General features: G+C 32.8%; 14 protein-coding genes and 2 long non-coding RNA genes across 30 annotated transcripts; 8 read left to right on the forward strand and 8 right to left on the reverse strand.

The window, feature by feature from the left end:
* Positions 1-15,483: 15,483 nt before the first annotated feature.
* Positions 15,484-37,499, reverse strand: LOC126768350 (ionotropic receptor 40a). Its single transcript, XM_050486375.1, has 16 exons — positions 37,496-37,499; positions 35,706-35,859; positions 34,951-35,044; positions 34,394-34,489; positions 34,177-34,313; positions 30,724-30,883; positions 29,253-29,359; positions 26,877-26,970; positions 26,160-26,318; positions 25,893-26,046; positions 24,705-24,937; positions 23,988-24,147; positions 23,453-23,549; positions 21,930-22,080; positions 18,043-18,136; positions 15,484-15,668 (listed from the first exon to the last, which is right to left on the reverse strand). The coding sequence occupies exons 1-16, from the start codon at positions 37,497-37,499 to the stop codon at positions 15,484-15,486; spliced, it is 2,079 nt and encodes a 692-aa protein (XP_050342332.1).
* Positions 37,500-56,593: 19,094 nt separating this feature from the next.
* On the reverse strand, positions 56,594-64,433 carry LOC126768476 (kinesin-like protein KIF18A). Its single transcript, XM_050486613.1, has 8 exons — positions 63,755-64,433; positions 63,371-63,589; positions 62,743-62,948; positions 62,323-62,627; positions 62,017-62,198; positions 60,922-61,840; positions 60,332-60,451; positions 56,594-57,214 (listed from the first exon to the last, which is right to left on the reverse strand). The coding sequence occupies exons 1-8, from the start codon at positions 64,307-64,309 to the stop codon at positions 57,144-57,146; spliced, it is 2,577 nt and encodes an 858-aa protein (XP_050342570.1). The 5' UTR covers positions 64,310-64,433; the 3' UTR covers positions 56,594-57,143.
* A 6,521-nt stretch (positions 64,434-70,954) lies between these two features.
* LOC126768482 (signal recognition particle subunit SRP72) lies at positions 70,955-97,698 on the forward strand. The gene is made up of 14 exons (XM_050486622.1): positions 70,955-71,007; positions 91,459-91,625; positions 91,836-92,070; positions 92,169-92,313; positions 92,586-92,776; positions 93,132-93,269; positions 93,965-94,097; positions 94,501-94,674; positions 94,821-94,982; positions 95,353-95,565; positions 96,046-96,143; positions 96,408-96,509; positions 96,764-96,868; positions 97,535-97,698. Exons 1-14 carry the CDS (start codon positions 70,973-70,975, stop codon positions 97,668-97,670), a joined length of 2,034 nt encoding a protein of 677 aa, XP_050342579.1. The 5' UTR covers positions 70,955-70,972; the 3' UTR covers positions 97,671-97,698.
* A 651-nt stretch (positions 97,699-98,349) lies between these two features.
* On the reverse strand, positions 98,350-100,229 carry LOC126768544 (probable rRNA-processing protein EBP2 homolog). Its single transcript, XM_050486722.1, has 5 exons — positions 100,045-100,229; positions 99,751-99,971; positions 99,432-99,590; positions 99,024-99,171; positions 98,350-98,754 (listed from the first exon to the last, which is right to left on the reverse strand). Exons 1-5 carry the CDS (start codon positions 100,096-100,098, stop codon positions 98,392-98,394), a joined length of 945 nt encoding a protein of 314 aa, XP_050342679.1. The 5' UTR covers positions 100,099-100,229; the 3' UTR covers positions 98,350-98,391.
* Positions 100,230-106,522: 6,293 nt separating this feature from the next.
* On the forward strand, positions 106,523-121,121 carry LOC126768464 (uncharacterized). Of its 5 annotated transcripts, none has more exons than XM_050486583.1 (12): positions 106,523-106,656; positions 107,137-107,417; positions 108,203-109,905; positions 109,983-112,452; positions 112,546-112,724; positions 112,827-113,004; positions 113,099-113,531; positions 113,737-113,840; positions 113,924-115,204; positions 115,990-116,260; positions 117,329-117,445; positions 117,713-121,121. In XM_050486583.1, exons 2-12 carry the CDS (start codon positions 107,370-107,372, stop codon positions 117,739-117,741), a joined length of 6,813 nt encoding a protein of 2,270 aa, XP_050342540.1. In that variant the 5' UTR covers positions 106,523-106,656; positions 107,137-107,369; the 3' UTR covers positions 117,742-121,121. The 5 variants fall into 5 exon arrangements, with proteins under 5 accessions (XP_050342540.1, XP_050342544.1, XP_050342543.1 ...); XM_050486587.1 differs by having other exon boundaries at positions 113,752-113,840; XM_050486586.1 differs by having other exon boundaries at positions 107,137-107,408.
* A 1,938-nt stretch (positions 121,122-123,059) lies between these two features.
* On the reverse strand, positions 123,060-152,625 carry LOC126768517 (transcription factor cwo). 4 transcript variants are annotated; one of them, XM_050486679.1, is made up of 11 exons: positions 152,309-152,625; positions 131,539-131,653; positions 130,153-130,336; positions 129,501-129,662; positions 129,151-129,333; positions 128,355-128,530; positions 127,753-127,902; positions 126,335-126,425; positions 125,529-125,727; positions 124,735-125,492; positions 123,060-124,395 (listed from the first exon to the last, which is right to left on the reverse strand). In XM_050486679.1, exons 1-9 carry the CDS (start codon positions 152,359-152,361, stop codon positions 125,549-125,551), a joined length of 1,293 nt encoding a protein of 430 aa, XP_050342636.1. In that variant the 5' UTR covers positions 152,362-152,625; the 3' UTR covers positions 123,060-124,395; positions 124,735-125,492; positions 125,529-125,548. The 4 variants fall into 4 exon arrangements, with proteins under 4 accessions (XP_050342636.1, XP_050342635.1, XP_050342637.1 ...); XM_050486678.1 differs by having other exon boundaries at positions 124,735-125,727; XM_050486680.1 differs by having other exon boundaries at positions 124,735-125,727; positions 131,548-131,653; positions 152,309-152,623.
* Positions 142,368-146,208, forward strand: LOC126768594 (uncharacterized). Its single transcript, XR_007669247.1, has 3 exons — positions 142,368-142,517; positions 144,997-145,229; positions 146,006-146,208. It is a non-coding gene; the product is annotated as an uncharacterized LOC126768594 (long non-coding RNA).
* Positions 152,626-157,418: 4,793 nt separating the features above from the next.
* On the forward strand, positions 157,419-164,096 carry LOC126768571 (ADP-ribosylation factor-like protein 8). Its single transcript, XM_050486760.1, has 5 exons — positions 157,419-157,632; positions 158,284-158,364; positions 159,694-159,767; positions 160,367-160,528; positions 161,459-164,096. The coding sequence occupies exons 1-5, from the start codon at positions 157,510-157,512 to the stop codon at positions 161,580-161,582; spliced, it is 564 nt and encodes a 187-aa protein (XP_050342717.1). The 5' UTR covers positions 157,419-157,509; the 3' UTR covers positions 161,583-164,096.
* A 2,162-nt stretch (positions 164,097-166,258) lies between these two features.
* LOC126768506 (cyclic GMP-AMP synthase-like receptor) lies at positions 166,259-174,018 on the reverse strand. Of its 2 annotated transcripts, none has more exons than XM_050486666.1 (6): positions 173,878-174,018; positions 172,823-173,002; positions 169,593-169,784; positions 169,148-169,434; positions 167,648-167,810; positions 166,259-167,513 (listed from the first exon to the last, which is right to left on the reverse strand). In XM_050486666.1, exons 2-6 carry the CDS (start codon positions 172,994-172,996, stop codon positions 166,803-166,805), a joined length of 1,527 nt encoding a protein of 508 aa, XP_050342623.1. In that variant the 5' UTR covers positions 172,997-173,002; positions 173,878-174,018; the 3' UTR covers positions 166,259-166,802. The 2 variants fall into 2 exon arrangements, with proteins under 2 accessions (XP_050342623.1, XP_050342622.1); XM_050486665.1 differs by having other exon boundaries at positions 173,882-173,997.
* Positions 174,019-174,368: 350 nt separating this feature from the next.
* Positions 174,369-181,427, forward strand: LOC126768509 (cyclic GMP-AMP synthase-like receptor). The gene is made up of 5 exons (XM_050486670.1): positions 174,369-174,526; positions 178,465-178,731; positions 179,676-179,874; positions 180,032-180,697; positions 180,952-181,427. Exons 2-5 carry the CDS (start codon positions 178,484-178,486, stop codon positions 181,321-181,323), a joined length of 1,485 nt encoding a protein of 494 aa, XP_050342627.1. The 5' UTR covers positions 174,369-174,526; positions 178,465-178,483; the 3' UTR covers positions 181,324-181,427.
* A 1,283-nt stretch (positions 181,428-182,710) lies between these two features.
* Positions 182,711-185,926, forward strand: LOC126768590 (uncharacterized). The gene is made up of 4 exons (XR_007669244.1): positions 182,711-182,893; positions 184,220-184,432; positions 184,709-184,979; positions 185,844-185,926. It is a non-coding gene; the product is annotated as an uncharacterized LOC126768590 (long non-coding RNA).
* A 244-nt stretch (positions 185,927-186,170) lies between these two features.
* On the reverse strand, positions 186,171-275,577 carry LOC126768477 (dual specificity testis-specific protein kinase 1). The gene is made up of 8 exons (XM_050486614.1): positions 274,877-275,577; positions 201,425-201,546; positions 194,341-194,542; positions 194,173-194,258; positions 192,869-192,998; positions 192,538-192,663; positions 192,341-192,456; positions 186,171-192,226 (listed from the first exon to the last, which is right to left on the reverse strand). Exons 1-8 carry the CDS (start codon positions 275,231-275,233, stop codon positions 190,810-190,812), a joined length of 2,556 nt encoding a protein of 851 aa, XP_050342571.1. The 5' UTR covers positions 275,234-275,577; the 3' UTR covers positions 186,171-190,809.
* A 4,824-nt stretch (positions 275,578-280,401) lies between these two features.
* Positions 280,402-399,158, reverse strand: LOC126768487 (uncharacterized). 5 transcript variants are annotated; one of them, XM_050486632.1, is made up of 13 exons: positions 398,987-399,158; positions 385,760-386,032; positions 291,891-292,029; positions 290,549-290,613; positions 290,329-290,467; positions 287,810-287,922; positions 285,577-285,711; positions 285,031-285,162; positions 283,582-283,801; positions 282,309-282,454; positions 281,668-282,000; positions 281,262-281,477; positions 280,402-280,772 (listed from the first exon to the last, which is right to left on the reverse strand). In XM_050486632.1, exons 2-13 carry the CDS (start codon positions 385,902-385,904, stop codon positions 280,669-280,671), a joined length of 1,887 nt encoding a protein of 628 aa, XP_050342589.1. In that variant the 5' UTR covers positions 385,905-386,032; positions 398,987-399,158; the 3' UTR covers positions 280,402-280,668. The 5 variants fall into 5 exon arrangements, with proteins under 5 accessions (XP_050342589.1, XP_050342592.1, XP_050342588.1 ...); XM_050486635.1 differs by having other exon boundaries at positions 285,583-285,711; positions 398,883-399,158; XM_050486631.1 differs by having other exon boundaries at positions 398,883-399,158.
* Positions 399,159-407,140: 7,982 nt separating this feature from the next.
* Positions 407,141-453,314, reverse strand: LOC126768534 (elongation of very long chain fatty acids protein 7-like). Of its 2 annotated transcripts, none has more exons than XM_050486708.1 (8): positions 453,081-453,314; positions 436,546-436,765; positions 429,525-429,715; positions 424,794-424,874; positions 420,220-420,382; positions 418,871-419,007; positions 409,684-409,748; positions 407,141-407,681 (listed from the first exon to the last, which is right to left on the reverse strand). In XM_050486708.1, the coding sequence occupies exons 2-8, from the start codon at positions 436,643-436,645 to the stop codon at positions 407,363-407,365; spliced, it is 1,056 nt and encodes a 351-aa protein (XP_050342665.1). In that variant the 5' UTR covers positions 436,646-436,765; positions 453,081-453,314; the 3' UTR covers positions 407,141-407,362. The 2 variants fall into 2 exon arrangements, with proteins under 2 accessions (XP_050342665.1, XP_050342666.1); XM_050486709.1 differs by lacking the exon at positions 453,081-453,314 and adding an exon at positions 449,298-449,420.
* Positions 453,315-494,292: 40,978 nt separating this feature from the next.
* Positions 494,293-497,670, forward strand: LOC126768553 (elongation of very long chain fatty acids protein 7-like). The gene is made up of 5 exons (XM_050486730.1): positions 494,293-494,367; positions 496,132-496,319; positions 496,394-496,462; positions 496,566-496,865; positions 497,376-497,670. The coding sequence occupies exons 1-5, from the start codon at positions 494,316-494,318 to the stop codon at positions 497,598-497,600; spliced, it is 834 nt and encodes a 277-aa protein (XP_050342687.1). The 5' UTR covers positions 494,293-494,315; the 3' UTR covers positions 497,601-497,670.
* A 5,997-nt stretch (positions 497,671-503,667) lies between these two features.
* LOC126768542 (elongation of very long chain fatty acids protein 7-like) lies at positions 503,668-544,746 on the forward strand. Of its 2 annotated transcripts, none has more exons than XM_050486718.1 (6): positions 503,668-503,773; positions 539,290-539,433; positions 540,761-540,951; positions 541,921-542,001; positions 542,225-542,524; positions 542,949-544,746. In XM_050486718.1, exons 2-6 carry the CDS (start codon positions 539,337-539,339, stop codon positions 543,231-543,233), a joined length of 954 nt encoding a protein of 317 aa, XP_050342675.1. In that variant the 5' UTR covers positions 503,668-503,773; positions 539,290-539,336; the 3' UTR covers positions 543,234-544,746. The 2 variants fall into 2 exon arrangements, with proteins under 2 accessions (XP_050342675.1, XP_050342676.1); XM_050486719.1 differs by lacking the exon at positions 503,668-503,773 and adding an exon at positions 538,458-538,554.
* The last annotated feature ends 1,322 nt before the right edge of the window (positions 544,747-546,068 follow it).

A 546,068-nucleotide genomic window follows, 5' to 3' on the forward strand; every position in this document is an offset into this window, starting at 1 on the left:
AATTCAAAGGCAAAATATAAATTTTATGTACTTGTTAAGACAGAATTATATTTTCAATTAAACAACGATGACTCGATTCAATATCTTCTGTTTCGACAACATTAATTTAAATTCAAATTGTACGGCCGGAGACGAGTTCGCAACTAATAAATCGAAATTGTCTATTGGGTCACAGAGATTGTGAATTTAGATAATTTAGGCGCTTAATTAACACATCGGAGTTACAATTAGTGACGTTTTTAGTGTCATTTACAATATAAGATTTATCGTGAAGTTGCTTACGATTTTCTTACTCTCAATAAACTTAACAAAAAGAAAGGGCTTCGATTTCTTGAGAAATATAGTTATATCATTGAAAGATTATAAACTAAATTTTATGAATGTCATTGTAAATTTAATGTCTCGTTTACAATTTTTCGACACTTTTCTATCTATCTAGATTTATAAAGATCCATATAATTTAACGATGACGTAATATATCACTATCTAAATGTATTTTTAGTTTTATAATAATTTGCTAAACTTAGAAACTGTTTTAATAATTATTCCGGTTTAACTTGGGCCACCAAGGAACGATGTGATTTCAACGCGTCGCTCAATAATGTTGAGAATTTGTTGTCATTTGGAAATATCTCAGGCAAATTAATAAATGACGTAAGTAAAATATTCATTTAAAAGTATGATCACTGTGAAAAGTATGATGATATACGAAAATATATATAACAAGTTAAGTTTTTGAAGTTTGCTTCAATATATACATAATATTTTTTTGCGGTAAATACGATGACCGAAATTAAGAAAGAGCTTTGTGCAAAATCGTCTGGGTAAGTACCACCCACTCATCAGATATTCTACCGCAAAACAGCAGTACTTGATATTGTTGTGTTCAATTGACATAAAATCTTAGTTCCCAAGGTTGGTGGCGCATTGGCTATGTAAGCGATGGTTTACATTTCTTACAATGCCAATGTCTAAGGGCGTTGGTGACCACTTACCATCAGGTGGCCCATATGCTCGTCCGCCTTCCTATTCTATAAAAAAAGAGACATGACGTCATAAGACAACGGCATAACGCTGTATGCTATTTGCCATCGCGGCATACGAGTATACCCAAAGCGCGCCTATAGATATTGCGCATCAAAAAGAATACACATATACAGCCAGTATTCGGAGAATAATAAACGGACATAATTTGCATACTATTTGTTTTTTATATGTGTACATTTGATTAAGCCTTTAATATAACTTACATAAGTTTATAATTTAACGAAGTAGAACGCTCCAAAGCGAATGGATTTGTTAAAAATATGTTAGTCAAATTAGCTTCGTAGAAGTAAAACTAACTCGAGACATAATTTTCTCGCTCATTTTTAGTTTATTTTAAGCGACACATGCAGATTTCTCACGACTTTTCATAATAACATTACTTTATAAAATATACGTTAATATTTAATCAAATGTTTGTTTTATTAGATGATCATGTTCTTATTATTATTAAAAGTACATAATATATCTCATGAAATTTAAGTTAAAATCACAATAAATCTTCTGCTAATTAGTAGCTAAAAAAATTTATGAACTTCATGAAAATTTAAACAAAATTTATCGCTTTATAATAACTGTAATCCAAATATTATATTTTTTTATTTTGCTGTAATTTGAAAAACTATTTTAGGTAGGCTGTTATATTTATCATATTTCGAATTACTTAAAATGTGAAATACGTGCGATTTTTACAGTCGAAAATTTTAGTGTTCAAAGTAAAAGGTTAAATAAATATATTATTCGTACAAACGTCCACATGCACAATGTCGCAAAACCCGTTAATATTATGAATGTTTCAAATTTTAAACTAAAAATTTTGGTCCTTGAATAACGAATGTAATATTTTAGACGTCGCATTTAGTTTGTATATCACCTTTGTTTCTTTATAAGCTATAATATAAATTAGTAACTTGATGAGTATCCAAAGATTATAATCATTGTATATTGTCATAGTACTTTTAAAGTTTTTTTAACAATTTTTGTCCGTTCTAACTTTTGAAATTATTCAATTCGATAATTCCAAAAAAACTCAAAAATTAAGCGAAAAGCTTGATCTAGGACTGCGTACGACCTTAGTTCGTATGGCCGGGATCGAACCTGCAACATTCAAATAAGGCTCAAACAATGGTTATCATATTCATTGTATTATAATTTGTTTGAGCTTTAAATGCAAACTATCTCGTTTGCAATAACGAAAACTTCGTATGGTAAATCGTTATTTCATAAACAATTCGCCAGGGGCACTGCACGTATCTCCATATAAATATTTCGCTAACTAAAACGAGGTACTATATTTTCAAAATACACATTTGGGACAAAGATTTAAATGATAAATCAAAATACTTTCGTTTCTACAAAGGACGACTATATTTTGACCTTAATTTATACAATCGAATTGTAATATATGTATATAATTCGAATGCATTCGAAATTTGAATTGACTTTCTAAATTGTATATGAAAGAGTTAAATGTTCGCTCTCTTCTGCTGGTTAGCTAAATTGCTCAAAGCCATACGTTCCCCTAAATAAGTGTAATTTAAAATGATCGAAGGATTGAATTAGACAGATCTTTACTGGTGCTAGGGCTTTGTGCAAGCTCGTCTGGGTAGGTACAACCCACTCATCAGATATTCTACCGTAAAACAGCAGTACTTGTTATTGTTGTGTTCCGGTTTGAAGGGTGAGTGAGCCAGTGTAATTACAGGCACAAGGGACATAAAATCTTAGTTCCCAAGGTTGGTGGCGCATTGGCTATGTAAGCGATGGTTAACATTTCTTACAATGCCAATGTCTAAGGTCGTTTGGTGACCACTTACCATCAGGTGGCCCATATGCTCGTCCGCCTTCCTATTCTATAAAAAAAACTTTTATTAGTAATTAGAATTTGTATACAACATATAGTCATACTAGCAGATCCGAACGTATATATCCAATTGATTTGAAATTTAGAATTTTTACTTCTTTCGTGCCGTAGACACTAACTACGAATGGATTTTAGGGGGTCACTTTATATGAATTTAACTACTAGTACAATTTAGAAAGTCAATTTACATAAAATTTATATATTATTGGAACACAGGACTCTTCACACTCGCCTCTTGGACACAAATTTAAACTATAAATCAAAATGATGAAAACTGAAATGTTTTATACAAATACCCAATATCATGATCTGTTTAATTTATTATAATCTAATCAATGCTATAACTTTGTAAATTATGATTATAATGTTGTTGACGGGCTATTTTTTTAGTATCTGTATCCTTCTTCAGAATTTAAGGTTCTATTCAAATTTCATCTAAATCAGTTGAGCCGTGAAAACCAAGTCGTATCCTTAACAGGCAGACGGATCATAATAATATTCATATTATTAGAACATCTTTTCAATTATAAATAATAAATTAATTTTACTTGCCAAACCTCAATATGCTGTAATATAATAAAATATATATTACGATTTTTCATATAAATACTTTCAACCCATTTACATAGGTCGATTTTAGATAAAACTAGCTAATAACAATCATTATTCTTCAGAGTTCAATGTATTCTAATCATAAATTTTATCGAAAATGGTTCAGCAGTGATGCCATGAAAACCGTACAGAACGACAGAGTTACTTGTATTTGTAATATAAGTATGGATAAATTTTATTAGCAAGATATATTTCTTGTTCTAAATTTATTCGACATAAAACCTCATTTTATATGAAATCGGATAAAAGCCGCATCAGATAAGCGTAAACAAGTACAACTTTTGATGTATTCCTAAAAGTTATCGGACAGATGTCCAGTGACGTGTCCATGGTCAGCGTAGTTGAAGTAACGGTCCCTTCGATTTGCCCTTGCAAACCAAACAGGATTAGGCTGTATTTGAAAACTCTTTTTAATTATATTTTTTTTAGTCCATTTACTTATTTACAACAAAAGATAGCCAAAAAGTTATAAGGTAAGTGTTTTACAAGCATTTCATACTAATTTAAAAACAAATTATAAGTTTTCGTGTGTTTGAGTTCCCTGGATGGTTTAGATTAAAAACGGAAACGGCACTGCGAATTCCAGCAATTTTTTTTACAAAATAAATAAAAAAACACCCATACGAAGTCAGGACAAGCTAGTATTAGATATGTTTTTAAAACCAGGCACTGAATAGGTTTCATATCTTAAACATCAGCTAGACTAAGTCCGCGGGAACAGCAGAATATTTAATAATGAATAATAAAGATACATTTTAGTATTCAGTGTAGACAAAGGAATAATAAATTTTAACGATTTAATTAAGACATCGAGTGACGACCATTGTATAAGAACATCACACAAATCGCTAATGAATGAAATCTGTTTTAACGCTAATTAATACCGTAATGACCGCTTTATTTACATAATAATAAGCGAAATTTAGTATTGTGTATATTTTAATGAAAAGTAAAATTGTAATGAAAAGGCTTCACTATCAAGCAATGGCGTAGACTTTGGCGTAGACTTTAGCGTAGACTTTGGCGTAGACATTGGCGTAGGCAATTGCGTAGACTTTGGCGTAGACAATTGCGTAGGTAATTGTGGAAGCCATAAGAATGCAAAGAGATTTGTAATAAATGCTCAATGCTTATTTATATACTTACAATACATTACAGTAATCAAATTAAGTATTAGTCATTGACGAGAAATTATCGAGAAATATAACATAGATGTTTTAAAATTAAAATTATATAATTACCAAACAATATTACTTCATTAACAATTCCGACTAGTGGAGCTATTTTGTAAGAAAACGATTTTTTCATAATTTCATAAAGTTATATGTCACATCGATTTTAACAACTATAACATCTAATTGCCTATATCCTACGTATCAAAATAGCATATCACGGTAAGTCGGTTTTCAAAATTTCGCGAGTGAAATACACAGTGAGATATAGAATGACACAGCTTTTTACTTTTAAACTGGCGTCTTATAGACACTTAAAACCTGTACATGTTTTAATGAACATGAAACCTTAGCATTGTGCTAGTTTTTGTGTGCCATCTATCAAAATACTGCGATCATTTAAACAATTTGAACACTCAAAATAGTTTCTTATAATCAATGTTCAAACATGTCTGTGTAACCGCAAGCAATCTACATTATTGGTGTAAGAAAGGAATGTTCTAGGCATAGAATTTACACTTTGATTAACAGGGATATTCTATAAGAACAAGGACGTAACTCATCGCAGAAAAAGTTCTTGAAATATCAGAAAATGGTGCGTGATGCCACATTGACCATAATAATTATAACATTTCAAGGATATATGCATCAAAATAGTATATCATGAAGTGAGTTCTTAAAGAATAGCACTGTGGTCTTCATTCTATTTCATATGTATAAATATTTAAAATAAAATACGTAAATGTTTCACTGCTGAGCGAAATTATCCTCTTCTGTCAAGAAGAATGCTTGCAACTTACTCCATACGTTGGTTCACAGTGGCTTTGTGGATTCAAATGTATCAGAACATCAACCTATATACAAATTTCATGATGTTTTGATATTCCTTTTTGATATTAATAAACATATAAAGTACGTGAAATTCTATAGTAATACAATATTAATAATATTTATTTCTATCAATAATAATAAATTCAAAAAAATTATATATATTTGTACACTCATAACATAGTGTTGAATAGGGCTTACCAAGATTTTGACCAGCGGTCTTTGGTTAAGATCAACGTGTTTTATCTTAATAGATATATAGATCATCTCGGCATCATCATGATTATTGAAATCATCAATTATTCAGTAAAAAGATAAATATTGACAAAATTGATCAAATAAATTAACGAATACCTAAATAGCTCAAAGTTATAAGATCCCTAACGATATGAAATTTGCAAATTTGATTTAGACACCCTCGGCTATTGTCGCACACACTTTTTTAACGTAGGGTAAACACTGATAAGGGTCCCGCAAGGGCAAGTCGTGCCCACTCCCTAGCACAGGCATCACGCTTAGTTGGAGGGGAAAATAGAATATTAGTAAATTTATATTGAGGATAAGCCATTGTACTTAAAGATCTTATTTATTGAATACGTTGCTCACAATACAATAATTATTATAGTTAGATATTACAAAGCTATTATAATAGAATTATTAATTATTAGACATAATAAAGGTAAATAATTTTTTTAATTCTAGAATCATTTATTCAATTATTATTACAAAAATAACGACTTTAATAATGACAGAAAGAGAGAAGTCAATGTTTAACGTAACAGTCGCTAAGCAAAGCTTATAAGTAAGGCCGTGTTACCAAATTGAAGTATAACAAACACATAAAAATATTGATCAAAGTATTATATTAATATCCTCACAGCTAATCATTAGATATAATATAGAACGTCAATTTTGGAAATAAATACATTATATAATTATGTTAATATTATGTACAAAATTTATTTTATAAAAGCAAAAAAATTAATCAGGAATTTCATCATATTATTTTTAGGTGTCATATAAATTCAGGATATCTTTGTATTCGTGTGTACCTTTCTATGTATGTATCTACGAATGTACGTAAACGTAATTTATTTTCGTAGAACACTACTTTATTTTTTATTTTTCAATTTTAAATTGACAAGCAGATATTATCATCTGAAGGTAAATGGCACCACCGGCCAAGAACATTGGCACTGGCTTACTCAGCTTTCAAAATATATCACATCAATACTTAGTATTAATGTTTGCCGGTAGAATATATTTTAAGCAGGTACCTACCCAAACAGGTTCACACGGGTCGTAGTATCAAATCTGAACATCAGGATTCCATCTACACTGGAGTAGCATGATAGAATAAGCAACAACCTTTCCCCTTAAAAGGAGTTTTGTTCAGGAGAACAAAATTTACAAAACATAGATAAATACTGTCGGTTTATAATTTTGCCAGATTAAGTTGGTCCCAGGCTGTTTTTAAACGAAAAGTTAAAGCGGACATAGCCGACATGATGCGGGCGACAAAACAAGACCGCTTTTAGGATTCTAACTATCCTTCCTGTCTCAGAATCAATAGTCACATTATTACACACGTACATATGTATCTCAAAGGCGATTATCTAACGCCTTATATAAGATTATCTCTGCCTGACAAAGGGTTTCTGCTACACACATATTGTTTCGCCCCTAAATACTATGTACAATCATACGTCACACAATATCTCTCTTTACTAAAATACACGACACATTGCAGTTAGTTCAATCCATGAAGACGCGCCCAGCTTACAATGCAAACTCGCATTGTAGCGATTGGATAAAATGAGTGGGGCGCGTTGTCATGGATTCAATTATCGACTTATAGTTTGCTATTTCGACATACATTAAGAAAAGAAAAGAAAAGAAATATCAAAATATATTTATATAAAATAGTGAAATAAGATGTGGTGAGGCGTGTTTTAACTTATTACAAATATATATAATAGTTACATACATATATATTATTATTAAAAAAATAATCTGTAAATGCTCCACTTCTATGCTAGGGACTTTCCTTTTGAGGGGATCAAATACGGGGTGGTTATTACACAATAATATGACAAATTTTTATTCGACACATGCAGGTTTTATTGATATGTTATCCTTTTAGTAAGAAATTAATTCAATTTAAAAAAGCAGAAGTGCTTCTCTGTGTTTGAACGCGTAGTCTCCTAACCACTAGGCGAATAGGCCATTAAAATATGTCGAAGGAAATCCCCTGGTTTTACGTAACATAATAAAATTTCTGATCACGAACATGTTACACCAATGCGATATACATAAACATAGAGAAATGTGAAAATACATTACATCTAGTTTATTGACGTAGTCGGATAAACAGGTAACATCTAAAATACTAGAGTAGTTCACGAGGTAAAACCGTTAATCAAAATTATAAATCAACTGCGTTTTGAATTTAGCCCAAAGCGAGCGAGGCGAAAACCGGAACAATTTTGTTTTAAGCGGAAAAACACGACGGCGCTGGCTTTATTGTTGGTGACGTTTTTGTTTCCCCGCTTACGTTTCCACGAATATTTGTGCTGTAATAACTTACAAACAGAAACATTTTATATTGTTAAGCTGTAAGCCACTAGTAAAGCTCTTTTGCGATTTGTAATTTTTTATGTATAACCGTTTCTCACTTATGTAGCATGATACACGTGTACATTTAATATATAATGTTATTAACGTTATAATATGGAAAAATTTGTTTCGACGTGTATAATAAATAGCTCATAGTTTTAAAATTGATAAAACGGAGGAAACGTTCGAGCAACCAACGCTCTACACTGTTATTTTTAACTAGTTACCATCCGCGTCTTCGCCTGCTTTTGAGTTGTTAGGTAGTCTTTGTCCTTTTCTGCACCCCTGAACTGCATGCAATATTTCATTATTATATATTGAGTTGTTGAAACGTAACAGTGTAACAAATAAATAAACTCCCTTTCTCATTTATAATATATGAAAGGATAACCCAAAAAAGTTTTTGTCGTATAGGACTACAAACTCTTTAGCTTTAACTATAATAATATATATTATGTTGCAATGAAAACGTTTCTATAATACGCAGTGTATGTGACATTAAATTTCTATCCTCTTATTTTCAACTCAATCACAAAACGAAAAAAAAATCTTCATAAATATATTTTTTATTTATTTTAGTTGTTTAGAGTTCACGGAATAATATTCAATGTATCGTTGAGTGCAGCGATTTTTAAATTTGGAATAATAAAACAAAAGGCTTTGTGCAGTTGTCGCAACCACGTGTTATGATGCGAGGTCCTTTGAGTGAGAATTTGTTGGATTCACCGTTGTTCCTGCGCGGAACATAAACAAAGCCAGCAATCTGCATATGAAGCAGGATTTTTAAAAGGAAATTCAAAAAAAGTCATATTTTCATATCTGTTTAATCCAGTCCAATATACCTAAATTTTGACGCTGTTTATTTTAAGCCCAATTCTTACTTTTTGAGTTAGTTATGTATATACGTTAAATACGTCGTCGACGCATATTGCATATTGTTTGAAGCATTATCACTTTATTATATGTATAAACACAAAATAAAGAGCTAAGTTTTAAAGACAATTTATTTGTTCTTTACGTTACGGTTTTTAAAATAACAAATAAACTGTGGTTTTATAATACTGTTTACCACGCATAGAAAAACACGGTCTACACAGAACGCCTCTATCTTAATACAATGAATACGTAAATAAGTTAGTAAAGCTCATAGTCAGCATGATTTTTTCCAACTATATATAATAGAAATATAACGGTGATCATTAAAGAGCAACGATCACCGTTATACAACACCATAATGAATTATACACCTAAATCTTCCTCATAAATCACTCTGTCTATTGGTGAAAACCGTATGAGAATCTGTTTGGTATTTTTTGAGTTTATTGCGTTCAGACAGTCAAACAGACGCGGCGGGTGGACTTTGTTTTATAAAATGTGGTGATCAGATTTTTAATGCAACATAAATATTTGAATATGGAATGCCATACCAATCATGTCAATCATTACCAATCGAAACATTGACGATTGGTAATTACATGATTTGTATGGCATAAAATCTACTTCATATAGTTTTATTTATTGAGAATAAATACCAAAAGAGCTTTGTCCTGTAATAATCATATAATCAGACCTTCTTGCCTTGCTTCCTTTTCCAACTTGAAGGACTTAATTGTATCTTTGACGGATTAACTGAAAATGATACAACTTTAAACTTAAGCTGAAATAAATATTTAGAAAATAGGAATAATTTCTAAGAAAGTCTACGTGTCACCAATTGTAAGGGCTAATACTTCTTTCCCCTGTAATTCAGCTTCTATTTACTATCTCACTCACTCTTTAAGCACTTTGAGTATTAAGAATGGGTGAGGTAGAACAGAAAAAAAAATACAAAATGTGACGGTAAAGTACACATCAGTTGATAGACAGGATTTGCTTGTCCTTTTGGATGTAATAAGAACATTATCGTCTCCGAAGCTTTCTTTTGTCATTATTTGTAAGGAAATGCTATGCTTACAATGACCTACGATAGCCCTTTAAATAGAAAAAGTATATCTGAACCGAGGTTAATGAGAGTGAGTTCCTCTAAGTTTTGCAAATTTTTAAATTTAGCTTATATTTACCTATCTGTAACAAAATATTAAGACCAAATATAAGAAGTTTAGCGGATCAAGAATCTAAACCATTTCGTCTATAGTAGATCTGTTTCGTTCACAGTATGTTACTGTGAGCTATTTGAATGTTTGGAAACAGATATAATTAAGCTGAATAGAGTGAATTTTCGAGCGTGACGTGGCTCGATTACGTAAGTCCCATCACAGATTAACTACATTAGTCAGTTCTCGACGTCTTTCTAATTCAATGAGGTCAATTCGCTTCCTTCGAGTCACACACGGACAGAAACATGTTCCAATGTCTGTAAGATTGTACGTCGACCTTAATTGTACAATAAATATATGCATTGTTACTAAAATTCATTTTATATAACGTACGTCTTTCATATAACTTTTAGTAACGCAATATGAAATTGTTCGCGAATGTTATGAAACAGAATTTAGGGACAGAACCAACGGAAATACTTGCTTAAGGAGGCACACAGGCACTATTTTTGGAAGAGATGACTTTTGTTATTGGATCTAACTTGCGATCTAACAAGTGTGTGCGCAAACACAGGGGTAATCTCTCTTATAATCCGATAGGACGGCAATCCGATACGACCGGAAAGAGTTCAGGCGCAGGACCAACGGCTTTACATACTTTCCGAGGCACGGGAGTGTACACACTTCCAACTTCCAGACTCCGAGATGCTCCTGAGAATTTTCTGACAGAAAAACCCAACTTTTTATTGACCCAACCTGGGAATTGAACCAAGGACCTCCGGGCCTGCGGCCTTACATCAAGCCACTAGACCAACGAGGCAGTCAATATCATTATTATAGGTTTGAATTAATACATCTATCACTACGTAGAAGTCCATTGTATAATTATTAAATGACGACCCTTTCATAATGTACGCATTCAGATAAGTTGAGTAATAAAACCAACCTCCTAATCGAAATTATTTGTAATGTGACATACAATCCCTATATTTCCGTCGAAAAAACAACTTGCTCATGTCAACGTTGGAGGCAAACTTCAAATTATTGTTAACTCTATTATATACCACGTTTTAAGAACACGTGAACACGTTGATTATTAATAATTCCCCTAATTTAAAAATCTAATCAACAAAAAAAATTAAGTGTTGCTAGAGTTTAAGTAAAATTTAAATAAAACGTTGACTGAATTCGAGTGCAGTATGCTAATAAAGCAGTAAGGTCTTATAAGCTCTATATAGAAGTACATTCATTTTATCGACGCCCTAAACGAAGTCGGTTAATCAAACTTTCATTCGTCCGTTACATTCTTAATGAGGATTTGATTAAATTGTCACATTTATTAAGCTTGTTGCACAGCAATTTGCGAGGTACATAATGTCCAACTCAACTCCATTTTGATAACTGGCGCTTAAATAACTTTACTTCATTTTATTGTCTCATTAACAGTATTTTAACAATTACTTTAAATATAATCTTGCTCCAGTGGAACTCTCGTTTATCATCACTTACTGAAAGACTCAAGCTCAGCAGCAGCTATATATAAAAAAAACTATAAGGCACAAGGGACATAACAATTTAGTTAGGTTGGTGGCGCATTGGCTATGTAAGGGATGGTTAATATTTTTTATAGCGCCAATGTTTGTGGGTGTTGGTGACCATTTACCATTATTAAAAAGAAAACAAGTAACGAAAGAAGGTGGCCCTTTTTCAAAAGGTCTGTCTCATAATCTGGGACGAATGTATGATGAGCAACCACTCACGTAGAAACCGTAGATAGAAACTTTTTCTTTTTTTTATATTATAAGTAGGCGGACGACCATATGGGCCACCTGGTGATAAGTGGTCACCAACTTCCATAGACATTGGTATTGTAAGAAATGTTAATTATCGCTTACATCGCCATTGCACCACCAACCTTCGAAACTGAGATGTTATGTCCCTTGTGCCTGTAATTACACTGGCGCACTCAAACCCTTCAAACCGGAACACAACAATAACAAGTACTGCTGTTTTGCGGTAGAATATCTGATGAGGTACTACACAGACGAGCTTCTGCGTCTGACGTGCAACTAAAAAAACAATAATAATTAAACGCATGAAAAATACGGAGGACGGTGGCTTATGCTTATATATTATTATATGCCCCTTACTTTTGGGCGAAAAGATCGATTGATTAACGCTTATTGATTAAAAAATGCACCGGATAAAATTATTATTATCCCCTACGAAGTCGGGGCGGGCAGCTAGTCACAATATATTAACAAGGATAAATTCATAATGAAGGCAGAATATATGTATTTACACGAAGGTTTTGATTATTTTATAAGAAACAGTGACAAAAACTATATAAACACGATAAGTAAAGATTAACTTGTAATACCAAGTTTTCAACGCCGCAAAGGCAAGGGGCAAGGTGTTCGTTTCTATAAATACCTTAGTTCCTCTTAGTAGAATACGTTTTTCGAATCGGTATTAACTGAACTTGAATGACGATTCAAAAGTACATGTGAGAACTTACTTTTTATTTACATAGTATTAAAGCCTTAAATATATACAGATAAAAATTAAAAAAAGCAACTCTACAAAACGTGACCGCGTCGAATGATGGCAAGAATGTTAACAGCATTACCCATTTGAATCGCAATACCGATCCTTTGTCACCAGTAGAGGCAATAAGACAAGTTGTTATATTTTTAACCAAATTTGTTGCACTATTAGTCCAAAGTCCAAGCGTTTTAACTGCAAACGGAACAATAACACAATTTGGAATAAGAGAAGAATATTTGCAACGTATGTTCGCCTCGCCTTTTTTCGCGGCGGCGCCGGCTTTTAAACTTACTTAAGTATATTATAATTTCGATTATATTATTCTCTTAAACCATTTATATATTTTATATATTTATTTATTTTACGTCACTCATCCATGAATCATGGATCAATAACGAAACTTTACACAACATTAACTCAATATTCCTTTAGCTATTTCAATGCTAAATCATAAATTAGATGTTACATTTCAAAATCCTAATAACAGCTTTAATATTGGCTCCGGGACCACGCGATAACACTAATTGTGAAATGTCATGAATACATACATAAAATTAATGCTTTTACTAAAATTTGTGATTATCATAATTAGCACGAACTATAATATGCTTTATAAGCAATACACAAAGATTTATCGAAACGAAATAACGTTGATTTTGATTTAGTGCATATGAACGACTTATTTTTACATAATGTACTATGTGTGAACGAACTTGCAATAAAATAATGATTCTAAAAGTTGATGTGAATTTTTTTGAAATTTCTTTGTGAGAGAATGAATATCAAATAGCAAGAAGTGTGCTAAATACTCTTGTGAATAAAATTAAGATAAATATGTGGGTGTATTTGGGTGATGAGGGAAAAATGTACGTAGGCTGGGAAGTTACTATGGTTACGTTTAATATAAAGCTCAGTGGTTAGAACGCGTAAATCTTAACCGATGATCACGGGTTTAAGTCCAGGCAAACAGCCCTGTATTTACATGAGCATACTTTGTGTTAATAATTTATTTCCGAATTATATAAAAGTAGAACATCATGAGGAAACCCGCATGTGTCACATGTATCCACCAACTCGCATTGAAGCATCGTGGTGGAATAAGCTCCAAACTTTCTCCCCAAGGGGAAGAGACCTTGGCCCAGCAGTGGGACAGTCACAGGCTGTTACTTTTTGACTACTAGGTTTCATTGGGATATGGAAATATACCAATGTTGAAATTATGCATATGTCAGATTAGGTACTAAAATTAAAACAAACTGTTTCAAATTCGTTACTTTTGTAATATCATTAAGGATTAATTTAATTAAATTTACAGCTTATTAACATAATAAACCAAACAGTAACGATTAAAGATAATACGAAGCATTTGTTTCATTTACATCAGACGAAGGTCAAAAACATAACAGTAAGCATTTTGGTCCACTTATGTTTAATTTGTATTCAAATGTTAATTTCATCTCTTTATTCCAGCAATTATCAATTGATATATTGTAAATATGAAGATTTAAAGATAAATTTTAAATCGGTCAGAATTAAAACGGTTTTAATTATTAAATAGGAAGGCGGACTAGCAGATGGGCGACCTGATAGTAAGTGGTCACCAACGCCTATAGACATTGTCATTTTAAGAAATGATAACCATCATTTACATCGCTAATGCTCCACCAACCTTGGGAACTAAGATGTAATGTCCCATGTATCTGTCGTAATACTGGCTCACCTGCCTTTCAAACGGGAACACAACAATACTATGTATTGCTGTTTGGCGATTGTAGATACAAAAGATAAGTATATATATTACTAGGATAGGATATTACTAGGATATATTACTAGGATAGGATATTACTAGGATATATTACTAGGATAGGATAGGTACTATTGTTTTGATAAATAATTGTTTTAAATTAAAAGCAAATAATTATAATGTAATGATTATCTTACAAAAATACAGATAAAATCATAATTTACAATTGTGCTATCTTAATATAAAAGCAACAGATTAATACTAAAATATTTTAGACGTGATAGCAGTTTTGACGTAACACTTTCTAAAAGGTATTCGATTCTAGAACAAAATTCCGTAGACCATTTTACATTTACCGATAACTAAAATTAAAACTCTTTTTTTTTAAGAAGTAATACTTATTATACTGTACAGGTATATATAAATCATAGAAGAGGATGCAGTTTTTCTTTGCTGTTCATGCAGAATAGATAAACATAATTGTATATGATTATTATAAGTACATTATTTAATTATTAAAGAGTAACTACTGAGTTTTGTTCCGGTACTTCTTCGTAGACATTCCCAACCGGAAATAGTTTTATAAATTTTTTTTGACTGATTTTGAAAATGTACTTATGTAATTACATTAACCAATCTATCGCAAAAGCTTAAACTAGCACATTGTTACTATGCATTTATTAGATGCATAAATATACCTATTTTTTCGTGTACAATTCAAATATCCTCTTAACGCTTGTAACAAAAAAAAAATGGAACAATAGAGAAATACATTTTTGTTTTAGCATAGCTGTACCATAGCTAAATCTATCGTTTAAAATTAAAATATTATAAAAAAGAAGACTATTTCTTTATTTATTTTTTGTATAAATAACTATCATAATAGACATATTTTCAAATTCATTTCAATTCCTTTATTATTTTACTATTGAACTTTGTAATTTTAGGTTATATGTTATTATAAGCGTTGTGCTATTTGCTTACCTAAAAACTATAACAAAAGTTTGAATTCATCTACGCTTATTCTCTAGCATCGTGCCTTAAAGCCTTATCAACAAACACGTATATGTATCTATATATCCTTTCGAAATGTCGTTTAACACGAACCCTGACTGACTTCCGTTTGGTCGATGTCTGAAATCGCTCCTTTGTTTTTATATTCGCTTTCTTACGATGTACTTGTATTTCTGTTACAAGAACGGCAGCTGTAATTGACATAAATTGAAAAGTCTTAGTTCCATTTTGAAATATTTCAATATTACGTCTGGACAAACGTTTTTCAACTACTTACTTACTACAGAATCCATGCAGAGTTTTATTAAATAAAACAATTAAAGCAAATTATAAATTATTAATATTTTTATTTATGGATAATTAAAGAATAAAAGCTATTTATGTATTGTAATATACTTTTACAGCAGAATAATCTATAAATGTTTAAAAAAAATCGCATATATATTGACGCGAAGCCATTAATGATAAAATTATATTTCTTAAAAGTTTATTATAATCACGGTAACTATGGATACCATGGAATGCTACGGTTTAATTATATTCTAATAATCTAAAGCGGACTCCAGACTTTTCCATTAAACGCGGAGTGAATTCATGTCAAGATTTTTCTAAAAACATATTGTTTTACAATCGCAAATCGCAAACTTTAACAACTTTAATGCTCGCATTCAACAAAGACATTCGCTAAATTGTATTCGCTTTTCCTATAAAACATGAGATTTAACTTACTTCAATAAAATCAATATAAAAAAACACTTCACTTGTTCTTTTATTGTGCGACTGTACACACGTTTGCGTTAACTTTAGTCAAACGGACACAAATACCCACTCGAAATAGAGAACAGAATGCGAACATTCGTGAAGCGCTTTAAGCGCGAGTATAGCTTGCATAAGATTAAGATGCTAAGTGTTTAAAAAAAAAAGTTGTTTAAAAAGCCAAGATGGCCCAGTAGTAAGAACGCGTGAATCTTAACCGATGATCGTGTGTTCAAACCCGGGCAAGCACCATTGAATTCTCATATGTTAAATTGTATTATAATTCATCTCGTGCTTGACGGTGAAGGAAAGCATCATGAGGAAACCTGCATGAGTCGAATTTCCCTGAAATTCTGCCACATCAGTATTCCACCAACAAGCATAGCAGCAACGTGGTCGAATAAGCACCAAACTTCTCCTCAAAAAAGGGAGAGGAGGCCTTAGCCCAGCCAGTGCGTCATACACAGGCTGTTATTGTTACTGTACTGTTACTGAGAGTTTTATGTCATAATCAGTATATATATAATAGAATAAGAATACGAATTGTGTCCGCAAATATATAAGCAACTATATAAGTACAGTAATTATTGATTATATATTGTATACCGCCGCTATTGGCACTATATAATATCCTAGATGAAATTGCCCAGTAGTAAGAACGCGTGTATTTTAATCGATGATCACGGGTTCAACCGTAAAAGCGCCACTAAATTTTTATGTGCTTAATTTATGTTTATAATTCATTTCGTGCTCAGCGGTGAAAGAAAGCATCGTCAGGAAACCGGTCCTTAACCACATTGGCACAACTTTTTAAATTCTACCAATTGTGCCACAATAAGCGAAACCTTCTCAAAGGGAGAATTACCCCAGCAGTGGGATATTCAAAGGCATATTACGGGTGATTATGTTTTGTATGAGATTTTTCTCTTTTATAAATAGCTCGTATTAAAAAAAAATGTCTATAGTCAAATATATTCGATGAAATCTCCAAATCAATTTTCGTTAACCTACAGTGGAATGTAAATTATGTTATGTAAAACATGAATAATTTATTTCCATTGTTAAAATAAATAACACAAATATTTTATCAATATGGTTGTGATGAAAACTAGTACAGTTATTTCAAAGTTGAAATGATTTTAAATATTAATTTTATTAAGTGTGCTTGAAAAGCGCAAAAAAAAAGTGTGAAAAAAAAAGTGTAGCATACAATGAAACTTACTGATGGTAGGGCTTTGTGCAAGCTCATCTGAGTACTACCCATTCATCACACATTCTAAGGCCAAACAGCAATAATAATAATATTGTGTTCCGGTTTAAATTGTGAGTGAGTCAGTGAAACGACAGGCACAAGGGACATAACAGCTTATTTCGATGGCGCATTGGCAATGTAAGAGATATTGATCACTTATCATCAGTTGGCCCATTTGCTGTCTGGCTTCCTATTTTATAAAAAGGAAGAAAAAAAATACACCTAAAACCAATACGTGGATGCGTAAGCGCTTATGCGTGTCCGTGAGTTATTGCATTTTCGTGATTGCATGTGTCTTCTTCTTCTTCTTAGTCGTGACACTCTTGTCGTCAGAGCGGTCGTGGTCGCCATGAAATATTATTAATTGTTCGGCGCAGATGTTATTCGCCTCACGAGCGTTCGCCATATGTCCCTGTTAGTGGTGAGCCACTAACTGGGACATATGGTGAAGGCTCGTGATACACATTGTATGTCTATATGTTTGTTTATATTGAGTGTGACCGTATATGTGTGAGTGAACTTATATAATAAAACACTTTTACTTTACAAATCTGAACCTGCTAAAAAGTAACCAATGCTGAGAAGGCAAAAGGCTCCACGAAGCATTCTAAGCGAAACTGGTTCAAGACCAATTGTGGACTCTGCTTGCGCCTGGAATAAGAAGTTTATACGTAAGATTGGTTTTATACATTTCTTTGTGGTAGTTCGTGATAACATTCATGCATATACCAATACCATACAATACAAATAGTTTTACAAATAAAAAGAGACGAGAAAGACGAACAACAGGCAGGCAGTCTTATTGCTAAGAGGATCTCTTCAAGGCAACCTTAAGGCATATGTACATTGAAATTATAAAAAGCAATAATGTATGTATATAACAGTGCTTTACTAATTTATTGTCTAATTTTATTTGTCTAACAGAAAAATTAAATTACCTAACTCTAATTTTACCCTTAACGTGATACAACTACTTACATATGTAAAACACTGTAACATATCATCTTTTTTTTTTTATTATAGACTACTGCTTCGAAGAGTGTACTCCTTCTAGTTAATTAGGAATTTTCATTATATCTGTTCCTAGTAAACACTTACTCACTTTTTAAGGTAATAAGTTAAATAATAATACCAATTAAAAACCATTAAGATTTAAGCTGTGCTTGAAAATGACACAATAAAATAAAATACACAAAGGTTTTTTAAAACATTCCTTATCTTAATATATAAAATATTACGTTGCGTAAATAACATTAAACACCAATGTGTTTAATGTTATTTACGCAACGTATTATACGTGACACTTTTACACATACGTAGCTTTTAAACAACACACATAGTGGTAGGGCTTTCGCAAACTCGCTGGGTATGTACCACTCACTCATCAGATATTCTAACGCAAAACAGCAGTACTTGGTATTGCCGTGTTCCAGTTTTATGGGAGAATGAGCAGGTACAATTACAGATACAAGGAACATAACACCTTGGAACCCAAGGTTGGTAGCGCATTGGCGATGTAGGCGATCGTTTACATTTCTTACAAAACCTTCGGGTGGCCCATTTGTTCGTACGCTTATTAATACTATAAATACACTTGGACTATACACACGTTGACAACATTTGATAGTTATACTAATTTAATTTGTCTGTCTATCAGTATCGCACTTATTTAATTTAATACTTCTTATGTACATATACTACCTAATTTGAAATGAATTGTGAATATATTTATTCACAATTATATAATCACGTGAATAACATTTAATCAGTTATAAAGTCATAACACAGAGTTGCAAACTCCGCAAAATCAATACGTCCTGCAAGGTTTCCGTTTCTATAAAAAAACAGTCCGCATACAGTTGAAAACTTTCCCAATTATTGAATTTAAATTATAAATTATTTTATTTTTTTACTTTAATTAATAAGCCTTATAATATAAATAAAAAACTATGTATTTTCATCTGAGAATATTATATACTAGGTACTAAAGTTTCTCGCCGGTTTTTTCTAATACATTTTTAACCAGTGATGGCTGTATGTACACTCAATTTATGTAACTAAAATATTACTTGAATACAATATAATTTGGAATTGTTATAGTTTATATACTCTTTATTGTATACAATATATAAGACAATTATATGCACATAAATAAGATAAGATGTACAAAGGTCTTATCATTAGGACAGCGATCTATTCCAAACATTTAATAATAGATCTAGACGTATCAGCAGCAAGTCTAGTTTTATACACTAAAACAGTAATTAATATGAGCATGTTTAAATGATAATCAAATATTATATACTTAACTTATATATTAGTATATGATTTGCAATTTTCTGAAAATTGCAAAATTTTTACTTGCTTCTTCCAAACATCGAGCTACTAAAGATGTCTTGAAAGACCAATAACTTTTTCTGATTCGATTTGGGATTTGAACGCAAGACCTCGGTTTATGTGTCTTCATAAGCCCAACGAGGCAGTAAAGAAAAAGAAGTCTCTGGTACAGCACAATCAACGTACATTGCGAAGTTTTATCGAATAACATTTATTGTGTACAAAAAAGCAATGAACCATTCCAACACATGCCGAACATATATGCTTAAACACATTTTTGTATTTTCACGTTTAATTAACTCAAAATACTTGTTAAGTGCTTCAAATGTGTTATTAAGAGCCCACTTTAATAATTTATATTTAAACGTTAATTTCATTCATATTTATACAAAATATTAAAATGGCTTACAAATGTTGAAAATCAAATTTTAAACTCATATTTTAAACCACTAAGAATTTCTATACAGAAATACCTAATTATTTTTCATAGGCCCGATTCGGAATACGAAACAAAGACCTACTAGACCAACGAGAAATCATAATTTTAACCTTTTTTAGCTTTTAACTGTATAAGTCAAAACGATAAGAAATATTTTAACCAAAATAAGAAATAAAAATTTTTTTACTGATTTTTTCTTACATTAGATTTTCTTCATATACAATGTTTTGTACAAATTAAATGAATTACATGTAATATGTTTAAATTAAGATGTACAAAATACTACAACTACAATTAATAGTGAACATTCAGATGACGAGGAATTTTATGAGGGCGGACATTGTGAGAATTCTAATTCAGTAAGGTTAGAAAATTTGACATTTCTCACTTATTAAACTGAGTATTAGCTTAGACTTAACTGGATAGTACCCTTGTAATAGTGCAATAAATACTTAGCTTTACTTATAATCGTTGCTTAACGAGTGATTAGTTAAGCAATGCCTTGTCACAGGCTGTCTTCTTTCAGATATCAAATTAAACATGATATATATATATAAGGTAACGGAAGACTTCTCAGTTCTCATCATCATAGTGATAACGAGCATACTTATTACTATTATACTATATTAAGAGTAAATAATATTTTTATTGAAAAATATTGTTTAAGAGAACTTTAAATATATAGGAAAAAAACATGTATCATTAATGATTGCTTAAGATCAATAAATTTATACCGCTAGTTGACATCAGAAAATGCCAGTTGCGTTATTGGTAAATAAGTTTGGGCTACACCCGAGGGATGCTGATTCTAATCCTGTCACACAACTTTTGATACTATTTTGAAATTTGTAATTGACGTGACGTATAACATTGTGTATAGACGAAGGTTTGGACCGGGACCTTGTTCTTCAAATTAACGAAAAGGATGAGAATTTAAGATGACAAGGAAACCTAAATGCCTACAGCTAGTGGAAAGTGGTATATTTTAATTGGCAATTACAGATTTTAATTAAATAGTGTGGTCAGCATAAAAAACCCTTTACTTTTCAATCCTATCGGATGCCGATCTTTTTTTATATCGACCGGGTAACTGAAGAACCAACTGAAGTAAAAGTATTCGAAATACTAAAAAACATAAAAAACTTTTTCAGATGTACTCGTACATTTCGTACATTTAATTATAATAAAATAAGTCACTATAAATAGGACTCAAATTGAAAATTGAAAATATGAACCAAACAGTAACACTCAAACTGATTTTTAACCGACTTCAAAAGAACGAGCAGGTTCTAAAATCGGTTGCACGTATTTTTTATTCTGTTTACTGGCTCAGAATTCCGTCATTTGTGAACCGACTTGGAATATTCTTTCCGTTTGGTCTCATTTAAAATTGAAGAAATTACCACTCCAAAAGAATTTTTATGGACTCGAATATTATTTGACGTAGGTTTTGTTTTTAAAACAAACGAATATTTTTATTATATTATTCATAATTTTAATCTTAATAATATTAGACAAATTGTAATTTTTTTTTGTTATAGACTTTTATACATAATTACTATTCAAACGCAAAGCCGAAGTAAAAGATAGTATAGTATTAGATTAAGAGAGATGCATGCTAAGCAAGTTATAACTGTTGATATTAATATTATCAATTAAAACATTTACCTGCGGAGTTTGAACATTTTCCATTGCGTCACTGCTCTCTTTTCTATCACTCTCGGTAACCGGTTCCGATCTTCTAGAATGTTCCGGGAGATTTTTATATTCATCTGTTGTCATCTTAGCTAATATACCAGCTTCGAATAGAGTCATTATCCTATATGAACATGCCTTCATCTTAATATAAGCGATTTTTTTCAATTAAAATGATGATTTATACATTTATAATATTAATAATTTATGAAACTCAAACATTAGTAGACGTAACATATTATGCATATTATACATAGTATTTGTCTTTCGTTAAGTACATATCATATCGAATGAGTAATACATAATTATTCAATTGTTCGTATAAAGTAGAGTAAAAAGTAACTACCCCACTGCTGGGCTAAAGCCTCCTCTCCTTTTCAGGAGAAGGCTTGGAGCTTATTCCACCATTTTTCTCCAATAAGGATTAAGGAAATACATGTGGCAAAATTACAAAGAAATTAGACACGCAAGTATCGTCACAATGTTTTCCTTAATCGCTTGAGCAGTAGAAAAAAATAAATAAATAAGCACATAGAAATCCAGGAGTTGTTTGAAACTGGGCCTTCTCCGATCCTTTTATCGGTTATTCGTTTGTTTGTTTAATGTTTATTTAGAGCGATAAGTGAGTAAATAAATTATTAGGTTTATCATATGTTCTTAAATTCAGTAAAAACGGAATTACTCAATTAATTGTACATGTAAATAGAATAGTCGCGAGATTGACTACGAACAAACAACCGAAGCAAAGCGCCTTTGCGTTTTTGAAGTGGTTAAGTGTAGATGTTTCGTAAACGTATTCTGCGGCATAATACTATGTCAAGTGAAATTAATTTAACACAACCAACTTTAAGAAACGCTTTACATTATACGTTACTAGTACAGATTACATTATAAAATACAAGTCTTTGTTTATTAAAATCCACTCGCGGCTCACAAGTTATTCTACCGTCAAAAAGCAATACGAAGTAGCCCAAGTGACTTTATATTATTACCTTAGATCCTTACGTAGACGTAAACAAGTCGAGATGGCCTAGTGGTTAGAACGCGTGAATCTTAACCGATGATCGTGGGTTCAAACCCGGGCAAGCACCACTGAATTTTCATGTGCTTAATTAGTGTTTATAATTCATCTCGTGCTTGACGGTGAAGGAAAACATCGTGAGGAAACCTGCATGTGTCTAATTTCATGGAAATTCTGTCACATGTGTATTCTACCAACCCGCAATGGAGCAGCGTGGTAGAATAAGCTCCAAACCTTCTCCTCAAAAGGGAGAGGAGGCCTTAGCCCAGCAGTGGGACATTAACAGGCTGTTACTGTTACTGTAACGTAGACAGTGAAATTATGGTGTGAAACGTAGTTGATATTCCTAATAGTTTTGTTTTATATGTGCTAAAGTACTTCGTTTTAACTGTACCATTTCGTCATCTGCTTTCAATAATAAATTTAAAATACGACAAATATTTTTTTAATCTGTTTTCTCAAAATTCATACTTACACGTTGTTAAAAGATTCTAAATAAGGGCAACCGATTTGCAAAGCAACTGCTGAATATCGTGTATATAATTTTTCACTCAAATGAAAATTATGTGAACCTGAAATTAAAAAAAAGTTATTTCGTATTGGAACTTTTGCTACAATAATTTTCACTATAATAATGCATTACTACCGAAATACTTGGCTATTTCTATATTTGCAAATGTTTTCAATGTTTCAGAAAGTCACGAATAATTACAAAACTTCATGAATAGGTAATTACATAAACTTTTGTCACTAACGCCTATTGATAACACAAAAGTTGCCACTTTCCCTTCCGTGGATACACAGCTTAATGTTTATGAAGCAAAAAAGTTTAACAACCTTAATTAGGCCTATTAAGAAAAGAGCGTTACTATAAAACATTGTAAGAAATATGCTGTTATACGCACTTTCATTAATATTATAAGAAACTTTTAAATATATATATATTATGAACTACATTTCACTAATAATGATTTGTCAAATTCTTGTAAGTATTTAGATTTTTGACGTACCAAATCTCTCTGTATCGTAGAACAATGTTTCTCTCCCGCCCAGTATCACTACTCGACGTTTTGTCAACACCAAGCGGACACCTACTTCGACACTTCGTACGCGTTGTATGCGTTGACGTCTCATGAGACGAGCGAGGCGACCATACACTCCTGTCCCGTTCTAGCCAAAACACATTAACGGTTACATAAGTTCTTTCACATAAATTGATACTATAAAATTCGAAAACGAATTAAATATAATAAAGACATTTATTCCATCTAATTAAATGGTCTTTTTCATCTTATCGGAATGTTATTAATTACTAAATCATTACGTACCATACCACGTACAAAAATTATTAATATTTTAAATCAAAGTATGTATAGACTAACTAAGGAAAGGATTAACCAGAGAAACGTAAACTCCGATCTGGCTGTAGTTTGTAGGTACCACCCACTCATCAGATATTCTACCGCAAAACAGTGCTTGGTATTGTTGTGTACCAGTTTGAAGGGTGAGTGAGCCAGTGTAATTACAGGCTACAGGGACATAACAACTTAGTTCCCGATGTTGGTGGCGCATTGGCGATGTAAGCGATGGTTAACATTTCTTACAATGCCAATATCTATGGGCGTCGGTAACCACTTACCATCAGGTGGCCTATATGCGCGTCCGTCTATCTATTCTATAAAAAAATCTATCATTATTGGACCCTTTAATACCTTTCAAAATTATACCTGCAGAATGGCCATTGAAGAGCTATGTCCCTCCACGACCAATTCGTATCCTTTATACCTCATGGCCTCTTCTAAGGCTTGCAACGTGCCAATAGGTTGTTCTCTCGCAGGTCTTGCTAAGAGACTGGTTAAGTTTGCAGAATACATGTCGCCAATGACGTAGGTTGCTCCGAGCGAGATGAAAATAGAAACTAGACGTGCCTTATGTGTTCTGGATGGCTCTTTGGAGGAAGCTGCAAATAAAATTGACTTCATTTTATGATACAGTGCTAGCAAAACTGGCTTACAATATATTTTGATAGGTATTTCTTGTATCCTTTCTGAAAATTTACACTTTTGAGAATTTCTCTATACACCATATTTTTGGCATCAATGCATACACCATGAATTTCATCTGTGTCTATTGGACATAATTGTAGCAAAGCTTAAGACTGAGGATCGTTAAAAAAATCCATTGCCTCAGAAAGCACGTCTACAGTAACAGTACAGTAACAGCCTGTTAATGTCCCACTGCTGGGCTAAGGACTCCTCTCCCTTTTTGAGGAGAAGGTTTAGAGCTTATTCCACCACGCTGCTCTAATGCGGGTTGGTAGAATACACATGTGACATAATTTCAATGAAATTAGACATATGCAGGTTTCCTCACGATGTTTTCCTTCACCGTCAAGCACGAGATTAATTATAATCACAAATTAAAAGCACGTCTAGTCGAGCCGAATTCGTCATATCAGATTATGAGAATGAGGGAATAAATAGTATAGCTTTATTTGCCTACGCACTTTTGCACTATATATATATAGTTAGCTAGTATTCCTACAGAAAAGCTGTCGTAGCCAAAATTGGTCAAAAAGACATCATCCTCATTATCACAAGAGGCCAAAATTATGTTGTTTTATTCATTTGCAATTTTTTAAATATTATTTTCGTATTATTGATTCAAAAAAGGAACAATTCGTATTAATATTTTTATACATCAGTAGCTTTCGTTAGTAATTTATACTTACTACAATCATAAATACTTATTTAATATTCGAATATGAATGTGTGTCTGCAAGTGAATACTAGCTTCTAGTACATTTACTTTGCAAATGAATTATTAAACAGTTTATTCGTAAGGTTATTGTGTCGCTCCTTTGTAATTCGCTAGAAATGTTTGTCTTTACTTCATAAGCCACGTGTAGTACGGACATTGTCTTAAGAATAATGAAGTGGTGAACCAGCAGCAATTATTCAAAAGGCCCGGTTGGTTTCGCTTGCGTCTTTGCCATAATGTAGGAGCTGCGATCACAACCCACAGGGCTGGTCCCGTCACGAGCAGAGTGGCGCCAACTAGTAACCATACCTTGAACAATATTATTATGTACGATGTTGTTAATATTTGTAACTGGTAAATTCTGTGTCTCTTTAATATATCCTGCTACAGCTTTGTAAAAAAAAAGATAAGTTATACATTACCTCCCATCTAAAAGGCCTGATTATTGCCAAAGTTTCACTTAATTTATCTGGTGCATGAGTTAAAAAGGCTCCAGAGTCGGCCAGAGTTAAAAATGAAAATTCAACCGCTTGTAATCTTTCCCAGGTCATTGTTACGTCACCGACGAAAAAATCCGCTGTCTGGTTAAAAATTATTGAAATTATAGAAGACTAGTTTGCACTCACGACTTCGACCGCGTGACCGAATCTTAGGTAATAGGTATAAGTGCCATCTATCCATCCCTAGGGTACAAGCTTAATTTATATCAAAATCGGTTCAGTGGTTTAGCTGTAAAGGCGTATCAGACAGACAGAGTTATTTCATTACTTTCGCATTATTAGTATCGATCATTACAAATTTTAATTATAATTTTTTTATTACTTTACAATAAAATACAAGTATCTTAAAGTCATCGTAAATAATTATTTATGAGATAATTGAAGCTGATATCTAATATAAGCTATATCGAGAAGCTGATAGCCAGCTTCTCGATATAGCTAATTCTCTATAATTTTATCGACATAAGGATAATTTTCAATCTGATTAAAAGCAATTTACAAAATCATAATGATGGATATAATTGCGCTTTTCGCTGTTCGACGTAAGAATCAAATTATACAATTATAGCAAATTTGATAAATATATAATAATATTAACTGATATCCTTATTTGAATATTTGATTTATTGTAAAACTTACACGTTTCCTAATCAGACCGAGGGTGCCTTTAAATGTTCCGTTAGCAGCGATCCTTGAGCCTTGACTTCTTTCTGGTGGATCGTAATACCGGTACCTGTTTGAAAATGCTTAATGAGTTTTAGCATAACATATACAGTATGAATTACTTCAAAGGAAACTAATTTTCTGTCGAAAAAATATTCAAGCAATGTTTCGAATATAAGATAAAAGAAATCTTTTTTAATACTTGTCTGTTTCTTTGAGTGGGCTAATGGATTTTGATCGAGCCTTCGGAGGTTTAGGATTTATTTAAAATATCTTGTTGTTGTTTTTTTTTTAACATGAAAGAGATTTGCAATTATTTTTAACATAATGCGAATCCTTAGCTAACATCATTTAATACAATTTATAGGAAAGTTGGTGTATTTTAAATAAGCTGTGAATTGACTGGAAATAAGGTTCAAAATTGGACAAGGCACTCGTATTCGATTCCAATCCGAATCTTTTTACATTTTGATTTGTATATGTATATTTATTATATTTATATACTGCTAACTGTATCTAAAAGAGAGTCAGACCACTGGCTTCAGGCTCTCCCTTGTAACAATCTGGGGACAGTACATGTGTCGGGCAACGATACGCTACGCCATATGCCTTCGTTTAGGTTTAAAGGTGTGCGAGCCTCACACATGTCCCTTTTGTACCCGGGTGGATCATTTCGGACACCATGGACTAAGCTGCCGCAAAAGCGCTGGCCATGCATATTGCCATGGATCTCTTAATGATATACATCGTCGGGCTTTGGCCGCAGCATCGATTCCTACTACTTTGGAACCGAATGGTTTATGCAGAGATGAAGGTAAAAGAACCGATGGAGCAACATTAGTGCCATGGTCGATGGGACGTGTTCTTGTGTGGGATGCAACTTGCGTAGATTCGCTGGCAGTATCTCATATCAAGAACACGTCTCGTAAAACCAGTGCAGCCACTGCTGCTCAAATAGTCAATCGCCGCAAATATTCACTTTTATCCAACTAATATGAATTAGCGGGGTTGAAAAATTGGGTCCATGGTCGTCTGATACAATTTTTTTTTATAAAAGATCTCTCTAAGAAACTGGTCCATACATCTAGTGACCCAAGAGCTAGCGCTTATTTAGCCCAAAGGCTGACTAGCGGTGCAGAGAGACAATAGTACCCGCGTCTTGGGTACAATACTACAAGACAATCTTTTAGACGGCGTTTTTTTCTATAAATTTGTAATGCATGTTTTTTTCATTTTTTTTAATTCATATATTATAAAAACGATTGTACATAGCTTAAAATATCTGTATATATCTGTATACATATTACAATTTTAGTAATTGCTGATGTATTTCCCCATTATTTTCGAACCAGTGGTTTCACGTTTACCATGATGCATGATAGATTTTTTTTAATTTACCAAATATGATTCTCAATCGAATGCCACCACCATTTGGATTAGAAGTTTAAAGAAATATTAAGGTTTATTTTATGGTGTAGGTGCAAATAACATTATTTGACTACTTTGGCTATATCAGCTATATATATATACTGGTGGTAGGGCTTTGTGCAAGCTCGTCTGGGTAGGTACCACCCACTCATCAGATATTCTACCGCAAAACAGGAATACTTGATATTGTTGTGTTCCGGTTTGAAGGGTGAGTGAGCCAGTGTAATTACAGGCACAAGGGACATAAAATCTTAGTTCCCAAGGTTGGTGGCGCATTGGCTATAAGCGATGGTTGACATTTCTTACAATGCCAATGTCTAAGGGCGTTTGGTGACCACTTACCATCAGGTGGCCCATATGCTCGTCCACCATCCTATTCTATAAAAAAAAAAAGAACATTTAAGACTGCCTTTATGACAATATTGGACATGGACTTTCCAAATTTATTAGTTGTTTTACTCTTTATGTGGATTCATAAGTAATAAATAATTCAATAAAAACATTATAGTGACGACACAAATTTTACATATTTTATTAAAAATTAACATTTGATTTTCATGCTAAATAATAAAATTTATCTATATTGTGGGTATATGTGATTTAGTCGTCGGAAAAAAGTACAAAATTTCCAGTTATCGGTATAATCTACAATGGGAATCGGTAACACCAAGCTTGGGAACTAAGATGTTAAGTCCCTTATTCCTGTAGTTAAACTGGGTCACTCACATTTCAAACGGGAACACAGTGATACTATGATATATTGTTATTAGGTGATAGAATATGTGATTGAGTGGTTGGTATATACCTAGATAAACTTACATAAAGTGCGATAGTTTTAACATTTAGTCTTGCAAAACGATTAAAAAATATTTGTGAAAGCCTACTTGAATAAATTATAGTTCGATATTGATTTGCTTGTCTTACTTAAAATTTAATTTCTTCGATAATAATGAGAGTAATTTGTCATCTCGCCCACCAGTCACGTTGACCGTCGAGTCGTTCTTGTAAATCACAAAGTGCCAAGGAGGTGCCTGAACAAAAAAAAAACATGTAATAAATTAAATGTAACTAAACGGCAATACTAACAAACATTGTATGGCGAATTAATAGTTTTGTTTTACACAACGATTTTTCTGTCATCAATAATTTGACATTCGAAAGAATAAGACAGCGTCTTCTAAACACCGGCGTTATTTAGTTATTAGTTATTTGTGCATCAATGAATATTTTGGTACGTTTTTATACGATACCAATACGTTGAAATATACAAATCAAACGTTCGCAGGTTTTACAATACAAAAACTGATGTTCACAGTACTTGCATACATATATTAGAAGTAACATTGGTTTATAGAAAATGTATAAAAAAAAATTATATAAGAAACCTGAGATGGTAGTACGTGAAAATTAACCGAGTTCAAGCCCGAGTAAGCACCACTGATTTTTCTTGTCTGTAATTTGTGTTTTCCTCCAGAAAATAGGCCTTTCCCTAACTGTCATGATCGTGGTATTTGAATGGAAGAGGAGGTACTAATTCATTAGTAACCACATACGAATAATAAAAATCAAAATTGATCTTCGTATTATTTAAAAGTCAATTGGATGGTGCTATGATTGATTTAAAACCACGATAGCGACTTCTGCATTAGGAATTCTGCATAGACGGTAAGACTATCAATTTGACAATTACTAATTAAAATCCTCAGGTAAGTAATAATAATAATAATGTCCTCCAGAATGATCTCGGCCACGGCGGCCAATCTCAAGAGAGATTAGCCAACTACGCAGGAGATATTATAGTGCACAAGTGTGTGCGAAAACACAGGCGCACTCTCTATTCCCTTACTCTCATAATCCGATAGGACGGCAATCCGACACGACCGGAAAGAATTTAGGCGCAGGACCAACGGCTTTACGTGCTTTCCGAGGCACGGGAGTGTACACACTTCCAACAGACAGGTAAGTAAATATTTAGTCTAACCAGGATCGAAATAGTTGTCAATTAAGGACACTTTGACAGTTATTCTTTGATATTCGATTAGACAAAAGGTAACAAAGAATCAGTAGAACTATAGAACAAATTCGAAGCAATGCAGAACAACAATAAATGTCACAAAGTTAAATGCGATATTGACAATAACAACTATAAAATTTAAATGATGTACGTATCAAAACAGCGTAAAACCGTAAGTGAATTTTCAACATTGAACAATTGAGATACGGTGTGACTTACAGCTTATAGCACCGTAGGTCATAAGTTATATTTCTATTTATTCTACTAACCTAAATAAAATGTATTTTTTATCTGTGCTTCTGATTATTATATATGAAAATAAAACAATTTCATAATGGATTTTATAATGGTTAAAATTGTATAAAAATTAAAACAACTTACATGCAATACGGGAACATTGAAGATCCTACCCTTGAAGTCCTGATAGACCTTATCAGCGGGTGGTAAGGCGGGAGATTTGTAGAGGCGACCTGACCACCAGTTGACGAGGGTCAAGTGGTTAAGCTTGTCCGGTGTTGCCTGGTTGTAGTATAGTCGAAATCTGTTATAAAAGAGATAAATATAGAAATGTTTTTGCTTATTAGTGATTGTTTTTAATATAAAAAAAAAATTAAATTAATTAATTATTTATTTAATAAATAAAGTTATTCAAAACTCGTTAAATTTGTAAAGTAGCAGCCTGCGAATGTCCCACTTCTTAGCTAAAGCCTCCTCTAACTTTAGGATTACTTATTCCACCACGCTGCCCCAATGCGGCTTGCTGGAAACACATATGGTAGAATTTCATTTAAATTAGGCATACGTTTCCTGGAAAGGTTTTTCATTACCGCCGAGCATGAGATGAATAATTATAAACACTAATTCCTGGGTTTGAACCCCCAAATCATTCACGCATTCTAACCACTGGGCTATCTCGGCTCGGCCAGTAGAGTATACTCTTCTAAGTTTCAAATTACTTTTCGTATAAAGAAAATGGATTTTTTTAATAAAACGTAATCAATTTATAAGCGGATAAGTATATTATTTGAAGAACTAAAATTGGCCACAAAACAAATACATTTTCCAAAGAAAATACTGAAAGCGAAACAGTAAAAAATATGTTTTGGCCAATTCACAATCGGCGTTTCGTTCAATCGAATTACAATGTACGTGAGAGTTGGCAGCTTTGTATTGGGTCTCTCCGAACTAGGAGAAAATGTAATTTCTGAAATACTGGCAAGATGGCACGATAATCAAGCCGGTGCATACTTGGAGGGAATTTAAAATGTTTTAATATTAGAAAAATATATAGATTTTCGCTTACAATTGTTTTTTTTTTCAGTTGAGGATTTTAATAATTCAATAATGAAATAAAAGCTATCATTTCAATATGTTTTAAATTTTTAGTCGTTTTAGACTCTTTCAAATGGATTAGAATTTATTTTAACTTGGATTTTTAAAAACAATCGAAAGTTTTTCTTACAACAATAAAACGCAAAATTTTCTATTGAATAAAAATTCGTTTATCCATTTACTTCGTTACTTCTTATTTTATTTTAATCTGTATTATATACCAATTAATATCGGATAGAGACGAAGAAAAATGAGAAAGCTTAACGTGTTATATATATGTAAAGATTGTATTTTGTTTCACATTTGAAAGTTAAAAATAATCACTCCAATTTTTGTAAATACCAATTTTTTTTTTTTTTATAGAATAGGAAGGTGGACGAGCATATGGGCCACCTGATGATAAGTGGTCACCAAACGTCCTTAGACATTGGCATTGTAAGAAACGTCAACCATCGTTTATAGCCAATGCGCCACCAAGCTTGGGAACTAAGATTTTATGTCCCTTGTGCCTGTAATTACACTGGCTCACTCACCCTTCAAACCGGAACACAATATCAAGTATTGCTGTTTTGCGGTAGAATATCTGATGAGTGGGTGGTACCTACCCAGACGAGCTTGCACAAAGCCCTACCACCAGTAAATTTTGAAGGGACTGTAAATTCCTTGTAATTCCTCCCAAATCCCACATCTCTTCCCGTGGGTTTCGTATAAAAATGGCTAAATAATTGGGGCAATCGGGAAGAATAGTAGCAAAGTATTATTGACAGCATCGTGGATGTCAGTAGTGAAGACATCGCCCTAAAGCAAAAGGCCCACTTCCACATTGTTATAGAGGACCAAATTCAAATACCAAAATTAAAATATAACAAAGCGGCGAATTGAAAATCGGAACTTACGACTTGGAAATCATTGCAGACATAAGCTTGAACTGACTTGAAGTACAGAGGCTCTTTTTAATAAATAAGTTCTTTCATAAAAAACCAGGGGAGGTGAACTTGGCGAAGACCCGATTACGTGATTAGGAAGATACAAATTTTATCCTTTCAATTAAAAGACAACGTATTATGTATACCAACTATTATAGGTAATGTTTGGTAAATCATGGTTAGCAAAGAAGTTAATATAATATCAATATAATGCAAAACGCACCAAGAATCCAAATCCAAAGTAAGCTATTTAACCAAAATGTTGTTTTAACAGAACTTAAAACATTATCAACTAACTGGGGAAGTTTATTTAACAAATAAATATACGTATGTAATAATGTATAACACAATATCAAAGATATTTTTATATACACCGAGTAAAAGTATGTTTTTTCCTCGACTTTATCTCATCGTCGCCCTTTTTACAGATATATCGTAAACAAAGACAAGCAATATTATACCGTATTAGATAAATGCGTTGCCGTATTGGGGTTATTACCTTAATTATTTCGCAATTCGTTAATATTATTACAGCTTAATGATAGATTCATTATAATTTAGTATAGCGTTCGAGCTGATTTACGATGTGGTTAACTGTATTGATTTATCAGTTGTATACTAAATGGTTTTATGTCTCTTTTCTTTTTGATATTATTGCTAATGAAAAAAAGGGACGGCTGCTGATTTATCAATTAAATTTATGAATGCAGGTCTTTGTTACTTTTGGCAATTGTTTCAATGTTTATCGGAAATTGAATGTACAAGTTTTTAATTTAATGAATTAAAGCTTATAACACCTGGATACAACTCTAAATCTAATGTGCGTCTTCTTCTAGTTCCTAAGTAATGTTGCGAAACTCTATATGAGTTTTACCAAAGTCACATTTAAATGTTACCAAAATCCTCAGTTAATTCTCAATTTCTGCTACTCTCCGACCTGATTACAGAATGGTACCTTTATCTAAATTAAAAGAAAAGAAAATTCAAAGCGTAATAATAAAATAATAATGTTCTCCAGACCGATTTCGGCCACGATGGCCAATCTCAAGAGAGATTATTAGCCAACTGCGCAAGAGACATTATAGTGGACAAGTGTGTGCTCTAACTCAGGTGCACTCTCTATTCTCTAACTCTTATAGTCCGATGGGAAGGCAATCCGACACGACCGGAAAGAGTTCAGGTGAAGGACCAACGGCTTTACGTGCTTTCTGAGGCACGGGAGTGTATACACTTCCAACGCTTAGACTCCGGGTCGCTACTGAGAATTTTCAAACAGAAAAACTTAATAACTTTTTATTGGCCCGACCTGGGAATTGAACCCAGGACCTCCGGGTCTGAGGCCTTACATCAAGGCATTAGACCAACGAGGCAGTCAATTCAAAGCGTATTATCTATAAAAAGACACTAACACCGACAACACAGTGCTATAAATCCAAAGTGAACACGGCATGCGGCGAAAGGGACGCTATACTAGAAACAAACCTTCAACTTAATAACCATTTAATAAAATTCCTATTCGTATACATACATGCTAGTGCGATAACTGGTATTTTTAATTTTACATCATTATACTTACACGCCTGGTCTCGGGTTTGTGATCACAGCTACTCGTATAGCCTCCTTGATACTGGAGAGGAATAATCTACTAACTTCACCACGTGGCCAGTAGAATATATACAGTATGGAACGATGGATATAATTATTGATTGTAATCTATAATACATAATACTTTTTTAATTAATAAAATTTTGATTGGTGGTTGAATTTAGAAAAATATATTTTGATTGAATTACCTCGTAAAGTATATCTTCGCATTCCTCTGGTTCACAAAGGATCAGACTCGACCTTTCCTTGGATGTATCGAGACCTTTTTTAAGGTATCTGAAATACTGAATATATTTACATTATTTAACATCAAAATAAATCGTTCACGAAACAACGATAAATATTAATATGAGAATAGATTTATAGCGATTTGTATATAAAACTTGTTAAGAAATATTTATGGCTCCGAATTTAAGTACGGCCTTACCAAGCCACGACCAACAAGGTGGTCAGTTTGTTTTTCGTTTATGTATACTATTGAAACAAACTGAAATCCTAGGTTTTATAACTACAAGTATAATATAATAGTATAAAATAACTACAAGTATAATAACTAGTTTCCGCCGCATGTGAGACGGGATTTTATGTGCTAGGAAGAAATAAACGTACCAAAATAGATTCAGTGGTTTAGCCCTAAAAGCGTAACAGATAGATAGACAAACAGAGTTACTTTCATTTGCATTAATGATATTAGTATAGATGTTAACATGATATTATTATTGATCAGCACTTAATAGCTACTTACTGCATCTTTGCTCTCCGCTGTCTTTATATCCAAGTTAATTACTTGTATATTATTATCACTAAGAATACACATTATTTCGCAAATATCCTCGGACCTAAAAATATTTACAGGTAACTTTTATGTATAAATACGTTCATACGGAATTTCAACTTTGCATTTTCTCTAATTAAATACAAATAATGATTTGATCCGTAACAGCCTGTGAATGTCCCACAGCTGGGCTAAAGGCCTCCTCTCCTCTTTTTGAGGAGAAGGTTTGGAGCTTATTCCACCACGCTGCTCCAATGCGGGTTGGTGGAATACACATGTGGCAGAATTTCAGTGAAATTAGACACATGCAGGTTTTTCCTTCACCGTAAAGCACGAGATGAATTATAATCACAAATTAAGCACATGAAAATTCAGTGGTGCTTGCCCGGGTTTGAACCCATGATCATCGGTTAAGATTCACGCGTTCTTACCACTGGGCCATCTCGGCTAGTGATTTGATCAATATCATATTAATAGAGAGGATTGAAGGATACATGAATTGACGGAGTATTTGAAATAATCAGAATCGAGTTCAAGGAATTGTTGTGTATAGTTTAACAATAAAACATTTTTAGACTAGTGTAAAATCAAAGTCAACATATACTTTATTCAAGTAGACTCTTACAAGCACTCTTAAATCGAGAAGAAAATATATATGACTGTAAATTGATAAAAACCGAGAAGAAATTCAGTAGAACTCATTTCCGATAATTTTGCTATATTACCGTATGTCAGTTGTATTTCCTCTTACAATAGCTAAACTCTTTGTGGGCAATCCAGCAGCGATATCCATCAAGGCTGTCGGAAAACCTCTTGGAAGTCGCTGTAGACTTTTCGAAAATATAGCTCCGATATTAATGAAACATTGAATTTCATAAACTAATAAAACACATAACAACATATAATAATTCATCATATGTTGTTAATGATACTAAAAAAATATATATAAGAAACCGTTTTCTCAAGAGTACGAAATAATTCTAACTCATATTTCATATTTTCTTATGTCTTGTCGGAACATAGAGGAGTTCTGTGTGAACAGATGTGCTTAATCTGGCTAGGCAAGATAGAATATTTTTGAAGTCTCTGCAAAAGTGGGTGGTTGAGATTTGAAGTTGAGGTTGTACTTACCCAGACGGGCTTGCACAAAGCCCTACCACCAATTAATCTAAATATAAAATCATATAACGACATAAATAAACGAATAAATACATTTCTCTATTAACAGCAATTTCGGGGAAAGTATATTTTCGTATTACACACAACGATCGAACAACTTGTTCGTACAAATCGTACAACATAGAACAATGGTAGTCTGCATAATAAAAAAGGAGATAATTACATTTCAATAACTACGCTAGCATATCATTTAAAAATACACATAAAAGTAAATAAATAATTAACCTAGAGACAATATTTAATTATAATAACCAATTTTAAGCATCATTCATGTGTATAATAATAATTAATTAACTTATTAAATAAACAATATTTGCATGATTACTGCCCAGCTCTTATGTTTACTGTATCATTATTGTACATCTGATAAAGAAATTCATATGTTATAAGTTTTAGGTCACCTAAATGCGACTTATATTGGGTCGCCTTTGCATCACGCCTAGAAGACAATCCCACTATCTGTATCGTTTCTTGAATGTAATAACAAACAAACGTAATATTAATACTTAAAATAGTAATACCCTGGGACATTATTCACACAAGGCCATCTGATCCTAAACTAAGCAGGGCTCGTACTATGAGAACCAGACAACTGATATACCACAAATACTATTTTTCTTTTGTAAATAAATACTTATATAGATAATTACAGACCCAGACTCAGGACAAACATGCATGCTTATACGCACAAATGTCTGTCCTGGGTGTGAATCGAACTCACGACCTGCGGCACGAAAAGCGAGTATCTACCAACCACGCCAACCGGCCCGTCAAATCTTAACCGAAAACATCTAATAGCACTTCTGCAAAATACCCCTAGTCTCCGTGCATATCGTAACCTCCATATGAATTGACGTTTGACGAGCTAAGTGGCCACTTTTCATCGCAGGGCCACATGACCGATGGTTTAAAAGCTTTGCCATGTTACCTTACAAACCACCTTCTTCCATAACGGCACTTGTACATTAGTTAGAACTGGTAATGTCGAAATCAAAGAAATTCTGCAACATTTATTAAAAATATATATCTACATAATTAGTTTAATATTAATTGAATACTTAAATACTAAAAAACAAAAATAATAATATTATTATTTCATACTTAAAAGTCTGAGTACCTACCCTACCCTATTGTAACATATAGGTTGTTTTCTCTTACTTCCTTTTTATTCAGTGTAATTATTTCCTTATATAGAATGTAACTACGTATCGCTCTCGTGTAATATATATATATTCATATTACATACAGTGCGTATTTACCCTATGGCTAATGGAACACGTGCCAGGGCGGCTGGTCTCGTAGGGACGGCATCCTAGGTGCCTTTCAAAATCGTTACCCATTTCTACAAATATTTGATTGACTTTCCTAAATAATCTTTAAGAACCTGCCTAATCAACATCACACAAGTACTTCAAAACTCATTTTTAGTTACCTACCTACTCCTACTTAACCATATATATCTTTTTTGTTTCTTTTTTCTAAAATAAACTACTGATGTGACCATGCAATCACAGGACAAGCTGTGGAGCTGTTTGAGTCTATGTATTATTGTTAAGAAACACATGTTTTATCTACACAACTGCCTCGTTTAGTGGTCAACTAATTCAGGGGTTCAAATCACGGGTTAGGTTCATAAAATTTTATTGGATTTTTCTTTCAAAAATGTCTCAGTAACAGCCTACAGTTAGGAATTTCGCAGTGTTTACATTCCCGCGCTTCAGAAAGCTCGTAAAACCGTTGGTCCTGCGCCTGAACGCTCTCCGATCGTATCGGATTGCCGACCCATCTGATTGCGCACGGTGGACTGACTTTAATCAGTTTTTTTATGTTACAAAACTGCTAAAATACAATAAAACGCACCTACAATTCCTTTTATAATAAAAATATATGTATATACATTTATATATATTTTTACATCCTCCGCCTACATCCTTGTTTTCATCCGTACGTATACTTTATAACCCTTTGGGGTGAAAATTTTAGTTACCAATTATTAGTTAACATCTTTATATTTTATAATATCTTACCAAAATTTCAAGCATTATTTATAAATCCGTATGTGCTGTGATGAATGAGCGTGTTCTGTTATTCTTATATGTATCTATAATATACAATTCATCTGTATAAACCTTCGAAATTCGAAAGTTGTTACTAGAATAATTAAAAATAATACAATTTCATATTTACATTTATATAGAAATACGTTTTTCTTTAAATGCGTTTTATTAATTAGAATACATAATTGTTAATATATATGATTAAAAAATATTTATATTTACAATTTAATTGATATTCAAATTTACTCTAAATCACTTATTCTTTATAAAGTATATTGTATTATTTTATACAATAACCTCGTATGTATAGAGAACTTAATAAGCCTTAATAATTGTTGCTTGAGTGCTGTCGTCGGACTTAGGCCCCTAAATAATTTACTACCAAGAAGGTCATATATACCCGTCATAGCTGGCACACCCGTGTAATTATTTTCGAAACTCCTTGAAAAAGGTAGTATTAATTATGACGTTGATACGAAAGAAATGTATTAATTATAAAAATATTAATTTTGACATACAAAAATTAATTTTCTTTTAGATTTTTTTAATTTATACATTTTTAGAGAAACATACAATGTGATGACGCTTATAACAGAATAATATAAAATAAAACACATCGGCTAACCACCGATAATAATTACACAATCACTAAAATTTAACAAAACACAAAACATTATAAAATCAAGTGAGATAGAGAAAGGTGTAGTAAATATAACATATTTTTTAACAAAATAAAATTAATTACTTAATGAAAACAGCTACATTGACATATCTAAGGCATGCAAGTGTAAATATTAATGAAAGTGTTGTGTTATCAGCGTTCCGTCAAAGAAGCAGCTCAGAGATGACGAATCGCTTCAGTGATTACTGAAAGAAGATGTTATGCTAACAGCTACTTGTTCATTTCCAGCATATGACAAATATTTCATATACAGTATTTGTTAAATATATTTCATGTTACCATATTGTCCAGTCATTAATGTCATTAAATAGTGTCTGCTAATTAAACCTCAATTGGTCGACGGTAAACGGTCGGCCTAACAATATGATAGTTACTGGTTCCACCTTAATCCTTAAGGTTATTCGGTCACTCACACCTTACCCAAGTTTTTCGCTTAACTGTAGGAACAATTAAAAATAAACTCTTTCAATATGCATTGTTAGTATTAGTTACAAAACACACCGCAAGATAGAATTAAATAGCCACTTACTAGCATTATTTGTAACAAAATTTAATGTAAGGTGATTTAGGAGGACGGGTTCAGAATTTATACCGAGAAAAACCCAAAATAAAGTATGTACATGTCTCTACCAATTATATACCATTTAATTAAATTAACAACAAAATTATTAATAACTAATTTCCATCGTCACATGGGTTTATACGCCTAAAACTCTCTTATTTTCCAGCTGAAAAGTCACTTATTTGTTGATATAGGGTATATAAATTACGCCGAACCATCCTGTCAAGTTTAATTAAAATTCATACGGATCCGATTCCAATTAATAATGCATATATCATTATAATGATTTTTCCGCGTAATGCAGATATTACATATAGAAATAAAATATATTTATTTTATAACTAATTATAGTTTTGTACTATGAATACCAAAGACGATATATGACGAAATATTAATTAACCCCGAAACTACTCAAGTATAAATATTATATGTTATAACACGTGTTTCGTACGTCTAATGCATCAATATGCTCTAAAGCCGAGCGTGGTAGACGATGGCAGAACCTATTTCCATTACCTGTTGTACCATCGCCTGTCCTGGGGGATGGAGCGCGGGAAATTCAAGACCGAGATCCCAGAGGCTTTCCTATACTGACGACGTGTGGTACAAACGTAAGATGACGCGTTTCAATCCCGTTAGCCAACGACCGCTTTATAAAACATTTTATATGCAAATATAGAACAAGGAAAAATAGATTAGTAAAGTAACAGCCCGTGATTTTCCCAATGCTGGACATAGGCCTATCAAGGATAGCGTTCAGAGCTTTTTTCACCGCGATAATACTCTGCTGTACTCAATTAAATTGGATTGTGTGGCAGATATTTATTTATGTTATAAGATTTCGTTGCGATGTTTTTCTTTATAACTTAATTAAAGATTAATTAAATATGCAAATTAAACATCTAACGATGTAAAAGTCGCCGGTTCGATCATGACTACATGGGCTATTGTAGTCCAAACTCCTGACAAAAGCTATATGATAGCTATCGTATATATTATATTTTCAGTATCACACTCTTTGTACTTAGGAGTCTCGGCTCTAAGGCAGTAAAGCCCATTAAAATCCTACTACTTGGCAAAGTGCCTTGTCCACCTTTTCAAGAGAAAAATTGAGATTCTTTGATCAGATTCATGTTCCACCGTGGTCCTTCAGTGTTCTTTGACATTACTGCGTTCTTTTCTTAAAACTTATTATTTAACATAAGGATAACTTACATTAAAGCCATAAAAATATACAAATAAAATTAAAAATAGTTTGTATAAACCGTGACCGCGTGGAATGGTGGCAAGAATGCTAGCAGCATTTCCCCTTTTAATCGCAAAATAGTAGATACTTGAATTTTTGTAAATCGAGATTTTTACAATTTTATTTCCAAAACTTATTATTACGATTATTTGAATTATTCACTAATTTAATACAAGTTACTTGAATGTTATTTTACCGTTAATTTGTATAATACTCTACTCTCTAGAAATTATGCTACTATATGTAATAATACTTTAGTTAAATCATTAGCAGTATAGCTATATCGTTTTAGCATTAAATTTTTCATTTCATTTAAAATTACTTTTATTTTGTCGTGTAGATCAGCTACTTCTATTCAAATTTCTTTCTTCTCTTTTCTTTTTGAGTATTAATTTAATTTATGAAACTTTCCATTTTTATTTTATTTTTTAAATATATCTGCAATAACTATGAAAAAGGAGTTACTAAGTATTATTAGTAAAATAAACTTAAGTGATCGTTAAGTTAAATTGAATAAGTTAATATAATCTAATTCTCATTCGATGATCAAACTCATTTTCATATGTAAATAATATATATCATAAAATACAAGGATTATCAATATATAATTCATGTTAATTATTAAAATGTATGTAGTAAAAGAAATGTATTACATAAATAAATAAATGTATTATATACGAATTCAATTTTAGTAAAATGACATCTTTAAAATGCTCCATAATCACTTCAGTAGTTCTTTAATAATGAATTTCTATCGGATAAAATTTTCGATAACTCGGTTTTATATATTTCAAGAAAACTTTAGCTATCCATTATTCTTTTAAAATACCTTAAATTGCTTTTTGTCGCTATCGTTTGCACCATATTTCAGAATCGGCACTGTGTTTGAATCTCGGCTCTATTTTTATATGATAAAGACGTATTTTCGTGTGAATTATACTTCTTGCATTACCTCTAATAAATTCTGTGTCGTGGGAATATGTGAGACAAGTGACAAGGTTGTGTTTAGTCACTTGACGCGGAAGATCCTTTCAGCGCTGCGAAAGCGAGGAGCCCTTCAAATGTTGTACATGTAATAATTTAGTTATTTGCGGCTTGAAATATCTGTGACTATTTTTATTTACTTCATTTTATAGTGAAAGGTTTATTATGGACAAATATTGATTCTGTTTTTTGCACAAACTTTAGTATTATGTACATGTCCATCTTAACCTGTCTTGCCGCCGCGAACGAAATTTGATTAAGAAAGCATAATTTTATTTTTATCTAACATTTATATGTTTTTTTATCCAAATTTTAGGTTTTAAATTACTAGTTCCACTAATGGATACCATTATATTTTAATTTCAGTATACATTTTTACCATAGCATAATAAACAAATACTATATGTCCAAGCCACTTGAAATTCCAACTATTTATGCTATTCTTGCTTTTCAGGAATCCGAATAAGCAACAATGCTGTAAAAATTCGTAACAATAAGATTATGCCAAATTCGAATGTATAACTTTTATTTTGTATGACCCTAACAAAACTACCCAAATAATATTATATTATTAATATAATATTGTATTTTCTATTTAACGCTACTTCAGTCTAACGGTGATTTATTTCTCCCAGTGCCAATGTATATGGTCCAATGTACACTTGCCATCTGATAGCCCATTCGATCGTCTTCCTAAAATATTGAAATTAAAAAACACTCTTGCGACAAAAAAGATAGATATTGCTTAGCGTAACACAAATATAATCACATTATGTAATTTGATTACTATACTATACTAATTATTAAAAATAAAGCTTTTATTGCACAGTGAGAATGAGAAGTCAGGTGAGGTCGTCGCGCAATTACATAAGAAAAAGAGAACTCACTAACATCTCATTAATTTGTTAAGGAAAACTTTCTTAACAAATTGAGTGATTGTGACAAAAAGATAAGAAATGGAGTTTTCTATTTAAACAAAGAGGAGAATATTAAAAAATCCTGTATAAACGAAGAATCCGGAGCGATAGCCCGCGGCCCGGCTGCAGACAGCGTGCCGGAACTAAGTAAAGTGCGGTTGGGATACACGGTACCAATAGTGTGGCGGACATATTATAGATTAGCTATGCTTTGGAAGTTAATCATACGATTAAAATTCCTATTTAAGCAGCATACAGGAAGATACAGTAACAGCCTGTTAATGTCCCACTGCTGGGCTAAGGCCTCCTCTCCCTTTTGAGGAGAAGGTTTTGGAGCTTATTCTAACACGCTGCTCCAATGCGGGTTGGTAGAATACACATGTGGCCGGATTTCAATGAAATTAGACACATGCAGGTTTCCCCACGATGTTTTCCTTCACCGTCAAGCACGAGATGAGTTATAAACACAAGACAGGAAGATACTGAAATTAAATTTAAAGTGTGTACTTTTAAGTACAACTCAAAAGTTACAAGTTTTGCACTTTAAATTTTAAGCATTGCGTCGATAGCACTTTTAATACAATCATTGTTATGTGAAGTATTACAAATGAGTGATGATTCTGGATAGGTATGTGGAGATCTCTTGAAGTATTTCTGTTCATAATAACATATTTAAAATCACTTGTTTTGTAACTTTTTTACGTCACTTTTAAATATTCAGACTTGTCCAAAACCATAAAGTTAAATTTTCACTACTATTTCCTTTTAAAATTTTCACAAAAAATATTTAGATACAATTCCTGGGAAACCACATTTCGCAAGCCATGTTACACGAAGAAAAGGAATTTTGTCATTAGAGGAGAACTGCTCAGTTATTACAATAACAATTGTTTCAGCCTGTGGTCGCGTCTAGCCGATTTTTACATCCCTTTGAAAGGATACCCTCTTAAACATTTACGTAGTTTAATTATGTCTGTTACAAGAAATCATTTTTACATTCATTTAATTAACAAACATGACGCGCTGGAAGATAATTTGTCATCTAATGTTTTGCACTTATACTAGGCTTGAGCAGGTAACTAAAAGTGTAAACATACCGTTTTAATTTAAATAAATCTTAAATGAGCAATTCCGGCATATATGTAAAAATATTTTATATATATCCGAAATGGTATTGACGATTTGGCTCAAATTTTGAATTCAGATAAGGTTTTGGCTTTAAAGTATATTCATATAGGTATATATGGTATCCAAAGTTTATCATAATGTTCATGGTAGGCAATTTTTCACAAAATCTAAATATACTTATTTTGCTATCCGTTGCGTTATCTACGATAGTATATAACATCTTGGAAGGTCTTCGGTATTTTGTGGCTGTTACCATGTAATGTACTTTACACTTTTAATTTTATTGGTGAATATTTTGATTTGTAAGCAATAAAATAAACTGGGTTGGATGTAATGGCGACAAGTTTGACAGGGTTTTCTTGCGTCTTCCAAGTTTTCCTTAAACGAATGGGAAACCATTTGCCCATAAGTAAGGTAAAGGTCAAGAATAGTTAAAATATTACATAAATTTGTCTTTTGAGTTAAATTAAAAAGATTTTTGCCACCAGTTGAAAGGTCTTCGTTTATAGGGACTGAAAAACATAATTATTTAAAATATATGAAAATACTATTTTAACTGTGCCTGCCATACGTCATCACGTTTATAATTTTAGGAAGATAATAGGCTTAACGTATAATACGTTTATATTATTAACAAATAATAACTGGTTAAGCTCATCCTGAGCTTTTTAATTAGTCCATTAAGCCCTGAAATTGGCGAAAATACCAATATGATTGTGTAATGTGCATTTAATTATATTAGAAGATTACAAGGGTTTTTTTTTCAATTTAAAAATGTCACGAATTCTAGAAATTTTATCAATTATTTTAAAAACAAATTTACATCCGATGGTTTTTCTTCAAATGTAAAATGGTTTTGACGAAATAGCTGAAAATGTAACTGTTTATTTTGAGGTTTGTTTTGAATATGCTGCAAGCGTTAAGGATCCCGAATAAACATGAATGTTCACTCTACTTGAGAATCGCCGACTGTTTGCTTAGTTCTCCACTCTGTGGGCGTTTAATAAAAAATAGTTTCGAATGCTGTGCAATAAGTAAATGTAAATAATCTATGGCCTCCAGGTTTTTCGAATTTACTTTAACCACGTTCGAGCTGTGTTTGACAATAACTGTTTCCCTTGTTGTAAACGAAACGTTTTTTGATTATTCGATGATTACATTTTTTTATAAATTTAATTCTGATATAAATTTCTATTGTACATCACAGGAACTACAAACTTTATTTAAGTAATTAGTTGTACGTTAGCCGCAAAATATTTCTTTTATAACCTTTATTTTAATTTTTCTTAAATATTTTTTATAGTGAGTTCTACCAAAGATTATAATTATTATTAATGAATTCATACAAAAATTGATGCACTGTTGTTCATGGGGTCTAGGGTGTTGTCCCTTATGATCTTTATTACAGCAACTCATTGAACCTTCAAACCAGAACCCAAAATACGAACTACTTTTCTTTTTTTTAGTTGTTGCGCTATCAAAACTTATCAACTAAACCGGTTATCATAAAATTTTGCATACCTAATACATCTCTCTTTCACTACTGGTGTGTAATACAATGGAAACTGACTTATTTATTTTTATAAAACCACCGTACGTGACTTACGGGATTGTAAGTAAATTTGTTACAAGTTTCACGGCATTAATAACTTCAGATTAAAAATATATACCTACATATAATATAATAATAATAGTCCTGTAGACTGATTCCGGCCACGGCGGCCAATTTCGAGAGAGATTAAACAAATGCGCAGGACATATTATAGAACACAAGAGTGGGCGCAAACAGGTGCACTCTCTAATCCCTAACTCTAAGAATCCGATAGGACGGCAATCCGACACGACCGGAAAGAGTTCAGATGCAGGGCCAACGGCTTTACGTGATTTCCGAAGCACGGAAGTCACACACAGCCAACGGACTCCGGGCTGTTATTAAAAATTTTCGACAGAAAAACTCAATAACTTTTTATTGGTCCGACCTGGGATTTGAACCCAGGACCTCCAGGTCTGCGGCCTTACATCAAGCCACTAGGCCAACAAGGCAGTCATATCTACATATATACAGACTAAGTAGTTAATATTGTCATATAAATCGTAGAAATTACACATAAATAAGCTATATATAAATCATTCAAGTAACAGACATACATACATCGACGGGAAAACTCTAGATCGATTGATTAATTCATTTTGGATTTGGCAATCTTTGTCAAGACCTTGCGTCACCTATACTATGATGTTTGAAGATATAAGTTTTCGACAACTGCGTCTTAACTGCCACAACATACGGTACCGAAAAGTAGCCATAGTTACCGGATGTTTTCGCACAATTTAATCATATTTTTTTAGAAAACTTTTAGTTTAATTAGCCCGCTTTTGAGTGAACAATGCTCGAATCTTTAAAAAAATAACGATTTTATTCTCTCTTTCTCAAATGTACTTGTTTTAGAAACAAAAGCAAAATTAAATTCAACCGAATTGACAACCTTCTCTATTTTCAGGTTGGTAATATAAAAAAGATATTAATTTATGAGGTTTTTTGCTGTTCCCGCGGTTTCACCCGCGTATAACTTAAAGAAATCACTAAAAGCAGACTTAAAATGTTTCAGTATATAATAATAATAATAATAATAATATCCTGGGACATTTTTCACACACGGCCATCTGATCCCAAATTAAGCTTGTACAAAGCTTGTGCTATGGAAACCAGACAACTGATATACTACATATACTACTTTTCTTTTGTAAATACATACTTATATAGAATTACACCCAGACTCAGGACAAACAGACATGTTCATGCACACAAATGTCTGTCCCGGATGGGAATCGAACCCACAACCTTCGGCGTGAAAAGGCAAGTATCTACCAATCACGCCAACCGGCTCGTCAGTTTTCATTTCATTTCATTTCAGTATATACAACATTTTTTGTTTTTTTTCGTGGGATATTAGGATTTATTGGTTTTTGCCACACCGGGATCTAGATAGGGCAACATACAATTGGCCATGAGAAAATCACCATTCCCTTAAATCTATTTATATATTATAATGAGTATTTTTAAACACTACCTACCTACCTGTTGAAATATGCCAAAACTATAAAAAGTACTAAAAACTGTCTATGGTCTTATCTCGATATCTTTTATACGAATTAATGCCATGTTTATAAAAAAGACTGCAAATAATGCATTATGTTAGAACAAATTTTATTACGTATACACAAGTTATAGTGAGTCAATCTTAAGAGATAGACATGAATATCTACACGTGGGCGCGTTAACCGACATTTGCTAGCATCATATAGATCTGAGCTCAACTTACATTGGAATTATCTAAATCTCTGAAACTGTCCATTTTTTAACTTTGTTTTGTTCCTATAAACTTTCAATCATCATCATTTTACAAATTATCATTTATTTATTCACAGGCGGTTAATGTTTCTGCCAATTGAACTGAAGAGTTAGTCTTTAGCCTTCTTATCAAATAAATGTTCGACGTGATTTTTTAAATTGACATAACTTTGTTATTTATGAACCGATTGAAATAAAACAAGCAATCAATTTTAAGTGAAATTATTATTGTTATTAGAATAATGTATAATGTATCATTATTGAAAACCGCACCCAATTCCGTGAAGCCGTTTCTAAGATTAGCGTGCACAAACGAACAGACAAACAGACGAAAATTCTAACAATAATTGTTTTGGGTTCTATTGCGTTGATTTTAAAGACGCCTAAAGAAAGATAATAGTTTTACTCAAATATCTTATATATATAGAAGATATAGATAATTTCGGAAGTGCAACCACAAAATCATTTTCCAATCGAACGCATTCTTCAAAAGAACGGGCTCGATCAATCTCACACAAGCAAGTTAGTGACGTTCGAAGCCTGTTTGTCCAGGGTCGTTCGTCAAATGCCAATGCGGGCAATCATACATGATCGCACGTTCCCAGTGACTCTTCCTAGCGACAGCGGACGCCAATCAACTAAACGAACTGACTTATTGATTGTTATTGTGTATTTTTCGAACACATTTAACTTATTTTATTTTTTTTTTTTTTTTATAGAATAGGAAGGCGGACGAGCATATGGGCCACCTGATGGTAAGTGGTCACCAACGCTCTTAGACATTGGCATTGTAAGAAATGTCAACCATCGCTTACATATCCAATGCGCCACCAACCTTGGGAACTAAGATTTTATGTCCCTTGTGCCTGTAATTACACTGGCTCACTCACCCTTCAAACCGGAACACAACAATATCAAGTATTGCTGTTTTGCGGTAGAATATCTGATGAGTGGGTGGTACCTACCCAGACGAGCTTGCACAAAGCCCTACCACCAGTAGAGTGTATTATGAGAGAGTAGTATGTTATGTTTGTGTTATGTGTTTTTAATAAGGAATTTTTTTGGCTATGTGTATCGGAATTTTAACCAGGATTTTGATGAAGTTAAACAGTAACAATCATTACATAAAACGTTATAAATTATCTTATTATGAAGCAACGTGTTCTCTTATTATGAAGCAATCGCTATGAGTTAAACAATACTTGCTAGTATTATATATTCCACAAGTAAATAAAAGAGATTGTAGTAAAATAGATACAATTTCGATTTATACCCGCATCTAGCTGGGAGCTAACAAGCTTAAGGGAATACATAAACAAAAAGTCTCAGTACAGTGAGGTTCTTGAACAGACTACAGAGTGTAAACATCGACTACAGCTCGGAGAATTAAAAAAAGAATAAAAGATAAAGACACAGGTAACATAGTTACTTAAAGTATCTGTAAATATCAATCAAAGTAATGGTTAAAATTTCTTACGGCGAAAATGTCTATGGTCCGTGGTGACCACTTACCATCAGGTCCATTTATCCATCTGCCTACTAATTATGCTGCTCACCAGCATTAGGCTAAGGCTTCATTTCCTTTTGAGAAAAGTTCACCACGCTGCTCCAATACGGGTTGGTTCATGTGTCAGATTTTCATTCGACACATGCTGATTTCTTTACGAACTTGTCATTAATCGCCGAGAACGAGACGGAAATGAAAAATGTAACCTACAATTTTCGTTCAAGATTCAGTGTTTTAACCAATGAGCCATCATAGCTCTTCATAATTAGTAAAAATTGCCTTTAAACGAAATAAATTAATGGCTTTTTGTCATATTAGTAGAGGTATGAATATAAATCGGTATGAAACAAGAAGTAGCATGAAAAATATATGGATTGTAGAAGTATACATATAATAAGAAGAGTATATATAAAACTAAGGCTATAACTAAAGACAGAAATGCGTAAATGGAATAAGAACGGACGTATTATGATAATATTTTAAGAGCATATTGAAATTAATTAACATAAAGTTAAGTATTATATTTTACGAAATTGGAAACGTTTGTATACCTCATATAAAATATGTATAATAACAATATGTTAATTATGTTTGTCAAATTCTGAAACATCAATATTATTGTACAGCGGCAACACAGCTGCGAGTATGTCATACGCAATTTCGCAATTATTTTAAAATACGCTACACATTTTCGTGATGTGAAACAAACAATTGACACAAAGTCATAAACGTAATTCACGTATGCCCATAATTTTCTGTTAAAACGCAATTTACAAATGAAAATTTCTGTTTTCGTGTCCTCATTAATTATTTTTCGACAGCACATCGCGTAATCACCGCTTTATTACAATCAGGACTTGTCAACGTATCGACTTCGAAAACATTGCATTTAATTATCTTTATTATATATATTTATTAACTTAAAAATAACCAAAATATTTTTTATAATAAAATATTGTAATTTACATGTTATAAATAATTATTTATTGGTATTTAGTATATTATGTATAAACATTGAGGTTATTCATGACCATTTTATCGTATCCATTGTATTATTTTATATTGTTCTTAAGTCTTTGTTACAAATACACCTATATACTATTAACGTACTAATTGTCACTGAGTTAACTTTGCTCACACGTAGCCTTGAGGCGCACTGTCAATATTTGTGATTAGAGATATCAAGATGAGACCATAGACAATTATTTGTACTTTTTATAGTTATGACTTATTCCTAACAATTTTCTCTTTGCCCTTGTGGCTAATTTATAAGTAATCATGAGGTAATATCGAGATCGAATCAGTTAAATTCTGACAATAAGTGGTGGTAGGGCTTTTGCAAGCTCGTCTGGGTAGTTTCCACAAAATCATCACATATTCGCCGCCGGACAGCAACACTAAGTTTTATTATGTGACATGCCACATGACATACCACTCTAGCCATTCAGATATTGCTAAGGATATGATATTTAAAGAAATACATCTACACAAGCTACATTGTACATGTCGTTAGTTTTTTTATTTTTATAACTGAAGTTAAACCGAACCTAATTAACTCTGTATTATTGTTATTATAAGTCTTTAGTCTTTATATAGGTGTACTATATACTATTATGGTATTAATTTTCATTGTACTCACTGACGTAGACCTTGCTCTCGCGCAGCATTAAGTTGGACAGTCATCTTATGAAAGATGTCAAGATGAGATCATAGATAATTTTTATTACTTTTTATAGTTTTGTCATATTCCCAACAAACTCTTTAAACAAACAAAGATATAAATATATCTTGTCGGCCTTTGGATATTAAAATATTAAAGAATATAGTGTATAGAATTAATAATTATTTTTTAATATATCAAATATAAAATTACCTAAATCAACTAGTTAGCTACATTTTATATAATATGTCAAACACTAACGGATGGCTTAAGTTGCCGTTAAGTCTGAGTTTTAGCAGGACATAATAAAAGAATATAATTTTTTTATAATTTTAGAAGTGCTCATTTATTTTTAATTACGATTTTTTTTATCATAGATTAATAACATCATAGAAATAAAATGTTCTCTATGTACCTACTACACAACTATTATACAAAAGAAATTTTCTTAACAAAGCAAGCGAGTTAATGGATATTGGATCCAAGATAGTAAGTGTGGTGGCTGTAATCATACTGATTTACTCAACATTCACCTTCCGTATAATGAATTTATAAAGATAGCTCAAAGCAACCGGTAGAAAAAACTATATAAATCATTTTTTTTAGTGTTTGTAAGGAATATAAATATAATGAAACATAATTCCCGTTCAATTTAAATACGATAACATTTACAATGTCTTAAATAAACTCAGTATTTATTATCCAGTCTGAATCCATTCTTCCGTACATATTCAGTCTTAATCCTTTTATCTTACGACCACACGCGAAATGTCGACAGTTTATCACCTATACCATCTAATTACCAATTTTCCAGTTAACTGAACGGTGAGACCGAATGATTGACCGATTTAATCAGAGCGTAGTGAATGAGCGGATCTCCCCGTTCAGGGTACGGTAGAAAAAATTGATTGCGTTGAATCAATTCATTTGCGGCGTCGACGGACGTTTTTGTTGACACCTTGGACCGATTTTTTTATTACCTCGAGGACTTGATCAAACTGAGGTCTGTCAATATTAATTAACTCAAAATCTGGATTTTTTTTAAGAAAATTAGGAGCGAATAATTGGGTCCGTTTATTATAAAAACTAGCGTTTATATTTGGAGCAAAAGGTACCTAGACTCCTGGAATACCTAGAGCTGGCAGATTGCCGAAAATATGAGAAATGTTCTCTTCGCAAATGTAGGATGCAGAGCCCGAATGGACCTATCAATCATTCGAATGTAAGAGCGTACAATGTAGACAGGTCGTTGATTAAGCAGCTGTATTACGTAAAGAGAACTTATTATATTTCAGAATTTTGTTGCGTTTATGAAAGCGCCATTCTATCGTGAAACAGAAGGTGAGCCAGGATAGCGAAAGAAGTGTTGTGTTGTTATAAACAATATTTATTAAACAGGCAGAGTAACCACCCTGCTCAAATTCAACAATAATTGTGATCGTTCATTGTAAATACATCGCTTTTTATACAAAAGTTAAATCATTATAATGTCGGTAGTTGTAAAAATCATATCACGAAATTAAATAACATAACAAAATTTATAATCAAATTAACTTCAATAAATATTAGGTTATTCTAAATTATATACGCGTTGGTCGTAGCGTTGAGTTTAACAATCGTAAAGACAATACTATCGAAACGAAGCAGTTACAGTATAAGAATATTAGTAATATAAAAACATTCAAAATACAACATATTAAATAGCCGTTTAAAATGATATTTCCTAAAAATGTTATTTACTGCAGTCTTGTTTCTATAGCTTATGAGGGTATAAGCATCATTTTTTCTGTAAAACTAGCTTATTAAAATACAAGTCATACATTCAATTTCACGCTTCATTCCTTCATTCGAACATAATTTATAATCGATGAAAACAGGACCTCACAGAGTTAGAAACGGCAGTGTCAGAGCTGGGTGCATTTCAAAGGGTTCAATTTGCATCGGCCGTAATTAGGCAGTGTACTGGCTACGAGAAATTTGGAATTTATTTAATTACTGCTTTGTACTTCCTGTAAATGAGTCTCTCACTAAAGTGAGAGTAATAACACGTGATAAATTACGTTATCTGAAATCTTGTATTTCTCTCTTATACTATACCTTATATTTTTATTTTTTATTTATTTATATCCTATATATTATATCCGATACTTAAACTTATTCTCTTTGAAAAGGCAATATTAGGATTATATAAAAAATCACATTGAAAAGGCTATATTATATATTTAAAGTTGTTAAATTTTCAAATCCCTGTAATTGTGTCAACATAGTCGATATTACAAATTGTCTTTCCGGAGATTTTTTAACACTGCCAATACTCGTACTATAACAGATACACGAAAACTTTGTGTATAACGTTTTTTGATTTACAAAATGTCAACAGAAAAGGATTTCTACCAATCTTTTAGGGAAGGAGCGCAATACTTTTATTTAGGAACCGATGATGATGAAAACTATTCCGGTTTTGATAAATATATAACGATTTTTTAATTTTTCCCAATATTTTTAAACTTAAGGTAGAAGTAGTATAAGTGTGAAGTATTTTTAATTAATATTATAATAAAAAAACCATCAAATTCGAAGTAGTTTTTGTATTGTTGTTATTATAAGTCTTTAGTCTTTGTTTATACACCAATATACTATAAACGTATTACTCATCACTGAGTTAACTGGACAAAGAACTTGCTCACACGCAGCCTGAGGCGGACAGTCTTTTTTTTATTACTTTTTATAGTTTTGACATATTCCTAAGTTTTGACCGGTTCAGAGATAACTAACTTTTTTTGCCTAACGTTCCTCTACTTTTACAAGCCAAACCGTAAACCAATAAAAAAGGGGAATATTAAAACGATAACTTAAGTTTAATTAATTTGTCACACATCATTAACAATTATTTTATTTTTTAATATTATTCATGTTGTCCGACTAACCTTTTAAACCAAAATGTTGGCACTCCGAGCAACAGTCTTAGTGTCACCCAAGAATTCGGCTAACCAGACCAACGAGAGAGTCGATATCATTAGTAGTAATTCCGGAAATAGTTTATAACACATTGTTGACTTGCGGATGTTAAATAAAGTGATACTGAATTTTGGTTAATGTTGAAAATTATTTTACAACCTCTCCAAACGTAATTTATAAAAGTAATAAATCAAATCCCTCTGGTCTTACCCTCTGTGCTTCGAAAGAAAACATCTTACATTTACTTTTCTCCCGGTAATGATGAGCCAATCTCGACGTCGTATAAATAAATATCAATCAAAAGAAATAAAAAATCCATACATATTTTATTTTATTAAACATCTTAGAATCAGTCACAAATTAGATAGAAAAATATAAACAATGGCACATTAGGCCTACAATAATAATAATTAGTACAATACATACCTAATTTAAAAAAAAATCACACAATATTATATTAGAAAATACGCAACACAACCTTAAAATTATTAATATTATAAACAATATGACGTAAACGTTTAAAATAAAATTTTAAGGGCACAGATTTTAATTACCTTTTACATTGAAGACAATTTTGACATATCACTGGCAGTCTATAAGATTTTTTGACTCTTAGTACTTATGGACTGTGTGTATATATTTATATATATATGCTAGATAAACGTTTACATCATAGTGCTTCTTCAAATTAAAAAATAATAGTTAAAATAAAAAAAAATTAGTCATACTTACCATCTTAGTAAGATTATTATCATTTAAGATAAATCGCGCATACATACATATCTTATCAAAAAATTATATAATGTTAAAATGTTACGTTTTAATTAATATACGAAAATAAACTATAAAAGTTGAAAACATTATAGCTACCCAAATAAATACGATTCAATAGACGACATTCTTTCGAATTTCTTCATTATTTATTAAAGCTAAAAACCTTTATATCAAAATCACCGAAGTAATTCCGTAGTTTCGTTCGTTAGTATCATGAAAAATAGTTATTAACATAGAGTAAGACAGGACAGTATAAAAAGAACGTCACAATATGACATTAAAAATATATATCCGTGTACATGGAACATGTAATTAAAATATTAGTAAATTTAAATACATTGAAAAATATATTTATGTGAAAAATTAAACAGTCAATCGGTTATGTATTTCTGAATGCTCGAAATTTTAATTTAAAAACAACGAAACAAGAATCCGCATAGACACAACAATTAAAAATTTATAAGTTACATTTCGCTGTTTAATGATAATTTATTATGGAAAAGTCTCACAATCTAAAGTACGGAAAAACGACGAATGATACGTCTTACATATCAAAGCCTTTTCTGCACTTAAGGATTCGAATTAAATTGGATTTCGGTCCTTACAGTTGCAATTAAACTTCACAATAGTTAATATAGAGAATTCACTATACAACTATATCTTATGGAACAATGTTTCGTCTCTTGTTATGTTATCTGTATCTGAAATAATCTGACAACTACTTTCGATCAGTATAAATTATTTGGCCATTTTGTGTATGTATACAAAAGTTTTCATTAAGACAAAGTGCTAGAAGAATATCGTTAGCTTAAATTTAATTTGGAATATTTATATATACAAACTATTTTATGTGTTTTATTTACGATAAAATTTATAACGAGAATATCTTACTATTTTTTAACATTAAAATTCATACATTAGCTATCAACTATCATATATCATATACTTCGTAATTGGGAATAAGAAAAAACTACTAAAATGCAATATTATTAAACACAATCTAATTTAACAGGATTTAAATATTAGGCTCTTTACATTTAAATGTCCTGAATAAAAAAAAAAACTAAGCAATATTTATAGTATAATTTGGCTTAGAAGTGAATTTTTGTGCAAAGTAATACACACCAATCTTCTTATAATCGCTGCGTGCAAATTTGTCTCAGAAGTACATTACACTAATGCATATTACACAAAACACATTCATTTATTTTAAAATAAGTTATTAGTCGTTTCCACACGCAATCATTTAAGAATCCCTTCTGACTCAAGTGTTCTGTACCAGATACTGATTTAAAAGATTTAAAAATAAGGTGCAAATATTCGCCAATGCCACGTATTATGAATAAATAATATATTTAATTGGATTTCGTGTTGCAAATATGAACTCATTATATAAATAATTCATCGAAAAATCGTTATGTTTCAACACGAATTCATATTTATTGAATTTATTATTAATGTTAACTTAAGCGCTCCTTATATGCTTTGAAAGGTTTGTTAATAATTTATACTTTAACCGCTATCGAAAATTCGATTTGTTTTCAAACAATTATCGATTATATACAAATCATATTCAACTTTTTCTTCTTCCACTTCTCAATATCAATTATTTTTTAAATGATAAAACATATTAAACATTGTTATTAAAAAAAAAAAAGAAATGGATCGAAATGGAAAAAAAATGTCAAATATGACAGTTCTCTTGTTCTCATTTTCATTGATTTCAACTAAATAGTGTATCTGCATTAAACAGGTAAATTTCAAATTAAAAAAAAATGTTAAACTATCGGAAAATACATTTTTAACCTGTACCTATGTTTTCACGTACGTGATATCATCATCATATCATACGTCATTTCAGTATTTTTTTCATCCTACGTGACAAAGACTAGAAAAAAAATCAAAACTTAATGTCCCACAGCTGGGCAGTCTCTTAGGGCAGATTTAAGGGTTATAACAGCATGATTTGAATCCACACCTCTCGGATAACGCGCCCGAGCTTTTCCGATAATTGAACTACGCGTATGTGTAATAGCGCTCAACTGTTAGGTCGATGTCGACGATACGCGAGAAGTGCAGGTTTCAACGCCTGATGAGCAAAAAAAACGTGTCTACACACGGTTTAATTTTGTTCAAAGTCCTGAACTAAGTAAACATCCAGAAAATCATTATAAACGTTTCAAAACGTAATATTTAAAATTGCATCCCGTTGAGTTCCTGGTAAATTGATTTGAATGAATTTGAATGCTTAAAAGCATTAAATTTAAAAAACTAAAACTCTTTAAATTGTGAGTTAAATATTCTAAACATAAACGCTGCATACACTAACAGCGCCAACACAACGCGGGACGCGTTCATCCTCCACGATTGGGATCCCATGTGTCGGGAATCCTGCTTGACACAAACACCCAGCTAGACAATCGAACAAAGTTCAGAAAGGATTTTTTAATTGTACAAAAAACTTGCATGAGCAAAGGCCTAAGCAAAAAGTCTTTATAACATTAATAATTTCTGAATAATTTTACTATTTATTGTAAACCAATTAGCTAACCAGTTTATAAGAATGTATTAGTTTTAAATGCTAATATAATAATAATAATATGCTAATATATTATTATATCGAAGGCAGTTCCGTGTGGAAACAACTTTACACCCCGCATACGTAGAAGAATCCGCAGACCCACAGTGTTTCAGTTTGATGAAACTTCGCTCAAATACGGAAAACTAATCCATTCGCAAGTTTTACTTCGCTAGATACTTTATTATTTGATTAAGTTACTTTATCGGCTCGTAATGTATCTTAAAATAATGTTTTTAATTATATAAAGATACCATATTAATTGTTCCTAATTCCTAAACAATATCAGCGATCAATACTTCTAGTTGTAATTCTCCTTTTTATATTACTGTTTAAATAATGTCTAATTACCTTTACAATTTTACATAATCTTATAATAATTAATAATTAAAGTTACTTCACGATATATCTTATCAACACTTACTGCCTTTAAACAAATACATTTATTGCAATGTCCTTTGATCACCGATTGTCACTGATGGTCGCTGGTGGTCACTGATGATGACTTACGGTCACTTGTGGTCGGTAGTGATTAGTGGAGGTCACTGCTGGTCAGTGATGGAGACCGGTGGTCACTGGTCACTTCCTCGAGTTGATGGCTGCGGGTCTCGAGTACGGATGCGCCTGCACCCTCTCTCGTGCTCGAACTGCTTTAAACCCCACTGATCTCTCAGTGACAGTCGTCTTTCTCGAGCCGTCTGTTAGTTTGTTAATGAGACAACACAACATTAACGCAAACAATACATGTTAGCTAGTTAATATTATATGTTTGGCTACGACACACACGCTACGTAATCGAGTACACGCTAGGAACACACAAATGGTCAATATCGAAATTAAGTCATATAGCGACATACGTCTTAATAATTTATATAATATACAAACATACATGCATGTTTTATTAATTTATTAGTTTCAACATTTATCAATCAATAAATATTAATCATGGGTGTTTTTGATTTTTAACGCAAACTGATATTTATCCGATTTCAAATTTACAAATCGATTTCAAAATCCTATTTTAAATACCGCCATATTACATACCAAAAAACGCCCATGACTAGTAAGTAGTAAGGTCGATGATTGTGTAACAGAACCAACAAACCGAAATCAGAATCGCAAAATTCGCGCTATCCTTTTTATTCCGCTTTATTCCAATTGGTTAGAAAGAGAGAAAGCGAATCTCATAGTAACCAACAATCAGTTTGTGTATGGTATGGTGCGAATTGTGTACGGTGTCGTACACAATTCGTTTGGTGATATCCAGTGATTTTATTTGTCGATTCGAAATCTTTAGTGGTATCGATCTATAGATCGTTGGCGTTTGGTTCGGCCAGGTCGATTTTTGAAATCGGATTTTTAGTTCGCGAAATCGATACGAATCGATTTGTGATGGAAATCGGATTTGGGATTCGTTTTGATATATCGGACATGCCTAATAAAGAGTTAAATATTGAAGTTACGTAACTCTTTGCAAAAACCTTTATGCCAAGCAAGAAGTGGGGTCACTACGTACGATACGTTTATCTCTCACAGCCTGTTTTGTCCTAATCTATTAAGACGCAAGTATAACGTACGACCAATAAAATCTTCTAGATGAACAATTATTGTTATTTCAACTGAGACTAGAGAGGTACGTTGGGATACAGGCGCAGCCAGACCAGTATCACAAATCGTTTGTTTCGTGACATGAATTTTATGAAATGCACAATGACTTTTGTTATATTTTATAATAATTAAGTTCGATTAAATTGGTATTAATCGCTTTGTGACCTTGTCTAGGCCCCACTCTCTCTTTTGGCCGTATACTTTTAAATATTAAATTAGAAAATGTAAATGCGTAACGAATAAATGAATAACGAATAAATGAATATTTAGCATCAACATTAAAAAAATAAGAATTATAGGGCCAAACTCATAGTTTAAAGATCATCTTTATTCTTAAGTCCAGAAATTTTCCCAGTAAAGAACTCGTGTGTAGAGTTGACCGTTATTATTTTAATAATCGATTTTTATTTAAAAAAAAATACTATTTTGACACAAATCATCAGAACCAAATAGTTACAAAGTTGTGGTTAGTAAATACCCAAACAATTAAAAAATATTAAAACATTACACAATCTAAAGTTCATACAGCCTTACTTATAAATATTGTTTAGCGGATGAATTTTTTTAAATAAAAGATTGGCGTACGAGCATATGGGCCACCTGATGGTAAGTCATCAACGCCCATTGACATTGGCATTGTAAGAAATGTTAACCATCGCTTACATCGCCAATGCGCCACCAAACTTGGGAACTAAGATGTTATGATCCTCGTGCCTGTAATTATACTGGCTCACTCACCCATCAAATCGGAACACAACAATACTAAGTAATGCTGTTTTTCGGTAGAATACCTGATGAGTGGGTGATACCTACCCAGACGAGCTTGCACAAAACCCTACCACCAGTAAGTAGTATTCAAGCAACACTGTCTTCTTTTTTCGAATGTCAAATCAATAATTACCGAAAGTGAGCGAAATTAGTGTTTAATTAAACGCAAAGCAACGTTTATATTTAAGGCCGTTATATTTAAACTGGTTCACGAGTTCAAAAACAAGTGATAATTCTACGTATAGAGATATTATATATAGTTAATGAAAATGTTTAATACATAGCATTTTATACCAAGCTACCTGCCCTGGGAGGTTGAATTCATATAACCTCCCATCAACCGGGGCTGGTTGCACTCTTATAGTTGAAATTTCAAAAAATCTTTTCGCTTTTGCTTACGTTATAAAATAAAACTGTTACAAGTTTCTACTTTATATACGTTGAGTAATTTTAGCTGTGCGTTGATAGTAAGTCGGGTCAAAAGATTTTAAAAATATGAAATGTTAAAAAATAACAATCAACCAGACCATTAATAAAATAACGCTAAAAATTTAATTCAAATATTATATAATAGCTTTTTTCTACCTCGATACGGTAATAACAATTAATTATAATAAAAATATTATTCATACTTTTGTATTTGTTTCATGGCTCAATTAATTTATAATAAACACACAGACAAAAATTACCGCAAGTTGATAATATCATTAAATATTTTTGGCAACATAATTCCTCAAAGCGAAATAATTTTATGAAATTTTGTTCAGTAATCTGATTTAGAATTTAGAAAATTTTAAATAAAAAAGGCAAACTTTACGAAATAGTATAGTTTACGTTATGTTTTTCAATTAATAATATTTAACTTTTTATGTTTATTTTAAGATCACTTAACAATATACGGTTATGCGCGGTTCTTTATTTTCAACATTAAATGAAAAGTAATAATTAAAAACTTTCAAAAGGTATTTTTTTACCAACATCCACATATCTAATGTGGATGTTGGTAAAAAAATACCTTTTGAAACTACTATAAATAAACTATTTATTTATTCAACGGTAATAGGTTTCGTGTTACGTGAATAATGCATGTGTCTAATTTCACTGAAATTCTGCCACATGTGTATTCTACCAACCCGCATTGGAGCAGCGTGAGGGAATAAGCTCCATAACCTTCTCTTCAAAATGGAGGCTTTAGCCCAGCAGTGGGACATTAACAGGCTGTTACTGTTACTGTGAAACTTTTAAAATTGTTTGTCACAAGTTTAAATTTCAATCACACGTATTACGCTCCAACAGGAGTTAACAGTTTAGGAACTCGTGAAGCAGTCTAATTATGGGAGTTAGTAGTTTTTTTGTTTTTGGGCAAAGAAAATGTATGGGAGGTTCCGTACCCTGCACGGTCCGCTGGAGCGGCGTGCCGTCGCGCGACAGGCTCGAGCCGAACCCGGGCGGGCGCGGCGTCACGCGGCGCTGCGGCAGCGCCTTGCCCACCGCCGGCCGCACCACCCGTCCTGCTCGCACCACACGCATCGGGGATTAGTTGGAGTACATGCGCCACATACGAGGGCCGATGACTCAGACACTCACTTCATCGACTGTGATAATCCGATCTTTCAATCTGACAAACCGTGATGATCACGCGCAGGACGATCGACTGTGTGTGCTTAAGAGTGTAATGTCTATTGGCCCGATCGGGGACTTGAACCCAGAGCTCGTAGTTTTCCGCCTTAGATACTAATCGTAAGATTTATTTAGTATATGTATGTACGAATATTATTAAGCGATGAGGATCTTGCTTTTATGCGTTAGAAAATTCGAAACTAAATTCTATCATACTTTGAAGACAAAAATATAAGTCCTTGAAAATCAGACATTTCTGGTATAAAGAAATTGTGCAGCACTATAAAATATTAGATTATTTGTTAAACTGACTAATATATTTTTACTACTCCTACTGGATTACTTAAAGCAGAGGCCTTACCTTTGTTGTCATTGAAAGTTATAGTCCGAGGCATGGTGTTCGTTCTATCCACTAGCCCCTTTTTCATAGGTTGGACTTCAGCCTTCAACTCTGGTTTCACAGGCAAATTTTTCCATGCTTCAACTTTACCCGCAAGCACAAAGGTGGAATTTAATTCATTTGGATCTAACGAGACATAATTCTCTACATCGAGAGCGGCATTTAAGTTCATTTTCATTTTCTTCGCCGAATTAAGATTCCTTGTAGTGTCCAAACTCTCCAGCGAGTCATTTATTATGATAGTTTCGTTATTAGCCAGCTTAATAGGTGTTCCTTTGCGTTTCTTTGAGAGAACGGGTTCACAGTTTTCGATGTCAGTCAAATCATCACTATCTGTAACTATATCAACAGTGGAATTCATATCCTTTATATCTAAATTATAGTCCATTGTTGTTGTAGGTTTGTCCAAGTCCAAAGTTGATAGAAATTTGAAATGACTATCACTCTCCGTGTCTTTATCTGACCAAGTGATTCCTTTAGCAGATTTCGCTTTCTTCATAATCTCCAGGTATTCAGCCGTCAGCGCCGGTGGCGCTTTGTCATAACCTTTCAACGTCAAATATAATTTTTTAAGCATATTAGGCATATCACTCATGTATTCCGTAAACGCATTGATCTCGTCATTCTCTATAGCGAGCAATTTGTACCGTAAATTGTCCCTCGCTCGGAGGTGACGTATTTCACTTTGCATCTGTACTTTTTCGACGAAGTCATTCAAGTCAGGACAACACGCTACGGCTTCATTAAGAAGTATTTGTATCTTCTTGTGGCTCTCATTCCATTTGGTCCAAGCGGCCATTATTTTGGAGTCTAAATTGACAGACTGTCTTAAATAGTTTTCTGCCGCACGCTCCTGTCTCGGGATTTCTTCGGTGCACATCTACAATTACAATAGATCTTTAATAGAAATTTTCACTTGTTTATTTTTTAATGAATAATTACAGAAATTAATAATAAATAAACAAACCACCTCCACTGACTCTGACTCCGTTTGTTAAAGCTTTGAATATGAAAATAAATAAATAATGCAAATCTGTAATGCTCGGAGCGTCGTACCTGCTCCATGGCGTCGCTGGAGGAGCGGTGCGCGAGGTCGGCGACGTGCGAGAAGGCGCGCGTGCGCAGGCGCTGGCGCAACGTCAGCACGCGCTGCTGACTCATGAGGGTCAGCAGGCGGGCCTCTAGCGCGCCGTGAGCGAGCTCCTCCTCGGTGATGCGGCGGCGCCACTCATGTTTTTCTGAAATAAATACTTTATCATTAAAAGGAAGCTCCCATACAAAGTTTAAAAGCAGTTTTGAAAGATGAAAGATTAGGACGTGAATAGGTTGCCTTTAGAATTAGATAACATCTTTTTTGATTACCTTTATCCTTGACCACATTAGGTTCCTTATGGACCGTTTTAACAGCACAAAGTGTAAGTTTCGCTTCCAATTCTTTAACTTTTTTCTTTAATTCTTCGTTTATCTTCACATACTGTGACAACCTCATATCACCATCCACAATATTCTTCTTTATGCTAAGCTGTATCTTATTAGCTCTTGCTGCATACTTTAATGTATTGTATGTGTCTTCGTAACTTATGCTCGATGGAGATACATTTGCAATCATAACAGTTTTACAATTACCGCCAAGGCTATCTTTGAGGAGGCGTGTCAACTTCGAATCTCTAAAACAAAATATTTAAGAATGAAATTGTAGACCAAAGGAAACTTAGTAGCTTCATATGACAGTACTTAATAAAATTGTACTAGTAAAATAACTGAAAAATAATTATATATTACCTATAAGGTATGTAACTGCTACCATCTGCCAATTTGTTAATACAATTGCCAAGAGACAGTAGGCTCTTGTTGATATTAGCACCCTCTTTGAAGCGCTCACCCACGCACCCGGTGGCAGAAGCACGTTCACTGCCAGCTAAGTCTATCATGGAGAGCTTGACAAGACGTAGCTGACTGCTTGTTTTGTACCGCATTTTAACATATACCTATAGAAAGTCAATTCAGCAGTTACATTTATCACTTGAGAATGATTTATTTAAAATATATATATACTGTCAGTTATAACAATAATTATTCTTAATAACAATAATTTTAAAATACTTTAAAGTCTGACAGGCCTTCACTTTAAGTAGAAAATATATTTATTTGTTGTTTTAAAGTTTTTCATTTTCAGATAAGGTAAATATTTTTTTACTTTATTTCAATGCCCTTATTTATATGTCGTCAATAATTTTATATTATAATAGAGATATTGGCTATCCCTATGTTGCTTAGGACTGAGTTGTAAAACCTGCTAAACAATTTTCGAAGATCAAATTCTTTAAAAAATTTCTAATCAGGCACACAGATATCTTAACTGTCTATATGTTTAGTAAATGTTATATACTCATATACTTAGTTAACATACCTGAAAAACAGCATGACTCCTAGAGCTTTCAGCATTTGCATCTGTGGGATGTTGCGTTCTATTTTTATTGCCATTTTCTAACATGTTTAGAAGCTCCCGAGCTGTCTTTATGTTGTTGAGAGTCAGCCCTGCCACCATCACACCATATTTGGAATCCTCTCGCAGTTGTAGAGGTGTGTTAGAAGGTTTGAGTAAATCGTATACACTCTCATTATACACCTAAAAAATTGTAAAGATTAAATTTATACCATTTAACATAATTATTAGCTTAATAAGTTTCATACAATAAATTTTAAAACATATTTGGTTGTAGATATTTTTATGATTATTGAATATATAATAAATACTTATTTATACTGGTTGAACATATAAATTAATACCTACCTCTATATATGAAACACCAATGTCAAATTCTCTCTCCTTCTCAAATGAGTTAATAGTATAGAATAAATGTTCCATTGTCAAGTAAGTAATTCCGGGGTGTTCCTTATTCCCAATCATAGTAAATGTCTTTCCCGCGCCAGTAGCTCCGTAAACAAACACCGAACAATTATAACCTTCCATTAAGGAAGTCAACATATCCTTCGTCGTAGTTTCAAAGACATCTTGATTAGTAGCATTTTGTCCACATACATTATCGAAAACAAACTTCAACTCTTTGTTGGCGCGCTTTAGAAAACTTTTATTTGGCTGTTGGACGCCTTGGTAGAAAAATGGTCGTATTTCTTCTTTGGGGTCAAATACTAACATTTTATCATCAACAACATCGACCACTACACGATTATTGAGGTCCATTTCCTTATCGTTCAAGGGTCTAACTCGTACCACGACTTTTATATTCGCAGCCATATTCTGAGTCGATCCACTTTTGGATGGTGCGAGTACTGTAGAACTTTTCGGCCTGCCCAAGCCAGGGCAAGCTCTTTCAATTTTAACCATTTTTCACAAAAACTTTGAACATCGATATTACTAACGTATCAGTGCACAGCAAAAGCAAACCACTCTTCAGAATTATTATGAATATCATATAAAATATTAGCTATACGCGCACTTAGAAAGTAGAAACTCAATGTCGTATTTTAGTTTGAAATTTTGAATCGTATTCGTAACCGTCAAAAATTTAAACTGACAGACGCAATCGGTAGTGAACGGACGTCACGACTCACGCATAGTATAAGAATAACGTTCTGAAACAAATACCATGTTAATTTCAAATATATTATTGTGTTAAGTAATAATGTTCAACTATTTGTCATTATTAAATTTAGAAATAATTAATAAATAAAATAAATTCCACTTAAAATAATAATAAAAGATAAATTTTAAATTTTATTTTATAAAATAAAAAATAGATAAGTTAGTAAATAAATTAATCATATACACATAAGAAACAGATCCACTTTTCGGAATCGAAGTTGGAGAAATAGTTAATAGTAAGCAAATAAAATACCGATGTGACGATGTGGGTGAAAGTCTGCAACAAATAGTTAAGTATTTACATAAGCAAGTCCTATAACCAAAGGCAAGATTTACTTATCCGGCTTATCCTCATACAAAATTAACGTTTATTTATACACAGCGTGGCTAAGACGGCGTCTTTATTGCGACGACGTCGTTGTATAAGAAACAAATACAATTTCCCCTTAATTTCCGCCGCTGATCTTATCTGGACATAACGAGAGCCTTAGCATTCAGTCGGGATTCTTAGTAAAACTTCGGAGAAACCGGAATTTCATTGAGCCTCTATTGTGTACAATACATACGCGTCTTGAACAGATTTCGATCGTGGAAGTCTATGGATTGTTAAAGTTTGCCAGTTGTCGTAATTACAAATAGTGATTTTTGTTGTATGTCCTACTTCATAAGTCAAAATGTAATGATTTAGTTTGAAAAACTTTATGTTTCTTTTCTTATTCATTGACTATGTAATTTATTTTTTAAATATTTCTTTAAAGAGCTATTTTTTTCTAATTACTTACGATTTCCAACGCTAAGTCATAAATTTGATCTAGCGTTAGTAGTATAGTCTTTCAACGAGCAGCTTGTTGTTTGTTAATAACGGCATGTTACTGAGTGACGAAAACACGACAAGTACATAACAAGCTTAATAGCCAGCTGTTAGACGACGACGGAAGTTCCTTTTTTGTCGTTAAATTATATACTACTTAAAACAATAATAAAGAGAACTGCAGCTGACACAACCTTCAATCACATAATGATTGTATTATAAAATATATATCTGTACATATAAAAATGTAACTGATCGCTGTCTGTATATGAAAGATATATGAGTTAAACATTATCGGAGGCCTTTACCAACTCAATAGAACCCAAAACAATAATTGTTAGAATTTTTGTCTGTTTGTCTGTGCGTTTCGGCAAGCTTAGAAACGGCTTAATTGATTTTGGTGTGGTTTTCATTAATGTATGTGACAAACTTCGTCTATTTTATTCCAATCGGTTTATGAATAAAAAAGTTATGTGAGTTTAAAGAACCACGTCGAAAATGTATTCGATAAAAATGCTATAAAATAACTGTTCTGTTCTGTTCTTGTTGTTGAATTGGCTAAAACTTTAACTACCTATAAATGATAGTATGTAAAATTATGATGATTAAAAGTTAAAAAATGGACAGTTTCAGAGATTTAGATTCTCCAATGTAAGTTGAACTCAAATCTATATTATCAATCATATTAAATTGGGTTCAGCTTATGCTGGTCGTTTTGTTGCCTTTAGCATTGAGTTATTTGCAGCGAACGCACGTATATCGGAGACGCACGGCGCTCCCTGGTAACAGGGGCCTGGTAAACCTCTGTCTATATTCGTTTCTAATATATTTTGATAGGTTAGGGTAGTAGCTTTTTTAAAAAACGGATTAATAAAAAACAAAATACGTAATATTTCTTTTGTTTTTCATTACCATATATTTATCTTTATTGTTACAGTAATTGGTTTTGTTGTGTTCCGGTTTAAAATGTGAGTGAGCCAGTGTAATTACAGGTACAAGGGACATAACATCTTAGGTCCCAAGGTTGGTGGCGCATTGGCGATGTGAGCTATGGTTAACATTTCTTTCAATACCAATATCTATGGGCGGTGGTAACCGCTTACCACCAGTTGGCCCATGTGCTCGATTGCCGACCTATTTTATAAAAAAAATAAAAACTAACTAACTAGCTATTGTCTGCGGCTCTCGTTAGCTCAGTAGGTTAGAGCGCCGATATATAAATTGTCTGCGGCTTCACTCCCGCGTAAGTATAGGTGAAGGTTGTAGGGAAGTCTGTGATTTTATATTAAGAAGCATGAAATGTTGTTCTGGTTAGAAAAAAGTATATTACGGCGTTTTTTTCCATAAATGAACTTACAGTGATGCCTGTAGTTTGACTTTATATATTTAATAGAGACCTAAATGGGTTGAAAAAAAAAATTATTTAATTTGTTCTAAAATAATGCATTATTTATTAAGACGTTTTTATAATCATGGTATTATCATAAAAGTTATCGACATAAAATCATAGACAGTTTTAGTAATTTTTATAGTTTTGACATATTTCAACAAGTAGTTGAGTAGGTTGTTTGAAAATAGGCCCGCATAGGCCGGACCGGCCATCAGAGCGTCACGGTAGCATGCGAAAGCGGTCTCGTGGCGCTCCTCGTTAAGACGGAAAGGCTACCGCTGGTTTTTTAGTGAGTATTCCGAAATTCGGTTATTATTGTTTTCGCTTTGTAAATAACTTTGTAACTTAAAGTTTATAGGTTAGGTACCCTAGCTATTGCGTTTCGTCGCCGCATTTTTTTTCTCGTGGTTATGTTAATTTTATACTTAGTCGGTTAATTGATAATAAGTACTTATTTTTTTAATACACAGATATACCTATCAGTTTTAAAAGGACACAATTTCCTGTGCACGTATCGTTTGCAGTCACAATAAAGCATAGGAAAATAAATCCAAGTATGTCGGCATATTTTTAAGGAAATGCTGTTTTTCTCATGGCCAATTGTGTGTTGCCCTCTCTAGATCCGGGTGCTGCGAGAACCAATAAATACTAATATCCCACGAATATAAAACTAAAAAAGTTATATATATTGAAATATTAAAAGTCTGCTCTTAATGATTTCTTTAAGCTATACGCGGGTAAAACCGCGGGCACAGCTATTTAAAAACCACATACTTCAAACAGTTTTGTAGCATTATGTATATTAAAGCCATTTATTAAGAAAAAACAATTGACTTATTTTTTACATTTTAGTTCATTATCTATTACTTTTTGAAGTTGTTTTATTTTTAAAAGCTTTTTCGTGGTAACTAAAACAGATTTAAAAGGGTCGTTCTACGAATGATGTTAAAATTGCTTCACTTTTTGTAATAAAAAGGTTTAAGTACATAAAATGGATGGAAGAAATTACAGTATCTATTGTACATGTATTCTGTGAGTTATCTTAAGTATTTTATTACGAAAAAAAATAATTATATTTTTAAACATTATAGCGTTAACGAGGATGCTTTTGATCTCATTACGTCTATTTTAATTTGATGTTTAGTCTTCTTTTTTGATATGCCAAATGTCCTCAACAATCAGTATAAATTAGTTACTAGACGGAAGCCGAACAAGAGGTCAGGTTATGAGTAGTACTTCTTTATAAGATTTTTTTTTAATTTAAGAAGCACACGGGCAAAGGGACTAATTTGATGGAAAGGAATCAAAAATATTTTTAGCCAAAAAAATAAGTTATCATTCAATTCTTCTTTATTACTTTTTTATGTGTATGTTACAATCACCTGCTACCTTGACTGACCGCCGAAAACCCTAGTGTATTTCTAGGGTTTTTAAAGCTCTTTCGAGAGTAAAATCCTTGCTTCACCAATGTTCATCATCCTGCTGTATACTGTTCAGGCTAAATGTAATCTTCTACTTCTATCATTTCTATTCATTGATTTTCAAGCAGGATATGTAAAACTTGAATTGTATATGATTAACATTACTTTTTAATTGAAATGATTGAAATTTATGATTAAAAGGTAAACCTACCGGTACGAAATGAAGAATCTACGGGCTTACCTTTTAATATAACAATAATAATATCCTGGGACATTATTCACAAACTGCCATCTGATCCCAAACTAAGCAGAGCTTGGATTTACTATGAAAACCAGACAACTGATAGACTACATATACTATTTTTCTTTTGTAAATGCATACTTATATAGATAATTACACCCAGACTCAGGACAAACAGGTATGTTCATCCACACAAATGTCTGTCCTGGGTGGGAATCGAACCCACAACTTTCGGCGTGAAAGGCAAGTCTACCAACCACACCAACCGGCCCGTCAATATAATTCTGTCAAATGACAATTCAAAAGTGCTCGTAAAGTAAACCTAAATAAAGTATATTTTTTACTTGAACTCAAGACTAACTACAACAGGATGATTTATACAATAATCTATTTATAAATTAATTTAAATATTCACGTCATTATAGATTATTTTGACAGAAACAGTGATAAACACGAGAACTTAAGGTACATTTTGAAAAACAAAGTTTCCGACCATACAAATCGTACATCCTTCCCGGGTTCAAAGTATTCGTTTCTGTAATAAAATGCCGTCAATACGTTAACATTACAATACAATCAATTTAATGTTTATGTAAAATCAATACTGTATATAGAACCTTCTTTAAATTACAATTAAGTATTTAAAATTCCGCATACATGTATGCAGAATTTATAGGTTTTATTATTAACAAAATTAATAAAAAAATAAACTTCAATCAGTGACAACTTGTAACTACCGACTTTCTTCTCAATTTATCTCGTTGGTGTCGAATCCTCAGTTGAAATCGAACGCAGCTTATATAATATACATATGTACTTATATATTTTTGTATTATTATATATGTATATTTATATATATAAGTAAACTGTTTTATTTTCTTGGATTTTCTGTAGTAGACTGGTAATCCATCTCTTGTTTGTACAAGTGATGAATTACCAGTATTATTTATTATATTTTTTAAGCAAAACCACGACGATTTTTGTATATATTTTGCATTTAATGCGATTAAAGTGTTTTTATTCGCGGTTGTACCTGTACATAAAATATTCTGAAGTAGTAAGATTAGTTCATCAATGCATTAGTGCATAAACTATGCACGCTTGATATCTGAGTCAATAAATGGCTAGCGCGTATGTTTATTTTTATTAAAATAAGACATTCAGTAATTAAAAAATAAATAAAATCTATATTATTTTGCAAAATAATAAAATATATATATACACTTTAAGATAACTGTTACTTACCTTTAGGAATATATAACAAACAAAATAAAAACTGCCAGTATACCAATGTAGAACCAAAATTATGATAATAAGAATAGGTTGCTTTTTGTTTTAAAATAAAAAGTGAAAAATAGTTAGTGTAGTAATGTAGCGCCATTCACCGAGGAACGGACTTTTTACCTTCCACGGAGATGACGTGGTTAGGAGTATGAAAAACTTCCTTTAGCATCATAAGATATACAAACAAAATTGAATTTTGGTATACACATGCCAAGTACTACATAAGCTTGTAGTGGCAATAAAAATATATTTACTTAAGGTACGAAATGCGGATAAAATAAAGTCAAAGTTCTTAGTAGTTTTAAGAGCTTTTAGAGTTTCAGAAAGAGCTAATTATAATTTATTAATCATTCAAGTTACCTGGCCTAATGATTTTAAAACTAATATTAGAAATATCGTGTGATAAGATTTTGATTTTTAAATTATTTAAATTGTAATTTATAATATAATAATAATATAATATTTCTTATAATTTTATAGTTGTGTATGTAGCATATTTAAATACACAATTTTGATTTTTAATGCTGGTAAATAAATAATTTCCAATATTCTAAAACATGTCCCCGTTTTTATTATCTTTCTATTTTTGAACAATTCAACGACGGAACATCAGTGCATTCACTAAGTTCACACTTTACCTTTTCTTTTAGTTTCCAACTAGTACTAATAAAACTACGCCAACTTTATATAGAAAAATGTGAAACATAAAAGTATGAATTTCCAATGAACGTAAAAAAAAATTGTTTAGAAGTACATCATTAAAATTTTGTTGCTTGATATAATTATTGATTACAAAAATCAAAACAATATTTTATAACATTTATCCACTTTAAACTAGCAAATTGAATTGAATTGAAGTGACTTTGACGATATTTGTAGCAATATAGAAACTTATTCAACGTTACTATAATCAAAATTATCTTAAACTGACAGAAGATTGAATACGATACAATCAAAGCGGTATTTAACTCCCGCGAAGTTTGAGATGGCTCCCAGTTGCCAAGAATCCGCACTCAAAATCGATTTGAGCTTGAAATTTCTCGTTAATCGATTCTGATTCAGCGAGTTCTCGATTGAAATGGAGTTGCAGATTCCAACACGATTAAATGTTTGTAACGAAAGTAGTGTTTGCGTGGCCACTTCCCATGTGAGTATTAGTTTGTTTTGCAACTGAAACATGTACGTGAAATTGCTGCTCTGAATTGACTGTTCGAATTTTGGTTTACTGTACCCACTCCTAAAGTTTTACAGCAAGCCAATGATGTGCAGACATTCTATTTACCTCTCTGCAAGGTAAGTTTTCAGACGAGTGTTTAAGTTAACTGGACAAGATCGCGATAGTGACGTCGTCAGAGGTGTAAGCTTTATGCCGACATACATATATACGACTTTATATCTATGTAGCACAGCAAACGCAAATCAACGATTAGTCTAAGCCGCAAATCCTATATAAATATAGTTTTTTTCTGTCCAGTGTTCAAGATCAAAGCGTACTTTCCTATATTATTGTTTTAAAATAATAATTCTGAAACAATAATAATTGTTACGACATAATTTTGCGACCCGCTGAAATTAATTTTCTTATATATGAGATCCGAATGACTAAGATTTAAATTCCAGTCATTTCTAGCCCCATTATTCTCAATTTTCGGTTACCCAGTAAACTAAAATCTGGTCCAATTGTTTGATTACTTTCTTCAAACGTTTTACATTATCCGATACGATATCGTGCTGTCGATTAGTTATAACCGGATAACAGTGAAAAATAATAATGATTATTTTAAATTCACCGCATGTCTGATACACGTTCATGGACACACAACGTCTTCCAAGCCACCGAAACGAATTACACGTGGGCGAAACCGCGGCTTCAGTTAGTAAACAATAAAAGTCCATAAATATGTCGTACACTTGGCTAAAGGCATTCCCTTTAAAGGAAAAGGTTAGAGGTTTCATGTACCAAATTGTTTCAGTGTGCATTATTGGATATAAATGTGGCGGAATTTCATCCGACCTCGGTTAAAAAACGACCTATAAAGATTTCCTTATGGTAGTTGTAAACCGCCAAGTACGATATAAATTATAATTACAAATTAAATACGTTAGTACGCAATGGCGCTTGTCAAAATTCAACCCTGATAATCTGAGCTCAGTGGGTTATTTCAGCTCTATTTGATATCGTGTTAGGAATGCGCTATCAACCTTTCTTTTTTTCTTATCGCTGGAATGCGCAACCAATCTCGGGAACTAAGATGTCGCGCGATGAGATCGCGCGCGAATTGGTTATTAATTGCTTACAAAAACAATGAGAGAAATAGTAAAATTCATGTCAGCTATTATCAATATGTAAAGCTACGTTACATTGTGTATTTTTTTTTCAATATTTATCAATAATATGGTTCATATAGTCTATAGTACATTTAAGGAACAAATTCGAGCACTACTTAAATATTTAAATAATAATTACCACACGAAATCAAAGTATAGTAGTCATTTCACATGGAATAATTTGAATAATAATCCTTACTCCTGCATACCGTCACTCTAGTAATCTGGGATGAATGACGATGATGAATGATGATGATTAAAGGCATTAGATGCATAAAGTTCTTTTTCTCTTCTAAAGTTCCTCATGCTGCATCGGACATTGAACCATGTCATCGAGAAATAAGCTAGCTTATAAAGTGGCATAAGTGGCCAGCGGATTGTGGCTACTGCTAACGAGGCAGATACATTCGGTCAAAATTAATCATTCATTTGATGAATATGGAAACAAATTGACCAATAACAGTGGCAACAGAAAGTAACATTACTTAGACAATTGATATGAAATACAAAATAGCATCAAAGTCCTGAACAATGTACATCTGTCATGGTGCATTCTTTCTTTGAGGAGTCACGTGAACCTATGTTATCTCAATCAAGAGCTACTTTTTAATACAAATACGTCGCTAATTAATCAAAATTACAGGTGATATTTGTAATAATTATTCATAACTTGAGTGTTCGGCAGTATATCTGAAGAGGAGTGAAGTTGTTCGTGTACAGAAACCCCAGTCCATACTAGCAGAATTAACATATAAATTGTTTTGAATCCGGCGTCTACATCCCGTTAAATTATTTCGCGAACTTTGCAAATTTACATGGTAATTGCTAAAACTCAAGATTTGTTGTAGAGCCCACGATTGTGCGGTTACACAAATCTGAGTGAAATTAACGAATTAAGAATAAGAATCGTTTAGATGAACGATATCTCAAACACACCTCTTTGTTTTAATCACTTAGATTACAACTTCCTTAAGTTTGACTGCCAAGCGTGAACTACATGATACCGTTTTGTCTGTTATTCTTCTCTTGGAGGAACGTAGTCTGACTCTTATCAAACTATCACGAAGAATTGCAGACTTTTGTACTTTAGTTATGCAATATAACTTCCTCCTCCTCTATATATACAACTAATCTGAAACCATATAAATACAATATTCGTCATTGTATATGATTAATGTTTAAATGCACGTATTCCCATTAATTTAAAGCAAAACTTATATTCAAGTTTTATAATTATACATTTCATTTGCACGAATCTGAATATTTGATTGGACTATTTCGTCTTCAATCTATTCTTGATTTAATCTGATCAGTTGCAACTTTGTCCTTAATCAAGATAGTTTCTAGATACTCAGCGCGCTATCATGTCATTTCTAACTTTCGCTAATCTAAATAGTATCTATTCAGTACCTCAGCACTGACTTAATCGATTTTACTCGACGCAAATCTACATCTTGAAATTTACACCAGTGGATTTAATTTTAGGTCTAAGTGATTTGTACGACTCAAGATAAAATGAAGAAGATTATAATAATATTATTTTTATAATTTGTTTGTAATTTCCGATACCAGACATCATTACAAAATGACAAAGCTCATTATTAAAAAATGCCAAAAAGTACATAGATTTGAGTTATTGTTAAAAAAAGAAAGCCCCATTTAATTCGCGAAGATTCCATCTCATGTGAAAACTTAATATCTTCTATTAGAAACAAATACTTTTTTCTTGGAAACATTAATTTTTCTTTCAATGTTACTTTCACGGGACAGGTAAGAACCTTAAAAGAAATAAAATAACAATGGATTTTAAGTGTCCAGCCAACTCTGGTAATTTAGTAGCTGACAATACAAATTAAGAAGGCTAAAGCAGAAAGGTCGGCTCTTGTTGTCTGTAGGTACAATTAAAAATAATGAGGTCACCCAAATAGCTTTTAAAAATTTCTTTATGTACATTGCCATTTCGTATTAAATAGTAGGTTTGTTAAATACAAAATGTTTTTTTTTAATTCAGACAGAGGACTTGTAATAGAAAGTTAACTGTTTATAAGTTTCGTACAAGTCAGTCTATTTTTATGAATTGTACCGATATTCAATATAAATCATAAAATTTAATTAAATATCATTGAGGAAATCTGTTGTATGTAAAAAACATGCTCTTGAAAATCTAAAAACTTCTAACGAATAAAGTAACTGATGAAGTTTTTTTTCCTTATTGTTAAAAACTTTTTGAAACATGGAATATTAAAAATTAAAGTACTTACCTATTTATAAGTTGATTGATTTTACAATTCATTAACCATTAATTGGAAAACAGGTAGTTATAATATCAACTTAACTTGTCATGTCCAATTATAATTTCCTCGTACAGTCATATCGGGTAGGTTTTATTTATTTATTAAATTATTCATATTTTTGTACTTTTAAAGCATTTATTATAAAATGAGGTTAAGGTAGCTTCGATAGATGTGCAATAGATTTGCACAAAAAGAAAATATTTCGAAAAACATCCAAAAAAAGAGAATTCTACGGAATGTTCTAGTAATTATACAATGACCAAATCAGTTATCGAAAAAATTATGTCCCTTAAACCAAATTACATTACGTGATTGTCGAAGTTTACAATTCATAAGTAGCTAATTCATATTATAATATCATGAATTTTGCGAATAATTTTCGAATGGTCCTAGTAGATCACTTATTAAATTACGCTTTAACCGTAGTACTCGTAAATTAAATTCTAACGAGGTTATGGGGTCGATGAGATGACAGGTGACGACGGTTGCTGTTGAAGTACTTTTAGGATGAAATCGAAAATCACCTTAATTCTCAACACCTTTCTTGCCCTTAACTAATTTCCTGATCGAATTGAAATATTTTTGAAAGAAAACATTATTCGATGACCCTAAATCAGATCTGGAAATACGAATTATTTTATAACAATAGGCTCCCACTTGACTTGAGTAGGTTATATTATTTATTTACTATCCATGGATTATTGCACCATTTGTCTATTTCTGGTTGAACGTGTAAATCTGGTGTTTTATTGTATTTTTAACATTCCTATATACATATATGTATAAAGCATAAAGATCCAAATTTTTACATGAAATTTATTAACCTCTATAATATCTTATTGAAAACAAATTTTAAGAAAAAGATTCAGCCACGATATAAGAGTAAATACTTCAAGCAGCCATGTCCGTCCAATCAAAAAGTCTGGCTTTAGGCCAGTAAAGTAGAAAACGAATGAAATACATCCTAGATTTTAAAGGATTGTAAATTTTACGTAACAATAACTCACAGTGAGCAAGGAATAACTTAGAATGAAACGAGCTGAACTTTCAAAAGACAATGCATTGTAATGTTGTGTTGAAATGTGGAGATGACTTCTTATGTAACTAATTGTTTGCCGAGACAAGTTTGTACAGCGTACAATGGTATTCCTCGTCACCAAAAACTACATAAGAACCTTCTTATCTTTCGTAAGTTTATATAAATTATTTTATATTATTAACTCAGATATTATCTTCGTTATATGGCAGCCATGTTGCATGGTACTCATCCCGACGCCTAAAATTGAAGCTATGAAATCTATAACATTATTTTTATAATTTGTTTGTAATTTTCGATACCAGACATCATTGCAAATTGGCAAAATTTATTATTAGAAAATGCCCGCCAAAAAGTACATAAATTTTGAGTTATTTTTAAAAAAAGAAAGCCACATTTTATTTTACTCCGTTATATTATTCACATAATGAATTTTACACAAATCCATGTCCACACAAAGCCGAGATGGCCTAGTGGTTAGAACGCGTGAATCTTAACCGATGATCGTGGGTTCAAACCCGGGTAAGCACCACTGAATTTCATGTGCTTAATTTGTGATTATAATTCATCTCGTGCTTGACGGTGAAGGAAAACATCGTGAGGAAACCTGCATGTGTCTAATTTCATTGAAATTATGTCACATGTGTATTCTACCAACCCGCATTAGAGCAGCGTGGTGGAATAAGCTCTAAACCTTCTCCTCAAAAAGGGAGAGGAGGCCTTAGCCCAGCAGTGGGACATTAACAGGCTGTTACTGTACTGTACTGTATGTATGAATTAGAAGATATCTCTCCGCTCATACTTAACTAATATATCTGACCGAGCGCTCCACGTGTTTTTATTTTCTTACGTCAACTTTTCAGCAACATTGAACAACGATGGAGTTCAAATATTACACATACTTTTGGTGCTGATAACAATGCTTGAAATATTACTTGTTTTATTATAATAAATATGCGATAATTTGTCTCTCAGACTAATTTACATTATTCAGCTATATGTAAAAAAATAAGAAACGTACCAAATAATATACTATCAAAGATATCCGGAAAGTCTTATGCAATAATAGTGTTAGCATAAAACAAGGATAATATAATTATATATAATAGGATATTTATATATATGAAAACAATGCATATAGATGTCGCAAACCTTTTACTGGTGGTAGAGCTTTGTGCAAGTTCGTCTGGGTAGGTACCACCCACTCATCAGATATTCTACCGCAAAACAGCAGTACTTGGTATTGTTGTGTTCCGGTTTGAAGGGTGAGTGAGCCAGTGTAATTACAGGCACAAGGGACATAACATCTTAGTTCCAAAGGTTGGTGGCGCATTTGCGATGTAAGCGATGGTTAACATTTCTTACAATGCCAATGTCTATGGGCGTTGGTGACCACTTACCTTCAGGTGGCCAATATGCTGTCCGCCTTACTATTCGATAAAAAAAAACCTAAATTATTTTCACGACCGGCTTATAAATGTAACACTTCGTACTACAATCCAATCACCAGAATATATCAAAACTATATCGACACAGTTGCTAATAATCCATCTCTAGACATTTTCACCTAAATTATACGGATTTAAATATATATGAAAGCAATTTTTTCACTAACCTAATCGTTATTTATTTTTATTTTTAATTCTAACTAACCCTAGTACTGTATATTTACGCTGTATGTGCACGCATTGTGAAATAATATAGTTAAGTTTTATTTGTAACAGTACAGTAACAGCCTGTTAATATCCCACTGCTGAGCTAAGGCCACCTCTCCATTTTGAGAAGAAGGGGAGGAGCTTATTCCATCACGCTACCCCAATTCGGGTTGATAGAATACACATGTTGCATAATTTCAATGAAATTAGACACATGCAGGTTTCCTCACGATGTTTTCCTTCACCGTCAAGCACGAGATGAATTATAAACACAAATTAAGCACATTTAAATTCAGTGGTGCTTACCCGGGTTTGAACCCACGATCATCGGTTAAGATTCACGCGATCTAACCACTAGGCCATCTCGGCTATATAAATCTTCATGTGCTTAATTTGTGTTTTGTAACAGTACGCTAGTTGAATAATAGACACGTAGTATATACATAGACAAGTTTAAGTTTACAAGTTTAAAGTATTAACTAAAACCTTCAGAGATCTTGGAATTGAAAGTCACATGATAATTTGACATTAAATAATAATTAATATTCTCCTTAAGCTATGTTCTAAATGTGGAGATTTTGTTCATAAATAGTAAATTTGTGCTTGTAATTCATCTCATGCTTGTCGTTAGAAGGAAGCTAATCGTACATTCTGCCTAATCTATTTTTTTCAAATCACCTTGTAGGTTAGCTAAACTCACAAGAAAATGACAGAAGTAGTAAATTCAGCAATTTTTCTTTTTAGAATTTTTTAAAATTTACTGGTGGTAGGGCTTTGTGCAAGCTCGTCTGGGTAGGTACCACCCACTCATCAGATATTCTACCGCAAAACAGCAATACTTGATATTGTTGTGTTCCGGTTTGAAGGGTGAGTGAGCCAGTGTAATTACAGGCACAAGGGACATAAAATCTTAGTTCCCAAGGTTGGTGGCGCATTGGCTATAAGCGATGGTTGACATTTCTTAGAATGCCAATGTCTAAGGGCGTTTGGTGACCACTTACCATCAGGTGGCCCATATGCTCGTCCACCTTCCTATTCTATAAAAAAAAAAAAAACATTTCTTCTTCAACATAATAAAATTTAAATAAAATTAAGAAAAAACCTGAAATTGATATAGCATTTTGTTTTGTATACGCTTGTTTTGTTCGTTGTAGTAATTTACATACCTAGTTATTGATTATCACAAATTCCTTTTTAAGTAGGTGTGCCAATATTTTTGAAACTTTTATTAAGTAATATTTATTATAATTATAATAAATTTTATTTATATAATTATATAAATAATATTTATTGACTTCAATCATTTGATTATGAATGATATACCTACTGATTATTCATTTAATGGATATCTAAATATATATAGCAAAATAAAGAAATTACCGACTACATGTTGCTCATTATAAGTGTGTAGACCGATAAATTATTAATACCTAACAATTTTAAAATGAACACGACTTTGAAAGTTCATATTGAGTAATTTTAAGTAATACCTCACAAGGGATCTTGGAACGTAATCAAATGGTAAAGAAGGCCAATTTTCTGTGTGGGCGCCCTGAACGTCGCAGCACGATATCGGCCAAATTAACCCTCTTGGGTTCCGCTACATTGATCGCAATTTTCATAACCTGAATAAATTGACTAATTTTATTTATATTTTTTAATAAGAAATGAACCAAAACCAATAGATTAGCATAACTAAAGTGTCAAAGATAATCGATTCTATTTATTTCGTCTCCAGTAAAGAAATTATCTATTAAAGAACAATTTTAACAAACTTTGGTACTAAAACATTTAATTTAAACAGTATGATATCGGTACCCATTTATCATTGATGGCCTTCTGGGTAGGTACCACCCACTCATCGCATATTCTTAAACGAAACAGTAATACTTAGTATTGTTTTGTTCCGGTTGCCAAGGATAAACAAGCCAGTGTAACTACAGGCAGAAGAGACATAATATCTTGGTTCCCAAGGCTGGTGACGATGTAAGGTAAGTATTGTTAATGTTTCTCACAGTGCCAATGTATATGGGGCAGTGGGGATTATTCGGGCACTTATTACCAAGGAAATATAAAAAGTATATTAAGACTCTGAATTTACAATACAAGAGTATAGTATAATATTTATATATAAACTAATCAGAATGACATTGATATCAACAAAATACATATATTTTAAGTATTAACATGTAATTAAAATCAAGTATAAAATATTAATATTAATATAGATTTTGTGTTCATTGTAGAACTACTTTCAATAGTCGCATCGCATGCGGTAAACGAATTGCGATGTCTAGTTAGAACGAATCAAATCTAGATGTAAGCAAGCGGAGCGTGCCTAACTCGATCCGATCCCTATAATTGAGCTGATAGCCTCCAATCCGCGGACTTATTCGAGTGCACTTACCATTTTTCACCTTGCAACACTTATATTTATTATATCTATATTTATGTTATCAATAAAAAATAAATGTCAATCGTATAACCTTTAGTTTATTGTCCATAAATGAATAAAATATTTAATACTTTTAAATTAATTTAAATATAGCTCAACAAACTCATTTTCTCCCAATATTTATATAATAATCAACTTATGTATAATAAACAATCCCACCGCCGTATCTGTCTAAGCGTTTGTCTGCCTAAACACGATAAACTCAAAAACTATATATTTTATATTACGATATTTTTTTTAATATAAACGTTTTATGTACCTAGACACTTATTTTAGCTAGTGTATAATAAAACAGTAATATATAGTATAAAATATTATCATTTACATATAATTACATAACTATATGTAATTAGATATCCTACTTCAACATTTAGGATATTTTTTAGTAAGGATGGATATAGGAATCGTTGGCAATGTGGGTTTCATAATCTACACGATACTACAGTAAGGGAAACATGGTACAGTGAAATTAATAATAATAAATAATAATAATAAACACGCGTTTGGACTCTACTACCACTTACCATCAGGCGGAGTAAAGTCATTTGCCTTGCCGGCAAAAAAAATACTACTTTTTGCACTGGAGGTCTCAAGTTTGATCTCCGCTTATGACTACTCGGTGCTGTATTATCTGAGCCATACGATATTAAAAGTAATATATTACGAAAACAAATAAAAATCTCGTTTATAATAAACTCACATTTCCTCTTACAAGATAGAGCTATTGAATTATTTAATGTTTCATATAAACTGTAGCAGGAAAAAAATATTCACTCAATAACATCTCATAAACAACTTTATTATTAGAGAATCTCAATGCTTTTTCTGTTTGAAAAAAAAATGGATCTTAGTAACGTGAAACAGAAGGTGGGCCAGGATAGCGAAAGAAGTGTTGTGTGGTTATAAACAATATTTATTAAACAGGCAGAGTTTAAGTTGCTTAAGTTCAACAATAATTATAATCGTTCATTGTAAATACATCGCTATTTATACCAAAGTCTAATCATTTTTAATGTTGGTAGTTGTAAAAAAAATATCACGAAATTAAATAACATTGAAACAAAATTTATAATCAACTTAAATAAATATTAGGTTATTCTAAATTATATACGCGTTGGCCTTAGCGTTGAGTTTAACAAACGTTAGTAGTTTTAAAATCATTTAATTTAAAAAAATATATAATACCTGAAGAATAAAAGCAATGCCTGACAAGAATGCTTAACTAACATATCGGTCTTAAGGTGGCCTCCCAATGTGATGATTCTGCGGATTATTCACGGACATCCGACGACCACGGACGGCTTGAATAGCAAACAAATAATTATAAGTTTTCTACCTTCCTAATAAACCTTTTATATTTACAAGATAGAAAATATCCATGAATTTCATTTTCTAACGTTGATTCGGGAGACTTTCAGTACAATTTTATCAAGTTCTCTTTGATGTATATGGCATCCATATCAAAGAGAAATAGATAGAACGATGTTTAAAAATAAAACTTAGATCGATATTATATTCCCAATTCTTCTTTATTCTTTTCTCATTTTATACATTCCGTTTTATAAATATAACGATATGTAGGTATAAAGAGAAATATTTATCAAACGCTATAAATTGTTAAACTTAAATATAAAACAAAAACTCAAAAAAATAATACATACAAATAATACTCTGCATTATGCACTAAATAAACCACTATTATTGTTCTGACATAACTTCTTGATTCCCCCATAAATAGTACAATTATTTCTTTCTCTCTCTAAATCTCTTTTTAAATTTTCTCTAAAAAACAAATAAGTCTTTGTTAATACTGAGAAAGGACTTTCAAAAGATAACGATGATTTGACTGACTGCGCAGGAAGACATGTGCACTCTTTATAATGAGGTGGAAAACTAACGTCTTTACGTACTTTTCAAGGTACTGAATGGAAGTTGACAGTGTTGACTTCAGACTGCTTCTGAGAATTTCTCTACATAAAAATACATAAGTTTTAATTAGCCCGACCCGTGGTTTGAACCCAGGAACTTGCAACTTGCAGCCTCTTTGATTAGCCAATGCATAATTATTATTATTAGTCTTTGGTCTTTGTTTAGTCAACTATATACTATTAACGTATTAATTGTCACCGAGTTAACTGACATAGACCTTACTCACATGTCGCCTTGAGGCGGACTGTCAATCTTATGAAATATATCGGGGTGAGATTATCGAATTTTTTAGTGTATTTTATAGTTTTGATATATTCCTAACAGCCAATAGATACTATACATTTGATAAACTTAAACAATATGATATGAAAATTGGAAAACTATTAGACGTAAATCACAATGGAATCATTATGTTAAAACTTTATTGAAATAATGAATGTCGACGAAACTTTACTATATTATTTGTAAATAATTTCTTGTGTATTCTAAATTATTATTTAATACAGTAAACAGTAACAGTAACAGCCTGTTAATGTCCCACTGCTGGGCTAAGGCCTCCCTCTCTCTCTCCCTTTTGAGGAGAAGGTTTGGAGCTTATTCCACCACGCTGCTCCAATGCGGGTTGGTAGAAAACACATGTGGCATAATTTCAATGAAATTAGACACATGCAGGTTTCCTCACGATGTTTTCCTTCACCGTCAAGCACGAGATGAATTATAAACACAAATTAAGCACATGAAAATTCAGTGGTGCTTGCCCGGGTTTGAACCCACGATCATCGGTTAAGATTCACGCGTTCTAACCACTAGGCCATCTCAGCTTTTTATTATTTAATAGTTTCTTTAAATATATCGTCAGAATTAAAAAATAATAGTAGTCTAACAAACTGAGGTTGAAAGACAAGAAATTTTATACCATCATGTATGTTGGTGGTGTTCTATATTCGGTCAGATCGACAAATAATTATTGATTAATACTAAAAATATAATGACGTCATAAAAAAGGAAACACAATAAGTTACTAAAACAATATACCATAACAAAATGGTATGACGGATTAATCTCTAAATCTATCTCTTTAATACTTGCCTTGGCTGGAGAACCAGCAGTGGAATATTTACGTCTTATTTTTATAAATAAAAAAACCGATACTGACCAGTAATTTTATTGGTTTTCTATTTCTATGAAATAATAAAATTAGAATTGCATGACCAGTCAAAGTTAATAACAACAGGTGTTCAAGCACAAGGCGAAATAACCATAAGAGCAAAAAGTATTTTAAACGTTTCTGCAACAAAACGTATATAGAATAATATTCAGTAGACATCATTTATTTAATTCATAACATCAGAATGAATATGGGTCGCTTTTTATATAACTTGTTTATTATTTAATTATCTGGCCATTTTTTTATCATTTATTTGCCTTTCAGAATTGTCTTTAAAATATTCACAATTTTTACCATCTTTCCTACAATCTGGTTAGCAAAACCCATCGAAAGGAATCAATCAAATCCTATTTATCATATTGATTAACTTTATGTCGCGACGTCAAATACATCGCCTCAGTTGGTGCTACAGAAAATTGGAGTCCCCGTCAGGGCTTAAAAGCTTCCAAATTGAAATCTCGTACGTGGAGCCTTTATTAGGCAATACTGAGCTATCAATGTCGACCTCTTGCTGACAACCGTCAGGGCTACCGATATGATTCGACGTTTCAATCAACGCGAGAATGTAATTATGGACAGATATATTGACTTAATTTATTATCGTACGATTGTGCTGAAGATTTCTGTATTAGCTCAGTGACATTAAGCTCCAAGGTCAAAGGCTTGGCTTACATTTTAGTATAAGAAAATATTTGTTATATTTAACTATTTTGGATACCTCTAGTACTAGTATAGTATTATATCTAGATAGATGTTGTACTTTAATATATGTATTTTTATAGCGAACCTGAAAGGATTCTCTGAAAGTATTTGAAAAATATTTCTATAGCTTAAATCCACGAAAAAAACGCGACAAAAAGGTTTACTATTATTTTGAATATTTTTTTTTCTAAACTGTAAATAAAAGACTACCATGGACATTTAGACAACACATTTTTATACGTTGTAAATTTTGATTGTACCACGCATCATCGGTAATAAAAATAAGTAATTTTATTTTTTCCGCTTATATTTTCTGTTTATTTCTTCAAGGCGTGAAGTCAAAACTCCCAACCCTACATCAAAGAGGGAACCTCGTTAAGTCTAGAAGTACCACTAACGACACGTCGGCCCGTCTTGACGCCTGTCCAATTTGCGTCAAAATATCTAGATACCGTAATTCGCAGATAAGATTATTCAAGAAGAGTTAAATATTTTAAACCGATCTAGGGCATGAATAGTAAATTAATTGACATTATTTCAAATTTATTTTTAAATTTATTAGAAAAAACATAAAGCTCTTAGCAAAATAAAGTTTTAGGCATTTATAACGTACCTACTTAGGTATCTCATTTTATTATCATTGTATATTCATATTGTATTATCAAATAAGTTATATTTACAGGTTCAAGAAGGCTAGCTTAGCGCATCTCATTGCTTTTGTAAAAGAAAATTGTTTATTTCATATTTACTAAAAAAAATTATTATGTTTTTTCCGATAAGTGAATATACGCGTAGTACCTACGTCCCAGACCAGTACGAAAGCCTGTAGTAATAAGCTAAAAGGCGAATATTATACGGCCTAATATAAAATTTTATTTTTACGTATAACCCACACGCGTCCGAGAGTGCTATATACGAATATAAAGCTGGTAATACACATAAATAACTGATCTTGGGCTTAAAATTACTTTCAGGCAATTTGTCAGGAAAAAGTGTCTCGCCGAAACAAATGGTCCAACCTTTTTCAGCCTAACGGAATTTTCTAATCTATTATTTTGAACATATTCCATGAGTTCCTAAGCTAATATCTGTTTTAGTTTTGAATAACAAATGCTATAATTCAATACTTAACATAATTACTTCTCGTCTAATACTCTTTTTTATAATAATATTTTATTATTATTATTATCCTGTATTATTTAATTTTACTTTTTGAATACATATAGTAATTAATTACATGATATAATACGTCCCATAATGATCATTATAAAGTAAATTTGTTTTGTAAAAATACTATCATAATCTGCATTTGTTATCAAAATGTAATAACTATAATATAAATAAAATAAGCAGCAACGTAGAGTTCGATTCTTACAACGGACGCGCGAAACTAATAAATTTCCTTTGAATATGATCCGTCCGTTCGTAACGGCCTGTGAATGCCCCACTGCTGGGCTAAAGTCCACATTTCCCTATTTTGAGAAGGTTTGGAGCTTGTTACCACGCTGCTCCGATGCGGGTTGGTGGAATACACATGTGGCCGAATTTCAGTGAAATTAGACACATGCAGGTTTCCTCACGATGTTTTCCTTCACCGTAAAGCACGAATGAATTATAATCACAATTAAGCACATGAAATTCAGTAAAAGTTGCCCGGGTTTGAACCCACGATCATCGGTTAAGATTCACGCGTTCTTACCTCTGGGCCATCTCGGCTTTGAAAGTGATCTAATGAAATTTATAATTAATTTATATGAAGCAATCGTCAAACTCAATGCTTGCTAGGAAACTTGGCATTTTCTTTGAAGGCTCAACAGCTTTACACGACTCTCGTTAAGATGTTAAGATATCTATCGAGGAGGAGAGGAGTCTATTATTCTTAAGATGGTCCCATATCGGGAACCGAAGTGGAGAATGTTGTTGTTATTGACGAAATAATCATGAAACGTTAGTATTAAGTATGTTTGTGTAACCTTTGACTTTACCTTTTTCTAAATTTCCCAAAAATAAATCCTAAGATGAAACATATAACAAAAAAACTTGATTGTAAAGTAAAAAATCTACTAAGCCTTAAACATAAAGCGTACACAAGTAGATGCAGAGCGTTTCAGAAAACACTAGTATATAATACATGGTCAAGCAGGGCATTGTTGGCGTGGTTTGAGCCGGTTGGCGTGGTTGGTAGAACACTAGCCTTTCACGCCGAAGGTTATGGGTTCGATTCCCACCCAGGACAGACATTTGTGTGCATGAACATGTCAGTTTGTCCTGAGTCTGGGTGTAATTATCTATATAAGTATGTATTTACAAAAGAAAAGTAGTATATATAGTATATCAGTTGTCTGGTTTCCATAGCACAAGCTTTGTACAAGCTTAATTTGGGATCAGATGGCCGTGTGTGAAAAATGTCCCAGGATATTATTATTATTATTATTGTCTGCCCATAGTTTCGCTTGTATTATGAATTTGTTTTTTTTTTAATAACTTGTTTGTCTTCTCACTTAATTTGAACTTGAGAAGTTGTACCTATGTTGAAAAGGGAAGCTATATATTTCATAAAGGCTAAATGACTCCTCAATGTACAATTAAGGTTTACCCCTTAAGTCTTAAGCATATCTCTCGGCAGCGGGATCACTAATCGAATGCTTTATGGTGGGAGAAAAGTGACCCTACTTTTAGTTTAAGTTATTGTCCAATTTACATTTTAATGATCATAAATATTGTAAATTTAACAATGATGATAATGCATTATTACAATTTAATTGATAAATGATGGTGATTAAGATTATGCATTCCTTAAAGGCTGGCAACGCACCAGCAAGTCCTCCGGTGTTGCAGGTTATCATACTTAAAAAAGATCATCCTGACGAATTGAAGTGAAATTTGCGCTAAAGCTTGTTAGAGTAAAAGAGAATTAGAAATTTTAAAAAATTAGACACACACCATCAAAAGGCGCTTTTTTCATGACGTTAAAGTAAGATTGCCACTGCTGGGCTAAAGCCCTTTGAGCATAATATACCAAGCTGCTACTATGCCGGGTGGTGGATACACATATAGAGAAGAAGAATTTTAGTGAATTTAGACACATTCGGGTTTCCTCACAATGTTTCCCGACACCGTGCACGAGATGCATTATAAACACTAATTAAGCTCATGAAAATTCAGTGGTTCATACTTTCTAATCACGAACCATCTCGGCTCATCAAATTTCTAAATCTCAATTAATAAGAGCACAAATGACATAAATACCCTCTAGCTACAATATAAAAATCTCTCCCTCTTACAAACACACATTATTTTTAGTTAAGATATTTTAAAAATTTAAATTTAATGTAATTTTATTTTATTTTTGTTTGTATTTACAGAACATAGTTATTCTGTAAATACAACTTACATCTGTAAATACCTACTTTTTTTAACTTTTAACCTATTAATTCAAATTTACATTATAATACTATTCTCTAGTTTATATTTATATCAAAATTCAGTTATTTATTTTGTTATTTATAAGTTGAAGATGCTTTTTTTTTGTTTTTCGTCAATTAGAGATTTTTTTTTTGTGAATGTTAAGTTAGCCTATAATTAATATATATTTTGCAACAATATTTTTAATGCAATAAGACAATGTTTTTCTACGTTGGCTTCCTATTTCATAAAATAAATAAGTAAGGAACAATTTTCATTCTCTTATTTCATTTTCGGATGAAGATCCATATGAGATACTTCTTGTTACCTCTCATACACTCCATACTTAGAATGCCTACTACACAAACTAAGCAGATCATAATTCAATACATTATAGTATCAAAAGAAATATTTTCAAAAAACATATTTATTTCATTATGTCGCAAAAAGACAGTTAAAGATTGTTCTACTATTGAAAACCATTTCTTTCTACCAAATCCTTTGAACATTGGAACATGTTACAAAATATGCCGAATCGTGATCGGAAACCCATAGTAGGGTTTAGACCAATATTTTTATGGGAGGAAGGTATGTGAGGCGTCGATATTTCAATTGTTCAGTGGGCCGACAGAGTTTATAGGCGGGCGTCGAGTGACGTCGTAATAGGGACAAACATTACCCTTTTAAATTGAATTTCGCGCAATTTATCAGGCGTGCTTTGATAAAATTCCTCAGAACGATTTAATCCGAGAAGTGACTGTTCTGTTATTTATTTTAATCTCATTTCATGTTTAATTTAAAATCCTTGCCAACGCTTAATAGTTCTTTTTTCATGTTTATATAAATTCGATTTAAAATTGTTATCGCTTTGTAGAAGCAAACATTATTGTTGGATAATCAATAAATATAAGCATTTGATTTAAATTAGTTATGCTTTTTTCATATTTTACTTTACATGAAAAGCGATAATATTAATATTTTTAAAACGTATTCTATAAAAGTTTTTCGACGCGTAAAAGCAATATTGCAACGCAACGTGTCCACCCGCCCATGAAAGTTCCTAGCTTCCTAGTAACTTTGAAATGTAATGCGATTAAAGTTTTCTTTGACAGGCGATAATACTGTCCATTATTTATTTTTATTTTATTCTCTTGCACTGAAAAATAATAACGGATAAATAAATCAAACAAAAACTATTTAATTTTGCCAAAAATTATAGATTTGATCTGGAACCTCTCAGCCCAGAAAACCACCAAAAAGTATATTAAGTATCTTTGTGCTATGAGGGTAACTGGTAGTTTTAAATCGTATATTTCTGGTTAAAAATTATCAAATTTAAAAACGACGTCATATCCTATCAAAATCTCTTCAAGTAAATAAAGATTCAACGCGATGCATGTTTCCAGCACGGAATTTTCAATTTTTCGACGCGACGGCGAGCGTCGTAACGCTCCAAGTTTGATGAGTTCGACACACGGCCCCGTGTAAGCGTGGACTTGCACAATAGTTGTTCCATTCTTCTTTCAAACTAGCTCTTTCACTTTGATGCTGTTATATTTCGCTGATCTCATGCTTTACATTAAATTTTAGTGTAGAATTTTGGAATGCACGAACAAATTCTTACCGATATAATGAACTCACAGAATTACGGCTATGAATCTATAAAGATTTTCAAAATATCTCTTTGTTTAAATGTAACGTATTAAATTGTATATAATATCGATTTAATATCCGAAACCATTAATTTACTGGTGGGCTTTGTGCAAGCTCGTCTAGGTAGGTACCACCCACCCATCAGATATTCTACCGTAAAATAGCTGTACTTGGTATTGTTGTGATCCGGTCTGAAGTGTGAGTGAGCCAATGGTATTACAGGCACAATGGACATAACATCTTAGTTCCCATGGTTGGTCGCGCATTGGCGATGTAAGCTAAGGTTAACATTTCTTACAATTCCTTTATCTATGGGCGTTGGTAACCAATTACCATAAGGTGGCCCATATGTTCATCCACCAACCTATACTATAAAAAATAAATTAAAAAATCATATAATTGTGTCATCCTTAGATTCTCAAGCAATATTAAATATAAAAAGAGTAGTTGATACTGAATTTGTTTTATTTATTTGGTACGATGGTGTTCCACAACCCGCCACGTCCGCCGGAAGCGACGCCATGTTGACATGGCCGCCAGACGAGACGTGCTATTGGCAACACTCCGACGAATTGAGGCGGAAAATGAAAATAGTTTTGACATCATTCAGGTTTTTCTATAGCCCCGATTAAATAATTTCTAGGAAACCCATAACTGATTGGAAATAATCATAAATTTGTTCAAAACTTAATAAATAATTTATAAATAGTACATCTTACTACTTTGAATACTTACTCCATTCTTTAACTAAACAAGAAAGTAAAAATATGATTATATAACCCACATATATTATGGTATAAGCCGTTACAAAAGAAATGAATCTGTAAATTCCAATAATGGCATCTTGTAGGCACTTAAGTCGTCGGAACGTACAGTTAGCAAAAAAGTTCGAGACAATAATCTTGATGGTAATCTACAGTACAGTAACAGCCTGTTAATGTCCCACTGCTAGGCTAAGGCCTCCTCTTCATTTTAAGGAGAAGGTTTGGAGCTTATTCCAGCACGCTGCTATACGCTGTACAAGTTAGCTTGATCTTTTTGACAGACGGGCTAGTGATGGGAAACAGAAAATATCTATAAATAGCAGTCCAAAAAATAACGTTTTAAAATACTTGTAAATGTGACGAGATGGTGTGCGTGTATTATGTGTGAAATTCTTTATTGCACTAGACATATAAAACATTGGGTAGATAAGCGACGGTGGGTCAATATTCATAATAAGTACCTATTTAACATTACAGGGTTATTTTTGGACCTCCCGCCAAATTTAAATAGGTGGTTCAGACCATGAAAGTGAATGACCATGAAATGGAAAGTGAACCAAAGAAACACGGGTCGAATTTTTTTTTCAGTTTTCGTAATTCAAATTAGAATTAATTTTTTTTACTTTATTGTTCTACAAAGAGTTATACCAGCTAAAGAGACCCCAACCAAAAGGACCCCCGTTACAATAACTTAACAATGATCTTTAATAATGATTTTTTGTAATCGATATTTGTAACAGTTACTGCCTGTTATTCGTGTCCCATCCGTCCGACCGTTGTAACATTGTATAAGCGTCTATTATTTTCAGTGTTCCTATTTAAATTTTACTTTGAAGCAATAAAAAGTCTTAAAATTTTCGGATAACGCTTGAATCTTTAGGCACTTTTGTGTTATATATATATTTTTAATATTTTTAAAATCATTAAATTAAGAACATAATATGTTCGTCATTGCCAAGTTATGTCGATCAGAAAAATTTACAGCTGTCAAAAAGATCAAGCTAACTTGTACAGGGTATATACATATACAATGCGGTTAGTTATGGCAGAATTTCAGTGAAATTAGACATATGCAGGTTTTTTCACGACATTTTCTTCACCGTCAAGCACGAGATGAATTATAAACACAAATTAAGCACATGAATATTCAGTGGTACTTGCCCGGGCTTGAACCCATAATCATCGGTTAAGATTCAAGAGTTCTGACCACTCGGCCATCTGGGATCGTAATCTGAAAGAAATTAATAAATTAGTATGTTCAATTCAATTCCTTTAAGTTCAAACGAAAAGAGCCGAATGTAGAAAACGTGGATCTAAACCAAAGAACGCGGGCTTGTATCCGTCACTGAAGTTTCGTTCATATATTTATTTATTATCCACCAATCCACAACGCAACTATGCAAGGTAAGACCTTGTGCAAATCCGTCTAGGAACTAGATTTGTGCCACCCATTCACAAGTATTCAACCGCCAAAACAGCGTTACTTAGTAATGTTATCTTAAGAGCCAGTGTAATTCCAATCACAAGGGACATGACACCTTAGTTTTCAAATTTAGTGGCGCATTGTCGATGTAAGGGATGTTTAATATTTCTTACAGTTCAAATTTGTAAACACCGCCCCGGTGGTAAACATTTATAAATATAAAACAAAAAATACGCATTGTTACTAAAGAAAACAGATTGTAAAAAAAACTTTTTATTAGATGGTACTTTAAGCGAGTTTACGTTTACGTTTCTATTTTACTTTACAAGATTATTTCAAAAAAAAAGAATAAAAATAAATTATTAACACAACTAAAATAATGACTTAACATAATATAAAAAATTGACAACAATAAAGTGGCGGTCGCAGTGCGCGTCAAAATATCGCAGGCAGACCATTAACCAATCTAAGCTGATAATTTTGTTTATATGTCAGATGTGTGTGAATAAAGAGCTAGTGAAAATAGACTGCCTGACGTGCGTTTGCTATTGGTTTGTTGGAAAATGTTAGATCTTTTACAAATACGTATACATATTCAATAACAACAATAATTACAAGATTATCTAAAACGTCTTAGAATACTAATAACTATTTTAAAATTAACCAGGAAAACCAATAAACATAATGATTTCATTATCATTAGTGCTAGCTGCACCGGTTGACTATTAAAATTTTCGAATCAAAATTTAAAAAATATTTTCTTATATATCACACCACCTGTCTTCAACGTTATGAACGACTCGCAGGTTCACCTAACAGAAAAAAAATACAATCTCATATTATTTATAAAAGGTAAAATTAAAACTCATTAAATAGATAAATAATATATTTAAATATTTTCATTAAAATAAACTTTTCAATAAAATATGTAGGTACAACATGGATACTGCTTCCATTACAAAGGAAATGACAAATCAGGTGCCAAGTTGTCAAAAAATGTCAGCCAACAAGGAAAATAACCTTGTACAGGCTTATGTAGAATTAAATAAATTTTGCCAAAGTGGAGAATATGAGAGAGCGTTAAAAGCTGCAGGCAAAGGTAAGTTAAACCAACACATAAATTCATTCATAAAAAGTTCCTACCTAATGTGGATTGGAAAGTTCATAACCATGATTTATCAATGAATGTACTAATAACAGATTTTATGAAATAATTGTACTGGGCAAGAAATCCTACTTTAATATAAATTTAAAACAACATTCCTATAGTGAACTTTAGCCACAAAATAATTAAGTTTTTAATTCCAAGTCCTGCAGATTGCCCCAAATGAGCAAAAAGCGTTTCACTGTAAAGTGATATGCTTCATACAACTTCATAATTTTAAGGAGGCATTGTCTGTGCTCTGCAATTCTAAGAATGCCTCTTTGGCGGCCGATTTGCATTTCGAAAAGGCATACAGTCAATACAGACTGAACAACTCCAAAGAAGCTTTGGAGACTGTGGATAGTGCAACAGAATTAACACCAGCTTTAAAAGAACTCAGGTAAATATCATCTTTTGTTTATTTGGTTATCATTACAATAGCTAAATTATGTTATTGAAAAATATGATATTTTAACTAATGGAATTTTCATCTTCAAGGGCTCAAATTTTATATCGCCTAGAACAATATCAGGATTGTTACAATCTTTACCGTGATATTGTTAAGAATACAACTGATGACTATGAAGATGAAAGAAAAGCTAATATGTCTGCTGTTGTTGCCAACTTAGCTGCTCTGAATCCTGTAAGTAAAGAGTACTGTTATATTCAGAGAAATAACGTACATTTACCATTTTATTATGGAAACTGACACATTCCAAACTTACGTTAATACAATAAAAAACAATATAATAATTGAAACATTTCAAAAAAGTTTGAATCCATTAGCAGTACACTGGCTTACCTATTCAACTATTATTATTCTTGGCTATGATGAATAAAAAAATACTTCTTTATTATTAAAAACATTTATTAGCAAATAAAATGATCAAAAGTTATAATTGATTTATTCAACAGTCAGCAGATTTGCCAACATTTGAAGAGAATACATATGAATTATCCTATAATGCTGGAACAACACTTGCAATGAGAGGAAAATATAATGAGGCATTGCCAGTGCTTAAGAAAGCTGAGCAGGCATGTTCGGAGAGTGTGATTGAAGATGGAGGCACTGAAGAAGAAGCCAAGGAAGAAGCCGCAATTATCAGGTCTCCTCACTAAGATCAAATTAGTTGAAAACATACTTCTATTCACTCAACATAACAAATGATAATATAATTTCTTAATATATTACTTTCTATTAAATATTAATATAGTAATTGTTTAGGAATTTGTATAAAGTCGCCTATATATGAAATAAAATATATATTGTTCAAAAAAATATTATGAACTCTGTTATTTACATATTAAAAGTACTAATCTTGTATTATACTTGTACAACATAAGTCTATTAAAATAAAATATAACACTAATTATATTATTAATGTATAAATGCAAAATGGCAGTACACACTTATCACACTGACTGCTTATAATAACAAATGTTCATATTATAATCTTCCAGAGTACAACAGGGGTATTGTCAGCAGCAGATGGGCAAAGAGAAGGAGGCAGGGATACTCTATCACAACGTCTTAAAGGATAGACCCTCCGACCAAGCATTGATTGCTATTGCCAGCAACAACCTTGTGGTTATAAACAGGTAAAATAATCATTTTATGTCTTGGCCCAGCAGTGGGACACTTACATTGTTACTACTATACTATGTACTGAACCTGTTACTATTCATATTGTATAAGTATATAATCCAAAGGGTATGGTACTATTCATATTGCTCGTGCAAACATGACCAACCCAAAAAGTAATACAGCTTTGTAATTCATCTACCGCCGGTTGCTTGGTTTGTTATGTATTTAGCAATTATACAATTATTTTATTATTAAGTATATAATTATAAAACAAAAGAAACACTACACATATTATTTATTTTGAACACCAAAATGTTCCTTTTTATGCGTTATTCGTGTGTATAATGTGTTAATTTTAATTTGACGAGCTGTGGTTGGTAGGTGGTAGGTTGGTGTGGTTAGTAGATGCTTCCCTTTCAAGCCGATGGTTGTGGGTTCGATTTCCACCCAGGACAGACATTTGTATGCATGAACATGTCTGTTTGTCCTGAGTCTGGGTGTATTTATCTATATAAGTATGTATTTACAAAAGAAAAGTAATATATGTAGTAAAAGTAGTATATCAGTTGTCTGGTTTCCATAGTACAAGCTTTGCTTAATTTGGGATCGGATTGCCATGTGTGAGTAATGTCCCAGGATATTTAATTTAATTATAAACTTACTAATGTATGGTTTGTTTAATGATTCATAATTTTCTAATGTAATCTAGAGACACCAATGTGTTTGATTCCCGCAAACGAATGAAGGCTGCTACTCAAGATGGATTAGAGCACAAACTCAACTCAAGGCAGCGGGCCACCATTGCCTACAATCAAGCTGTACTTGCTATTTACTCCAATCAGGTACTGTCAATAAATATAAACATATTGTATATACTAATACAAGTAAAGAAGTAATAAATGACTCATTGGATAATATTAGTCTTATTAACCATAAATGTGAAAGTGTTTTTGTTATAATTTCATGTATTAATTAACAGCACATCTGATCATCATGAAATTTTGCATAAACATTGTCAGGGGTTCAGAAAAGAACATAGTGTACCTGCCCCTTCACCCTTACAAGCGGGCGAAGCCACGGTGGATACTAATATAATCAATAAATTAAAAAAAAACAGAAGTTGTGCTTATATCAGCTTTTTCTTATTTTTGGAATCATAATTCTCACAATTTTTTTAAAATCATATAAATACATTTTAATCGGTCTTGTAGACTTTTTAATATATTTATACCTAATATATTTCAGCCGGACTTTTGTAAGCAGTGCTGCGTGAAACTAAGCCGCGAGTTTAACCAGGAGAAGAAGGCAGCATTAGTTGAAGCCTCATCACTTGTGAAAGACGGCAAGCGTTCCCAGGCAGTAGCATTACTGCTTAAGCAAGACCTCACGCTAGCTGCTGCTCAAGTTCTTTTAGCTCAGGTAACTGCTTTTACTTAAGACTGACTGACAAATTTTGCTCTTAAATTTATATCTTAACCAAATTCAATTATTTTTATTCATTAGATGCAATCTATTCTCTTGCTCTAGTTATAGTCCAATTAAAAATACTTTCTTAAATCTTATAGGGTGATCGTAAAGCAGTAGTGAAGTTACTGGAAGATAGCGAATACAAATACAGACCTGGTATCATTGGTCTACTCTGTACTCTGCTGACAGCTGACAATGATTATGAAAAAGCCTCCAAACTTTTTACCGATGTCTATGAACACTATAAGGATGATGTTGATGTGAGATATTTTAATTATCTGATGTTTGAAATGGGTATATGTATGGAAAATTGGACATAAAAAATGCACTTTTTTAGTTTGCCAGTTAACTATACTGTATAAAATTAAGGAAATGAATGCCAAAATTTTATCCTTAATACTGGTGTTTAAAAAAGAACACTTTTTTTAACTGGGTAAAGTTTTTATCGAAATCAGCCTGAGACTGTTATGGATAATACTTATGGTCTTTTCAATTAATTTAGTTGTATTGTTAAAAAGAAGATTACATTTATCAATTTCGTAAGTAAGTATGGCAAAGAAAAATTGTTATTATAAACACCGCCCTTTAAATTATCGAGCGTCGACGACTACTCGTGTGTGACTTTTCCAGAAGCAGACGTCGCTGCGCAGCGTGTGGCGCGCGGCGGCCGAGGCGCACGCGCGCGCCGGCAACGGGGCGGAGGCGACGCGCGCGCACGAGGCGCTGGCGCGCGCCGCGCCGCACGACCGCCGCAGTCTCGCGCGCCTCGTCAAGGCGCTCGGGGCGCACTCGCCGCGCGCTCGGGAGCTCGCCGCCGGGCTGCCGCCTATCTCGCAGCTCGAGGTGATCACATCCAATCAACATTATTTTATTGTATATTATTTTTCCGGCGCTCTTTCGAGCACACCCACCCATAAGTGCCGACAGTACTTTACGCCTCGACAACTCGTTGGTGGCGAGAAACCGCGAGCAGGGCCCAGCAGTCTACTAAATTATTTTTCTAACGTTATTATAAAACTGCGCGACACACAAATAATGAAATAAACGCAAGCATCGTGTGAGGAATTCTTTAAAATTATCATCATCATCATCATCTCAGAGCTGACCGTAGGCAGACAAGAAAAAGGTGGTGACAAATATATTTAATTGTATTTTCTCGTTAAACCAATAGACAATTGAATATCTTGGGAATGAAACATATAATTCATAAGGTCCTATGCCAAAGGTAAATACCAAAAAAATAAGATTATTTTGATCACAGGCGATACTAGGTTATTATTAATGCAATAGTTTCGTTTAAAATAAAAAACTTTTTTGTTTTAGGGAAAAATCGACGTGGATGCATTGGAATCGTCGAAATGGATGATGGGAGCAAAGGTCGTTAAAAAGACAGTGCAGAGCAAACAAGAACAATCGCCTGGGTATGCGTTATTGAAATCATATTCTAAGCCTCAAACCTAACTAAATTCAGTTTTACATCATAAAAGGTATTCATATAAAATCTACAGCAATGTTAAAATATAAAAACATAATTTATAATTGTGAACCTTTATTGTATATAGAAAACTATTCTCCAACAAGATTTGTGTTAGCAATTAATTACTTAATGTATTCTTATGTATAAATCAACTTGACGAGACCAATGATTGAGGAATCCATACAAATTAAAACTACTGAATTTTCAGAACACCCGGTTCTGAACTTGGTCAAAAGACAAAGACGAGACGCAAGCGCAAAACCAAGCTGCTGCCTAGCGCAGACCTCTCCAGACCTCCGGACCCAGAAAGGTAAACGATAATTAATAAAATTAATTAAAAACTTTTTTTTTCCTTGTCACGAGTGTGGCGCTCCAGTGAAGACGGCGCGTCACACTTGTATCTATAATATATATATATATATATATATATATATATATATATATTATAATGGAATAAATAGCTTACTTCTTGTTTAGACCCCACATGCTGTGGAGAAGAATATTAATACATCATTAAAACAAAATTTTATTTTGAAGAATTTGTCAAATTTTATAATCCTGTAGATGGCTGCCTAAGTACGAACGCACAGCTTACCGGAAGAGACGTGGTATCCGCCGTGACGTCATTAAGGGCAGTCAGGGAATGACTACCAACGCTGTTGACCAGTAGTAAGTATTAACTACATAAGAGCAATAAAACTATCTTAATATTTGATGATGATAGTCCTAATTGGATTTCGGACACGGTAGCTTTACTGGTGGTAGGGCTTTGTGCAAAGTCCTCTGGGTAGGTACCACCCACTCATCAGACATTCTACCGCAAAACAGCAGTACTTGGTATTGTTGTGTTCCGGTTTGAAGAGTGAGTGCGCCAGTGTAATTACAGGCACAAGGGACATATCATCTTAGTTCCCAAGGTTAGTGGCGCATTGGCGATGTAAGCGATGGTTAACATTTCTTACAATGCTAATGTCTATGTGCGTTAGTGACCACTTACCATCAGGTGGCCCATATGCTTGCCCGCCTACTATATTATACTATAAAAAAAAAGCTATTGAGAGAACTGCGTGAGCGTAGAGAGGGTATTATAGTACAAGTGTTTGTGCGCGCTATTTTTCTCTCTCATAATGCGATGGAAAGGCAATCCGTAACAATTATAGAAATTAGATGCAGGATCGGAAGATTTTTCGCCGCTGCTAACTTCAAAATCATAAAAATGGAAGAATAAAAATAATAAGCTATGAAGATCTACCTCATGAAATTGGCCTTGTTGAAGAAATTTAACCATTAATGATTTCATTTGAAAATATAAATAATAATGTTTGTACTCCATAGTGACATGAGCAAACAAACTCCGAGTGCAGCGGCAACTACTGCGAAGAGTCCTCGTGTGGAGGTGAAGTCAGCTGAAAGCGCGTGGCAACGCAAACAGCAGCAGAAGAAAAAGGGCAAGGCTAAGGGAAAGTGGTAGAACAATATAAACATTTGAGTTGAAATAATTGGGTTTTAATTAAACAACCTTTCATCACATTATGGGAATTTTGCAAGGAAAGAGTTTAGGATGATTTATACCACTTTCATCATAATGTATTAAGTTTAAGTACCAAATACAATATGAACAGAAATGAAATTAAATAACTCGGAATCAAACAAATAATAACTGCTGTTTAGTACTAAATACAGAGGCGAGAACTAGACTCAGCTTTCAAATTTGACTCAATTACTATTCTATCCTAACTTCAGGATTCAATGACGTCCATTCTTTGAGTATCTTCAATGAAATCGCATCTCAGCTCAGGACCTACCTAAGGTAGGGTTGAAACAATTCTCTTGGTTTAGGTTTTTACATGCATTGAACTTCACTAATCTGGATACTCGTTTCCGATGGCCAAAATGGTATAGATCCTGATTGTCGGTTCCAGACATTTTATAGAAGCACATTAGTGTTGTAGGCAGTTGCAAGACATTAAAGAACTCACAGCCTTATGTTCCTTCTCAAGGTATATGCACTTTTTTTCACAGAACAATACATTTTTGGTGTGATCCAGGATTCTTAATCAAAATCATGGTGTCTTAAACAGTAAAGCTAGCTACTAAATGAATGATGTAGTTACCTACTAGAAAGATTAACTTTCTAATGAAAAATGCACTGTATAAAATCATTATGTATTTATTTTTAATAAACATTAAGACTATCTTTTAGCATTATTCCTCTTAGATTTTCCAGGTCTCTGATTCTTCTTTTTATTATTAGGCTTAAAAGACTTAGATTTGTGATTGAATGGTTTCTTCTTGGCGGAACTATTAAAACCTTCCATTTGATTTGTAGATTCCCTAGTATTTAGTTTGGATCCTTTCTTTTTGCCTCCATAGCCAAACTTTTTATCTTTCATTGCTCGTTTCTTGTTTACATTATTTTTAGGATTACCTTTACCCATGTTTTTACCTTTATTGTCCTCTAAAAAGTCTAAATCTGTAGATTTACCTTTTCTTACTCTCTTGAGTTGCTCTAGCATTTCCCTTTTGTCTGCTGCTTGTTTTAATTTTGTGTCAATCTGTAATTTAGTCAATACCAATTAAGCTAATTGGAGTACATTTCTTTGAAGTGTTAAAAAAAATATCACATTTCTCCTAACATGATTTGAATGACTATAGACAAAGATCATTGATTTCACAAAAGATGTTAATTTTATTTTACTTTTCTTCAATCTATAATGGAAGCTACCTAACTTGTCAATACACAATATATAATTGTTTTTCTTGATTAATATTGTTTACTTTATGTTTGAAAGAAGAGTAAAATCTAATGGCATAATATAATTACCTGAACTCTCTTTCCAATTTTCTTTTGTTCTCTCAATTGTCGCACCTTTTCTGTGCGAGCTTGGGCTGCCTGTTTCGACATTAAATTCTTGCGAACCTTTTGCATGTGCTCATCTGATTTCGCCATTTCAGCAAAATAATCATCAGGCCTGTGAACAGATGTCTTTATAATAAATCTTGTATAGGGTTTTATTATTCACATATCTCATATAAAAATTTAATTGTTTCAAGCTAATTATAAATTTTCTTAAGAATTAAAGATCTAGCTGAGTGCAGGATTTTACTAATAAAATAAAGTAAATTTTCGTTTTGTGTTATTTTTTAAAATGACTAGGACAAAATTAAAAAGGTATGTGCTGTTATGTTCGAATATAAACTATCTGGGACTAGACCTATTATTTAAATTTACCTCTTTGTAGGTATATTTAGTTCTTTGAGTCGTTTGATTCCATCAACTGCTGCAGCTTGTGCTTGACGATGAATAAGATTCTCTCTTTTAAATTCATTCAAAACAGGATCTTGAGTGGGGTCATATGCTAGTTTACCTTTAGTATTTTCTGCTATATTCCTAAAAAAGTATAAAATATGTATAGAATTTTAATAGAATATTTATCATTATCAATCAATAAATTAATTTCTTCAACTGTAAAGACTAATGAAGATATCTATTGCCTATTCCCCAATGTCTTCAACAATTACATGGAAAGGTTATATTTATGAATACTTACTTTCTCCTTTGAGCTGTTTGTTGCATCTGTAAAGCAACGTCGGGTGCCATAGGAGCAACAGTCGTCACTAAATCCAATGTTTCCACCCATGGTAGTTTTAATTCAAATTCCTTTAACTTCGCTTTTAAATCTGCTACATTATTCATAAATTTCTTTTCAATTTTCTCAATTTCTTCATTAAGACCCGGTTTAAGAAGACCTTTAGCAAAAGCTTCTTGAAGCTATAGAAAATAAAAACAAATGAAACACATGTACTAAAATAACACACTATCATAAGTCATTAATGTAATGTACCTCTTCATCGGAGTCCACTTCAGTGTCACTATCGTTGAGTATAAAGTCAGTCATTTTTATAATTTTATTTAAATAACTATAATAACTTGAAGTTCTAAGACACTACCACAAGAAACAACATAACCTCTATAATAAATGACAACAACGTGCGAGTGACATCACCGAGTAGGTAGTAAGCGTAGAACTGTCTACGGTAATAAGTAAGCAAAGCGTAGTGTTAACCTCTTAACTCGGAATCTAATAATATTAAAAATTCATGAAGAATGTTATATAATGTTGTCATTAGGAAATTATGAATAGGAGAACGAAAAAATTAAAATAACATATTTATATATAACGAAACAATTTAGGCTATTATTGGACCGCGAATTTATTTGTAATTTACATTGTCGACGATATTTTTTATCGAAAATTGGGACATATCTTTAGCTGACGCTGGCAGCATTTACATGATAAATAATTATAGGTATGAATGATAAAAAAATGGTAAATCCTATTATCTTCAGGATTTTAATGCAATATAAGGTTCCGTCATGCTATGGGATAAATAAACATCACTGAGAAACTAGATTTAAGGACAAAACCGTCGTACTTACGCGTGAGAACACACACTGGCGATTTTCTTCTTACTATCGCTTTAACATTAAATAATACGACAATACACCATTGTATGATATAAAGATTCAATATGATATAAGGATTGTTTCTCTATCTTTTCATTGGATTACAATCGTTTTATAACATAAAAATAAGCATAAATTGAACAATAAACACAATGAACGCACCAACTGTCAAGTTTGTTTCGCTACTTGAGTAGCGAAACACTAAAACTGGTTACGCGATAAAGGACAAAAGATTTGATAAAAACGAAAATTACATTACAAATGGTTTAGACAGAGATCTGTCTCTTTGATTTGTAACGTAATTTTCGTTCTCTTTCTTGTGTAAGTGAGAAGGAAATCATCATTGCGTCTATTAGTTTCTCTGTCTACGCAGAATACATTACCTTTTTTGTTTTAATATTACTTTTTGAAAGAAGACAAAGCCGCAACGGCATACTTATGTGAAAAATATTAATTCAATAGAATATGAAAAGAAATAGAAAGTTGCTATAAAAATATGTATATAATAAAATAATTTAAATTATAATTGTACTGTGTATATGTGTGTGTCCCCTTGAATGAACAATACTAAGCCTAAATTAAACGAACAAAAAAACTCATTACGAAACCTTGACTTATATAATGTAATGTAGTACAGCTGTACTTGATCGTATTGACACCAGCACAAAAAATGTGTGTAAAATTTTGTCGGTCGCACGTACGTGACTTAACTCATCCCTCTTTGAGATGGGATCTGGTTATGGTAGTTGCAAGGGCTATGCCCTCTTGATTGCAGTGTCAATGGACGGGCATATGCAACAGTTGTCTCCAATGCTCCTTCGTTCATTTGCAGGGCGCACTCGGTGCCTTGGTTACCGGTGAGCCCCACATACCTATAAGCGTAACGCGTTTGTCCAACGTGATAAAAAAGAATAAAAAAATAAAGGACGATTAAGCGCGCCGGATGAGACGTGCTCTACGAATGTCAGTATCTGACAAATGGCTGGGTACAGAAGGAGGAGCTTCGGGGTACCTGTTGTTGCTGTTGTATTGTCATTGTGTTTATTATACTGTAAGCAACAAGTATAGGTGGCGATAAAGGTGGCGAGACTGAGAAGAAGATGCGATGAGAGAATGGTATCTTGAGGTGATGGTGTTCCGGCGTTTTTGTTTGGCCTCGATGCGTTTGTGGTGGTAAGATTTGGCGTCCCAGTCTGTGACTGTGTGTGCTTCCATGATCCGATCAAGTGCACCGGATTCCGGAGACCGCATTCGGGGTGGTCCAGCGAGTGACCAGCGGTCATGGGTGGTGGACAGTCTAAATGTCCTACATGTGGTCGGTTCCGGCCAGAGGTATCCCGTATGGAATCTCTTTTCGGTCGGCCGCGGCAAGACACTGTTTTGACTGACCAATTCGTCGGATGCTGCTCTTTGATGGAGCTGAATTAATTGAATTGCACAAAACTATTTGGACCAAGAAGTGATGTCTGCAGAAATAAAAGTTAACTGAGGATTATTACATTATACATATAAAAAGAAGTATATGTAATTTTTAATATCATTACAACCAAACTGAGGCAAAATGTAATCGTGATTGATGATTACGTATTGTAGTCGTAATCATTAATGTGATTACATTTTGCCCAAGTTTGATTGCAACTAAATGAATTATTTTTGTAGTTTCAGAACGATTTACATTAAGCCCTTCAATTTGAATATCTTTAAAATAATATGCATACCAATTATTGATCTTGTCGTATCGTATCGTGAAAATCGTATTAAATTTTTATATTAAAATCTAACATTTTTTTAAATTGACAAACCTTATATTAAACTTTTAACGTATAAGTATAATGAAAATACAAGTTTATTATGCATTTATTTAAACATGTCTGTATATTGAAAACAAATAATAGGTTAGAGATGGGATTCAATTAGGCAATACTTAATAGGTACCATTTGCATTTCTACTCTTCTAATCACTTCTAAACTACATAAAGGTTACCAGCTTATAAAATTTACGTTCCATTTTTTGTAATCATCGCTTACATCGCCAATGCGCCACCAACTTTGAGAACTAAGATGAACGATAAAAAAAAACGAAAAAACGCTGTAATATACTTGATGTTATGTTATGTCCCTTGTGCCTGTAATTACACTGGCTTACTCACCCTTCGAACCGGCACACAACAATAACAAGTACTGCTGTTTTGCGTTAGAATATCTGATGTATGGGTCACCAGTGAAAACTAGTCCTTAGTTTAAAGAAGTACATATATGCATATTACCGGTTTGTCTAATGGATGGAAAACATGTAAGGCGTGTGAAAGGCGTATGTGTGCATAGAAACTCGGATAAGAATCAAAAAGAAGCCTTATAACTTATTATTCTTAGTATTAAATATTTTCTACCAAATATCTTAAACTATTGTTAAATGTACCTTTAAATTGTAGATAATTACTAATAACACATAGTATTGTTATGTTAGGTATTATGTCTAGGCAAAGGATGAACAGGTATTTCAGGTTATTATAACCAGGTAAAATATTCAGCATTAATTAAATCAAATTGTCGCATATCGAAGTTTTCACAATCATCTTCAGCATAATCATATCCATAACTGGTCCATAAATAATATTTTAAATATATATATATATATATATATAAATATTTAATGAGGAAAGTGCAATACGTTTATACTTTTATCATCAATCATTTTAAAAAGTATTTTTTCATACATATGAGTCGACTAGTTTCAAAGGCGGCAATCTGTGCATTTTTCAAAAAAAATGTTATTTATATGGCAACATAGATAAGTTTGAATAAAAACGTTTTCTTTTGGGCATTGCTTTCAAAACTGGTTACATGCCATTGAAAAAGCGAGTCAAAGTTTCATATCAGTTTCAAATCCGGCAATCTGACAAACTTTGAATTCAAAACCGGCCATCTTACGCTGTCAACCAATCAGAAGATATAGCTCATTAGCATCGTGTAATGGCCGCCGGAACATTTCCTTCTGTTTATTTTATTGTATTCTAAGTGTTTTTTTGATTGAACCTAATTAAAACAAGTAAAATTATAATCATGGAAGACCACCCCACCGTAGTAACCAACAACATTGCACGAAAACGCAAGAGAAATCCAGAAAATTGGGCTAGAAACCGGGCCAAGGAATTGAGGTATAAGTTTATTCATAGGGTTGTCATTTCCTGACATAATATAGAAAGTAAAAGTTTACAATGTTGTGTTCTGATTATTTAATTTTTGTTTAGGTACTCAGTAAAATCCTTGCCTGACAGAGTGTGCAACCACAATTCGAAAGCATTACAATGCGCCACATTATCAATGACTCAATTAAAAGAATTGCAAGAAAATTTTTATAAACATAAAAACAAAAAAGATCATGACTCCCTGATTCTGAAATATTGTTCTATTGAACCCGTAAAGCGGAGAGCTGGTTTTAAAGGGACAAAACAAACAACAATAAAATATGCTGTGTTTCTTCGTAATGTCAAAGTGCCAGTATGTCAGAAATTGTTTTTAAACATATTCAATATAACAAAACACAGAGTGTCGTACGTAATGAATAAATTTTTTTACGTTGGAGACGTGATCATTGATGAGAAACGAGGTAATTTTATCTTTATTTTTTTATTATAACATTATAAATAGCTTGGTGTTGTGATTTTGGTACTTTATTAAAGACAAATTATTTAATTTTAGGAGGAAATCATAAGGAACATTTGTATGAAAAACAAAAACAATCTGTTCATAATTTCATACAGAAATTGCAATGTCATGAATCTCATTACTGCAGAAAAACGAAGACTGCTGAAAGAAAATATTTATCGTCAGAGTTGAACATAAATAAACTCTATAAAATGTACAAGCAAAGTGAGTATTGCTATGCTGCTGTAAAGCAATCGCATTTTCGCTATATTTTTAATAATTGTTACAATTTGGGCTTCGGTACTCCAAAAACTGATGCATGTTCTAAGTGTTTAGAGCTTACTGGAAAAATTGCTTCTGCAACTGATCTCGATGAGAAAGCTTTACTTATGACAGAGAAAAAGGTGCACTCTTTAAGGCCCAAAGCTTTTTATGAGAAACTTAAAGATGACTCGGATGGTCTTAAAATTATATCTTTTGATTGCCAAAAAAATTTGCCATTGCCAAAACTGCCTGACCAAATGGCATACTATTCGCGTCAATTATATTTCTTTAATTTTACTGTGGTGGAGGGTGCTTCAAATATCCCACTATGTAAAGAGCGTGTGTTTACCTATTTTTGCATGGAAAATGAATATAATAAAGATTCGAACTTAGTCGCTTCAGCAATTACTCACAGGTTGAATCATACAGATTTGACCGATGTTACTAACATTAGATTGGTCTCAGATGATTGCGGCGGCCAGAACAAGAACAGTATTCTGGTGGGGGCATGCTCTAAATGGCTTTTGGAGCATCAAAACATTAAGACAATCGAGTTAGTATTCCCAGTGACAGGGCACTCTTTTATGCCTGCTGATAGACAATTCGGAATCGCAGAAAAAAAATTGCGCAAAATGGATGTTATATTACATCCTGATGAAATAAAGCAGGTTTTGGGCGAAACTTCAATGTTGGTAAGATTTGGTATTGATTGCCCAGTTTTCAACTGGCGAGACGCCGTGAAGACAGTTTTTAAGACCACTACGTCATGGAATATATCTTTTAAAGAACGCAAACGGTTTATTTTGCGGCGCTCAAAAATACCGGGAAATGTTCTGGTAAGAGGGGAACTTTACTATAATAGTAATGTTGGAAAATCGCAAAACATTTGTCAGCGTAATAAAATTATTGGCAATATGATACCCCAACTGTTACCTAATATAGTACCCGTAAATAAAAATAAACTATCAGACATTAAAAAGTTACTCCAAAAACATTTTGGCCCTGAGTTGAGGGACATGGCAGTTTTGTCTGTTTATAAACAAATATTCGATACTCAGGAGACTTACCGCGAATGAAATTCAAGAAAATTATTGTGAAGGGACCATGGAAGAGGTCCGCGATCTGCGCATATAATATTTTTTGTGCTTAATATTTAATAAGTTAAATAAAAAAAAAATTATCTGTCTACCATTTTTTCTGTATTCCAAAAATATAGTATACATAAAGATTTGTGACAACCCTGATTCTTGGATATGGTCTTTGCAATCAAAGATAGCTATCTGCGTCAGGTTTAATATCAAATTCGGCATTCTTAAAATAATAGTTTCAAAGCTAGCAATCTACAAAATTAAAATAGTTTTCATAACTCGTGTAGAATTATTTACTGTCATATAGCATTAATTCAACCTTATATTTATATATTATACTATTTAAAAAGTTTTGTAACCCCAAGTCAAACAAATTTAACCAAAATCTGTTTTTATTGTTTTACCAACATTTGTCAAAATGTTAGATTACCACATTTGTTACTAGTCGACTCATATGTATAGTATCATTTAATAATATTATGTTTGCTATTATTTTTATGTCATTTCTGAACGTTTTTAATAATAATTGCTTATGGTTAAAATAAATAAAAAAATATTATATCTCTGGTATTATCATAGATTATTCGAGGAAAAAAGAAAAAAATATTATCTATGAAAATTGTAGTCAACTCATAAACTTCTTAATGCCGTGAGTAATAATATTTATATTTTTTTAATAAAAAACTCGTTAAAAAAAGCTTTAAATATTTTAGTCAAATACTTGTTATTCATTTTGATACTTTAAATATTCTCTATTGAAACAAAAAATAATTAAGCTTAGCTCAACCGGAAGTCTTGAGTACTTGGACATGTTCCGTGAAACCCCCCGATGTTTTGTATCAAGAAAATGCAATGGCCGCCATCTTCGACTCTTGTGAATGTTTTGGTCGTAGTTTCGAACTTTAAGGCCTTTTTCATTTGTGTTATGCAAATACTTGATAAAAATCGTTTCGCTACATCATAGAAATTATTGTATTGTTTGCAAACAGGTTAGTATTGTTCTCCTTCACAATTTTCTAGAAAAGTGTTTACATCTGGATTTCGTAGCCTAACTTTTGTGATGTCGTCTTTTATAGATAATTATTTGTGTTATTACCAGTATTAACAATAGTGATACTCTGATATTGTTATAGTTAATTCATTAATGTGATAAAGAAGTGATATAAATATACAAACCTCATTTTCGTATGTATTTATATATTTCTATCCTTTGTTACTAAGGGGAATATATATTAATGTCCTACGAAACAATCTAGTATAATTTTCATTATTAAATCTTTTAATTTTATTGTGTTTTTCACTTTAAGGTTAGTGTTTACTTTTTTTGATGTTTAGAGACATTTCAGTTTTCGTGCCACAATAATGGCGGCAGTAAATTTTAACCTATCTATATTTTTTCCTGATTTACGCTTGAATACCATATGCTGCTGTATATTGTTTTTGTTGTTATTTCTTCTATTTTCTCGTAGGAATCAATAAAAATGTGACTTTCGAGTAATTTCTGAAACAATGACCTCGACTGTCATATAGTATTTGCGGACTAAAAATATTTTTACAAGATTGTTATGCCGTCAAAACTTGTGAAGATTATGAAGGTGGATGGATAAAAAGTCGGTTTTCGATTGCAGTCATATGAAATAAACCTTGGGGGCCGGGTGCTCTCCATCGCGTCTCGGGCTGGACCCAAGATGCTATTCACAGCATGTCAGCGACATCAGAATATGAACCTAGGGTCCGGCAAGTAAGTAAAGTAATTTCAATCTCTTATTTCAATAATTTTCACCTTGAAAATCATCTTTGGCCGTGTTTGACACCAAAAATTTTCATACAAATTACTATATTAATCATAATATAATTTATTAGATTAACCATTTAAAATGCTTTTCTCACTCTATAATTTCATTCCTTATACAGCATGTGTCTAATAACTAAATAATATTAATATATAGCAATAAACTAATTTTGCTTAGTATTAGAAAATTACCATTAAATTGCATGTAATAAATAAAGATTTTAAAATAAATGTTGTATTATTGTACCTTTAGATAATAAAATAATAAATTTGTAGTTAGATAATAAATTTGTAGCAGGAAATATAGTTTTCAGTAAATTGTTGCAGTGAGTAATTGTGATGCTACTATTTTTGATATGTATGTAGTTATCAGAAGCTCTAGAGAATGAGGGCATTTGATATGGTATTTTATTTTATTATCCTAATTCTCGATGCTTTTATGTTGATTGTATGTAAATAAATTCATTGAATACGGAATGGTTCAAACTCCTTCATGTATTTGTGAAAGTTCTAAACTTTTGTGTACTATTTGTACAAAATGTAATTTAACACAATTCTAAGTGTACCTGTACAAGGTTTAAGATTATAATTGTGTTTGTTTTTGTTCTACTTAAAATATATCTTACTTCAATATTAAATAAGATATAGCAAATCTCCATAATTAAAAATAAATACAAAAATTTTTGGCCTTGCGACTTTTATTTTAATAGATTTCTTTACTAATTTGAACTTATTTGTTATAGAATTATGGGCCGACCCCCTCCAGTGAAAATATGTATGAACATGTGTTGGATCACAAATTAACAGATACTATGGATATATCAAGTGTACGAACTCCAGTATTGAGGACTGTACCCGTTTCACCCACTCATGGTGACCCTGAACCTGATTCCACAAACCCTGAAAGCATAATTCAAGCTGTTCATAAAGTTGACAAAAATATTGAATATCATATTAGTGACAAGAGGTGTAACACAGAGATGTCTGTCGATTCACTTTCAAGGATTGTTAGAATTGAAGAAACTCTTGATAGTGTAGGCCGAATAGCCTACCCTATCATACAAGAAGCTGATGATTCAGGAGATGGAAATTATGCAGAAAATGCTGCAACTCTTATTCAAACTCCATTGAATACAGCAATTGTACAGAATGTTACAAAGCTTCCACAAAACTTTACTATTAACGTAGATGGATCTGTAGGAAATATTACAGCCATACAGAATGTATCTCAAGATGTTTCAGGCAATCAAACTCTATGGTTGCCTACAATCCTCACTAGTGCTGCTACGGATGATAAAAATGAAGAAGATAGACCACCAGGTGTATCACAGATTATTATAACAAGTGAAAGTTATGTAAATGATACTAATCAATCTGGTCGAAGAACAAACATTATTACTGAAACTAGTTACATAAGTCGACCTAAGACTTCTAAAGTTCAAATTTTAAGTAACATATCTTTACCAAAAAGTTCGAATTATTCACAACAATACATAGCTCAAAGTAAAGAAATCAGTGCACCGGTTTATGGAACCCAAAATCATGTATATAAGTTGAGTGCCAATGTTGTATCCCAAAAACATTTAAACAATGCAATGTTAAGCACAAAGCCACCAAAGAGTCAATCTCTTATAGGTGCTGCTTCACTTTCTCCTACTGTTATAAATAGTAGTCCAATAAAAAATGTGCCATACAGTCACACTTATTCAAAAAGCACAAACGTAAATAAGGTAAATAATGGTGCTAATTTAAATGCTATAGTAGCAGCTTCTTCAGGTACCCAATGTCATATTTTGTCCAGAGTTGTTTCTGGGCCAAATAAGATATCAGTTCATTCAGGAAGAAAATCTATAAACACTTTTAAGGGATCAAAGAGTTCTCAAATGTCTAATCAGAAAAACCAGTCGAGAGCCATTAAAATTATACAGCAGGCTGGTACTGCACATAAATCTGAAAACAAATCCTGGCCAGTTGCTAGTGTCACATATAAAAGTGCTGTCTCTGATTATGGTGTTGTTGAAACACACACTTCGAAAGTTATACAAAAAGTTGGAAGTCCGAACCAAAAAGTTCAGCAACCTATGGCTTTACAGAAAGTCACTAAAGGTGAGCGTCTCGTACTTCAATCACCTTGTGGACCAGTGTTGCTATCCACTGCTCCTATCAGCACAAACCTGCCGAAAGGACCACACTATGTGCAATCTGGGTCTACACCAAATCTCAGATATGTACAAACATATGGAACGGATAATCAGCTCTCTACTGTGTCTCAAGTATCCGCTAACCAACAGTTAACTGCACAGATCTTACAATCACTTTCCCAACCCAAAATAATGTTACATCAGAGCTCTAATATACCTATTCAGCAAGTGGTAAATCTTAATCCTCCACCGCATAAAATCGAAGAGCCATCCGAAAGAAATGTAAATCAAAAAAGAATTGTCTTGTAAGTAAAAGTTTTCTATGTAATATCTTACAATTATTTTCATTACATAAAATATGAATATTTTATATAATTTCCAGAGGGGACAAATCGACGCTCCTAACAGCAGAAGATATTGTCGGGAATGAGGAGAGACCTAACCTGGCGGAAGAATTACGTCGATACTCATTTCATGCACTGGCATTCCTCATGCTAGACCACACATACGCTTTGCCTGCTCAGAAGCAACCCGTCGTTGGCAGTCCGGCCTCCGCTCCGGCTGCTATATCTCCAGCCGCACCCTCCCCGCCCGCGATCGCGACCACGACCCCACCGACTCCACCGAGGAGCTCCCCCGTCGCTGCCGCGCCATCGCCAAACGAGGCACCTGTAGCTGCCGCCCTTTCCCCGATCGGGGTCACCGCAACCCCCTGCACGGCTACGGTAGTACAACCGATCGCCCTCGCCTACAAGCCACAGCCGGCGCAGGACGACGACACAGCTTCAATCATATCGTCAGTGGAGGGCGAGCGCCGGCCGCCTGCCGAGGGCGGCAGCGATACTGAGACCGCGCCTGAGGGGGAGGAGGAGGGTAAGACGCGCTGCATTTGTGACTTCACGCATGATGATGGTTACATGATATGCTGTGACCGCTGCGGCGAGTGGCAGCACGTGGATTGTATGGGCATCGACCGGAATAATATACCAGACGCGTACATGTGCGAGTTGTGCCAGCCGCGTCCCATAGATCGCCGGCATGCGCGTTCTATTCAGCAACGGAAACGAGAGGAGCTAAGTGCTCTGGGCGCATCGGACACCGAGTCGGAGCCGGACCTGGGTCGTCCGCCTGGTCAGAGGAGGAAACGCTTGCTGACCGTCACTACGTATACTAACACGAGTGGAACGTGCGTAACGACGTACAACTCCAATCTTCCCGTTCTACCTCCCCTACCGCAACCGTCGCTAACCTTACCTAAGCGTGGACCCAAGCGCCCTAAGAAAGCAGAGGTGGTAAGAAAGGGAACTAAGCGAAAACTTTCTGAGAAAAGAGTGAAGCGGAAGAAAGAAATATTGTTAAATAGAAGTAAATATAACTCGACGATGTCAAATCAATCGCACTGGCGTGACTTGTACGAGCTGGCGGTGACGAATCACTATAGCCCCGAGCTGCGAGCTAAAATTATGAAATATAGCAGTAAGCTCGGTAGTACGTCTAACATGGCATCTGCCATAACGACTCATTTGTGTACGACGGTACCACACGCTGGTGGTAAAATACTCATCGCGACAAAAGATCTCAAAGAGAATACGCCTGTTATTGAATTAAGAGGTAAATACATGTTATCGAATCAGCATAGACCGCAATTACAAAATTCCGCTCGTGCTGGCAGTCAAAAACCGGGTCCTTTTGTATTTTTCTATAGATTACCCAAAGACAACACGCAAATATGCATCGATACAAGAACGTATGGAAACGAGGCGAGGTTCGTGCGTCGCTCCTGCAAGCCGAATGCAGAATTACAACATTGTATCGTTAAAGGTACCTTGCACGTTTACTTGGTGACAATTAATGATATTCCTTCCAACACAGAGATAACAGTTGGACATGATACAAATGGTGGCAAGCAACCGTGTGCGTGTGGTAATCCTAAACATTGCAAAGCAAATGGCTTAACGCCTTTGATGCCTCGAAAAAGTTTGGAATATCCGCAGAGAGAAAAACGCAGTCGGAACAGATGTTTCAGCTCATCGTCTCCGGTGTCGCCGCCCTTAGCTTCGCTTATAAAAACACCTGTTAAAGATATATCACCATCATTCACGGCAATCAAATCTGAAAAGAAATCTCCAATAAAACACGAGTTCCCACCGACGTCACCCGTTAAAGAACCTTTACTTGCTTTAGATTTCAATGCATCGATAAAACCTGATCCGTACCTTGACATAAAAGAAGAAAACGATGAAATCGATCTTACTGCTAAAGAAGAAATGAAACCAGATTTAGATGAACCTGACTTTGTTAAAATTGAACCCATTATACATAAGGTTGAAAAGAAGATCGAGCCTGAGATTAAACCTGAGTTGGAACCAGAGCCAGAGTCAGAAACCGAATCGGAGCAAGAACTAGAACCGGACCCGGAACCAGAACCAGAACCGGCGCCCGAACCGGAGCCGGAGCCGGAACCAGAACCTGATCTTGAAACTGAACCGGAACCAGAACCGGAACCAGAACCGGAACTGGAACCGGAATCGGAAGAGGCAATTGAACCTTTTATAGAGACCCCTGTAATTACAAAGAAAACCGAGGTAAATGAAGAAGTTTTAATTCAACCTGCCGCGATCGCTGGTGAGGAAACAGAACAAGAGAAAATCGAAGAGAAAACTTTCGAACCTAAAGTGGAACAAGAGAGGCCAGTCACTCGAGAGTTAACTGCCAAGTCTGCGTGTCACGACAGGTCATCGAGGTCGAGTCGGACGACGTGCGTCAATCATGATTCGATGGACGATAAAACCGATGACTCTCAAGACAAAATACAAACCGCGGCAAACAAAGAAAAGGAAAAACGTAAAATGGTATGTCAATATATATAACTTTACAATATATATAACAAATCCTTTATTTTTTTAATTTTATTTTCATTTCTATGTTTTTTAATTTCGTTTTAGACTCGTGAAGAGAGAAAAATGGAAGCAATAATGAAAGCATTCGAGAGAATGGAAAAAGCTCAACAGAGAAAGCAAGAAGTAAAAGAGAGACAGAAACGAAGAGAATCTGACCCACACCCGAGTAACATAGAGAAAGATGATGACGACGACATCCACTGTAGTGCTAAAAAACGAAAAAAGTAAGTTCAATATTTTTTTTACCAAATGTTAAATAATGTTTGTTGGTTATTAACTATACGTTAATAACCAACAAAATAAAAAATATATTTTTCGCATTTTAGACGTAGAGGACGGGCGAGAACAGCATCACAATCCAACAGACGACGTCTAAATTCAGCAGACAGCGACCTTGTAACATCAGGGGATGAAGCTACACCTTTATCTCCTCGAGCACCTTCACAACCGGAACACACTATCCCTATGCCGGAATCTGAGAGACACCACGAACCTGTTAATGAGGTAAATTAAAAATAATAAAAAAATCATTTAAAGTTTAATGTTTATACCAGTTTATGATGAGTTATGTTGACATAACATAATTATTTGTCTTCAGGACCTTGGTTTAAGCTCGGCCTGTCTGCTCGTTGAAGCTGCTGTTGGTTCTGTTGAATCGGCGTTCAAACTTCCCAAAACAAAGAAGACAATGGCTACTGAATGGATCGGTCGGTCTCCCGAACGTACACCATCCCCGTACCAATCACCGTACAGACCTCCACTAGTTTCAGCTACTTCATTAGAGAGCCTCGTTAGAGTAGCCTCCACGATGATCGGTGATCTTAGCGGAAATCAGGATTACCATGAGGATGTACACAGTTCGCCTCCTAGGACTCCCGGTAGAGAGAGAAATAGACCTCCGAAGAAGGCTAAGAGAATAACAAGAAGCACTCCACCAATAGAAGTTGCAGAGGTGATTCCTGTCCAACATAGCGCAAAGAAACGTTGGTTGCGGCAAGCTATCAGCGAAGAGAGTGATTCCCCAATGGCCGGTGAGCAGAGCATTTAATTTCTCTGAAGGTCAACTCTGCGAGTCTAGTTTTTAATTGTGTAGTCATATTTAAGAGGGCAACTTGTTTGTACCTGATTTTTATATTTTAACAATATTAACAATAAGCTTTTGATGCAAACAAGTGGAGTTGATCTTTACTATAAATTGACCAGTAGCTTTAGTCACTATTACTATTTCATGTATAGATGCATTTGTTCCAGAGTCCCCGCCTAATGAAATCGTGACGCCCTTGAAAAAGAGAAGAATGGCGAGGGAGTCTTTATCGTATGAACAGAATACCATAGTGCCTGTAAGGAATTTATAAATGATTTTCACATTTAGTTCGTTACGAACTTTGAAATAATAGTTGCTAATTTTAATTTTCTTGTCCAGTGTAACGACGAGACTTCTCCGGTATTAACGTCTGAAGATTCTCCAGTCAAAGAGGACGCCCTGTCACTGGCTCGGCAGTACAAACGGAACATAATGGAAATGTACAGCAGAGATCGAACCCGCTCCGACAGCGGGCAGGGCTCCGACGATCAGTGTAATATTGACCATGACGTTCTTAACGTCAACTTAAAAGGACCACATGATAGTGAGCACATACGTAGAATTATAGGTGTACCGACCCCAGAGGAGGAAATACCACCAGAAATAGCTAAACCAGAACATGTCACTACCAATAACAATAACTTAGAATTAGAAGAATGCTTGTACAATAAGGTCGTTCCTATGGAAATAGATACAACAGTCATAACGCAAACAAAAATAGAATCAAATGAGAGTTTACAAGATATTAAGGGCGCAGAAAGCCCGAGCGATAAAGTGAACAGCTCGCAGTCGGCCGACACGAGCGGTAACTCCTCGCCTCAACGAGACGAGATGGACGACATTCAGAAGAAAATACACTCGTTTCACACGGAGAACATACAGATATTGAAGAGTCGAAATAAAAAGCCACCGAAAGAAAAACGGAAGAAGGTCAATTTGAATTTCGATCTCAATATGGTAGACGACCAGATCAGTATCCAACTGCGAACCGAGGACAACACGAGCTCCAAGTCGCCAGAGATGAACGGCGACGTACACGACGGCAACTCTCACGAGGACGCGAAACTGCTTGTCTCGCCGGAGAACATACCGCTGCCGCCCGTCGAGTCGATACCCCTGCCTGCGCCCGAGAACATACCTCTGCCCGAGGAGCCCAGCCCGATATCGATCATCCCCTCCCCCGAGACGATCCCGCTGCCGGAGGAGCCCATGCGACCCGCACCCGTGGTCATCGTCGAGAGGAAAGAGGAGAGAGAGCCGATCGATACCACACTCCCGTTCTTGTCGCGTTTCAGCTCGACCGGCCTCTTCTCGGGGATCTTCAGCAACATATCGCACGCGCTGAAGGAGTCGCCGCCGAGCGAGAGCGTCCCGTGCGCGGCGACAATAAAGAACGCGATAGAGCGGTCGACGAGCCTCGACGGGGACGGCGGGCGGCCCGTGGATGAGCTGCGCAGCGTGCAGGAGATCCTGACGCGCGTCAACAACATGGACACCAACAACAGCGTGCCGCTGTCGGGCGTGCTGCGCGCGGCGGGCGCGGCCGGCGTGCGCGCGCGCGCCAACGACCCGCGCCTGCACCCGCCGCCGCAGGACAAGCCTAAGCCCGTGCGCAGGAAGGTGAATATTATCGCAATTTAGTTTCAAAATGATAATGTTGTAACTGAGTTGCATAATGATAAAAATGCAAGTTCCGCACTTGAATAATAAGACAAAAAACATGTACAAAACAGGTTTGGTAGAGATGGCGAGGCCGTTTACTTGACCTTGATTTCATGTTAAAGTTTCATTTGAGCACGGCGCAATTTATTCTTTCTGCGTGGCGTAAAATGTAAAGTAATGCCATATAAAATTAACTAAGTACTACCGTAACTATAGAATACTATATATCGTGAATATTTTTTTATTTTAACTTTATAACATACAAATTGTATACTGAACATTGACTGAAGCTCCGCTATAAAACTTTTGGTTACATTATTCAGAATAGAAACAATATGAAATTCAAGTTTACAGCGTAGGTGATAAAGATAGAAATGATAAAATGTGATATAATTGATACAACACGGAGTCTAAGCAAACTATACGTTACGCTATTTGTGGATATTTCCATGTATCTAGATCAAGGTTTTAGATAAGATAACATAATAATAACTCTTTCTATTTGCTATATAATATTTGTTTTCTTGTATTTATAGTATCATATTTCTAAACAACCTTTTGTTTAATAGTGTTGAAATAATTATCTTCGAACTACCTATACGTTGAGGAGATGACCCTAATAACCTAACTGTTTTGACCTTTGATTTGATTACCGTTGAATGGCTGCGGTCGAATTTTGTTTTAAAAAATACCGTGAGACCTATTCGTTCGCCATTATCAATGAGCACGTCGGTCTTCCCCAGCTGTCAATAAGCGAGTACCGCAAGCGTCACTCGGGCGCGGCGCCGGGCGAGGAGGGCGGCTGCGCGGGTGGCGGGGGCTGCACGGGCGGTGAGGGCGAAGGCTCGGGCGACTGGTCGCGTGGCTCGTCGGGCTCCGCCTCGCTGTCGCCACAGCGCCTCGACGCGGCCGCGGCCGCCGCCGTCGACGAGCTGGAGCAGCGCCTGCACCGGGACCTGGCCGTGCAGCTGGACCAGCGGCTGCGGCGCGACCTCGCCGTGCAGCTGCCTAAAGGTAAGCCCGTCCATCTCGCATCGATCCTACACTCTCGCTCTTGAGCTCGCCAATTATATTTAAGCGGAAGTAGCATAATGGAAGTTAAGCCCTTAATTTGTCATCGTAAAACTGATCATAGAATTTAAATAATTTTATGTTATAAATACACTCAAACAATTACTCTAATAAGGCTGGTATGGTAAGTTCACGGTGGCGTGTTAAACTATAAAAGCTCTTCAGCCTTATAATTTCAATGTGTATGATTATAAATAGACTCTTAACCCAGCGATAAGACAATTATAAAATACGAAACGAGATATTTTAGCCAAACTGATATTATATCATCATAATAAAATTACTTTATTTTAAATATTTAGTATAATTGATTATATTTGTCACTATGTGTGTATCAATTACGTGATATTATAGTTGTAAATTTTTAATAAAAAAAGCACGTAAATATACAAATGTCGATTAAATATAAAAACAATGTACCACCGACATTACAATTGTATCTCTATTGTTTGCTCTGTAAGTACACTACATGTTTGAATAATTAATGTAAACTTGTTTTTTTCTGCGCCGAACTGTGTCACATTTTGGCTTATCTATTTTGATCTTTATCCCACATATACAAGAACTATTTATGTGCACACGAAGCTTACGGTTATTGTACGATTGCCAGGTCCAGATGCTTTAGCCGTGAAATAATCCATACAACGTGACAATAATATGAGTATGTCGTCTATTAGTAATTAGGGAGCGGAAGTAATTTGAAGAAAATTATCGTATTTCGGTGTTTTTTTTTTATTTCTTTGTTCGGTATTAGTTATTTTTTTTAATTGGGTACTCCAATTACTAAATTAAAATTTTAATTAATAACATTATTGTTAAATTAAAATCGATATTTAGCTAAAATAAAAAAATATGTTTTCGTTTTAGTAACTCGCAAATAGCTATATATATATAAATTTAAAGAGACATTTATTTTAAAATAACAAGCAAACACTTAAATTATATTTATTTGTACATAATGTGATAAATATGCCAAAATTCCATAAGCATGTATAAAATTGTTGTCACCAGGCGTGTTCGACGCGCAGCCAACCGCCTCCGAGCGACAGCGAGAGAACCTGAGCTCGCGTCTGCGGCGAGAGTTCGGCCTCGCGTTGCCCGACGACGAGGACGCGCAGGCGCCCACCGGTATGCACACACACACACAAACACACACACGCACACACACACACACACACATACACATGCTACATGTAGCTGGGTTATTGATAAAAACGTTCAATCAAAATTTTACTAGCAATATTTAAAACAGTAAAATAATGTCATCGTTTTTACAACAGTCTTGCGACATCACGTCACACGTACACGTATAAGTTCGATCGAAGTTATCCAAGTGATATTATTTATTTGATGCGACAGTGCGATTGTTTACCTTAACGTATGTTTTTGTTGCAGACTTGGGCGCTAAGCGGTGCGACAGGTAGAGGCGACTGCGCTCGTAGACTAGACGTAGTATTGTAAATCTCACCGGCGCCGGACCGTCGCTTGTAATATAATGTAACTTTTGTATCTCGTCTCCGGTCTCTCGTGTATATTTCTGTTTTCGATTCTTCCTCTTATAAGTTCAAGGATTCTCTGCGAGTACAAATTGTTTTTTTATTTCCTACTGTACATATTGTATATAGAAATGATAATGTGGCGACTCACGCGGTACGTATGTATAATGATGGTAAATGAAATAAATAAGATTTTTATATATGTACAATGTTTATGTATCTTATTGATATGTTTATTTATTACGGACAGCGGAGTCTAAGAAAACGTTGGATATAGGATTTTTGTACGCATCATAATGTCTAAGTAAATTATAGTTGTTTTTATTGTTTTAATTTTTTTATTGTATACAACGGGGTAATAGTCCCGTTAGGTATATAGGTAACTTGTTAGTATAGGATGTTTCTGGTGTAATTTAGTGTCGAATTATCATAAGCCAATTTTAGAGTTAAATCAGTGTCATAATTTAAGTGTGTGCAAGTGGCGAAGTTCACACCATCACAAGGCTTATAGGCGACTGGGTACTCGCTGGATTTGACGAATCGATTCTAGATAACCATTCAATAAATATAATAACTCTTTAAATAAACATTGAAATATCGTTTATCGAAATAAATTTCAAAGAAAAATGTTCATGATATGCTTATTTTATTTTTAGGGTTAATAAATCTTTACTTAGTAACTCGTAACCAAATTGACAATAGATATCATATCATCACAATAGTGTTAATGGGACATTTTAATGGTATCTAAAATCGATTCGAAATGGCCCCTTTATACATATATAGATCGTAACCCATTTCTTCATATACTCGACAATAGTTTAAACCAATGAAATATTAGTCCGAAACGCAATTATGCTCCCGTTGTGAAATAGAAGCTAATTGTATATTAAAATCTATTTTACATTAAAAGTAACCAAGTTACAATAAGTGTAATTGTGTTTCGTACTATGCGATGAATCTTTACTGATTTTTGTATACGCCAACGTTTAAATTATATAAAATTATTTGGATTATTCTTTTACACATAATTTTCGTTCATTATTTATTTTATATTTTGCTGGCAACAATTGTTTTTTTTTTTTTTTGTAAATTATTTTAAAATGGCGTCTGCAATATGAAACTCGCGGTCATTAGTACCTGACTCGTCAACAACGAATAGATGTTGTGAAAAATCCGGGCTAACCCCAACCCAGTGAAATCGTGTGACCGACGGAATTGCAAAATATTCTGTTTGTTATTTCTTTTCGTTCGTTTTCTTTAGTCTTCAATCGTGGCCTAAACGCAATGGCTTAGTTTGTTCGATTTTGATACGATGCTAGGAAAACAGTAAAAATATAGTTTTATGTACTTTCTTTGCCTCATTTAATCTCGATAAAGAAGTTTTAATTAAACGGGATCTGCTAGTGTGACTGCGATTTGTGCCCAGTGTGAGCGAGAATCCATCCTAAAAATTGCTCAATATTTTTTTTCAAATTTATTCGTGAGTCAATAATGTTCATATTATATAATATTCGGTCAGCGTAACGATTAAAAAAACAATAACAGGGAAATTAATCTATACCATTATTTGAATATTTGTCTGTTGTTTGTAGAACTAATATGAGAAATCATATCAACAGATTTTGAGGTCAGTAATCCAGTTTCAAAGTTACCTAAAGTTGAGGCCGACCTCCTACAGCTTGCTAACATTACAGATTTCTTATCGACAAATAGTTTGTTATTTTTAAATATCTAATTACAAATGTACATTACCATAGTATTCCGGATAAACTGTATCCGATATGGCCGATAGGTAAATTTGTAATGCAGTTCTAAAGCTGTGCTTTGCGCTGTATACATTGTTAGGGATGCCGGGTATGGCCTTGAAATTACCGCCTAAATTATTTGATAAGAGTAGGCTGAGCCATATACGAAATTTGTGTTCATTTCGATACTTAATTTTATTTGTGATGCTTTGCTTTTCACTTGGTGATATCAGCTATCTTCCAGATGATTTCTCGATTAATAAATATTTTAATAATTATAATTTTTTTTTTGTAATCTAAAATACAAGCACTGGAGTGTAGAAATAACTTATCGACGAATAATAATATAATGTGTTTAGTTATATGAATGTAGAGTGGTATTGTCACGTTTTTGGAAATTCTTATAAATATTTTGTGCGTATCATTTTTGTTATAAATTAATGTAACCTAATAAATATATTATATTTTTTGTTGAGTGAAAATTTTCACGTGTTTGATATTTTTATTGATTAAAAATAAGTTTGCATTTTAATTTAAATTTACATAATAGATTTTAATGAATGCTTCAAAGATGCGACAATATTATCCGATTTACAAACTACTTAAAAATAAAACCTCAGTTCTCCGCATAATGTTTAAATCTAGGTGTTAGTCAGACTGTTGCAATAATTCGCCTAAAGGCAAAACATGTAGTGGGTAAAGGATGATAGGCACGCAAAATAATAAGCAGCTTTTTATTTAATTCGTATAATTTTATATATTTTTGTATAGAGAAATGATTGAAATTTATTTTTTCGATCCGATTTAAGTATTCGAGTTGTGCAACAAGGTGCGTCATGACAGTAAGTCATGAACAATGTATATATCTCAGGTTGTTAAATAAAATTTAAATTTAAACGCTTTCTCCTGATGTTAAAGTGCATTTTGCTGTAACGTTTTATATATCATGTGTTTTTTTTTTGAGTGCGGGACGCCATCTAGTGTATAATTGTTTTCATTTTTAGTGACAAAAATTCAAATATATAATATTTTGTATGTAAATTTGTCGATTTTTAAACAGTGAATGGACTTACATCATATAAGTTTTATTGATTTAAATTAAGTCAATAATTAAATAATACACAATGACAGCATAATGCGCTGTAACGTATGAAATCTTTGTAGTATATTAGAAAAAATCTTTGTGATAACTTTTAAATATCATTCAGTAGAGAAACTGTGTCTTGTAAATAGTATAATTAATATTAAGTGAAAAAGCTACATATATTTTGTTAAAGGTGATTGAAGAGAGCAAATTTAATATAATTTGCCTTCGTCTCAGTGTTGTCTCCCACCTCGGCCTGTCCCCGACCTATTCGGTTTTACTTTGTAACAATGGAATATTTTGCAATACAAATTATATCTTTTTTTTTGTTAACTTAAGTGGATCGTAAAATAGTGGCGCTGTATATTATTCAGATGTTAAATATTATTATTTCTTTCTTAATGTTTGAACTAAGCATGTAAAATTTAAAATATTAATATAGAATAAAAGATGTTATGATAATTAATTACATAAAATCTTCGTTTGAATCTGCTGCCTTTCCTTTTCCTTTTTCAATCAACGTGATTCAATCATTAAAATATCAACTTCATCCTATTTAAATCGAAGGACTAAAGATTTACATATTTACTGAATTTTCGTGTATTTTATTTGTGTTTCAACCACCAATCACCATTGGAGCAGCGTGGTAGAATAGGCATGATGACAGTATTAAAAAATAAATGATTTTAGAGAAGACTATTTGAAATGGATTCTAAAAAGTGGTCTCATTTTAATATACACATTGAGATGAATAAGACTTAATAAAACAAAAGTTTAAAATTCTGTAATCGGCCATTTTATTTGAAACACCAATCAGAGCGAATGACGTCACGCATCAGTATCTATAACGGTTTCTCTTGAACAGTTGTTGTGTTTACGCGTTTCAAAATTAATTTTGCATCATTTAATCAGTTGAGTCGTTGGTTATTCGGGGTTTTGTAAAGAAAATAAAACATCCAAGAAAATCTTTATGAATCTCTGACTCTATATATTCAAATGAAACATCTAATCTCAGGTGATTATTTTAAGCTAATAAACGCCCTGTCCATTGCCACCTTCTGTATTCGTATATTAATCTCAATCATCAATTTTGTTTATTTTAGATCCTCACGACCGTCATAAGGGGATGATGCTATTAGCTAAGTGCAACTTAAACGCGAAGGGAAATTTTGCACTATGAAATGCAATGAAATGCCACTTATTTCTCACAATTTTCTTGTTTGGAACATACACAAACAATTTGTTAGATGTTGATATTGATGTATTTTTACACAGAGGGACCGCACACCACTTGTAAACTTTGGAATTCATTTTTAACCTTAGGAAATACGCAATACTTTCTGATTTTCTTCGTTGAGTATAGACACAATACAACGTTTTGTTTGTTTCGTTTACTGTGGCGTGACATCACGTTCAGGCGCCATGACACCTGCGGGTGTTTTCGAGCGAAATTCAAAATAGGTAAATGAAAATGAAATTATTTCCGTAAACAGTTACTTTATTACTGAAATAAAATGATTTTCAGTAATAGTAGACGTGTATCTACATTATAGAAGGTTATTTCAAAATCGGTCATCATGCCTATTAATAAACTTTTCAGTGGGAGGAGAATACGCCCAGCGTAAGGCATTTACAGATGATACTTTTATTTTTATATATTTTTTTTCTTTTCATTTCTTCGTTAACATTATATTTTAAATTTGGATTACAATTCGAAACGAGAGAAAATATCGGCGGAAATATTGTGGTCTCTGAATCTATGTCAACCGGAGTGAGCGTCGCCGCCGCATACCTCTCAATTTAGACAGCTGTTATTTAAAACGTTAACAGTCCGGTGTACCGTAAGTGGTACGTGGGCTGTGATTCCGCAGAGTTCGTGTACCTTATGAAGCTGAACTTCTCTAACAATATTTTCTACTGATTTCTCAATTTCTGTTTCGACTCCTATATATCCATCCCAACACTTTACAAATATCCAGAAAAAAAATAAAAAAAATTTTATGTGAGTAAGAAGTCCTGAACGTGAAGATTATTACTAAATATTATGTCTACCTTTTATTGATACAATAATTACTATGATTGAGGGTAGGGCATATTTTTTTCCCACAGTATGCATGGTTATCTAATTTATGGTCAATAAACTAAACGTACATATGACTACTGGCACACTCATAAGTCCCTGATACACGGTAAGAGTACAAAGTAATTTTAATTCATAAGTCCGGTGTTAAAATGAGAATACGTAAGTATATTATTCATAAAAAATAATAATATAACTTTGTTGATAACAAGAAAAAAAAATAGTTTTAATCCTGACCCAGGAATTAAACCTAGGTTTTCTGGGTCTACTGGATTTATTATATTTCTCTCGTGTGTGGAATTAAAAAGGAGAATAGAAATAAAAATTCCATTAATTATAATATAATTAAAATTTTATTCTTAAATATCCGTATTTATAAAATTTAACAATAAAAGTTTTAGTTTATTCTAACATATGTACAATTTTGTTTTCATTGTAACGGAATGACATACTACTAATAATATAAGCGCATTAGGTATTTACATTTATGAGCTTATCTGTAAAATGACCTCGACTTTTAAAGCCGCAGAATATTTACAATGTTACAATTAGTTTTACGTATTCAGTCCATTATTTAAAACTCATGGGATCGGTTGATATTTATTATAAAACTAAATGTTTTACAGATTTATATCGAATTATTTTTGTAGTTGATCTAACTTGACTGTATTATATTCACTGGATTTCAAAAATAGTCACAATTACATTTAAACTATTTACAATATTTTTGCAAGTTGCAATATAAAATAAGTACTAAGTATTCACAATACGAATACCTTTCTACTTACTTAATCAGTAAGGCCTATCATAAACAAAGTATTTGTACTTATTCTAGTATTTTGGCACTAATATAAGGTATTCGCAGACATGTACAATAGTATAATAATGCTCATGAAAAGAAAACAATTTGATATGAGCGAAATTTAATTAACAAAAGATAAGTTTTTTGTATTACATAATAGCTTTCTATTATCACTATTACACATTTTTATAAAACATGTTACATACGAGACAAATAAAAAGCAAAATTTGATGTAATATAGCTATGTTAAAACAGTCTGTGATAAAATATAACTGCATATAAAAAATCTGACATCAATCCTAAAATATGATATAAAATCTAATATTAAAAATAACTCTCCAAAAATAAGTTAGTCAAGCATCACCAGCACTTGACTAGGTACAAACATGTATCACAGCCGGGAAACTGAATTATCTTCAATGCACTCATTTTCGATTGATGAATTATATATAATAAACAAAGAACAATGAAATATTTTATTTGAATAATATGCATAATATAGCCGAGATGTCCCAGTGGTAAGAACGAGTGAATCTTAACCAATGATAGCGGATTCAAACCCGGACTAGCACCACTGAATTTTCATGTGCTTAATTGTGATTATAATACATCTCGTGCTTTATGGTGAAGGAAAACATCGTGAGGAAACCTGCACGTGTCTAACTTTACTCAAATTCTGCCACATGTGTATTCCACCAACCCGCATTGGAGCAGCGTGTTGGAATAAGCTTCTCAAAAAGGGAGAGGAGGCCTTAGCCCAGCAGTGGAACATTCTCAGGTACCTATATGCATAAAATAAAGATTGCAACATATTTTTATCTATTTACCTTTTAGTATTCGGGAATGTTTGATTTAAATTAAATGTAATCTTAAGGGTCCGTTCACACAGACCGGCTCGGAGAGGAGAGCAGATTTTTATCACGTTGGAAACAGTGTTTTGAGTGATTGTAGTAAAGTTTATTTTTGCATTTGCACCTTTTTTGTCATTAAAAATGCCTGAACGCGCTTCGTGTGAAGTAATAAAAGGAGCCGACCGGCTCCGCTTGCGTGCTCTTTCTCGCTCGCACCCGCTTTCAGATCTCTTCCAGCCGGTCGATGTGAAATAGTTGGCGGCTCCGCTCCGGCCAATTCCAAGCGTATACGACCCGGTCTGTGTGAAAAGAAAAAAGCAGGCCGATGCTCTCCGAGCCGGTCTGTGTGAACGAACCCTTATGAGGAATCACGAAGGATTGCTACAAAGGTCTTTTTCGATATTGTCATATCCTTTATTTTTATTGGTTACTTGAGAGTTTTTTGCTCATAAACTTTTTGTAGGTTTTCAAAATTTTGTGTTTACACAATAAATTCTTCAAATTAAAAATCTCTATGCCTGTAAATGGCATATTTTAATAATAAGAGTACGACAATAAGTTTTAAAATATACTCTCACAGTCTACGGCAAATACAATAAACTTTGACTTTTACTCGCCATCAAAATTCTGTCGCCTTTTAAACATTTCTGCACTATTACTATTAAAAAAGATTTCATATTTATTTTAAAGTAAAATATTTACAAATTATTTTAACATTCACACACATAGATACATTTAAATATTTACACGTTTAAAAATATTTTAATGTTATCTTTTACCTTTAATAGTTCTTATAATAAATTCGTATGTAACAACATATAATGCTTATTTAGACTATATTTCACCTTATATTTAAAACTGTCATTGAAATCGTTCATTAGCAATATATTCTACCGATTACAAAATCAACACCGTATATTTTTAGTCTCTACAAAAATGTAATTTCAGAGAAAATGGCTACCGCAAAAATAAATATACGGTTCCAATTTCAACGATACGGAATTAAAGTAAAACAACAACATGTAATTTCAGTTGGAGTTATTAAAACTTATGTATCGTTCTAAAAATGTCACGGCGACACTTAAGTCATGAACTGGCAATAACGTCGTAGCCCGCGGGCCCTCAGGCGGGCACTCAGGCGGGCACTCAGGCGGGCACTCAGGCGGGCACTCAGGCGGGCCGCCAGGGGTCGGCGGGCTCGCGCTTGACGTGGTAGTTGAGGCACGGCTGGAAGTTGACGTGTATGGTGACGGGGTGCAGCGCCGCCAGCGGCCGCACGTCGCCCTCCAGCGCGCCCAGCTGGCGCGACACGCACGCGTACTCCACGCTCAGCGGCACGTAGTACTTGCCTGCGGGGCAAACGAAATATATACTAGATATAGACATTGTAACATATTACGCTGCAGCATTAGCAAATTAATAAATTTCAAACTAAAATTAAAACAATGTAAAAAATATCGCCGTCACCTTTGCCCGGCAGCTGTTTGCATCAGTACTCAATAAATGTTATATGTATATGAGTATTTTTTCAAATGTAAACAAATAAAACAACAAATTAATACTTATGAGTAAACACTCGTGTTTAGACAAATTGTGCGGCAAAATTCGAATTTTATTTTTAACAAATATTTGAAACTATTCATTAAGAGATGAAATCATAATATACATTTTATATTTAACAAGCATTTATTTAATTCTATGAGCTGATACGACCCAGTGGAAATAATACCGAACTGTATCATTAGAATAGGGCCGTGTATAGCCCATACACGGCCTTTTACGTTTACAGGCTGTTACTTTATATAATTTCACATCAGGTGCAGAACAACACAATCAACAGACCACGTTTTTTGTTTTAGCACATGAGTGGTTTGTTTTGTTTTTAACTTGATTCATAGCAAAATAGACTCTAGTAACATACTTCGATATAAATGGAATACTTTCGAAGTCACATACCGAGCGAATTTAATGCAAAGACTGGCACGTATTGCGTGGGAGGCGGCGGCTTGTCGTACTGGTGGTGGTGGGGGGAGTCACTCGACGTGTCCTGAAATTCAAGGTTAAAATATATATTATGTTTGATGATTATTTCACCTTTTTTCACTATTTTGTGAATATCTGCTACTTTTTTATAGTAGGTAGAATTACTAGCAAATGGGCCACTTAATGATAAGTGGTCACACCCGCCCATAGTCAATGGCATTGTAAGAAATATTAACCATTCCTTACATCCTCAATTCATCACCAACCTTGAGAACTAAGAAGTAATAACCCTAGTGCCTATAATTACACTGTTTCACTCAAATATCAAATATAATATTTGGCGGCAGAATAAGTGATGATTGGGTGGTACCCAGATGGGTTTGTGTGGGTGCACAAAACCCTATGACCAAGTAACAATATAAATCTGGTCGATTATGGTTCTAGTGTTAATACACAAAAGTTTCCGAAATCAAATCTAAGAATGAGAATTTCAATGTCACGGATTCAAATAAAACACTCGAATGGCGGAGAAGTTGGAGTCTCGCCAATGTGATAGTGTTTGATAAAGTTGTTTATAAAACTGGTGGTAGAGCTTTGTGCAAGCTCGTCTGGGTAGGTACCGCCCACTCATCAGATATTCTACCGCAAAACAGCAGTACTTGGTATTATTGTGTTCCGGTTTGAAGGTTAAGTGAGCCAGTGTAATTACAGGCACACGGGACATAACATCTTAGTTCCCAAGGTTGGTGGCGCATTGGTGATGTAAGCGATGGTTAACATTTCTTACAATGCCAATGTTTATGGGCGTTGGTGACCACTTACCATTAGGTGGCCCATATGCTCGTCCGCCTTCCTATTCTATAAAAAAACCCTTTACTTTAACTTTGTGTGACCGTTTTATTAAGGAAACTGTTCATAATAAAAAGGAAACAAGTACGTAAAAAAAATCAAAGTAAAAAATATTTATTTAATATAGAAAGCGTTACACTCACTTATTGACTTATCATAAATCTACCACCGGTTCGGAAATAAACATCTCAGATTTGAGAAAAACCGGCGAGAGAAACTCAGCGGATTTCTTTTAATATTTCGTCTTTTACAATCATAGGCAATTTCCAAAATAACAGAGAAATATTTTTTATTTGAAATAGCCCAGAGGCGATCGTTTCCTTCCCAAGGTGTGAGATCATCTAAAAAGTCATTGTTTGTGTAATATCCTTTAGCACACAAGCGTTCCTTAACGAAAAGCGTATACATAGACGTATCGTCCCATAAACGACTTACTAACCGTGTAATCGGGCGTGCGAACTGCATTGTTTATTAAAAATGAACTGTTAGACTTTTTGGCGGCATGGTAGACTAGTGGCGGCGAAGGGAGCAGTCGTACGTACCTGCGGCGAAGTGTCCTGCGCGTCCTCAGTGGAGGCGGAGGCGGAGGTGGAGGCGGAGGTGGACTCGGGCGCGGCGGGCTTGGCCTGCCGGCGCCGCTTGTGCGAGTACAGCTTGCCGTGCGCCGCGCCGCGCCCCGCGCCCTCCGCCGTCTGCGCGACACACGCTATTAAACTATTGCCCTTCTGACCGAATTTCGACCGACAGCCTCTTCCAGAGACTAGCCAAATTTATAACAAATATAATAGTGCACAAGTATAAGGTAAAAAGTATAAGACCTGACACGGTCGAGGGACCAGGCTTAGGACCAAAAGGTTTTATAAGACAGAAGTAAAACCCTGCCAAATTCATCTGCTAGCTCCAGATTATTGGGTAACTTTTAAGTTGTGCTATCGAGACATCAATACTTTTGTATCAACTGTATCTTAATATAATTAACATCAAACACTCGGGGCCACTAAATGAAGCATGCTCGTAATTTTTATCGTACAAAAGTAATAAAACATGATAATAGAATATATTGCTAATGATCATTTCGATAATTTAAAATCTATGATTTTATTATCCGTTTTAAATAATGAACTGAAAACAAACGGAAAATTACCTCGGTATCTTGCGATCTCGAAAATCGCCTTTCTATGGAATTCTTAAATTTATAGGAGTGGAGGTAATCGTCGGTATGTTCGGGTTTCCGCACTTTGCGCAGCGCAGGTTCTTTCTTGAGACGTCCGTCGAGCGGCGCATCCGGCGCGTCCGTCTCAGCCGCCGGCAACACCGATACTGAAAACGGACAACAACCCAATTGGAACATTTCGCACATATCACCATTGACGTTTAGTTCTAGATACGTTACACACACTCATAATATATTATGAAGTGAGACCAGTCGCTTTATTATTGGTAATATTAAAAAAATATATTAATAATATACGGGACATTATTCACACACGGTCATCTGATCCCAAACTAAGCAGAACTTGTACTATGGAAACCAGACATCTGATATACTACTTTTCTTTTGTAAATTCATTGAGAATAGAGCCCGAGCTTTTGGAACTGAGACAAGCGCGGTCCGCCCGCTAGAGGTAGCGTCGGCAAACTCGCGTTGATGCTAAACAAATTTCTTATATTTATTATTAACCGATTCCAAACTTAGTTTGTTTTTAAAAAACGTATCTAAAGGTTAAACGTCATTGGATATTACTATTAGAATAGCCCACTTTTGAAACGGAAATAAATAATTAAAATTGAAAAATATATTCTTCTAATGTGCTTAAAATGTATATAAAACCTCTTTGTAACGCAGAGTAGTACAAGAAGTTATTTCGAAATTTGAGCAGTTTAAAAATCTAAGCAAGAGTTTCGCGCAATGTATGTATGGCCAATACATGCATTATAACCTCTATCACATTCCATAGCATACGGTGGTTCTTGTCGCTCATGGTCGTAGGTCTCCGCTGGAAAAGGCGGAAGCTCTGGCCGCTGAATCACCTTGACTCCAAACCCGTGGGAGCTGCTGGACGAGCTGGCAGTCTCCGACGACGACCCCGGGTGCGAGCGTGGCTTGTCACGTGTGTGCTCGCCTGTAACAATTAAATGGCGTTGTATATAAATAAAAAGCGTTATATGGCTATTTGACATAACATCAACATCTTAGGTATATATTAAAATTGATTTTGGTATAAATTCCGATCCCGCAACACAGGGATACATAATAGAGGGTCAAGCCTATACAATAAAATCGGCATACCTTTAGTAACAAACTCGCAATGCCTTTGTAGATGTGACGCGAGCTGCAGGCAGAGGCCGTCTCCGGGGCCGAATCCCTGCACCTCGACGAGGAACCTCACGGCCTCCGCCACCGCCTCCTGGTAGCCGGCGCGGTAGTCGTCACCGGCCTGTCGCTCCGCCGCTGCAACATCCACGAGCAAGATGTTACATCTCCTTTGGCTATTCAAACTCTTTATATCGATATGAATTAACATTCTTAAAACAAGCCAAACTATGTGACAAGTAATTAATCGTTAATCTAAAATTTTTGTACCAGATAATGATACAAAAAGTTAGATCAATGTTTTATTGATAAACTTTATTTTATTAAATTATTTTGGTTTGAAGGGTGAGTGAGCCAGTGTAATTACAGGCACAAAGGACATAACATTTTAGTTCCCAAGGTTGGTGGAGTTGGCGATGTAAGCGATGGTTAACATTTCTTACAATGCCAATGTCTATAGGCGTTGGTGACCACATACCATCAGGTAGCCCATATGCTTGTCCACCTACCTGTACTATAAAAAAATACTATCAATGTTTTTTAAGAATTTTAAATATTTAGTCTTTTTTACAACATTTTATCCTATCCAGATTCAAAACTCTATATATGAGAAGCCTGCCTTACAAACCATTGACGCGGTCCTGTAGGAATTTGAGGTGACGTATAGCCATTTCTATGATCTCGGTCTTCTCGACGCGGCCTCTGCCCTTTTTGAGGTATTCCGGAGGTATGAGGCGTGAAAGGTCAGCCAGACAGTTGTTCATTCGGTCACGACGACGTTTCTCGATGATGCGATGAGACATCGGATCTTGCTGTAATATAACTTAATTATTAAACCCTATTCTGTGGACACCTTCTATGGATTATACATAAAAAATAATGTATACTCTTAGACATATATTTTATTAATTATGTGTTTTTGAAATATCCGAAAAAAACTCTTACTATTTTCTTTGATGTCAAATACTATTTAAGCAGTTGTGGCCTTTATACACATCTAATATCTAACAATTAGTTTACTCATCTAAATTCCAATGAGAAAAACGCTATCAACAGCGCATTGATATTAGTAAGGTTTTGCTAATTATTTGTTCCTGTTAAAAGTCACGTGTTCCCCTCCTCTTACAACCCGGGTTCCTTTAAACGAGGCTTGAAGTGATCTTGCGGGCCGGCAAGGCGGGGACGGCTAGTACAGAACATTCTTCCCGACTGTACTGGCCGTCGTCGCGTTTGGACTCTACTACCACTTACCATCAGGTGGAGTAGAGTCATTTGCCATCCCGGCGAATATAAAAAAAAAGATTAAATAAAAAGAGTTCATACCATCAAAAATATGTCTTTCATGTCTCTGATTCAAGAGTTTACGATCAAAGTTCACGTGGGCCGTGTGTGTAATTACACAATCGAGCCCACCCTTCGCAAAAAGTAGCGATGTAAACTATTAATGTTTAGTGAGAGGATACCTTTGGGTACGAAAGATTCAACACAGATTTGGACCAGTTCACTCAAAATGGTTTTAAGGACTCGTAAGTTCTCTCTCAAGAGTAAATAGAAGAGCAACGACGTAATTTTATAACTGAATTTTTATATTTTTTTTTATAATATTAGTATAGACTTATTATGTATATGTGTTCCTTATTATTATTATGTAATTAAAAAAAAAAGCGGATAAGATAAGCTTATATCAATTAGTAATACTAATCCATAACGTTTAAGCTTTAGAAGGCTTTGTTGCACACGCATAAATGATTTATATAGTAGCCAGAACATACCAATAGCTTTTAGTACATTTACGGCATGCATTAGATTTAGTCGTGGAGCGACCCTTAGTGTTAGTTTAGTTGTTTAGTGACATTTGTACGTGTTTTTGTTTTTATCTAAGGACAGGAATATTGATTTAGATACTTAATTAATAATACACCAGCGTGTACTACTATGTACACTTTTTAAATGTGTAAAATAAAATTTAATTTAGAAAAAAGTTATAAAAACGGGCATATTCAGTATGACTTGCCCTCGAGACCTTCCCCTTCTTGAGAAATACTGCCGGAGGATACTCAGCCTCGTCCTCCGAAGGAGCCGCGAAGTTGAGCTCGCCAGCACGACCAAAACCGTCGTTTGAATTGTAACTGTAAACGTAAACACATTACATAAGCTGTGTATAATATAACGTTGAGATTTATTACTAGCGGATATTTAAATAAAACAATCATTGTCTGTTTTCGAAAATTTACTAGAATTTCTAAATGCCCCAACAAACAAGAGAGATCTTGAATTTATAGCTATTTAAATATTTGTCTGTAATCGTATTAATGACTATGTATGTCGAACCCTTACCATCCATCATTTGAAGTAATTTAATCGTAATCGGTTTTTAGTTTAGATTTTTATATTGTTATTTTAGTTCAAACATTGTCATGTCCTTATACTCGTCATTGATAATGGTATTCCAATCGAAAGACTAGTTAAGTCATTTTTTTGGAAGTGATTTATACACAGGGCCGACTTTAACTTATTGAAGGCCCTGGGCACATTAGAATTATGAGGCCTCATTATATGACCGCAACATTGAAATATTTTTTTCAGTAACAAATATCGATTATCATTTGGTGATCTTGAAAAACACGTGACCGAAAGTCCTTCAATTCTATTTTGAAAATCAATTTTTTTTTTATCTATTCTGAATCGAGAGTAGCTTGGTTTACATCCAATAAACATACTATATATGTATGATGTGTGTAAATAGGTATAGCTGCCGTTCCCGTCCTCACTACGTACGGATAAAATAAGAATTTAACTTAATTTTTGTGAAAGAAAAACCCAGTTCTGTACATATCTTTCGAATCCTTAAGATTTTGAGGCTTCAACATAAAGATGAAGTTGTATCGCTTCCAATAGTCGTCTTACTCAGAGGTTCCTCGAGAAAATTGTTGGCGACATAAAAAAAAAATTCTATACAAAAACTCATAACAAATTTTAAAGAGTAAAATTTTAATATTAAACTGAAATTTTAAACAACTAGCTGTTCCGCCTCCAACGTCTGCTAAATAAGTAGAGAAGATTCAGCTCATTTGTAAAGGCCAAGATTTCATTTGGTCTCGCTTTAGCAAGGAAGCGAATTAAAATAATAATATTCAAGGTTACGGTCATGAAAAATACGTATTTATAAGAGAGCTAAGCAAATATTCGACGACAGAACGTCGACGTACGACAACGAAAAGTTGGGAATCACAACCCTTCGTTTTGGTAGTCAGCTAATGCGACACAATATTTGCGGTAAAAAAAACAAATTTTGCGAAAAAAAACCGATATCCGATAGGAACTGTTCTATTATCCGGTATGTGGGCGAGTAGTAAAAGTTATCGGATGAGCCGAATACCGAATATTTACAGGAATTTCGTTTCATTTTTTTATCGTAATAATTTAGGACCTGTTATAAAAGCATACGGATCGGTTTGAAATCATAAAGTATAACCTATTCTCATTATAGATATAAACAAACGATAGATTTACATACTCTATGCGATTTGCCATTTAATACTACAAACAGTTCTTATAATTTTATAATTATTACTCAACCCGGTTTACGTAACTACTTATATGCACTTTAATTTGATTTCCAAAATTTCGAGAACAATTTCGCCGAAAGACAAAATATATTTTTTTACAAATCGAAGGAAGAACTTTATCTTCTGTTCTCAACTGTAATTAAAAATGTCAATATTAAATATTGCCAGTACAAAAAACTGTTTTTTAAACAAATTTAACCTTTTTTTTGTCGTTTTAAATAAAGTAAAACAATTATTTATTCGACGCTATGGGTGACATTTCACGTGTTCTGTTTACCATAATTTGAACACGTGACTTCATAAATATATATTATGAATAGCCTTTATAAATTTTAATATGAACAAAACGATATTTCAAATATGTTTCAACGAATAAAAGTTGTTTTTTTTTTTTTTTATTTCGTTCCGCTATTTCAGTTAAGTTCATGGAATGTGTCAGCTGTTTTAGTTTATAAAGCATCCTTGCTATATACCTTAAAATATATATCTCGCATATTTTTTTTTATAGAATAGGAAGGTGGATAAATAAATTACAATTACGCTTTTTTTAATCGGTATCAAAATGAATTATTAATCCGACCTCTTTGTCCCGGATTGATTCGACGATTGTTATATTAATGTCCCAAAATTTGAAATCAAATACTGCCTTTCGAGTGTAATTAGTGTAGAAAACGGATTTAGTTCGCCTTCTGTGTACCGTTTTTATACATAATATATTAACAAGATAAGGTATTTATATATATAAAAGTACTTAGTACTATACATTGCTTTAAGTATAAGAAACACTTCACTTATTCTTTTATATATTCATCTACTGTAAAAATATACTTCAACTTACGTCTAAATCTACACTCAAAGTGTAGCACGGACCACGCTCAAAAACAAACTAAGCTTTTTAAAATAGTGAAAAGTCATACAGACTCGGATGTCAACTCATTATGATGCGGAACACGTGGATGGAGTATCTAATTACATTTTCTTTGAATAATGAAACAAGTTTCTTTATGGTATGTTTGGTGTTTTAATATAAGTAAAGTCAATTCATGTACATAACTAGCGGCGGCACTATGAGCCGATAGCTCCTAGGGCGGCAAAAAATATTTTTTTACGTTTAAAAAGTCAAAAAAGTGTTTATAAAAAAATTACAAGTACAGATAATTAAAAGTTTCAAGAAATAGAGAGGGATAAAAAAAATTGTTGTCCGCTCACAAGTGTAAAGATACAACGTGATCGTGGGTTCAAACCCGGGCAAGCACCGCTGAATTTTCATGTGTTTAATTTGTGTTTATAATTCATCTCGTGCTTGACGGTGAAGGAAAACATCGTGAGGAAACCTGCATGTATCTGATTATTTCATTGAAATTCTGCCACATGTGTATTCTACCAAGCCGCATTGGGGCAGCGTGGCAAGCTCCAAACCTTCTCCTCAAAAGGGAGAGGAGGCCTTAGCCCAGCAATGGGACATTAACAGGCTGTTACGTTACTGTACTGTACTGTACTGTGCATATTAGGCCGTGTTCACATTTGATCACATTCACTTAGCATATCTCCGTTGCGTGACACCGACGTGTATCATGAGCGTAAAATTATACATTGCTATAATACCGTATCTGATATTTCCCGTTCCGCACTAAAGCTCTAATCTCGTACACCTCGTATCCAATGAAGGTATCGTGACCGGTAGTATCAAACTATATTGATAGGACAATGTGATATGGTACGTCACGTCCTATCTCTAAACGGTTTTTCCTCGATCGCTAAACTGGATATTACACGCAGATCTTGACAAGTTTGAACTTGAGTGCTTTTGAAACACGATCATTACCTACACTAAATACGGTTACATACGGTTTACGGATGAAATTAATAAATATTTTGTTTAACACTTAGCGAAACGATAATAGATTGATTCCTTGTAAATTTAATTCTTAGATACAGGCAGAAAACATATTAAAACTAGTGAAATTCGCTACACGTGATAACTATAATGAAATCCTTTTGCTTTAAAGCGTTTAACACAAAACGCCTCAAGAACGTATGAAGAAGTTTCATTGCTAAAGATTGTCAGGTTGTAAATCACATTTATTCAATGGCTTTTATTGGGATTTATTCATTATATTTACGCACTAAATAGCCTCTTATTAAACAAGTTGTAGCTAGTTTAATACTTTTATGTGGAAGGATAACACATTATTGCAGGATTTTACTGGTGGTAGGGCTATGTGCAAGCTGGTCTGGGTAGGTACCACCCACTCATCACATAATCTACCTCAAAACGGCAGTACTAGGTATTGTTGTGTTCTGGTTTGAAGGGTGAGTGAGCCAGTGTAATTACAGGCACAAGGAACATAACATCTCAGTTCCCAAGGTTGGTGGCGCATTGGTGATATAAGCGATGATTAACATTTCTTACAATGCCAATGTCTATGGGCGTTGGTGACCACTTACCATCAGGTGGCCCACGTGCTCGTCCGCCTTCCTATTCTATAAAAAAAATACTTTATACGAATACACTACGCATGGAAAAATATGAATATAATTATATATTGAATCGCGTAATTAGAAACTAAATAACCGATAACAAAAGAGACCATAAAAATTTATAAAAAAAAGTAAAAACAAACAAAATATTAAGGAATATTTTTCTGAAAATGTTATCGCAAGCGATTTTTAAAGCTAAGTTAGATGGAAGCCTTTCTAATAATGATTTTTGTAATATAATATTGTTTAAGTTAAAACTAATCTCATAAACGTTATCGGGGAATTACCGGTTCACATAATTACGCTGCGAACGCGTATATTAAACGCTGTTTATATATTGCACGCAGTACGGTATACAGACCACCTGGTTGTGTGACCTTCGTTAAGTATAGATGATACTTCATACTTTAAATAAGCTGTCCGTCCCGAATACGTACGGGTAAATAAGGATTAAAATGATCATTTTTCTTCAACTAAAAAAAACAAAGACTGATACAAAGTAATAATATCCATTTATACGCAGTAAGTCAGTAAATCTAACTAAGTACAGTACAATAGGCTGGTCGAGTCCTCGACGCTTTATCACCAACACTATCTCTTAATATATGCTTTTGTAACTGTTCAAATTAAAAAAAACCCATACCTTGACAGTTTGATAAATAAACCTACTAATGTATTAAAAATTTGAAGCATTTGTTTATATATTATATAAATTTAAACCTTTGTAATGCTCATTTTCCGTTCACGTGACAGACGCACGTGAATCTTTAAGAACGAAATTGCACAATGTAAACAAGAATTTGTATTAATATCAAATTAAGCGCCTGTCTGACAAGACAAAATATCTTCGAGGTGTTAAGTTATACGTAGGTATGTATAAAGTTTGAATGTGTGAGTATTCGTCTATGTAGTACATCCGCAGGAATATAACGTCATACGTCACGTGTGCCGCCCGAAACGTGACATCGACTGATCCAACGAAAACAAGTTTCTTGATTGAATAATTTATATGTCATACGTAAGATCTGTAGAACTAACATAGACTTGTATTTGAACTCAAAACATTGTGTCTATAACTCTACGGACTTTAATTGGATTTTTTAAAGTGTAATAATTGTTTATAACTTTTTCTACCTTCGTTTTAAACTTTTAGCAACACCGTCTTCGTGATATAAGCTTGGCAGTCAACTGTCCACATCGTGTTATATACACCAAAAATATAAAAAAATTATAGCAACAGGATTCATTTCATCAGACCTTTATGATAAGTTAATACAAACATGCTTTAGCAAAAGTGTGACGATCGAAGTCATACATATTTTGAGACTAGATGTAATTCGCGAAGTGTCTGGAATGTAACGTGCGAGAAGGAACTTCGTTCAAAAATATACATGGAAGTTTCGTAGAAATTAATGAATTTCTAATTGAGCTAATATGTTTCAAGGTGTTTTTCTCCAGTGGAAAGCCATTGATCATTATGTTTTTATTACAATCTTTTTATGTAGTCTTTTTAAATGTTAATAAAAAATCCTGTTCGTAATGGTGACATAAGGATCGGAAATTATTCGATTTCATGTTTGTTTCATAAGTGTTTAGAATTATTTTTATACAATTATAATAATTAATTAACATACAATATAAATGTAGCATTTATAATTAAAAATAAATAAATTTTGACGACAACACATAAAAAACCAATCCAAAAATTTACCTGTACTCTAAGAGCGCGCCTACGGCCACCAAAATTTCATATTCCACCCTCTCGCTTTTATCATACCCGATCTATGTTTACCGTTCGTTCTATTTACAACGATTAGTCAACAGTATCGTATTTCAATCTTTTTCTTCTTGTTGCCCATACTTTACAAATTTCGAAGAATGTTTCTCTTAATTAGATTATGCGCGATCAGATAAAGATCAGTAATTATTCTTTCTGTCGTCCTTTCGTCTCAACGTAGCGATAACGACTGATTTAAGTTACGGACATCGAAGTACCCGTGACCCGCGAGAGGAGATGTCTTTCGCAAACACAAACTTTCATAGCTGCCAGAATGTTTTTTTTTTTAAAGTAGTAAAAGGAATTATAATAGAATCGCTAATTTTTACTTAAGTAACAGTAACAGTCTGTTAATGTCCCACTGCTGGGCTAAGGCCTCCTCTCCATTTTGAGGAGAAGGTTTGGAGCTTATTCCACCACGCTGCTCCAATGCGGTTTGGTAGAATACACATGTGGCATAATTTCAATGAAATTAGACACATGCAGGTTTCCTCGCGATGTTTTCCTTCACCGTTAAGCACGAGATGAATTATAAACACAAATTAAGCACATGAAAATTCAGTGGTGCTTGTCCGGGTTTGAACCCACGATCATCGGTTAAGATTCACGCGTTCTAACCATTAGGCCATCTCGACTTTTTTTTAACTTAAGTATTATATGTAAATATTTTGAGTAAATAAATAAAGGAAAAATGCAAAAATCTAATAAACTTTTTAGTCATCTTCCACTCCAGAAATTTAAATAAAAATCTTTCAAAGAATATTCTTTAGAAAGCGTTGCATATACATTTCTAAATGTATCTTTGTAAATGAGACTCTTGTCTCATTATGTCTGAAGACTTTTTCTTATGTGCGTAATGAATGACGTATTTAGACCATTTATGCTTCTAAAATGTATTTTTAATTAACAAACACATTTAGCATTGAGTCAGCTGAATTGAACAATAATATGTTTATGTGGATTTCATATCAGATGGATTACACATTACTGCTATCATAATAAAAACTTGCCATTTATAGGAAACTAGTTTTCGCCCGCGACTTCACCTGTGCTAGCCTATGTCCTTAGTTAGGGTTTAGGTTTCTTTATACCAAACACAGACCGACAGACAGATTTGCTTTAGTATTTATAAAATTTATATATATAATACAAGTACAGATCAGTATAAAATAGCTGCTCGGGGCGGTTTCATCTGCTGGTAGGTTTTGAAACTACGGGGAAGGAAGATTACGTGATTGTATATAATCTATACTTCTCAATAAATGGGCTATTTACGCAAACCCTGTAGATTTGCACGTTTAAACAAACAAAGAAACAAAATGTTCAACTTTGTATAAGCATAAATGAAGGCACGTGTAAATCAATGCACGTGACAGGAGCGAAACCTTTTTGCGTCATAGAAGAATTGACTCGAATTCAACCTTGAAATTTCCCTCACTAAACGTCCAAAAAAATTTTATTTTAACAATTTAATATGTATTAATAATTTAATTTAATTGCCTAAACTTATGTACTTATAAGTAATAAACTTATAAAACTCATTAATAATTATACATTTCGCATAAAACTTCTTAAATATGTTGGATTTGTAACAATGATGTCCTCCAGACCGATTTCGGCCACGGCAGCCAACCAACTACGCAGGAGATATTATAGTGCACAAGTGTGTGCGCAAACACAGGTGCACTCTCTATTCTCTAACTCTCATAATCCGATGGGACGGCAATCCGACACGACCAGAAAGAGTTCAGACGCAGGACCAACGGCTTTACGTACTTTCTGAGGCACGAGAGTGAACACACTTCCAACTTTCAGACCGGGCTGCTATTGAAAATTTTCTGACAGAAAAACCCAATAACTTTTTATTGGCCCGACCTGAGAATTGAACACAGAACCTCCGGGTCTGCAGCCTTTCATTAAGCCACTAGACCAACGAGGCAGTCAGTATTTGTAATAATACAGACCTCATTTAGACATTTTTCAACGGCTACTTTTTAATGCAACTTACTTTTTAACAAAAGCTGCCGGCTGATATCATTACTGCAAGAAATTGAATACAAGTAGAAGTGATTAATTCACGTAAAAACGCCGCAATATACTTTGTACTGTTCTAATAATTATTCTTCTATAGTTAATATATATAACGGAAACCGGATATTTATAGTTATTATGAAAACTATTTTTTTCTCTGTGTCTATTTGCAATCAGCCCCAAATTTTTGAGCAAATTTATTCTGTAATGCTGTCATGCGGAGTGGCTTTCCATTGGAAGCGTCTACTCATCTGCTGCCTGGAGCTACTGCCGGTCTTCTAGCTCTAGGATATGATGACGTTTTAGTCGTTTCAAATACTGGTCCATGGTGAGTTGGCGAGCGAGTTCGTTAGGGTGATGGATTAACCGGTCTTTGTATTTAGCTGCCAACCGAATTTCCTCTTTGATTGTTCTCATTTCAAGGTGCTCGTGAACTTCATTGTTGGTTATGTACCGTGGTACTTTTGCAGTTGTGCTTATGATCTTGTTCTGTTATTAATATTCTCTTTATTCAAAGGACTTTCTTATGACGTCACATATTCTATAGGCTTGTTCCACTGTGCCATGGTGTTCTCTATACCCAAATTGGTGATCTGGTATCGCTTTGCGCTCCAAGAGTCTAGACATAATTCTGCGAAGTATTGTCTTCTCCAGTACCTACTATCAAAAATAATAATTACTTGTTTACTACGTTTGTGATGTAAATTATGTACACTATTAACAATTGACATACGTACGGTTTTTGCAGTTTTTATGACAATTTGAAGCAAGCCGACGAAATTATACTTGATACATAATTCATTGCATTTATTTCAGGTTATATATTACGACCGAAATTTATTTTTATTTACAGTTCAAAATTAAAATTCACCCTAGATAGGTACGTGTAGGTACCGATCGTTAGGTCGATATTCAATTTGCGTCACAATAATGAAACTGAACTGGTAAACCATTACGTAGCTACAAATATCGCTCAATCCTTTTTCATGAAGCGCTCTTTTTATATCGTGTGATCCTAGTAACAATAAATTATAAAAATAAAATAATATTGGTGGGCGGACGAGCAAATGGGCCACTTGATCGTAAGTGGTCACCAAAGCCCATAGACAATGGCATTGTATGAAATGTTAACCATCGCTTAAATCGCCAATGCGCCACCAATCTTGGGAACTAAGATGTTATATCCCTTGTGCCTGTAATTACACTGGCTCACTCAACCTTCAATCCGGAACACAACAATACCAAGTACTGCTGTTTTGCGGTAGAATATATGATGAGTGGGTGTTACCTACCCAGACGAGCTTGCATAAAGCTCTACCAGCAGTAAATCTTGTCTTTTATTTAAATAAGTAAATTTTTATTGTCATTTTTTGCTATATTAATTTGAATTTGACTTTCACACAATATTTTTAATTTGTATAATTATTTAGTTAAAACTTTTATACAAAACATTATATTGTTTATATTGAACAAAAACAATTTGATATAAAAATGGCACAGATAAAAAATACTTCTATCAACGTGAACAAGCAATTGACTACAGATCGCAACACGTTATTTAATTTGAAATTAACAAGAACGTATCAAACCATATTCATATCGCGCTGCCAAAGATTTAAAAATTTGAAAAAAGAACACACGAAAGTTTTTTAATTAAACCTACTTTTATACGTATAATAGGTTCAATAAGTCGTCAGGTCAGGATAGGTGAAATTTAACTTTTATTATAATGAAAATAATTGTAATTTATGCAAAAAACTGCAATGGTTAGTCATATTATTTTTTATCTATCTAACTGTTTAACATTAAATAATAAAACAACAAAAACAGATTTACTGGTGGTAGGGCTTTGTGCAAGCTCGTCTGGGTAGGTACCACCCACTCATCAGATATTCTACCGCAAAACAGCAATACTTGATATTGTTGTGTTCCGGTTTGAAGGGTGAGTGAGCCAGTGTAATTACAGGCACAAGGGACATAAAATCTTAGTTCCCAAGGTTGGTGGCGCATTGGCTATAAGCGATGGTTGACATTTCTTACAATGCCAATGTCTAAGGGCGTTTGGTGACCACTTACCATCAGGTGGCCCATATGCTCGTCCACCTTCCTATTCTATAAAAAAAAAAAAAAAAAGATAACATTCATCCATTTTAGTTCGTGGTAAATAATTAAAATATTTTATACAAGTATATATATATATTATCGAATAAAAAATTACACAATATCGCCTTGTATCGTAAAATATTTCTAGAAAAAGATGGACTCGACTTAAGTAAGCGTTGATCGTATCCTTCATCTCCAACCGTAACCTAAGCAATAAATATAAATAAATGCGTTGATGTAAAATTATGAACAGTAAACACAGCAAGCATCACGTGAGTGGTTTTTTGAGGTCAGGCGGATGCGATAACGCCAAGAGCAAGACGCTAAGCGTGGTGAGAAATGCAAAATATATTTTTTTTAACTCATTACAAATTTACTAAAAAAAACAAATAATAATAAAATATATTGTATTATTAAAAATTGTTTAATTTTTTGATTGATCTTATTATCTCAATATTATTGTTAATTTTATAATATTATTTATATCATTCATATTTTATTATTATTATTTTTAAGATGTTGACTATACATATTTCAAATAATTTTAGAAAACCTGTAAAATAGTAGGAATAAATGCGTAGTAGTAATTGCCTACAATTACTAATACAATTTTCGTTATTATTTATTTATTGTGTATATTTGTTGTACCACTTGCGGATGTTGACAAATAAATAAGTAATTATAATATTGTTAGGCCAGACTATATGCATTAAAAGCAATAATAAAAATCAGTGAAGAAAATGTTATCACCGTCATGAAATTTACTTTCATCGCACATATTAAAAAGAAAATGAAAGGCCAACAAATAGGTGATTTAATCGCATACATCGATTCGATGGAGGGCGCGGCGCGACGTGGAGAGACACGTGCCGCGAAGTCACGTTGCTGTACACGAAGCGACGCATATCGAACGCTCAAATGCCGTCCTATGACGTAATCAATATGATAACGGCCATATAACCCCCGACGCCATACTTACGGCTAAATTCAAAGAAGTCACACATGAGATTATATATATTTGAAATCGATTATGTAAGTACCTATATAATGAAATAAAAGTAGTCTATTTATTTCAAATCATTTAAGAAACTAAACAGTATCAATTGTTACTTACAATATATAAATTATATATATTTTCAAAACGTGAACATCAAAAATTTGTCGAATTTCAAAAATCGATAATTACATATAATATAATATATATAAAAAAAGATAAGATATAAAAAAAAGTTTTTAATTTTTGCTAAGTGGATCGGAATTGTGAATCAACGGGAAAATGCTGCCAGCATGCATTTTTGTCACTATTCCACGCATTTATTATTTCTACGGTAGCTATTTTTAATTTTTAATTTAATTAAGCATATTTAAACTTTTAATGTAAGCATATTTTATTGAGCATTAGTTTCCGCCTGCGGATATGGCCGTGTTTGAAAGAGGGGGATATTAGATACCCAATTTATACTAACTTGAAATTTTTAAAAATAGATCTCCATGCGGGATTTCTTTCTGTGCAAAATCCTATTGACACATTTTTCAATTTTTATCGTTATAGATCGTTGAAGTTTGGATTCACAGTGAAAATCACTATTAAAACAAAATTCACTAAGTTTCGTTATAGGGCCTGGGTCTCCTTGGTCTATATGAAATCCGCCCCGAAGGTTAAATCCGGTCAGAAGTGTCACATTTTAAAGATCTCGTTTGCGTGATTTGAAAGCGCTAAATAATCGATTGCTCCATTTATACGCGGTTGTAGTATTTTTAAGAAGCTTAACACTTACTAATACGATTTTTAATACGAGACTAATGTAAACGACGATAAGTATATACATATTTTTATGTATGTCAGCAGACGGGCAAAATGTAATCAGATCAATGGTTAACGATTACGATTTCAATACGTAATCATCAATCACGATTACAATATAACGAAAGTAATATAAAAGGTAAAGTGAGGAAGTCAGTCAAGTAAGTGCCCCAAGGCACCCTCACATAATTTGTTAATAAAATTGCATGAATATAGGTTATATTCCAAGTTACCGTTTAGAATAAGATAGGCTTGTGACTTTGCAACAGTATTTTTTTTGTATTACGTCACTTTCGCCGCTTATGATACTTATTAGTGAAATACTGTCACTCATATAATAACATTATTACAAGCATATGATGTTTTTTTATATAATAATTACATACCCACACTATATATATATGTTATATTTATAGATTATATTTTTACGCGTATTTTATTTAAAAGTAAATATGTAATACTAGAAATATTTATAAAATATGTTAAATAATAATTCAATTCAATGTGTATAACCGCGGTTTGGTTTAAAAGTATAATTTAAATTAAGAATATTTTTTTTTTATCAGTAGTATTATTTGGTAGTTATAGTAAATCAGATAATTTTATAATTAAATATACGACGCAACAAGGTTAGTAGTGCAATACCGGTAATTAAAATCATTATAACCGCTTAATCTGTATTTACTGTTAGACGCATAAATTGCATTTAAACATAACCTAGGCCAACAGCCAAGATCATTTATGTTTATAATATAGCTTTGGCTTAGAAATCTAAGGTCAACGTATATAATATAGTCACGTCTACGAGACTGACTTATCATGCTTAACTGTAATGAAACTTATTAGCATTGAATAAAGTACAAATTCAAATAAAAAACGCAGAAAAACACAGTGACTAGGGTTTTAAGCATCGATACCAAGGTAACCTGAATGAGTATCGATTGTAAATAATATCGATAATGGTAAAATTATCGACTACTTTGCAGCGATTACAATTCAAAATTAATTGAATTAATTTTAAAATAGACTTATGATTTAAAGAAATTATTTTTTAACAATAAATAAATTTTATTGAAATAATGAAAGTATTATTTAACTAATTATTGCCCGTATACGAAACTATTTATGACTTAGTTATAGTTAGAGGTGGCTAGAAAAAAATTCTTTATATGGTGATATGTTAAAGGACAATGTGGACCATATGGAAATGATCATTAACCACAGCAATGCTTTATATAATTAAAAAAAATGTTCTTCATCATTATGTCTGAGTCTAAGACTGATGTTCTGGTTTCTTATAAAACAAACGCATGTAGAAACAGATATTTAGCACCGCATACAAAGTGCATTATTGAATTATTATTATTTTTTAAATTTGATGCTTAGCAGTTAAATATAAAAAGACTCTGACCTCAGCTCTAAAAGTAGGCAAATTTTATAATATTTAATTTATGAGGAAGGTCATATGAAAAAACTTAGATACGAATAGCAGCAACGAGCAGCGACGAACGCAGAATACAGAACTTTAACCGACCAAAAAGTTCACATTACTTTGGACTTTATCCTTAGCGATATGCAGTTAAGTAATGACCCGACGATAAAGGAATAAGTACATGATAATAATTTATAAACCTTGAAAATATAAGTATGAATCCACGGCACCTGTATGTTGTTTCTATATATATATTGGTTTCCTTTAAAATAAAGGTGAAGGAGTGGTACCGCCTCAGATGGGCCTGCAAGAAACCATACCGCTATAAAAATATACCATAACATAAGGCTTGAGAACTCATAAAAAATTCTTCAAACAACAAAAGAAAAACAATGTTTATAAGAAACCATAGAAAAATAAGAAATTAAAGGTTAAATTATTCTTTTACCTAATGATATAACAGTTAATTACAGAAAATAAAACTGTTAACAGGGAAACAAAATAAAAAGTAAGTATTAAGATATTAGGTCTTTTTTTTGTATGATAATATAAATGTATTTATAAAAGTTTTTGATACTATTAGATTGACCCCAGTTTAAAAATTACTACTTAATTTGTATGTTTTTTTTCTCTAGTTATCTAATAGTCCTATTCTATTAGAACTCACTTCATTACTCACTCGTGAAATCGACAATTATAATATATATAGATATCAATAACATCACATATCAATTTCTGATTTACATTCGTGTTCGAGTGAGTTTGTTCTACAGAATAGCATAATCAGGTGATTCTTATAAAGCTCCAATGTCGAAAAACGAGAGGTTTTATAACTTTGACGCATTCTCTATTTACATATACATACGCATTATATATATATAAACTTTATATGAATCAAGGCGTTATATATAAACGCCTTGATTTATTAAAAACAAAAACTATATTTATTCTTTTTTTTAAAGTAGTAAAATAACAGCCTGTAAATGTCCTATTACTGGTCCTTACGAGGAGAAGATTCGGAGCTTCCACCATGCTGCAACATTGAGGGTTGGTGACATGTATCAGATTTTTATGCATGCATTCACGATGTTTTTCTTTTCAGCCAAGCGACATGAATTACAACCACAAATTAAGCCTAACATAACCACTGGGCCATGTCGACTCACACAAGTTGAAACAACATTAGTCATTAACTATATCTAATATACACAAGTTTGTAACGTTTAATTATATCGTATAACGTATTTATGTGTTTATTAACACGTGATTCTATTTGATGTTCAGCCAAGATACCGTCGGTTCCACGTGTCGGCGTCTAATCTTTGACATTGAAAAGGACAATGACCATACGCAAGGTGTCTGAAACTATGTGTAATAAATGACTTTTTTTATTATTTGCTAATAGTGTTGCATTGTGTCCATTATAATTCTCTCGGATAGTTCTATTTTTAATGTTGCCAGTGGGAAAAAATATAAAATGAACCGAAAACGAGACGTATGATTTTTTTCTTAAATATTAATAAAATAGTTACAATTTCTTAGATAAAAATTTATTTAAGTACCTAATATAAGAAACTTGAAAACTATTAAAGGAACATAAAAGTATTACGTAGTTGTAATTGTGAATAAAAAATAAATTGATTAAAATGTTTACTTTTTATTTTGTAATATTTTTTTATTATTCATTACATACATATTTGTAACCTTTCTCACACCTTTTCACTGCTGACAATGTCCGATATGCTATTTTTGTGTTAGATCTCGTAACTCTTTTTTACGCTGGTAAAACGCATTACGCGTTTCCCCCACGGGAACAGTGGGGAGGTTATATTACGGACACAATCACGAGTATTTCCCGGAATAGGTTTCTAAATACAAAACAATTAAAAATAAATTAATTAATAATAATGATTTATTCGTAAATTTATAACAAAAATGTTATAAAATTCTTATATTTATAGCAAATATATTTTAGTCATAAAAAATAACACGTGTTGTACTTTAATTTAGAATTCCATGATTTGTACGATCAATCAAAAATAATGACAGCCGATGCTGATATCAAGCAGAACTCTCGATTCTTCACTTTTTAATCTGTTATTGCGTCATTTACTTTGTATTGTTTTAAACAGCTGAATAACGATTAGGGGAAAGAAATTGTCAAATATACATATACATAGATATTTTCCGATTATATTTTGGCGAAACACTAAAGCGAAATGTTTAGTTTGTGTATGGATAATTTCATGTTGCGAAAACAGCATTTCTCCTTAATCTTTAAGATACCATCATACTAGAGATTATTTAACAAAACAGAGTTAATTAGTAATATAACGAGGCAAATACGCTTACATCTTAGGTTGATGCGATTAGATTATTGTGGCACGACAGAAAAATATGAAGTATCGCTAGTTTTTAACGCAAACTTTATAAGCTGTTCTAAAAATCTAAAATAAATAATGACAGACATGTTGATTGAAAGGATTATGCGCTTTTTACGCATCCCAGTTTTTAATTTAAGATTCTGTTAAGCCGATGTTAAAAAGGAGGTTATCAACTCGGTCTTTTTTTTTATAGAATAGGAAGGCGGACGAGCATATGGGCCACCTGATGGCAAGTGGTCACCAACGCCCCTAGACATTGACAATGTAAGAAATGTCAACCATCGCTTACATAGCCAATGCACCACCAACCTTGGGAACTAAGATTTTATGTCCCTTGTGCCTGTAATTACACTGGCTCACTCACCCTTCATATATTACCCCTAATTTTTTCAGGGTGTTTTTTGTTCATATTGACACGGGACGCGTTATATAATATATTACCGATTAAATAAAAATAATAATTATCAAAATCAGCGAAGCAATCGACACAAAAAAAATAAGACCTGATACTGGTGGTAAGGCTTTACTGGTGGTAGGACTTTGTGCAAGCTCGTCTGCGTAGGTACCACTCACGCCTCAGATATTTTACAACAAAACAGCAGTACTTGATATTGTTGTGTTCCAGTTTGAAGGGTGAGTGAGCCAGTCTAATTACAGGCACAAGGGACATATCATCTTAGTTCCCCAGGTTGGTGACAGATTGGTGATGTGAGCGATGGTTAATTTTTTTACCAATTTTTATCAATAATATCAATGTCTAAGGGCGTTGGTGACCACTTACCATCAGGTGGCCCATATGCACGTCCGCCTACCTATACTATAAAAAAAAGCTTAGATTCAGCAATTCAGTCGTTCACACCGTATTACATAAGTGTGCACTACCAAACTAGACACAAACACAGAACCGTTGAATCATTTTGCTAATGTATCTGCGACGCACGTTTACATACACGCTTTAAATACAACATTCCTACATCCGTCTGTATCATACTTTATTAGTAACTTTTAGCATGTGACATTCAAGAGAAGGTTATTCCTGAAATAGTTCTTTAATATTTCGCTTAACTTGGTGGTATGGGTAGGTTCCATCTACATATATTAGCAATACATAGGATTGTTCTATTACTAGCTACAAACAAGGGACAAAACATCATAGTTCCCGAGGCTATAACGTAACTACGTGCCTATAACAACGTAATATAGTCGATACTGCAAAATGTGTTTCATAACCACTAACATTTTGCAAACGAAAATATATTTATTATACAATGTATCATCGTGACTATCAAAACCGGTGTAAAATGATCGTTATTTGTTGATTTAATAATAATAATGCACGTGTCAGCACAGATGTCATAAATATTGCAACACATGTATTTCCAGCAGAATAATTAAAGGCACCAGTCACTGTTAGAGGAAAACCTTGATATATTTTTTAACTTTGTACATTGCTTACAAATTTTTATCGTCTACTTACAAACATTAAAAGTGTGAGCGATAAACATTACGTAATTACGTAATTGTATTATATTAATATATATATTAAAAAAACCACCGTCTTAAATATATTAGATTATAGAATGTAGAAATTCCCTAGCCGGTAATCAGGCATCAAGTCAGGCGATACGAACGTGAGCGCTGTGAAAATGCAGTAGTGTGCGTAAGTTCAAGCGCGTGCGATTACAGTGGTGCATTGTGTCAGTGTGTGTGCGGTCACGTTTCGCGCGGCGTGTGGAGGCCGGCGTTATGCGCGTGCAGCGCTCTTCGGCCCCGCATCACGTGTTCAGTTATTTTTGCCTTGCGCTTTCGCCACAAATAACAAAATACCGTAGTGCGGTGCGTATCGTATGTTTATCGATCGATATTTTTCTGACATCAACATTAATTGTTCCATTACTAATTGGTTCAAGAAATATTCATTCACTGTCACGGGCATGGATGAATAAAATTTTATTTTTTATTTATTAAAATATTAAATATCAAACTTATATAGTATAATATTATAGATATGTATTAACATAATATTTGTTTTTTTTTTTTTGTATTCAATAAATTTGAATAGAAAATTGTACAATGTGATATTTTTATATACCTTAAAGTATTAATATCAAACATTTTCTTTATTATTTTTTTAACGAACCTTAAAGAACTGGCGAGTTTATATAATTGAACATTCTTTGAAATTAATAATAATAATTTTTGCCATAGATTATCCATAAACACTATAACAACAAATATGGCATACACGCAAAGCAAAATTGAACAAGAGTCAAACCGCAAGTCACGTATAGTATTATTTTATCATCGAATAGAGTTGGAGTTTGTGTATTTGAACGCGCTTATCTCATGAACTACAAGTTAGATTTAAGTATTTATTAGATACAAAGTTTGCATTGATAAAATTTGTTAATCACACTAGGAACTACCGTGATTAACAAATTAACAAAACAACATTTTGTAGTAAAAATTTAATTTGTGTAAAGTTATTGTGTTCCCAAGTTTGGATGGAGGTCGTTTACATACTCATGCCTTGGAAAGCATAATACATTTGATGCTGCACCCAATATCTGTGCATTCGTGTCGATGTCGTCTTATCGGATTACGAAAGTGAGAGAATATCACTATAACAGTATCAGCCTGTGAATGTCTCACAGCTGGGCTAAGGCCTTCTCTCCCTTTTTGAAGAGAGGGTTTAGGGCTTATTCCACCACGCTGCTCCATTGCGGTTTTATGGAATACACATGTGGCAGAATTTCAGTGAAATTAGACACATGCAGGTTTCCTCACGATGTTTTCCTTCACCGTCAAACACGAGATGAATTATAATCACAAATTAAGCACATGAAAATTCATTGGTGCTTGCCCGGGATTGAACCCACGATAATCGGTTCAAATTCACGCGTTCTTACCACTAGGCCGTCTCGGCTCAATAAATAATAGTAATGTTAAATTAACATTGTTAACAATATAACTACCAAAACTTTTTTAATTATACGTATTATTATTTTGCCACTTTTTTTACATAGACTTTGTGTAATTAAAATACGATAATCATCATAATTCGTATCCTAATTTGTTTTCATGCTTTCATGCATTTGTTTTCATGATACTGGTGGTAGGGCTTTGTGCAAGCTCGTCTGGGTAGGTACCACCCACTCATCAGATATTCTACCGCAAAACAGCAATACTTGATATTGTTGTGTTCCGGTTTGAAGGGTGAGTGAGCCAGTGTAATTACAGGCACAAGGGACATAAAATCTTAGTTCCCAAGGTTGGAGGCGCATTGGCTATAAGCGATGGTTGACATTTCTTACAATGCCAATGTCTAAGGGCGTTTGGTGACCACTTACCATCAGGTGGCCCATATGCTCGTCCACCTTCCTATTCTATAAAAATAAAAAAAAATGCACATAATGTCATGCCACCCCTAGCACATCCGTCCATCTTCCATATAGGTATATACGTATAGGTCACTACTTCGTTTTACGTTTGCTATCTTAAGGTTAACTTCTAATTTGTCTTGTATTTAAAACCAATTACGCTTATATAATATGAATAATTACTGTGTAAGTGTTTAAAACTATTAATATCAATATCACAATGTTTAAAAGTTGGAATAAAAAATAATATAAATTGTAGCAAAGTTGTATCGTTTTCTTATCGTAAAATTTTTGTTATGAACTTAAGATTGTTTTCTAGAGTGAAAGAAACTTATCTATACCAATATTATTAATGCATAGTATATCCGTCTGTCTGTTATGCTTTCACGGATAAACCACTGATTCAATTGTGATGGAATTTGGTTTGAAGCAAGTTTGAGCCCCAGGGAAAGACATAGGCTATTTTTTTACCTAATACCTGCATTTTTTTTCATATTATTGTGTGTTAATTAATTTATTTATTTTTAATTTTAAATAGGTAGGCAGACTGGATAGTGGTTCTTCTGATTATTTTAAAATGAAACAATTAAAAAAAAATTAGTAAATTTAAACATTTTTAGTAAATAATAACCGAAATATTCTACTACTAGTACGCTTCACAATGCTTACATGAATATTTTAAAAAATCTGAACAAACGACAAGCGTGTTGTCCGTAAAACGAATATGACGTGATCTTAGAGCGAGTGACCTGATTTAACAAATGACATCAATGTTATCTTGAGCGAAATATTCATTAAAATTATTTTATTCACGAGCAAGTAAAGTGCACTACAAGAATTTTAGGTTGTAATATTATAAATTGCGATTGATCGTGTGTTTGGATGTTTGTTTTTTAATCACGGAATAATTCGATTACTTACTAATTCGATTTTTTACCATAGAAGTTAGAAGTAGTTTAGATTGTAACGTCTATGCCTTTTTAGCACTTATTTTGAAGTATTATAAAAAATAATCATATCATATTTATTCGAGCGAAGCAATCTTGTGTTTAGCTTATTTAAAATAAATAACAGGTTTCGTAGCAGAGGATTTTAAAATATTTATTATACTTTCAGACGTTAATTATAATTAGGTTACTATTTATCGACGGACATTTTGTTGTGGTTTTATTTTATCGTTGAGTTTCCTCTTAGCTAAGTACTAATCTATTTAACATGCGACTTATACAATCTTAAATGTATTTTATTGTTCATAATGGCCTGTGGATCTACATAATGATATAAAATTGTAGGTACTAATTTAACGCAATACAATATATAAAATAATGTTTTTTTTTCAATTCAATTCCCGAAATTATTGTATGTGGGTAATATTATTCTGTTATTTCAAGAAAATTACGTACGAAGGTTACTTCGTACGATATAAAACAAGAACGAAATGATATTTAATTCATATCGGAAGTCTGTTTGACTATAGATATATTGTATTCAGTCTGAAATAAAATTAGTTGCTATGCGAGGGGTAAAACTTTTAACTGATCGGATATGTGAAAGAACGACCTTGAAAGCGTATCTAGAATCTAGATAGTAAAATGCATATATATATATATATATATATATATATATATATATATATATATATATATATATGCATTTTATATATTAAAAGGCATTTTGATGTTCATATACTATGTTTTCTATGTTAGAAGCTATAATATAATTACTTCTTTTAGTAACCAACTAATACAGTACTAATGTTGACCCATGTTTTATATTTAAATCTTTCCCTATATTTCTCGTCAGGACAATGTGGAATTACTTACTTGTCGTACTTAACGGCATGTCCATTCTCTTCCCAATAATGATGTGATTCCATATTCAAATTCTAACACAACAATAAGGTGTTATATCACTATGTTAACACTATTCACTGAATATTATTCGTTAATTATCTGTCACATTGTTCCCGTAATGGGCACAACACTAATCAATAAACACTTTATTTAGGTGAGCTCCTTGCTAACCATAATAATTTTTAATCAAACACTCAAATGATTGTTGTTGTTTTTGTTTTATAGTACGTAATTTGTAGACGTCAGCGCCGTGAGACGTACGCGGTGGATCTGATTCTGATCGTAAAGTTGAATCGAGTCGATGCCGGCCGGTCAGTCTGTAGTCATGTGACCGCCACCGTCAAAATATAGCACGGGCCGCACGGGTGAACAAATGTGCAGGTTATTATGGATGCGTTTGATAACATTCGCCTAATTTGAATAACCGAATACATAATAGCTTGTTTTATTCATATATATTTTTCGGCCGCATGTTTGGGGCTCAAGGCAGTTATTAGTTTTTAAAAATACTCCGATAAGTAAATACTACCTTGGCGTTCAAGCCTGCTTCTGCTTGCAGTCGTTAAGCTGTGAAAGCGTAACAGACTGATAGAGTTACTCTCGCACTTATACTATTACTAGTTAAGTTTCCGCTCGCGTGTAAGATACCCATGTCCTTTTCTGCTATGATGTCACCAAAGGCAATGTTTATGCAACATTTAATGATGATCGTTTGAGTAGTTTAGACGTGAAAGCATAACAAACAAATAAACAAACAAACTCACTTTCACATTTATAATATTAGTAATATTAATTTAAAAAAAAGTATTATTATTAATTAAGATATTCGATCATTATCACTAGATCTGTATTCAGTGCAATAACATTAAATCATTGACCAAAGTTACGGTCTACACCTGCAGCGTCAGCGTCATGAAGTAACCTTATCAAAGATATTTAATTCGGTAATAAGTATTCACTACTAAATTATATCACAAATACCTACTTAGTTAAAATTTTCTATAGTTACTTATACTTAAATGGTTTAAATATTATATATTGTATATATAATAAACAAAACATTAATAAGCATAAAAAAGAGTATTTTTCTTCACTGTGTACTATCTTTTATTCACTACGTGATTAGCTATATGTTTGTTTGTTTGTCGTTTCAATTGTATTTGTGTGTATATAATTGATTGCGTTTCAATCGTAACAAAAGAAACGGACCAAATTTAAGATGCTAGTGTTCGTAAAATATGTGTAAATATGTATCACAATAAAGAGTAAATTCTATTGTTTTGTACACATGCTGCATTACGTGACGAATGATTATCGATGTGCGCTGAGTAATACTAGCTTTTTTATATAGGAGGGGCCGCGGAAGCGTTATATCAACACCATCCCGCAACCTCTCCGATCAATGTGGAGGACGTCCATCGCAGTGGTTTTAGTGGGTAAGAGTCCCACATAACCCGATTCCTCCCAAGGGAGCTGGGTACCTTTTTGAAGGCTTCCACTGCGAGAAAAAAAAGATTTTAAATATTATCCATGAATGTTATGAAAAAAAAAATAAAGACGTAAGTGTAACTTAAATTTCAAAAATATTCCTGACCTTTGAACAAAAAAAAAATTAAATTGCTTCACATAACATAACGCGCGCGTTTGTTTTTTAATTTGATGTAATTATAGTTTAATCAGCATAAGAACCTTTGAACGACTAGTTCGATTATACCTAAAATAATAAAATCATCATTCAGCCAATCGTAGTGCACTGCTAAACGTCTTTCCCAAGGTGCACCAAAGCTCTGGTTCTCTACCTCATCCGATTCTTGGTAGAGGGTGCCAATTGGCCAACTCTGTGTTCGCCGATACGTGACTTCCGCTCTGAAATTCACCTACTTACCTACTCACCTACTCCCTACACCTACAAAGATAGTCGGTTCTTCAGGTAATCGCATTTCTGATTGTATCCTTCAAAAATACTCGCCCCTTAGCACGTTTTGTGACCAGTGGTGTTATATAGGAATCCTTAACTTATTTTAAGTGCTCTATATAACGAGACACGACATGAGAAGTTTTTTCTTTATATAATATATGTAATATAATAAATATAATAATAATAATAATGTCCTCCAGACCGATTTCTGCCACGGTGGCAAATCTCAAGAGAGATTAGCCAACTGCGCAAGAGATATTATAGTGCACATGTGCGTGCGCAAACACAGGTGCACTCTCTATTCCCTTACTCTCATAATCCGATGGTTCGGCAATCCGACACGCCCGGAAAGAGTTCAGGTACAGGACTAACGGCTTTAAGTGCTCTCCAAGGCACAGAAGTGTAAACACTTCTAACTACCAATCTACAAGCTGCTACTGAGAATTTTTCACATAAAAACCAATAACTTTTAGTTGGCCCGACGTGGGATTTGAACCCAAAACCTCCTGGTCTGCGGTTTTCCATTTAGTCTATAGACCAACGAGGCAGTTTTTTTCGTCTATATACCTACTACTTAAAAATATTTTATGTATAAAGTAGGTACATAAGCTGCTATTTTATTCTGTGTTAATGCCGCGCTCGCCTACACGTAACTGAAATGCGCCTCCGCGGCCCACACCCCTTCGCTTACTTTAAATTGCTGTACATCTCGCGCGTTTACGTAAACTTATGTCTTTGCGATTTTCGTTTGAAATTAAGCGCGTCTGGTTCTCATTGTTATATTTAAAATAGCTGGAATATATATTAATGATAAGCTCAGAAATTATGAAATGAGTACTTTCATAAATATTTTTAACTTATTTTTATATTTAGCTATTCATTTTCCATTGATGAAAAAAGATACTTAATAAGTTTTTTTTTATATTAATATTTGGATTATGTAAAACATACTAGAAAAGGTGGATAAGCAATGTCAGCTTAAAAAGGAGCGCGCGCCATTCTTTTTAATTGTATGTACAAAAGGCACGATTTAAAGTTATATTCATACAATTGCTAAATTTCAGATATATCTGTGGGTATTTGATTATTACTTATTTAATTGTTTGTCTGGATAGAGTCTAAGCATCGGCTCATAGGTCATAGCTAGTCCCGGTAGCTGTGTTATATTGGTTGATTGTTGATATTTGGTTTTGTCCACGATCGTAACAATAACACTCGCGTCAAAAGGGGATGCTCTGTTCGAAATAATTAAGAAAAACTTCTATCCCGTTTTTTAAGGACACTTTAAGGAATCTCTTAAATATTATTTTTATGTATTAAAATTTTCACAAAAACAGCCTCCTTTTTTTGAAATCAGACTTATGTTTCCTCAGTAGATGAATGACGATTTCTCTTTTAATATTTTTTACTTTTCAATTAAGCAAATTTTATTTTTTTATTTTGCTTAGGTTCTATTGCGTTTTTGGAAGTGTGAATAACAAGTACCTTTGCTTGATTAGGCGCTACCAACGCAAATGCCTCAAGCAAAAGCAATTCTTCATATTTTCAATTAAAGAAACCTGAATGTAAAAAAATAATAATTTAAGATTGAAAACGAACGCTTAATTTTTTTTTTTTGTGAAACTTATTGTACCGATAATCTCGAGCTCACACCCAGACTTACATGGCATTACATGGCAGATGGCCACCGAATGGCAAGTGGTCACCACCGCCCAGAGTCATTAGCGCTATAAGAATTATGAACTATCCGTTACATCGTCAATACGCCACCAACGTTGCAAACTACGATGTTATGTCTCTTGTTCCTTTTTTTCACGCAGTGGTAACCTTCTTCAGAAAGGTACCCGGCTCCCATTGGCCCCACCCCATGGGAGCCGGGTTATGTGGGATGCTTACCCACTAAAACCACTGCGATAGCCGTCCTCGGCACGGATCGAAGAGGCTGCGGGATCGTGTTGATATAACGCATCCGCGTCCTCTCCCGTGCTGTGCTCCGCTCGTGGCTCGGTGGAGCTTTTCTCAGGGAAGGTAATCTCGCCCTTCACACTCTTCTAGTGCTAGTCCGTACGGCAGCGCATGGCCATCCCAGCTGCCATCCTCCTCAGGGCCATCTGAAATAAAAGACGTGGGGCCCCACTTCACGTATCCACAGCCCCAGGGTTACTTCTTTCAGAACACCTTTTCCCGTTTCCGCTCCGCCGTCTCCTTCTGGACCATGACGGTCACACAGAAGGAAGTTACGGCCCTCCACGACGATTCCCTGCGGAGCATCGCTGAAACGATCACTCGCAGGGACAGGTCCGACTTCGCAGACCACGATCTCCCTCTCCGCATACGCAGGGCTGGGCTGGTCCAAGCCACAGTGGTGGCACATCGCCTTCGATTCGCGTCCGATCTTACATAGATATTCTCCAAAACAACCGCGACTGGTCATTACCTGCGTAAATTTGAAGGTGACTCGTCGCTTTCGTCTAATTCAGGTTTCAAAGGCTGTCATGATCGCTCCGAAGTCGCAAGAGCCCTCTAGGGTTCCCGCCACTTCAACGCCTTAAGCGCAATCGGAGAGGGCGCACTTTCATTGTCATGGATCGATGAGGGTCTGTTGATAAACATATCCGCCAGAATATCCAAGGGCGGAAAGCGCGCTAGGACGGTTGCGCCTCGTAGGATATCGAAGTCCCTTATGCCTGTAGTTACATTGTTTCACTCAACCTACAAACCGGAACACAATAATACTAAGTATTGCTATTTTGCGCTAGAATATATGATGAGTTGGTGGTATCTATCACAGACGGGCTTATACAAAGCCAGCACTAGGTTCAGGAAGTGTTTCTATAACGTAAAATAATTAGTTTAATATTACTTTAAATACTGAAATAATGTAAAATCACTTACATTATAATATACTAATTCCATATACATATTTAATATTTATGATGATGAATATTTAGAAATAAAATATATTTTTTGGAACACGCAACATTACCTATTTTTATACTTGATAATTAAATAATATTTAGTAAGATTTAAATTTGTCACTTATATGTAATATTAAAGAAATTCTAATAACTAAAATTCCTTGTCATTTAAAATATTTCATCATAAATAAACCATGTAATAACTGATCGTTATAATCGAAGGAATTACTAAACGCAACCGGTGACTGTCAAATTGTTAAGACCAGCAATTTTTCTGAAAGGCGTATTAAATTTTTACTTTTTTCAGTCATAAATACAGTAGATTGTTTAATAAAATGTTAGCTTTAATCAATCGCATCCTTGATTGGATTAAAAGCTTGTTTTGGAAGGAAGAGATGGAACTGACATTGGTCGGCCTACAATATTCAGGAAAAACAACTTTTGTTAACGTCATTGCCGTATGTATTATCACAAAATATTTGTTGTGTACTAAAATTGTACGAAGTTACATTATCTGATATATTTTCAAATATTTTCCATTTTAAATACAATATATATTTATTTTAACAAATAAAAAAAAATGTCTTACGAGATTAATCACTCATGAAATAGCTACTTGAATGTTTTTAAATTTCTTTTGTAAACCACAAAGGGAAATCGTGAGATAATTTATAAATATCGAATAATGGATGTATTTTATTATAAGCGGAATTGCTTTAATAAATGATTTATTACAATAGTTTATAAATATTTTCTTTAAATCCAACATTGATGTAAATACTTTAAATTTGAGCAAAATTGTACGGTTCTCTCAATGAGTCATAGTGTGATATAATTTACCTTTGTTTCTATGGTTTGAACATGAAAAACAAATATTAAGAAAAATTATTATAAGTGGCTTATATTAATCAGTAATTAAATCACTAGTGTTCGAATAAATCATGTTTACTGAATTTATTTCTCTATAGTATAAGAATTATATTAATTTTTAAGCAGCTTAAAGCGCTAGTTCTCTTATAATTTTAACTTTCATAACTCTTGTATTAGGTCCAATATAAAACACACATTCAAATGTTTCATTTAATTATTACAATGATTGTTTCTTTCAGTCTGGTCAATTTAGTGAAGACATGATTCCCACTGTTGGTTTCAACATGCGCAAAATTACAAAAGGCAATGTCACTATTAAAGTAAGTGTTGCTTCTTTATATATTTGTTTGGTTTGCATTAAATATAAGTTATTATGGGGTACCATAGTGAGATAATGATATACACACATTTTTTTTATGAAACTTGTTTCAAATTGTGAAAGTTCCTGTAAAAATTGATCTATTATTGTAAAGGTTTGATATAAACATTTGATAGAATTTCATTCAACACATGTGGGATTGGTTAAAGTAGAGAGCAAGAGATAAACTAAAAATACAATTTAAGCATATAATAAGTTATTACTACGCCCAGTAGCATAATCCGCCCCCTTAATATAAACATAAAAGATTTGTTATATTGTTAATTGTTTTTGATTAATTAACAGATTTATATTAAGGAAACAGACTTGTTTCACAAATCAAATGATGTCATCACTTATATACAAACAAATTTGTATATCCTGTGTGGAGTCGACCAATACTAACTACCCATATACTCTTTTATTATTTATATAATTTTGTATTGACTATTGACTACTATGCCTTATTTTTTAATGTTATTTTAGTTCAATATATAAATTTAAAAAATCGGCAAGAATTAAAGTATTTGCAGGGTTAAATTCAAGAATAAAATCATTATTTAATTTTATACAAATTCAATATTTAATAGGAATAGCAAATTCATCACTTCAATGACAGGAGTATTTAATGGTGGTAGAGCTTTGTGCAAGCTCATCTGGGTAGTTACCACCCACTCATCAGATGTTCTACTGCAAAACAGCAATAATTGGTATTGTTGTGTTCCGATTTGAAGGGTGAGTGAGCCAGTGTAATTACAGGCACAAGGGACATAACATCTTAGTTCTCAAGGTTGGTGGTGCATTGGTGATGTAAGCGATGGTTAACATTTCTTACAACGCCATTGTCTATGGGCGTTGGTGACCACTTACCATCAGGTGGCCCATATGCTCGTCCGCTTTCCTATTCTTTAAAAAAAAAGTGTAAACATGAGTAAATAAGTTTGACTTTGAATATTTGCTTGAATGTATTCATGAAAAATGCTGTTGAATGTTGGTGAAGTTGCTATCTGAATATTGGGACTAAATTTTAAATAAATAATATAGTTAATCAAGAATTGTTTATAGTGAATTATTATAGGAGAGCGTTTTGGTTAGGAATTTGTAAATCTAAGGTTTTTTTATCTTTACTTTGACCATTGAAATAGACTCAATAGGTATTTGCTTATAATGTAAAATCTATCTTTTTCCGTAAATGCTCCTCCCGCCAATGGATCTGAATATAATATTCACTGTGGCAGTAATTACAGATATTTCTACTATAAGCAAAAGTGATTTTTTATTTATTTCATAGGTCTGGGATATAGGTGGTCAGCCAAGGTTCCGTTCCATGTGGGAAAGGTATTGTAGAGGAGTCAACGCTATAGTGTAAGTGCATTATTAAGCTTTGTAATTATTATTAGTTCACAGACAAGCAGTTGTAATTGTCTACGATCTGGTTCTGGAAAACTAGTCCACCACTATGTGATTATAGATTCCATAGATGCGGAGTCACTTTTTTTATTTATTATTAGTAAATGAAGTATGTTTACAAACTATTTTATTGTTTTCTAATGTGGTTTGATTAAATGTTTGGACAGCTTTCCTATTAAGTATTCGAAACTTGTATCTGTTTTATTGTCACTATATGTCATGACATTTATCCGGCATTATACACATAGCCTTGTCCTGTCAGTACTAGATCAAAGATATTAGGGTTAAATCATAGACAATTTAGTACTTTTTAATAATTTGACAAATCCCTAATCTATTGCGGACCTCTATTGTATCACTTTGATACACTTGTCGGAAATCCTCGTAAGATAAGTAGGTTTCCTTTCAATGTTTACACAAAACATCTTGAATTATAACGCATATGGAAGACAGAGATTCTGGTATGTCTACTACAATAATATAAACCAGATTATAAATATAGAGGCAGATTATTTAAGTGATGATCAATAATTATACTGACATAAAATTTGTAGGTATATGGTTGATGCCGCGGACCCGGACAAGATCGAGGCGTCTCGCAACGAGCTGCACAGCCTGTTGGAGAAACAGCAGCTCACCGGCATACCCGTGCTGGTGCTGGGCAACAAGCGGGACCTGCCGCACGCTCTCGACGAGCACGGTCTCATCGAGCGCATGTAATGCTATACATACCTTACTATACAACTATAAATCATACGTCGAGATGGCCCAGTGGTTAGAACGCGTGAATCTTAACCGATGATCGTGGGTTCAAACCCGGGCAAGCACCACTGAATTTTCATGTGCTTAATTTGTGTTTATAATTCATCTCATGCTTGACGGTGAAGGAAAACATCGTGAGGAAACCTGCATGTGTCTAATTTCACTGAAAATCTGCCACATGTGTATTCCACCTACCCGAATTGGAGCAGCGTGGTGGATTAAGCTCCAAACCTTCTCCTCAAAAAGAAGAGAGGAGGCCTTTAGCAGCAGGGACATTCACAGGCTGTTACGGTAACAGTAATGGTGTAACAAACGTTACAAAAGGATTATAATAGATGATTAGGCGTATGGTTTAAATGTAAGCTAGGATGAGGTTTCTTTGGTTTTTAAAGATAGAATTGTGCCATTTGGGTATTTCATTTAAGTAAATCCTGCATTAAAACAAATAATGCATTAAGATAAAACGTAATTTCAATGGCACAATGGCGCCAATATCTAAAAAATCAGCCCTGTTTAGCTTTAAAAGCTTTTCCACTTAGCATGAGAAGTATTAGGCCATAGTCCAATACACTAACTTCCGAATTATTTAAATTTATTTGTTAATTTTATTTAATCCGTCATCATAAAGATAGCCCGACGAGTACGTGGGTCACAAACAACAGTCTACGCGGAAGAAGCTGCGGGTTTAGCTAGCTTATGTTTATGTATATTTAAGCATCAATACTTCGAGGTACGGGCTTGTCGATGCGAAAGTCACAGATTATATATACGTTATATATTGTTTATATATAACGTATAATGTCGGCAATGCACAGATGGACAGATTGAGCACCGTTCAGTAATATTATATAACGTTTGAACCTTGTTGTTGTCTCCTCCTCCAGGAACCTCTCCGCTATCCAGGACCGCGAGATCTGCTGCTACTCGATCTCGTGCAAGGAGAAAGACAACATCGACATCACGCTGCAGTGGCTCATCTCGCACAGTAAGTCGGGCAGTGCGCGCTAGTCGCCGGCCCGTCGGTCCGCAGTCGGCACCCGTCGGCAACTGTCGGGCTACGGTCGGGCTACGGTCGTTCCCCTCGTCTCCTGCCGAATGCGGACTCCTTGCCCGCGATTTTTCAAATACGACTTCGAAACGGATTCCACATTTCGCGCGAGATATTTCTTTGGTAGCTAGTTTAAAGATATAGTCCGTTGAATAGATTACTTGTTTTATAAATGAAATCTTAAAGTTGCATGCGCGTTTGACATTCATCAGACCGTGTACTATGTCGCCTTATCGAGTGCGTGTGGGGGTTCCGCTCGTTCGTGTAATGCGTGAACTGCTATTGTAAATTAAACTTCATCAAAATACGTATCAAGGTAGAAGTGCACGCTAACAAAGACCATATTCCAATACGATAAGGTCCACTTTTATCGACCACAGCTTTTAATCTTTGATATGTATGTTGACGTACATTTCTTCTCGTTGAATTACAGAAACGTTATGAGTGCATGTCTACATTTTCGCTCAAATTAACGACATTATTATCTCGAATAGCGCAATCAATAAAATATTTATTTTTGTTCACATAGTACTATAATAAAGGAACATTGGCGCCATTTCGAAATGGCGTCCGCGGCAAAAATGTGCCTGTCTTTGTAATTCGATGAGAAAAAACTTAAACTCTTAGATCCTAAATTTAATTAGCTTGAGTCGACTCACTCTCTGAATTATGTGACATTATTTTGTATTCATTGAAACTTTGGCAATTTTTATTGGTGCCAAGTTTGGTAAGCGCTTCATTTGAATCATATTATCGGTATAGGTATGTGAACGCAAAGTATTGCCACATTAATATAAATTACTATCCAAAGTATATAGCGGCTGTTAGTGAATAATTTTAGTGATAAATAGTCGATAACAAAGTCCACACATTGATTTTCAGTTTTAATTTAATCATTAAAATGGTATATATACGACACTTCGGACTTAGTTTAGTTTACGTGGACTTGCAATATCAATTATTATTATATATCAAAACTTTTTATATCTATCTGTCGCAATATTAAGGATTTGTACGTATTGTATTAGATCGTTTAGATTCTCTGATAATATTAGCGTATATACATTACAAATATACTTATCTCATATTGTTAGCTAAATAATAAGTTAATATAATATATAGTGTGAGACTAATTTTGCTCCATGATAGCTGTATATATAGTTGAAAAAAAAAAACAACAAAATTTTGTTAATTTTATTTTATTTCATAGATCGATTCGTATTCTTCTAAAAAAAGTTTTCGTTATAAAACGAAATTATACTAAGGTTGCCATCTGCAAGTTTTTAAAACTTTGGAACATTGCTCGACTGGCAGCCCTATGTTAGTTTCACACGAAATTTGTTAGTCACGAAATTTTTTTTGTACTTGTAACACTGCACATTGTGTTATCTGATAAACAGTTAAAAATGTATTTGCGATTGTTCTACACTAAGAATACCATCGAATATTATCAAAAAAACGTATATTACTTAAAATATTTATATATTATATTCCGGTTTTGATGTAACGTAGTAAAGTCAAGCAAAATAAAAATAAAAAATTGCCTGAAGTTACGAAAGAGTGTCTATGTCGTGCCGTGTGGCGTCACTCTTAGTTTTGCGTTCAAACACTAACGATAAGGATCGAGTTAAAAAAAGTTTTGTATGAACGCGTTTAAAACCAGAGTAATATATACATATGTATGATAAATGAAATGGTAACTTAAAATATATAGAAAATTGTTTCGTTTCCCTTATAAATCATTTATATTGAAGAAATAAAAAGTGTTGTGTTCTGTTGTAGATTTTTCAATACTGACATGAAAAAAAAACATTACAAATATAAATTTATTGTTGGTGTTGAAATATTTACGGTATGATGTTGATTGTTTTTATTGGAATGAGTTGAACTGTCTCGTTGCACGTTTGCCCGTCGCGCGGGTTTTGCTAGTGCTTCAAATTTGTTATAATTTAGATATACTATCAGAAACTACTTAAAATTTTAATATGGAGATCTCAAGTAACAGAAATTTTATCTGGAGAATAAAATCAATAAACGATTTTGAGACTATGAAATGAAATAAATTATTTTAATGTTCTAAATCTCAAAAAATTAAACATTAAGCGAGATTAAATTATAAAAATTGTAAAATTATACATAAATGAATGTATAACATTTGTTTTTCTAACCTATGTAACAAGTGTCCTAATAATGTAATCATTGTTTGTGTATTTGGAAAAGTTGAATAAAAGAAATCAAAATGTCTCTCAAATTCATTGCATACATTCTAATTGCAGTTTTAAAATTGAAATTGTCTAGAACAATGAGGCTGTGAGATTCTATAACACAAAATGTATATAATTTTATGTTATTTGAGATATCAATATTTATATTTGTAAAGGTACGTTAGTCACTCGGCTGTAATATATTCTTTTTTCTATGAAGATGACACAAATCAATATAGCGGTGAAAGATAATATTAAATTATGTTCAAACTTGTGTTTTATTATTCTACCAACATGATAAAAATATATATTTGGGTATTTATTGTGCATAATATTTGTTTCACATGACATGTTCTTTTTTTTAATTGGTTTTGAAAGCCGCATACAATTAGGTGGTACATAGAAGAACACGATAAACAAGAATAAAATAATTATGGGTATCCTAGCAAGCAAAAACATTAAAATAATAATCAACAGTATTTGAGCTTCTTGCCTATCATCAAATAATTTTATTTTGAAAAATAATTATACTGTTTTTTTATGTGTGTCCAGCATTGCATTGAACTGTGTAACTTTTTCATTAGTCTACCCCAATACGGACCTAAAGGTGTTTCGTCCGTATGCTTTACGACTTCCGAACCGTAACTATACTAAGCTGTAGACGTTACGATAACAAGCGACAACTTGACAATTTAAGGCACGCCATTGCGAATCAAACAAGAATTAAAGACAGCAGAATTGGCTATCATGAATAAGAATGGATTTTGTGTAATTGCTTCGAAATAATAATAAATGATTTATTCCTTGACAAGGCGAGTTTCAATAAGAAATGCAAAACAAAAATATTATCGTAAAATACTCTAAAATGCATTTTAAGACAATGTTTAATGAATCAATTATTATTAGTTAACAGCATGACGGGTTTGACGGGACGGTTGGCGTGGTTGGTAGATACTTGCCTATCACGCCGAAGGTTGTGGGCTCGATTCCCACCCGGGACAGACATTTGTATGCATGAACATAGCTGTTGTCCTGAGTCTGGGCATAATTATCTATATAATTATGTATTTACAAAAGAAAAATAGTATATCAGTTGTCTGGTTTCCATAGTACAAGCTCTGCTTAGTTTGGGATCAGATGGCCGTGTGTGAATAATGTCCCAGGATATTATTATATATTATATTAGCATGAAAAAAAGAAAAAGATTGAAGACCACTGTTGCAGGATCGGAGCGAATGAAATAACTTTTTGTTAACTTACTCATTTTTCATTAAGATTATTAATAATTAAGCCTCCAAAGATACTGTTTACAGTAAAACGACCCGAAAAATATCCAATTTAACTATAATAACCTCGTAAAGCACGTCAAGCCGTTGGTCTTTATATGATGATGATATTATAAGAGTTAGGGAATAGAGAGTGCACCTGTGTTTGCGCACACACGTGTGCACTATATCTCCTGCGTAGTTGGTTGGCCGCTGTGGCCGAAATCGGTCCGGAGTGCATCCCGTGTGTGCTATCATCTTTCTATTTAGTCTAATAAATGATTATTAGTAAATATTTAAATGTGTACGTACTTTTTGCTTAGCTTTGCTTTAAATTTAATTAGTTAACGTAAACGAACTGCTGACCAGCCAACCTGACGTCTGAATGGCTGGTCACTTTTATATGCCTTATTTTGTTTTATAATGTGGCACCAATAATTTAATGGTAGATAGCAAACTGGTAGCAAATTTTAATCAACGCCTTAATACTAAATGAGACAAACAACCAGCCATTCTGACGCACACGAAAGAGATTAGTGTCTGCGTTTTTGGAAATTTAATTTTTTGTAGTAAAAACTCGTTTTTTATATATTATGTATATATTTACGTAGGAAATACACATAAAAACCTTAAAATTAATTGTCAATATACATGATAATTGACACACGATGATACATGATTTTCATTCATTTAGTTTTAGTAATTTGTCGTAATTTTTCTTTATTATTGCACACAAATATATAGTATTGTTACTTAAAAATACCCAAAATTTTTGGAGCGCTATCAGTCATAAGAATTCAGATTTTTTATGAAAATGATTAACTATTAGACAGAGAAGAAGTAGATTGTAAAAAATATTATATAATAAAAGTAATATAACTTACACCGTAATTAATTAAATGCATTTATATAATATACTGTTTTAATGTCGTTTTTGATATTTGAATTTTTGTTGATAAAAATGATATAATAAAAAATTGATTACAAAAATGTTTGCATATAATGTTACATTATTTAACTTAAAAAACAGAACTTATATAATTATTATATAATTATATTATAAGTATATATATAATTATATAAATTCTGTTTTTTATATGTGTATAACTTATATATATATATATATATATATATATATATATATATATATATATATATATATATATATATATAAGTTCTGTTTTTTAAGTTAAATAATGTAACATTATATGCAAACATTTTTGTAATCAATATTTTATTATATATATATATATACATGCAGGTTTTCCAACCGCCGTGAGATCATCGTTACTTCCAATCACCGCCGAAAAACAATTAATCTCACGACCATACTATTATAACTATTGCTTAGCCCCTAATTAGTTAACCACTGATGTCTCCCTTTCTGCCCATACTGATTTGAAATTCGAAAGAAGAAGACGGAGCATTGCTCATCCAACCACCAGCTAAACAATGTTTATGTTTAAACCGCGTCTTATATTAAGTAATTGTAGCCACTGAGCCATCGGCTATATAATACAGAATGTATTGAAAGAAATATCTCAATATACTTTCATATAAAATATAAAAAGTCAATACAAGTAAAAGCATCCAAATGACTATTTAATGTATGTTTTAGGATATTATATATATTTTTAATTATCTAATTGTAGTATACCATTGATTATCACATTTATCATGAATGCCATGTAGTAGTTTAGTACTTGGCTGTTTATAAAATCAGTAAATCCGATACGACAGTCTCTTGTGAGTCTTGATTTATTCCATTAACACTTTCTGCCAAATCCACACTAAACGGTTTAACTTCCATAACTGTATCTTTAGGGACACACTCAATATTATTCACCAGCCTCTCGTTCTCCAGCCGGATCAACCTAGTTTCTTGTTCTTCTATTTTCATTGTCAAACGGTCGATTTTTGTCATAAGATTTTTCACAAGATTCAATAGCTTATCATTATCGTTTTCTCTCTTATCGACCTGTTTCGGAGATTGACTTGTATCACTTACACTGCAAAGAGACACTTGCCGAACAAAATTGTTACTATTATTATCTACAGCTTGATTCTTATAAAACTCCGAGTTTTTGAATTCCTCTTTTTCCTTGGTATTAAGGAGGAAGTATGCTGCTTTTTCAACATCATTGGAATCAATGCTATCAAGTACTTCTTTTAATTTTTTTGCATATACTTGTAATAGTGTCGCTTTTACCCCTTGTATTAAATTGTTGTCTTTATTCCAAAAATACGGTATATTTCCTTCGGCAATGGCGTTGTAAAGTTCTTCGACCATTTCACGGTAAATGGCACTAATTTTTCGCTGCCAGTACTGCTTGTCGGTCGCTTCAACTTTCCACAGGAACAGTGTCTTAATGTAGTAGCTCGCGATTGCTTTCATACCGAGCTCATCACGTAATTTTTTTACCTGAAATAAATATGGTATATATTTTATTTAGTATTCGAGAAAGTCAAATTATTATTTTTAAATTGCTAAACAATAATTCCTAGAATTAAGTCTATTGGCCCGCTTTGATGCTTAAAAAATAATTTAAACGGTACCAATCGTATGGTCGTCTTCAATCCTTGACAGCCCTTGATCATGTCCCGTTCGTAGTCCTGGAAGGAGAGACGCCAAAGACGGTTTTTAATGCCCGCATCTTGCACCAACTTGTTTGGCTTTGGCACCACTAACCATTCCTTTATCTGGGTGTTTTCCACGGTTCTGGAATATATTAAATGTAAAATATTAATACTGCTAAGGGAAAGTACCAGTATAGGCGTAACATAGCGTTTAGTGAAATTATATGATATAATAATAAGAGCTCCGCGCGTTTAACGTTACTGCTGCTAGAAGTTGGAGAGCGTATCGCATTCAAAAAAATAAACTCTAACGTTCATTTTAATAATAATATTAGTATTAATAATATTTTAAGTTTGTAATCTTACAAAATTAAAATAAAATTTTTATGTATCAGGCAGTCATTTAACTACTAAAATTATCAAATTGATGCCAATCAATTTCGTATTTGCGTTTTAACACTTTGTCTAAAATTTTAGGTAATCTTAGGTTTCCTATTCTGTTATATTTCAAATTTCTAAAATACTTTGTTACTTGGTGACAGGTCTTTGTGAAAGCTCGTCTGGGTAGCTGCCATCCACTCATCAGATATTTTACCGCAAAATAGTAATACTTATTACTGTTGTTTTCCGGTTTTAAGGGTGAGTGACTCAACACCTTTGCTCCCAAGGTGTTGCTGCGATTGTTTGTTGCATTGGCGATGTAAGGGATGGTTAATATTTTTACAGTGCCAATGCTAATTGCTAGGGCGGTGGTGACCACTTACCATCAGGTGGATAATTCACCCGTCCGCCTACCTATTCTTAAAAAAAGAAATGCATTCAGTAGTCATTTCTACTGTTTGAAAAACAAGCATATTGAAGGTACAGGATACAAGCTGACTTAGGGGAAACATATGGAGACCTCCTAATATAAAGTTTTGTTGGTCCAAGGTGTGGGCAGAATGTCCTTCAAAGATGAACATCACGAAGACTTATCACATCAATGAACACATAATTTAATCAAGTGAAAAAAGTATGCTGTGTTTTCAAACTGAACACGTCTTGAAATAGAAAATACACTTATCTGAGAGTAATCGCGAAAAGAAACTCAGCGGGTTAATAATTTAAATTCTTTAAATTTATATTTTAATGAATCTTTAAGCTTATTTATGAACTTTGGTTTAAAATAAATATAATTTCTTCTCATAATTGTTGTCACGCTAACAATTATGAGAAGAAATTATATTTATTTTATCTTTGCTTTAGAAATTACCTCACACGATTACACACTAAGTATATTTTTTTGGTAACAGACAGTGGTGGAATATTCTATAAATGTATATAAGCAGAAGAACAGTTCACCATCAGCCTCGATTGCCCATCTGCCTACGTTTTCGAAGAAAAAAATTTCAGCCAAAAATTATTACTTCATCCTCCAAGACAGACTAGGGTTGAAAAAACCGGACCAGTTTGCTTTATGCGTAAAAACTGCAATCTTACCTATAGCCTTCGGGCCATCTTGGCAGCATGAATCTGATCACAGGCACAAAATCAACATCAAGAAGAAACTCCTCATCGCCTTCACTATTCCGTATGTTTAAGGTGTAAGCCGGCCCCGAAGTTTTGTATGTCAATAGGTATGTCACTCCAAGAACAGTGACTTTATCATTCAAATCATTGACAGTTCTTTGAACTATTTTATGCAACCACTGTCGGAATTTGTTTTGTAGCAAGTATTTATCCGTATCGCGCCACTCTCGTGTTACTTTATGACATGTATCCCACTCCTACGTAAATATCAGTTTTATAAATCAAGTGTATAACATATATATAAAAATATTTGTAAAGCTCCGGCGTAATATAACAATAAAATTACAAAGAATTTGGACAAAGGAGTCATTATTAAAAATAAGGAAGGACAGTTGAATATTGGACAAAAATTCACCTTTTGTTTATCTAAATTATCAAATGCTTTAATAATTTTTAACTTCACAAAGCCGGGCTCGTCGTTCTCTATGATGATGCCATTTTCTCCGTCATCAGCGTAGTTGACGGGAAGGCGGATGACAATGTCCATGTCAAATTCGTCAAGTTTGCTCACTTTTATACCATCATACACGCTACCGGCATACATCACCTGTGGAGTGATACTTAATTAAATCTCAGGCTTTTGTATACTCTTCAATCGTCATTTTGCACATCTATTAGCTGTAAAAGTGAAGAAACCTACCTACCACGCATTTACTTACAAATAAATAATAAAGGTATATCAGCAAGGTTTGTAATCTTGTATAATATGGTGCCAAAAGTTTTACTTTTCAATTGCAATTTTTTTTGGTGTCACCCAAATGTTGGTATGAGTGACACTGAAAGAGATGGTCCGGGAGGTAGCGTTGCACTATAGGTCGTGATTTTACGCCGATCAATTGCCATCATTTTCAATAGATCTCGAATGACTAATAAGTGAACCAAGCGTCAGCTGAAGCACCCGCGGTGGGTTTGGCTGTGCGAAAGTGGTAAAGAAAAGAAAAAAAAAGTATAAATAAATAAATAGTACACCGGCCGACATTGATATATAAAAACCATTGACACGTAAAATTTTATTGCTTTACGTACACTGCTTTGTAAAAACAATTTTAAGCAATCAAAAAGCATAAGGTTGAATTTGCAAAAAAAAATGTTTATAGTATAGCTATAACTAGGTATTAGTTATAGTATTTAGTACATAGAATTGCCGAGTGTTTGATGACAGTTTCGAGTGTTACTTTTGTTCGTGACTGTGTATCTTGGGTTTTTTATATATCAATGCCGGCCTAGCTGGAAAAAAATCGTCAGCTGCATCGTGGAGGGTTATGCATCAGCTGGTCGCATTAACTTGTATAAAAATATGTAAAATAAAGTCATAATACGCCGGATGAAATTTTACTGTGTCATTGTTTACATATTTGATAGTACGGAAAAAATAAACAACTGCCTGGGTAGCGGTAGAAAGACCGTCAGCGCTATCTCCTGACCAAGTTTTTACTGCGTCAGATGTTCATATAATTAATATATCGCCAGCATACTATTACTTTTTTACCACTTTTGCAACCTCCCACAGCCAAAGCTACCGCTACTATTGCAGCTGACGGTTGGTTTGCTTAATAGCGATACAAGATCAACTATCGATGTCAACATCAGCCGGCTTACTATGACTTGTAAATGCGATGCCACCCGGAACAAGTGGGAATCGTACACACACGAGCCGGTCTCATTCGGACATGCCATATTATTATTTTTTTATATAATTATAAGAAAATTAATTTTATTATATTTTTATGTTATTTTGAACTGAAAAAATATATACACATGCGACACAACGAAATGGTTATATAATTATTGAAAAAAAATTAAGCAACGCAATAAATAAAATGGGAATTAAAAAACAATATATATTAAGAACAATCTTATTAATCTTAAACTTATTAATCCCTCGAGGGGGTATAATAGGGATCGACTGACTGCCTCGTTGGTCTAGTGGCTTGATGTAAGGCCGCAGACCCGGAGGTCCTGGGTTCAATTCCCAGGTCGGGCCAATAAAAAGTTATTGGGTTTTTCTGTCAAAAAATTCTCAGTAGCAGCCCTGAGTCTGGAAGATGGATTGTGTACACTCCCGTGTCTCGGAAAGCACGTAAAGCCGTTGGTCCTGCGCCTGAACTCTTTCCGGTCGTGTCGGATTGCCGTCCCATCGGGTTATGAGAGTTAGGGAATAGAGAGTGCACCTGTTTTTGCGCACACACTTGTGCACTATAATATCTCCTGCGTAGTTGGCCGCCGTGGCCTAAATCGGTCTGGAGGACATTATTATTATAGGGATAATTATTTGTGTGCAAGTTCTTCAATTTTATGTTCAAAATAAGAATGGTTTAATTATTAAAATTAAAGGTAATTTTAGAATCTCCATTAATAATAGGGGTAGAGGTATTAGGGGATAAAAATGAGTATGATTACTTTTGTTTATAAGCCAATTCTTTTTAAGTTTCCTATAAAACCAACTTTAATGACAAAATGGGTTTGAGTATTGTAGTAATTATCACACGATTTGTATCTTGAAATGTGTGATTAAAAGTACTTGTGGATAAGATAGCATTTTAAAATTAGAATTCTCAGTTCTAAAGAGACAATTTACGCAGAATCAAAGGTTCTGACTAAATAGTATTTATATTATTAGCATTAGGTTTTTTTATTATAGGTAGGCAGATTGGCAAATAGGCTTGATAGTAAATGGTTATCACCGCCCATTAACATCAACACTAAGAAATATTAACAATCCCTTACACCGTCATCGCGCAACCAACCATGGGAACTAAGATGTAATGTTCCTTGTGCTCGTGGTAACACTGGCTCACTCACCCTTAAATCCAAAACACAATAAATTTTTTTATTATCACAAGGTCGTAACAATAAAATAGTTATACGCAGAGCGAAGTAGCGCAGAGTAAGAAAATAAATAGACTTTTTTTACGAAATAACTAATTATTCAAGTAAAAGTTTATAATCTGTAATTATAATGTTCTGTTTGACCCTTGCGTATAGTAATAGTCGACAAGCATATAGAATTTTTGAAAGATGAAAATCAATCTTATATTGTTAACTGTATCCATTTCAGCAGATGCAGATTTAAGATTAACACAAGGATGATACTCTCAGAAGGAACAATTTTTTTAAAACATATCATCATAAAATTAGCAGATTTGTTTAATATATTCATAATTAATATACATAAATCATCCTCATAAATCAATCTTAATATTGGTAAGAGCAGACTGAAATTTCACAGAGCAGTTTTTTAGATAAGAGCAAGCATAAATACAGACACAGGGAGATAGGGCTTTAATATTATTTTGTTCACTCATATTGGGCAGTATTCAGTATGTGTGAGATATTAATAACAATGGCTAGACACATTTACTATAAATATAGACAATAAAAATATCTCTATACAACATTTTTTTTTTTTTGAATATACAATATTTTTTATTTTCTTAGTATATATAACTAAATTGATTCCAAGCAATTGTTATCATCCGAATGGACTCTTAATATTATTTTTAGCATTGAAAAATTACATGCATTTTACCTTGTAGGCACATAAGTGTTATTAAAACTGTATAATGTACATTATTTAATACAAACCTGACTGGCATATTTCTTGAAGTAGTTGCATTGTTCACCCATTTTTTGTTTAAAAAGTTCAAAGACACTTTTAAAAACCTCTTGGGCTTTTCTTAGATCATTTTCTTTTAAAGCAATAAACTGCTTAAAAACTTCACTTAAGTAGACATCTAAATTTTTCTTTTTAGCTGACATTGTTAACTATAAAAAGGAAAAAGGTTTTAAATTTAATTATAGCAGATATAACATTGAATATTGTGCATCTTTGCACAATATTCAATGCAAACATAGTTTGATTACTTTTTACTAAAATATATATTACAGCGAATCAAAGTACACTTTATTCAAATACTCTTATGAGCACTATAAAATCATAACTTAGAAGATTAAATAAAATTTTAAGTTACATCCTATTTTGAATATAGATTCTAAAGAGAAGAAATTCAGTAGTTTTTCTGCCAGTAAAATTACCGGGGTTTTAATAAAATAAAATAAATTTATTATATACTATATCCATAATTAAATTCAATTAATGCTTACTTCTTTATTTACTATCCTGTATATAATTAGTATACGAGATACCTTTGGGTTTAAATTATAGTCAATACATTGTGGCCTATGTACTTCCTTTACGGAGAGGGAAAATTGGTATTATAAGTTATAGTTGGTATATATATATTAGTAGTATACAGATATATATATATAATAATCAACAAATCTATTCAAAATGAAGCACTATTTTATTTTGCTATTCTTTGTGCTGTAGAATGGACTTATTGTTTAAAAGTTTTTATATTATTACTTATGATCAAAGTTGCAGAAAATGCATAGAGGAATTTTCAAAATTAATGTGCATCTGATCCCACTCACCCAGCAGTAACAAGAAACGTTGATGGATTCTTTTGTAGTTGTTTGGTCCCTAATCAGATGCTACACACAAAATAAATACCACTAAAAACCAACACAATCATACTAAAAATCTTATTCTTTATATACCTCATAAAAATAATTTATCTATTAGAGATAACATGTTACTTATTAACAATAAAAAAAAAACAAATTTTATTAATATTTACCAACAAAGTTTCCTTCTTGTTACTGATTTTTCAAAATTCAAATATCACCTATTCACTTTTTTAAAAAATTTATAATATACAATTTATAAAATAGCCGGTAAAAGTTTGTTTTATGTAAATAAAAATATAGTTATATACCGTCCACCCCTTGACACTTTCTTTTATCAATATCATTATTACAAGTTGGTAATTCCATTTAAGAAAACGAAATGTTACCAGAAAAATATATACGGTAATTCGAACTAAATTTCTTAAAATCATGTTTGAATTAACTGTTATAAATATATATAAATGTTAAAATAGGATTAAAATATGATTACATATTAAAATAATTTACGAGTAAAAAATTCAAATTAAATACAATTAAATTTAAATTTGAATGATATTTTTTTATCTGGTAATAAGAAATAACCTTAACTAGAAATAACCTTATAGTACGTATATAACTATGTATATATATATGATTATAACTTGTTTGTTCATATCTATTTCGTGCTGCGAAGTGTGGAGTGTGGTGTATCACTGCGCTTTATAATTTCATCTTTATAGTATTACATTTGATTGACTTTGTTCTGTGTAGTGTACCAAAACGTACTGAAATTCTCTAGCTAAGATTTCTCGATTTGTTTGCTGCTATTTTCTACCAAAGGTAAGCTATTTGTTATATATTTCATAAACATATATTTTTTAAACCAAATTTCGAATATTTGTTTAAAACGTTCTAAGCGTTGTATTACATATAAAATTAAATATGTCCAGATGGCCCAGTGGTTAGAGTAAGTCTCCTCCGAACTATCATTTCCTATGATTTTAATATATATTTGGGAACAATGTGGGGGGATTTATGTGAAGCTTGCCAGTGTCCAAGGCGCCGAGTGCACTAGGCATGGGTAATATCGCTTTGAAGCGATATCGTATCGTATCTAAATATCAGTTTTGAATATCGGATATTGTATCTATAAATTTAATATCTAGATATTGTATCGAGTCTATGGTACTCGGAAATCGAATCAGTACCAGATGATATCAGATTAATATTAATAAATATTTGTGTTTATCGCATATATTATGTATTGGTATATTTTTGTTATTGATAATAACATGGTTAAATAAGTAAATATTTGTTTATTAATAGATATGTTGCAGTTCCGAATTTGAAAATCAGTGAAATGAACTTTCCTTCATACTTTTTTCAGGCTTATGACTGATTGCGTAATAGCGATGTTTTTCTGTAATGCCGGCCGTATTTAAAAGTTCATTTCTTCGTATATACATCTCTTTTAACTGTTGTCGAAAGAGTAATAACTCGTATCTCTTTTGATCTAATTTGACTTTTAAAAATATCTGTAAAATGACTGAAGAGCCCTTTTCTTTTTGCCTACAGTTGAATTCATCGAAAATTACGCTCGTATTGGGACGAGACAATACTTCATTGTATTTAACACTAATCATTTATTAACATTAATCTAACTGAAATCATTCTTTAAAATTACATTTAATGAATATTAACACTTGCCCTAAATACCTCATTTCCTTAAAATGTTCAATACAATATGTACATTATTTTACACACATCATAAATTATTATATACATCTACCTAAACAAGAAAAAATACATGAGTTACGAAAAACACCTAAAATTTAGAAAAAAAAGCGAGTTATTAAATTACAAAGCTAACAAACAACGCGACCGCGAAAACATAAAACGAACATAAAATAGATCATAAAAATAATAGCAATTTCTAAAATGACACCCAAGGTCAAACAACCGATACCAGTAAAAATATCATAATATCCTTAACGGTTAAAATATCTAGATATCCGTAGACAGAGAAACTAAACTTTGTTTCTCTGTCTACGTAGATATCGAATATCCGATATTTAAAAAAATATCAACAGATAACCTAACCGTGAGTCGTATTTATGAATCGTTCTGAAACCGATTACATTTTTATTAAATAAAATATAATATAGAAATATGTAATTATTAAATATTAAACTTGCGCAAACTATATCATTAAGAAGAAAAAAGAGATATATATCTTTTCGCTCTAAGATATATATCACTCTTTTATATCTCGCTCAGAGCCAGAACAGGACGAAGTAAACAAATGTAAGAAGCTATTTGTTATTGAGCTAGGTGATAGTGTTACCAGACGTCACATAATAAAAAACCATATTACAAATATACTCAAAAATAGCTGTGACGCAATTATTGTACTATAATTTCCAAACTTTTTAATTTTAATAAGACAATTATGTGTACCAATATTTTTCAGTGAGATTTTAAAAATACTTGTTGTATTATAAGTTCGGCGGCTCGATTACTGCGATTATTAGACACTAAAAGATTAATTCTAATAAAAACTTATTTAGAAAATATAAAAATCTTTAATATTTATTTTATTTTTTTATTTTATTTTATACTTCAATATAAACTATCGATATGTCGTTCAAAAATATTACATAATTATAATAAACATAAATAACATAATAATAATAAATAGTACTAAATATAGATATTTCTAAATAATAAGTTCGATATATCGATATTTCACTAACAATCTTACTCGCGTTCGCGCCTACTCGTTTGACAATTGATATTTACAAATTTACAACGATATTCGATATCGGATATACTGTATGCAGAGTATACAAGACCGATATCGGTGGATATCCGAATATTATAAATACTGTGCGTGCGCTTCGGTATCTAGATATTAGATTTAGTACCATAACAATACCGTATACAGATTATACAGAAACGATATCAGTGGATATCCGAATATATAGATACTGTGCGCTCCGATGTCAAGATGAGAAAAAAGTCGAGATGGCCCTGTGGTAAGAACGCGTGAATCTTAACCGATGAACGTGGGTTCAAACCCGGGCAAGCACCTCTGAATTTTCATGTGCTTAATTTCTGTTTATAATTCATCTCGTGCTTTTCGGTGAAGGAAAACATCGTGAGGAAACCTGCATGTGTCTAATTTCATCGAAATTCTGCCACATGTGTATTCCACCAACCCGCATTGGAGCAGCGTAGTGGAATAAGCTCCAAACCTTCTCCTCAAAAAGGGAGAGGAGGCCTTAGCCCAGCAGTGGGACATTAACAGGCTGTTACTGGTACTGTGCGCTCCGATATCTAGATATTAGATTTTTTACCGACATATACTATTATTATATCTATATACGATTTGTATCGCCCATGCCTAGAGTGCACCCGGAACATCGGAATCCCCACTAAAAAACCAGCGGTACCCTTTCCATCTTAACGAGGAGCGCCACGGGATCGCCTCCGCATGCTACCGTGACGCTCTGACGGTCAGCCCGCCTATGCGGGCCTCCATTCTCTAGGGAGGGTTCCCAGGGTATTGTGAACCCCCCTAGTCCCTGCGGCGCCTATTGTGGCGGGGAGAGAAGGTGCATATAGCGTCTCTTTCTTCTCCCCGATCTTTTTCGGCGGAGCAGATCTGCAGTGGCATATTCTTCCCGCTCCTCGGCCTCCTTTTGCGACATCACAATATCACAGAAGGAAACCATCTCCTGCACCCCTCGCTTCCGAGCATCGCATAACGCACGGCGCACCACACTCGTAGCAGGAGGGTGACACCTCCTCCTGTGTCAGGTAAGCACTTGCGTAAGCCTGAACGAAAGTGTGCCTCGTTTCCTTTTTGACCCAGTGACTCGAGTGGGGTCGTATCGCCTCCACGGTCGCCAGAACCGCCGTGGGGGACCCCAGGTCCTCCTCCCATCGGGTGATCAGAGCTTGCTGAGCCGAGATCCGCCTGACCTCCGCTGACCCTAGACGGTCGCCGCGTTCCCTCGCCTCGGCCCGGAAGCGGTACACCTCTGTGAGCACCTCTGTGAGCACCTCTGCCTGGAGTTCTCAGTGCAAATCGCCGCTGTTAAGGACACAGTACGATACCCCCTGATTGCCCTCATCGCTATGACCCTCTGCGGTTTCCGCAGGAGGGCCCGATTTTGAGTGGTGAGTGCGTCCACCCATATCGGGGCACCGATTCAGCTGGGCCTGCACCTCGATCACCATCCCGTGAACGGTGATACTCGCCCCTCTCCGTGGACCGTGGAAGAGGAGGGCCTCCGTTTTGGATATGGTGACCTTCAGGCCCAGGATTTCCATTCGGTCCACGGTGAAAGTCGTTCCGACCTCGGCCAGGTGGGCCGCCTCCCGAAAGTTCCACCCCGTCGCGGTGATGAGGGCGTCGTCTCTTAATAATTTTTTTTAAATGACACGCGAGTAAAACCCCAGGTACAGCTAGTATGGGATGTAATCCTTATTTTATCAATTGGAAGTCTGAACAGGCAGTTAGTATGTATCTTAAGCAGCATTCTCTTCTAAGGCAATACCTATAATTATGCGAAATATTTATATTTATTTAATGTTACAAAAAAATATGTTCGTTATCTTTGATATAAATACATTCTGTACAAATACACATGTTAAATCCTGATGGTGCCGTTATTATTATTTGCAAAGTTTATAAAGAACAGACAAATAAATGTAATTAAAAATAATAAATAAATGTTTAATATTTTTAAAACAAAACTCTTTTTTAACATTAGATTAGGATTATATAGCACGATGAGTCGTGACGAAAATAATGGTAATGGAAGAGGGAACGGTCCATCCTGGTGGCAATACGGGGCGGCAGTGGCAGGGATCACAGCGGCAGCGGGAGGCTTATACTATTTAATGAGTGAGGGAGACGCTAATCGGCAGACAGAATCAGACACTCGAGGCGCTCAGGAGAGGCAACAGCATAGAAGCGTACTAAGTACACTCGAGGATCTGCTTCAACCACTTGCAAATACTTCTACTAATATGGAGGAGTGAGTAAAATTAAAATAATACTTACATAATGATTTAATACCAAAAAGTTACTAAAAATATTTTTTAATTAAATTTAGACCTATTTACCTATGTTAGAGAGTTGCGAGTTGCGTGGATCATTATTATAACGTTACGATACCAGTGTCTACACTTATCGTTAGACAAAGTTAACTATTTTCTTAATATTCCATTGAGTTAAATTGTTTTTAAACGATTAAAATTTTTAATGATATCTGATACTTTATATTATGATATTTTTTTGTAACAAAATAAAATATAATTTTATATACCTATAGTTGTTACAAGATCGTCTGGGTAGGTACCACCCTCTCATCAGATATTCTACCGCGAAACAGCAGTACTTGATATTGTTGTTTAAAGGGTGAGTGAGCCAGTGTAATTACAGGCACAAGGGACATAACATCTTAGTTCTCAAGGTTGGTGGCGTATTGGCGATGTAGGCAAGGGTTAACATTTCTTACAATTCTATGGGCGTTGGTGACTACTTACTATCAGGTGGCACATATGCTCGTCCGCCTTCGTATACTATAAAATATATATATCATAAAAAAAATAGTTTGAATTGAATACCCATAGTACTTAAAAAGATATAAAGGATAATTAAAGGCAGATATTATATAGATTTAAATTAATTTAGGAATATCTAATTAATATGTAAAAACTATAAAAGTACTAAAATTTTATATTAATAATATATTTATTTATTCTCTCGTACAGATAATAATGCTTACATTTTTTTTTATAATATATATAAATACAGTTATATGTGGGAGACAGGAGCCCAAACTAGGTTGTCCTGTGCCAAGGGTGGTGCTAACTAAAAAGGATACACTGTACACTTTATATATGTATCTGTATCTAATACTTTCCTCGTTATCTTCTTTAATTTATTTTTAATAACAGATAATTTATTTGAATGCAGTGCGGTTCCCCGGTCCTCGGTGCCAGTTTCGCCGAATATTACGAACCTAAATGCACTTCTCGCCGACATTCATGTCCGATACATCGCACTTAAAAAGGAGGATTTTAAACTTCATTACTCTGTTTTTAATGAAGTTTTTCGACAAATTCACAATAATATGAAGGAAGTTGACAGATACTACAATCGGTATTCCAGCAATGTAAGTATTATGGTTCGTTATAGTATTTTTTTTTATGTATATCATTATAATTAATAGTGGCACCTACATCATATGTATGTATATATTATTTAGATTATTGAATACATTAGAATTATTGTTTAACTATATAATGTAAAAAGGTAATGAAAAATTTCAGGTCCAATTCGCTGGTAGTCATTATGATAGACTCAGAATTAAAAAGCCGGATGAATTTGACGTGGATATCGTAATCGACTTACCGGTAAACTTGCGCCGTGACCACAACCCAAAGGAAAGCGATATTGTAATAGAACCAAATTTTCCAGGCTTTGTCCAACTTCGTGCTGGTCTACAATATCAAAAAATATTAGTGAGAGACGGTATAGATTGCCTAATCAATAGAACAGCGTATGAGTGGTTGGATGAAAAGAACTATATCCTTCGATCGAAGTTTACTAATTGGTTTAAAAGTGTTGGAAATAGAGCGTTAAATCGATTTCCCAGAAGTGGATCCCTACCGGCCGTATTTGTTGACGGCGTCACTTACACTATTCGCACTTCTGAGAGTGGTCCGGCTTGGACTATAATAATAGAGGCTCCAAGATTTAAACTGGACGTTGATCTAGTTCCAGCGCTAAGATTTCCGGAAGATCGTTGTTCAGAGGCGAATATAATCCGTACTATACCACTTAAATGTCGAAGAGAATATTGGATGGTGGTGCCGAAACCAAATAAAGGCGGTAACACAACCCATGACGAAAAACGTTCCTGGCGCATAGCCTTACAGGATCAAGAGAAACAGTTTCTGAATAACACGTACCAGTTGCGACAGACGCTTCGCTTAGTAAGTTTATTTATAAATGTAACTTAAAATTACTTTTATGTTTTTAATTCCGATATATGTTTTGAAATCGAGATTGTCGATAATTATAGATTTGTCGTTTAGTCCTTGATATGTATTGGCATTTAAAATGCCTAAATTAAACAATCTAATCATGATTAAAATTATGGCGATTAGATTGTAATGAAGAAATAGTAGTTAGTGCAGCATTTTATGTACTTACTCATTTAATTTGTATCTTTTTTTTTGTTTTGCAGTTAAAAAAATTTCGAGATGCACAAAAAATGAACGGAATAGCAAGTTATTACATAAAAACTCTTTTCTTATGGGAATGTGCTGAATTGCAAGAAAATAATGAAAGTCATATGTGGCAGACGAAGGACATGGCAACACTATTTAAACATATGTTACGAAAGTTTCACATTGCTCTCGAGAGAAAAGAAATACCATATTTTTGGAATAGACGGCACAATTTGATAGGAAATGTTAATCAGAATTTAATAAACGATTATAAAAATAAAGTTGCAAAATATTTATCTTTATTGGATGATTCTTATAATTATAAACAAGCAGCTATTTATCTATTGGAACATGATGAATATGAGGAATACAGACACTTACTCTTTTGAGTAAAATATTTGTAATTTTTTTTACTAAAATGTGACAATGATTTATAATATTTAATCTCAATAAAATGTTCTAATCTTTTCATCTTACGTAATAAATTTTTAAAAACAAATATTTTTTTTTACAAATCAATCTGACTCCTAAGTAATAAAATACATGTTTTTATTTATATGTTTTTTAGCTGGTAAATAATATATATACGATTATGTATAAAAATACCCTTTTAAATGACATAAATAAAACCTAAAACGAAGGATCTTTTTAATACGATTTTGACGAATAAATGTCTTTAGAATGTCAAATATTTTTGTATTTGTTGCATGCTCTTCATTAATTGCATGTTTTAAAAAGTTATACAATATGAATATTGGCGTAACCTTATAGTCGTGTATAATACGTAAGTACTAAAACATATAAGAATAGGATACACAAAATGTTTTTTTTTAAATATATTTGAGTAAATATGGGTTATGTTTACAGACTAGGATTTCAGGCAACTTGCGAATAAGTAGGCTCTTAGGGAAGTAGTTCAATTTAGCGATTATCGTAGGTAGATTGTGGATCTGCTAGGACAATTTTACAATGATTTGGCGAGCGTACATTTGTTTACCTAACGCTTGTGTAAATACAATACAAATGAAACTACTCTAAGGAAATTTTATCAATAAATTTTGAATATGATTAGTTTATTGAAATAATCAGGACATAGAGGGCACTCCTAATCTCTGATATTTAGATACACAAAATTGCATACTTAAATTCAATTTGTTATATTGGAAAATAACTTAGTAGTACACATACGTAGTATGCATCAGTTGTACAATTGCCAAATTGTACAACTGAATATTCCGGTGAAGTGTGAGTAAGTCGTTGTATTTACTCGCGTAAAATACATAACATCTTACGTGTTATACTGGTATACTGGTTACTATGTTCAAAAACGGTTTTGTTGTAGAAAATAGAATATGTATATGTCATCTTTATAGTAGCCTTCTGATCGTAGCAAGATCTTGGTAGTTTAATTAAGTCTCATAGACAATTTTACTATTTGTAAGCAATCGAATAGTTTTTTGAAAATAGTAATTAGGTATGGGGTTGGTTGACTTTTTATTGTAGGTTAACATGGTATACACAAATAAATTAACTTCAGTAGGTATTCTGTAACAGCAAACTCGAAACTCACCGCAGAACTCGGTCGTGTAATATCAGAGATTGATATGCGACATTGACTACAATAATTATAACATTACTAGAATCGGTAGTCAACATTTCACGGGTGAGTAACGAAGTGAGTTCTTACAGAATAGAAATGCTGATGTCCTATTTGCCAGTCTCCCTTAAAACGTCATGTCTATTCAGGTTCTTAGTTCAATAAGTACATTTGTATAGGTAATGATGAGTAGTCGTGATTCTTGGGTACCGATTGCTGCGGGTTTGGTGCTCGGGGCCAGTGTCCTGGCAGTGATATATAAACTATTCCTGACGGGTCATTCCAACTATGCTAAGGGAAGTAATCAAAACATCGGAGCTATACGATACGTTTGTCGTTGTAAAAAAGACGGAGAGAATTTAGTAAGTTATAATCGATTACTATTATTGATACAGTGTTTATAATAGGTGAGTATCTCCTATTCATATTGTGGAAGAGATTTTTTTTATCAATTAATCTTTTGAGCCATTTGTTTTTCCACTGTATTCTCCTGTTTTCACATTTCGGAAGTTTATCCTTAATTTAAACTGCAATACTATAAGAACCGCAACATTGATAAGAAAATATTAAAACGATTCGGTAAAAAATATATTTGTACGTACCAAATCTGTATCGTTATAATATAGTTTTAAATAAACTAAATCGGTTGTTTTTATCATCCTAACTAATGTATACGAATATTAAATATGTGAAAGTTACTTTTTCTGTCTGACTGTTATGCTTTGAACCACTGAACCGATTTTATTGAAATATGGTATGAAGCTAGCATAAAAATAGCTCACGTGTGGGTTCGCGAGGCAGTAACTATTTAAGGAAAATAATTAAATTATCAATATTACATTGATGACTAGTAAATATGTATTTTGTCGATTATATGAAATCGGTATGTTTAATTGATTAGAAGAACATCGGAACTCGCGAACATAGGACTTTTGTACAACAAAGATAACGTTCAGCCTAAAACGCTCCGATAAACAATGAATACGATTTATAAACATTCTGTATTCTTTTAAATAATGAACAACGAAATCGTTGTTATGTTTCTTCGTAAACATTAATCGAGCTCTTGTGATGACAAATTGTGAAACTAGATACTCTGTAACTCGAATTAATTATACAAAGTTTGAGTTTATACAATTCTACTAATTTATAACAATATGGTGATATGTTCTTAATTCAATTCCATCCCAACTTTGACTATTCTATATATTCTATATACCGTTATGTCAAACCAAGCTTTTATTAACTTGTATGCCAATAGTCGATAATTTAATTAAAAAATAGGAAATCGCATAAATGGCAAAGATTATGCTTCGATTCGATTGCGATTAAGTGACAATTTGATAGTAGAATTGGTCCCCAGATTTTTTCCGATCCAAATTCTACCGAAATGCAACTAATTGGGCGTTTTAGTAGAATAGGTAAACGGTTAGACAGTAACAATTACGATTTTCGGTTCGATTGCGATCAATTGACAATTTATTTGTTGGATAATGTATCGGCCCCCAGTCCTTTAACAGTTGACTGGCTTAAAATTTATTATTGCACTTGAAAGTCAAAATAGGAGTGATGTTTATAATTTTTTTAAATGAAATACTTTCTTTAAAATTATATAAAATGTATGTATTGTATCTTCGAGAATCATGTCTTTGATTAATTATTAATTACTAAGTGTAATATATTTTCAGTGCCAACTGCATGGAAAAACGTAGAAAAAGAAGAATGAAGTTCCTACTTGTCTCAATTCTGTCATATAAAAATGTCAATAAACGTCGAGATTCTATTATACAATTTGAAATGACAAAATTTACAAAAATGTTTATTATTTCCGAGTCATCAACGTTTTCCTTAATTTTTTTCAATAAAGGCACCTAAACCGGCTAATAGAAAATGTGCGACTGGTGAGAAACGAACAATTTATATAAGTAACTTCTTAAAAACAACACTAATTTACAACAACTATAAATTATCATCAAAAACATGTATGATATCAATAAAAAAACCAATAATGTCGATTTAGTTCCAATTCATAATAAATTATTTATTATTATTTAAATAAATTAATAGATTTTATTTCATCTATATCAAACGGTATATCCAATCGAAACTAATGAAAAATATATATGTCGTGTAGCTACATACATATAGATGTAGGTTTTTAAAATATAATGTTTTAGTGCTGAAGAACAAGAGAGGCAAGAGAGAGAGCGTACAAGAGAGAGCACAGTACCAGTTGTTTCATCACAATCTTCGAGTTGGTGGATTTCACAGTGGTGGAGTAGTGGCGGATCAGGTCAGGGCGATGATTCAACGGTGAAGGTGTGGTTTCCTATTATCGGCAGTACAGCCGCACTTATGGGCTTGATGGCCCTAATTTATAAGAATTTCAATAAATTAAAGACTTTAGTGTGGAAAACCAAACAAACTTGCGAAACTAAGGTTAAGCACGTAAGTATCATCGAAACTTATCATTGCTTTCTCTGTATTTAATTTGTACCTTGATAGATAAATATTTTTGATCGATCATTTTTTTTAATAAGGTAAAACTTAAATTTACCTTAGTGATCTAGTAAAAATGTATGTAGATATTCTACCGCTAAACAACAATGAAGTCTGTAAAGAATGAGTCCGTATAATTACAGGCACAAGGGACATAACATCTTCGTTCCCAAGATTGGTTGCGCATTGGTGATGTATGGAATAGTTACTCTATTGGCGGTGATCACTATCTGGTTGCCCATTTGCCTGTCCGCCACGTCTACCCATAACAGAAAAAAAGGTTTAAGTACCAAATAGGTACTTAATGATTATGCAAAGATAAATGCACAATACGGAGCCCTATGTAGAATCACAAGTCGGTTATATTGACGTCAGAATTGCCATTTATAATTACGTACATCATCAACCCTTCGTCGTCGACTGCTGGACATATGTCTGTCCAATGAGCTCGATCCTCAGCTCTCAATATCCATCCGCTGCTGGCCACTTTGCGAATATTGTCACTATATAATTATATATATAATGTATAAATTAAATTTCAAAGGATTAAATAGTACCCACTGAATAGATATTGTATCCTGTTCACATTTTCACGCTGATCTATCACTGCATAGCCATTCTGATGCGTACAGAAGTAAAGGAAAAAAATTACTACAATATAATACGTTTCAAAGTATTTAAGTAGTATACTTTTTATTATTAAATATCAATATTTTCATGTGGATCTCATGAAACTAGTGATATCCACAAGTGACATTAATTAATGAGTTAAAATATTTGTCGCTCTTAATAAATGTTTTTCTATTGTTACAGAAATCATCGTGTGAAAAAATCAAAATATGCGTTTGTAAGGATTGATTTAGAAATTGACAAAACTTCCTCTATTTCTAATCTTATTTTGAACTGCAAGTGTGAAATAAATTTGTCTAATTTAAAAATTAATGATTTAAATAAAGGTTAATTATATTGAAAAAAGATTGTGATTATTTCACCATTATTGTTCCTAATATTTTCAAGTTTTAGTTGAAAAGGAAACAAGTTGTTTCTCGCTTCTAACTACATTAAAACGAACGTGCTAAAAGAGAACAACAGTAGCAAAATACGTAAGGATAGAAAAATGAAAATAAATAAACCATCAAGTGAAACAAAATATATTTATTAATACCACCTTCATTTACAAATTATTTTCTTTAACCGCCTCAATCGGCTAATAAAACTATTGCAATTCCGGGTATGTAAAAAGACACAACCGATTTAACAAAATGTCCCTATTTTAACGTTAGTGCCCTAAAACGAGGAACGTTAGGATCTATCGTACAGTCTGTCAATAATATGTACTCAAGTTAGGACCTAGTCATACCAATGATTTCGAAAAATACATTCGAGTTATTAAATCACTTTTAATTCGCGAATTTGACAAGGTACTAAGATGTATTACATATTATTAAATCAATGTACTAAAACTTATTCGATATACATTAAAAACTCGAGTAATTTCGAAGTGGTCAATTAGCCTCTTTTTTTAAATATAAAGTTGTAGTTTTAATTTTTATCTGTGTTAATCGTGATTTTTATCTACAATTATTTCACAGATAAAAAATAAACGTTTCGATATTACGACATGAGTTTCTGAAATTACTCGGGCCTTATTAATCTAGATTTATTATAAAAATAACTAGACCTAAATGTTTTGAAACTGATATGCTTAATGTGGTGTAACTCTGCCTGCGCAAACAAAGTTAATTTGTTTTATTTCAATTATATAATTCAATGAATAATTGACAAAAGTTACACCGTTTCCTTTGTAGTTGTGGTTTTATGAAGGTAAGGCGTTATTCACACAGTGCTACAGAGTACATAACGACTACGTGAGCGGTGTTATCAGCATTTAATTTGGCATATTTATTAATAAATCAATAAGGGCTAAATTTATATGATCAAATATTTCTATAGGCGTGTTGTGGTCAATTAATGTGTACAAGATAAAACAATTACATTTACAATCACATGTTATGCATTTTAAATTCAACATCAAGTAACGCTCGTTAGCTAAAGGATAATATTCAGCTTGAAAACTCAAGGAAAATTTAAAAATTATTGTTTGTTCATCACACAGTTTCCGATAAAGATCCAAATTGCCTATTTCTGCTTCGAAAATTAATTGAAGCGTTTGAGCATTTAATTTAAAACGATATCAAGTTGTTTTTTTTTAATTCAGTTTCATATTAATAGAAAATCTAAATTATTTTTATCTTATTAGATTTGGCAAATTGAGTCATCACATTTAAAATAAAACTGACAAAATATTTGAAATCTTGCTGCATCGTAACTTCGAATGTTTTGTGGTAGCAAAAATAGTAATTATATAATTTATAACATCTTATTTTATAATTAATTTACACCTTTAATTAAATAATATTTAGGCAACATTATTCACAAAAAAAAAACTGTTTCATAATTGACGATATTAATAAATAAAATACGCGATTTGAAGAACTGTTCACAAACGCCTATGTATATATACATTCACCAATAAAGTCTAGTCGGAAATATGAAAAACGCATTATTCTCACAAAACCACACCAATCAATCGAAATCTTCACATGTTTATTGCACGATAACTAATCTGCTTACTGTGTATCGTTTAACAGGTACAACTGACAAATATTACTTCCTATACCATTGTTGGCTGATATTAGTTAACGTTCTGATAATCAATTATTGTCCATTCCAATTAAATTGACATAAATGTTATATATATACACATTGAAATGTAATAATAATATAAAAATGGCCTAACTACAACGAGAAGGCATATAAACGAGAATTGACGTGCATTATGTGTTTAAATCAGCTTAAAAAAATGCAATTGTTTCCAGTCGCAGCGATTTTTATCGCTTTTATTCCATCAATCTTCGATCACGTGACATCAAATTGATTTTATTTATTTAAACGAAATAAACAGCCCCGGGTTTGTAAGTCGAGGGGTCTCAAATGTCAAAGTGTCTGAGAGCCTTAGATCTCTAAGTCCGGACCTGGAAATATACGTTGTAATCTTACGTTGTAATAACGATATAGTAACGATTTAACAAATGTATATAAAACCGAACATTTAGGCTACGTGTAGGGAGACCATAGGAAATTGGAAAGAAAAATTATGATCGTTCCGAATATTCTACTAATACAGTATCACTACATTCAACTGTCAAAATTCTTAAAACAAATATATATCAACAAGTATGTAATCAATTGGAATGGACTAAATATGGCAACACGATTCAGTATTGCCATATGATTGTTAATTTTTTTACACTATGTTACTGACGGCCACATATATAATATTATAATTAGTACACTAATAAAACTAAAAATGTTTGGATGTTTCCTTTCGAGTTTTGTAAATATAAGCACAATAAATATAATAATAATGTAAGTTGGCAACAAGTTCTATCTATTATACTAAATGGTTTTTATTTTATAAAGATAATATAAAAAACCAAAAAAAAACTAAAAATTTTTGATAATAATTCGATACAAAAATATTGAACCAAAGATTTATTTCTGAGATGATAAAATAAAATTTTTAATTTGCAAAATAAAACTCCTACAACACATTGGACGGATACAAAATTGCCTTTTATCCGAATAAAGTTAAGATGATAAATTAATTACAGCTAACCGTCCATTTTAGTGACAAATAATCTTACATCTCTTAATTTCATATTGTTTATTATTTCGTTCATTTTTAACTTACACTGAATTGTTTTGAACTAAATAATAAACAAATGAAATGTGATATTATGTCGAGACGTTCTATAAAATTGCCGTTTAAATAAAATATTTTTAAAGGAATTTTTGTAGCAATCTTATTTTATCTGTGAAACGGAATATAATATTTTATTGTTATCTTTATTTGGCACTGATTTTATTATCTGTATCTGAATATATTATTTCAGGAAACATTAATTTAGAGATAACATATACTCTATATTTTATGATTTTTATTTACAAATTGATACAAATACCCTGATGTAAACACGATTAGATTTTAGTTAGTCACGATGAATATATCAATAATAATTTTATTTACAAAAATATATGTATTTCGAATCGATCGTCTGGACTATCTCGATAAAAGTTTACGACATTAAATTAAATTAAAGAAATCAATTCATGAAGACGTAAAATTTTACGATTTTTTTTTTAAATTGTTATCGTAAACTTATCAAAGTAATCGATTTCAACAAGTTAATCGATTTTTATCTATTTTAGTTTGAAATCGATTTGACACATATTTGTACACAGTTTTATTGTAGCCTGAATCGGACTTAACAAAATTAATTCATTGTTTACATAGCATGCGATGATGTTTAAAGTGAAGACAATATATGTAAGATTATTAATGAATTTGTACTGTACAGAAGTCGTATTATGGGTGACATTAATAATGCTACTGATAATCTGTAGTAAAAAATATCTAATCTAGATGAAATTGACATGACTTGTTATCCTTTTCAACCTCACGCATAAGAAAGAGATAGAAATCAGCACTTATTGTCAACTGATGTACATTGTTATTTAAATTTTATTAATTTTTCAATCGTTTTTATTTATGTCAAGATGATTTTTTTTAAAATACAAAAACAACCACCAAAGTATAAATGTAAAGGTAAATTTACCATAATTAAGTAGATCTCTGTACAAACACAATTGTGTTTTTTTTTATTTAGTACCAATTAATTTTAATAACCGAAATATTCAAATTGACGAAGCATAATTTGGTCCTTCTAGCCGGAAGTGACACATATAGTTTATCCAAACAAAAACCGTTTATATTTTTTGAAATATTTTAATATATTAAGCTGAAATAAATATATATTATATCGCGATATTTTTTTCATATATTAAATCACAAGTAAATCGACGGATTGCGACACGTTTAAAAGACTAGTAACGTGTCAATTTATATTATATTTTATAATTTAATTTTAGGACGAATTTAGCCCGAAATAGTACACATGCGGTATTATACGCATTCAATATATTTGGGTATTAATTTGAATATCAATGCACGAACTCTTTATGCACATGAACTCTCTAGATAATAAAGTTATTTCAAAATAAGACGTTATAACATAAATCAGTATTCAAAACGTTGCCACTCACGATAGTACGAAATTATTATGACGTTCTTCACCTACATTTACTTTGAATAATATTTACAAACTTATAAAAAACTGGCAAGTAATAATATAATACTGTATATAAATTATAAATATGTTAACAGAATTAACCTAAATGTAACTATTTACAGGCATCCATTACACCATTATTAAGTATGAAAAAGTACATTTTCCGTTACACCTAACCGATCTCGGGTAATATTTTGGCTAAAAATCTACTATAAAGGCCTCAAAAATGATAGGCCACGATTATCCTATCATTCGATACGCCGAACCCCTTATCGCCATTTAATATAACGTCTACATTCTTCTCTCTAATCTCATTATTACAACGAACGAAACGCTTACTTTACTCAGTCAAACGAACGCACGAGAGCCGTCCCGGACCCGAAGCGACGGCGACGATTCTCTTCGGCCTCGCGCCGCCGGGAGTCGCGAGACGCGGACCCCGTCGTTCAATACGATATAGCTCTCACGATCTCTATAAATCTGAATAAAAACAGTAGTCGGTCGTAAACGACGCTAGCGAAGCCGAGAGTGCGCGAGTGCGGTCAGCGGTACATGGAGCTGCGCCGCTCGAGCTCGCGCTCGCGCCGTTACGACTTCTTGTCGAACAGCGGCAGCTTGGAGCGGACCGCGCCCTCGCAGATCATCAGCCGCTGGGCCGCCCGGGCGCCGCCCGCCACTCCGCCGCGGTGCTTCACGTCCACGAAGTACTCCTTGCCGAGGAGCGGCGGACCGAACCCACCCGAAACTTTAAGGCGCTGGCCCTTGAATGCGTCGCATCGGAAGTCGGCCCCCTTCCTCTCGAAGTACTCGACGATCTTCGAGATCTGGGCGGAGCGCACGTGCCTCGGGATGCGGTCGTCGTAGAGGCTGTCCGAGCCGAGCGAGGCGACATCTTCGGAGCTATCCGTGTAAACGCTGGACGTGCGTTTGTAGGCAGCCAGCAGGTGCGCGGGGAAGGCCTGGAGGGCGCGCGGCAGGACGCGGCGCAGCTCGTCCGCGTGCAGCGCGCGCGCGCCGCAGCCCGCGCGCAGCCCGGCGGCGCAGCAGCAGCGCGCCAGCACGTGCGCCTCGCGCTCCTCCGCCGAGCCCTCGCACAGGAATGGCGACCAGTCTCCCACCTCGCCCACCTCGCACGCCGCTTCCGCCTCCGCCTCGTCATCGAGGCTGCGCAGCGAGCTGACCGTGGTCGAGAGCGCCGAGTCGTCGGGCGGCGCCGGACGGCGGCGCAGCAGGCGCTCGTACACGTGCAGACAGTCGGAGCAAACGCGGAGACGCGCACGGTCGCCGTCCGGCTCGTCGTCGAGGGAGCGGTCGCCGACGTCGCGTCGCCACCACCAGCAGCGGTGGCATCCCATCAGCGAGCACGGGCACACGGCTCCGAAACTCGGCGGCGCGCACAGGTCCTCGTTGGCGACCGAGAAGATGCCGCTCTCGCAGGAGGCGCGCCGGCGCAGCTCGACGCTCGAGTCGCTCTTCGGGTAGTCGAGCTTCGGCGGCGGTGCGTCGTCGAAGGGCGTCCGGCGCGCGAACGTCGGCGACGGCGGCAGCGACGAGCAGCGCGGCTCGTCCGGCGGCGCACGCGGCGGGGACGGCGGCGGGTCCCCGCTGGAGCAGCGCGCCGGCGTTCCGGCCGAAGGCGCCGGTTCGAGAATCTTGTGCACGCCGCGAAAAGTGTGCAGCGCGCGTCGTGCGGGAGTGGGTGCTGCGTGCGTGTCGCGCAAAAGCATAATATGAGCGAGGCGCTGCAGGCGTTGAAGACGCGGCGGTGCGGGCGGGGGCGCCGCCAGAGCGCCAGCAGAGCGGTGCGGGGGCGCACCACCCGCGGGCCCCGTGCCCCGCCACGCCCACTCCAGTTCAGACAAGGAGCGGCGGTGTGCGGCACTGCGGTCGCGTGCGTGGGTGTGCACGTGGGCGTGCGGACTGCCCTCGGAGCGCATGCGCTGCGGGCGGCGCCAGGCGGAGAGGCCGGGGCACGAGCGCGGTCCGGACGAGTCCGCCTCCTCGCTTTACATCATGAAAAAAAAAATACATAATAAATAATCCTGAAGCAACTTAGCTATCAAAAATTTAAAGGACACAAATGACACCGGGTCTTCGTACCGAGTCACGGGTACGAACCTGTCGTAGGAGTTGTTGGGCGTATGACACTCCCACGCGGCGTCGTCGAGGCCCTCCTTCACCTCGGCGAGTTTGCTCACTATCTCCGGGAATAGCGGCCGAGCTTTGGGCTCGTACTGCAAATAAAATTTACAATATTTAAATTTTATTAGTTACTTAAACTTGAATTCTATAGTTTTATTTCGTAAAATGCTTACAATGCAGCAATTGAAAGCTAGCCGAAGGAAATCTGGTACAGTGTCTTCGTCACAAAGCTCCACGAATGCCATGTAGTTCAGGCCGAAGTTATCTGTCCGCGGCAAAACGTCAGGATCCGCATCCACCTTTAAAAAAGAAACCTCTTTAGTCTGCGGTAAACAAAGAAACAAAACTACTGTTTTTCTACTAATTTAACTTATCTATACGTTTTATGTATTCGATTTTTAATTTCTACTAAACTGTAATGTGTCATTTAGTATTTTAGGTTAGTAGATATTAAGTTTTTTATACAATTTTTATTATCATATTTCGATGGATATTTAAACTCACCCTCGCTATAAGTTGGCACAAAATGATCCCATACGAGAATATGTCTGAGCGATTATCGTACCACCGACCCCTCAGACACTCCGGTGACATCCACCACGGGGATCCGACGCTCGGTAAACGATGACCGTTGCTGAAAAAATAAATTATAGATTGAATTTTACATCATAAGGATTTTTTAAATATTTATTCAATTAAATTGCTTAGAATTTTTTTTCATATTTCTAAATTTAAAAAAAAACCACACACACATTACATATTCTACGGTGATGTAAGGAGTGGTAAAAAATTCTTACATCGCCAATGTCTATGGGCTATCACTACCGATCACTTGCCCGTCCGCTTTCTTATATATTATTATAAAAATCCATCCCATTTCTCCAGCTTCTAGTTGAAATCTTCAAAAATCATTTTACAGCGAATACAGTAACAGCCTGTTAATGTTCCTCTGCTGGGCTAAGGCCTCCTCTCCCTTTTTGAGGAGAAGGTTGGAGCTTATTCCACCACGCTGCTCCAATGCAGGTTGGTAGAATACACATGTGGCAGAATTTAAATGAAATTAGACACATGCAAGTTTCCCCACGATGTTTTCCTTTACCGTCAAGCACGAGATGAATTATAACACAAATTAACCACATGAAAATTCAGTGGTGCTTGCCCGGGTTTGAACCCGCGATCATCGTTTAAGATTTACGCGTTGTTATCACTGGGCTATCTCGGCTTATAGAGGCTCATAGCGAATACTTATGACATAAAATAAACCTATGTCCAAAATTTCAGCTTACTAGAACTTGTGTGTGTGCGTTGTGCGTTGATACTCACTCAGGATTAACTTTAGGATAAGTACAGATGTGTATAGGTGAGTGATTATTTATTTATATGGGTAGGTGGGTGAATGGGTACTTAATGAATGGACATGTCATCTATACATAAAGTATGGAATATGATACAAGTTTCTTCGTAGCAACGTTCACGCATCGTAAATAAAAGTGAAGGGTGGTTCCTATGAAATAGCAGCTTGATAAATTGGCTAAACTTGACAAATGACCCGTTCCGTCACACGATATCGGTTTTTGCACGCGAAATAGCGTGACGTTCCCCGTTCAGACAGATCAGTGTACGTGCGTTTAATTATTATTAGTTATGCACAGCGTAGCTTCTTTGTGATTCAACTTTTACTGTTGCTTAAGTCGTTTCTTATGATAATTATATTGAATTATACCAAAAAAAATACAGAACCTTAAAACGACACTGCAATTTCTGTTATAGTTGAAAATACGTTCTCATATTTAAGGAAAGGTGCTTACATCGGATGAGGTATCCTGGCAGCTAAGCCGAAGTCTGCAACAACGGCGGTATATTCGCCGTCTCCTACCTTTCTTAATAATACATTCTGAAAATAAGCGATAAAAATAAATGTAAAAAGTCACAAAATCAGGATAAAAAAGTTATGATTGATATGATGCATGTCATACCTTAGTAGTAAGATCCCTATGGAAGACACCTAATGAATGCAAGTACATCATGCCCTCGGCGACATCGGTAGCCAACGATATCCTTAACGACTGCGGCAGCGGCTGTAGAGGCCTACCGACAATTAGCTGCTCCAAAGAACCGCCCTCCATGTACTCCGTGAGGGCGTGAAGTTGACCTTCATGCACGCACACACCCATGAATCTGAAATTTAATTACGTAAATGATAAATCGGCTAGCGGATAAACTTCGTGGTCGACTATAAGCATTCGATAAGCTCAGAATGTTTAACGAGCTCCTAATATTTAATTGGAATCACGATGAAACATTTTCCCATCGGAAATTCATAAATCAATTAGTTGTACAATAGTGCTTAACTCAATTAGAATATCAGCGTTGAAACATAGCTTCCAGATCTATTTTAATCATGAACCGATATAAAAGTACTAATATTATAGAGGTATGTTTTGGTTGTTCGTATGTTTTTTTGTTGCTGGAAAACTATTGGTACTTATTAGCTGTAGTTATAACTAATAAAAAACTAATTATAGCAATATATAGGAAAGTTGTTTAGATCTTCATTTTGAAGTCTACCGAAATATCATTGACAGCTCATATATCAGAAAGATAGGAACAGAACTATCTGTGTTTTTGAAGGTAATGTTTAAAAAAAAAAATGCCTGAGGAAAAATACATGGAGAGAGCGGCAAGATTCATTAAGCAACTTAGCCGTCTTAGTTTCACACGGTTAGAATAAAGGCCTATGTAAAAAGTTTATAGTGTAATACATATAACTCTCACAGTAATACATACAACTTATCGTTATATTTCAGCTAATTTAAACAAAACCTTTAATGGACTACACACCTAAACCTTTCTTATGAAATCCGTTCCTTAGTAAAAACCGTAAAGTTTATCAGTTTGGCAGTTTTTGACAAAGGTGGTGATAGTACGGTAGAAGTTTTTGCTTAGATCTTAATGATACAAAGTCTATTATGGTATTTAAAAATGTATGTTATATTGTAAGAACGCGTGAATCTTAACCGATGAACGTGGGTTCAAACCCGGGCAAGCACCTCTGAATTTACATGTGCTTAATTTCTGTTTATAATTCATCTCGTGCTTTTCGGTGGAGGAAAACATCGTGAGGAAACTTGCATGTGTCTAATTTCATCGAAATTCTGCCACATATGTATTCCACCAACCCGCACTGGAGCAGCGTGGTGGAATAAGCTCCAAACCTTCTCCTCAAAAAGGGAAAGGAGGCCTTAGCCCAGCAGTGGGACATTTACAGGCTGTTACTGTACTGTATTAATTTTTCCCGTGTGAAATCGGGACGGGTGGCTACGACTAATTCTGCAAGGACGTCTGCGTATTAAGCGTTTCCACGCCTCGCTGAATCTTCTCAAGTTGTCAATGTATCTAATAATAGCGTTTTTATTATTGTAATTAAAATCTTAATTATTCAAACCTGACTTGCTCGTTTTTATCCGATGAGTTGCAAGATAGTCATAGTTAATTTTAGAAAACACTTTTGATGGAATATAAATTATATTGTTGATAGATATATATACATATATATTGTTATAAATACAGTGATCATTATCCGCAATTCAAAAAAAAAAAATGCAAGTAGTGTCAAAGCACTTGTGATACAAGCGGTGTAACAAATGCGGGGAAGTCAAAAGCAGAAACAACGGTCCACTTGAGACGACATTCAAAACACATTTTGAGGTTCAACCCTTTTGTAAAATAAAACAGTGGGCATGAAATGCCTGGGGGGACAAAAAACCTTTCCTATATGAAAAAAAGGTAATTTTAATACATTAAGAAAGTCGTATGCTTAATGAATAAATGAACAAGGAAGTATGTGCTTAATTAAATGACTATCACTTAAGGAATCCTGCATAATGAGACTGGTGTCACTGGGCCCATCAATCTATCAAGCAATCAATACAAATTGCCAATTAAGAATTGGCGTGCTGCGGTTAGAGAGGGCTCAATTATAATGCAAGTGCCATGAAAAACAAAATAAATGCGGCAAATGATAGATGTACACGCAAAGATGCTCGTAACGCAGTGAAAGTTCAAATCCTTCCTAGGAAGTTAACGTGAGAAGTACAAGAGCGCATGTCTATTATCTTAATAGCTATAGTTCTCTTTACAATTTTTGTAATAAGTATAACTTTGTTTACGTCCTCAACTAATTTCATAGTTTGTTACATTTAAACCGATAAATGTATTTGTTTAATAATTATATAATAACGGAACATGACAGTCATGATGACCAACGGATTTTACGTGCTTTTCCAGACACGGAAATAAAAACACTGCCAATTCGATGACTCCGGGCTGCTAATGAGAATTTCTCGTCAAAAAGAAACCAACAACTTATTAATGGTGCTGGACCCCGGAACCTCGTGATCTGCCTTATATCAAGCCACTAGTCCAACGCGGCGGCCAACATGTAGTTTATAAATAGACTCAAGAAACATGAGACATCTTATTCAGACCAACCGGATTTAACCCAAAGGCACAAAATCTAAGATTAAACATTTCATACTATTCTAAAGAAACGTTAAAATGGGAACTCGGCTTTTATCACGGACGGACCACATTTATGCACCACTAAGATGATATAACGACTGGAATCACACTTTATATTGTTTCTCGAGTCGTATTGCATCAATCTGATTTAAATATATATCCCCAATAAAACGCTAATATATTTTTATCAACTCCTAGTTTATTTTATCTTATATAATTAAGTAAATGAATTATAAATGATTACGTGTCGTTATTATTATAACATCGATTCAAACATTTATATAAAATAATTTTCTACATCCAAATGTATGTTGATCAGTGCGTTTTGAATGAAGCAGAAGATTCAGTGTTAGCTTATGAAATATAATTTGTAAATATCCTTGATTTCAAATATATAAAATAGTAAATCACTTATTCAATATACATTTCTATATTATATTGCGAAATATTAAATGATATTTTAATATCTTGAAATCGAGTCCTTTCATTATTCGAAAAAAAAAGTCAATTAAAAGCGAAGAAGCATCCTAGTTGCTGAGAAAAATATTATTCAACAATCGCATCAGAGGTGCATTGTTTTTATTTCATTTAAGATAAGCAAACAGGAAATGAACTGAAACAGTGCGCGCTATTGTTCGGGATTTTGTTGTTATTTCGTAACGTGTTACGTGCATAGCGATTCTAGTTTAGAGAAGGCTTCGCTTTGTGACCTGACTAGCATTAAGAGCTTGGGGTGTTATACCGGTCTTTCCTTGTTTGTATGTCAAATGATCGTGAACACGATTTTATAATGTTGATTGAAAAATAATACAGGAGATAGAAGCCTTTTAGGATAGATAAACAAAACAATAGAACACTTGTACAGGTTTGATGTGTTTGATAGCGTGTTTGATTTAGAAGTGAAAACAGTTTAAGTAAATAGTATAAAGTGTGAACTGTGAAGGGAATTTGTATAGTTCTGTAAAGGAATATTATTGTTTTCTTATACGCATGTATGTGTGCTTTTTTACATTCAAGTTTTGTTATATAAAAAACAAATAAAATAAAAAATGTCTCATAATATCTTTAGCTAAGATGTCATCTCATACAAAACAATACCTACGCTGTTTTTGTTGTGTTTTTTTGTTCTCACATTTTTTATTGTAATTAATATCTTATAAGGCATTGTGGTAACAGCCTGTGAATATCCCGCTGCTGGGCTAAGGCCTCCTTTCCCTTTTTGAGGAGAAGGTTTGGAGCTTATACCACCACGCTGCTCTAATGCGGGTTGGTGGAATACACATGTAGCAGAATTTCAATGAAATTAGACACATGCATTTTTTCTTACGATGTTTTCCTTCACCGTAAAGCAGGAGATGAATTATAATCAAAAATTAAGCACATGAAAATCAGTGGTGCTTGCCCGGTTTGAACCCACGATCATCGGTTAAGATTTACGCGTTCTTACCACTGGACTATCTCGGCTTTTAAGAAGGCATTAAAAAGAATTTTTTTTAAGATTTATGATTAAGAGTCAGTTTTTAACTCTGAATATCATAAGAAAATTCATTAACTTCCAAATTATAATAACTTAAATAATAAGAGGTAATTAATATAAAAGCGCAATTTTTACAATTTGTGATTACATTTACCTATAAGTAAATGCGTCATATTTACATTACATTATATTTTATAAAATACATTATATTAAAACACAAAAGTAAATATATTCGGCCATAAATTGTTCAGTTCTTGTTTCAACCCTTGTCATAACTTATAGACTTTGATGAATCACACGCTGTTCATTATTACACTAATATTTTATAACGTATATACTTAGTTATAGTTCCAGATGCAAATCAATAAAAAACTAAACAAGATCATATCAAATCCACGCCGTCATGATTTATTCAGTAGCTATTTTTAATTATTATTTGTATATATTTAAGGGTATAATGTATTAATAAAAAAAATATATATATAGAATTATTAAAATTACTTAAAAACTCTCAACTATATACATCTATGCATTTTCTATAATATGTTGTGACGAACAGACCGACCACCTTATAGATAAGTGTAAGAGTAAGTGGTCACAGCCGCCCCTAGACATATTTACTAGATGAATACTGTAAGAAATATTAATTATTCCGTACACCGTTAATGCGCACAACGCCATGAGAAATAAGATGTTATGTCCATTGTGCCTATAATTGGACTAGTTCATTTATCTTTGAATGTTGACTTACTTTAAGCTGCTTGGCGGTATATTAACTAATTTAATGATATGTGGTCTTCGTCTCGTTGTTCTAGTGGCTAGATGTAAGGCCGAGGACCCGGAGGTCCTGGCTTCAAATCCTAGTTCGGGCCAATAAAAAAGTTATTGAGTTTTTCTGTCGAAAATTCTCAAAAGCCTGAATTCTGGAAGTGTTTATACTCCCGTGCCTAGGAAAATACGTAAAGACGTTGCTCCTGCGCTTCAACTCTTTCCGGAGATTTCATTATGAGAGTTAGGGAAGACAGTGTTTGCGCACACACTTGTGCACTATTATATGTTCTGCGCAGTTGGATAATCTCTCTTGTAAAGGTTGCTGAAATCGGTCTGGAGGACTAATACTATTAATATTTATATATTAAGTATCTCCTACAAAGGATACACACTTACGAGTACATTACATCGTGCCATAATGTTTTAAAAAGTATGTGCTCCTTCGATTATAGGAGACCACATCGACCAATAATAATCAGAATAATCAGAATTAAAAAAAGAAATGTTACTTTCTTTTTTTTTTTTCTTCAGCCTTTTGCCGTCCACTGCTGGACGAAAGCCTCCCCCACAGAACGCCAACCATCCCGATCTTGTTATAATGTTCCATAGTGGTACTCTATTAAAGGTGAACAATGGTTATTAAGACTATTTTATTCAAATGTGAATTTAAGTACATATACATATTTCAAAACAAAATATAAAAGTTATTTATAAATTTAAATAAAAATATACGCTGTCGGTGACTTTTCGGTAGACATTTTGATGACCTACAACGCTCTTATATAAAATTTTTGGGTCTATGTTATAGTTTGGCTTCAATAGCGTCTGAAGTGACAAATATTTTCTCCGACTACCTACGTCTGCATATTAAGTAATGTTTAATATAAATATGCTACATATTAACTTGTCCTTAAAATATATAATATAATAAAAAAATGGCAAAAAATTAACAAATCAAACACACCTCTTTATAATATTATAATAATACCACCCGCAATAATTTTTATTTTAAATGAACTCTAGAAATATTAAAGAAAAATAAACAATTATATATGTCCTTAAACAAAGTTAATGAATTTACAATCATTATAATTATAAAATTTTAGTTGAAATAGCGACCATAATTCAAATCGTAAATTTAAATGTTTTCGATATTACTACCAATTGAGTTCGTTGGGCTATAAACTGGTAACAGGAAACGCAAACACTAACCGCCCACGACGACGTCCCGTCCCTATTGTTGGGATTGACATTTCTACGAGTTTTTTCACATTAGGCCGGATCGACACATTTATCGTTCCGACGTGTCATTTCTATATAGTTAAATGAATTTCAATAGCAACATTCACATTAGGGGGATCCGATGAATCTATACCCGAACACGTTTATTTTCTGCCACGACTTAACTCTCGGGTCGGATATTATTAGCAGACTCACCAACTGCTTTGTCACGATCTGATATCGATAAAAGTGTACGCATGATATGTAGTGTGAACAGCATAAGTCGGCAGTCGGCCACCGATAGACCTTTAGCTTATTCATATAGCTTTAACGTATTTATGTATCGGGGAAAAAAAGTTTAAAAAAAAAGTTTAATTTTATTTTATCAAACTTCTAACCATTATATGTTCCTGGTACTTACAAAAACTTGCTTTTTTTAATTACTTTTTGACCAGAGAAAATAATACGAATGGTTTTTTTCATTATCTGCTTTTATATGCTCCGAATAGAGTTTTCAAGGTATATCAGTCAGGTAGAATTTATATGACTCCAATCCCACCCACTACAAGTATCGACGCCACTAACTTCGGTACTATGGGCGGTCTCAATAATGTAATCCGGCAACCAGTTTTCAGTGTTTGTTAGGATCAATTTCTCAAAACAACGTCGTAGTATGATATATGGAACAGAGGCGCTGGCCGAGTTCGTTAAACGATAAATAAATAAAGGCACCGATATTGGCAGCTCGTAAATGTTAATGCTAACACCGGTTTTCTTATCTTGGCTTTGTTAATTTTACCGGTTTCTGTTATGAAATATATTTCACCATGTTTTTTGTTTGTACGCTCTTATTGTTATTCCGAAGTTTGATATACAATACGTCTACTACGTTAAGATGAAAACGTGTGAAGAAATTATTTTATATCGATTTTTTTGATTGATTTGCGATAAAACGACTGGATTTAAGACTCTCTAAAGGAACTTGGTTTTAGTTTTGAAGACATATTTGTATCTAAATAAGTTCAAAATATTTTGGATACAATAATGCGGGGATGCCAAGTGGTACTCACCCTAAGATGTAGGGGTGTTTTAATTTGTTCATGAGCTGAACTTCACGGAGCATATTGGGACGATTCGCCCTCTGCTGGTTCATCTTTAGAACCATGACCTTGCCGGAGGTCTTGTGTGTCACCTGGAAAACGAAAATATAAAATTAGCAATACGCATAAATAGTAACAAAAGTAGTACATGTTACATTTAGTTATTAATATTTAAAAAGGTTACAATCGTAGCCAAATTTTGTTTTAAGCAAACGTTTTGAACATATAAATAAATGGATATCTTACAATCAGCAGTGAAGTGATGCCTCTTGAAAAAGTTATCTTGAATAAGATTCATAACAATAAAGCATCATTTGTTACGAGATTTAATATAACATAATTTCCGATACATTCAGGCCCGGATTGAAAGATCCAAGTCCGAGGGGCCCCTAGGCCGGTGCTTTGTAAGTATAAATCCGGGGCTGGATACAATTGAACTAGTTTAATTAATCGATTAAATAAAAAATAAATTTAACAATAACACAACTTGTGCTATTCTCAGTTTCGATTATTTGTTTACTCTGTATCGTGGGGACAAAGGGTCTAATGTTTCATTCAATGTAGAATAAACGATATTTTTAGTAACGATTTTGTGTTTTTAAATGGAAGTTTCAATAAATTCTATCGTTCGTATATTTAGTTATCTAATCAATAACAATGATCATGTTTGTGCATTATATATACATCAGCTGTATCTTACAGGCTGAAACGAATATCATTTACATTTGCTTATTGCTGGTATTTGCATTGGGCGTTTATACATTTTGGTGGAAGTTTTGCTGAAACAGCTAAAGTCGTACTAACAACGGTTTTAGTTTATATATTGGCAGATGTTTTTATATATTTAAGTGCAAAATGTGAAACATGTTGTTGTTATTGTGAAGAGTTGTTATTATAGTCATTTATGCCATAAAGTTTTTATGGCCCATTTTTTAATTTGAAGACATCTTCTAATGCATTGTCAATAATATTTACGAACTTTTCTTGCGTAAATTACAAAAAAAAAACTAATTACAAATATACAGTTATCACATTTCCTTAATTTATTTTTATTATATTGCAAAGGAATTTATAGTTCCGATAACATACATTGCGTGTTCGTGTTCAGTTCTCGATATTGATAATACGAATACGTGAAGGTCAATGTCGAAATATCACAGCCGAGTCAACAGCATTACGAAATAAACACAATACAAACGTATATACAACATAAACATTGGACATACTAGCTGTGTGACATATTTTTATCACGATTAGGGTGTTACACGCTACATCGCTACCCAAAATAATAGGGGTCTTTGGAAAATCCAGGTTATTCCAATATAAGCCTGTTCAGAAGCAGATCATGAGATATCGGGAACGGTTCCTGATTCGGGTCAATAAAAATATATTAGGTGTTTATTTTAGGGTATTTTCGGTAACAGCTCGAAGTTAGTGAGTTGCTAGTAATTGATATACACTTGTAAAGCAAGTAAAGACGTTTACTGCTCCTAATCTCTCTCCGGTAAAGGAACTGTCCCATAGAATTATAATAATCTTCATTCTCTGAGATACGCAGTCGTATACAAGATTAATTATTTAAATACATATTGTGTAAATGGCTATTTTCAGCCGAGAATGGTTCGAAATAGATCAGGTATATTAAGAACTCATCAACTTTACTAATCGTAAATCAAAGATCAAGTTCATTTTCAGATATTATCCAATGCCAGATTTTCAATAACAACTGATGCAAAATCAATCATGACGTCATAGACTTTCGAGTACCCTTGTTACAGTATGCCTTTAACAATTACTAAATCTAATATCTTGGATAACGGCTTGTCAGAATAGTCTCGAATTAGTTTGTGTTGTAGTAGAAGTTTCGTGTTTAATAAACGAGACGATAAAGCCATTAAACCCACAAGTATATCGTAGAAATAGAAATTGTAGCATATATAAATAAAACTAATTATTAAAACTATCATAACGTCCTATAAATTATACATACATACATCAGTTGTTACACACATTAGTAAGAAATCGAATTAAAAAAATATAATTTTATAATTAAATTGGTATAGAACTAATAAAATTACTTAATAAGTACTGCTAATAAAATACGATCGTTATAGTTTAGTTTTTATATTTTGGTCAGATCTCGAAAAAAAAGAGAAGCCGTTTGGTCAAGCATCAGAAACGAAACACTACATTAAGTTTACGTAATTACAACATTGCAAAAATCTACACAATCTTAGAGGCAATCTCGTTAGCAATTTGTGTTGTAACGAAGATGCTTAGCAATTTTTTAAAGATATTTTTATTATGTCGGACGAGTGAATAGGCCTTCGGCAAATGGTCACATTCGCTATATACTGCAAGACGTACAAAGCACACCTCACTATGTCAATATGCCGCCAGTCACACCATCTAGGATGTTATGTCTTGTGTGTTTTGACTCACTTACCCTTCAAACTGGAACAGCAATAAGAAGTTGCATAGTCTTTCTACCGGTATAAATCGTTTTGGTTATGCCTAGATACACTTCAATCAAATTATTAATAATAATTTGTTTTTAAAAAATATAAATAATCAAAGTATCCGTGGTACTATTACCATTTCGCAATAATTCCATATTTTTGCACATCTTAGCGGTGTGGTTATAAAAATTAAAAATCGCAATTCACTCTTTTAATTATGAATTTATTATTGTATTTTTTTCGTAGCAGTAGTCGAGATCATGAAGTAAGGCCAAGGACGTGACGTTTAAATCGCATAGTAGTTTCACGTTTAATTGACACGATAACATGAAAAAGAAGAATTGTAGTGTTATGTAAGCGCTTAATTGAATAGTTTATTTTGGCTTTAAATCGCCATCGAAATCCACTTGGAAATAATTAAAATAGCTTTAATTTAAATAAAAACAGAATAGAAATTTTGTCATCATAATCGTCAGCCACTCATAATAAATTGCTGGATGTGGACGGTGAAGGAAAACATACTGAAAATTAACATGTATCGTAAGTAAATTTGAGATATGTTCATTATCAGAATTAAATAGGTTTACCAGCAAAGAGAATGGTATCATTGCTAAGCAATTAATGGCTGTTTGTTATTTGGTATCCTATCTCTTCTTGCACAAAGATTTATTAAAAAAGTAATACCATAGAAATGAATAAAGACGTTACATCCTTTCAATGTTATGGAATAATCTTCGAGAGTAAATTGATTGAAAACACCATCGATCCTTGCCTGAACTTCATAGCCTGTAGAGAATTTGAAAATTGATTTATAAATATAGTAAATATGTAACAAGTTTATTACTTGTGTGAAACATGTATTGTTGTTTGATAAAACCACAGCGAACAAAGGATTTTGAATTCCGATTAAACGTTTTGATCGTGTTATAAGCGTCCAAGTTCTTCTTAAAACGATTCCGGTTTAGATCCACCTAAAGTATGTTTAAAAATTCTTAGAATACAAAAGACATTATTATTGATTGTTTTTATATATAAATTATGTATTAATATCAGTTTTTTGTTAAATATTATTAACAGGTGTAACCTAAAATCACCATGTCATGTTTATACTTCTCGATTTGAAGACCTAGTTATCGTGGTACAGACTAAACCTAAAGACTATCTGTCAAGGATTTTACTTTTATTGTTTATATTTTCCTTTGTAAATACTTAATAACGTCTTATAATTTCAACTGAAATGAACTTCTATAACAGACTTACCGATAATCCAATCATTCTGTTGACGCCATAAAGACAATGTTGTTGGAACGATGCTAGGTCTGCTAAAAATTGCTCTGATATTGCAGAATTACAAATATTTCAAAGGTTAGGTATTTCTAAACTAGAATTTTCTATCCATTATATTTTTACTAGATTTGATAAAATGATAATTGCACAGTGAGCAATTACATACATCAATGACTATTATTAAACAATAAATTAATTATCAAGCTCAAAAATACTTTAAAAGTGATTAATAGTGAACAGTACACGATAGCCAGGTCTTACGAAATGGATCATTCACGCCGTGCTCCAAGTGGGATCGTAACAGTATTCCACGCCCACGAATCTCACGATGTTGCATCAATAAATACATATATTATTACGTGGAATTTAAAAATATTCTCTAAATCACTTATTATATAATTACAACAACGAAAATGTGACGAATGGACACACCTCAGTTTATTTGTGGCAATATGTGCCAAATTGCAGATCAAATACTTTAAAAATTATGGACGATTGACCAACTCTTTGTTATCTTAATTTACTAAAAAGTACTTAGTGCTTGAAGGACAAAATGACTTGTGAGTGACCTGAACTGACCTGATTGTTATGAAATGCTAATTTTATCTTTTTATGGAATCTTTTTAACCAAGTATTTGTTTACGTAGAATGTGATTGTGGAACATTTAACCAATTTAGTTGATGACCTCTTATAAACTCTGATTAAGGTTACTTGACCATTGCCTATTTATTAATGTACGACCTCATTTATAAACCTTGCTAAGCGGATAATTAGTTAAACAATGCTGTGTTTTCTTCTTTTGAACGTCAAATAAATAAAGACAGAAAGAGCGAAATCAGTGTTTTAGCTAAACAGTCTTTAAGCTACGTTTGTAAGTCATAAATATCTATTGTTGTCATAATTACACAATATTATAATTTCCCAATGCAAGAAAATATATAGACGATAAACAATCGCGGATTTCGTATTTGTTGATATACATCTTTTGAGAACAAAAAAATTTCTCGATAGTATCTACATTCCGATCGGTGTCATAACATTCAATTTAATTAATAGTTTATACAATAGATAAGCAAGCTTCAAATATCAATACTGCAGTAAGCCCAGTCTGGTATTTTTTTGTTTTGCTTTGTGGTATACTTTGTCTGTCAACATTACTAATATTTGAATAGAATCTAAAAAGTCAATGACACAATAAACTGGTTGTAAAATCGTTGTTTGAACTTACCTCCGAGTTCGAGTGACCACTTGACACGTTTCGAATGATGACACGCTATTGTCTCAGATGCTGAGATCACTTGAACTTTAAGCCAGTTAGATGACCGATATGGGTCACTGGGTTGTAATTGTAAACAGTTTATCTAAACATCTTATCTTGTAAAGGTATAAGTATATAAGTTATAACAATTTGATAACGGGATTGTAAAATATATTTTGAAAACATGCAGTCATTGTATTGCAATTTAATGCAATAGAAGAGTATTGTTGATAATAAATAGTAATAATTTATTTGTTAAAAAAGATTTTTGTTCAATATCTTTCAGTATTCGATATCTGACTGATAATGATACGTGGCCAGTTGACTGACTGTTCTTTATTAGAGGTATAATGGAAGGTCGAAATCTTTACAAGAATATACGATTAAACATTGCGACAGAAGTTTTTTTTTTCATTTTGGTAATCACGTATTATATTTATGTAAATAGTGAAAAACTCCACACTAATCAATCACGACTAGTTGACTCAAACGATAAGACCATGACATTTAAATTTTGGTACACTGGACTCTTATGGACAAGCACCACTGAATTTTCATGTGCTTAATTTGTGATTATAATTCATCTCATGTTTAACGGTGAAGGAAAACATCGTGAGGAAACCTGCATGTGTCTAATTTCATTGAAATTCTGCCACATGTGTATTCTACCAACCAGCATTGGAGCAGCGTGGTGGAATAAGCTCCAAAACCTTCTCCTCAAAAGGGAGAGGAGGCCTTAGCCTAGCAGTGGGACATTAACAAGCTGTTACTGGACTCTTATGTTACATAAACATCCAATAAGAATTAATTTTAATGTATTTACTGTAGCAACATTGTAAATGCAATGATAAAATAACAGGTTCAGGCAGGTGTACACGATCCAGCAATATAATCTAGATAGTAAAGTAGTAGGAACAAAATTGTTACCGAATGTTAGTCCAAGCAATACGGATTGCAGTTGTAAAAATGCGAATTTCGCGAAAACTATTATACCTGCCTATTTTTTTCTTCTTTAACTGGTCTTTCAACTTCTGCAATGTAAATTGGTTATTTTTTTTAAATACATAAATTGTATCTCTTCTTCTATGCAAAGCGCTGTTTAATACGCATTTCAAACATCATCAGGCTTTTCAATTTATATTTCACAACAGCCTGAAATGCTTGTGCATTAAGAACTTAAATCCTGTATATCTATTTTTATAAGTAAAGAATGCGTGGAATTTTCTTAGTATTTGCAAACAAAGATTCAACGTTAGTTATAAGCAAACTCAGCGCTCATGAGAGCGAGTGATAAGATAAGAATCCAGCGCACCTAGTGTCGGATTTCTATCTGGAGAAAAGTTTTATCTCTGTTCGCTACATGTTTTATTATGAAACGTTGAATAATATATGCAACTATATTATTCTCGAATATCAACTATTTATTTTATAATATTAAACATCTGTTTTTAAACAGGATTACGATGAAGCTTGTATTTAATATATAGATTTATTAGGATCGACGAACCGATCTAAAATAATATAGAAAAAACAAATGACTTTATTCATTTGTTTTTTTTTATATATATTTTAAATGTGAATAATGTTACCATGACTACGGACAAGCGGTGAGAGGGCGGGTGTGTTAATGATCACTTTTACCATCAGGAGATTATTGTACATATATTTTAATACACAATAATAAAGGCATACATGTATAAGTCGTATATATAATAATTTTGTACGTGTGCATGTTACTAAACTCATAAACGGCTGGAACGATTTTGACGAAATTGTTTTTGTGTTTGAGTCCTGGATGGTTTAGATTAGATTCGGTGGGTGGTGGTGCTATCAAGTTACAGGATTTTTTTTTAGAAAATACATTTCCCACTTTACCCATACGAAGTCGGCAAGAGCAGTCAGTAATATACTATTATTTAAATAGATCATATTTTAGACGAATAACTGACTCGTAATTCGACGTTGATTTGGTGGCTCACTTATAACGTTGCAGAACCAGGAGTAATGGGTGTAAATTTCAGGTTTGAGCAGTTCTTGAAATTGGAGGCCGTGGGCGAAAATCCATATGGATGGACTTCTTCATTTTCCATCCTACATCATACTAAAGCAAGTAAGGTAATTACTTAAGAGTAAGGTACATCTTGTGTGTAAGGACTTTTAAGCTTTTTATGCAATGCAATACAACAAAAAAAACAAAAAACATTCAAATTTTCAATCACCTCTGATGGTATCAGTAACAAACATTAGTCTCATAATATATTTAATAGAGAAAATACAATTACGATGATATTATGTTAGCTATTTATGTATTATATAATGGCATATATAAATACTTTATATATCATCTCATTCGACATCATGGGGACCGGAATCTATGCGAACACTTTCGCTTCACAGAGCCGAGTTTATATGAACCTAACTATTACAAATATCTTCTTGATGAACCATTATTAGCACTGACTTTGATTGAATCGTTTTCATTATTTACTTGTAGCTCGCGGCTTCAAGTGAAACATTCGCAAACTTACTTAGAATATATATAAAGCTAAAGAGATTTCAGATTTTATCAGACTGGTGTTGTCATCATCGATTCAAGCTGCTTTTTTATTGGTCCATCAAATTGCATTGATGGACCAATCCGTTTCGATCTAAGATAAGTGCGCCATAAGTTTAAATTATCCGTCTGGCAGTGTATATAATATGTACATATTTCTATTACAATGAGTAAGGTAACCACTTCAAATGAAATGATAAATAACTTGTGATTTTCTGATAATATTATTATCTATGAATATGAACTTGTATTGTTGTTGTTAAAACATGCGTGAAAGTTTCTGGTACCTTTAACGTGCACTAGGTAGCAAGCGAATCTTATCAGTTTTAGGTTATTAAGTACAAAAATAAACACAATATCTTGAGATTTTTTTTATTTCCACTCATAATCAAAACAGATAATTATCCAATTAATATTCTTGGAAGGTTACTTTTAATTAAAAATATTCAAACTTTTATTTATATTTTATTATTATTAATGAACAGAACATTTCGATGCAATTTTTTCTCACCTTGACATTTAAACATTTTGGCAACAGGCACGTAACACTAATTATAAATATATATTTATGATACACTATGCAATATACATACAATAGGCAATTTTTAATCTAAGTTTATAAACAAATAAATAATTTAATTTACGGTTTTATCAGATAAACTTTGATAAAGGACATATTCTACCGTGACCAATGTGCGCCGCCTTTACTGGAATTAACACCCGAAAGCAATTCTAAGCGAGGCACGTTTCCAAGAAAATTTCCATAATTGAACTCTTTCAACGCTGTCGCTGCCGTAATAAGGATTCCTTTGACCCCAACTGCTAACTACCGTAATATGCCGTCCCGATACGGGGATTCTGATACAATCCCGATAGGATTGTTTCTGATAGATGATGCCAAGTTACTGCCTACGAGTCGAGGTTTATTTTAGAATTTATTTCTTAGATTTAATATTGTGAATTCTGCATTTATTTATAGAATTTTATCTTGTGTCTTTTTGTTGTTTGGGACAATTTCTAAGACATTAATACAGACACAAATTCATGGGCTGTTACTAAAGATAAAGTCCTTACGAAGAGAGAACGCTATTTATTCGACCAAATATCCTATTTAATTGGCGACTTATCAACAAACACTTTGCGTTCGTTCACCATGTACTTATACAAATTAAATACTACCTACTTGCTCAACCTTAGACTGTAAGAATTAAGATTGAATATTGAGTTTTTATAAAACACAAATTGATATAGTTCAACATTCTATTTATATTGATCATACATTCTGAAAATTCTCCAGCTTTTAACATGCTTTATATTACCTTTGTACATATTTATGTACATGAAATGCTTTCGTCCGGAAATCATACGAAATCCCTTACTTCCAAATAACTTTCCATTTTGCAAAAGTATTCGATATTACTGAAAAAAAACTTGATATTTAAATTTTATAACAAAGTAACAAAGCTTGGATCGTTCTATTAACATTTTAGATCTATACATAGCAAGCGATAAAAGCCGCAACTGTTATACAGGACCCTAGACATTTTAGTTCATTAAAGTGTTTTTTTTTCCATATAAAATTGTTTGTCCTGTCTATCTAACAAGGTAATACTGAGTCTATAAAGCTGAAATTTGCAAAAAAGTTTTATTTTATAAGGTAAGCATCCGCTAAGATAGGCTTTTTGAAATTTTCAACTTTACTTGGGTAACTGTTTATGAATTTTACTAGCACCGACCCGGGACGGGCGGCTTTCTTATGCGTTCTTTCAAACATCGTTTAATATATTGGAAAGTACTAGTTAAATTTAGAAAGTATTAACGGTAATTTTCCTTGTTATAAACGTATGAATAAACGTTTGAATCTCAAAAATAATTAGTTCCCGTGCGTTTATTTTAATTAACGATCATATTATAAATAATAAAACTCAATTATAATTATATGATATTTTGAATGGAATATCAAGACAATACAAATATGGTTTGCACATTAAAATAAAATATTGTTATAAACATTTTTTTCTTTTTATGAAATAGGTAAGGCCAATTGTGCCATTTGATTTTAAGTGGTCACCGTCACCCATAAACATTGGCGCATATTTACAAGAGGCGCTTATCGCTATTAGATCGATCTTTTCTAGACGACTTTTAAATGGAGGACATATTATTAAATAGCTAATCAAAATATATTTTGGATGGGATTTGCGTAAAATCCGTTTTTAGTGAGCGTGTCTACATCGGGAAAGGAGTAACTGTGACAAATTTCAAGTCAATCGGGCGGATCGTTTATGGAGATCTCGTGATGAGTGGTATTTCGCTTATATATATAATATTTTATTAATAAGGTTGTGCAGATGGTTGAAAGTACAAAATAAATGAACTGAATATATACTTATAATTATTATATTTCTTAAATCTAAAGTTGACGGAAAGTCGCTAACTTGTATTTATACATATTACGTATTTATAATATATTAAGGTACAAAATGTTAAAAATATTGCTAAATTTAGCAAGAAATAGATAAATGATGATAAATTCGAAAGTATATCATAAATATAATTTTTGATAACATATTTTCACCTTATCTTATATGTTGTCTATATGGTGTGAATGTTTGAAGAATGTATTAGTAAAAACGGATAATAAAAAAATAAAAACTTTAATTTAAAATGTATACTTTACTGGCAGAAATAGTCTAAATCTATACCTATTAATATGATCACAATACCAAATATAACAACACAAATTAAAATGATCATTGTAGCAAATAATCGTAAATAAATAAAGTTCAACATTGATTCTTTGTGTGTGCGAGTAATAGAAAGTTAGTTGCTAGTCAAACATCAAATCTCAAAATACAACTAACAGCCTGTGAATATTCCACTGATGAGCTAAAGCTATCTCACCCTTTGAAGGGGAAGCTTTGTAGCTAAGGTCCCCACACTTCACATTGTGCGTTGATGGGTAGACATGTGGCAGAAATTCAGTGAAATTAGACACATGCTGATTTTCTCTTTTCCTTCACCGCCGAGCACGACACAAACACTAAACACAAATTAAGCACATGAAAATTCATTGGTGCTTGTCTAGATTTGAACCAGCTATCATCTTTTACCATGATGCTTATAATCATTTAATATAATAAATCCAACCAATCAAAAACGAAACAAAATTTAAAAAGACTTGTATAGATTTAGTGAAACACTAACATACATTGTTATATGTATAAAGATACAGTACCGGTAGTTGTAGACACGATTTAACACTAAAAACATAGTAATCGTGACTCATAAGCTAAATAAGTTCATTGATATAGAGACAACACGTGCCACTAGTCATGCGAATACACGAAACACGTATTACGTGTAGCCGTACACCCAGATATTATGCTAATTCAAACAATATCACCCTATCGATGTAACCGCCTTAAACAATATATTATAAATGCGAAAGTGACATTGTTTATTTAAGTTATCTTGTTAAGTCTTAACTACTCAACTTATCATCATTAATATTTTTTCAGAATTGTTGGACAGAAAAGGTCATATTATCTAACACCTGCTCCTCCGTGTTGTGTGTGTGTACAGTTATTTAATAATCTAGTTGTTGCACGCGGTGTCACCAAAGTTAACATGTCGAGTATTATAACTATAGACTGTAAATGTCCTATACTGCTGGGTTAATTTTAAAGATGTTTTGACATCGGATCAAAACGCCGGTTTAAACCCACAAGTTTTAGCCACTAGGACATCTTCACTCTATCGACCAGTACTTGCCCACCGTTTATAAAAACTGTTTTATTTTAATAAAATAACTCGAACACCGCGCCATCTATCAAGTCCAGAGTTTTAGAGTTATTTTATTTTTTGCAAATTTAATACATGTTGCATTGTAAATACAAGTCGTTATCTATAATTTGTTGATAAATTGACTACGGCGTCATCTAACGGATGTATGTGAATCATCATTTTAATATAATAAAAAATGTTTGAGTTATGAACTTAATCGGAAAAATCAAGTCACACGATCACGAACGGACGCACCGAATATTGCTTTATTATGTTATAAGTAGGCGGACGGGCGAATGGGCCGCCTGATGTTAAGTGGTCACCACCGCCCGTAGACATTGGCGATGTAAGAAATATTAACCATTCCTTACACCACCAATATTTATGTCCCTTGTGCCTTTAGTTACACTAGCTCACTCATCATTTAAAAGGGAACCTTTACTGGTGGTAGAGCTTTGTGCAAGCTTGTCTGGGTAGGTACCACCCACTCATCAGATATTCTACCGCAAAACAGCAGTACTTAGTATTGTTGGTTTCCGGTTTCGGGTGAGTGAGCCAGTGTAATTACAGGCACAAGGGATATAACATCTTAGTTCCCAAGGTTGGTGGCGCATTGGTGATGTAAGCGATGGTTAACATTTCTTACAATGCCAATGTCTATGGGCGTTGGTGACCACTTAGCATCAGTTGGCCTATATGCTCGTCCGCCTTACTATTCTATAAAAAAAGGAACGCAATAATACTAAGTATTGCTGTTTAGAAGTAGGTGGTACCTACTCAACAAAACAAAAGGTACCTACAAACGGGCTTGCACAAAGCCCTGCCACCTAGTTGTATATACAAATAATAATAGATATAAATTCAATGGCATACTAGGAAATTTGAAAAAACAAGGACACATTTGTAAATCACATAAACACATATATATAACCTACGTTTCATGTAATTATAATACCAATTTCCGACTCTACAAAGTCAGTACATCCTTCCTGGGGCAAGGTAATCGATTCTATAATATAATTGCGTAAATATTTTTTTAAAACTTTGCCAATTATTAAATCATATGTTATATTAAAAAAAATTATTATATTACTCAATACATGATTATATATGATAATAAAGGATATAGAAATTTAATTATGTATTTATGATTACGTAATTTCAATTATGAAAAAAAGTTACGATTGCCTTACAAGTTCTTTGTGGAATCTATAAGTAAAACCGCTCAGCTAACATTTAATTGAATCCTGTAAAATTGCGATTCAAAAGAAATAAAGTAACGTATATTTTTACTAACATTTATTTATGATTTCTATATAGCTGTTAAATTTTTATAACAGTACAGTAATAGCCTACTAATGTCCCACTGCTGGGCTAAGTCCTCCTCTCCCTTTTTGAGAGAGGTTGGTGGAATATACATGTGGCAGAATTTCAGTGAAATTAGACACATGCAGGTTTCCTCACGATGTTTTCCTTCACCGTCAAGCACGACTTGAATTAAAATCACCAATTAAGTACATGAAAATTAAGTGGTGCTTGCCCGGGTTGGAACCCACGATCATCGGTTAAGATTTAAGCGTTCTTACCACTGGGCCATCACGGCTTCAAATTTTTATGCAGTAATTTAATAAAAAAAACAGTTAATCGTTTTATCGTAAGTTTTTGATTTTCAATTTTAGCGTAAAAAACCTTTCTGTACATTTACATGACATTGAGGTCAAGATACAAACAGTTAAATAAGATTTTGAGTTTATTCGCGTGTTATTTGCACAGTGAGGACTGAGGTCATTGACCGAGTTAAACATCAACCCATAAGATGTGTTATGGGTTAAACGTTAACAACTAAACACTTTGAACCATGTTGTATATTTTTACATTTCATGCGTTTTAGTGAAATTTCATCAGAAAAAAAATTAAATAAATTATTATTTGTGATACATTATTTTGTTACTGTTCATACAAGCGAGGTGATTTTTTGTGCAATATTGATTGTATTATATTTGTTTACACCTGTATAATTAAAGTCATGCAGACTTATTACGAAAAGACTTATTATAAAAATAGCTTTATCTATTTCCTAGCAAAGTGAAAGCAGTAGTTATGTCCAACGATATTACAATTTAAATGAAATTTATCGGTGATAATGTAACGATTAACGAAATTGAGACGATTGACAAAAATCCGTGCAAATAACTAATTGAATTATAATACCATGGCGTTGGCAATAATCTTGCCCCATATATATTATACAACACAAATAGCGTTACTTTGTCATCTTACCCGAAAATCACCGATAAATATTAGCACAATCGAATTTTATCAACTAACCCAATATGAAGATGTAAAGGACCTAAATTGATGATAATTTATAATTAATGTAATAATCCAATCAATAAATAAGAAGTAAAATAAAGAACATTGAGTTTCTTAAAAAAAGAAAAATACTATATTTTTTATTATTATAATATTATATAGCTATATATGTATAGTAAACGAGCCCATCTAATCCACAAGGCGAATAAAGGAACATCATGCTGTCGAACGTCACGGCATAAAAGTCGGTCTTGTCCCCAAGGTGCGTAAATAGACAATAAACAACAAAGTTAATCAATAAAAATATAACTACAAAACTATGCCATGATTTCTTTCTGTTTGATAGTATCTTACACGTACGACTCGGTAAAAAATTGATATAAAAAAATATAAACACATTTTTAGATACAAGGTTGTTTATACAGCTGATAAAAAGCTTGGAATTAGTATCCGTTGATTTTCTTAAAAAAAAATCTAAATATCTAGAAACCTTTAAGAGACTTCTTGCGGAATCTGATCAATAAAATAAATAATGAGTAAACAGACGAGCGATGTTTAGTATCATAAAAATTAAAAATATTTTCTACCCAACCATTGTTTCCTTACAGGCTTATACATAAATATATGCATCATTGACTCTCGCATTAATTCTTCGCTATCAGAAAGATAGCCTTATCAGTGTTTCGAACAATCTTTTTATAGCTTCGAGTAGATATTGTATTACATGAATACATATTTAAGCTGCTACAAATGATCGTTTGACCTTTGTTGTGTACAGTTTCACGTTTCGTTTGTGTATTTATTTCTTTAAGAAGAAGCTTCAAGTTCATGCCAAAACGTAGAACGAAAATATATAAATGGACTAGTGTTAACAATAATAATAATGTCCTCCAGACCGTTTTCGGCCACGGCGGCCAATCTCGAGAGATTAGCCAACTACGCAGGAGATATTATAGTGCACAAGTGTGTGCGCAAACACAGGTGCACTCTCTATTCCCTAACTCTCATAATCCGATGGGACGGCAATCCGACCGGAGAGAGTTCAGGTGCACGGGAGTGTACACACTTCCAACTTCCACACTCCGGGCTGCTACTGAGAATTTTCTGACAGAAAAACCCAATAACTTTTTATTGGCCCGACCTGGGAATTGAACCCAGGACCTTCGGGTCTGCGGCCTTATATCAAGCAACTAGATCAACGAGGCAGTCAGTGTTAACAATACCAGTCTTATGACTAGAGATGTAGGTGATTTTTTTAGTTAGTTATATTTGTATAATATAAATAAATAAGTACCTAAGGACCACCATAGCCAATATAAATAATAGCGGCGAACATCAGAATGGTAAGTTTCGAAAATATCGTACACTTTTTTGTTTGTGTGTCTACAATCGAATCGTTTTGCAGATGTGAATGAAAAACGCTTAAGAGCCGTTATGTTAATCGCCAGTTAGATTTTATCACAATTACAGTAGAAATGCTGTCATGTATCAAATTGACGTTGAAATTACAATTAACTCGCGATTGAAAAATTTACCCTTAATTCTGTAAGAAACGACATGAAACTTCTCGTTAAAGGCAATTTGAATAAAGTACATTTTACTATTCTTTGCTTTTATACTTCAAACAAATAAGATAAGAGTGAAAAAAATGAAAAGTATTTGTATTGTTCTTATATATATATATTTTTTTTTATAGAATAGGAAGGCGGACGAGCATATGGACAACCTGATGGTAAGTGGTCACCAACGTCCTTAGACATTGCATTGTAAGAAATGTCAACCATCGCTTACATATCCAATGCGCCACCAACCTTGGGAACTAAGATTTTATGTCCCTTGTGCCTGTAATTACACTGGCTCACTCACCCTTCAAACCGAAACACAACAATACCAAGTACTGCTGTTTTGCGGTAGAATATCTGATGAGTGGGTGGTACCTACCCAGACGAGCTTGCACAAAGCTCTACCACCAGTAGGGCCTGTTTTACATAACAAATAATAAGATAGCGTGTATGAGAAAGATTAATATACATATATAAGTTTAGTGCATCTGTATAATAACCATTTAGGCACCGGGTATGCCATCATCAGACAGCAACACGTATTCTAGCTGTTCTTATAATTCAGTTAATAGAAGTTTTTGACAATCAATTATTGAAGAAAGTTTAGATGGTTCAACAAATGTATTTATTAGTTAATATCTAATACGTTTCCTGTATTGTTACAAATACATATGTGTATGAATAAATTAATATTTTAACAATATAAATACAGCCTTAGTATTTTTTAAGCGATATAATATAATCATAATGATAATAATTGATGTGTTTGTGATTTCGCACGATCGCTTTCTCATCGTCATTGCGTTTATCTACATTCTTATTAAATATAGAAACCAAAGAAATTACATGATTTTTCAATTAATTTACTTGGGTAATATAATTAAAAACAGACCATCATAAGATATGAATTTAAAAAGTCAAAAATATGATAAATAAATAACAATACAAACGTGAATGATTAACTTCAGAAGTTCAGACATCGTGTTATTTATTTGTAACACGGATACTTGATACCTTTAAGACAGAATACGATATAGAAGTAACGGTTATCTGATTGCACCGATGATAAGCTACGATTAAAATATGGGTTATAATCATTTAAAAGGAAATACTGGAATAAATAATCGCAATCAATTGTTCGAAATATAACTATATAAAATAGCAATACCTTCAGTGAAGGTAAACTCGTTGCAATGTTGATTATGTTTAATGGGAAATGCTGGTATTGTTTTCAGGTCCTCAAGTAACGGGTATCGAATCGTGCAGACGATAACGTGGAGTCAATGACGCTCAGCCGCGCCGCCATCGGGAAGGTGTTACCGGAATAAATTACCACTATTCACATTATTTAATGAAACGATAATATCGTTTCGATGAAAATCAATCTTTATATAAACATATGAAGTATTTTCACAGCCAAAAACTATCTTACGTAGGTGTATCTTCGAAATTTTATACGTGGTCGAAATGGTTTATAAGAATCACAATCTCCGTCTACAATAACATAGATAGATACAATAGAGCCGGGATATCCCTGTGGTTAGAGCACATTAATCTAAATTGAATTGCGGCTTTAGGCCAGGGCAAGCACCACAAAGTTTAGTTCATGTGCTTAATTTGTAGTTTTAATTCATATTGTGGTCAGCGTTGAAGGGAAACATCTCGAAGAAATTACATTTGTCGAATGCAATTCTTCCACGTGTAATAAGTTATAAAACTGCTCAAGAGCAGAGAAGGCGTTCGTTGTTAAGTAGTGGGATATTTACAGGCTGTTACTTACAGAGTGGGAAGATAAAAGATTACCATATATGTAGGTTGGTATGAATCACTATTATCAAATCTGCTTTGTCACATTCATAATGTGCCACATTGCATTCCTAACATTGGAGATACCTCGAATACTGAGTGGTACATTCAAGGAATGTGTGAAATACTTGCTTTTGATTGTATTTGAATAGTAAATGAAAGTTAGGTGACGAGCCGGTTGGCGTGGTTGGTAGAACACTTGCCTTTCACGCCGAAGGTTGTGGGTTCGATTCCCACCCAGGACAGACATTTGTGTGCATGAACATGTCTGTTTGTCCTGAGTCTGGGTGTAATTATCTGTATAAGTATGTATTTACAAAATAAAAGTAGTATATGTAGTATATCAGTTGTCTGGTTTCCATAGCACAAGCTATGTACAAGCTTAATTTGGGATCAGATGGCCGTGTGTGTAAAATGTCCCAGGATATATTGTCCCAGGATATATTAAGTGCCAGGAATGTATATAAATTTGCATGTTAAAGAAGTGTTATCCCGCTATATAGAGGAACAAGTAAATTAATAAATATTATTAATATATTTTTTTATAAGTACGGTATACCTAAACCGTACCTTATATTTTAAATAAATTTTAAAGAATATTTGTGCAAAGGTGCTTTAGATGCACCGGCAGCGGTTCAGATCAGCTATTCTTGTCCAACTAAAAATACAGGCATCCAACATGGCGCCGTCTGTGATGCAGTTTTTATGCATGTCGCTAAATATTTTAGATGAGACACTCCATCGACGTAAGTAACACCAGAGGCACAAGGGTGAAATTAGCTTGCAGGTAATATCACATTCCACCACGTCTGGCTCGGATTATCTTCACTCCAAGTAATTTTCGTTGCAAATTGATTAAGCGGAACTTTGATTCCATAGATATTTTTCTTTATTGGCGGGGTATACGAGGTTTTTTTAGGGTTAAATAACTTTCGATTACGAGTGAGAGCCAACCAAGAAATTGCATTACTTTGCCGTTAAGCTTTCATTTTAAATCCGGGATTATAACCAATCGCAATCTTTACTTAAATTTATTTAAATGCAAATACTCTGAATCTGTATTTATTTGGATTTGCTTATAATACTGACAGTTCATTTGCTTATTTCAATAAAATGTACAGCATTATTTGAATTTGTTGCTTTGTAATTTTCTCTTAATAGTAATTTAAATGCAACTGGCGTCGTAAAAACAAATTACACACGACAAAATCCCATGCCTTTAGCATTAAAAAAAAACGCAATCGAAATTTTCTATGCTGTTTAAGTCTGACCCAGAATAGTGAACATTTCGCACGCACTTATTTACATATTTACAGACAAGACAAAAGTTTAAAGACACAAAATCTTGATTAATTGTTATTGTATTATATATATGTAATTAATGGAATTTTGATAGAGAGATAAAAACATTTATTTTCAAACCATTCAGCACGTATGCAAAATCAAAATAAACTTTCAAATTAGAAACACTAAAAAACATATCCTTAAACTTGTGTGACGTCAAAAATGGATAATTTCTAAACAGTTAAAGTTAGGATGGGAACTGATACTGATTATTATTGAGATTAGACTACTGATTAGTATTCTTATATATTAAGTTCTCGAAAGAAATAAGAAAAAACACGAAATAAAGCATTTGATGGCTCTCAAATCACACGATTTAGAGTGTAATATAAATAAAAATGAACCTAAAACTATTACTTTAACATAATGTATTATGTTTTTTTCTAGACTATTTGGAGTAACAAATGATTTTATTTACATTATAATATATTTTTTAGACAATCTGACAGATTACCGTCTTTACGTTGAAATCTATTACAGTCAAGTCCAACGTACCTGTTTATGCGTTGGAAAAGCCAAAAGATTATTTTATTTAAAGTAATATAATATTATAGAAATTAATTTATTTAACTAATTTAATAAAAACTAGTTTCAAATATTTTGGAGTATTTTATACGTATCTTTCATTATAAAACAGGACAAATATGTATGTCGATATAGTCGATATAAATTTTTCAACTTTACGAAGCTATTTGAGCCAACTGGCATATTAATATTTACAACAATATGTATGTTGCTTATATTAAGTATAAGTCTAATACTTTAGTGTAATCCTGTTGTCCATTTTCCATTCTGACGGCATCTCCGCCACCTTACCGTAATAGACACGCATTCCGCTTTAAGAGGATATTCTGCGCGTACGCACGGAATTCATTTTATCCTAACCAAGCATACTTTTGGTCATTACGCCATTACATACTGTATACCCTCGCTTTAAAGGCGAAAATTGTAGTTGCTGAATTTTCACAGATCAAGAGATTAGACGCGATGTTTCTGCCTTAAATTCTGTTTATTGTCAAAGCAATTTGTACTCGTTTATTGGTTAAATTCCGTTTTATAGACGAAAGCTGTTATCTGGATCTCATGGCCATTTTGATTTAAACTTTAGCCAAAGTCGGTAAGTGCAGAAGTTTATTTGCTCATTAAAATTATATTGGAGGCGATGTCTCTATATAATAATTTATAATACTTTCACAATTTTAAGAACTATTGAAATGTTTTGCGCAACGAATATGTGCCGGTGCTTACTTTTAATGTTCATATTATTTAAATTGCAGTATCATAAACATTTTCTCGGTCTATTTAAGGCTAATTGATTTTAACGGTATTTATATATACAATTTATTAAGCTAATTTTCAAAATGTATTTTATTCCGTTTAATCGACATAAGATTTATACAATTTAATATATAATTTAGTATAGCTGTATAACTTTTTGCAGGTTGTTGTAATAGAAATAGCACAAAACGATTCCGTTAGGCATAAAACGCCAACATATCTTAGGTTAATTTCAGCGGAAAGGCAAGGTAAGACTTTCACTTCACCTAACGCGACGAGAACGAGACGATATCGAATTGAAAAAAAAACCTTTGTATGACGAAGAATAAAACCTTATTATTTTAATTTACGAAATTTAATAGTCAACCAACCAACGTATACATTTAGGTAGTATCGATTTTAAGAAGGGAAATAAGCAGCACATCCAGCACATTTTTAAGTAAAGTTTTCAATCGATAAAGACACTAGTCTATTTATCTAGTCGCGACATTATCACGTCGGGTCAGTGGGAGCGCCGCGACAGCTTAATAGAGATGGACCGGTAACAGTAAATGTCCCGGAATTCGTACCAAGGCCGACCGTTTCAATATCGATTGCCGTATTCCTTGCGGGTTGCGGTTAAATCGATAGGTATCGACGAGTATCGACTTGGTCATATCGATTAACATTGAATGGGTGCGGATAAGACGAGGCATTTCTAGATGAAGTCGAATCGGTTATCATATTTGTTTTGCTTGATTTTATAACGGACTTAATCCGTGTGAAGAATCTGTGTGAGAGTTACATCCGTAAACACTGAAGTACATTTTTTAACATGTATTTTTTATTAAAATTACTATGAAAATCTTAAGTAGTTAGTTAAATACATACTATGAAATAAATACATGGAATAGTTAAATGTAGGAGGAAGAAATAAAAAAAGTAATTCCGGTCTAATTGTAAATAATTAAGAAGCACGCAAGTGACCCAGCAAAAAAATTATCGTCACACGTGAACAGGAAGTTCCTTTTGAATTAGATAATAAAAGATTTATTCAATAAAATACACTCATTTCTAATTTTTTTTTCTCACGTATCGCTTTGAGTGAATGAAACGATGGAAGTTGTTATTCATTGTAAAGGATATTATCTAAAGAAATTGCTTATTAATTCGTTGTTTTAACAATTACATAAAGTGTGCTGTAATATTATGAGTTCCGCAGGTCATCTGTTAATGTCGACATAATTATTTAATCTAGTTCCAGTTATAACGTTCACACAGTTTGAAAAAATTTAACGAGTGCATTGAACTTAACTTGTGTTCCGTAATAATTACTTATAAACGTAGTTAGCGAGTGTTTAGTTAAATAATTATTTATTTATCTCTTTTTGTTATTATTAATATGACATTGGAAAGAAGAAGACACATTGTTTGATTTACCATAACCTAAGCAACATTTATAGGTAATGCCGTAATTGTTATTAAGCTTGATGAACGAACTTGGATTGAATATATTAAATCTAAAACTTGAACAGCGGCCGTGGAGAGCGTTTATAAACAAATATTATTATCAATTTCTATTAGATAAATCTGATATGTTATCGTCGTTATCTTCTAAGTCATTGTTTTTAATCAAACATTGAAACCTTAAATGTGACTTTTAATCTACTCTGTAACGCAACGGTATATTTCGACAAAATATAAATACAGACTACTTTATAGGTTTTATGTTAAAATGAGGATTTTCGTAACATTATGTTCATTTCGAAATTGTATTATAAGTTTTATCAACGTGAGTTTTTTATTTACTTGTATTTCTTTTTGCATATCGAAATATCTAAAAGCTACAGATGAGATGTCAGTGTCCTCAACTGATAATAAATCCTTCATCTCGCTTAGAAAAATAGAAATATATCAAATCAAATGTATTTTTTTTTTTATATTCGCCGGGAGGGCAAATGACTACTCCACCTGATGGTAAGTGGTAGTAGAGTCCAAACGCGACGATGGCCAGTACAGACGGAAAAAACGTTCTGCACTAGCCGCCTTCGCCTTGCCGGCTCGCAAGATGCCTCTTCACCTCAGCCTCTAGCGAGAAGAAACCGTAAGAAACCTCACGCAGTCGTCCTTTTTATAATAAATCAGATTTACAATGTGGTTAGTATTCACAATAATTGTTCCTGATCAGACTTGCGTTGGAACCCGGGCTTAAAGCCAAGTATCTCTATCCAAAAAGTATTAATTTAATGCGTAATAAGATTTAGTCATTAATTGTGATAAGTAAACTAAAATTTTTAAATTTGTTAAATTGTAAATTAAATATATTTTCCGACAGCGTATTATAAATGCGTATATTAACCAGATAAACAGAAATATTATGCTTTTTATAAATGAACATGCAATGTAATTATAATAATCGAACGCGTATTTGAAGTTTTCAATGCAGTTATTACAAACGTGTTTTTTTAAATAATTTACAGTCTTCTTGATTTATGAAACATAACTGGGCCACCGGCTATTGCTAAAATCTATTTACAGTTCAATACAACATCAACATAACTTCTAATTAATGTAATCTCTTTTTTTATCACGTTATTAATTATTATTTAAAGATATTTCAATTTACTTTAAATATTATGTTGATAGTGTTTTCTAAAGATCATATTTCGTAGGAATTCGTTACAATGTGTGGGCTGCGTATCGCACAGCAAGCTGCATTATCAACGCTCTAGAAATTTCGAAACTGAAAATATTTGGGCTCCGACTACCGACCTACTTGTTGGTTTATTGCGAAAAGTAAAGTAAATATTAATAATGTTTTATCATGAGAAAAAAAATCAAATAAACGTTTTGTTTAAAATAAAAAAAAAAACTCAAAATAAAATATCGCGGAATTAATATTGTTATGACGGTAAATTAAAAAAAAAAACGACAAGACAACTATGCGAATTTGAGCAATTAAAAAAAACCTAGTCATATCATTTCGAATAATACATAAAGCTTTTTATAGAAGAAATGAATAGATCGGGAATGTATGTAAACTTTTGGTTACAGAAAGTTTGATCGACATTTGAAATCATTAAGTCCGCTTGTTTGTTAAACGAAGAATTTCGAAAGTAGGTTAACAATGACAAATAGATTCTTTAAACAGAGCATAATGGATTAAAGATTCTAAATAAAGAATGATTCTACGCATCTTTGATGTTTTTAATGACATCATTAATTTAATACGACAATATTTTTATGAAATTGTGACTATAACATTATTTATTCTATTTATAAATAAAAACGTCTGTGCTTTAGGAAAAATATAGACGAGTTACATGGTATAAAATTATGCTGGTTCATTATAAGTATTCACTTTAATTAATTGGACGAAGCATTTACATTTGTTAATTTTACACAATAAGGAAATACGGGTATTGTAACCCTAACCAATGTAACATTTGAGGGTCATCTAAACAACGCATATAACGAATCTCGCAACGAACAAAATTGCCAAGCAAAAATACTGTAGCGTAAATATTCGGTAAGCGTTTCGATGAGTCAAAGTAAACAATAAATATACGCTAAAGTCAACACCGTTTAAGATCTTTGAACTTCTTTCAAATAGCCGCCGAGTACGAAATGATCCGAAAACACAAATTAAGTACCAACATAAAAAAAATCATAGCGGCTCCTTTTGTGAACTTAGGAATCCACGCGTGCACTAGTCATAGGCTCTCGCTCAAGGAGAATACAAAAGTAAAAAAAGAACAAAACTCTTTTCAGAGTATGTATGCTTTGATACAAAAAAAAAATCTCTTCCATCGATATTACGGCGAAAAGAGCAGTTGAAGGAACTCTGCATATTAGAGTCGAACATGATTACAAAGCTACTATAAAAAGTATTAATCATCAAGTTAACGTTTTGTTTATACTAGAAAAAATAGAATAAGCTCAAGGTTATGTGCCAAATTAATATAACTGTAGTCAATCGTATAAAGACACCTTCTTAACGATCAGTGTATTGTATCTCGAGATACCTTCTCATTGTGAATACGACTTGTTTATTTTCGTATGATCGACGAATTGTAAGCAACGAGATTAAACAATACCTGCATTGATTGATTTAACTCTCAATTTCGTTTAGTTGATTGTTAAGATGTATTGAGTAATCAATTGTTTAAATGTGCTTTTAAAATTAGGGATATGTAATCAGAATGATTTAGTGTTGTAGAAATTTTATATGATATAAATCCTTTAAATCAATAATAATGATTATAGACCTAAAAATGATGATAACATTCTTTATTGTAAATAATTTTTTCATAATTTATTCTTATTTATATCTTGCGAACGATTATTTTTATATATCAAAAAAATCAAGATATGTTACTTTTGTGTCACCTGTTTTATATAAAAATATTAAGAAGAAGAGAACAATATTATTAAAAAAAAAAGCGACAGACTAAATGCAAAGGCAATATTGTTGAACAATGAACTTCGTTAGACTAATAGCTCATGGGTCTATTTGATTAGCAGACTTTCTGAGCCCGTCTGGAGCGAAGGAACTAAAACGAGAACTGTGTGGGAAAACAGAAGTAAAACTCATTGAATGGGACGACAAAGTTGATTAAGCTCAGAGCCGTCTCATTTTGAATCTAATTTTTCCATTGCATTCTGCATTATTTTAAACGAATGAAATTACATTTTTAATTTCAATTGATATCACATAAGTATTTTAAATTATTTAACAAAAAAAATATAGATATTTGAAAAGTAGAAAAGTAAGTACTGATTGATAACAGCAAAGCAAATGTCAAAGAATTAAATGGTTTACACCATTATTAAAGCATTGTAATTTCAAACAAAGCGCAAATAGAAGTATTTTAGCAATCTTTACAACTTTTGCGATGTATAAGTACCTAACCATTTTCCGAGCAAAAAGTTAACGTGACCATGGCAGACGTAATAAAATAGGTTAATTAAAAAAAGTTATGATCGCAGTTAAAATTCGAATATATAATATGTGAAGTGTAAATGTAAAGGGTACTAAAATGCTCAGTCCGAAAAGTCCGTTACGAAATACGTTAAGAACTTGAAGAATGGACATCCGACGTGCCGAAGGGCTTATGAGTGCTATAAATAACATTCCCACTGATCCGTGGATGCCCGTTTAAGTCTCTCCACATCTCAAAGACTTACGCATAAATATTATAACGACTGGTAATAATCTAATACTGTAATGTGTACATTAAATTTAGCAACCTTATCTCATTTAAGCTAATTCACTAGAAACAAGAAATAGTGATTCAATAATTATTGATATAATGCAGCCAAATAGCGTCGTCTTTTAGACGATCTTAATTCGTAACACATGAAATTTTAGAATCGGATACAGTATCATTTGTATGTATTTTTATCCATATCACTGTACATAAAGTATGTAATAAAGGTCGTTGTTGTATTAACAGCCTTAGCTATCGTGTGAAGTGTAACGGTACTGAATCGTGTGCGTCAGTGCGGTGCATCCTGCGTCTTCGCTGTCCTTCGATGCTAAGGAGCACTTATAATTAGATCTTGTTATGCATTTCAGCATTATGGTTAGGTCCATTTGTTTCATTGCTTTACGAGCTCTCATGATGTATGATTTGTTTATTACAGATAAATATGAGGCAATAGACGAAGTTATTACCATATTTGCGGCTGATGAAGTTTCCATGACCAGCACGAAATTACTTACCTGAAAAGAGAAAAAATAAATTAATTTAAAGTTTTACAAAACAACTATATTATGATTCTTATTTTAGCATATCAAAAGATGAATTCATAAGCATATCAATTCCTAAGCGTTATATTTCAAGCAAGCGGCTCAAAAGATTTCTGTTATAGCATTCAGAGAACAAACAATGGCCTAATTTGAATACCATGCAAAAAGTAAGCGAATTTAATTGACAGACCACTTGATCCCATTTTAACGAACCGAACACAAAGGAGCAATTTGAAGCCCTTTGTTGACAAGTGGAGTGAACATAGGCACGCCTAAGACCAATTGAGAGGTAAGATTTAATCTCAAAATACTACTAAATAACCACTGATATAATATGATTTCAAAACGCATGAGTAGTTTTAAGTCGAGATATCAGTTTAAATCAACAATTATTGTGTTTTATTGGTTTTTGGAAATAATATTTCATGTTTCATGACGTGGACAACTGCATTCTTTTTAGTATCTACAGAAATATTTGGGAACAACTAATCTGATTAATTTTCAAATGTTTTTTTCAATCAGCGGAAACCTTCGTACATGAGATATTTATAGATATTTAAGGGCACGTTATATATTTTCAATTTACATAACAATTATTTTGTCAACAAAAATCATTAACATTTTTTCTATTTACAAAAAAGTGTTTAAAATACTCTCGATGACATGAGTTATATTGAAAGCACGTATCAACGAAAACTAGAAACTGAGGTATTTGGCCAGTCGCCCAGTAGGCTATGCTTGAAATCATCCATAGTGTATCCACTGCAAATAGTTAGTATACTAACGGTAACTAGCGACTAGAGAATGTTCGGTTATAAATAATGGAAAATTAACTACTTGTTTAATCGTTAGTTATAAATTTTGCAGTTTACAGCTGTGTTTGATTTTCCTGTCAAAGCCTTATTGGCCTAGAGCGTTCAACGTAGGCGTAAATTATTAGTCTCGACGGACAGTGAGAGGGTACCACCTGATGCAACTTCCTCCGCACCTACGGTACTGGCAAAAGAATAATCCGAAGAAAACAACAATAGTTCGGTTTTGCAATCTACAGCTGAATATGCATGACGAGCAAAAGTTTGCGATGCGTATCTTTTCCAATTAAATAGTAATTATATGCCGTCGTGTAAGTAAAAAATCTGGTGTTGAAGGAAGCGATTTACCTTCTTCCTCTTATGTTTCCGTAAATGTATAATTTGTATTTAAACAGCGGATATGACATTAAACAATAGGCGAGTTTTTAAGGTCGTTCATCTCTTCGTGGCGAAAGCGTTATATTTAGTAACAACTTACACATTTACTATCCTAATTTTAATATATTATAATCAAAACGATCATGGGGTCAAAATTACAATTTGTATGTTTAATGATATCAATTTCATATAATAAATACATCAAAATTGTATTCAATTGAAATTTTATAATGACATATTTGAAATATAATAGAATAATGGATTATCTTTTCCAGTCTATGTAAACAAAGCCGCGGGCTCTGATGGTGATAAATATAAATTGTTAGTGAGGCATTAAATTATTTAAATTAACATAGCTAATAAAAGGGCTTTAACCTTTATACGAGTTTATGATAATTGGTTTGTAATGTTACATAGGGACAGATAAGGAACTGGTTCATATCCTGCCGACTTGTACATATCTATAACAACTCTATCAAATTGCTCATCGTTCACAATAAATTATTATACATAAGACTTGTTCATCGATGACTTGGATACATGAAAACTTTATTTCAGGATTTTCCTATTAGTTTTTATCAATGATAGATTTTATAAAATTATTTTATAATATAGACGTTGGTATTTAGGGTAAGCATTTATTGCAGTATTGCTGTATTAAAATAACGGTTACAAAAATTATTATGGCAACATTAATATTGATGATGACGATGATGTAGCAAATTCGCTTGAAATTGCATTAATTAGTGTCGCAAATTATGTATTGTTTTCATAGACTCAACAAAAACTAATATTATTATTAAAATATTTTATTGGTGCTATTTAAAGCCTTTAATTAACTTAAAATGAAAACAAATATAATGAAACCAACTGGAAAATAATTTGAAAATACCAGGGAATATTGATACCTCTTCCTCGGGTGTAGGGATAAAAATAGTAGCAAGTCCTGGTAAATTAATTAATTAGTAAAACGAAAGTAAGGATTTTGCTCTGCCTTTAAATTTGTAACATAATACAAATGTTTCGAAATCTTTGAAACTTGTTATCAAGAGTGAGCCTTACAATTAGTCTGCTGTCTTATTAATATAACGGTAGAACATTGAAAATGTGTCATGAGCAGTAATTCTCATAAAGCAACCATACCGTAACCATGGACGTTTCAAGTTTCATAGGCCCGTTGACCAAGTTAGTTGACGCAATAGACATGATCTGCGAGGGCGTCGATGGCGCCTTAGTCCTACGCAGCTCCGGACGCAGGTAATATCCATTACGGAATCCCTAACACGTTTTACGAGTCAATACATAAACACCTGACACGTTAGATCGTTGTTATCGGGTCCTTGACACAGACAGTCTTCAATATTGAAAAGTATATATATTACTTTCATATTATGCCTAAGAAGAATTTGTTCTTTTCGAACGTCCTAATATCAGGATACAGCATTACGATTTCAAAAAAAAGTATTAGACAGCTCATTTATTGAGTAAGGTAAATGAAATCACGCTAATTTCCATGCGGCGGAGCAGTAACGTTTAACACTGGTAAAATCACGCGGGGCAGCCAGTGAACAATTTAACTAACTTTTATTACTATAGGAGTATCAAATACAGTTGTGCAATATTTCCTTTTCTTAGGACAATAGTATTTGCAGTCTACTTACAGCTGTATTAACACACTTAAAGCAGTATTAAAAGATGAATTCTCAGATAGAAGCCCTCAATGTGCTAAACTAAACAATACACCCTTGGCCGGATTTATTTCCTTTACCTACAAAACAGATATATGTATGTACTTCATAGTCTCGATTGTTTGCTTTTCTAGTACCATCTTGGTAAGTAGCTACAAGTCATTTAAAAACCAATATCAATGTTATATGAGGACAATATTATCATACTGATTATAATTTGTATTATCTAGTATTTATTACCGGCACTTAAAGAATAACATAATTATACATACGAAGATTATAAATAACAATTTATGATCTTATTTTATTATTATTTTTAATAAATTCACCGAAAATTTTATAATCTTCTCTTCATGTCTTAATAAAATTATGAACAGTTTCCTACGTTCGTATCAATAGCAAGAATGTCGTTTACATGTAGCCATCGCACTAAATATTAATGCACAATAATGTGACGCGATGTTTGAACAGCGGTTATTATAGAAAATCGTGCAGGAGCGAGAAGTGTATGAAGAAACAACGCTGTCGTTACCGGAGAGTAAATTGAGATACGTAAAACTCGATAATGTAAAATGAGAACAAAGCGAGTGACTCGCACGTAATAAACAATTTATGACAGATACGGTTTATAATGCTAACAAATTAGTTAAAATATTAATTAAATACTAAAAAATACATATTTGTATGAAATAGATTAAAAAGAAATATGCGGTTAAAAAAAACAACGTCGGAGAAAATGTATGTGTTAAGATAATATAAATAGGAAATAGACATTTTAGTTTAAGCATTAAACAAATTTCAAAATACTGAATCAAGGTCGACATTCGACTTATTTAGAGCATCGACGTTTTCGCATTAAATTCTAGTCGAGATAACGCGGAACGGACGTAAGCAGGTGCGCGTGTGTTTATTTACGTAGAACCTGCTTTATATTGATTACAATCGGAATTTTAAACAACCCCTTTCGTTATGTTATATTTGTCATATTGTAATTTTATGTATACTAGAATGTATGATGACGTATTAATTATGAACCTCTTAAAAACGTGAACTTATTACTGTTTAGTATACGATGTGGTTGCATTCACATACTCGTATTAACATTCTGAAATACCCAACCGTCATACCAGTTCCGACAGATCGAACAAGCTAATGATTTATAGTCATGTTAATAAAAACTAGTAGAAAGCGCCAGGGAAGTCATCGCCACCTGGTATTGGGCCAAACGGTAGCAAGGTCACTGGCTATTCAATAATAGGCGAGACATCATGAAGTAACCATTTGTTTATTTATATTTTTTATGCAGGAGTCGTTGACACCAACTCCGTACAGCGCGAGATCGATCTGTATTAAAAAAAACAAGAACACGTGGAGCGTGAGGCATGCTATTTCGGATAATTATATATATTTCGTTCGTCAAATCAAATTTATATAAAATGTTTTTAATATTACCAGAGTTATTTCGAGGATTAACGAAGCGAATCGATTTGTTGATTGCCCGAAGCAATGGAGCGTTGAAGGTCGCGATCACATACATAGGTATTGTTTATTTTGAGGAAATAAAAAAGAAACAATTTTAGTAGCAATATGCTATTACTTGCACTAGGATATAGAATGCGTGTCTGATAAGTATAAAAAATAATTTCTTAAAATATGGCAATTATATTTTATTAAAATGTACTTCGATGGAAAAGTTAGTATTGATGAGAGTAATTTGAATTTTCCACATTTAATATGCAATACTCATTACAATGTCTCTTTATTTCCGCCTTACACGTTTTGCTTATAAATTAGACATAAGCAGAAACATTATAAACGTAAGTAATTTCTTGTTTACTACAAAATGTTTATTAATTGCTAATATAATTTCAATCAATGATCTTCTAGAATATTCTGAAATATTAAAAGTATATGTAGGTAAGATAAAAAGTACAACATTTTAGTTTTAGACGTAAGTCAAAATATAGCACTTACTGAGATAACAATATTTTCCGTAACAATTGATTGACGAAACACCTTTATTAAGTTGTATTGGTTTATGCAATAATAGTTTACAAGTAAATAGCTACACTTCCATTTCTAAATATTATAATATTCTATAAAAATTATGCCGGGATTTATCCTCTGACTTTTTTTAAAATATAAAATAGGTATACGGGCGGGCAAATTGGCCACCCGATGGTAAGTCATTACTGCCCACAGACAATGGCGTTGTAAAAATATTGACCATTCCCTACATCGCCAATGCGCCACCAACCTTGGGAACTAAGATGTTATATCCCTGCTTATATGCTATATATTAATAGAATTATAGCTTTTAAGACCAATTTGTATGGTGTTTCTATTGTATGAGTTTATTATAAAGCAGCAAGGTTGTGTTCGTTACAGATTCCATTCAAGCAACGATTAGTTACAGACGGACAGCTCGAGGCCATTCTACCCATGTGACTTTACATCGTCAGTTTTATTTATAATCTAGTCGCCACGCGCTGCTTCGTCTGCGATCTAGATATCTGCATATCTCACTTGTTTAGTATCTGGAGCGATTCACATTTTTGACAAGGGTAGTAGAGTTACCAATTAAAAACTTGAAACGAATTACGAGACATAATAAAAAAAACATAACTCGTCGTCGTGTTTGATATGAAATTCTTTCAATGTTTGTATTGTCGGTCCCAAACGATGTTTAACGTATGACCAGAGACACGCTGCATATCGTGAGTATCAGTTCGCGAAATTTATTCAACATTGTTGTTATGTAAATTAGGTAGAGAGAGTAAACGCACGTATATAAAAAAGCTAAGTATCCTAAACTTAACACTTGGTTTTATTATTATTCATTTCTCTGCTATGCCCTTAGTTCATGCCATGTAGTTCTGCGAGAGAAGAACCACATCATTCCAACCAGTCGGTATTGTACGAACCAACTAAAGGCATTGGTGGCGGATAATCTATCTTAAAATCAAAAGCATTTGTAAGTAAGTTTGGCGTGACTTCCGTATAAATTTGCCAAATGTAGCAATCTAAACAAAAAGATGAGAAGACACAGTTTGTCCACCACAAATAAATAGAATAAGAGCAAGTGAATGATGATGGTTGCAATTTATTTTCTTAAGCTGGTTTGTGACAGAGAAATGCTGTTAAGCAAGTATCGAAATATAACAGATTCGATATTCATAATCAATGCAATGATCACAGAGTTCCCGCAAAATACTCAATCGAATATCGCGTGCGCTTTATAATTTGACCAGAGAATGTACGGTAAAGTGGACGGTTAACACTTTTCACTGCGATCCATTTAGCGTTTTAACTACAAATTGCCGACTATTATATTTTAATACGATCTGTTCAACATGCAAGCATCGATTATTCGAAGTGAGATTGTTTTCGGGTAATATGAAATTTGGCATTGAACTAAAATTAAAAAATTCTCAACTTGAACAAATTATAGGTAAAGATGGTTATAAGATACATGATTTGAGTTTACCATTAAACATTGTTTGAGCTGAATGTTTGGCGAGAGGATAAAAAGTGTCATAAAATTTTAACATTTTAAAAACAAGTCAAAAGTGACGTTATAAGAAAAGGTTCGACGTTGTTCGTTAAATTCATGTTGCATTTCAAACGTTCAAGATTTGCTCTTAGCATGTGCTTGTTTTGCAAATTAACAGCGTTCTTGGAAGTTTTTTGATTTTAAATTTGTTCTCTCCTTACATTAGCAATCTTATGTTATTTTTCGTAATAAAAATAAGATGATATAATTTTTTTATTTGAGAATAAGTACATTGAATTATATATAGCGCTTTAAAGATTATATAATGCGCATTTATAACTTTTAATTATTAAATAAAACATAGGCTATAGATCTTATCATTTTAATTTTAAGTAGCGACTGTAATAATGCGTAATAAAATTTCAAACAAAGTGTTAAATGCTATTAAAATTCAGCTTCTCAAAATCTCAGTGTTATAATACCAAACATTCAATTCCTTATAAATGGTTTAAACCTTCTTTAAGATGAATAAAATATTGAATTAATCTTAACATAAGGAAGAAATGATAACATCTTTATAAGTTCATCACACGTTCATCTCGGTAATAAAAAATGACTTCCTCGATTGAAATTATTTTGCAGACGAACATCGACCGTGACCAAACAGAGTTCGCCATGTAGACCTCGACAATGGTGAGCATTATAATAAACCTAAGGACATATACGAGTAGCTACACTAAAATGCGGAACAATACAATTGAAATTCTATGTAAGGAAATTTAGGAAGATATTAAAATTAATCAAGTAGGCTCTCGAATCTCGAGATTGAAAGAGTTTTCGAATCCAATGTTTCCAAGTTTCCACAAGTTTCGCCCATTAAGGCTACGAAGGAAAATAAGGCAATTGTTTTGTTTTAAAACTAAGAGATAATCTAAAAGATTAATGAGGATTAAACTCCAACTCGAAGAAGATTCACATTATAAGTTTATAAAGAAATTGTAATTTATACAATTTATGTTCAGAGGAAGCAAGTTAATATAAATTAAAAATATGCAGATAAATATATATATTCAAAGACCGAAATATATTATAATAATCAATAAGCTGAAACAATTTCTGAGAACAACAAGCGAAATCTCTTTAAATCGGATTAAAAGGTACTTAATAGGTATTGTGAAACCTTAAAAATACACAAAGTAGAGTATTATGAACAAAAAACATCTAATTGAACTAGACATAAAAAATATTTAAGAAAATAGGTATTATTAAGAAACCTAAAAAAAACATTATACAAAAAAGACAAATTAAAGTGTAGTAAATACAGATTAAATCCGAAAGACCAGATTAATATCGAATCGGACAATGATATATTAGATTGTGCCATCCAAGTCCTCATTTAAGTCGAGAGGGTTAAAGTATACGCTTACGCATTTAAATGGACACGTGAGAGGCGAACAATACGAGACAGTATAAATAGAAACATTAATCAATCAAGATTACTGTGAGGCCATGAAATATGCGTTTTCTAAGAGGTCAATACAGATCATTACTGCCAACTATGGGAACATTCATGACAATGTTGAGGTTATTGAAAAAAAACTTATATGCGTTTATATGAATATAGATGACAAATATATTAGAAAGTCTTGCAGTTTTTTCAAAGAATTTTTGTTGTCCTAAACTGTGATACAAAACGTATATCTTCAATGTTTTTATTTTCGTTTCATATTGCAATATAATTGTAATTATTCAAAGTTATTATTTTAATTGAAAATAGAATGTAAAGCGATTTCAAAAGTAAAAGTAAAGGCATTCTCTATTTAACTAGTAATTAATGTCACATTTGTGTAACTTCCTTTAGTGCGATATTTACCTTATGCCATAGTTAATCGAATATATATTTATGTAACAGTTAAGTTCCTGTTTAACATTAACCTGGCCTTATGGTATATTATTAATATAATTTTATGTGTAAAAGATTAAATAAAAATTAATTTACGTCAACATCCAGGTAGGGTATAGCTCGTATGAGTAGGTACCACCCATTCATCATATATTCTACAGAAGTATCGTTGTATTTCAGTTTGAAGGATGAGTGAGCCAGTATACTACTGGCAAGAGGGAAATAACATATTAGTGCCCAAGGTTGGTGGCGCATTGGCGATGTAAGAGATGGTTAATATTTCTTACAATACCAATATCTATGGGCGGGAGGGACCACTTACCACTAGTTGGCCCATTTGTCCGTCCGTTATCTATTCTATATAAAAAAAATCAAATGAAACGTCAAGAGTTAGGAGAGCTTTACAGCTCTAATATAAAATGCAGCATTAACGCCAGAGTAGTTGATGTCTCCTTTAAACTATAATGACTTTTAACCATCATACATTTGAAATTAAATTACTGTCTGAAAGCCCGTGATTAAATGTGAATTATAAAGGCAGACAAAATAATAAAAAATACAACTTGAAAATAAATTAATTCTTATGCTCTTATCCCAGAAACAATGGAATTGTCAAACTCGATTTATTTTGGGGAGTGGAGATTCTGAGAATGATATTTGCTTTGATTACACATTAAAAAAAAATATTGCAAACAAATTTGACCGTAAAATCAGTCTAGCGAAAACCGTGTTAAATGGAGCAACAAATCTAAATATTAGTATGCTAATAGATCATCTATCAATCAAAATGAATAATAATTCATTCTCGTTTCAATAATTGCGTCCTCTATTTCTTCCCCAACCTAAATCTTTATTTTTCCAATATTACAAAACATTTGCTGTGAAAATATACGTTATATACAAAACGTTAAGTAAAGTCGTCACATTAACCAGTTTTTGTTATATTCCATTAAAAGCGATTTTATGTAAGAAAGAAAGTTGGTAATGTTTTTATGCCATATAGCTCAAGTTTTATCACTTCTAGATTTCTACATATTTCTTTACTTAACTGATTATTTGTTACATGAAGTCGAGAAAATGTTTGATACGTAACTCTGCGTTTATGTTTTGATGTTCGACCAGTTTTTATTAGAGCCAGAACTGGAATTGAAAGACAAAAGTTGCCGCATATATTTTTATTCAGAGAGGCCAATACCGGCTAAGGATTCGACATTCTTAGCTGAAAAACTTGCACGACGGGTACGGCTGCGGAAGCCTGCTATGAAAAAAAAGGACAAGCTAACATCACAGACTTTCGCTAGAAAATACCTGTAGAAACTAAGTCTGCGAAAAAATCACCTGGGAGTATATATTATATAAACAGTATTAATTTAAGTTGAATAAATTAGACTAGTTTTAATTTTGTAAGCATACGACATTAATAAAAAACAAAAAAGAAAAAAATATATATATATTATATGTTATCTTAATTGATAGTATCCAAGAGCAAGTATCGTACATTAATATCAAGTTTACGTGCAAAAGTTGGCTTGTCCGTTGAAAGAAACGTCGCGACAGATGGTTTTATCAATTGAAAATCTAGGTAAGCTACTGCGTCAATAGCGTGCCTTGTTATTTATTCTACAGAAAACTCGAACATTCTAGAAAATGCACCGTACAACATGTTATCTGACATTGATAAAGATTCTTCGTCGCATCCCATTGCAAAATGACTGGTTTATTTTTATTCTTATCGTGAAACATGTCATAATTTATTATTTTATATTGTCTTTATAATGACGTCATTGCTGAGCTGAGAAAGTTAATAACATGATGTTATATAACATTATTGATAACTTTTCTTTTTCATGAATTGTTTTATAAAATTGAGTTTAACATTTAAAATAATTAAAAGAAATGATATAAAACATATGCTTCATGTTTTCAAATGCATACGTAAATAAAAACCAGCTGATTCAGATATGGAAATTTTGGCAGTTTAAAATTCTGTAACACATTTACAGTATAATTGATGATATAGGCTGTTAATATTGAACAACAGCAGTCGCATAACACTGGATGATCAAGTACTCGACCTCCACGACGGTACGTAAACGACCTACACACGTGAAACCGAGCCGTGTAAAAACTTGGCCTCGTTGTGGCGCCAGTGCAGGCGGATCAGATTATAAAACATGCATTGAAAATCTTCGAATTGCAATTACTTAGCTAATTAAAATAAACTAAGATAAGAAGTCTAAAAATAGTTTAATTGACAAACGATTAATCTAAATATAGTAGAAGTCGACTGTTACAATTACAATTATTACTTAGTTATGATAATGTTCAGAAGTTTATAAATATGCACCACAAAAGTTGTCGACTTACACTTTAATTATCTTATACTATAAGGTATTTATGCTCCATTTCAACCACATGAATATTCTGTACTACCTCACTTCCATCCGATGGGAGGCTATTCTGATACGACCAGACAAGGCGCAGTACCAACGGCTTAACGTACTGCGAGAGGCCAGGGACTGTAACCCTGCCAACCACTATAGTTCGGACTGCTGCTAAGGACGGAAAACCCTGATAAATTTTATTTTTAATATGAACCTAGGAAATCGGAATCCTTAGCCGTATAAGCAAGTCACTACGACGCATTCTGTCTCTTTTGTACCAATACAGTAACGAATGTACCAATTATTCGAAACATAGTGTAGGCGAACGAACCATCTGTCGCGTTTGTTAAGAGTTATCGAATCTCTTATTAAACAAACATTCCTATATATAATTATATACAATTCGAACAGCTATTTATTTTTCTACAAGATTTAGACTACAGTATTTTTGGTAATACAAGTTATTGTATACAACGTACAATATTCTAGTGTTATGTAATTATATTGTAATTTTTTACGTAAATTGTAATAACACGGCCATTGATGAAAGATAAATCAGTAAGGAAATATTTCGTATCATTAACACTATAACGCGCCGCTTAGTAACGGGTCGATTCATAAACGAAGTAGGCAATGGTGCTAGGTCAGGCACATGTTACCTACTGTTATTTAATATTACGACTTTGTTAATTTCACAATAAACTCAAGTCTGCAATCTTAAGCTAGAAAAAAAAACCACATATTATTGCGAGATACTAACAGTTACGTGAGTGTTTTAAATACGTTTATTACGATTATGATACTCTCGGTGCCACCAACTTATTAGATCGAATCGTTATTAAAAATTTGTTATCAGTCTGTTCGGTCATTAAATAAAACGGTTACACATTTATCAAATTGAAATGTACACGATTGTTTAAACCGTAATATTACCTCTGGAATTACTATTTTTTTTTATTTTTTATTTACGTGGTATAACGTAATCACAATTGAAATAGTAATTCCAGAGGTAATATTACCGTTTAAACAATCGTGTACATTTCAATTCAGTCAGAATACAACTTTAAAAATTTTACGACGAACTAATGTGTAGCCACCGTAATTCTACAAATAGTGCTTATTAAAATGTACCTCGTATTATTATTTTTTTCATTTCTATCGTCATGCATACTCAAGAGAATTAAAAAGACCGCGTGCGGTACACGTGACAGAAGTGAAACGTCAAAAACATTTTATTTGTAACATGTTAATTTGTAATGCTACGTTCTAGTTTGAAAGGTGATTTGAATGATCTAGAGTAATTAATTACAGGCAATGTAGATGACCCTTACACCTTAGCCCTGTAGAGCATTGAAAGTAATATTGGACGAATATTGCCGCGACCCTCTACAGATATTTTAAGTAGGTATAACTTATATTGTTTGTTTAATAAGTATTGCTTTACTCTACAGCAAACAACTTTTCACTTTAAGTATGTTTTATAAACATAGTTTAATACCTAACAATTTTCTTGAGACAACTCTTTTAAGTTTAGTAATTTATCCGTCGTGACATTGGAAAAATGCGGTCAAAACCGCAACCATTACGAGTTAAAACGTGTATTTTCCATAATCCATTAAAAGTGAAACTCGGTTTATTTGTCCGTAAACTATCCTATTACATTTTAGCACCGCCACGAGTAAGATACGAGAACATCTTTTAATATATTTTTAGCTAATTCAAGACGAAATATTAATAAAAAAAATTTATCTGAAATGTATTGTTACGATAAAATTAGATTTTAAATTAGTCGCTATTAATATTTTTCACAATCATATGACACGTGTAAGATGATATCGTAAACTGAGTTACACGAGTACATACTAACATCAATCACTCTCTAAATAAAATGTAATAATATTTGAGACAGAACAAATAGTTCTTTCAAGCATAACTATCATGCAATACGTACCACACTTAAGGTAAATCGTTGAACAACAATTATTACTGAAGTCACGAAGGTGATAGTAAAAGACAGAACATTACCTTGACGTACGTTTTGTATAATGAGTATTTTCTCTTAGAATCTGTACAATTGTCTCGGAACTCCGTTATTTCTATCGTCGTGGAATCGATCGCTATCGATTATATGTTTTATGGAAAATAAGAGAAATTTTATATAATCAATGAGTTGCATTTCATTGAGGTTGTAATGATAAAGTATATCATTACGAATCGATTTTAATACTATATTAGATAATTACAAATTCTATGACAAAAGAATGACTTGGTAGTATTTGCAACCGCTAACGTATTCTTGGATATATTTACAAACAGCGGTAACAAATTGATAAGTTCTACTCATATATTATAAAACATCGTCTGCATATGCAAGTTCCCCTCTCTTTAAACACCTGCTGCAACATAAGGCGATACGCTTGGCTGACTGAGGGTCGAAGGAGCTTAAATGTTCGACCTCCAAACGCCTTTTAAAACATATTTTTATTATAATTCACCTTTTCTTTAAGTGAAACTACTTTTATAACTCTAAAGAAATACAAATATAGAACTACAGCATTAGCATGCAATCTGTATAGTATAAATATTTTGAAACAAAAATTAATGTTTTGAGAAGTAATTAGGAATATTTGATGCAATATTTTACATGAAGATATTATTATCTTTGAGAAATTCTATTGAAATTTAATAATCCACTAAATAAATTCAGAGTCAGAAATTGAAAATTTTAAGAAAATAAGAATGTTCGTTAACAATAGAAATATGGGATTGTTTTTTTTTTACTATAATGTCAAAGGATCATTTGTTTTATATCGATAAATGAAAATTAATTTCATATATATATAGTTTAGACTTTAGACGCATTACGAAGACGCTACAATAATATATAACAAAAAGTCACAATTAAAATTTAATGAAAGCCTTACATTTTTGGTAGCATTGCAAAACACAGAGTTAACGCTCGATGAATACGTATCGTCTTATCTGCAGAAATTACTTTAATTGCTTAATGGTATAAAAAAAAATAGTGTTATTTAAATTATGGCTTATATTACTTTTCCCAGTATGTTGTTACACAAACATTGCATAAAAGTTTACTTTGAAAGGAAGCAGTAACTAACATGATCCAACGCTTCATTCATAAATTTTAATCCAGAAGTTAGCATCCTAATGTTATAATTAAGTTTTTGTTACGAACTCTTTGTATATAATGCAAATTTTCCGAAACACGTTAAATTGATTCGTATCATATTATCGTAGCGCCACGATTAACGTATGTATGTCTATGAATTTTAGTTCTTAACTAACGAGTGAGAAAATATTATAGTATTAGTTTGTTTTACGTTATTTTTATACAGAAAATGCTCAGAAATATCTTAATTTTAAGCCAAGGGCTCCTCGTTTGTAACAGAAAACTATTGTTTTAAATCACAATTCTCTGTAAAATATGTTATATAACTGTATATTTTATTGCAGTGCTAATTTAAAATATTAGCAGAGTCAAATTAAAAAATGTTAACCACCGACCATGGACATTGTCACTGTAAGAAATATTAGTCATCCCTTACACGCCCGCGTCACCAAACTTGGGAACTAGATGTTATGTCCCTTGTGCCTGTAGCTATACTGGGTCACTGGCTCGTAAGGTTTATACATATAAAAATGTATATAGCAGCTTTGAAAACATGAAACCCTAAAAGCAATGCGTGATGCGATGACATAAGTGGAATGTTTTCATTCATAGAAAATGCTCAAAGCCATGTCTCGCTGGCACGCAAGGCATTAATCACTATGACCCTCTCCGCTCTATTACTGATTACAATGAGTAACGTACACACAATCTCTTCCTTAATTAAATTATGTTGCTACTAAGGATTTTGCATAACTTGCATTTAAGAATATACTCTTCCTTGATTATGTTTTGATAGAAAATATATATCGTACATAATGTCAGTTGGTAGTATTCATTGCAAGGGGGACCAAAGAACAATTCTATTCGATTCCATGTTTTGTTGTGTTCCGGTATAATGAGTGCGTGAGCCAGTGTATTTATAGGAACCATTTCGAGCCCATGGTATGTAGCAAAGCAAGCATTGAAAATATATGGGAAAGTTAATGTTTTCTCAGTCATAAAGACCGCATTAGTAATTATAAAAAGAATGTTAATTATTTTTTACATAAAATTCATTTCAGTTACAAAGTAATAAAAAAAATATATACTACAATAAATAAAGAAAGTTCGTACATCGTTATAAACTTTACATCATTTTTATTATCTTATATTATGAAAATGAAGTTAGATAAAAACATGTTAACTTTTATCCAACTTCATCTGCCAGACCCCATTGGATCTATAAGAAATAGAAAATAATATTCCTTACACTGTCAATGCCACGCCGCAACTTTGCGATCAAAGGTTTTGCGTCTCTCTTGTCTGTAATTACGCTCATCCTTCAAAGCAGAACACAGCATTGGAAAGTATTGATGTTTGACAGTGGTATGACTGATCAGATGGTTGAATAACCAGCCCAGAATGCTTGCACAAAGCTCTACCACTTTTATGTAATCAGTATTCTTTTAGTTCGGTATTTAAAAAACACTTAAAAAAATTTGCAAGCAGCATTCGTCTCTCTTATATTTAAATGACGTAGACTAAAGTAATGATAATATTGATTCGGTGTTACTGATGAATTTATATCGAAACCATACAAAAATTTTCTTTTATATTAGTTAGTAAGCTCTTTAAATTATAATTGAGTTAGTTAATTTAAAAAATAAATAAAAAAGGAAGCATATAACAGGACAAGAAATTGATCCAATTTATTGAGTACATACGTTTTTACGTTTGGTATATACATTATTATTTCATCAATATAATTGCAAAACTTCAGCTTAACGAACGTCTATAATAATAATATCGACCCACTTGTTGTAAATTTATTTCATAACGAGAAAAAAGTTACATAAAAACAAGGAACTGCATAAAGGACGAAATTACGCGCAAAACTGGACAGTCATGTGCAATTGCATATTCGAAAATGAAAGTATTATGAAACGACCGTCGATATTTTCGGTCAGAGCGATCGAACTGACCCGCGATGCTAACGAGCTTTTAAACGACATGCCATGCCAATATAAACCATATCAATCGTATAATTAAGATTAAAATTCCCATTTTCATTGTAATTCGATAATTTACTTGCACACGTAAAGATTATTCTTCGTACGTCGTTACACCTGATATTTATTTTCATCAGCTGCATTTTATGTAATTCTTGTATCAACTTGAAATACATTTGTTTAAGTCATGTAAATTAAAAAAATATTGGTAGCGACTTCCTGCTGACAAATAAATCGCGAGCTTAGTTACAAACTTCATTGCGCAAGAGTTTCCGCGCACGCCACTTCGACGACACCGGAAACGGTTAATACACGGCGCGACCGTAAAATTCTGTGACCATTTTCTTTTTCTATTCGTGACTTGGAATTTTTAAAGGGTATTCATTGAATTGATTTACTCTGCTCGTATTCTCTGTTTAAGATGTTAGACTAACTTGTTACGAAACATGAGTATATATTTTACTCTTTCTAAGATCAAAGATCAAAAGACTCGAATGTTGATTGATCATTGTCTATTAAAAAAACAACATTGCATTTTTTTTAAAATTTACTTTCCCTATTAATATTTGAAGTTGGTTTCAGTAGAAGCAAGATTGGGCAAGTCTATTTAACAATAATTCATAATATATAAGTCTTATAAACTGTTAATGAAGTTTTCAGTTTTCAGTACATATAAGCATATTTTTGAAGGTAGTTTTTTTTTAAATATATATATTATTTATCCAGCCAAGCTAGCAAGGCTATTTATTAAGTACCTATTACAAAAAAATTGTGAAACTTAAATAAAGTTCCATATTTATACTATGAAGTGCAACAAAAATTGCTAATTGTATCACTGTTACGTAAGAATAATATTAGAATTTCCTTGTTTATGTACTTGAAGACCTTTAAAAATATTCTTAGCAAGTGGGACATCGCGAGCAGCCAAGTCGAACATTACGTTTTTACACTTGCAGCCCACTTATCGTGTACACCACACGCTTACGACATTAAACAAAGTGCAAACAGTGAAATGCACGATCGACATTTGGAGCGTACATTTTATTTTGCTTTTATTATTTTTCATTTCGGTTTATAGTTTTTTCCGGCCGGTTTGAGAGCGTTGCGCTTTCGCAATGTTATTGGCACGTATCTGGGCGATTTTTTGATGAAAGGCCATTGAGAAATTTTATACGAAATTTATTATTTTAAATGCATATTAAACTGTTATTTAGTTTGAACAACACAATAACAACTTGCAACTTGACTTTACTTAAGTTATGTTTTTTTTTTCGTTATTCTGAATAAAGGCGTTCACCACTGATACACGTCTTATTATTTTTTCTATCGAAGTTTTCTCGTTGAATTCCACACAATAGGTTTTTATATTACAGAATATTAATTAAATAATAATAATAATAATAACAATAATATCCTGGGACATTTTTCACACACGGCCATCTGATCCCAAATTAAGCTTATACAAAGCTTGTGCTATGGAAACCAGACAACTGATATACTACATATACTACTTTTCTTTTGTAAATACATACTTATATAGATAATTACACCCAGACTCAGGACAAACAGACATGTTCATGCACACAAATGTCTGTCCTGGGTGGGAATCGAACCCACAACCTTCGGCGTGAAAGGCAAGTATCTACCAACTACGCCAACCAGCTCGTCAATAAAAAATCAATTAATTTTTCAAACATAGAAAACGGTTTGGTGACTTTTTATACAATGATTATTAAAGTTTTTTTTTTAAAGATGGCGCTGACATTCGCGTGTTATATATGAATAAAAATAAAACTAATTAATGTAAAACGATATCTCAATTTCAACTATGCGAAGGTATATTAACCGTAACCATATCGGAAGTATCGTTTTATTTGGAATTGTTATTTCTAGGTAACGTATAAACAAAACTGGTTTAGAGCACGAATTCTTGTTAAGAGCCTACGGTTTAGAGCAGCAGGCACGCACTTGCGTTTAAAAAAAACATCTACGTAATTAATATTCAATATATTCTCTTTTTTTAATTTATTTCGGAAAGAAGCCAGTGTAAAAGAAATGGCGCAATAGCGTTGAAGGAGTCGGAAATTAAAAAGAAAAACACTTCCAACGCTATAATTAATTTATTTAAAGAGCGTAAAAATTCATCCTTATTAGAAACGTAAAAAACACTTTGAAACCAATTACAAATACGCACCCACAAAGAACACTTAAAATTAAAATGAAGATGGCTTTTCTCATTAATTAAATGACCAGACATTGTACCAACTCACACTTTCAATATAATGACGGCAGTCGAGGCCCTGTTGAAGAAATTTGAAATTCCGACTTGTTTTGAATTAACCTTGAATTTCATGGCATGGTCCTTTTAGCTTGGTCCGAATTGTAAAAACATGATTCATGCGATTATACCAATTGATATATGGTGAGTCACTTTCGAAATAATTAAAGACATTCGCGTGATACGACGCGGTTGTATAATCGTATTCAGAATTCAGATAAACAATTGTTAAGGGTTGGTAATGTGATTTAAAAACCAAGGATTTGAATATAGTATATTATATAATACAAAACGATTTAAAAGATGAATTCGATTTTCAAATAGAATAATTCTTGATAAATAAATCTGGCAGTTTGAATCATGCCATTATGACTTAACGCACGATAATTAACACACAAGAAAAAGTTAAAATTCAGCTAATTGATATGTAAGCGTCGCAGTAGCTGAAAGATATGATATAACATATGAATAACGGATCGACACTACGGTAGCTGGCGAACACGAACAGCGCTAACAGTCCGCGACGATGTGATAAAATCCAATTAAAATTAAAAATAACCGATCTATACTAATATTATAAATGCGAAAGTAACCGTGTCTGCCTGTCACGCTTTTATGGCTAGAACACTAAACCAATTTTGATGATTTTTGGTATGAAGTAATGCTTGCAACCACGAAGGACATAGGACTTTTTATAACAACTTTTTCCCTAACACCAACATCACACTCCTAGCATACGGAAGAAGCCGCGAAGGAACTAGTGTAAAGTACTCCGAAAACATTCTGATATTCCGGATACGTACTCATAAGTTACAATTATAATTCAACATTTTAATTGACAGTCGTAACATCGTTTATTAAAAAAAATTTAAAATATTCCGAACACTTAATTGGATATAGAAGTCTTAATCGGGAGATGTCAATTATTAATTACTTACATAATATAAGATATCGAAAGTCGTTGAAGAATAAAATAATACCGGAGACATTTCTTGTTAGTCTGCATATTCGCATCGTCATCGTTCGGCAAGAAAGAAAAGAGCATCGAACGGATTTTAAACTCGATTTCACTACAAATGTGCGAGAAAGAAACTTATGTATGAAACATACATTGGATGTAAGTGCGACAGGTGGGCAGTCTTTTAATTAAAGGTGTCGAGATTCACTGCAGGGGAAATTCCATTTGGTTTGGATATGAAAATCAATATATAGGAACGTAAAACTGTTGAACCTGCGCCAGGTTACTCTCCGAGATGAGGGTGAGCTTATAGATAAATAGTGTATTTTTGTGTATGCACAAGCACCATAATAGCTAGTCTTCATTGACGATAGTTGCAGTGAGGAGGAAGTCATCATCATCAACAACAAACACAGTAATTTAATTGAATTTAATATAATAAAAAACATTTAGTGTATGTAATGTATATAAAAAATGTATTTCAATGATGTCATTTGTATATCGCTAGTTATTAGCAAAGAGTTTTACTAACACTACATCAATATCACGCACATATATTCATTACGAATATCCACAATAACGAGTACGCTCGAGTAAAACCGATAAAAACACTGCAAATATTGATTTAATTATCATTCAAATAATAGAATGTATATCATGAGCAAAAAATGTATTCAACTAATTCCCACAACTATATTTTATTTTATAATTCTTATTTCATAACACAATTTTTAAAACATAAATAATATTTCTTACGTTATTCTTATACAATAAAACGCTACTGTTGTCAGTGAAACGTAAATATTTTCGCTCAATCACATGTGCTTAATATTAGAGCGTTTTGCTGACAATTTAAGAGGAGCTGCGATTTCGCCCTTTCGAAATCTCCCCTTTTCACGGCTAAATCTCTTGCCCGACGTCGTCCCCTCGGCGATGCTGTCAAATCCACAAGAGCAATAAGCGATTCGAAAAAAAAATATCCGAGTAAAGAAAAGTTTGATATCTTGGTACATAATACGCAACTTTGCTTTATTACTTACCTGACACAGCATGATTTAGTTTTATTGCACCCCTCCATATTTATTACATAGTCACGATAGTCTTCAAATTATATAATTAACGTTAGCTGTTACAGTTGTTTAATTCAATGAAATTTGTATGTTGAAATATTAAAACGCTAAAACATAAATATAGTGGAAATATGACAATTTCTTTGGATCGCAAACAACCAAGAATCTTTAGAAGAACAGTCATCAATTAGAGGGAGGAATTTTCCATTTCACTATGAAATGTTATATAAAGACATAGCAACACCCATAAATTGACCGTAAATAATTGCAATGGCCGCACCGAGTAGATTTTATCACGGAATTAAAGCAGTGTACGCATTTCCGGAACTCCGAAGCGAAACAACGAAAGTTGCACGATTGTTCGCTCTCTTTACCAAACAGATGCACATACTCCAAGCGGATGATATAATTTACATGCATGCAATCCTGACCGTTAAAAAAGCTGTTACATTACGTTATCTGATGTCGAAACAATCATTTACGACAACATACGTATTATTATCGCAAGAGTTGAGATATAAATCTTTAGACTACAATTAAGAAAAGATTTATAAGAAAAAATATAAAATTGACAGATATAAAACGTAAATCAGGCAATACGAAAAAGAAACTTAAATCATTCATTTTATTATCACCGATGCCGATAATGTATATAAAATAAGTATGACTGTATTAGCGATTACATATATCGTTATAAGCTTATAGTTTTTGGTCTATTGTTAAAATAGATTCTGACTAACGTACCTAAAGATGACTTATTGTTTTGAGGATAATAAAACAACCCATTATTTTGATATATGTATAAGCAGTTTCGCGGAGTAATTGAAGATGTTTATAAGGTCATGGTCTAGTGGCTAGAACGTGTAAATCGTAACCACAGATTTCGGATTCAAACCCAGGCAAGCACTGAATTTTCATGTACTTAATTTGTGTTTATAAATTATCTTTTGTTCGTGGTGAAGGAAAACATCGTGAGGAAATCTGCGTGTGTCGGATGAGAATCTTTAATTTTTTTTTATGTAAGAGTACTTATAGGCAGAAGGTTCAACTTTTGAAAACTTTTGAAAGTGATTACCACCGCCCATGGACACCTGCAACACCGGAGGGCTTGTAGGTGCGTTGCCGGCCTTTAAGGAATGAGTACGCTCTTGAAGGTTCTGTCATATTGGTTCGGAAAAACTACCAGCGAAATCTGGTTCCACAGAATGATTTTTGTTTTTTATATCTGTATCCACCAACTCACGCTGGAGCTGTAAGATTAAGCTCCAAATCTTCTATTCGAAAAGCCCTTAGGCCAGCAATGGGACATTTATAGACTGTTCCTTTTTTTAATTTTATAAGAGGGCATTTGAAAATGTTGTTCAGTTTAAAGATATAATTTATATTTCCTATCAATATATTAAATATGTTTATCGTGGGATATAACCGTGATAAGTTAAAGCTGCCTTAAATAACTCATTTACTAGTTTTACTAATTTCATTTTATCTCTTGAATAAATAAAAACGATACTTTATCTTAAGTAATTAACTAGTTCGTTCGTGATAGTCATAGAACTCTATCCTCATTAATGGCGTGAACGCGACGAAAGTCAGCCCGAACACAATTTTGCTAAAATGTTACTCGTTAACATTTGTTAACCCACAATTATATGTTGTGAATTTCAAAATTAAACACTATTCATAATTGACTGCTGTTTTTGCGTAAGTTTTGTGTGTCGTCCGACCATTGTCTTAAATGTATGTGAGAAATGTTTTGATTTTGGGAACAAGTTATACAATTATAATATTAAATTAAATTGCTTCCGTGTTACAGTTCTAATGAAAAACAACCTTTTTTGTTATCATTTTTCATTAATCTTCTTAAATGAATGTTAGTAATACAATATTCGTTCGTATCGATTTGTATTATAATAATAACTTAATATTCTCAAATGATGAAGCATTCATATTTTTTTTATCAGAATGAGAGGCACTTAATCTTGATTCCTTTTCCGTCTATTAATCATGTGCGACATTTATATTGCAAATACGAAATCAACTCTAACATCTAATTTGTTATGTCTTACGTGCAGGATCATTGCACCAGCATTTTACCATCATGCAAAGCAGGTAGTTTCTTTCGTAGTAGAATTTCGTTTCGTAGTAGAATTTTGAGGCTTTTCATCATGTCAATTATTTAACTATGTCTTTATTTCAATTACGATTAATATTTGCGTGTATCATTTATGACGTTTTAGGGATGAATAAATATAGACTATTTGCGATCAATTTGTACCTACATATATTCTATTTGACCCACTGCCGATTACACTAGCTATGACAAATAGACTTATGTGTCATACGATTTTAAAACCGCGCCTCGCTTAGTTGATACGTAAGTCGAATGACGATTTTTCAGCTTTATCAAGATTGCAAGATCTAAATATATTGTTCATTCTGAAACCTATAATCACGAAAGTGAATTGCAGCTTTCGATACTAAGAGACTATAATTAGAACGTATGCATTTAGATAAGAATCTCTAATGTGAACGCTATATTGGTTGTTATATTTCAGGGTATAAATTTGTATAATAAACATATTCACTTGTTTAGGTACATGGGATTGAATGGTATACGAATTTATTTTCTGACTGCCTTTTTGGTTTTGTAGATGTGTAGTTTAATATAAGGCTAAAGATCGTAAAGATCCTAGGTTCAAAAACAGGGTCGGTCCAATGAAGTCATTTTCGAACAGGTTTCGCCGTTAAAAAATATCAGTAGCTTTCCGGCGTTTAGAAAATGGCATTATTTAAACCCCACAGGGTATTAAACATGCATAGCCGTAAGTATTACCAGCGCAGGTTGAACTCCCTTGAGAATGGACTGATTGGTTTCGGCTATGCGAGCCGAAACCGATCAGGACGGACATAATCATAAGTGCTTTCCGGTCAGGTCAAATTATAATATCACATCAATCCAATGATAGGGATCGATGTAAAAATGTATAAAAGTAAAGCAAAATAAATCTCCCATGCGGGGCTAAGGCGTCCTCTGCCTTTACGGAGAAGGTTTGGAGTTTCCTCCACCACGCTACTCAATTTTCATTCATTTTATATTTGTATCAATAATTATCATACATGTATGTACATCTAGGTCATACGTATCTACGTCGAATGTAATCATATGTTACACATTCAATGCCTAAGGGTTAAAAAATTATAAGCCCTAATTGGTTCGTACATGTTGCCAGATGATAAAATAAACTCGTTATATTTAAATAATTGTACTCTTGAGACTGTTTACGATATTACATTAATAGCAGTTCATTAAAAAATGTTAAGGATCGATAATTTTATTACCCGACATTCGCGTTGAATAATTTTATTAAAATGTACCAAAAATAAGTTAAGTGAGACTAGAAGTACTTACTAGCTGGTAGTTAATGGATGTAATAACAATTTTAAAATGACTAGACACGAAGGCGACTTGGCGTTAATTAACACATTTAGCACTTCAGTAATAATTTCGATCTGAAAGATAACATTTTGCAATTTGTTTCGTTATTATCATATTTCTCAGTGTTATATGACGCAGAGTAAAGCAATCAATCGTTATTTTTACTATATCTGACCTTAATATTAACGATAGGTTAATTGATATATTTAATATGCTGCAAATATTTTTATGTGATTACTTTTATTGGAATGTGGTTTTAGAAGTTTATCATATATTTATATTTATAAATATTGTATTAAATTCGATTATGGATATAAATGAACAAATTACTTCCATGTTACAACGCGTTAGGTAGAGTTGACAGATCGGTGTATAGTGTAAAAATAGCATAGTTATTTTTTTCTATTTCGAAGAAGTTTCTCTTCTGACAACATGAAAGTAAAGTCTTGGGATCGAATCATATTTATAAGATAAACTTTTTTGAGTATTTTTATTTTATTGTATTTATCGATCTTTTGACCAGAACGATATTATTGGTTTCAAAGTCACGAAGATCATTTTATTCTGAACGATTGACGCTTCTTTATTGTACATTTTTTTTTTAAATTATAAAACAACTAAAACTGCATATTAATAGAATTATATAATCCATTGAGTACTTAAAGTTTTTAATAGTTTAGCTGTACTATGAATTTATTTTTAAGAACACACCACAATTATTGTATAATATTTGCGGGTCGTTGAACTTTTCATCTGCGTTTAAGGGGCAGAGGTGACATTTTGAATAGGAGATAGAATAGCGTTGAGCATCGCATTGATTTAAGGGCGTCGACGTCTTATTCTATGCAGTTGTAATGAAATTTTATATCCGGTTAAGAATCTAATTTAAAATTTTTTGGTTTGGTTATACTAAGCAAACACTTCTAATTTTTGACACTTAATTATTCGGATTTTTAATATTTTTGAATAATATATCTGTTAATTTCAATAACATACACGAATAAATCAAATGAGAGATCGTTATTTTTATAACAATTTTAATAAAAAAATCAATTCACATTAAAACATCAGTGCGCAAAGCGTCGTTCGAAAACAATGTGAACAGAGAAACGCTTCTATCATCGTGCTGCTAATGAAGATCCCATCATACCAAGTGAATTTGTAAAGTAAACATTTTAACATACCTAAAATAGAATACGGTTACAAAACTCGCTCACTACTCAGCACACGATATAGAATACCTAATAAGCGGATCGGTTTAAGAAATCTCGTGCGCTAACCCGCGAGGGGTCATCGACCCCTTGGTGCCGGCTAAGCAAGACGCTGCGCTGGCGCAGGCGTATTGTTGTCTATACTATGCTCTGACCAAACAGCTTTGCTAATAGTTCATTTCAAGGTCAAAGGCTTTAAATAAACCGACTGATTAGCGTCATACATGATATCAACTTTGGGTGATAGATAATCAAATTTTCATACGTCTTCTAAGTCACGTAGATACGACACGTCACAGACTCTAATTATTGTAATGTCTTTTTTTATTTTTTTTTTAATTTTATATCTTATTTTGAAATAGTAACTCATTTTAGTAAACAATAGGTATTTAAAAAATGTATAAGGTATAAAGTGCCTGATTACAATTTAAATACGAAAATCCGCTGTAATTATATTAGTTAGTTTTTGTCAGTATTTTTTATCTTAACTGACGTCAATCCAAACAATTCGAAGACAAATGACGGATAAGATACAAGCAAAAAATAATATAAAGGTTTATCGAAATATCTTTTATTTTTATGTACGTTTTTCATTAAATTTTTTGGAAATTAATTTTTTTTATCTTGGTAATATTATGTTTCAGTTCAAACTAATTTCAACAACGTGTTACTCAATAGAACTCAGGTCATTGATGTATTATAATATAGGATTTTAAGTATCAGTAAAAAAAAACAATAACGACGAGCAGGTTAGGCCGCAGCGGTTTGGGGATATTTAACTCTTGTGACAGCAAAGTTCAATGATAAAACATCAGACTCGCGATGAGACCAAAAGCTGACTGTTTTATTAAATTGCACTTTCGAAAAAATAAATGACAGAAAGCGCATTTTGATGATCGAGAAAGTATCGTCGATGTTACTCGTTCACGTTTCATCTAGTATAAGAATGATTTAGGAAAAACGTATCGTTAAGCATTATTTTATAATAAACCGAGATAGCCCAGTGGTTAGAACGCGCGAATCTTAACCGATGACCGTGGGTTTAAGCCCGGGCAAGCATCGCTGAATTTTCATGTGCTTAATTTGTGTTTATAATTCATCTTCATGCTTGAAGGTGAAGGAAAATATCGCCAGGAAACCTGCATGTATCTAGTTTCACTGAAATTCTGCCACATGTGTATTCCATCAACGCGCATTGGTGCAGCGTGGTGGAATAGGCCCCAAACCCTTCTCCTCAAAGAAAGAGAGGAGGCCTTAGTCCAGCGGGAAATTCACAGGCTGTTAAACATACAATAGTTCGATATGACACTAATGCTATATGTATATTAAATTAATCGATAAAATTCAGTCATTCGTGGCGAATACTCTCTTCATTTTAATATATATATTTTATATATTTGTTTCTGACTGTGTTCTGTCACTTGTTTATGTAACAAACAGCAATATGAAAGCGTTGATCATGTTTTTAAAATTTAATTTATTCTTAGAATGTTTTGTAGCGTTCCGTTTCTCGCGTTATTTAAATAGTCAAGTTTTATAAAAAAAAAACAATTTCAGTAGTCTTATTTCATAGATCTGATAAAAGGAACATCTGCTTTAATGCAGACATGGTCTGCTTATTTAAAGGTTGTGGGAAAGCGTAGTAATTACACTCATCAGTTACATAGTCAGGTTCTATACTTTAATGACATTTATTTAAAAAAATATCTACATTCCATTTTCTATTCTCTATTTAAAATTATATTGGAAATACGAAACTCGACGTTTAAAACAATGACATGAATAAATATACTTTCTTAGTTAAAAATTTACATATGCTAAATAATATAGGTAATTATATAAAACCATGTATAAGAATGAAGGTAACGAATATCTAACTATTTAAATGAGCGTAAAAAAACCTTAATCAAACACTTTCTATTCGTTTATCTAAAAAAATCTAATCAGATTCCTGGTACCATCGTAACTAGTGCGATTTTTTTCTCTCTATCTTACTTATGCCTTTATTAAATAAATTAATGTCACGTATGTCATCTAAACGAAGGATACAATATTCAGAATTGTCATCATAGGCATTTCAGTCGACGTGAATATCGAGCTAGTTCGCCTTGGTATCGTGGTAGAAAGCGTGGGTGATCGGCAATTAATGGCAACATCAGCTAGAGATCTGCTTCTTGCTATTGTTCTGTTGCCATGTTTAATTAGTGGCGAAAGTCGTGCGTGAAAGTCTCCACACGTATTCCCACATAAGACATCTGTATTGTTATTTTTTGTTACGTTTATAGTGTTACGTCTCAAGGTCGGTGCGATTATTTAACATCAGGATTCCCGCATCATAAATTCGAAGAGAAATTTCTAATTACTACTTAACTTCTTGAAAGATATACCTTATATAAACTGGTTTAAAGCAGACGTTACTGGTTCAAGTGCAATTTAGGCTCAATACTTAATCTACAAAATGAAGTCATTTAATAATTACATGTAATTTCATATACTGGTTAGTAGTTATCGAGTATTTTACGAATGCTGTTATAAAAATCGCAAGACGTAACACGCGCAGGGAGGCGGTTATCAGAGATTATTGAAACTGAACAATTTATTGTGGTTTTGATGTTGCGGTTTAACGCCTACTTGTAAATTAGATTGCGAGCTTACATTTTATCTTAATAACTTTGCGAATGTATTGCAAATTTGTTTTCTTTTTTCGTTTCGTTTTACTCTTCGTTTTTCCATTCGACCTTGATTTTTTTTAATTGAATACCGAGGCGGACGCTGTGTGGTAACCTATTTACGCAAACGAGGCGTCGTTAGACACGTAGTTTAATTGCAAGAGCTTTGGCTTTACGACGCGCAAATATATTATATAGCGGACGGCAACAATATATAAAAAAAAATTCTATTAATATATCGTTTTATATGAAAACTAGAACGGAACGGTATCAATTCATTAATATTTTAGTAACCACGAACCAAAACCACAGTATTCTTATTTCATATCGGTTGATGGGAAGTGAATAGACGTCTTTCGTAATTTTTCTCAGAGTCGGTTATCATGAAATTGACGCCTCTGAAGTTATTAATAATAAATCAGGGCTGACACAAAAAAAAACCGTAATATTGATTTCGATTTTTATTTTAAAGAAGTAAAAAATTAAAACTATTTTAAGACATTATAAAAAATACTATTTAATGCCTTATCCCACGATATAATAAGAATAATAAAAAAATAAAAAAATACGACTAACGGCTTCATGTGCTTTCCGAGGCACGGGAGTATACTCAATTTCAATTTCTAGATTCCGGGCTGTTACTAAGAATTTTCGTCAGAACAATTCAATAACTTTTTATTGGCGTGACCTGGGGTATGAAACCCGGATCTCAAGATCTGCGGCCTAACACGTATTAAAATCAGTTGATGATAATGAATGAATTCAATGCGACAATAATTATGTAACGAACATAAAAATACGAATTCTCGCATTCCTCAAAATCTTTCTTAAAGAAACGCGACCGTACAAACAAGTTGTTTAGACACGTAATATTGTTATTTTACAATAAAAAAATATATAAAATTAACAATGAACGAGTTAGTTTAATTGCAGAATGATTTCTATTGTAAAACATTTCTCACGGATACAAGTGAGCCGAGGTTTTATAAGTTAAATGTACACGCACTTACATTGCATCTTTATTTATATACCTACTGACTATTACTTGTGGCTTCGTACCCGCAGACCTATCTCTGCGCTGCTTTGATCTAAATAACTGTTACTGTATTGTTTATACAAATATATATATATGCACATATTTACTGGTGGTAGGGCTTTGTGCAAGCTCGTCTGGGTAGGTACCACCCACTCATCAGATATTCTACCGCAAAACAGCAATACTTGATATTGTTGTGTTCCGGTTTGAAGGGTGAGTGAGCCAGTGTAATTACAGGCACAAGGGACATAAAATCTTAGTTCCCAAGGTTGGTGGCGCATTGGATATGTAAGCGATAGTTGACATTTCTTACAATGCCAATGTCTAAGAGCGTTGGTGACCACTTACCATCAGGTGGCCCATATGCTCGTCCGCCTTCCTATTCTATAAAATATATATATATATATATATATATATATATATATATATATATAAATTTTGTACTATGAATATACTAATTTGTCAAATTTTGACCTATCTACATATATAATAGAGATGGTTTTCGATTGGCGTTTTATAAAGTCCATTGATCGTTTGATTACAAATTTTACGAAAACGCACGATTTTCGATGTTGACATCAATATTATATTACGCGATTCTTATATATACATATTATATTACAAGATTTTTAAATACCGTTATATTTTGATTATCATGTTATATATGATGTAAGTGAAAGTTAATTTATTTGTTTGTCCGGGTTTCAAGCCTCAGCCATTCCATTGATCATCGTGAAATTTTGCACAACCTTTATCTGAATATAAAAAAAATGTTTAACAATAACTGTAGTAGCATAACAATATTCTTGAAGTGGCTTCTTGGAAATAGGATCAATTTTTTATTTATCTTAGTAAGGCGGACTAAGGTCACGTGATACTGGTTCACCCCTGTCTATATACATTAGAACTTAAATAAACATAAATCGTTCAATTCACTATGAAAGCGATGCTTATCATGGGACCTAAGATGTTCAGTCCCTTCTCCGTAATTACAATGGTTCACTCACCCTTTAAATGTGATCACACTAACACAAGGTATATTAATATTTTTTTTTTTTTATATTCGCCGGGAGGGCAAATGACTCTACTCCACCTGATGGTAAGTGGTAGTAGAGTCCAAACGCGACGACGGCCAGTAATGACGGGAAAAACGTTCTGCACTAGCCGCCTTCGCCTTGCCAGCCCGCAAGATGCCTCTTCACGCCTCGTTTGAAGGAACCCGGGTTGTAAGAGGAGGGGAACACGTGAGCTGGTAAGGAATTCCATTTTTTGGAAGTGCGACAAAGAAAGGAGTTGCCAAATTTCTTTTTTTCGCGATGGAATTGATGTCACAGTTAGGCGGTGACATCGAGAACCAGCTCGCGTGGACTTAAGAAGAATGTATATGGCGATATAACAACAATTTAAGAGTACCACTTTATGCTAGCCCGTCTAGGAAGGGCAGTGAAGTCCCAGGGCTTTGAAGGTATTTGATTCTCTTATCTTAGAATTCTGCATATTTTATTAATATTTCATACAAACTTAAGCAAGTAACACTTTCGTACAATTTATTCAAGACGAACTCATGCTTATTCTTACAAGATCTTTATCCAGGTACAGAAAATATTTTTGTTTACTTAATAACATCACAGTAGTGCCGACTATTATGCCATTGGCAGGCAGGATATTGGTTGAAGAGTTAATTGAGTTTCAACTTGAACAAATATATTGTGAACGAGATGTAACCATTTACATGGCATGTGGACAGTGAGTTATAGTTTCTTAAATAGCCTCTGAGAAATATCTTATGTGAAAGAAAATATATTATTTCGGCTTCTATCGATAAAATTGTACAACATTTATAATTAATAAGCAAAATATATGTATAAATTTTCTAAATGTATTCATTAACAAAGAAAGTTGGTACACATATAGTACTGTAATTCTTGTATGGAGAAGTTCTTTATACTACCCAGGTGGATAAGAGTTACAGTACAGTACAAAAACCTTATTGTACCACGCCCTTAGATGATGGTGCAGTTCTACTCAATAAATAATATCCTGGGACATTATTCACACACGGCCATCTGATCCCAAAATAAGCAGAGATTGTGCTATGGAAACCAGACAAATGATTTACTACATATACTACTTTTCTTCTGTAAATACATACAAACAGTCAAATAATCGTTCGCCATAATTTTTTTTATGTTTAAGCATGGACAATACTAAGGGCTGGAAATAATAAGCTGTAATTAACTTCCAGCGAATCAATCAGATTAGATTATACAAATATAAATATATAAGAAATACTTTCAACATATTATTACAACAGTTGCAGTTTGCATGGTAGAGGTGTTATAGTTAAAACAGCTGTGAAAACGTAATACGATATGAATGGTTAGGGAGATGCGGGGCCAAGCATGAGCTGGATTGATTGAATTAAACCGGCAAAGGTCCCCTCTCTTGAATGACTGGATCTATGTGCAGCGTACACATCAATTTAGGTAATTGAACTCACCGCTACCGCTGCGGACCAAATTGATGAATGAAGATTTTGATCAACGCGAGAGACGATACAACACGTATACATACGTATAAACATTCATTCATTTTAGATGTTTATCAATTTATATAAATATTTCCAGGCATTTTTGTGTGCCAATTGGAAAATTATCTGTATTTAAAGATCTGTAATCAAAAATATGTAGTCATACCTAAGTGCATGAACGCAGTCGTCTACTTCTTGAAATTTTATGTTTTAAAATTGGAATCACATTATATTCTTAGCTGCACCAATTTAAATATCGAAGTTCATTTTAATGTATTAAAAGCTCTCCAATCAATCTAGAGTTGTTACTCTTATTTATAATTATATATGTTATTTTGCCTAATAAATTGCCGATAACGTGGTTATAAAATTATCAATATGGAGCTATCAAGAGTTTCGCCAGCACCCTGCCAAGCCGACCGTTACATATCGCAATAAAATACAATGAGGGACGCATTTACTCGTAACACTACATGTAACAGAACAGGTGCGTAAGTGTATAGTTAAATAATTCCTTACTACCTGAATGTACAAGAAACGAAGATAAAATCATCATGATAGACTCATTACGAAGTTCCTTGATCAGATCTTACGCGGAAAACATAGAATATCTACGAAAGAGCGATTATTTATTAAATACATTACGTTAGAATATAGCTTTCACTGATTTTGATGTTTCCATCATTGCACCGACAACTTTCCAATACGTATTTGCAAATTCGAGAGATGAACACACTCCAAGATGAACTGATTCCGCGCCGTCATGCACAATCACGTTTTGAACACCGGGAAAGTTTCGGTGCTACCCGCACCGAAAGTTACGTCTTTATTTAAATGGAAAAATGATAAACAGTTAACTTTTATGACAAGTGAAACTGGATTCTTTGCATTGTAATTACGACAGAGCAAGTGAATGAGTGATTTAAGTTTATGTGTTCCATAATACTTTTTACATTTCACTTTTAGTAGTAATTAATGCTTTGATGGGTGCGATTACTAGTAATTACGTTTTTCTTTACATAATCGTTTCAATAATATCTCATTGAAATTTAGAAACTACGTAATTAGTGTACGTTTTAGACGCACTTTTGAATGAAATCAAACGTTTTTGCTTAGTGGCTTTTATTTATGATTACTTGACTATTTTGAAGTACACATATATTCTAACTCAACTGTTTTAAATATGTAAGAAAATCTAAAAGTATTTTTTAGGAAAAAAATGATGACGTATTTAACAGTTTTTTGAACATCGTTTAACTGATATTATTTTTCTGTTTATCTTTTAAATGTAACTCAAATAGAAGTTCTTGTGCTTGTCACACCATTAAGGTAATACTGATGGATTTCTAATTTGACGAGATAGGACCGATGCTAAAATAGCAAACACTCTTTTCATTAATTAAACTATAAACCTATTGTTACTAAGGTTTAACCTGTGTTTATTGAAACAGATGATAACTAGTAAGCGTAAAGATAAAACAATTTTAGGTTTTATTGTACGCGTACTTTATATTAAGAATGAAAATTATTTATGGAATTCTGTATCATATTATTATAATACTGGAGTGTTTATATGGTTGAAAAAATCATTTTAGAAACTACTAGTGACAGCTGATTTGAAAAATTCTTGTGTTATATTGCGCATTTATCGCAGGTTATAGGCTATATAAAATCAGGTAACGACCCTTAGGTACGGGTGAACCATAAACGCTAACCAATCAGATAAACTACCGATGCTTAGATGCACACACTGTTACATATTCATCATGTGTATGAATTAGCTAAGTATAATCAAAAATTAACGCGTTTGAACTAGCGGAATACAAGTAGTAAAATATATAATAATCAGCAAAGCTGTCGAAAATTTAAATCCGTTCAAATAGAAATAAACAACGATACTAATGAATCAATCTTATAAGATAATTTATTCTTTAATGATAAGAAGAACGTGAAATTCTCGCTTTTTATGTCAACAGTTTTAATTTAAAGCTAATCAAATTGTAACTATACTTTTATAATAATTTATATAATAATATACACTCAATGATTTTGATAAGTTCTATGTATATTGGTTTAATAGTTCTGTCAGTTAGCAATTACAAAAAATGTCTCCTCATGTATATATTAGAATTAAAGATGATAATTACTGTTAAATAATTAAAATAATACGACACATCTTGTGACTTGCGAGCAGGTGGGCAAGTCAGCTATGAATACAAAACATTTTTAGTCATTCTTATAAAACAAATAAGGGATTTAACGGAAATTTATTTACGTGAAATGATTTATAAAACACTTACCGTACGGTGATACGCAATAATGAGCTGACATAGATGACTTACCACGTATTATCGGAGAGATCAAAGCTCAATTTAAATTGTATTTTTCCGTAGAAAAATCTACGAGCAGAAATGAATAATTCAATGTTTTTTTTCTCTATTCTTCTTGTAATTGAAAAAGATAAAAAACAAAGAATATAATACATATGAATGCAAAGTAGATACAAAAAAAGGTAGAAACGTGCTGTTACGGTAGTATTCAGCAGAATTTTAAATCCAATTATTTTTGTTAATTGACATTTACTATTATACAAAACGATTATTTATTCATTAATTAAACTAAATGAAATTAACATTATAAAAAAATAAAACAAAAAGGAATTCCAAAATAAGAATGAAGAAGTGAAGGAAAACATCGTGAGGAAATCTGCATGTGTCTAATTTCACTGAAATTCTGCCACATGTGTATTCCATCAACCCGCATTGGAGCAGCGTGGTGGAATAAGCTCCAAACCGTCTCCTCAAAAAAGGGAGAGGAGGCCTTAGCCCAGCAGTGGGACATTCACAGGCAGTTACGACGATACGATTTTAAAACATGATCCCAAAAAACGTTTAAAAATATTATAAAACTAATGACTTTTTAGACGATAACACAATGGAATGAAAGGATCGGATCCAGGCTATTTCAAATACTACTATAAAAAATACACCATAATGAGCGATTGTTGAATAAATCTAGCCGAGTTTCTTTCACCACGGTTAAAAATTTAGTATTTTTAACAATCAATAGGCAAGTGTTTTTCTTCTGTATACTTTAAAAATATTTCGATTTCTTACAATGCCAATGTGAAATCACTTACCAAAAGTGGCTCATTTTAAATGACGCTAATGTTTGCATTTTAGAATGGTACAATAAATGGTGACAAAATATATTGTCAGTCAACATATCATATCGTCTATCAAGTGCGAGGATCGTACAATTGTCAACACACAAATAAAAATACTTTATAACATATTATAACAATTTGTTTCATGTAACATCAATCCGTTATACATTTTGATGCATACATGTAATTTTATGATATCCTGCCAAATGGGATTGACGCCAGAGCTATAAATGTGGAATTTGTATTGCATCTCAGTATCAATCAGCTCATGAAGTATGTCTATTGTAATCAATAGGAAACCATTAAAGTAGAGCCAGGGACGGATAAAAAATAAGGAATCATAGAAATGATTCGTGAAATAAAACTTTTACTTGAATTTATTTGGAGACTCAAAAGGCTTTCCTGATCGCTCGAGGCGGCAGATCCCAGAGGTTTGGTTTAATGAATAGCTTTGGATACTTTATTATGAAATTTTTTTACAAAAACTGGTTTGAAATATAACTAGTGGTAGTGTTCTGTGCCCGTCTGCGTATTTTGTGTTGTGCTGCCGAAATTCTGTTTAAAAAACCTGTGTAATAAAATACACGGAAGCCATTTTCAAAGGAGACTAGCCAAGTGCGCAGGATATACCCACAAGTGTGTGTGAAACCACAAATGAACAGAAAACTCTTAATTTCTTCACTCTCATAATCCGATGGGACAACAAATCTGCACAAACTACCAAATTTCGGGATGCTAATGAGAATTTTATGATACAAATACCCAAAAACTTTTTACTGCCCCGATCCAAGCTGGACGTCGGGATCTGCAGTCTCATAATCTAGCCACCACACCAAGGAGGCGGTAATAATACAATTACTCAATACTTAACCCTTGTATAACAAACAACCGTTCACCTTATTTTTATCGTTTCAGGACAAAATTTATCGTTTCTTGAAAAGCAATACATACGAGCATATTGTTCAATCGATTGTTAAGTGCTGTCTCCGATTGATAAACTGCAACCTTCTGAACAAGGTTGCAAGTGATATGCAACCATTAACCTAAAAAGCTAGCAACCAGTTAAGGGTTAACGCATTGTACTCGTATTATTTAAGTGACATGTAAGTTTGGCATTGACTGAGCGAAATGTTTTATTTGTTTTTTATTTTTTTTAACGTAAATGTAATTTATTAACATATATATACATGTTAAAAATAATCGGAGTCGAATTGATTAATCGTGAAATCTTTAATAAAACATTATCGATAAATATGAGATATAATTAATTGTAAGGGCAATAATATTAATATATAGGCTATTAATATAAATGCTTTGAACTTGAAACTTTAAAAGTACTGATTTTATAACTAGCATAGCTAACTAGCATTTGGCATCTCGTGAATTTAAAACATTTTTTGTTTCAATAATAAATCAGTTCTATTCTGACTTTGCTAACATATACATTTATATACATTTCGTAAATTGGTCACACGCATCATCTGGCATTGAACAGTATACAACAGCAGAGCGTCCTAATATTACGGACCCTTTCCTTCATTAGCCCGTTTTTCTTTCTATCTGTTTTTAAAGGAACAGTACTGGACATAGGTTTCCCTTAATAGGCGCTACACGTACGGCTTTTGCCTTCTGAATCCAACTGTTGCCTAATGTCGTCCTTAGGTCCGAGCACATTTGGCCCAAGGAAAATTATGCTCTCATTTCTAAGTCGTGTTTTTTTTTGTTTATCGTTGTTATATTATGTTAAACACGGTATTTTTGTCTTCCGGTTTGAAGGGTGAGTAAACCAGTGTAATTACAGGCACAAGGGACATAACATCTTAGTTCCCAAGGTTGGTGGCGCATTGGTGATGTAAGCGATAGTTAACATTTCTGACAATGCCAATGTCAATGGGCGTTGGTGACCACTTACTATCAGGTGGCCCATATCTCGTCCGCCTTCCTATTCTATAAAAAAAATATTCCCACGAGATCAGAACCTGGTGTTAATACAAAGAGGTTTTCTCCTGTAAAATATTGCATTGAACAAAACTTAGTCTACTAAAAATTATACTCTTTAGTAAATGTTGGCGCAGCTTCATATTTGCGTCGCCAATTTTATAATTGGTAATCAAGAAGTGAGATTGATAGTTTTATTTCTTAACAAATTCTATACCTAAGCTATTCCATGTCTGGTGACATCATTTATGATGATAGACGTTTCTACGAAACCAACTCGAGAGTGACAGTCCTGCTGCTGACAAAAGACTCGTTGAGAGTTATTTGACAAAGATATGACGAGGCGTGAAGAGGCATCTTGCGGGCCGGCAAGGCGGGGACGGCTTGTACAGAACATTCTTACCGGCTGTACTGGCCGTCGTCGCGTTTGGACTCTACTACCACTTACCATCAGGTGGAGTAGAGTCATTTGCCATCTCGGCGCATATAAAAAATAAATAAAAAAATGCAGTGTGCAGGTTGTTTTTAGGGTTTATTTCACGACGGCTAAGTCAATTTGAGAGAACTAATTGTTATTATTGGCAGAATAAATTTCTCTTGTTTTATAAACACAAATCAAGCACTTTAAATCTCGATTAAGATTCAGGCGTATTAACCACTGGACTATATTATCTCTTCATTTGCAACGAAACTTTATACATTTTTAATGATTTTGTTTGTTAAACAAATATCACCGCTCACCGAAAATTTATTTTATAAAGTGTAAACAATTTCTACTGAAAAGTAATTTGTTATTTTAATATTTTGCATTGTACGACTGGTATAAGATTCAACTTTATAACAGTTGTAATTTCTTATGAATCATTGAGAACTTGTTTGTCGGCCTTTTTAAAGGTCTTCTCAGCTAGACGTTTTGATTATATCGGAATCGGACATGTATTTAATAAAAAAAAAAACATTATTTTAATTTAAAAAAAAAACATAAATTAATAATAATAGTGAGTCATTGGAAAGAATATGTTTACCTTCGCTAAGGTATTAAATAGTGTTTTTACAATTCATCTCGTGCTCGGCGGTGAAGGATACACTGTGAGGAAACTTACACATGTCGGAAAAAAATCGGGCACATATCCGCAAATCAATCACGATTAATAAAAAAAGGCCTTTGTTCAGAATTTACTAAGCTTACTTAATAATTACCATCTCAATATAGTTCAACAAGCTGCTCCGCGCGATTTCACCCGCGTAAAGCATTCGTATTCTGCTTTAACTTTTCTCAAGAATTAGTCTATCAAATGGCTATTAGATATTTTTTTATCCGACTGGTAGTTTCAGAATTTAGCGCGTACAAAAAAAAAATTACATTTATAAATAACTTTATAATAATCACAACTATAACATTTTATTTTCAAAAATCCTATGAATGTTTAATTGCTTATTGATGAAATATAGAATAGAATAATATAAGTATATCAATAATATGTAAAGTATATCGAATTAATTATGATTTACACGTCATCACGTATCGAGTATATGCAGTTATCCTACCTGACCTCTGTTCAGATTGCTCTACGTAACCGCTAATAATAGTATCGTAATTACTATGTATAAACAATCGTTGTGACGGCTTATCAAAAAGCGGTGCCTTTATCAATAAGGTTACGACAAAGGCCGTTTATAATAAAATAATCATAATGATATAATTCTGTCGCTATACAAGACAAAAAACAAAAATCTTTTGCAACCAGTTCTATTTTGGGTCAACGTGATTACCGTAACGATTTTCAGAATGTAAGAACGGGAAAATCAACTTTATTATACACTTATAATTAACTCTTAAATTAAATTTTACGTTAACAGTAAGTTTTAAAGAAAAATGAAATATTTGCTATGTGAGATGGAAATTAATGAGTCATCGATAATACAAATATGCTATTCATTACATGTAGATTAGAAGTCGTCTTCAAGTCTTTTTAATTTACCCTTTACTGCCATAAACAAGAATTGCTTATTTTCAGTTATATTAAATTTTATTAGCTTCTTTAAGGTCTTCTTTAAAGTTATGAAAATGTAAGTTCAAAGGATTGATACAGGGATCATTAATTTACATACACAGTTATTACATACGTGAATAAAAACATGATCCTTTTTAAACATACGAAAAATTCAAAAGCAATTTAAAAAAAAAATTAAACATATATTTAATCATTAGAGCCTAGATATGGCCTAGTGGTTAGAACGCGTGAATCTTAACCGATGATCGTGGGTTTAAGCCAGGGCAAGCATCACTGAATTTTCATGTGCTTAATTTATGTTTATAACTCAAAGCAATTTCTTTACGCAATTTCTTTACAGATCGATTGAGCTAAACATTTTAGCTCAATCGATCTGTAAAGAAATTGCGAGATTTGATTTAAGAGTCTATACTACATCAAATTTTTCCCCCGCCTCACCGCTGCGCCACGCGTCATACCACAGCTACCAACCACATTTGCATCATATCATACAAGCTACAATCTTGAATATTTACAGATTAAAGTACGATAATTCAACGAAAAAGCTTATTATAACAATAAACAACTTTCTTTTCTCCGATTCCGTCTTTTATTTTTTATTGCGGTCATATCCCATAGATACAATAGAAATTGCGTCACTTATATTACGCATAAATATACGTTTATGCAAGTGACACAAACTTCCCGTTTGAAGCCCGGGGCGCTAGTGAATCCATTCGGCGGTGCGGGTCGGGGTCGGGCGGTAGGAAGAATTGAACGTACACGTATTTTTTCAGAGTAATTTTAACAACAAATTACAAGCCCTTTTTTAAATGTATATGAATCATATAGTACCGTTATCTTAATAAACTTATTTATACATATAACATAAAAAAATATTTGGTGTATGTGAAATATGAATTGAATTCAAATACTTTTTTTAAATTTCGAAGTTTGTAGTTTTTTTTCTACCGAGAAAATTTTTAGAAATCGTGTTTCCATAACATATGCATTTATATTTAGCATTAGTACATATCCCAAAATTTATTATTATATTATTTACAAAGTGATTATATATAAAAAGTGGCATCAAATTAAGCCATTTGAAATTATGGACTCGTAAATAAAAGCTTGAAATAAAAAGTAAGGCAGCCTCAACAGTAATAGCAACATATTTCAAAAAATCTTGTGGAAAATAATATTTTATGAACACACGTTTTATTTGTAGTGGACTATATTATATAATTTCGAAAACTTTGGCCCCTTGTCGGAATTTATGAACTTAATTCGTTTCTTTTTTTTAAACAAACTATGCCGTTGCAGTCTTAGACGACACATCAAATGTTTATTAAATGTTTTCATATTTATACACATATATATATTAAAAACATTGAGGTGTTTAATATTAAAATATTTCGCCGTTGAATCATTTGTAGTCTCAATTATGTTTCTATCTCGTTATATGTGATTTGTTGCTGACAAATAAAGGTGTATTGCAGAATCCGAGCGGCAATTAACATCGTTATCTAAGTCAAATGTCGAAAACATCTGCTCGTACGACGCGACGGGTGGATTTCGTTCGAAAAGCGGTCGAGGTAAGGCGCTCGGAATTCATATACTTGTATTCGTTTTTTGTTAGCAAGTCTGAGAGGCAGATATTCTATTTAAACACTTTGGCTAACTTATACTATTGATTAATTTATATATAAATAATGAATATTGTTAATTTAAAAATTTTGCACTTTTTAGGTGATGGGGTTTGTGCATGCGCATGCGGGTGGTGACCACTTCACCAATTATTCTACCGTCAAATAGTAATACTTTATATTGCTGCATGCCGTTTTAAAGCATACGTGAGCTAATACATTTTTAGATTTGTGTGACATTATTCTTTTTACTAATTTAATCTTATCTTAACCCATTTAACAAAATCTGTTACTATTGCAAAATGTTTAATGGCAATAAGCCATCCGATTTTTCGTGAGCGAACTAGTTTATCATGTTGTATATACATGATTGACAAAATAATAATATTGAATTAAATCTTATAAATAAAGGTCTTCTCAGGTCAGGGTATTTCTTTTGAAACCGGTGATATTTTCTAATTTGACAATCAATAAGTAATATTGAATAAAGTATTTTGATTTTGATAAAATGTCGACCTTTAAAGTTTCGAAAGTTCAATACATTAAGGACGTATTTTTTTCTTTTCGATATTCCAAATTACTGATGATATTTACCACAAGGTTTATTTCTATTATAAACAAAGAGATATATTACGACTAAATTTTGCGGGCGATGAAACAATCTAAAAATACGTTTTAATAAGCTCAACGCACATCACAAACAAAACGCACGTGGTCTTCTATTATTAAGCACTTCATATCGTGAACATTGAGACTGATGGCAACATCCTGGTACTACAAATCAACAATATTCTTGATAAATAAAACTCGGTTGCGTCATTACTTCATTCAGAAACTCATAGGGTTCTTAATTAAAATCAAGTACTTTCTTTGATATTTGAAATGCTGATCAATCTTAACAAATTTTATATTCATCTGAATGGTCATTGGTTTGCAGCCGATGACGTAATATGAGAATAACCAATGAGCTTTCAGTATTTAGTCAGATTTGTTAATATGAGTTTGCTCATCGTTTCGGAAACCGGTGGTTAGAATGCTAAAACCTTTAAGATGTATTCAAGTACTTAAAGTGCTCTTTTAGATTTTTTGCTCAAAATGTTTCCATTAAAACCTTCGTTGAAGGTAATATCCTGCATTAACGAATAAACTTCCTTAGAAACATTTTCCTGCATTCAATCTCGGTAGGTCGTTTACAATGCCGAACAAAAACTTCTATTAATTTCTTCCGTGGAAGTCGAACTGGTACGATGAACAATTGTTTGATAAATATAATTAAAAGAGAAAATCTTGCGGAAATCTATTTCAAAGGCTTTGTGTATTTCTTTTTGCTCACATATATTTGTCATGTTTAGAAAAATACATGTCAAATTTAACACGACAACTTCACATTTTAAATTTGAAGGCAGTTTTTGCGTTCAAAATTTTTTCATAAAAATATTATAATATAAACGATAACTAAAGCACTTCGTCTGTTTCATTGTAAAGTACAGCGAAGTTAGCGGAAGTAAATAGAATAAATATTTAATAACCGAGTTTGTTAATTTCCGCACAAGTACAGTCAAAGGTAATTAGACGTTGCACGAATGTACAAGAAATCATAAAAATGCAATTGCCGATAAATCCCACATCAACCGTGTAATTGATATTAATCTATTAAGATAATTTATTACATTAATTATTTCTTATAATATTCACTTACCGATCGAACCGATTCAATTGAAACTTTGTACAGTATTTTTTAAGGTTCGAGGCGTAGTACTATCCAAGTACAATAGGTGGCGCGCGAGTCGTATTAGAGGATTGTTTACGAAAAAAATTATTAAATTAGTACTTACAACAATTTTACAATAGATAAAATATAACATTAATCTTCTGGAAAATTACCTGATTATTTTTTAAATAGACTTATTACGTTTTTTTTATTATAGTACTCAGTTGCAATGTGGAAAGACCTTTTTTATCCTGTGGAAATTGATCTTCTAAGATCAATGATGTAGTATACTAACGGAAGCTTGTCATATAAAAGAAATATAAGCCTTTTATCGTGTGTGGTCAAACTTCGGACATTTTTTATGGACTAAGTTTAACCATTTTTTTATGTACCTACACTGAAGTCACCGGCACTTTTTATATTATAATAGTATCCATCTACATAAAATGTTTAATTGTAATAAAATATAAAGAATTCAATTAATAGAATTTAATTGGCTTAGGCGACGCACGTCTGTAAAGTTCGAAGTCGGCGTGCTTTTCCGACATCTCCAACAATCATAGACATAGTTCAAATAATTTACAAAAAACCTTATGAATTATCCACTAAAACCTTCCTCATGAATCAATCCTTCCATCGGTGAAAACTATATTAAAATAAGTTATTAAGTTTTTCAGTTTATAGCGTTCAGACAGACAGACACGGCGGCGTCACGTATGTTTCGTATGTAGCGTATAAATTCTATTTCTCTTTTTTTATACAAAATATAAAAAAAATGCATGACAGATTTCGATGTTCATGTTTATATATAATAATAAAAATTACTCAATTCAATTAATAATTAAATGTACTGTTATTTGTTCATCACGCTAAAGTGCATTGCCGTGGCATAATCATACACAAAAAATAGACAAGATGACTTGTAACACAATGCTTTATATGGCTGCTATGTACTTGAAAACAAAAATAGAGAATTACGAAAACTATTAAAGTAATTTATTCAATGAAAATAAAAATAAAGGGTATAATAATTTTAAAACTAAAATATTCAGATCGACTTTAAACGTATAATTGTACAAACTTTAAAATCATATTTAGTAAGTAACTTAAAGCTATTGTTTTTGTATCATACTGATTTTTATGGTGCAAGGCAAAAGGTAACTAACTACCTTATAGCGAAAACAACTTTTTTAAAGTTTTAGATCATATAGTTTGAAATACTCGTTGGTCTAAAAAAATATTTATTTTTGTAAAACTTTACGTAATACGTTTCTTTACGTAATTTTAGTAGATGAACAATCACGCATCCGTACACATTTAATCGTCCATTAATTATACTTCGAGACCGGATCACCGGACCAACTGAGTTTCAATACCGATTCCGTTCAGAATTTATTATTGAAAATGCGTAATTGTTTAGTCAAAGTTTAGGTAATTTAATTTCCGCTCCGAATTTGAGTTATTTTTGTAACACCTGTATTCATAAAAACTTCAGACAGACTTTATCTTGCTCTTTGTCAAGAAATATAGAGGGAGAAATGATTCAGCGTTTTCGTATAAGTTCGTGTTTAAATTTGTGTGAATAGAGTGGTTATACTTAAGCCGTGTAAATAAAGCAAACAAATAACCTTAAAATGTCCCAATATTGGACCTTTCCTCTTAAGAAGGTTTGGAGCTTATTCTACTACGACGCTCTTGTGAGAGTTGGTTATTTTATGCCAACAAATTAAGGTTTAGTTGGAAATTCTGTCGTGCTTGCGCAGATTAGATTAGCGATCTTCGTTTAAGATTTACGTGTTCTATTTACTGGAATATCTCAGCTTTTAACGCAATAAAATTCAAAACACCGATAAAATGACAATTTGAATTGTGCTGTAAATATTTTCACAATGTCATCATCATCATCCTTTTCTTGTTCACTACTGGACATATCATGTACACGTACACAATCGAAACCAATAAATTAGTTATTACTTAGCTAATATTTAAAATATAAAATGAATTAAATAAAGATAATTTTAATTTTGTTCATTAAAATAAAATACAATTAGGTATACATAAACAATTAACAAATGATGTAAGTGTCGAGGCATGCCTTTCTTTGGCGTCACTTGAGTTAACAACGGGGTACTGTGACAAACATCGTCACGGATATAGACGACACCTTAAATAATAACATTCATTTGAAACCTTACTATGTTGACGCATATATATTAACCCCATTACTAATAGACGTTAATTTCAGTATACTTTGTTTTCTTTCTTCTTTTGAATAAAGAAATAAAATTGCATTTGGGAGAAAAAGAGGAATCCGAGTCTAAAGAGGCCGTATATATTCAAAAATTGTACAAATTATCAAACACAAACACAATATCAACAGTTTTTATAAACAGAACGGTTTGGGTAATTTTGACACTTTTACTTTTTGGGCAAGTTTAACACACCATATAATTACGTACTATCAAAATAAATTTTATCTAATAAAAATAAATAAATTTACTAAATAAGAACTTTGTAAGAATACCATAATGAAATATAAAAAACAAAATATGTCTGATAAATTTTCTATTTGTTTATAAATGTTTTAACGGAGTTTTAAATAAATATAACGCTTTTACATCGCTAAATATTTTGTATTGTATCCCGTACAAAACGAAGATAAATAAAAAAAAGCATACATTTTTAAAATTCAATTTTAAATCAATTGATTGGGAGACACTCGTTTAAAATTAAGCTGCAAGAATTGTATTACACATACCAACGGGTTGTAAAAAATGATCTACTTACAATTATAATTTTATACTAAACGTAAGTTTTAATAAGTTATTGTAATATATATGTTTTGGTAATATATGTTTTGGTGGTAGTTCTGAGACATGGACGTTTTATGGTATAACAGGACATAAGATTTTTCTACCATGGTCGGAGCACATTAGCGATTTAAATAATGTTTTCTCACAGTGGCGACGTCTATGAGCGGAGGTGATCACTTACCATCAAATGGCCCAATGCCCGCCTTCCTGTTATAAATTTGTAAAAAGGGCATTTCCATACTATACTTTCAAAATCCATAAAATCGAATCATCTTTATAGTACATTCTAATGGTAAAGATAAATAAACAACTGAAACCTTGAGTTGACATGACATAATTGGTCGAGATCTAAAATTCATTGTGGATTCGTGTAAAAATGGCGTTTTGAATATTGGTGACGATGTTATCAGAAATTTGGAAGTAAAATTAAATAAGTAGGCGAATGGTGTTGTATTATAAATAAAGATAAACGAAATATGTGAATAGTGCATAATAGAGCGAAACTATTAGCAAATCGCTTGGAATATGTAAAATGTAAATATAAAGTTTGTTTATCTCTACTCCTCTCGCCATTGGAATATAGATAGCAATGATAAAACAATTATATATTTGGCTTCGTGTTATTTGTCCAGGAATCAATGTTCATTCAAGGTTAACAAACAATTCTAATTGTACTAAACGCTGAACTAAACAGCCAAGGTCATTGGCAAGGTTAGGAAAACCATAACGTGAAGACCTTTCAGAATTTAAATCGGCAAATGAATATATTAAATTTGCATTCTGACATCAAGCGTGACCTTATTTTTTACATCATGCAATACCGGTAGCGAGTTTATGATGAAAATATGAGACTGAAAATCATTCTATTAAAACGCTATATATATAATTTTGTAAATAATAAATATATTATGTGGTTACATATTATTAACGAATATTATAAATACGAAAATGAGTTTGTTGATTTGTATGTTTGTTAAGTTTTCAGGTCTAATAGACCGATCATCGTGAAATTTTGCATTAACATTGTCAAGTGTACAGAAAAGGATATAAATGATACATAAAATCATGATATTTATATATGTATATCAATATATATAAATTAATACTTGTTTTTACTCGTATTGTATGCGTTCACGCATCGTTTATCCGATGAAGTTGAAACTTTATGCAGTTGTTTTTGGCATTGGCTTTTGTATTTGGAGTAGTACTATACACCTCCAGTAGATGACGCGCGATATAGGATGTTTAGGAGAAATTAATTAAAATGGCATGCCGGGTCTTCTTCTTTCGAATGACGTGTAAGTGATGACAGAAAAATATCTAAAATAAATGAGAATAATTGTGTATTTAAAACATTTTTTTAAAAAAACCACATTAATTTGACAAACACAAATACTCCATCAATATACATATTATTTCCTCATAGCTATCAATTTTATTTCTACCTATACATATATGCTATAACTTCCTCAGTTAATTTGGATTATACATGACTTTTTCGCAGACATGACAAGAAATATATAATCATCGTCATCTTCATTCTTATTCAATTCAACAATTCAACCATGAAACAGCAAATATTAGTTTTGTTTGTTTGTTTGTTTTGCATTTTAGTTCCCAAGGTGACAATGTAAGGAATGGTTAATATTTCTTCCAGTGCCAATGTCTACAGGCGATGGTGACCATTTGCCACCAGGTGATCCATCTGCCAGTCAGATAATCTATGAAAACTAATATGTCATATCAGATGTGGCTGTAATAACACTGACTCAATAACCGTCCTAACCAAAAGAAAGCAATACAAATTATTGGCCATAAGCGATAGAATAACTATACAGTTGGTTGGTTTCCCGCCAGGCTTACTCAAAGTTATAGTATTTAATCATTATATTTTACCTAGACCATTATGTGGATAGTTCAAATTATATTCAATTGCAATAAAAAATTATAATAAGATAAAATACTATTAACATAGTTAATATTAAGAATTTAATGGGTACAAGGATAATTCATGAATGAATTTCTTATCAATGGTATTAATTATTATTTAATGAAAACGAGAAATACAAATGACGGTAAAGGAAAGATGTCAGTAATATAATCTAATTAACATGACCTTCGCAAATTAATAGTTTTCTTTGAATGATATTTATTCAGTCCTACTTATTTAATCAGTAAGTATTTAGTGGGATTTGTTCTTTCTTTGAACTATTGAATCTGTTGAGTTTTATAATACTATTACTCAGAATTGTCCCATAATTGATTGTGCCTGAAGTTCCCTTATTTATATTGTATCTTTGTACAACTTGTAAAAAGGTAAAAAAAAGTTTAATTAATCCATACTAAATTTAATACTTAAATAAAAAAAACCTAAAAACAATTTACTAGCAATAATTCAAATTATAAAAAAAACCAGTTTTATTTGAAATTGATTTCTAAGGTGCCTGCATTAATAATAATACAACATACTTTATTGTACACCACTAAAAAAAGCTACCAGTAAAATCTACCCGATAACAAGTGTACAGATGAATTTTTTTTTATTTTTTTTTATAGAATAGGAAGGCGGACGAGCATCTGGGCTTAAATAAATAAATATTGCTTCAACAGACAAATAGAGAGGCAAATCATATTACTATCCATAAAATTATCTCAATAAGAATATTCTACATGTTTTGTATATATGTACAGTAGTGTAGTAAATGTGAAAGCTCAATGAAAAAATCTGGTTCTTCAAATAAGGTCAATATTAAAAAAAAACACAGATTCTTTAGAATTTATCTAGGACGGTAAATGTTTATATTAATTAACCAGTGATTAAACATTAATTAAGTAGTAATTATTTGAAAAGATAATTGTATGTTTACTTGTATCACCATGTCTAGAGTTTAATGATCATATTTAACTGAAATTTAATTAAATAATATTTATAAAACAGTAAAAAATAAAATACATTTTAAAAAAAAAGTTTCACGTAAGTTAATGTATCAAATATAGAAAATGAGTAAGCTAGACTAATTGAGAAAATTATATTCCGAAATAAATTAATAATAATCCAGTACAAATATTCTAGTGTGGACATGCTCAGGCAAGTTGCCAGCATCGGTAGAATTACGAACATAGCATCAGCCAACTATCTTGATATATTTTGCCAAAAGTTGATAACAAAATTTATCACTATGTTTATCAACAAATAAAGAGGCCATATTTTTCAAGTTTTTCATTAATAAAATACAATATCAGTAAGTATAAAATGAACTTGTAATTTCCACTAACATCTCCACATAATATTAGATTTAAGCTAATACATGATAAATTTCAAAACATAATTTATGTAATGAAGTATGAATCACATGTAATAACTTATGCAATTTCAACCAATAAATGCATTAGAAAACTGTTTGTAAACTACCTCCATACATAAAAACAGTTACATAGATATAACAATATTTACAAATATTTTGCATAATGTTATTAATTATTTCTATATATTATATCAATGACTGTTAAAAATTTACTAGTCGCTATAGGTCTTAAAAATGCATTTTAAATTTATAAAAATAAAGGATATCCTGTGTTTATTATTATGAAACAAATATTATGTAAAAATTCTTATAAGATTTTCATACTGCTTACGAACCAAATAAGGTTTCAAAGAGGTATTTTTTCTTGGAAATAGTTCTTCAAAGATTATATTATATTTAAGCTTATTATTCTTCAATATTTTTTTAACAGTTATATTTTACTCACATAAATAGGTTGTCTGTAAACAAAACATTGCAAGGTTGTTATAAAAAACAGAGGTACTCACTTTGAATACTTCTGAGAAGAAGCCAGTGCCAATTTTTTCTAAAATGAAATCGTCGAATGGATAGAGGGCTGCCACTGCTGTCCTGAGAGCCGTGCACGAGGACCCGGTCACTCTTCGATCACCAAGTTTCTCACCATCACTCACACTCGACTCCGCACAACCATCATCACAACACTCGCGTCTACTTCGTCCCCCATTTTCCAGGAACCTCTTCCCGACCTTCGAATTGGGACCACGCACAAATCGACCAGCCTTAGCTGTCTCGTCCAAGTTTGTGAAACTCTCCGCTATCTTCAGAACTTTCGTGGGCCTCCGCTGCTCGAAGTTCCTCTTCGTATTCGAACACTCGTCTTGCATTCTAACTGATAATCACGAACTCGTATTTATCATCCCACTTCGAACATAGTGCTTTCGAGTCGTACGGGTACACAGAGTTCCCATTACAATATTTATGTGACGGTACTTGAAACTATGCGAAACAACATTGTAATTCTCACAAAAAAAAAAGAATTCGATTTTATAAGACTGTCACTTTCACATAATATCTTCGAAGCATCCCAGTTTTATTGGTGTTCACGGTTTGCACGTAACACAAATCGTACACTCGAGTTTATTTATCTTATTTGTATGTTATGTTTTGTATTCTTGTAACCGAAAAGTCCATTGACTAACGACGCGCGTACGAGTTAAGCAACGAAAGCAGAAAGTAAGCAAGCAAGCATTGCCACTTACAAACTACAGTTGACATAAAATTTTTAAAAGCTGGCAATACTGATGAGTTTTAAATTTACAATATTGGTAGCCTTGTTATATAGACGCGTTCGAAATAATAAACGTTAAGGCATAGTGTATATAGTTAAATCCAAAGAAATATTTGATTGTTATAACTTTTTTTTTGTAAAACATCTAAAGTTTTATTTTGTTTCTTAAATTTGTAATAATTTAATTTAATAATTATGACATTCTTGCAAGTACAAATTTATAAAAGAGTGTTTTCATAAAATAATATGAATTTTATTTTGTAGTTTTAAAGTATAATGTTCAAAATAGTTATTTTTCTAGAATAATATTATAGTATTTTTTATATATTATATAATTATTTTATATATATATATATCTCTTAATCTCTCTTCTGCCTAGCGTATTCCCGGCTCAGGGTCCGCTTTCCTGCATCTATTTCTCCAAGACCGATGGCGTTAATATATATTAGCATTTTATTTATGACTTTTTAGTAATTACATATAAAAAAACATTTCAGTAATCGAATCGAGTTACATAAGTAGAAAACACTACAAAACTTTGATATTCTATCCCAAATGGGACCTGTAAGTTAGTCTGGAAATAGTGATACTCTTTAAATTAGAATTATGTTGTGTGTTTGGGATTTTCAACTAAATAACATATATTTTTTTAGTTTATGAGATAAAATAGTACTATAGATGTACTTTATTTTTAAACTAGAGGACATTAGAACTCTTTTTTCGAATAATGATTATTCAACTCAAGAGGTAAAACGAAAGATAATTGTGTATGCTGGCGCCATCTATCGTGCGTATTTCTATAATACATATTATTGATTGGCTCGTTGGCTTAGTGATTAGACAACATCCCGAGGTTATAAGGCAATCCCGGATCGGGCTTTTATTAAAAAGTTAAAAGGCTTTTTCGTTAATAAGTTCTTAGTAGCAGGTCGTAGGTTGGAAATTAGCAGCATTTACACTCCCGAGTCACGGAAAGCATAACGTTGGTCTTGCGAATGCCGTCCCACCGGAAAATAACGACGAATGACTGAATGAGTCGAATGTAAATTGAATCTTCAATATAACATATACTATTGTAATAAAAGGAATGCCTGTTTCTTGGTTTTGTATAACATTAAAGCGATTATAGGGCATATATAATCAATAAAATTATGCAATTTATTGTAACGATGTATTTTATTTTATCACATCCAATGAAAAAAAATATTTTAGGGTAAATAAATAAAACACCACAATACAATTTTGCAATTTATTATAATCCATGCTGACGACTATATACTTAATTAAATGTATCTATATCACACGATGTAAACCACGATGTCAATGTGCTTTGGAAAAATCATCTCATACTTCAAAGATGACTTTCTCGTCTTACTTCCACAGAAATAATCTCTGTCACAATAAAAAATAACAACACCAGCCCAATTATTCACAACTGTCTACCTACTAACTATTAAAAATTTAACGCTCAATAGCTATAAATACAAATATATTATTGCTGTTGCGATTTTATATCTAACCTTAACTATCTAGATAACTATACATTTATCTCAAAATGAGTATTCGTTCTTTCACTTATATTAATGTATATTCTATAAACTAATTTATCTTAGTATTGCTTGATGAAGGAAAACAATGCTTTCCTTAGATAAATTGTAACAAATACATTTTTATTAACTATATAGCAACCATCAGATGGCGCGTTTGTAACAAATGTGTGTATGCTATACTAAAGGAGTTGGTGTCGTATTACAGTTGGCCTAATAGCTTCATACCTTTGTTGAAAGAATTGAAAAAAAAAAAAAAAAAGATGAAATGTTGAATATACATATAATCTGTACATACAGTATACATAATTAACACAAGTCTAGTTATATGAAAAAATAAGGTTTTTTGTCAAGAAATTTTAATGAAATGAGTTATTGCTTAAAACTCAGCAAATATATCGGAGCTTTGTTTAGCCAACAAGGCAAGCTACTTTAGACTCACACTGTAATACGACAGTAGGTACAGTGCAATAACGGTAATCATCTACATACAGAAAGAAGACTTAAAATTAACTTAAATATATATCGAATGTACGAGATGGGTAATTAAGGAACGTTAAACATATAGTTTGATTTCTAATGAATTGTATTAAAGAACAATATTCGGTAAATATTTTAAACAAGATGGTACGAATAAAATTAAACTTCAAATTAAGAATTTTAAATTATAATATTAAAATTCATGTATTTCATTCTGGTGAAAGAATAACGCTAAATTATTCTAGCTACGGCAATAACACGTTAAAAATTACAATAACTTTGTACATATCATCTAAGCTTCGTGTTTGATTTCTATTAAATACTGTACCATGAAAACCTTTGCTTATGTAAAACATACTTTGTGTAATATAAGATTAATTTTAAGCGAAAAAGATTTTATATGTTATATTATTTTTGAAAGATATACAGTCTTCGATGCTGTGTATTTAAAGCTAATTCTTGTTTGTATTACTATTTATAGAATTTAATAGAAATGCTAAATATATTATATAAGAAATAAGGATGCATCTTAATTGTTGCTTAAAAATAATATAGTCAATAAATCATAGACAATACGGATATTAGCAGCTTTATGTCATTTATTATTAACTGTTCAAGGATTGTTGTTAGAAATTCATGAAAAGAGCTACTGATTTTCTTAATATACAATGAACATAAAAAAATGCTATGAAAATATTTTGACCTTTTACATTATTAAAAAAAGTCAATATACAAACTAATTACTTTTAAACTTCAAATATTGGCAACCCTATTAAAAATCATTCAATATCGAATGACTGCTTTTTGCTTTTGATAATGCGAGTTGCGGATAGGTTTACGCCTTACGTTCATATAAGTAGCAGGCTGCACTGTTGGTAAAAACTATTCTTTGCTCATAATACTTATTATAGCAAGTGATAATTTATTACATAGGTACAGTAAACCTTATAGTAACAAGTACACAATCGCAATTAATAAGTTATTAAAATATTAATTAGTTGACAAAAATAATGATATACAAGTATTTCCATTTAAAAACTCATAATATTATTTTTAACTAATTTGGATTCCGTTACGTTATTTATCGAGGAACGCTCGACATGTTTTGCAAAGACTACGGTTCCCATCATTAGATCTATAGTCCCGTAAGTCCGTATCAGTTAATAATAATAATATAATAGGTTTTGTAATGTATAATTAAATTAAATATATACATATATAAAATAAATGCAACTAAAATACTTATTTACCTAAGCAGTCAATAGTCCAATGATTTTAACATTACATTTACCTATTCATAAAATAAATATACACGTTAGTTGAAACTTTTATAAAATGTGAAGCGTTACATGATAAGTGTTTTATAATTTATTTCTATAGCCGAAGATGATAAAAAAATCTATTCTATTTTTGTAAATGAACTAACCTAGTAAAAAACTAGGTTAGCTCAAAGTTAAAACCACAGAATTAAATAGTTACGCTAAAAATGACTAAAGTGTACACAGCAATTATCTCAAAAGCTCAAAATCTCATTTCGAGTGCTCAACAGGAGACGCTTAGCGATGTTAACGTCTAAAAATTTGATTCTAACTCCTTGGGCTATTATCGTCCAGTCTTATTACAAGCATATTCCTTAAAAACAACCAAAATGACTGTCACTATTACATAATATTTTTTAAGTAATGGTCGACGTAAGAAATAATAATATCATGGACAAGGATGTGCTTGTCATTTATAATATCTGTCAATTAGTCTGTCGGTTGTAGTTATTTAGTAGTAATAAGTAGATTGTAACACGAATATAGAAAATATTTAATAGAGCTTATCGAAGTTTTTTTTACTAGTCAATCAGTGGCCGGCATTGCAATAGTTGTAACGCCATTTTTACACAATGCTACTAAACCACTAAACATAGATTGCAACAGTTGATATATTTGTCTTAGCACTAATTATATACATAAATAGCACTAAAAGTAATTGGTCAGCAACACGATAATAAATAATAATTATTCCTCGTAGTCCCTTGTCCTCGATTGTAATAAAAGACATCATGTTACTATAATTACAGAGATTTTAGTAGCATTGTGTGTGAATTTAATTCTGTAGTTGTAACTATTTAATTTATAGTTCAAACTGAAATCGTGTGTAAACTGCCTAACGGTGAGAAGAAAAGGACATTTTGAAATTGTGAATTAGACAGACTTCCATCTTTATAATATATATCCCTTAATAATCCAGCTGTTGCTAGCACTTAAATGAACTCAAAATATGATTCATTCCTGGTAATTTAAACATTTAATTCACAACCATTTGCACCATATCTATCATTGAAAATAATATGACAAACATTTGAGTTATATTTCAACAATATTACTTAATTATATGTACTTTATAATAAAATATTAAAGGTGCGTCTCAACTTTTTATTTAATGTCAAAATATGTTTCTAATACCACGCTTGTCATATAAATTTATTATCTATGAGATTATTTGAAATCCTTAAAAATGTGGTAAAGCAGATACTAAAGTATTATGAGGTTAGATTAAAAGTTATATTAAAATATTGTTATCATGATAAATGGGAGTATATAGGATAGAGTGATTGTAGTTATTAAATTTTAAGAACGCATATTGCTCTGTAGCGTCTAGAAATAATATAACATTCTATAAAAAACGTCTAAACGATTTTTTTTCATAGAATGTTCCCATACAAGAAAAATTAAATGAAATTGTTCGTTGTTGCTAGTTAATTAATACGAAATAATATTAGTCTAAATAACAAAATACATACATATAAATGACATATGCATTGAATATTTTATACAATTTAAAACTAAAATCTAAATAATAAAATCTTATAGTATAAATGTGATGAGCAAGTTCAAAGACTAATAATAAATATTCTTTTAACAATGTAAGTGAAATGAAATTTTTTATCTAAACATCGTATCAATATAATTACAACGGGTGTTCAAATTCCTATATTTTATCACTCGGTTGTGAATCACCTCGGTATGATGTAATGGATGATGATTGGCGCCACGCTGATTATGTAAGGTGATGAAATTCTTTGAAGCGGTTGGCTGTTGGGCTCGTCTTGACACTTACCTAAAACAAGTCAGATTTAAAAAGATGTACGTATAGAGTTTGATTAAGCTGGTTTATATATATAAATCAACCAACAAGTTAGAACTTACTTAGTCCACCAATGTGGGTTGGTGTAATAAGTTCCAAACTTTCAACTCAAAGGGAGAGAAGGCCTTAGCCCAAGTGGCATATTCACATACTGTTACTTTACTTTAAACAAGTTAGTAAGTTATTCAAGCGAAACGAAATTTTTTGTACACTCAACTTTGTAACTCAACCCAAATGTGTTGGTTTTCGTTTGGGCGTTACGATAACTTTTTGCACCATAAATTGTTAAATGCTACTAATAATCGAAATCTTTTGTGACAATTTTGAACAACAATTAGTATACTCTAAAATTAAAAACATATAAAGTATACCTTTAAAAGTACATTTTGTAAATTGGACTATAGAAATAATTCGAACTTTAACAACAAACAAACAATAATATAACAAACAGCATAATCGGACCTGTGAAAGCTGCATCAAAGAGTAAGGCTTCCGGTTCAGAGACGGTTCGCTCGCAGTTGGCGGCCGAGCGCGCCACCGCCAGCGCGCCGTCCCGCGCGTCGCGCGCGTCCCGCGACACGAAGCAGTAGCGCCGCGCCGCCGTGCTGTCCCGCGTGACCGGCGTCGTCACGACAAAGGACGCGCCGTTCTCGTACCACCCGCCGTGACACGTGTAGGCTAGAAGTTTATTTAATCTTAACTTTGCAACATTGGTGTAGTAGCGCAGATACTGCTACTGAGAAAGTGCTGCTATCCAACTTATTCTGGTATAATTATTTACACGTTTATTTTCAACTAGTAGACATAATCAACGCATTAGTGTGTGTTAGGTTAATTAAACGCATGCGATATGAATAAAAAATGGTACCTGTAATTGCTTCCTTATTATTACACGTGGAATAAAACTCCATATTCTTTATCGAGTTGCACCCAACTTCCAGTCTATTATAAACGGCGCCTGCGCAACTTATTTCCCCTTCCGAATGTCTTCTACTCCGTAATATCGGAGTATCCGACATATTCCTAACACTAAAATTGAACAGTCTAGTGTGATTAACTCTACGATTATGTTGGAGCATCGCTTTGTCTCGCTTAGTCCTATTTCTCTCTCGCTCATCCGGCCGGAAACTCCGCTTATGTCTATGATTTGAAATGACATATTTCCCTGAATATGGACATTCTTTTGATTCCGGATTACTTGCTGTAATACAAACATAAAAATGTAATAAAAGCTATACAGTTAAATGATTTTGAATGAATGTAGTATTGTAATAAAATAATTTAAATGAAAAGTTATTTTACTATTTAAATCATTAAAAAAAAAGACAATTCAGTCCTATTTCAGCATAAAGTATATAAATTTCATCATAGAATAATATTTTGTAATGCATTGCAAAGAACTGCTCGCTTTTGGAGCAATGTGTACGTGATAGCAGTGAATCGTTTGCTCTGTTACCGTTTCCAAAGAAATTAAACGTCAAAAGTACATATGTATTGTAAGTCGCTCACCAACTAATGTTACGTAAGGGGCAGTGACAGCATTGAAGTGGTGTGGGGAGCAAGCTTCATCGGGTCTGGATGTTGGTGAACCACGCTGCAGCTCCGCTATGAAGGTGTCTCGTCTGTACAGTACCACGCATACGTAGCGGGAAACGCTAGAATGTTAACCATGACCACGTTTAATAAATAATTATTCAATTACCAAACAGTGATAGTTTTTATTGTTATATTTTGACTTCAGACACGAAAGAGCCAGTTTAATTAGCAGGTTTAGAATATGATGGCCGGGTTTCATTGGTAGAATTGAAAATTTTTATGGCGCCAAAGTTTAAATATGATAGTGGGGACTACCTACCATCAGAGTTCATTTGTCTATCTGCCTTTAAATTGTTATCAAAGATAGTTCCAATTAAAAAAATAAAGACTGTGAAAAGAACAATCCTTTTAAATTTAACGGGCCGGTTGGCGTGGTTGGTAGATACTTGCCTTTCACGCCGAAGGTTGTGGGTTTGTTTCTTTTTTTTTTTTTATAGAATAGGAAGGTGGACGAGTATATGGGCCACCTGATGGTAAGTGGTCACCAAACGTCCTTAGACATTGGCATTGTAAGAAATGTCAACCATCGCTTATAGCCAATGCGCCACCAACCTTGGGAACTAAGATTTTATGTCCCTTGTGCCTGTAATTACACTGGCTCACTCACCCTTCAAACCGGAACACAACAATATCAAGTATTGCTGTTTTGCGGTAGAATATCTGATTAGTGGGTGGTACCTACCCAGACGAGCTTGCACAAAGCCCTACCACCAGTATTCCTATCCAGGACAGACATTTGTGTGCATGAACTGCCTGTTTGTCCTGAGTCTGGGTGTAACTATCTATATAAGTATGTATTTGCTACAGAAAATTAGTATATGTAGTATATCAGTTGTCTGGTTTCCATAATACATGCTCTGCTTAGTTTGGGATCAGATGGCCGTATGAGAATAATGTCCCAGGATATTATTATTATTAAATACTTATATTACTAGCTTTTCCATTAACTCTTTCTGCTGTATATTAAAAGTTCTATAAATATAAATTGGTGTCTTCAAATTCAGAGTAAACAGGTTTCTTTTAGGCAAGCGTGCTACATCCTAGACCGTGTCAATGCTTAAAATCAGGCAAGTCAACGGTCAAACGGTTGCCTATTAAGTGTAAAAAAAAAAATACATATATTATCACTTAAGACATTCTGTATCTAACTAATTCCGCCAATAAAATAAACAATATTTGTTCATACCAGTGATGTTGCCAATGCGCAACCAGCGCGACAGAATTTCCACTCGGCGAACTGGCTTTCACATTAACACAGTACACCTTAATTTCTGCACCGGTCTGGTTTGTGATGCGTAATGTTGCGTTTCGCTGATAGAACGTGTAGTTACTGCTAAAATCTAGGGTGTGCCACGTGTGAGAGAACGTCATCCAGGAGGGGAATTGGCAATTGAATCGCACTGAAACTGAAATGTGAGAAGGCACTACGTTATAACATTTTTTTTGTTAAAAAATTCCTCCAAATATTATGTCTAGATTATACACACTATTACACAGATTAAAATATAATTAAGCAAAGGTATATAAAAAAAGAAATGCAGTTCAAAATGTTGTTAATCTTATCGTCAATTAGCGTCTTAAGAATAATAAGAAAGAGAAATAATAGTATTAATTATTTTTATAACATTATGTTTTATTTTTTCATGACTTGGTCAAGAAAAAAAATTTAGTCGAGATGGCCCACTGGGCTGGTAAGAACGCGTGAATCTTAACCGATGAACGTGTGTTCAAACCCGGGCAAGCACCTCTGAATTTTCATGTGCTTAATTTCTGTTTATAATTCATCTCGTGCTTTTCGGTGAAGGAAAACATCGTGAGGAAACCTGCATGTGTCTAATTTCATTGAAACTATGCCACATGTGTATTCCACCAACCCGCAATGGAGCAGCGTGGTGGAATAAGCTCCAAACCTTCTCTTCAAAAAGGGAGAGGAGGCCTTAGCCCAGCAGTGGGACATTTACAGGCTGTTACTTACTTACTTATGTTTTATTTATACTTAAACTGTTATGTTGTAAATGTTAAAATATTTGTTAGCACATGAATTGGGTACTTATAAAAACTATACTATTAGAAACTAATTTGTGATACATAAATCATTTTACACAACTAACTTATCCATATCTTGGCGAGTAAGGTTCAAGATTTGTACATTATTTATATTTTTCAAGAAATAATACATTTTTAATTATGAATAAGTATGTATAAGTGAAAGCCGAGATGGCCTAGTGGTAAGAACGCGTGAATCTTAACCGATAATCGTGGGTTCAAATTTGGGCAAGCACCACTGAATTTTCATGTGCTAAATTTATTATTATAATTCATCTCTAGCTTGACGGTGAAGGAAAACATCGTGAGTAATCCTAAATGTGTCGAATTTCACTGAAAATCTGCCACATGTGTATTCTACCAACGCGCATTGGAGCAGCGTGGTGGAATAATCTCCAAACCTTCTCCTCAAAAAGGGAGAGAAGGCCTTAGCCCAGCAGTGGGACATTCACAGGCTGTTACTGTTTATAAGTAAAGTTTGATTTTAATGCAGGATATTTAATTTTATCGGGACCATAATCATATAATGTAAAATTAAAAATGTTTATACCTTAACGTAGTAGTTTAGATATTTAAATAAAGCATGTACCTCTCTTTAGAGCCATAGTCCTAGATCCTTCAGTTGCACTAAATAAGCCGTTACACGTCGCGTCACCGGACTGCGCTACTCTGTACTCGACTCCACTGGCAGGACTTGGTCCCTCCTTCATGGCAGCTGATGCTATAATTAAATTATTCTCATATATATTTAACTAAATTACAGCCTTCCTATGTATATAAATGTATTAATCTTTAACTAATCGATTGAATTCAAAAAAGGGTAAAAAAACGCATACCCATATGAGATCTTAATTTTTCTGATACAATTTTCGTATACAGATAATCTGTTTAAAATTTTTGATGAAACTTGACAGAATCTGGTTCTGCTATATGTCACTGATAGAAAACAGACAATAAACCTTCTATAAAATCACGGGTCGATTACAATTATAATTAATACAACTAATATTTTAAGCGATCAAAAATGCAAAATGCTTAAATTTTCATTGCTTATTAGTAAAAATAATTATAATAGAAGGATATATAAAAGCGAGAAAAAAACAAAAGTACAAACCAAAACGCAACTAAGTCTTACCAATACCATTTGTCTTCTCGTAGACAAAACATCTGTATCTGTCTTCGTTGCTGGTGGCGTGGTTGTGATGTAACTTCCCCACTAGGAACCTGAGGCTGCCTTCCTTCCACGTGGCCAAGCATTCTAGTTCCTCCACTGGAAGAAACATAGAATAGAATAGAATATAATATGCTTTATTGTACACCAAAAGAGTTACAGAACCATTTTAAACACAAACACAAAAGAAACGAAAATTATTTTGTACAAAAGGCGGTCTTATCGCTAAAAGTGCGATCTCTTCCAGACAACCTTTGGGTGAAGGACATGAAATAAATAAATAAATAAAGCGGTAAGGTGTACTAATCATCTCAATTTTTATTTTTTAAATAAATATAAATATATATATACGCAGTACTATAGCTAGATATACATACATATAAATAAATAATATATACATAAACATACATATTATTATCTTTAAATCGCAATTATACTAAACATCATTTATTTTTACTAAAAGACAGCAGGACCGATTTAATTATGTAATTACAAGTCGAATGAGCCCAGTCCCAAGTCAATATCATATTTGATTCGCGAGATAATCGAGGCAAAAAATAATTCCGAACGTACATACGAACATACGCACACAGAGATGTATTCTCTATAAAAACGTTGAATTTGGATTCTGGTTACCTTGAAACGTCAGATATGCAAAAATTGGGGATTCACAAAATTGGCCTCATTACATCAACTTCCTCTGGGAAGTTAATAAGTACCAGTTAATGGTAAATGAAACACTATTATTAGCTATTATTAATTTATTAAATTGATTTATAGAAACATAACGTAATTTTACTTTTATATCAGTGTGGACAAAACGCCGCTTAATCGTTAAATCGTAATTAAATCTTGTTAACTGTTTAATTTCGGAGACACTTTGATGATTCCTCAGAAGCGTTGCCGCGTAGACCAAATACGAACAATGCCAACTTAGCGTCGGTTACAGTCTATTTCGGGCCAGACGCCGAACAATAGGCAACTGGAAGTTTGCCCGCGCCATTTGTGACATGAGCAACTCGTAAAATTATATCGAGATGCAGTGAAATAATCTGTCTGGTATGCAAGAATTGTGTACGGTCAGGTTTGTTTTCTTCGATTACTGATATTATATTAAGATATATGATAAATAAAAGAATCGCGGGAAGCCGTTGGATGCGGACAATGCAAGATCGGCCAACATGGAAATCCTTAGGACAGGCCTTTGTCCAGCAGTGGACGTCTTTCGGCTGACATGATGATGCCATGATAAATAATTCATAATTATTTCAAAAGAGAATATACCTACACTAAAATAATGGATATTAGTGGAGTTCAAAAATATATTATTTATATTTCTAATTTAGTAACGGCAATCATAAAACCAAAACCAATTAAACCTTGGCAATAATACAAAAAACAAAACAAAAAAAAAATGAAATTTAAATTTAGATAATACACAAACATCGCCAAAACTAACATACATATTTGTTTTAAATAGAAAACTTGAAATTAAATTTCAGATTAATTTTCAGAATTCTATATTTAAACGTTTACGTCGATATTATAAAAATAGGACGTTCGACCAAATTTAATTAGACGGTCTACTTATTTTCTAACCTTGTTTGTATTTATATAATATGGGATAATATTATATAGGCTGGCTGTTAAACAACCTAACGATGTTAATCCTGAAAACTATCCAAATTCTGTGAAAATCAAATATTTGATATATGTATTATTTTTAAAGTTTAAAATGATTAAATCAGAAAATGATGTCAGAAAAAATGCAATAGATTGAGCGGTGAATTACGTAAACAATATATGGCCTAGTCAGTCAAATAGCGAAGTTAAAGAGTTTTTGTGATTGAAAATAAAAGTCGCAAGATAAATAATTAAAGGCTTGCTTAAAATTACACTTTATTTCGTGGGAAGGGCTTTGTGCAGGCCTACCCGGTAACAAAATTATGTATTATTATATCGCCCATCACCAATAATTTGCATTGCTGTGTTCCAGTGTGAAGGTTTAAGTGAGCCAGTGTTATTAAAACCACAAGGAATATATCTATTTACCCATATGTATCGATAGCATCTTAGATGAGGATGTAATTAATAGTTAATATTTATCAGAGACAAGAAATAAGGTTCGTGATCACTTACCATTAGGCCCATTACCTTTTATCTTTCTATATTATATGTAGAATATATAACGCTGTACCTGTGCTTTCAGAACCATAAACATCGGGGCAAGCTTGGTAGTTGAGTAATAGTCTCGAGTCCTCCGTACAGCTCTCGATCGACGAGGCTGGAATCTTGCAGTTACCATGTCCCCTGCAAATTAATATAACAATTTAAAATACACTATCTAATAATATTGGTTGTTATAACGTCATGTCCTGCTGCGCTAACGGATTGGTTCTCGCTTGATAAAAATATGTGTTGGTATTTCAATCATAATTTCGTGATAAATCAATTATTTATTGATGTGATATTTGTTGTGGAGGTATGTTATCGCACATAGGCCATGAAAGTTTATAGAAACTAAAAACAAAGCCGACCATGATCCTCCAACATGGAGAGACTGGAGTAAAATAGAGAGAGAGAACTGGAGAAAAGTTTCTTATTTACTGGCGAAGTCCTCTCACTCTAACTCATTTTTGACTTATGAAAAATTCTGATTAATTTTATTTATAGCCTTGTAGGTTTTGTTTTTGATTCAACTATTTCATATGTCTAATATAACTCCTTAATAATGAAGTCACGAGCTACGCTTTAATTTTTTCTCTCAATACATTTCTTCTTTGTGTTTCTTAATATTATATAATGTAACTTATGTAATCAACACAATGTTCACATTACCAGAAACATACACTCATATACTACAAAATTTGCTGCCTCGTTGGTCTAGTCACTTAGTGGCTATATGTAAGGCTGGTTTTGATTCCCAATCGGGCCAATAAAAAGTTATTGGTTTGGATTGGTGTGTTTGCGCACACACTTGTGCACTGTTATATCTTCTACCTAATCTCTCTTGAGATTAGCCATCGTAGCCGAAATCTGTCCGGAGGACATTATTACACTACAAAATTTTCATTTCTTAAGCTTTGTTGATGTTATAATACAATTTAAAATAGATTTTATTTCCATCGCATTTGATTGGATTACCACATGAAAATAAAGTTGAGAAGCGTTAGAATAGCTTATATTCGGAAGAGCGTTTTGAGTAATGGTAAACTTGAAGGTAGGTGATGTTCTAAGGCAAATTAGCTTTTAATACCAGTCAGTATTAGTCGTTTAATTGGTATTGTAGAGGATTTTGCAATATTTTAGTAAAAAGTATGATTGCTATCGCATTCAACATAAAACATTATGATGCTAGTGTGAAAGTAATAAAGAAATGTGTTTCACATATTGGAATGTAATTATTGGCGATATGCATCAAACATCATACATGACGTTCGCTGTAATGGCTTTTTAATTTGACCGACGTTAATCAGCCCATATGATCAGACCACAGATAATTAATAAGAGTTTTATCGCACAGCAATAATCGACATGCTCGATTATTGCATCTATTGAATCATGCTACTTTTAATTTAAATCGAATTAAAAATAAACTTAAAATGTAAAACAACAACGAAGTGAGAAGAACCGACAACCGACATCAGTTATTCCGTTATATAAAAATGAATTTAAAAATTTTCTAGAAGTAAAATTACTACTATTAATTTTTCAAATGATATGCCGTAATAATAAGAATATATTATATAATAGGCTATTGAATTTCAATATTAAGTTAAAAGTACTCATGTGTTTGCACATATCTTATATATACTCTTTATATTAAGTAATAAGTTATGGTATAGTACTTTATATTTAATGGTACTTCCTAGCTTAAGTGGACTTTGTTCTTTTTTAGGAAATAAATTTCTTAAACCGTAAACCCTATATTACCAGCAGAAGTCACTATTTACTATATATTTTATCGTCAACATTTAGAATTTATATAATATATTAACAGCATCGTAAATGAGGTCTCAAGTAATACTAAGATTAAATATCAACTAGATCATTGTGAGAAATAGCATGACATTGAATGAAACATTAGTATTCCTTGAGTCTCTTAGCCAAAAGCCGTAGTTGCTGTAAGCATATAAAATTCATGGACTGAGCTTGACAGCCTCTTATCATGTCTTAGCATCAGTTGAGACTGAAATGGACTAGACTTCTACGACTCATACATCATTTTGGAAGACCAGTAGTATCGTGTTCTTAAATGACACAAAAATAATGTATAATAAAGGTATTGAACAGTTTGTTGAACTAATTGCTCGTATTCATTTTATCAATTAGTTTTCGTTTAATTTCTGTTATTCATTAAATGAATATATTCAATATTATTTATAATAATTAATGAATATTTGGTTATGTTAGCAACAGGAATACATAAAACAGCAGGAACTGCTTGAGTTTAACATTTTGCTTTTATTATTATGCATATAAGTTAATATGCACACATATTAAGTTCCTTTTAAACGCTCTAATTTTAGGCTCTACTCGTCATATTTGAAAAAAGAATGCATTATACAGCCCGTTCATTGAGCAATGTTTGAAAACTACGCTATAAACCACGAAGTGGTGCATTTTAAAATATTAATAATAATTAAATTTTTAAATGGTTCAGAATAAAAAATGTAATGTAGCATTTTGTTTAATTTTTTTTAAATAAGTTCTTACCTATTGTAAGTGAAAGAGAAGGGTCCTTTGAGTGGGCAATCGACGGGTTCTGCGTTCTCTCTGAACATGGAATATAGCAGGGCATCTCCATTGATAAGAGAACACAAGTGTGGGAGCGCATCTCGACGGTGACAGAAAGCTGAAAGAAAAGGTAAATGAGATTAAGAAAATACTTTGAGTACATCGTCTTAGAGCTATTTTGTTTTCCAATTCAACTTACTTTCTTTGTATTGAAGAACATTTATGTGCTTTTCATGCATCACAACGCAGCGGTAGCACCCTTTCCTAAACAGAAGAAGCAATTTCATTAAATTACTTTGATTTAGACGGTGAAGGAAAACATCGTGAGGAAAGCTGCATGTGTCTAATTTCATTGAAATTCTGCCACATGTGTATTCCACTAACCCGCATTGGAGCAGCGCGGTGGAATAAGCTATCAAAAATGGAGAGGAGGCCTTAGCCCAGCAGTGGGACATTCACAGGCTGTTACTTAGATTAATATTATAAGAAGATTATTTTTAACTTATGGTATTTCAAAGTCCAATGTAAAATGACAAAAGTGATAAATATCCCCGCCCCAGATTTTATCGAAAGACACTCGTAGAAATGTTCAGCAGCTCGACAATGACAATCTCGGATCGCATAATTCTAAGATTAAAATTATTGCCTCATTCTCCTCCGAATATCTTGAAACGAGACTGAAATGAGGTGAGCGAATGAAAACGTTTTTGATGCCAGTTTCGGTGATATTCGACGTAATATAGAGATTGCTATATTATCAAGTTATGTCGTTAAAACTTAGCGCTTGGAATGTTTGTGGACTCAAATTATTTCGTGGCGTAAAGCTGTAAAATCATTTACTATATAATACTGTAACACGGCTGGGTCTGTAACAATACAATAAAAGTGATAAGAGTTATCAAACTGCCTTTTTGATTAATGTTAAATCAAAATATATTTAGTCGAAATACTAGTAGCTATTATTCTGTGTGTCTGTATACACTGAAATCACTTTAATAATGATAGACAATAGCCACTTATACTTGGGTAGCAAATACAACTCTCTCTGTCTAACTGGTACTTTTCACTAGATTTAGATCAAAATTTAAATTACTGTGTAAGATTTTCGTTCAAAGCAGTTTTCTTGTGATAAATTTATGTTATGTACTCGGTGGTCAGTCTTAATACAAGTTCGTTGTGTTAGTACCACCATTTATTAATTAAAAGGCTAAATAGAAGTAATTTATAGTGCTTTACCGGCTCGAAAGGTGAATGAGCCAGTATAGTTGTAGGCAAAGGGCATCATTCATTCATCGTCATTACATCTTAAGTAGCATGGTCGCAGTCACATTGGCGGTGAATGTAGTGATTAATGTTTTCTAACCTGCCATTGTCTCTATGGGTTGTTATGAACCTCACAGATCAGGAGTTCTATTCGCTTGTTTGCTAACCAATATTAATAAAAAATATATTGAGTTGAGAATCGTTTACATAAGGCAGAAGATGGAATGAAATGCCCAAAAAATCTGTGCTCCTTATCGTTAATACTGAAAAATACTTACTCATCAACTATTAGAAACTTGTCGCCCTCTGATGACAGGCACCGGCCCTTGTTGGAAAGGATGGCACCGTCGATCATAATCGGCTGGATGACGCCCGATTGAAACCACTTGCCCTGCCATCGCGTCGGGAACGCGCAGCCTGGGAACAAAGATAAAATTTGTAGACAAATTGATACTTGTTATTGTTGTTAATCTCTTTATTATATCTCTTATCTCTTCCAGATATCCTTTGAGATACTGATACAAGAGGGTAGTTAGGCACTCGTGCAAAAATAATAGAGAATTTTGTATCATCACGTGACTGTGAGCTGTGCAGTTAAATAGTCTTAGGACGGAATGACTAATTCAGTCCAAACTAAAGGAAATAAAAATACATAATTCATTAAGGTACGCTTGTTAATCATTAATATTCATTCAAGTATAACCATATAGTTTTATTTGCAAATACATATGCGAAATTAATAAGCATTAACGCAATTAAGCCTTGGCTACGATGAGTTTAGAAATAACACAGCCTATTTGAAGGCAGTATTTCTAAGCGTTAAAATGGTTTTAATGTAATGAAAATATTAAAAATTCATTCACCTCAATTCTTCAGATTTTTTTTAATATACGTAACTGGGCAGACCAGGAAATGAGCCAACCGATAGTTGGCTGTCACCGCCATTGGTACTGTAAGATATATTAATTATCTTTTACATAAATGATTCAATGCGCTACCAACCATTGGACCTAAGATGTTATGTCCATTGTGCCTGTATTTATCCTGGCTCACTCCCCTTCCAATCGAAATAAAAGAACACTAAGTAGTAATAATGTCCTCCAGACCTATTTCGGCTACGGGAGCTAATTTCAAGAGAGATTAGCCAACTGTGCAGGATATATTATAGTGCACAAGTGTGTACGCAAACACAGGTGCACTCTCTATTCCCTTATACGACCGGAAAGAGTTCAGGCGCAGGATCAACGGATTTACGTGCTTTCCGAGGCACAGGAGTGTACACACTTCCAACTTCCAGACCCCGTGCTGCTACTGAGAATTTTCTGACAGAAAAGCCCAATAACTTTTTATTGGCTCGACCTGGCAATTGACTTTCAGTCAGACACTTTCAGGCAGTCACTTTAGACTTAAAAAACTAGTAAAAACTGTTTTAAAAGTAGTAAGTACTGTTTCGTTGTACAGTAAATGATAAGCGGGTACACACATAGATGGGCTTGTAAAAAGCCCTACCACTAAGTGAAATACTGTAAGACGTATTAATTAGCAAATGGGAAATTTAATTAAACCGATCTGTCGACTGACTCCGAATAAATGGGATATAGGCAAACAAATGATAACATTATTAGATACCGTATTACATAACTTATTATACAGTTATATAAAGGAACTTACTACCTAAACTAATTTAGGTTAGGTTATTGATCGTCCAGGAGTTATATGGAAGGATGATATAACAAAAGTCATGCAGCGAACATAGTTACTAGCGCAGGACTGTGAAGGGTGGAACTGACAAGAAAATGATGATGATGAAGTCTATCGATTTATTTTTAGTTTATTTTAAGTTGTAATTGATAGCGAGTTGAAGTTGATGAGTTAATGCTTTCTCTCTCTCTCTCTCTTCCTATCTACATATATACTGTAAGTAATTATATACTAAGTCACATTCGGCCATTACACCTAGACAAGGTGTAGCGTGTCAAGCCAAGTTCAAGATAACAGAAATGGCGAGCAGCACCTTGTGTAATATTACACCAATCATTTGGAGCCACTTTTGACCTCATAACTCAAAAACTATTACATATATATATATATATATATATATATATATATATATATATGTAATAGTTTTTGATTTATGAGGTTATATATATATATATATATATATATATATATATATATATATATATCACTATAAGTAAGCGTTCCTAATAGAATCAATTAATTGAAAAATTATAATAAAATGTTAAATATTTACTGGATAATTTCTGTACAAAAAATTATGATAAGTAATTATATTATGGCCTTCGCAAGTTCTAAAACTGAAAGTTCTTATTTTATTCTTTCGAAAATTTGGCTTGCTGGTAGAAAAAAGCCATCATACATAGGGCTCTTCCATGAATGTTTTAGTAGGTACTTAACCTACCTACCTACCTACCTTAACTAGCCAAGTCAGACCTTAGGCTTCAATATATTATTCTAAGTTATAAGAAGAAATGATATTTGAAGTTGTTATAAAATATTTTATGTTGGTATAAATAAATTTCAGGACTGACCATTGAACTTGGTACTCAGGTCTCGGTATTTAGATCTCACTTCTTTTGTCGTTGAAGTCAACAACCAAGGCAAAAATCATAATATTGAACTTGGCTCTCATTTCACATTTATGTTTTGATGGGATTAGATTACATGTAAAAATATGTATCAACTACATACAATAAATACAGCGTGTAAATGTCCCACCGTTGTTCAAAGACCTCATCTCTTAGAGAGAGCTTGGAACTGCTTTTTTCTCGCTGCTCTAATGCGGATTCGTGGGTACACCTTTGACAGATTTTAATCCGACAGATGCAGGATTTTCGAGAAGGAGATAATTTTTTTAAACAAAAATTAATCGCAAAAGCGAAAAGGAATGAACAGGGAATCACAATATTTGTCTTCTATAGAATAATATAATATACTGGTGTAAGGGGTTTGTGCAAGCTCGTCTGGACCACCCACTCATCAGATATTCTACCGCAAAACAGCAGTACTTGGTATTGTTGTGTTCCGGTTTGAAGGGTGAGTGAGCCACTGTAATTACAGGCACAAGGGACATAACATCTTAGATCCTAAGGTTGGCGGTGCATTGACGATGAAAGCTATGGTTAACATTTCTTACAATGCCATTGTATATGGGCGTTGGTGACCACTTATGTCCCACTGCTGGGCTAAGGCCTCCTCTCCCTTTTTGAGGAGAATGTTTGGAGCTTATTCCACCACGCTGCTCCAATGAGGGTTTGGTGGAATACACATGTGGCAGAATTTTTGTGAAATTCATTCTTCACGATGTTTTCCTTTACCGTCAAGCACGAGATGAATTATAATAACAAATTTAGCACATGAAAATTCAGTGGTGCTTGCCCGGGTTTGAACCCACGATCATCGGTTAAGATTCACGCGTTCTTACGATTAGGCCATCTCCGCTTATTGCATTTTCATATCACGAATGTATGATTTTAATTTAATAAAGTAAATTTACATGCTGAGGACATACTTTAATTTTCGTCGATGTGAAATGCGATAAATGAAAAAATATATATGTAAAAAAACGTAAACGGTTCAACGCTAATTTCTTGAACAATTTTAGAATATTAAACTATTAAAGAAATAATCAACAAATAATAAATATACTTGTATACTATACCGTAACCGTAACAGCCTGTGAATGTCCCACTGCTGGGCTAAAGGCCTCCTCTCCTCTTTTTGAGGAGAAGGTTTGGAGCTTATTCCTTAACAGCTTAACAAAAATAAGCTTGTATACTATGACAATGAATAAATAGGTTAATTTGAATGTTAATAGGAATATTGTAAAGCTATTGCCATCAGACCGACGGTCCGCTTACCACACAATGCGCGGCCGATTGCTCCTTACAGCCGGATGAATGGAAATGACTCCGACGATGCTAACTATCTAACTAGGACAATTGGGTATCAATTGCATGTTCCCGTTTCGTAAAAACTTTTTCAATTTTGTTGAATAAATTACCTTCTTACTCATAGACGTTGTGTAACGGTTGTGTAGTAGACAATGTATCAATGTATGTAATTTATCTTTTTCTTATGTATGTAAAATTATCATGACAGAAAGAGACAATTTCGTGTAAGTTAGTCTTGATATGATCATTATTCCAAAAAAGAAACATTCTTATTTTAGTGAAAAATATCCTTTAAAGAAAAGAATGTGATTTTATAATAATTAGATGCATTTAGTAAAAATTTAAATTAAGCGATAAACCAACAGAATCCATGAATGCATAATTCACCGTATACAGCTTACCAATAAAATTTAGTAAGCGTCTCTTTTCATTAAGCAAGGTATAAAGATGCTATCTATCTGTAATGGTTTAAGAATTTTCCATACAATATTGAATGTACGTGGCCGTTTTCTTTTAAATTCAGATAATTCAAACGCCATTCAAAGCTTCTTAAAATACAAAATAATTAACATTTTAATAAAACATTTTAATCGTTGCGTAAGTGTTTTTCTTATTTAAAAGGGAATGGAAATAAATCTTGAATGAAGTCACCGATTCTAAAATAAACAGATTTATTACAGCGATTATTACTTGAACTTGATATAATAACCATTCGTAATATGTTTGTTTGATTGTGATGAAGGAAAACATTGTGAATATACCTCACGTGTTTTGGAATAACAATCTCGATTTTTTTTAAAGTCTAATTTGAGCATAACGTTTTAATGAGTAAAACCCTTCTGCCGAAAAAAATGAACTAAATTTAAATCAGCGGAGCTGTCAGGTATTTGATGTAACAAAAAATTCTTCATAAATACATACACCGCCTAAGGGAAACGGGTACCTTTTGAAGGTTTCCACTGCGTGAAAAAAACCATGTTTCACACCCATCACACTTTACCTTTTTTAAGCTAAACCAAAACAAATAGATTTGACTTTTAGGATAGGCCTGCCTGACACCGATCCTTGCTGGTGCATTTATTTGTGAATATCCACCGCATGGGTAACGTGATCAATTTATGGTGATAGATAAGCTTAACCAAAGTCCCTTAGTCGACTGTTACACTACAAACGAGCATAGATAGAGTTATTTCTATAGGTATGTCAGCCAATGTAATGCCAATGTCTATGGGCGTTAGTGACCACTTACCATCAGGTGGCCCATATACTCGTCCGCCTTCCTATTCTACAAAAACAAAAAAAATTACATAGCTGTCGTAGTCCTTATTGAAGTGAAAACTTCTTTAGGCGCGTTGCGCTGGTTTATCGTAGGGGATAAACTCGTTGCTTCGCGTCACCGACATGCTAACGTTAATATGAAATCGTTGAAAGTACATATAATTTAAGTATTTTGAAAATTAATAAGGATGATAACGATTGGAATTTATGTAAACACTAACAATATATACAAATAATATAAATTATTTGAAAATATTGTTGGTGTTTACTGAGTTTGCGACATATTGTGTATATTTTTATTCATCAAAAATAAAAAGCTATATAGGGAAAAAGGGATAGAATTATTACTTGGAGTGCCAATAGATGTGGAAGTTGAACAAATATATCCGTTTCAAGTTATCACTTCTAACGGCAGTCGCTATGATTGCCTGATTTTTTTTTGTAAGAACTACAAGGATTTGATTAAAACTATATACCAAACATTTGCAAACTCTACAGCGAAAGATCGATGCTATACTATACTTGTATGTGACATATATGTGCGCTCCTATTTTATCAAGGATATAATCAGGTAAAATAATATAGGTTTACTTTTTAACAGTAAAATAATACCATTGACACATGCCAAGAATGGGGTGTACCATGGGTGGTCTATAACATGAGTACACGCGGGAGAGGTTTGTTAGTAGCATTTTACCCTGTAGTGAAATATGTATAGGCGTGAAGTGTCTAATAATGCTGTCTAATAGTGCATCTCTTTCGCTCTTACTATTCTGCGTTCAGAATTCATTTTGAAGGAAATTGTTCAAGAGATAATCACAATTACACAATATCTTCTGTGTCGGCCGGTGAGGAGGTACTTTCATCTTTACGTATAGGTCAGTCACCGGTCACCTTTGCAATACTAGGTAAATAACTTATAGAATATTTTGACCTGAAACACTATCAACGCTCAGGCAAAACTGCTGAGTTTAGAAAGTTTAAATTTGGAACACGAAAATAGAAAAAGATTTTTTAAATTTCAATTTTTTTAAAAATTAGTGTGTGAAATGCGAGAGGTAACTTTGTATGAATTTTAACCGTACGAAGTTGGGACTGTTAGTGAATAATGAAAATTTAATAACGAATCTATATGATATATATAACCGAGATAGTTACATTGTACAGTGATTACCGTCAGCCGACATAACGATTACCGCACAATGCATGTTCAATTCTCCCTCGCGAGTGAATGGAATGCTGACGTGGCTATTGAATGGTTTAATATCAATTACACGATACGGTATCTATTTAAACACATTTAGAACTTTTCACATTGCGTTAATACATTTTTGTATATTACATTTTTGGTTAAATAATGGTAATGGTTTTAATAATGATCAATTTCTTGAAAAAACAGTTTGAAAATATCACATTTACATTGAAATTACATAATTTATTATATAAAGTTAATTGTTATTGCTCCATTGCGTGATATTATATAGTTTATAGCATTTCTCAATGGGATATCTATCGGATTAATTCCAAAACAAACAAATTCTTTACCTTTATACAAAAAATATACATTACAATTTGTATTGAAAAAAATAAAAATGTCGAAGTTAAAATACAGATTTAAATCTGGAATACTATAAGCAGCTATTTTATATTTATATACCTTCGATGTGTGCAACACGTACATACAGACGCATCACTCAGTGCATTGTCAATGGAAGTCTAAAGCCTTACTATTCCTATGTTTTCGGTAACTACTCGTCGACTCTGTTCCTACAATCGATAAAACTATTGATACCAAGTCTATTTCGCATCTGTGGACTGTTTATTATGACGTATAATTGTATTCTTAATTAACTTTTATTTCATGTCAATTCGTTTTGTTTGTTGTTGCCAGATATTATTAGGTCCTTACATATGAAATTGGCGTTTTGTACGAATATAAAGTCAATTTTTTTGTAAAATATATTGAATTAATCAAAGTATGCACCGTTGTTATCTATATGCATTTTTGCCTTTTATCGGTAGTTTATAGATCTCTTTACTAAAAAAAACATGGGGGCGAGAATCAATAAATTCTTTGAAGGCGGTTCGGACTGCCGCATAGGAGTTGAATTTTTTCCTTGTAAGAAGTTGTCCAAATTCCGAAAAAAATGGTAATGTTCCAACAGAGCAAGGTCCGGGGAGTACGGTGGATGTCGCAGACATTCCAATTGTAGCTCATCTAACTTAGTGGTTGTTTGTTGTGTAGCGTGTGGTCTTGCGTTGTCGTGAAGCAGCAGTGGCCTAGAGCGATTGACCAATCTCGGTAGTTTAGCAGCTAGTACATACTTCATGGTTTGCAGTTGCTGACAATAGATATCTGCCGTAATTGTTTGGCAAAATTTTAGAAAGCTGTAGTGAACGAAACCGGCGCTAGCCCACCAAACACTCACAAGTAACTTTTTCTGAGTAAATTTTCGTTTAGGGCAGGATTTGGCTGGGTCTCCAGGGTTCAGTCATTGCGACTAGCGCTTCCGATTATCGTACAGTATCCACTTTTCATCACAAGTAATGATAGGATTTAAAATCCCTTCATTATTGTGTCGGTTGAGCAAAGTAACACAACAGTCGACGCGTGTTTGCAAGTTCGATTCACTCAATTCATGAGGTTCAAGTTCAAATTCGTTCAAGTTTTTTTACTTTCCCGATTTGCTTCAAGTGGATTAACAGTTTTATCACTTACCCACAAGCCTGCTATCTATCTCTGAAGTGCTTTGTGATCCGCTTCCACAATAGCCTTTAATTCTTCATTTTTCACTTTGGTCTCCGGCCGTCCACGGGGTTCTGAAGGTCGAAATTTCCAGAAGGAAAAGTTGAAACCAAAAACTTACCGTGCTTTCTTTTGCGACACCAGCGCCGTACACAACATTAATCTTTCGAGCTGTTTCTGCGGCACTGGTGCCACGGTAGAACTCGTCCTCGTAAATATACCGATATTTCATGTTTTCCATTGTGCGGTAATATGCGACGCCAAAGAAAAAAATAATGAGGAAAAAACAAATGAATGACTGTTTTCAAAACTCAAATGTACCAGCTAAATGTATTAATAAATTTGAATTTGGAATTCTTAACCAAAGAGGAGATATTTCAGATCAAAGTGGTCAGTACGACAAAACGCTAATTTCATATGTGAGGACCTAATATTATACAGAATAATTTTATTTTGTCTAATGGCTTCCGTGTACATACAAAGCTCCAACGTTAAAGGTTATCGATTCGGAATGAAGATTCTACCGAGAAGAACCCGCTTAACTATAAACGACAATAGTCACTTTTTACGACAATTAAATTACATATGTATGTCAATTATATTTTCTTACGTGAAACAAAGGCCAATATATTCGCATCAGTGATAGAATTCTGCAAGTAAGTATTATAACAATTAATCATAAAAAATTATGGTAAGAATATTTTAGGTTTTAAACGATTAGTAGTCTCATCAAATGAAAAGTGATCACCGATCATGGACGTATGCAACACTGGAGGGTTTGTAGGTTGCCATCCTTTAAGGAATGAGTAAGCTCTTTTCTTTATGGTTCCTAAGCCATATAGGTTCGGAAAACCGCGCGCAAAAGTTCATTTCACAGAGGGGGTGTGCGAAGAAAAAAATGCCTTAAAAATTGCACTGTAGTGGATTTCTAAACATCGAGGTGGTTTAATAAGAATTTGTAATTCTGACGCGATATCCGATGGTGCAATGCCGCGGAGATAAATCCAAGCAATTCAAAAAAAGATTATATAAAAGATAAAGTAAAGCATGATGAGAACGGCTATGCTAATTAAGTTAGTAGTCAAATGAAATTGGTAGATTTATTCTATTTACAATGAAATATAATTATCATAGACATAATATAACATGACTGTAAATTTTATACAACAAATTTATTCTACTTAATCAAAAATACTGACATTCCGCATTGTTTTAATATATTAATTGGGACAAAATAAATAATATGCGTTTTATATAATAAAGCTGTAATATGATCAAATATGATTACAAAACCAATAATTATATGATATGCTAATCTTGGTTAACTTTATTTTCAATGTAATATTTGTTATTGTATAATTATAAATTTTTCAACAGGTATAGCTCGTAGTAGTAAAAAAATATTATTTTTCCTTATAAAATAGTTCGACGGACGGGATAATGGGCACCTGATGGTAAATGGTCACCATTGACATTGGCGCTGTGATAAATATTAAATATTCCTTACATCTTCACCACCAACTGCTACCAACATTGAGAACTAAGATTATATGCAAATTATAATAAATAAACTTTTAATGCATTTTCTCTGAGTTAATTTTGAAGTCAGGTATTTTTATTTTTATTTTGTTACTTCTAGGAGTGTCAGTGTTTATAAAAGAAGGTGACCACTAACCATCAGGCACCCCATTTAATAGCTTGCCATCCTAAAACAAATATCCGTATTCGCCTGTACGTGTACTTATTAACAAATTGTTTACTTTAAAGCTCAAACAGAAGCGGTTTAAAATTTAATAAAGTTAGACACGCCTCAAACCAAAAACTCGTGAGTTAAAACTTACATTAGATTATTGATAACGCTTTTATGGTCTTTATAAACGCGAACAGTAAAAACCGACTAAATGAGAAATCTAAGGGTTAAATACAGACATATATTACGCAGAGCATATTTAATTTGTTGGTGTAATGTTAATTACTTAATTTTTGTAGAGTCAGGCAAACTTGTTGATTTATTCATACTAGTGTGGCAACCGCTAGCATGAATGGTCGAAATTCGACTATAATCATTATTAAATATTTGAGAAAACTATATATGAATTTGTATGTTTCGAATTTTTTTATTTATTTATAACACTAATGCTCGTCAAAAGCTACTGAACAAAAAAAATAAAGAAAATCGTTTGACAAAGTAGAAAAAGGTATTAATATAAAGGTATTATTAATAAAAGTTTATGTATGTGATGACATTCTCCTGACCGCCTTCGGAAATATTATAGTGCACAAGTGTGCGCACAAACACAGATGCACTCTCCATTCCCACACTCTCATAATCCAACACGACCAGACTTTTACGTACTTTTCGAGGCACGGAAGTGTACAAACGTCTAACTTCCATACTCGGACTGTTGCTGAGAATTTTTCGGCAGAAAATCCTAATACCTTTTTATCAGCCCGACCATTTTTGAATCCAGGTCCTCGGGATCTGCGGCAATACATCTAGCCTAGCAACTACATCAACGAGACAGTCAATTTATATTATGCTATAGTAGCGATAGCATGTATTATTGTACTCGTGGTAGGGCTTTGTGCAAGCTCGTCTGGGTAGGTACCACCCGCTCATCAGATATTCTACCGCAAAACAGTAGTACTTGGTATGGCTGTGTTCCGGTTTGAAGGGTGACCGAACCAGTATAATTACAGGCATAAGAGACATTTTTTTTTTTTTATATTTGCCGGGAGGGCAAATGACTCTACTTCAACTGATGGTAAGTGGTAGTAGAGTCCAAACGCGACGACGGCCAGTACAGACGAGAAAAACGTTCTGCACTAGCCGCCTTCGCCTTGCCGGCCCGCAAGATGCCTCTTCACGCCTCGTTTGAAGGAAATAAATAACATCTTAGTTCCCAAGGTTGGTGGCGCTTTGGCGATGTAAGCGATGGTTAACATTTCTATGGGCGTTGGTGACCACATACAACCAGGTATTCAATAAAAAAGACATAATTTATATTTAATAAGTAGGTATACAAAACTATACTATTTTTCTAATTAATTTGAAAATAGTTGTTTAATTAAAAAAGTATATTTACATATACTTTTTAAAATTACTTATTGAAATGAAATTATTTTAAAAATCGAACATTATGCCAACATAATAAAAGTTATACCTAGTCCGTTATACCTATACCGTTTTCAAATATTTCTGATGGTTGAGTTTTGTGAATGAAATGGTAAATTATCCTTAAGTGCCTTGTGTGGTACCATTCAATTATTAGTCCGATAATTAAATTTAAATAAAACATAAGTTGGCTCCGTTGCAAATTTCAGTTCAATTACAAAATCGTCGGTTGAAATCCGGGTAAGGATTCATTTGCTTAATTTGTCATTCATCTAATTTAATCAAAAATCGTGCAAGAGCCGCATTATATTTTGACACATGTTTATCGATCTACGTAAAATGGAGTAATGTGGTGAATGAAGCTCCAAATCTTATGAGAAAAGGAGGCTGGGCTTTCATTTACAAGTAACAAAAAAAATGGCAACTTTTGTTAAACACGGATTTTATTTTTACATAATATCTCTTAAAGGTCAGTTTTCAGAGGAATGAAAACAGACGACTAGCCTAGTCACAAATTGCTTTATTTTATTACTAAAATTTAATTAAATAAAATATTACATTTAAGAAAACATATTCGAGTTTAAAAAGGATGCGGTTATGAAATATATCCCCGGCATGATTATATTTACTTTCATAAAAACTTTTCATTTTATATAATCCGGGTTTATTGTTTGGGTTTGTATTACTTCGGAAAGGCCGTTGGCGCTTGCAGTATATTTTATCTAGTTAACTTGGAACATCGCCAAGGCAAGTTGAATTTCGCTAACTAGAAAAGAATTAGATTTTTTAATAAAACATAAGTTTTTAAATATAAACACTGATAAGGCACTGCGCGTTAATTTTATCGTTAAGGCTCGAATCAAATTATTTATATACCAATATTATAATGCAAATAACTCTGTCTGGCTGTTACGCATTTACGACTAATCCAAAGAACCAATTTTGATGGGTATGAAGCAAAATTTAATTCCAAGGAAGGGTTTTTTATTAGCTTCCCCCCTCCCCCTGTAAAACGCGGGCGAAAATTAGTTATTCGTATTTATATTATTTACAGTATTTTTAAAACAAAACACGCTGCGCTCGGTTATTTTTTTTATAAAAAACATCCTAATTATTGATTTCAAGAACTATTTTATAAATTTTTCATTATGAAAAACCTATTAACGTTGTTTTAACGAATGAAGAAATTTCTTTAAGAAATAAATATAAAAACTAAAAATAGAAAAGTAAAAAACTACCAACTTCAACCATTTGTACAAAAAATGTAGAGAATCATTGATATTTTTAACTAAATTAAAATAATCACTTACAAAATGATAAAACTATTTGATTATACAAATGAATGTATTTTTATATATTGTCTAAAATACAAAATAAAAACTTTATGCCAATCTACAAAAATATATGAATGGTATTTAAATATATATATATTAAGTTACCGACTTAGAACATTTGTTTCTATCGAGAATAACGTTCAAAAGTCGATAGTTATATCCCTACTATATAAAGTACAATTATATTATGTTAACCTACGGCGATTAATTACGTTAGTTGAAAGTAATGGTTTTATAACAACATTACCATATTTTCTTAAAGCTGTAACGTTGTTCACTGATTAGCATAGAATAGCAGCTGCTCGTAAGCTGCGTACTTTATTGATTTATTGCATTTACTTTGAAACAGCTAGTTATACTTGGTTTTGTGTAAGCCCGCTGGATAGGTTAGCAATCACTCATTACATATTGTACCGCAAAACAACAATTAGTATTTTGGGTGCCGGTTTGAAGGGTGACTGAAACAGTGTAACTACAGTGTAGCACAAGGAACATAACATCTTAGTTCATAAGATTCGTAGTGCATGGCGTGACGATGTATAAAGAATTGTTAATATTTTTAAGCCGAGATGACCTAGTGGTTAGAACGCGTGAATCTTAACCGATGATCGTGGTTTCAAACCCGGGCAAGGACCACTGAATTTTCATGTGCTTAATTTGTGTTTATAATTCATCTCATGCTTGACGGTGAAGGAAAATATCGTAAGGAAACCTGCATGTGTCTAATTTCATTGAAATTATGCCACATGTGTATTCTACCAACCCGCATTGGAGCAGCGTGGTGGAATAATCTCCAAACCGTCTCCTCAAAAGGGAGAGGAGGCCTTAACCCAGCAGTGGGATATTAACAGGCTGTTACTGTCATATTTTTTGAATTTCTAAAGCCAAAGCCGAGATAGCCCAGTGGTAAGAACGAGTGAATCTTAACCGATGATTGTGGGTTCAAACCCGGGCAAGCACCACTGAATTTTTATGTGCTTAATTTGTGATTACATCGTAAACATCCTTTAGCCCAGAAGTGGGACTTACACAGGCTGTTACGGAATTTCCAAAAGTTCTTCCTGAGTATACAATATACGTATATAAATGTACATTCTATTTGGATAATTAAAAAGCATTCACCATATTTTTGAATGCAAGCCAGCACTTGATAGGCTTTTTAGAGATGTTACCGCATTGCCAACTGCATAGGTAAATTAGGTTAGAATACATACGTACCGTGTATCATATAAGATGGCCCATTTTTGAATTTATGTCGAGAACTCGCGCTGCAACTTATACGTCCTGCGAGAGATGAATTCTTCTTGAATCCTTTCGGTTATGAAATATTGTAAGCGTGTACCGTAAACATTTTCTCGTATTAAATTCTCACTTTTTCATTTTTATTTTTTAGTTAAGTGGTCACCTCATAAATAAACGCCGGTACTGTAGTACTATATATACTCACTTCTTCTATAGTATATACACACTTCTTAGCACCATCACGGGCTCTTGGATGCAATGTTAATTGTGAATGTTAATTATACTTAAAGAATGTATTGGATTCTAAGCCAGTGGTAGATGAGGGTGCTAATAGGGATTATCCGATCAGGAAGAATTGACAAAACTCTATGATAAAGTGGTACAACTGATAACTATCTATCAATTAAATCATTTATTTACAAAGTAACAATTTAAATTGGAGACTTATATACAAAATTAAAAATAACTACTGTACAAATCAAGACCGCGTGGAATGGTGGCTATGCAGCATTTTCTCGTTGAATTGCAATTTCAATTTCTAGACGAGTAATGAAGTTTTCCTGTCACCAGTTGAGACAATAAGACGGTCTGTTTTATCATTTAGATTTTCTTTGCCTTGAAGATATTTTTTATTGAATAGGTTGGCGGACGAGCATTTGGATCACCTGGTAAGTGGTAAGTGATCACCAACGCCTATAGACATTGGTATTATAAGAAATGTTAACCTTGGGATCTAAGATGTTATGTCCCTTGTATCTGTAAATACATTAGTTCACTAACCTGCTGTTTTGCGGTAGAATATCTGATGTGTGGGTGGTACCTATTCAGACGAGTTTGCACAAAGCCCTATTACCAGTATAGAGTTCACACAAACGATAGTATTCCAGCGGTCTGTGAGTCAGGTTAAAAACGATCCTGTAAATACAGACCTTCTGCCTGAATATGCACCTACAGAAACTTAACGCTTATCTAGGAAAACCTATGTTATCGTATATGTTTTAGTATTATTGTTAATGAATTTGGCAACTTCTATAATGAAGTCTAGTTCTAGAATTATATAATAAAGTTGAAGTTATGTACCTAAAACTTATAATAAAAACATCGTAATAAGATTAATATTTTATTCACCGCGTATTCGTCATAACACAATCGAAGGGATATTTATAATTTATGGTATGTGAAACTAAAGGAATGGTCACTTAATCATTTTTACAATAAAGATAATTGTGATATTCAAAATGAGCTGGTATTGAACATGGAAAAGCTTGCACGAAAGCTTACAACATCACAAATCGGGCATCTATAAACGATATGTTAATAATATTTAAAAGATGATTAATCACAATAAATTATAATGATTCACTTATAAATTGTACATGCAAATAACGGACATCTATTGAAGTGAAACGAAGACAATGCAAAGATGAAAAAAATCAACGGAAACAGGACGTAATGACATGTATGTATGTAGAATACATTTATCTATAAATTTATACACGCCTTAAAAGATGGTCAGTTTAGTCGTGGAATTGCTTATACTATAAATTAAATGTAGATAACAAATATTTTTACGCCAACTAAAATCGGGAGATCAAATTGTTAACGAAATTAAGGAAGTTTTTAATGTTTATGTTTATACAACGATAATTTATTTTATCATTTTTACATTTATTGTTCCATACTGTATATACTCAATAGCGAATATTTAGACAGCGCGATTCAGAAATGTGACGTGTTGAATGGGCGCCATCTATCGCTATCGTATGTAACATACGCCATTATACAAAATTAGGGGGTCGCTATTAACGACATGGGGGCTAAAGCTTTTTTATTATTTTGTAATTCATTGTCTCATCTATTTATGTATCATGCATGCATCACTTGAAAGTTCTTGCATTTCATACCATGTTACCCCCTCCATTACATGTGTAAGACCGTCTGGCTTAGGTACCACCCACTTACAAGACATTCTACCGCCAATCAGTAATAAGTATTGTTATTTTCCAGTTTGAATGATGAGTGAGCCAGTTTAACTAAAGGCACGAAGAACCTGATATCTTAGTTACCAAGGCGCAATGGCCATGTAGGGATAGTTAATGTAGGACATTCCAGTATTATAGTAAAAAAAAAAAACATTTGTATTGATACTTTCTATCAGACAAGCCTAGACAACTTTTTTTTTACTTTTATATTCAGGCGAAGTCACGAGAGGAAATGCATAAACAATCCATTAAAGAAAAATAGATCCATTGATGTCATGAAACCATTACATTGATTTATGATGGCCAGTGACCTTCAGTAATGCCAATAGTATTCATTATCATTTATTATACGAACTTTTTAGAGATCAAAAGAAATCTTTATATTTTCATATTTATTAAAACGTTCATTATAATATTTTACGTAGACACTTAATGGTACATTTATAAATTTATTGTTGTTCTTATATACTTTCCATTTAATAAAGTGTTTTATTACTTGTAATCTAATTTTGTATAATAATAATAACTCATTATTTAAGCAAGTCTAATTCGAAATATTTCAGCAAGTCTAATTTTTTTTAATTTATTTGCTTAATTGGACACTTTATTTTATTTGTAAACAGGTTTTTTTTAATTTAATCAATTCATTGGAAAAAAATACGTTACGACACTAATACTGCTAAATTACATTTTAATAATCTGGTGATAATAGAATTAACTCTCTGATTTGCGTACAATTTGTGCAAAAAATTAAAAATAAATAAGTAAATTCACACAAAATATTTTTATATATACAAAAGTAGGTAACCATTTCTTACTGTAATGTAATAGTCCTCCAGACCGATTTCGGCGCGGCGGCTAATCTCAAGAGAGCTTAGGCAACTGTGCAGGACATATTATAGTGCACAAGTGCGTGCGCAAACACACGTGCACTCTCTATTCCCTAAATCACCTTAACGAAACGGAACGGCAACGGTTTTACGTGTTTTCAGAGGCACGGGAATGCACACACTTGCAACTTCCACACTCCTGGCTGCTATTGAGAATTTTCGACAGATAACCTTAATAACTTTTTAGTGGCCCGACCTGGGATTTGAACCCAGGACTATGTAGCGACTAGACCAACGAGACAACCAACGAGTTTCTTATTATATATATATATACTTCGTAGTAAGTATTAAATGATTACTTCATCAATGAATTAAACATCACAATACTACTACATAACATTGCAGATGAATATACGAATATGGAAATTATACACAGCAAAGTTAATCCAAAAGCGGGTTATTACTAAGTAAAGTATGATTTAACTCATGTCGATACAATACAGGTACATAGATAAAATTAACGCAGAACGCAGCAACTTCGCTAATTACTCGTCAAATTATACACGGGAAGCTATATTTATTTCGTACGACATATCCTACGCTGTTATTAAAATAATTTTGTGAGAGTTATTTGTAACAATTGTACATTATGCTAAAATGAACAGAATACTTTTTATAAAACATGTGTATTTTTATTGTTTATAAAACCTTAGCAAATTATGATGATATTGTTCTCCTGACCGATATAAATTTATTAATCGTTTTCCGTTAATTGAAAGTGTCTTGAAATTGACAATAACTCATCCGAATTAATAAGTTCATTAATTTTGTTACAGAACACGACATTATTCGGCATTACACAAGAATTCACACGAAAACGACGCGATAATTCCGATTACAATAAGTTTGTCAGTCTGTTACGCTTCCACGGTTAAGCCACTGAACCGATTTTGATGACATTTGGTATGAAGCAAGGTTGGATCCAAAGAAAAGACATAGGATACATTTCGTTTCTTAAACCCAAGAATAAACTCAAACTCTTCTTAAACTCAACTCAACTCAAACGTTTCTTAAACTCAACACGCGACCGGAGCCGCGGGCGAAAACTAGCTGTATATAAATAATAACTGAAGCCAAAATGAACATTATATAAATTACCTATAAATCACTTTCTACGACTTATATCGTGTCGGGAGATAAAAACAGATGCAATTTAGGTAGAAGGTAATTTGTTTAAATGAATAATAATAATAATAATAATATCCTGGGACATTTTTCACACACGGCCATCTGATCCCAAATTAAGCTTGTACAAAGCTTGTGCTATGGAAACCAGACAACTGATATACTACATATACTACTTTTCTTTTGTAAATACATACTTATATCGAAAATTACACCCAGACTCAGGACAAACAGACATGTTCATGCACACAAATGTCTGTCCTGGGTGGGAATCGAACCCACAACCTTCGGCGTGAAAGGCAAGTGTTCTACCAACCACGCTAACCGGCTCAATATGTACAAGAGTTACAATAAAGCTGTATTTTATTCTGGAACCTCGGGCATTTTTACTTCAAATCTGTTTATTTCTATGTCTATACTTGTATAAAGGTTTTTGTTTGTAATCGATAAACTTTGAAACTACTGGGCCTATTTCATTAATTATTTTGTTATTAGAAATTTACTTTAACTTTACAGAAGTGACATAGGCTATATATTTTAGTAATTATAAGACTTCCGCCTGAAATCTTGGTATTTGTAAAGCCAGAATAAAAAGCGCTATCGAGCTGCTTTCTTGTCGCGTGTGTGACAAGCTGGTATTTAATAATTATATATGAAAGTTTTAAATTTTATGTAATTGGAAACCCAAAACACATTCCATATTTTTATGACTTTTAAACATTGTTTTATTCTCTCTCATTGTTGTGGTTCTACGGCAAAAATTTAATTAAATTTAAAACCAATGACTTGTCTAATTACATAAAACATATTGATGTGAAAATACTCGCCACTGTTGTAGCACTCATAATATGAGGGTTTACACTCGGCCAGTCTGTATTTAAAATTAAAAAAGGGAAGTAATATTTAGTGAGATAAAAATGAAAACTATTCGTTTCAAATATACGTCAATAAACTATCCTAATAGTAAGCTCTGAAGTTCGTTTCAATATTTCTTCTATTCCCTTCTTGAAACGATCTAAACGATATATTCGAGAGATTGAGCCCTGAATTGAAATTGATGATGGCAGTTGTTACGAACACCTGACACGGTCGCCATTTGCTTTAATTTTTATAGAAATCATTTGTAATGTTTACGCGTTTAGATGTTATGAGTTCTGTAACTTCTCTTTTTTTTTTATAAGTACTTAAGTTAGGTTATAAGAAGTTTTATAATATTTTAATTCAGGTAACATAATATGCATTACATATGAAATAATTCTGCCAAGTGCTTTCATATAAAATTAATATTGTAAATTGACATTTACTTGGTGGTAGGGCTTTGTGCCCGACTCGGTAGGTAACGCCCATTCTTAACGTATTCTATTGTCAAACAGTAATATTTACTTAGTATTGTTTTGTTACGATTTGAAGGGTGAGTGAGCTAGAGTAAAGTCACTAGGGCCATAACATCTTAGTTCCCAAGGTTTGGATGATGGTTATGTAAGAAATGGTTTGTTATTTCTTAAAGCGCCAATGTGCCCAAAAGCGCCAAAAATAATTTACGGGGCTTTCTTTAAGCCATCAATAATAAATATTTTTAAATGAGATTTTATTCGAACTGGCACTTAATTTTAGGTTATTAAGAAGAAATTTCATTTCAAAACTGATGAAATGAAATTTTGATTTAATTTTTCTTAAAAAAAATATATTTCTTATTAGGAAATGGTATATTTTTAAGCAATGTCAAATTACATAATAACTCGGTTAGTATATTGCTAATACTATTAATATCTTATTTCCTGTTTAAAAAACCTATATATATATATTGGCTACAACATTATGATTGCTCCAAATATAAGCGTAGAGTAAGATATTGTAAGAACAGAAAAGTTATATATATTGATACGCGAAGGGAAAACTTTGTACTCCCTTTTTAGAACATTGTACCTACAATCTGACAATTTTAAACACTACTTCAATTTCTTGTTTTTTTTTTTTAAATTAACTGGCTGGTTAAACAGCGCTAAACATATTATTTCCTATTTTTATATTTTTCGAAAAATTCGAAAATTAAAGTAGAGGAATATCAAAAATACTTTCGATTTTTTTCCACGGAAAAGTACCTATATAGAAAATTTAAAAAAAAGGAACCACAGAACCGACTCAGAAGATAAAGCGGCATTTTACCAGTGCGACCCTCGTCTTGATGTATTCGCCTACTTCGCATAAAAAATCGTAAGTGTTACCCTTAAGTGATGCGATTTTCTGTTCACACTCGTTTTCAAGATTTCTGTTCAACTGTTTGTATGATAATACGTTCACTATGGGGTACAATTTTGAAAATGAAATAAATATATTTTTCATACAAATAGCCACTTTTCTGACTACGATATAGCTAAAAGAAGTTCTTACAGAACGCGCAATTTTGACGTAGCGGTGATTTGTATCAAGCAGTACTTGCACAAGCGTGCGCTTGTATTTATAATAAGACCTACATGTGTTCTTATTTATAAATCAGTATGGTGTCAGGTACCCTATGTCCTTTAATGTACCTTAACGACAACGTACATAGAATTTTACGATGATGCTTTAGTTAGGACGTAGAGCGTACCAAACAAACTTACAAGCCATTGTGTAGTTAAATACATATGTATACTATACAAATCTGAATTTTATTCTGAAACTAGAACAGCATTTCTGTAAGAGCAGACTCGAAACTTATCGCAAAATACGATTGTGAAATGTCGGAAAGTGACGTGAGATATTAGGTATAATAATTATCAAATAAAAGTCAGTTTTCAGCATTACGACACGAAGTCAGTTCTCCCAGAAGAGCATTGCTGTAGATCTTTTTATAATATTTTCTTACCGATGATAAGCTTTTTGTTGCTTGCCTGCACATGACAGAATGAACATAAAACCTTCAAAACTTCGCCTTTCATGAAGCTCATACTTTGAAATAGTGTTTTAAATTACAATTTACAGCAAATATTGGTTATGTTTGCTGTAAAATGGGTTGCGTAAAATAACCAGGAAAATAAATACGTATGATATTAAAGCGACTTATATAAATAAATTAAATTTTCATTATTGAAACATGATTTAAAAATAACGTTAAACAAATATGAAATGAGAGATATATTTTCAACATAATAATTGTCTTTCGATGTAGCATTAAATTTAATTGGCACAAGCTGGCAGGGATTGTCAGCAGGAATAAAGGCCTTAATTGCAAACGTTGGTGTTCTCTAATTGACCAATTGCCATAAAGTCCTACATCTTATCTGACATAAAAATAACAATAAATTCGGTACACTATGTAAATTATTCCCCAATATCTCAACCATATGACAAGTTAATAGTTTCGAAGTAGAATCTCCGTAGAGATGATTGTAGTAATAAATAAAATGTATACCACCTACACGACTAGGAGGTATAAATTTCAAGTAACCTATACTTAACCCTGTAATGGACGCGTAAATAAATAGCATCCAGAGCATTGGTTAGGGCTGGCACAGATTCAATAAATATAATTTTATTTTTTTAACAATGATTTCTCTATTTCTGTAATCATTGATTTGACATTCGAAAGAAGAAGATACAGGATTGTTTTGCTAATCATTCTTACGCAACATTTGTAAGTAGAGATGTAAGAAAAGTAGTGTGTTCTGCTTAGGTACTAGTTTATGCCCGGCATGCATTTTTAATTATTTTCTCTTATAAATCAGATGCAACTCGTATGTCACCTACTGTACATTTATACTACTATGCTAGATATCTTCAATGTGCCAAAAACAGTACAAAGTTTCAACTAAATCGGATAAACGATGCGTGAATACATACAATTCAAAAAACAAGCATTATTTTTTATATATAGGAATACCCATTTAAAATACAATTTGTAATATTGCATCTCGTAAAATATTTGACAAAATAGGTACAATTATTTAAGCCGGCAGCCCTAGGGTTATAGATTATTAATATTTTCTGTTGGTAGCGATACGTGATTCAGAGGTCGAGGCTCCATGAGACGTGTCTGAATAATATTTTTAGCCGGTCCGATAGACCCCAACGGAAATTGATAGTGTTATTAAATTTTGATTATAATGTAAATTTTATTATTTTGAATCGGATAACTTGTCTCCGTTAAAAGCTAAGGTCCTAAACAAATAACAATTGTTTGGCAACCCTTAATCATAGGTTATTTGAATATCTCCATATAGATAATATACATACTTTATATTTTATTTTTTTTAATATTTGCCGGGAAGGCAAATGGTACTACTCCACCTGATGGTAAGTGGTAGTAGAGTCCAAACGCGACGATAAATATATACATATATTATAAACAGGAGTATTTTCAATACATTGTTGTATGATCGTGACAAATTATTACGATAACATAAATTCACAGTCGTATCTATAAATATAATTAATTATTATGTACAGTTACGAATCAATATACTATGTATAATTTAGTTTAGTGTATTTGTGTGCTTGTCTTTGTTTTAGTGTGTGTTTTAATGACTAAATATAAATAAATAAATAAAAATACATTAAATAAATATTTAATTTTATAAGCAAAGAATATCCCGTATGCGTGTGTGTCCTGTTATACCCACTTGTACTACCAAATTCAAGTACATTCTATTGGTATGTTTTCGTTTGAATCAGGGTAATTACAAAACGTAGATAGGCAGATCCTGGTCCGCGAGGTCGGATGAGACCTCCGTGTGAGTAATCGGCGTGGCCACCGCTAGCGCCCTTCTATGAGATCGTCATGGTCCAGAAGCAGCCTCATTGATCTGTGCCGAAGACGGTCATCATAGTCGTTTTAGTGTGTAAGAATCTCGCATAATCTGTTTTCCCCCAGGAGCTTTCTGAAGGTTGCACTTCGTGTATACAACATACAGGTAATTGCAGACGCAAGGCACATACCACCTTAAATATATATAAACTTAAATATTCATATTTCAGTAGTTGTTTTATCATACAAATATTATTTAGAATAAATAAAAAAATAATCTCAAATGTTTTCAAATTAAGTCTTCAAAGTTAAACATAATCGAACCTAAACAACCTGTTTGTTTAGGTTATATCGATTATAATACTTTTACGATTATAATAATTTTAAACTCTCACCAGACCTGTATTATTAATATAATCGGTCAATAGTTGTACGTGACGGCTGTGTAAGTCGAAACGTGCTTGACCGTTGCTTTTTGCCTAGCAATCGACACGGGCGGAATATATATAACGCTTTTTATCTAATGCTATACATTAAAAATACATCGGATCAATATTTACTTAGATAAGTATATATCATCGCTTTACCAGAACAAAAATGTAACATTAAAAATATATATATTTATAGAATAGGTAGGGGGACGAGTAAATGTGCCACCTGATGGTAAGTGGTCACCAACGACCATAGACATTGGCATTGTATTGCCAATGCGCCACCAACCTTGGGAACCAAGATGTTAAGTCCATGTAGCCTGTAATTACACTGAATCACTTACCGTTCAGATCGGAACGCAACATTATCAAGTATTGTTTTCAGCGGTAGAATATCTGATGAGTAGGTGGTACCTACCCAGACGGGCTTGCTCAAAGCCCTACCGCCTGGTTAAGTGTTAATTTAGCGCCACATATAAATGTAAGTCAACGATCGCGAATTAAATTCCGGGCATTTTAATTTTCAACCGCGTAAAGGAAATGTAAAGGGTATGTAAATCCGCATGTCTAGAAAATTCTCGCAATAAAGCAAAGCTGTAAAGCTTAAATCCTTCAACTTAACATTAAAAAGGGATTTTGTATTAAGTACACATACATATCTACAAGATTTTTAATACTGTTAGTAGGTGTAGATCTTATAACTGGATTAACAACCAGTTTCGGCTAACAGAAATTTGAATTTATAATCATACATGAATTTACACCAAACCGTAACAGCCTGTGAATGTCCCACTGCTGGGCTAAAGGCCTCCTCTCCTCTTTTTTGAGGAGAAGGTTTGGAGCTTATTCCACCACGCTGCTCCAATGCGGGTTGGTAGAATTCACATGTGGCAGAATTTCAGTGAAATTAGACACATGCAGGTTTCCTCACGATGTTTTCCTTCACCGTAAAGCACGAGATGAATTATAATCACAAATTAAGCACATGAAAATTCAGTGGTGCTTGCCCGGGTTTGAACCCACGATCATCGGTTAAGATTCACGCGTTCTTACCACAGGGCCATCTCGGTCTCTACCAAACAGCAATACTTAATTGTTGTGTCTCGGTTGGAAGGGTGTGTAACTTCGTGCACAAGGGCCATAACATATTTGTTCCCAAGGTTAGTGATATTAAGAAATAGTTAATATTACTTACGCTGTCAATGGCTGCGGGTGATCGTGACCACTTGCCCGTCTGCCTATCTCTATATAAAAAAAAATCAGGATTTTTTTTAATGTTATGAATACTGCCTTTGATTAAAATTTTTTAAGGCAAAGTTTATATTTGTTATAATGCAATAGTCACTGATTTAGTTAAGAATTGCTGTGTTCTTGATTTAATTTACGTGAACGTTTGATGTGGAAATAGAGTTCATTGCCACTCCCCTGGGATAGGTATACATTTCCCAGGATAACGAGTATATGTTGATATATCGTAACTAAGGAGTCCCATTTAAATTATATAATAGTCCAATCGCCAAGTTATTTAAGAAAATATAGGTCGAGTGTCTCCACTAAATTCTGACTAATGTCACTACGAAAATTCTGGATATAATGTATGGAACAAGCTAGGAAATCATTGAATTTATTACTTAGTATGTGTGAATCTTAGCGTTGTATGTGTGAGTGAAAAAGAAATTCATAAATATTCAATTCTTATAGCGCTAATGTCTAAGGGCAGTGGTGACCACTAACCATCAGGTGGCCCAATTGCCAGTTTACCTTCCTATTTTTCCTTTTTTGTTAAAAAAATGGCTCAGCTCAGAGCATTTATTGAAATTTAACATTGAAGTGTGTTTCATCTGGTCGGTGAAATAGTGCAGGTAGTAATTTCTATAGATTAAATCATATGAAAATAAGTATTATTACGTATTCTGCGTCATTCAGAAGATTCATTTACTTATGACACGTAAAATGAAACAAGTTCATGTTTTTTTTAATTACGAGAATATACTAATAGATACTTTTTATACTTTTAAATAATGTTTTAATTCTATTATTGTCGTCCAGCATAAATATGTTTTCGCCTCACCATCACCTCACAGCCAATAAATAAAGCCATTATCAAACGGGCAATATCGAGGCATCGATGACTATACATGAAAACCGTTTTAACCCAATGCTATCGTTGTGGTCACCGGTGCGTCCACCTCGCTAACACCGTTTGTTCGTTGATGGCTAATTGTAAGTATTTTCGAATATCTACGTACTGTGATTAAGTCTGAAAGGAATTTTGTGTCTTTATTAGAATATATAATATAACGGCTTCGATACCTGTCATCGTTCGCTTGCAGTTATCTCAATTAACTGACATCGGCGCAGTGTATGAACTATTTGGAATCTGCAGTGGCCGACTTAAATGGCAGCTATAATGCTAATATTCTTTGTTACTTTTTTCCTGATGGGTTGGTCCTTAATATAGCTGTGGTTATGGCGCTTACGTGCTTAAATAGATAACCAAGAATCGTTTATTAGTTTATTTATTAGTAGATAATTGTCAAACAATCTGGGAGCTTTATTTGCATCGAATTAAAATATAAACGTCTTTTTTTTGACGTATCTATATATTATGTATAATTTTGTAATTTACGTTCTAAGTTTTTTTTTATAGAAGGGATGGTTTTGTATTAAAAAGCGGTTTATGAATCCACTAGTTCTAGAGTTTTTGTTTGTTTCAAGTAAACATGTATTATATCAGATAGTAATATCGAGCTACTGTAATATTAGTAACACATTGTTGTTGCAAAAACATTCAATAACGAAAAAGTTCTTTTACCAATAATTACTTAAACATATAGATCAAGTTTCAGATCTAATATCTGAGTCATAAGGTTGAAAATACGCAGTGATATTTCCAATATATGACAATAGCAGCTGTCTGTCAGCAGTAATATCCTAAAGCCGAACAAATCGCTCGCCGCCCTCAAATAAACCGAAGTGACGAGGAAATGTTTATTTAGTTCTACTGATTTATGTTACACCAGTAATCTCGTATTTGTTTATGAAAATAAAACTTACGTTAATAATTTTATTTATCATGAAACAGAATTATGAAAAAATTATTTGTTGATAAAATACAAACCAATATTGAGACTTTCGAAGTTAACAATAAATCAACTTACCCCTAAGCCTGAATATTAAAATATTCTTTTCATATAATAGATATATAATAATAGATAGATGTGGTTTGTTAACAATTTCTTTTCTATTAAGATATTCTTATGCATTTATATGACGATCAATTTTTTTACGTGAAAATCAGTCTTTAAATATATTATGTGTGTAATTCACTATTCCATGCGGTCATGATTTGTACAGTAGCTATTTTTAATTTTACGTGTTTAAATTTAAGGCATATATTAGTAAGATATTAACATTTAATAAAATAAAAAAGAAAGTGCTTATTGTATAATATACATGTGTGTGCTCTAAAAAAAAACTTAGTGAAAATGTATCATTTTGTACGAAAGTTTACTTTTACTAAAACTTTCTTTATATATAAGTTACTTAAAAACGTAAAATAATTTACTAAACTACGATATAAACTCAATTCAAATATTTTTAATGTTATATAAAGGATTGATTGCGTAAAAGTGGTGACGTCACTTAAGTGTCGTCTTTCCTGACAACTCGTTTTTAACGTTTGCTGATTATAATATAATTATTTAATTTTATTCCTCAGTCTTCTCTCTTATACATGCATTTAAAAATGTTTTGCACAGAACGGGATTTTTTTTAATGTTTTCAATATTATTTTAACCAAATTTTAAAACATTGTTAACTACTCATTATTTAGAAATAATAAATAAATAACAACTGTCTTGTCATTTAAAAACCGTCTTGACGTTTCACTAATACCGGTAAAATTAAATTAATTATTATTATTTTCATCTATATAATTACAAAACATTCAAACATCTCATCATCTTCAATCGCTTATATAGTATTCATATTAATAATATGTAAATATAACTTATGTCAACGCCGTAAAAACAGATAAAAATTAATACAAAAAATGGACATAAACGCAATACTTTAATTATTATTAAAATTCAACATAACTAATGAATGATGTTTGTATACAGTATAGTAACAGCCTGTTGATTTCCCACTGCTGGGCCTCACGCTTTCGAGGAGAAGATTTGGAGCTTATTCCACCACGCTGTTCCAATGCGGGTTGGTAGAATAGACATGTGACAGAATTTCAATGAAATTAAACACATGCAGGTTTCCCCACGATCGTCACGGTAGCATGCGAAAGCGATCCCGTGGCGCTCCTCGTTAAGGCGGAACCCTTTCCGCCTTAACTTACCGCTGGTTTTTTAGAGGTTATTACGATGTTGGGCGCCTTGGACACCGGCGAGCCCCACATACCTCACCACTGTTCCCGTGGGGGAAACGAGTAATGCGTTTTTCCAGCGTTACAAAAAAAAAAGGTTTCCCCAAGTTTTCCTTCACCATCAAGCACGATATGAATTATAAATACAAATTAAGCACGTGAAAATTCAGTGATGCTTGCCCGGGTTTGAAACCACGGTCATCGTTTAAGATTCACGCGTTCTAACCACAAGACTAGAGCAGACTAGCCAACTGAGCAGATGAATAGTGAATAGGCAGATGCACAGAGAATGTGTGTAGATAACTCTTTATTTACTTAATCTCATTTTACCTAATGGACAGCAAATTCGACACGATCGAAATAGTTCAGGCGCAGGACCAAGAGATATACGTGCTTTCCGAGGCACTGCAAACTTTGAAGCTTGAGGCTGTTACTGAGGATTTTCTGATAAAAATCCAATTTGTTATTGTATTGTCATTGTACCAACAGAAAATTTGAATACATGATATCGGGATCCGCAGCCATTCAGCCACTAAACGAACGACAATAACCAAGTATAATTATAAACTAAATATAACCACAAACATATGTTAGAGATATTTAAACGGTCCACCAGAGCTATTAACAGTAATCCCTTGTAAAAGTAGTAAAATATTGTCACGGTCGTATCGACCGTATGGTGGTTGATTACGGTTGAATTTAGTAAAAGAAAAATAGTAACGAAGATTTCACAGCGGAATAATATAAACCAGCTATTAATCAAGGAAGTTTTAATAGTTAATGTATCCGAGATGTTATTCTTTTATAAACTTGCATTTTGTTGTTTTAATTTAAATGCAGGCATTATTTGACAAGTTAATCGATTGTGATGTATTAAGTCCCTTGTTACGTCCGCTTGCTTGTCCCTTTTGATTTACCGAGTGGTTTTAAGCCTTTTGGGCTTAGTGTACTCTGAGTAATACTAAACCAGCCTACCGGTGAAGCTAAAGGCTTTGCTCTAATAAGCACTTTTTAATTGAAATTTTACAATACTAAATTAAATGTTCAACTACTAGAACTGTGGTGATTCTATCGAAAATAACCGCCAATAAACTCAATAGTTACCCTTTTTCACAAATGAAATCATTATTTATATAAAATTATTATCATTAATTATATAAAATTTAATTTTACATCCTGTTTCGAAATCAATTAATTATCTTTATGCATTTTTTCATCTATAAGTATTATCTTGCATTAGGTAATATGTTTCATTTATTTATGTTTTTACTTATTATTATATATTAGATTATGAAAAAATATTAAGCCAAGAGAGTAATAGATGATTTTTGGTGGCTTGCCGCTTTTACAACTAATATGAAGAAAAAATATGTATTGTATAGTGCACCTGTGTTTGCGCACACACTTGTGCACTATAATGTCTCCTGCGTAGTTGGCTAATCTCTCTTAAGAGTGACCACCGTCGGTCTGGAGGACCTTATTATTATTCTAATGACCACATTTTTTAATTGACATTATTTTGTACCTACATGTGATTGGGTGTTTAGATAAAGGTATGTCCTATTTTGGATCTCTGATAACGCGATGCGAATACGATGATCGATTAGGAAGTTATGACATGAAAGCGTAACAAACCAATTCACTTTCACAAATATAATATTATTTCGGATGTAATTTTCATACAATGATAGCTACATGGTATGTGTATTATACATAGAGCATATTATAACAGACAGTGTATTATAACATAATAATAAATGCATTTAAAGTATATTCACACTTTGTAGCGCAGTAAAACGATAACAGATGTTCAATATTTTGTTTAACTATTTATACTTACCAATTTGTGTTTATAAATCACCTCGTGTTCGGTGGTGAAGGTAATCGTCGTGAGAAAACTTGTATCGCATGAAAATCTATCACATGTATACTCGCATTGGAGTGTGGTGAAGCTCCTCGTCTTTTACTTGAAATGATGTCCTAGCCCAGAAGTGGGACATTTACGGGCTGTCACTTTGGTTTAGTTTTTTTTTTATCCGGGTAGAGTCACGGAATGCCCAGCGTATGTGAGATATTAAAATTGATAGTTATAGGAATCTATATTATTATTATAAATGCTAAAATAACTCTTCTTTCCTGTCTGTTCACGGCTAAGCCACTGAACCGATTTTGATGAAATTTGGTATGAAGCAAGCTTTTTACACCAAACTTCTCCCTAGAACGCGGTGGAAAACTTGTAGCTTGTAATTAAAAAATACCAACAAAAAATATGAAGTAAAATAAATTTATTACACACACATATAGTATATATTTTAGTTTAACATACATTCTTTGAACTGAACACACGTTCGAATTAACTATAAATCTCTCTTTCAAATTATATTCTCATATAAATTACAAAACAAATATAATAAAAAGCAACAATGTATAATTTTAACTATAATCCTAACAATGCATTCTCCATAATGTTGATTTACATTCATGCATTAAAACTGAGTACAATAAACATGCCGAGTGTCTTTGAAAGGTATTCATTGAGGGTTTCGTATAATAGTCATTTATTTTATTTATCTATTGAGAATATGTGACTGGGGAATCCGAATTTTCGTTTTAAATTCTAAACAAATTATAGATAAAAATTGTATGCAAAATTAATGTATATTTGAATCGTGAAATTGTTTCAATATGGCGATCGGTTAAACGAGATAGAAGTGACAAGTTGCAGCGCCATCTAGTGGTAAGTTACATAAAAGTGTTGCCCATTAAAAATACAAAGCAACTTTAATGTTAATCTTTGAAACGGTGTTAAGTCTACAGTTCTCAAAAGGTATATTAAAATCGATTTTAATATATTATGCTAGCAAACCGTTAGAATTGGGAACGGTTAGCTATTAAAAAGTATTTAGTAAAATAACGAATTACATTCATGCAAAATTTTTTTTAATTATACATAAATTAAAATATATAACACAATTATGCAATTTCTCTACTAATTGAAACTGAGTACAATATTATTATGCTTTATAATATTATAAATTCAAAAGTGAGTTTGTTACGCATTTGCTTCTTGTCTAGCTGATCATCATAAATTTTTGCATACACGCATAGGTACAGAAAAAGTTTTAGTTACTTAATACCTGCCTTCACTGCCACCTCACAAACGGACGAAGTCGCGGGCGGAAGCTAGTTGTCATATAATCCGGTTTCACTTAATTATCAACGAATGCTTGACTTAAACATGTGTCAAAATGGCAAATATATTTATATTAAAGTATAAATATATCTACGAACTTTTATCCTGCTGGAATGGGCTTCAAAAAACGTCACTGAAACGTTACAAAGGAAATGTGGAGATTTACGGGTTACAATCGTATTAATGTGTAATTCTGTTCGGATTATTATTAAATCCAATATAATACTTGGTATTAAATCATTTTTATAAATTTTGTAAAACAAAATCCTTTAAAAAAAACGTCGCGTGAGACGGCTGCGCACGACGCTCGCTTGACGTCGCGTGACAAAATTTGATTTTGTACAGCGCTAAGGGCGTCAATTTTCTAAACTTGCGCTTTTTAATAACATACTAATCTTATATAATGCTCAAGAAACTATAAATACAATGTAAATTTTCGTATGTTATTTAAAATATTGTAGCAGATTATCGTAACTATATTAGTAATTTGGTTTAATTTTTTTTTATGCCTTCGGCGATTGTATACATTCTTTGATGATGCTCTTTTATTAAATAGGTTTATACGTCGCGGGTGGTATATTTAAAATTGATGAAAACCTACCCCTACCCCTAAGAGTAGATTAAGGGTCGAGAACTTTAGAATTCTTTACATGTGTGTATATGATTCAATATTTTTCGAGGATTATGAATTGATTTTAACAATTATTTTTTATTGAATAGCCTTTACTTTTCCGAGATGGCCCAGTGGTAAGAACGCGTAAATCCTAACCGATGATCGTGGGTTCAAACCCGGGCAAGCAACACTGAAGTTTTTCATGTGCTTAATTTGTGATTATAATTCATCTCGTGCTTTTCGGTGAAGGGAAACACCGTGAGGAATCCTGCATTGGGAATAAACGTTACTTGATGTGTGTATGCTATCGATAGATTTATATATTTGACGATTATTCCATAATATAATATAATAGTCAGATGAAGGCTAATCAATACTAAAAATAAAGCGACTCCGAAAGTCACCAAATAAATAATATACATATATATATATATATATATATTCATACAAATATCAAAAAATAAATAAATTTCTGATATATTGACCTAATAAACTTTCGTTTATTGTAATTGTAATTAATGAGTTTTTATTTTATCGTTAGTTAACTGAAATTCAATTTTATGTATCACATTATTACGTTATTTATAATTTAATTTGAAATTTGAGACGGTACTAAGCCACCTTAATCGTTATAATAATAAAACGAGGACATTATTATTACATATTAAATCGTTTAATTACATTAACAGTTTTAGTTCTAAAACATGTATCACGCAAGCGTTGAAACTTAGTGCAACTGAAAACCATTAAACGAAGACTTGAATTGAATTAAAATTCACTGTTAATTTGCATTTGAAAGTATGTGGCTTAAACAGGAATTAATTAAGTTAGATAACGACCTACGACTAACTTGATAAGACTAATATATATATCAGGATATGACTTGAGTTATGTAAGAGGTGCCCTATGGTTTTTTTTTTAAATTTAGATTTTTAATTTAGATGTCCCTCACGTTGACATCATTCTTTATAGCTTAATAAGACAAATAAATTTTACTTAATAAGTTTGTGGTGAGCCAAATTAGTCACTTTTAAAACGGATATATATGTGTTAAGCATAATAATATAGAATTATATAGGTGTGAGGTATAAAAAGTAGCCAATGTCCTTCCTTGGGGTTCAAGCTTGCTTGGTTAAATTTCATCAAAATCGGTTTAGTGTTTTTGCAGTAAAAGCGTCACTCGTCACAAGGGGGGGGGGGGACTTTTGCATTTAAAGTATTATTATAGAAGTGGTGATGATGTCGTACGATTCTGGTAATATTATTAAGTTTGCTGTTGTAGTTTTTTTTCTACTTTTACATGGATTAAAAAGATTATTGCAAAATTACGTTTTATATCGGGGCGTTTCTTTATCTCGAATTTCAATCTTCTTTGATCATTCTGCTTGATACGTCATTCGTTTTTTTTTTTTTTTTTTATAGAATAGGAAGGCGGACGAGCATATGGGCCACCTGATGGTAAGTGGTCACCAACGCTCTTAGACATTAGCATTGTAAGAAATGTCAACCATCGCTTACATATCCAATGCGCCACCAACCTTGGGAACTAAGATTTTATGTCCCTTGTGCCTGTAATTACACTGGCTCACTCACCCTTCAAACCGGAACACAACAATACCAAGTATTGCTGTTTTGCGGTAGAATATCTGATGAGTGGGTGGTACCTACCCAGACGAGCTTGCACAAAGCCCTACCACCAGATTCGTGCCGCGGGCGAAGTTGTGACCTGTGATGTTAGTTAGTGATAGGTTACGTCGCTTATTATATTCAAACTTAATCTCGTACAGATTCAAATGATGAGGTCATATAGTATGTTTATGTGTTATTTATTTTCTTTTTAAAGTTAATAATTAAGGTATTAATTTAGCGTACGCTGCCAATATTTTGTAAGTGAATTTTAATTAATTCAAATGTTGAATGTTTACATACATCCACGAGAATAATATATGTAGTACAAAAATAAGTCAAGTGACTATTTAGTAAGGTTTTAAGAATTAGAAGAATTTAAATCTAATTTTTTTTTCACTCATTAATCCTTATTACCTAATTTCACGATGTATTTTTTGTGATTTAATTTTAACAAAATTTCGAATACTTGTATGTATATTTAGAGTGAAAAGAATATGTAAGTTAATAATAATGTCCTCCAGAACGATTTCGGCCACGGCGGCCAATCTCAAGAGGGATTAGCCAACTGTGCAGGAGATATTATTGTGCACAAGCGTGTGCGCAAACACAGTTGCACTCTCTTTTCCCTAGCTCTCATAATCCCTTGGGCCGGCAATCCGAGACGACCGGAAAGAGTTCAGACGCAGGACAAACGGCTTTACGTACTTTCCGAGGCACGGGAATATACATACTACCAAATTGCTACTAAGAAAAACAGAAAAACCCAATAACTTTTTATTGGCCCGACCTGGGAATTGAACCCAGGAACTCCAGGTTTGCGGCCTTACATCAGGCCACTAGACCAACGAAGCAGTGTAAGTTAAAAGTTTGCAGTAGAATATTAGTATTAGCAATGCAGGGTAGGTAATAGCGATCGATATTTGATTAATAAAATTATATATCCCTATAAGCCACTATATAAATTGTGGGTGATACATGTTATTGAGATCAAAAACTGCATAACATAACGTCTTGCTGTTATTCTCTGTTCAATTTAAAAAATTGTTTTACTTTTTTTATATTTAATCATCTCATATTTCTAAGTGCCAAGGGTGCATATATCAATTACACATATTGAGTGTTAATAAAAATAATATCCATAGTATTATGACGTAGAGGAATACGAAGCCACTAATTTTATTTATGTTAGGACGCCCCTAGCACATTTATTACCGCGAAACAGTCGAACCAATAAAACCACTGAATCAAAGAGAAAAAGTGCTCTTAGTTCTATAAATATTTTATTTAGGATAGTGAAAGGAAGGGTGAGTACGCGATAGAAATTATATGGGATATATTTTTTTTAAATGGTCGAAGCAGTTTTGGAATATTTTTAATTTGATTGAAAAAAATACTGATACATGCAAAAAATACATTTGGAAAAACGCTCTTTTATTTGTTTGGTGTATGTAGTAAATATTATTGTATAAAGCAAACCGCAAGCAATATATATAGAATTTATCTTTCGAATGAATACTGGAAAGCGATAACAATATTTTTAAGGATCAATCCGATAAATAACGAATACATGGTAGTAATACATTTAGCCCGAGAACTTTACTAATGTGCGCTAGTCAAATGGACTCTTGAGAATATCCCATTCAATACAGAACTTTATTTCAATGGAGTAGAGCATAAATCGTAATAACATAACACTTAGTATATGGGAGTATACTGGTTCGTAACTCATGCATATGGAAATTTTGACTTTGAGGCATAGAAATGCCTATCGTGGGTGGTCGATGTTCAAAATGTTTGGGTCTAGTCTTTTCTAAGTCTAATCTGATCTTGTTGAATAATTAATGAACTTAGATAAATATATCAATGTGCCGAATCTATTATACATAATGTTTACACTGAAAGTCTTGCTTTTTTAACCACACAAATAAAAGAGATATAGTAATATTTCCACCGGTATTAGCACACACACTGGAGCACTATAATATTTTCTGAGTCTGTTTTCTATTGAGAAAGGATGCCGTAAACTAAAGTCAGTATCAGTGTCTAATCAAAACATTAAAAATCTCTCTAAAAAAGTCTAATAAAAATAATTTTAAGCGTAACCCAAACCGTTACTCCCTCTTCTAGTTTCAGCCGCACCCTTAAACGGATTCTCAACTTATGCAGTCAAATTAATAAGTAAAATGATTTCTAGGTTGGTATATATTATTCGATTAAATGAAGTATACGCTACAATTTATTAAGAAATCACTTAACTTTAGGATGCCAGCCGATGTACTTAAAGTCAGCAAACGATATCGGGTATCGAATCTATTTCAAACATAAACGAAAATGACAGTCGGCACGATACGAACGCCAGTATCCACTGCGAAAGTTTTGGTTATTTTTTATCCAAAACCACCCAAAAACATCCTTCCAAAAACCTTCGGTAGGTATTTAAATTTTACTTTTAAGTACTGTCAAATTCAGACCATGTGTTGCTTATTGATCCAAATAAACCATACCATACCTCTAATGCGCCGTGAGACTAGATTATTATAATTAGCTAGATATCTGTAGTGCCTGTAATAATACTCGCTTATCATTTAATACAAAATATTATTGTTTGGAATAATCTAGATTACGATCTTGTATTTCAACTATCTGCTTTGATCGGAAATTTGTTCGTAATATGAATACAGTTTTTGGAATAGTTTTAGTAAACATATGTCTTGGGTGAACACGGTTATTATAATTTTCCTTTTGTCGTTTATGCCAATAGTTTTCCTACAAATTTTAAATCGTCATTTAATTTGCTAAATTTGAACCATTAAAGTTATAGGCTGGTGGCGGGAATTTGAAAAGCTATAGTTATAATAGACAATATTTATGAATAATGTGCTTCAAGAACAGATGTCCACGTAGTAAGGAAGAGGATAATGTTTTATTGCTAACAGGATTAGTGTTTTCTGATCAAAGAGTTCATGTAATGTTTTCTGATACGGTCCTCTTATTGGTATAATAAAAAGTACTTGTGTCAACATCGATGTTCTTACTCTTACTGAGCCTTCTGATATTGGCCGTGATGACGTCTAAGCCTAATTGACTGACGCTCTTCTATGGTAATTGGATCGAGCCTTAAAAGTCATATTCACTGAAACCCCTTAGACCGAGATACAAGCATTTGCATTTTTACTGTAACACACAAAATTATACTTGCATTTAGAGACTTTAAGAAGAGGATTTAGAAAACAATTGGGTTCCGAAAACCATATAAATTACAAGATCCTATTTATTAATAACGCGGGAAGTCAATATGTATCGCAAAAATAATCTTATGTATCAATTATTCCATAATAATGTTTTTTTTTTTTTTTATAAACAAGAGACCGTTGTTAATGTTTTAAAATAATTCTCGTGTTATACTTTCTAGTTTTTCTTCCTCATCACTCGTTATAAAAACAAAACGAGAACTGAAGTAATAAAACATTTATTTGAACAATGACTGTGCACTGTCAAGTCACGCCGACCTTTTATAATACAAAAGAAAACAATGAAATGTTTCATATAAACAATCGTTATTGTATTATACTAGTTTTTGCCTAAAGCTACGCTTAAAACGGTGTTGTTCTGAATACAATTTTTTTTTCTTTTAATTGAAACTATAAATGAATGACCTATTGAATTATTATAAAAAATAAAAATAAGCGTACGATAGTTCGAGTAGACCAAGTTAAAAAAAGAAATTCAGCGTCTCGCATATGCTTTTAGAGGTAATTGAAATTATATGATGTTAATTTCGACTTAATCATATTTCTTGTATTATGCTGCAGATTCACTGAATAGTCGTCAGTTTCTGTATTTAAATTTATATTTATAAAATTCTTTAAGAAACCTACCAAAATTTCATTTTAAATATAAAGTGTTAAGTTTTTGTCAACACCTGCCTCACGATGGGACTTATTAATAGTATGCTTTTATATTTAATCTTTACCTTAAAAAATGTATAATTTTTTATCTAAGTTTTTTTTCCGTGGTCATCTAATAACGTTGTAAATTATGATAGGACATCGATTTTCATGTATCTAGCAACAGATGCATTCACTTAATAACTTATTAAGACTAATATAATTTGTATGTTGTTTTACCACTAAAATTTCCATTGTTGACAGTTAATTTTATGTATTAAGAATATATTTAATAAATATGCTGTTGATTATAGTTCCATACCATTATATTTACGTTGAGGCACGCATCCGTTTTCTGATAAATAGATTGGGAACTGAGTTCGCCTGATAATTAGTGGCGTGTGTGCAAATTTAATAACTCTTGTTCGGTGGGTTTAGCTTTTAAGCAATACGATACGACGCAACATATAGTATTATTAAATAATTTTAATTAAACAACTCTCATATTAAATATGATTTCGGAACACAATTTTCATGTGATAGTAGGTAAACATTTTCTAATAAATTATGGCATATTTTATTTATTTACACAAAAAAGATTTAGCCTATATATAAACATATAATGTAAGCTCATTGAAAAAAATTAATGACTAATATTTAATTCAATTGGATAGTGGATTAATATTATCATTGAGATTATATGTAGAATATTATGTCATTCATAATGTATATTTAAATTGAGACAAGGACTGTTTCACAAAAAAAAATGCGCAAACAAACACCGTACGTATACAATGAAATCGAACGATATTTATTCGAAAACGCGTAATAAAATAACATTTTTTTTAACTTCTCATTCAATTACAATCGTATCGAATGTTGTAAACGTATGTACCCCGCAGTATTTGCTTACCACGGTCGCTCGTCAATCACGCTGGAAGGCTGACTGTGCATTTCAATATAAGGCCTTCGTTTCACATTTACAGGCCTTTTTTAAGCTTACGTAATTAGTTTCGAAACATGTAGATAATTTGATCTAATATATACTTATAAACATAGATAAGTATACTTTTCTTACAACCAGCAATTGGATATTTTTTTTTACATTATAATATTTAGAAAATAGAAACAAAATCATAGTGTTCATTTGAGTACTTGGGTCATTGTTGTTACATAGTTTCATTCTAGTATTGTACTATATGATCAGCAATGAAAATGGATTGTTAATGTATTGTATAAATAATAGAGATATTTTTCGATAAATGTTCAAATTTATGATATTTTTTTTATTAGTTACGGACTGCTTTCGCTTCGCTCTGCTCTCCAACTGGTAGTATCCTATATCATCGGGCAACTCAAATTAAGACTAACGATTCGTCGGGCCTTAATGCGGATGGTTTTAAATTTAATTTGAAAACAGATTTGAATTAACGACTGCTGTGTTACGATATTGCCGTGCTGATATTGAATATCAAGGTTATTCCGCAGGGCTCTTTTAGTCGAAATATTCCTATAATTATTTACCTTAATTGTAATTCAACTAATATTAGTCCTTCAGTGTTGTTTATCGCTGAATTATTACCTGAAACAGAATAAAATTAATGTAAATGTAAATCTAGTATATAAAGAAATTTAATGATTATAAATATATATAAATATTTAGAAACCGGATTCATTTCAAACTGTAAATATCTCATATTTAATAGTTAATTTTTAATTAAAAGTACAAAAAAACTAAAAAGTATCCTGCGAAAGTCGCAGTGATGATCTACAATTCCTAGTCTATTGTCGTATTTATTCCTACTTTCACGTTAAATGAAAGGTTTGAATAGTAATATTAGAAAACCATTGAAAACAGGCAACAGGTAACATTGTACTTGCTACTATTCTTGTGTACTTAATATCCACCATTTTTAAAAGTATTATTATTATGATATTGTTGTTTAAATTTGCACAGCTGCACTGACGCGCGCCTTTTAGAATTATCCAGTAATACAATTGTGACTGTTATCTCCGTGTGATCCGTGACTCCAGCAGAGTTGAATAGATCTCAATCCGTAGTTTGATGAGCCAAATATGGAAATTTTTGATCACCGCGCCAATCAATATCATCGAACATTTAAGCACTTCAACCAGCCAATCAGCAAAAGCATTCTCAAGTGAAATCTATGTTTGTATTGGTCGCCAAATTCTGCGTCAGCCTTTATCGTGAAGTGTTATTCCGGACTGTGCAGTGAATATAGCAAAAATAGTATGACGTCTAACGATAATTGTCGCCTATAGTCCTTCTAATCTGACAGAGATATTGTGCGCGCCTTTGGTTTTATCTTTCTTTTATTTGATCGAGTTTGGTAGTTTTTTATGTCTTTTTTTTGATCGATCTTAGTGGGATTCTTGATTTCTAGGTTGCTTTGGACGGTGTTCGACAGGCTTGTCAATTATAAGATCTCTGTTATGTATGTATTTAGTTCTATTTTGTAATAATATAAGATAATATTATATCGATGTATATCGGATGAGTCAGTTGACGTTGTATGGTATCGGAAATGTCAAAGGCATACCGTTTATGGGCAGTGAACATTCGTGTTCTGTTATTTTATTCCTTGAGCCTGTTATTACATTGGCTCTCGTACATCCGAACTCACTAACACAAAGCATTGTTGCTTTATTGGCATTAATTTCTAGTAAGGTTGCGCAGGATATATACTGGCTGAGCCTACCCACCTTCATGTTCATACCTTGTGTATTAGCATTTATACAAAATATAAAAACTTTATGTTGCTTTAAAAATTGTTTTAAACGAAGAAACGAAAGATGTTTTTATTAAAATACCGTTTAAAATAAAAATTATAATAACTATTGAAGAGGTCAGAATAATTTAGCTTAATTAATTGTAGCTTAATTAAACTTTCTATTTATATTAAAGACATTAATTTCTGGCGGTGCTATAGGTCGTACGTAAAAATTAAGTTCTAATTTGTAACTTCAAAAAGTCGTGAGTGTATATATGTCGCCTTAGATAAAGTAATGTTAAAGTCGAGTAAAAAATTTGTTAAAGAGGCTGTAAAGACGTAATTAAGATACGCGAATCATTTTGGAAGGTCCAGGTTGTTTTAGAAATAAAGCAACATATATTAATATACATATATAATTTTGGCGCTTAATTTGTGTTTAGAAAACTCCCTACGTGTGGTAAGTCTGTGTTATTAATGTTTATGTATCTTAAAGCACATACGACAATTTCATTGTGTTAATTCGTATATATTTTTAATATCGACTTAAGTAGCTCGTTATAGTTACAAAGTATAAAAGTAATAAATTCAATTCAATAGAGCAAATATTATTTAAGGCTTTAAAAAAAAACTTATATTATAGGTTGGCGGACGAGCATATGAGCCACCTGATAGTAAGTGGTCACCAACGCCCATAGACATTGGCATTGTAAGAAATGTTAACCATCGCTTACATCGCCAATGCGCCACCAACCTTGTGAACTAAGATGTTATGTCCCTTGTGCCTGTAATTACACTGGCTCACTCACCCTTCAAACCGGAACACAACAATAATAAATACTGCTTTTTTGCGGTAGAATATCTGATGAGTGGATGGTACCTACTCAGACGGGCTTGCACAAAGCCCTACCACCAGTAATGAAAAATAACATTCCTTGATATTACACCACTCTGTGAATGTGACATAGCAACTCTGGTTTTCCATGTTGAAATTAGAAGCACCATATTACTAACTGTGTTATTATATAATATATCTTAGGCATATGTCATTATCTAGATCTTAGGTTACCACGGTGATTTTGAAATTGACAGTGTAGTGGTTTATTACTGATAGTAACAGACAGAATTACGACCGGATTATAATGATTAATATTATTAGAATTGTAATAGTAGGTAATATGAAAATTGTAATAGTAAGTAATATGAATTTTTTTTACTGGTGGTAGGGCTTTGTGCAAGCTCGTCTGGGTAGGTACCACCCACTCATCAGATATTCTACCGCAAAACAGCAATACTTGATATTGTTGTGTTCCGGTTTGAAGGGTGAGTGAGCCAGTGTAATTACAGGCACAAGGGATATAAAATCTTAGTTCTCAAGGTTGGTGGCGCATTGGCTATAAGCGATGGTTGACATTTCTTACAATGCCAATGTCTAAGGGCGTTTGGTGACCACTTACCATCAGGTGGCCCATATGCTCGTCCACCTTCCTATTCTATTCAAAAAAAAAAAAATGAATATTTGTTTGTGTACCCCATGTTCGTTCTTAAGCTATTCATCCGATTGAGTTGAACTGGAGTTTAGAAGTATATATATGTAGTTTAAGTATATATATGAAATTTAGATAACGAGTTAGAGGTTGAAATTTGAAGGAACGCACTAATACTCGATAGAGTAAAACGGAATTAGAGGGAGAAAGATAGACATTCGCATCCAAGAGGTTCTATTTCCAATTTATTATATTAATAAAATTTATAAATCACAATTATTAATCACATAAATATTAATTTTAGTTATTCATCATCATCATCAGTAGCGCTTTTGTGGCAAATAATGGAACCCTTATTTCATACATTTCGGTACACAGAGATTCGAGTAGATATGATAATTCTTCTTAACATTCCAGAGCCGAAACTTTGTACAGTTGTTGTCAAGGTATCTAGCATTATAATCATTAATAATTACTTAAAACAACGCATGGCAGTTATTAGACAGTGTTATGTGTAGTAGATGATCCAATCAGACTATGAGAGTGAGGTAATAGAGAATTTGTCTGCTGCCGCACGCATTTCTTGTTGCTGTGACAAAATCGGTAAGGACTTCATCATCTCCATATACAGTACGGTAACAGCCTGTTAATGTCCCACTGGATAAGGCGTCCTCTCCCTTTTTGACATGCATGTGTCTAATTTCAATGAAATTAGACACATGCAGGTTTCCTCACGGTGTATTCCTTGACCGTCAAGCACGAGATGAATTATAAACACGAATTAAGCACATAAAAATTCAGTGGTGCTTGCCCGGGTTTGAACCCACGATCATCGGTTAAAATTCACGCGTTCTAACTAGGCCATCTCGACTCTTGACCTTTGACTCTTTGACCAAATCATCTCCATATTATATTAAATTTTTACACAACCTCCAAAAAAGGAATATCGGATATCAGGGTTCATATTTGTATGTATGTATTAAAAATGGAATAAAAAAAATCACATTTCCTTATTCCACTTTTAAATGCCTAGACAGATTTGAATATATGGGGTAATCATTAATTCAAGGCAGTCGTGTTTTTTAATTATTCTAGTTCAAAATTGTTTTATTCGCGAATAAAAACAAAAGCAAACAAACAAAATCTGTAAATATGAATTATAAATATAAAATAAGATATATAATGTCACTAAGATATCATAATGTTGAGCTTTACGAATAATCCACTCCTTCCCCCTTCGATTTCTTATAAAGATGACTCTCGCAAAAATGTAAAATGACAGGCGAAAGCGGCCTGTCGGCATGTCAATCGTGTTTTACTTATAAAAACTCTTGAGGATTCGGTGATGGGCGTGTAGCGATAAATTGAAATCGTTTAAGAAGAAACTAAGACAGACTGTTTTTATTTATTACAGGAAGACAGTCCACTACAATATTCGAAGTGAATATTATCGTCAATGGACCACCAATCTTGAGAGCTAGGTTTTTATATATTTTTTTATAGAATTAGAAGGCGGACGAGCATATGGGCCACCTGTTAGTAAGAAGTCACCAACGCCCATAGACATTGGCATTGTAAGAAATGTTAACCGTCGCTTACATCACCAATGCGCCACCAACCTTGGGAACTAAGATGTTATGTCTCTTGTACCTGTAATTACACTGGCTCACTCACCCTTCAAACTGGAACACAAGAATAACAAATACTTCTGTTTTGCGGTAGAATATCTGATGAGTGGGTGGTACCTACCCAGACGAGCTTGCACAAAGCTCTACCACCAGTAGATAGATATCTCTGGTGCCTATGATTACTCTGTTTCTATAATTCTTTTAGCCGAAACAGGTCAATATATAATACACTCAGCGGTAAAAATGAGGGCCTTGAATGAGATCCCCTATCAATAGAGAAAGATAGATAAATATGAGAACGAGCTCCTCCCTCCAGTGATGTGTGATGATTTAGTTAAATAACATTAAAAAAGATTAAGTTATAATATTTATATTGGAGTATTTAAAATTATTAATCGTTCGGTTATTATTTTTTAGAAGAACATATTTTTGTTTATGTATAAGTTTGCATATATTCGTTTTAGTACATGGATTACATAAAAGCTTTTTAATGTATTCAAGATGATAATTGGCACTGTTCTACTCATTTGTATGTGGTAAAGCGATTTATTGTAAAAGTTTGCTTGATATTTAATTTTTTTTTTTGTAATATGCTTATGTGTGTTCTATTGTAGCAATCAAAGCGATTCATTAATTATTAATATAAATTGTATGTATTTGTTTCTGGTAATTCATCGCTATATTAAGCATATACTTAAAAATAATATCGAATCCAAGAGGGATTATTTTATGACAAAACGCTATCGCTCATGGTCTGTGTCAACGTTCAAAACAACTGCCTTTGATATGACGGCTTTTATCAGGTATTGTTTGGCTTTTACGATTGATGGAGAGGTTTTGGTGGGGTCGAAGCAGCGGAAATCTCAGAGTAAAAATGATTAAAGAGTTTTACATTGCGGCTGTAGATATATATATATATATATATATATATATATATATATATATATATATATTTTAATACGTTGATAAATATTATGTATTTCTGATAGAAGTTAATCATCTGGACATTTCGAATTATATTCTAATTTTAATTTTTAATACAGTACGATTTCAAAATTTCATTTTCAAAATAAAAAAAATTATTGACATTGCCAGGAACGTCAATATTTGTTGACATGTCTCCGCGATACTTCAACCAATCCTAAACCATTTCTATATCGATTGAAGAAAGCCAAAGCTCAAATAACACATAATATTTTACCATAAAATGTATTTTAAACAGGCTTCATCTAACCCTAAGAACATAAAACGACGTAACCACCCACACGAATTTGAACCTTAATTTAATTTAAAATCATGATTAACGGGATTGTGATTCCTTTGAAATATAATAATTATTGATCTTTTCATGAATACGTAAACGACTGCGCAATAAAAAAATCACAGTACACGATCACTGAATAAATCTTTACGAAATTGATGAAAAGCTTGTGTGAATATCAAAGAAATGGCGGTTTACCTATTTGTCACACGCGACGTGTGGTGTTACCTTTTAAATTGATTTTCATGTCGAAGCATCAAGGCTGTATCGGACTTGTTTTTCTTCAACAATATGAGATTTGCATAGCATAATCTCCTTTTTTCCTACATATATGACTTGTTTGATTCAATTGAAAGATGACGACTTGTTTTGGTTGTGTATACTCCAATTTATTTATATATCAATATATCATAAAAGTAATAACAATGATTATACAGCCGGAATCGTAAAAAAACCTGCATGTTTCGTAATTAGTTATATATTTTCTTCAAGAGAGGACATTTGCTACGTAATAGTAATAGTAAATATAATTTATTAGTAGATTTTGACTATTGAATTCGTCAAAAGCTACTAACATATACTAGAAACCATAAACACTTAAATACTTAAATCGTAAAAAGTTGCTATATAAGAATTCGCACTATTATTACAGATGCGACTGTAAATGTTTGTCCGGTAGGTCCGCATGCCACCCGAACGCCCGCTTTCACAAGAAACATCTTTTTCACAATCTTATATTCACAAAAAGCTATCTTTCCACATGAAGTATGAACAGAAAGAAATAATTTTATATTCAAGCATTTATATTCAAAATAGAAATGTTTATTATAATTAATTAATTTCACAACATTATAACTATAAATTTAATAATTTAAAGTTACCACTGATTAGGAAAGTTACTATATACCGAAGAGAACCTGTAGGATTATCTTCTGACATTTATATTATATATATAATAACGTTTGTGAATTGTTAATTATATATAAATGGATTATTTTTTGTTATCTATATAATCTAGTATCAAATTATATGCTTATTTTTTTGGCAAACCGATAACTAAAACGAATTTGAGTTTTAATTTGTTATAGTGACGCGTGCGTTGTCTGATCTGCACTAAAATCTTGATACTTGAGGCTTATTTTCTTGGTTTAAAAATAAGATCGAGACTAAAGGATGAGATAGCGCGAAACAACAGAGCGGAGAGGCAGGCAAAACATTCGTTAAAAAAATCTTCCATAGTTATTTAGGTCTTAAAATATATATATAATATAAAGAAATGCATCGCATTATGAGCGCCGTTTGTATGGGTTTTAATTAAAAACATTCCAGGCTTTACGAATTTTTTATGAATGCTCTTTAAATGAATTTAAACGAGTCTCAAGACGTCTTTATGTGAGTCTGGGTTGAAATAAGTATTCGCTTACAAGCGGCCCTTTCACGGGCTTGTATTATTTTCGCGTTTAATCGCAGTACTTGTTAAAGATGGTCAGATAAGCTACATGTTTATGGTTTTGCATTTCATATTGTTTTGTATAGAACAATACATATGTTGGTAATTGTTTTGTTGACGCTTAAACGTTTGTAGTTCCACATAGCATGTATTATACGTGTATTTCAAATGTTATTCATATATTGAGGTACAAGACGTAAGGCATAAACATATGCGATGTCATGAATTTACATTAACCAAATTATTTTTAGTAGCGACAGAAGAAAACTTTTTCAACTAAGTTTTTATTATCAGTTGTTCGTGTTAGTTTATTATCAACTAACACGGGTTTAGTCGCAATGAGGTCGTTAACAAACATACACTGGCCGCCAAAATAATCGACCCACCCGTATTTTTTTACTTACAAATTTGTTATCTTAACTATGCGACGACCTAGGTGGATTGTTTTACTTATGGGACATACATTTAACATTTTATTACCCACTTGATATTGATTTGGAGGAGTTGTAAGTGTTATTGAGGATATTTGGAATATTTTTAAAGTATTGATAAGAAAACGTTACTTTGTGCACAAAGTGCATGGTTAGTTTATTTCCAGTTCTTAACGCGGAGTCATCTCGGTTCGATGTTTATTATTGATTAAGTGTATGAAACTTTGTTGAAACAATAATTTCAATAAGTTTAAACATAAAAAATGGATACTACTGAAGCAGAAGCTGCTCAAGTCGTAGCTCTTATTCATGAGGGGTTAAGTCAGCGAAATGTGGCTAGAACACTAAAATTAAGTCGTTCAGCGGTGCGAAGAGTGTAGAAACGCTACTTCGAGACTGGGGAGTATCGCCGGAGACCAGGATCTGGCAGGGGGCGTGTCACGAACCCGACCGATGACCGTTTTATTGGTTTGACGTCTTTAAGAAACCGACATCTTTCGGCTGTTGACGTTCAAGGTAGACTCCGAGAAAGTCGTGGAGTGTCTGTGAGTGAAAATACTGTAATAAGAAGACTTCGAGAGCAAAACTTAACCCCTCACAAGCCAGCAACAGGACCAAAACTCACAGCATCCCATCGACAAGCAAGACTACAATTTGCTAGGCAGCACGTCGATTGGACACTGGACCAATGGGAGACAGTATTGTTCAGTGATGAAAGCCGAATGTCTCTAGTAGGCTCTGATGGACGACGTAACGTCATGCGAAGGCCAGGAGAACGCTACTCTCAGTGTTGCATTCGAGAAACAGTCCGATTTGGTGGAGGCTCTACAATGTTTTGGGGAGGTATTTCTTTGACGGGACGCACAGAGCTGGTTTTTTTCCGTAATCGTGCTGTTAATGCTGAAACTTACATAACGGACATTCTGGAGCCTCATGTGTTGCCTTACGCTGGATATATTGGGGATAATTTCCAACTTATGCACGACAACGCACGACCTCACGTCGCTAGAATTGTTAAAGACTATCTCAGGGAAGTCGAAATTCCAGTTATGCAGTGGCCAGCCAATAGTCCGGACTTAAACCCGATAGAGCACCTCTGGGACCAGCTAAAACGTACGGTTCGAGCACGAAATCCAATTCCAGAAACTCTGAATCAACTGGAAGCTGCCCTAACTGAAGAATGGCAACGGACCCCACAGGAAGACATTAAAAAGCTAATCAGGTCACTTAATAGGCGTATGCAGGCAGTGATTAGGTCAAGAGGAGGAAACACTCCCTATTAAAGTAAGATTTAGGCACCCAAATTTAAAAACAAACGGCATAATCGTTTTGTACACAAAAAAATAAAATTGGGTAAAATTTTGTGTTTTCGTGTTTTGTCACATATTTACCTAAAAACCTATTTTTTGCGCACTATTTCTGTTTTTGTACAATCCTACAATTGCATTTTTTCATTATCAATCTTAAAAATATAAATATGTGGTAGTTTAAAACCATACGATAGCTTTTTTACAAAAAATTTAGGTGGGTCGATTTTTTTGGAGGCCAGTGTATATAGAATTAGTTTCGCACTTATAATTAGTATGGATATTTACCATGACATAAATAATTTCAAATGAGAAGGATTGATGTTCCATGTTCTTAGGCTTGAATATTTCTTCTCAGAAAGAGAACAGAGTTTAATAGTTGTTTTTTGTTGTGTTTAGATTAGCCTAATGAATAAAGCTTGTATCATGCCCCAATTACTATCAACATTTGTTAGATACTGTTATTGGAACTTTTAAATTACTGGTTAGGTTTTTGCAACGATAGGTTTTTGGGTATTATTAAAAAGCAGTTACCTACTATGTTTATTTAAGGTCAAACGAAATAATTACATGTTTTTAATGAAAGAACAATACGATGTCGAAATTCAAAATTCGAAAAGTTTCCGTTAATTGTTGACAAGCACGAAATAATAAAATAAAAAAAAAAGAATTTATACCTATAATTACAAATTTTAAAACACATTTGTTATTTTAATTAAATTAGAAAATTTTGAATTAAAAAACGCAATGTTACTACTAATATTACTCATATTGTAAGTTACGTAATATAACCATTCATATTTTAACAATATTATGGTTGACATCGTAAATAACAGGCACGGTTTAACCAAAATTTTAATTAAGTTAGTAACTACGGTATCGGAATAAGTACTCAGCAGTAAATAAAATATACATTTCTAATTAAGAAACTCCACAAGTTAACGTACAAACGCAGCGTGTTCACTCTTAATGTTTCATCTTTTTACAAGAAAAGCCCAGCAGTGGGATTATAAATAACAGTAACAGCCTGTAAATTTCTTACTGCTAGTCAAAGAAGTAGTAGTTGGTGACACATGTGGAAGATTTACATCCGACGCATGCATGTTTTCTCAATTGACATTTGCATGAAAATTTAGTGGTGCTTGCTTGGGTTTGAACCCGCACTACTCGATTAACATTCACGTATTCTAAGCTATCGCACCTCGATATTTTATTACTTTTGTCTAACTAAAACATAAGAAACTTTATGTTAAGTCAGAGAATGTAATGAATACGCATTTTCATTACTAAATGGAATATTTTACAATATTTATTACACATCTTTAAGTATATTTTTAGATTTAAAAAAAAAACTCAAATAAACAACAAGGCGGCTTAAATTATTATAGTCAGTGGTCTAATGGTTGACGCGTGATAGAATGACGCATTCTACGATCACTGCCGCGACAAACTCGGCTGACGGTGACACTTACAAGTACACATGGGACTAAAATAAAACGTAACCAAAAACGATCGTGTGATCAGACGCTTTAAATTTTCTTACGTTTTTATCGGTAATGTATTTTATAGTAAGAAAAGTAAGCCACCTGGTGTAAACGTGTCAACTTGTTTCAAGAACTACCCTTTTGAATAACGTTACACAGGAAATGTGTTGTCGAACAGAAGAACAAAATTTCCCTTACGTGTGATATTGATTGTCGAATAATAATTCATGGTAAATTCGTGCAAACTACCTAGACGGTGTAACACGACATATTAGAAAAGCATTCTAATATGTAATTCTTGCTACCGTCCAACCTTCAGGGTTAAACTCTGGTCTCAAATTAATTTAAGTCATAGAATTTTATTATTATAAGATATTTAAATTTAGAAGGACAGATGTGATTCAGATTGTGATGATGATAGCCACCTGTGCAGGATGTATTATTGTGTGCGCAAACTTAAGAGCACTCTATATTCCTTCACTCTCATAATAATCATAAAAATTATGGTGGAATTGCAGATCCGAGAAGGCCGTAAAGAGTTTAGGAGCAGGACCAACTGTTTCACGGACTTTTCGTTGAACGTCGTTAGCAGCGCTTATACTACATGCGCTGCTAACAACGAAACTTCGGACTGCTACTGAGAATCTATTGTCAAAAAACACTATAATTTTTATTGACTTGACTCGGGGTTGAACTCAGGACCGCGGGGTCATCGGCATCGGCAGCCTTATAAGCTGGCGTCTATACCAACGAGGCAGTTCGGTAGTGAGATTAAATTTCTAGGCTCTAAATTGATCGCTAGCTGGTCTCTATATGTTCTCTAGCTCAACGGCCAATTAATAATAATCAGTGTGAAGGGTATTTGATCCGGCGGTATTTCACAAAAGACGTAATTTGAAAATCGAACCTAAAGCTGTTAGCTGTTTGCAATGAAAGTTAATTCAAGAAACAGCTTAGCAATAGGGATGCCTATCGACATGGTTGTTGCATGTACGATCGTGATCTACTGCTAGACACACTCTTAAGAGGAGTAAAATGGTTAGAAGAGTTATAGGAATATTAGTAAAATATTGAAAATGGGTATTGCTTATTTGTTATTTTTATTTATAATACTTACTAACTCAACCGAGATTAGCCAACTGCGTAGGACTTATTATAGTGCGAAAACACAGATTCACACACTATTTCCTAGCTCTAATAATCCGATTGGACGGCAATCCGATACGACCGGAAAGTGTTTCGGCGCAGGACCAATTGCTTTACGTGCTTTCCGAGGCACGGGAGTGTAGGCACTTCCAGTTATAATTTCCAGAATATGAGTTTCTACTAAATATCTTCCGACCTAGGGATTGAACACAGGACCCAGAAATCTGCGAATTTAGCCACTAGACCAACGAAGCAGACAGCATTCTCAATTATAGTATCAACATTGTTTTTTTTTAATTTTGTTGGAATCGTGATGTAGCTAATACCTTAAAATTTCTTTTATTCGTTCAACACGTTTCATTGATCTCTTTTTGAAGGTTAAAAGCAAAGGTTAAAGGCTAGGATCAGGCAGACGACCTTCATTATTTTAAAAATACGTTATTTTTAATGCAAATGTACCAAAGTTTGCCTGTTTGTTACCTCATCTCGATGAAACTACTTAACCGATCGTAATGAAATTTGACATAGAAGTAGCCTGGGACATGGATTAATTAATTTGATGTTAGATGCGAAGAGCAGGTACCGATTCTAAAAAAATGAAGTGATCATTCTGTTCAAGTAATGAATGTAGATCTTCCCGAGAAGAGCCGGCAAGAAAACAGTACAGTAACAGTAACAGCCTGTTAAAGTTCCACTGCTGGGCTAAGGCCTCCTCTCCATTTTGAGGAGAAGGTTTGGAGCTTATTCCACCACGCTGCTCCAATGCGGGTTGGTAGAATACACATGTGGCAGAATTTCAATGAAATTAGACATGCAGGTTTCCTCACGGTGTTTTCCTTCACCGTTAAGCACGAGATGAAATATAAACACAAATTAAGCACATGAATATTCAGTGGTGCCTGCCCGGGTTTGAACCCACGATCATCGGTTAAGATTCACGCCTTCTTACCACTAGGCCATCTCGGCTTCATCAAGAAAACAGTAGTTCATCTTTTTCATTAATTACCATATATGCATTTTTTGTTTACATTAGTTCTGTTAATGTTTATCATTAATCACTCATCAAATCCATTAATGTCTTTAAAACACGAAAGTACACGGAAGGTTATGTTATAATTTAAAAAGGTCTAAGCACGTGTTATCTTTATGGATCAAATAAAGTACCGTTGGTTACTAATGGAGGTATAAATTTCACTAGAATACAAAAAAGTATCTAATAGATATGTTGATTCAGGCCTTATATCAATGTAATAAGATATAAATTAGTTTGGACTGTAACGAACAAAAAGGCGAGGAGTATAAAATTATTGGACAGACTAGTCATATTAATTTGTTTTTGAATTTTTTAAGTTCAATTTCCGCCTTATTACTTTCTGAATAAGGTTCTAAAATACTTGTAAGTTATTATTTTAATTAATAGTTCATTAAAAGGGCTCGTTAGTATGTTTTATTTTATTGTTGGTTTTTTTATCACCTAATGATTGGATGGGGACCTACGTGTTCACTATTTACATTTGGTTGTATTAGTGAAGACAATTTTGACGATTACGAGGGGAATATTGCTTTCTTTAACTGATATATTTATTTATTTAATATTGTCATGTTTTTTAATTCGATTTAAGTACAAGTAAAGGTCTCATATTTGTATAAACTAGAGTTCGTCCAGTGGTCGAAGTTGCATAATCCATTAATTTGCAATTTGATGAAAACAAGAATTTTTATATTCCGAATATTGTTTTTTAATTTGATTTTTTTTTTGATAATATTAAGATTACAAACCGAGGAGAAAAACTTAACTCTAACTAATTATGATTATCAACCATGGACATCGATATTGGAAGAAATATTAAGTATTTCTGACACCGTAAACGCGTCAACAACGGGATATTAAATGTCATGACCCTTGTGCCTGTAATTACACTAGTTCAGTCACCTTTTAAACCCAAACACAAAAAAAAAAAAAATAGAAACTTTTAATATTTAGTGATTCAATAACATATAAGTTAATAGTATCTAGGTAGGTATCTAGATATCATGTCTGCACAAAGCCCGGCCAGTGGCAATTTTTCCGTTTCAGCATAAATTTAACAAGCGATCGTTTCTAGCTTTGGTATTCTTTTAATAAGATAAAGTTAATAGAATCCCCTTTAATAATATAAAACATCACTCAGCACAAAGAGAAATACGTTTTATATGAAATTCATCATTCATTCAAAGAAATTCTGTCACATGCGTTACCAACCATCCCACACTGGATCTGCGTGATGGAATAAGCACCAAACATTCTCTCTAAGAGTGTAGGTCTATGCCCAGCAGTGTGACAATTAGAAACTATTATTTTACTTACTTTTTATACATAATTAATATTAGAAATTATATATACATAATATATAAATATATAACATCGATTAACTATTTCTCATATATCAAACTGTGATTAAGCTTCAATTCGAATGTTAATTGCCACAAATTACGGAGTATGCAAAAGTTAAACTTCATACAGCAAAGTAGCAGGTAGAGCTTGTAGAGTCGTTGGAGTAGAGTCTATCAATTAGCGTTTGATAGTTCCACAATTAAAACAATTCTCCAAGTCATTTGGGAGAACTAAAATGCTAGTTATATAGGAATTAGTTTCCTTTACAAAGCAACTAAATTTGCGGATAAATTAATTTCATTAGTATTCATTTGTTTATTTTCTTTTAAATATCATTTTAGGTTAAGTTTGTATAAATACAAATAAATTTTTTTTTTTTATAGAATAGGAAGGTGGACGAGCATATGAACCACCTGATAAGTGGTCACCAAACGCCCTTAGACATTGGTATTGTAAGAAATGTCAATCATCGCTTATAGCCAATGCGCCACCAACCTTGGGAACTAAGATTTTATGTCCCTTGTGCCTGTAATTACACTGGCTCACTCACCCTTCAAACCGGAACACAACAATATCAAGTATTGCTGTTTTGCGGTAGAATATCTGATGAGTGGGTGGTACCTACCCAGACGAGCTTGCACCCTACCACCAGTAAATATATACTGATGATATACATCAGTTATTTCTTACACAAGACTTACTTACTTAAGAGATACTATTAAAGCAACAACAATATTTTTTTTCTCTTTTTGAATTTAATTAATAATTTCATTTCTAAGTTTATTTTCACTAAATAATAAACAAATATTATTGATATAAAAATAATTTATTTATTAGGAACAAAATAAAACTGGCTAAATATAAAATATTTTTTAAACTTAAAGAATAGCGGCCATTGTGGAAATGAGCCGTTGTGAGCAGACTTTTATAATGACGCAGCGCGAGAAAAACCTTATTTCTATGAATAGCAGTGTTTACAAACGTCGTTATAGTTGAATTGGGAGTCTAGGTAGTCTAGACCTTCAATTGTTATATTTTATTTCGAGCAAATACTATTTTTATGCGCATATTGATTATGAATATATTTATCGACGGGCCAAACATACTAAATGAGTACAGCTTTAATAAATTAATAAAATGTGAGTATCGACCTAACATTAATCGTAAGGTTGTTAGCAGATTTAGATTGTATGGAGGGTAGAGGTAAAAGAGACACCACGAACTGTACCTTCAGTTTATCTTGCAAGGTTTTTCAGGCAGAAATGTATGTACTTCACGGGGCTGTTCGATTAATAATGACTCCGGATCTAATTTATCACCGTTGAAAATTAGACGAGTATAATTGAAACATTAAAAATGATTACTAACAATTATTCTTATTTATTTATATAAGTATTATTAATAATAATAATAATGTCCTCCGGAACGATTTCGGTCTCGGTGGCCAATCTCAAGAGAGTTTAGCCAACTGCGCAGGAGATATTATAGTGCACAAGTGTGTGCGCAAACACAGGTGCACTCTCCCTTCCCTCGCTCATAATCCGATGGGACGGAAATCCGACCCGACCGGAAAGAGTTCAGGCGCAGGACCAACGGCTTAACGTGCTGTCCGAGGCACGGGAGTGTACACATTTCCAACTTCCTGGAAATTGAACCCAGGACCTCCGGATCTGCGGCCTTACATCAAGTCACTAGACCAACGAGACAGTCAGTTAAATTATCATCATATTGAATGTTCAGGCTGATTATATCCCAAATAAAAGCCGGGATGGCTCTTTAGTTCATAACCGAAGGTAGCGGGTTCATTTCTGGTTTAACACTAGTAAGTTTTCATGTACTTAAGTTGTCCTTATTAATCTATTTATTTCTCGACGGTAATAATAAGTAAAATAACCGCACGGAAAGCTATATGTAGAATTATTAGGATTGATATAGGACTTTTTATGGTAAGCTATTAATATTGATTCATTCATATTTTGCTAAGTTTGTGTGAACTACTATTATCTTTTTATAAACTAGCTGATGCCTTCGACTCCGTCGGCGTGAAAGTCGGTTTTAATTTTTTTTTTTAAATAATGCATTTTCGTATTCTGTTGCTCTTTTTTATCGTCCACACTCGTTTTTTTTTAGTAAATTTATTCAATGCACAGACACACGATTGCTTTTGCTTTATAATAAAGATATAGGTTTCATATTTTTGTAGTGCTAAACATGTTTGTTTCAAAGCAAAGGTTGATATTTGTTTTTATTTTTCAATATCCACAGATAATATAATCAAAAATATGAAATGCAATGTCCTATCACAGTCTTTTTTTTTTTTATAGAATAGGAAGGCGGACGAGCATATGGGCCACCTGATGGTAAGTGGTCACCAACGCTCTTAGACATTGGCATTGTAAGAAATGTCAACCATCGCTTACATATCCAATGCGCCACCAACCTTGGGAACTAAGATTTTATGTCCCTTGTGCCTGTAATTACACTGGCTCACTCACCCTTCAAACCGGAACACAACAATATCAAGTATTGCTGTTTTGCGGTAGAATATCTGATGAGTGGGTGGTACCTACCCAGACGAGCTTGCACAAAGCCCTACCACCAGTAAAAGTCTACGCACAGGCGTATTATAAAAAAAATCCTAAAATTTGGGGGACTACCTAAAATGACTACCTTTGTTTCGTTATAAAGAGTAGAAAGTAAATATAGATTTTACGAAATTTTGACTTATCTATTCAATCATCAACTTTATTCGACCTGTTTAAGGTGTAGTATTACTTATTAGTATCAATTCTTCTTAAAAAATATAAGTATATCATTATATATAATACCATTAATATATACACCATTTAGTAATGAGTGACACCGAGGTAAATAAATTTAGTCACAATTATATATTTGTCAGACAAACGTTTAACATTACGCTTAATATGCATTAGTTTTTTTCACGTCCTTCTACGGGATTTTCTTGTGTCATATTCGTATTAATAAAATCTGAATAAAACTTTCAAATATTCGATAAGTATTTATTAAGTTAAAGAAACTGACATAATTATAATTTAATAGAAACGAAATAAAAATAATTTATATAATGACATTATAACAATTATATATTTATTTTTTAAATATTTTCTACATTTCATACTCTCATGCCGTGTGAGCCTTAACAAAGAATATAATATAATTTACAATACATCTTTATATATAATAGCGAATAAACAATACCCTGTTTTACTCCACATATTACGTATTGTCATGTTGGTGTTTTGTGATAACATAAAAATATTATTATATCATAAATTCCTATTCTTATATAAATTCAGTTTTATATTTAAATTTTTAAGAGGTTTTTTAAACGAGGTAAGTTGACATTCGTTTCAAGAATAGATTCGTAATAACTTACTACCAAGATGCCGGTTAATACTATTACTTAAAAATGGCACTCCATATGAGTCTGTGGTATTAGCTACTGCAATAAACAATATTTATTTTATTCTTATATATGTGACGGGAAAAAACACCAGATGTTTATAATCCTAGGTTTATAATTGGAGATAAATCGGTCTAGCTTTATAATAGCAGATGTATATGATCGTATGATCGTTAACAGATATATTTATACGGCCATTGTTTCACGTCACATGAATATATATTTTTTTGTGTTTTATAATTATTAACTTGGTGCGAAACCACCCTACTCATCAAATATTATTTACCAAACAGCAATACCTACTTATTAATGTTGTGTGTAACTACAAACTACAGACACAAAGAACACAACATCTTTGTTCCCAAAGTTGTTGGCGTATTGGAAATGTTAGGATAGGTTTATATTTCTTACAGCGCCGATCTCTGTGTTGATGGTGACTCACTTACCATCATGTTAATTTGCCCGTCTGATATTTCATAAAATAAAATATATAATATTATCATTTACTTTATTTATTTGTAGGTAAGTGAAATACAGAGAATACAATAATTCTATAATTTCCTGCCATCTGTTACCCAAAGCCCGCGAGTATTCACACTAACTTCTAACTTCCATTTTGTGGTCTAAGGACATTCGAGAAAGCGACTAATAACGTATAATGGAATTCTGGGTAACGAATTAAGTTTAATACTTTTTACAGTCATTGTTATGGTTCTTTTTAAATTAAAAAAAAAACTTTAAATTATCATAAATACAAATTTAGTAGGAATTGAAGAAAATGTAAACGGTAAAATATCTGATTATATTCAAACTAATATTTTATTTTCTTCATATATTTTATATTCATTTATTGATTTAACATATGGGTGGTTGCTTCATTTCATTTCAGCATATGATGACGGGGAAATAGACCGCATTCAAAAGCTTAGTAGCTCCGCAACGCACCAAATATAGCCGCACCAGTGCATCGTGGTAAGCTCCAAACCTTCTTCTCAACTAGAAGATCTTGCCCAGCAGTTGGAAATTTACTGTATATAATTATAAACAAATAAGCACAATTGAATGGGTATGTATTTATTTTGTATCTGAAAAATGTACGGTACTGTTAGTAGTCTAGCACTACTACTACAGCTACTCGTCGTCTTAAGCCCGTTTTCAAACAATAAGACAATTTATTATGACGTCTGAAGCAAATGAAAAAAGTAATGAATTTGCTAACGCAACAGCCTGTGAATGTCCTACTAGGCTAAAGGCCTCCTCTCCCTTTTTTGAGGAGAAGGTTTGGAGCTTATTCCACCACGCTGCTCCAGTGCAGGTTGGTGGAATACACAAGTGGCAGAATTTCAGTGAAATTAGACACATGCAGTTTTCCTCATGATGTTTTACTTAACCTTAAAGCACGAGATGAATTATAATCACAAATTAAGCACATGAAAATTCAGTGGTGCTTGCCCGGGTTTGAACCCACGATCATCGGTTAAGATTCACGCGTTCTTACCACTTGGCCATCTCGGCTTCGAATTTGCTAGTTGTTGAGCAAAGTGTAGATTTAATTTTGGGACAAACTTTTATAAAATAATAAATTTTCTTTTTAGGTAGTGAAATATATTCTTAGCACTAATTGGTTGGTATGGTTATGCTCATGGTGTATTGTCATAGTTATATCAAAGACATTATTTTCTTGTGATATTCATAAGTTTACGAGTAAGTTGCTAGATGTGCTGATCTTAAATTCTAATCTGATACTGAAATTATCAACAGTAATATTACAAACAAAATAAGCCAAAATTAAATCAATATAAACTTTATTCAAGTCGGCTCTTTGAAGTTATTTTGAATCGTTGTTTACCAACATTTAGATTCTACTAATCTTTTCCGCCAATTAAATAACGGAGGTATGTAAATAAAAGCTTGAAGTAGCTCTCGAATGGAAGCATAATCCCAAATCTTACGGCAAACTTGTCACAGTTTGCCGTTCTGACATTATTCGTCGGATCGATTACTCGCCAGCTTTTATATCTTCTCTACTTTTTCATCTCGGGAGGATTAACCGACTTCGTTCGGCCTTTGCTGCCCTCCTTATTGGCCATTCTTTTAGAAAAACAAAAAAAATATCGTCGTAGAAAATGTCTTGCTTTTACCATTTTGGTGCAACCGTAGAATTCTTTATGGATCCAAATAAAGATGATCTAAAGGGTTTGCTTGGTTCATATTGTTTTCATTTTGTCCTTTTTATTCCGATTGTATGTAATTTTTCATTTTCATAATATCATACAGCCTAGATGGCTCACTGGGTAATAATTTTTTTAACCGAATATAACGGATTCATGTGCTTTGTGTTTAAAATGCAAAAAAGAAAAGCGTGTTCGTGAACCACGCTCAAGGAAACTTGGATGTAAATTTCGATAAAAATAATTATTTTCTTAATCTATCTATATAAACGAATTAAGCTAATCTTTCAAGTAAGTAAATAAATCGTCATATTACAGGATTCAGACAGATATAAAGCTATTGAGAGCTGGAGATACAACAATAGAACTGTCTTTTTTAGAATCAAGAGTAACCAATGTAATGCGACCTTCAATTTCAAGTATATCTATATGAAGCATGGGTCAGTTTTGAATTATCGTTTCACCAGATACGACGTTGGATCTTTAATATATCATCAATGAAAAAATGTATTAATTGTTTATGTGCGTATAATAGTGATATTAATTGATTTTTTTTTTTTTATATATCCCGGGATGGCAAATGACTCTACTCCACCTGATGGTAAGTGGTAGTAGAGTCCAAACGCGACGACGGCCAGTACAGTCGGGAAGAATGTTCTGTACTAGCCGTTCCCGCCTTGCCGGCCCGCAAGATGCCTCTTCACGCCTCGTTTGAAGGAAACCGGAATATATACTATTATATGATATCGACTGCCTCGTTGGTCTTGTGGTCGCTGGACTAGATGGAAGGCCACAGAATCGGCCAACCCGAAGTCTGAAAGTTAGAAGTGTGTACAGTCCCGTGCCTCGAAAAGCAAGTAAGGCTGTTGGTACTGCATCGGAACTCTTTCCAGTCGTGTCGGATTGCCGGCCTATCGGATTATGAGAGTTAGGGAATAGAGAGTGCAGCTGTGATTATGCACATACTTGTGCACTATAATATCTCCCGCGCAGTTGTCTAACCTCTCTTGAGATTGGCCGTCTTGGCCGAAATCGGTCTACAGGGCATTATTTATATAATTATTATATGATATATATACATATGTATTATCATTGATATCTCGCATTCAATACGTATCGTAAAGCACATAAGACATATTACAACAAACACACTTCGAACGCAACAAACATCGCATCTATAAAAAGGGATGTCGAGACTGGGAGCCGTAATTGCCGACGACAGCATAGACTGCAACACATGATTGCCAATTTAGTATATTTGCATTTCTGTTAATGTCTCAAGTCTAGACTAGAATCAAAAATAATTTGTGTTAATATATTTATAAATATAAGTGCGCTTTTTTATTGATAACAATAAAGCTATTTGTCAAGTAGACAAAGAAAGGTTATTAGAATATATATAATATTTATAGATCAAGCATAATTATATTATTTTTAAAATAAAAACGAGCAATAGACATTAAATTTGATTGATTAACTTTATAATCGGTTTAAGTTAATTTATTTGTGTTAATGTTATTAAATATTATATATATATTTTTAAAAATATTTATATAGGTGAAGTCAATTATTTTGTTCTGTATTTTTCAATATTTATTCTCTATTTTCTTGCTGTATACCTTTTCTGCAATGGTTCAAATTAACTTTTTATTTTGCCTTTATTTTAGCGATAATAATTTTTATATTCAATCATATTGTATGATTTAATATTAAACCTAGGACACTATTATATAAGAACCACCAAATATTTAATTAAGTACATAATATTATAATTCAAGTGTATTCGTATTATAAATAAGGTAAACGTCCGGTATTGTACATCAGATATCGTTAGTTAAGATTTCCGAGGCAAGTCGCTCCGTTGGAACAGTCAGTCGGAATACTGATTTCGTTATGGTGATTTGAATCTCTGTTATCGGCATGATCGCCGGACGACGCCAATTTCTGGCCATTCAGTTTGGAAAACAGTAAGCTAGGCTCTGAAACGATCGGGTTGCTGTATACGATCTCGTATTTGATGCAACTTTGTGGTTTGTGAATTTCCATTATGAATTGTTGGAGTGTGGCTCCTCGTTTCGAAGATAAGTTCAGAAGCATATCCATCACATTGATCCAATGAATGTGGGTGACCGTGTGACGCAATTTGGATACGTTCATGTTTCTTCACGCGTATCCGTATCCTTCACAGACAAGCACGAAATGACTTTGAATTTTTAGTATATGAAAAATGAGCGGTGCTTGTATGATTTGAACCTGCAACCTTTGGTTGAAATATACGTGTCCATCACTACCACTGCTTCACCTCGGCTCGACATCAATATTTTATGTGAAGATAATATTATTTAAATAATCTTTTTACGTACGATCTAAGTCGAGCGAGCCTTCTTTATCCGTCTGATGTTCAAATTTGTAAGCAGCGTTGTAACATGACGTTTAACTTCAAACAATATCATTGTATAGACGTCAGATGCTGCCGTTCAGATTTCACGTAAATTCCTCTAACGTCCGTAAATAAAGCATGGAATTTCAATATTTCATGAATAATTTAAAAAAATACAAAGAATTTGAGAAAGAAGCAATACTATTATTAGGATTTTTTTGAATTATATATTATATATATTTTAAATGATGTAAGTACATAAGGCAAGCGTCTTGCAACGATAAGTCATCTCAGATCGAAGATGGATTTTAAGGTATTCTGTCTCTTATTTTTTTTATTTTTTTTTTATAGTATAGGGAGGCGGACGAGCATATGGGCCACCTGATGGTAAGTGGTCACCAAACGCCCTTAGACATTGGCAATGTAAGAAATGTTAACCATCGCTTACATCACCAATGCGCCACCAACCTTGGGATGGGAACTAAGATGTTATGTCCCTTGTGCCTGTAATTACACTGGCTCACTCACCCTTCAAACCGGAACACAACAATACCAAGTACTGCTGTTTTGCGGTAGAATATCTGATGAGTGGGTGGTACCTACCCAGACGAGCTTGCACAAAGCTCTACCACCAGTAAACTATAGTATGTATGCTTGTAGCACAACACTCTTTTGTCTATAAACTAGGAGCAATAAATATTGAGCATGGCGGTAAATTCTTAAGATTGAAATCATTTGATTCGAAATTCAAAATAGATACCAACATTGTTTTATATGAATACTAGCTAATCATCCCGGCTTCGCACGGGTAGATAAGAAGAAAAATGTATTTTAATAGGATAGCGTAAAATCGACCTCGTTCGTGGGCAGATAGTGTAGGAGATCTCGTGATGGTAGTGGTATTTCGCTTATATATATATATATATATATATATATATATATATAAGCGAAAATATACGTTATATATATATATATATATACAATTATACGTTTATACGTATATTTAACGCCAAACAGTAATATTCACTATTTTTGTGTTCCAGGTTGAAAAGTGAGTCAGTTACAGGCACATGGAACAAAATATCTGAGTTCCAAGGGATTGTTGATGTTTCTTACAGTGTCAATGTCTTTGGACGGTGGTGATCAATTACCATCAGGTAGCCTCTTTGCCAGCCTGCTTACCTATTTTAAATAAAATATAATATCATTATTACATATACATTGTACTTCTATTTATATGTTTGAAAATATTCACCACTTAAGCTGTTTGTCGACAATTTTATTGTTATATTCATCCCAAACAAACCTTCATTTCCATATTCTGTGTCGTCAAATTAAAATTACGTACTCACATGTACTTCAACCTTTCATTACCAACTCGCTTTGAACTCACGTGAAATAGCATTTTTGCATTATATTTTCGCTACTTGTGTATTATGGAACTGGGTCGTCGTGTGAAGAGCCTTATTGTGAAAATAATGTCATAGAAAATTATTTTGTTGCTCTTAAGCTCTTTAGGTTGACGATAATTTTGGCCATGACGGCCCTTTTCAAGATAAACAAGACAACTTCGCGGGACATATTATAGTGCACAAATGCAAACAGATACAGGTGCACTCTCTATTCCATCACTTTCATAATCCTATGAGAGAGCATCCGACACCAACGGGACCAACGGCTTTACGTGCTTTCCGAGCCACAGCAGTGCACACACTTCTAATTCTCAGACTATAAACTGCTGTTGAATTTTTTTACAGAAAAACCAAATAGCTTAGGTCCGTAAATTTGGCGGCAACCATGTGATTCAAAAGATTTCCTGAACATGGCAAAGTATATGGGAATATACTTATAATTAATTACACTGGTTTATTCACCATAACTTAAATACAGTATTACAAAGGATTGCTTGAAAAATAGTGAGTGGTAAATCCACACAAATCCCGTGTAAAATCTAAAAAAAAAAACAAAAATTTAAAACGATTCAGTAGAATACATCAAAGTTATTCGGCGACCTATTAACGGATTATTTCAAGCCGAGATATTAAAGGTCTCATAAAATAACTTACGAACTCATCACGGGATGCATTTCGACTGATATCAATTGAAACCGGTCTGAATCCACGCCACGTATATTAGATACACGTTTCCAATGTACGTACGAGTTAAATTAACCGTGTCGTTGTGCCGTGCGAACTCGCAAACTATATATTACTGAAATCTTCTTAAGGCCCAATACGAATAAATTTTTGTAATCGAGTTTATGTGCAACGTTTTTACATGTAAAGTTTATCATCAAAAAATGTACCAAAACTCGTTGTGTTATTTCGTTCCAATATTCGCGGTTTTAAACGTCACATTAATGTAAAATTATTATATTTTTATTTTATTGATTCGCAAAAAGTTTTAGTCCTGTCAATTGTATTTGCTTATAGTGTTTTGAAAGCATTATTTGTAAAAGTATACTAAGTATTATTCATATAAAAACCAAAAATGAGTATTAATAATTATAACAAGTACTGAAAAATGGTTTCGATGTTAGCTGAAATAAACATATTTCTCTCAGTTTTATCGTTCATGTAGAAGTTTTAAAGAAATGCATTCATTTCTTTGTTTTTTTTCGTGTTATAAAGAAATTAAAATAAACGTTCACGTTCGTTTCGTCATCTAAATGCTAAAGGTTAATCTACAACTAGATTTAAGTTATAATATAAGCGTATTAATATTATATATAATATTTATAAGCGAGTTATACCGAGATGAATCGACGAGAAATTTAGCAATTAATCTATTATACAAATTAAAATAGATATGTACACATTTATATATTACTTACAAATAAATGTATGAATCATTTCTAAAAAGGCATTATGTTTATTAAACTCAAAAATTGAACCAAATGACAAAGAGAAGCCATCAAATAAATCGCATTTGATATATAATAAAAAATCATATAATATAACAAATCTCAATCTGAGCTGACTGATAACTCGAGTCTTATAGAACGCGTAAAGTTAGATTAGTGGTCCTAAGACGCCGCAGTTTGCGGTACACATACTCCTTAGATTGAAATCTTGAGATGCATTCGAGCCGGCGATATCAATAGAACCGCTCCCGGTCTCATCCCGAGTAAGGTATACATACCTACTTGAAGAATATTGGACGCACGTTCACTTTACACTGAGAAGCGATTTAATTTTGACGGTGATATTTTCTTATGTTTACGATTTGTTTGTGTAATAATTTAAGTACTTAAATAATATTCGTTACGTCACAGTAACCATAGAATAAACAAATAATCGCAATTAAAATATTGATGATATATTTGATACAATGTTTGGATACACGAAATAAAATAAAATAATTACAAATGTAGACTTTTTTATAAATATTTTGTTTCACAAACGGATTATTACAAAGAAGCGACGACCGAGCAATTTTGGTTTGCTTAATATATATTTCCATAATAAGCCATTTCAATCCGTTTCTTAACAAAAAAACTATATTGATAAATTCGTATTTTCTAAATGTATAATGAAAACGCGTTCTTCTTTACATGTGCTGGGGTATCGTCTCGTCAAATATTTCCCAGCTCGAGGTGTGGATTGTTATTCTAGAGAATTATAACGTGTTGTGTCAGAACTTGGCGTAAACATGTGCGAACGTAGATTTTAATTGATTTGCACGAAATAGAGCATCTTGTGTGGAGGTATCTTTATACTGCATTATTGCAACACTGTTAACGATTTAACTTCAAAGATGTTTTGAATATTTTATATGAAATTGATACTCTATATCCAGAATCATTTGCCTTTGACAAAATTCTCTGAAGAGTTTGCAGAGTGGCTTTTATCGCAGTTAGAGTTTTAATATTAAATTTGATATATTTATTTTTTGACACAAAGAAAGTAAAGTAGCAGATAGTCCGAAGTAAACTTTGTCAAAAACAATTGACTATTTTTAACACTTCCAAAGCTTATATCGCTTATGTGAATGTTTAAAGATGCATGGCCATTCATCAGTTATTCAACCGCCAAACTTTCTACCGATGTGTTCCGATTTCAAAGTTATAATAAGAAAGATATGTTATTTATTGATAGCCAGTGTAATTACTTGATGATTGGTAATATATTGAACGTGTAAGAAGAGGTATATACTTCTTCTAGACCTAAATTCAATGATCACTTGGCATTAGGTGCGTGAAACCAAATAAAAACGTTTCCACCCATAAGGATCTGAGTTGCAACGATTTCCTTACAATTAATACCAAAGCTTATAATTTAATAGTAGAATTGATAAATAAGTAGCTACTATTCCGACAACTTAATTAAACCTTAGTCCATCATTAGCTCTAAAATCCATCATAGTTTTTAAGCGAATATTATAATGAATAGTAGTCATCAAGTATTAATTAATAAAAATCAGAACGGACTCAGTGTCGCGAGTGTCCAGGAGCGATAGCTTAATCCCGGCTTTTTATCTCAGTCCCAGAGACGGAACGCCTAATATCACAGCTATGTACATAAGGGAAATGTAGAAGCGAAATTTTGGTAACAAAAACCGTTAATTATTATCTACTTACGACATTATGGAATTATCTTTGAGCTTCACTTAATATGGATGGGTTTAATTTTGCGATTCAATTTTGAATTCCAGACGATCGATTTGGCGGAAAATTTGAACACTATTTTGCACTAAATATTACAATTTAGGTTACATAATGTTATTACTGTATGCATTGAAACCCAATGTTGTTTGATATTTTTTTAAATGTTCCTTTTTTACAATAGAATCTAGTACACCTACTTAATTTATTACCTACCTATTGGACCTGCGCAGTGAAATAATCTCTAAGATTATCTTTAACAGGAGATTAGGTATTAGAAACGATTAAAACAATATTTAACACGAACTTATTATAATTAGTAGTGCTTGTAATATTACAAATCGTTATATCAATTAATTAGCTCGGTGAGATTTTATAAGAATTAATAGTGACTACGAAATTATTTTAATCATGATTCAGTTACTTTACAACACGTATTCATTACACGTAGGCGGTTTAGGTGGGAAGGTTGACATTACTGGTCATAAACCCAATGTTGTTTGATATTTTTTTAAATGTTCCTTTTTTACAATAGAATCTAGTACACCTACTTAATTTATTGATTTTTTTTAATTAATCTTATTTTGTATGAATATTATAATAAGGTATGACTCACAGAACTTAACGTCGTACGCATACCGCTCGAGTTCATTTCGAGAAATTTACAATCTAATATGTGCATATAAATTATTTTCATTAGACTGTAGTGTATTTAATTAAGTGGACAACACTATAACATTTTATACTGTAGATACAAATTTTTGGTAATGTGTAGTCGTAGATAGTTAAAAGCATCGTCTATATGCTAAGTCTAATAATTAATCTTCAAAATAGATAAGTATACGTTAATGAATTATATTTTATTATGTAATGTAGAAACGAATCAGTCGTTACAAGTGTAATGTTACGTCCTCCAGCCCGATTCCGGCCTCGGCGGCCAATCTCAAGAGAAATCAGCCAACTGCACAGGACATATTATAGTGCACAACTGTGCGCGCAAATACAGGCGCATTCTCTATTCCCTAACTCTCATAACCAGGTGGGACGGCAAGCCGACACGGCCGGAAGACTGGGCCGGACACGGGAGTGTACACACTTCCATCTTCCAGTCCCCGGGCTGCTACTGAGAATTTTCTGACAGAAAAAACCAATAACTTTTTATTGACCCGACCTGGGAATCGAACCCAGGATCTCACACCTATTGGACCTGCGCAGTGAAATAATCTTTAAGATTACCTTTAACAGGAGATGAGGTATTAGAAACGATTAAAACAATATTTAACACGAACTTATTATAATTAGTAGTACTTGTAATATTACAAATCGTTATATCAATTAATTAGCTCGGTGAGATTTTATAAGAATTAATAGTGACTACGAAATTATTTTAATCATGATTCAGTTACTTTACAACACGTATTCATTACACGTAGGCGGTTTAGGTGGGAAGGTTGACATTACTGGTCGGATAGAAAAATGTTTTTTTTTTTATCGTCTTCATCTCGATAGCCCAAAAGTTCTGTACAAGCATGTATCAATTGATGGCTATCATATATTATATTAGGGTTCATGGTCAACCTTTTTTAGAAGATTTTATTTACTAGTAACTTCAACTATATGTATACTTAGAGTATGTGTTGATTCTGGCATTTGAATATTGAATCAGTATCACCAAACTAGTTGAGCACAATTTCGTAACTAGTTACCGACACAGCTTGTATGATTAGCAGACTGAAGTGGCAGTGGGCTGGTCATGAATGTAAAACCGATTGGAGAAGACGAGACCTAAACCTAGAATCTCTACTGCAGTTCTACGTCTCCACAGGGCACCCTCTAGCAAGGTTGACAGATGACTTGAAGGAGATGATCGGACCTAATCGGATGTGGAAAGTTTTAACAGGGAACTTCAGCACATCTTGGGAGAGGCCTTTGCCAAACGTGGATAACGATTGGCTGAAGATAAGATGATATTAATATAACTTATTGTTATTCATTTTTATTTATTTATTAATTATTTTGTATGTATGTTATTAGTTACGTTCATAATATAACATCGTACGCATACGCGAGTTCATTCCAATAATTTACAGTCTGCATATTAATTGTGTTCATTAATTAAAGATAGTCATTGAATTAACATAGTACAACATAGTACAACATATTATCAGTGTTATATGATGATAATGATAAAACAAATAAAAATTTCTGGGTCAACAAATATACATAACTAATGTTGCGTGCCGACGAAAAGAAAAGAGATAAATAAATGGAGTTCATGTTTTTCTAAAATTTTTAATAACAATTATCGCCGAATTTCAACTACAGGACGAACATGAGTTGACAGAAAAACTCACTAACGTTTTTTTTTTTTTTTTTATTCGCCGGGAGGGCAAATGACTCTACTCCACCTGATGGTAAGTGGTAGTAGAGTCCAAACGCGACGACGGCCAGTACAGACGGAAAAAACGTTCTGCACTAGCCGCCTTCGCCTTGCCGGCCCGCAAGATACCTCTTCACGCCTCGTTTGAAGGAACCCGGGTTGTAAGAGGAGGGGAACACGTGATGTCACAGTTAGGCGGTGACATCGAGAACCAGCTCGCGTGGACTTAAGAAGGAAGGGGGAAGCAGGAATTAGAGAGAATAATTCCTCAGAGCACTCGCCGTGATACAGTCGATAGAAAGCGCTCAGTGCTGCTATCTCACGACGCAATTGTAAAGGTTCAAGGGTGTTTGTGACCTTTACGTCGCCAATAATGCGTACGGCACGTCGCTGCAACCGGTCCAAGGCCTCAAGTAGGTACTTAGCGGAGCCATCCCAAAGGTGCGAGCAATATTCCACGCAAGACCGTACCTGTGTTTTGTACAGCAGGCACAGTTGATGTGGCGTGAAAAAGCGCCGCACCTTGTTCAGAACTCCGAGTTTCCGTGAAGCTGTTTTTATAACAGCCTCGATGTAATCCCTTGGACTAAGGTCGCAACGAACGTCAATCCCCAGCATGGCGATTTTGCTTTGCATCACCAGCGGAGTACCACAGAGGGAGGGAAGAGGCCCGACCTGGGATTTGAACCCTGGAGCTCGGGATCTGCGGCCTTATCTAGCTAGCCACAGGGCCAACGAGATAGTCAAATAGGTTAGTCGACAAACATATTGATTTATAGACTTCCCATAGATTTTTGACATACACATCAATATAATTTGATCCCTTGGCGTCATTCACCCACCTATTATCCATTCGAATATTTAAGATCGTGGCCCATATGCCGGCGCGCTTACCTATTTCATAAAAAATCTTATGACTGTGGTGTATATTTGTTATATATGCAAATATGGTTAATGCTTACATTTTTCCTTTTTTAAGTTCAAGCTTATAAAGAAAATGCATAAAAACCTGATAGACGATTTATAAATATGTATAAAACCTAAATATTATATACTGTCGCAATTAGAATTGCTTTGGATTTGAATATAATTGTGATTAAGGGTGTGTCCCGCAATTAGCCTTCGGGTCTACATTTTTAAACCAGTTCATTAATGAATTTTATTCCCATGCGGGCGAGGAGTTATTTCAATGACATAATTAGACGATTTTATAAATTAAGAAATTAGTATTTTAATTGATTCCGGCTTTTATGTTGGACGTAATCTTTTCATGTTTTCATTAGAATATTTTTAAGTACTTTTTAATACAATAGAAATAGGGAAAAATGAAAAAAAATAGCTTTTTCACATACATATTATTTTTAGTTAAGAAATTATTAAAATTAAATATTTTAATTTAATATAGTTTAAATGAATCAAATTTAGATTATAATACTATTCTATCATTAATATATCAAAATTCAGTTATTTATTTTGTTAAAATTATTATAATAAATATAACTACTGGTTTTACTGGTGGTAGAACTTTGTGCAATCTCGTCTGGGTAGGTACCACCCACTCATCAGATATTCTACCGCAAAACAACAGTACTTTATGAAATAGTTAGGCGGGCCACGGTTTATATGTTTGTTTAAATATTCGAATGGATAATAGATGGGTGAATGACGCCAAGAGATAGATCAAATTATATTGATGGACCGTGTATGTCAAAAATCTAAGGAAAATCTATATATCTATATGTTGGTCGACTAACCTATCTGACTGCCTCGTTGGTCTTGTGGCTAGATAAGGCCGCAGATCCCAAGGTCCAGGGATCAAATCCCAGGTCGGGCCGATAAAACGTTAGTGAGTTTTTCTGTCAAAGATTCACAGTAGCAGCCCGGAGTCTAGAAGTTGGAAGTGGGTACTCTCCCGTGCCTCGGAAAGCACGTAAAGCCCTGCTCCTGCGCCTGAACACTTTCCGGTGGTGTCGGATTGCCGTCCTATCGGATTATGAGAGTTAGGGAATGGAGAGTGCACCTTCGTTTGCGCACACACTTGTGCAGTATAATATAACCTGCGCAGTTGGCTAATCTCTCTCGAGATTGGCCGCCGTGGCCGAAATCGGTCCGGAGGACATTATCGTCATCACCATCATATGTTTGTCACCGTATAGATTCGAATGAGTTAAGCATATTTTTTAATGATAAATGAATTCAATCCATTCTTCGGCTAAGCCTTCTTTCGCTATCTATATAAATTCTTTATTTCGCTAAGCCGATTGGTAAAATCTAGTATTTCTAAAGCCACGTCTATCTTTGCTGGGAATGAACTTTGAATTATTTCTTTATAAGAAGCTTGTTCGGATCGATAGAAATCGTACAAATCTCACGATATAAACTTCTTGATTTCCATATAGAATCGATAAGATTTAAATAAAACATGTAGATTTGTATATATATTTGATAAAAAAGCCGAGATGGCCCTGTGGTAAGAACGCGTGAATCTTAAGCGATGATCGTGGGTTCAAACCCGGGCAAGCACCACTGAATTTTTATGTGCTTAATTTGTGATTATAATTCATCTCGTGCTTTACGGTGAAGGAAAACATCGTGAGGAAACCTGCATGTGTCTAATTTCACTGAAGTTCTGCCACATGTGAATTCTACCAACCCGCATTGGAGCAGCGTGGTGGAATAAGCTCCAAACCTTCTCCTCAAAAAGAGGAGAGGAGGCCTTTAGCCCAGCAGTGGGACATTCACAGGCTGTTACGGTACGGTGTAGATTTGTAATCAAAATTAAAAAAGACCTTTCTACTAGTTAAGGTGATGTTTTATGAGGGAACTCGAACTTATGTTAGAATTCTATTCTGGTCAAACAACTTTCGATCGAACAAAAAAAAAACACAAAAATATCTTCGGACATTATTCATACATTATCCATCTGATCCCAAACTATGGAGAGCTTGTACTACGAAAAGCAGACAACTGATATACATACTACTTTTATTTTGTAAATACATACTTATATAGATAATTACACCCAGACTCAGAACAAACAGACGTGTTCACGCACACAAATGTCTGTGCTGGGTGGGAATCGAACTCACAAATTTCGGCGTGAAATGCAAGTATCTACCAACCACGCCAACCTTAGCGTGTGTGTAGCGGTAGTTCAAAGTTAATCTAATTAAAGGTATATGTGAGGTTATTTGATACATAAGCGTGTTATTTGGCTTTATGTAATATATCTCTATAAACTAAACATATCCGTGATAGATACCAAATTCCCAGACCGGCTTACAGGAACAAAACTAACCTATCCTACCTTATATAGTTAATTAATAGTACTGTTAACAGTGTCGCCAGTCAAAATCAGTTGGCAAAAGAGTTCTGACTATAATATATATAAGGACTATGTAGTGGATTATGCTGCAAAACCTTTTTATAACAAGCAAGAAGACCTTTGTCCAGTTTTTGTTTCCGCAATGGGATACTTACAGTTTTTTCCTTATTTTCAATCTCTTTCGATTTCGAGTTGAATTAATGGTAACAATAACAACTAGTGGAATATGAACACAATAATAATAAATAAAATTTAAATATGTCGTAATTGCATTGTTTTTGCATCAAAACATTCAGACGCGTTGCAATCAAATTGTACAATGACAATGTCATTGTCCTCTAATGGCGCGTAAGAAATTTAATTTCAACAATTATAATTATAATAATTATTATAAAAAACGTATATCGTAACTATTTTGCTTACGCTTAATGATAACGGGCTTGAATTAAAAAAGTACATTTTTGACAGCGATACGTAATCTAATAATATAAAGATTCAAAGCTTATTACACCAACTTTTTTTAGGATTTATCATTTTTTTCGTGTTTTACCAATTGATAAAGATGAAGACTATACAGCATCACGATACGACCAACGGGGAAGTGAACCTTAAGGTGGATTAAACCGCGTGCAAGAGCTTATAGAGTTACTATATCTATAGATAGGTTTTAAAATAAAAACAAAGTGGAGATACAAATCAGCCTTTGCGTTATAGTCTTTATATCTACGTGATCACAACCACGTTAGTTTAGACACAAGCGAAGGATATTCAATGGAAATGGCGTCAAATGAAAATATCATAACAATCCATACATTTGATCAAGATCGATATAAAGCTAAATTAATAACTTCCTTCATTTCTGAAGTCGGTATTTATTTTGATTTAAAAATTATGTAAGTTTAAATCTAATACAAAATTGCTGTTCTGTTATTAACGCACACAATTTGTGTTTTATTGAAACAACAACTTCTATTTTTAAAACGATAATAATTAGAAATTAAAACAAATCTTAAATATAAAGATTTAATTAGATTTAAATTATAAATAAAATAAAAATCGCCTTTATTTCCCGTAACTGTTATATATTAATATTATTTAATTTTAGTCTGAAGTCGTATTTCAGATTTAAATTACGTAGATTCAAATTCGATATCGAAAAAAACATTATAGAAATGATGAGTAAGATAAGCGTAAGTTTAAATACTGTCCAGTTATTAATAGTAACAACTCAAGTTCTTCAACTCAACAACTCGGGAAACACGAAGCTCTGCACGAGGTTCTGCGTCTTATTTCTTACGATTGCGTGAAGTTGCCAACTCGAAAATATAAGATAAGTATGCTATATGACAAAATATGTATGTGTTTTTACTTTAATTACCCAAAATTTTCACAGTTGGCTAGTGTTTGTCAAAAGAAAATGAATGATTTCTCAGGGGACAGCCGAACAACTATGTATGTATCCGAACCACGTAATCGAAAATGTGAGGACAGCTCGTACAGAATATAAATGTCACTCTTACCACTTCCACTACATTCTGTTCCGAGTTAAGAGTATGTGCGAACACACGAAATCCCAGAAGGATCTAAAGGTCCAATGTAAGTCACGATCAGATAGCCCTACGGCCCAACGGCTTTATTTTTGTAATAAATTACCAACCGCAGTCTTTTCACCTGCCCTTCCTTTTATTTGGGACCATTCCCGAGGATTACAGGTGCGCATATTGATTTAGGGCCAGACAAGTTTAGTGGTTCCATTCTGATCACTATATGGAGATACGGAGATTCGAATCAGATGTTTTTTTTGATACTTTGAGCTAAAAATTAGGTTATCAAAAATCATTAAAGGCAGTTAATTTCACTTAGTATATTAAATTACATATCCATATAAATTGATGAGAAAGAGTAATCACTGAGTTTTTTGATAGTTTTTCTTGATAAAGTCTACATGCCGTAGAAGTGGTAGATTTAATTTAATATTGAACATTACGAAAGTTCTTATAGGTTCTTATAGGTAAGTAAAGATTATTTTCATTTTAACTCTTAATGACCTTATGACAGACATCCCTAATAAGTGTCAAATTTACTTTTAAAGCAAGCAACATAATTTAAAGTCCATGAAAGTATTAATTATAAATATAAACAGAAGTCATTATTCAAAACAGCGATGTTAAAAACTGTTACACAATAAAGCCACATATTATTATGAAGGGTGTGTGTCATAGAAAGAGTCGCGGAAAGCCGTTGGATGCGGGCAGCGCAAGACCAGCTAACATGGAAATCCTTGGTGGAGACCTTTGTCCAACAGTGGACGTCTTTCGGCTGATATGATGATGATGATGATGTGCTTGTATAATTAGAGGCGCAAAGGACATAACTTTATATCACGGCTGACAGAGTATCTGTGTGTGATGTTTTATAATGTTCATGTTGATGTTATTGGCCAAATATATAAATTGCTTGGTTTATTATGGAAAAAGCAAATTAGAGTAAACTATATAACATAAAGTAAAGATAATAAAGATACGATTCAGTCTTAGTTACCCAACGGTCGTATAACGGCTCAGATCAGGCTTCCCCTCTTAGGCTATTATTGTTCCTACTACTTAAAGATGTTAACTGGTTAATGCCTATAACCTAAATATTATACATTGAAAATAGAAGTATTTATAATATCTTAAATTTTACATTGTTAAAATTCCTTAAATTAATACAACGTGATTTTTTTATTTATTGAAATGATACCTTCCAAAAAATCTAATTTTTTTTTCAATTATCTGTATATAAACTGTACTTTGGATTGTCTTGATATGAGTATATTTAAAAAAATAATGTATAAAGTTGTTAGAAATTGTTACAGCATATATTATAATTACTTATATTATTCAAAATATTTACAACTAATCCAAAAAAGACATGTTATTTGGAAATTGTATAAAGTTGTAGAATTACAAATTGAAAGCTTTCAAATTATAGGTTATTATGAATTGCTCTTAGAATTCGAGAAATCATTATTATTGGTTTAGAAGACCTGCCATTGAAATCATAAGTGGTTTCGATACAAAAATGAAAAAGAAGTTGTATTTATTTCAAAGATTTTTCAGAAGACACGTCTCAGACACTCATCTGAAGAGTTACGAGAGTGTACATGAACGAAAATTGTTATGTATATGACAGGGCTACATCTTTTAAGTGCTGGATTTTATTCTTTATGTCCATTGATGTTAGAGTCAAAGTTATTTGTCAATCGTGAAATCTGTCCAAACATTTTCGAAATAACAATGCCGTTGGAGATTTAAAATTCTTAACATTTTGACCCTTACCGTGTTGAATATAAAAATCATATTGTTTTTATGCGTAAGTTTGCTTTGAAAACCCTTGAATCGCTGGAGACGCCCTACGGCAGACGTCAAAAAAGTACTGTCGAGTTTACTAACGAGGGAGGGGTAAAAGGTTTGTTCTGTTTGCGACAAATGATTGTTAAATAAGTTTATTCATAAGTATAGTATTAATGTTAGAATATTAAATAAGAAAAAAAAATACAAATGAGTTTATAATTACATGAAAAGATTTAGTATTTTTGTTTTTTAGTATATCTAATATGTTGTATCTTAAAGCAGAACAGCTTGTCATTTTTATTCTGAGCAATAAAGCTTCTATCTCTTTTACTCCACTGTTGGTATACAGGTTTAATTTCTTCCGACAAATACAAATTACCATAGTGTTTTCCTTTAACGTTGAAATCGATTATTTCAACTCACATTAAAAACTCATTCGTGCCCGGATTTGAATGACAAATTCAGAACGGTAAGCCTATGTTGTATTTTATGTGTCATATTAATAGAAAAATATATGGTTTATGAAAATTAATGGATTTACTTTAGTTGCCTAATTATATTATATGCAGAGAAGTGCACACTATTATCTCATTTTCATAATCCTCTAGGAAGAGAATTCAAGTACATTAACAACAGTTTTGCGTGCTTTGCGAGGAACGGAAATGCAGTGTCAACTTTTCAAATTCAAGCTGCTGCTGACAATTTCTTGACAATAAACTCCAAAACTTTATATCAGCTCGACGCGGTAGCCGCTAGACTGACAAGGTATTTAATATTTTTACTTATATTATAAATAAGAAATCTTTATTTGCATGAAGTTATACACAATGCTTTCATGCATCAAAATATGACCTGGTAACATTTTAAGTGGAACAAAACAGGTGATAATAATCACTACGAATGCTAATGTATTGATGCAACGACATATCGACGGAATCTCCCTTGTTTAAGATCGCTGTGTACATAGTTTTATACATAAAAAATGAAGCCTTTAAGAGCCAACTCGTTTTTTATCTATCAAATGTTTTAAATTCATCTCGCGTTCAACAGAAACAAGAAACCTGTCGTTTTGAAAAGCTCATTGTTGTTTACCAATTTTGTATTATGTATTAGCCATTTAAAAATTACATCATTATAATTTAAACGATTAATGTATTGTAATCATATTGTAATGTAATATTTTAGATCCAACATAAACTTTTGTTTACATCTTCTACCATTTATTTGGAGTCGGCGCAATATTCTTCTCTTCGTCTCTTTCTCTCTTTAGCGATAACCTCATCACTCAACTCGACCACGTGCTATCTCCCTCACACTGAGTTATTTTGAAGCTGAGTGGTGAAAATCTTACACCGATTGTGGAGCGTATTGTAAGTGGGGATGAGAGATTGTTTTAACATTTTGAGCCTCAATTAACAAGAGTTATATAAGCGAGAGCGAGCGAGACAAAAAAAAAATTAAAGGTTATTACAATACAGCCTCGATCTGTCTAAGTCTATATTAAAAAGGCTCACTGTTTTGTTGACGAAAAAGAGAAATGAAATGTCTAATTCCTTTTTCGTAGCGTAAGTAGCAAGCCAACGGTAGTTTCGTAATGACGCCTCGTAGACAATTCTACCATCCGTAAGCAAAACGAATTGTTTCTTGAATATATATTGAAAACTCTATGGATAAGGTATATATAGTTGGAAATTTGTTATTAAATTTACATAATAGTGACTGTCCGGTTTGATTTCGAGATAAGAATTTTATTTGTGTTATTTTTTTTATTAAATAATTCGCAGCACCACCTACCGGGTCCAATCATAATTAACCAGGGACCAGCCATTCAACCGCAAAAAAAGAAAACATTAAAATCAGCCGTATGAGGAATTCATTGCATACAAACATACAGAAGATTATATATATTTAATATATTATTTTTATAGGTAAACTTAGGGTAACTTATATTGAAAAACAATTCTCATCTTTAAAAAAACCAATCAATCTGAGACATACTTATACATCTTACACTTAAAATACTGTAAAACGCCATCAATATTTTTAAATAGCTGCTCGCTTTTAGCTATCAAGATGTCTACTCTCCTGCATATTAGACTTTATAGTCTAAGAGACTGGTTCATATTCACTCAACGATAAATTAAAATGATTAAATTTTCCATAACAATTTAACACTGTATTAATGTGTGTATTCAGATCTTGGATCTTTTAACATGATAAAAAACAACATTTAACTATTATATATACTTTCTTTAACAATAAAACTATGAGCAACCAGCGTTCCGCGCGACTCAGCCCGCGTCAAAATTTATATTTCCCGTAAATCCTGTAATTTATAACTAATTTCAGGCTACCACAATTTAATTACGATCGATTCAATAGTTTGGTCCTAACGAAGTTTCGAACAGACAAAGAGAATTGTATTCGCATTTATAATTGTACAACTTATACCGTTTAATTCTTGAGTTGTATTTGATGTTATGAAGTAAATCGTGTACTTTTTACATAGCAAATAATATTTCAACATATAATACACAACCAAAAATTAATACGCCGATATAAATTACGCTAGTTTTAATTTTGCAAAACTAAATTCAATTTAAATTTTGCATATCAAAATTTGCCGTTCGCTCTTGAACTAATTTACTATTGAAAAAACTTCCCCTTGCGAAACTGTCAAGCAGATAACGGCTGAGAGGGACTTAACGTGCGAGCGAGAAAACAAATGCTATCCGTCTTAATATTAATGTAGTTGGAAGATGATGAATGGTGACACAGCAAAGCACTTTGTGGTACAGCTCTATTATTATTCTTAGGGTCGTTTAGTTAGCTCGCTTAATTTAGAATTATTTGCATACGTCACGACGGGTTTGTCTATTTTAAATCGGTTATACAGGGTGGTTTTGTTTCGGCCAAGTCATTGTTAAGTAGGAAAATTATTAATGATAAAGCGACAGTAATTTCGCATAGATTTTAATGTTCTCAAGGATGTTGCACTACATTAAGGTCTATTTTTATTCAAACGTACAGTCATAGATATGACATATAGAAATGCATCAGGGCTGTGTCTTATATGAAACATTTTTGGAACAGATATATCACGAAAAACTTCATTATCAATTCCCTGTATTGATATTTTTTAATATTGTCTGTATGTTTGTGTATGTATTACACGAACAATACTGAATGGTTTTAATGGAACTCGGCACGATCGTAGCTTAAGATACTTATTATAATACATGTAAATTAAAGAGTCAAAATGGCATTTCCATATCAAATGATGATTAAGAATGTTTCGAGCAGTCATTTTATATAATCGGATATGATGCGGTCAAATTTAACAAAGACTAGCCAAATGCGCAGCAGATATTATAGTGCACAAGTGTGTGCACAGGTGCACATCTATCTCATCTCATAACTGAATGACAATCAAAAACGATCAAGCAGTTTCAGGCGCACTAAATGCTAAAATGATTTCCATGCTTTCGAGACACAGGATTATAATCAGTAAATTTGATAGATAGGTTTTCTGGTCCGAGATATTTCTCTCCGAAACTCTGGTAGATTTTTGACGATGAATTATCAACGAAACAAACCAATAAACCATATATATAACAATTACAAATAAGCAAATGAAGACGGTCTTATAACGGTAAAACTTTTGGCTCAGGACTGGATGAAACAGATATTGAAGATATATAAACTGACAGAGTATTTAAAATAAGCATAAGCAAGCGCTTCAAGCTTAGTAACAAAAATTAATATCATTTTAAGGAAATTACTTATATTCCTATTTAACGCTAAAATTAAGGGTAAAGCTTGTGTTAGGTATGGAGACGACAATAGCCAAAGGAGTCAGGATCGAAACAGCAACGTTTGTATCGCTGAGGAACTTTTGTCTGACTTGACATAACATAAATTCATGAGAAAATAGAAAAGTTAGTAATAAATATTTGTCAAAATGTAGCGAAATGCCAAATGAAACATGCCAGCCAAGTAGAAAAACATCTTATCAAGCTAATCGCTATTGTCCTGAGTCACGTCGTTGTAGTTTCTTAGTCACTTGGCTCGGCGAACGGCTTGACTGTAATTTCTTTTATGTGATATTACAAGTTGTGTGATTAATAGATATTTCGAAGGGGAAGACCATAAATAAAATACGGCTCTTTTAATAAAAGATATACATTTTTATTTATATGTATTTATCAGTAACAGTACAGTAACAGCCTGTTAATGTCCCATTGCTGGGCTAAGGCCTCCTTTCCCTTTTGAGGAGAAGGTTTGGAGCTTATTCCACCATGCTGCTCCAATGCGGGTTGGTAGAATACACATGTGGCAGAATTTCAATGAAATTAGACACATGCAGGTATCATTTCATATAAATTTGAGAATTAAAAAAAAAACTGGATAATTTTAGGGGTCATTTTGAATACATAATAGTATATATAATTTGGTGACCAACGTCGCAAATGAGTGCAAATCTTCTAATATATCGGTTATATTAAACTGGTTCAAAATTCATTTGCAAAATATTAAGGTAGCTTGTCACCGTGTGTCATGTATGGATACGGCTGGCCCGCACCAACGAACCGTGTCAAGAGTATCGTCTGTGGAAGTGCGAACAAGTCCGTAGCGGTGCGTCGAATCCGAGCGACTCGGTAACTTCTAATATGCGGTGCGAGAGCCGTAGCGGCAACGATACGTTCGCTTTCATTTTTCAATTTGGACAAAATAGCTTCGAATCTCAAGACCGATAGATACTAACACGTACTATTAGAATAGCCTTGTTGCAGCGCGTGGCGGTCCGTGGCCGTGCGTGAATCACGCACCCACAAGTAATTTTAAGAAACGAAACGAAGTTAAAATAATACTTTAAAAAAAATCATACCTGATATCGTTCATATCATATCCGATATCGTTAAAAAATACGTTTTAGTGTACATTATAGATTTTATTGTCACCAACAACAAAATTGTTAGTGATTGTGTGGAAATGCGGAAAAACTTAGGGGCTATTAGTTAAACATTGCTGTCTTCTTCGTTCATATGTCAAATCAATAATGACAGAATGAGATAAATCAGTGTAGTGTTGTATTTGTTTTTTTAAATGTATGTTGTTATAATGTAGAGAACTTCCAATAAGTTACCTCAAAAATTACTACTAATTTTTATTTACGTATTACTTCACTCGGTTCATTAAACCTTTAATAAATTTATTGTATCGAATCGATACATAAGCATCGAAATGTTTTACATTTATTTAAAATACATCAATTTTATTTAACGATCTCTTCAAACAATAAATTTATCTACTTCGGTTGAATCGTCAAATATACTTTCGAAGTCAGAATAAGCGGTTTTTATAATACATTTTTTCCTACGAGTATTTGTGTTGGCACCGCGCCAAAGTTTACGTTACAGATTTTAATCGCATTCTTATACACTTTTATTTTATTTTCTAAGAAGGTTGCGACATATCTTACCTTGTCTTGACATTGGGAAGTTCGATCGATCCAAGTTACGACTATATAACACGTACCTACATAATATTATATTCTATCTTTATTCTAACGCGTTATAGTAAAATCCCGCAAACATTATTACATTTGTCACGCCGCAGATATAAAATGTACGTCAAAAATAAACACAAAAATATTATTCTGTATTATAGTATGTACATAATAAAAACGTAAGTATTATTCGTTATATTTTTTAACATTTATATACAAAAACAAACGAATCCGATTGACATAGAACTTTTATATTTTATTTTGATAATTAAATCAGTTTCAATGAACATAGATGACGTAATATACTGTTCATATAAGTGTTGAGGTAGGTGTACTTTAATATGTGAAGGTAGTCGAGGAGAAAATTATTATCGGTCCGGGTGCTTTCCAGGTGAACGCTGCCAAAATGATACTACTCTCTATGAAATATTCTATATTCAAAATGTTTAAAGAACAGCAACTATCTATTATAGATAAGTAGCTAACAGGTATCTTTTATAGAATGTAACAGTTATCGTTTCTTTACAGAAATATGGGAAATGAAAAAGATAAAATTGAAATATATTTTGTTCAAGTAGGCTCTGATTATGATTTTTATATTGGCGTTTAAAAAGATAAAATTAAATGCGAAGTCACCACCGAAGCGGAATGTAGACCATGAAGAACTCGGAAGAAACTCATCAATCAAATTACATTGGAATATCTATATTAATATTATAAATGCTAAAGTATCTCCGTCTGTCTGTTACGCTTTAACGGGTAAACGACTGAACTGTATTTGATCAAAATTTGGTCACTTTTTAAAACTAACAAGAACCAAAAACACGCAAGTGAAAACTAGTTATTATTATACAATTAAAGTTATTATATTATTAACCATTTAATAAATGTATAATAATGCCGCTTAATCTTTATAATTTGGACCAGTAATTTGGAGATATTATCAATGTTCTATAAATCTCATTTCGATGCTGATTGTGTAATATTTATCTCATTAATATAGTAATAAATTTTGTGTGATTTTTCTATTTATACGCAAAGTGGCTGACAGCGGATGGAGACTGAGAGCTGAAGATTGAGCTCAGAGGCGTGCCATTGGAGAGGCCTATGTCCGACAATGGGCGACGAAGGGTTGATGATGATGATGAATTTTCTATTACCATTTTCTATTATAATTAGAATTTATTATTATATTCAAGATGTATTATGTACTAAAACATTCCTGGAAACATAGATAATAATGGCAATACCTAAATATATATGCAGATTGAATATCGATGCAAGTGTATATCGTATGTAAGATGAATTTCAAATACGAGTAACTTATAAGAGTTCTCGATAAATTAATTCAAATAACTTAGTAACAGTTCGATTGATTTCTTCGATCAATTCTAGTAACTTAGATAAGCTGTCAATAGAACTAGTGCTTGTTTTATTGATTTCGATAAACTTCTATATTTTTATATAGTTATATAATACCTTGATATAACATAACTCATAGCATATATATAATTATAAATTATAAAATTAATAAGTAGCTTTCCAAAAACATTGTGTAATTTTAAAGTATACAAAATATAAAAGGATTCTACGTTGTTAGAAATAGTGATAATTGACTCACTGAAAGCAAACTATAATAAAAATTCCAAGTCCTGTAGAAAGGCATACACGAGAGCGGATGCACAGCGCATTGTACAGATTGGTCATGACCTTGTTTCGCATCCTAGGGGCTCCCGTAGCTTCTGGCGTCTGACCAAGTCTGTGCAAAACAATTTCTGCCAACCTTCGCTGCCACCGCTCAGAAATCCGGACGGATCGCTAGCTCACAGTCCGCAAGAGCAAGCTGATCTCCTGGCTAAACTCTTTGCCGACAATTCCGTCATCGATGATTGTAGTGCACTGCCACCTACAATACCTGCATGTGGCCATACGATGCCTGACATTAAAATCAGGCAACGTGATGTGCGTGCGGAGCTGCAATCACTTGATGTACGGAAAGCTAGCGGTCCCGATGGAATACCAGCAATAGTGCTGAAGAAGTGCGCAGCGGAGCTGTCTCCTGTGTTAACGCGCCTGTTCCAACTTTCTCTCTCTTCGGGAAGTGTGCCGGAGGCTTGGAGAAGAGCTAATGTGCAAGCGGTTCCCAAAAAAGGGGATCGGTCTGACCCGGCAAATTATCGGCCAATAGCTATCACCTCAGTACTTTGTAAGGTGATGGAACGGATTTTAAACAACCAACTGATCCATTACCTAGAGGATCACTGTCTAATTAATGATCGTCAGTACGGGTTTCGACCAAAACGGTCCACAGGTGATCTTCTAGCGTACGTAACGCACCTCTGGGGTGAAACTATCGACAAGCATGGAGAATCGTTGGCTGTCAGCCTCGATATCTCCAAGGCTTTCGACAGGGTCTGGCACAGAAGTCTTCTCTCCAAGCTACCGGCATATGGTCTGCCTGCTCAGCTATGCACCTGGATTGCCAGCTTCCTACACAAGCGTAGCCTTCGTGTTTTAGTAGATGGTTGCGCTTCACAATTCTATGTAGTGAATGCTGGGGTCCCCCAGGGATCTGTGCTATCTCCCACACTCTTTCTTTTGCATATCAATGATATGCTCTCCCTTGGGAACATACATTGCTATGCAGATGATAGTACAGTGCATGGTGGATACCACGGACGCGCAGTGGCTGGGCGAGCGGAAACTGAGGAGAGGCGGGAGAATCTTGTCATTGAACTCGATAGGACGTTAGATCTCATCGCCAAATGGGGCTCTGATAATCTTGTTGAGTTTAATGCCAAGAAAACACAGGTATGCGCTCTCACGGCGAAAAAGTCAACATTTTCCCCTCTTCCCTCCCTCTGTGGTACTCCGCTGGTGATGCAAAGCAAAATCGCCATGCTGGGGATTGACGTTCGCTGCGACCTTAGTCCAAGGGATTACATCGAGGCTGTTATAAAAACAGCTTCACGGAAACTCGGAGTTCTGAACAAGGTGCGGCGCTTTTTCACGCCACAACAACTGTGCCTGCTGTACAAAACACAGGTACGGTCTTGCGTGGAATATTGCTCGCACCTTTGGGATGGCTCCGCTAAGTCCTACTTGAGGCCTTGGACCGGTTGCAGCGACGTGCCGTACGCATTATTGGCGACGTAAAGGTCACAAACACCCTTGAACCTTTACAATTGCGTCGTGAGATAGCAGCACTGAGCGCTTTCTATCGACTGTATCACGGCGAGTGCTCTGAGGAATTATTCTCTCTAATTCCTGCTTCCCCCTTCCTTCTTAAGTCCACGCGAGCTGGTTCTCGATGTCACCGCCTAACTGTGACATCAATTCCATCGCGAACAAAGAAATTTGGCAACTCCTTTCTTTGTCGCACTTCCAAAAAATGGAATTCCTTACCAGCTCACGTATTCCCCTCCTCTTACAACCCGGGTTCCTTCAAACGAGGCGTGAAGAGGCATCTTGCGGGCCGGCAAGGCGAAGGCGGCTAGTGCAGAACGTTTTTCCCGTCTGTACTGGCCGTCGTCGCGTTTGGACTCTACTACCGCTTACCATCAGGTGGAGTGGAGTCATTTGCCCTCCCGGCGATATAAAAAAAAAAAAAAAAATAATATTTTAGAACTTATTATTCTAAATTTAGATTGTTATGCTGAGAATACCTAAGATGGCCAAGATGGCTAGCCTAAATGGCCTAGTGGTTAGAACGCGTGAATCTAAACCGATGATCGTGGGTTCAAACCTGGGCAAGCACCCCTGAATTTTCATATGCTTAATTTGTGTTTATAATTCATCTCGTGCTTGACGGTGAAGGAAAACATCGTGAGGAAACGGTGCATGAGTCTAATTTCATTAAAATTCTGCCACATGTGTATTCTATCAACCCGCATTGGAGCAGCGTAGTGGAATAAGCCCCAAGTCTTCTCCTCAAAAGGGAGATGAGGCGTTAGCCCAGCAGTGGGACATTAACAGGCTGTTACTGCTGAGATAAAAACATTAATCCGCATTAAAATAACGTTAATTGCATTAGTGGCAAGATCAGACGAAAACAAATACATAATGTGTGTTCGCACACATGTGTATAACGTGCATAAAATACACATATTATGTGAAAATAATATAAGCTTTTGTTTATTATTGAATTCATAAGAAATCAATCATTACACGAGTTTAATTGTCAATAACAGATGGAAGGATCCTTAATGCTTACCGGTAAATGACTAAGGAGCCTGTTAAGTTAATTGAATGTAACTTGCGATTGAAGCGACGTGACTTGATCAGTTTCAAGTTGTTAATTTACATTTGATTTTGCTCCGTCTTGTGCCTTTCTTGTGATTTGAAAAGCTTTTTTTAACTTTTAATGTTTATTAATTTGGTTTACTAACAATCACATACAATGTATATATATATTAGTTAAATGTAGTGATTAATTATAAGCAAACACATCACGCTAAAACATAAATGAAAAAATGAAAAATAATAAATAATAAAAAACATATTTAAAATTATATTGATTAAATAAAATTTGTAGGCCTAGGCGTAGATCCGTAGCTGCTCAGACGAGCTGCTTAGACGAAGGAACTCCTCAGCGTTCTACAGCATAGACGAGATAGCCCAGTGGTAAGAACGCGTGAATCTTAAACGATGATCGTGGGTTCAAACTGGGGCAAGCACCACTGAATTTTCATGTGCTTAATTTGTGATTATAATTCATCTCGTGCTTGACGGTGAAGGAAAACATCGTGAGAAAGCCTGCATGTGTCTGATTTCACTGAAATTCTGTCACTTGTGTATTCCATCAACTGAGCAGCGTAGTGGAATAAGCTCCATACATTATCCTCAAAAAGGGAGATGAGGCCTTAGCCCAGCAGTGGGACATTCACAGGCTGTTACTGTACTGTAATGTACTTTATGTATTTTTTCATTTGTTCAAATCATGCAAGCTGAATTATAATTACTTTTGTTATCTTATGAAGTTGAGATTTTACATATAGGTTCAGTTATATATAAAAAATCATATTTATCTTAAGTATGACCTGTTTCTACAACCAGGGTTGGCTCCAGATGAAAGCCCAGACTTAGAGATCCAAAGTCCCTAGGGGCTTTGACATTTTAAGACTTTGAATTTCGTAGCGGTTAGAGTAAAATTTTATTATTTTTGGCCGAGTGGGCTCCTAGGTCAGTGCCTTGTAGGCAAATGTCCGGGGTTGCCCAAACAAAGGAACTCCTAACCGATAAACAGTAAATACAAAATCTTTTGTTTATAATAGCTGGTTTTTAAAGATGTCTATTCATTATAATTTTGAAGCTATAAAGATATATTGTTTCAATTAAGGGCAATTGCAGGGAAAAGCAGAATTTTAAGATGATTTTTAAGTGTAAAATTTGTATATATTTATGTAGAGTTTGAGTGACACGTTTCTAATAGTAAAATACATTAATTCTGTCACGTGAATGAAATCCAAGCGCTTTTTTATTTATTTTTCAACCCGTGTACGATAAAGCATTCTTTATAAAATAATGTTTGGATCGTTTGAGCTTCAGAAACTATTCGTAGTGATATATCGCTAGTCAGGCACCAGCTGGCGCCTTGTGCTAAGTTGCTTTCCAAAAACATTGTGTTTCATTTTAAAGTATAAAAAATATGTAAAAGGTTTTAGGTGTTAGAAACAACAATATTTTTAATTTATTATTCTGCATATGTCAAAACTTGAAAGTTTATGAAATATTTCATATATTTAAATTATTTTACACCTTGAATCGAAAAGGCTCACTTCTATCCAATCACTTGGATGAAAAGAACACAAATTAGGCAGGCGACACTGAGTTTTCATGGATTTTGACGTTATTAATTTACTGCTCGGCTGACACAATATGTGCGCCCCGCATTAGAGCAGCGCTGTGAATTAAGTTTTAAGACTTCTCAAGAGGAGACGAAGCCCAGTAGTACATACGTACATTCGTAAAAGCAATCAATGGTATAACATCATGTATATCGAAAGTGGTGGTAGGGCTTACTGGTCGTAAGGCTTTGTGCAAGCTCGTCTGGGATGACCACCCACTCATCAGATATTCTACCGCAAAACAGCAATACTTGATATTGTTGTGTTCCGGTTTGAAGGGTGAGTGAGCCTGGTTGACATTTCTTTCAATGCCAATGTTTAAGGACGTTTGGTGACCACTTACAATCAAGTGGCCCATATGCTCGTGGGGCTTCCTATTCTATAAAAAAAAGTGTTTTGACTTAACATAAAGTGATAGTGAGTGCGCATATGTAATGAGTGGGTGGTATCTACAGGGTTTGTACAAAGCCCAACCACTGAGTAAATCATCTTTATGTAAAGTACCACTTGTTTTAATAACAATCCATTTGACAAATATTTACCAGTACAGTACAGTACAGTAACATCCTGTTAATGTCCCACTGCTCAGCTAAGGCCTCCTCTCCCTTTTGAGGAGAAGGTTTGGAGCTTATTCCACCACGCTGCTCCAATGCGGGTTGGTAGAATACACATGTGGCAGAATTTCAATGAAATTAGACACATGCAGGTTTCCTCACGATGTTTTCCTTCACCGTTAAGCACGAGATGAATTATAAACACAAATTAAGCACATGAAAATTCAGTGGTGCTTGCCCGGGTTTGAACCCACGATCATCGGTTAAGATTCACGCGTTCTTACCACTGGGCCATCTCGGCTTATTACCAGGATACATATTATTTCATAAAATACCATTTGGCAAATCATTGATGAACCTTACGTTAGGTATAGAATATATATTTTTGTAAATTAAACATTAACATTGCATAGCCAAACATTTACAAATTGTTTGTCAAATCATATTTTATAAATCGATATGTTTGCAGAATAAGTTATTTATATAGACTTACTTTAGGAAACTCGACATACAACTTCAATAATGAAACAGTAATAAGAAATAGATCTTAGCTAATACCTGACAAACGCAAGACTCTTCCACGAGATTCATTATCGCAAAATTATACAATCGACATTTTGACCCTCCTACCTTAATACTAACTAATTATATTAAAGCAGAACTTGACTCAGTTTCTAAGTGGAAAACTCGTAAGCGCTCCAATGCACTATCATCTTTACGTTCAATGTTTTAAGAGCTACATTCGTTAGAGGCTTATATGTCATTACAGACCATAAAGACACTGAGCCGCGAAGTTTCTGTTGTTAATATCGATGTATGAGTCTTTTGGGAGATTCGACGTTATATGTATGTATCTCGTGGAGTTCAGTATTTAGGCGTTATATACAGACGTGAGCTACGACATTCGTTTAGGGAGTAACTATTTCTATACTATTGCTTATTTTGTAATTATTCAAAACTTAACGCGTTATAAAATTTCACTCTTAATTTCTCGTAAAGGTAGTTTGTGAGGTTGCACCCTTATTATCATGATTATTTTTTATTGATTGAAATGGATACCACAACATTGGTGCTATAAGATATATTACACTGGCTGCTTGAACGCTAGCTGCGTTCAATATATATAGCTTACGTATATAATAGTATGTAGTAATACATTCTATATAAGAGAAGATTTTGTTAACTTCTCCGAAACTATATTTTCTGATAAGTTTTATGCATGTATATTGGTAATTCTTTTATGAATAACGTCTCCTCATTTATTAACATCCGAACCGACCGAACCGAAACAGCCTGTGAATGTCCCACTGCTGGGCTAAAGGCCTCCTCTCCTCATTTTGAGGAGAAGGTTTGGAGCTTGTTCCACCACGCTGCTCCAATGCGGGTTGGTGGTTTATTAACATAGATAGATAATATAATATGCCTGAATAAACAAAAACAGAGAAAGCAAAATAGAAAGAACCATAACGCTACGTCCACACTCGTGTTGTGTCTGCAAAGTCTGCAAAGTTTTTAACCGCCTCCAAAAAAGAAGGATATACCTTTTTTGATATATTTGTTGTTATGCATACCGCCTTCATATATTTACTTGACAACATTTTTAGTGCATTTTCTGTTTTTTTCATTAACCATATTTTACCATGTACCATATTTTTTAATTAACTATTTTTATTTATTTAACGTCGTGCCATTACATGCTTAATACATGTTTTTTTTTAATTTATTGCGTTTTTGATTCTCGTTTTTGTTATTTCGCATCTTGCTCTAAAAGATGTGTAAGTGGCTTTAAAACTGATGCCGCGTTGTGGTCATTTCCGTTCCCTTAGGGCAAGCAGGTGTGGTCTCTTAAAAAGCCATAGAAATAAATCTGTATGTAAATCCTTTTATTATGTTGTATTCAAAATACTCTGAAATTTGACTAAATTTATAATACCGTTTATATGTGCGTTCATTAAATAATAGAAAATCTGTTATTATTATTTTTACATTGATAAGAAGTGGTTGATTAGTTGATTAGGCATATTGGTATAGAAGCGTCAATAGCGTAATGGTTTTCCGGCCGCCTAGTGATGTAAAAGTCGCAGGTTCGATTCTGGCCCTTTGGTCTATTGGGTCCACTTCTATGACAACCTTTACACTTTTAACAACCTTTACAATTGGAGAGGAAATAGGAAAATTAGTAGCCTAATTAATATGTGTATTGAGTGATGTAAAAGTCGCAGGTTCGATTCTGGCCCTTTGGTCCATTGGGTCCACTTCTAAGACAACCTTTACACTTTTAACAACCTTTACAATTGGAGAGGAAATAGGAAAATTAGTAGCCTAATTAATATGTGTATTGTTCAAAAATGAGCTACACCGTATCTTTCTAGTTGGTAGAAAGAAAGACAAAAGACCTAAAAAGTATTTTTCATTGTTAAGAAAAGTGTTTTAAAGTTCATTCCGCCAAGCAGTTTACAGTGGTTTACTGGATATATATGTATATGTGTCAACTTTCCTTCTGACACATGCAGGTTGCCTCACGATATTTGCATTAACCGTCGAATACGAGATGAATTATCACCTCAATAGTTGCTCGAGTTTGCTTATCCTTAGAGTAAAAACATTTGTTAACTAGGGCAGCTCAGTTCTAGCTCATATTTATTACCTACCAGTTTCCACCCGCTTAATCCGCGTGTATTTGAGTGACGAAATGTTGATAATTTCTTGATAATCAGTTGAGTAGTTATAACGTGAAAACATAATAAACAAACTTACTTTCGCATTTATAATATTTATAAAAAAAGGAATTAAATTTTTACCAGCTTAATAAACTTAACTAATTTATAATGTTAAAGCTGATTTAAATTATAAATCGAACTCAAGCTATCCATAGAAAGCCCTCAAGAACCGCAGTTAAATAAGAAACCTCGTAATATAGTTAATTTCTTAAATGGTCTGGAACGTGATTTTTCTTTCCAGTTAATTTTAATTGAGCGGCCCCGGTAACCTATTTATAACTCAGCTTTTCACTAGACTTCAATGTAATATGGATTGCCGTGTACTTTTTTAAATGAAAACTGTGTTAAGTGCCAGCTATTCATCCACGTAGCACAGCATATTTAAATTAATGTGAAGAATTTCTTGCAATAGGACCATTGAAAAGTGATACTAATGAATGTTAGTCTTTAGAGTAAAAAATATAAATCTGACATGTCACATCAGGATTGAATGTGTCCTTTGTCAAATTCATACAATGTTTATAAAATAAAAAATGACAACAAATAAAAATTAAAACGAATGTCTCAAGCTAAATGTGTAATTTTCAACATTTTGAAAAGACAATTAATATTTGTGCATTGTATGAGTTTACAATTAATATTTGTCAGTATATGAGTTTCGATTGGCTCTGACTATTTTTTTTAATGTAAATATATAAATTTCATGAAATTAAAGGTGAACCGAGTATTACATATGTTTAAATATAACTTCAATCATTTAATCAGTCCTTTTAGTCATTTCTTTAGGGTGCATTGCATTCATTGAAATAGCGGGACCCTTATTATAGTAAGTGCCTGGCGATAAGTGGATTCTGCCAACGAGCTAGTATTCTAACAAGCATTACTTATATTTCTGCGTTATAAGCGTCAGTAGATGAACGGTTCACGGGCTGGTTTCGTGAAACTCGTAGGTTCGATTCTGACCCTTGGAGGCTTTGTCGTACTCATTCTTTAACTTTTACGCTTAGCTGGATCTCTCTCTACTCAAGTCAAGGGTAGCCCCAATGGACCCCTCTTCCTTTCGGAGGTTGTATGAATAGTATTATTTTTTATGAAAAATAGTAAGTAATCATTTGTTATATTGGTTATGTTAGTCCTTAAAAACAGACATAAGGTAACTTTTTTTTATAGAATAGGAAGGCGGACGAGCATATGGGCCACCTGATGGTAAGTGGTCACCAACGCCCATAGACATTGGCATTGTAAGAAATGTCAACCATCGCTTACATAGCCAATGCGCCACCAACCTTGGGAATTAAGATGATATGTCTCTTGTGCCTGTAATAACACTGGCTCACTCACCCTTCAAACCGAAACACAACAATACTAAGTACTGCTTTTTTGCGGTAGAATATCTGATGAGTGGGTGGTACCTACCCAGACGAGATTACACAAAGCTCTACCACCAGTAAAACTCATCTATAAGTCTAAATAAAATATGTACAAAATGTTTGTATGTATATTTTTACGACTTATGTGTGTCATTGCTAACATATAGCAACGAGACTGTTCGCATTTCCACGTTGAATCGTAATTTCGATTCTCTCGGCGAAAAGCGACTCACTCCCAGTCGTCAGTGGAAGCAATGACACGCTGAGCAAGCGCAATATTGTGATTTTAAGCACTTCCTATTACATAAAAATTACTATAATAACCGTTCGGTAATTGTTTATAATTCATTTTATTATATATAATAGCCAGCAGAGTAGAATAGAGCAATCTAAACATAACCTGTTGGCGTCGTAAGAGTCGATTAAGGGATTTCTAAGCGCTTCAATACTAAGCAGATTTAAAGCGCTTCAACTAGCTATGACGATGGGAAACCAAAGAACATTTCCAACCGTAGCGTCAGGCAAGGAGTCGCTAAATTTTTCCCAATATTATGCAATGCAGTATTGTTACATATGTCAATATAAATGGGTTAAGGACAAACGTATATTGAAAATACATATATTGCCCATCCCGATTCCGTAAGGGTCAAATAAGATTAATTTTTTGTTAAAGAAATGCTTCAATTAGGACAAAATAGAAATGCTTATTGTTACCGTTTTTCTCGGATACACAATAAGTTAACAAACAATTGAAATGGTAAATCAAATCAAATAACTTTATTCAACATAGAAGTATTACATTTTATTGATAATCAAATTAGAAACTTCCACCGGTTCGGAAAAGAAATGCCGTGGCCTGAGAAGAACCGGCGAAAGAATTTTTTTTATCATGTCTGCTATACACATATTCACTAAAAAATAATAGCCAACGAATAGGTTAGACGTACGAGTATGAAATAATTAAATAAACTATAAATAATAATAATGTATTTAATAAGTGTGATTAGGATAAATCAAATATATTTTATTTTATTTATATTTCTAATTATGTACAGACCTTTTTATAAAATACAAAATTAAAATAAAAAGAACAAAATACACATAACAAATTTAAACCAAAAATACGCCGTCCTGTGGCATTGTACCCAAGACGCTGGCACTATTGCCTCTGCACCGCTAGACTAAGCGTTTGGGCTAAATAAGCGCCAGCTCTTGGGTCACCAGAAGTGTGGACCAGTTTCTTAGAAATATGTTAAACAAATATAATAAATCAAATAATATATTTCTGGATATCTACGACAAAGTAAACGAGATAGTTATTATCGTACAATAACAGTAAATATATCGACACGATGTCGTTCGCATTTACTATTCAAAACGGTACCTTAAGGTACTTGGGAAGGTACTCAAACACGGTTTACGAGTTAGTTAAGTCCTAGACGTCTGTGAAGTTGAGAAGTGCCGAGTTTACAGTTGACTGTTTGAAAAAATATGGCATTTCAAATGCTTTTTCCGATAACACTTCATTGTTTCACTTATTGGTAGTTTTATAACTTTTAAAAGCAAATCCAAATGTTTATAGCTTATTCCAATGGCAGTTATAAGTTATACGAATAGTGAGTAAACTAATCTTAAATTCACATATTCCTTGCGATTTGTTATATTATGCACTACAAACAGTTCTTGATGAATATAATCTTTTTTTACGGTTAGAGACATTTATATTCTCAAAAGATTTACATTTAAATCACTTACAGAGAAAATTACAAAACAATTAGCAGAAAAATTAAATCGAATAAGCGTACATAGTAATACGATGAATGTTACAATAATCTAATAATACCAGTACATTGCAAACAAGTATGGATATTTTGGAGTAATCTATTAAAAAATATAGTGCGTATACAAAGTGATGATAACTAAGGCAGGCGACACATTAGATTTATCTGATGTTTTTATATTGGTGTGCGTGTGCGTTATTTATAATATAAAACTATATTCCATTTAACTATTCATATCCACTTTAATTTTACTTCCAATGTTCTGGTACTTACAATTAAAACGCTATTTTTTCTATACAAAATAAATAAAATTCAAGTTTCTATATGTTTGCCTCGTTTTAAGTTAATATAGCTATTTACCAAAATCAAGCTAACCATTTTTTTACTTAAGATTACTGCTACTTAATTGAAATATTTTATAAGAATAATTCAAATGGCCATTATGTACGTTATCACAAGTAACAGCCTGTGAATGTCCCACTGCTGGGCTAAGGCCTCCTCTCCCTTTTTGAGGAGAAGGTTTTTGGAGCTTATTCCACCACGCTGCTCCAATGCGGGTTGGTGGAATACACATGTGGCAGAATTTCAGTGAAATTAGACACATGCAGGTTTCCTCACGATGTTTTCCTTCACCGTCAAGCACGAGATGAATTATAATCACAAATTAAGCACATGAAAATTCAGTGGTGCTTGCCCGGGCTTGAACCCACGATCATCGGTTAAGATTCACGCGTTCTTACCACGTGGCCATCTCAGCTATAAGATCTCGACGATGATGTTATGCTAATTCAAGACCTATGTTGTTATTTATTACTTCCATACCCCTTGCCATTGGAATAGTCTATAGAAAGACTCAATATGTTATCTAATCCCTAATGTATAATAAATAATAATACATATATATATATATATACTACATTTGTTACTTAAATTACACGTAATTCTGTGATAAAATTTTGAACTAATTTCATAATGAAATAAAAGTAAAATTCTAATTATGCTATAGGTGATAATGAGTAATTAATTGTTTTCATAAAAAAATTATTATTTAAAACGATATTCGTCCGGCCCAACCTCGCCAGGTGGCTACGTTACAACTCTATTAAGAGTAAGAGCGTCTACACACAAATGTATTATATTACAATTATATAAAATATATTAAAATATGTTGTGAATTAGTCTTTTGTTTTAAAAGTAAAGTAAGTAAAAGCTTAATAATCTTGCACGGACTAAGGTCTCCCCTCCATTTTGAGGAGAAGGCTTGGAGCTTACTGTACCACGCTGTTCCAATGCGGGTTGGTGGATACACATGTGGAAGATTTTCACCCAAGCAAGTTTCCTCACAATGTTTTTATAAACACAAATTAAGCATATGAAAATTTAGCGTTGCTTGCTCAGGGTAGTATCCGCAAACTGTGCAAGCCATATTACCACATATTCTAGCCATTAGGCCATCTAAGTTTACCTCGGCCATCTATTTTTTGAAAATATTTTAGAAGTCAAATTATAATTTGAAGGCAGGTTTAACTGTGAAGAATATTTTTCATCCTTGCAATTACAATTTTACACACACACATACACACACACACACACACACGAGCAAGATCATACACGCCACATACAAAACAAAAGAACCAGCGATAAAACATCGTTTGCTTTAACTTCTGTTTCCAATACACTATCAGTAATGAAAGAGGCGCCTCGTGTGAAGGCGTCATAAAGTAAAAATACAACATTAATTGCTGTCAGAGGGCCGGCGAAAACAAAAGGGACGGTTTTTTTGGAACTATTGTCTGTGGAGCCCCCCGTCACGGTGAGCGAACTGGCTTTGATGGAAAAATGTTGCTGGAATTGATAGCTATATATATCTTAGCTGTTGGGTTATGTAACGGATGAATTGTACTGGAAAAATACAGCAAACAATATTGGCAATTAATGACTAAATTAGTTTTTAATTCACACATGGAACTAAAACTATAAAACCAATTAATTTTATTTTTGATTCTAAATAAATGAGCCCTTAAATTGGATTATTAAATGGAAATATCTTCCAAAAAAGTAATTAATTTCCTCTTCAAGTACATTCACTTAATAAGTCACCACAGCATATCTATATTTTTTATATTTAATAAACACTATAAGAACAGCAGAAAGTTACCACTCATATACCGGTTAACAAGTCATGAGCTAGTTAGGACACCAGCCAGGGTACTGATTTTTTCCAAGTCTCATATCTTAAATATTTCTTTGTTGTTTACAAAACAAACATTAAAACATCTATTAAAACAAGCAATGTCTTCAATCACTTACCAATAGACTGATGTGTCTAACGGCCATGATATGTTAATCCAAGACAAACATTGAGCGTGCACTATCAAAAAAATGGTGGCACCGGTTCTTGTCGGTTATAGGCGAACTTTAGATTGCTAGCGTTTAGTTCGACCTCGAATAGGGCGGTAGATGTAAAAAACTTTATTTTAGCGCACTTTTTAAAGTGAGCCAGGGTACTGATTGAAAAAACTTAGGACAGACTTTGTGTACAATATTTTTTAATCAGCTATATTTTTGTAAAGTGATTTCTAAATTAGTAATTTGCTTTGATTTTTTATATAACTTACTAAATGAAGAGCCAAATTTTAGGTTTTTAGTGATCATTTTGGGTTTGGGACATACCAAGGTACTGATTTTTCAGGGGTACCGACAAAAAAATATGATAATATTTTCCATTTTAATCAATTTTGTGATTAAGGAAATTTATAAAGCTATAATCAATATCTTAAGTCTTTTTTTTATTGTTAAAAAATTAATTAAAAAAAAGTAGTAATATGTGTCGGAATCGTATTTTTATTACAATTTATGACAATTTTTAGTATAATTTGATCGCAATCTGGTACTCGATTTATTGATGAAATAAGCTTGAAGATATTCTGATTAAAAAAAATTGTTTATCATAATCAACTTACCATCTTGTTTCACAGTGTTTCCCAGAGTCCCACAATTTGCCAGCCACACGAAGAATATCCACCTCAAAACGAGGCCGTAGCTGCCTCCTCTCTGCAGCTCTGGTTGGTTGTGAAAATGCCGCGCGGTCGGCCGATCCCGGGCCATGGTCCAAACATTGACACTTCACTGTACTTGTCACTTGGCTTCACTTTAGTCTGATTTTATACGCTGCTTCACTTTATGTTGATTTAATTATTGTGAAGTTTTGCTATATATTTGTTTTCAATGTAAAACTGTAAATGTATTAATGTAATGAAATCGAATATGTACTAAATCTTTTGCAAAAAATGAATTATAAGTTTAAATACACGTAAAAACGACCAACTTTTTGTTTTGCTTTAAGAGAAAAAAAATATTAAAACCGTAACTATTATACATATCTAGTACCTAAACATATATATGAATAATTTATGATTAACAATTCAAGTCCAAGAAAAGTCAATCTTAGTAGTGTCAGTGGCAGTAGTGTAGTAGTATTATTGTAGTCATGCGATTTTCTACTAACTTTACGACTTCTTAGTATGATAGCTGGTTAGGCGGCCCAAGTCTGATGTTTTGTTTCGTTATATATTATCGAACATGTAGTCGTTTACCTCAAAACGAATTAAGTAAATGTATCTAGGAAAGCGAGAGCGAAAACGGATATTTTATGTCTCTCAAATCTAATCAAGCTTAGATCGATTTATGCCCGTAACCGCCATGATTCAAGTTTATCTAAAACATTAGATGTGTTTTCAGAAAGCTATTATGTCGCAATATTATATTGTACAGTATTTAAACAATTTTTATAACACAAAAACAATTCTTTTTATTTTTACAGTAACAGAGCTTCAAGCAAGCGTCTTTAATTTCTATCAAGTTGGCTTAGACTTAAGTTATCGCCATGGTTTTATTTGCTGGCTATTAAGAAATCATATATATATATATATATATATATATATATATATATATATATATATATATATATATATATATATATATATATATATATATAAATAATTTCTTTATATATTACACGTATCAATTAACATAGCGATCAGTTAAACGGCATGACTGAATAAATAGAAGACAGAATTTAAAAAGTTACTTCTGCTAAACGTAATAGGGTGGCCGTATTTACAAGACACTGAAAGAAAGAATTCTACAAATGTACTTGGAAGATTTTAATTAGAAACAAATCATTATATCATCATAAAACAATCTTTTATTTTATTCATTTATTCACTTAGACAAATAATTTTATTCTACCGCCAAACAGGATGGTTGTGTTTTCAGTTGGTAGCGTGAGCGAACCAGTGAAACTTCAGGCACATGAAACATAACATCTTAGTTCCCAAGGCCACACAGCCAATATCTATGGGATTTAGTGACCACTTATCATCAGGTGGCACATTTATCCGTCCGCCTACCGATTTTATAAAAATGAATTCATACTACATTGAATTCTTGACATTGTCAAGAACGATTTCCAATTAATAAGGTGTATGTATGTATACCCACGCAAACTATGTGAACATAAATAAAATAAAAACTAAGCTAATTATATGAAATTACTTTCTTATGAAGACATATTCATTTAACTTCGAACATAAAGATGAAAATTTGCGTGGACATGGCTGCAAAGGTTAATTATATTTGTAATCGCAATAATAAATATCTAGCGGTATCTGGTCTGGTGGTGGTGGTTTGGTGGTCTTTTATCTTTTCATATAAAGGTATATTTATTCCCATTTCGGACCGATAAAAAGTTATTGGGTTACGAGCTTGAATTATCGTCGATAGAAAATAAACAGTTTTGTAAGATGACGTTACAGTCGTTTTTTCACCGAAAAGATTCTTCAACATTTTTAATATTTTATGCTATACACTTTATGATCTTGCGAGTCAAACCTCAAGCTTAACATAATTTCGTAATGTGTTTTATATTACAAAGTACAAACTTAGAGATTTTCTACGATTGAGAGGTGGGCATAAGTCGAACTTGCTCGATTTACCGCTGATAAGCCCACGCACCCCCAGTGCAATATGTTTGCGTAGAAAAGTGTCTCAACGTTGTATCTCGTACGATTTGCAAGGTGATTACAGCAATTAAAATTATGAAAGATACATTGCAAAAAATAAGGCAAAGATTCTCTTAGTCTTGTATTATATAATATGCTGATGCCAAACAATCTTATAATAGAAAGCTTTGGAATCCGTTTTTAGGATTATTACGAGAACAGAGGGTACTTTTCTTAAGTGTTTCCATTACTTTTAATTGTTTTTTTAAATAATAGGTATATATTAAGATTAAGATTTTTCGCTATGGATTTTTGAGCCAAAATATTTTAATTCAACCGAAATTAATCTATATATATATATATATAGACTAATCCAAGAAACTCAGCTCGATTAGAATATTTATTTTCTGTTCGTCTTGTGAGTCCGTTTATTAATGAGACTTTACGCTACAACCTTTAGGAGCGGAGCAATAACCATAAACGTCAAACAATCTAGCAAACTTAAGTGGTATTTAGTAATGAACTCATATGAAACAGGCATGTATTATCCTTATTTAATATAAATAAATTAAAGTATATATTATTTATATATAATAAAGTAACACACAGAGAAATAGAGAATTGCTAGGAAATTATTTTGAATATTATTATTTAAGTCTTTGCTTGGTAAAAGCCATTTATTTATAACACGTTTTAAACACGTCATTGCCAAAAGATGAAATGGTTTTTACTTTGATCAGATTATCGTAAATAGAGGATGTATGTTGTGAAAGTTATTCAGCTGTTTTATAGCTTCAAGCTCCATGGCCACTCTAGTAAAGGTAACCTTAATAAATCAAAACGGTGAAACAGATCGTCGATAAGGCACCTTTTAGTAGTAATGGAACGGATCGACCGCTCCGAAGGCTCTGGAGTTGTGATTAATTCTTCCAATCTTCGTTAATACTTTAATCAGCCTTTTAATGTAACGGATAAATATCTACATGTAATTTAGGTTATTTGGAAATGTTCCTTTAGGCGTAGCCTCCTGGTAATAATATCGTAATTACAGTTATTGTACAATTTTATCGTCAGTAGGCGGATAGTCGAGTGTTTAAGCTACCTGATGGTAATTGGTTTATTCGAGTTTATTCTTAGTCGTATTTTTGTTGCCAGAGGCAATATATATTGCACTATATAAGGATCTGTATTGCTATCGCTTCTTTGTATGTTATCATACATATTAATACTCAGGAGGAATTATTGTTTGGTATAATATTTAGTGATATATCCTGCAGTCAATTCTAGCACTGGTAAAATTAATTGAATTTCTTGAATATTCTATTTGACTTTGACAAAATATTAGAATGTTCTCGACGAACGACGTTCTTTGATAATACTAAGGCTTTTACCAAAATATGTATATATTAATTTTATTTTAATGTCGATTTTAATAGTGTTGTTTTTGTCGATAAAGGTTTTATACAAAAAAAATTACAATTATTTAGTAACGAAATTTATATATTAAGTGTTTTGTAGTTAAAGGCATTAGTCGATTTTCAATCTATTAAAATATTTATATTTTTGGTGAAATCGATTATGTAATCATATTGAATTGTTGAACTAACGGTGGCTGTTGTTAGGTAGATAGGCTTTTACTCGTATTATATACATCGTCATGAATCTTCTTATAGCTCACACGAGTCCGTTTTAGAATCGATTTTTTGCGAAAGCGTTATGGTAACTAATTTATGTCATAATTTATATTTTTTTCTAATTTTTAAAGTTTACAGTTTTTATCAGTGCTTTCTATGAGTTTTATTTGAAATTCGGGTCCATACGCGGTCTTTATAATTTATCTTGTGCGGTATTATTTATTAACCGAGATGGCCTAGTGGTTAGAACGCGTGAATCTTAACCGATGATCGTGGGTTCAAACCCGGGCAAGCACCACTGAATTTTCATGTGTTAAATTTGTGTTTATAATTCATCTCGTGCTTGACGGTGAAGGAAAACATCGTGAGGAAACCTGCATATGTCTAATTTCATTGAAATTATGCTAAATGTGTATTCTACCAACCCGCACTGGAGCAGCGTGGTGGAATAAGCTCCAAGCCTTCTCCTCAAAAGGGAGAGGAGGCCTTACCCCAGCAGGGGAACATTAACAGGCTGTTACTTTACTTTACTTTTTTAGGGGTATTAGAAACTACGGCATCGAATCCTTTGTATGTCGAAGGAAATTTCGATAAATGTATACGTATAAGTCGTGTATGTACTTGATATATAAATGTTGTGCGATTTTTTTATTATATATAATATAATTCTCTTTCCAATCCTTATTCGTAGGATATTTCATATTTGTAAGCTATTGTGTGAGAACAAATTTGAAACTCTGATGAATACGATAGTTAAATATCGTAATTTTATGTGAAAATAACTATAATAATTATAATTTTGAAAGTCACGCGTCAAAATAGCGTATCACTGTAAGACGATTTTCAATATTTCACGAGTGAGATACGAATTGAGTTCTTACACCGGGAGTAAAATATACGACCTTTGCCGTAGTTTCTAATACCGTCAATTTATTTCGATTCAATCGATTGGATTCGATCTACAAAAATGTGGATAGCGTTAAACCTGACTTAAAATTGTTATATGGGGATGGCTTTAATAAAAAAATGGAACAGTTTCGTTTCTCATTATGTAATATTTAATTTCAGGGAAAAATTGTAATTTTTACAAACTATCTTGTATTTATGTCACGGACATAACCTTGTAGCTCTTACTTATATAACTGCGTCATTGTAGCAAAATAACTCATAAAATATGGACAATATATCAGTCAAATAAGCCACTCGATCAGACGCTATAGCGAAGAGAACACCATACTCCATGGTTATTTCATCGAAACAAATTAAAAAAAATAGAATAATAAACGAAAATAAACCTTACTCTATTGATATAAAATTCAAGTCTCCCGAATATACTTTTTATGTGAGTTACCCCAGTCACGCGATCAACTTGTAGGAACGTTGGGTAGTTGTTCTGGATTTAGTTTTATATTGAAATATATTCTTTATACTGTTGTGAACAAAGCCATTACGGCATATTTACCTATGACTATTCATGTGTTGAAATAAAAAACATTAGAGGTGGGGGGAAGTACATATTATGATCACGAAGTTTTTTAATTATGACATTAAACTAGGCGCTGGTCTCTGTTTTAACTAAAACATAAAAAAATATTTTGGCACGTATTATTCAACAGCTGATTCAAGCTTAATCTCAAGATTAATAGAATGAATTCTAAATTTATAACTACAAAGGAATCAATTCCAAAAATAGAATCCAGGTGTTCATTCTGCTGCTGCTTTAAGATATTATAAAAGGGAATATTTTAACAATTTACTTTATTTACTAACCTCAAAACTTACACCGTATCTGCAGTAGAAAACATAAGTTATTTAAAGTTTTCACTTATTTATCGGCGACTTGTAGATCCATTCTTTATACTGCTTTCATTTGTCTCTATATTTTCTTTAGTGTATCGGAAAATAAAATTATTATTAATACTAAACAAATGTTAGTATATTACCTTACAAAAATGTTATAAAAAATAACAATACATTTCATTGAAATAATTCACTTGCTTTCAAACCACATTTTTTCCCAAACTACTTTCAGAAAATAAATGGGAAAATATCAAAACATTGTGATTCTCATACACAAAACCCACTCATCTCAAACAACCTTACAATTTAATTGGTTTTTAAATCACAACTCAATAGCGAATCAAATAAAAAAATTAAAACCTTCAAGCGGCCAGGTATATTTCGGATCTTGTCATTACAAAAGGTATCGTGGGCGCTTTTAATACCATTTCGAAGTCTATTCATGTCGACGGTCTTAGATATTTGATAGGTAACTTTTTTAATCCAAAAAATTTAATGTTTACGTGCTTATTTAAATATATACATATTTACATATGTCAATCGTTTGAAGTGTTTCTTTAGTTTAATTCTATTGCTCTATACTCATAATCATAAGAAATACTTACGATTAGTATTTTTGTGTTCCAGTTTGAACGATGAGTGAGCCAGTGTAATTACATAGACAAGGGACATAACATCTTACGTCTCAGCGGTGGATACCACATACTATCATGTAGACCATTTTCAGCCCGGCTACATATTTTATATAAAAAAAATTAATAAGGCGTATTACTCGACTCAGGATTATAAAAAGTGTGGTGTTAGTATTCGTTAATTTTCATGTAAGATAAATAATAATTTAATTGTATTAACTGTGTAGCTTGAGTGTCGGTTTTTGTGTAGAATCTACATTCCGAACCGAACTTAAAAACTAATTCAATAATTCTTGTATAAAGTATATTTTGATTTGATTAGATTGATTTGACAAACTGCTTTACTTGCTTTCTGGTGCGGCAATGTAAGCATCGCTAACATTCAAACTGGTCACTGAGATATTTGTTAAAAAAATAATATATTCTTTTATTAAAACCAGAACCTCAGGATCTGCAGCCGTATGAGCCAACATTATAAGCCTACCTAGATCGACTTAGTAAATGAAGACAATAATCTTGTTTCGATTAAATAAGAAATGTTCCAATGATTAAAAAATAATTTAATGGCAGCTGATTGATAGACAGATGTTTTGCGGTTAGTTTTTGTGTCGTTGTGTATTGAGTCATTATTGGAATTCCATTGTGAAAAAAAATATGTTGATTATTTAATATCTACTGGTAGTAGAGAGCTTTGTGCAAGCTCGTGTGGGTAGGTACCACCCACTCATCAGATATTCTACCGCAAAACAGCAGTACTTGGTATTGTTGTGTTCCGGTTTGAAGGGTGAGTGTAATTACAGGCACAAGGGGCATACCATCTTAGTTCCCAAGGTTGGTAGCGCATTGATGATGTAAGCGATAGTTAACATTTCTAACAATGCCAATGTCTATGGGCGTTGGTGACCACTTACCATCAGGTGGCCCATATGCTCGTCCGCCTTCCTTTTCTATAAAAAATAATAATAATACATGTTTGAATAAATTGATTTTCAATGTGTTTTTTAACAAACTGATTTGTTTATCCTTGTTAGATTTAAGAAGACAATTTTACGAATCAGCAATTAACAGATTTCTTCTACTTGGAATATCACGATTGCTACATTTTATTTCAATGAATATTATAATTTTGATTTCCGATTTTATTGTTTCATGGTAAGTCATAACGATATTCCGTAAGATCTATGAATTCTTTGTTTGAAAGAGGGAGATAAGCATTGTGTACTAATAACTACACAATACTTCACGTTTATTTGTAAGAGGGTTAATTTTATTAAAAAAAAGAGTTATTAAAATGCTTGCTTGTCATTTTAATATTTTTGTCTTTTAAAAATAATTATGCGAGTTACCTAACCGTAAGGTACCGTAATTTTTTTTTATTGTTTTTTTTCTCTCTCTTGGTCGTTTCTACTTTGACTAAATTCTTGTTAAATAAGGCAAAACTATCCAGATGTCATCGCGGTTAATCATTTCAGTCTACTTAGTTTTTTATTTCCTCTCATAGCGAGGGTCTGAAGTCACTCGGAAATAAGTCGGTCAAACATTGTGAGTGACGCTGGGAAATGTGGGGTGTGCACACACCCCTTATGTAACATGTTAAACCGAGCACGGGCAGTCAAATAAGACCAGTGAAGATGACCTGTGGTAGTATAGACATTGAACGTAAAGAAGGTTCAAATTTGACAAGACGTGTATAAGTGCAAAGAAAAAAAAAGGGTATATATGGAACATTCGCGTTCAAATACAAGATCGCAATTCATGTTGTTCATTACATTTAATATGTAATTTTTCTATAATTTGTTAAATTAGTATTTTATATCTTCTCGACTTTAATTTTGAATAGTTTTCCTTTAAGCTATGGGTTGGATTACATAAGGCATATATCCATGTACTACCTTTGGCCTTATGTTTAGTTATGATGTAGATGGGCGAAAGGGACAGACAAAAGCAGTTTCCAATGTAGCTAAGCTAAGAGATGTGTGAATAATGATATCGTATGGTTGATTTATGAAGCATCTCTTGTCCTTCAACTTCCGCTTTGAATAATCGTTTAAATTACGGAAACATTTAAATGACAATAATTGGTGTAGATATGATTTGGCCCTCCGACAGTATTGGCTTTCTCTTTATCCATATGCGTTAATTACTAACATCCACTGTATTAGTATATATTTCAATTCTTATTGCAAACGAATTTTTGTTTTAATATTTACCGTCTTAGTAAGGCAGGTAAAGCGGACAAACAAAAGAAAGCAAATTATTATGTAAACATTAAACCGCTGTAAAACATCTATCAATAAGGGCGTTAATAATAACGATATTCTTTTTATAAAATAATCGTTATATAATTAATCCTTTTATAACAAGAAACAAAATACTTGACGGAAAAAGTTTTATTGAATTGTGTATTTTTTTTTCTTTCTTGCCAATTAATCGTCCATCTTTATTTGGTATTCGAATTCATAAGGTCACGATATTTTAATTGGTAAAATCAATTTGTCTATTGTCGAATAATTTTACTTTTGGTTAACTGGATTTACAACTTTACATACAAAATTATGTTTAAAATTCAAGCATTTCAGTTTTATTTACTCGTTTGATATTAGAGGTAGATAAACGCGTCGTGTTCGCCCGCGAACCTGCAGAATGTTAAAAAACTATGACGTTTATAATTGTGTTAATTGGAAACGGATCGATTTGACGAAGTTTAGGATACAGTGGAAAATTTCGCAACATTTTTTTTAAGTGCGTCTCTATATTAGGAAATTTATGGTACTTAGATATCATCCAAATTTCAAGTTTTGTTTTAATAAAATCAGCCACTCAGAATATTGTTCTTTTATCGCCAATTAAAAATATTTTAAGGTTTTTATTAAAAAATATTAATAATAAAAAATTCAAAATAGTAAAAAATATAATAAATGATAAAAAGACAATTAATTAGTTAGATTCTAAAGAGTCAAAAGTGTACCTTCATACATACAAAGTTTATGTCTACAATTTCACGCTGGGAACTCGTATTTTAATTAAAATCATGTTTTAATATTTACAGATAAAAAACATCACTGTTATTTTAAGTTAAATTAAGAAAAACATTTTTATATAAATGACAAATTTTTGCACGTCTGTCTCCCGCAGCGGTGATATATATACAATGTGATATATTAATCGTCCTGTATAATATTACTGCCAGAGACATTTACATAGTAACATTTGCATTTGTCATGACCTTTATTATGTTGACGTTATAGCTCATTTTTGTTTGAAAAACAAAGAAATGTCAAATGTCAAGCAATTCTGTCAGCTGTCAGTCACAAGTGACACGGCATCCAGGCGTAGACCCACTTTTTCGCTTGAACGATCGTTTCGGATTCGAGGGGGTGGCAAAAATAGAAAATGGATTATATAACTATCAACGATTGCTTTGAGATAGAATTTTTAATTGAGTTTATCAATGCTACTTTCAATTTCTACCTATGTATAAATAAGAATACTATATCTTTATTTTTTTAATAAAACTTCCTGATTGAATAAACTTTTAAAGACACATCAAAACTTTTGCCTTTTCTCTGAATCAGTATATTTTCGTTGAGAGTAAAACTAAAAATCGTTACTTTATAAAGAACTAAGAATCCACAAGCTACTGAAACAAAAATATATTCCAGAAGACAAATTGATTCCAACAGTAGTTCTTAGCACAAAGAAAATAGAAGAAAAGCAATTCAAGAGGCGAATTAGTTTCGAGCTGAGAAATTAATCTAACATGTTGGCGTTTAGTACAAAATGAAAATGGCTTTTGCATCCGAACATTAATTTTAAGTAAAAATCAAATCCGGTTTCCGCAGAAGAACAGCGTCGTCCTGAACTACTTGATGATGTAATTTTTTTTTCTTTGTACAAAGTAGAAAAAAAAACAACTAAATGGACCACGGATAAATAATCAGCTGCGGTTATAGACATTTAGTACAATTTTTTTACCTTACATATTTTAATACTCCAAAGTAAATCGAATGGGTAAAACGTATTATATAATAGTCATATTTTGCCAATTGCTTTATCACTGCACAAAGACAGCATTATACATGTGTATCATGTGTTTTTTTCTCTATATATAGTAAATTTTATAATAAATATAATAATTCAAATAATTCCAGGCGGTACAAACAGCCACTGGTAGAGCCATACGTTTATACTCTGTATTGATCTATATTCCGGTTCGAAGAGTGAGTAAGCCAGTGTAATTATAGGCACGATGATAATTTTGCTTGTCTGCCTTACTTTGGTATTTCATGATAAGTAGTTATGACGATTCTTTATGTATTCTCTACCATTACATAAATATTACATGTAATTTTCATATGATTTTGTACCAGCAATTCATATTTGATCTTCGTTCAGAACCGGTATAATTTTTATTACTTCCGAACCGAAAGTAATAAATTTGTCGATATTGGTATGGCTATTTGTTCATATAATAATGCTGTGTTTATTTTCTCCTCTCAATTTTAACGCGGGATTGTTTATAGCGGTATGGACTATTCGCCTTATACATATTAGCGATAGTACATAAGTGATACTATCGTCATCTGAAATAAACGTTCTAAAATATTTAAGTCAAATAAACACATCAGATGGGCACAATTTTCATTCTTCCAAATTAATTGTCTTATTAATGAAAAAACCGAAAGTAATAAATTTGTCGATATTGGTATGGCTATTTGTTCATATAGTAATGCTGTGTTTTTTTGCTCCTCTCAATTTTAACGCGGGATTGTTTGTAGCGGTATGGACTATTCGCCGTATACATATTAGCGATAGTACATAAGTGATACTATCGTCATCTGAAATAAACGTTCTAAAACATTTAAGTCAAATAAACACATAAGACGGGCACAATTTTCATTCTTCCAAATTAATATCTTATTAATGAAACTATAGGGCCCAGATAGCTTTTTTCTGAAGGACGAATATCGTGTGTAAGGATCGTTTTACCCCCATAATGGAATGTCATAGTGTATTGTATTGTAGAGGTCATTAAAATTAGCGAGTGGATTATCAATTTTTTTTAATCGCTGCAGCATTGGACCGGTTTCTAGTTACTATAATAATATCTCCCATTGCAGTTTAGCATCACTGATACCAAGCAATGCTGTGTGTTGTGTAAGTCTATTGGTTCTAATTCTTGACAATTACATTTCTCGTGAAGTTCATTCGTTTTCATTTTAATGAAAAAAGGAATAGACTTCTTTTGTACGTCTTGTCTTTGATTTTTATTATTTCTTAAATAGACAATTCTGAAGTAGCTACAAGCTATTATAATTTGTCATGTCAAGTGTTTGTTGTTTCAAAGTTATTTTAAAAGCTATAAATTTTGTTATCCAATAAGTATACACTAAATGATATAGCCTATAAATTACTCGAGTTCCGATGGAATCGATGTTCTTCGGCGTCCATTTTCGGATATCTTATGATTTATACCTCCCACAGTTTCTGGTTTCTCATAGGGAGACACCTTGTTATGATTTGTACAGATTGTAACAAGCTGTGGCAAATCGCTTAGCTATTATAAAATAGTGGTTTTGTTTAGGTTCAATAACCTCACATTAACTTGATTGAAAAATTACTTTTATGACATATAATTTATAAGTTCACGAAATGATTCTATGTTTGATGTATAATTTCATATTTTTAATACGATAAAATTATATGAAGCGTATTTAATTATTACCTTTTAAATTGAATTAAATTTTATTTCGATTTAAGAACGTTTGTTTTATATACCTTCGAATTAAAGTTAAGAATTTCTTATTGTTTTCAAAGCCATCATTGAAAATAAACGGAGCGTGGACGAATTTAACTTCATCTGCGTTCGAAAATCCGTATTTTCGTTTCACGATTATTGAACGTAAATACAAAATTGCTTATTGAGTTATATTAAGACGGAGAGGGTTGAAATGGGGACGGAATGAAAAAGCGGGAGAATGCTTTTGACCACTAGCGGAATTGCAGAGGCTGTTATAGAAGTTTGCAAAGCCAACTACTTTTAGATGAATCACTAGTTTCTAAAGCTTGAATTCTCTGAATGCAACACAGAAGTTTTAGCTTTATTTCCAAGACAGAACTCGAATATATGACGAATTCCCGATAGAAGTTCAAAAGGCTATCTAAAATAATGATAATTTGCATTGTAATTCAAATATCTTTCTTATTTCATTTTAGTAATAGAACGTACATGTTTTTGTTTATTAAAATCATCTAATTATAGTGGTATTCAAATGAAGCCAAAAATTAGTAAGTTACTAATATATCTCTTTAAAACAAAAATGATATCAAACTACACATCCATCATTAAATCCATTTAGAATATAGACAATGATTTACTTTAAAATCATACAATTATACCACATTACATACCATATGGTACTAAGCATTATGTATAATAATTAAAAACAGTTTTGCGGTAATTAATTACAATCCAATGAAGAGCTAACAATTAAACTGCAGTCTGTTACCATTATTGCTTTTGTTTCGCCAAACAAAAAGTAACTCAGTGAGCAGACGTTGCCGCAAGTTAAACCAGTCCGGATAATATAGCTAGCTAGAAAAAACTATGCTCTCATTTCCATTAATGCAGCCTTTTTACCCTTAAGTTATTTAGATAGTATTGACATGAGCAACTAATAATTCTTTACCATTTATTTTTTTGTTTATTTATTTTATTTAGATAATTTGAATTTACCTTTATAACGTCGCACGATAGTAAGTTCGAATTTTAATGAACGTTTATTTTATATAAGAATGTGATATATTCAATTCGATATTAATAAATTTTGGGCAGTGTGACAGAAACAAGGAAATTTGCAACACAAATCGCACTGCAGTGTCTAGTGCAGAGGTTTTTGTGCGGGTTTAAAGAAACCCCTCTGATTAGCATATTACACGGCCACTCTTTATGTGGTATAACCGTTATTATTCCATTAAAATATTTTATCTCAACCCTCAACTTCGACGACACATTACCGATTAAAGCACACAGTTACGAGCGATTTATTGCCGTACGAAATGTTGTTTTATATCATTATTCAAGATACTAGGACGCTGGGTGCTAAGCTTCTTGACATTACCACTCGATACAACAAGTTCGTTCACATTTTTGTAATATATAACACACAAAGGGCACGGGAACACTATTTCAATGAATATTTTAGCGGTTAGAATAGCGATTCTTTGGTTATTTTGTTTTATATTTTATAGATGAGCATTGAGACATAACGCGGCACGCGAGCGTCCTCAGCGCGCGCATTCGGACGACTGATTACATTACCCCGGCCGACCGAAGGTTTCGGCCCGGCCGGCGCACGACGTACACTTCAGTTGCGTTCCATTCTAACCAAAAATATTGATTCTGCATGTATTTCTTTGAAATTTTAAGCTTGATTATAAGCCAATTTAAACCGTACAAATTAATTATACCACATGTTAAGGTTGTTCCTTATATTTATTAACCAGTGTTACAAGATTGTCATCATTTACAATATTTACATTAAGCTTAAATAAGTTAAGGCGATTGTTGTTTTTTGTCATTTTTAAAATTAATTATATTTCAAATTACCTATCGAGTCGACACTTTAAAGTGGAAATATTTATAACGATTTATGCATGAATTGAAACGATTCAACATTGGCAACAGTAACGCCATCTCCCTCACACTTTTGTGAACAAAAGGCGCCCGAGTGGTGCGTGTTTCAACCCTGTGTACCCTTCTCACTGCAGGGTTACTCTATCCACTATAAATTGAGCTGTGCTTTTGTTCGATGTATCTTTTTTCTGAAATATCATACCTAGATAGCGCAAACAGCGGCGTTTCTTCATATTTGGTTTGTCAACAAAATGTAGGGCTACAATTTTAGGGCCAACAAATTAGAAAGGGGAGAAAAAAACGTCGGGACGTCAGGTTTATTGACATTTCGCCGGGCGATAATTAAGGCTTACGAGGGTTTTGGGGAAGTTATCGGCACACCGTTAAATTTTAAAGCTTAGATTTTCGTTTCAATTAGTTTATACGAATTGGCTCCAGAATGAGGTTTAACAAGGCTGTTATTTTTATTGGATTTCGTTTAACAGGTATTTGATAGGATCAGTCGCATAAGACGCCGATACATAAAGAAATAGCGTACTTAATTAGCTGCGATTAAAGTGTCTTTGATTAGGTTCGCTGCGTACTTTACAAATATGTTAAATACAATCATTCATTTCAATTAACTTTTCTTTTGATTTATGATGTTATTTATGGGTTATTTTTACATTTTATAAAACCTAAATTGAAACATCTAATTTTATTATCTTCTAAATGTTTTTAATTTTTTTACGTATCACCTATAACTCATGATATTATTGTCAATTTGAGGCGTGTTTTTGCTAAATACATAGTTATTGATGTGTCCGAAATTGAAAGTTGGTACTGTATTAGTTTTTAATTCATAAGAATAAAATATATTGAATAATATTGAAAAGTAGTGTAATAGTTGTCTGGTTTCCATAGTACAAGCTCTGCTTAGTTTGGGATCAGATGGCCATGTGTGAAAAATGTTGCAGGATATTATTATTATAATTATATCTATAAAGTGTATTCTTTTTTTTTAATGTATAGGCTAGCGCTTGACTGTTATTATACCTGATGGAAAGTGAGATACAGTCTAAGATGGACCGCACTTGCCTAGAAGATGCCTATTCACTCTAGACTTGAAGGTACCCATATTGTAGGTGGTGGGGTTAACGGAGGTCGGTAGGGTATTCCAGACCTTGGCGGTGCGTATCAGAAACGAGGAAACAAATCGTTTCGTAAATGTCTTAGATGCGTCAATTACGTACGGGTGCAGATCTTTATTATCATTACTCTTAGTCTTCGTGTTTAACTTTACACTATTTACGTGTCAACTATAATTCAGTTAACTGACAGACCTTGCTCATACCTAGCCTTGTGGCGAGCTGTCAATACTATCTTATGACTAATCAAGTATATTGTGATGAGACCATAGACAATTAAGTGTTTTTTAATGATTAGACATATACCTAACATAAAGCTTTAAACGATTCTATTAAATACATTTCTTACAGTAAATAAGTGTCTAATTTCACTGAAATTCTGCCACATGTGTATTTCACCAACCCGCATTGGAGCAGCGTGGAATAAGCTCCAAACCTTCTCCTCAAAAAGAGGAGAGGAGGCCTTTAGCCCAGCAGTGGGACATTCACAGGCTGTTACGGTTACGGTAAATAAGTAAGTACAGTAATACATCACAAATAAAGTCAGGTTTTAGGAACAAAATATTAAGCTTTTGATTGTGAAACAAAAGCTCAAAATACATCAATACATATTGTTTATTTTTCTAGTTTTTTACTTGGTGGTAGGGCTTTGTGCTTTGTAGGTACCACCCACTCATTATATATTTTACCGCTAAACAGCAACACTAAATATTGTTGGTTTCCGATTTGAATGGGTAAGTGAACCAGTTTCACTACTGCCACAAGGGATATAACGTCATAGTTCCCAAGCTTGGTCGCACATTGCTGATGAAAGGTGTATTTAAATTTTTTTGCAATCCCAGTGTTAATCCGGTGTTAACCATTTACCGTCAGGCTTATCATTTTTAGGCTCGTTCACCTTCTATTTTTTATAAAAAAAGACTTATTGGAGCTTAGCAAATTTTTTTATAAACTTAGTCTCCTGTAAGTGCCTTTGCTTAGATCACAATTAAAATATAATCTTAATTTTCGTTTTCTTATATTATAATCCTTCCATTCCCTAGTTCTAATCACAGAACAACCTCATCTCTGTACTGGGTCAGCTTTGTTCTGCCACATATACCTAAGCTATTATATATGCGCTAATTTTATTTTGGTGTGCCATTACTATTACTGCAAGGACATAATTGTTGAAATAGATATTTAGTTGGTAGAAACATATATATTCTGGTGTATATATTACCCAATTACTTTAAGACTTGTCCTGAATATATACTAATAAATATTTTTAATAGCTACTGAACAAAACATGACCGCTTAGAATGGTGGCAAGAATGCTAGCAGCATTTCCTTTTGAATCGCAACTGCCATCCTCTGGGCGAAAAATGGACCAGCCCTCCTGAAGAAGACAAGGTAGTCTATTTATAACGAACGATTTTGATTAAGTATTGCGTACATTACGAGAAGAATCAGCAATCGGACTTTATATTGCTTTGGCCGTACTGGCAAAGCGTGCCCATGTGAGGGAGCAGGGAGACGCAAGTCAGGTGTTGGGAGTTTATTTAAGGGCTCAAAATACCCTCATCATAAGGGGCCTCCTATGAGACCGTCCCTCGGCTTAGAACGTCATCATCGAGAGGGTTGTAATCAGCGCATGTATATAGGAAATTTTAGAAATACGGCTTTCATAATTAAAACTGGAAATAAGTCGATTGTATTAAACATAAGCAACTATATAAAGTTAAGAAGATTACCTACTATTTATTAAATTTTACATTACTTATATGTACTTGGTGGCAGGACTTTATGCAAGCCACTATCGGTACCCATCAAATATCATCATTTATATATTTTACGCCAAACAGCAATGCATAGTATTGTTGTGTGCTGGTTTGAAGTGTAAGTGAGCCAGTGAAACTGCAGATACAAGGGACATCTTAGTTCCCAAGGTTGGTAGCGCATTGGCAATGTAATGAATAGTTACAGTGCCAATGTCTATCTGTGGAGGTGACTACTTATTATCAGTGCACTTGCCCATCTGCATTTCTATTTCCCAATTTTAGGCTAACTTAGCATGTGTAACATATGAATTAAAGCAATTAGAGCAGAAGAACATCGATGTTATACGGAAATACCATATTTGCATGAACACTAATACAAAATCAAACAAACCTAAAGCGAAGCGAAGTTGCAGTAGGTCACTAGTGCAAATTTCATAATCAGTACTTAAGTTAACAAATTAATTTTACTTTATCCCAAGTATTACGATAACAAACATTTAAATCTCTGTTTGTATTTGTTGTATTGTTATCGGACCCTTGGGATTACGGTTGTTAGGGTCTTTGAGAACGTTATTATTACTATTGCTTTTAAACGGCAATCGAAATCAATAATTTGAAAGTAATTTTATATTATTTTAAAAACAAGGGGAATTTGAAGGTCAATGACTTAGGATTGTCTAGATTTAAAAAATATATAATAGTTTTCTCATACAAATCATGTGAATATAATATTTACTTGTTTATATTATAATACTTTACTATTGCACTATATTTAGTCTATATAAAATTTCGATAATTTTCAGACAAGCAATTTGCTGATAAGTAACTTTTTCTCTTTACATAAAATAGCAAATTACATCATAACCACAATTTATTGTATAAAATAATAAAAATATTAAACAAGATTTTAGTTAAAAAAATTGAACAAATGACTATTACGCTCTATACATTCTAGATACTTCTAATTCCTTTTTAATAAATAGGTCGGCTTGAACAGCTTTCTTAAAACCGAACAAGCACCATGACCGTTACCAATTTTATTAATAATAATATAAAGATATATACTAATTATTAAGTAGTAAATATGAATACACCTAAAATTCTTTAAATATTTATAGTTATATTACAATTAATCATTTATTACAAACAATAATATAAATTATTCGATGGTATCGACATCTGTGATTGATTTTTTGTACTAAAAATGCGGACAATAAATGTATGACATTAAAAGTAATCTAACGCTGCCGTAGTTCAGCTATTCACACATAGATGTCGCTATGCTTCAAATTTTATTTATAATGAATACGTGAACATTCAAAATAACCATAATTTAGTATTTAGCAGAGAAAAGGTGGCGTGAAAGTGCATTAAAATGATGTAATTAAATTAACTTTGGTACTTACATTAATTACCTATAGTACTTGAGCGACCCAGCCTCGCTCGGGTCTAACAATTAATTGTTATTTATTTATTTTTGTGAAAAACTGTGTTTTTTGAGTATAGTCGATACGCAAAATAAATATATATAAAAAATTCACACATAATTTAAAAAAAATCATACATAATTATTTTTTCCCTAATATGTATACGAGAAAGAAAAATACAAGCCGATACGTTAACGGATAAATAAATACAAAAAATAATATTTATTTTCTATGCTGCAAAATATATTACTTTACATATATACTTCTTATATCAAGTATATTGAAAGTATGTACTTTCAAACTGCAACAAATATTTCGTCAGTACAACAGTCGTGCGCCTAACAAGTCTCTTAGTACGAAGTTTAACAAACCAAAGTTACTTTACACTGAGCCACTGCTGTAACTTGTAAGGTCGTATTTGCTCGCTCGCTCGCTAACTTCGAAATTGCTAATTCAATTCCAGCGGTTTTATTATGAATCACATTTTTTTTATTAATAAATTTTATTTTATTTATTAATTATTTTTAATATATATGTTTATCATATTACCTTGGTGGTAGGGCCTTGCCTAAGTTCGTCTGGCTAGGGACCTATTCAACCAATATTCTACCGCCAATAAGCAATAAGTCTTGTTGTGTTCCGGTTTGAAGGTTGAGTGAGCCAGTATAACTACAGGCAGACGGGCCTCAACAGACTTTGGGAAATATAGCAACTCTTCCATGTCTTGTTTTTTAATTTATTGTTACTAGTGTTCACCAATGAGGTTAAAATTAATAATCATTATGAAAAAAATAAAAATCATTGTCAAAATGGCTTTTTTTCAGTAATGAGACCTTACATAGGTATAATTGTTATTCCTATAAAAGTTCTATACACAAGAATTGCTCGTTTAATATTAAAAGATATACATATAGATTTTTCATTTCGTCACATTTAATTGGTGCAATTGATACGAGTTAAAGCGTAAGTTTATAATGAAATAACAGAAAATGTAAGCCCGTTAGTTCTAAGCTCGCAAATATATTAATGCAGCGTTAGGTCTTACCATTGGCTTACTTTTCTGTCAAAGATACTCGATCACGAACACGACTTTATATGAATATGACAACGAAAGTATAGTTTTATATATCTACTAACGTATATAAAACCCAGTGGTTAGAACGCGTGAATGACAACCGATGATTTGGGTTCAAAACCGGGCAAGCACTACTGAATTTTTATGTACTTAATATGTGCTTATAATTCTCGTGCTTGATAATGAAGGAAAACATCGTTAGGAAACCTGCATGTCTCTATTTTCACTGAAATTCTGCCACATATGTATTCCATCAACCCGAAATGGAGCAGTGTGGAAAAACTTACTCCTAAAAAGGAGAGGAGGCCTTAGCCCAATAGTAAGATATTCACAGACTACTACTGTTACTTAGGTACATAAAACTAGTTTTGTCATGTTTAACGCCACACAAAATCGTAAATACACACACTCACAGAAAAATGATTTTTTTTTTTTTTTTAATTTTCAATTAATTTTGGGCAAGCAAACATCGAATGTCCTGCTTACTAAAAGATCGATGAATTTTCATTTAAGTTAAATATTTAAAGAAGAAAAGAAAATCCCACTTTGGTGAAACTTACTAACACGTAACTGTTAGAAACTTTAATGTAAGTACACAAGCGCTACCTCAAGCTGTAGTGCTGATACAACAGTAAGCGGAAAGGAATTTAAGCACCGACTCCATAGCATTTCCAAATCAGTGACACATTCTGGTAAATATTTTTTTAATTTATTGAAAAAAAAATATTAGCAACGAAGGGAATTTATCTGTTGTTTTTTTGCGGTTTTTTTTAAATAATTGATTATGTTTCGTTATGAGAACAGCTAGGGTTACTAGATATATATAAATCACCAATATATAAGTCATTAAGTTATAACTCCGTCTAGAATACGGCTAGCGAACTTTTAATTGATATTAAGACACATTTTAGTTCTGTTATAAGTGATTTATAGTTATGATTGTTTTATAGACATCTTAATAAGAATAACAAATAGTCCCTTTGCCATTTAGGTAAGAATAAAAAAAGCACATTCGATGTTTAAATATATTTTATTCCTGTAAAAAGTGTACATTTAAAAAGTAGTCTTAAATTTTCTTATTCTAATATATTTATAGAATTACAATATTTGAGCTACAACTGACTGGTATACGTTGCATTCACTAAATTAAATTTATACATAAAATTACAAACATTAAAACATTTCTAAATATTTACTTCCACCGGGAATTATAATATGTATAATAAATATACATTGTATAATTACGTATAATTGTATAACAATAGTATAATTTAATTTTGATAATTTTATTTGTAATACTGTTAACGTTGGATAAATCGATTATTAAAAACAATATTTTATATAGCGCTTCTTATGTCTATTTATAATATGTATTTATTTAAGTTAAAATATACAAATTTCAGATTTTTTATTCTATTAGCAGGTATTTTGTATATTTTTTTAATTTATATAATTTCATTTCTTTATGGTACGAATGAAATTGTCCATACCTAAGTGATATGAAAAAAAAAAACTTTGAAAGGAACAATTTAAATTAGATTTTTGTTAAGACAGAAAACCCTTACATTAAAGGACACAAATAAATCAAAGGATAATTGACACACACATTCTCATAATATTTACATTTACGTCTAAGATTAAATAAAGCTTTATATTTGACGAATTTTAGATAAAGGACGGAAGACTATGAGGTAGATTAAGTTAAGTCGAGTCCATAAAAAGAAAAAAAATATATAATGCGCGAAATAATATGAAAATATTAGTCAGCACCATTAGACATTTTAGTAAAAATAACAAAGAAATATAAACATATGATACAATAAAATAAATCACACTGAACTAACAGCTTGTAACATTAATGGCTTATGTTATAAAATATTTTAGGGTGTGATTGGATAAACAGTGCTGTCTCCTTCTTTCAAATGTCAAATCAATTATGACAGAATGAGAAAAATCAATGTAACTTAACACCTCCTGAACGAGGCTGCTAAGTAAGGCATATATACCTTAAAATCGTTATCGGTATTACAATCAAATCGTTCAAGTTTTATTGATTCAGTAAAAGATAAACGCATTCAAAGCTATGTAATGACTTTATATAAATGAAATTTTTAAATCATTTTTATACGACTGTTTGTATTGGTAATTAAAAAAAATATCGTTATTTCTAATTAATGAATTTATATGGAAAATAAAAACATTATAAGTTTTTAATGCAATCGAAATTTTATCGTTTAGTTTGTTTTATATATCGTTATATATTTCGTCAGGTTTTTCAAGAATTTGATTTTTTTTTATACAACAAAGTTTTAGTTATACAATTTCACCATTAAAATAACATCAATAATATAAATTCAATTATTTGTATTAAATTGAGCATTAATTGTATATCAATTTATGTATCAAAGTCTTTGTACCATATTAAAAGTAAACTATTTACAAAGTCTTTCGTATTACACAAACACTAGTTGTCTATTGCACTTTTTCTTTCATACCAATATGGTTTATGTAACCGTTTGTCAGATTTGTGTCATTTATGAAAGCATCGGATGAATGTATTTCATCCATGTAACTATTCGTCAGGTTTTCATATCCGTTCGTTCTAGCTACCGTATTCACTGAAACGTGTCCGTTTGCGTTCGCGTGTCCGTTCGGGATGAAGCCGTTTGTGACGTTGTTGCATGCGTCAACTGTAGTTTTAGGTTTTTCTTTTTTATACGCTTGCACGTAGAAGTTCGTGAACAGAACAATGAAGATAGACGAATGCAGTATCAGACCTGAGGCGATGATTCTGGAAATGAAATAATTTGAAATTAAAGTCAAATTTGTGAATAACTTTTAACTGAAACGTTTCTGACGCGAAAGGAGTATCAACATTAAGTTAAATATATAATTTTATAATTCAAATATTATAAATTATTTTTAATTATTTTTTAGAGCGTTAAGAACATACGTTTAATTTTCATCTTTAGACTCTTAATATTGATGTCACGTATTAAAAACATAATAATAAAATAACAAACTAAAGAATAACTTAAATATTTTAAGAAAAACTAATCACGTTTTGTTTCGTGATACGTGAGTCAGGACAATTCGTGTACGATAAATCATTAAAGCCATGTTTAGATATAAATTTACATGATATTTTATGACACCATAATAAACACATAATTATTACGTTATGTTAATATAATCGCCTTAAGATCGGGTAAGCAAGAGAATAATAATAATATCAAGCTAAGTATGCTTGTCCTTTGTTTTTTTTTTCGCTGGAAAAACGCGTTTACGCGTTTCCCCCACTTGAAGTGGGGGGGGGGGGGGTATGTGGGACTCGCCGGCGCCGAGTATGCGCCGGAATACCCACTAAAAAACCAGCGGTACCCACACCGCCTTTTCGAAGGGCGTCACGGGATCGCTTGCGCATACTACCGTGAGGCCCCGACGGTTGGTCCGCCTCTGCAGGCCTCCAAATCCTAGGGGGTTCTCAGGGTACAAAGACCCCCTAACCCCGGCAACACTTAGGGTGGGAGTAGAAGATGCGCATGGCGCCGACGCCTTCTCCCCGGTCTTCTTCGGCGAAGCGAGTCAGCGGAGGCTCTCTCCTCACGCTCCCGCTCCGCTGCCTCCTTCTGCGACATAACATTTTCGCAGAAGGAGACCGTCTCCAACGCGCACCTCTCGCTACCAAGCATGGCGTTTATCACACTCGGCAGCGAGAGGTCTTCACCGACTAAGGCCGCCAGGGACAGGCGCTGAGGTCCCCAAGCGGCACACTCCATCACAGTGTGGCACGCTGTGTCCGAAGGCGCACCACACTCATGGCAGGAGGGTGTCACCTCCCGCCTCGCTATCCGGTGCAGGTACTTACCGAAACAACCGTGTCCGGTAAGTACCTGCGTCAGCCTGAATGTGAGTGTGCCGTGACTCCGTTCCACCCAGCGACTCAAGTGAGGGCGGACCGCCTCCACTGTCACTAGGCCTGCTGAGGGGGACCTTAGGTCCTCCTTCCACCTACGAATCAAGGCTCGCTGGGCTAGGGCCCTGACTCGCTCAACCTCCGCCGATCCTGGACGGACGCCGCTTGACCTCGTTTCCACCCGGAACCGGTGCACTTCCGCAAGCACCTCTGCCTGGAGTTCCCAGGGCGGATCGCTCGCGAGAAGTGTCGCTGCCGTCCATGACACCGTACAGTACCCACGTATCGCTCTCACCGCTATGACTCTTTGCGGCCTCAGCAGAAAAGCTCTGTTACGAGCGGTGAGAGCATCCACCCAAATGGATGCACCGTACAACGCCATGGAGCGTACCACGCCAGCGTATAAGCGCCGACATGGTGTTTCCGGCCCTCCTACATTGGGTAGGAGGCGACCCAGGGCAGCAGCAGCGCTTATGCGCTTCGGGTCGAGTTGGACAAAATGCTGCCTGAAGCTCCATCTTCCGTCCAGGATCAGGCCCAGATACCTCATCTGGGCTTGCACCTTAATCACCGTCCCCTGGACGGTGATAGACGCCCCAAGTATGCTTGTTCTTTAGAAACCAGACAACTGATATATACTACTTCTCTTTTGTAATACATACTTATATGGATAATTACACCCAGACAGACAATTATGCACACAAATGTCAGCACCATCTATTGCTACTATTTAATAATCAGCTGAAACACAAAGTTAACTAATATGAAAATATAAATAAATATGTTTTTATTAAAAGTGTTAACGCCTTTAGATTGCCTTTAACTATTTCACATATAAATTAAAAAAAAAACACGATAAAACAATTAAAAATCTTACTTTGGGTAGCCACAGTCGTACACCAGCGCACTTATGGAGTGGAAGAGCACCATGAAGAATTGGATCTGAAAAAAAAAGTTATAGACATTAATAATAATAGTTACCGACATATCAATCCCCACTAGCCTACCGTTTGGTAGCTGGTGGAACGTATAAAGTACAAAGTAACACGTGGATTTACGCGTTTGAAGCACTGGGCCGTCTCGGCTCTATAAATAAATTTATAAAGTTCGTTCAGGGTGCCAATTATACTAACAAATTGTCACTTTATCGCAATCGAATCGAAGCGTGATCGGGGCCGTTTTTTGTTTTTTTTTTTTTTTTTTTTAATTAAATTATCGACTTTTGCCATGAAGTTAACAATTACGTTTGATTTTGACATAACGATATATGTTAACATATTATCGGTTCGGTTCCGATTCGAATAAATAGAGATGATTCAAAGTTGGATCGGAATTGAATCGGGAACGAATCGTAATCGTTATAAATTAGTAGAATTCGGCCCCAGGATACTGGTGTAGTCTAAGACACAAATATATCATTGTTTGGATCAATATATGGTAAAATAAAGTAGTACTAGTAAAAGTAAGGACTTTTTTGTTGTATATGTAGTTATTGACTTACATCTTCACTAATAAGCTTTGATTAGATTTATGTAATTAGGTGATTAATTGAACAATGCTGCGTCTTCTTCTTTCGAATGGCAAATGAATAATGCCAGAATAAGAAAAATCCGTGTTTAACTAAACAGCCGCTAAGCAACATTTACCAGTAAGGTCGATAATTATTATAGTCAATGTCACATATAAATTTCTGATCATTTCACGACCATGTTCTGCGGTCTTTCTTGACCATACTCATTATATACTCATAAATTATTTAATAAAAAAAACTAACGATTATATTGCATGTAAGAATTGCGTTACAATCGATTAAAATTTCTAAAGTCATTGTAATAAAATACCGGTAAAATAATGCAAAACAACCTTGAATTTGAAAAGTTTAAATTATTTATCACGTTCAATTTAAAAGTGTGAATTAGTAGAACAATTTGGGCGACATGAACACAACTAATACATTATTTTTATATTATAGGACGGGCAAATGGGTCACCTGATGTTAAGTGGTCACCAACGAAAAACGTTGGCGATGTAAGAAATAGTAACTATTCTACATCGCCAATGCGCCACCAACCTTGGGAACAAAGATGTTATGTCCCTTTTGCCTGGAGTTACACTGCCAATTACCATCTCCCATATCCATTTGTAAGTCCACCTACCAATTTAATAAAAAAAAAATCGTATCTTATCAAAATTACTAAGTTTATGCTAATTTTATAAACTTGTTAACTTAAATTCCAATACTATGGTGAAATTTTATTAAACTCGTAGGTTTAGTTTTTTTTAAGACCTTACTGACCTACTTACAACTATGAGAGAAAATTCTTGTCATGTCAATCGGTTACCGTACTAAATAATTAGGAAACTTAAGCACAAGTCTTATAGCATCTTATAACACTAGTCTTATGCATAAAACGAATTGAGCTCCGTTTTATGCAGACTATAAGACTATTGGTTTTTAATAAATACTTTCTAGGCTGAATATTTGTTTTAACGTTTATTATTAATACATAATGGATTCTTGAAGCTTAAAAGCGAAGCGCACATTAATAACGATAATTTTAAGCTAATACAATTCTTTAGACAAATATCGTAGATATTGTTAACATTGTCGATTTATGTAAATAGACATTTATAAGTGATAGTTTTATGGCGCACGAATATGTATTTGTGTTTTGTTTCGATGTGTTTGTAGTTTTTCAGTGTTAAAAAAGATCCATACGAATTTTCCAGTCAAAATATAATTCGTCGACGTGTGAATGAGTCGTAATTATATAAAACAGCAAACTTAACGTGAACTTTCTAATTTCTTCATATTACATTTGACAATTACAAATAAAAATATTCATTGTTACGTTTAGCCGAAATGCTTTTTTTTTTATTTTGTGTACTTTTACTTTTTATTTCGACAGAAAAATGACAACAACTTTTTTTTTTGTTATGACGTACATCTGCGCTATCTAGGCGGCGTTTCTTTTTTTCGATATAGCGAATGTCTGCGCTAGTTATGCGCAAAAAAGTTAATGACTTATGTTAATTTTTGATGTTCTTATTTATGATAGTAGTAAAAATAACATCTCAGTATACAAACTACTATCTATCTGTGGTCAAGATAACGCCACTTAAATTTTACTTAAAAACTTAAATTTTGCAAGGTTTTGTTATCATGTCTGACAGTATTAGGATTTAGGAGACAACAACTCCATTACAAATGGTGAGTTAGTTAGAATTCAGTTGTCTGGTTTCCATAGTACAAGCTCTGCTTAATTTGGGATCAGATGGCCGTGTGTGAATAATGTCCCAGGATATTAATATTATTAATTTGAATAATGATTATATAAATATTATAAACGTGATATTTGTATGGTTGAATGTTTTACTAATTCACGCAAAAACGGCTGGAAGGATTTGGATGAAATATGGTATCTAAGCGACAGTTCAATTCTACCTCGACGTATATTTGTCATCCTGAAAGTGAATGTAGGTAACTAAATAAAAATATGAAATATAACAGCTTTATAATATCCCACTACTGGATTAAGGCCGCTAGTTAAGTGACTTCCCCTTGGAGTTCATTTCACAACTCCGCTCTAAGTTCGGATTGATCTCGACTCGAGGTTTTCTCAAGATATTCTTCTTAAAGATTATTTATTTATACTCTATTTTGTATACTTAATTAAACAGATTAAAATATATTATAAATTAAATAAAAGGCAAAGGCAATGCAGTGATGCATGCCTAAAAGTAAAATATGTAAATGTAAATTTGAATTAGTTTACCTTAGTTTCAAAATATTTCATGAATTAAACTTGACCATGTTCCGCTCCAAAAGTCGCATTTTGATTACAAATGATAATTAAACGACCTTGTCATATTAACAAATTCTTTAATTAGCATTTCAGTAGTCGTATTACGAAGTAAATTAGTATATAGTTCCAATTATGAAATAATATGCAGAGGATTATCAGGATTTATCCTGTTACATGAAATAACTTTCCTACCTCCTCCAATTTAGGGTAAATATTCTGTAGTAAAACTCATCGCCACTTTTATAATATCTTAACCATAATAACCCACAGGTTTATTATCATAGCGTAGTGGAATCTACGGCGTTTTGCTTCAGAGGAGAGGAGGCTTTTGAGCAGAAAGGGAAAATTTATAGGTTGTTGCTTTCCTTTTTATTATTATATCGCAATTTAAACGAAATAATCAATTTGTTCTTATTTAGTGCTCAATTACCAACATACGTCAGCAGCATTATTTAAAGATGAAATATATTAAAATATAAAAATAAAAATATATTTGTTTATATTATTTTTGAAAAGATTTTGACAGAATGGAGTTTTTGTATTTCTATATAAAACTAGAGTGATATGTATATTGTTATTAATAAATTTTTTATAAAAAAATATACATTTTTATTAGGATTAAGGCACACTTAATATTTTGTAAAATAAATTAAACTTTCTACAGTTCAGTCGAAACATCAAAAACAACTGAAATTGGATACTCATCCAATTAAACGAATGTCCAATTCGTTCGGAATGTGATTATTTTAAGAGCAGTGATGCCGTTACAATGCCCATCAACATTAATAATAATAAAAATGTAAGTAATGTTAACGAAGCATAAATTCACAGAGCTGAGATGGCTCAGTGGTTAGAAAACTTAACATATGGTGGTAACTTACTAACCTGCTTTGGAACATTTATATACTCATCACATATTTTAACTTAGTATTGTTGTATTTCGGTTTGAAAAGTGAGTGACTGCATGACTGCAGGTTGGTGGCGCATAGGCCATAGTAGTCAGGGATTAAATATCATGGGTCGTAAAATAATAGTTTCATTTAATGTAATAGTTTTTGAAAATGAAATATTTTCGGTACATTTAATAAAAACGATTTTTCTACGAGGTCAAATATAAGCTGTGCATAGAAAAGAACAAAAATGTGGTTAGTTTGATATCATACTACCAACTGCCCCAAAATATACAACAACAATAACAGCCTGTTAATGTCCCACTGCTGGGCTAAGGCCTCCTCTTCCTTTTGAGGAGAAGGTTTGGAGCTTATTCCACCTCGCTGCTCCAATGCGGTTTGGTAGAATACACATGTGGCAGAATATCAATGAAATTAGACACATGCAAGTTACCTCACGATGCTTTCCTTCACCGTCAAGCACGAGATGAATAACCACAAATAATAACCACAAAAGAATAACCACAAATTAAGCACATGAAAATTCAGTGGAGCTTGCCCGGGTGCGAACCCACGATCATCGGTTAAGATTCACGCGTTCTAACCACTAGGCCATCTCCGCTCATAATATAGAAAAAATATAGAAAAGAACAATTTCAACAGTTCAATTGTTGATTCAATATAATTAATTTACTTATTAGAATTATAATAAATAAATTAAGAAGCATAAACACTTTACTTATAAACGTTAGTTAGGGACTGTTTAGTTAAACACTGACTTTTCTCTTTCTTTCTTGTTGATTTTATATTTGAAAGAAAAAGACACAGCATTTAACAACATTGTTTAACTAATCACCCGTTAAACAACGTTTATATCTAAGGATGTGTTTGAAGATTGTCTATGAAGAATCAGCACCGTTACTCGGATAACTTCACTGTTTAATTAGTTTTTGTTTAGGCCACCAGATGTCGTTATAGAAGTAGAAAAAGAATTCGTTGCTTAATACATACATTATGTATATTTGCATGTAGTTGCTGGCAAAAAAAATATTTGCAAAATAAAATGTTTGTACAATGTTTGTTACACCTTTAGACTAAGGTGAAAAAACATGATAGAGGCTTGATATGTTGTATTTGGAATTGATGCTTTCAAACTTTCTCTTCCTATACTTTCGATTTTAACATAAATGTCATATTTAACATATTATTAGATATAACGATTATAAAACACGAACCAAAACGCTCATAGAGTTGGCTTCGACAACGGAAAGTAGGATTTAAATATTTTATAGTATGTTTGTTTTAGTGTGAGTTGCTTTTATATTTTAATTTCAATTAATGTTTCTGGTTATTTAAGTAGCGACATTTTGAACGGGTCAATTGTATGAAATCGGCGTTTGAGAGATGTACCCTTTTCGCATTCAAATGAAATCATAATAATGATTGGTATCAAACCATAAAAAAATATTTGGAATTAAGAATGACTTCTCATCTTTCCTGATTTCATTATAGATCATGATGATTGATAGAACTCCTAAGTAAAATCTAATTAACTTGATTTCTCTGCATCCGAAGGCCTTAGCGCTTGCTGGTAGAATGTACTCTGCAATGCAACAGAGAAAGGATATAGCGTTCCGCTTGCAATGTTGAAATGTTTGAGTGTTGGTCCCGCACGCTTCGTCAATACCGTTATTTTATCAAATAACTAGCAATTTAGCTGCCGTTCTGTTTAATTATAATAATTTAAATATTGTCAGGTATAGCTCATACTTCTATTAATCTATTTTTAATCGGCGACAAATCGATTAAATGTTTCGCGTTTATAGTTAAAGATCGATTTGTTCGAAATATCTTTTGATGTATGTTAACTTTGTGAATAAAATATTTAACGGATGAAATCTAAACAGAAGCTATAATCAATAGCAACGAACTCGTCACTTCGTGTCCCTGAATCACGCAATTAATGAAAATACCAAGACGCGGTCGATTTGCTTCAATCTTTGCTTTGTTATATGTGGCTATTCATTATAGTGTTGACGAAATAAAAAAATGTAACAGAAATATACACGATATTGCACAGATTATATTTGCCTACGAAACAAAATCGAATTCAATTCGAATGATAGTTGTACATGTATATGCAAGTGATCCCGTGAAGTCTCGCGATAGCGAATAATGTTTCGCTTATCGGTGGCTTTAGGAGTTTGGCTTTCACGGTGGAAGGCATAGGTAAATAATCAAGCAATAAAAAACTCTATTATGTACTTAAGCATTTGTACAATATGTATAAGTATTAGATGAATTATTAAAATGTTTCGATGACACTGTTATCTTTCTTCGATTTAACTTCCAATTTATTAACATTCAAATATTATATTTGAAAAAAATATAATAATATAAATTACTACCATCTGGTGTGGTAGTGGTCAGGCATTATCTATATTAATCTTATAATAATAATATCCTTATATTATCTTATGTATATTTGATCTACATTATACAAATACAGTAACTCTTACCGTCTTACTACGTTACCTACCTATCTAGTTACTGAATCTATGAAATCAAATAAAAATCCCAAAACCGTATGATTGCAAAAAACTGAATCAGAGTTACATTGTTACAAAATTTAAAGTGCTTAAACAGAATCCATAATGTTATAACATTCTATAAGTAAATACTTTCACTAAACATTGTAGTGACAGTAATAAGAATTTCTTAATCAAGTCTTCTTAAACTGCCGCCATTTGGCCTTGTTCTAATATCGGAGTAGGCTATTGTACAATATAATATTTTCTTTTTTCTTTTTAATATCTGACTGTTGGTACGGTTGCATTCTATTACAGGGTCATGAGAAATTCAACTGTTTGTATACTTATGATATTGAAGCAAGATAAAAATTGTATAATTACATTGTTAAATTATGTGACAATTTAATTATTTCACTTTAAATTTAACTAGTGTTAGTATAAATGAAACTTGTGTGATTATTTTCATAATATTAAGTCAAGTTTAAATAGGGAACTGTAAAGCGTTGCCAAAAGTTAAAAATTTCGCTTCTTAATTACGAAACGGAACAAAATACATAAAAAAGTTTAATTGTATTTATGTTCATAAATATCTGTCGGCAATATTTTGAGGTCTCATGTGTTCATGATTAACAATGTAAGAAAAATTACTTAGCAAACTTATGCGGTCTATCTACTGCTTGCCTGCTACAAATCTCCTTGAGAAACATTTTTGCCGGTGATCTGGTTTTCCCGTGAGTGAAGAGAACAATTATAGGATTATATCACATAATAGAAAAGATTATAAAAGTCACGTGATTATCTACTATAGTTTAGCGTAAAAGTAGATTATTAGCAGCGTCATTGTAACGTCATTTCCAGTCATGCAATTACAAATACGTAGTTACAACTAAATCATTTCTGTAAAAATATTATGAACCGGATAATTTTTTTTCCTCATAACAGCCTTGTTAAGAATATCGGTTGTGATTTATTAAAATAGGAGAACAACTTGATTTATCGTTTTATTAATTAACAGCATTTAATAATTGAATAATATTTGGTAATTTGGTACACTATTCGAAAAAAGTGATTTAGTATTGGACTTGTAAGTATTCATTCAAAAGTAATAATGTGTTTGACTAGTTTTTGCCCGCGTGATACTGAGGCTTATATAAAGTTATAAATAAATAAGTAGCCTTTGTCCTACCTTGGGGTTCAAGCTTTCTTCATACCAAATTTCATCAAATTCGGTTCAGTGGTTTAGCCGTGAAAGCGTAATAGACACAAAAAATTACTTTCGCTGTCTATATTATGTAGATTATAAAAAAATAATAAAATGAACTGAGCAAAAATAATAATAATAATATCTTAGGACATTTTTCACACTTGTACAAAGCTTGTGCTATGGAAACCAGACAACTGATATACTACATATACTACTTTTCTTTTGCAAATACATACTTATATAGACAATTAAACCCAGACTCAAGATAAACAGACATGTGCATGCACACAAAGGTCTGTCCTGCGTGGGTATCGAACCTACAACCTTCGGCGTGAAAGGCAAGTATCTACCAACCACGCCAACCGGCACAAAATTATTATTTTGAGCCGGTTAATACAATCAATCATTTTTAGTGTTAAACCAATATACGAAATAAAAAAATTAACTAGCATTAAACAATAGCGACATTGTAATAACAGATGCTTCGATATTTTTAAAAATCACTTCATATTCGAATCTTTAGTGAAATCATCATTCCTCTACATCATCATTCATACGAAACGTAAGAACGTAAAACAGAAGAATTAGAGTTAGAAGGCTTAGATAAGTGAAATACATTATAATGCTTGTTTGATATGTATTGATATTTTTTTATAAGCGACGTCTGTTTAATAAGCCGTAATTTATTCCAATAAATAGGCGATTCTTCCACTGGTTGTAAAGTTCTGGCTTAAAGCAAATATATTGAATTTCTATTACCCAACATAAAACATGAATAATTATTGTAAATTAATTGTGTATATAAAGGCTAGCGAAGCCTATTGCACAAAGTCAATACATCGAGTATCGCCTAATTTATCACTGCGGAAAATTATTTCCAATAGATTAAACGTTCGTGTCTTATATCCTACGGCTTGCGCAATTTCAGACGGCGCAAGGAATTCTAGGTGTGGTATGAAAGGTCCTAATAGGTTTAGAATGTGTTAAATACTTTAACTACGGATATGTTTCGTAACTGTCAAATTACACATATGCTTAGTTTCTATGACTCATCGAATTTATTGAATAAGAAAAAAACGATTTTTCGTTAAATTGTTGGAGATGCACTATCTGGAGTGCGTTTTAATTTTGACGAGTATGATTGGCTCATAATCAATAACTTTTTTAGTATCGAAAATTCAAGGATCGGATATATTATTTTTTTATTGATATATTGTAAATACCAAACAAAGAAAAAAGAAATAAATTAACAAATAGAGGAAAAAAAGGTATCGAACTGTTTGTCATTGCTTATATAGATTTGAAAAGTTTCACATCCCCTGAGAATTCGTTAGAAATGTCAGAAAGCTTAAGAATATTGATAAATAAGTATTCGATTAAATGTTTTTGAAGTCGGTTTTTTAAATTTTTATTTAACATTAGTTCATATCAATATTTGTCTTCAATAGTTTACTAATATTACACGGTAGTGCCCCCGCTTAGACGAGACAAAGGAAGCGCAGAGCACTACCAACCTTTTCTCAACGCGTTTATTTATGTACCGGCTTTATTCTTACATTCATTTTGTGCTTTTTAAAAGGTAATATATTCTATTTTCATCTTCCTTTTATATCAAATTAAGTAAAGTACTTACTAATTGCAGCGTCGTGAGATGCTTCTTCCACCATAAGTATTTCTGGTACTGCGGTCCCATGGCCGCCATCATATAGTAGCTATACATGATGATGTGGACGAGGTTGTTGACGATGTTCGAGAAGGTTCCATGGCCACCTTTACGAAATACATAAACTTAATAAATTTCACAAAAAATGAAAAAAAAAAATGAAAATGAGCCCAAGAAAATTGTCATCCAAACCACATAAGCTTGCAAACTTTTGAATATATATAAAAATATCTTTTATGCAGTAATAATAATAGGACATTTACTGGGTGCAATTTAATCATACTTTTATCTAACCAACTGTTCTTGCAAAAAGGTTTAAGTAAAAATAGTAGCTACATACATATTCACAATTAAAATAAACTTTGCCAAGTCTAAGTAGCCTGAGAAGGAAATAATCAATTTGCGTTATTTTGGAATGTATTTAACTGTTTTGAATCAATTTAGAATTTGGCAACTCTAGGTCAGTTTGAGAAGCTCTTTAAAATTAATTTTCTGAATCGTAGTTATTAAAACTGCTCTAGAGTTTTAAATTAAAAGCTTAAGGTACAGTTCTAGTCATGTGGCAGATTTTCATGTGACCTAAGGCGGTGTCCTCATGAAGTTTTAACTTCACCGCTAAGCACGAGATGAACTATAAAAATAAATTAAGCACTTGGTTAAACAGCTTGCGTGGGTTTGAGCACGCAATCATTGGTTGGCCATATCAACTCTTAAAATATGTTCTTAATAAATTCATTTAAATTATATCGTAAATAGATTTGCATGAGTCGTGAAAGTCAAAATGGTTAGGAATTATTTAATTACAGTTTATATATAATATCATTCAACTCCAATGATTTTTGTATGTAGATATTCATTTCTCTTTTCTACAACTTGAAAGTGACCTACATAGCTTTATTTTCGTGTACAAATTTTGAATTAATTACTTTTTATTATTTCTATTTGATATTGTTTAGTTGCATAAATGATTCATGCTACATGTACTGAAATCTAAAAGTCAAAGTCTCTGAACTATTATCACAAATATATATAACATACATAACCTACTATAGTATTTCTTCGGTTTTCGTTTACAGAAAATATTTTTTTTATGTGGTGATATTTTATAATTGCGCAATCTCCTATACATTTCTACTCCTTCTGTAAATATTTATATAGGACAAGGTCGGACGATGTATAAAAGAGAATAGGTCATTTGTATTTATGCACTAATTTGCACTACGATACTCCTGCGCAGACTCAGGCTCGATATTAACTAACCATCAGTTAGACCATTTGCCAAACTGTTTTCCTATTTAAAATAAAAAAAAAAAAATTACCTGCGATAAATTTGACTAAAAGCCAAGCTTCAAACGGCGTTAAAGAATGATGATAAAGATGGAGCCACGTGATCTGACTCTTCTTCTTTCGTATCACGAAGAATATTGTGTCTGCGAATTCTGATAGCTTCGAGAAGTAATACACCCAGCATAAATGTAGCATCTGAAAGAATAATAACAATAAGAATACAGAATATCATTAGAACTTTATCCAAACGATATACGTTTTACTAATACGCTAGCTAGCCGTCTCGGCTTCGCACGGGTAGATAAGAAGAAAATTGTATGTAAAACCCGTTCTTAGTGAGCGTCTACTAGGAGGAAGGAGAAACTGTGACAAATTTCAAGTCAATAGGGCGAATAGATTAGAATGTATATATATATAAGGTTTTATCCGATAAAATAACTTCAGGAGTGATTAAATTCCATAAAAATAGTTAACGAAGACACTACTATTGCTTCAGATAAATATAAAACTTATATAATCAAATTTTGTGTGATAAAGACCTGTGCACGACCTGTGAAGTTTGTGTTAATGTTTAAGAATTTACTAAAGCATTGTATTTATAACGGGATCTATAATGTGACATCGTTCGTTAGCTTAATTTGCAAGTGACGTTAAATTGCATAGCTTTAATTTTTTAAACCAAAGAAATACAACGTGGCAAATGTATTGTAAATTGGATAAAAACATCGGCACAAAAAAATCTAAAAAGTAGAATTGTTTCCTAGGATGTTAAATAGAATGTTCTTTGGCTGAAATAATGCGATCAATGTATTTATTTATTTCTAAAAATAATTGAGGAAATAAAACTCTTTTGTATAGAACATTATTTTTAATTTTTTATTAGCGAAATATAAAGTGCATTTCATTCATAATTATCTAATTTCGAATGGCAATCTCACTTATTAACATAATTATAAATATGGATATCGAATGGATATTTTTAGTGTTATATATGATAAATACAGACAAGTCTAATTTCGCTTTTAACGATGACGCAAATTATTACTCCCCTAACCGGCTTTCACTGTTACGTCACGAGTTCATGGCAAGTAAAGGTTGGGGTCAACGAAACAGTGAAACTGCATTTTAATCGAAATGTTATTCGCCGTTATATTGAATACTCTAAACAAGTTTTACTTAATAAGTGTGTCGTTTTAGTTCTTACTTTATAATATACGAAGTGTTACATTTGGTTGCATTTGGTTAACGTGTTTTTTTATAAAATAGGTAAGCGGACGAACAAATGTTCATTGATGGAATATGGTCATCACCTTCCAAAAACATCGGTACCGTCAGAAATATTAACCACCAGATATTATGTCCTTTGTACAACTAGCTCACTCATCTTTCAAATCGAGCACAACTTCAAGCATTGCTGTATGGCGGTAGAATATCTGATGAGTGGGTGGTATCTATGCAAACGGGCTTGCACACAGCTTGAATTTCTACTTGAGGATTAGAAGGCTATTAATAACGGACAGTTCCCTACTGTATGAAAATGACAGAGTAGTGTGTCAATAAAAAGTAACCGCCAATCATACAATATTTCTTGAATATAATTTTATATCAACGATGTTATTAATTTAACAATAATAAAATCAGTTACGTTCAAGTTATGAAAATAATGTATTAAGAAAGTATTAACAATTTTTTTTTTCTAAAAATAAGTAATTTCTCTCTACAGACTTTTGTGTTCGTGCTAATTTTCGAGTTTTATTTTCTTTGTGTTGTTTCGCTCCGTTTACGAATTGCGACTTTAAAAGTTTAAATTTAAATCGAATGCGATTCTAATTCATACATTACACGTTTCTACATTTTACGTTTATAATTACATCTGATGTTTATTTATTTAATTGTATTTTTTTCATCTAATTTACGCATGTCATTGTCATAGAGGCGTCGTCGCGCTGTCGAGTTTGGCGCTGAGTAGGAATTAATGAAGAAAAATAAATTAAAGAACGGTTGTTTATAAAAAATTAACAGATAATTATAATAATTTAAAGTTGTCAAATTAGCATTTTAATTTATTGTGAAGATCACATCACATGTATATAATATATATGTTCCAAGATTTTATATTTACACTTATTTTTTTGTTTTTATTTTAACATTCTCGTCTCTTATTCCAAATTATGTTTTCTGTTTGTAGTTAAAATACTTGGATCTCTAAGTAATCGTGCAAAATCTTAAAAATAAAAAAAAAACACGACAGTCGAGAATGAATGAATGAATTTATAGCCAGTATCACTCGGGATGATATAATAATTCTTACAGTATTTCTACATCTAAATCTGTTCATGTATTTATGGTATTTATGGCGTATGGTGGAATAAAGAAACCTACATACATACATGAATCCTGAAAATATTACACTCCTTTTTTGGGCAGTCGTGTAAAAATATAACAACTCTTGTTATTGCCTCTATCGGACAGGACGGCTGGTTTTTTTTCGTCAATATTAAACGGAATTGCGATTCAACGGAGAAATGCTGTTCTTGAGAAATTCTTACAATCACTCTCAATCATTCCACGCGGATTTGTACCGGAGTTTTATTTTTTTTATTTACTTTAAGCGTCAATGTCAATAATTCTTGTGTAAATAAATCGTTTTGTTTACATATATAGTTGATGTATGAACATTATTGCATCTTTTTATTGGAAGCAATTAGACCTTTGCATGATAATTAAAAATAAAGTTGTTGTATTATATTCTACATCTTTATTAAAAAAAACAATCAAAATGTATTTAACTCATAACTAAATTTGCTGTATTGAAATTGAATAAGGAAATAAAGAAATGTAATCAAAAACAAATTGAAATTTGTCATTTTAGTCAATGTCATAAAACATTAATAGTAAATCGACGATAATATTTAAAAAAATTAACGACCACTTCCGACCACACCCGCGAAGAAATTGTAATTTCTCTTTTGTTTCTTACGCGAAAATAAATAGCGTTTCGAAAGTAACCGCGTGTGCGAAGCGAGTGCCTTTGAATGAACTTGACCAACGTGTAAAGACTTGTAAACGATTAGACATGCTTTTTTGTTATTTATTAATATTTGGACTTATTTTTCTCTCTTAAGCCGCCTGCTATTGTACATTTCTCGTGATTACACGCTTTCTCGAATAGATAGATCGATCAGTAATGAGGTTTTTTCTATAGTTTAATTTTCAGAAATGAATTTTGAATGAATTGAATTTTTAATGCAAAGATTATGTTTACAAAGAAGATTTATTAAATTGTTGCTACTTTGATGTATTCGATATGGGCTTGCATAAGTGAATTATTTTATCTTGGTCCATTTTTTAAGAAAATTCAATGCTTATTCAATCGGTAGTGCAGATAGTCTCCTAGAATCAAAATTAGCAACTGTCAAACATGAAGGTGTAATGATGGAAATTATTTGCAAAAGCATGTATAGAATATGATATATGACTTCAGTAGAAACCATAAACGAGTAATTAATGTATCACTAAGGATAAGATATTCAGACTCCAAATTAATGTATTTACAAATATATATATATATATGTTATATATATATATATATGTTATATATATATATGCTATATATTATATTATTTTACCATTCTATTAATTATCAAGTCTTCAAATGTTTCTCGGCCTGTAACAACCGGTATCGTCTCATCTCGCACTTTCTATGACTAATAACATTTGCTTCTCATTGACCGTGTAATTTTAAACATGTTTCGTAAATATAATTTGTAAATAAATATATTTTTATTGCATTTTACTAAATTAATGCAACTCCGTATTATATTATATATAATAAAATTATAATAATATATAAAAAATACTATTGAATAATTAATATATTTATATACATTATCTTAAGGGCTTGAGACGATACGACCCAGTGTTTAGAACGTGTGAATCTTAACCGATGATCGCGGGCTCAAACTTAGGCAAGAACCACTAAATTTTCATGTGCTTCACTAAATTCATCTCTGTGACCGAGGTATATCAAAACATCGCGAGTACATCTGTATGAGTTTAATTTGACTGGAATTCTGTCACATGTGTATCCACCAACCCGCAATGAAGATGCGTGGTAGAATAAGCTCCAAGCCTTCTAATGAAAGAGGTGAAGCCTTAGCCTGGCAGTGAAATATTCATAAGCTGTTACTTTACTTAACTTAAAGGATTAAAATTAAAAATAGTAACTATACAAATCATGACACAGTAAAATTGCAAGAATGCTAAGCGCATGTCCAATTCTTCTGTGAATCGTGAATGTGAATCGCAATTCCAATTCTTCGGGTATAATATGAACCTTCTGTCGCCATTGGATAAAATAATACGTGTTATTACGCTTATGTACAGTATATTTTACCTCGATCTATAAATCTTATGATATTAAATGAGTAATTCAATTCTACGTATTAAACGATTTGGCTCAAATTTTATATTTAGATAAGTTTTAGTTTTTTATGTTTATCTATAATATATAGGTGTATTTCCTGGAAAAACGCACACACACAATTAATTATATAATTGATTGTAATACGCCCATGTATTTAAATATTATATAAAGTATATTTACCCGTCTTGCTTTATCGCTGTCGCTGTAATCAACTGGTTGACAAGAGAGACTGTAGTCGGCCCACCAACCTGACATTAAATGCTGAAAATAAAATATATGATTATAATATTATACAACTTATATTGTATAGCCTATCCCGTTGAATTTCAGCTTATATTATATTGCATAACAGACTAAATAAAATAAATAAATAAGTACGCCGTTAGTCAAGAGGAACTGGTCTTTAAAATGATCCTTGAAATGCATATATTATTTACTTGACGTGAATTATTCTAAGCTGTACGAAGTATAAAAGACGAACTGACCGATTGACTTATATATCAACGAAATAGTAGTGCTAGACCATGATATTCTGCTAGACCATAATATCATGTGTAATGAATAATATGACATAATATAACCCAATCAATCAATCAACAGCCAATCGTTGTCCACTGCTGAACATAGGCCTCTCCCAAGGTGCGCCAAAGCTCCCTGTCCTCCGCCTTCCGCATCCAGTTGGTGCCCGCCACCTTCTTAAGGTCGTCGGTCCACCCGGCTGGAGGGCGCCCTACGCTGCGCTTGCCGATTCGCGGTCTCCACTCTAGGACTCGTCTGCTCCAACGGCCATCGGTCCTACGACATACGTGACCAGCCCACTGCCACTTCAGCCTGCTAATTTTGCAAGCTATGTCGGTGACTCCGGTTCTTTTCCGGATAATCTCATTTCTGATCTTATCCTTCAAAGATACTCCGAGCATAGCTCGCTCCATAGCACGCTGAGCGACTTTGAATTTGTGGACTAGTCTCGCAGTTAGTGTCCACGTTTCGGCACCGTATGTCATGGCAGGTAAGACGCATTGGTTGAAGACTTTCGTCTTCAAACATTGCGGTATAGACGACTTGAGGACTTGACGAAGGTTGCCAAATGCTGCCCATCCCAAGCGAATTCTTCGATCGGCTTCCTTCTCGAAGTTGTTCCTACCGACTTGTATTATCTGTCCTAGGTAGGTATATTCACTAACAACTTCGAGAGGTTTCCCCTCGACGTATATCGGTCCCGGCACGACATGCCTATTGAACATGACCTTGGTCTTGTCCAAGTTCATACCGAGACCGACACATCGGGAAGACTCGCCTAGGCTACGCAGCATTTCGGTGAGTTGTTCCAGCGACTCTGCTATGATGACGATATCGTCGGCAAATCGAAGGTGTGAGATGTACTCGCCGTTTACATTGACTCCATACCTAGTCCAATCCAGCGTTTTGAAAACGTCTTCCAACGCGTTGGTGAACAGTTTCGGGGATATTACATCCCCCTGTCTCACCCCTCTGCGCAGTTGGATCGCCTTCGTCTTACAGTCCTGGATGTGGACAGTCATTGTAGCGGCGTTGTACAGACATCTCAGTACCTCGATATATCTCCAATCGATATGACATCTCTGCAATGAGTCGAGCACTGCCCAGGTTTCGATGGAGTCGAAGGCTTTCTCGTAGTCCACAAATGCCATACACAGCGGCTGATTGTACTCTTCGGTCTTCTGCACAATCTGCCGAACAGTATGGATGTGGTCCACGGTGCTGTAGCCTGATCGAAAGCCGGCTTGCTCTGGGGGCTGGAACTCGTCAAGTCGTCTGGCGAGACGGTTCGTGACGACTCTTGAGAACAGCTTATACACGTGACTCAGGAGGGAGATTGGTCTGTAGTTTTTCAAGAGGGTTTTATCACCTTTCTTGAAAAACAGTACCACCTCACTCCCGCTCCACGTTTCCGGGGTCTTGCCATGTTGGATGACGGAATTAAAGAGGCTTGCTAGCTCTTTCAGGACCGGAGTCCCGCCTGCCTTAAGCAACTCTGTTGTGATTCCGTCATCTCCCGGAGCTTTGTTGTTTTTAAGCTGTTCTAGAGCCGCCCTAATCTCTCCTTGGTCAACGACCGGGAGCTCCTCGGAGTAATGGCGCATAAGAGGGGCGCGCTGGTCATCAATACTGATTCCCACGGGTTTATCCGATCTTGAAGAGAACAACTGCCCATAAAACCTCTCTACTTCTCCGATAATCTCAGGCCTAGAGGTAACGACCCCACCATTTTCAGTTTTAAGTTTTGTCAGACGCGGCCTCCCAAACTTGCGAGCGAACACTTTCGATCCCCGATTTTGCTCAATCGCAGCCTTGATGGCACGGGTATTGGAGCGTCGGAGATCGCGTCGCGTCAGCGTTTTTATTGTTCGGTTTAAGGCCTTATCTGACAAAAACGATGGTAGTTCTCGTCGTTTTCTCATGAGCTCGAGTGTCTCAGCAGAGAGTTTTGGTGCGTTGTCTCTTCTCTGTGGCGGAAAACACTTGCGGGATGTGTTTTGCAGTATTTTGACCAGCGTGTCGGTTCTCTCATCAATGCTGCTTATGGTTTCCAACGCGGTGAATTGATTTTGAAGTTCCATTTGGAACTTTTCGGAGCCTTGAGCAGCTTGGAGCATGGTAGGTCGGAGAGTAGACCTCATCATTCTCGATCTTTCGGCTTTTAAGTTAATATTTAGAGTGCCTCGAACCAAGCGGTGATCACTTCCGGTATTAAACTTGTTGATCACTGAAACATCTCTAAATATGTGCCTTTTATTCGAAATGATAAAGTCTATCTCGTTCCTTGTCACGTTATCGGGGCTTCGCCAGGTCCACCTCCTCTGAGGCTTTTTTTGAAAGAAAGAATTCATCAAAAAAAGCCCCTGCGCTTCGAGAAAGTTTACCAGCATTTGCCCCCTGTGATTTCTGCAGCCCAAGCCGTAAGGTCCGACTTTCGATTCACCGCTATCTTGTACTCCCACTTTAGCATTAAAGTCTCCCATAACAACATTGTAGTGGGCCCTCGAGGTGTCGTTGAGGGCCTTTGCGATGTCCTCGTACATCGCTTCGACCACATCATCAGAGTATGTCGAAGTTGGCGCATATACCTGTACAACCTTCAGGGAGTACCTGTCGGAAAGTTTTAGGACAAGGTACGCTACCCGGTTCGACACACTACTGATTTCCACAATGCTGCTAATGAGATCCTTTTTGACTAGAAAACCGACACCACCCTGGGAGAGGTTATCACCTTCGCGGAAGTAGAGTAAGTTACCGGACTCTAGAGTTATCGTGTCCTCCCCCTGTCTTCGGACTTCAGATAACCCCAGTATATGCCAGTTTATATGACTTAACTCTACTTCTAATTCGGCGAGGTGATGGTCCAGCCTCATCGAGCGTCCATTATACGTTGCCATTTTCAGTCGTTTTATACGGTAGCCTGCCGTGAACCGGTGATTCTTAGCACCCCCTGCCCTGCCGATACCGCGACCGCTACCTTGGTCGGGCCTAGCGGGCTTGCCGGTAACTGGGGGCCTTTTTTTGGGCGCATCTGCCATTAAGGGAGGGGTTTGCCCATACTCGCCGCGCTGGGCAGGCGTGTTGGCGAGCGCAGTAGGGGTAAGATGTTTATGGGAGGGGGGACGCTGCTGCCCATCCCCCCTTTTCCCCGTCCCTTAGTCGCCTCTTACGACACCCACGGGATGAGATTGGGGGAGTACTATTCTAAGCCGGTACTCCACGGCACATAATATAACCCGTCATCTGTAAATTTTAACTAGCTAATCCGTGCGGCATCACCCAAGTTTTACGTTCCTCTACCTCCGATGGGCCGAGGTGGCTCAAAGGTAAGAACGCGTGAATGTTAACCGATGATCGTGGGTTCAAACCCGGGCAAGCACCATGAATTTTCATGTGCTTAATTTGTGATTATAATTCATCTCGTGCTATACGCTGAAGGAAAACGTCGTGAGGAATCCTGCATGTATCTAATTTCATAGAAATTCTGCCACATGTGTATTCCAGCAACCCGCATTGGAGCAGCGTGGTGGAATAAGCTCCATACCTTCCCCTCAAAAAAAAATGGGAGAGGAGGCTTTAGTACAGCAGTGGGACATTCATAGGCTGTTACTACTACCTCCGTGGGCTCGAGCGTGATATCAAATAACACATAACCTTTCTGTAGAAATGGGCTATCAAATGCTAAAATAATTTTTCAAATCCCATTCATAGTTAGCGCGATCAAACAAACAAACACTTGAATACTCTTTTTTTCAACAATTGTTACAGTGCAATTATTCATATTTTTATTTAATTCCCAAGGTGTGTTATCATTTAAGGAGACATTAGTTCTATAATATCCACCCAAACTATTATTAGCTTAGTAAATTTAAAGCAATATAAGAATATATTGATAAACACGTCTCCCAATTAACGAAATCTTAGGTGTTTGCAAATATTTTAGCATTAGCACCTATAAAATAATCTTCTAAAGTTTATCAGTTTTATTGTTGTTTATTTGAATAATCTTCAAATTTTATAATTTCATTCTTAACGCGTTGCAATAAGGCCTATCGTCATAAACTGTTTTTTACATACGTCACGGATGCATAACTCGAGAAATTATTTAATGACGCCCTTGACATCTCTAACACGAACAATATGACGAAATGTTGTTGTATGGTCTTAAGGTTCTAAGTACAAAAATAATAGCAGTACCAATGACTTCTTGTGGCTTTTTGTCCTCGCTACAATGTTTTTAGTTTTGAAATAGATACATTAAATAACATTTCATTATGAATTAAAAATTATGTGTTGTTAAATTACTTTATTTCTAATTTTGTATGTTATGTATTGCTTTAACTAAATATCATATTTAACTATAATATTTTAATGTTTCATTGTTAAACTTACCTCATAAAACATATATGATGACAAAAAAACTTGAGCTGCATTGTAACCGACTAACACATTCTTGATGCGGAATGGTTTTCTGTTCGCCATCCATAAGGGTCCTATCACCAAAACAATGGCGAGATATGCGACAACCATCGCAAAGGTAGCTATTGGTGTGTCGAACAGAAACCATCCTTGTACCCTGGGATCTGTAACAAAGAGCAGCAGTGAATATATTGAATAGTGTGGACCCTAAAACACGTCCTTGCGGCACAGCTTAATTTGAAAATAGAATTATGAGCACAATCAACAACAATTTTGGTGTTATTTGAAAGTGAAACAAATTAATTTTATTTTTATTAAAGATGATAAAATTAAGTTTTAAAATTGTTGATTTTCCGTAATTTCAAATTAAAAATAAATTTACTGGCTGTTATGAGTATTTATGAAAGATATCTTACAAGTACACGTATAGATTAGAAATCAATCAATAAAATTGTTTCAAATAAATTCTGGAATAAAATATTTAATCAAATGCTTTGCCTAGTTGTTGATAGCTGTGCCAGCAAGCACGCTTAGTACGTATTATAAGGAGAAGAAATTGAAAGGTGATTCATAATTACAGTCTACTGTTTAAACTTGTGATTAAAAACTAATTCTCAATGCGCTCTCTGTGTCTGTTTATTTAAATGGTGCTTTCAAGTAAGAATGGAAAAAACACACTTTAAATAAGTGAATTGAGATTGATTTTAACTAAGCATAGAGTTTTAGTATGCTTAATTTTTAATTAATTTAGTGCTCGGCGGTGATGGAAAACATCGTGACGAAACCGTTGTATCGTTGGATCAGGTGGTAGAATAAACTATATTCGTCTTCGAGCCTTCGCTTAAAAAGTCATTTGATATTTTTGTAAAGAATATTTTTTTCTTTACCGCAGTGATAAATGTTTCTTAAAGCTTTTTTTTTAGTCTATTGGTCTATTGCTATTATTAGGTCTATTGCTTAGCACATTCACCATCTAGAGCTCATATAGTGAAAGTCTTGATGTTTTTTTCTATTAAAATAACTGAATATATAATGTAGTATTAATTTTTTTCGAGGCCACTATAACTTGTGTTTGTAAAATATTATGCTATAAATTCTATAAAGTGAGCCATTAGAATATTGAAAGATGTTTTTTTGTAAGCGATACTTTCTATAATAAAAGTAAATAAGTAAAAATATATTTATAGGTTAAGCGAAGTTTTTTTTTTTTTAGTTTCAAATTTATTGGTATTGATTTTAAAAGCAATGATGCATCATACCATATGATAAGTGATCACCATCGTTCGTCTCTCACAGAAAGAAATATACAACGCTCCTTGCACTATCAGTTTATCGTCAATATATACATCGATAACAGCATATTCATTACTTTCGAAGAACGATTTATTGAGTTTCTAGTACGTGACTAGGCCCGTACAAAAGCCCTTACATAGGCGAATGGTATTCATTTATTAATTTTAGTGCAGGAATGTCATAATAAAGAGAAAATCTCTGTAACTGATGCTTTATAACTTAGCATAAAACTTTAATGGTATCCGTGTAGAGATTTAGTAGAGCGTTGATATTATTTTACACTGAATTTAAACTAAAAACGAATAAGCAACTTTCGGCCTAATTTAGAAGCAATCGCTATCAACTTCCAATTTTAAATTATAAGTGTTCATATTAATCTTAGACATAGTTATTATAAATATTTGACAAATATAAGAAATTTTTTTTCCTAAAAATTCTGTTAATTCTTAGAAATGTAAAATTTTTTTAATTTTTTTTTTTTGTCAAAAATCGGATACATTATAATAATTGTCAAATTCGTTATTTTAAATTTAAGGGACACTAGACTTGCGCTCGTTAGGTTAGATGGTATTGAGGCCAAATAGCTTGTTGCAATTAATAATAATATTAATAATTACTCTCAGTTATTGCTGAATACAATAGATAACCATGGGATTATACAGATAGTAATTTAACTGGTCAAGATGAATTGTATAAAGTATTTTCTTGAATTATATCTTTTTCTAGGTTTTTTATTTTTTATTTTAAAGTATATGAATAACCCCAACCCCTACATGTGTGGACATACAGTGGCACTGTATATACAATTGTTATAACCATTGTTTAAGCCAGAGGCGTTCAGGCGCAGAACCGACAGCTCTTCCAAACTCTAGGCTGTTTTTGTCAATTTCCTGCCAGACAAAAACCCTTAAAATCGCTTTTTAATTGTATGTGGTACAAGGAATTTGAAGCTAGCACTTAGGGATCTTCGGCCTTAATAGTCATTAGACTACGAAGACAGTTAGAGATACACTGGAACACGGTGTCTTCAAAAAACACCGAATTACTTAGGATTGATTCTTGAAAATGAGTAAATGATACAGGGGTTGAATCTACTCAGCTTTAAGTAAATATTAAAAAATCAAATTCATCAAACCCATTATTATTATTTTTCTTGATATTTTCTATAAATAGTCAAGATGACCAGTGTTCTTCATTGATGGTTTTAGCTTAAAATCGCAAGAACCATTACGTTTTTCAAACGCCTTTGTGTTCACAATTTATGTCTTGGTCATTGGTGAAAGAGAACGTCGTGAGAAAACTTGTATCTATTATAAGGCTTATGTAGTTCGTCAGTCTGCAAAACATCGCGGTGGAATAGGGCCGTTATTAACTTTTAGCTAACTAGTGGACTAAGCAGCGATATATTATCGCTTACTATGAACTAAATAACTATTAACACACTACTATACAATACATTGTCAATATCGTGAGTAATAATGTTATTTAATTTACATTATTTGTTAAGTTTATTAATAATAATATCCTGGGACATTATTCACACACGGCCATCTGATCCCAAACTAAGCAGAGCTTGTACTATGGAAACCAGATAACTGATATACTACATATACTACTTTTCTTATTTACTTTTCTTTTTTAACACACAGACTCCGGACACACACACATGTTTATACACACAAATAAATAATGACCAAAAGAAATTCAATGACACGCAAATATTTAGTTAACTTTAGATAGTAAATTGTTCTCGCATTTATAAACCGTTTGATGAGGCGTTTGTCATTTGTCACATGGATACGTTTATTTAAGTTTATTGAAGTTTTTGTTATACTAACGTTATTCTCATTCTATTTGAAAACAAAGCGTGTGTATAATATGATGAAGTGAAATGCAACAAATTCCGAAAGAAAACTAACAAAAAAAAGTGTAATACTATTTGAGACTCGTAATATTTTATTTCATGGTTTTAATGGGGATTCAAACATCAGACGATCAGTAACAATTATTTATATTAATCACAATATACGATTTAACAATAACATATACTAAGGCGCATGCCGAGCATACGTGTTACTAACTACCTAACCGAAAATTACGAAACCCCAATTAACGAAAGACGCGTGCCGGGGGCAGGGGTGAAGTCTAGCCGTAGACAGAGAAACAAATTTGTCTACGGGTCTAGCCGACTACCTTCCGCCGCCGCTTAAGATGCGTTCAGAGTTATTTTAATAAATTATAAAACTCGCGTTACACAAGTAGAATCTAATATACAATAAGATAGTTTAGAAACAAGTTTTTTTTTTTAAATAAACTTGTAAATATTTACGTCAGGACTATCTGTATTTATGTATGTTTGTGATATTTTTAAAAACTACTGTATACGTTATTATCATTCAACTTGTTTTAATATACATAGGTTTGGAGGTGGAATTTATTAATATTTTGTGTAAATTTGTCCATTTGACATAATTTTACAGTGTACAAGTGTGTGCAAACATAAGTGTCATTGCCGTGAGTCAGAGTTTGAACCGAATCTGGAGTACTACCTAGTCAATTCAATAGGTTAATACTTATATACTAAGTGAAAGTTCTTGAAGAATTCTTCTCATTAAATTGAATTCTATTTGAACACTAGTTACACATAACAATCGGGAACAATTTTTGTAGAAGTATCAGGACAGATTTGTAATTAGGTGATTTGAATGTGCTCGTAAAATATAACAACGTATTTTTAGTATACACTTAAGTTTTTTTTTTTTTTTTTTAATTAAATTTAATTGAATGTCAGACATTCGAACTTATCTTTGTCTTGGGTGAATAGACTTCTACCTTAGCCTTAAATATTAATTTTAATAAGGTGATTGCAGAAAAAATTTCAGATGTTAAGAAAAGTAACGTGATGTCCATCCGCGGTTGATGCTTTACCGACAAATTGTCTTCAAGCTATCTTAGTATGTCTCATCTGTATTGATGAAATTCTCTCGATGTTTTAATAAGTGAAAGTTTTGAAAGCATACATTTTTTAACAGGATACGATAATTGAATGATAAAACATATTTCTTTATTTTTACGTTTTTATATTAAACGAAACACAGATGTTAACTTACCCAGTCAGTGATTATACTAATTATCGAACAATTATTTACTGGTGGTAGGGCTTTGTGCAAGCTCGTCTGGGTAGGTACCACCCACTCATCAGATATTCAACCGCAAAACAGCAGTACTTGTTATTGTTGTGTTCCGGTTTGAAGGGTGAGTGAGCCAGTGTAATTGACATTTCTTACAATGCCATTGTCTAAGGGCGTTTGGTGACCACTTACCATCAGGTGGCCCATATGCTCGTCCGCCTTCCTATTCTATAAAAAAAAGAACAACACAGTTGATTGCAATTCTTCGTACAGACAATTTAAAAAACTGAACATTACTAGTTGACAAGTTTGTTAATTAAAGATGCTTACGCCGTCAAAACGTTTAGATAAAAAAGTTTAAAAGGCGACGATTTTCTTAACGGAGAGACACATCATAATATACCGTTGCAAGACTTCATTTATTCATTATTTACCTGATATGTGTGTTTTAATTAACTTGTTTAAGCTGTTAAGCTATGTTAACAAGATGAATTAATTTACGGTTCCACCACGCTGCTCCGGTTACAAATGTGGCACAATATCATCCGACACATGTAAGTTTCCTCACAATTTCCTTCACCGCTGAGCACGAGATAAATTATAAACACAATGCACATAAACTAAGTACTTGCCCATTGACGTATTCAATTATTTTAGCTACTACGTAGAAATATAATATAAAAATAATAATAATGTAAAACTAATGAATAGTTTTACATTATTATTATTATTATTATTTTCAGAACAATTTTAATTTAGAAAATGATTAAATTAAATGATGAGTTATGCTATTTTTTAAAATTCCAGTTTCCACGTGCGTTTCCGTGCAGAAGTCTGATAAACTGTCAATTATCAAATACATATATATGAGAGAAAAAACATTTTTATGGTGATAACGATGGTACCAATTAAAGTTCGTTATCGTATCGCGAGTATCTACATTAACTTATGGTTCATCTAATTAAGTTTAAACTTGTCCAGTAGCAGTTGTGTATTTTTCAACACAGCTATGTGAGAACGGATCCGAAATTCACCGCAGAAAACGACAGTGAAATGCAGAAAGTCATAAATGGAAAATATATGAGGTAACAATAAAGAGGTAATATTGTTTGTACGAAGTCGGGACGTACAGTCCAATACCGTTTTCTGGCCCTACGACTGCAATATAATTTTCAATTTGGATCAGTAGTTTTAGATATATTGTAAGATATTTAAATAATACAGATGTAGGGCATATGATAATGTTTACCAACCTACTGTTGTATAAAAAGGAACATTCGGATAGATTGCTTGTTTCGATTCTAACATCGTTTCGTTCGAAATAACGTAGATTTTACTGAATATATTATTGCAATTTCAAAACAGATCTTTTTTCTAAAATGTTTTTTTTATTTTATTTTATTTCATAGAGGATTACTAAATAAATTAAATGGCTTTCTTCGTTTAAACTTGTCATACAAAAAGAAATATGAATAAAATTATAATTTATTTCGATTATATAATTAGTTTTGATATAAATAATAAAGTTTGTATGCTTCTAACATTATCATGCAAAAACAGTTAAATGGGTTCAAATAAAATTTAATATTATGTTCTTTTTAAATATATAAATTATATTTGTAAAATTCGATTTCGCGAAGCGCGTCTAAAATTTGTATATAAATAACTTATATAATGTCCAAACTTTCATTTTGTTTTTAAAATTCTAATAGGAAATGAATGGTGTCAAATTAAAACAGATTCAGATATGATCTCAATAAAAGATTATTATTTCTTTATATTAGATATTTTTTTGCTTAATGCTTTAACATAAGGCTTATATTATTAGCTAAGTAAATGATAGACCAAATTAATTTCAAACAATAAAGTTTTCATGACGGTAAGGCTTACGTCAGTGCCTTTTATATTATTTGTCAATTATTATAATATTTTAAGGTTAATTCTAAGGTTGTTCTATCTATCTTATTCATAATTTTACTGTTTTTATTTGATTTTTTCTACATCATAATTATTATTAAGTTAATCTATATTATTTTTAATTTATTTGTTAAGGACGAGAAAATGCGCCAGTTATTGGTGAGTTGCCAAGTAACCATATGATCTAAGATATTATTGTACCTTGTTACACTGGCTCACTTATTTCATTTCGGAACACACCAACACAATTTTTGCTTTGTAGTGACAGGAAAGATTTTGTACACAAAACCCTGGCAACTTTAATAAACACAATAAACTCAAGGTTTGTATTTTAATTCCATTATCATTAAATTCATTGTAAATGACTAATAAGCATTTATATATTATAAATATAAACATATTTGTATTTTTATACATAAATACATAAATAGTTATATCATTCCGAAAATGAATTAGTCAATTATGAATAAATCGAATATTAAGATTACTACGAATTACAAACGAAAATTATAACACTTCCCATTACTGTGGATATTTATAGTGTATACAGAAAACTGAACTAACGACATCATTTTTTGAATTTTAATGTGTTAATATTTAACCATACTTTTATAATGGATAAATGATAAATGGAAAAATGTCCTCAAACTCACCTGAGACTCTTTCCGCTAGCATCCAATATTTATTGATGATTGTCGTCCAATTGTTGTCTGAATAGTAATCATCTATCGCGATTTTAACGAAACCGGACATTTTTGGAAAAGTCTAACACTGGTACACTTTGAAGTTTTAACACAACACTTCACACCACTTGCCTTTTTTCTAAAGTCACTTTCTTCGCTCAGCAACAATTTGCTTGTAGCAAGCTGTCACCTGAAAATCAATACAAAGGCTGTATTTATTGTAAACGAAGCGTCGAAACGAAATTATTTTTAAAAATAGAATACCGTATTATTTTATTCGCGCAAATCATTTCTTTCAAAATTATATATGATATTAACGAGTAGTCATCTCGACAGATGAAAACGAAAGCTTGGAAAGTGCGCGCGCGTCGGTCACAAGTCAGCAATTGAATCTCGCGCCGCACTTCCACCAATCGTAGCTATTCCACCCCACGCGAACGCAAGGACGTAAGTACTTTCTTGCGTCATTCTGAAGTGCGTTCTATTATTACTTCAAAAAAGGTTAGCATTTCCGCAATGATTATCATATCAGTGATTGTTAGTTACTCTTTCAATGATTCCGATAATTTTTCTTATGCATATCGATGATTTATTTTTATTTGATTTTAATATGGCATTTCTTGGTATTAAATACAACAATTCGAGTAATGTTCGTGGGGTTTTAATGAGATATTTAAAAATTATGTAATATGTGCATATTAGTAGATAAAGTTAGAGGTATTTTTTTTTCAAATAATTTATTTGTGTTGCTTCGTAATGTTACTATGTCATAGTTAGACTAATTAATTATTATAGAAAACACGCATATTTTGACATACTATTTTGGCTGTGCACTAAATTTAACTTCAAAGAAAACCAGTAAGTATAAAAAAGTTTCATTTTACCATATCGCATTTACTCTTTGCAAAATAAACAGAAGATAACTTTCCGTATGCCATTAGCGGCTAGTACGATTACGTTATAAGTGGTTTACTTGATGTTTATTATTTTAAATCATACGTTTAATAAAAAAACTACAAAATGATTGAGTATATACTGATATATGATATAAAAGAAAGTTCCGAGAGAGACCTCTTCTAAATTTAAATGGGGTTATACCATTCAATGAAGGCTTTAGAGCACCATATAGAAACAGCTTGTGAATGTCCCACTGCTGGGCTAAGGCCTCCTCTCACTTTTTTGAAAAGCAAAATATAACATGAATATAAATTTAATTAATGCAGACAAATATACGTTACAATCCTAGGATTTTGTGTATGTGGATTTTTTAATAATAAATATACTCATGTAAAAAAAATATAAGGACAGGATGTATTTAGGAACAAATAAACATACATTCATTAGACTTAAAATATTCCATGCGATTTGCACTAAAAACAGTTCGTTATTAATAAACATTATTTATAATACAACCACCAAGATGGCCCAGTGGTAAGAACGCGTGAATCTTCATGTGCTTAATTTGTGATTACAATTCATCTCGTGCTTGATGGTGCAGCAAAAACATCGTCAGGAAACCTGTATGTGTCTAATTTCATAGAAATTCTGCCACATGTGTATTCCACCAAACCGCATTGGAGCAGCGCGGTGGAATAAGCTCCAAACCTTCTCCTCAAAAAGGGAGAGGAGGCCTTAGCCCAGCAGTGAGGCATTCACAGGCTGTTACTGTACTGATAATAGAATACTGTTCTATTGAACCTTTATCCTCTATATTTTATGCTAAAATTTCCCATAACAACTTCGCCGATATTCAAAACACCATTTTTTCACCAATTAATAATTAATACCATATTTTAATATTTTAGATCTCGACCAATGTATTATGTTAATTTAAAGTGAAGGTTGTTAATTAATTTTTATTCCTCATGCCTTGAAATTGGCTATAGCTTATATTATAGACCTAGGTCACAATTTGGTTGTAAGCTTACTATCGAAACGATTGTTTCAAATGAATTTATCAATTGAATTTATTTTATCCGATTTATCAATCTTAAATTCAAGTTGATTCAGTGCATAGCTAAAGGTTCGTTTAAACTTATCACTTGGAATGAATCATCTTGAAAAAATAATATATTACATTAATTTCGAGACTAAATTTTGATAACGTTGTTGTAGGGACACCGATCTTTCCAGAGTCACTTAACGAACAGTTGATTTTCGCATCATTCAATTTTTTTTTTTTTTTTTTATAGAATAGGAAGGAGGACGAGCATATGGGACCCTGATGGTAAGTGGTCACCAAACGCCCTTAGACATTGGCATTGTAAGAAATGTCAACCATCGCTTATAGCCAATGCGCCACCAACCTTGGGAACCAAGATTTTATGTCCCTTGTGCCTGTAATTACACTGGCTCACTCACCCTTCAAACCGGAACACAACAATATCAAGTATTGCCGTTTTGCGGTAGAATATCTGATGAGTGGGTGGTACCTACCCAGACGAGCTTGCACAAAGCCCTACCACCAGTAAGCTTGCACAAAGCCCTACCACCAGTAGATAAATATCATAACTACAGAACTAGAAATGTCATAACTACAGAACTAGATGAAAATAAAAAATTATAAGTGTATATAACGCCTAAGTACCGTAACGCTCTGATGCGCTGCTCTAGCATTTGCAATGCGCCCGTAATGGTCAACATACTACAGATCAATTGAGCAATTCCTCTTCGGAACAGCAATGGCCTTCACAAGTTTCTAATTTTCGCATTTATTTCATTAACTTTTCTTTTGCAATTTTTCGTCAAGTGTCTGTTAGTGTATGTGTAATAAGTGTTTAACTTATAATTGAATTAGTTTTTGAATACTGAAATCAAAGTTGAATTAATTATATTCATATATTTTTGTGGTTCGGTTGTGATTCACTCTAAATTAGCGATTAAGATAATAAAAATAGAGACAATATTTATTTTCATTTTTGGATAAGTTCCAAAAAAGAACCTTTACTTTAGACCTTTTGATTATATCTCTTTTTATTCAGTTAATTGATTTAATTGATGATAATGATCTTTTGAGCGATTTCGATCACGGTGTACATTCTTCGGAGACTAATCAACGGCCTTAGCTCGAAGATGATTTTGTAGCGCAAGTGTGTGTGACACAGATACACTCTCTAGCCACTCCGATACAAACAGACTAGGCTTTAGGGGCAGAAATAGGCTTTACGTGTGAAAGTAACCTTAGTGAGGTTGAGTACTGGCCACTTCTAAGCTTAGGCTAGCTCTAAGTTTAATAGAATACCTGAGGTTTAATCTTAGGATATTTTATTCGGTTAGCAGCCTTATAAGAAAGACTTCCTCTGCGTGAAAAAAAAAATCCTTCTAAGTTACTCATGCTCACTTGAATATTCTTCCCCTTTTTTAAATTACACTAGACTGTTTTGTTTAAATTTTAGCTCATAGTGAAGCTGAGCTTATGTTTAGTTGCAAGGTTTAATACTAGAATAACGAGCAGATGAAGTTAAGAACTTGGTAAAGGCTATTATGAAAACATTTTTTTTAGGTTATCAAATCTGTCAAATGTATTTTATTGTAGTTTCGGCCGTTTATTTTCATATAATGTTTAACTAATTACTTTTATTTTTTTTTCTGTACAGTTTTATTAACGTAAACAGCTTACTATCAAAAAAATCACACTATGTAGTTCTAGCAATGGTCCAAAGATGGCGTTAGTGGTATCGACTTTTGTGAACTTGTACTCGTATACGATCAATGTCAAGGGCGACGTAGTTTTAATGAGTAGTAAGTTATTATAATGTGACTAAATATATACTTATTTAGTAATAAATTAACATATATTATAAATTATGTAACGATATAACTGAATCAAGTTAAAATTTATTATTTAATAATAAAAAATAGTAGTCGTAGAAGTTATACAATTGAAATCAAATAAATTTTTTTAAAGCCCATGTTTTGCTATTATTGTTAAAATATTTGTTGAATGTCTTTAAGAATTTCACCATACTATGAGATCTCAACTGAGAAGTCAATCTGAGAAAATAAAAAAAATTATTTCGATTCTATTCCATCTATTATCCCCAAATATTAATACTTTGTATTACTGTGTATCGCTTTGAAGGGTGAGTGACTTAGTGTACAAAACGCCTAGGGTGAATCACAATTGTCGCGTCTATGTGCCCTAACATTAAAAATATAAATTATTTTATTGTAAAAGAATACAATGTATATGTATTTATGTATATATAATTCTCAGTCCAGTAGTGGAAACGTTTACAGACTGCAACTTACTATGTCAAAATTACGTTTGCAATATGCTACTTGCGCTTACTTTGCATGAATAATAATGAAATTGAAAGTGTAAATAGCGAGATATATTAATTAAATTGCTTGCGTAACAATTAAAAAAATTCAATTAGTAACCCACTTGGGAGAATTGTAATAATTATTTTATAATCTAAGAAGAAAACTTGTTAGCTTTTTTTTATAAATGATGAATAAGCTCAAACCTTATTTAGATTCGCCACTTTCAGGAAATTATAATGTAGAGGAAAAATGGGGTATGAGGTGCTTTGCAGGACCAGATTTAGCGATCCAAGGCCTCTAGGCACTTTGACATTTGAGGTTTATTCCGAAGTTGTTATAGAAAATTATTTTATTAAATAAGAGTAAGGTTAATAAGGCCGATGTAATTTCACCGAAATTTTGCCACCAACCCGCATTGGAATTGCATGCTCAAAAAGGGAGAGGTTAGCTCAGCAGTGGAACATTCACAGGCTGTTACGAATTAATCAAAATTATATCGATTGAAAAAACAAAATGAAATAAAATTAGTGTTATTAATGAAACTACATATCTACGAATTATGTAAAGACGAAATTCACATATAAAGCAATTCGTTTATATTGATAAGCAGCGACCGCTAATTTTTAGAACTATTTCAGTTTAGAACAATCGCAAGAGATTATATGATAAAGTGATCACAATTTATGGCTATTGACGTATCTATAAGCTTAGCAAGTAATGCATGCTCAAATTATCTTATATTTACTGTAAAAAAGTGACATTAGAAAATAAATAATTCTAGTTATACCAATGATAAAATACGTTTTTCTTAAGTCATTTTATTTGATTTTCTTTTTTAACAACATAGCCTCAAATTCTTATATACTTATTTAACTATTTAATTATAGCTTGTATTAGAAGTGGGGACGACAATAGCCTTAGGGGATCAGGATCTAGCCTGCAACTTTCACATCTCTACGCGACGCGTGAGTTGAAAAGTTGATTTGTGTAATCGAAGAACGTTCAGTCATCAATTTATTCCGGTTATAACCGCATAATTTATAACCGGAATGAATCTATCGCCGAGTGTTCACGATGCATGATTGACAATGTAAACAGAAACCGGACAAATGATTTAACAAACGACATTTATCTCGACAGATGTCCCAAGGTCAACTTTCGTCAACGTTGTGAAATGTCCACATCAAACGTTTACAAAGCGTGTCATTAGGCTAATAAACACCTTTTAGGTTAGGGCCGCGAATGGAATTTACGTAATTGACAATATTATTGTATGAACAATTATTTTTTAACGATAACAAGCGTTGTGTATATCATCCGATGATAAGGTTCAGAGCGGATTCGATGATGATAATCCTTATCTTCAAGCACTAATGAATTTACATGTGCTTTTGTTTTTATAATTCACTTTCTCGGTGGTAAACAAAACAGTGGCGAATACTGCATGTGTCGAATGAAATTCTGACGTATTTTTCTAAACCGCCTTAGAGTACGTAGTTAAATAAACATTACACTTTTCTTAAAGAGGAAGAGGACGCCCAGTAATGGAACATTTGTGACTGTAACAGTATTTATTCTATCGGGAAATTAACTTTAAGCATAATTTTATTTTATACATAAATAAAAATTCCATATAATTGTTCTTATAGTTTATATACTCGTATATTGTGTAAGAGGGATAGACGAAAACCAATATATTTTGAAATAGACTTAATAGCCACAAAGTTCGTATAGAAACAGACCATTTCAAAACAAATTAACACAATTATATTTATTATCCCAGGTCAGATAAAAGAAAAACACGTCAATTCAAATGAAATCAAAATAATGATTATATTATTATTTTGATTTATTCTTCTAATGAAAAAGCGTTTACGTAACGAATTTAACCTCCAACGCACAAAAGAAGCGTTATGCCGCAATAATATGATTAAATTTAAATAAATGCATTGCAATGCAAGTTTACAATGTTAATTGGCAACTAGCATGCATATCATGTTGTAATACAAAGGGTATATATCATGTCTAGCTAACACGCATATGTTTTTAACTGAGTGCGTATGACTGACTATGTTTTAGAGAGCATAGGTCTTATTAAGTGGTTGACGGCTTGCTACGGATCTTGCACAGAGCCTTGAATTCAGAGGATTTCCTTGTAGCGTTGTGCTACTTAGATATTTCTACTACATAGACTGTCAATGCAACGAAAACCGCGGCGTTTAAGTGGTTATGACCCTTGTGAATATTATAATAATAGCTCATTCTATGACGTGTAAGCTGAACGTAACATGGCTATTCATAAGTTGCTTTGTTAATACGGGTCAGTGCCTTCGCTAAAAACAATTTATCAAAATATATCACAAAAGATAATTTAAAAAATTGAATTTATATATTAGTAGCTTCCCCTCGTGGCTTCGCCTGCGTTTAAGCTATATAAGGTATTGTTCTGTACCTTGACGATCGGTAGAAAATATAGTCATAGTAGTAAATACGTGAAGGCGTAACAAACTAACTCACTTGCGCATCTATATATTAGTAGATGGATATTAAGAATAGTTTTTCTTTTAATATTTAATTGCTTTATAGATTTTTTAAAAGATTATACGGTTTTATCCTCGTTCGACGTTATTGCTTTCTACACATCAAAACGCGAATTCATCAATATTTTTTTTTTTTTTTTTTTTTTTTTTTTTTTTTTTTTTTTTTTTTTTTTATAGAATAGGAAGGTGGACGAGCATATGGGCAACCTGATGGTAAGTGGTCACCAAACGCCCTTAGACATTGGCATTCTAAGAAATGTCAACCATCGCTTATAGCCAATGCGCCACCAACCTTGGGAACTAAGATTTTATGTCCCTTGTGCCTGTAATTACACTGGCTCACTCACCCTTCAAACCGGAACACAACAATATCAAGTATTGCTGTTTTGCGGTAGAATATCTGATGAGTGGGTGGTACCTACCCAGACGAGCTTGCACAAAGCTCTACCACCAGTATTATTATATTTATAAACTATCCAATTAAATGAACTATGTATAACAAGAAAAGTTTTTCTTGGATCTTAAAACAAACAAACTTTTCAGCTTTATAACGTTAGTAAAGGTTTATAACGATTAGTTTCAATGACTATATAGTACCATCGGCTTATGTGAAATTTGTTTCCGCCCGCAGATTCGCCCGCGTGGTTACGTCAGGTGTTTAGTCGAAAAAAGTAACTACATAGGTTACTTGGCTTTATTGAGGTTCAAGCTTGTTTCATATTAAATTTCATCCAATTCTGTTCAGCCATAAAAGCGTAACAGGCACACAGACAGATTTGTTTCCGCATTTATAACATTAATATAAATACCAATATCATTAGGTTGCTTTAAAGAGACCGTATAGGAAAGATATATTTCTTCTTTGTTTTTGTGTCCAATGTATGTATTTATTATTAGTATAATAACGTCAATTTTGCTTTGTTTACGCGTCTGGTAGTCATTAGTTTTTTTTTCATTCCATTGTTATGTTTGAGACAATGTCAGGATCAAATGTTAAAGTACGTTTCAAATAATCGTTTCTAGTAACTTATATGTTATATAATGATATAATTCTGCATAAACTGATCTTTGCTATCATAAAAAAATATAAATTGTTGAAGCTTCGCTTGATTTATATTTGTAAAATCCTTTGTTTCGACTAAGAATAACCCACACTCCTGAATATATAAAGTTGAAATTTTGATACTATATTTTCTTTGAATGGATGGGAAATAGGGGATTACCCCGGGCCCGGGGATATTCGGGTAACTTTTTATTAGTCTTTATTAATTGAAGTTAGAAACATTATTTCACTCGTACAAAGTCAGGCAGTCATTTAGTTTATATTATGATGGTGATAAATAATAATAAAATATATATACCTACAATATGGGTACTTTCAAGTCAAGAGTGAATAGACATCTTTTAGGCAAGCGCGCTCCACCTTAGACTGTATCATCACTTTCTTTAGGTGTGATAACAGACAAGATAAAAAAATAAAAAAACATGGAATCAGCAATTGCAATTTCGATCCGATTTGTTTTAGATTGTCCGTTTAAGAGGGATGGTTAAATTCTATATAACTTGATGCCGGAACTTTTAGGAGTTTTATAGCAACAACCACAAATTTGTATTTGTTGCCAAATTGGTACGAACATCGTGTTATTTCATATGTAAAAGTTGAAGAAAATATAAGAGAACCTGCCGCTTCGCCCGCGTGGAATTCGTTTTGTGATAGAAATCTTTGTTTAGCTATTTTCTTTATAATAAAGCAACAAAGAATAAGATATTTAAATCATCTCGATCTCATTGCATGTAGTACCTCAGAATTTTCAAATTTCTATCTGTATTATTATAATTAGTATTTTTTGCTGACTTTGACGGTGAAGGAAAACGTCATGGGAGATCTTGTACCTTCTACCGCCTTCAATCCACACTGGACCAGCGAGGTGAACTATTTTCTAACAATTTTCATACTGAGAAGAGAACAGTGCCCCCCAGTGGCACAGCAATAGGGATTATAATAATGTTATTATGAATTTTTATTGCCTTGTTACAATATCCTGCAGTAACAGTAACAGCCTGTAAATGTCCCACTGCTGGGCTAAGGCCTCCTCTCCCTTTTTGAGGAGAAGGTTTGGAGCTTATTCCACCACGCTGCTCCAATGCGGGTTGGTGGAATACACATGTGGCAGAATTTCGATGAAATTAGACACATGCAGGTTTCCTCACGATGTTTTCCTTCACCGAAATCCACGAGATGAATTATAAACAGAAATTAAGCACATGTAAATTCAGAGGTGCTTGCCCGGGTTTGAACCCACGTTCATCGGTTAAGATTCACGCGTTCTTACCACTGGGCCATCTCGACTTTTTGTCCTGTTTGTATACAATATCCTGCATACTACGTTTATTTGTTTCAACATACTCGCTTACGAGTAGCTTAAAAGTACTGGTCTTCCGTTATGTCTGATAGGATTTAATTATTTTTTTCATTAATGTTGATGTTTTTCAGTTTGAAGAGTAAGCAAGTCAGTATTATTGATGCGAATAATCATCAGTCATACTATCGATGAAACCATCAAAATTGGCATAAACCTTCGACCTCGTGTGGAGATAGTCGTAATATTTCTACAAGTTCAAACATCAAGTTCGAAAAATCATTATGTAGGACGTGACAGTGACCTGAGCTAGGCTGAGCACATACGAGCGAGGCTGTGGATGAAATCACGAAGGTTGTTGATGAAATTACTATTATGATTGCAATTTACAGACATAATGGTATATGACGACAGAATAATAATATTATTAAAAACAACAAAGTCTGTACTCGCAACTTTGAAAATGGAATAAGATTTCAGGGTTGGCTTATTAAAAAATAAATATAAAATTATTTATTTAACTTGTAACTTTTAAATGCTTTTGAACAATCATTTTACAAAATTTGATTAAATAATCACCGTAATTCTTTAAAATTAAAACTCAACTAATTATTTGCCTTTTATCTTATCATACTAGAATTTTATATTAAGTATTCGTGCTTTAATTTTTACTGAATAATGTGATCTTAGAAACAAGTATAACATATTATTAAAAAAAAAACAAAAAGTATGTATAATTAATGCATTTTGACGAACGCAGTCAGTCCATCACTGTTGATTTCACAGATGTCTAAAGAAATCTTTGCAAAATGGGTTATTTACAACAAAAAACCATGGATTTTTTTATACAGCACTACGGAACTTTAATTTTAATTAGATGTCGTAAATCGAACTTGATTGTTAATATTTAAATTTAGATAAGTTGATATTTTGAGAGAGAGATAAACGGTTCTTGAAAATCGCTTAATAATATTCAGTAACAGCCTGTAAATGCCCCACTGCTGGGCTATGGCCTCCTCTCCCTTTTGAGGAGAAGGTTTGGAGCTTATTCCACCACGCTGCTCCAATGCGTGTTGGTGGAATACACATGTAGCAGAATTTCGATGAAATTAGACACATGCATGTTTCCTCACGATGTTTTCCTTCACCGAAAAGCACGAGCTGAATTATAAACAGAAATTAAGCACATGAAAATTCAGAGGTGCTTGCCCGGGTTTGAACCCACGTTCATCGGTTAAGATTCACGCGTTCTTACCATAATAATATTAGGTAAGGTGAAATATTAGGTAGGCTGGGTAAAGCTCACAAATAACACGATACTAAACATTTTATTATTTTATTTGTTATATAACAAAAAAGGTATTCTAATTGTACTACTGACATTCGTTTAGACAAAGGTGTTTGATTAAATGTCTAGTAATCCTGTTATTATATTATAGCAAACTTTTTTTACAAAAAATAAGTTGAGTAGTAAAACTTTAGGAGCTTTCAAATATTGATTGTGTCGTTGATATCATTAAAATTATTTTATTGCAATTAGGAATATCGTTTTGGAATAGAGGGAAGAAACAAAAGAATAAAACAAATAAAAAATATATATGATAACAAATACCAATAAATTGTGAAAATAATTAATTGTATGTGAAGCTTGCATAAGTAAGATTTTTTAATTATATTTTTTTTATATTCTAATAGCAAGAAAGATTGGCATATGGGCTATGCAATGATATAATTCGCGGCCCTTGGCATTGGCATTTTATTAGAAAATCATTTCTAATGTCAATAATGGTCAACTATGGGAAGATATTTTGGCTCTTATTAGTATACAGCAATATAAGGTATTACTATTTCTATTACCTACCTAATAATATAATATAAATAACAAGATTTGACTATCACTGCTATAACTAAATGGTGGGGTCAATAACTTCTGTAACTTCAGGTTTATGCCTAGTTTAGTTGGAGACTTTAGTAATTTTTTCTGTTAAGATTGTTTCATTATGAAAAACTTGAAAGAGCATTTCGGTTAACATGCTTGTTCATACGATAACGTTTTTATATAATAGTAGTTTTATATGTGTTTGTTTGTTCGTTTGTTTGTTACGCTTTCACGTATTAACTAAACAACCGATCAACATAAAATTTTCCATACACGTTGTCAGGAATACAGAAGTACATATGATACCTAGCACCTTCCCCGTGATACGAGAACCCCGGGCGCAGACGATAATATTATAAAACTATATTTTTTATAGACGTATCCGGACGAGCATATGGGTCACCTTATGGTTAATGGTCACCAATGCCCATAGACATAGACATTATAAGAAATGTTAACCACAGCTCACTTCGGTAATGCGCCATCAACCTTGGGAACTAAGATGTTATGTCCCTTCAAACCGGAACACAGCAACAAAAAGTTAATATGCAGAAGGTGATACTGAAAACATGCCGAATTGTGCGTAAGTTCCTTGCAACAGAAGGTGAACGGGAATTGCTTTAAAGGCTTAAGGTTTTAATAAGTATCTGCTCACTTGGCTTCGGTCCGTGAGTACGACGTAAATCCCGGCTCTTAGCCGAGCTGTTAAGAATATTAAGAATAATAATAATAATATCCTGGGAAATTTTTCACACACGGCCATCTGATCCCAATTTAAGCTTGTACAGAGCTACAAGCTCTATGGAAACCAGACTACTGATATACTACATATACTATTTTTCTTTTTGTAAATACATACTTATATAGATAATTACACCCAGACTCAGGACAAACAGACATGTTCATGCACACAAATATCAGTCCTGGGTGGGAATCGCAGTAACAGTAACAGCCTGTTAATGTCCCACTGCTGGGCTAAGGCCTCCTCTCCCATAATTTGTTGCATAATTTCAAGGAAATTAGACACGTGCAGGTTTCCTCATGATGTTTTCCTTCACAGTTAAGCACGAGATGAATTATAAACACAAATTAAGCACATGAAAATTCAGTGGTGCTTGCTCGGGTTTGAACCATCCACCACTAGGCCATCTCGGCTATTCCACCAAGTAAAGGAAGAAGTTATTAGGAAAAGCTATTTATATTATATTAAAGATAATTTTTAAAGCTTGAATCATCCAGCGGACACGACTTGGGCTGATTCAGTTATTGGTATTTTCGAGGTGCGGTCAAAACAAAAATGACGATAAATGGTAAAATTATCGATATTATTCGCCTTAATAAAATATGAGCTTATAAAAAAATTAAACATATTTACTTACTCTGCGCACTTTATCTGTTTGTTCCGGGATGTTTCCGAACTAGAGGTGTTTCTTAAAATATAGACGAAGCGGAAACATTTAACTGATAACTGATCATACAATATTTCTATATTATATGGTCGCTTACATTTTATTATTAATTCTCTTTTGACATTTATTTTATATATTTTTTTGTATATGTATATTATAATATGCAAATAAAAAAAATAATTTTCTTAACCATTAAATAAATTAATAAAATAATTTATCTAATTAATTAAGTTTATAATAATTAAATTTTCAATAAAATATTACATACCTTCACAGTTGTTTTAAAAATAATCGAATTCCGAACTAATTTATTAATTACAAATTAGCCGACGATAATTAATTCATTAAAATAGAAACGGATCAAAACAAAAGCCTTCCTACACGAGGCCTGCCACAGACTGAATATTTTGCAAGAATTGTTTTCATAATATATACAAACAGCCGTATGTTCTATACTTGCTTGAATTACATAGAATACTGAAACAAACAGAGGCGTCTGTTCATTAGAACAGCCTTGCTTCGTCCGGTTGTTTATTGCGATACATAATTGTGTAATCTTGTCTAGTAATATTTATTATTTCTGTATTATTCTTTACTATAATTGTTACATAAGTTATGCTGCTTACAATATACACAAAGGTATTATTTAAGTTTAAAATCTAATTCAATTGGTATCATTGTGCAATTCATTTCAAATGTGGTATTTTTTACTCTTAAGGAGTCTTGGTTATTTTTACTCACTGCTGTTGAAGGTTCATGGCTGTTTATGTGTCCGATTTTTTTATTATGCATTCAAATTTCCATATAATATTTCTTTCACTAATGAGCAGGATACAAATTTTTAATACAAATTTATAAATTGAAAAATTCACTTTCGTGATTTAAACCAGTGATTTTTAGTTTGGTTGGATCAACTTTTGATATCCTATGGACAGCTTTGGTTGTCAGAATTGAACAATATACAATCACATATAAATTCAAAATTGAGTATAGTATGTTCGTAGACCAGCTCTGTCGCATCTTTACTCTGTGTTCATTGCATTTTTTTAAACTTTTTTGCTTATTTACGTTTTCATTAGATTTGAGAAACGTCATACGTATCGTATTTCGACAAAGCACTTTTGTTATTCTACGATTGAAACTTTATTTATTGCAATTTTCCTCAAGAAAATAAACTATTAAGTTTCGTAACTATTGAACAAAATAATTATACAATTTGTATTTTTTTTATAATAATTAACTTTGTACTGTCACGAGTTTATTTCCCTCTGGTAAAAAAATATATGTGCGTACATAATACATAATGTGACAATGATTTTTTGTTGAAATTTTAGAACGTCATGCTAACTAGAATGCTTCGAGAACATTTTAAACAACAGTAAATAATAACTTACTTGGTGGTAGGCTTTTTGTGAAACCCGTCCGTTAATAGTAATACATAGTATTGTTGTATTCCGGTTTGAAGGGTGAGTGAGCCAGTGTAATAACAGGCGCAAGGTACATAACATCATAGTTCCCAAGGTTGGTGACGCATTGGCGAGTTAGTAATGGTTAATATTGCTTACATCGCCCATGTCTACGGGCGCTGGTGATCACTTACCATTAGATGTCCCATTTGCCCTATAAATATTTATATAATTAATTGTCTATATCACACACTACGAGTCTTTTCGATATGGCGGAATACGGATCCTAAATAATTATTTATGCCTAAATTAAACTGCCTCAATAATTACTGATTAACAAAGAGTTACGAACAATTATAATTGTATATTACGATAATTTGTTATTTATCTATGGCTGTATAAATGATGTCACTGTCAAATATAAAAAAAAGAAATTCATTGTAACTTTTTCGTAGGTGATTATAAATTATAATATTCTTGTCAAAGTATTATCTCAATTCAAATTCTTCATCTGTGAACATTTTGAAAGGATTGTCTTTCGTCTTCAGTTTCAGGCGCGTACCAAAGAATAATTAGGATATACATAATATTTCAATGATTTCGAAGTACTTTCGAATTTGATTCTCAAGTGATAAACTCAGATATCTCATCTGTATTTATTATGTTAATATTAGTTGTATTGTCATTTATTTTATTTTATTAAGATCTCCAACAAGGTATACACATGACAAGCTTTAATATATTATGCGATTTATAAATCTATGTGTTAAAGTCCCTCAGTTAAAGGAAACCACAGCATACATCACATACAACTAAGTAACAGTTAATATAAATAGTAAAATTATATATAAAAGTATAATAATAATTTTAATATTTAGTTGTCGCTGACAATTTATTTATTTCCTTTACAAACAAGCCGAGATGGCCCTGTGGTAAGAACGCGTGAATCTTAACCGATGATCGTTGGTTCAAACCCGGGCAAGCACCACTGAATTTTCATGTGCTTAATTTGTGATTATAATTCATCTCGTGCTTTACGGTGAAGGAAAACATCGTGGGGAAACCTGCATGTGTCTAATTTCACTGAAGTTCTGCCACATGTGAATTCTACCAACCCGCATTGGAGCAGCGTGGTGGAATAAGCTCCAAACCTTCTCCTCAAAAAGAGGAGAGGAGGCCTTTAGCCCAGCAGTGGGACATTCACAGGCTGTTACGGTACGGTAAAAACAACTCGTAATAATCTAAATGCTGATGTATTTTTTCAGTAACATCAAAGTTCAGCCGATATATTGCTCACTTAACATAAGCTTAAAATGATTTAAAATTTACGTTGCTCGGAAATGCACAGTCAAAAGTTATCAAATAAATAGTATTAAATAATTGATAAACCGCCGATAAAAATCGGTAAGTACTAAAAACCGGGCTTAAGCCTTGTAAATAGATTATCGAATTAATTAAAGGTTTTGAGCTAGTGAAACGTAGCTGGAAAAAATATTTTGATACATAAAATTGAAATTATAATATTATTTATCCTTAGACAAAATTAATGTTTATGATTTTATGGTTACATTTTATATTTATATAGGATTATTTAAGGCAACACATAAATCAAATATTTAGAAATTTTTGAAAACAGCAGTGCTAATCTTTAAGAATTCATTTCATTACACATCCGTAAAATGTTGAACCGCTTTTTGACATTTCACGACCGTTTTCTGCGGTGAATTTCGGGTTTGTGCTTAAACAATAGCCCTACAGGTTTTTAGATTTTATTGAAATATTCATTATATCAAAAATATTATTTGTATTTCCTTGTATCGCGTGAGAAAAAAACATCTTCAATTCCTCCAGCACACGTTTCTACACGTTAGCTGGATTTGTCAAATCTAGTCTAGAATTTATATTATTATTATCAAAATTCGCGCCTACGCTAGCATGAAATTTGGCATGTGATGAAAATGACTTAAGTAGCAGTGGTAGACAAAAAAAAATGGATGTTCTGGCTTTGATAACTCGCAAATAGCCAGACTAACTTAATAAGATTTTTTTTTTAAGATGTAGTTATTTTATTTATTTGCATAGAGATGGTACTTATAATAAGATCTTTAAGTAATTGGAGTTACACATACATATAAAGTAAGGACTTGTGGATGTCCCTGGACACTGGTGAGCAACGGGCACCTTAACAAGTCTTTTAAGGTTTGAAGCTTATGTTACTCGGTATTATTTCAATCAGTTTCCCTTACAATGTATTATTGTGCTTGCTTCGATTAATTTCTATCACTTTTACTTGGTGGTAGGGATTTGTACAAGCCCGTATGGGTAGGTACCACCCACTTATCACATGTTCTACCGCCAAACAGCAATTCTTAGTATTGTTGTGTTCCGGTTGGAAGGGTGAGTGAGATGACAAGGGACATAACATCTCATTTTCTAAGGTTGGTAACGCGTTAGTGATGTAAGGAATAGTTAATATTTGTACGGTGCCACTATCCAGGGGCGGTGATGACCACGTACCAGCATACCATAGTGCACCATCTGCCCGTCCGCCTTCTGCTGTATTTATTTTTGTATTTCAATGTATATGACTTATAAAATACATCTACTACAGCTTAAAAATAAGTTTTATGTTAGTAAATACTCACAGTCTTTTAAGTAGACCAAGTAAATCAATTCTCGACGCAGGCGATCTTCAGTACGGCATTGCTCGGTGGTGGTGCATGAATTCGTATTCCTCCTCCTCTGTAAGGGCACATTCTTCGAAGCACCAGAGTCCGGCAATCGCGAGAAGAACGGTGTATATCATGTAGTAGACGATGTAAAGGAGAATTGTGAACAACATCGCTGTGGTCTTTTGAGTAGACAATACACCAAATCTGGAAAAAAATGGCCTTGTAAGTATATATATTTTGCCAAATTGTATTACAAATAATATATTATTTATTTTTTGAAAACAGGAATACGTAGAATATTTAACCTTTTTTTATATATTTTATGGTTTGAATATTCGACGTGGTATTTTATGAATATTAATAATTAATTTATCATATTTATTTATTATTATTATTTTATTGTAATGCGGAGAGAGTTGATTAATATAGAATACAGATATTAGAATATTCCATAACGACGGTATTTTTTTATAATGATTCATTTAAAAACTTTAGTGAAAATTCACTGGTGTTTTAACATCGAATTATATAAAGTTCTTCAATCTAGAATCTGAGGTTCTTCTCGCTAGAATCCACATACTAAACCGATGGAAGCGCTTAACAAATAAATACATGTAAAATTATATTTGAATAAATATACTTTATTTTGAATTTATTGGATTTCATAAAAAATAAAACAAAGTAAGCTTAAATTGCAGATTTTTTAAAACGTCAAAGAACCTATTATGAAGTATAATATTTATAACATGACAATCATTTTAATAGTTATTAAATAAAGCACAAATGTGTTAAACAAATGCGTATCGATGAATACATAAAATGTCATGAGGTTATGTACTCAACCATCACAATGGGGTAGATAAAACAAGGAACACGAATTACCTTTATATATTACATAACTATAATTGTAATTACAATATGCTTATAAATATAAGTAGTAATAAGAAATACAACTCACATGATCTTGTGACGGTACGCATTAGACGCGAGATGAATACTGAATTTAACAGGACAACGATACATCCATGAGTCACTTGTGCGCGATCACTATATTTGTTTAAGTAAATATTAAAGTTTATTTAAAATCATAACCTTGTGTTTTTTTATCTACTATCGAAGGACCAAGAAGGGCGTGGAAGGGACGTGCGGGTGATATCTGGAATTTTGCTGGCTTTAGGCGTATTCCTTATGTCTACGTACTAAAAGGTGGCGCGTATCGTATCGGATAGTTATTGTTACATTTTAAAAACATTATTTATAATTAATATAATCTGGTGAAACCTTACATCGTAAAGAACTCTGCATGTGTTTCACAAACCTGCATCGGACCAGCGTGTTGGTGGTGTAATAAGCTCCAACATATATCCTCAAAAGGAGACGAGGCTTTAGCCCAGCAAAGGAACATTTACGGGCTGTTACAGTATAATTAGGAACAAAAATGATCTCTGAGAAGATCTTGGAACATACTTACATCGCTACATAGAATTCTGCTTTGATGTTTTTTTTTTTAAATAAATAAATTTTTATATTATATATATATATTATTAGAGTTATACCGCATATAACGTTACTTCTCTATACTCTAATAATAACTCGTCTATTTCAACGACAGCCGTTGAAATAGACGTGTTCTGGAGTGAGACCACGCCTTGGTAAACGTAGCGTAGGACGCTCTTCAGCTAGGCGGAGTGTTCATATACGCAAAGTGTCTAACAGCGGATAAAAGTGGCGTGCTATTGGAGAGGCCTATGCCCAGCAGTGGACGACAAAGGGGTGATGATGGGGATTAGGAACGCTAGTTATTGTATACATATAGCGATTGCTACGGTACAGTATTACTAAGTATTTTTGAATCACAATTTTTCAACATTCAATTAAATTTAACGGTTATTATGGACTCGGAATGTAGATTTAGAAAAAATCGAAATCAAAATACTTCAACATTGTAGCATCACACTTGCTTATTGATAGTCAAACTAGAAACTACCACCGGTTCGGAAAAGAAAAACCCAGCCATGAGATAGATAGAATTCACTGTTTTCCACAAAATAATAATGACGTCAAACCTTTCAAACCTTTGTGGTCTTTTAATGTTAGATACATTTATAATTTATAATGCATTATAGTTGTAAAATTTGTATTTCAATAATTTTATCAATAAAAAAATTACATTGGTTTTATTATTAAATACAATTAAATTAATTATTATGCATATATCTTGCAGGCAAATGAACGTAGACTAACTCTGAGCATTGTTATCATATTTTTTTTATTTAAATGCCTTGATTTTTATTGATTTTTTTTAACACCAGATTTAAATTTAAAAAAAATATTCTAGGATCAGAAACCATTTCTAAAGATATTTTATAAATTTTATTTATCATATACACAATCATAAATGACATATTTTGGTGATAGGGCTTTGTCCAAGACCGTCTGGGTATATACCACCCACTCACTAGTTTTTTTTTTGTTTCGGTTTGAAGGATAAGTAAGCCAGTGTAACTACTGGCGCAAGGGACATAACATTTTAGTTTCTAAGGTTGGTGGCGCATTGGCGATTTAAAGAAGGGTTAGTATTTCCTACAGCGTCCATTTGCCAATTCCCATATCTGTATGACAAAAATAAAGTTTGTTTTTGTTTTTTTTTAAGTATATATAGCTCGATTATGTATACATAAACATTTAGAAAACGTGGTCAAACTATGAAATTTCCTTTATAAGTAACCTATTTACAACATAAGATAATGACTGGTAATAAATTTAATTTTGAAATGTTGAAATAAAAATAATTATGACCTTCTAAAATTCTTATTTAGAACATATTTTTTAAACGATTATAACACACCTTAACATAATCTTTATGTGGTTAAATATAAAGGTCATTTTGTACACTACCCATATATCATTGTTTGCCAAGCTAGAATACGGTACGTCCATAAAAATAACATTTATAAACAAACCTTGAGTGAAGTATTCGCTTGTACGCGTTATATTTGTAAAGACACCGAATGTATTGTTTTTTTTAATTCAAATTTGGATTATATATTTTTCGAAGAGGCACAAGAAGAAGAAGAGCTTAGCACAATTCAATGAATCTTCCTTAAAATCCAGTAAGTGTTAAACAATTAAATAGAAATATCTAGTCTAACTAAAGGCTTAAAAAATTGTTTTAAAAACTTAAATCCAACGATTTGAAAATAAAAATGAATTAAAAAAAAATTTCTTAACTCGGATAAACTCGCTTGTATGTCCAACAAAAGGAGGGACGCATATATTTTTGAAAGTATAAACATGAAGTACTAGCAGAACCCGCCCATCCCAATTGGGTACGGGTAAAAAAACATTTTTTTATGTTAATTAGATTCCTGAAACCCAATCGCAGTGCCGGCATCTCGGGGCCAATTTAAACGAAGTATCTCAATCACACATAAAAAAATCATCAAAGCCGTTTAGGAAGAGTACACTGATATATACACGTTCTTCTTCTTCGTCGTGTCACTCTTGTCAGAGCGGTCGTGGTCGCCATGAAGTATTAAAAATTATTCGGCGCTGATGTTATTTGCCTCACGAGCCTGCGCCATATGTCCCTGTCAGTGGTAAGCCTCGTGCATTCATGCAAAGGACCGCCAACAGTTGTTTTTATTTGGTCGGTCCATCGCATGGGCGTCCTTCCACGTGGTCTGATGCCATCCACCTTGCCTTGAATAACAAGGCGTTCAATGGAGTCATTTCATATACACGTACAGAAGAGTTATATATGCTATATAATATATAAGTAACATTTAAAGTAACAGAGTACTCCTACTCTGTATCTGTCTGTAACAAGGCTATATCTTTTAAACCGTAATACTCAGCCGAATTTATAGAACACGAGTACGTGTTACTGTAGGCACTATTAAGGCCAATAATATATATCTATAATAAAATAATAATACATACTTATAACAAAATAGGCTCTATTTTATCGCAGGAAAGTATGTTATTCCTATTGTTATATGTATAATTTAAATTGTAATGTCATTTGAGATTAAATTAGAATTCATATTTTTCATCTTAGGCATATTTTGTATGGCGTATAAAGGTATAAAAGTGCTGAAAGTAAGAAAAACGCCGCGTCGAGAACGAACAACGGATATCGGGAGCAATCACTACTACACTTGTTATTTGTAAAGTAAACATAGTTGAATAATACGTTTGTAATTTTAACATTCAGTATTGTTGTGTTCCGGTTTGAAGGGCGAATAAGCCAGTGTAACTACGGGCACAAAGGACATAAAATATTTGTTTTCAAAGTTGGTGGTGCATTGTCGATGTAAGGGCTGGTTAATATTTTTTATAGTGCCAATGTCAATGGGTGGTGATGACCAGTTATATGACCTATTATAATTAAAAAAAAAAAAAAAAACAAATGACGGGCCACCTTTTTCACGACGTCTGTCTCATAATGTGGGACGCTTATCTTATAATACCACCTGAACAGGCGTATCCATTTTATATAATATAAAATAAATAAGGGCTTGGTTGATATGTATAAATTAAAGCACAATTATTATGATGTGTACATAGAATAAAGCAGTAAAAGCCGTGTATCTGTACGTTGAATAAAATTAGGAAAATACGAGCATAACCGATTAAAAAAGAGCAATAGAATACGAAATTTTTTTTTAATGTTAGTGACTGTTTGTCTGTATGCATGTATGTACACGATAATCCCTGAAATTACGCAACGTATGTTCTTGCGGTTTTCACTGGTAGATTAAGCTTAACTTGGAGCAACATTTAGGCATTGTTGTATTGAAAAAGGATGACCTCCATGGTCATTAAATCAAAATTATTATTATTTTATAAGTAAAATATTATTTTAAATATATCTTCTTCTTCTTCGAGTGCCACTCCGACTAGCGAAGGTTGGCAGTCAGCTTTAAATACTCCTTCTTGTTCTTCGCGAGGCGAAAGAGTTCGGCAGCACTTGCGATTCCCGTCCATTCACGGATGTTTAAATATATAATGATGTGAAATGAATAATTATCTTCTCTACATAATATAATAAAGCAGTAGAAACCGCGTGTCTGTAGGTTGAATAAAATAAAAAAAACGTGTATGCGATTAAAAAAGAGTAACTTTATACGAAAATACCTTTTTTTTTTAATATTTTTAAAAAAAGATATTCACGTGGACGCGGGTATGAGCGGGGATGGCTTTATTCGTCTTTGCCGGGAGCACACCTACTCGCATAAAATAATAATAATAATAACAGAGCACCACGTCGCCACTTCGCGTTCGTAGCGAAAACATCGTAAGAAAACCTGCATGTGTCGAATGAAATCTACACGTGTATCACAAACCAGCAAAGGAATAATCTCATCATGTCATTAAAAGGAGAGGAGACCTTAGCCCGGCACGGGGACATTAACAGACTTATTTTTTTGCTCGTAAATATCGTTAGAAAATAATATTGACAGTCTGGATGACAGACTTGCAAATAGCCACCACACCCTACACAGGTCAGGTCAAATTTTAAATTAAAAAGGTAACCGACTTTAGTCACAAATATTAGTGACATTGTATTCAGTGCTATTTTTAAAATAAAACTCCTTACTTCTTACTCCAGATTAAAAATTCAACGTCTACTAGTAGGCATTGTGTTTTTTTATGTAAAAGGGGGGCAAACGACGGGTCATATGAGGGAAAGTGACTAACACCACCCATGGATACCTGTCATACCGGACGGCTTGCAGGTGTGTTGCCTGTATTTAAGGAATGAATAGGCTCTTTTTTTGAAGGTTTTTCGATATAATATCGGTGTGGAAAAATCGCCGGTGAAAACTGGTTCCACCGAGTGGTTGCGCGAGGCAGATTTCCAGACATCGAGGTGAAAAATTGTTTGTGTGAAGTTTATATAGACAAATTAGAAATTAAAGAACTAACGCAATTTTTATGTAAATTATCATTGACATCGAATGTGTACTAGAAGTTTCTAGTTAATAAAAATGTTTAAAAGAAAAAGGGTTTTGTTTTATAAAAACCCCAATATCATATCCAAAATTACAAGTTTTTACTAACAGTGTAATAGTTTCTCAAACAAGATGCGCAATACCTAACCTATCGATATGCTACACGCATTGCTTCATTCAAACCTTTACAAACATAAAGGCAGATAATCCTTAAAGGTCAATAAATTGTGTATTATACACATGAATATTTGTACAATAAATTAATAAGATATTATACTAAAATACCAAAACATATCTTGCTTCGACAATTGTAAGGTTATTTAAGGTTTTATAATTAATTTTATTAATTAGAAGTAAAGTAATAAGTAATAGCCTATGTATGTCCCACTGGGCTATGGCCTCCTCTCCATTTGAGAAGGTTTGGAGCTTATTTTATTATGCTGCTCCAATGTGGCTTGGTGGAATACATATGTGGCAGAATTTACTGAAATTAGACACATGCAGGTTTCCTCACTATGTTTTTCTTCACCACCAAGCACGAAATGAGTTATAAACACAAATTAAGCGCCATTAAAGGCACATTTAATAAAAAAAAAAGATCCTTACTTAACTATAAGATTAAGCTTGAAAGACAACAGACGTCGACGGAATTGTGACGATAGTAACTTTCCCACGTGTATATAAACGAATGAAGTATTTTCCTAACATAGCTTTGTATAATAAGCTTGTAAAAGACAAACTATAATTTAGAGTAAAAAGTCCGGTTTTATTAAAAGTAATTCTTGTATTAATCATATGACACTGAAATAAAACGACGACATTTTTTTTGCGACTAAACATCACGAATATGGATCTACGAAAGATTTGCACGTGAGATTAGTACCTGCCCTGGTGGCCTTGAGTTACTTTTTTTTGGTTTTATCTACGGCCTGAGATGAACGAGATGATGGATAGTACCCTTTTTTTAACGAAGATTAATAAAATACTTTAAATTTGCACTACAGTACTACTATACAACCAACGATACACGACTTGAAAGTCATTAAATCCGCAACAAGAAGCGCTTCATATCAATATAGGTTGATCAGCTAGGTTATTCATGAATAAGTTATATTATATAGCTGTTAATCTTTTCTTAATTATATACACATTACACAGCTTTTATGTATAAAAGCTGATGGCTCGATGTCTTTTAAGCGAATGTTACGTGTTCAAATCCTGTTTTTTTTATTAATTCAAAGTTTTCACCGTCGTTTCGTTCGAGACATTGTTGTATCTTATTGTTTTTGTTTTACCCGCATGTTATTATTTTTAAGCAGTATCACAATCGAAATTTCGGCGTTATAATTTTAATTGTCTTCTGGGTTATTTTTGTGGGTACCTCTTTGATACCTCTACCTGTAATTGCTATTCTTGGGGTTCTGGATTCCAATGCTGCTCTAGCTGGTATTCCTCTTGTCTGTCCAATATAGGTTCATCTTTATTTTCAATTCCCATTTTTAATTTCATCAACTAAGACCTTATATCCCTTGGGCCCTTAAATCATACTGACTCACTCAACCGAACATAGAAATACAAAGTATTACCGTTTGGGTGTATAGTGACAAATAGGGTTGTTATCTATCTATACGGATTTGTACAAAATCATTCCAAGTAATGATTTACGTACATACAATATATACAAACAAACCATGGATCAGCGTGGTGGAATACACTCGAAATATTTTCCTACTGTCTCACACAAACTAAAAATAAAAATTTTGCTTTTGTTATTGTATAAGTCGTAATATTTAGTTATAAAACATGTTAAGTTACGTGCGCGCGTGTGTGTGTTGTGTGTGCAGTAAAGATAGATAGATAATTACAGGTCAAGTGCATGTCGACCTGACGTCAGAGTGTGACGCTTGACATAATTGTCACGATTGTTTGTTTAAATGATGGAACGGAATAGTTATGTCATTTTCATTGACGCACTAATTTTCTGGGTTTTACAAGAAAAATGTTTGTAATAATCCCTTTTTTTACGTTGATTGTTTTGTTGAAAAGGTGTAATTATTGTACAGTCATCGTGAATAGGATATTATAACCACTGCTGATGGTGGTAGGTCTGATGTTATTATTGTCTGATAAATATTTTTCTACATTAAAAACGCCTAATAATAAAACTGCCACGCCGCTTTTCATTTAAAGTACACATGTAATCCTGAGTACTGATATTGAGTTTCTTTCATTAGTTCTTCTCATTTTAATTTCAATAAATAACCAATGAATGATGTTTTATTTTTAATAGGCAGGTGGAGCGCAATTGGGCCTTCTGATGAAAAGTAGTTCTTTTAGAGCATTTAATTATTTTGTACATCGCCAATGTGTCACCAATCTTGAAAAAAAAGATGTTATGTCCCTTATGTCTGTAGTTACACTAGCTCAATCACCCTTAAGACTGGATCACAACGATAATGAATTTTGCTGTTTGGCTTACCCAGACAAGCTTGCACAAAGCTTTAATACCAAATAAAATATTAAGGTTTAGGTTTAAAGATTATTTATTCCCATAAAGACAATTACATCACTTACATGAGAACACAATTGAAGAAAAAATACAAACAATTAACAATTAAAAACATTTTTATTATTTATTTTAGAAATTTAAAATTAAAAACATGTTTATTATTTTATTTTGTAGGACTTGTAGTTTGTCCAATCGTGTTTTGGCAGCACTTCCCCAGATTTCGATTAGATATAGTAAATGTGGTTTTATTAGGGAATTATAAATTGTGAAACGTAGTTTACGTGGTATGCATCGAACATTAATCCGCAAGGAGGCATGGAGTGAGATGAATTTGCTTATTAAGTGATTTTTGTGAACATTCCATGTTAAATAAGTATCCATGTATAAGCCAAGATATCTTTCATGAGTTTTTTCTTGTAAGGGTCTGTTATTTATTGTGAGAGGTGTGTAATTTGGTATTAGTTTATTTTTAGCTTTAAATATTACATAGCTAGTTTTAGAAATGTTAATAGTCAATAAATTATACTGAAGTCACTCATGAAGGACATCAAGATCGTATTGGGCCTGAGTTATTAGATCGTGAATTGACGAACCAAAGTAAATAGGCATGTGTCATCAGCGTAGAGTGATATTACCGTTTAAGCCAAGTTCGTGCATGTTATTAATATAGACTAAGAAGAGAAGAGGACCTCGTATTGATCCTTGTGGAACGCCATAGGATATGGGTAGTGGGGTAACTTTGGGAGTTACTATCAATTTTTACTATCTGTAATCTGTTCTCGAGGTATGATTTAAACATTTTTAAAGCTTTACCGACAATACCAATGACTTCCAGTCTCTTTAACAGCAATTTGTGACTGACGGTGTCAAAGGCCTTTTTTAAATCAATGAAAACTCTCAGTACAATGTTTTTTTTATCAATATTGTGTTTAATTTTGGTTACAAGATCAATTGTTGCTGTGAGTTTATTACTTTTAGGCCGAAACCCGTACTGCCGGTCAAAAATTTATAGAGTTTAAGTAGTTCAGTAGCAGTGTATGTAGAACTTTTTCGAATATTTTTGATAATATTGGCAATACAGAGATTGGTCTATAATTTCCGGGGTCTGTTCTTATTCCCGATTTGTAAATAGGTGTAACTTCAGCTATTTTGAGTGCGTCTGGAAACGATCCTTCCTGTAAAAGTTTGTTAAAGCTAATTGTTAATCGATTTTTTATTAATTCCTTAACACATTTGATTAATTGATTACACCGTCCACACCGACACTACTATTTGAATGAAGGTTGTTAATGATGTTAAAGATTTCCCTTTCGGTACATGGTTCGAAGTCATTCATCCGTGAGTATCGTAAAGTTGGTTCTGGTAATGCGTGAATATAATTATTATGGTAATTTGTAGAAATTTTATTCGCTAAACATGTCCCTATGATAGCAAAAAAGTTATTAAATATCTTACATATTTCATTAGAATCAGTAACTTCTACTGAATTAACAATAAATTTTGAAGGAGCGCACCTCTGCTTTGATTTATTATTCGCCAAGGCATTCAGCATGTTCCACAGTTTTTTAGGAGTTCCACTATGTTTTTCAAATTCTTTCTCATAATATGACTTTTTTGTTTCTCGGATCAGATTGATTACTTGTTTTCGTTTGGTGTCAAACTCTTCTTTTTTATTCGTCGCCTGGGTTCTTCTTTAGTTCTGTCCACATTTGGTTTCTTTTTTTTTATAGAATAGGTAGGCGGACGAGCATATGGGTCACCTGATAGTAAGTGGTCACCCTACGCCCTTAGACATTGGCATTGTAAGAAATATCAACCATCGCTTACATAACCAATGCGCCACCAACCTACTAAGATTTTATGTCCCTTGTGCCTGTAATTACACTGGCTCACTCACCCTTCAAACCGGAACACAACAATGTCAAGTATTGCTGTTTTGCGGTAGAATATCTGATGAGTGGGTGGTACCTACCCAGACGAGCTTGCACAAAGCCCTACCACCAGTAAAATTGATTTCTGCTATTATGTTTCTGTCTATCCATTCCTTTCGCGGTTCATACAATTCATCATTTCAGTCTTTATAACTTTGTGCTCTATTGTTAGTTTTTTTAATTAGTTTCTCCAATTTTTTAAAATCATCGTTCAACTCCCGTATCCCAGATCTCTCCATTGATTTAAAAAGTTCCTTGTAATTGATTGCTTCGTATTGATAATGTTTCCTGGGAGGTGGTTTTATTTTCTTGATTTCCACGTATAGCTGTTTGTGATCAGATATAGATGAGTTGATGGTTATCACATTGCTCGATTCAATATATAGGAACCCTCAGAATCTTCAGCATTGTAAGCTAGCAACTAATTCAACAAGTTGATAATAATCGCTTTAAATGATTATACGGTTGTTGTTTGTCTTATATTTCGTTTTTCCTTCGGAAGTTTCCAGAATGACCTGTCACAACGGAATCCGGTGTAGAGTCGGTGTGCAATAGTCTTTCGCAAGTCACCTTTCTAGAAGTATATGAATTAAGTTAACGGAACGAGATTTATGCTAGTGTTCCATAGCGTGCGATGTTTGTGAAGATTTTTTTTTTGATTTGTAAGATATGTTAGATTATGATTGTTAATATAAATAGAAACTATACTGTATTAAAAAAATAGATGTTCAATATACATGTGTACGCCTTAAAATATACAAATGACAAATAACGTTACACATTCTTTGAGACTAACGTCTCAAATACCATCAGAGGGACTAGAGTCAAGAAATATCACGCGCGATATAGTTTTAAAAACTGGCAATTTACATTGTATACTGAAACTTTTTAGTATGAGAAACATTCCATAAAAGTTCTTTATGTAATATTTCAACGAATAAATCATAGATGCTATAACACGTTCAAAGAAACCCATTTTTTTTTAATTAAGCTTGGAATGGAAAAATGTTGAATATGTCGTTAGATTTTAAAATTTTGTTAAAATATTTTAATTAAATAAAAGTTTTTCTATGTCGACATTACACTATAAAGTTATTATCTTGGTTTGGAATACAATTATCCCGTTAGTCTGGGATTCGATAATCTCATTTACAAGAAATTAACAAAGAAGTATGTGTTTAATTTGTTAAAAAAAAGTGAAAAACTCAATTACAGTACTCACAAAGAGCAATTTTTATTTAATACGTCAAGACGAACATTGCAATTCGAACGATTGCATTGTTACATTGAATGAACTATACAAGTATCCTTAGCAATATGTAATAAAACTTCTAAACTGAGCAGATATTATAATGTACAAAAAATAATCATAATATTAAAAATAATATCGTAGTCTTGTTTTATTTACTACCGTTAGAAATTATGTCACTATTGTAAGAGATAAAACGAAGCGAATACTTTGATTTTGTTTGTGAAATGTAGTTTGCGGGCTTAAATCTGCGCTCTGAGCTTTGCACGTCGTAAAAAAACCTATCTGACTGGAATAAATCTGAGAAATAGCGTAAAATTGTCGTAAGTAATTCATGCAGTTATCGTTTATACTTGAGGTACCACTTTTTGTCTTTATTTTGTCAATACTGTACTTTTGTGTGTTTGTGTATACTTTATTGGTGATCTAATAAATATAAAAAGTAAGTATGTTATATATAATTTAATTTTTGTGTGTATCACATATTAAAGATTTTATCGTTGTCGTTTAGCTTTGTCTTCGCCGATGAAGTAAAACTGAGTCTTTAATTGACGCTACTTAAAGTTAAATACTTCAAGTATATTCTAAAACTGTAAGTATATACTCTATTATTGCGAAACGAACCTTAAAAGTATGACTGTTTAGTTTATTTTTTTTCTGTATCAAATGTATTACAATATATATATATATTCATTAAAGGATTAAGACTATTTTAAACTAACTCGAAAAAAAAACATTATATACTGTAAACTTTCTCGATGTGTGGTGCCACACAAATTTTATATATTTTATTCGGGTATATATTATTTAGGTAAGTCATTTTATTTAATCATATCGTGGCAGATGCAACTTTGTCGAAACTTCGGCAAAATAATAGAGGCTGTTGAAGCCCCAATGAAATATAAAGCGTTATGTTTTTTTTTTATTCGAATTTATCTGGATCGCTTTTCGTGAGCTTAAAACCATTAAAATTACTATACAAAATTGTTATTGAATTTTGTTATCTTTATTTATGCATTCGTTTGTTTTTTATAGAAAAGAGAATTTTAAACTGTACTAAAACGTAAAGCAAAAATAAATTAAATTCATTGAATGAAATTTCACAAGAGGAAAAAATAAAAACAATGTATTTAATAACTTTGTATTACAAGAAGTATTAAGTAAGGTTTTAGCCGTCATTACTAAAAAGAAAAAAAGATAAAAACAATTTGATCTAAAAAGAATAATCAGTTCTCCGCTCTCCTTCTTGCCATTGGTTAATATATCTCAACACGAAAATGCGGCTGACGTCCTTGGCCCAAATGATTAACGGTGCATATTTTGACATTAAGTCTTTGTACTTCAATAATTTTTGTTACACGAGAGCCTAACATTCATTTCTACCTCTGACCGTTTGAAGAATGTTTATGATAAAATATTCATTACATGTATAGATTAGTTGCGGAAAAGTTACTTGATCTATATGTCATACGCGACGAGATACTTTGTATATATACTATAGTATATAACCATAATGCACTTCGAAAAGAGTGTTAGATTTGACATAGTTAAAGTTTATAATGAGAATCAGTGCATAGTGTTCATTAATGGGTGCAGAAAATTTATATACAATATGTAATTACATTAAAAAAAATGTCTCTTTATCTATATTTCGTATTTTTCAAATATAAAATTAATATATAAAAATAACCATTTATATAAGCCGAGATGGCCCAGTGGTAAGAAAGCTTAAATCTTAACCGATGATCGTGGGTTCAAACCCGGGCAAGCGCCATTGAATTTTCATGTGCTTAATTTGTGATTATAATCCATCTCGTGCTTTACGGTGAAGGAAAACAGTAATCGTAAGGAAACCTGCATGTGTATAATTTCACTGAAATTCTGCCACATGTGTATTCCACCAACCCGCATTGGAGGAGCATGGTGGAATAAGCTCTAAACCTTCTCCTCAAAAAGGGAGAGGAGGCCTTTAGCCCAGCAGTTGGACATTTACAGGCTGTTACGGATACGGATAAGGCTATGGATTTTTTAAATTGGGAGAACCAACGTCCAGCAATGGAATGTGATTGCCTGATAATTATGAATAATTATTATAAAAGAATAGTAAAACAAATCTGGTGTATCATTATTTTAATACTGCGTTAATTAGTAAAATTATAGCAAAAAAGTTATGACATATTATTATGTATATTGCGATGTTTTTTGATATATTCAATAGTAACACGGGAATAAGATGTTATATATAATATAACACTTAAGTAATTATAATGTGTTGCTGGTGGCAGTAGAATAATCACTAGTTGTTGAGCAGGCCCGTGTGTGATTCACGGTAGCATGCGAAAGCGATCCCGTGACGCTCCTCGCTAAGGGTCCGTTCACACAGACCGGCTCGGAGAGGAGAGCAGATTTTTATCACGTTGGAAACAGTGTTTTGAGTGATTGTAGTAAAGTTTATTTTTGCATTTGCACCTTTTTTGTCATTAAAAATGCCTGAACGCGCTTCGTGTGAAGTAATAAAAGGAGCCGACCGGCTCCGCTTGCGTGCTCTTTCTCGCTCGCACCCGCTTTCAGATCTCTTCCAGCCGGTCGATGTGAAATAGTTGGCGGCTCCGCTCCGGCCAATTCCAAGCGTATACGACCCGGTCTGTGTGAAAAGAAAAAAGCAGGCCGATGCTCTCCGAGCCGGTCTGTGTGAACGGACCCTAAGACGGAAAGGGTACCTGTACCTGTACCCGTGGGGGAAACGAGTAACGTGTTTTTCCAGCGACAAAAAAAAGGCCCGTATGTGTATGGTCATCAGAAAAATAAACTATTCGGTGGTACCCATGAGACTATAAAGTTTGACAACATTGAGCTGATCTAATGACGGGGTAAGGAGGTGGAGTGTGAAACTCATCAATTGCTAGGCACTAGGTTTGACAAGTGCTATATATTTTATGGAGCGTATTATTCATTTTTTTAAAACTACAATTGATATTATTAAATCAGTTTTTAATAATTCCGATTACGATGAGCTGATGTCTTGCTGGAATATACAGACAATATTTATATGTTTATTTAAAAATACACTGTAGGTTGACTGATTTATTTGCATGTTAACTTTTAGATATATGCAAGTTTAATCATATTTTTATTTCGGTTTAGATAAACTGTGAAATTGACCTACAATTAAAATCCACTGCGTCAATGGCTCTTCTATATGATAGTGAGCGTTAATAAAATTTCGGAAGTTGTAATTTTATTTCCATATCGATTGAAACAGCTTACGGCTTTACAACTAATCAATACTATATAATTCTTATTCGCTTTTTCTCTCATATGTTTTGTAAGCATTAGAAAGAGACAAAACATTTTTATTCATATCTATAAACACCCATCTCGTACGACGTAATGTTGCAACTGTACCGGTTGTCGTTCATGCATCCTTGAAACACTCGCCGATAGGGTAATGCTTAACAAAATAAACGCTTTCAAATGCATTCCAATTTTAAGACCGTTTTTAACTTTTTAATCTGTTCACACTGCTAATAATATTTGGCTGAACAGCCAAGGGTGGCCAAGTCCTTAGCCAATGGTGCCGCTAACACGGCTAACACAATATTTTTTCTTACTTGTATGTCAACGTATCGAATAAGCTTGATTTGAGTGCTAATTTTAAATATATTTTATTGATCATTCAATAGAATTCAATAGAAAAAAAAAAAAAAAAAAAAAAAAAAAAAAAAAAAAAAAAAAAGCCGAGATGGCCCAGTGGTAAGAACGCGTGAATCTTAACCGATGATCGTGGGTTCAAACCCGGGCAAGCACCACTGAATTTTCATGTGCTTAATTTGTGATTATAATTCATCTCGTGCTTTACGGTGAAGGAAAACATCGTGAGGAAACCTGCATGTGTCTAATTTCACTGAAGTTCTGCCACATGTGAATTCTACCAACCCGCATTGGAGCAGCGTGGTGGAATAAGCTCTAAACCTTCTCCTCAAAAAGAGGAGAGGAGGCCTTTAGCCCAGCAGTGGGATATTCACAGGCTGTTACGGTACGGATCATTCAATTGTACGTAAAGGGGTGTGAGGCTCACCCTTAAGTTAATGCAAAACATACCCAAAAAAATTGTACTAAAATTGATTTATTGATATTTGACGTAGGTTGATAACCTAATTTGAAATGACCTTGTATATATAACGTGATTTTATAAATGAATGTTTTGTCATTAGTTTTGTCGGAACCGCCTGATAATAAACACTAGTGACTGCAGTGGTTTTTTGCTAACAGTCACGGGTTATTGGACTGATGACTAGCTTATGAGAAATATTTATAACGATTATGTTTTTTTTGTGATACGTCAATCGTGTTCCAAGACACTCTGCAAAGCGTTCGTATAATAGGGGGTGTCGTGAAGTTTAAAGCGCTGATTTATTTTTTATTTATTTAAAAATACTTAAATATGTAGATTAATTAACAACACAACGGTATTCCAAGGTATGGCAACATACCTTGGAATACCGTTGTGTATTTCGTATTGTGCTGCATTATATTATTATTTTGATTTGAGTGTAAGCTTTGCAAAAACTAAAGCGATCGTTGTCTCAAGTCGCTCGATTAAATATCGAGCGATACGTCATTGACGTATACGTCATTGACCTTGACTTACATCGATACCAATCGCTACGTATATCGAGTTCGACGACCATAGCATCGAACAACAATAAATAAAAAAGGTAACTTTCTCTTTAAGCCGCGTAAGGATTCAGCAGTTAAAACAGTTGTGCAGTTCAGTACGTGTTATAGCAGTGGCACCTTTTTGTGACTGAAAAAAATATCTGGCCCCCTTACGCGGGCGAAGCAGAAGCCGAAAAGTAGTTTTAATATATCATTAAATCTTTTAACAACGTTTAAGAAACTTAAAACATCCTACTGACTTTTTAACTTCTGTTACGGGTAACATTAATTTAATTTTAGTCTATCTTATATCTATCTTTTGGGAATGCTTCTAAGCGCAATGCAATAATTCTTTAGTACGATGCGTATTGCCGCAATGCGTTACCGATCATAAACATTCACCTTGACCGACTGAGCTATGCTTAAGTCCGACACTTGAAATGAGAGCGCACTTGACCAGGAAATATAAGTAAATAACTTATGACTAAAAATTAAACTGAAATATTCATAATTATTTTAAGATTTATATATTTAAAGATTATATTTTGTTAATATATTTTATTAAAATTTGTTGAAATATAGAACGAACATTTTTCTTCTATATATATTTATTGCCATCTCGCTCACCAATCTTGTTCTCTCGTGAAATTTATTTGATTGTGTATTTTATTTAAGAAAAATAGTAACAAGTGAGTTTATCGCCGGTTATTTAAAATAACTTTAATCCAACCAAACCAGACATCTGCTATATCTTTCATATAAAAATTCTGTGTCATCTTGCAAATGAAGCATAATATGTTGTAATATGACGTAGCTGTGAAAAGTCACGATCTTGGCCTCCTTAGGTGACCGTTGAATTTGTGAGTCGAGCTTATTTTGCGCGTTTCGTCTCATTAAGGTTTAAGCATTAGGCTCACTTTATTTATATTATTTTAAAGATTTATTATAAATTGTTTTTCAATATATAATGCTGCCCGTCTCGACTTCGTACTGGCAATTCCAAAGTGACCGAAAAAAGGAGAAAGGCATCTTTAAATTATTTTTTACAAAAATCCTTTCCGAGCGGTTGCTTAAAAAATCTATTTTTATGTATAGATACAGTAAAATGAGCTTACTACTCAAAATATTTTCCTCCTTCCTCATAGTACTAAGGATGGACTCCGATGCTCTTAAAATTCGTATTTTCGCTTCCAATTAACTATAAAGCTTGTGTTAGATCGAACCTTTCACGTCGATTAACGGATTGTTACAAAGCCACATGCACAATTAACCGATGATCGTGGGTTCAAACCCGGGCAAGCACCACTGAATTTTCATGTGCTTAATTTGTGATTATAATTCATCTCGTGCTTGACGGTGAAGGAAAACATCGTGAGGAAACCTGCATGTGTCTAATTTCACTGAAATTCTGCCACATGTGTATTCCACCAACCCGCATTGGAGCAGCGTGGTGGAATAAGCTCCAAACCTTCTCCTCAAAAAGAGGTGCGGAGGCCTTTATCCCAGCAGTGGGACATTCACAGGCTGTTACGGTTGTGCCTCCACCAGTATCTTATTACCTATAATTATACTTAATTTGTATTATATAATATAGCATATTATTACAATTTACTAGTTATTAATTTTTCATATATCAATTTTTTAAATGTTTTTATTTATTTTTTTATTTAGAATAATAAACAACGATTAAAATGATTACACTTAAATAAATCGTATTTTAATTTTTTAACTAAAATTAGAACGTTTTGTTGCAAAATATTTAACATTGTCAAGTTATTTCTGATCTTGATCAACAATTCGAGTTCAATGACCGTTCCAGTCTACATCGAACCTTTTATTATTTTGATTATCGAGTGAATGTCATTCAATAGATAATGAATGAATTTTTGATTCATTTAACTTTTATATAAACAAAATAAGCACTAATTTATTAACAAGCATTTATTAACAATATGGCTTTTATTAAATTACGAAGCTATTGAAGAAGTCATGAAGATCGTCGTTACGAAATTAATCTTGAATATATTTGCAAGTTTTGAAGGGATACTTCAAATAACATTTCGAAATGTCAGTCTTGCTGTATATGCAAGGATAGGATTGCCAAACGTTTTTAGTTTTATACGATCCGTTCAAGTTTTCAAGTATTTTTAGAACTGTGGTTTATTTCTTAAACATATATCCTTTTTTATTTAAAATATAGTTACAATATAGTTACAAATATTACGATTATGTTATTCAATATCATGATTATTCATCACGTCTTAGTAGTGAAATATGTTAGACTGTAAGATGTAGCTAGCTCATAAAAATGATTGCTTGCATTTTAAAAATGTTTCATCGTACGGTACAAGATGATTATACTCGTATTACTATGAGTATGCTTCTAATATTTAATTTCTCAATCAATTTAAATATACAATTGATACTAATTCGAGACGGCTTAGTAGTTAGTGCACGTAAATATTAACAGAAGATTGGGTGTCCAAAGTCTACTTTGTCTGCAGTCTACATTTGTTCTATTACATTTTCTTCTAAAACATCTCCTCAAAAGGAGACGAGGTCTAAGCTCAGCAGTGCCATATTTATGGAATGTGTGCTACAATTATTTGTGAAAAAAATTGTATCAATATAAATGTAATGCAAAATGAGAAATATCTATTCTGTTGAAGTTGAGCAGAAAGTAAACTATCCAATTATGATAATTAAAGCTGTTTTACATTAGATTGTCTGGTGCAAATTGTTTTTAGCAAATCTTAATCGTCTATTACGCAATTGACAGTATATTTTTTGTTAGATGATGAGTGCTTGCATAAAGTTGTTATCTTGACTTAAGAACAATAATGTTTTATTAATATAAAAGAACACAAACATCTCAAGTCAAGGCCTAAGGGTAAACTAATGTAATATTGTGTCGTCTGTGATATTGGAGATAATGCGACGAGTGGCCCGAAGTTTAAAAGAAACTATAAGCAGTAGAGCTCGAACAAACTCGAAACTCAACGCAGAACAAATAATGAAATGTCAGAAAATTGCGACTTTTACATATTGTGTTATATTGACTACTATCGCTTAAGGCGCTCGTTCGTATCATAATTCAGAATTGCTAAAAAACAATTTCCATAGCTCTTTCTTAAAAAATGAATGATTTTCATAATCAAATTTATCCCCCTTATCACTTACTTTTATCTTCGTGGTTAAATATTCAAAAATCCTTTCTTAGCTTCTTAGCTAAAATACTTTGTAAAACGTTGGTTTCTTTTTCATATTAGGTTTGCCAATTTTCATGGTGCTACCTAGTTCGGGATGTACGTTGATATGTCAGACAGTCAGTCAGTTATTCTTTTATATATACAGATTATTATAATGATTACACTTAAAGGATACATGCATCAAATTAACGTTTCACCGTAAGTAAGTCAACATTTCACAAACCGGATACGAAGAGAGTTTTCGCAGAATAGCTTAGATGTTACAACAGGTAATTAATTCTTCAAGTAATTTGTATTAGATAAAAAAGATATATTACTAAAATGTCCTTATGTTGCTGCATTTTGTGAATGCGAATGTTCAGTGAATTAAAAAAAAAGAAACAATTTAAATCATCAATAACAAGTATTGATTTGTAAGTAAACGCACAAAGTGCAAAGATTTCAATATGGCTAATTATAATTAATAAAGATTTCGTGACAGTTAATACCTCATATTCTATCGTACATTTAATTGTGAGTTTCAACTTTAATAGTTAAGAATGAAAATGCTTTATTGATGGCCGCTCAAACAAAAATTTCATCATACCAGACACTTGTATACATAGCAGGTCATCTGAAGGTTCAAATAATATTGCATCGTTAATTTAATAGACTTAAAATTATAAAATCGCTTGTAAAGTTACTTCAATGACGTTCTCATTGAATTTCAGCTTCAACAGTCAACCTTAATAATGAGAAAATTTATCAGAACGTATTATATTGGACCAACCCCAAACGTTTGTGTTTGTAAACACACAATCCGATAGAACGACATTTCAAGACTATCGGATGGACGGATCAGATATTAAAGCTTTACGTGTCTTTCGAAGTACGGGAGTATACTACCAATATATAATATAATACTGCCAATATTCAAGTCCTGGATTTTTCAATAAATAAAAATCTAATAAGTTTTATTGGCCCAACTCGGCAATCATATATATTTAAGCTGGCAGCGTGTTTGTGGTTCTGCAATTATAAGCAATGCCTTAACTGGGTTTTGAATTAAAGATCTCGTTATCTGCAATTTAGCTGCGTCCTAACCTAAAGCTATCAATTAAATGAACGAAGCAATTTGTTTATTTATTATTTTATTATATTCAATCTTAGATACATAGTTATCATTAATTTTAAGAAATGTCATGAATTTCACTTATTTTAGCCTTGCTTCTTAGTCCAAGGTTATCAAATATTGTCATAGTGGATTGTGAAAATCTTATGTTTAATAACTCGCTAAAATTGTGACGTGAATGTGAATTACTTCATAATGTAAGATATGACCTTGCATATCTTTTGGACATTTAAGTGTTATCTATTTTATGTTCCCCTCGAACTAAGTATACCTGTAGTTTGCTCAATTTAAATCTGTAAGAAATTTCAAATATTTATAAATGATTCAATAAAATATTAAAAAATAAATGTTTAATGATCTCCTGTAATCTACGTTGCTTAATAAAGGCAAGTGTCTCTTCCATTCTATGTATATCGTTATATCCTTGGAATAAATGACAAAATAAATAACTTACAACACGATAACATAATATGTTATTGCACGATTTATACGTACGTTTGAAACGATTTATTATTAAGCAGTTGCACTATACTTAACTTACTAAAGACCCTTCTAGTATTTTAAATAGACAGATCTACATGAAGCTCTGGAATACAGAAACATCGGAATGTTAAATCCAAATATAATGACAATAGTATCTGCAATTTTAGTACTCTATACATTTCTTAATATAAGCTAACAAGAGTAATTTTATAAAGCGATCTAATTTATATAAACAAATAAGAAAAATTGTTATGTCCAATATGGTTTTTATCCAATATTTGAGGTGCGAAGGCGTTGACAAATGCTGGGCGCAAACAAAATATCTTTTCATGCTATATTTTGCTGCTATTGCGATAAACTTGTGAATTGTGATATTAATGAAATACGTTGACGCTTTTATGATATAAATAGTTATTTTGGTACAATATATTAGTTCCTACGGTTAATACGGTTAATGAGATGGCCTAGTGGGGAGAATGATATGGCCTAGTGGTAAGAACGCGTGAATCATAACCGATGATCGTGGGTTCAAACCCGGGCAAGCACCATTGACGATTCAATACGTAAATAATAACGTTTGACGGTAAAGGAAAACATCGTGAGGAAACCTACATGTGTTTAATTTCACTGAAATTCGGCCACATGTGTGTTCCACCAACCCGCATTGGAAAAGTGTGGTGGAATAAGCTCCAAACGTTCTCCTCAAGAAAGGAGAGGAGGCCTTAGCCCAGTAGTGGGACACTCACAGGCTGGTACTTTTTACATTACTACGGTTACTAATACATTGATGGAGGAAGGAAGGAATAGTTAATATTTTTGACCTTTTATATAAAATAAACTATATCTCCAATAGGTGGTCGATTTGGAAGTCTGCCTTCTTATTAAAATTTGAAAACAGTTGTAGCGTTCGTTGCCGTGCGTTATTATGTGTAATGTCTCGGTCGGTTCGCATTTCGGATATTTATTAATTGATTAATAGATAAATTTATTGATAAAAATAGTTAATACATCGGTGTTTGCCTCTGTATTGCGATCCATAACACCTCCAAACTACTGATACACTAATAAAAACTTGCAGCTATCTATATAGAATAGAAAGATGGACGAGCACCTGGGCCACCTGATGGTAAGTGGTCACCAACACTCATAGACATTGGCATTGTAAGAAATGTTAACCGTCGCTTACATCACCAATGCACCACCAACCTTGGGAACTAAGATGTTATGTCCCTTGTGCCTGTAATTACACTGGCTCACTCACCCTTGAAACCGGAACACAACAATACCAAGTACTGCTGTTTTGCGGTAGAATATCTGATGAGTGGATTAGTCTTCATCATTCAAGACTTTCTTATCCAGATAAATTATTAAAAAAAATTATAAGAGAAAAAAAACAATTCCAATAATAAATGTCGAAATCAATGAAGTCGCGGACTGATACTGTATTTTAGTGCAGTATTAAGTTTACGGTTACAAATACATTTGACTTGCAGCTATTGCACAGTGTTGCTACATTTCTAAGCCGTTCACCTTTGAAGGTAAAACCTAAAACAGAACGGAATGATTATTACTAACTGAGATAAGTACCGGATCATATTACGTCTAAACGCAACAGTTTTAAAATTACCCTATTAATATCAAATATGATTCATTTATTTGCTCTGTCTAAATCATCACACGTGAATTTTAATGAAATATTGCGTGCAAATTCGAGCAAGCTCCACTAAATTTTCATGTATTTGTGCTTATAATTCATCTCGTGCTCGACGATGAAGTAAAACATAGAGAAATCACCATGTGTCGAATAAAAATCTTTCACAAATATATCATTACCTCTAAAGGATATAAGGCCTTAGCCTAGCAGTGGGTCATTTAAAGGTTTTTTTTTTATCTCGCTGGACAAACGTATTTACGCGTTTCCCCACATGAGGTCCTCCATATGTGGGACTCGCTGGCACCTAGAACTTCCAGTAAAAAAAAAGAATCCATAACATTCTATTTTTTCATATTTATTTAATTTAATGATAATTTATTATCCATTTCCACTATAAATTAATAAACTTTTATTAATGGAATACAAAATAGATTTTGAGGGAATATTAACAAGCAGGTCACGTGTTTTCCTAATATTTTCATTAAACCCAAAAAAGTTTTCATTGTAATAATTTTGTACATGGATGTTGTAATTTTAAATAGTAATCGTCTTTCAAAATCATATAGGGCTAAATATGTTAACAATAAGCAAAACATATTGACGCTAATTGTAGGTGATGTAAGTAGTATGTGAAACGGAACGACTTATGTGACTCGCCTTTAGAATAACTAAAGATTATATTGTACTATCGATCTACGTCGGGCTTCTTTCGAGACATTTTCTCAGTTCTCTTCCAAAGATACTAATGTAATTAGGAGTGATTTCCAAACTTTTGGTGATCTAAATGTAGGCGTTTACCTATTTCAAAGACTAAAACTAGTTATTAAATAGCTATTGCTATTGATATTTAATACTAGGCTTCGCAAGAGTAGAATAGAATCATGTAGAATTTCATGTATGTTTATATTTTAGGACACAAACAAGTTGTATTTTTTTAGAAATAAGATAACAACATTTATAAATATTATATTTAATATATTGTATGAATCTATATCTATATATAACTGGCTGACTGATTAACATATCGACGCGCAGCCCAAACTGATGGGGCTAGCTCCATAAAAATACAAACAGGTTTTACGCAGTAGATTAGCACTAAGGACGGATTATTGAAAATTAAACCCCTAAATTTGTGATAAAGGGGATAAAAGTATGTATGAAAATACTTCATTATTAAAGAAAGAGTTATGGGAATTGATACTTAGCAATTCTGAATTATGAAGCGAGCGAAACCGAATTATGAATCAGACTATCCGTACAATCACTTGTTGCTAATACGTCTTATAGCGCACACTGATACAAATAAGTTATGATGACTGTAATGTACACACATCCACAATAATGTATTAATTAGTATTTTATAATATGAATATATATTATCTGTGTATCTATCCATCTGTCATTTCGGATGACACACATCGCGGAGCGCGGGAAAATAGAATATATATTGGTATTGGCGTGAAGTGAAGACGGTGTGTGCATAATAAGCTGATATATAAAATATAATATTTATTATTTAATTAATAATACCGATATTACGATTTGAGTTAAAACACGGTTAAAGTGTGAACATTACAATGACAAATTAATTTAAAGAATTTATCCATTGATTTTTAATTTAACATGGTACTGTTTTATGTTACAATATCCTTAACTCAAATTCAAAATCAAATTATCGTAATTATTTTTATAGTATAGTAATTGTAAGAGCCTGTAAATGTCCCATTGCTGGGTTAAGCATTCTGTCCTTTTTGAAGAGAAGATTTGTAGCTTGTTGGTGTTGGTTAAGTGGAAGATTTTCATCCGCCATATGCAGGTATCATCACCTCGATGTTTTCCCTCACCGGCGAGCACGAGATGAATTATAAGCACAAATTAAGTACGACACTTGGTTCGATTAACTTAAAACATATTGTTTAATTTCTTTTGATATATAAAAATCTTTTTTGGTATACCAGTTAGTATTTGGTTGGCCAGTGTTTGAAATAAATTCGCATTTGTTTTAACTCGGAAAACTATGATATTAATATTTTCAAATTTTAAACAAACAACTTTATAAATTATAATTCGAGATTATTTATCTAATTGATAGTGTCAATTTATATTTTATTAGTCAATTTTTTTCCTCCTTCTTGACGTGGTGGTATTTAGTTATTTACGTGTGAAAACTGGAAGAGATAAAGAAGATCCATTAAATTGTACGATCGTTTTAGAAAACTTGAATATTATAATTTCACGATGTTCAGTTGTGTAGTTAAGACGTGAAATCGTTACGGACAAACTCACTTTCACTCATTTTTTATGGTACTTCCCTTTATATAAAATTATTTAATTTATTAAAACACTCATAAACACTTACACTCACACACACACACGCACACACACACACACACACACACACACACACACGCACGCACATGGTGCGGTGTGGAATTAAATTCTTCCGTGCATAATATATCCTCCTGCCGGCACTTATGTTGATAGAAAGCCAGTTATTATCTTCCAGGAGAGTCTACCGTTACCCAGTAATGTTTCATCTCCAAGAGTATTATAAAGAAAACTATGAATCATATACTTTCATTCTAATTTTATAACTAAATTACACTAAAATTTTACGAACTTGCGAATTCGATCTTTACTGAGCAGTGATGTAATGTTGTCGAAATTATCACTGACAGATCTGCAATAATAATTTCGTCACTGGTAAGTACTGTTTAATATTGTGTTCCATTGATTTGTATTAAATTTCATTTGTTTTGTATTTAGTAATATGTAAGAAAATGAAATACATGAATCTAGAACTATAAAAAAACTACTAACCCGACCTAAAACTTCGACTATGAAAAATAACGACACGTTTTTATAAAAAGTTATACTTTTAATGCAATGATGATTTGAAAACATTTATTTAACACTAAGCTCGATATATTTGTATATATTTATTATTTATTTTTTGTTTCTATCTTTTTATGAAGTTTTTATGCAAGTGGTATCCGCCATGTTAACTCTGTATGTAACAACTGTCAAAATATTTTAAGCAGAAATATTCATAAATAATATGAATATTTCGTTACGCAAAAAGAAGGTTTTCATTAAGTCCTCCGACCGAATACCGACCTTAGTGACAAATCGCAAAAAATGTTCACCTGCGCCGGAGGAATAATTACATGTTTAGAATAAAGCGTTTTGTGACTCGACATTGTCGTATTATGTATAAATAATTATATTTTTATAACGGTGTCAAAGACTAACCAATTACTCAAGTCACTCACTGTCATAATCTACTGAGATGGAAGTGCGATACGATCGAAAATATATCAGGTAAGTTTACACGCTTTTCACTACATCCTAACTTTTTAACGTCATAGGTAGACGAACCGACAATTCGGCAACCTGGCGGTATGGTCACCACCGCTCAAAGACATTGGCGCTGTAAGAAATCCTAATCATCCCTCACACCGCCGTTAAATAAATGTTATTAAAATCGCCATCCATTACTATCTAGAAGGAATATATTTTTAATAGTTACTGTTTTTTTTTTTTATGTTACAGGTAGGATGGACAAATGGGCCATCTGATGTTAAGTGGTCACTACCGCCCATAGACATTGGAGATGTAAGAAATTTAAGCCATTCCTTACAGTGCTAATGCGCCACCAACCTCAGGAACACAGATGTTATGCCCTTTGAGCCTGGAGTTACACTGGCTCACTCACCGCAACGCAAGTATACTAAGTATTGCTGTTTAGCGGCAGAATATCTGACAAGTGGGCCCTACCACGTAGTATTGAATGTTAATTATAATAAACCACTTTTTAAATTATATATTGATAATTAATAAGTATGAACATCGAAATTTTCTTATATTACTGTATTTATTATAAAAGAAAGGTTTGAAATTGATATTTATCGTAAGATATTATACATATTATAGCGAAATACCACTCATCACGAGATCTCCTAAACTAACCGCCCGATTGACTTGAAATTTGTCACAGTTACTCCTTACCCGAGGTAGACGTACATTCTCATATACTAATACATACTAATTTGTACTTTATAATAAATCCATCTACGTCCTAAATAAAATGTCTCCTCTCTTTTTGAAAAGACTTGCAGGTTATTCCACCACACAGCTCCAATGCGGGTTGGTGGATACACGTGACCAACGCAAGTTTTCCCACGATGTTTTATTCTACCGCCGAGATGAATTATAAGCAAAAATTAAGCACATGAAAACCACATAATTTTCTTATTTATTTACCTTTACATTACGTCTTTTAAAATAAATACAGCAGTTGATCAAATTCATTGAGCCAAGGAGGTTTACGCGTAACTAATATTATGCTAATTTATATAAGATGAGAGTTATTGTATCGTAATCTAATCGAATTATTCAATAGCCTTCAAATTATCATTCAAAAAACTTAAACAAAAAGGTTTTTTTGCGAAATATGATAAAATATAAAGTGGTTAAGATTATAAATTGACTAAAACAACGTATGGCTATTTTATTGTATTCATAATACTGGATTGACGACTAATAAATTGTTAACATAAAAGGCGTTATCATCTAAAAATATGTCGAAGAATGATGTCGAATGTGAATGTCGAGATGTGAGATAATGTTTAATCTATATAATTATATAGGTAAGTGTAATAACACTGATTGACCAAGTCATCACGAGATTTCCGAAACTATAGCTCTGATTGACTTGAAATTTAGCATTATTACTCCTCACGTGACGTACACGCTCACCAAGAATGGATTTTCGCAAATCATACACAAATAAACATTTTCATCATTTGAAACTAAAATAAAAAGGTTTCTACAAAGTTTACTCGTTCGTGGTCAATAAAGGCAGCTAAGACAAAATGAATAGTATTTACAATTAATTTATAAAAACGATTTACAAGTGCAAAACATACCACCCATTTTTATTCATATAGAATACAAAAAATTTGAAAAGGTACAAGACTATAAAAATAAATTGCTTAATGATAATTTAATTTTATTGCAGTGCTCTAAGTGCAAGCTTGCCAAATTTAATGCGAATTAGTCATTAGTCAAAGGGCAATTGCAAAAGGTCGTACTTGCTGAAACATATTCAGTAAAATGAATATGAATACGCTGCAGGCTATGTAATTGCATTACCACAGATTATAACAAGGCGTAGATTAAAAAAATATACAGCTGTCAAATAACGTGCGTAAAAACCAAAGTCAAGTTTAAGACGTTGCCACACTCACCTCAAGGTCACGAAGGTTGCGCAGCGCACAAAGCAAGTCTTCCAACGTCGGTTCACTACTGAGAGCCGAGCTCGAACGTTCAACGATTTCACAACCCCGTGTGGTGGTGTCTTAACATTTCGCAGTGATTGTATTTGCAAGGGACGAATGAATTTTTCACTGTTTACATTGTATTACTTTACAGTTTGTTGTTAAGCTTGTTTATGAATGATTGACCTAATTTTTCTATTGAATTTCAAGGTCAACCTTTGCTGAATATAAGATTTAATACTTTTGTTATCCTTTCGATGTAATATAATATTTTGTCTTTTTTTTTAATTAGTTATTTAATTACTTAATATTTACATAAAATGAACTAAAAATAGGAATTACTATTAGTGATTTTTGATAATTTATATTGTGATAATGGAATTATGAAAATAAACTATTTTCCCGCGATTTCGCCCGTGTGTTAGGCGAGGGGAGGATTTTTTTATGTAAGAGGGGGCAAACAAGCTGGGGGCTTATCTTATGGAAAGTGATTACCGCCACCCATGGACATCTGTAACACCCGAGGGTTTGCACGTGCGTTGCCGACCTTTGAGGAATGATTAAGCTCTTCTCTTGAAGGTTTTTATGGCATATCGTTTCGGAAAAGTCGCTTTAAAAAAAAGATATTAGGTATTAAATAAGCCTACGTCCTTTTTTAGGGCTCAAGCTTACTTTATACGAAATTTCATAAAAATCGGTTCTGTGGTTTTGCTGTGAAAGCGTAACAAACGGACAGAAAAATGTTTATAAAATTAGCATATATTAGGTAGGAGGTTAAAATATTCTTATTACTAATTATTATTTTTAATTATTATTTTTTATTAACAAAAATTATTTCATTAGGCTTGACAACGACGTGAATCTTAATCTTAAGTGAATTTTCATGTGCTTAATTTGTATTTATAATTCATTTCATGCTCGGCGGTGAAAGAAAACATTGTGAGGACACCTACATGTGACGCAACCAATCTGTCAATGCATCTCAAACCGTATTTGAGCAGCGTCGTGGATTAAGCTCCAAACCTTCTTAAAAATGGAGAGCTTTAGTTCAGCAGCGAGACATTTACAGGCTGTAACTGTATGATATTATAGTTAGAAGTATATTAATGTTGTGAGGAGAGGTTCTGGCAGTTTTAGTGTCTATAAGAGAAGATAAACTTACTGAATATAACCTTGACGACAATAATGATCATTTGACTTTTTATAAAAATAATAACAAGTATTTGCCTTGTAGTTGAAAAACGTACATAGTTTTGTGATTAATCGTTTGCAGGTTCGATTGTGGTTGTCACACGTGAAGCGTAACCATCGGCTCGAAACGGGAGGAAAATTCAACTAATAATTTAAAAAATCTGCTAACCCGTTTTCCTATTCTACAAACAACGATCCGGTTGCGTTTCGAAGTTTGATCGGAATAGAATCGGGAACGCATCATAACCGTTATACAGTAGTCGAATTAGTCCTCACCATTGGCTCGATAAAGTTAGGTCTATATAGTAATATTAATAAACTCACAAACATAACTTGGCACGTCCAGTCACAATCAACACTATTAAAAATTTATGACAGTGCAAATCAAATCAGCTTAATTTATTTAATATTGACTCATAGTTACCGGTTTTTTACGACACGTCTTATGTATGCAAGGGAATTAATTTTTCTGTCTAATATGTTTTTGGCATGTTAACAGTTTTTTTTGTGTTGTTGTTGTTGTTGAATGTTAAACCGATTAGTAAAATATCATCGTTTAACACGTTAGTCATGCTTAAGATTAGGTAGGGTTTTGTGTGGGACCTCCTGTGTAGCGTTCCACGTTCTTATCACATATTATTATGCCGCCAAACAGCGGTACGTGGTTGCTATGTTTCGGTTCACAGGGTGAGTCAGCCAGTGTAGCTGCGGGCACAGGGGATCGCAGCATTTTAGTACTCAAATAGGTAAACTTTTTTAAAGATTCGTATGGAAATGTAAAGAATATCGCATATATATTATGGCTTAACTCGAAAATAATTGTATGCAACGTTGTATGTTATTAAAAATCTGAATTTCATTAACCATAAAGGAGGTTAATCATCAAGGACCAATGGATACGTGCTTTCCGAGGCACGAGAGTGTACAGTGAGAGGCACTCTCGACTTCCAAACTCCAAGCTGCTAAGAATCATCGACAGAAAAATCCAATAAGTTTTGGCGAGGATCTCGGAATCTACGGCCTTGTATCAATAATAGTGAGATAAATGCTAAGCTTCAATGGTTCTCTCATATAAAAAAATAATAAAGCTTGATGAACAGACTAATAGCTGTAGCAATTGATACGGCTTGCCTTGTGTACTGTAATTTTTCAACAGCATACTGTCTTTTGAAATATATAGCTGATAACAAAACTTTGCAGATGATACCACACCTTAGGAATGATCGGATAGTCTCCAGGTCTCCAGCTGATATTATAAGCCTAATAATTTTAATTCACGGAAATATCACAATAAAGAAAATAATTATGAAATCTTTGTTAAGAATTATTAAATGCTCCGCAAAATTCCTAACATATAAAACTAACTAGCTGACCCATGCCCACTTCGTTGGGCGGTTAACATTTACTTGTGATGAAATTATGTTTTTTTTTTTTTTTTATATTCGCCGGGAGGGCAAATGACTCTACTCCACCAGATGGTAAGTGGTAGTAGAGTCCAAACGCGACGACGGCCAGTACAGACGGGAAAAACGTTCTGCACTAGCCGCCTTCGCCTTGCCGGCCCGCAAGATGCCTCTTCACGCCTCGTTTGAAGGAACCCGGGTTGTAAGAGGAGGGGAACACGTGAGCTGGTAAGGAATTTCATTTTTTGGAAGTGCGACAAAGAAATGATTGTGGTTCGGTCAATGCTGAGTGCTATGATTTATTTCCTGACTGCCAAAAGTCGCGATAACCGAACATTAATAAAATTGTCTCACGTATTTGATATTTTAAATTATCTCTTAAACTATGCAACCAAAAAACATACCGTAAAAACGAATTTTATCTAAATAAAATTTCCTTGGTGATAAAGAAATTTATTTGTAAATATAATATATTGACGTGTTGTACATGAAAAAATCTCTAAAAAGTAAGTCTAATAGAATATCACCCAATAGATTCCGACACAGTCGTGGTTCCATACCTATATCGTATTATCTCTTTAACCATTCGTCCAAATTATATAAAATAAAAAGGAAAAGTCTTTTGTTTTAAACACTTGAGATGATGAGTTTACTTATTTTGATAACAATTCATAATTGTTGATAATATGACCAATAAACATGATCTAATGATTTAAATTATTTTTTTAATATAAAAAACTACTTTTTGTGACTTAAAGATATAAGCTTGACACATGCTGTCGGTAACTTTTTTTGTAGGCATTTACAAATACTACAACTTTTCTCTAGAACTCAATCATATATCGTAAGAAACGTTTTCGTTCGGCCGTTTTTCCTTCGACTTGCTTTGCAAATTCGACTACCAAAAACAATACTTTTCATTTTTCGGGTTAATATATAGCCTATGACACTCACAAATAATGTAGCTCTATTGGTAAAAAAAATTTCAAAATCGTTTCAGTAGATCCAGAGATTACCCCCTACAATCTCACAAACTTGACCTCTTTATAATATTAGTATAGATAAAAAGCAATTATAAGTGTTTAATCTTTTTTTATTACTTAATAAACCGTGATATCGTTGTTATTGTAGGGAAATGCTCGTCATATTTAGTGATAATTAAATAACATTCTTTGATGAAAAAAATGTATTTGAAACTTGAAATAAAACTAAGAATATTAAATTATAATTAATGTTTTAATGAAACTATAAATTAGTGTAACATTTAGCTCTCCTCGATGGCGTGAAACAGTCTACGTACCCTTGTTTCGATATGTAATCCGGTCAAAAGCCCATACTTTGATGTGAGCAACCTGGCCGGTCGTCACGGTAAGGGATCGTTGCGTAAGTCAATGTTGCAAGTGTCCAATGCGAGCTAGCATGTTGCTAAATACTATTCGGAAATCCAGAGAAGATAGATTCTTAGAATTTATATACTTGTATTTGCGTGACTATAAATTGTTACTCCATTGGCTCTGGATAAGTCTACCCGATGTGTAAGATGTAACTTGATGATAACTTTCCACTGTTCTTAGTCGTTTCGTTGAATATAACCTACTGTAAACCTTATTATAAAATTTACAAATACACTGTATTCTGAAAAGAGCCGATATGGCCCAGTGGTTAGAACGCGTGAATCTTAACCGATGTTTGCGGGTTCAAACCCAGGAAAACATCACAAAATTTTCATGTGTTTAATTTTTTTATTATTCACCTCATGTTCTGCGGCAAAGAAAACATCGTAAGCAAATCAGCCTAATCTGTGCCTAATTTCATCATTTTAAAATTCCGCCACATGAATATTCACCAATTCACAATGGACCAACGTGGTGGAATAAGCTCGAACCCTTATCCTCATAGGAAGAGGAGGCCTTAGCCCAGTAGCAGGACTTTTAGAATCTAAACTAAATTAATTTTAAGCACAAATTATATAAATACTACTTAGTGGTAAATTGGAATTTGAATTCGTAATTTTCAGCAGTTTTATATCTTCTACCAGCTGAACTATGTGAATGTCGGGTAATTATAATATATAAATAAGCACATAATTAAAATAAGCGGCCATAGAATCTCATGCATCATATATGTAGGCCCTATATTATGTTGGTTACCATTCTTGATAGGTCTATCGTGGTCTATTGCACATTAACGGATATACACGTCCTAGAATTCGTTTTGAAATATACAAGTTTACTTACGCACTCAGAACATTATGACTCATCTATACAGCACATGACAACAATTGGTCTACTATTTTTTATGAATAGCCTCGTTAAAGTGATTTTCTTCAAGATAAAGATGTCACTTCCGGTCCATAAACTATTGAAGTATAGTATGTTGTACACCAAAAAAAACAAACAATCCAATCCATTGCTCCATTTCTGCGTGAAAGATGGTTTAATTAACAAATGTACTTTCGCATTCATTAGTTTGACACATTCTAGTTTTCAATTTAAAAACTTACGTAAATAAATAACTTAAATAAGTAACCCTTTTTGGTGGTACTTACTTAGTATTTAATCATCATATGCCTAAATCATCATTCGGTTTGAAGGGTGAGTGAGCCAGTTCCCAAGGTTGGTGGTGCATTGTGCACGTAATAATTGATGGTTAGCATTTCTACATAGTTAATTGGCGATTGTGATTACTTACCATTAGGTGGCCCATTTGCAAAACCGCCAATCAATTTGTAATTAAAAAAATTATAATGACTTCTATGTTCAAAAATTATAAGTAACAAAAATGTTTAAGAAAATATTTGAGATGAGAGATTGCTCAACCAAAATAACCCAGAATGAATCCGGTTAAGTAACATTACTTTTGACGTGCTTAATCTGTTTATAATTTAACCCTTTAACCCTATTGACTATTTATAATGTAATGCACTTGACGGGTGACGGGTGGGTTTGACGAAAAAGAAGAGTAATATGTTAACAGTTAACAACAGCTTAGAACCGGTTATGATTTCATGAATGAAAACTGTTTTACAATATTTGTTTTTCTTGCTTCTTTTTTAGTACACTTTAAGCTTTCGAGATGTATATTTGGTTTCCAATGTGGACACGTGACCTCTGTCGAAAGGTCGGACCAATTAATAAATAATTAAAGGCATGATCAAAATTAAAGCTCGATTTTTTTTTAAAGTATTGCGTATACCGCGTGATTGTAGGCATAATAGTAACGGTTGATGGCGGAATCGATCTAACTAATATGAATTAATTAACCTTAAGCCTCAATGAATATTTTTGTGGAACCGAATAGATTTAAATATTTCTAATACTTTACAAGTTATAAATAATTGTAAAGTACTTGATTAGATTCGTAACGGCTACTGTATAACCCTTTTCATCGAAAGTTTCTCAGTATACAATTCCTCAAAATACTTTTTCACGAAAGATCTTATATTCGATTTAAAATGGGGGACCAAAAATATAATGACAGTATCAAAGCCGCTTTCATTTCAAGATTTTGAGTAAGAGATCTTTACAGATGCATCAGCAAACTGGTTGGGGTGCCTATTGTAATAATAGCCGCATTGGCGGAGGTTGGAAAGTAGACGAACGCGATTCTCATATAAACTATTTGGAGTTACTAGCTTTTTTCCTGGGCCTTAAATGTTTTGCTCGTGAAAAGCATAATACAAATTTACTTTTACGTGTTGATAACACTACTGCCATCAGTTACATCAATCGAATGGGTGGTATCCAGTACACTCGAATGATGTTCGTTTGATCATACAATATATGTGCCTAATTTATGCTTTTGATTTCTTTGCGAAGACAGATAAACACAGTTACAACTACTATTACCGCAGCATTTTATTTTCATTAATCTAACTGAAAGTTACTTTAATTGCATATTTATTTAAACAAGTCTTCTGTTGGTGTGTGTGTCATTGAAATCTATAAATAGCTAGCACGACTTTGATGAATATTTTGTCTGTTACGATTGGGTAAAGTTATATATAGTGTATTTAAATTTGAGCACACTTGTGCGCTATGACTACTGTGCAGGCTATTTGTTGCGATTAGCTACCCTACCCAAAATTTAGTGTAGTACCTAATGCGAGTTTTTTTCAGTTATTCGATACCGTTGACGTAAACTGTGATATATGAGGAATTCCGATTATCGGCGCTAGATGGCGCTGTTTTCATTCTATACGAATCATATCTAATATCGATAAAACTCGAACAATGCCAGTAAATGTTAGATAATATAATTTATAGATACATTATTACAGTAACAGCCTGTGAATGTCCCACTACTGGGCTAAGGCCTCCTCTCCCTTTTGAGGAGAAGGTTAAAAAAAATATGTACGAGTGTGAACTTTGTAGCATTACAGTAACTCAATATTAGTAGTAGCACATATCCAAACATCCATTTATCACCATCAACAATTTGATATGACCTTTAAATCTTCAAACTTTTTTTAATATAGCGCGAATAATTGCAAACGAGACCAAATTTCGTACGTAATACTAGCATTATCTTGACAATTTACTATTGTAGAATGAAGTATATGAAGACACTGTAACTCACACAAAGGAATTCTTGAAAAGATCTTGCCTAATTCAATTATGAACTTGCTATTTGCGATGTAATATAAGATGTTGCGTTAGAAAAAAAAACTACCAATAGAATGTGTACGGGAACGATTTTTACAGCTAGAGATATAAATATACAATGGACGTCTCTTGTTATGCACTACGGATAATCCATATAGGTAGACTTCTGACTTCTCTATCGTTCCGATAATGCTCTATCATATAAAATCAAAAAAAGTATAGCTGCAATTTCTATATCATATATTTGATGACATAGATGTGTAAAATGATGACACACAAAGATGTATTTTTAAAATAAATCGAATTTCGTGAAGCTGGAAAAGTACAGATTTGTCAAAATAACGATAAGTTAACAACTGACAAGAAGAAAGGTCAAAGTACTTATTTTTCTAGAAGCAACAGTATTACAAATACAAACGAACCTAATTTTATGTTCAAATTGATGATGACTTTATAATTGTATTAAAAATTGCGTGTCGAAACTTCAGTATACGAAACTAGGACATTACATTAGTGTTAATGATTTTAAAATACCTAATTACTAAAAAGCAAAACTTATTTTAAAATAGAATTTAGTCCCAATATTTCAATTAAATAAATAAATGAAAATAGCCTTTATTTCCTGTAACTAATTGCATATTCTATATATATATCTAAACATAAAAATGTTAACAGCTAGTTTATGTATATATAATAAGTATATTATATTTTTAAATTATTTTTCAGCAATCAGACCAGGTTGCCTTGTGAGTCTGTTAAAACAAAAATATTCTTCACTTAAACTAATTATTGACTATCAACGAGGTTACTATATTATTACTGTTTTAATTAATGTTTATTATAAAATATACAATTGATTATGTAATACATTCTTACAAGAATAAAAACATTTACTGAAGTATGAAAAAATAATAGTAATATAATTATATCCTGGGACATTATTCATACACGGCCATTTGAGCCCAAACTACGCAGAGCTTGTGCTATGGAAACCAGACAACTGATATACTACTTTTCTTTTGTAAATACATACATATATTGATAATTATACCCAGACTCAGGACAAACAGACATGTTCATGCACACAAATGTCTGTCCTGGGTGGAAATCGAACCCACAACCTTCGGCGTGACAGTATCTACCAACCACCAACCGGCCCAATTTATATTATAATTAATGGCTTGCAACTCAATACACCTAAGATAGTAAAGCATGTGCTTTTCATTCATCGACCAGTGGCCGTAATGGGACCACTAGTCCTATCAAAATGTCGTAACTAAACACCACATACATCAACTCAAGGACGCTGTTGGATATAAATATTAAATTTAGCTTTAGACTCTAAGCTTAATCAACGTCAGTCAAACTTGAAACTTCTAAAGGCAATTGGGTAAGTTACTCACGGACAACATTTCACGCATAAGTATAAATCAATAATACATTAAGTAACTAAACATGACATGTCAGAAATAAAACTTTAAAAGATTACACTTTTTATTATAAGTGTTTTGCATATTATTATTGATTAGAGTAACGCATATGACAAACGTTTAGTTATAATTATCTGTTTCTAAATTATAATATAATGATGATGATGTCCTCCTGAACAATTTTGGTCACGGCAGCCAATCTCAAGAGAGATAAGCCAACGGCGCAGGACATATAATAGTGTTTAAGTGGTTACGCAAACACAGATGCTCTCTCTTTTTTCTTCTCATAATCCGATGGGACGGCAATCCGATTCAACTGAAGAGATCAGGCGCAGGACCAACGGCTTTACGTGCTTTTCAAAGCACTGAAGTGTATTAACTTCCTATTTCCAGAATCCCGACTTCTATTGTGAATCTTTAACAGGAAAACTAATTTGTTACTGGCCCAACCCGGGGTTGAACCCAGGGCCTCAGGATCTGCAGTAAAATATAAATATAATTTAAGTAATTAGTTTAACATTTTCATACATCTTTAACATTCATAGCATACATACATACATTATTAGAAAAGTTTTGGACTTTATTAAGTTCTACACTACCGCAAACGGTCTGCAACGGTATGGAGCCACCATTGTACGGCTGTAAATAACAAAGTCCCAGGTTCGTATCCCGAGGGGAGACACTAACAGTTAGTGAGTTTTCAGATCTCTCCGGTGATATATGTATGTCTTATTAAAGTTTTACCAAAATTTTTATTTAAATTTGTATTAGTGCATTTATGACTCCAGGAAATGAAGCTAAAATAAGCTTTACAACACCATAAGTGTAATTAATTACAGGCACAAGGAACATAAAATCTAAGTTCCCAAGGTTGGTGGCGCATTCTCTATATAAGCGATGGTTGACATTTTTTACAATGCCAATGTCTAAGGGAGTTTGGTGACCACTTACCATCAGGTGGCCCATGTGCTCGTCCGCCTTCCTATTCTATAAAAAAAATGTATTAACCTTACCACTAATACGAATGTTTGTACTTACATAGAATATTTATACGAATAAACAATCTTAACTTACATTGTTTATTATATCTCATAATAGGTCTGATTTATAGTTCGCGCGCTGAGAAAATGCATGTGACAGGTCGGTGATCGAATGGACGATATAACAAAGAATTTACGATAAAAATATTATCATAATAACAAGCTAATTGGATCCACATAGGTACTCATAGATTACGAGTATGTTGAACATTATTCATAAGCACAAAAAGTGCGTGCAAAATTGAGCGCAACCGAGTATTCAGCTATAACAATAAAAATTTAGTTACAAACCTATTCTTGCACATGCTAACAGAATAAGTTATTTAAATTTTAAACTATGTATTTGTAATAGAAGGATAGACACACAGTCACAGTTGTATGTGAAAGCGATCCTGTGACGTACCACTCTGACGGTTAGTTTCCGATAACAGCTTAGAGGAATATAATAATGTACTCATGAATTCATCCGCAAAAGAGGCAGCTAATGGTACGTCAATAGATGACCAGCCAATGAACTCGTCGTCTGACAAACGTCACAATTGAATCTACCAATAATGAAACAACGTACATACGATTGTCTGTAATGATGCATAGTTATAATATACAAAAATAAGTACAGGTTCAAATTAAAATGTTTGGAAGATGTTAATATATTCGAAACTGAAATACAATTTTCTGTGGGTTTAGCCCGGTATAACTAATTTAATTTGGTTACATATTTAATTTGGTTTTATAAACATTTATTTGCATAAAAATTATTTGCATCGATGACTTTAATAAATTTATACAAATAATAATTAAAAACAGTTACAGTACAAATCGTGACCAATTGGTATAAAAATATGATTCCTATGTAATGTATTGTCTTTTAAATTATAATAATTAAATTAATAAAATGAAAACATATTTTACTATTAAGATATTTTACTTACAAAATTTTTATTGAGATCATACAACAGCGCATTACACAATGAATCTTGGATCAATAGTCACACTTACTTTTTGTTGTATTTGCAAGTGTATGAGATTGTTTCCATTACCATCACTTGACTACAAATAGTCGTTGTTCATATAATGGTGTTCAGAATTATTCATTCACTTACTATAATATACTGAAATAGAAATTCGTTTTATTATAGATACTTTTAGTGGCTAGTGATAATTTTATCAAAGAACTAGCAATGTCTGAAAAACTACTATATTGAGCCAATTGTGTAGTAATGAATCAAGCTGTTGGCAGTTAGTTCATACTTTAAAACAAGAACATCACAGATTTTGATTGCGATTAAAATTTATTTTTATGCACTTGGTCGTTTCATGTTGAGTTGAATTTTCTTCATTGAACGCGTAAATGCATAAATAAGGTTCGAGTAGTTTTTTTATCCTCAAAAACTATATATTTTGTTTGATGTTTGAAAAATAAACAAACAGCTTCGTAACTCATAAATCTCTTAAACCTCCACAAAAATAAATAACTTAAATTAAATAAGTATTCAATACTTATTGTATTGAACATAAAATAATGTTAGATAAAATATTGATAGAATAGCAGTCGAATAATTTAGAAATTTCTAGAACAATCGTAAATCTTTAACGTACTTGGTAAATTTAGAATTAGGTAGTCATTGAATAATATCGTTATATCGATACAGTGGGAATGAACTCTTAAGCAATCGTATAGAACACGGGCGGATTGACACAAAGTGCTTCGTCTGATGTCACAACTCGTTACGCCGATTTGTAGACGTTACCAAATACGATCCTTCAATTTTCTTTTTATTAGGTGCAAGAGATCTCGTAAATCAAAAAATTATTGGCATTAATTTTTTAATTTGTTGTTTTTAATAACCGTAACAGCCTGTGAATGTCCCACTGCTGGGCTAAAGGCCTCCTCTCCTCTTTTTGAGGAGAAGGTTTGGAGCTTATTCCACCACGCTGCTCCAATGCGGGTTGGTAGAATTCACATGTGGCAGAACTCCAGTGAAATTAGACACATGCAGGTTTCCTCAGGATGTTTTCCTTCACCGTAAAGCACCGTAAAGTTTTTAATAAACTGGTACCTAATTAGTTCTTTTTAGTACCTATACTATAAAAGTATTTTTATGTTATTTAACAAAGATAATACCTAATACTGATGAATGTTAAAACATATCAATGTAGAATTTAACCTTAAGTTGTATCGAATTACTTATGAGTCATGTCGTATTATGTTCTATCTTAGTTTCTTCTAATTTTTTAAAGTTACAAATTATTAGTAAAAATCAATTTCCCAGTATTGGCCAAAATTTTTCTTAGAAGAAACGTAAGCGACAAATCACCTATCACCTTACCTACTTAGGTAATGACCGGTCACAGTTGTTTTGGCCAATACCTGTGTATATCGTAATGATCAGTCGCAAATCAACGACGATATGCCACTATTGTGGTGCAGACCAGGACACTGTTCAATGTACGCTGTTATAGCTATAATAATATGTAAGGAAATATAATTCGTCGTAAAAAATACATACTATATAGTGCCTGACAAAACGATAATAGCATAGCATTTTCTGATTCCCTTGCTAAACAAAAATCGACAGGATAATAAATTAATTTGTTTCAAATGGACAATCCGACAATGGTAACTAATGTTCTTAAATTAAAATCGGTATATGTAAATATGCAATGCACACCTGAAAACCTAAATCTCACTCATAAATAATTGATTAATTGTAAGACTACACACGTTCTATGGATTTCATCTATCATACATTATAATATATACTATTTTTAAAATACATATTAAGCAAATACAAATATTGACTCCAAAAGTATAATTGCTGCTACAAACTACTATAAACTGCTGCTATAAACGGTAGGATAGTATACCCGTGGCTGGTATATTACCATTATTTCATATTTATCTTTTCCGAACCGGTGATAGTTTCTAGTTTGATTGTCAATAAGCCAGAAAGAAGTAATGCTTCAATGTTGAATAAACCATGATTTTGATTTGATTTTATTACAGTGCAAATTTCCATAGGCGTACATCACCAGTTACCATTAGGTACCCCGAGAGTATGCCTTCCTAAAAAAGTAGGCACAAATAGCTTCTTTGTAATGCGTTTAAAATGTTTTTAATAATAATTACACAACAATCAATGAATTTTACTAAACATACAAACATACATATAAGCACAAGCTAAATAGAAATACTAATTTAAATACAAAGTAATTTGTGTTATACATGTATTAAATTATATAGAATTTATCAAATCGAAAACAGATTGTGCGAAAGCAGTTTCTATTAAAAGGGACAAAGAATTAAAATTGCTTATCAAAACAATCTTGATAAATTTCTTCACATTTACATATATTTTTAGTGACATTACAGTCCTAGTTATAAGTTGCCCTGATTTACCTTAACAGAAGACTAGTTTACGAGAGATTTTTGAAGGAACAACGTGTATATTCAAATTAGTTAATTTGTATTTTTTTTTTAAATTGAATATATATAGCAATGGCTACAATATTAGAAGAGCGATTTGTAGAGATTGATGATAACTGCTCATGTAAGTATTTTTTTTATTTATCATATGATAAGAACATATAATTTATTTGTGTATGTTATGTATTATTTATATTTATAGCTGTATTTATGTATTGTTTGTTACAATAACTACACGATGTATATATCCTACATTTTTTTAAATTGTACCTTTAAAATTTATATCAAGAGCGGTATAAAGGAAAATTGGTAATCTTTTATTCGATTTTATATAAGCACACTACTGGTGGTAGGGCTTTGTGCAAGCTCGTCTGGGTAGGTACCACCCACTCATCAGATATTCTACCGCAAAACAGCAATACTTGATATTGTTGTGTTCCGGTTTGAAGGGTGAGTGAGCCAGTGTAATTACAGGCACAAGGGACATAAAATCTTAGTTCCCAAGGTTGGTGGCGCATTGGATATGTAAGCGATGGTTGACATTTCTTACAATGTCTAAGAGCGTTGGTGACCACTTACCATCAGGTGGCCCATATGCTTTTAAATTTTTATTTATTCATTCATTAAATTTTCAAATATTCTAGGGCTGCCATCAGCGATTTTTCGTAAAATCCTTTCTTCTCATTTTTATAACGAAAAAAATCTTTTATCTATTGTCGCATGTCACCCATAACATTTAAGGGCATTTATTTATTTCTTAAATCAATCGACGCGCCAATGTTAAAAAGAAAATAAAATTTTAATGTTGACAGCATTTTGTATTAACTATCACATTACAGTGAAAGGAACTATGTAATACGAAAAAATAATGAAATAGTATATTTCCGGTCCTTGTATATATAAAATGCATACAAATGAGATCTTTTTCAGAGAAAGAATAGTAATGGACGCGTGAGTGAAATTTGAAACTTTGCTGGTTTTAGGCGCGCTAATTGTATAAATGAAATTTATACAATTTATTAATATTATTTATTTATAAATATTAAAACAAGAATAAGCCTTGATTTAAAAGTAATAGGTCAGTATAATTTACAATTAACATGATATGTTGTATGTAATTATATTCAAATATAATGATGCGAAAATTTATTAATTTGTCTTTTTTTTATAGAATAGGAAGGCGGACGAGCATATGGGCCACCTGATAGTAAGTGGTCACCAAACGCCCTTAGACATTGGCATTGTAAGAAATGTCAACCATCGCTTACATAGCCAATGCGCCACCACCCTTGGGAACTAAGATGTTATGTCCCTTGTGCCTGTAATTACACTGGCTCACTCATCCTTCAAACCGGAACACAACAATATCAAGTATTGTTGGTTTTTGCGGAAGAATATCTGATGAGTGGGTGGTACCTACCCAGACGAGCTTACACAAAGCCCTACCACCAGTGAAACTGAACCTATCTGAATCTATTTCAAATTATAAGCTATCACTCACACTCTGGCATGGCTGGAAAAATCTCTTGACTTAATTTTTTTTTGTAACACCATTTTTTTCATCTTAAATATTATTAAGAACACAACAGTCGTTGGTGCATAGAAATTATATAAAAAAGATAAAATAATTATAAGGTAATGGTTTTTTTTCTTAAAGATTTGTTTATTCTTAAATAGCCTACTGGCTTTTGGAGTTGCTATTGCGCCTAAATAGTTACTTGTTCTGATTGCAATTACTCTATTAATATTAGAACTGTAAAGATTACAGTTTCACAGTTAAATAAGAGATTACGAAATCATCTTAGACGGTCCTGAATCGAGTTGTCTAATCATTATAAAATTTTCTTATATTATATTTTAATAATTAGTTAAAGCTTATTTATTTCAGTACTAGTTCCAACATGGTCATTCGGTGAAACATCACTCGGACTTGCTGTTGTAATAGCATCTTATCTGGTTCTAATTTTAAAAATACTACCATATTTCATGAGAAATAGATCTGCATATCAGCTGAATCAGATACTTATTTTGTACAATGCCTTTCAAGTAGCGTTTTCGGCTTATGCAGTATTCCTTGTGAGTGTTATTATGACTTTGACATGCATGTATTTTTTGTAGATGTTGGCTAACATAAAGAGTTTTATTTTTAGTATACAAGATACATATTCAAACATGGTGTTATAACAACAAGATGCCCGAAAGGTGATGATTTAAAATCAGTAAGTCTTATTCTTACAATTATAAAAAAAAATTTAAGCGCCTGTTAATATATTTAAGTAAAATTGAGAGACTATTGATTTGCTATTAATAATTTATTTTCAGGTGATCACAGAAATTTGGCCCTATTTTGTAGCAAAACATGTAGATCTTCTAGATACAGTATTTTTTGTTCTCCGTAAGAAAGATAATCAAGTGACTTTTCTCCACGTCTTACACCACACACTCATGGTTACTTGGACATGGTTCCATCTTATGTACCATCCCTCAGACCATTTCGTTGTGGTAGGACTTATTAATAGTTTTGTACATGTGTTGATGTATACTTACTACGGATTATCGTCTTTGGGACCAAAGTACGCAAAGTTTATGTGGTGGAAAAAACATTTGACCAAAGTTCAGTTGGTAAGTTGCTAACTTCATTATATGTGAACTATTCAATAAATATTTAAATATAAATATTATAAACATAAATATAAATTATATCATCAATATATCAGGAATCTATAATTATCAAAAATTTCAAATGAATTTTTATTAATAACCTATGTTTCTACATTTCTATTACTTATATTTTTATTTATATATCTATTTATATGTATATATATATATACATGGTTACAGTAACAGTAACAGCCCGTTAAAGTCCCACTTCTGGACTAAGGCCTCCTCTCATAATAATTAAAACATAATATATTTATTGTAAAAAAAATTGCTTAGATTTACCCTACCTTAACAAAAGTTCAGATCATATAAATAATATCGTTCAAATAATTCAATTACATATTTTCATGACTTTTAGTATAATGTCAACAGGACAAAGACATATTTACATAATTTGACGTAGGATGAAGAATGCAAGAAACAGATTGATTACTGCGGTAAATAATCTAATATGTCTGCTTCTTTTTACAGATCCAATTCATTTTAGTGCTCTTGAACCTGCATTACCAGCAGAAGCTGTCACCGTGTCCCATTCCTTCCTTGTTCCACTACTTTTGCTTGTTCAGTATAAGCTCATTCTTCTTTCTCTTCATGAAATTTTACTTCAGGAGCTATGTAACTAGAAGAGAGAAAAATATTATGGAGCAGAACATTGGTAATATTGGATGCAATATAGAAGTGGACAAAACCAAATAACTTCCTACGAGTGCAGTAGTTTATATCGTTGTGATTGTCAAATAATAAAACTTCAAGAAACTAAGAAAAAAAAGATGTCATTTCATGACGAGTTTAATATAAAACTTTAAATAACACCGAAGTTATAATTAGTTTTAGAAAAAAATTAGTTAAGAAAAAATCATTTATAATGCAAGATAATTTATTAAATTATTGTGTAACATTAACTAGTTTAATATAAAAAGAAATACAAACAATGTATGTTCTTGCATTTATATAAGCAAAAGCGACTGTTGAAACCCATAATTATTAAACAATAAGTTATTTAAATTAATGTTTCACTTTTATCTAACGCAGCCCCTGACTGACAAACACTTCTTTTTATCTTGAAAAGTAGCACAAGATTTTATTCTACCATTCTGCTCCAATATCGGTGGGTGGATGGACACATGAGATTATTTTTGTTGATATGACCAACTTGCTGACCCTCAATCATCGGTTATGTATCGTGAGTCTTTAGTACGTTTAGCCTTTGGGCCATCTCAGCTCTCCAGTCAACGTGTAAGCTGTAAATTATAGATATTATTTTTATTTGTGGTGCCTGTACGTCTGAGTGATTATTATTTTATAAAATTTAATAAAACCGCCTTCGATAAGATGCCACGATGTTGAGAAATAAATCATAATCTAAGAAAAGGTTATATGATAACTATTTAAAAAACATGATTTTGTCTGATTTTCTGAAAAATGTCCCAAATAAGAACATCTGTTTATTACATTTAAGTGTATTTTTGTTTAAAACTTGAATAAATTGAAAAGTAGCACAGTCTTGTTTTATATAAAAATAATATTCATTAGGAACTCTCTATTCAAGTATGTAAAATTTTGTTTGAATTCTAAATGACATATTATACTAAGTTGTTACAACGACCTATAAATAATTAATGCAAGTGTACATTATTGAACCATTGCTCCTCGTTAATGATTATAATGTTTTAGCATGTTTATTTAATCAAAGATTTTCATAAATTAACTGTCGTGTATATTTATTTAATTAATTATATTTATTCGATTAAAATAAATAGCGACCAAGCGGTGCAATTATATCTTGATTTACAGTTGAAATATTTAAATCTTGGAGGAATAGGAAAACATTTGAAAAACAACACATTCTAATGCCTCCATTGGACAAATACGGAATATCTATAGTTTTCGCTGGGTAATTTTTCGTTTAGGGAATCAGACATACGATTTAGCGTTGAATTGTTGCTATCATTTTTGCGACGCCATGAAACAATCATGAATTGTGCAGTAGCTATTCGTAATTATGATATAGTTAAATTCTCAATTCAAATAATTCTTATGTAAATTCATTATAAATGTATGTCTATTGAAATTTTCTTCAATACGAGAACTTACAACAACATGAACACAAATATGGACGTACTCTTGGATAAGAGTTTCGCATTCATACGAGTCGATGTTAGTCAAACAACTGCTAATTTTATTGTGATATTTAAACTCTCTGAACAGACTTTCAATCAAATCGATGAAACAAAGAATAATTCGGCAAATGTATGTAATCATTCAATTTAGTTTATCCAGTTTAAATTTTTCATTTTTTTTGTCCATTAAAATTTAGCAAAAAAAAAAAAAACAAAATATATCTATTGTTAATTATATTAAATGAGGACAGGTTTTGTAGCTCGTTATATTGATTATATATTATATTATAGTCACGTGCGTATAGCGTGACTAGGTGATCACACAATTCTAAAAATGCATTGATTACACCCATCGTGTAATTATCTGCAACCAGTGCAAACCAGTTCAGGCGAATGTCTAAAGCCAAATTTCATTGTCAGTTTAGTTACTACTAAAGTAATTTGCCAGCTGTGTATGCGTATTCTACCTCAATCTGGTCTGTATACACATCTGTAAGATTTTTCGTTTACATGTCATCTGTTATTTAATAAAATTACTAGCTTTTTTGTAATACAGGCGTCGTAAGAAATATTAACCATTCCTCACACCACAAACCTTGGAAACTAAGATTTCTCTTGTACCTGTAGTTACACTGGCTCATTCACCCTTCCAACACAACAATACTACTCATCAAAGACCTACCACCAAGTGTACTCTTCAAACCGAAACTTGCATCGATCAACCGACTTGCGTCGATAACCAGAGCCTATCCAGATTTAACTACTGATTTATAATTTTACACCTTTTATGCTAGTTCATAGATGGTACAAACAAATTTTATTAACGAGTAAGAACGATGTGTAACAACGTGCGCCGATGTAATATATCGGATACGAGGTGATTGCAGCGGCGGAAAGGAAAGTTGTGCATCCTTTTGTACTGTTGCCCCAATAAAACCTTCGATCGAAAATACAATTCGTGTAAGAGATTTGATTTTAATATTATTACTGATAGCTTCATATAATATGATATCAGTAAAATCCAGGAGACGTCGACGATGAAATTGAAGTATAATACTGTTTTTCTGTAAGAAGAAACTTGAAACTCAACGCAGAAAAGGGACGTGAATATAATATTTTAGGAATACACGCATCTAAATAGGATATAACCAGATGTCAGTCGTCAACATTTCACAGGTGATAATGAAGTACGTTCATACAAAAATCTGTCTCATATAATATGCTAGAATACCTCATGGTAATGAATCGGTCAAGTGGTGTCATATTAAAATCCACTTTTATATAAACATATGTTACCTCGTATGCACCACTATAACTCTCATATGTTTTACTTCCAAATATTAAGTTTTTATTTTTTTAATTCTATTTGCCTGTCTGGGTAGGTATCACCCATTCATCAAATATTCGACCGCTAAACAGCAATTCTTAGTTATTTTGTGTTCCGGTTGCAAGGATGGGAGTGAGTATCTGTAACTACAGGCACAAGAAACGTATCATCTTAGTTCCCAAGGTTGGTGGCGCAATGGCGATGTTAGGAACGGTTGATATTTCTTACAGCGGCAATATCTATGGGCTGTGATGACCTCTTATCATTATCTGGCCCTTTTTTTAAAATAAAGTAGGTGGGTGGATAGCCCTACCGGTGCCTATACGCCGGTGTGGTGCGCTCAATGACTATATGGTGCAAATGTTGGGTGGACTGGACTATTTGACTGATAAGTATATCCCCGTTCGCTTATCTTACATTAGTCTTAACCGTGCCGCCAGAATATTATAAGCCGTTGTTGTTGCCGATTGTTTTTAAAAGTTAAACGTAATTGACGTTTAACGTAATTGCGCACTTCAACTTTAAGGTAAAAAAAGAAATCCTTATTATACAAAAAGTTATTTTGTAAATAACCTAAATATGATTTTAAATAGGATGAAAGTGTCGACCAAAAAGTTCCGTGATTATTGAGCCTCGTATAAGTGTTCCGGGACCTCAAGACAATAGATGTCCCAGGACCCTAGTTTTGGACGTAACGTCTATGACATTTGACGTTTCGAATTTTCAAAGTTAAACTTTGCTTATTAATAAATTTAAATCTCATATCAAATAAAAACTATGACGAATAACGCATATTACTCAACAATATTGTGTATAATATTTTATAACATAATAGAAAAGTGCATAAATTTAATTGTTTTTAATGAGTTTGTAATTAAAAGGGTGAAAAGGAGTATCTATTGAGTATCTTGCTGGTCCTTTTTGGTAGAATCTCCATTCTAAACTGGTGATAGCTTTACATTTAATTCAATACCATGTATGTAAGTAACACTTAATAAATAATTGTTTGATTTGATTCAATTTTATATGTATTTTATTTTAAATTGTATATTCACTTAACGAGAATTACTCTAAATAAGTTTTAATATAACACCATTACTTTAAAGTCGTATGTAAAGCTAGTTTGAAAACTGCAACCAATGAAATAGAATATAATAAATTGATGTAATAAGACAATATTTCTGTTGTTTTTTTTCAAACATTTGCTTTAAAATATAAATATAATGGATAGTTTTTAATAGCAGTTGAATCTTAACTAATATTATAAATGCGGAAATAAGTTTGTTTGTTACGCTATCACCGATCATCATGATATTTTGCGTATATGTAGTCAGGGGTTCAGAAAAGGAGATCCACCTTACACGTGTTTGAAGCATCCGACCGAAACTAGTTTTAATGTAATTGTTTGGTTTTATTTATTAATTAAGAAACACGTCTGAATTTAATTTAAATTCTAATATAAATCATTACAAAATCTACCCACGTCAATAATTTAAAAAAAATCACATAATTTCAATCATCATTCAATTTCAAGTGCAAAGTTAATTAAGGTTATAATTATTATGTAAAAACGTATTCGATTATAACTTAACATTTTTATTATAATAAAATGTGTGTATTTTTAAAATAAACGGAAGTAAATTACCATTATTCTTCAATAATTACCTAATGTTGTAACAAAAACTTTGACATAATTTATTAGTGTTGGGAATTAAAATTTATATTTCAATAAAAATATTTTTATAATTATTTTTAATTTAAATGTCAATTCAATCTTAATTTTATAATTTAATAATAATAATAATATCCTGGGACATTTTTCACACTCGGCCATCTGATCCCAAATTAAGCTTGTACAAAGCTTGTGCTATGGAAACGAGACAACTGATATACTACATATACTACTTTTCTTTTGTAAATACATACTTATATAGATAATTACACCCAGTCTCAGGATAAACAGACATGTTCATCCATACAAATGTCTGTCCTGGGTGGGAATCGAACTCACAACCTTCGGCGTGAAAGGCAAGTGTTCTACCAACCACGCCAACCGGCTCGTCAAAATTCTGTATTATAAATAATAAAGCAAAATATTCTTGATTCAAGTAATAATCATAAATATATGACGTAATAATTAATTGATGTACATTTCGTCATCTTCGTCTCTACTCTACATATATTAAGGGTTTAGGTAGTATGATACATCACACCGCACTCGTAAGAATTTATAAAGGTATTATTATATACGATGATTTGAACACACAACTCTTAACATGATAGCTTTATTTTACAAATGAATTTTATGTAATCGTGTTAAGTAAGCCTATGCCGAACCCAGTTTGGAGAAAGTAGTTCAACTTAAGCTTAGTTCTAGGTGAAACATTGCTATGGAACAAAGACATGTTGGACACATAATTAACTATTCGAAAACCTGTTACATCTTTATATGATTTTAATATTTGAACACCTTAAATTAATTCTGACAATAAAATACCTGATCCAAGTCTAAGCTAACATAGAAAATCTGTTAAGTTCTATTAAGAAATATGCAATGCTAACGCTATTAACAAGCAAAATAATAATCGTGACAATTTAATTCATAAAAAGCATGAAATACTACCGTTGTAATAAAATGTATTATTATTGATTTACTAGAAAAAATAAAATAATATTGCACATATTTTTTTAATATACTTGTTAGAAAATTTCATATACTAAATAAATAGGCAAGACAAACCAACTAGGTATCTTCAACTCCTCTGTTTGTCAACTGCTTTTCTTTGTTTTTCTTTTTTTTGTTTAGTACTATGGATGACGTTTAGTGTTATCAATAAAGTTAATTAAATAATAATACATGCAAATTCATAAAACATGTTCTCCTCAAATTGTCAATAATATAAAATAATTACTTATCCATTTGATCAGATGTAGTTTATTTAATGTTAATTGTATTATTTTAATTTTATGTCATTATAAATGTGTTATGTCATTTCGCTTCATTCTACGTTATATTGATTTTTTTTAAATAATTATTTTAAATATCATAAAAGTTGCCTGTAAGAGTTCGCTGTTATATATATTATCAAATGTAAAAATATTAACACAAGTAGTAAAAATGTTCATAACTATTTTACAGCTCACGTGTTGTACCACATGACAGTTCACGGCTCTAAATTATCGAAATGCAAAATTGCTTAGAGAAAATGGTGACAGGCGTTCTCAAAAGCGTATCTCTCAAATTCTTGCATAACCCTTGTGTAGGTTCCGATGAGTACGAGCAACCTGCGCGAACGCAGCCTTCTCATAGAAAATCAGTTGCCCTCAGACCACTGTGTTGATCGGTGCGGCGATATTTCAAAATTGTGATTCGCGTGTGATCTTTTTTTTAATTCAGTGTTTCTGTTTCGGTGTAAATAAAGGTTAGTTGCATTCTTATATATATGATATAATTTTAATGTTAATGGCGTTACCTTTTAGTATATTACATAAAAAAGTTCTGTATATTTATGTCTCGTACAAATCATAACATGATTTGTTGTCATTACAAAGCCTCAATTCCTATGTATTTTTGTAAAGAAATAAACGACTAAGTACAATTTGAGTGGAAGTATCACGGGACAAATAAGGTCGTTATTACATTCTGATGTTATTTTAAATGCAATAAAGAGAAAAACAACGATAATTATGTTTATTAAAGTTATAATTACAATAAACTATTATAAACAATTTAATTAAAACAATTTAGTAATGGCGAAAATATTTTTTAAAATAATTAAAATTATATAAACATTCATAAATATTTTCTTTAACCGACAATTGTACTGATAAATAACATATTATATCTATTAATATTATCCACTTTAAAATGCCAGAATAGCCAGAAATATGTAATCAGTTTGAATAACTCAATGCTTGGTTAAGCCCTCCTCACTTTTGAGGAGAAGAATGTATGGAGCTTATTCCACCATGCTTCTCCAATACGGGTTGGTACCCACCACGTATGAGACAATTGTTCTACCGACACATGCAGGTTCCCTAACGACGTTTTCCTTTACGAGCTTAATTATAAACACAAATTAAGCACATGAAAACTTACTTGCCTAGTTTTGTATCCGTCATCATCGGATCAAATTCACGTAACTTTAGTTCAGTTATCCTCCTGTCCTATCGTAGAACAGGTCCTAATTATTCTTTAACTATTCATAAATTATTTCAATTATTTTTGTTTATATAATTATGAATGTATAAATAACAATTTCAAATCGAAGATCTATTTATACATAGAAATTAATTATTGAATTGTTATATACTTGCCAATTTATTAGCGTCTACACATATATTTATTTGTCTATACTAACATACATAAATAAAAATATATACATATACTTATAAATGTTAATATATAATAATAGTCACTAGCATTCTTGTCACAATTCCACGCAGTCATGATTTTTACAGTGGCTATTTTTTTATTTCAATTGGTATAAACATATTTAAGTTGAGCCAAGTACACAATTCTAATATATTTAAAATGTTTTAGAATGCGTTATATTAGATAAAGAAGTTTATTAAGCGGTTTCTCTAAAATTGATATAGATATTTAGATAATTTAAACTTTATTCTTTTGAGCTAGATCCCTAAACAGCCTCGCAATATATATTTGTACACTTAAGTGCTTCTTCTGTACACACCGGTAATTTACAAGCTATAATATATTCAATCAAATAGCTATTACGTACATATAAACTCAATTATATTTTCTTTTATTAATAAATTCTTACTACTTCAGTTTTATGTATGAACATATAGTCATTTAAAAAAAATCAATTGACTTATTTTTCATAATATAGGTTTTTTTTATATTTGAAATATTTTTAATTTTTTTCTGGGATTATCTCTCTTCAACGAATTAATATTATAGATTCTAAATAAACGATATTTTATTTTGATACTATCTAACATCCTATCAAACATATATAGAGAGAATATTTATTACAATTAGTTTATTACAATTTATTGCTTTATAAATGTTAAGAAAACGTATTACAAATTACGCGAGTAGCCTCTTCTGCATTATAAAGATCATATTGATATTCGCGTTATCTAACAGTCATAATACATTTTGAAAGTAACTTAATAAGCCAGGCAAGTCGTATCAACATTAGTTTAAAGCTACTCTTACAAGCATTGTTGAACAATTTAACAAGATTATCTTGTCAATTAATGTTAAGCTGCCACCACACACGGTATATAGACGTTAAAGAAAGTACTCACATTAACGTAGTCGTTGCTTTCGTATGCGAAATATAATAGAAATTATTTATTTATAAATAAACAATTGCTTTACCCACGACTTCACTTGCGTCATAATTCAGAATTACAAAGTAGCAATACCTATAAAGGAACCTAACAAGAATAACATAATAAGCTCTATAAGTACAAAAATCTTTATTGTAAAAAGAAAATACAGATTAATATAGATGTTACAAAATATGTTTAGTATGAATATAAATAATAAAATAATATTAATTGTTGTCATGGCATTTTATTACTAAAACGTTCACGGACAAAGCTTATGCAGTATATAAGATTCACGTGTTGTAGCCACAAAACCATTTCTCATATATAACTTATCACAGGGTTCATCTATTATATTAGATAGTAAATATTATATAAACCACCGTTGTCAAAAGATAAGCATCTAACATTAAAATTATTTCTATTGGTTTATATCAGTAATTTAGCATATTCGTCGAATAAATTACAAATTATAGTTTTGCAAAGCAATTTTATGTACATTTTTGTATAAACTTAAACATAGGTCGTTGCATACTGTGAAATAAGTGACTTGACTTATTCTTATATTTCATATAAATATATGTTTACGAGAATAAATTAATTTATTTAAGAGTTATAATATCGATTTGTTATATATATTTAAATGATTAATTATATTTTTTTAAACATTGTGATATTAAAATATACTTACAATGATATTAAAAATAATCTTTTTGAGCAAAAGGGCCATCTCATACAAAGTCACCACTGCCCATATACATTGGCACTGTACGATATAACAACCATCCCTTACATCGCCAATTCTCCACCAATCTTCGGAACCTTGTTCAGGAGGTGATTAAAAATCTGTTTCCGGTTCTTTCGAATGTCAAATCAATGATGATAGAAAGAGAGAAATCTGTTTAACTGAACACCAACTAAACAATATTTATTGTATTTATTTCAGTAGTTTCATGTGAATTAAAAGAACGCCACAAAGTTATTGGTGCTTTTTGAAAAAGTGTGTTAAAAGGCTGAACCTAAGTATGGAATATTATGAAACTAGCATTACATTTTTACTTTTACCTTATTTTTATTTTTACGTTAAGCTTTCTATATTTTGAATGATGTAACATACCCTTGCTTTTACTGCCGAAAAATATTTTAACAGAACAAATCTGGATACGGTCTTCACTGGTTTTATTTTCAAAAGAATTAGGAAATAAGACGAAATACAACCAATGATTTTATTATTTACCAAAAATTTTTCGCCAATATATTTACTAAATTCACATACTTAAAATTAATTTAAAAAAGTCCCTTTCGATTCCTATCTGACGCAAAGCTGCCCTTAACACAGGCCGCATGCTGTACGGCAATGGACAACATTTGCGCCAAGTAAGACCCGAAGCAACTGTCAATTGAATTAGGCAACCTACTATTTTAAACTAAATAATAAATTATTTATGTAAATGCTTTGTTATATACAAAAAAAAAAAAAAATTTTTTTTCTAGTTATATGAGTATTAAAATATGTAATATGAGTATTAAAATATGTCGGAATTTTCAATTAGTATAATAAAACATTTTAATAAGAATATGAAAATAGTTTGATACATAAAATAAAATAAATAAGTTGAAAACGGTGTACATATTTAAAAGCCGAGTTGTATTGCTAGTGCAATATTAAGTAATTTTAACGTAATATATACATATAAAAACATGCCACCATTTTTGGCATTGTAGTTTAACTTGTTTGACGATGTCAAAATAAAAAAAAGAGTACTTATGGCTTAAGTAGGTTATTATTGTGCTTAAACACGAGAAGCGCTTTCCGTGTCTTTTACGTGGACTTAGGTCTTTGCTACATATACCTTAGTCCTTATAATATTTATAGATTGGGTTTAATCTTAGAATCAAAAAGGATCTATATACTAATTTCAAATAAAAGTTATTTGAAATACCTCATTGAAGTAAATACCAAGCCTTTTTGGTTATATCTTATATATACATATAATATTATATATAGAATAATAAACAAGAAAATTCACCGTAGCAGCCCGGAGTCTGGAAGTGCCTCCCCGTGCCTCTGAAAGCACGTAAAGCCGTTGGTCCTGCGCCTGAACTCTTTCCAGTCGTTTCGGATAGCCGTCCCATCGGATTATGAGAGTTAGGGAATAGAGAGTGCACCTGTGTTTGCGCACACACTTGTGCCCTATAATATATATCGTAGTTGGCTAATCTCTCTCGAGATTGGCCGCCGTGGCCGAAATCGGTCTGAAGGACATTATTATATAAAGTAAAATGTTTCTTTTATTAATGAATTTTTAAAATAAGATTGAATTTTAATTAAAATTGATTTTTAAATTAATATACATTAAGTGGTAAAGTTAAAAATTAATGCGAGTTTTTAGTATATAAACGAATTTTTTACTCCGGATGTTTTGACTTTGCGTTGAGTACTCTGTGTAATAAGATTATTATTTAATTTAATTCCTCCGTAATCATTTTTATTCATGAAATACTATTTTATTTATTTGTTTATTTATACAATTAATTAGTCCTATTACTTAGATAATTTTGTATATAATAAAAGTCATTCTTACATTTTTTACGAAATAAATCATTGTGGTTAGATTTATTAGTCTTAACGATATTTTCTATACATACATAAGTAAATAAATGATATCCTCACAAAAACGTCATCCGCCTTACTTATAAAAGTTACTTAGCGGTTGTATCATTAAACACTGATTTCGCTCTTTCTGTCATGATTGATTTGAAATTTGAAAGAAGAAGACACAACATTAATTAATTAAACACTCGCTAAGCAATAATAAGTAAATCCGCATATATATAATAGTGCAGTTAGGTCGTTTCTCTTTTCAAGCAGTATCTGAGAAATGAAACGATTTGTTTTTAAAATATAACATACTAGCTCGTCCTGGCTTTTCACGGGTAGAATAAGGGTATAAAAAAATATTTATATTAACGGACAAACAGGACAAAAAAAAAACTGCGAAAAGGACAAATATACAAAAAAACCATTTACACCTATATTGATTGTAGCTATTTTATGTTTTGGAATTTTGAAAAAATTTATATATATATAAATTATATATTATACAAGAAGTTATTTTATTACAATTTAACTGTGCCGTTTAACTTACAACAACTTTATATAACACAGTTATTTATCTAGTTATATACTCAATATGAGCATGGGGACATGTATCGTAGTCTACATAATTAGAGTACACCTTTATATTATTATTTCACAGGATACCATACTAACATATACAAATTTACATTTAAGCTTTAAATAAATACAAATCGTGACCGCGTGGAATGGCGGCCAGAATGCTGCTAGCATTTCCCCTTTGAATCGCTATTAAAATTTAATATAATAATAAAATATTTATTTACATCATTGATATTTATATTACTAATGAGTAACGATTTAATTTTGATTTCACAATAATTAATGAAATAGAGTGTTAAATTTTACAAAACGGATGTGCGTGCTGTAAACCGGATGTCGATAAATTGGTCAAGTGCGTGTGGATCGAACATTTGAATAGAATGATACAAGTAATTATCGATATCATTTGCGTAAACATTTTTAATTATTAAAACATGTCGTGTTATAAGAAAAATAAAATATATGAAGACGATAATAAAAATAGTACAATTCGTTTCATGTTCAATCTTAAATGTAAAATCATGTTATAAATGCGAATGTACCTGTAGTAGTACCTGTTTCTTTGACGGCTCCGCCACTGAACCTATTTTGATGAAATTTGGTATGAAGCAAGCTTGAATCCCAAGGAAGGACAAAGGCTACCCCTAACAACTGCCCTCTTCCCCTAAACAAACGGGCGAAGTAGCGGGTAAAAACTTATATTTAATAAAGACAATTTCGACAAATGTTTTTTACTTATTTATTTGGGAAACAAACAGTACATTCATTCTTAAATCTATGATATTAATGTTAGCAGATATACCAGTCAAGTTTCCACTTATAACTAAAACATAATTAGAGCAGAACAAACTAATAATAATGAAACAAAAAACATGAGAGAAGTGGAAATTTGAATTAAAGGATTAAGATTTATTAGCTCTGACAAAAACTTCCTAAAGTTTGCGATTGATTCTTTAAATAAATCTATACTGGAAAATTTATTATATTCCTTAAAAACTTTATGTATGAAGGAGTTTCGCGTATAATTAGTTTTTAAAAAGGGCAAACTAAACAGTCTTTTTTCATGTACGTACATTAGGACCCCTAAAACTTAAGCAATTAAGAAGGTATGGTGAATCTATATAATCTTTAATTAATTTAAACAAAAATAATTGATTTCTCAGCGTTCGACGATCAAATAGTTGGGTAATAGGAATAATTTAATTTGTTGCACGACATTTAAAATTAAGGCATCTTATATATTTCCGTTGAATTTTTTCTAACATCTCAATGTATAAATTGTATTGTGGGTGGAACCCACATATAGATCACCCAATTATAGATCCATACTCCAAAATATATCGAACCAATGCTTTGTACAAAAGAACGAACGTTGAGTTACACTTAAAATCACTCACAAACACTTAATTAAAACTCGTAGATATTAATTCGTTGGCGTTATATTATATATTTTATGTAGTGGCTGAGCTTACTGTTTCACATCTATTATATTGCGCATACACTACGCTAATTTCTCTTGAGATTAGCCGCCGTGGCCGAAATCGATCAGAAACACATCATCATCATAAAAAAAAAACTTAAGCTCAATAGCACGTAGTTGTCAGCGCATTAACAATGAAAGTAATTATAAAATACAACTTTCTCAATCAATAAAGCTTGAGTATACAAAATCAATAAAAACAGCTGCGATATTTAATTTTATCTGTGCATATAAAGATTGATTCTGTAACTCAAATATGTAATTATTTTAGTTTTTAAACAAACAGCTCACGGTAGTTGGGAAAATAATATCCACCTCAGTACCGGAAACTTGTCATACGTTATAATATTAACACTGAACAGGATATAATCAGCGAAAAAATTAAGGGATCAGCCGTCTATTCCTTTTAGTGTTTTTTGATAATAAACCAATATGACTATAATTGCAAGAAGATTTGAAATTCAATTTTATTAATTTTTTATATTTTTTTATTAATATTTCATTTTATTAATTAAAATTAAATAAAATTTCAAGTCTATCCAACTAGTATTTCGTTCATTTATAGATTGAAGAAGAAATACTAGAATATAATTATTTCCATTCAAATAAGCAAAAATTGAATTACAGAATCAGATTAATTGCAATCGCGTTTACGAACGCGGATTTTTTATGAGTGTAGCAAACATTTTGATCAGTTGAATATATAGTATGAGAGAGTACTAACCACTTTTTTTTATGTCCAATTGTGTGAAAAAAATGTGAGTGATATTTCGAATGGGGAATAAAAATATGTTTTTGGGATCTCCTTCTTTAACGCGAAAGTGTCGAGTGTCTTCGGTTGTGTCGGATTGCTGTCTTATCAGATTATTATTGGAGTGAATGGAATAGAATGAGATGGCCTAGTGGTAAGAACGCGTGAATCTTCAAACCGTTCAAACCCGGGCAAGCACCACTGAATTTTCATGTGCTTAATTTGTGTTTATAATTCATCTCGTGCTTAACGGTGAAGGAAAACATCGTGAGGAAACCTGCATGTGTCTAATTTCATTGAAATTCTGCCACATGTGTATTCTACCAACCCGCATTGGAGCAGCGTGGTGGAATAAGCTCCAAACCTTCTCCTCAAAAGGGAGAGGAGGCCTTAGCCCAGCAGTGGGACATTAACAGGCTGTTACTGTTACTGAATGGAATAGAAAGAGAACTTGTATGTGCGCACACACTGGTGTTACATACGTATATACCTACTTATGTATGTAGGTATATACTGATATCCATTCACATGCTTTATACTAAAGACTGTCGATCGTTGAGGACCCAAATAAATAGGAATTTTTCAAATTTAGAATATAAAGATCAGATGGAATAGAATAACATCATGATTAATATCAACTTCATTAAAGTCCACAGCTTTTGTCGTCTATATGTAATTGTATTGCGTAATAATCTTATCTAATTTCCGTTTTGTGGGCTTACAAATATATTTTATTATATTATATTTTACTTTTACCTAGTGGTAGGGCTTTGTGCAGGCCCGTCTGGGTAGGTACGACCCATTCATCAGATATTCTGCCGCTAATCAGCAATACTTAGTATGGTTGCGTTCCGGTTTGATGGATGAGTGAGCCAGTGTAACTACAGGCACAAGATAACATCCCAGTTCACAAAGTTGGCGGCGCATTGGCGAGGTAAGGAATGGTTATTATTTCTTACCTCGCCAATGTCTACGGGTGGTGGTGACCACTTACCATTAGGTGGCCTAAATAAAAAAAATGAATAAAAACATGAACCAATATTTTTTAGTATTGCTTTCCAATATTCAGACAAGTAATATGCCACTTGATGCCAATTGAGTATCTTATATACAGTAGTACTTACTTCGTTACACTCAAATTAATCAGGGCATCTGACTGTCACACGTAATTTCAGTAACTCCACAGGCTCCACTAAAGCCAGGTGGCTGATATGCGGTGTTGTAGGTTGTCTCTAGTTATTATCATGTTATCTAATTTTTTGTACTCATAGCTCTGTTAAACTACGTTTTCATGTACCACTAGGGTCAAAGTGGGAGGTCAAGACATTGCATTCCTTGTACTGGGTTTTCGCTACAATCAGTTTCATTTCACTTGCTTGCAACAGCATCATCTATTCCTAAGTATATGAATTTCCACAAAAACTTCTGATGAGTATCTTCGGTAAGTATGTCAAGCTTTAGGCTTACAGATATGAAATCGAATTTTAATGAACTCCTGTTGTGGGTAGTAGTACTTTTGATCTAAGTTTTTATTTTCCTTGTAATTAAAAGAATTCACTTAAATCTTTATACCGGAACCAAGGTAATTCTTAATTCATTAATACTCGTAGCGGCATAACAAATATTATTAATGATTTTTGGGTAAGTATAACGATAGCAACCTATTAACACCATAGTGACATAAGTGCAAACAATTAAAAAAAAATTAAGTTGTATTTCTATAACATACAATTAGTTCTAGTTAATTTTAGATAAATAATAAATGTAATATTGGATATATTTTTAATCAGATATTATTGTGAAGTTTTATAAGGTTTTATTCAACTTACTTTGCTTTAAAATTAATTTACTGATATTTTGCATTTTAATTTTGTATACATTTTTATTTAAGTATTTAAATACTTATTTTAATCCATTTATTTATGAATCAGAGAGAGACGTAGGCTTTTCCGGAAATATTGAGGAGAGTGATGACGCGGTTTAAGCTAGTGGGTTATAAAAGCGCGGTGTTGATTACGTATGTAATACGAAAGGCCGAGCAACATAATATGCAGATGGTTAGTTGATTAGTTTCCTTATATAACTTTCACAATAGATAATAACATAGTTAAAATTGTTTTCTTTATCTTCATATATGTGCTGTCTTATGGTTAATACTATTGAAATCTATTCCAGTATAATAAAACAAACTACATACATTGAATGTGTGTTCCGTAACGTTCGGTTGTGAGTGTCCCACTGGTGGGCTCCTCTCTCTTTTTTGAGGAGAAGGTTTGGAGCTTATTCCATCACGTGGGTTATTGGCTCTGTCTGTCTGGGCTTATCCAGTGTTGGTTGGTAGAATACACATGTGACAGAATTTTGATATATATCAATCTATCAATATTTGAATTGAAAACGACTATAAAAACTATATTATTTTAACATTTTACAGCTTTCAATAAAGAAAGAATAAAATAATGGATTTACGTTAAATTCCACTTGTAAATGACACTCTAAATTGATGGAAAAAATGGAACGTTATCTATGTATAAATGACCAGAAACAAAACAGTACAGTAACTTTTTCTCCTCTGTTTGTCAACCGATTTTCTTTTTTTTTGTTTGGTGGCCTTTGATGGGCGTCAGTGTTATATGTGTATGTTTTCTTAAAATTTTTAATAATAATAATTGTCGAAGTTCGAGAACTGAGCATAATAATAGTAATACTCTGTATTGCACACAAAGATAGGACAATTACAGAATACAAATAAAAAAAATTATGTTACACTACGAGCGACACTAGTTTCGATACAAATTCCGAATTCTACTAAATTATAACGATTACGATACGTTCCCGATTTAATTCCGATCCAACTTTGACTATTCTATATTTATTCGAATCGGATCCGGATTGATATGATGTTAACATATATTAAATTATACGTTATGTTAAAACCAAATTTAATTGTCAAAGTTTATGCCAGTAGTCGATAATTAAATTAAAGAATAAGAAATCGGATAAAGGGCAACGATCACGCTTCGAATCGATTGCGATAATTTGACAATTTGTTAGTAGAATTAGCCCCAGATTGTTAACAAAATTGCCGTTCCTATTAATCACGGTCAATTTATTCTATACGGTGTCCCACGAAGCACACGCTACATTACTACACTTTTAAGACATGTGTCTGATACTTGGGGTGACGTTGTATTTAAGGAGGTCACTTCCTATACGTACGTAATATGGTTTGTGAATTTTTCAAACGGTTATGAGAAAGTGCGTTAAGCGTAACTTGTTTTTATTTTCCATTCTTTCAGATAGTATCTTATAAAAGAGGGACTTGGTGAAGGTTTATTTTATCTCATTAGCAATGTGCTTAAAAATACAAATGTGTAGCTTATTTCAAGAGGTATTTCATAAAATTGAATGTAATCAAGCATTCTCGATTTCCTTACGCCTAAAATGCTGGAGTTTTAGCTAAAGAAATAAATGGAAAATAGATATAGCCTTACTTCCGCTGCAGAACCGCAACGCTATATGCTTATGAGACTATGCAAACGGTCAAATGCACTTGTAAATGAGTTTGTAATATGAAATAACTTGTATCTATTATTTCACTTTGATTTACCACTTTTTATTAATTCATACATGATGAAATTGCAATTCCTGTTCGGTATGGGATGACAATTCGACAAGCCGGAATTAGTTTAGGCGCTGGACTAAACTTTAGACCAGGCTTTAGAGTTTCTCTACTAAAAAAAACAATAAAATTTTATTGGATCAACCCAGGTTTTTTTTGTTTAAGGTACGTGGGTGGTCAAATGGGTCACTTGATGGTAAGTGGTCACCATCACCCATAGACATTGGTGATGTAAGAAATATTAACGATTCCTTGACAATGTTGTCATTGCGTCACCAACCTTGGGACTCCCTCTTCGATCCGTAGGCATCCAAAAGACGTCCTTATTGCTCCCAATGATAAGATTGCATCGGCCAATATAAACTAGATAGGTTACAGAGCAAACACAGACCGACGCCGCCGGCGGGGTCGAGGTCCCTCTTTTATTATAACCCGTCCTTTTTTTTACGCAGTGGAAACCTTCAGAAAGGTACCCAGCTCCCATGGGGGGGGGGACTGGGTTATGTGGGATTCTTACCCACTAAAACCACTGCGATGGCCGTCCTCGGCACGGATCGGAGAGGCTGCGGGATCGTGTTGATATAACGCATCCGCGGCCTCTCCCGTGCTTTGCTCCACTCGTGGCTCGGCGGAGCTCTTCTCAGGGGGCAAAGGTAATTTCGCCCCCCCCTGCACTTCTCACTAGTGCGTACGGCAGTGCGAGGCCATCCCGGCGGCCGTCTTTCTCAGGGCCGTCTGGAATAAGACACGCGAGGCCCCCACCTCACATATCCACGGCCCCAGGGTTACGCCCTATCTTTTAAGCCCCGGAACTAGGGGCTGTGGGAGGGCCGAGACGACGCCGACGTCATTAATTAAAATAAACCGTAGTAAATTGACGATTTGAAATTGTCCTGATTGAAATCTAGGGTTTTGTAAGTAGTAATGAATTATTATAATAAAGCTTTGATTTCACTATAATTTTTTTTGCATTAGTTTTAGTTATCATAAAAAACACCAAGTTTCATGGAAGGATGTTTATTAACGTCTTTGGGAAATACTTTGGTATTGTTTAAATTTTGGACAATAGCTTAGTATCAGATACCATTTATTATATAATTTGTATAATTGAATTAAAATCTCTAATAAAAAATTATCTTTATTTTATGCATTAGTATTCTGGGAAAATGCTTAGATTTCATAACTATATATTTTCGTCACAAAACATTAATTAAAATACTTGATTTTCTTTAGATAAAATATTTTTTAATATTAATAACGTATGACGAAACAGATAACAATACAATATAACAATATAGTTATTCAACTTAATGCGTGTTAAAAAAATAATAAAAACTATGTTGATCATGAATAATTACAACAATAGTTGTTCAAATATTATATTAAAAATAAATAAAAATAATTTAACAAATTATACCGTTTCTATATGACTAAATAGAGGTGTAAATATTAATGAAATGTCATCGTGTGTCTGCTGTCTGAAAGCGATAAACTTAAATTATTTATTACGATTATTAACAATGGACGGAGTCATTCTTTAAAAAGGTTTAAGGTGTTTTTTATTAATCGTTTTATATAATTTAGTTGAAATATGACGATGATTGTTGAAGATGTCGGAAAAATCATGACGACAGTGCTTTACTGACGTGCGCCGCATAAATAATAGTCATAATATGTATTACGATAAAAACATTTTATTTTAAAGGATAGTTAGTACAATATAATTTATTGTAATCAAAGTAGGTAACCTAACATTAAAAACAACATACTATGAATAATATTTCAATATTGTTGAGTTGTGATCTGATATTATTATCCCATTAATTTTACCAAAATAATTAGTCATGGTTCTTATTGCTTAACTTATGTTTAACTCTTGAACGTAATTCTTGTTCTGCACGTGTTACCTCGATGTTTCGTCGTTGCTTCTGGTCCGGTTGTTGACCTGGTTTCAGAATTTGTTACTACGAGTAGTATCTTATGCAATAATATTTTTATTGAGGATTTTCTGAGGGTTTAGAGACTTTTTTTCTCAAAACCCTCAGGAATGAGGATTGGTGTGTAAATTAAAACCATAATATTTTAGAATATTGTGTAATCGTTTTGGTGGTGTAATAAATTCGTTTGATGTTATGTAGAAGTTAAAAGATAATCAGAGTTTCAGCGATCGCTCATGGTTTATTGACGAAATAGTTTGCTATGTTATCTATCTTATCACCCCGGTTATAAGCTTTTATAAGAAAACAGAGAATTCAGACCAATACAAATTTCGGATTTTTGGATACCGTGTTTGATTTCTATAATGTGGTAAATGTGGTCTTGTCTGAAAATCAACCCCTCCATAAGTCCATGAAAAAAAAGAATTATAAAACAAGATGTGCTCAGTCTTAAAAAGGCAAACGTATCATTTTTAAACGCCACACAATTCTCGACACAATAGTCCAAGAAGTCAGGATCGAACTTGCGACTTTTAATAGACATGAAACTCAACACCAACCAAATGAGCTTGAGCTTGAAGCTTGAGGAGGTTTGCAATATAGGTTGAAAAATTTCCCTGCTCACATCATGATTCCACCATCAGACCCTCGGCCTAATAATCAAGTTAAAAGGGCTAAATAAAACTAAATTCATAGAACCGCTTAATAGCAATATATGCCATGTTTTTAGAGATATTCTTGAAGAAATTCACCTCGATAACCTTCAAACTTGAAAAATGTATGAGCAACGGTCGTTTTTTTATGTGTAGAAAAATTTTATTTTGTTTTTAGTAACTTCAATCAATCAATACACAGCCAATCGTTGTCCACTGCTGAAAATAGGCCTCTTCCAAGGTGCGCCAAAGCTCCCTGTCCTCCGCCTTCCGCATCCAGTTGGTGCCCGCCACCTTCTTAAGGTCGTCGGTCCACCTGGCTGGAGGGCGCCCTACGCTGCGCTTGCCGATTCGTGGTCTCCACTCTAGGACTCGTCTGCTCCAACGGCCATCGGTCCTACGACATACGTGACCAGCCCACTCACTTCAGCCTGCTAATTTTGCAAGCTATGTCGGTGACTCCGGTTCTTTTCCGGATAATCTCATTTCTGATCTTATCCTTCAAAGATACTCCGAGCATAGCTCGCTCCATAGCACGCTGAGCGACTTTGAATTTGTGGACTATGAGAGAGACTATGTGAGATGTAGTCGCCGTTTACATTGACTCCATACTCAGTTCAATCCAGCGTCTTGAAAACGTCTTCCAACGCGTTGGTGAACAGTTTCAGGGATATTACATCCCCCTGTCTCACCCCTCTGCGCAGTTGGATCGCCTTCGTCTTACAGTCCTGGATGTGGACAGTCATTGTAGCGGCGTTGTACAGACATCTCAGTACCTCGATATATCTCCAGTCGATATGACATCTCTGCAATGAGTCGAGCACTGCCCAGGTTTCGATGGAGTCGAAGGCTTTCTCGTAGTCCACAAATGCCATACACAGCGGCTGATTGTACTCTTCGGTCTTCTGCACAATCTGCCGAACAGTATGGATGTGGTCCACGGTGCTGTAGCCTGATCGAAAGCCGGCTTGCTCTGGGGGCTGGAACTCGTCAAGTCGTCTGGCGAGACGGTTCGTGACGACTCTTGAGAACAGCTTATACACGTGACTCAGGAGGGAGATTGGTCTGTAGTTTTTCAAGAGGGTTTTATCACTTTTCTTGAAAAACAGTACCAACTCACTCCCGCTCCACGTTTCCGGGGTCTTGCCATGTTGGATGACGGAATTAAAGAGGCTTGCTAGCTCTTTCAGGACCGGAGTCCCGCCTGCCTTAAGCAACTCTGTTGTGATTCCGTCATCTCCCGGGGCTTTGTCATTTTTAAGCTGTTCTAGAGCCGCCCTAATCTCGCCTTGGTCAACGACCGGGAGCTCCTCGGAGTAATGGTGCATAAGAGGGGCGCGCTGGTCATCAATACTGATTCCCACGGGTTTATCCGATCTTGAAGAGAACAACTGCCCATAAAACCTCTCTACTTCTCCGACAATCTCAGGCCTAGAGGTAACGACCCCACCATTTTCAGTTTTAAGTTTTGTCAGACGCGGCCTCCCAAACTTGCGAGCGAACACTTTCGATCCCCGATTTTGCTCAATCGCAGCCTTGATGGCACGGGTATTGGACCGTCGGAGATCGCGTCGCGTCAGCGTTTTTATTGTTCGGTTTAAGGCCTTATCTGACAAAAACGATGGTAGTTCTCGTCGTTTTCTCATGAGCTCGAGTGTCTCAGCAGAGAGTTTTGGTGCGTTGTCTCTTCTCTGTGGCGGAAAACACTTGCGGGATGTGTTTTGCAGTATTTTGACCAGCGTGTCAGTTTTCTCATCAATGCTGCTTACGGTTTCCAACGCGGTGAATTGATTTTGAAGTTCCATTTGGAACTTTTCGGAGCCTTGAGCAGCTTGGAGCATGGTAGGTCGGAGAGTAGACCTCATCATTCTCAATCTTTCGGTTTTGAAGTCGATATTTAGAGTGCCTCGAACCAAGCGGTGATCACTTCCGGTATGAAATCTGTTGATCACTGTAACGTCTCTAAATATGTGCCTTTTATTCGAAATGATAAAGTCTATCTCGTTCCTATCACGTTATCGGGGCTTCGCCAGGTCCACCTCCTCTGAGGCTTCTTTTGAAAGAAAGAATTCATCAAAAAGAGCCCCTTTGCTTCGAGAAAGTTTACCAGCATTTGCCCCCTGTGATTTCTGCAGCCCAAGCCGTAAGATCCGACTTTCGATTCACCGCTATCTTGTACTCCCACTTTAGCATTAAAGTCTCCCATAACAACATTGTAGTGGGCCTTCGAGGTGTCGTTTAGGGCCTTTGCGATGTCCTCGTACATCGCTTCGACCACATCATCAGAGTATGTCGAAGTTGGCGCATATACCTGTACGACCTTCAGGGAGTACCTGTCGGAAAGTTTTAGGACAAGGTACGCTACCCGGTTCGACACACTACTGATTTCCACAATGCTGCTAATGAGATCCTTTTTGACTAGAAAACCGACACCACCCTGGGAGAGGTTATCACCTTCGCGGAAGTAGAGTAAGTTACCGGACTCTAGAGCTATCGTGTCCTCCCCCTGAAATTTTATAACATAAAATAACACCAGTATATGCCAGTTTATATGACTTAACTCTACTTCTAATTCGGCGAGGTGATGGTCCAGCCTCATTGAGCGTCCATTGTACGTTGCCAAGTGAAGTCGTCTTATATGGTAGCCTGCCGTGAACCGGTGATTCTTAGCACCCCCCTGCCCTGCCGATACCGCGACCGCTACCTTGGTCGGGCCTAGCGGGCTTGCCGGTAACTGGGGGCCTTTTTTTGGGCACATCTGCCATTTAGGAGGGTTTGCCCATACTCGCCGCGCTGGGCAGGCGTGTTTGCAAACGCAGTGGGGGGTAAGGTGTTTATGGGGGGGGGGCGCTGCTGCCCATCCCCCCTTTTCCCCGTCCCTCAGTCGCCTCTTACAACACCCACGGGATGAGATTGGGGGAGTACTATTCTAAGCCGGTACTCCACGGCGTTTTAGTAACTTGCGTTGTAGTTTTTAGGTTATATATCTTATTATCACAACCTTGAATGGCTGGGCTTTTTATTACGCTTTTTTTTTTGATACAATTGATACAATCTGTCGATTTCACAGTACGGGCTGGACCGGGACCTAGACAACATGTAATATTTGAACTAACTAAATCGTTTTACGCTTATTTTTATATCTTAACTGATGAAACAATTTATTTAATGTAATGACTTATACTAAACAGAATAAATATTATATGAAATTGTGAATATATCATATACCTATAAATATAAAAAGAAATTTTAATCGTTGGTTAGTTACTAGTTTTGTATGTCTGCAAGCTATTTCTATGAACTTCGAGACTTGCTCTTAACACTTTAAATAGAGTATATTATTTAATCAGCCTTGATCCTATTTAATTTGTTAAATATGTATATATTTATTAGTTCAATGTTATCGTCTCAAATATTTGATCGTGACCCCATTTTTATTTTCAAGTTTTATCATTTGAAAAGAAATTTTATAACAACTTCATTCTAGGCCATTTAATTGCAATTACGTAATAAAACGACCCGTTTACAAATTTCATGTCAATGTCAATAATACACGCAATTATAGTTTGTTTTTATGATTCGTGATTGAAATTATTTTTATTAGCTTTTATAATGCGATTAGTTTAATGGTTATCCGTCACTAATTCCAATCCCTGGAGAAAACAAAAACATAAACAATTAACATCCTACTTTGTATGATATCTGAAGTCGCACTATTATATGCACTACTTGGTCTAGTAGCTAGCTAATTAAGCTACAAACGACCCAGGATGGTCCCTAAACTGGGTTAGGACGTTAAAGAGGTAATGGGGTAGCCCGAAGTAGCGGGAAGTCTGAAAACACCCGGGCTTTGGAAAGTATGTAAAGCCGATGGTCAACCTGAACTGTTTCCAGTCGTATCGTATTTGCTATCGGATTATGAGAATAAACGAACGGAGATCTGTGTTTGCGCACGGTAGTCTCTCGAAAGTCTTGGGAATGGCTCATCTTATAAGCACATCGTCAGCAGTTACTGTATTTTTGATTCTATAAAAATGTAACAACAAAATCATTCGGAAGTTTTCATTCGTGAAAATTAAGTGAAAAGATTAATTAGCATGCATAAATTGATATTATATAGTCAAGTTTATGTAAGGCGTCTGCTACATTATATATTATTCAATATCTAATTAAATTCGAAACGTTTTATTTTATAGGTTTAAGTAAAATTAAATTAATAGCTAAGAGGGCATATATTGCCTAAATTGGCCACCTAATGGTATGTGGTCACCACCGCCCATAGACAATGACATTAAGAAATACTACCATCCCTTACAACGTCAAGGCACCACCAACCTTGGGAAATAAGATGTTTTGTTCCTAGTTCCTATGGAACACACAATATTAAGTACTGCTGTTTGTAGAATATCTGATGAGTGGGTGGTACCTTTCCAGACGGTATCATAAATAGTCTCACTATTAAGTAAATGATAATATTGTGTTAAAGTCTAGAAGGGCTTAAAGCTATAACTTTCGTGTGACTAACGGTCGGAAGGCTTAAACATATCCGGTAAATGAACTGGAGCGTGGCGCGGCGCGTAACGTTACTTTATGGGTAGCGTATGTTTATTTGGAGTGAAAGACAATTTTTTATTTGTATGTTTATTTGAATTTTCTTTCTCGTTTACATTATATTATAATTAATATTTATCTTATAAAAAAAGTATATTTAATATAGTGTTATCATATTACACCCTTTTTTCTCTATGTTTTCTTTTTTTTGGTTTTGTTTAAACATGAAATACCCTATTTCTATAATTTTTATTGTTAAGTTTCTGTGATAAATGTTGCCTTGAAAGGATTGCTATGATAAGGATTGCTTTGACCGCTTTTCACCTACTAATTATCCCAATGATGATGTATTGATATATGTGTTTGAGTGCAATATAGTTTATAAATAAATAACATCATATATATCTTGCTATTCAATCTTTATAATATACAAATTATTTAAATTAAAATTATTATGACTAACAAAAAATAACATTGAGTTATTTTTCATTATATTCGCACATAAATAAAGTAATGCGTTAGTAATAATCGTGAATCTTAACCGATGATCGTGGGTTCAAACCTGGGCAAGCACCACTGAATTTTCATGTGATTAATTTGTGATTATAATTCATCTCGTGCGTTACGGTGGAGGAAAACATCGTGAGGAAACCTGCATGTGTTTAATTTCACTGAAATTATGCCACATGTGTATTCCACCAAACGCATTGGAGCAGCGTGGTGGAATAAGCTCCAAATCTTCTTCTCAAAAAGGTAGAAGAAGCCTTTAGCCCAGCAGTGGGATATGCACAGGCTGTTACGGTAAGTAATAATAGCGAATTTTGTAAATATAAGTGTTTATAAATAATAATTTAGATGGTTCACATATGTGAGGAATAAAGTTTACAAATAAACAAACTTAAATAATATTATTACTGATATATATTATAAATACTGTAGCTGTGAGCATCTGGGCTGGTACCCACCCACTCATGTCCCGCTTACCAGACACACAGATGAGTGTAATATTAGGCACTGCATTTTTAATGTATAGGCTAGACTGTTATCATAGCTGATGGAAAGTGAAGATACAAATCTAAGGTAGAGCGCGCTTGCCTCGAAGATGCTTATTCACTTTTGACTTGAAGGTGGTGGGGAAAACGGAGGTTGGGGGGTATTCCAGACCTTAGCGGTGCATATTATAAACGAAAATTTGTTTACAATTCATTATTTGCAGTTTGTCTAATGTATACCACATTAGTCTGGGCTGTGTCGCATTTGATTAAATCGTTACGGCCTCCATTAATGTTTTTTTTTTAATAGTTACGCTACACTTAATTGCGGATGGATAATTTTATATATCTAATTACTCAAAGATAATTGTGTACAGCAAGATATAATCACGATAATTTTCTTAAACGCATAATTTTAATAATAGTGTTTATAAACGTAGAAACGATTAATATTAACACATTACTAGACAAACACAGGCGCAGACCGTTGCGGCATCGCTCGTGGAATAATAAAAATATAAACACGGACGTTTAGTTTATATAATTATAGTTGTATATTACTTATTGTAAAGGATGAGATATAAAATAAAACCCGCTGAGTTCCATTCGCCGGTTCTTCTCAGGTCTGAGGTGTTTATCTGCGGACCGGTGGTAGATTTATGAAGACTAATAAGCAAATGTAACGCATCTATATTGAATAAAGATTTTTGACTTAACTTTTAGTGTGCTAGGAAAATAACTGTACGAACAAATCGATCATTAGTGCAACATCAACATTTTAAAACGAGTGCTTCTCTAAGTTTTAAATTTCTGTGTCTTACAGCTTGAACATTGAATAAACCTTCGGTCGGTTTATATATATAAGTATAGATTAGTGATAAATGTTTTGCCTTTCAATTCAGCCTTTGAGAGCAGCCTTCACTTTGTACTAAGTAATATAAAACTAGTTTAAAGAAGTTTTTCCTGTATCTACGTTTATTGTTGTTCCAAAATAAAGTTGCTATGTGCTATGTGCGTAAATTTCAAATCCATTTTAAATTCAGCTGCAGTGGATGTTAATCACATCAAAATATTTTGCCAAAAACTATATCGAGCCGAACGTATTTTTATCGATCAAAAACTCGTTTACTACTTAATTTTAAACAGGCGAGAAATCTATTAGAGATATTACCAGTCGAAATTCGGCCGATATATACATATATACATATGTTAAATAACAGATAACATAATAGTCGGATTACTAAATTGCGTGAATTTTATAATAGCTTTCTCAAAAAATGCGTTTCATAACGACCGACGAAAATGTTCAACAGTTGCTAGTCTAAAGGCATATGTTTTAGAAATGAACAGCTTGCATGCGTTTCTTATCGTTCTATGAAAATAAGCTTATACTCTCACTAGTAAATTATGAAAATTAGACTGTTCACTTCCGAGTTATTGAAGAATAAAATTTAATTATTTATGCCAAAATTATTATTCCAAAAGTATATATTTGCTCTCAAAGTATAGTTGCAAATTAATACGTATCAGTATATGCTGGTTTTTTATTACAATAAGATAAAGATTAATTTATAAGGAATATACGAGAACACAATTATGTTAATTTGATAGTTAAGATAACATTAAGATTACAATTTACATTATATTTGTTTATGGCTAGTTGATCGAGCCAGCATTAGGTCTTAAACTGTTTTATTTTTCAAAAATTAATTTTTTCTTAAGATTATTTATATGTTTCTTTTTAATTTCACCTGTATTGTTCAGATGAAAGAATGTTATAGGAGCTAATTTAAATGAATCCACAGTGCACAATAAAATCATTTACTTTTTTTGTTGCACTGCTTTTCATGTTTTTTCAAATGTATTTTTTTCATAAAATAAAATTAATAATTAAGAAGTATATATAAGTGGCATTATATACATACCTAACTAAAATCTTAGTAAATGTATAAATTCATTGAAAGCTTATACAGAGTACGATTATAAAATAGCAGAGTGGTTTTTGTAAATATCAATCGTTAGCTTTATGTAGCTGTAAACTGTCCTATTTCTACTTATTATTTGAATATATTTGCCATATTTTTTATCATGTCTACGCGGATCTGAGGACAAATCACTATGATTTACTAACAACTGTTTCAACTCACAAGTATATATATATATACATGTTACGATACACACATTGATAAATAAATGGTGTTAATATGACCTAGAGTAAAAATTATTGGAGCAATTTATATTTAAATGACCTCAAACATAAGGTAAGGCAAGTTTTTATACTAATAATAATATTTCAATGATACAATATTATCTGTTTAATTGTAAAAATAAGTTACTCCAAGTTATATATGGAATTTTTATAATTTTTCGTAATTAATGTTAGCTACATTATATGGTTTTAATTTTGTCGATATAGTATCATAATATTACTCCGTTGATCTAGTAGATAATTTATAGACAGTTTTAAGATTTTGCGGACCTGAGTTCGAATTCAGGATCATTCCATTAAATAGTTTAAGTTGAATTTTTTCAGTCAATAAATTATCAGTACCAGCTCATATTGAAGGTGTTGTAACACTCATGTGCCTTCTGTGATTGTCCCGATGTTATGAGAGTGATGGAATAAAGAGGGTGTGTCCGAAATTCGGTCAAGAGGAATTTTTTGTACTAGTAAACTAAAAATTATAGCTGTCACACGCGACATCGTTCGCTAGCAGTGCAGTAATTACGTATGTATAAGTATTATAATAGTATGCAAGTATTTTTATAATCATAAGTAACGCGTTCATACATAGTTTTTCCAATGCATTTGGTATCGGTTTGTTGAACGATATTAAAAGTATATATTGTGTTTTGAAAGTAAACTATCACATTCGTTCGACGAAGGCGAGGGTCCATACAAGTTATCATCAAAATCAGTTCGGCGGCCTAGAAGTGAAAACGTATTACGTGAAAATGTTACGACGGCGCTACTTCCGCATTTATAATATTAGTATGTTAGGTTATTATGTCAACGTAGTTCGAAAATAAAACTATATGTAGGCGTTATTAAGGCGATAGCTGACAAAGCTATTTATTAACATACTAAATGTTTTGTAGATCGCATATATGTCTGAAATTATAAAATACTAACTGAATATTAATACTACTAAAACCACATAGGTACTTGAGAAAAACAATGTTTTGAAATGAAAAAAGGTGTAATCATTATAATTAAAAGATTTTGCGAAATTGCAACTTTAAGAGGATTTTATACCCTTAATCTTCAACTTTATTCAATCTACTCATTTAAAATATCATTCTTTGTACATTCTTGCCACCATTCCACGCGGTCACGGCTTGTACAGTAACTATTTTAAATATTTATTTCTATTTATTTAAGGCTTTAATGTAAATAAATGTTTTTCTTTCTAACATATAGTTTGACACGTTGTTGGGATTTAATTATAGGTTTATAAAAAAAAATCAACAGCCAATCGTTGTCCACTGCTGAACATAGGCCTCTCCCAAGGTGCGCCAAAGCTCCCTGTCCTCCGCCTTACGCATCCAGTTGGTGCCCGCCACCTTCTTAATATTATTATAGGTTTATGCTGAAAATGTATCGAATGTATTTATATTTAGGTAACAAGCATATTGTTTTATAAAATGTTTAATTTTATTCTTATTACTTGAATGTTTAACTTAAACGAACACAATTTTAAATTGCAAATCATATTATATTATAGTTAACGCTTGCAAACATGTTATTGTTATTATGCAACAGTTGTGAGCAATCAAAACAACAAAAAAATCTAGCAATTAAGTTAAACAAAGGCAAGACTTAGTCTGTGTAGATTATATTCAATTAATAATAATAATATCCTATAATATCCTGGGAAATTTTTCACACACGGCCATCTGATCCCAAATTAAGCTTGTACAAAGCTTGTGCTATGGGAACCAGACAACTGATATACTACATATACTACTTTTCTTTTGTAAATACATAATTATATAGAAAATTACACCCAGACTCAGGACAAACAGACATGTTCATGCACACAAATGTCTGTCCTGGGTGGTAATCGAACCCACAACCTTCGGCGTGAAAAGGCAAGTATCTACCAACCACGCCAACCGGCTCGTCAAAAATAATTATATAATATGTTAAGTGCCAAAAACATTTATCATAAATTATCTCTTAATCGGCGACTGCCTTTGGTCGGTCTAGTGGCTAGATGTAAGGCTGCATTCTCGGAGGTCCTGGGTTCAAATCCCAGGTCACACTCTATTGCCTTGGAAGGCATGTAAAGCCGTTGGTCCTGCGTATGAACTCTCCGGTCGTATCCTATTGCCATCACAACAGATAATGAGAGTAAACACACACACAAGCTGCATTTCCAACTAGGCAGGAAATATTATAGTGCACAAGTGTGTGCGCAAACACAGGTGCACTCTCTATTCCTTAACTCTCATAATCCGATGGGACGGCAATCCGACACGACCGGAAAGAGTTCATTCGACAAAATATTAAGTATATCGATAAAATAAAAAGACGTGGGGATTGTATTCGTCGAATTATATGCGAAACGCAACTTAATTACAATAATGTACTATTTTAATTCTATTTAATTAATAATATGAGAATCCGTATCTATTCATTTAGATCGGTAGATTTTTTGCGAACACAAATTAAAAACAAAAAATAAATTGCATGTTTGTAAATTTTGTCTAATATTTTTTGTAAATTATTTTTTGCTGACGAAGTAAATTGTTCAGGTAACCTTTAAAATTATTAAAGCACCATAGAAGGAAGATGTTGCGCGGTTTGCGCATGTTAAAGGTCAAATCAGTTTCGCATTAGTCTTCTATAGAACTACTTTACACTTTCGACTTTAATTTAAATTGTATACGAGATTATAAGAGCATCGTTCTTGTGACACAAGAAATGTACTTTAGTTTTTCCCTATTTCTCGGGTATCGTTGATTTCCACTAAAAATTACTTACCCTAAGAAATTAACTAGTTCTGTATAAATAGTCAAACAACCGTATTTCCGTAACTCCTTAAATTCGTAGGATGACTATTGCACACGTGCATTTTTGAGTGTACATTCAACTTATAATATCGGATACATTTGTGCTTGTGATTATTTGCAGTGTCTTTATGTACTCGTATGTACTTGTATTTTATGTAGGACACTTGCGTTATGTTGCGCCCATATTACTAACATTAGCGATGTTTGTACTTCGCAATACAGGGTTCAAATGACTTACGCTAAGTAAGTATTCATTTAAGATGTTTCAACAGAACAAAAAACGAACGATTATAAAATACGTTTTAATATTATACTTATCCTATTTAGTAGGATTATATCCATTATTATTTGTAATATAGTTTTTTTAAACTTTTCTAACCCTGTACTGCATTTATTGGTACGATATCTTAAAATCTAAGAGAAGTTACAATCTGCTTATGTCCCACTACTGGGCTGAGGCTTTCTCTCCTGATTAGGGGAATGGAAGGAATTTAATCAGAGATTATGGGTTGTTACTTAAACAAAAAACAAAATATTTACAATCAACATTTTATTCAATCAATGAATGTTTGTTACCTAAAAAAATACTTTGTTTTCAAATATTATGTTTATCGAGACTATTAAAAAAACCAGTTACATACATACCATATTTAAATAGAAAACGTAGTCGCTATTACGAAATGATTGCGATTCATTCATTAATCATCTAACTGCAAAGCCTATGTAACGTAATAAATAAAATATGAATACATTATAGTTTTATTAAAATAATTATTCATGGTTTATGTAAACTTATTATATAAAACGAATCAATTAAACACAAGAAATCGACCATGGGAAATTTCAAGCATTACGTAGGAATTTCGTTATTATTACATAAAACGGGGTCATTATGTCAGTCATAGGAAAGTAGATGACCAACTGGTTCACCAAAATGTTAAGACCTTGGCTCATAGACATAAGAACATCAAACAGACACGACCAAAGTGGGCCCAGGCTACCAAGTTTTTTATACTAAACTTTAAAGCTAGGCATAAGACCAACATCGCTCCAATTTAATATATAAATAAATTTATAGTTAGGCTTATAAATAAATAAAAAAATGTCTTTACTGTTGACCGTTGAGAAAGTCTTTCGTCTGGAGGCAATCCTGAGTAGAATCAGGTAAAGGTTATTATGGTAGGTGTAGGTTACTGGTACAAATTAAGTAGCAAGATTTTATCTAAACGAACTAACAAAGAAACATTGTAAATAAAAAAAAATAAAAAATATATATATAGAAAATGCATCAATAATGTCTTGTCGTATTAAAAATAATGGTTTTGGTTTATAAAAGTAATTGTCCTATAGTATAAATATATAGATATATTCGTTAATATGATAGGTAGAAGACAAAAGGAAGATCGAAATATTAAGAACACGTTGAAATAAAAATGAGTTGAAGAGAAAATTACTATATCGACCTCATATATATAAAATATCGGTGAATTGTGATTTCATTGGATACATGAAAGAAAATATCGGGAGGAAACTCCCGATGTTTTCTTTCATCATTGAGCACAAAATGGATTAGGTATATAAAAACTCAGTGGCTCCTGCTAATGTTTGAAACTTCAGTATTCAGTTAAAAACCATGTGTACAAACTACGGAGCCATCTCAGCAAAAAAAATAAGATAAGCAAGCGAATGATATAATTTGAGTTAATAATTAATGAATTATTAACTCGTGCTTGCAGGTTTCTGCAAATTGTCCAATTTCACTGAAATTCTGCCACAAATATTTTCCACCAACCGGCATTGGAGTAACGTGGTGGAATAAGCTCCAAACCGTCTTTGAAATTCTGCCACATATGTAATCCACCAACCCGTATTGGAGTAACGTGGTGTAATAATTTCCAAACGTTTTCAAAAAAGGAAAGAAGGCCTTAGCCTATCAGTGGGACACTCACAGGCGAATTATGACGATAATATCATGTGGGTGAAGTCACAAAACAGTCGAAGGAGATTGTGGATACTCTTAACCTTCAAAATATTTCCTTAGCATTTCAAAAGACCACCACTCTGATCAGGAAGTAACAATGATATCTCATTGCGTACTTCCCGGGTTGCAACAATGGTAGTTCTTCCTTGTTGCAACGCAATCGATTAAATAGTTTGTCATTTAAGAATAAATAATTGTTTAACCTTTAGGAATACTTGTAGCATCCGTAACTTCTTTTGAAATGTTTTTTTTATTAATAACAACATTGCTCTTTTTAAAGAAATTACGAATATTACTATTTTGTCAGAGGTCAGGTTGAACCTGCGACATTGCTTGGCGGTGCTATTAACGCTTTTAAAACTAACAACGTGTTCATATTCCATTCGGCTCACTCCATTTTTACGAAGAATTTTTAAAGTTTATTTCAGTAACCTGCATCATTACGTATATACAGATATATATAAGATTAAATTTCACTTGGCCGACAGCTGCGAGGGTGTCGGACTTTTTCTTTAACTCATAATATATTTTATGTACAATAATTTTTATGTCACAATAGCGTAGTCCTGACTTTTGATATAGTGCATCTGAAGCCAATTTCTTTCCAAATCAATCCCTTTTATATGCTCTTATTAAGTAAAAGCTAAATATCCTTTTTTTTAAATATTTAAATCCTGATCAATTATATGAAATGTCAAAGTCATTGAAAAGGTTAAGTGATACGGAACTAAAGTCGATACATTCTTTGAGATATATGAAAATTAAATAAACAGAACAGGGAAGTAATGTAATTGACATTTGACTTAAAAAATATATACTTATCTTAATGGGTGAAAATCAAAATATGACGTGTTGAAACGTTGTTTAGCTAGTGATTAGTTAAACCGTGTCTTCTTGTTTCGGATGTTAAATCAATCATGATAGAAAGAGAAAAATCAATGCTTATCTAAACATGGCAACCAGGTTATGTGGGATTACCTTACCCACTAAAACCACCGCCTATATATGATGATGATGGTAGCCTTCGGCATGGATTAGGGAGGGTGTAAAATCGTGTCGATATTATGCCCGTGGCCCCTCCCATGCTTTGCTTACTCTTTGTGCTCCCCCCCCGTACTCCTCGCTGGTGCATATGGCAGTAAGAGGCCATCCCGGTTGCTATTTTCCTCCGAGTAGTCTGAAATCGGTGACGCGAGGTCCCCACCTCATGCGTCTACTCCCTATCTTATATGTACTGGGTGTCGGGATTGTGCTACTAAGTTAGCTTCTAAATGGACGAGTTAAACTTACATACAGTAATATTATAATATTAAGACTATGGCTAAGCTATCAGTGTAGAGTTCGCTATGGTTTTCAGTTACCAAAAAATTCATAAGCATGTTTATCATTAGTGTACTCATTTCAGTTTGCGGTTAAGGTCGAATCGCTCAAACTTGCGGCTTAAGTTTTGTGGTAAATAAATGGTTAGTGGTTACAATCACACCTTAAATATTTTGTTATTGACCTAAAACTTGCCTATGAAATAAGGCATATCTCGTATTTCGTAATTTTTAGAATCGATTTTTATATGTGTGTATATTATATATACAAATATAAATAACAGTACATAATAGGCCACAAGCTTTAGTTGACAATGCTATGAGTAGAACACTTATAAGATACATTTTTCGCTTCGTCTTTGCCCTTTTTTAGCTGTTATTTGCATCATATTATTGTATAGTATGGATTTTTCAAATATAAACAGGACATAAAGGCGTTTTTTTATTTTTGTCCTTGTTACTCCAAATAATCTTAATAATAAAATCAATATCGGTATTATAACTCATCAGGAGGCCTGTTCGTCATGCTTTTCTATTTTAACATAAAATTTATTCCATATACAATGATGTTTGAACTATAGGAAGCTCTTGTCTAATAAAAACTATTGAAAACTAAACTTGATTTGTAATCAATATCGATGACATACTAAAACCCGTCTTACGTAAAGCCATGCATTTCTTGCATTATATCTGGTTATGGAGAATATAATATATGTTATGGAAGTATTTTAAATTTTCAACTCTATACCAACTACCGTAAAGTTAGCTTTGTAAATTTACTGCTTAATTCAATTTTGATTAAATTTCGTGACGAATTCTTAGGGGGTAAATTTTCAAAAATACTGTAATACTTATTTATTTATTTATAACCAGAAGCTTGTATATGAAATTGCATGCCTTCTAACTTACTTAATTTTTAGCCGAGACTGGCCTGGATAAACAGACAGACAAAAATTATATTACCGAAACCGAATTCATCATAGTTTTTTGTCGTACGCATGAATGCAGCCAGCCGTTAAATAATTTTCAAAAATTATTAGGTGTTGTCAATAAATGTTTATTCAAAGTCATACATGGTACCATCTACTGTTCGTAGGGCTTTGAGCAAGCCCGTCTGCGTAGGCACCACCCATTCATTAGATATTCAACCGCAAAACAGCAGTTCTTGTTATTGTGGTGTTCCGGTTTGAAGGGTGAGTGAGCCAGTGTAAATATAGGCACAACGGACATAACAACTTATTTCCCAATGTTGGTGGTGCATTGACGATGTAAGCGATGGTTAACATTTCTTACTATGCCAATGTATATTGGCATTGGTGACCACCTACCATCAGGTGGCCCATACTCGTTCGGCAACCTATACTATACGAAAATAAATATATACATATATACCTAAGCGAGTTGTAGACTGTATCATAAATGATGAAGAAGATCAGTTGAAAATACATTTGGCGGCAAACTTACAAAATGTCTCTGATCTCCAATTCGAAGTACTACATAGTTAAAGTGTCGTTATGTTTTTGCTTAGATTTAGGACATCAACTACGAGTAGCTACTTAAAATTACATGACAGGGAAAGTACAATTATATTCTAAATCTTTGGTTATTATTTAGGAAACAATAAATATATTTCAATGGTAATGATAGTTATAATGTGTAGTTATTATTATCATTAAACTCTTTAATTGATTATATCGAACAAGTATCAAGACCACTGTGCGCGCTAATTAAGAATTGAACGTATCTTGATAATTGTTAGTTTTTTTAATACGAATGTTATTGAACTATTGTTTAGGAAAATATATTTTGACTCGCCTCGGATTTAGCCATTAAAAACCTATTAGTATTGTTTTTCACCTGACTGACTACAACTATGGAAAAACATTGATAGCGTCTGAGTTATCACGTAAATATAAATTTAAGTATTTCCGTAATATAAGTATATATACTGAACCAGTGTACCTACGCATTATTTGTAATATGAGTGAGAGTGGGATTTCCGAGCGGTATTCTGTGGAGCGCGGTATTTAGGACACGCAGCGGACCGAGGCAGTGTCGAAACAAGTGGACTTAACATTACAGCCATTTAAATTTAAACCTTATTACAAAACACATAAGTTCAAACGACTGAAAATTAAATATTGGTTGGTGGACAATACAACCAATACGAAAGAACTTTTAGTTTCATCTGCTTCTTGTTTCATACTTAGAGGGGATAGACCAGATTAGCCTGGTCTGTGTCGGTGTAAGATGCTTTACTGCAGGTATGAATGAATATTGCGAAAGTTAACACATAGGTGCATTTGCAAGTTGATGTAATGCGAATGTTTGTAATTGCGATAGTGAGAGTAACGACCCGATGATATTTTGGATTAAGCAAGTTCATTGTCAAGTTTTTTTTTATAGTTAATTAAATGTTCTATTATTATAACTTTAGTATTTTGTTAGTTAATTTTTGTTTGTTATTTATTATAAACTTAGTATTCGTTTTTAAGAAGATGATTTCTGATAATAATTTTGAGTTAATGTACTCTAATAACAGGTACGTAAAATATTTTTGATCCAAAGGCGTTTGACGTTTTAAGGAATGGTTTTTGCTTCGTGCAGTACACATGTCTACAGGCGAAGGTGACTTAACTTTCAGGTTGCTTTTTGCCCACTTTGTTTGGCGTCATTTAAATTTGCATAGTCATTTATTATCACCGAGCCGACATCGCGGCTAGGCCATCGCCTAGTGGATAGAACGCGTGAATCTTAACCGATGATCGTGAGTTCAAAGCCGGGTAAGCACCACTGAATTTTCATGTGCTTAATTTGTTATTATAATTTATCTCGAGCTTGACGGGAAGGAAAACATCGTGAGGAAACCTGCATGTGTCTAATTTAATTTAAATTATGTCACATGTGTATTCTACCAACCCGCATTGGAGCAGCGTGGTGGAATAAGCTCTAAACCTTCTCCTCAAAAAGGGAGAGGAGGCCTTAGAATAGCAGTGGGACATTAACAGGCTGTTACTGTACTGTACTGTATTTATTATCACTAGTCGAGATGTGTTAATTGTTAGAACACATGAATCTTAACCGGAAATCAAAAAGTATTGTGATGGTGAAGCACGTCGTTAGGAAAGTTAAAAGTCGGATTAAAATTCTGCCAAATATGTATCCTTCACTGCTGAGTGGAGTAGCATTGTGGACGGACTGGACGGTCTAAAGAAGTTCTGGAGCAAATCCAAGCCTTCTTTAGAGAGGATCTGACCTTAGCAGAACAGTGAAACATTTACACGCTGTTTCTTTGCTTTACTTTTTAATGATTGCATATGAAGAAATAAAAATTCACTCTTTGTATTATTCCATGACATCGTTCGATTTTTGCATGTTTAACATTAATATTATACCCATGTAAAATGGAGACGGCTCGCTACCGCTATTCAGGTTCATTAGGTTATCTATTGTCTTTTTTTGTTATATTCTATAAATGACGGAAGTAGACGATTTTGATGTATTTGTTGTGAAAGGTATTAACCGATGACACCCAACATCCATTTGATATTATAAGACGGACAGTCTAAAGAATTTTTAGGACATTTGAAAATTTTTCAAAATCAAAATACTTTATTCAATGTAGAAGCACACTTACTTAATTATTATCAAATTAGAAACTACCACCGCTTCGGAAATGAAATACCCTGACCTGAGAAGAACCGGCAAAAATATAACGGTTTTTTTTATGATATCTTGTTACCAAATTTTCAGAAAAATATATAGCCAGAAGGCTATCATTTAATTCCCAAGTGATATCATCCATGAAATCACTAATTGAACAATATAACTTTTCGCAAACAAGCGTTCCAAGCTTTTTCAAGATATCCAAGCAATCTTATATCCTTTAATAAATTTATACTTTTAAAACAAACATAACTTTATTAAGAAAACATTTAAAAAAATAAAGAATGTGATATATAGTTTTTCGGAAATATTTTGAAAAGGGCGAGAAGACGTACAGTTTTATTTATTTTTTCGCTTGTACTTCGCTAAAAAACTATCCTTTAATGATTTAATCAAAATATAAAATATATAAACTTACAAAAGTAAATGACAATTCATATTAAGGTTATTATATAATAAGTTATACTACTCTCAAATTTTCCACGTTTCTTAAATATACAGAGAAAACCGGATCAAGAATCAGCTTATAATACAAATTGACTACTGATTGACATAATAATCGTATATTGGAACAACGATGTAGGTATCAAACGTATCCATTATTTAATATCTCTATGGTGATGGTGGATGAGTGAGCCAGTGTACAGGGCAAAACGATGACAAATTGTTTTTTATAATGGCAGTGTATTATTCCAAATTTATAGCCTTATTATAATAAGGTCCTCCAGCCTGATTTTGGCCACGGCGGTCAATCTCAAGAGAGATGAGCCAACTGCGCAGGACATATTATAGTGTGTGTACAAACACTGGTGAATGCACCATCTATTCCCTAACTCTCATAATCCGATGGGACGGTAATTCGATACGACTGGAATTCAGGCACAGAACCAACGGCTTTACGTGCTTTCCGAGGCACGGGAGTGTACACAATACCAATATCCAGACTCCATGCTCCTATTCAGAATTTTCGACAGAAAAACCCAATAATTTCTATTTTCTGTCTATTTTCCCGAACCCAGGACCTCTGGGTCTGCGACCTTACATCTAGCTAGACCAACAAGGCATCCAAGCCTTATTATGGTACAGTGGTTTTTCTCGGGTACGAGCTGCGATTATTGTGGAAATTTGTATGTTCTATCAACTGAGTCATCTTGGCTCTATATATTCAGTTTTAATGATATACAAATTAAGTCTTTGACTCTATTTTTGAAATTCTCAATTTCATAACGGTTTGAAAATTCTTAATTTAAACGTCTTGTTTATATTTTGACATTGATCAATGTTGATGCGTTGTAACGAATTTGAATACTACCTATTATATCATATAAATTATACCCGTTTATTATATAACACACGTATTTTCCACAAATAGACAGTAATTTGATCCAATCGTTAACGGTCTAATGTTTGTCAACAATACTTATGGAAACAATGTTTATGGAATTCAATCCATGTGATTTAACTTTTATATAAAGTCGATGGCAAGGCAGGAAAACGTGCAAGAAGCGTTAAACTTAAGTATTAATTGTTAAAATTTGCCGTCAGTTCACAAAAAAGCCTCTCAAGCTTGAGAAAAATTGGCGAAAGAAACTCAGCGGCATTTTTTTTTGTTTCAAATTTAACAATTATATATTTTAGAACAATAATAAAAAATAATTAATAAAAATAAATAATTTTAATTGGATATAATTAAGCAGTGTTCGTTTAATTCTCAAGTCATATAAAAAGTTTGTTTTGTGATATTTATCGTTAACTAATCAATTAATTAATTTTTAATTTTAAAATAATTGTATTACTTTTAATAAGCTATCATTTATATCGTCGTTACTTTTACTTATTAAAATCATTGTAATATTAACAAGCAAATGAATCCCCGATGCTGTTTTGTTTAACGCGTGTTTATTAATTATACTTAAACGATTGTTGAGTTAAGATCATCGAGGTCGCTAACAATAATTACATATCAATGACATGTATATGACGTTTTCCGAGTTTCGTGTCACTAAACTGCATAATGCGACTTTACTAGGTAAATCTGTATTTCTGTATTATACGTAAAATACAAACATCGAGACACTGACATGGTATGGTATATACGTATGCGTATATATATTTTTTCTTTATAATATAGACAAGCAGATGAGCTATCTTATGGTAAGAAGTCACCACCGTCCATAGACATTACCGTCAGAAATATAAAACGTTTCTTAAATCACCAATGCGTCACCAACTGTGGGAACTAAGATGTCATATCCCGTGTTCCTGTACTTACAGTTACTCACTCTCACTCTTGCAACGGAAACAATACTACGTATTGCTGTTTGACATTAGAATATGCGAGAAGAGTTACCTACCCAGACGGCCTTGGCCAAAGCCCAATCTCCAAGTGGATATTATGGAGATTGATAGAGTCCGATTGTATTGTGTATTGTGAGAATATTAAAATATTTTTTTCGTCAGACTTTTTATGCATGGCATGACATATTATCAAGGCATCGTAAGGTGTGAAATATAAAATAACAAATCAAATTATACTTTATTCAATTAGAGCTTAATTTTCAAGCACTTATGAATCGTCATTTGAAACGAATAAATTAACCTGAAAGTTATTTACGGTTTGGAATGTAGAATTACACGAAGTACAAGTTAATTACATAGTAATGTTAATTATATATAAATAATAATTATTTATTTTGCATAATAATCAACGAATGCTAAGGCCACGCTATTTCATCATCTATATAAAATTTTATTTTTACATGAGATTTAAATTTATTAATTGGTAGTTGAAACTTTTTGAGTCTTTTTTAGTGATTACCTTACCTATTCCAATTAGTATTGTCGTCTTACGAATTTATTGAAAATAAATTACAAAAACATTGACAGACCAAAAGATCATCCTTAATTTGAAGTAAATTGAAATATTTACATTAAAGCCTTAAATATATAATTAAAAGTTAAGAATAGCTACTGTAAATTAAATAAGTTAATATATAATTATAATTACTCGACTTAAGTAGGACTGGAAAGAAGTGAAGATGTTTTTTTTATAATATAGTAGATACAGTTTCAGTTTTTTGAATAGCTAATATCGAATAACAGTCCTTTGATTGAAATGCTAGTATTGCTTAATATGAAGAAATACCAACTTTGACGCGATGTTCGTAGAGAATTGTTCGATATACCGAATACCAATTTTAATATATAGTTTTAAAGACTAGTGTTCGCTCATTGATCGTTCTACCATAATTATTATTGAAAATTTGAGAAAAACTTACATAAACTTGTTTTTCTTGTTTTCAAAATGTTTTTATTTGCAACACCAGTGTGTGTTAATACCTACCAAACATATAAAAAATAAAATCAATTAACAAACAGCGAACAAAAAACTGAACTGAACACTTCATACCAATTAATTGCTGCTTTCGGTCTTATAAATAGACAATATAGAAATAATTTTACTATTTCAATGTCTTGTATTAATTTGCATGAAGTTTAAAATTAAAGTATATCATTGACAAAAAAGTGGGGGTACAAATCTGGCAGCCTATACAGTATGTTTCCCTTGCTATCTCGCGTTACCAAAATGGCGCCGAAGGGTAAACGGGGGTATAGGGGCGTCAGTACTCAGTTGCGTCAAAGCCTTTTTAACGTAAGGAAGTGTGTCAGACTAACCAATGTTTGCCTGTAGTATAACCGAAACACGTAATAAAATAAAATTCGGGTAGTTATGTGTTAGATAAATTATGATAAGTAAGTTATTTATCCAAATTATGACCAACATATAAAAAATGTGTAGTGCCTAGTGGATGTCAGTTTCTATTAAAATCATGAGATTTCTTCTTAAATGTATGGCTAATTGGACTGGCTTATTAGTAAATCGATGATCCTAAATTTGAACATTTAATTAAACATACAAACTCAAATGGATATATGTAAATACGTGCACACATATATAATTTTATATAAGTACAATAAGTTTTATCTGTTTTTTTTACATAAATTATGTAATCTCTCTATAGCCATATTTGATATATAAATCTTAACTGTGAACATAAGCGGCGTTGATTACAAATATATAAATAAAAAAAACAGTGTAAATAGTGCTAAGTATACAACAGAGAACATTCTAAGAAAATAATATATAAAAATTATATCAAAAATTGACATAAAATTATTTAAAAGTCTTTGAATAAAGTTAATAAGACAATAATAATAAAAATGATTAATATTTAAATTATTTTATATTTATGTTAATAAGTGCATTACAATAATATTGTTCGAATTTTTTGAGAATTACGTTCGTATAAAGATCTTAATTTTCATACGTGTGTTTTATGTAATGTTATATTTGTCTTACTTTAAAAAAAATTTTCCTTGCGTATTCCTTGTATTTGGGGCAAAGGATACTTTTTCCATTTTTTTTATTAATAAAGATATATGTTTTAACAATATTTTATAATTATATATTATTTTTTTTATTTTCAGGCTTAATAAAATTTTGCAGTCGTCAGTAAAATGCGTGAAAACCTCTCATGACAGTTGGAATTGAATATTCGAGCGGAGAGAAGATGGCGCTCTCGAACAACTCATTCGCGAAAACATACAATCGCCTGTTTGTTGAATTAGCTGGTAAATATTTTTTTTTTTATCTCTTTTATCTCCCTTAATTCTATTCGATTTTAATTTACCACGAGAATGTAAATTAAATAATTTATAAAAAGGTATCACCGACTTATAGTAACATTGTATTCCGATTTGAAGGGTGAGTGAGCCTTCGTAACTGCAGGTACAAGGGACATAACATCTTAAGGTTGGTGGAAAATTCGTAAGACCTAGACCTATTTTAAAAACTACTCAGAATTAGAAGCAATTGTAAAGTAGTTCATAAACTATTAAACATATAAAAACACCTCAGTATTTGTTTTTCTTTAACGGATGTTCTTCTCTGTGAATCGCAATGCAAAAGATTTTTTAATTAAAAACCCTAGTGAATTGAATTTAGTTTTTGTTAACAAGTTCTTAAGGAGTTAAAGCGGTGAATAAAAAAGCATTATGTTTGTTTACGATATTAACTTTTTTTCATCAAAAATCACATCTTAAATATTTTTTCTCGTAATATTCAAAAAGCTGCTTTAGGAAAGTTCTTTTACGTTCTCAAATATCTTATGTAGCCATTGTTTCTAATAACAAATATAATAATTTAATATATGTTATTTTCAAAAGAGTATTGAAAAATATTTTGTTGATTTCAATTGTTTTTCAAATTCAATTAATCAAAACAAATAATCTGTTAAAGCTTTTTCAGTAACTCAGTAATTTGTTAAACATATATAGACACGAGATCTTGTTTTGACAAACATGTTATTCAATATACAAGGCCTAAAACGGATCCGTAATTATCATTTTGACTTAAGCTGATAAAATACAAGCCTATTATGTCAATGTCAAGGCCTCAAGGCGTTTACCTTGATACTTTGATATTGTTTTTAATAACATTTCGAATAAATTACTAAGTAATGCTAGTAATTTATTCGAAATGTCGGATTTTTTGTCGTATTTATTGTGATATTTTTATTGCGATTGACGAAGGACATTATAATGAGCTGCTTATTTTTTGTAAGATTTTATCGTTTGAATAAATGTAATATTTTGGTTATAATTTATTTTTATATTTTTTCGAAATTCCTGCTTACTGAATTGAATAGATATAAAATAAATTGTAATAATATTAAAATAATTTTCATAAAATTTTAATTTAAAAATATTCAAAAACATGTCATTTAAAACATATCTGTATCTCCAGTCGTTACTCACTAACACAATGTTCGGTTTTTAAATTATTAACATAAAATTCAAAAACCCACTTTTTTAATGGTAAACTTGTATGGAGATATCCGAAATAGTTATACCTAAGAATAATAAAATTCATTCTCATTTATGCCTTTTCTATTTTCAGATCCCCGAACTAATGATTGGTTCCTCATCAAAAGCCCGATACCGGGTCTCACCATTATAGGGCTATACCTATATTTCACACTGAAATGGGGTCCACGTTACATGGCCGACAAAAAACCTTATCAACTACAGAAGACCTTGGTGGTCTACAATTTCATACAAGTTTTAGTTAGCTGCTGGTTGTTTTACGAGGTTCGCATTCAATAAACTAAAATGAAATATAATTTAACGTTAAAAATAATAACTAATGTTCATTTAACTTAAATTAACAATTATGTCGAGGCTGACAACTGAATTTCTTACCAGATAATCTTGGTTTCTACCTTAATTCTACCAAGAAAATTATACAAAAAAAAATATAGATTCTTCTATACTATATCTATATTATACTTTGCTTTGCAATTAATATTTTTAAAATTTCGGTTCAAATAAAATTTGTTTGGAATGTAACTTGGTGTTATAATTAATTATCAATTTTAGAATTTATTTAAATTTTTGGTACTCGTGTGTCATACTATTGCCTATAACTTTATTTGTAAATATCAAAACTGTGTAAACTTAGAAAATTATAAGACGTAATATAAAAGAATCATTAAGACAAGAGATTTGTCGTAGTTTGTTAATTATTAAGGCAAATAATAATAATTATTATTATATCCTGGGACATTTTTCACACACGGCCCAGATGGCCGATCCCAAAACAAGCTTGTACAAAGCTTGTGCTATGGAAACCAGACAACTGATATACTACATATACTATTTTTCTTTTGTAAATACATACTTATATAGATAATTACACCCAGACTCAGGACAAACACACATGTTCATGCACACAAATGTCTGTCCTGGGTGGAAATCGAACCCACAACCTTCGGCGTGAAAGGCAAGTATCTACCAACCACGTCAACCGGCTCGTCAAAAGATTTGAATTAATTATATAAATTTGGTTGGTATAGAAAATTGCGAACCAATTTCAGCTGGAGGTGTTGCAAAATTCAACTAATAGATCTAAGGTCTACATTCAGGTGTCAGCCGAAGTAAAGTCTGACAAATCAGTGCACAAACTAGCCTGACATTTTAATTTGAAATAACGAAAACGGATGGATTATTAATAATAATAATTGATAGTGTTTTTTTTATAATATTTAATTTTGTTTTCAGGGCCTCGACGCTGGTTGGTTGAGGACTTATAGTTGGAAATGTCAACCAGTCGATCCTTCGACAACACCTGAAGCGTTAAGGGTAAATTATATTACTACTTAACTTAAAATAATATATAATAACTATTACTTACTTAACTTAAATTAAAATCATACCCATAATATCCAATACCCATATATATATATATATATATATATATATATATATATATATATATATATAGTTATCACATAAAGTTATATTTTATCTATAAACTTTTTAGTGCTCGCACTCCTCGTCTTACAAATAATATTTTATATTCTAGGTAGCACGTGGTGTTTACATCTATTTCCTTGCGAAAATGTCAGAACTACTCGACACGGTGTTCTTCGTTATACGAAAGAAAGAACGTCAGATCACCTTTTTACATTTGTACCACCACACCGTGATGCCCATGATATCATGGGGAGCGACAAAGTACTATCCTGGAGGCCATGGAACTCTGATAGGAGTCATCAACTCCTTCGTTCATATAATAATGTACACATATTATATGCTGGCGGCAATGGGACCTCAATACCAGAAATTCTTATTCTGGAAGAAATATATCACGACATTGCAAATGGTAAGATGTTTTTATTGAAATTTTAGTAGCATTTAGTATTTAGTGTTGCAAAGTGGATGCGAGCTGCTAAGGCAAACTATTTTGCACTATACGTTACAACAAGAACAATTATCCACCCTCAGTGATATGTTCCTCAAATTGATTGGATTAAAATCGGCTTAATTATTAATCTTATCTCATTTCAATCATCTTAAATACTTGGTTTGGATTACTTCCAACTATTATCCTTAATAACGAGTTCGTTCCAGTTACACTATATAATCATCTCGGGATTTTATTGTCTGTTGAACTTGAGTTTCAAATGTTATACAGACTCACACTCACATAACACACATACACACACTCTCGATTTATCTTTAATTATATTTTAATGATTTTTAAACCTTTGCAACTGAATAAATTACTTGTTTTTTTCACATTTCAGCTCCAGTTCTGCATCGCTTTTATTCATTCCTCCCAGTTACTCTTCTACGAATGCGGTTATCCTCGCTGGTCTGTCGTCTTTACCCTCCCAAACTCCATCTTCTTTTACTACCTGTTCTACGACTTTTATTACAAGGCCTATGGTAAACCAGGAGACAAAAAAAAAGTTAAGCAAAATGAAGATGTCATCAATAAACATACAAAGTCAAATGGAATTGCAAATGGTGTTAAATCTGAAAATGGCATTGTGAACGGAATCCTGAATGCAGGAAAGAAGATTGATTAAAACAAGGGTATAGGTTTATTATGTGAATGTTCTATCTTAATACGTGTACCATATTTTATAGGTTTTTAAATATTAAAATGTTCATTAATTTCGATGACTAGACTCGGAATGATTTGAAGTTTTAAACGAAGCCGGTAAAAAAATACCACACCAAAAGTGTTTCCAAAAAGGATTTAATCCTACAGGACGTTAAAGGAATTTATCATGCTATCTTATATTATAAGGTAAAAATTCGTAGATGCAAAGAAGAAAACTATAAACCTCTGAAGTATATTTTTATACTTCTTGATTATTATAGTATTAGATATCTAAAAAAAAAAAACAATTTTTGGTGATAGTCATAACTTGGTTACCAATTTTATATTTATGGGTTTTTGAATACAAATATTAAACATAATCTAGTTATAATGGCTAGTACTTATGTTTGATAGGCTATTTTATTTTTGGTCATATTTACCAATAATTATATTAAGCCATATAGAATAAAGTGGGCATAGAAAATATTTATTAATTTTATTTTGATAAATGATTTTCTGTTGACCACTAAATAATTTGAAAATAGATCTAGATAGTTTTGTATATAAGTACGATAGTTTTAAAAACATTGTATAATTTTAATACTTTTCTAAGCATTTTGTTTTTATTTGTTTTACATGCTATTCAATATGTTCAATAAAATTGTGTAACTTTCATACCGCCTGATGGGAACTCTTATAATTCGAAATTGTAAAAATAACTCGAACAAAACTCAAATCCCATTGCAGAACACGACCATGAAATGTTAGTGATATGGCAAATCGAAAATCATATCAATTTAAGCTTTTAATTTTTTTACGAGTGAGACATAAAGAGAGACCATACAAAATATGCGCTGTGTGTGTGTGTTTCCTGATTGTGACGAAATATTTTATTATATTAATTTGATCATTCATTAATTATAGAAAAGACGTTCATAGCATTTATCTAGAGAAATTTGAAAGATAATACATATAAAATCCGGTAACACATAAATTGAATATGAATTAAGTATCAAATATAATCGCCAGTTATTCATAAATTAAAACCATGCCACAATAGCATTGAATTTTCACCGGTACTTTAAAAAGAGTTGTTGGATTGGTATAGCACAGTAATGTAATCGATTATTCGCACAATAAGTTTGAAAATTATCGAGTTTGAAATTACGAGTGAAATAAATTGTCTTCCAAGTAATGTAAAGCAATACATTAAAGTATATTAACAATGAGGCATAATAATTATGTTAATGTTTTTAATTAATATATATATTTATATTATATATATATATTAATTTCGTGAGTTGTTTTAATTCTATCATTTTAAATATTCTTCATAAATGTGATAAATTATGTCTATAAGGTATTCTATCTCTAAAATACGCTGTTAGTTTTTTATACAATAAATATATACACTTTATTTCTGTATGTATATAGATGTATACAAATGTTATCATAGTACTAAAACTAGTGATCGGGTTCAATTACAATGTTATATACCTTCATCGCTGTTGTTTTATTTATTCCTTATTATAATAATATAATAATAATGTCCTCCAGACCGATTTCGGCCACGGCGGCTAATCTCAAGAAAGATTAGCCAACTACGCAGGAGATATTATAGTGCACAAGTGTGTGCGCAAACACAGATGTACTCTCTATCCGACTTGACCGGAAAGAGTTCAGGCGTAGGAGCAAAGTTATTCCTAATGAATACATAACAGTATAATCTACGGTTTTATGTTCAATCAAAATATACTGTGTTCAACAGGTGTAATGCTGCTACTTAAGTAGATTGTTTTTTTGTACGTAGGTGAAACATTAAGAATGTATCTATCAAAATCGGTCTCAACTCCTAGACCGATTTTGATGAAATATGATTAAAGCAGGCTTGAACTCAAAGGAAGGACATTTAATATCTAACATCTGCAATCCCTGCTGCTGCTGCTGGGGGCGAAGCCACGGGCGAAAACTTATTATATAATGTTGCTAACATTTACAGAGTCTCGAATATTTATTACATACGTACATTATATATTGCTTGTTTCACACTGCCTAATAACTAATACGTGTGGTAGGGCTTTGTGCAAGCTCGTCTAGGTAGGTACCACCCACTCATCAGATATTCTACCGCAAAACAAACTGTTGTTTGTACTACAAGTACTGACTTGGTATTGTTCCAGTTTGAAGAGTGAGTGATCCAGCGTAATTACAGGCACAAGGAACATAACATCTTAGTTCCCAAGGTTGGTGGCGCATTGGTGATGTAAGCGATGGTTAACATTTCTTACAATGTCGGGGGACCACTCAATATCTAAGTACATACCTACTCACATATATCTTTGTACCTACTCGAATTACTCGTAGGTAATTCGAGTAGTAGTACCTCATGTACTTAATGTTAATTTCTAGTAATTTTATTGATTAAATATTATTTTATTAAAGTCCTATAATATGGAGCGGTCCCACGGCGCGACAAAGTGTTAATTAAAATAATTATATTACCTTGTATTATAAATTCTAATATAATTTATTCGGTTTAGATTTTTATATAAACCTAACTATTTGCTTTTGGTTGATATATTTATAATATTCATATTATTTATTACTTTTAAAGTATTATTTTATTTTTTAAACTTAGATATAGGTAGGAAATATTGTCTTGTTTCAAATATATAGGCACAAATAAAAAAAATAAAAAAATCTTTTCCACCCCCATATTTATTAAACGGCTGAATCAATTTTCTTCAAACATAGCCTAAAACACTCGACTAAGAAATTTTTCAAACAAACTAAATGAAAATCGGTTTATCAGTACGAG

This window comes from Nymphalis io, chromosome 5 (genome assembly GCF_905147045.1).
Source record: "Nymphalis io chromosome 5, ilAglIoxx1.1, whole genome shotgun sequence".
Taxonomy (NCBI): Eukaryota; Metazoa; Arthropoda; class Insecta; order Lepidoptera; family Nymphalidae; genus Nymphalis; species Nymphalis io.

Bases quoted from the DNA above. Each gene is read 5' to 3' on its own strand.
- LOC126768517 (XM_050486679.1), bottom strand. From the start codon at position 152,361: ATGGAATCACATCATTATTGGGAAGAGAATGGACATGCCGTTAAGTAC. The intron at 127,903-128,354 runs GTAATTTTCCGT...TGTGTCGCGCAG, and splicing joins CGAGATCGCAAGATACCGAG to ACGGCGGAGGGCGCGGGGCG. The intron at 125,728-126,334 runs GTATGTGACTTC...TTTGCCCCGCAG, and splicing joins CTTTGCATTAAATTCGCTCG to GCAAGTACTACGTGCCGCTG.
- LOC126768476 (XM_050486613.1), bottom strand. From the start codon at position 64,309: ATGGTTAAAATTGAAAGAGCTTGCCCTGGCTTGGGCAGGCCGAAAAGT. The intron at 62,949-63,370 runs GTATGTTAACTA...GACTTTCTATAG, and splicing joins GGAGTCATGCTGTTTTTCAG to GTATATGTTAAAATGCGGTA. The intron at 62,628-62,742 runs GTAATATATAAT...ATTTTGTTTTAG, and splicing joins AGCAGTTACATACCTTATAG to AGATTCGAAGTTGACACGCC.
- LOC126768487 (XM_050486632.1), bottom strand. From the start codon at position 385,904: ATGGCCCGGGATCGGCCGACCGCGCGGCATTTTCACAACCAACCAGAG. The intron at 290,614-291,890 runs GTAAGTATTTTT...TCTTCTGTTTAG, and splicing joins AAGTTTCTAATAGTTGATGA to GAAAGGGTGCTACCGCTGCG. The intron at 290,468-290,548 runs GTAAGTTGAATT...CTTTTCTTTCAG, and splicing joins TGTTCTTCAATACAAAGAAA to CTTTCTGTCACCGTCGAGAT.
- LOC126768506 (XM_050486666.1), bottom strand. From the start codon at position 172,996: ATGTCAGCTAAAAAGAAAAATTTAGATGTCTACTTAAGTGAAGTTTTT. The intron at 169,785-172,822 runs GTTTGTATTAAA...ATCACTCCACAG, and splicing joins TCAAGAAATATGCCAGTCAG to GTGATGTATGCCGGTAGCGT. The intron at 167,514-167,647 runs GTACCGTTTAAA...TATTTATTTCAG, and splicing joins TGAAGACGACCATACGATTG to GTAAAAAAATTACGTGATGA.
- LOC126768534 (XM_050486708.1), bottom strand. From the start codon at position 436,645: ATGTCCGGTTTCGTTAAAATCGCGATAGATGATTACTATTCAGACAAC. The intron at 429,716-436,545 runs GTGAGTTTGAGG...TCTTTGTTACAG, and splicing joins GCTAGCGGAAAGAGTCTCAG to ATCCCAGGGTACAAGGATGG. The intron at 419,008-420,219 runs GTAATTTTTTTT...TATTTCGTAAAG, and splicing joins TTTAGTCAAATTTATCGCAG to GTGGCCATGGAACCTTCTCG.
- LOC126768509 (XM_050486670.1), top strand. From the start codon at position 178,484: ATGAGTCGTGACGAAAATAATGGTAATGGAAGAGGGAACGGTCCATCC. The intron at 178,732-179,675 runs GTGAGTAAAATT...ATTTGAATGCAG, and splicing joins ACTTCTACTAATATGGAGGA to TGCGGTTCCCCGGTCCTCGG. The intron at 180,698-180,951 runs GTAAGTTTATTT...TTTGTTTTGCAG, and splicing joins TGCGACAGACGCTTCGCTTA to TTAAAAAAATTTCGAGATGC.
- LOC126768544 (XM_050486722.1), bottom strand. From the start codon at position 100,098: ATGACTGACTTTATACTCAACGATAGTGACACTGAAGTGGACTCCGAT. The intron at 99,972-100,044 runs GTACATTACATT...TATTTTCTATAG, and splicing joins AAGTGGACTCCGATGAAGAG to CTTCAAGAAGCTTTTGCTAA. The intron at 98,755-99,023 runs GTAATTATATTA...ACTAAATTACAG, and splicing joins AAATTGGAAAGAGAGTTCAG to ATTGACACAAAATTAAAACA.
- LOC126768482 (XM_050486622.1), top strand. From the start codon at position 70,973: ATGATGTGCAGACATTCTATTTACCTCTCTGCAAG. The intron at 94,675-94,820 runs GTAACTGCTTTT...TAAATCTTATAG, and splicing joins CTCAAGTTCTTTTAGCTCAG to GGTGATCGTAAAGCAGTAGT. The intron at 96,144-96,407 runs GTATGCGTTATT...CTGAATTTTCAG, and splicing joins AAACAAGAACAATCGCCTGG to AACACCCGGTTCTGAACTTG.
- LOC126768464 (XM_050486583.1), top strand. From the start codon at position 107,370: ATGTCAGCGACATCAGAATATGAACCTAGGGTCCGGCAAGTAAGTAAA. The intron at 107,418-108,202 runs GTAATTTCAATC...TATTTGTTATAG, and splicing joins GGGTCCGGCAAGTAAGTAAA to AATTATGGGCCGACCCCCTC. The intron at 117,446-117,712 runs GTATGCACACAC...TTTTTGTTGCAG, and splicing joins GGACGCGCAGGCGCCCACCG to ACTTGGGCGCTAAGCGGTGC.
- LOC126768553 (XM_050486730.1), top strand. From the start codon at position 494,316: ATGGCTACAATATTAGAAGAGCGATTTGTAGAGATTGATGATAACTGC. The intron at 494,368-496,131 runs GTAAGTATTTTT...TATTTATTTCAG, and splicing joins GATTGATGATAACTGCTCAT to TACTAGTTCCAACATGGTCA. The intron at 496,463-496,565 runs GTAAGTCTTATT...ATTTATTTTCAG, and splicing joins AAGGTGATGATTTAAAATCA to GTGATCACAGAAATTTGGCC.
- LOC126768542 (XM_050486718.1), top strand. From the start codon at position 539,337: ATGACAGTTGGAATTGAATATTCGAGCGGAGAGAAGATGGCGCTCTCG. The intron at 540,952-541,920 runs GTTCGCATTCAA...TTTTGTTTTCAG, and splicing joins GCTGCTGGTTGTTTTACGAG to GGCCTCGACGCTGGTTGGTT. The intron at 542,525-542,948 runs GTAAGATGTTTT...TTCACATTTCAG, and splicing joins ATATCACGACATTGCAAATG to CTCCAGTTCTGCATCGCTTT.
- LOC126768571 (XM_050486760.1), top strand. From the start codon at position 157,510: ATGTTAGCTTTAATCAATCGCATCCTTGATTGGATTAAAAGCTTGTTT. The intron at 157,633-158,283 runs GTATGTATTATC...TGTTTCTTTCAG, and splicing joins CTTTTGTTAACGTCATTGCC to TCTGGTCAATTTAGTGAAGA. The intron at 158,365-159,693 runs GTAAGTGTTGCT...TTTATTTCATAG, and splicing joins AAGGCAATGTCACTATTAAA to GTCTGGGATATAGGTGGTCA.
- LOC126768477 (XM_050486614.1), bottom strand. From the start codon at position 275,233: ATGCAAGACGAGTGTTCGAATACGAAGAGGAACTTCGAGCAGCGGAGG. The intron at 201,547-274,876 runs GTGAGTACCTCT...TTCGTTTTCCAG, and splicing joins TCTTCTCAGAAGTATTCAAA to GTGACACACAAGACCTCCGG. The intron at 192,227-192,340 runs GTTCGTACCCGT...CATGATGTAAAG, and splicing joins CCCAACAACTCCTACGACAG to CGAGGAGGCGGACTCGTCCG.
- LOC126768350 (XM_050486375.1), bottom strand. The intron at 30,884-34,176 runs GTAAGTATAATG...CTTTTATAACAG, and splicing joins ACAAACCCGAGACCAGGCGT to ATTTCGACTATACTACAACC. The intron at 24,148-24,704 runs GTATAATTTTGA...TGTTTTGGCTAG, and splicing joins CTTCAATGGCCATTCTGCAG to AACGGGACAGGAGTGTATGG.